A 576,716-nucleotide genomic window follows, 5' to 3' on the forward strand; every position below is an offset into this window, starting at 1 on the left:
GATCCTGAGGTGCTGTCGTCCCTTGTAACAGACATACCGATGATGGTTGATACCAATAATTTGCCATTAGAATGCGTCTAGTTTTGCTTTCTAGCTCTTCACTCTCCAAGAAAAAAGAGTATGTACAGTGGAATATGTGGAATATGCAATCTACTGGGTCTAAGTTTCTTCTTTACACGTGGTCAATGTGCTGTTTACCTGGAATTTGAGTTGAAGGAATTAATTTGGTATTAAAATAGATTTTAGAGCACTTATCACTTTTTTTGGTCGTACGTTGTAGACTTCAAATACTTTCAAAGTATTTCCCAGGGGTCTTATTCTCAGCAATGATACCACCCTTTCTTCTGTTGCAGCCATTCGGAGTATTTTTAAGGTATTCTTTTTGCTTATGCCAGGAACATATACAAATATTAGCTAAGTAGTGTCAAATGTAATGCAAAGTAGATTTTCTCACTTATGTTTTAACCCATGTAATTAAACTTACCAATGATGTCTTACACTGGCTGAGATAATGTGTTTTGAGATGGATTGAGTTTCCCTGAAGGAGACTGCTGTCAGGAACTATTTGACTCAACTGGGCTTTGCTTGCATCCAGCTTAGTGACTTGGTTTTAGCCTGGGCTTGAGGTGCAGGGAGTTCCTGGAGGGAACTCAAGTTCCTCAAGGGACTTCTCTGGTAGTTTCCTGAGCTGTGGGGAGCATGGGGACAGGAATGGTGGGAAATGAAATCTGCTATTTTGCTTGGTTCCCTTCACATATGTCAAAGAAAGGGCCTGACACAATTCATCCTGAATTGCCACAAGTGCCACCATCTGGCCTTTCCACTTGATAGTGGTTTCATCTACTTAAGAGCAAAATATATTTAAGTATATTGAAAAGTAGCTCCCAATGGCTTCATTGATCTTGAGGCCTAGCCTTTAAGTCACAGAAGCATATCACATGATTGCATGTGATTGCTTTATGGTGCTATGATTGCAGGGAGACTATCTGTTTAGAGTGTGGTATATGAATAAGACAAAGGGCATAAATTAATGGAACTTTAATTTATCTCTAATGATTTTTGATCACAAGGCCTCAGACAGTAGAGGAAAAAGGTTTGTTCTGATAGAGCACTCGAGCCTGTCTGAATCACAGAGTTACCAGCCACTTCTGATCACACAAGCTAAATGCAGGAAAACAGTCAGGCCCTCATTTATTAATTAGTGCTAGAAACTTGCTAATTAACTCCTTCATTCTTCTGAGCATTCTTCTTGACTCCTTCTGAGCACAGGATTTCTTTACTGAAAAACCGATTCCTGTATCATTACCAATGAGTGCTTGGCCTCCTGCTTTGCCCCACTGATTTCACTGCTGTTTCTGTTAACTGAACTCATCAGGGGTTTCTCTGATACCTTCAGAGCCCTTTCCCAGCCCTCAGTCAAAGATCTGAAAAGTCCACCTGAGGCAAGAGTGCTCTTTTCCATGGCTAGCATGCAAACAAGCATCCCATGTTGTCTCCTAGCAACCTTACCATCCTTGATAGAGCCCTCAGATGTTAAATTGCTCTTTCATGTCCAATCACAAATGTTACATCTCCCGCCTCCTCTACAAAATTAAGAGAACCCAACACATTATCCAAAATGAGTATGAAGGGTGAGAAGACTCAGTGAGCTGCTTTGTTTCTCTGCCCAGGTGTCAAAAAAACCCAGTCCTTACAGTCGGAGTGTTAGTCAGGTTCTGGTTAGTTACCTTAATGAAAATGACTATGCAGAAATATTAACGTTCTTGGAGTATGTTATCTGTGGTTATTCTCTGGTTGAAATATGATACCTTTGTTCTAGATATGTTTTGGAATTAATTTATTTTATTATTTTTTTAAAAATCTGTAAAACATTTAATCTCATTTGTGGAATGCTCTATTAAGCTGGAGTTGTGCACACACACGTTAGAACAAAGGACATCACTTCAAAGTCCTAAAGGGTAGTTACAGGGAGGTAAGAGGTAGTTTTAATGTCAAGTTTTCATCCAATGGACTCTGTGACATTATTTGTTAGCTGCATCATTATCTCTACCAGCTCGAGGAGTAATTTATGTCCAATACTGCTGAGAAAACACGGGGGGGAAGGAGAAATGAGGAGGGGATGGCAGGGAATTTTGACTTTTGGGGCATCAGACCTGCAAGCTTAGGCGTGAAAACAATTTCCTAACATCAGCAAAAATACTGAAGGGTTTTAATTTGACTTTTAGGAGAGCAGCATTCTTTCAGTTAAGAACTTTGAAGCCCGTCTTCTGTTAACAGACAACATTTCAGCAGACACCTACCGTTCTTTACATGCTATGTTTCTTCTGTGGATTTTTATTGATTGTTTTCTATTTTTCTCTACTTCTCTACTGTCTCCACTCATGATTATTTTCTAAGACATTCATAACTGTATCTCTTAATGAATGCAAATCTACAGAAATACAGAAAGTGTCCAACTTCTGGCAATACGTGCATAAAAAAAGTTTAAAAATGCATCTGTATTTATTACTTCTGGTGCCTTGGGGCGCTAATGCTGGCTGTTTATGGAAAAAAGGAATAATTTAGGAGGCTAAATTTTGTATTAAACAGATGAGATATACATCTCTTAATTGGGCTCTTGGGGACTGTTTCAGGATAAGAGCATGCAGTGCTGATAAAGCTTGCTAATTACTGGCTAGCAATGTGGTTACTGCCATGAAATATGAAAGATCAGAATCCAGTCCATCTTAACTAGCTGAAAATGACTAAACCCAGTAAAACACTGATTTGATCTGAAGGTTTTTCCTAGATATGAGGCTGAGGCATTGCTGTGAAAAACGAAATGGCTGACATTATTTCAAGGTGGTGATGTCTGGCTCTCAGTAGCGGGGGCATGTTGCCAAAATGCTAATAAGGGATTTTCAGAAAATATAGCATTTAGTCAGTGGTTGGTGTGCCCACAGCCTTCTGGTCCAAAGCACAGATCTCTGATATTTCAGCTAATGGAATAATTAACGCAGCAGAACAAGACTTTATTACCCTTTTGAGTATGTAAGGTGCACGCTGCCAGTAGTTTGTTAAATTAAAAATTTATGTATAACAACATATTTGACAAGCTTATAGAAGAGATAACAGTTGTTAGCAGGAAGCTTGCATTTTATCTTCGTGGTAGTTAGAATCATAATTTGAGAAAGCATGTAGTCTAAAAGGCAGAATTTTAATAGATTATTTTTTTGTTTAAATATTAGACTGTCAGTTCTTCCTAGTGTCCCATTTAAAAATCTCCCAATACTGATAATTCCTGTGCTTGTAGTTATTTTCCTAGTAGTAAAGACTGTGAATGAAAAAGAAGTAATATCTTACAGTGGAAGACATGGAAGTCCAGGGGTTTTCAGGTCAGTGCTGCTTCTATTTGGACAAAAAATACTTGGATAGGGAGCTTCTCTCTCTTTCTGAAGAACTCTGGTCCTCATGCTTGGACAACCTTTGAGACAGACTTTATAACTGAGCAATTGCAATGCACAGACCCCTCTAGGGCACAACTCTGAACACCCTAGGCAGCCCAAGTACTGCATCCAACACCACCTGTGTGCTGTTGTTTCTTGCATCCCAGGCACGGGGATCTGGTCTGTTCTGATATTGTTCAAAATCACGGAGTGGTTGAGGTTGGATGGAAGTCACCTTGTCCAACCACCTCTGCTCTACCTGGTCCATCTAAAGCCAGTTGTCCAGGACCATGTCCAGATGGCTTCTGAATATCTCCAAGGATGGAGACTCTACAACTTCCCTGAGCAACCTGTATCAATGCTTGGTCACCCTCACAGTGAAAAAAATAATTCCTTGATGTTCAAAGGGAACCATCTGTGTTTCAGTGTGTGCCCATTGCTCCTTGTTCTTCATGGCACCACTGAAAAAGGGCTAGCTCTGTCTTTGCACCTTCCCTTGAGATATTTGTATCCACTGATGAGATCCTCCCTAAGCCTTCTCTTCTCCAGGCTGCATAGTCCCAGCTCTCTCAACCTTTCCTCACGTGGGATGCTCCAGTCTCTTTATCATCTTTGTGGCTCTTTGCAGGACTCTCCCTGTCCATGTTTCTCTTACACTGGGGAACTCAGGCCTGGGCCCAGCACTCCAGCTGTGGCATTGATAGTGCTCAATAAAGGGGTAGGAGAATTTCCCTTGGTCTGCTGGCAACACTCCTCCTAATGCAGCCCAGGATATTGTTGGCCTTCTTTGCAGCAAGGATACATCGCTGGCTTGTGTTCAACTTGGTGTCTGTCAGGTTCTTTTTTGCTAAGCCTCTTTCCAGCCGTGCAGCCCTCAGGATATACTGCTGCCTGGGGTTGTTCCTGCTGAGGTGCAGTTCTATTAAATCACCTGTGCTTAGTGAAAACATCTACTTGGCTCCTAGTGAATTAAGTAGACACCAGGAACATTTTGTAAGATAGAAGCAACCAGTCTTCTTCTTGTACTCCTCTGAGTAACTTTTAGGCAGTATTTTAAAGGTATCCCACATTTTCTGAGCACTCAGAACTGACAGGCAGATTTCCCACAGTTACTCTTGAAAGTTCAGTGAAAAAAAAAAATTCCCTGATGAAGCTTTTCTTGGACGCTGACCCACCCATACTTTCTTTAGGAGTGCTACTTTGCATGCTGATGGTGAAGTGAGAAGGAATACGGGTTCCTCTCATACTTTTGCAAGACTTGGAAATGAGCTTGAGCTGCCTGGACAAGTGAGGGCCTTGGGATTAGTAGGAGGGAGATTTCTTATAATACATTTGATTCTAGGTCAGTATAAGGTATCCAATGCCTGTTATATAAAATAGCGTTGCTTTCCTCACAGTTAAGTGGGAATATTTGTTCCATCTTTTAAAACACTTTTTCGCCTTGGTGGGGAACCTTCAGTGCCAATGTCCAAGAGGGTGTAGCAGCCTTAATTACCCTAATCAGCCTCTCCTGGTGTCTCCACCCACCCTGCCCAGAGCACAAGAGGTCCATTTTAACCCAGCCTGGGGCTATCCCTTTCTCCCTGAGAAGTGCTGGAGGACTGATGGTCTTTGTTGCTCCAGACCCTAGCACATGGGCTGCTTATTGGCTTTCTTGTCATTGTGGATGAGGCTGGCCATCATGGGATTGTGTCCAAGCTTGGCTACACTGGCTGGACAAGATCCTGATCTAGCTTCCTGGCTTGGTATCAGACCTATGTAGTCTCCACAGGCTTGCATAGTGACCTGGACTTGTAGCCACCTCTGGGGCTGCCCTTCTGCTTTACTGGGGAGGTCAGTAAAGGCTGGAGAGCCCCAGCCCTTGAGGAGCAGCCAGGTCTTGCTGTGCCTGGACTGGTAAGCAGTCTTTCAGCCTGCTTCTAGAGCTGGAGCAAAGCAGTTCAGGTCAGCCCTGGTGTGACAATATGATGACAGAAGGGCTTTGGTTTGGTGAGTCCTTTTCTTTCCTTTTCTTTGTTTTTCTGGGGGTGGAGTGTTCTTATGTTTTTTATTTTTTTAACTCGTGTTTTGGAAAATCAAGATCTCTAGTTTAGCACAAAGAGTTGAAAATATCTGAATTTTGAAACCTATTGAAATTACTGGCATTGCCATACTTGGATAAGCTAGAGCTTGGGGATAAATACTGTTTAAGGGAAGTCTATCTTCTGAGTCCTGAGAGGTTTAAGCTAGCTCTGTATTCTGGAGTAGCAACCCCAGAACCAAACATTCTTGGCTAATTATCTTAGGCTGGACTGATTGCCCTGGGTACTGTGTTACCCAAATACACCTACATCCGTTTGGATTCAGGTTGGCAAAGCACAGGACATGCTTTTGCACTGTTGTGGGCTGCTAGTTTTAGGCCAAATGGCACAAATGTGCCCTCTGTGGGTATGACTAGGTATTCCCAGAGGAGAGTGTTCCCAAGGCCAAACAGCAGCTCAGGATGCTCTTTCTGTGTTTCATGGCACCTTTTTTCTTGTCTCTAATTCCTGAGACACAGATCTTGGAAACTGCTTGCTGTGAGAGGAGGATGAGGTGGGAAGCAATGAACACTTGCATTGCAGTATATTACAACAGGCTTTTCAGCGTGTCACGCAGTCCTGTGCTACAACTGTGACCTCACTTTGCTCCCAAAGTAGTGTTTTAAGGAATGAAATGCCTGTTTTCTGTAGTCTATATAAAATCAGAGATACTAATTTTAAGCAATAGCTAGATCTTGGAAGACTTTCCAAGGGAAGTAAAAATTATTATGACTGTTAGAAAGATGAGGAGATCAAAGTATAGCACCTGGTATAATGGGAACGAGCTGCTGTGCCTAAAGGTGCTACCATCTGCAGCTGGGCAGTAGCAGCTTTGTGTGGGCCTCAGGACTGAAGCAGCTTGGCCAGGGTTTGATAGGCAGAGAAATCTCTCCTCCCCTGTTTTATTAAGACACTGCATGTGCCAAGTCATAGAGCCCATTATGAAATGTGGGATATTACAGCAGATCTGCATATAGATGTTATGGTGCCCTTGGACTACAGTGGAAATGCTCTTCAGGTTCTTGCTAAGCACTGAGCAGAACTAGACAGTGAAGGATGTCTGTTGATTGGTCATAAGCTATAATTCCAATGCCTTATTTGTAAAATAAATTACTTCTTTTCTTGATGATGAATTTAAGCTTGCAGAAGCTACCCAGGCACTCCCAGTGACTACTGTCAGAGCATAATGGTGTGGAATTAAGGTTGGGCTGCAAGGGTGGCAAGTGCTTTATTTATGTATTTTGGGATTTATTTAGCTTTTTCATTAGATCCATATTTAGCTGCTCAGTGCATCTTGAAAAGACACGAAGACCACAAAGCTCACCCAGCTCTCCACTGGCAAAATTTGGAGGCAATGAAATCTAATTACATATTTGAATTTATTTCTAGAACTTAAAAACCCAGAGGAAGGAAATAACAAAATCCCTGCCAATGTAATTGTGACTGTTGTATATTATGTTTGGTGTTTGGTTTTTTTTCTTGTTTGTTTTTTTTTTTTTCTTTTTGTTGAGCCAAAGCAGCAAACACAGGAGTATTTCACTCTAGTAAATGTGCAAATAGCACTTTGCTTATTATCTATGCACCAGAGTTCCATTCATGGCTTGTTGATATTCAAATTATTCCTCTCAAGACCCAAGGATCACAAAAAGACCTGGCTGATTGGATGCATAACACAGAGCTAAGTTTCAGCAGCTCAACCTGCTGTACATTTGGTTCCTGTGACTGGAAATTTACCTTGATTCTGACTGAGGTTTTGAGAGCAGACAGGTCCATAGATTGTGTGTCTGGTGTGAATAGAAAGGTACTGTTTGCAACTCTGCATTTTTGTAAGCAAAAGTTACAGTCTCTTTCATGAGTAAATAAAACCCATCTTGTTTTATTTCACTTCTGTGATCTATTTTCTAATTAGTTTCTGGCAGGCAAGAAGAACACACTGGATGTTGGGAAGCTATCCTGAGCAAATGGCAGCTGTGCACCTCTGCTGATATGGTCTGGTTTTGGATGGCTTTGCCACTGTTGCAGGCAATGTACTGAGCTGAAGGGACCTTTGGGGTGACCCACTACAGTGGTTCTTGTGGAGTGGCTCAGGGAAATCTCTCTTTTGGTCTGCTGGGGAAGGGGAAGCAGGTGGTGAGACTTGCTGCCATCAGCACCGTGTACCAGCACAGCCCACCTGTAACTGTGTGGGCTTTTGCTGCTGGGAGTAAGTGTTAGGAGGTGACAAGTGAAGGATGAAGATTTTCTTTCTGTATTGGATTCACATGTTCAAGTGAAATTTGTAAAATTGTAAGAGGAATGTTATGGGCATACTTCTGCATCTGCATTTTCTCATCCATTTCTGTTGATTCCTCTGACTCATAGGATTTTTTCTGGTCTGCTTGCCCTTACCACCACAGAGAGGTACCTGCTTTTCTGTAGTTGCTGTTGACAATTATGACTCACATTTGCTTATCAAGGGCATAATTATATGGAAGCCTGACATGAGGATTTTTACAACACGAGGCAGGACTAAAGATCATTGTTCTGAGCTACAATTAAATGCTTATCTTATTGCAGCTGGTTTTGAAGTGAACTTGATAGTTATTATTAACTGTGTGAATATATGTATATCTGCAACAAACAACTGCATCTGTTGTATCATTGTTAATGCAACATAAAGCTGAATTCTCCTTCAGTTTGCTTCCCTCTTAGGCTTTTCCTAATTCCTGGATAGAATTGCATGCTTCAGCATATGTTGCTCTCCTGTGCCCAGATCTTGGTTTCTGGTGTCTCTTTTGGGCTGTTCCTGGTACCTAGAGGAGAAGCAAAACTGCTGGAGATGCTTGTTTGGCATGGGCCAAGGATCTATCCTGTTTGGTGTTTTGTGGGTTGTTTTTTTTTTTTGCCACAGAACCTCTATTACCACAGTAGCATCAGTGTGCGGTACCTAATTGGACATTCAGGGTCTTGCTGATGCTTTACTTCATCATGTGAAGTCCCTAGGTACTCCCAGACCATGCATGTGCTGCTAAAGAAGTGAGCTTGAACACTACTCACCCATCCTTCTGTGGTGTTCCCTGGTGTGCTGCTGGTCTCTGTGTGTCTGGATGGGGCTGGGGTGGAGGTGGCACACAAAGGAGTGTTCTCACAGGTGGTAATGCAAGTCTGGCTCAGGTTTGGATCCCTTCACAGCTATGCAGTAGGGCCACTAGAAAAGAGGATTTCTTTATAGTAACAGAATTTTGTGATATTTCGTGCTGGAACAGAGATAAAAATCTAGCTCCTATTGTGTCTATGCAGGGGTAAAATTTTCTGCATGCCACCCACGTGATTCCTTTGGTTATGTGTCCCTAGTTCAGGCCTACAGCATTGCATCAGAATTGAGCTGGCCAGTAAAGAAGCTGAATTTTATTCTTGATGAAAATAATTAAATGAAATTACCAGACAGTTTTTTTTTCTTAGGCAGACAGATTTTTCTGCTGTGCAAATTCTGGACAATACAAAACTATCATCTGCAGTGCCCAGCAATCTCTTGTTCCTGTGGGCTTATATACTCACCCTTCTTAAACACTTCCACCTTTGTGGTCAGAGTAAAATTGTCTATAAATTAGCATGCTGCTTTGGTGAAGGGAAATGGAAGTCAAGACAGACTTGTGAAAATGTAAGCATTGCTAGCACAAGATGAGAAGTAAATCTAATGCATGTGATGGCTTTGGTTTTCTATGTTATTGCTAATAAGAGGTCTTTGATCTTGATTTGCAGGCATGTACTGTGTTATAACAACAGACTAACATCCTAAAATCTTTTGTTTGAATCTGATTTTATTGACTCTACTTGAAGTATTAAAGCATTAAGCTTTAAAGCATGAAGCATTAAAGTTGTTGGTAAAAACTTCATTTAGAAAAATACCTTGAAGGAAATGAAAAGTAAAGTTATAGCTTCACTGAAAATTTTAGTTGCTTATAACCAGCTGTCCAAGAAGGAAATAATTTTTCCACCTTCTCAGTATTCCTAAAAGAAATACAGCTAGAGACCAACCAGCATCCACAGGCCTAAGTCCAGTCTCTTGTGTGTGTCAGGAGGTAACTCATGAATGTCTATTTCCAAGCAAACCTAATTTTTCTCATAATCCCTGCCTCTTCCTCTTTTAAGACCATTTTGTATGACATCTGCCAGTTGTGTCTGATTCTGTGGTAGCTTTATGATATCTATGTCCATTTATTTGTAGGCTTTAATCATGATTTAGCAAATACATTTTTTTTTCAGAAGGCACAAAAGGGTGGTGGAGTTTCACTGGTCAGTAGGTGTGCTGTTTAACTTGGTAGAGCCTTATAGGTGGTGTTTTTGTGCAAACCAAGAGCTCCCAAAGAAAAAGGAATTGATTTTTATGGCTTATATTTTTTCTCTCCTATCCACTCTTTTGATTTTGACAGATCCAAGCATGTGCAGCCTTGGTATATTATTTTGTATTTGTATATTACATATACAGTATTAGTCTTTCTATTTTAGTGTCTCGGTGGCTACCGCCTTCTCTTCTGTCTGGAAGGTACCTATTAAGCTGCTCAGAGGAATCTGTTGGATTCAGCAGCTGCTGTAGAAGCTGTTACTGCCTGTAACTACCTTCTGCTGGAGGTCATTATCACACCAACAGCAGCAAGCAAGTGCTGGCTCTTCAGTTTCTGCAGCTTGAAGCTGGCTGGCACGAACCAGCATATTAATGCTGTGAACTTGAGGTAGCTGAAGAAACATCACACAGTTGCTCTTGTTGTCACTTTTGCTCCTGGTGTTAATCTTCTGCAAAACGGAAGAGCTCGAGGTGATAAATGTTGCTCCTCTGGCAAAGCCCACATGACAGCCCTGAGCTGCAGGACTTGTTTTGGGGTAGGATTCAGGATGCATTGAAACCACCAGGATTTTACCTAATAAATTCACTGGCATCAGTGTTTTGAGTCTTGTATCTCTAGAGTGTTAGATGGTATCTAGTGTCAAGACCAACTGAGGACCATAAAAAATAGGCACTTAAGGTTCCAGTGAAGTTAAAGCAAGATAACCTGCTCTTAAAATGTGAGTCTATCCAGCAAGGTCAGCAGCATTTGTGCACCAAACGTGAATTTTGTAGCATACTAACCTGCTACACATCGCTTGAGTAGTGTAGGGTTTTTTGAAAATGTTTTCTTTCATGTTTGTAAGAAGACCTATTGATTTTTTGGGGTTGTGGTAGTGGTGGGGAGAGTGAAAGTGAGTTTGCATTGTTCTGACTGAAGACTTGCCTTTAAGCTTACAGGTACATTAATAGTGTATGATTCTCTTGACTGTAAGGAGCCGAGGGAAAACAATGCAGAAATTACCCGTTTTATCAGTTATTTACAAAGTAGTCTGTTAACAAGGAAAACATAACTTTTAATTCTAGACAAATGAGGTCCAAAGGAAGTAGAAAACACTGTCAACAGAAGTTGGCAAGCCTTTATTTTCTTCTGAAAGGCTAAGTCCACATTAAAACCCATTTATTGTTGTTTTAAACAAAAAGGAAGAGGGAAGGAGAAACAAAAGTTTATATCAGATTATGACTGTATGTCCTCATCTGTAGTATGACATTAATTTGGAAAGATGTGTTAAGAGGGTGCCATTAGCACTTCTCCTATACCTTTACAGTATGTGCAAGTAGGCCACAGTTTTCATTGTATACAGTGTAGGAGCACTGTGGACATCTGTATATTTAAATGTGGATTCTGTGATGGGATATTGATTTTATTTACTTGAGTTTCTGGCTCCTGTGCTTTTAGAACTCTAATCAATGTAAGTGATAGTCGGGCTCTGTCTGCAGTAGAGATGAATCAGCTGTTGTGTTATAGCAGCCTGGACCCAACTTCCCTGTATCTACTTGGAGTGGAATGTTAAATGTTCTGTTGGATGAAAAGCTTGGCACTGTAAAACAAACAAACAAAAAACTCCCATGTGATTCCTCTAAATTCTCACATGCTTTTTTGCATGCAGCTTATTGCTGACTGAAAAATCAACTTGTTCATCAAAAATGGTTTAGGATATGAGCAACAACTCAGCAAGGAGCTGTGCCTGTGCAAGTACCTAAGGTAGTCGGTAGCGTTGGGGCTGCCTTAAAACTTGTTGGGGCTGCCTTAAAACTTGTTGGGGCTGCCTTAAAACTTGTTGGGGCCCTGGGTACTGATTGTGGACCTGAACAGATGAGAGTAGATCATGTACTCAAGGAGAAAGAGCATTTTGGAGTCCTCTGCACCTATACAGGCTCTAGTGTTGAGGATCTAGATCCAGCTAAGCTGCTGTCAGCCCTGCCATGACTAGTGGAGGCCTTTGGGGGCCTTCTCAAAATCCAGGCAGGGATTTTTCCCACAGGGTGTTGTGACAATTGGGATTTCTGCCTGAATCCCCAACTGAAACTGTTGGGGGTGAAGTGGGGGGCTGTTATGAATATGGAGGCAAAAATCATTACAAGTCACACTTTCTCAGCCTTTTCTGACTCTGTTAGCTTTTCATCTTTGTTGTGGGTTAACCCTGGAAGGCAGCAAAGCACCACACAGCTGATGCTGGCTTCCCCTGAACCCCAGTGGGACAGGGAAAGAGGAAAGGCAGAGTAAAAGCAAGAAAAATGGTGTGTCAAGATAATTGTTTTAACAAGTAAAGGACAAGTGGAAGAAGAGAGGAAAGCAAGCAAAAGGGATGCAAAGGCAATCACTCACCACCTCCCATGGGCAGACTGATGCCCATCTAGCGTCTGAGCAAAAGGTGACTAACCTCTCTAAAATCCCCTCTTCTCCCTTCTTACAGCTGAGCATGGTGTTCTGAGGCAATGAGTATCTCTTTGGTCGTTTGGATCATCTGCCTGGTTGTTTCCCCTTCTAAGCTCATGTGTACCCCCACCCACTCACTCTGGGGAACAGAGTGAGAAGCAGGCCCTGGCGCTGTGCAGACACTGTTCAGCTACAGTTAAAACAAGTGTTTTACTGGTATTGTTTTTGTCACTAATCTGAAACATAGCACCATGTGAACTGCTATGAGTAAAATTAACTCCATCCCAGCCCAAACTGATAAAATGTTATAAAACTGATGGGACTGATTACTTTTTTTTTTTCTAACAAGGAATAAGAAATTATTCATCCTCAGATATAGCCCTGCAACTGGATCATTAATAATCTCTGCCATCATTTGAAACTGGAATAATATTTACAAATGATTACCCAACTTTGCATGAGCTTTTGTTACACCATGAATTTTAGCTAATGGGAACATGACTACACATTAGCTGCAGTACTGCTGTTATTTAGTAGTAAATTATTAGCAATCAAATCATCCAGGCAGGACTACCAGCAGGATTATGTTGTACTCCTGCAATGGCTGCCAATCTGCCCACCTGGCTACGTAGGTTCTGGGTTGGATAAGGGCCTAAAGTGTTTAGCTCTACACATCTGCCCTCAAAGTGTTTTAAGTGCTATATTGCAAACAGAAAACTCCCATTTTGTGATGATCTGGAGAACGACAAATATTGACTGAAACAACATTAACCTTGCTTGTGTATGGAAATAAGCTTTACATGGATAAATCTTCTTGAACTTAAACTGTGGTGGCAGTATCTAAGAGGTTGGAGTTACTTTTTGGTTTTCTAACAACAAAACTGGAGGTGTTTAGGCTAGCCATTTGGAAACAATTAGTAGCAATGTGGAAGAAACGTGCATGTGATTGTAATTTTTTTTTTACTTCAGCAGCTTCTTTTGTTTCACTGAGTCATGTTCAAAAGTAAAACGTTACCAAATGTTTAGTATCAGTGACTCAAAGCAAACAGCCACTCTCTTCAAAAGGGTGCCCAAGCAGCAAACGATGCTTAATTGTGTCCCTCTTGTTGTTGCCCCCGGGACTGTGAGCAGTGGGAGATGTGTGAGGTTGCCAGGGAAGGACAGGTCAGCGCTGCTGGATGAGTAGAGAGCACACAGCTTGCTGCCAGCCTCTGCTGCAGAGGTGCCGGAGGAAAAAGAAACAAAGTGCAAAATTATTTGTTTGTTGTTGAAAAATCCCTCCTTTTCTCCCTCCCTTAGGGGAAGGAGTAGGGGGGATTTCTTAATATCACTTCTTTAGAACCCTGTAGATAAATAACAGCGTCTGCTAGTAGAAACAATGCATAATATAAACCAAACCAGACTTCCCCTACCCTTTGAAGTTCGTGGAGAAGCACCTGTCCCTCTCTCTCTGCCCAGGCACCAGAGCTGTGGCCTTTTCTTTCTTTTGTCTCCATCTAGTGGCCACCCTGCCCAGCTCAGGATCGGAGTCAAGCTTGGTCTCCACGTACGTGGTGCCCACATCAGCGAGCCTGCGTACAAGCACCTATCGGATCACAGGGAGTGGGAAGTGACGGAGAGAATTCCCAGGTTTCTGGACCAGGATGGCTTTCCTCTAGGAAACCCCAAGGGGACCCTGTGGTTACTTTGAAACGTGTCACTGGGCTTCACAGCTGGAGAGCAGAACAGTGCTCACCAGCTGTGAGACAAGGTGCCCTGTTTCTCACTGCTGTGGCAGATCACCAGGGTGTGTCAGGAGCACAGGGTTAAGATTTTTGATCCCAAATACTGCTGTAAACACTCAAGCCCTTTTTAAACCTCGAAACTGTTTCCTAGCAGGAGATGTGAGAAACAGAACCTCCTTTTTTAAAATTGAAACTTAAAGCTCTAGACTGCAGAGTTATAAATAAATCTGGAAAACAGTATGAGTGACTGTAGAATCAGCTTCAGTTTAAGGTAGCTGCAAGCAGAATCTCGGGGGGGGGTGTGTGTGAACACCTGCAAATTCCTCTACAGTATTCTGACATAAGGACTGGCTTTCAGAAGAGGGCTTGCCTCACCAGAAGGTTCTACACGTGGATGTGTCTGCATCTGCCTTGATGTTGTACTCTTGCCCAAGCAGGTACACTCCAGCTCCTGGGTAAGTGTTTGAGCACTCCTCCTCCTACCACCTTCTGTGGCTTCTCTTTTCCTGGAAAGTGGTGGTGATTTCTTGCTCCACCTGGGAGGAGAAAAAATCTTTTGTTAACGGGCACATCAGAGGATGATCCTCAGACACAGCACCTGAGGCTCCTGATCAGCTGGGCCAAGTCTTGACTTGAGCTGAGTCATGAATAGCTTGGGTATTTTTACTGGAGATATTGCAAACAAAGACGTGTCTTTACAGAAAGCATTTTTAGATTGACACTGAGGTTAGCAGCAGAGCAGAAAAAAAGCAGAAAATGTATGAAAAAATATTTATATAGGGAATACAAAATTTTCTAGATTTTTGTATTGTGTTGATTGTGTAAAGGGCTAAAGAGCTATTAACGGGGTCTATTTGAGATTTCATTTCCTTCCTAAAGGAAAGTTATTTTCTCTTTCTGTATTGAATCTTTAAGGTTACTGCCAAATCTTGGCAGTATCCTTTATTTGGGGCTCACTTTCCCTCTCCAATCTTGCATGCTATTCTATTGTTGCTACTGTTTCATACAAGTTATTCGAAGTTAATGCTTGTTCAGTTTTTATCTGAACTGCCTTTCTTGGCAGACTTCAATCAGTAATGCAGTTTCATGAGGACTTGCAATCTTAAATACTGAATTCTATACTGTATATCTGTAATTGAAAATACCAGCAAGAGTATTAGGCAAGCTGAAAAATAAACCTCTGGGTACTTATGTCAAGCAGCTAGGTAGACAGAATCTTGATGTATGTGTATGTGAAACAGCACATGAAAACCTGACAGTGAATGGGCCTGTCATTTATTCTGTTTTATCCTAGCACATTGATATAAATTGTAGAAGACCCTTGCTGCGTGAGATTACATTACTTCATTATTTTTTTGTCTAGAGGGACTAAATGTGGGAGGAGAGGCTGCATCTTAGTCAAGACTTGGAAAAACAAATAATATTTCGGGGAACACAAAATGCCAGAGGCTTTTCTTGTCAACCACTTTGTTCCTTTTGTTGCTTGACAACAGGACTTCTGAGTTGCTGATGTTGCCTCCCCATCAAAGAGCAGATGATTCTGGAGTGCATAGGTAACTTCATTTCTTGCTTTTGCAGGCCTAGGTAAGGCTGCACATCGAGCAGGATTTTGCACATTGGACTTATCCCTTGTGCTGCCCTGAGGTTGACGTCATCTGTTGCATCACCAGACTCTTTCTGGCACCCTGGAGGGAAGTGGGGGATGCAGGCACTTAGCAGGGCTGTTTGGCAGAGCAGGGGGGTGGGGGGGAAGAAAGGTCTGGGATCATCTGCCCAACCTGACTATCCAGTGTTTAACATAATAGTTCAAAGCACCAGCTGTAACAGCGTGATGGCAGGGCAGCCTTCAGTGATGTTTTACACATTAGAAGATGTGAGGTCAAATTTGGCCAGTGCATATCTGCTATTCTATGCAGTAGGAATAACTAAGTTTTAAATTGGATGAAAGAGCCTCTGCTCTTTTTCTTAGGAATATGTTTTTTCCCCTCCCTATTGAGCTTTGCTATACTCTTTCTCTGCTCTATCATTAATAAGAATGCTGAGTGATAAAGTGCTTCTTGCCTTTGAAGTCAAGTCTAATAACACTAATTTTCAAGCCAATTTGAAGTTTTTTGTGGAAGAAGGAGAGCAGAACAACCCCTCCACAATCCATGAGGATGCAGAGACCTGCGGCAGCACCTAGACACACAAAAATCTATGGGGCCAGATGTGATTCACCCAAGGGTACTGAGAAAGCTGGCAGAGGAAATTACCAAGCCTCTCTCTATCATCTACCGACAGCCCTGGATGACAGAGGAGGCCCCAGATGACTGGAGGCTTGCCAATGTGATGCCCATCTACAAGAAAGGCCCGAAGGAGGATCCTGGGAACTACAGTCCTGTCAGCCTGACCTCAGTACCAGGGAAAATCATGGAGAGACATCTTGAGTGCACTCACATGGCAAGTGCAGGACAGACATGGGATCAGGCCCAGCCAGCATGGGTTCAGGAAGGGCAGGTCCTGCTTGACTAAGCTGATCTCCTTCTATGATCAGGTGACCCGCCTGATGGATGAGGGAAGAGCTGTGGATGTTGTGTATCTGGACTTTGGAAAGGCCTTTGACACAGTCTCTCACAGCATTCTCCTAGAGAAGCTGATGGCACATGGCATAGCCAGGTGCGCTTTCTGCTGAGTAAAAACTGGCTGGCCGGCTGAGCCCAGAGAGTTGTAGTGAATGGGGTTGGATCCAGTTGGTGGCTGGTCACCAGTGGTGTCCCCCAAGGCTCAGTTTTTGGGGCCAGTCTTGCTCAATATCTTTATTAATGACCTAGATGAGGGGATGGAGTGCTTTCTAAGTAAGTTTACAGATGACACTAAACTAGGAGGAAGTGTCTATTTACTTGAGGGTAGGAAGGCTCTGCAGAGAGACCTGGACAGACTGGATTTATGGGCCAAGGCCAATTGTATGAGATTTATCAAGGTCAAGTGCTGGGTCCTGCACTTTGGTTATAACAACCCCATGCAAAGCTACAGCCTTGGGGATGGGTGGTTGGAAAGCTCCCATGGTAGAGAAGGACCTGGGGGTGCTGGTTAACAGCCAACGTAACATGAGCCAGCAGTGTGGCCAAGAAGGCCAAAAGCATCCTGGCCTGCATCAGGAATAATGTGGCCAGGCAGAGTAGAGAGGTGGTCATGCCCCTGTACTTGGCATTGGTGAGGCCACACCTTGAGCACTGTGTTCAGTTCTGGGCCCCTGACTATAAGAAGAATGTTGAGTTGTTGGAGTGTGTCCAGCAAAGAGCTACCAAGCTGATGAAAGGTCTGGAGAACAAGTCATTTGAGGAGAGGCTAAAGGAACTGGGAATGTTTAGTTTGAAGAAGAGGAGGCTGAGGGGAGACATCATCATCTTCTACAACTACCTGAAAGGAGGTTGTAGGGAGGTAGGAGGTGGCCTCTTCTCTCAAGTGAATAATGACAGGATGAGAGGAAATGGCCTGAAGCTGCTCCAGGGAGTGTTTAGACTGGATATTAGAAAGAATTTCTTTACTGGAAGAGTGGTTGGACACTGGAACAGGCTGCCCAGGGAGGAGGTGGTGGAGTCACTGTCTCTGTAAATGTTTAAAAGAAATGTAGATGTGGTGCTTAGGGACATGACTTCAGCACTGAACGGGTAAATTAGGTTATGGTAGGGGGATTTAGGTTATGGTTGGACTTGATGACCTTCAAGGTCCCTTCCAGCCAGAATGATTTTATGATTCTATGATTTTAAGGTGGGAAAATAATAGGACAATCGTTAGTTTCCCCCTCTGCCCCTAGTCTGGTATAATGTGTCTTATTATGGCCTTTGATAACAGTTATCACAGCAACAAATAGTGATGGATATATTGCAGTAATCACATTCTGCTTCAAGATCCCTTATGGGTCACAAAGTAAATTAACATTCAGCTATCAAGATGCTGCAGAAAACTTCCTCTTCTCTTTCAGAGAGATGATCTGGGTTGTTAGGAACCTTTCAGCAGGAGGCAACTTTTCCAAAGTCCAACATTACCCTAATTTAATGGTTACTGAGCAGGCTGCTGTGTACAGATAATTCTCCAGATTAGTTGGAGGTGCTGTACAGGAATCATCAGGTGGAATTTAATTCAATGTATACCAGCAGAAGAATGGGAAAGTGGCTAAAGGGGACAAGGTGTGTTGGAGCTTTGATAATAGGGCACTCCCTCTTGTGGGGTGGAGTTCTTCATACAACAAAACCCTTTTAAAGTCAAAATGGTTTACACTAGTTATATTTGTTTGCTGCTGTTCTGCATTCCAGACCCTAGCATAGGAGCTAAACAGCATGGAGTGGCATGTGGTGCCTTTGGAGAATATTTATGGTCCAGGCAAAGATGGGAGTGCAACATTAATGTGTTTTGTAATCACAGGGGGTTGTGATGGTACAAGAGGAGGTCTTGGGTGAGAGTAAAAGCAATGGTGATTACAGAGGAGGTTAACACATTGGGCTCCTCTCCCTGACATCTTGTAAGAAGGACTGAAAACAGCAGCAGAAGTGATCTACTGGATGAAATGGAGAACATCTGTACGTCATATGAAATTGATCCTTATTTGAAGAGATCTTAAATTGGTTTTTAACTTCTCTGAAATGAGGAGAGTAAAAGCATTCAGTTAAATTTTGCATTTGCTGTGTACATAAACAAGCTGGAAAAGTGAGTTAATTTTACACGTCCAAAATCAGAAGAGATCTCAGCCATACAGGGAGATTTTGAGAAGCATATGAGGACTGATGAATCACCTAGTAAAATCACATGTGTGCATGTTGTTAAATCTCTAAGCAAAACACACTTCTGCATAGCAATTTTACATAAGGATGCAATACTTTTAAAGAGAAATAGGATTTTCTTTTACATCGATTAACACATTTTCCTATGTCCTATCTATTGCTTCCTTGTTATTAAAATTATTTTTTCTGAGCAGTTCACAAATATGTCAATTCTGTAGTTATGAAAATACTTAAAAAGTTAACTATGCTCACAGATCTATTAGAAGAAACCAAAAGCATTACCCTTGAATATGAGAAGTTACACCTTGGATGTAGAGTCTGAGTACACAAGAACACAGTTATGACTGAAGACCCATGAGATTGGTTATTTACTTGAGAATTGCTGTCTTGCTGTGTGTTGATACTACCCTGATACTCAGGAGAATAAGAGGAAAAAAGTTAATACTTTCGGAAGTGATTTGTGTGTGTTTTAATGGATCATGGCTCAAAACACTTTAAAGTCTATTGAAGTACTGCAGATACAAAACCAGACAAACTAGGATAATTCTGAGGATTGTATTGATGGTTATAACCACAGCTCAGATCTCTGTGGATCCCATCTGGTGTATTTGCATAAGAGGCTGAGTCTGTGCTGCTGCTGCCTCTGATGTAAGTAATTCCCCTTCAGGGGTCTATATCCTGGATATGGGGTTTTCCTCATAATTTGTTAAGCTATACTTGTCCCTGACCTCAAGGCAATCCTCATCTCATCTGTGAAATGTCCTGCTCCTGATAAGAGTGTGTTTTTTTGGACAGAGGTTGGTCAGGACACGGTGGCCAGTTACAGGTCACACAAGGGCAGCCAAGGAGCCCAACTGAAACATGGTTTACCATGCAGGTTCCTAGGTCATCCTGGCTTTGGTCAGCCAGATATTGACTTGACAGGGAACTATCTCCTGGCATGACTGTGTTTCTCTAGACATGCAGGCTGGTGGGTCTCTTCTGTCCCAGTTTGGACTGCAAGGCTCTGCTGGAGCCTGTTACACCTGGTATGGACTTAGCAACAAGGAAGCATGGCAGCTGCAGTGCTCCTAGGTGATGCAAATGTTGGGCCACTTTCATTCACAGGCATTTTTTTCTTTTTGGAAGTCATGTTCTCATTCTCTAGGAGTCATATTGATGTAAAGCTGCCTTAATCCAGTAAGAAGTGACCACAAGCTTGAAGCATGCAGAGCTCTTACTGAAGTGACTATGTCCACTGCAAGGGTCATACTGTGTATTTCTGCTGATGGGAAAGCTGGCACTCTTTACTGACTTCATCTAACTACTGTGGTGTGTCTAACACCTAATTCACAGTATCCAGTGCTGTTAGTTTTCTCACGTAGCTGTGTTTCAATCTTGCAAACGAGCTTCTATTTGTTGTCTGTCAGTTAACTACCTATACATTTCTTTAAACCTGCTCTTTTATTTATGTTCTTGTTTTCTCTCGTAAGTCTGCATTTGACTTAGGGGGATTCTAAGCTGATATGAGCCTTTACAGTTGCATTGATTTCAGGCAAAGAATTGATTTGCCTAAGCTGAGTTGGAACTGTCTTGGTAACTTGTAGAAATTACCCACAGCTTCCTTACTAGATATAATTTGCCCTGGGGAAGTAATTTGGGAATTACTGTGGTTCACTCAGGTCAGTACGTTGTGTATGCAAGTGATTGGAAGCTTGTGCTTCTGAGAAGGGAACAAACCCTGTCTGAGGACAGTTACTGAGCAACTGTACAATTGTGAAGCTTTTTTATTCACTAGCCCACTAGTGATGACCTTCTGCTTTGCAGCATGAAATGTCTCTTCTATTAAAAATATATAACAAATGTCTAGGGATACTTCTCTTCCTGCAAATAATTATGTTAGAATTCATATTTCTACCATGCTCTATTTTCTGTAAAAATAATTAAATCTGGTAAATGTTAATTTTTCTACTGGAAGCTCTCAGGAAGAAGATACTCCAAACGTGCTTTTTCTTATTTAAGCATGAGATTGGTGTCTTTACTGATGTACTTTGGTTTGTTATGTTATAAACACAGAAAAAATGATACAGATCTGACATCTGATTGCAGTAACACTGCAGTTATTGCTCCTGTTTGTGGGTTATGGTGGAGGATGCTGCAAAAGGCAGGTTGGTTTCATTGGTTTGGTGCATCTGTGTTCTTGGCCAGTCTTTGCTGCCCTGTGCAGGTATGATCTCTGCTTTAACTGGAAGAAAATGTTGCAACTGGACTTTGGTGGTGGTTACATTAGCAAAATGTTTGTTATACATACTTTTCCATCCGTACTCACAGAACTAGTTCTGCAGATGCATGAGCCATTCTCCCCTCTAAAATGAAATACTAAGGGCATGGGCATCCCAGCTCCTGTTAGGAAGGGGTCTGTGCTTTCTGTGAGGTGACTGAATCCACAGAGGCAGTGCTGGAGCTGCCCCTAGCTCACTGGTGTTTTATCTCCCTCAGTGACACAGTGCTGGGTCATTGCCCCTGCTCTCCAGAGTGGCCACATTCCTGTGGCATTTCAGAGACATGGAGCAGTGGCCTTTGGGCCTCTCCCCGTGGAAAGTGTCAGAGCAGGGTGTCTGCTGAGAAGAGTGACCCAGCCCCTGTGGTACTCTTACTGCCTCAGAAAATCAGTAGCTTAGGGTCTATAAAATCATGCTGCTTTACCTCCCTTTGCTAATTACCGGATATAATTTATTATAATTAAAAATTTCTTTAGCTTGGAGGAGACTGAGGGGCAACCTCATCGATGTTTACAAATACGTTAAGGGTGAGTGTCAGGAGGACAGAGCCAGGCTTTTTTCAGTGATGTCTAGTGATAGAACCAGGGGCAATGGGTGCAAACTGGAACATAGGAGGTTCCACGTAAACATCAGAAAACACTTCTTTACTGTGAGAGTGACAGAGCACTGGGACAGGCTGCCTAGAGAGGTTGTGGAGTCTTCTTTGCTGGAGACATTCAAAATCCTCCTGGATGCCTTCCTGTGAGCTCTAGGTGATCCTGCTCTGGCAGGGGGGTTGGACTAGATGATCTTTTGAAGTCCCTTCCAACCCTTAAGATTCCGTGATTTCCTGGAGAAAACAAGCTCTCAGTACAATTAACTTTCCCTTTTATTTTTTTTAACATGTATATTGCTAAAGTCTGGTAGTGAATAACAGCCAGAGTATTTCGTTGCTCTGCTGTTAAATGAATTAATGCCTAGATTCATTAAAGCAAGTTCTTAGTTGCTTGTTAGACCCTCTGTTTTTCTGGAATGTTGAAATTTCTGAGTGACTCCATGTGGAAACAACTGGCTTAATCACAGATGGCCCTGAGAATGGGCAGCTGGTTTCAGAATTATTGTGTACAAAGCAAATACATATCATAGAAATGCAGACTGAAAATCAGAGGATCACAGAATGCAGTCGGCTGGAAGGGACCTTTAAAGGTCATCTAGACCAACCCCCCTGCAGTGAGCAGGGATCTCTAACTAGATCAGGTTGCTCAGAGCCTGACCTTGAATGTCTCCAGGGATGGGGCCTCCTCCACCTCTCTGGTCAACCTGTTCTGATGTTTCAGTGCACACTGTTTTCCATTCTAATGGAATTTTGTGACATTTGAGGTTCTTTGTTATATTTTTCCTCTTCACTGTTAAATTCTGCAGCATGTATTCTCAGTAGCTTAAATATTTCTGTGGCATCTCTCTAGAATAATTTGTGTATTTCTTTTCCTTTCAGAAAAATCTACATAGAAAAATCAGTTATGAACTTTGTTTTGAAAGATTTAATTGACTATTGCAATAAAATCACACGTGGCTTTGTAAATATGCAGCTTTATATATGTACACTTAATGTATGCAATAACTAAAACTTTCTAAAGTGTTGATGTATTACTTATCAGCCCAATAACTCCGGTTGTAGCAGAACAAATATTCTCTATTAAAGCACCCTCTGCTGCTGTTTTACTTCCAAGGCAACAGCTTGACCTGCAAAGATTACCTATCCAGAACTACCAGCTGGAGACTTTTGCATTTTGATTACACTTGATTTTATCATCTGTTTTTCTGGGAAATGACAATTCTTAGAGTGAAGGATTAATTTTCAACCACGAGCATCCTCTGGTGAACTGTGTTATTACGCTCATTGTTTGACATGAACAGAACATTCTGTATGAGACTTGATATAAGTCTCCGTTCACCTCACTGGGCACTGCAGAAATGTCAAACGGAGCAATCTGTCCCTTTTGGAACAGCAGCCTCATCCCCTCTGCAGCTCAGACAGGCACAGCAGCAGCACCTGCATTGTGGTGTGCTCAGGTGCTTTGGACATGACCTGCATCAAGTTTTGGCCTCGGCCTGTTCTCAGACTACAAAACCACTGAGAATATGGATGCTCCAGTGCAGCTGTAGAGGGGACAAGAACGTTTCTGGAGTCCTCAGCACTAGTGCTTCTAAGACCTGGCCTTTTAAGAGAGACACTCTACTTGCTCCAGGGTGTTCTTATGGTGGCTGTTTACCCGTCGTAGTTTGGATGATGCTACAGTTGCAAATGTGGGAGATCAAGTCCTGAAACATGCTGTTGGCAATGCAGCAGCTCTCTGGGCTCCCTGCTAAATGTCATCAGCCTGTCCTGGAGCTGTGTCACCACGTTTGCACTGTCACTTCTGTCAAGCTGACATGATCACAGAGGTGTAGCCTTCTTGGCTTCAGGTACCCTGTAGCTTTAACCTTCATTTCACTAGTTCTATACCCATGATTATTTCAACCTTCAGGTGTTTTTCAAACAAACTGCTGTCGTTAGAAGTGCATACGTACCTTCCCTTGGCATATTTAATAAAAAACTGCTAATGTGTATTTAACCTACAAAATGACATTTTTTGGCCAAATGACTTCAGATTGTTCTGTGCTTTCTGAAACCTCTGTCTTTGTCGTTCACAGAACCTGTACAGGTAGCTGATTTTTTTAATTATTATTATTTTTTATTCTTTTTTTATGCTTTTCTGCATGGCTCAGTAGGCTGAGTTACTGCAGAGCATCACAGGAGCTAGTGTAGTTTCTTATTTGTTTGCTTTCTTGTGTGTGGTCTTGATTCTGTATGCTTACAGGGAAACTGGTGCATATCTGGAGAAAAGTCTGTCATCTGGAGACAAGATTTTTTTGAAATAACATTATTGTCTGGCAAATGTCCAGTGGCTCACACTCATCTTCATAACAGCAAAAAACTCAGTGTCTCCTGTAGCAGAGTATGGTCTTTAAATCTTCAGCACAAAAAGCCACATAGATAAATTGTGGTCTATTCTTTGAGAAATATATAACAATTATACTAGGTAATAACTTTGAATTAAATATCCTTGCTGCAATAAGGAAATACAGAATAATTGATGCAAGCAGTTATATAGTAGAAAACGTTAGGGTGTTCAGGAACTGTATTTGTGGAAAACTGAATGTTGTTTTGAGTAGTCAAATTAGAAAAGATGTCACTGACTTTAATTTAAAGTGGCTGGAGCTGTGCTTCATTGATGGCAAATCTAATACTTAAATGTGGCACTGTTATGACATCTTTATATTGAATGTATGTTTTGGTTGTTGGTTTGTTTTTTTTGTGGGTTTTTTTGTGGGTTTTTTTTTGGGGGGAGGGGGAATGGATGGAGTGAGAATGAGAAAGGAGCAACCTTCTTTCTCTTGGAAGGGGCAGGGCAGGAGGGAAAGCAGGAAGGAGTTGGATACTTTTCCTGGGGCAGTGGGAGGCCAGTTTTGAGCTGAGAGTTTCTCACAGGCAGCCTGCAAGACAGGGTGGTGAAGAGGAAGCTTAGAGATGAGTGATCCTGGTACACCTCTTTCTTATCCAGACTGAAAGGATCCTCTCATACCACATGCAACGTGAACTGGTAGCATTTGCAGGACATTGTCCCTAAACTTACTAAAGTCAGTGGGATCATGGATTTCAGGGAACACTACAGTTCAATGCTTAAATTAATTACAAGAGAATCAATAATGCCTGCAAAATTTTCAGGGAGTGTCTCAGGCAACTGCAAGCACATTCTTAGGTTTACATATCAACCAGAGCAGCCCAAGTTTTAGATTCCCAGTTGTTGCTTTATGCTTTACAATGCTATGAAGCTTGGTGTATTGAAGAAGCGGCCTTCTGCCATGGGCTTAAGAGACCAAATCCCCCTCCAAGTGACCTATAACTAAACACTTTGCAATATTTTTGCAAAATGAAGTATTTTAACCTACCTGACTGTTGTAAAAAGTTTATTTCACCATGATGAATAGCTATGGTGTGGAACTCATAGCTCCAGAACACCACAATGGTTATGTGTCTGTATGGATTATGAGATCTTCTGTAGTTATGAAAGTAAATAAGTGTCCATGATGAATCCTTAGGGCCTGGATAAATAAATGAAAATTCTGTGGGATATCAAGATGTGGATGGGGGAATCAAGAATTATTTGAGACAAAAATAACCTGATCTGCTTGTAAATTTTTCTGCTGTGATAGATGCAAGATAATTCATAAGTAAAGTGTGCAGAGTATATATGGTTATCAAGCACTAGCTGAGATGTGACATTTCAGTACCCTTCAGTTGTTTGTGCTATTGACTAAGACCATCAGTAGCACCATAATGGAAGAACCTAGCAATAAATCTTCCTTAGCCTTGTCCATTTTGCTTTGTTACTATTTTTTGTTTGTTTGTTTGCTCAACAATCTTTCTTTGCTACATCCATAACTGCTTTTAAAACAGGAGACTATTAGTAGACTATGAAGAACTATTAAGGAACACATATGAGCTAGTAATTTTACAGTGTGCAGCCAGTAATTGTTTCAAGGGAAAGAAGTTCACATGACTTATCAGAAATCACTGTTATGCTTCATATGTGAAATTCCAAGTCCTTACTGGTGGCATCTTTTGTGTGCTGCATAAATAAAAAGCCACTGCTGGCTCTATGTGCTTTGTCTTGTTACAGGAATGTAATGGCATTGTGTCTGCTGCAGCAGGATGCCTTCCTCTTTCCCACTCTTCAGACTCACATGCTGCTTCTTACAGGAACTGATCACAGAAGCATCAATGGAAGAGAGAAACCATGCGCTGAAGTAATCTGTTCTCAGGAAGTCTTTCACTGCATTCAGTAGGGCAATAGTGCTAGAAAAATCTGGGGTTTATATTTGAGAGTAGCAGTGGTAGGTCCTCAACTTGATTTGGCTTTTGTTGGGATGACAAACTTGTTCTGTGTTGTACCCATTTCTTTGGTAGGTGATGTGTGCCAGGATTACCAGGAGGTGGTTTTCAGTGATTTGAAAAATTGGGCTCTTTAACATAGAAAGCATGGTGAGACCATTGAAAAGCATCTAAATACAGAAGTTATTAGGAACATTGTGATCATGCATTGTGAGCATATTTTTGTCACAAATGAAATGACACAGGCATGAACCTTTTTTTATTTAAGCTGGTGTCTCTTGCTCTCACATAAAACAAGGTACTCTTGGAAAAGTTATATTTCTGTTCTTACTACTTTATTTTTTTTTTCTTATTACTTGCATCACAAGATGCAGGAACAAGCCAAGTAAATTTTTGTATGAAATTCACACTTCTGAATTTCAAAAGGGGGCCAGCATCTCCTAATTTGTTTTAATCACAAGAATTAGTATTTTTAACAGTTTCTATAAATATGTCATAGATGGTAATGCAGCAGAAAAATAAATGAATAATGTTACAGTATTGTTCACCCTAAAAATGTGTTTTGACTATAGTAGCCAAATGGTTTTGGCTAATTTATGCCATAGGGTAGTTGTTTTTCTTTTTTTTCTAGAGTTGCAAGGGAGAAAAAAGGGAATGTGAAAGGGAAAACAGAGAAGATGAGTGTAGAATGTGAAAATTTGCATGCAGGTTTAAAAAGTGTTCATCCAGTGCTTTGCTTCAAAAGCTGTTTAGAAACTTGCTTTATTTTTAAACATCCCCCAGTAGTTCTACAAATACAAAGATTTCTCAAGAGAAAAGGTGCAGTGAGTAAGTGTTTTCTTCCGCTGCCGGGTAAAAGAATAACCCATGACTAACTTTTCCACAGGAATGCAAGTAGAATCTGCGTAAATTTGGACTTCAGCAATTTTGTAGCAACATGGTTGAGCTGTGAGATGACAGGCCCACCCTACGCTTTTAACACCTCTCCCACCCACAGCTTGTAGACAGGCAGAGCCAGAGATGGCCAAAAACTCAAGATGGTTCATATAGTGAGATAACTGGGGCACAGATGGAATGAGGTTTTGCTTTCCCACGTGTGTTACCTATTTTGAAAAACCTAAACAGTTCCATCCTTCTTAATACATTTTTTTTAATCACTGTCTGTTAGCTAGCCACTTGGCCATGTCAAGGCAGCTACAACTGTGCTTTTTGGAGCAGCCGGGAGGCTGCGTTTTTGGAATGAAAGGTGCTATTATTTTGGTAAAGCCTCACTGGGTGAAATATTTTGGCATTTCTCAAGTGTAAAAGTTCTCAAAATTATTTGATCAGCTCAATCACAAGATTTTCTCAAGCCTGGGCCAAGAACCTCTCCCGCTGGGCCATGGTCTGCTGTTTCCCCTTCTCACTCCTCATGCAGCAACGCTAGCCGCATATTGGGCTATGTTATCAAGTGTGTAGCCAGCAGGCTTGAGGGAAGCATTTACACACCTTGCTCAAGCACTTGTGAGGCTCTGTTTGTAGCAATGTGTCCAGCTTTGGGTGCCTCAGAAAACTATTGATGAACTGGAGTGAGTTCAGCCACTGTAATGATGAGGGCAGGGGAGCATGGGACATAAGGTGACACTTTGAGAGCTGGATTTGCTCAGTCTGAAGAGCAGAAAGCTCAAGTGGGATCTGTCAGCTGATTTCAACTACTTAATGAGAGGATGCAGAGAAGACAGAGCCAGGCTCCTCTTAGAGCTGCACAGCAACAGGGTGAGAGGCAAGGGACAGAAGCTGCAACATAAGAAATCCCAATTAGGTTGTAAGAAACTGTCACTGTGAGGGAGACAAAACACTAGAACCAGTGCCTACAGAAGATGTGGTAACTCCATCCCTTCAGGTATTCAAAACTCATCTGGGCAGGTCCATGACCAAGTTTATCTAAATATGAAGTTGTATCTAACATCATATTTGGCCCAATTTTGAGCAAGGTGAAAGGGTGTATTGAAATTTCTTAATCAAAATACTTCCAGAGGTCCCTTCCAACCTCTGATAGTTCATTATTCTCTTCCACAGGCATGTCATTGCCTGCTACCATTATTGAAAACTAACAAGTCTTCCATCTTGGCTTGCTTCTGCAGTGTAGGAGAACAAGCCCAAGTTTAACATTTCAGCTGTTGGTTGCAGACAATGCTGTGACAAATCCAGTTGTGTCCTAAATAGTTGTGATTGTGACAGGACTGTTGTAGCACCGTGTTGTCTAGAAGCTATGACAGCAGCATCTCTGTTGCCTCAGCTCGTGTTTCTCTGTGCAAGTCCCAATGCTAGGGTGTCTTAGCATCCTGGATCAATAGTGAACCCATGTTGATATAAAGCTATGGGTTGTTTTTTACTGTGCAGAAGCCACTGTGAGGAAACTCCTAGTCACAGCACTCAGAGTAGCTGTATGGTCTTGAAAAAGAAATCTTTTTCTTTGCCCCCAGATCATCCAATTTAATCATGGTGGCCTCTGGTCATGGTTGCACCTGACAACTAGGGAACCACTGAAGTTGAGCACTTTTTTTTTTTTTTTTTTTTTTTCCCATTTCCAAGGTCCTCAATTCTTAGGCTGAAATGAAATGGGAGTACTTGCATGCCAAAAGGAATTACTTTACTCAGGTTTCGTGGAGGAGAAAAGGAGGATGTTCTGAATAGGGATTAAAATAACACTCAGAATAGCCTTTGCTGGCAGTCGAAGGAATTGGATGCTTGTCATTTCAGGCTACAGTAATCACCTTAGCAAGCACTCATCACTTGAGGTGAGGTTATGCCTCTGTAGAATACTTTTCTTCACTCTGCATCTATAAATAAGGAATGTAAAACTCTTCTTAAAACTTTGGTTTGGGGCATTACAGGGAAAGGTCTGATGTGTAATAACTCCCTGGGGACTATCTGCATTAATGAACCATCTGCTACTATTTCCTCTATGAAGCATCATGGACAGCATTTTCCTCTTTGTCATGCAGTGGTAATGGAACGTTCAGGTGTCTTTGAAACAGGAGCACATTTTTGGTTGTTACTCTTCCAACCCCAGTGACTGCATCCTGTCTCAGGCAAGCTTGTCCTTGTTAGTCATTATAAAAGTGACAAGAGATGGAAGTAACCAAGAGGCCTCAGGTCTCCTTGGCAATGGTGATTAATGTGGGTTGTACAATGATGTGGTTCATTCACAAAGGAGGCGAGTGTGGAGCTGTGAATGCTTCACTTACATGGCATCACAGCACCTGGTTGTATATGGCAGGTTGCTGCTACTTGATTTGCCTTAAACATCTCACTTTCTTTAAAAGAAAAAAGTCTTTATTCTTTACTGTTTCTTACAAGGTCTGAGGCACCTGATCATCACCTCATACATTAGCTATGCTTATAGAACACTTTTCTAATGGATTTGCCTCTCTGAAGTTGTGCTATTCTATCTGCAGCGTTTCCTTTTCCAAGCAGGTGAAACAGATGTGAAGGATTCTCCTACACACATTTAGATGGCAGGGAAATTAATTCTGACTTCCATTAAGTTACTTTGAATTTATACTGCATTACCAAGGAGGGAATCAGTCTCACAGTAGTACAGTCATGTAGGGAGATTACTGGTTGTGTCAGGGAAAACAGCTTTGTTTAAACACACTGCACTGAAGCTTAAACTCTGTAGCCTGCCAGTGCTTTGGTTTTGCTGGCAAGAAGAGATGCTTAGTTGTCCAGGTAGGCCTTGGCAGGTAAAAAAGCACCAAACCTTGTATGTCCTCTCTGCTTGTTGGCTTGTATGAGTAGAGGCTGTGCCTTGTGGTAGTACCAAGTTCAGCTCTTTTGTTTTAGGAAAAATTTAGTTTGGAAGAGTATAGCCTCACACAAGTTTTTGTTGACTGAAATGCACAAGAATGACAGACCTAGATTTTTATTAAACAGAAAATAGTTTTCTCTTTAAAAAAAGTCTTCTGCTTAAGTACACAACTCTTTATCTACTAACACTACTTTTTTTTGAGGTTCTCCCTCATCCAGTTTTGGCAATCAGAGTATCTTTTTCAGAATGCATCTGTTCTATGGAGTCTTGCATCTTGTACATGCCTTTAGTCTTTCAAAGTAAAAGCCAAGTCAATTATTTAATTCTTTCCTTCCCCTGGTCCACGAATCCTCACAGCATGGGCTTTGTTTAGAAGCACCTTGCAGGCCACTCAATAACTGGTAGAGATCTCTGACCAGCTTGTCACTTGTCTCAGATGAATGTAGTTTCAAGAGAAAGCTATCAAATGAATAATTTAAACTACCATTTTGCTGGTTTTATTCCCCACCCCCATTTGTTCACTGTAGTTACCCCCTTTTTTGAAAGTACCCATAATCAAATTCATAACCAGGATAATTAAAACATTAATTATTTTCCCTGAAACCAGCTGTTCTCCTGTTTTTCTTCCTATCTGTGCTCATAAACAGGCAAGGCTTTCTGCTGTATTGAATACCCATATTGCTGGCAAGAAGCAGAAGTGTTGCAGTTTGCTACTACCTGAATATATTAGTCATTAATGAAGGAAGTCTGGTAAGGATTTGCAGGACAGCTGGTGCATGCAACAGTACTACTTGCTAGTGGCCATCTCTTTCACAATATTGTGCAGATGAAGAAGTAATTAAAAGGTTAAAGAAGATTTCTCAGCACTGAGAAATGTTAAACTAACATTGCAGCAAACTAAACAGAACAGGATAGAAGCAGTAAAGTTCCTCCATGCAGCCTTGTCAATGTCTAATCTCCTCCTCCTCCACCCCCTTTCCTTGTTAGGTATTTTTGGGAAAATTTTGTGTACAAAAAGCCTGTTGGTAGACTCCTGATGCTCTGGGGAGATTTGTGCCTGCTTGATACAAGCAGGGCAAGCATATGGTTTTGGCTGGTTCTTGGGGATGAAGCAGGTGCAGAAGGCAGTACCTGCGCAGGCACATCAGCAACCCTGAGCCAGGGCTGTCCTCACTCTGTGGGCATGATCTGGGGCTGTCCCTGCCTTGTGGGCACTCTTTGGCTTCTGTCTGAGCTGGGGAGCTGTGACAGTGCATCTGGCAGCTGCTGAGAGGAGAGATGTCTGCCTTGGCATCTCACCAGGGAAGAGGGAAAAGTGTTGGGGAAAGTGAGAATAGGCAAATTAAGGACTTCATCTGAGAAGAGAGGAAGAGCTGAACTTGTGCACTGTGGATGAGAGAGGCTGGGTGTTTAAAAGTTGTCTAGATGCCTCACAAAAGTGATTTAAGGTTTCTCTGTTGATGCCAACTGGTCTTGGGGAGGAGTGAGGGGTCAGTGGAGTTGAGTGTTCAGGCCATAGCACTGAGAAGGGTCTGGTGATTCCTTGTCTGGCTTCAGACACCCACTGTGAACATTCTCATGACCCCCATCTGTACATTAATTAGTAGCTCCAGTTTGATCCATCTGAATTTCTTTCTTATAGCAGGCAGTGGTATTTTGATGTGTTGAGATTAAACAGCTGAAGAAAGAATGGTAAAACTTGGAAGTGACCTTTTGCTAATGGTCCTCAAGAGTGTTGGAAAGGATTTGTTTGCTTCGACTGTGACTACTCCCTTGTGAGCAGCTTCAACCTATGGACTTTAATTGGTCTGTAGATGTTATTCTCTTGCCTTCATTTAGTTTGGTGGGAAGATGCTGAGGAAGGGGAGAAGTTAGACTGTCTACTTCACCTCTTTACATGTTTTTGTTTTTTTCTGATACAGCAGAGTTTTCCATGCTCTGCAGAGAACATTGAAGTTAAAGTGTAAGAAACACAGGGACAGAGAAAGAGAAATCTGAAACCTGATTTAGCAGAGATTAAGAGGGAAAGGAAATATGGTTACTGCTTTGTCTATAAATACTTCTTAAAATATTACTTCTCTTACCTGCTGGGATCTTGGATTGTATTCCAAATATGCAGAGCATTCCTCCCCACCAGGAAAGCATTTCTCTGGCTTTATACCAGAGTAGACTCTCCAATCTGTACCACCCAGGCTTGAATTTTTGCTATGTTGGGAGTTGCAGAGCACTTTCACTTGTGTCTATTCATTTGCAATGCTCTCAAAAAGAACAGTTACACTGTCACAAAGTCGATTACATGGTTCAAGGTAGAGAAGGAGTGGACCCAGAAACTTGTCTGGCCAATTCAACAGTGATTTAAAGGAGAGTGGAGGAGAGCCTGGAGTGGATACTCTTCTTTTGGCCATGAGCATGCAGTGTGGCATAGAGATTTGTCATGCTGCTGTGACAAATGTGATGGAACCCTAATTCATTCTTCTACTGGCTCTGCTTTTAGCCTGTGTCCAGCTCAACTGGGAAGAAAATCCAGGGCTTTTGACATCCCATCTTCATATCCTAAGACTCCACCCTAGGTGGGAACCCTGGCCTGTTGCTTGTGATGCGTGGATAGATGGTGTTTGTACCGGAAAACTCAGCGTTTGGTACCCCTGAGTTTCGCTGTCAGCACTGCCCCAAAGTCCTCCAGCTGGTTACTCACCACCTTTCTTACCTGTGCAGAGAGAGACACTTCTGCTGGGAAGGGAATGTCAGCCCCAAGTTCAAGGAAAGCAAGGTAGTGTGAACACTGGAGAACCTAACCCACTTGTTCTCCTCCAGATGGGAGTAAGAGCTTCTAGTAACAGTCCTTCCTGCTGCAGTTTAATTTTTTTTCCTTCCCTGGTTGCCAAGGTTACACTTTAATTCTGTTTAGCAAAAAAGCCCCATAAGTAAACTTGACCTTGGGGACTTCTATGTTAATAACAATGGCTCGTTTGTGTGTATTGTGCTCAGCTTCCACTGAAAAGGACAGGGGCAAACAATCTGAAGACAAGGGGATGGGACAGAGGTCCTGCTTCACATTAAAATCTGCAGTCAGTTTGAGTTTGATCTATTAATTTATAAACTTTGTTGGTAAACTCAGCAGTCCTTAACACACCATGAAGCTGAAGACCACAGATTCACTCTGCAGAACCCAGCCAGTGTCTGTTCCTGCCTTATGCTTTTTTGTGGGTCGTGAGGCAATCAGATATCTGCTCAGGTTAGATTGTTCACATGTCATATACTGTTAGGCCCTGAAAAACACTTTAATTTTATGTATTAAGCAAATAATAATGTATTAAAGTTCCTAATCAGATAAAAAGAAGCAAACACTTTATGCACCTTTTTTTTATGTTACAAAAACTTAGCAACAAAATGTACCACATTTATGCTACTCACAGTTACAATGACCATTCTCACCTGGGTTTTGTTCTTACAAGATGTTGAGTGCTCAGACTGTCAATCCAGCAGGGTTTAAGCATGTAATTTGACTTTAAGGATGCAAGTTGTCCCATTTAATTGAAATCATTGGAGTGATTAAAGGTACGCAGGTGGATAAGTGCTTTGCTGGATGGAAGCCAGAATGCACAGAATCTTCCAAGATCAAATCCTTAATTATTAAATTGATTTAGAGCAGTTCTTGTATCCAAGGCAACAATGGTAGAGTACTAAACTCTATACATCCAAAAGAATGTAGTTAGTTATGTTCAAGTAGGGGTGGGCATAGTTTACTGAAGTGTGTTCTTCTCATGCAAAATCTGGCTCAATAGTTGTGTGTTGATGAATACAAATGGAGTAAATTAGTCACACTATGGGTCCTATATGTAAATACTTATGGAGTCTTTTTATTTGCTTACTAATTTAACTCAAAACCAGTCTTCATATCACCCTTTTTCCTCTCAGTTATTAGCTAATTTGTCCAGATAGTTAGTAGGTCTTTCTTATCAAGTAGATGTTACTGACTCTCATATATTATCTGACAGTATCTGAAATACCTATTTCTCTTGTCTCTTCTTCCTGGATTTCATCTTATCTAAATGGGGAAGAATAATTTATAGCTTTTATACTCCAAGATTTCATTTACCTGCAATATGCTAAACTAGTAACTAATCAAAAAATCTTAAAATATTTGAAGAAAAGTAAAAGATTCTCCCATTCCTTGTTCTATTTATGTTTGAAGAAGCTCTCTATTCTGGAAACTGCCTCAGGTTGTTTTTACTTATCTAAATCTGAGATATCGTCATCGTAGTTCAAACAAGCCAGTTCAGACTGAACCAGTTCTTTATTATTTTCATCTGAATACTGAATTGCTTTATGACAGCTGAAACACAGTTCATATCAATGGTCTAGGTAGAGAAGAATTCATTCCAGGGTCTTTCATATGGAAAGAGAGCTGGGGAAAAAAACTGATATTCACTATGGCCCTGTTTGTTTTTCCGTGGTCTTTCCACCTAACCATCAAGTAAGATGAAGAATATCCTTGTTTAGGATGAATACATTGCAGGAATTTACTTTATCTTCTGAGGTTTTTGTAGTGCATATTAACTGTTGATTTATGACAGTGTCAGGTCATCTGTAATCATACTCTCTGTTCTGTGTCTATTTCCAGTTTACTTTGGTATTGTTTTGTGTCTTTGTGTGACTACATATGCTGTAGAAATAACAGACAATTTTATTTTTTTTTAAACTAGTAGTGGGGAGAGCAACCTGTTTCTGGTGCAACTGCCTTTTTGTGTCAGTCTGAGCTTTCAGGAAATGGGAAAAATGTGAACTTCAAAGTAGCCAAGTTGTGATGCCACAAGGGAGTTCACAGCTTGAAAACCCTGAGTATCAGTTAAAGCCATGCAGAGAATATCAGATTAGGCTTCTGGAAAGCTCCATGTAGGAAAGGTGGGATGAAATTTTTATCACATGAAGATAAATACAAAGTTTAAGCTACTTTTTCGTGTTTGTGGTCCTATACCACCCTCATTTCAAATTAATTTTGGTTTAATAGAAGATAATCCCACAAGAATTCTACAAACTGTCTTTGATTTTGTAGCAGGTATTTTCTGAGTAAGAAATGAGCTTCTTATTCTCCACTCTGTTGCCTATGGAGCAATGATTTCTGTCACTACAAAGAAAAGGTGTTTCACCACCACTGGTGGTGACTTGACTTTACCACAGAGGTAAAGGATGACACTGTTCAGTGTCCTCGACAAGGAAGCTCTTTTCCTGCATCTTGCTCTCTGCATCAATTCTGCCTCTGTATTGCAAACTTGTCCAGGAATTGAACTTTGAACTGGTGCAGATTTGCTTGCTCCCAGGTTTCACCAATGAGAGGGGACCATTAGCAAATTTAAGGAGCAGATGGATATAAAGTAGTGCTGCTTGGGGGCTAATGTACATACAGTTGAATTACTTAAAGCTGGTGTGTTGTTCTTTAGCTAATGTCTTGATTTGATCTGTGCTTAAAATATTTTGCTAGATTAGCTGTCAGCTAGAAATATGCTGGAAAACAAAACTTCCTACATCGCTGGGAAGAGAGCTATGTTGGTAAAAGTTTTTTTTGGTATCATCTGGGGAGCTAGCAGAAGATTTAAAGCTGCAGATGACACCTGTAAAACTCCCTCTCCCAGGTTGCCAGTAGGTTTGACTGATAAAGCTCAGATCTTTGTCAGTGCAGGCTCTTCCACAGTTATTTATTATCTGATAGAAAGCAGCATGTTGTCTTTGTGTAGTATTTTGCAAGTTATCAGTTTTAGGACTCTTCTGTCAGTAGTTGTGTGTCTCATGCCCTAGATCTGTCTGATGCATGGCTGATATCACAGGGCACTGAGATTTTCTCTCGAAGCATGGTTTGATGCCCATGCTGCTGATTCCTGCTGCCACCACTTAACAGCAACCTCTGTCAGTCAACAGCTAGAAATCAGTACACAAAATAACAAAGCTGGTTTAGATACGAGATTTAAACCCGAATTTAAACCCTGGCTTGTTATTTTTTTGAGCTTTTGGAGCTTATTTTTCAAGCTTTAATCCAGACTGGCTCTTGCTAATTGAGAATGAAGCCTAGGGTAAGACTGTGAAGAAGTTTCCATTGTGCATCACTGGGAAGCTCCAAAAATGAAGACTTTTAACATTGTTTTTCATTATGGATCAATAACTAGGTGGGGGTTCAGGAGTAAATTGTACCTCCTGTGCCCAGGTTCCCTGCATTTTTGATGCTCTTTTCTCAATACACTATTATTCAGTGCTTAAAAGTCCTTAAAAATTACTAAAAATTAGATGTTTAAAAGAAGACGTGGAATCCTTATTTTAAAACTTCAGAGCATACTGGAAGAAGAGGGGGTAAAGCAAAATAATGTCTTCTGAATTTGAATTGCTTTACATGCAACACAGGCTAAATAGATGTAAGATGATAAGCACAGAAGCTCTAGCTAAGAAAAAATATTAGAGGAAATAGATTCTTTGTGTATATATCCTACTAGTTTGACTGACAGTACCAAAATCGATAAAAATTGACCTGAGAAATCTAGAAAACAAGTCAAGGATAAGAAACATCAGACATGCTTTTTTTCCCCTTCTCCAACAGGCAAATGGATTGATGTAAATAGCCAGTGCTGAAAAAGTCACCTAACCTTGATACTAGTAAAAACGATGTAAAAGCCAAACAGTGCCCCTAGCCACCTGCAAGCAAACTCTGCAGGAGTATCGTTGCTTTCTCACACTGCCTCCTGTGACACAGCCCCACAGTTGCTTTGCCTCGTGCTTTGCTTTCCTACAGTCTCCTTACAAACTCCTGAAGCAAAACTCTCATTACTGGCTGCCCAAAGGTGTTTTCCAGAGACTGATTTATGTTTTTTTCTGCCCACCAACCCTATCGAGCTAAACACATGCTACCACAGCCCCACTGGGCAGCAGTATGACTTTGTCAGCTTGTTCAGCTGGTTTTGTGTGGTTCTGTTCTTAAAAAAACAAATCAAAACAACAGTCTGTGCAATGGTCTGAAATAAAAGCCATTTTCCTGGCTTTCTCCTTTCCTTCCCACCAAAAGCAGCTGAATTGGCACAGTTCAGAAGCTGGTAACCTTCACTGAGGAGCGAGGGGGAGAGAGGCGGGCAAAGTGGCTGAGGAAAAGCCCTTCATGGCTTTTGGGACCCAATGGGTTTCTTTCTCAAGCAGGAAAAAGGGTGAGGACAAGAGTGTGCAGGATGTAGGAGTGAAAGAGGCTCAGGGGAGGTCAGCACCTAGCAGGACTCCTGGCACAGTGGAAAGCAGACAGAGGGAGGCACTGTGATCCTTCCTAGAGGGATGGGAATGAAGGGTGATGAGGCACTGGTGTGATGGAGCAAGTAGGGCTGGATGCCTGAATGGGGGAGGCACACAGGGAGACTTTGCATTCATGTGTACCCTTCAGCAAAGTTCCCGACTGGTTAATGTTACGGAAGTTAAAAATATAAAGCTTGCAAATAAGCAGTTGTTTAAATTGAATGTTAAGAAATAAGTCGTGCAAAGTTACTAGTTTTGGTAAAGCTTCTGAATTTGGCCTTCAGTAACTGAAAATGAAACTAGAGATGGGGAGCTCCTCTTAAAGATACTTTTTAATCACCTTTTCTACTCCTGGCACTTATACCTATATGAGGATAACTGTAGAGGACATTTATCTTGTTTTTGAAATGTGTTGGGCTGCAGGGATACAATACAGATACATTCTAGGGGAAGATGTTTCTAGATCTCCTTAGTAGACTTTCCTTTACTCCCCAAATTATTCCCTCTCCAGACACTACTGACATCAATACTAGTGTCAGGAAGCCTTTAAGTTCTGAAATAGTAATAGATCTTTATACAAAGAGGAGCCAAAATTGCATGCTATTTGTGAGAGGGAGTGTTTCATATAAATTACTCTTATTATTCTGGTATTGTGTTAGAAAATCATGTTGCTAAATGTATGAGAGGGAAATTATTATAATGGGAAGTGTCTTAACGTAGCTTAAATACCTGACAAGAGCATTTCAGAACCAAATCATTCATGCTCCCACTTGCTGCCAAAGGTAATGTACTGCCTTTCTCATGATAATATGATGTCCCTGACTTGCAAATTGAATATTAGCCAGTAATGGCATAGGAAATCAGAAAAAAATCCATGGAAACAAGTGTTGTGAGATTGCATCACAGTAATGCAAAGCTATGCTCATTCTGATGAACTGAAGAGCTCTGAATGAATTTTGCCATGAAATTCTTTAGCAGTGAAGATTTTCCCTCACGTTGAAATTTCTGGGGAACCCTGAAAGTCGGGTTCCCTGAGTTAATTCTTGGACATCTTTTATCTAAAACTGGAACCAAATCTTCCTTCCCAGAAAGCTAGTGGAGTGGGCAAGACTTAGTGGGTACAGCTCTGCAGACACTAAAACCAGTGAAAGCCTCAGAAGAAACCCTGAGCTGCCTCACTCCAGGTAAACATTGTGTTGCCCATAATATAGACAGATGTGCTTGTTGTTTTGTGCGCTGAGGGCTAAATAATATATCTGTAATAGTAACTGTGTTGTGGGATTAAGATGACTGTGGAGGACAGAAGGAGGGACACTAGAAAACTGCTACAAAAGCATACAGTATGAACAGTATAAACATCCTTCTTTCTAAGTTGGAAAGATCTAAGTTTGATGAGTGAACCGTTGGGTGGATAAGGAATCGGCTGGATGGTCATGTCCAGAGAGTAGTAGTCAATGGCTCAATGTCCAGATGGAAAACAGTGACAAGTGGTGTCCCTCGGGTCCATACTGGGACTGGTGTTGTTTAATATCTTCATTAATGATATTGACAGTGACATTGAGAGCACCCTCAGCAAGTTTGCTGATGACACCAAGCTGGCTGGTGTGGTCGATATGCCAGAGGGACAGGATGCCATCCAGAGGGACCTGGACAAGCTGGAGAAGTGGTCCCAGGTGAAGCTCATGAGGTTCAACAAGGCCAAGTACAGGGTCCTGCACCGGGGCTGGGGCAACCAGAGATATGAATACAGTCTGAAGGTAGACATGCTAGAGAGCAGCCCTGCAGAAAGGGACTTGGGGTACTAGTGGATGAAAAGTTGGACGTGAGCCACCAATGTGCAATTGCAGCCCAGAGGGCCAACCACATCCTGGGCTGCATCAAAAGAAGTGTGGCCAGCAGATTGAGAGAGGTGGTTCTACCCACCTCCTCTGCCCCAGTGAGACCTCACCTGGAGTAGTGTGTCCAGCTCTGGTGCTCCTAACAAAAGAAGTATGTGAACCTGTTGGAGTGTGTCCAGAGGAGGGTAACACAAATTATCGGAAAGCTGGAGCACCTCTCTTATGAAGACAGGCTGAGGGAGCTGGGGTTGTTCAGCCTGAAGAAGATAAGACTGTGGTGGGACCTTCCAATACCTGAAAGGAGCCCGGAAGAAGGCTGGGGAAGACCTGTTCACTAGGCCATGTAATGATAGGACAAGGGGTAATGGTTTTAAGCTAGAAAAATGCAGTTTTAGGTTGGACATTAGGAAAAAGTTCTCTAATATGAGGGTGTTGGATCACTGGAACAGGTTGCCTAGAGAGGTAGTAGAGGCCCCATCCTTGGAGACATTCAAGGTCAGGCTTGATGGGGTTCTGAGCAATCTGGTCTAGTTGGAGATGTTCTTGTTTATTGTAGGGGGGTTGGGCTAGATGACCTTTAGAGGTCCATTCCAACCCAATGTATTCTATGATTCTATAATTACACAAAATCACTGTCAGCTGTTTATGCTTTGCTGTCTTACATCAGTGGTGAGTATTCCTGTTTACTGATTCACCAAGTCAAACAAGTGTCCTCTGTCCTCTTTGGTGGGAGGTGAGGTCTTGACAGATGTCTCTCTTGAGATCTACTTTCTCATTATGTTGTTGCTCTGCTACATATGGGATAATTGCCTTTTCTCAAACATACTCTGACTAACACAGGATAAGCTTTCCCAACACACGTGTTTTCAGTAACACAGTGAACTCCTCCTGGTTTTCAGCCATCTTGTCCTTATTTCTTGATAAAGTTATCTCATGAAGAGCAGTTCTGTTGCAACAAGCTTGTATTTAGAAACTCTATACACCACCAAAATATCATCTACATCTTCCCCTATGAACAAAATAAAAATTGAGAACCTTTTTGCATGCAAACAGTGAGAAAGTCTGTGCATTGGCCTGAGCCTGAGCAGTGGCCGTGGCAGGTCTATGCAGGCTGATGGTGAAGCTTTGCCAGTGGTACAGCTACCTTGCCAGCACTTTTAGCTGGGATATCGGCTCAATGCAGCAAAGCCTGGACAGAGAATTGGGGCTTAAGTCCAGTTTTGACAATGTAAAGAGTTTGGACCAAAGCGTATCTAAGACTGAGCCTCTGTCCTAGAAATGGTCAAAGCAATGAAAGCACTGAAGGGTCTCATGTATTAGGGCCTGCTGTTGCCTGCAGCAAGTGAAATGGTCCCATCCCTCCCCTGCGACAACTGTTCTTTTCTCTTTTCAGACTGCGGCTTTTTAAAATTGAAAATCAAGTTCTGTGTGCTCTGTTTTGGGTTTGTTGTATGGTGGTAATAGGAGTCATTACAGCAGAAACTTTACTTGGAGTCAGCAAGGAACCTAATGAGGCTGTTGATCAGGTTTTGTAGGGTAATGTGAATGAGCTGAGTGTGTATGTGTGCTCTGCATCCCTTTTGATCAGAAAATAAATATGGTAGATCAAAGCTGCCCTCAACCTGATAAGATGCAATTTTTTTATGACCATGAAATACTATGGAAAATGACATTGTCCTGTGGCATAATAAGCAGAGGGGTGAACAATAGTAAGGAGGTTGGTATCAATAGGGCTGCAAGCAGATTCTGTACATGGTCATGCCCACATCCTTTTGTTATGTCTTGCATCTGTCTTTAATGATCCTTATGCAACACATAGTTAACAATCTGGGATTTAAAACCCTCAGGACACACATATTTCCTTTTTAGTCCTTCCATGACAACTAAGGAAGCCTGGTGTGTGGTGATGTCTGTTGTCTCCTTCATACATAGGTACAGCTGCTGCTGATGCGAGTGGGAATGAGTCTGAACTGAAGGCAGAAGAGTGCTTACTGTTTTCATCAGTTCAATAAAATTACATAAAAGCTCTGTGGTCCTCATCCTAGGGTTCTTTGTCAGTCTCTGGACTACACTCTTCCCTAGGGTATCTTGACTAAATTTGGATTTCTGTGCCTTCCATCACAGAGATCTTTGTGCAGTTGGGAGAATTACTGGGTTGTTTGTACTTGATACTATTTGCAGCATAACAGATGCACGGAAGGTTTAAGTTAGGAAGTTGTTGCTTTATTCTTGTATCATCTACAGCAAAGAATGAAGAGCAAGAAAAAATGATTTTTTTCTGAGTGATTTATTTATTTACTTCATCTCAGGGAAAACATGGATCTCAACATCTCCAAGATGCTTTGCTCCTACTGGTATATATTCTAATCTGCCACTTAAAGATAACGTTCACTTTCACATTTATAGTGTGCACCAAATCACAAGAAAGTAACATTCTTCTTTGAAATAATGAAGTGAATGCTTTCTGTGAACTTGGAGGTGTCTTTTGTTTTATAATCTCCCCAGTTTGTGAAGCCTTAGTCAGTCAGTTGTTTGGGCTGTTGCTAGGAAGTTTTTTCTTCATCTGTGATTGATAGATGTAGCTGTGAAAGTCAATTGCATAAAACTAGGCACTGCACTTCAGTATGGATTGTGTTACAGAATTAAATTTGTGAATGTGATGTCTCAGTTTTGCGAAGGTAACAGACCCAAAGGTCTGTAAATGTGTGTAGCTTTGCTGGGTCGTGGTCTACTGTTCCTCATTTACTTATTGTAAGAAACAATTAAATCAGAACCTTTGCATGAGTTTCATACATTTTAAATATACAGCTGTGAAGAACAGGCTTCTAAAATCCATAGCTCTCTTTGCAACACTTGCATTCACTGTGTGAATAAACTCTGACATGATAAAATATGAAATAAAAGATGTTCTAGTTTAAATCTTTTCTTTAACTTCTGTATTAGAATACTACAGACAGCAAAACAGAAGAAAGAGAAAACATACAGCCCTTCAGACAGGTTTCTGTGCTTAATTACACTTAAAAAAAAGAGATGAGAAATCACATTGAAAAATATGAAGCTAGAAAAATCAAGCAAGTAAAACTTGCATGAAGCCTTGATTTGTGCATCACAACTTTGTGCATGAGTTACGAGTTGACCTGGGCTGGCTGCCAGATGCCCACCCAGCTGCTCTTTCACTCCCCCTCCCCAGTAGGACAGGGACAGAAAATAATATGAAAAAAACCTCATGGCTTGAGATAGAGGCAATTTAATGAAAAAAGGGAAAGTCTGTGTACATAGGCAAAGCACAAAAAAATGTATAGTTTTATCGTTTACTTCCTGCCAGCAGGCGATGTCCAGCCACGCTGTGGGAAGCAGGACCTCAGTTTATGGGTAGCAGTCTTGTTGACAGACCAACCCTTTGATAACTAATGCACCACCCTGCCCTCCTTCTCCACTCTCCTCTTGGATTGTATTGCTGAGCATGGCATTGTATGGTGTGGAGTATCCCTTTGGTCAGTTTAGGTCAGCTGTCTTGGCCTATTGACAGGCTAAGAGAGTTGGGGTTGTTCAGCTTGAAGAAGAGAAGGCTCTGGTAGGAACCTCACAGTGGCCTTCCAGTACCTGAAGGTACCTACAGGAAAGTAGGGGAGGGACTTGTTACAAGGGCTTGTAGTGAGAAATCAAGGGTTAATGGTTTTAAGCTGAAAGAGGACAGATTTAGGTTAGAGATCAGGAGGAAATTCTTTAATGTGAGGGTGGTGAGACACTGGAACAGGCTGCCCAGAGAAGTTAAGGAAGCCCCATTCCTGGAAGTGTTCAAGGCCAGGTTGGATGGGGCTCTGAGCAACCTGATCTCGTGGGAGGTGTCCCTGCCCATGCAGGGGAGTTGGCACATGATGATCTTTAAGGTCCCTTCCAAGTCTGACCATTCTATGCCTGCCTTTTGGCAGGGGTGTTGGAGAGACAGCCATGATGCTGTGCAAGTGCTGTGGGCTTATCAATAATGTTCTAGCTACAGACTCAAACTACAGCACTATATGGGCTGCTATGGGGAAAGGTAATTCCGGCCCAGTCAGACCCAGTACAGCATGAGTGGACAGTGCAAAACTATAGCTTAGTTTTACCTTGAAATGATCTCTTGTGACTGTTTTGATGGAATATCACAGTGGAGAGAAAGCGGATGTGGTTTTGGTAGTTAAGGTCAGCTCTTGTTATCCTTTCATCCAGGGTTTCTGTGGATTAGCTCCAGGTAAGTAAAATGCCAGAGCTTCATGTCTATACTAAAATATTATTTAGTATTTATACTTTGTTAGCAGAGGTGATTTGGGAGCTGCTGGCTACATGAAAAGCAGTGTGACCTGCAGGTCAGGGGTGGTGACTCTTTCCCTCTACTCCACTCTCATGAGACCCCACCTGCAGTACTGTGTTCAGCTCTGGGGTCCTCAGCATAAGAAGGACATGGAACTGTTGGATTGGGGCCAGAATAGGACCACAAAGATGATCAGAAGGCTGGAGGACCTCTCCTATGAAAAGAGGCTGAGAGAGTTGGGGTGGTTCAGCCTGGAGATGAAAGGGCTCCAGGGTAACCTAATGGTGGTCCTTTCAATATTTAAAGGGGGCTTTCTGAAAGAGACTGAGAGAGACTTTTTATCAAGGTCTGCAATGACAGGACAAGGGGCAATGGTTTTAAACTGAAAGAGGGTAGATTTAGATTGGACATAAGGAAGAAACTTTTTATGATGAGGCTGGTGAGACAGTGGAACAGGTTGCCTCAAGAAGCTGTGGATGATGCATCCCTGGAAGTGTTCAAAGCCAGGCAGGATGGGGCTTTGAGCAACCTGGTTTAGTGGAAGGTGTCCCTGTCCATGGCAAGGACATTGGAGATAGATGATCTGTAAAGATTCCTTCCAACTCAAACCGTTCTGTGATGATGTGACTTTCAGAAATGGCTGTTCTAGCAACTTGTAGAATTAATATAGTATTTACCCTTTTTGAGAGAAAAAGGGGATGAGGACTAGGTTTTAATTTGGCATTTATAATAAATAATGGCCATTCCCCACAGCCCTGCTCACCCCTTGTGTGCCATACCAGCTGTGGACTCCACAGGCTACCAAAAGAGCCTGGCTACCTGCCCTGTTGTGAGTAGCTACAGGTCTTTTTCATATTATTGTTCCACTGCAAAATCCAGCACAAACATGCTATAGATGTAGGCAGCTTCTGAAAATTCTTAAAATAAAAGTAACATTCAGGATGAGAGAGACTGGTTAAGGCAGTTATATTTGCCAATAGTATCTTTTCAGTTGTCAGATTTTCAGAGAAGGGATATATTTCAGTATTCTTTTTGGGGGGGTTTTGTTTGTTTGTTCCTCTATCCCTCCGTCTCTTTCTCTTCTCCTTCAAAAACTACTTTTACATATGTCAGCGTGATAAAAGCTGGACACAGATCCATCTTTGGAAGAGTGGTGGGTGGTGGTGTGGGCTGGGGTTGCGTTGGGTCAATTTATTGTTCAGGCTTTCAAGTGGAATAGGAGGAAATTGTGAAATCAAGGTTGGAAAGAGAGGTCAGCAATACATTATTTCCTTTCCTTTTCAGATTACCATTTCAGCTGCAGGGTATAAAAACATGTTGAACAACAACAAAAAAAGTAGAGTAACTTCTTTTTTAATGATTTCAGATAGTCCTTTCTTTATATGTGAAGGTAAAATAAAATGCCAGTGACTCTTCTGTGTTAAAAAATATTTTTTAACCTTTTGTTCAACATTCTCTTCTTTGTTTGTTGTAGTTTCCCAAGGCTATTATGTAATAACAATATCTGTATTGTGCAAGGGCTTGTGAATTCTGTTGTTATGCCACACATTTGTGGGACTGGAAGGCCAGCTCAGGTTGCAGTGAGATGTGTTTTTTGTGTGTTCAAGTGATTCTAGAGACAGAGCTTGAAGAATGGGGGGAGAAGTGAAGTGTTTGAACTGTGAGGATGTAAATTAAGTGACAATGAATGTTTAGAACATCAGAGCCCCATAAGGGTTGCATGGGTTAAAGTGATAGCAGGTATTTACTTTCAGACAACTTATGTAACGGATTTTGCCAAGCTCAGTGTTCATTATCTTATAATGAGAGCAGCTTATGGAGGAGGAAAGAGATGTTGCTGTGGACCCTTTGGCTTTGAAACCTTGGCATGTAAACTTAAAGCTTAGAACTACTGGTATAAACAACTTTAAGTTTGTGTTCATTATCTGGAGACTTTGGAAATATATACTGAAACTTTTCTAGGCAGTAGAGAAGCTGAGACACTTATTTAAAGAAAAGAAACAGAACAAAACAAACTCCTCCTCCAACTTGTAGATATTAGGGGTAGATATTAAATGACAGGCAGAATAGGTAAGTGTTCAAGTTGTGGTAAAGGTAATGGAAACTGGATGCTTCACTCTTTTTTTTTTTTACCCCCAAATGTCTTAGGACCTTGTTATCTGTCAAAATGAGCTTCGTTTGGATGAGTAGGTTCCAAAAAACCCTGAAGTAGTTCTGAAAATCTTATTTCTCTTCCCTGCCCACACCCCTTTGCCCCCTCCTTCCCCCAATTATTTTTTGAGGGTGGTAAGACCATTACAGCCTGCAGCTGAAATAGAAATATAATATAATTTCTTTGCTAGCTTTAAAATACTGCACAATTCTAGTGGAAGAAACAGTCAGCAAAGCAGACAGCAAGCGAATATGAAGCTTTGAAGCTGTACTCTTAGGTAGTTCATGATCATGCTCTCTAGATTATTATTTGGCTGGTTGGCTTCAGAATTCAGCACTCCTTCAGCAGAAGGTAGTTTTGGGACTGAGGGAGAAATTAATGGAAGCATTATAGGAAAGGCTGCTGTTGCTATAGATTTCTGCTCACAAGCCGATGGAAGAAGGTATCACCCTTCTGACAGCTAACCAATAGTTTTTGATGTTGGTTTGCCTTTCTATTCTATATGCTGGTAGACCTACTGGTAAAATAGTTAAGGGACATGACCCTGACTGACAAATTTTCTCCCCCCAAATTTTCCATCAGCCTCCCTGTTGTGACAAAGCACAGAACACCTGAAGGAGGTGGTAAGCTCTTGTACAGAGGTGGGAAAGACTTGTGGGAGTAGGAATACTTTGTGGCCAGAAACCTCAGTTCGTCAGGTCATTTTTAATGAGCACTGTTAACCATATGCAGACACAGGAAAGCAGAAGTATACACAGTTTATGACCATGATTATTACCTTCTCTACTGACTAAGCTACAGAGTGGACAGCTGGGACTAACATCTTGCCAAGCATTAATGTGGTCATCAGCCCAATGCAGGAATGTGATGAGTATTTGCTGGCCAGGCAGTTGTTATTGATGCAGGAAGGTGCTGCCCACTATTGTTTCTTGGAGTGGGCTGATCCTTGATCTTACCAGGCATCCATCTTCTGACCTTCTGCTTTTCTTTGAGAGTTTTATGTGTCTTGGTGATTTTTTTTTTTTTCAAGTCCTTGTGTGACTATTTCTGTCTCCTTAAATTCTTTGTTTAATGTTTTTTTGTGTGTTTTTTTTTTTTTTTTTTTTTTTAAACTACTTATCTTGCTGACTTCAGTTTGTGCTCTATTTACAAGAAGTGTTTTTGAGTAAAGTCAAGGCAAGGTCACAGCCAAGCCTCAGGTCACATTCAGATGAACCTCAAAGGGCTGGGCTATGAGTTTGTTTCCTCCTTGGATAGTTTGATCTCTTTTGATCATTGATGTCATTTTTTGTTGATATTAGGGCCCGGCATCAAGTTGAGCCTCCACTTACACCTGTGCCTAGTGGGCTGCAGCAGGATTTGAAGTCTTGATGGCAGTGCTCAAATCAAAATCCAGCACCACAGTGTATGCAAACAGCTGCCTAGTTAATACCTGCCATCCATCTGGTGTTTCAGTGTCAACCCACCACTGTTGAGGTTAAGTGGTGATTGCCACATAAAGAAGTAGTCCAGGTGCAGCTTGGAAAAAGCACTGAGTCATTAGGATGGTGGAGAATTTTTCATCCCATGCTTCTTGTGTGTTGTTAACCATTTAATATCTCATTAACTCTCTGTATTTGTGGTGAACTTTTGGAGTGTCCTGCTGTGTGAAACCACCTTAAAGCAGCTTTCTGGTACCTACAGGAAAGCTGGGGAAGGACTTTTTACAAGGGTATGTAGTGTTAGGGTGAGGGCAAATGATGTTACACTAGAGCAGGGTAGATTTAGATTAGACATTAGGAAGAAGTTGTTTACAATGACGGTGGTGAAGCACTGGAAGAGGTTGCCCAGTGATGTGGTGGAGGTCCTATCCCTGGAAACATTAAAGGTCAGGCTTGATCAGGCTATGAGCAACCTGATCTAGTTAAAAAAGGTCCCTGTGCACTGCAGGGCAGGCTGGACTAGATGACCTTTAAAGGTCCCTTTCAACCCCACACATTCTGTGATTCTATTATAAGAAGTGTCTTTTATTCCTTTAGTAAAGATCTATTGTGACCTTAAAATGTTTCTCCCTCTTCCTGTTTGTAGTAATGGCCTACTGAAGGATATTTGGACTCTTGTTGTGGATGTCTTTTTCTGCTGGCAAACAGCTCTGCTTTTAATTTGTGTGTGTGCAATGGTTAATGGACGCAGCAAACACTTATCTACCAGTGTTTGTGTGAGTGTCTTCTCCTATCCCTAGCCACCATTCAGCAAGAAGTGTGGCCTTGTATATCATAATTGTAACATTCAGGTATCTTCTAAAATCACAGTTCTGGTGTAGCTGGGTGTCAGGGCTGTGCCTGTGTGCTTCCTCAATGTAATTAATGATTGATTCCCTGGGTAGGTCAGGAACTCCCCAGCTGGTCTCTGCATAGATGAGAGAGACTGATTTGTGATAGTGAGCTGATTTGAGAGAAAGTGACTGACTTAACTTCTAACTTCAAACCCCAGAGCTCTCACAAGACATTTGAAGGCTCTGTGTTTTCTTCCTGGACACTGCTGTCTTCCCAGAGGTGATAGGCTGGGGGCTTGGGGAGCTGCAGAGTTTTGCTTTATCACTGCAGGGAGCTGCACTGGCTGGCCTGGCTCAGACATTGTCTCAGGTTCTTCTGCCAGCTCCCACCACCTAGTCAGTTCAGCCACCTCTTGCATGAGGGTATTGGTGGGCACCTCATCCCAAGCAGTCACTTTTTTTTTCCTTTGATCATCAATGTTTTCCAAACCATATTAGTTGCATCTTCACTGCCACTAGTGAAGTCCTTGTTTCAGAGCAGCCTATCTATCCTGTCCACTACAATACCCTTTCCCAGTCTGACCTTTCAAAGTCAGTGGAGCTAGTGGCCTTCCCCTGCTGCCCTGTTTATTCCATATGGGTGGCCCATCTGTGCATGTGCATCTTCATGGAGTGGCTTAAAAGATCCCTCTTTCCTTTAGTTTCACACTTTTTTGCTGCCTTGAAAATATGCTCAACTGTGTAACCTTATTCTTGAGTCTGGCCCAGGTCAGACATCTGCATGTCTAATGGTCCAAGAACAACTTTTGGTGTTGCATTCTGCATGGGGGTGTTCCATCTAAGATGCCCAACACCAGCCTTTTGCAGCAGAAGCACACTATTTAACCTGTTAGTGTTGATTCTGTTCCTTAAACACCTTATCCTTAAACTTTGACTCCCCTTTTCTTTTTCCAGGGTTGTGTTTTGCCCCATGTTCTTCTCTTGCTAACTTTAAAAGGCCAGTCATACCTGTACTTCTCCAGAAAGCCCTTGTGGCAGTTGCCTAAGTATCTGCTTTAGATGGTTTTGGTTTAGTACTGAACTGTATCATAAATTCCTTTCCTCCTCTCAGTGTTATCTTCCCTTCAGCAGACATACTGGGGCAGAGGGGACATCTTCTACCACGGGCAGACACTTTAAGAGCAAGACTGCACACAGTTTATGAATATGGGGCAATGTGAGTAAAGCACAGAGCAAACAGCTGGGAGTAACATTCTGCTAGGCTGAGCATGAATTTGCTCACCACCCCAGAGAAGGCACATGGTCAGTCTCTGCTGGCCAGGCAGTCCTCAGTAAGGCAAGGAAGTGCTGCCTGCTGTTGTCTGATCTTGCCAGGTATTCATCTTCACCCCTTTTTCTGAGTTTTTATCTTCTCTTACTGTTTCTGTTTCTTTATTTTTTTGTTTGTTGTTTCATTTGTTTGGGTTTTTTTGAGTTGTGGAGTGACTCCAGAATTTCTTTATTTTTACTCTCCTTGTCTTGCTGGCTTTAGTTAGTCCAGTCCCCCAGTAACACTGAGCCAAGGTCATGCATGCGTTTCACACAGCTGGGCCTTAGGTCAGACAGTTGAGCCTGAGAATTGGAATGAAGGTTGCAAGGCTTTGCTGCTGCACTCAGTACTTTATTAAGCAACCTCCACTGTGGGTTACAGTGAGTCTGATAACATACACCTACTTCTTAGACCACAATATAATGATCACTAATGATCAGGGGAATTTATCCTTAAATTACAGGAGCAGTCCAGCAAATGGGAAATTGTAGGACTCTTAATTGGCATAAAGTTGGATTGAAAAGTTGAACTGTAAAAGCTGTATTGAAGGAGTAGTATGTGGGCATGGGAAACAAGACAATGTAGTCATCAACCTGTCTGTTTCTCTTTCTGTGAGATGTTCAAGTATATTTATATCCATCAGATACCAGCATACAGATTTTCTGACTGGCAGTTTTTTCCTTCTACGTTAAGCTTGTAGCATGTGTGTGTTTTGTATATTATATACATGTATAAAAATCAAATACCTTTAGGCAGAATAATCTAGGTGTTTACAGAGGCAAAAAATATCTTCTCCCTCCCAACACAGCTATGGCCCCTTTTGCTCCCATAAAAAGATGAGCAAACTCATAAATCTCATTTAAATGTTTTTATAGTACTGGACTAGGTTTGTTGGGTTTTTTTAGTTAATGAACACTTGCCTGCTTGATGATATTTCTGCTGGAAGTGGCTATAATTTTAAAACCATTTCTGTCTGCCAGTGAAATGTTAAGAGTTGTTGGAAAGTCAGTCAAATGGCCTGTCTAATGTTCATATTCTGTATGTGTGGGTACTGTAGGTCTGATTTAGTCAGGCTGTTAGCCAAGGACATCATTTTAAGAAAAAAAATAATCACCTACAGTCCTGATAAGACAGGAGTTGTATTATTGGAGGCTTCTTACAGATGAGCTATGCTAGCTTATTATCAAGTACTTTGATTTCTCACCTCTCTCCCTTCTCACACGTTGTGCAGAGTCAGTGACTGAGCACCCCTAAATGGAACGGTCAGAATCAATTTGCCATTCACCTCTCTCAGCACCTCAAAGACTGTTTTTCTTTCTAAATCTTCTTATTTGTGATTGCAGCAGCAAGCTCCTCATTTCAGAGCTCTCTTGAGAGCTAAGCAAATTGACTTGGCGACCAGGGAGTGCTTCGGGAAATGGGAGTGGAAGACACTGGCTGGCAGGGTGTTAGTAATGAGTAATGTTCACACTGCTACAAATCTGTGGCAAATGAGTGCTGCCTGTTCCTTGTTGCATAACGGAGAACACCTCTGAAATTCAGATGTCCATGAAGTGTTCCCTCAGTTCTTCAAGTTGGGTGAAACAAGGCCAAATATATTATGTCACTTGTCAGGTAAATAACTTGGTCAGCTCACTTTACCATATACTCCTTTGCCCTGAGAAGCTGCTGGCTGGCAAGACAGGGATCTGTGTCTTTTCAGCTGCAGAGACCTGGTTCAAAGGCATGGGAAGAAAATGCAGAAAACCCACAACTCAACCCCAAGGGTTAATCTCTACTGCTTAAATGATAAGGAAAAGTACTTTGCCATTAGCCATATGGGCTTTGTGACAGGTGGGCAGACAGTTGCTCCTTTTTGTGAAGCATATTCACTAGCCTGTAGGTGTTATTTTAAGGGTTATCTGTGTCCTGTTGCACACACACACAAAAAAACAGATGCTGATGTCACAACAAACTACAACTCTGCCGTATTTCCTGCATCGTGCTCCTTGCAGGGAGGGACTATCCCTCCTGTCCCTGAAGCCTAGCATCCCAGGCTTTTGTTACTCTTGTGTTCTCATGCATCAAGTGGAAGCAGGATCTGTGACCCCTTGGCCAGTTGCAGCTGGTGCCTGGAGTAGTGAAGGAGGAGAGAGGCTGTCCCAGGGCCACTTTGTTTAGCAGGGACAAGAGCTTGAAATGGTGCTGCTGGGAGTCACTTGTCACTGGAAGACACATCTCACAGACTCTCCCTCGTTGTTTCTCCTGATGCACCAGGCAGTCTGTATAGCCCACTGGAGAGATCTCAGTTGATTGCTTGTGGCAAAGTATTCAGGTGTACTGAGCTAGAAAGTGGTTTTGTTAAGCGCCTTGATGGGGAAAAACACTGCTAATTGTATTCTGTCCTGTTTATGATTAGTTGAAGGAAATACAATGTCTTTTGTGGGAGATTTTACTTTCTACTTTGAACAGGGCTGTACAGTAAGACATACAGCATAATTACTTGCTATGAAAAGCATCAAAGAGAGACGAGAATGTCTCGTGAATAAAGATATTTTCGTGAATCACTGCAAAGATTTGCCAAGCTACATTTAAGATGCAGATACAGAAATTCAAGACCCCATTCTACTAACTTTCAGGATTTTACTGTTTCTCTAACAGTTTTTTAAAGTAAATTGGCCAGAACAATTTCCCCCCCCCCCCCAGTATTCTAACTCCATATTCTTTGTGTTTGTGGTTTCTCAGCTCAGATTTTAGTCACATTTCTGATTAAAAAAAAAATCTGTCCTGAAGACTGGAACATATTACTAATTAAATAAAATGTTGAAATACTTGCTTAACACATACTTGCGTTTCATATTATTACAATTCTTGGAGTAATTAGATTCAGTGTCTCTTTTTCTAAAAGCATATTTTTGTGACTAAGACAGTATTTTAGCAAGCCCCGAAGTAAAGGGCTTTTGTGAAGGGATGAGGAAAATGGGATAAATCCAAGTTTTAAATCTTAAGGCTATGTTAATCCATTAGCAGAAATCTCTTATCTTTCTTGAACTTTTGCATGTGCTTGGGTCTCAAAGTGGTTCAAAACTGATGCTGCTGGGACCCGTGGAGTCTGCGTATTTATTAGTTTTATGTTTTGATATTTTATTTACTGTTATGAAATGATTTCCTTATTGGTTTGCTATTGTTTCCCTAAGGGGTGGACGTAGAATGTTTCCTAGGTGTGGTCAACAAAGCTCAGGCTGGGGCTGCAGGCAGAAGGGTGTAGGGGAAGGTCCCAGGTGAGACTGGTCTGGATCTGTTAGGACCTTTCAGTGCCCCCAGGGTCTTGGTGCCCTGTAACTTCATTAGGCCTCCATACCCTCATGAGCTTTGGGAGGAGGCAGTCCTCTGAGCCTGCAGAGCTGAATTCTTTGCAGCTTCCAATGACTTAGCCCCCTGAGAAGACAGACCTTGCTAGATTTTACAATGATATCTGGAAAATGCACTTATCTTCTGATTACTAGTTTTTGGCCTTGTTAGAGGCATTCAAGTTGATTAATTATTTCTGACAAGCAATATTAACTGTTCTATCTCTTAGCTGAGAGCTCCTAGAGGTGGCTCAGTACTGACACGCCAGGCCTAAAGTGTAACGAGCTATGCAAGAAGGTACCATGGACCTCGGAGCAATGGTCCTCTGATCTGAAGGGCCAGCAGGAGCCTGGCTTCAGACACAAGGCTGTGCCTTGGGTGCTTCTGGGACTTTCTTTGAGAGGACTGTACAAGTTACAGTGAATTGCTCAGGAGTTTTTATACTCACCCAAACACCCAAAAGCTACAACGTGAATGCAAACCTGATTTAAATAAGGATGCAGTTGGATCAGCTGATCAGATCTTCCAGCCTTCTAATGCTGAAAGGAGAGGGTCCTGCCTACCTGGTTCTTGCATTATCTCATATTCACCCTGCACCCTTCTTGCTTCTTCATAGTGCAAGGTGACTTTCATTTTACATAAAAAGCAGGAAGGAAATCCCTATTAAAGAGTAAGTAGATCCATGTGTTCAAGTCTGACTGTTGGCAACATCGTAGCCAAATTTTCAGTACCATCCTTGAGGCCTGGTGCTCATCTCTAAAAGTGTCTTTGCTGTGAAAGTGAAGTGAATTTGCTGCACCAAAAAAGGGAATGCGACAGTGCAGCAGGGAGGAGTATAGGGAAGGGTGGACAATTCCTCCTTCTGGTGCCAGGGGCCGAAAACTCACAGAACTGAACTGATCTGCTTCTGAAAGCTGATCCTAAGGAAATCCCATGTTTCTGCTCCCTCACCTTCTCTCCACTGGACTGACCTCTTCCACCTTCACTTTCACAAAGACGGAGGTCAGTCAATCATTGCCAGTCTTTTTCTGAAGATTCTCTTAACTTCCTGAAATTGTTATTGTGAAAAGTTGATTATTCTTACAAAATAATATTTTTATGACTCTAGATATAGATGGAAAGGAATATTATATTGTATGGAACTGAATGCAGCAATATACAATTCTTTAAAAGTGGCATTAGAAAATACACAAGTAAGTACAATAAATCCTTGTATTCAGGTCCAAATGTTAATGATTCACAGTTGAATAATTAAAGTCTTTCCTCCTTTGCTAGTCTTGGGGACCTGTTGCACGTTGTCCTTTTGAAATTACTGCTGTTGTGTGCTGAAAAAATAAATATGAAATAAATATTCCCACAGAGAGGTTATAAACAACTCTCTTCTTGGGCTAAATCACCTACCTTGCCAAAGGTGTGCAAAGGCTGCATGAATCTAAGGAAACAGTTTCTTCCTGCTTTGCTTTTCATGGTCTCCTGGCTCTATGTGGGCACTTGGTATTGATATTTTCCTATCAGGCAGGGACTATTGAAAAAAATTGCTCCAAGAATCTGTCTTCTAATCAGTAATAATATGTGCCAAGTACTTATATGAGTATAACAACATAAAAATCTCTCTCTAGCTAATCACCAAGGCTAATTGCCTCTGAAATGTGGACTTAGTTACTATGAATTCTTTTTTTCTTAAGACACAAGTTTGTTTGCAGGTACTTGCTGCAAACACAAGTACCATTAAACGAAAATAACAGTTCCTTAATGATAATGGAAAATCTCTCTGCTGCTTTGTGTTCTGTGTTAAGCCCATATCCAGAGCTGGGGGTCAGGAAGAATTTTTCCCTTGGATGAGTTTAGTGAGTACCATTGCTGTGCTTGTTTTCTTGCTTACCTGTTGATTTTTTTCACCAGTCCTTGAAATGTGCTTGCTTGAATCTTCTGAGAATTTTAACCTTTCAAAGCTCCTACTGGTGCAGATACCTAAATTATTGCTGCTGCCTTGGGCATCCTGCCCTTGATCTCTGTCACTGCTCTTCTCCGGCATATTGCACATTGAAGGCCTCTAGCTTAATCTGGGGTGTGAGAATGTCTAGTGACCTGGGCAGTGTGCATTTAGAGAGGCAGAAGTCTCATGAACGGAATGTCTTCATTTTTGCTGCCTTTGGGAGTTGTTGGGTTTGATGATCCTTATCAGTTCTCATATGGCTGTGCAGTTATGTGGTCTGGGTACTCTTAGCACTGAGATTGATCCTGTGGGCAGAAAAATGATTAAGTGTCGTTTTATTAAAGAATGAAGTGTGGTGGGGTTTCATGAAGGAACCAGACTGCCTTTTTATGTTCATGTGAAGAATGAAAATGAATTGATTTTTTTTTTTTTTTTTTTTTTTTTTAAATCATAGAATCATAGAAAGGTTTGGGTTGGAAGGGACCTCAATGATCACCTAGTTCCAAACCCCCTCCCACTAGACCAGGCTGCACAAAGCCCCATACAACCTGGCCTTGAACACTTCCAGGGAGGGGGTTTCCACAGCTTCCCTGGGCAACCTGTGCCAGTGTCTCACCACCCTCACACTAAAGAATTTTTTCCTAATGTCCCACTTGAATCTCCTCTCTTTAAGCTTCAAACCATTACCCCTTGTCCTCTCATTACACATCTGTGTAAAAAGCCCTGCCCCAGCTTTCTTGTAGGCCCCTTTCAGATACTGCAAAGTTGCTACAAGGTCACCACGGAGCCTCCTCTTCTCTAGGCTGAACAACCCCAACTTCCTCAGCCTATTTTCATAGGGGAGGTGCTCCAGCCTATCTACTTCCTTACTTCCCTGCCCCGAACTCACGTAAAACCACTGCGTGTGTGTGTAAGTACAATGAAGAAACAGCTCCTGACACACTGCTTCACCCACAGCACAAAGTATTTAATTGCCCATCCACTACTCTGATTCCCCTTGTCTCTCCTTTTGAAGTCATTCGGGTTATTGGGATGGGACATGTATATAGGTTACCTAATGGCTTGGTTGCATGTGGGTGAATGCTGCTCTTCTGTGAAGAGTGTTGCAGTGACAGTCTTGTGGGTAGTAGTTCTGTTCAGCCACACTTTGCTATCTGCACGGTACTGTCAACAACCAGGAAATCAGGATCTAGTTTTTCTGCCATTGGTATGTCCTAACAATTTGCATAGCTGAAAGTATTTAGTGGTTTAGTTGGTTTTCAGGTGATACCTGTTCTGTTCTTGGGCCTTCTGAGCAGACCGAGAACAAGATGCCCATAGGAAGTAGGTTTATGGGGGCAGCTGTCCCCTTGACATTGCCAGGCTTTGGATGGGCAGGTTATTGGGGGAGAGCCCTTGCTATATGGGCATGGACCACCCCAGGCTCCTGCCTGGCCACTAGGGCAGCAATTCTGAAGGAGCTCACAGAATGGTGCCTACTATTTCCAACCTGCAAATGAATGAATTAATGTGACGTCTGCTGGTACCTGACAATTCAAGGCAGGATTTGGCTCCTCTACAGCCACAGACCAGATTTTTAGGCAAAAACATAAGCTAGTCAGTTAGGCTCTTTCTGTATTCATCAAACTAAAACTTGCTGTAAAAATGGCCCCCTCTGTGGAGGTGCCCATGTCTCTTCCTTGAGTATAGAGGGTGTCTGCCTGACCAGCTTAGGCTGGAGGCCTGCTTTTCAAATGGCTGGCATTTAAATTAAATTACTTCCTAGGCTTCCCACTTTTGGCAAAGTCAGTCTTCTAACAGCTCAAGGTCTCGGGGTGGGAGCTGCCAAGTTGTAGTACAGAGATTTAGCCCAGAGCAGGTTAGGGCAGATGGCAAATGGAATTATATTATGTCTGGGTCTCTTATGCTATACTCTTATAGTATATGACATATTTGAACTAGTTCTGCTGCTTCAGACTTTTTAGGAAGATGTGGCTTTATATATGTGTGTGTGTGTATACATATAAATCAGCTGGCAGTTCTCAGTACACTAACTTTTTTGTATCATTAAAAAAAAATCAGATTAAAGCCATAAGATAAATGGAAATTCCATAAGCATTATGAACTTGGACAATAATGGAATTCTAACCATGAAAAATATGCTAATTGAATCTCTGACTTTTGATTAACAATCAAATATTGGCTTGCACTGTATATAATTGAAAGGAATCCTCTTCACTAGCTTGAGTATGCTGATGATTAAAGTATTCATTATGGGAACCTACTTTTTAATGGTTCAGCAGTTGATTAGAGCAATAGAACTGTGCCCTAGTAAGATCTCAGCTGGTGTATTGTGCCCAGTTTTGGGCTCCCCAGCTCAGGAGAGACGGGGACATGCTGGAAAGAGTCCAACGGAGGACTACAAGGATGATTAAGGGACTGGAACTTTTGTCATACGAGGAAAGGCTAAGAGACTTGGGGCTGTTTAGTCTTGAGAAAAGAAGACTGAGAGGGGATCTTATTAATGTCTATAAAGATCTGAATGGTGGGTGTCAAGAAGCAGGGGCCAATCTCTTTTCAATCATGCTCTGTGGTAGGACAAGGGGTAATGGATGCAAGCTAGACTACAGGAAGTTCCACCTCAACATGAGGAAAAACTTCTCTACTGTAAGGGTTACAGAGCACGGGAACAGGCTGCCCAGAGAGGTTGTGAAGTCTCCTTCTTTGGAGACTTTGAAGACCCATCTGGATGCCTTTCTGTGTGACCTGCCTTAGGTGGTCCTGCTCTGGCAGGGGAGCTGGACTTGATGATCTCCAGAGGGTCCCTTCCAACTCTTAACATTCTGTGATTCTATAAATATAAGTAAATCTGCTATGTACATAGTGATGGTAGATCTGGTACCTGTTGTTCATTCCCTATGACATGGCCTCCATCCTGCTGTTACTGTACAGGGAACCCAGGGCAACTGTGCACATAAAACCACCACATTCTGTTATTATGCCTAAAGCAGATAGTGTGAAAACCCCATCTCCTCCTCCCTTCCTTTTCAGAGTAGTATTTGCTGATTTAATTTGTCAGGACACCAAGCAGCTTTGTGCTGCCCCTCTCGGGTAGAACAATCACTGATACCTTGCACATGGCATAAAAAGGTGTTGGTATGTGCACTCTCATGGTGTGTGTGGGTGTGTGTTGTGTGTACATTTCAAACCACGCTTCTGAGGCTTAATTTCCATTTATTCAAGTGTATTTGTATCAACAAGGAAAACAGCCAGTTCTGCAAATAGGATGTAGGCTACATTTATTTAGCATCAAGGACACTTTGATCTGGCCAAAAAAATTCGGGTCTAGGAACTGTGTGGCTTTAGCAGGCAGTTTGTTTTGGATACCTGCTAAGAGAAGTTGAAGTTGTTGCCTGTTTTACTTACTTGTATTGATACAATTGAAGAAAGAGCAGCTGGCTCAGGGAGGCAGTAGTTGGGAGCACAGATAGAGCATTAGGTTATCATTTTTACCTGGCTGCTTTTAAATTTTTGTAGGTAATTTGAAGAATGCATCTGTCCTGATAACTCAAACACTTTAATTCAAATTCTGGTCTGGAATGGGTACAGTGTAAAATCTAGCCAGAATGCACATATGCAAAATAGGTAAAAGCAAGTATATACACAACAAATATAAAAATAGGGAGAAGTGATGCTCTTGACTCCTTTGGGAGGGTATGTAGTTAGTATACGGTTACCCTGTGGAACCAAATACTGACACAGTAGGCTAACATTCAGGACACTGGCTGATAAGAAGCTGTTCAAACAAGGCAGCTCAATTTCCCCTCCAGGCTGGAGGGGAAGGAGCAGATCTTGATCTTAAGAGGTAGGGCAGCTTTGCTGAATCTGACGAAGTCAGGCTGGTTTACACCATCAAAAGATCTACTTCCTTACTCTGCCTATTGTAGCATGCCCTCAAGATTTTCACACTGTAGATAAAGCATGTCTGTGGATTCCTTTAGCATAATAAAATGTCTTGAAAACTAATTTTGCAGAAGAAGAGAGAAATCCAAGTGGGGGAAAAGCCACTCTCTCTGACAAAATGGAAAGGAAAATCTGTCAGTATCGCTTTAATTGTGGGATAGTCCCAGGAATGCTATTGGAAACAGAAATCTGTTGTCATCATATGTATATGGCACAATTTTGTAGCGTTAATTCTATTGCAACCTGGTTTTAACACTGTTCCCCAAAGCTTTATTTTGTTATGCAATGGTATAATTTTTATTGGTTCTGATTTTGTTTGTATTGCTTTCAAAAATGGCTGCTGTAATAAGGAGAATCACATTACACTGGAGAATCATACTTCAGTAGTGTGCAAAATGAGACTAAAAAATCAAATTAAAGCATAAAGACAAATGAAATGTGATCAGCAGCACTGTTTAGACAAGAGTGGATTAAAAATGTTTTGCTGTTGAAATTCTATTATTTGCTTAAAAAAAACCCAAGCAAACAAGGCGAAAAATCTCATTTAAAAAGTGTAGCTGCACCCAGAGGCAGGGATGTTTTTGGCTTTCACGATGCCAGGGACTACAGATTAGTGTGTGGAGAAAGGGGGTAGATGTATTTACAGGCATCTTTCAAAATCTTCACTTCTTCCTTTCCTGCTACAGCCTCTTTCCCATCATGTAATTGCAAATGCCCAGACCAGATGCTCCTTCACCTTGTAGTTTTGCCTGATTACAAGTTGTACTGGAAAGCTTTGTGATACAGTAGTTTGTTAATATGATGTTTTTCCTGGACACAACACCAAAAAATGGACCTTGCTCTTGTTAGTGGATTGCATCTAGTTGGAAGAGGATCATGACTTATCATGTTATAGGCTGCAGGCCATCTGGAGAAAGTGTAAACTACTACCAAGGATTCTGCTCTTCAACTTGTTAGTCTTCTCACTAAGCTACCTCTTCCGGAGTTTAGATGCCTCAGGCTCTCTTGGTCCTTCAAGGAGAGAAAGGGCTTTGCCAGAGAGCCATCTGGGCTTTAGGAGCTCTGACTCACCTTTGGGGTTGCTTGCTCGCTGCAGGGGAAGCCTTAAGGTTCCTCATTTAGGCACCTCAGCTAGGTGCCTAAAATTAGATGGTATAAGTTCCTCCTGTGTTTCTGAAGTAAGCAATACATTTCCTCTGAATGGCAGATCTGCTTGAAATAGTTAAGGTGAAGTCCAAGCTCAAAATAATATTACAGACTTTTTTTTCCTTCCCTGTTTCCAGATTTATTTGATGCATTTGGATTTTCACCCATGGTATGAAGTCACTTTAAGTAACACAAAATGAGTGTATATTGGGAAATACAAAATAGCACAAAACAAGACAATACTCCAGCACGTTGGAGACTGTTCCTTTTGTCAGTGTTTGGTAAGGGAGAAAACACTAAAGCTTGATGCAAGCAGAAAGCATCAGAACAAATAAGCATTAAAAAGTCATATTGCCTTCTGGGTGTAACACCTAAAAATAACTTAAATGTAGTGGATGGAATATGACCTTGACAATGTATGATAAAGTCATCATAACATGCAGGTGGAGTACTTCTAGGAAACAGTAAAACAAAGAATCTTTCAGGGAAGAATGCCACCTCTGCATAAACAACCTGCAGTATGTAACTGCACTGTTGCTTGGTAGACGTATACCAAGCACCTCAGGGGTTTTCAGCTTAATTTCTTCTCTGAAGCTGAAAGTAATTTTCTTAAGAGATTTATCAGTTCTTGGTGCATTATGCTCAGACCTGAGAAGTGCGGAGCTTTTCTTTGGGATGTTAAATGTTTTCAGGTGACACTAACACCAGTGATGAGAGAACCCTCTAAAGCTGCTCTGAAAAATATTTGCGTGTAAAATTGATTCAATTGAAGTTTGTGAAAATAAAGTGTTCCAAACAGTGTTTTCAATGGTAGGACCTGTCTGATGCTTCTGTGGTTCACTCTGACCAGAACCCAGAATCTCAGAGGTTCCTTACCACTAGAAATCCTGCAGAATGGGGACCTCTCTTGTCACCCATGTAACTGATCCTCACCTTTGGATTCATAGCCAGAAGGCTCCAGAATCAAGATTGTTATCAAAATGAGTATTTGGCTAAAGAGCAACAGTGTAGTGAGAAGGAGAATGGTTCAAAACAAACAAAAGAGAGAAGTCTCTGGGCAGTGTTTATTTAGGCTGTGGACCTCTCTGCCAAAGGATGCTGAGGGTGTTGAAGGTTTAAGCTGATTGAACAGAAAACTTTTCACTGTTTATGAACATACAGAAAACACAGCTGGCTCAGGAGGTACCTTTGTTTTTTATAATTTTTAGGATCTTTATCTTTTTTTAGCATCTATTTTTGGGCAAGAATGGAAATATGATACAGGACACTGGGTTCAGTGGTCTGACCCAGAATAGCTGCATTTTTTTTTCTTTATTCAAAGTCAAGTTGTCAGTTGTTTTAGGAGACATTTCTGAAAATATAAAAATTTAGAGATCCTAATTCTGCCAACTTCAGTACAAGTACTACAAAAGCATCTGGGTGCCTGAGGTCTAAATTCATCATTGCTTCTGTGAAACTTGATTGTGCTAGGAACTGGGTCAACAGGAGTACAAGCATGGAAAACCAGGAAGACAGTTCCAGTCCTGCTGAAGTGGGTGGGAGTTTTGTCCTTGCCTTCCGTGGAACTAGAAGTTTACTTAACGCTTCCCCCCCTCTTCTTGCTCTACAAGAGCCAGAGGATCTGGGACTGAAATAACAAGTTGTGTCTTTGAGCTGATACACAGAAGTATTTATCCATGCAACTGTTTTTTCAAAGTTTATGCTTGGGAAAGTATTTGGGTGTAAATTGCTACTAAAGATCTTTCAGTCTCTCTCAGACAAATTTACATAAATAATATGCCTTTTTATAGTGCAGGGTGGAAACAGACTGCTGAGGGATAGAGTTTAATATCTGCTTGTTAGAGGGGGCTATTTTTTCTCAACTTCCTTTAGCACACATGTTGGAGGATGGCAGACTGGATAGATATTTGGTTTAATTTGATACGGTCTTTGGTTAAAATAAACTTCCTGAAAACATGAAAACTCTTCTAGGCATTGAAAAGTAATTGGAAGACATTAAAGTAACTGCTGTATTATGTGTTGACAAATTAAACGTTACCATGGATACCCTGGTCTGTTTACAGCAATAATAATAAATACTTTCAATTCACACTGTGCTTTCCATCTCAAAGGATTCCCAGGTGGTTTACAAATTATATCCAAGGATTGCTCTACATGGCACTGAACTGCAGCCACAAGAACTGCCTAACAACCTATATCAGTACTGCCTGGCAGTGGAAGGTAGAAAATGTACTGTACCCTGAGAGGATCTGAAGGGATTGTTTGGGAAAGCAGGATGTAAGCGGCAGAGCTGAACTCTAGCCAGAGCTGAATGGCAAAATGCGAAAAATCAGATAGGATCAGGTATCAAGTTACTGATACGATTTGCTAAGTCTTCAAGCAGCTGGATTAAATTTTTACTAGAGCTGGGACAAAACTGCTTCCTTCTTGAAAAACTTGCAGGTCAAAACCCTTTCCCCTTTCACCCTGAGGTGAGTACCTCTGCAGTTTTGAAGGGAGAGAGCATCCTGTTGCAAACAGCCAGTTTAACGCCCTATGCAGGGGTGCAGGAGATCCAGCTTCTACCCTTATTTGATCACTCTGCTGAGTGACTGTCTTTACTCTTCCTGGGGCAGTTGTTCACTATGACCTTATGAGGAGTAGCTGAGGGAACAGGTCATTTAGTCTGAAGAAAAGGAGGCTGAGGGAAGATCTTACTGCTCTCTACAACTATCTGGAAGGAGGTTGTAGTGAGGTGGAGGTTGGTCTCTTCTCCCTAACAAGCAATAGGACAAGAAAAAATGTGCTCAAGTTGTGCCATGGGTGGTTTAGATTAGCTATTAGAAGAAACTTCTTCACTGAAAGGGTAATTAAGCACTGGAACAGGCTGTCCAGGGGGGTGGTTGAACCACCATCCCTGAAGGTGTTTAAAAGATGTGTAGAAGTGGTGCTTAGGAACATGGTTTAAGCACTGGACTTGGTAGAGTTAGGTGATGGTTGGACTGGGTGATCTTAAAGGTCTTCCCCAGGCAGAACAATTCTGTGATTCAGTGAAATAAGCTTATAAAAATATTACAGTTGTTTGGATTAGAATTAGTTGGGGCTTGAAAAAGATATCATTGCAAGGTAGATCAGATGTGAATGGGCCAGTCATTTTTCTCTCTGACAATCTGTACAAAGTGGCTGAAGCTCCAGTGAAGGAGTTCTGGATATTCTTGGGGCTCTGGATATTCTCCTGAGCAGAGAATGCAAATACAACTCTCCTGCTTCCTACATGTGTATGCAGTCCCAGGCAGGGAGCAAGCGAGACTGTGCCTGCCCACCTTTTTGTTTCTCCTGGAACTATGAAACTTGACTGCAACTTCATGATCATCACTGGTATCTTTCCACAATTTTTCTTCATGAATCAATGCTTTATGACTAAAGGACAAATATAGTGTTATTGAATGAATAAATAAATAACTAACCCTCCAAATCCTGACAGTTCCAATATGTTCCTGTCCTTTAGATAACATTTATCTTTGTGTTCTAGATATAGTGTGAGTTCTCTATGCTTTTGTCTTATGAGACAAAGCATTAGTGACTTATAACCAGTGACAATGATGCCTTAGCATCACTTTATACTCAGTCTGTTCTTCTACATTGTTTAGGAGAGGCTGCTACATGGTGGAGTCGAGTAAATTGCTTGAGAATTCTTCACTGCAGTGACTGCCTGTATAGCAGCAACTCTTTTAAATTCCTGAGCTATGCCTACCCTTCTGAGATCAAGAATCATTGCAGGTGCAAGTGATAGAAATGCTATATCTAAATAGTTATAATTATTTCACACTTCAGCCTTGAAAGGCCAAGAAACCTGGAAGACAGGTCCTTCTTCCTGTAAAAAAACCCCAAATAAACAAGCCCGCACTACTAACAGCTTTTTCTTAACTGTAAAAGAATTGATAATGAATATACTTATTTGTCACCTTATTAATAATAATATATAATGATATAATTGATAATATTGTTAGTATAATTAATTGATAACAATACAGATTGCCTTGTTATTGAGCATTCAAATAATTAAAAAAAATTGTTAACTACAAGGGTTTATTCTACTGAGGCTCTTTACTGAGGATCTTCACTGGGCTAAAACTAAGTGGAATTTAAATTAACTACTGGAGTTCAGTAGTGACGTTTTTCCATCCTTTGAAGAGAGTGGATTTAAAAACTGCAACATTTCTATCTGACTTAAGCTTTTGTTGAGAAACCAAGGTAGGGCTGAGGTTTAAACCTTAAACACCAGACCAGGTTTGCTGATATTTTGTAAACCTTTTGGTGTGTGTTGGGAAAGCTTTTAGCAAACTGTCTCAGCTATTATTTTGATGGCAGTCTTCCTGAAACTCAGTGTTTCCTTCTGGTTTCCACCCAGAACAATGCAAAATATTATTAATTTACCTGGAATTTACTTTTATGTTTGGGAACCTGAAAATTGGAGCGCTATAATAGAATGTTTTTATGTTTGATACGCATTACAGGAAAAAGAAGAACATCACACACATTTATGTGAACTGGTATCATTAGGATATTGATAGTGTTTTCTCGCATACCTGTTCATAAAAACTTGGCTCACTGGTAGCTTTCTGTGAAAACTTTGCCAGCCTTGACTCTAAATTTTGTCTGTTCATAGGATAGTGATGATTCTCCTGCCTTTTTCAGAAGATATTTAAACATGACATTTTTAAACGTCATTGGGTAAAAAAGCTGCAGAGAGGAGTTTACAAACCATGTGATAAACCACAGGAGGAGGAGGAGCTCTAAATACTTCTTTGTGTGTGTATGTGTATGTGTGTTCATCTTGCTCAGTTTATCATCATTACTGCTAAATTACTTTTGTTGTTTTCCTACAGTCACTTACATTCTTACTTACTGATAGTGTCTTGTGTTCTGCTGCCAGTGGTGTTTCCAGAGACTTGCCATTTCTATAAGTAGTAGATGATTGATGTTGTACTGGAATCTTGGGCTGATTCATTATATCTCCAATGATTAAAACACGCTGCTCGTATTTTAAGGGCTGAAATCTGAGCGGAGTCAGAAATCCCCACGAGCAAGGGGAGCTCCAGAAGCAGGGTCTGCAGCAAAGCAGGCAATACAAGTCTGTGGGTAGATCACAGCAAAATCCAGTCCCTCAATCTTTTTTTTTTTTAATTGTGTGCTGACTCCTGCACAGAGATTTGACAGATACAGCTGGCTTAATGACTCGGTAGCCTTGCATTAATTGATTGCTGGTTTAGATACCGGAGCCTCCATCCAGTTGTTAAACTCTGAGCAGGCACGTCGGTGACATGCCAGCGAGAGTGCTTGGGGGAGGAGAAAGCTGCTGGGTGCATGCCTCTCGGATTCGGCTGCCTGCGCCAGGGGATGTGTGAGCTTGGGTGTGCGTGCTGTCACAGGCAGATACTCAAGGGCAGCTCAGAGCGAGCTTGGGCGCTTTGCTTCCACAGCAGAGAGAGAGAGGCTGCTGCTGAAAGTACAAGCTGGCAGGATCATGACAGAGCCAAGCAGCAGAAAGGAAGGATTTAAAAAATGCCGGAGTGCTACTTTCAGCATCGATGGCTATAGCTTTACAATTGGTGAGCCTGATTTAATTCATCTTCTTTCCTCCCTTGTCTCTCGTCCCTTTCTTTTCTCTCTTTCTTTGCAGCCCCAGTAAGTAAAGGTAAAAAACAACTCTTGACAACTGCCTTTTGTTAATATATGCCTTTAAAATGTATAGATGCCCTTAAACTTTTTTCTGGGTTGGTTTTCCATGCTGCCTTCTATGTTTTCTTCTGCCCAAGAGCCTTGCCTTTGACACGCAGCTGCTCCAAATCCTTTTGCTGGGTTTTGGCACAAGTTCACTGAGATGTTTGCAGAACTTTTTTTTGGAACCTTATCTCAGGAAAGCCTGGGCTTCAGGATTGCAGGTTTCCAACTTGCTAGCTCTGTTTCCTTCCAATGAGTCCAGAATATAACCCTTGGGAGCCTTGGCTTTGCTTCCAGTATTTCTTTGTTTGCTTAACCAGTGTTTCCAAATTCTGCAACATTTTGCCATTTCTCAGTTTGCGTAAAGATGTGTGTAGCAGCTCTTGCTGCCTCTCAAACACAAAAAGCAAAATTGCTGGAGCAGGGAAAGATGCGAGGAGAGATTAGGAATTTGAGGACTGGTTGTTTTAGCTGTTTGAAGAGTGCAGTCTATTGTTCGTATTCCCTGTCTCAGGGAAAAGTGAGGCTTCTCAAAGCAACAGGTGTCTATGTGTTTTTCCAAGAGACTTGCTGTGCAAAAGTGAAAATCTGAGGATTCCCTCAGCAGGCTTCTCTGCTAAAACTGTGTGTCTCCCTAGGCTATGTTATATAAACCCCTATAGATCTTAGAAACGAGGCAAACTTACCATCCCATTTTAATTTTTAGATGAAATCCAGGTTAAAATACATGGAACAATTACTTGTAATAATAACTTGATGCAAATTCCCCTTGAATACCTTTAAGATGAAAGAGATTCTACTTCCTTGCAGTTATGAGATCAGAAAAGTTTTTCCTGATTTTTCCTGGTGTAATTGGGTGACAATTTCATCTAATAACAATGGACACAAGCTTTTCATTGGTGTCGGAGGAGGTACCTGTTTCTTCCTCTGCTTTATGGAAAATTGGTTTCACAGTCATTAACATCATGCAAACATTAAACTGGCTGAAAAACATTTGCAGGTGGAAATATGTTTTTCATTAAAATATCTTTGTCATCTGCTAATGTGCATATAGCATTTTAAAGATGAAACTGCTAGGCAAATGCTACTTTTCAAATTTCTTTCCTGAATGGGAAAGCAGTAGTACTTTCACAGGTTAAGCTGTAGCATGCTTGCTTTTGAACTCCCTATCTAAATCTGCCCTCCTCTCAGAATCATTACTAATAGTGTTATTTCATCAGTTTGTGGCAGTCTGGAGGATAAGCATTTCCTTTTTGAATCTAGGCACATTATCTGAAGACGCTGAAGATTTATGGCTGTGGCTAGTATTTATTTTTGTTGTTGTTTGTGAACAAACAAACAGGATTGTTGTGTTTGTGGGTCTTCTGTCTTTACTGTTACTCATGCTCATAAAACAAATAGACTGAATTTTGGATCATATGACTCAGGTTTAGAATTGTAGCTTCTTCTGCTTCTGAGGGTAGATGTTGCATAGGAGTTCCTGTGCTATTTTCTTCTCTTTGGTGCACAGAACCAACATATTGATTCTGTGATCTGTGCATTATATAACATTTATTTTTATATCTGGCTAAATGTGCATTGGATTGACTCACATAACCGTGAAAACTCTGTAAACATGCTATTTAGTATTACCAGCACTGTGTGGTAGACAGACCTAAATGATTCATGTATTTGTTAATCTTTGTCCTGAGAAAGTACCCAAAGGATCCCACAGCAACATTAGTGTCAGGAATGGGCTTGAACCTCTTTTTTTCCCCACAAGATGAGACTTCTGTGTAAATATCTAGTTTTGGATGCTGCAAATTTTTAAGAAGTCCTTGGGAAATGCTGAGCTGCTGCATCTGCTATTGAAGCTGTCAGCTAGAGAGGAGGCTGATGCTCTCAGGGAACAGAGTAATATCAGGTTGAGAGAAATGATTTTCCATTTAGGTGGAAAGGATAATATTTTACATTGATTCACCTTAATTGGTAAGAAAGAATGATCTTCACAGGGTTTTGAAAAATGATCACTTAGAATAAGAATGAAAATTTCAGTGAAAGACTTGGGCCTAACATCAAACATGAAAGCATGTGGGCATGGAAGAAGGCTGGAGTAAGAAAAGCTCCTTGCCGATAGCTTGCAATTAGCTTCATGTCTCTGGAGATGGTCAGCACCTGCTCCCACAGCAATGGGGGTAGAACAGGTGGTAGAAGAGGAGAGCTCTGGGAACCCCCACTTCCCAAGGACTTCACAGATCCCTGTGGAAGAAAGGGATGTGCCATACCAGAAAGGCAAATGTGTTTCAATGCTCAATAGCAGTCTTCTGTATGAAGAAACAGGGTAATTGCAAATCCTTTCCTTCACATACCACCCTTCAAGCAGAGACCCTGAGGAAGACTGAGGTGTTCTGCTCTATGCCCACTGAAAATTTCTGTGCAGTTTTGGTTATTTTGCTTTTATGGACTTTTTACACTGGTAGTGTGATGTAAAGGGGCTATAGTGGAGCCAGAGTGTGAGTCACTTAGTGGTCCATTCAGTACTGGTATAATGTGCTCTAGAAAGTTTGATGAAGGCTTCAAGATCTTTATTTGCCATGGTCTATGTCAGCAAATTTCAGAATCCATGAAGTTTTGTGCACTCAAGTTATTGTATTTCAGCTCTTGTTTAACTTTGGCTAAATTTTCCTCCACTAAAAGTAAAACATAACAGAATGGCAGCTCAGTTTAAATGAAAGTAATTAAGAGTTAAGGCCTAATTTTTTTTTTTTTTTTTGGTCTGCACCTTGTCTCATCACTCCTGTGCAAAAGAAAGGCTATTAAATCAGAATGCCAGTGTGTTACTTACTTACTTTGCTGCTGTAATTGACTGACTAAAGGTGCAAGACAGAGAAACATTCAATGCCTTTAAACCTGGGAAAATGGTAAACACAAACATTAACAAGAGAATATTTTCTTTCTGTGTTTATCACCTTCTTGTGACTAAGAGCTAACTTCATTAAAGCTCCCACTCCCTGCTTTTCATATCCAGAAGCACTTGGCAACACCGTTTTGTCTCACCCAACGTATCTAATAAATTTATTTTTATAGATTAGAATGAAATGAAGTAATAGGGAGTTCTGCCATAACTCAGGTGTTAGTGGAATGGAGGGATGTGGCACTGAAACACTTTGTCTAATAGCAATAGTTTCTAAATAATGCAGGAAACGTCTTTCCTTAGGAAGAGGCTTTCTCCATTTTGTGTGCAAAAGCTCTCCCTCCAGTTCTTATGGAAGATCTGAGTTTTGTTTCGTGGTGCTGTAGGGCCCTATTTTGAAATAATTCTTAAAAAGTGGGGTTTTCCCAATGTTGCTGGAGTTTCTCATGTTGCATTTCACTACCTGAAACCCATTTCAACATCCCTTTCAACCTAAGAGGTAGAACAGCCGAAGTAGTTTTTGCTGGTCCCTCTGGCAGATCCCTTAAAAAATGCCTTCTATGTTTTGGTCAAGAAAATCTTGTTTGAGGAAGTGCGTGTGCTGTGTTGGTCTGAGAAGACTGGAAGCAAGTTAAATACTCAATTCAGTTTTATTAGAATATGGAAAAATACCTTCAGGTCTGTGTTGGTTGCTTAACTTTTAAAGAAAATGCTGCTGTAGATTTTCTGTTATTCTCTTCGGAAAGGTTGTCTGTCAGGAGTGGAATAAAAAGGAATGGATTTTAAGAATTATTCTAGACAGAAACCAGGGAAATAAAAGCAGTTTAAAGTTTTCTGTACTGCATTTTAGCCAGAGAACTGTATATGTTATGTTTTGGTTTTGTGTATTGATTTTCAGCCGTATTGGACTTTGTCGTTCATCTGAGGGCAATGGCACCTTTACAACCCACAGAAGAGGCAGGTTTCAGCAGAAAACACCTGTAGGTCCGTCTGCACTGCATTTTCATGGAGATTGACTTTAATTCTGCCCTTAGTTGCTTACAATACAAAAAAAAGAAGTCATTCGGACTGAAAGCAGTGTAATTATAAGGTGCTGACAAATCTCTTGCTAATTCTGCATGTGCGTCACTCGTAGCCTTCCTTCAAAGGAGGTCTGGGGGAAGCATCTGGCTGGGGGGTCAGTTTGCTTTTGGGGAGAGGGGTGGGTATCTCTAACGAACAGTGTCCCTGGCAAAAAGGTGAAGGGGGAATACATACAGCCAGCACTCCTCCTGGTGTATATGTGCTCCTAGTGCTCCTGTGGATTATAGCCTCTCCTTGTCTTTGTACGTAAACTCTGTAATTTTCTTCCCTATGACATAATACAAAAAAAAAAAATTAAAAAAACAACAGTGAAACTCCCAAAACTTTGCTCTTTTGTTTGTTTCTTTGTTGTTTTTTTTTTTTTTGGGTTTTGTGTTTTTTTTGTTTGTTTGTTTTTTGGTTTTTTACTTCCCCTCTCTCTCGTGATAGACTTTGAGGATATTTGTCTCAGGAAGAGCTGGTGGGAAGCACTGATGATTTCTGTGTAAACAGTGGAATGCTGTCATCTGAAATCTAGGAATTGAGAAATCTAAGTTTATTAATATAATAAAAATACTAAGCTTGCAATAGGATGTGTGAGTTCTAATGTAATTTAAAGAAGTCTGATGTAGTTGCAGGAGACTATAAATAACTAAAATCTCTTCCAACATAGTCCTACCCCCAACAAATTCACCTCAAGAAGGCTGTCAGCAAATACATTGTGACATAAAGCTCTAAAGTTATGAGAGTTTTTTCTGCTCCTTTTGTTACAATGTCTAGTCTCTGCTCTGCTTGAAAATGCACCTGAAAGGAGTCTTCGCAGTTGATGTGTGTATGGGTGAGATAACCAGCCGGCCCTTTGTGTGGAGTGGATCATCTCTGCCACACTGATAGGTAATAGGAATTCCTGCTGTTGGAACTTAACCTGTAGCTGCTTCAATAGAGGAGTGGAGATGGTGTTTTCTGTGGTGTCTGTAGAGTCTTGATATTGCACAGATACCTTTGGTGTTGCAGGGGTGGACTGCTGTCAGCTAAGTAAATGATCTTTATAAAGACTGCAGGGGTAGTTCTTCCACAGCAAAAAGCCTGGCAATGTTTTCATGGAGGTCTGTCCACTTGTCTCTGTAGAGGTCTACCTTATCACTGCTACCTGTTTTTCACATCTGGGCTCTTCTGCCTGTACCATGGCATCCAGAAGCACAGTGACTGTGTGGGGCTGTCCTCCTCTCTGTCAGAGTTGTTTGAGCAAGAGGTTGCTGTGCAGGGGAGCACACCAGCTTCCAAAAACGATCAGATTCTGACTGCAGGTCCCTGTGGCAGGGTCACACCACAAGTGGTATTTTCCTTTCTTCTCTTGGTTTTATTTCTCAGGGAACCTGCAAACAGTAAAACCTTTGCAGCATGTTTTGATGTGATCCCTGTTCTCTGCAGCTGACTTCCATACATGGGAAAATAACCTCCAGAGCCCTGCTTGAGGAGAGATGTTTATGGATAAAATCAATGTAATCTCTGTCAGGAAGTGTTCCCTTAATTACTTCACATGATTTCATTTTTTCTTTTAAGGCTGGTGAATGATGTATGTCCAGGTCTTGGTGCGCAGTCGTCTCTGTTCTAGCTTCAGGAATAATGGCACCAATTGGTCTTAAACATCTCAGTGTGTTGGCAATAAGATTCACTAGTGGGAAGTAAGCTATGAAAACTGGGCTTGTGGGGCAACAGAGCCCCCAACACAAAGTGGAGACACCTGGCTGAAAATAGGAACACCTCTTCCCTTTGTGTTGGATCCTGGATCCCCTGGGCTGTTGGTTGCCCTGCTCATCTTCTGTGAGGGAAGGAAGCACAGTCAGTTCTCTTCTAGAGACAACAAATGCTTGTTGCTCCGTGCCAGGAGGGGCCCCATCATACCATGGTGAGAAATAACATTGTCCATGTTTTTGTTTTTTCTTTGGTCTTTGGCCAACTAACTACTACTGCTCCCAATGCCTTCTGAATTGATGCCACAAGAAGAATTACAAATTTCAGATTTTCTAGAACACTCAAATTTTGAAAGAAGTAAACAAGCATGAATTCTTCTGTGCCTTTTGACATCAGTTTTAGTCAGGCAGCCAGGCCTGTTCTTGAGCATGCAGACTTTAACTGGGAGCAGCCTTCCCTCATTTGCAGTCCCAACTGGCTCCCCCTCTCATGCTGAAAGCCAGAGGTCTGCATCCTCCTACTACTGCTATGAGGACCAGAGTCTAGGAGCTTTCAAATCTAATTGCCTTTGGGGATTTGCATTTCTGCTGCAGATCTTCTATTTTAAACTCTTGTGCTGTACTAATTGGTCTCTTTTCTTGATGTAGTGTAAAAGCAAGCTTATTTTTCCAAGTTTCTGTAGCTCTGCATGAGCACAAAACCAAAAGGCTTCTGGACGTATCCTGTACTTATTTGTGTACTAGTGCAAATCAAGTCAAGAGGCAGGATCCTTGCAGTGGTAAGTCTCCATCACTTCATTGCAGTTGGAAGAACTAAACTGATTTAATGTTGAAAATCACCCATGTTGGACAGCCTTTTCCAGTTAGAGCAAACACTGCTGTAGGTTAGAGAAGAAGCTTCTGTATGTACAAGGAAGGCAAATCCTGCAGCTTTTCCATGGCTCTCTTCCAAGACTTCATCGAGATTATGCTGGTATGATTTTCCTCCCCACTTCTCCCTGCCTGGTGGCAGAGTTTGTATCTAACAATCCTGGTGAAATTTGATCCCAGATTTCTAATAACTACAGGATTGAAATTTTCAGGCCTAGGAACTTAAACCTCGTGACTAGGTCAATAGCCTCATGCTACGGGTGCGTGCAAAGTTGGATGCATGGTGCAGGGAAAGTTGTAGTAATTACTGAACAGATGCACTTAATGAGGTCTCTACTGGCTTCCCAGCTGGTGGGTTGAGCCGTGCACTGGGAAAATGTGACAGCAGTCACTCGGGTCATTGTGTGACATCATATCCTCCCCCTTGTTGTCATAGCAGCTGCAATCAGCCCCCTGAAAATTTCCCTCAGGAAGACTGCAGACATCATCTCTCTCCATTAAATGGCAGGACATGGTGCTTAGTCTCTTGCTGCTGCACGACGCTGTATCTTTTTTCTGTTGATTCAGTGCCCTTTCCAGCTCCCTCCCCCCTTCTCACAGTGATGCACAGCAATGAGACCTGTCAAATGGTGTGCTATCAGGAAAGCGGAGAGGGTAGAAAACTTGCTCAGCCAGTACCACTTAATTGCTTTTTATGGACCCTTTTTTGTCATTCTTTTTTCTTTCCTTTTCTGGGTCTTGCATTCTTGAGCTGCAGCAATGAATCTAGTACCCCAAATTCATACTAGTGTTTTCATATTTTATTTTGTGCTCCACGAGTTCCAGTACAATTTCATTAGAATCATGTAAACTAAAAACTAAGCTTTCTCGCTCTAGTCCCACTACACAGCTAAGTACATACAGAAAATTTCCAGGGATTTTTTTTTTAATATATATATTTTTAAGTGCTAGTTCAAATAGAGCAAGTTATTAAACCACTTTGGAAACAGACTTAGAGTAAAAATTACAAATAAAATGTTCCTCTGCTCAGGATACTGAGTTTGAGTTTTGTTGTTTGTTGCTGTTTTTTTTTTAAACAATCCCTACAGATAAAGACAAATGATTTACACATAGCAGGCAAATACCCTTAAGGGTACCTAAATGGAGAATTTAATCCAGGTCATGATTCAGCTGTTGGATGTGCACATGAAATCTTACTGAAGCCAAGGAATTTTTCAAACAAGTGGTCCTCAGTTAGTTGCAGGCTGAGGAGCTCCGTTGCGTAGTGATAGAAGTGAGCTCCTTGATTAAATGAGAGCAACAGGTATTTCCATCAAATTCCAAGTGGGTACAATTGCAATTGTAACGCTGTAGGAAGTGAGCAAAGAAGAAAAATGTGTGGAGAAAAAGAACTCTGAAAAGTACAGATGCTACTGCCAGCTGTGCTCCAAAAGCAAAGTGTTGCTCTCCTCTCCCATTAAAATGAGTTCCACAGGGTGGGATGTTTTAAGCACTGCTGTGTGTGATGTGAATAGCATAATACTAAGCCCACCTAGTTTATATTGGTATCTTCCACCACTGCCAAAGCTGTGATTATTACCGGAAATGTATTCTCTTAAACATCATCATTTCCCTTGAAATGTACTCTGTAAATGGAATCTTTGGGATTTTCAGACTTCTTTATTTGCCCTTATTTGATGGTACTGCACTACATTTTATTCATCTGCAGGAGGGAGATGGCCTTTTCTCCAAACTGCTGGCCCTTGATTTAGAGACAATCTGTGTTCTTTCCGCCTTGAACATTATCATAATTCAGAATTAGAGAACTTGCAGGCTAAATTATGGTCTGACTCTTACACTACCCTGGTAACTCAAAACATTATTTGGCCTGTAGTGTATATTATTTTTCTTTAAACTGCCATATAAGCAAATCTAAGACATCTCTGGCAAAGCTGTTGTTTTTTTTTCCCTTGACAAAATCTGGAATATTAAAAATAGACATTGATAATCAAAGCTGATTTCAATCTGAACCATAGGAAGGGTAATCTTTATAGTCCATGTACAGTATATATAGTTTACAGTTTAAAAAGTTATATAACTCTTAATGGAACACAAGGGACCATGTTAGATTATACTGCTGCTCCTAGGAATGTGAATAATTTTTTTCAGGATTAATTTACAGAATCTCATTTCATGGTACCTCAAATAACAAAAGCAGTGGGATTTTCCAGAGCCCCAGCTGTTGGCTAACTCTGCTGTTGCAAAAATCAATGGATATCTTCAGAAAATCCAGAACAGCACACCCTGTGTTACTTTTGAAAGTTCCTTTGCAGGTAAAGAGTTAATTTCTTTCTGGTAACCTGAACATTTAAATAGAATTCCAGCAGGAAATACGTAAGACCTAATGACTGCTGCTAACCTTAGCTTTTAGTTGATTGTATGCTTTTCATAAATTATGCAGCATATATAGATCAACTGATAATAAGCATCATGCTTTACTTCAACAGAATGAATTCTCAGTTTTCACAAGCATAATTCTGGGTAGATTTGAGCTGAAAATGTTTAATGACATTTGGGTGCATGTTTCTTCTGCAAAAATGATTGATTTTTCCACACTGAATTTTTGCTTGTGAGAGGGGTGGATATGCAGATACTTGTTTTACCTCTTTTCCCTATTAAGTGTAGATAGAAATGATTACATGGAAACCTCTTGCCTCACAGTGCAAAGCCACAGCACCCTGATGTGTTGGTGCTGGAGCCTGGCATACTTAAATGATGATTTTCCCAGAACTGGGTTGAACAGGAGGTGTAGCAGCTTCTCTGTGACCACATTTTGCAGCCCACTTTGCTACAGAGAGCAGACACTGATTGTGGGTAACTTTGATTTATCTGGCTGTAATGATGAATCCTTTATTCTTGGCTGGCTCTGCTGCAGGAGCAACCTCTGCAGAGGCTCAGGACAAAGACAAACAGCTGGAGGAACCCTGATCAACCATGACTGTTCAGAATACCACCTGGGAGTCCTCACAAGAGCCTGGGGAAATCAGGGGATCCTTGCTGTTATTAAGTGTTGTGCATGAGTTTAATTTGGACAAGCTGAAGCTGCGACTTGAATATGGGTCCATGTCAGCTGATGTTAGATCCTGTAAGTAAGCAAATGCCTCAACTATCAGTCCAGTCTGGTAATGCTCCCCAGCATTCCTCCATTCCCAAAGTATCAACAGGTTGTTATTATTACAGTTGCTAGGTGGCTTAATGATATTATTCATGTCTCCATGGCTAATGCTAAAGGCTTAATTGTTTTCGAATCAGGGGATGTGTAAGTACTGAGAACAGCAATTACAGCATTGCTGATAACTTGGATCCACTCGCTCCTGGAAGATGCTCCTGTCAGATTGACAACATGATGGGAGTCAATTTTCCTTCATGGGAGAATATGTTTATTCTTTAGTGATGTTTTCTGCCTTATGTTCCAGTCTAATGCTTCCTATTAATTAGAATTCATTCTACCATTTAAGAGAAGTGGCATTTTTGAAGTTAAATTCTGTGCAACAACTTGTCATATACTCTCTGATTCTGTTTGCCTACTTGCCCTCCAAAGCAGCAACAATAATTTGAGCCTTCTGTTTTATTAGCTGTCATTTACAGTAACACATTATGTGATTAATTATTTTTCTCTAGCTCTTCACTGATACTTAAATGAAACCTCTGGGATGTGTTCCCAGCTGGTTGTGTGTTTACATGTTGTGTTCAGTTGCTTGCATTTGATTTCTCTCGTGTTGTTTGTGGCAAGTGAGTTTTGTGTCCTTTTGGGAAGTTTTTAGCTTTGATTATTTCAGTGTTTATTAAGCACTAGTTTGCTCAGATGCTTTGGATAAACCTTCTCAGAGAATGTCTGTATCTTTAGGTCCCTAAGCCAAGAGGCAAAGGAAATTTTGCTTTGGAGCACTTTGGGAAATTTGGCCTGCAGTGCAAAGGTGCTGTTACAAACATTTTTTTCAACTGGGATGAACAGGATTTTTCTGCGTTGGTGGAATGAGTGTTACACTGGAAGGAGGGGGAGAGAATTTTAGACTTGGAGTTGCACGTCTTTCCCCAGCTTCCATAGTTCTCTTCATCCTTTGGCAATAAGATGGTTGAGCCCTGCCTCTTGCTGACACTGCTGCTAACCAAGAAGAGGAGATGGAGTTTTTTTGGATCAGGAGTCTTTCAAAGGAATCTGCAGGAAGGAAGAAAGGAAGACAGGACATGCTTTGAGTGCCCAAATCTCTTTCAATAGCTTTGCTAAGACTAATTAGTGTTTCCAAAGAAAACCATAGAATCGTAGAATGTTTTGGGCTGGAAGGACCTTAAAGTTCATCTGGTTCCAACCCCACTGCCATGGGCAGGGACATCTCCCACAAGACCAGGTTGCTTAAAGCCCCATCCAACCTAGCCTTGAAGACTTCCAGGGATGGGGCATCCACAGCTTCCCTCAGCTACCTCCTCCAGTCCATCACCACCCTCACAGTGAAGAATTTAATCTCCCCTCTTCCAGTTTTAATCCATTACACCTTGCATTGTTGCTACATGCCCTTGTAAAATGTCCCTCTCCAGCTTTCCTGTAGGCCCCCTTCAGATACTGGAAGGCTGCTATTAGGCCTCCTCAGAGCTTTCTCTTTTCCAGGCTGAACAACCCCAACTTTCCCAGCCTGTTCTCATTGGAGACGTGCTCCAGCCCTCAGATCATCTTCGTGGTCATCCTCTGGATTTGCTCCTGCGGCTCCATGTCCTTCCTTTGTTGGGAGCTCCAGGGCTGGACACAGTACTCCTGGTGGGGTCTCACAGGAGTGGAGTAGAGGGGGAGAATCACCTCCCTTGACCTGCTGGCCATGCTTCTTTTGATGCAGCACAGGACACAGTTGGCTTTCCGGGCTTCGAGCACACACTGCTGGCTCAAGTTGAGCTTCTCATCAACCAGCATCTCCAAGTCCTTTTCCTCAGGGCTGTTCTCAATCCAGCCTGTATTTGTGGTCGGGATTGCCCCAACCCAGGTGCAGAACCTGATTGAATTTCATGATGTTGGCGTGGGTCCAACTCTCGAGGCTGTCAGATCCTTCTGGATTGCCTCCCTTGCCTCCAACATGTTGACAACACCACATACACAGGTTGGTGTTGTCAGCAAACTTGCTGAGGGTGCACTCAATCCCACTGGCCATGTCACTGACAAAGATGTTAAACAGCATTGGTCCCAGTACCATCTGTTGAATGCCACTTGTTGCTGGTCTCCATTTGAACATCGAGCCATTGACCACTACTCTTTGAGTGTGACCATCCAAGCAATTCCTTGTCTATACATCAAATCCATATCTTTCCAATTCAGAGACCAAAATGTCATATGGGACAGTATCAAACACTTTGAACAGGTCCAGGTAGATGACATCAGTTACTCTCCTTTTGTCCACTGATGCTGTGACCCCATCATAAAAAGCCAACAAATTTGTCAGGCGTGATTTGTCCTTGATGAAGCCACCAACCACCTCCACAATGTACATGTGCATTAGCACAACCTTCAGGAGGATGTGCTCCATGATCTTGCTGGGCACAAAGGTGAGACTGACTGGCCTGTAGTTCCCTGGGTCTTCCTTTTTTCCCTTTTTGAAAATGGGGGTTACATTTCCCCTTTTCCAGTCAGTGGGAACTTCAACAAACTGCCATGACTTCTTAAACATGATGGAAGGCAGCTTTGCAACTTCATCTGGCAGTTCCCTCGTGAGCCGCAGATGGATCTCATCAGATCCTATGGACTTGTGGACGTTCAGGTTCTTTAGATAGTCTTGAATCTGCTCTGAGTGGGTAAATCTTCCTACTCGCAGTCCCTGCCTTTGCATTCTGCAACTTGGGTGGTGTAGCTAGAACCCTTGCTGATGAATACCGAGGGAAAAAGTCATTGAGTAACCCAGATTTCTCCATATCGTGTGTAACCAGGTCTCCTGTTTCCTTCTGGAGAGGGTCCATAATTTCCATAGTATTCCTTTCTTGATACTGTAAGGATACTGTACCTTATGGACCTTGAACTCCTAAATCAAATTATGCAAGTTGGAAAATGCATTGGAAATTTGTGAAAGGAAGTAAATATCCTAATACTTTTGTAGTTGTGAAATAGTCTTCTAGCCAAGCTTACTACTTCAAAATGAAGCACAGAGCAGACTATGGACACACAAAAATTAGCCATAAGCTACATGCTTATTTAAAAATTCCATTAAAAATATTCCATAAACTGCCTTTGCAGATGGCATGTCATCTTTGTCATCATCACTACAAAATATTTATTGTTTCTTATTTGCAACAAGCTGGTTGTTGAAGTCACTGAGTAGCATTCAAATGGCTAAGACATTTGTGACTGCATCTTATTTGATAAATGAGTATATATTCAAGAGCAGTTGGTTAAGTGCTCTGACTCAGGCCTTGGATCTTTCCTTCTTTTATCATAGGTTGCCAGCAACTGGATTTGAAGTTGGGTGAATCTTTTAAATACATTTGTTTAAAATTTCTGTAGCACTAAGACAAAGCTATTCTTTAAATTGTGAAGACAACTTTGAGGGAAGAGTATACACTTTACTGGTCAATACTTTATTGGCAGTTTTTATGAAGTTATAATGGTGATGCTGGCAAATATTCCTGTTGGCATTTTCCACAGCAGAAGCGCTTAATGGTTTGGCTGTGCTTGCTTCAAGACGGAGATGAAAAAAAAAGAGGGGGGGGAGGGTTGGTGGTTAAAGAAGACGTTTTTATACTTTATAACCCATAGCACCTTTGTGTCAGTGAATCCTTTTGCATCGTGACTGCAGACCAGTTGTTGCAAAGGCAACTCTGAGAAGAGCTGTCTGCAGGGGCTCGCCAGCAGATTGCCAGTGACAGGGAGCTAGGAACTTCGTTACTATATGCCAGAAAGCATTAGTTATTGACCTGAATTTCTATTGCTTGAAACAATTATATTGGATGGGATCACGTCACCAGTCCACCTCTGCTGTGAGCAGGTAGAAAGCAGACAAGCTGAAAAGGAGAGAGACATCTGATGGTGCTCCTAACATCTGCACTGGTGGCTTATGAAGTGGTGTAGCGTTACTGTGTGGCTGACTTGCTGTGTCACCTATTAATAAGAGGTTTATTTACCAGGGTTATATTTCTTAGCTTTTTGCACATGCCGTTCTCTATTTGTGAGAAACCCTTCCTGTCTGTGCCACCTGGCAGGTGGGCCAGAGCAGCATTATGTTTTGCTAATTAAAGATCAGACTTGTTTTCATGAGTTGGAGGAGACAAATCCTGCCCTATTCTTGGCCTGCTCTCTCAAGTACAGGCACAAAAAAGCACAAGGTTTTTTGGTATTCTGGGTTTAAGACTATGCTTTGCAGGGTGCTTTATCTCTGCAGGGCAGTGTTTTCTACCTGGCCATTCAGAACGGTGTCCTGAAATAGTCCTTTATATCTGGGGAGGGGTGGTGGGATGGCAGAGGAGTGTGGATGCAGTGGTGCCAAACTACATAGGGAATCTTGTGGCATCTCACCAACTTCTGCAAATTGGCCATGAGTGAAGGAAGCCAGAAGCTCAGAGCATTTTCACTGGTGAACGACTTTTCCTGTGTTTCTGGAGTCATTCTGCACAGGGTTGTAACTGAAATTAAAATATTTATTTTCATTCTAGCAATGTGCTTCAAGATAGCAATTCTGTATGTGCATGAAATGTTTCTCCAGATTAAAATAAGGCAAAAAAGAAAATAATACAATTAAAAATTATTTTTTCTTTCATTTTCTAATGCCTTACATTTTGCATATCATGAGAGGATTTTATTTTCCCATTGAAAATAATGGCAAAAAGTTCTGCCAGTTTCAGTGGGATTGTGGCTTGGATTTGCACAGGCAGGCATTTACTTTAGAGAGAGAAGCAGGGCATCACCTTCTTGAGTTTGAAGCTTCTCTTACAGAGTCTTTTTAAAGTATTGTGGGCAATGTTTGTGCAGTGTGTCTCTTTTCTCTACAAGTAGCAGGAAGGCTGTGACAAAGGACAAGTGACAATAGGCTGCATGGCACCAGGGCAGCCTTAGTGGCCTCCACTGTTCACATTCAGCCTCCTGTTCTTGAGACAGAGCCCAGAAGAGGGAGAAGGCTTCTCTGCTGATTAAAACTGAGTTGCTGAACAGTTAAAGGGGAGGCATTATGGTGAAGTCTTCTCAAAAAAGAGGATGTAATGCTCCTTCTTGCATATGCAGGATGGGCAACCAAGGATGTCTTCCATGGCCTGTGGTCCTTGCAAACCTGCCAGTGTTGGCAGATGAAAAAGCAGTAAAGTGCAGGGCCACTGATGTACCTGAGCTGTGAATCCACTCTGCTGTTTGGCACGTACAATTGTTACCTGCCCAGGATTCCCAAGATTAAAAGAGCTAGCAAGTCTACCTATCTCTGCTTGTCTTTCTGTCAGCATGCAGCTGAAGTGCTGATGTTTTGGGGAAAAAGAGGAATTTCCAAGGCCTCATTTTGAATATATACGTGTGTATTTGTGCGAATCTATGGAAGCAGGGGGAGGCAAAGGAAGCAGCAATTGTAAAGAAATTTAGTAGAGGTATAAATGAACAAAGGTATAAGGCAGTGGGGACTTGGTGGTTGAAGAAGCTTCAAATAGAAGGGAGGGTTACTTGAAAGGGCATCCTTTACATGTAGTTGCCTTCCTTGCTAGGCTCTTTTGTCCCCTTGGTGTTTTGGGTTTCATGGGGAAACATTAGGAGTGACGTGTAGGGAAAGAGGTATAGGGCAAATTGCATGTTAATAAGTAGATGTAAGTCTCCTCCAAGGGAAACGTGGAATAAGGTGTGGGCTTCCTGTCACATGCTTCCTTGAGTGCTATCTAAGTGTGCTCTGGGTCACCTCTGGGCTTGGATGATGCCTGAGATCCCTGTCTGGCAAGGGAGGGAAGGAGAGCAAACGTCAGAGGAACTTCCTCAGGAGCTCCCCACTCACAGCCAGAGGGCTAAACCTGGATCCCCCTGGGATTGCAGACTGAAATAGAAAGGTTAAGGAAATAGTGTATAATTGGTCCCTGTTGAAAACAATGGACTTTTGCCTTGTAAAACCAAATACTTTGTGAATGAAGCTTCCAGAGACTGCATGTTTTGGAGTTAAGGTGAACTCTCCTAGGAGTTTGAACACTTCCAGGCGTGGCCATCTATATCCAGGATGGCCTAGGAACATGTCCAGATGGCTTCTGAATATCTCCAAGGATGGACACTCCACAACCTCCCCAAGCCACCTGTGCCAGTGCTTGGTCACACTCACAGTAAAAAAGTGTTTCGTGATATTTAGAGAGAACTTCCTGTATGTGTGTATGCACATTGCCTCTGGTCCTGTCACTGGGCACCACTGAAAAAGCCTGGCTCTGTCATCTTTGCACTCTCCCTTCAGGTATTTCTACACATTGATGAGTTTCCCCTAAGCCTTCTCTTCTCTAGGCTGCACAGTCCCAGCTCTCTCAGCCTTTCCATATATATGACGAGCTCCAGTCCCTTAATCATCCTTGTTGGCCTTTGCTGGACTCTCTCCATCATGTTCACGTCTCTTGTGCTGGGAAGCCCAGTACCAGGCAGAGTCAGATGTGGACTGACAAAAGCTGTGTAGAGGGTCACCTCCCTTGACCTTCTGGGAACACTCCTAATGAAGCCCAGAATACCATTAGCTGTCTTTGCTGCTAATGAAGGTTGCTGGCTCATGTTCAAGCACAGCCCACCTTCGTCATCCCTGGAAGTGTTAAAGGCCAGGTTGGATGGAGCTTTGAGCAACCTGGTCTAATGGGATGTGTCCCTGCCCATGCGTGGGGGTTGGAACTAGATAATCTTTAAGGTCTTAAATATTCATAAGGTCTTAAATAATTTCATAAGGTCTTAATATTCTATGAATAGTCCTTTCCAGCTCAAACCATTCTGTGATTATGTCACCCATCAGCAAGGTCAGACTTTGCATTTGGGCATGATGCTGCTGTGACATCTTCCCTCCTTTTTGAACCCCTGTGCCAGGGAACTTCCAGGACTAGGAAGCACAAGAGAGAAATCATGGCATTGCACAGTGTACTAGCTCACCTCATTCCAGGTATCCCAGTGGGAAAATATATTTTTAGGCTGTGCTCCAGTGCTGTAGCTGCTCTCCAGGCAAAACCCCTACCACTGGGTTATGCATTGGAAACAGGATTGCTGACAGAGGGGTCTGGGCTTCAATTGCTGTTGATGAAATAAATCTAATATTGCATGACCGTGTCTTGCCTTGTGGCACGTATTGGGCAGTAACAGTACAGGGATTAATTACAGGGCAGTTGAAAACAAGGCACTGAGGGGTAAAAGGCAAATGCAAAGTACTGTGGTTAGCTCTCTCTTTTTTTTTTTTTTTTCCTTTGACTGTTCCTGTCCCTACCACAGTAGCAGAAAATACCTTTGCTATGGATACAAAGGCTCTAGCTCTCTTATTTCTACAGTAACAACTTGTTTGCAGCCTGACTGCACTAGCATCATGAAGAGGTGTGCTGCTGCCGACGGCTGTCAGAAAAGCTCTCTGTCATCCTAACAGGTGGCATTTGCAAAAGTGCCTAATGATGTGGGAGCTCAGGGTCTGCTTTCAAGTGTGACACAAACCCTTAAGGGCTTACATCTTGGTGATCTTTAAAACTAGGACTTAGACTCCCAAAGCATTACCTGCTCTTGTATTTCAGTACTGATGTAGGGTAATGGCTGCATCAATCTTGTATTTCCAGGTAGCAGAAGCCTGACTGAGCGAGGATGTCATTGTATCACCTTCTATTTAAGTGCGTGTTGATCAAGTGCTCTGGAGCTACTGCATTTCACCCATGCTAGAGAATCATTTGGTTTGCTGCATCACACAATTTTATGACCAAGTTGTTGTATCAGAGCTGGCAGGCACATGTGGCTGAAAGAGTTTGTTGCTCTGGGCTGCTTTTGGATTCAGTTATTTTTAAATCCAGTTATTTTCGTGAACAAGAAAGAGCAAACTTCACCCATATTGGAGTCTAACATTCTTTTATCCATGCACAACTCAGTTATTTTCTTTTTGATTAATTTTTTCCCCCAAGATCACTGTATTTTATCCCTGTGTGGAACAGCAGCATACGTTCTTTCCTTTATTTTGGTGTTCAGCCAGGGAATAAAAGTATCTGGAAGAAATTTGCAGGAGGCCTCCTTTACTAGTATTACAAAATTCAAATCCAAAGGGTCACACCCACAAGAGCTAATTGTCAGACTGTGCTCTACTGATGGGAAAATAAGTAGTGTTTCCATGGTAACTTCCTAATGAGTCTGCATGAAAACCTTTTCAAGAACTTTTTTTCCAGTGGATTAGACATTTGTGAGGTCAAGCGGCTTCTATGCTGTAGGTATAACCTCTTGTGATATTACTGGTGGTTTTTAAACAGCCCAATTATTTTCAAGGACAGAGCCTCAAACACCATCTATACGAGCAGCACATGAAACCAGGTCAGGACAGATTTCACCTAATGTAAGGCATCCTCATCTGGGGTAATTATGTTGGCTTCCTTTATAATCAATGTAGATAAATAGATTCTTGTAAGGTGTTGCTTGTCTGACCTATTTGAGACATCAGGTTCAGGCTGACCTGAATCGTGCTGTAAAAGTGCCATTTTAATCAAATATAAAGGGACCCTGGATGACCATATCACACTTGACAATAACAACTGTAGAGATGCCACCTCACTTCCCAGATGCTTTTACAATCTAGAAGTTTAGAAAAAAAAGGTAGAATGAGTAATTGTATGGTCTGGAAAGGATAAAATGAGGGACACTCATTATAACAGTTCTCAAGTACATAAGTGATCAGATGGGAAAAGTGATTGAACTGGACAAAAGGAGAGGGTAAAACACTTCTAATAAGGATAGCAAGACACTGATGTTTCACTGAGAAGTACCAGTTAGTTGCATTTTTGGGCAAGCATTCCACAATTTGTTTTATTTCCCAGCACTCTATAAGTTCCAGCCTTCTACTTTGACAGAAAGGTACTTACTGATATACTTTTTTCCTGTTGTCAAGACAACACATGGTTGTATATCCACCTTTTGTTTCTGAAGGGTGTATTAAAAACCCCCAAACAACAAGCAAACAGGTTCTTCATTTTTTTTTTTTCTTTCTTCTTTGTAAAGGATTTTTTTTAACAAGTTGTTTTATGATTTCGAGTGGGGGAGGCAGCCAAAGGTTTTTGGCTGCCTGGAGTACAAGAAGTGTCATACAGTATTTGAATGGAAATCAAATCCAAAGAAGATAGTTAAAATATCAGCAAAGCAATAAAAATCACATATTTAGTATCTACAAACTAAGCGCTTAATGGGAAATTAGGGGGAGATTTCACTTAGTTCAGAACAATAATCAGTGGTGCTTTTAATAAAAAATAAAAAATTTAAAACTTCCCCTTTGTTCCTCTAGTTTCAGTTGACTACTCCTCTATCCCCAGGTGTAGCTCCACAGACTCCAGCTGGTCATTGATGTAGAGTGACACCCCCTCCTCTTCTGCCCTGCTTGTCTTTCCTGAAGAGTTCATATATTGTGTCTCTAAAGTTTGATTTTCCAGTACACTTTCCCAAATGGAAGCAGATATGTTCAAAACTGTGAAAATATCATTTCAGGTTTGGTAATTTTCCTCTATTATTTTTCTACTTGACTCAGAGTTCAGTTGCACAACTTGGTCATGATGATGACACGCACAACAGATTCTGCCCATTTCTGCAATAGTTAAGTTTGCTCAGAGGTTAATATCTCTGACTTCTGGATTGCCCGCTCAAAACATATTGTGGGTTGATATAAGTTTTAGTCAATGTGACATTTACTTCTTCTTAATGTTTTTAAGCCCTCCAACTCCTTTTTCTATTCAGGAGTGCTCAGAAACTGAGTCTGAGAGAAGAGGAAGAGTGCAAAATCTAGTAGCATATCTTCTGAAATATTTTGAAATTGAAACTATGTAATTTGAGACTTCCTGGCCTTTATTCTTCCTGGGTGTTTTCTTGTCTCACAAGTTTTTTTACTCTGTAAGGCTTCACAGTTATCATGCATCAGCATTTAGAACATCAGAGGGAGCAATACAGTCTGTATCCTCCCTGAAAAGGAAACAAACTGAAATTGCTGCCATGTTTTAAAACCTCAGAATGGTGAATGTATGGGAAGTTTGAAACTGTTTCCTTAAACAGGGGCCTAGAATCTTCTTGTTCTTCACCAGTGACTGAGGAGATGCTAGTGAAATTTGAGGAAAAAATGGATTTGTTCAGTGGATTTGCTTCTGGGACTGTAGCACAGCTTGGTGCATTGCAAACTGAAACCCTTGATGTGCCAAAGACCATTAAATGCAGTATGTGCTGAAATACTGACTATGGATGCTGCAGATTACTGGCAGGCTGAGAGTTTTGGAGTGGCCTACTGGAGTTTTACAGGCACCTTCTGTGGGTGGCTGGTGGACTTCCTCAATGAATGTCTATAAATTTGCATGCACACCTACTCAAGCTGTCTCCAAAGCAGATAGACTCCAGCTGGCTCCAGGCTGAAAGATATCTTCTAATTACCATAGAATCATAGAATCATTAAGGTTGGAAGGGACCTTAAAGATCATCAGGTTCCAACCCTCCTGCCATGAGCAGGGAGCCCTACCACTAGATCAGGTTGCACAAAACCTCATCCAACCTGGCCTTAAACACCTCCAAGGAGGTGGTATCAACAACCTCCCTGGGCAACCTATTCCAGCCCCTTATGACCCTAATGGTGAAGAATTTTCTCCTGATGTCTAACCTAAATCTCCCCTCTCTCTGTTTAAAACCACTACCCCTTGTCCTATCACTATCATCTCTGATGAACAGCCCCTCCCCAGCTTTCCTGTAGGCCCCCTTCAGGTACTGGAAGGCTGCTATAAGGTCATAGAATCATAGAATCATAGGGGTTGGAAGGGACCTCGAAAGATCATCTAGTCCAACCCCCCTGCCAGAGCAGGGTCACCTAGAGTACATCACACAGGAAGGCATCCAGGCGGGTTTTGAATGTCTCCAGCGAAGGAGACTCCACAACCTCTCTGGGCAGCCTGTTCCAGTGCTCTGTCACTCTTACAGTAAAAAAATTTTTCCTGATATTCATCCTAAACCTCCTATGCTCCAACTTGTATCCATTACCCCTTGTCCTATCACTGGTCTTCACTGAAAAAAGCTTAACTCCATCGTCTTGACACTCACCCTTTACATATTTGTAAACATTGATGAGGTCACCCCTCAGTCTCCTTTTCTCCAAACTAAAGAGACCCAGCTCCCTCAGCCTTTCCTCATAAGGGAGATGTTCCACTCCCTTAATCATCCTTGTGGCTCTGCGCTGGACTCTTTCAAGCACTTCCCTGTCCTTCTTGAACTGAGGGGCCCAAAACTGAGGTCTCCCCAAAGTCTTCTCTTCTCCAGGCTGAACAGCCCCAACTCTCTCAGCCTGTCTTCATAGCAGAAGTGCTCCGGGCCTTTGATCATCTTGGTGGCTCTTCTCTGGACTGTTTCCAACAGGTCTATATCTTTCTTGTGCTGAGGACACCAGAGCTGTACACAGTATTCCAGGTAGGGTCTCACCATAGCCCTCTGAAGACTAATACTGTGAGCTATTTTGATTCTAAGCTAAACCAGTTCAATGTGTGTGTTAGTGTTCATATACATGCACAGACCAAATGGTGCAGGTTGAAGCATGCTGTACTGAGGTTAAAGATTTCTAATGACTTTGCTTGTACAAATGTCACCATCTGGAACTAGCTCGTCTAAGTTTTTATATTGAAGGAACAGACTGCTTATATTTAGAAATCTGAGATTCTAGATTTTCTTACGATATATTACGTTACACTGTCATGTCAAATTTCAATAAAGGGGGATTTATGCTGTTTCCATCTAAACCAGCTACAAAATACACCATGATTACCTAATAAGGTTGTATCACTTGATTCTTTCACAAGAAATCAAAAGAAAGAAAAAATTGTTTGCTTCTGTTGTGCAGATTGTAAGTTTTTCCACTTTTCTTATGTAGCTCTGATGAAACTTCTGCATCTTAAGGTGCATTTCAAAATGTATTTATTAAAGCTGAGTACATTAGACATTTCTCACTTGAGATTGAAAGGACACTGCAAGTTCACACATTCAGATAAGTTATAGCTGCAGTTCTAGCCTGGGACACTGAATCCTACTGTGGCTGATTATATCTGCAGTCGAAACTGGTGATAGTTCAAGAAACCCTTGATAAGGACAGTTTAGAATTGCTCTTTGAAGGTTTATAAGGGTGTCAGATTTTAAGACTTTAGATTTCCTTCTGGATTATTGTGTCTACATCCTGGCCTGAACCCAGGGATACTGCTTATTCCACAAATAGGCTTATTCAGAAAAACCTCAAGAGGGTAAAAGTCAAGCCTTCTTTTATGGACCTGGAAAATGGTTGTTATTCTTTCCTTCCCTTAACTGTTTTCTTGGGAAGAACGTGACCTTAGAAAACACAGAGGGTTAGGTGGGTGGGAAAGGTTGACCACTTCCTGGGCTGTGCTGTGGCTACAGTGAGGCTGTTACTGCAGGCATAGTGGAGGGTTTTTGTGGGTTTTTTTGGTGGGTTTTTGTTGTTGTTGTTGTGTTGTTTTTTTTTTTTTTCAGCCCAGGCTGAAAGACACTTTGAAAGATCATCTGGCCCAACCTTTTGTGGGAAAGGGAGCCTAGATGAGATTATCTAGCATCTGGTCACATCCAGTGATGGGGACTCTTACCACATCCCTCAGGAGGTTGTTCCAGTGATTGATTGTTCTTACTGTACAAAATTTCTTATATCAAGATGAAACTTCTCCTGGTGCAACTTGTACTTGTTGTCCCTTGTCTGCCTCATGTGACTTCTTGTGAAGAGAGAGCCTCCATCCTCTTTTTAGCTGCCTGTTAAGTACTGAAATACTATGATAATATTCCTCCTGGACCTTTTATTCTCTAAGGAGAAAACACCTCACTTCTTCAGTCTTTCCTCACAGAGCAGGTTCCTAGCCCTTTGATCTTCTTCATGGGCCTCCTTTGGAATCTCTCCAATCTTTCTGCATTTTTGAATTGCAGGGACCAGAGCTGGACACAGTACTCCAGGTGCATACTGATAATTGCTGAGTGGGACGATTGTGTCTTTTCCTGGGTCCTATTTTGGGCCCTTTTTCTAGATGGGTACAACATTCGCCTTCTCCCAGGCATCAGAGTTATTTCCCAATCTCCACAGTTTTTCAAATATTATAGATGATGGCCTTGCAACAACGTTGACCGCTTGTCTTACCACACTGTGGTGGGTTCCTTCTGGACCCATGGATTTATGGGGGTTGAGTCCTTGAAAGAGGCTGTAGACCAACCATTTCTTTGTTGCTGGTGAGCCAACATGTGTTGTTCTAGCTGCTTGATCCTGTGACCTGGGGTCTACCTATTTTGATAAAGACACAGGCAAATAAGGTATCAAGATCCTCTGCCTTTTCAGCTTGATTAGTAACTAGTTTCCCTGCCCCTTTTAGCAATGGCTCTATGTCTTCCTTGTGCTTCTGCTTACCACTTATGTGTCTGAAGACATGTTTGGCCTACAGCTCTGGCTGACAAGACAGAGGAGGAGGTCACTTGGAGACCCGTCCTTTTCACTTGTGTCCCCAAGGCTCTGAAGTCCTGCTTGACTTTGCCCAGGTTTTGCTTTACCTTGTTATGGTGCCCACATGAAGAAGGAGCAGAGGATAGTAGTCTGTGCTTTTAACAAGTGTGGCAGCCTCTCTGTGACATCCTGGAGCAATCCTGAGAAGTCAGCACCACCTAGCTCTATTTTTTCTTGCAAAGTCTCAAATAATGCTGTTTTTGCTTGTTCCACCTCCCAAACACAGAGCAGCCCGGGGGCTGCTGCCTTCCTCCGCTCACTGTGTGACTCCATCAGAGCCCACCTCGGGCAAGTGGAGACTCAGGAGGGCAGGTGTGATCTTTGCAGCCTTCCACTTGGGCAGCAGCTTCCCTGGTAGGAATCTCTGTCCAGAGTGGTCACTCCCAGCGCTCGCCAGCTCTCTGTCACCACACTTAATGTCAGCCCCCAAACACTGCCTAGCAAGTCCTCCTCGTTCTCTGGAGGCCTCGGGCTGCTGGGCAGATTTGCAGGGCCACCAGCCAGCTGGGGTGCAGCCTGCAGGGTGGCGGGTGAGCAGAGTGGGCAGTAGCCACAGGGGCCGGTTGTTCACAGCTTCCCACCCGTGTGGGGCAGCAGTGGCACCCCCCAGCTCTCGCCTATCCCTCTCATGAGACCTGCTGCCTGCTGGTCCCTCCACAGGCACAGACAGACCAAGGGTGCCAGGGAAGCTGCAGACCCCTCAGGCAGCCGGCTGCCATCTGCAGAGGTAGGGGGAACCACCGCCTCTCGGCTGCTCAGCTGAGGGGTGAATAGGGCCTCCTTGCACCCCCCTGCCTGGGCAGGAGTCACAGGCAACACTGTCAGGGCAAGGCGCCTGGAAATTTGGGGGAACAGGGAAGCTGTGTCCCTAGGCTTTTTTCCAGAGAGAGCAGAGTTCTCCTAGATCTGCTTCTCTGGTCAGTGACAGCATTTATTTCCCCTGGGTTTTTTTTCTGCTCCTTTGTTTGTTTTTTCCATTGTTGTGGGTTGGATTTGGATTGCTTCAGGCATTGCCAGGTGACAGCATGGGTGAAGAAGACAGGTAAGAAGGTTTCAGAAGCTGTGTGGGAGCAGCTGTTGGTCAGAGAGCACCAGGTTGCTGCTGTGGATGTTTCACCAGGCCAGGAAATGTGGGGGTTTTTGCTGCCTGATTCATGTCCTTTTAATTATTTCTTGGTATGAAAGCCCCATGAATTGTTGTGAAAGTGCTAAGTGTTGTCTCCCAATATGAAAAGCAGTGATTTCTTTCTTCATAGCTATTACCATGGTGGATGGACCAGTTGTATGAGTGTAACAAAATGCAGGAATGTGGATTATCTTAAAAGCCTATGTCCCAGAATGCAAAACCCCACATTTTTTTGTATTTAGTTCTTGCTGGAGATAAATGCCCAGACAGTGCGAAAAACTCCTTTGATTTGGAGAAAAAACATTATGAAACAGCATTCAAAGGGCTATGCAAATTATTTCACACAGAGCTTGAGAATGTTTCTGCGTTGCCTCTGGTGGCCTTTCCTGGCATCTGGGATGCTGTTAGCAACCATGAACTCCAGGAAATCCACAGACATTTTGAAATCCGTCTCAGAAATGTAGGAGTGAGGGCATTGAATTCCCAGATGTAAATATTCTTGAACTTCAGAGGAATTAAGCTCTGGATGCCCTCAGTGTGACGTCATCCCTTTCTTTAACGAGCTGACAACCCAACAAACAAACAAACAAACCTTCATGTAGTGGCAGTGGAGGGTTGAAAACTAACTGTTCGCTCTCTTCTTGTGGAGCTCATTTCCTTCCTTCTGTATCATGAAATACAGAAAAATGGGCTCAAATCCTGACCTGAGTGCTCAGCAATGCCACTCTTCCCTCTGGATAGTACATGCTCATTGATGCCCAGAAAATTGCAAATTAGAGGGACTGCAATTAACAAGCAGCAGTGATAAAGGTGGGTGTGACTTGTGCAGTAGAAAAGATGCTCCTTTTCTAGGTGAAGGAAAGCAAATTCTGCTTTCCTTGACTCCCACACAACCCCTTTGTTTTCAGTAGGCTTCCCACCAGTGCCTCTGCAAGCCTGTTCTTAGGTGCAACCTAAAGCAAAATTTTCTCTTCATTATTTCCACATCTCAGAGGCAATTCTGCTTCCACTGAACTGAGTGGAAATTTATGAGTAAGGATAACGTTTAGATTTGTCTCTTTGCCACAGTAGAGTTCATGCGTCTCTGCCTATTTTCAATAAATGTCAGCTTTGTGTTGTGTTTTTACTGAAGTGACAGCTACTGAATTGGAGAAGACCAATAGGAGAAAATAAAATCATGGCAGAATTGTTGAATTGTGGGCTTGGGAACAATAGATGTGCCTGCTTATAGAGTACATCTCTTTGAATCTCTTAAAAGGATTTTTTCCTCTCATAACTTGAGTAGGATGCAAATATTTTTGGTCTGGTGGATTTGGTATTTTTAGCTTCACTTTTTATTGTGTTGTGAAAAAAAATGAACAGTCTAATTTTTTATGTCCCATGGTGTTACCCACTGGTCCAGAATGTCTGAGGCTTTCATATCTATTGCATATCTGCACTAACACTGCCATTCTTGATCTGGTTGAATGAGAGCTGCTACAGTGAATAACATTACTGACTTCCCCATCTTCTCACTCTGGTTTTCTTCTGTTTCTCAGGCATGTTTTCTAGAGGCTGCATATAAGGAGGAGAGATTACTGGAATCCTTTCTTATTCCTAAAGGCATCTGAAAATTCTGTTAGGAGTCAGTTGCTGTAAAATGATCTTCTGAAGTTATTGCAGAAGTGTTTAAGATTTTGTAGAAACTCTTCTAAGGCTCAGGAAGGTACAATCCTTACGCTCAGTTTAACAAAAATCTCTGTAGCCTTGATTACATCTTTAATGTGACATTTGGGAATTACTGGTTCTCTGAAACAGGGTGCCCTGCTGTTGAATTAGCCAGGCACAGCACACAGCACTTGGTCTGGCCATGGTGAATATGTTCTTGGACGAGCATGGTGAGTTTGTTATTTCAAGGTTTTGCTTCAATGCCTGTGGCATTTTTGATCCAATACTGCCAGCGTTTTAAAACCATATGCTCTCACCCCTCAATGTACCAGTCTAAGACTCTATAGAGCACAGGATTATTGCACTATAAGATATTAATATAGTGGCAAAGCAAGTCTTCCCTGCCAGTTTCCTCCTACCACAATGCCATTATTTCATAATGCATGTACTGGAATGAAAATGTTAATAAAATCAACAGGAGTATTTGCTAACTGCAGGGATTTTTTCACAGTGCTGATAACCCCTAATATCAAGGCAGAGGTAATGATAATAATCTGTGTACTTCTGTGAGTCTGTGCTATGTTTAGTTTGTTAATGGACTGGAGAGTGATTTCTCATTATGAGCACTAACAGAGAAAAAGTGGATGTGGAAATGACAGGAGAGACTGGGAGCTTAAGTTTATAAAAAATCATAGCATTTGACAGTTGATCCAGTCTTAGTGGAAACTCCTTGGGAGCAGTGCTAAGCAATGGATCTCAGTGAATGGTCAGAGTAAGGTGAGAGAAGGAACTATGGCTTTATTTAGATCTTCCCTTCAGTTGACTGAAGCAGGAGTGGGTGAAAACCCTCTTACAAAGAAGCAGTTTTGAATCTCCCTCCAGAGCCTGATTTGTTTTGCCCTTTTATTTATTCTAATGTACAGTCTTTAAAATATTTTCCCCTGGAAAATTATATTGATCTATGTATTTCTTATTGAAGTGTGCTAATATTAACTGTTATATAAAGAAGCTCTACTATATCAGAAGCACCAGACAAATATTATTACAGAGCTTTGTATATAAGTGGTGGTATAATTTAACTATGATTGATCAGATATCACAGCAGGTTATTCTTATGAAAAGAATTGGTGCTGTCTTGGAGATGACAACACTTCTGCAAGCTCATTTATGAAGCATAAGAGCATGGGTAAAACAAGTGTCTTAAAGGTGACAGTAGGTTGAAATTCAATATGAGCCTTATATGCCACGTGAGGTTTCATAAATCAGACAACCAAGTAGATAGCTTCCTTGTGAACTGGTGTTCCTCTGGGATTAGTTTAGGGACTAATGCCATTGCACAGCTGTGGCTTGGTTGTACATTTTCTTTAAAGACATTTTTTAATAGGAAGGTGAGTTTTCAACTTAATTTGTACAAGTCCTGCTTTCTTCTGAGAAAGACTCGGTTTTTCTTGTAAAATTAAAAGGTGCCAAAGCTGAAAGAGCCTTAGCTTTTGAATAAAAATCAGTACTTTCCATGGGAAACATCCATAGACTCTTTACAAATATTTTGTACAGCACTTCACACATCCTTCTCAAAACTTTATTTTTTTCTAAACAGCTCTATTGGCAGAGTAATCTTTTCAACTGCCAAAACACCCTTTTGAAATCCAACTGCTAAACTGCTCTGCAACTTTGGATAAGGCATCTTCAATTTATCTTCCGGCAAATTCCAACAAATTGGGAAAAACCCTTTCTTTTTCTCTCTTTATGTTCTTAATCAGAATTCACCCAGGATGCATGACCAGCCCTTGGGTGGAGGAGGCAGGTCTTCTCACATGCTCAGGGAACAGCCAATTGCCAGCTCTACTGGGGTCAGGAAAGAATTTTCTCCTGGGGCAGATTGGCCCTGGTACCCGGGGGTTTTTGGCCTTTCTCTGCAGCACCAAGCACAGCCCCTTGCCAGGGCTCCTTTGGGCCCTTTTGGCCAGGTGCCTGCTGCTCCTGCTCCATGAAGGTGGCCTTTCTGCCCTGCATCTGGGGGGAGGAAGCTTTCTAGACCCCCAGGGTGGCCCCCGGGGGTTGCTTCTTGTCCTCTGTAGCATTGAATTCAGCCCCTTTTCAGGGCTCCTCTGGGCCCTTTTAGCTCAATTCTCACCTGCTGCTCTTGCAGGAGGCAAGGAGACCCTGGGGGTGGGGGTCTCAGGGAAGGTCTGGTCCCAGCCATGGAGGCCCCCAGAACCCTGGCAAAAGTAAACTATACTGGTCATGGGCTCTCCTGTAGACATTTGTTGTTGGGCACTTTAGAGACCGAGTATTACGCCAGAGGGCCTTCCTGTCTGAGGGAGTAGTGTTGTCCTTAGGTTCTTTTATGTCAGTATGCTTTCCCACAGGAAACAGCTCGGACATTTCTATAAATGAATACAAGGAGAAAAAATAAATCCAAGGGGAAATGAATAGGTATTGCTCACCTCTAAAAGGTTTTCAGCCATGGAGTTGAGTAACACGTCCTGCTTTAGTCTGAGGACTTGATCTTTGAGCAGTGCTAGTGACAGAAATGCGAGGTTTTGCCATCCTGTGGAAACTCGGCTCAACTGGAAGAACACAGAAAACTTTAAAAAACCCCACTTCACACTTGCTTTTTTGCAAAGTTGTGCAGATGGTCCAATTATCTCAAGACGACCCAAAGGTCCGACCCCCATCAGAAGGTACATGCATCCTTCACGCAGTGTGACAGAGCCAATGTGTAGGCGGGGGCACGGTTACCCATTCAGTCCCTCTGCTAGAGTAGCTGGGGAGAAACATCATCAGAGATTTCCTCAGGGTGTATTTCTAGGGAAAGGAGAAGGTAGGAAGAAGAGTAGCATAGCATAGTTCAGCTAGAAGGGACTTAGAATGATCACCTAGTCCAACTGCCTGACCACTTCAGGGCTGACCAAAAGTTAAAGCATGGTATTAGAGCATTGTCCAAATGCCTCATAAATAATGACAGGCATGGGGCATCAGCCACCTTTCCAGGAAGCCTGTTTCAGGATTTGACAACCTTCTCAGTAAAAGAATCTTTCCTCATGTCAAGATTGAACGTGCTCTGACACAGTTTTGAACCACTCTACTGTAAGTCACTTGAAATTTCATTTAGACATCATCCAATTACCTCGAGAGACGAAATAGATAGTGACTTGGTGGTGTCACAGGGCTGTACAGGCAGCTGTCTGTATTCTGTGGCTTGGTGTTCTGTGTTTGAAGTCAAAGCCTGAAGTTGTGAGCTTGATTCAGTATATGATTTTTCCTCAGGACTTGACCTGGTGACCCTAAGGAAAATAGATAATTTCTGCTGGCTTGCAAAGGACTTGAAATCAGGGCTGTGACACTTCTAGTGTCCACCTGCACAAGGGGGCTACTTTCAGAGTGATATTACTTGATGTGTAACCACATCATAATTGGTGCCTATAAAGGGCTATATCTGAGTGAAAACCCAATATTTAAAAACCATCTAAACTGAGCCAGACTAAGGCATGTGCAGTCCAGTGGTCTGTCTTAGTTGGTGTCCAGAATTGCAAAGTGATCATCTTATTTTTCAGAGCTTTGTGGTGGGACATTTGTCTCTTGGATTAGAAAATCAAGGCCAGGGTCATATGCTTCCCATTCTTCTGCTGGGAAGATTTAAATTTTCCAGGCTCAAAAAGAGTGGAGAGGAAAGAAAAGCAGTATCTCAAGGAAAGCACCAACTTAAGAAGCTTCTGCAGATTTTCTCTCTGATTTTCTCCGCATTTCAATCTGCCATAGTCAGGCTGGGGCAGCTGAACATCCTATGACAGCAATTGCTTTTGTAGTAATATAGAGAATGGCACAAACACTTGATTTTTGTTCTGCATCCTCATTTATAAATAGGGATGATTGCCTCTCAGCTATGCAGGAATGTAGCTGGGTATTTGTACAGTGGAATTATGATTTAAAAAAGGGTAAGGAGTGCAGTATGAGAGAAAGGCAAATGGGTTTGGCCTCATCCAGCGATGGCAGCACTTCAGCTCAAGTGCTACAATTTGAGGGGAACACGATGAGCAATGGAGGAGTGGATGAAGAAGTTCCAAAACAGAGGATTGCTGGTGGACAAGGGTATGCCAGTCATGAGAATGTCTTGCTACCACATCTGATACCAATTTCGTGTCTCTGCTTACTATGCTATTTTTAATATATTTTCTAATGGAAGTGAGTGGGAAGTCATGGTAGCCCACATGGGCATGGTTTATTATTTCCATCTATCTGTCTTAGATTCACTGTACAGAAATAGATGACCTAGAGCAAGCTTTCTAAATGTACAGTTACCTCTAGGAGAGAGATGTGAGTGGTTTTGCTACAGTGGACAATCTCCTAGAGCTACCAAAAATATGACATCTCAGCTAAATCTAGAAAATCAGCCTGGACATTTCCAGGTAAAAAAAGAAATAAAAAATAATCATATTCTAAAAGCCAGAAGTTAAGGTAGCTTCATCATCTTGCAGTGGGGAAGTTTATATATATATATATATATATATGTATACACAGACACATAGATATTATTTTCCATAATCTACTGATTCACAAAAATTTTCAAGCTCTTAGCAAGCAATTATGGGTTCATCACATGCTGTTGGTGGCTGAATCAGCCAGTGGCCTATGTATTATGTCCATGGCCAGGGAGACAGAGGGGCTGTGCTTTTTGTACTCTGAAGGCTGGCATGGCAGATGTTGGGAATGAGCACAGTCTGGAGTTTGTGTGACCAGAGTAATTTGTTCTGTGAACTTAGAGAGCTGGAGAATAATCAGTCTACAGAACACATGTTTATAGTTTGAATAGATCACAAAAGACTGTATCTTGGTTTTGAGGTTTTAAGAATATGTTTGATGTGGACTTTGGTACAAGGAAGGGGGTTTGGGTGTGAGTAGTTGCTGACATTTGCTCCTGTTTTCCTTCACCTCCAAAACCCAGCATCAGGGCCCCTGCAGTCTTTAGGTGCTAACGTGGTCAAAGTTTATGAGTTCAGTGTTTGGACCTCTGCCTCTAAATAAAATTTGACTGATGCTCTGTAGAGTATTAAATAGTTTTACTTCTTTTCACACAGGTATTTTACACCTCTTTCTCTGTTAGAATTCCCATGGGTACACCTTGCCCTTCTGAAAGCGTTTCAGTGGCTGTGGATGAGACACAGAAGTCCTGAAATCTGTGCGTGGAGTCAGATTCTCTTCAAGAGTGAGGCAGCACTCAGTTGTCTGAGGGGACAAAGTGTTTTCCACCGTAGAAAATACTTGCCCATCCCAGATGCAGGTAACATACAGTGTAAGGATCCTTTCATAAGGAAAATGAATCATCAGTTGTGTACAGTGTTTCTCTCCTAGTTAATGAAGAAGGAAAATGTTCTGTTTGAGTGTCATTGCCAGGCAAACATCAGCAACAAAAATCCATTAGGAGTTATTTTGGGAGACATTGGGTGTTGTATGCCTCTTGGTTATTACTTCTGATTGAATCATAGAATGGTTGAGGTTGGAAAGGACCTTTAAAGATCAACAGGTTCCAACCTACCTGCTATGAGCAGGGACACCTCCTACTAGACCAGGCTACACAAAGCCCCATCCCACCTGGCCTTAAACACCTCCAAGGAGGTGGTATCAACAACCTCCCTGGGCAACCTATTCCAGCCCCTTATGACCCTAATAGTGAAGAATTTCCTCCTGATGTCTAACCGAAATCTCCCCTAATTCAGTTTAAAACCATTACCCCTTGTCCTATCACTATCATCTCTGGTGAAAAGCCCCACCTCAGCTTTCCTGTAGGCCCCTTCAGGTACTGGAATGGTCGCTTTGTCCAGCCCCCCCTGAAGTGCACAGAGAACTTTTTTACTAGATCAAGTTGCACAGAGCCTGGTCAAGCCTGACCTTTTAATGTTTCCAGGGATGGGGCCTCCACCACCTCTCTGGACAACCTGTTCAGTACTTCACCACCCTCATTGTACAGAATTTCTTCTTAATGTCTAATGTAAATCTTTCCTGCCCTAGTGTAAGATGATTGCCCCTTGTCCTATCACTACACACCCTTGTAAAAAGTCCCTCCCCAGCTTTCTTCTAGCCCCTTCAGGTACTGGAAGGCCACTATTAGGTCTCCCAAGAGCCTTCTCCTCTCCAGGCTGAACAATCCCAGCTCTTTCAGCCTGTCTTCGTAGGAGAGGTGCTCCAGCCCTCTGATAATCTTCTCTAAACTCACTCCAAAAGGTCCATGTCCCTTTTGTGTTGAGGGCTCCAGAGCTGGACAAAATACTCTAGGTGGGGTTCTTGCAAGAGTGGAGTAGAGGGGCAGAACTACCTCCCTTGACCTGCTGGCCACACTTCTGTTGAAGCAGCCCAGGATGCGATTGGCCCTCTGGGCTGTCAGTGCACACTGTTTGCTCATGTCCAACTTTTCATCCACCAGTACCCCAAGTCCCTTTCTGCAGGGCTGCTCTCTATCACATCATCCCCCAGCCTGTATTCATAATGTGGATTGCTCCTACCTAGGTGCAGGACCTTGCACTTGGCCTTGTTGAACCTCATGAGATTCACACAGACCCACTTCTCTAGCTTGTCCAGATCTTTCTGGGTAGCATCCTGTCCCTCTGGCACATTGACCACACCAGTGACCATCCAGACAATTCCTAATCCACTGAACAGTCCAGCCATCAAACCCATAGGTCTCCAATTTAGAAAGAAAGATGTTGTAAGGGACTATGTCAAAGGCCTTGCAGAAGTCCAGATAGATGACATCCACTGCTTTTCCCTTAGCCACAGATATAGTAACTCCACTGTAGAAAGCTACTAGGTCGGTTAGGCAGGACTTGTCCTTAGTAGAGCCATGCTGGCTATTGCAAATCACCTCTCTGTCTTCCATGTGCCTTGTCAAAGCTTCTAGGAGGATCTGTTCCATAATTTTACCAGACACTGAGGTGAGGCTGACAGTTTGGTAGTTCCCAGGGTCCTCCTTTCTATCCTCTTTGAAAATGGGTGTAATGTTTCCTTTTCCCAGTCACCAGGAACTTCACCTGACTGCCATGTCTTGTCAAATATCATGGAGAGTGGCTTGGCAACTGCATCAGCCAGTTCCCTCAGGACTCCAGGATGCATTTCATCAGGTCCCATTTTCAGGTTCCTCAGGTGATCCCGAACTTTATCTTCACTTACAGTGGGAGGGACTTCCTCCCCCTGGTCCCCATCTTGAGGTCCTTCAGTTTGGGAGGTGTGAGGAGAGAGGTGTCCAGTGAAGACTGAGGAAAAAAAGTCATTGGGAACCTCAGCTTCCTCCTCATCTGTTGTTGCTGGTTTGCCATCCTTCCTTATCAAGGTGGAGACACTTTTTTTAACCTTTAACTGAAGATTGTGTTTTCCTGTCTTCCAGAAGTATTTTGAAACATAGCTCTTGTATCAAATGTGTTATGTGATTTCTGGGTATGTCTAAGAGGCACATATTGTGCCTTTTCCATCTGTGTAATTGATTTATTACTTAATTGTTGCAACTAATTAGAATCTAATGGTGTCCAGAGAGACGGTCAAGTCATCCAGTATTTTTTATCAGCAAAAGGTTGCTGCCTATTCTTGTAACTTTGTGTACCAATTTGTTTTATAGGCTGTGTTTATGCCACCTGTGCTGTTGATGTTTACAGCATGAACAGTTCAAATCATATTAATTTGCTGGCATTTCCCACATGATACTGGGATTCAATACTCTAAAAACTTATTGGGTGACTGATTCATGAGGGGCCTGAGTAATCTCTGGCTTAGTAACGTGTGCACTGGTAGCATGATTCCTGTGCTTGCAATTTATGTAGTGCTGGATAAAACCTCCCAGAAGCAGAATTTGCCTCATTATGAGGCATTATGCCTTTCACCAAGATTTATTTGCATCCAGATTAGAATGGAAATTAATTTCAAATATGCATGGTTTAGTGTTAAAAAAAAAATAATGAAAAAATGGTGGGATGAAAACTGAAGAAGGTCCCACTCACTTAGGAGAATGAAGTAAATATCTAATCTGATATGGAAATCAGCCTAGACTTCAGCATACAAGGGTAGAGTGTGGCTGGTGAAGAGTATCTGAAGAGATGGTGGTACAGGAAATCCTTGGAAATACCAGAAATCATCTTTCATGTGGGTTATCACTTGCTCACTCAGAGATTCAGCTTCTTTCTCTAGCTTCATTAATCCATACATGCTTTCTCCCAAAAGCATATTACTATTAATAAACTTCAATAAACACAGGTTGGAGAAGATTTCAGGCCATCTGGAGGAAAAAGTCGTTTTCTCATTTACATGTGTTACATACATAGGTCTGTTAGCTCTTTGCATCTCAAAAGACTCCTGTAAGACAACTGTAGGATATATATATGCAGAATTTCCTCAGTAAAAACTGTATCAAGTAAAATCTAAGATTTTTTGGACAGAGCAAAAGCAGAAGTGCTCTTTGCCTCTGAATCCTTCCCCTTTTGATTGCAGGGCTAAACAAATCTGAGATCTAACCTACACACACCTTGTTGGTCCCAGACAATTCCCAGTCAGCAGTTAGCTCACAAATACCAGGAATGTTGCTAGAAATGCAGATTCAGCATTCTTAGAGTTTTCTGTCCTGCTCCTTGCTTTGCTGCTCTACCTGCACCTTTGCTCTGTGCAGCTGTATGGTAGACAGAAGAGCATTACTCTGTATATGACACCATCTGATGTTTGGAAAGCACTGGCAACCAAAACCAAACCTGTGCTAGAATTGAAAAATGCTTATTTTTAAGGGGGGACACCTGTTGTGTTGGATACTGTGAGTCTAAGAGCTGAGCTGCTGAAACACAGATGCTGGGTGCAGTGGCCCGAAACTTGGTGTAACATTCAGCTGGAAGGTGGCACAAAGGTGAGACGTGTGTACTTAAAACCTGTGGTGACCAGGGAGTGCCATCTGCCACTGGAGTGGGGGAAATACTCTAAAGTGCATAAGAGTACAGTTAAAAGGCCCTCAGCAGGCTCTTTCCTTCTAATAGTTGACTTGATGTTCCAACTGAGACATCAGTGCATGCTATGGATTTGTCCAGGCTCTTCTGCAATACAGATAGATACCTACAACCCGGAATAGACCAGTCTGGCAGGCAATCTCCCAGCCCACCCTGTGCTAGCCATTATCAGTAGATTTTATTGCTCTCTACAATTGTCTGAAAGATGGTAGTGGTGAGGTGGGGTCAGTCTTTTCTCCCTAGTAACAAGTGATAGGACAAGAGGATATGGCCTCGAGTTGCACCAGGGGAGGTTTAGCTTTGATATTTAGATATTGGAAGCAACTTACTCATCAAAGGTGTTATCAAACACTGGAACAGGCTGTCCAGAGAGGTGGTTGAAATACCATCCCTGGAGGTGTTTAAAAGATGTGTAGATGTGGTGCTTATGGACATGGTTTAGCACTAGACTAAGTAGAGTGAGGCTAATGGTTGGACTAAATGATCTTAAAAGTCTTTTCCAACCAAAACAATTCTATGATTCTGTGACCACTGAGTTGAAGACAAAATCTGTCTGCTTGACCTTTACATATGGGCTATAATAGTATTTTCTGACCGGATTTTGGTCTCACTGGGTCCAAGTCTTTTGATCCCTGCCCCATGGAGGATGCAGCTGCTTCTCCTTCACCATGCCATCGCCTCAAGTACAGCTGGATTTGACTCTGAAACTGTGAACTGCTCTGGACTTGCCTTACTCTGTGTAGACGTTCTGGTGTCTCTGCACACAGTGTCCAGCAAGGCCTTCTTTGGTTGGGGTTTGTGCTGCAGGTACCTGTCATGGACTCAAGTCACGGAGGGAGTCTTGCAGGAGACCTGAAGATCTCAGGGCCCCAGATCTGGCTCGCCAAGCGAGTTCCTCGGCCTGATCGAGGCACCAGTGTTTTAAGGGCACCATCTACTGGCTAATGGTAGCAAAAGGAGGAAGAGAGTTGTTAAAGGGTCCCTCTGTTCACCGCAATGAATCCTGGAGCCACCTTCATCAACAGGTCAAGATGAGAAAGCAAGTAGGGAAAGCTGGAGTGACACTGGGTATGGGTCTTAACTAAAGCCAGACTTAAACTGACGATCTTAAGACTTATCAGAATAATAAAATTTAATCAAAAGTCTTTCTGGGTTCCAAAAAGTCTGTTACAGTCAAGTTGACAATAAGTTGAGAGTCTCAGTTCTGGTCATATTTTGCATCCTTTTCTGGGTTTCCTTAGCTTGGTTGGTCTTGTCTCTAGAAAACAGCATTTTTAAAGAATGCAAAGAATTGACAAGGTTTCTGTGTGCGCTTCTAACATGCTCTTCTCCTTATGTGCCCATCAATGCTGTTCCTCATGATTATTCTAGCTACTCAGAACAAAAAGTCAGGGTGGTAATTCCTCTCCTTGATAACGCTCCTCTTTCTCCAGATGTAGTTTAATATTGTGAGAACCCCAAAGAGTCGTTTGTGCTCTTGACTAAGTGAATACCACCTGGGTCACAGAAATGTTGAGAGCTATGCCAGTATGAATCTGAGCCAGAAAACGAAGGATTTGTATGTGTTTTTTTTTATCCTAGGTGATACCTATATATGCAGTTCTAAATGTCAGAGGCTTAATCTGACACAGGCACAGATCCTTACATTTAATTTAATTTTCTTTTAAATGATCCCCTGAGCTTCCAAAATTGCTAGTGAATTTCCTTATATAGGTGGAATAATCTCACTTCATTCTTACTGTACTCAGTAATGCAAATGACAAAAATGACATTTTATTTAAGACTTAGAAAACAGCCCAATATAAAATAGAGTTTGTAAGGATGACTGGAATCATATATTGCCAAGTATTATTAGTGGCTAGTGCTTGACTGTTGGGCAATGATAGGAGTAAATTATTATGTTGGCCAAGACAATACTTGCAGGTGCCTGAGGTGTGCCTTCCTGACTCTGAAAGCCAAACTGAACCAGACAGAGAAGCATGCAAATTAATATCTTTGGTGGCATGAAAAAAAAAGGAAAAAAAAAGGATTATATACCTATGTATATATACCCAGATGCTGTTGGTGTGAACAGTCTTCTCTCCCTTATATGCATGAGAATTGCTATTACCATTACTCAATGTAACATTTTAATTTGAATCTTTTTATTTGTCTCTGTTTTCTCCTTTCAGTTGCAAACGAGACAGGTGACAAAAATGCCCGACCGCTTTCACGATTTGCCCGTAAGTAGCCCTTTTTATTTTAACTGGTGAATTTCTATATCTACTATTAAAGTTAATATACAGTACTAAACTGAGGAACCACAGTACTTAGTTGGAAAAGCCACTTACACAAGTTCAGTCTTATTGAACAGAGTTGATGCAAATTTAAAAGAATGGAAGGTTTTGTGGCCTTATTACTGTTTCTAACATAAAGCATAAAAGCTTATAACAATACAAGTGTCACAAAGCCAGCTGAAGTTGGCTACAGTGGGTACAAAATGATTTGGGCCAAGCTTTTGAAATAACATAAGAGAAATGAAATTAAACCTTACTCATAACTTCTCCATCACCTTTTGCTTCACACAGCAGGGTTAGGAACTAAAGGTACATCTGGGGATTTGAAATAAGTGACCCAAGCATGAACAAAACAAGGGGTTGCATCTGGTAATGTAGCACCAGTTGGTTTTGACTTTGCCCATATGAATTATTAAAAACACATGTGGCAAAATATGTAGGAATGGGGAGGAAGAGAGGAAATGCTCTTCATAATGCATGCAGTTTCATGATATTTTGTGATTATGTAATGGGGAAAAATCCCCTTAGCACCTTTAAAAGGGGGCATTCGCCATCATCATTGGTGGTGCACATCAAAACACCAAAAGAACTCACGTTTATGGTGCAGTATTTCACGCAGTCACAGGATGGCACTCTGAGCATGCCGTACCTCATATAGGTACCCAAGGTGCATAACGCAGAAGGAGCTGCTGTGGCTATGAAATCTGTTGCATGTAGTGACTTACAAGGGTGACAGAACAGATTGAACCAGACTGAGAGAAGATTGTACTGGATTTCTTTATTCCTGGTTTAGGGTTTATTTTCCTTCATGCTGTAGAAAATATAATTTAAAAGGGGGGTCTACTCATCAGTCCTGGCTGGTTCAACCCTGAAAATGCATATGGCAAAGGAAATCACAGAGGAAAGAAATGTAAATGCAAACATTTTCAAGTTCTTTACCTCTCTGCTTTTTATCCATTATGGCTCCTGAGTACCAGGTACAGTGTTGGAAGATTCAGCCCAAGTACTGTTTATTCCTGGCTATTTGGGTTTTGAGGACTTCAAGCTGAAATATTGCCTGACAAGTAGGTCAAACACAATGTTGTGATGTTTGTAACTGAACTGGCATTTCAGTTCTGATTCTGACATTCAAAATAACTTGATTTTCGGTAAATGTGTACAGGGTGCAGGTCTGAGACCCAGGAACAACCAGGTTCCATTCCTGCTTTAATCATGTCTCTAAAGCAGGCACCCAAGCCTTATTTGCAGAGGTAGGGATGACTGGCATTCCATGGAAGAGAACAGACTGGCAGATGGCTATCAGCTGAATGAAATCACAAGATAAGCCATTACAAGGCCTCATTGTATGACCCAGTGATTCATGGGTTTAAGCATGGAGGTGAGATCAAGGCCTCAGTAACAGCAATGAAATGCAATGCAGAGAGGAACACACATATAAACCTGGCTGGGAAATAGTCACAGAGGCATAATATAGGGATGAAGGGAGATCACTGAAAATGTAAACCAGACCTTCACTGTCAGAAGTTAAATTTAGTGACTTGTGAGTCAGACTGATGATTTTATGACCTAGCAAGCTTCTCATAGGGTATAATTAATGATGGCTGTGTGGTCATGAGCAGAATAAGATGACAACTCTGAGGGAAAGGGAAGGAAAATTAGAATGGGAAATACGTTTATGGAAAGGAGGGAAGTATCTGAGGCGTGTGCTGTACTAATGTGAGTTAAATGGAAGATGCTCAAATTTATGCTGACAGTACTGTAACCTACTCTACCCTGCCATGCTACATTGAACAAACAGTGGAGTACAGATCAAACATTCAAAAACATCTTGACTGAATGGCAGAAAAAGCTGCAGCATTTGAGGACAAGGATTCAAACAATAACTAAAGTAGCAGAGCATTACCTTTGTTATCCTGGTGTCTGAGTCACAGACTGAGTATCTTCCTGGATCGTGCCTTTCACATTCACTTGAATGATTAATTCAAAGGCAATTATTAACTTCTTCACAACAGAGAACAGGATTTTTTTCATTGCTCTGGAACAACTGCCCATTTGAGGTCAACCTAGTAAAACCTACAGAGATTTCAGTGCAATTTACAGCTGGGCTCTTGTTGAACACCTAAAAACCACACCCATTTTTGCCAACCTTATTTACCTGATCTACCTTTTTGTGCATGAAATCAAACACAAGATGACCTACTGAAACCCAAATGAGTCTTATCCATCCTGACTGTTGTCTGAAGGTCCCTGGAGTATGTAGCTGTTTCCTCTTTATTTCAGGAACAATAAGAGGGAAAGGCTGCTAGTGTTGCTTAAAATTAGGAATGGTAGTTGTGTGGTTATCAGTGCTCCAGGTAGCTAGACTTGCAGCCTAACATTTTCAGGCTACATTAAAGTATTTGAACACCTACTCACAGATTCTTTAAGCAGAGTTCTGCTTTTGAAAATATGACACTGAAATCTATTTTGCTTTTGCCTCTAGCTCAGCTATAAAAATCTTTGATGGGGTAAAATAAAATGAGGGAGAAGCCTTTTTACAAATGTTTACACTTACTCACAAGGATTTGAAATTAAAATTTAGTTAAGTGTTATTCATTCCAATGCTAGAGCTATCAAATCTCTTGTACTGTTAAGTGTCAATTTCTGTTCCATTTAGGAGACTGAATGTAAGAGGTTGCTACTGCCTTTAGGAGCAATTAATGTGCCTGTTATCTGACTATGGTATCTTGCTACAAGTACCACTGTGCCATCAGTCTTTGTGGGGATTTAAATTCATCAGGATTTCAGGTAGCTGGAAGCTCGTGGCTGATGCCTGTTGGGGCAGACCAGATGACCAAAGCAATCATTTGCCAAATACCCTTCACCTGAACATAGCTGCAGGCAGGCTGAACACTGGTTAGGACAGGTGGGCATAGCATTTAATTGCTCCAGTGAAGTGGGTTAATTTGTGTCAGCTGGCTGATTTCCCACTGTTGATCTTCAGAAGAGCCAAGTAGATCTAGGTCTACAGATCTAATGAGAGGGGGAAATCTGTGTGGGATGGATATCCACACTGGAGAAAAAGGTATGAGTGTATGTATAGAGAACACAGGGAAGGAAATGTCTGTGTTGAAACAAGTGATTGTTTTTCTTTCACTGTTTTTATTTAAAGAAAAAAAAACACAACATGTTGATTTGAGTGATTATATGTTTTTTAGTGGCTACTAGTTAATCTGTTGTTGCTGGTCTTCAGTGGTAGTGCAAAGTACAAGCTACTTATTGTATCTAATAACTACAGAAAAAACCATCTTTTCTGCACTGTGGAGTTGTCCTGTGCCTGACAAGCTGGAGGGTTCATGGAATAAGAGGGCAGAGCTGAGGAAATGAGGAGAAGGTGGTGGTTTGGGAAGTTCAGCAGATTCCTTGGAGTAGTTGCAGGGGGAAACCTCAAAATTATACAAGTGGCTTCAGAGAGCGTCTTTTCCCCAAAAGATGACTTTAAATAGTGCGCAGCAACTTTTTGGCTGCAAGTGTTGGTGTCCTGCTCTCCTGTCTTAATGTGCAGCATGTATGGCTGGATGACAACTGATTTTTCTTTCTTGACAGGTTCCCTGCTCAAACTATGCTGAGTATGCCATACTTTTGAAAAAGAAATGGTTCTCTCAACATATTATAGGGAACCACAATGTTTTTCGCTGTATCACAGGCAGCCTGTATGATCAGCTAATTTAAAACTCTTACATCCTTTTTATTTCCCATTACAGAATGGGAAAACAAATGGTTACCTATTCAAGTAAAACTAAGAAGTTTTTTGGAAATCTGACTGGTGATCTAAAGAACAGAAACAGTGGTATTGCCATAACATTGCAGGTCCTTGGATCATAAAGGCCTATGGATGTTATTCCTGCAGCTGTTGTGTAGATGTTACTTTGGACTACCTGGTGTGAGGAATAGTTCTTCTGCCTATTGTAGCATAGAACTCAGCACAGGGCATCAAGTATATCTGTGAAGTTTTGTATGGTTTCCTCTTACATACTTAATGTACTGCAACAAGAAGTCAACCTTAATCCGTATGTTTTAGGTCTGCTATATGTTTCTTAATTGTCTCTGCTGGAGACAGAGTCTGAATGCTGGGAAAATATTTGAAAATTTTACCTGTGCTGTCTCTTATAAAAAATCAGTTGCTGACTTTAGAAATATTCAATTTCTCAGTTTTTTTGTTGTTTTTTTTTTTTTTTTTTTTTTCTTTCACATATTGATGAAAAAGCCCAGGGAGAATGATTACCAGAAGAGTTGGTGCACCTTACTACTTTGGAATCCAATAGGATTAATGCTCACATTCCCTCTATTGTGGGAAGTCTCTTAACTGAAATAATGAGTGTTTCAGTATTTAACTGCTCTTGGGATCTTCTAACTCACCCATGTATATTCTATAATAATTGAAAGTTAGAATGTCGCATAGGTTTTCAGTATGGTGGTGTCACTGGGAATTTCAGAAGTACCTAATTTATTTGGAAGCCATTTGGAAAATTTTGAAAATATGAAACAGATGCTTAAATGTTATGACATGTATGTCACTTATTCTCTGCTCCAAAAGCTGGGAGGATATCTGACTGAAGGATGCTAATTGTGCGTGGAGCTAGACTTACAGATGAGGATGGGTTCTCTGAATGACATGCACAAGGCACCTGGTGACACTTATAAATAAATGTAAAAAAGATAACCTACAGAAAGTTTTTCTCAGTAGACATTCAAATGCCAAAACCTAAGTTTCAGTGGAAAATACATGTTTTCTGATACTAGTCCTTCAGTGATATCTTTAATCTATAATTTAACTGCTATTAACTTTAAGAAAGTAAATTATTAATATTGTATGAATTTGGTACTTGCTTTTTTTTTTGGTTAGTTCTTCAGCTTAAAATACAGCCATGTCAACACATGCTAACCTGTAATCTAAGTATAATGTGGAGAAGATGATTTTTATTGACATGTGAAAACACTATGTTCTGTTATAAAATCTTTTTATGGGAGGCACTAGTTTCTTGGATCTAGAATGACCTGAATGTTAGTGCTTATTTCCACTTTGAGCTTTATTTCATGTTTTAGGGCTTGATCCCAAAGTATTTTGATGCAAAGGTAAAAAGGTAACAGCATCTTCGTTCTCCAAAGTGCTGAGTGATTGGACTACAGGCCGATCAATTTTTTCCTTCTCACTCTGTTCTTGCAGGATCTAAATCACAAAACTGCTTGTGGAATACCATTATCGGTGGGCTGACAGGCAACCTCAAGGAAAGGCCAAAACCGACCATTATCAGTGACCCTAGACCTCCTGAAGAAATCTTGGCAGATGAATTACCACCGGTGGACAGTCCTGAGGCGCTGGTGAAAACATCTTTCAGGTCTGACAGATACAAGTTTACTTTATTTATCCTTGAGAGGATATCTTTTTAAGATTAAGTCTGTGGTGTGGGTTTGGTGGGAGAAATTGATACTGAAGGATTCCACAATGCTGTGTGTCTTTGTACTGAACAAGAGTGAAAAAGAGGTCTATAAATAACACTGACTGGACTTATCTTTCACTTCTCAGACCACGTTAGTCTTTTTAAAAGATTAGGGCTAGACAGGTATAAAGAGTGTAAGTAGTCAAAATGGTCAACAAAGACGGCTCATTATATGAAGATGTCTTTGAAGGCTGGTGGTGTTTCATTTGAAAGTGGCTTTGTGATGAAGACTTGGCACTTTAGGTCAAGTGATGTGCTTTATTGATGCAAGGGAGAGCTAAACATTTTTCTGTTGGTGTAATGTCTTGAAAACTGTCTAGCATTAAATTATTTTGTCAAGGAAGTTTCTGGACAGGAGCTTGCAAGTGAGCGATTCCTGCTGTTGTAAATTGTGAGATGTATCTGTTGCTGGATTTTCCTCTATTTTATTTAATCATGTGAATATACAGCTGTCAGATGTTTCTTGGAGGCATATCTTCTGAAAAGAATTTTCTCTAAGTGAGGTAAAATAGAGAAGCCGTGTGGATGCAGTGGATCAAAATGTGAAAATTAGTGTGCCTAGTAAAAACAAAGTGAGTGGCAGAATTCAATTGTCCAAGTGTTTTTGAGCTTTTTTTTTTTTGTTGTTGTTGAAAAGCTATGTTCTACTTTTATAATAAATGCACATGTATGGAAATGTAAAATGGTTTTTCTTTGGATAAATTTCTCTGACTACAGTGATTTTTGGTTACAACTCAGTCTGTCAAACTTGTTTCAGTCTTCATATAATCATGATTTTGAAGGTACTTATTTAAGTCATTAAATTTGGTAGTAATTTCAGATATCTTGTTTATATGGCTTGACATTTAAAACCATTTTACCATAAAGCGAGTTTATGTTAGTCTACATAAATTATGTAATTCCAAAGTGCATTTTCATTCTTTAATATTTCTGTTGAAATTATTCAGCACAAGGGTTTCAGAACCTGGATCCTAATTTTTTTGTGACCCATGGTATATAATGGCTTTTAAACACTTTGTGTCTCTGATGTTTAAAACCTATAATTTCAAGATCTAGCTCTTTTTCAGCTTTCAGTTCTCGTAACAAATTCTGGATAGCAGCATTCCTTACATTGCCTTCATCAAGAAAATTTCAACCATTTTATATGACAAAATAATGTCACAGTGTTTAAAATGGCATGATTTGATTATGTGAGTAGGGGTGACTCTTGGAAGAAGTGAGCTCATATATAAAATAATAAAGACTGATGAGTTGGAAAATGTAATTTAGCAAAATAGTTTTGCTAATCTGGTTTAAATGGCTTTATAAACATTACAGAACTTTCGTATTTCATCAGTATAGAAATTACTGTACAGAGTGGCATTTTGGGGTGGCTTATATAGATGGAAATTCAAACAAATTGTTGTTGGAGAAAATTGTAACTGTCTACTGTTATAAAGAAAGGAAGCCCCATGTGTGTTTAAGAGCTACACAGAGGAGCGGAAGAGAAGAAAGTACTTTGCAATTTCTGAAGATCTGAGAACATAAAAGCACTGCAGTGTTTTCATGCAGTTTGAGATCTTGTTGATACTATGGTGCAAACTGGGGGTTAGGATGCAGTAGCATCTTCTGTGTGATGAGATGCAGATTTGATTAATCAGATTATTCTGTGAGTGGACATCTTCAAGCGCTTCCTTGACAGAGTTTGACTGGTGTGTCTGAGTGCCAGTGATTGTCTGCCAAGCATGGGCTTTCCTTGTTTCTTGTTTACTAGACACTAGTGGAAGATCTTGCTACCCTGTGGGCTTTTGGGAAATAAAATGTCCTGTACAAGTTGTCCAGTCCAGCCTGTCTTCATTAAGAATATGGTGGCTGAATCTCAGGGTGTGTAGGGAGGAATGTTGGGCTTGGATGGACTCATTTTACACAGAGAAGCACCGCGTCTTGTACTTGAACATGACTGCTACAAACCATAAAATTGAGCAACTCCCTTCCTACCTCTGATTCACCGCTGTTAGAGCAGTGTATGGCAATGCTATCCTTTTCATGCATAGTTAAAAAGAAAATGTCTCTCTAGTGTCAAATGAGTCACACTTCCTTGTGATTGCAGTATCTTTTTATGTGAACACATATACTCAGCATGAAATCCCAGTTGCAATCTCTGGTATTAGATCTTGTTTTCGACTGTGCGGTACTTATTGTTTGGTAGCTTGGAAAATTAGGAAGAGATCTTTATTTTGTTCAACATCTAGATATGAGCTTGAAACTCACTTAAACATAAAAGGAGGAATGTGATGATTTCAGTCATTTTGGCTGTAGTCTTCTTGTAGTAATAATCCCTCTTTAAGACATAAGCAAAAATCAGACCAAAGTGACCCCCTCTCTACACCCCAAATAAGTATAGTCCATGATGTCTCTATAATTAAAGTGTTTTGATGGTCTTGATTCTCTTATACAATTTATTTTTTTCTCTTTCTTTTCTGAAGATGCAAAGAACAAACACAAGATTAGTCTAAACAAAGTTTAATACCTTCCTAGATAATTGAAAGAGTTTGTAGGACCTTCTTGTGTGCAGTATTGCACTGAGCAAGTGGTCATAAGTAATTGTGTGTCTCGACTAGACGTACTATTGCAGTGCTTACAACATATGTCTCAACATCCATTTTCACTGGCATTGACTCTATTTGTCTAGGAAAGGCAGAGGAGAATTCAATATATTGAATTATATATGAAAATACAGTGGAAGATGGAGAATCGGGGATTTTCCCTATTTGACAATGAAAACAAATGTAATTACACATGCATAAGTGATTAGCTTCTTGGCCCGCACTGCATGCAACAAATTGGATATAGCTACTATTAATCTTCGCACAAATACACGAGTTCACTATTACAGGAGCTGTGATCTCTTCCTCTTTTTTTGATAGCTGTACGTGTGTCAGCATCCGTGTATATTAGCTGTGGATTGATGGAAACTCAGGAATTTTAGGTGGTGGTCATATGGCCTTGTCAGGTCTGCATGAACTGGATGTCTGGAGATGCCAGTAGTTGCCAACACTGAAGTTTGTAACTCAGAAATTCTTTTCCTATATGTGCTAGATCCCTGAAATGATCAGTGATGCTATCCGTATCAGTAAGAATTAAGTGGTAATTAATGACCTCTTGAGGAGACTGTGAAGGTTACAGCCTGCTTTAGGTTCTGTGTGCCGCTCGCGGGAGCAGATACCCAAGCAGGAATTTGATAGTGCCAGGCTGGCCCACCAGGGGGAGCAGAGAAACAGGAGACAGGTACAGGTGCTGTTCTCCAGATATCACCTAGAAGTTTGAGGAAACGCTTTATGTTGGAGGGTACAAGAGAAGCTGCTGTATTTGTCTCCAGTCTGCTGCCTGGAGTGAACCAAGTCACCTGGGTGGCACCGGCCTGGCTGCAAGTTAGATGCATCCAAGATGTCATGATTTCTCCTAGACTTGCTTGGTTTTGATGTACAGGAGAAATCATAGAATGCCTGGGGTTGGTCATTTAGCCCAGCCTGCCCTGCAGTGCATGGGGACCTTTTTAACTAGATCAGGTTCCACGGGGCCTTGTCAAGCCTGACCTTGAATGTCTTCAGGGATTAGACCTCCACCACATCTCTCTGGGTAATCTGTGCTAGTGCTTCACCACCCTCCTTCTTAATATGCAATCTAAATCTACCCTGCTGTAGTTTAAGGCCATTACTCCTTGTCCTGTAACTACACACCCTTGTAAAAAGTCCCTCTCCAGCTTTTCTATAGGCCTCTTCAGGTACTGGAACGCTGCTATAAGGTCTCCCCAGAGCCTTCTCCTCTCCAGACTGAACAACCCCAGCTCTCTCAGTTTGTCTCTGTAGGAGAGGTGCTCCAGACTTCTAATAATTTTTGTGGCCCTTCTCTGGACTTGTTCCAACATGTCCATGTCCCTCTTCTATTGAGGACATCAGAGCTGGGACACAGTACTCCAGGTGGGGTCTTGCAAGAGTGGAATAGAGGGGCAGAACTACCTCCCTTGACCTGCTGGCCACACTTCTGTTGAAGCAGGCCGGGGTGCGATTGGCCCTCTGGGCTGTCGGTGCACACTGTTTGCTCATGTCCAACTTTTCATCCACCAGTACCCCAAGTCCCTTTCTGCAGGGCTGCTCTCTATCACATCATCCCCCAGCCTGTATTCATAATGTGGATTGCTCCTACCTAGGTGCAGGACCTTGCACTTGGCCTTGTTGAACCTCATGAGGTTCACACAGACCCACTTCTCTAGCTTGTCCAGGTCCCTCTGGATAACATCCCATCCCTCTGGTGTGTTGACCACACCAGTTGGCTTGGTGTCGTCTGCAAACTTGCTGAGGATGCCCTCAATCCTGCTGTTTATATTGTTGATGTAGATATTAAACAGCAATGCTCCCAGCATGGACCCCTGAGGGACACCACTTGTAACCTCTCGCCATCTGGACATTGAGCCATTGACTACTGACCTCTGGATGCAATCAATTCCTTATCCACCAAACAGTCCACCCATCAAAATCCGTATCTTTCCAACTCGGAGAGAAGGATGTTGTGGGGGACCGTGTGAAAGGCCTTGCAGAAGTCCAGATACATCTGGACCCTCGGCCCTGATGGAGTTTCTGTATTATAGAAAGCCACTGTGGTGGTGGCTATGTGATGTTGTGGCTGTGCTGGATCTTGTGGCAAGGGAGATCCCATAGTACAAGGTGACTGATGACCAGGAGGAATGGAGGTGCTGATCTGAGACAAAATGTTTAGTCTAACCTCCTATCCTGGTTCAGGGCCTGTGTGACAGCTGAAGTAGGTCTGAACTAGTGTAGTCCAGCCAGCTCTATCTAGCACATGGGGGCTTGAAGCAGGAGTGTTTACAAATCAGGGTATCAGGCAGCTGAATAGTCAGCAGGTGAGGCAAAGACCCTCAGTCCTCTTCCAGACAAGCCTTACTGGATACTTGTGTGGCTGTGCTGAAGTGGAAGTGATGTATATTGTCTCTTATCAAGGCCATATGTCCTAGGAACCAGGAAGGCAGCTGCAGTTCCTTCAGTGAGAGTGTTTTTAAACTCCAGGCTTACATGAGTTCTTAATTTCTGCCACTTTTCAAAGTATTTTCAGTTTGAAGCTGGTAACTCCCCTGCTTACCTTAATAGCTGCTTTTCCTATGTCATCTGCAAAGTTTCAGTATCTTTCCAAGGACAGTTTGTTTTCCTTTCCTTATCTGCTTCGGTTCTGCTTTGGGAGTCTTAAATCATACTGGCAGCTAATCTTGTATTTATGGTTCAATTGTGGGTGATGTAAACTCTTGCTCATGCCAATTACTGGCCACTTGGTCTACGGATAGAGGTGATACTGCTATGCCCCAAAAGCGAACTCTTCAATTACAGCGCTGTGTGCTGGAGTCAGCCCATGAGCCCCAATCATGTGACTCAAGATGGCATTGATGGCAATGAGTTATGAGCCTTCCTTCTCCCCACCTGGCCTGAGTCATAGCAAGAGCCCATCTCCTTTCACATGGTGGAGAGGGACCTGCAGGACTTCTTCTTTATCACCTCTCATGCTTTGACACTGCCTGAGCAGCACCAAAGCTTGGCTGTAGCTAACTAAGCTACTATGTGGAGTCTGAACGTCAGAGAGGGATGTGATGCTGTGTGGAAGAGCCATGACCATGACTGGAGTTGAGAGCTAGTCATGGGATAGAGTAAAACCCACCCTACCTCTTATTACTCAGTGTTGATTTATTGCCCTTTTTAATGCTTTTTTTAAAAAAAAACACCACACACACAAAAATGAGGTGTCAGTGTCACTTGCCATAACTTGATCACAAAAATAAAAAAGACTATCCAAGGCTGGAAACATGAAAGACACTTTCTCACTGGCTTTTATCCCCATCTGCAGCAGATCCAGTTCTCACTAAACATTAAAATGTAAGCAGTGTCTCCGAAAACCACCCTTCTCAACATCTTTCTCAATCCAAACTTATCATAAGGTGCTTTATTTGCATTTAACTTAAATTCATCTATATTCTATTCAAACTTGTTTCTTACTCCTGTTTTCCTATTATTTATTGATAATCATTATGATGAATAAGAAGTGAGAAGTGTTCTGTTTATTAAGAAATGGCTCCCACATAATTTGTCTCTCTTCTCTCTCCTTTTAACTGTGCCTCCCTTCCAGGTGTATGTTAAGCTTTGTGAGAGCTGTGCACTCATTTGTTGATAGATTGAGTCTCATGAGTCAGAAGGGGAATGATCAGAGGAGAAAGATTTATATCAGTTACTGTTCAAAGGCTGCATTCCCTCTCTCTTCACACATCCAGACAGGTCTAGGAGGAAGGTGTTTTTTTTCAGGCAGTTGGAAGAGAAATGGACTTCTCTCTCTCTCTTTTTTTTTTTAATATCACAGTTGTCTTGTTCTTCATAGGATAGATGTATTATCAATGACGAGCAAAGCCAGACATTCTGTCCCTGTGAATATGAGACATATTGAAAGACCCAAGCTGAGAAATTCAGGTGGACTGTGGGTGTCCTAGCAGAGCTATGCCTCTGAAAGGAAGAGAACAAATCCCCTTCCAAAATGGTAAGTGGAGTTTGAGCTGAAGCTCCGTGGATAAAAAACATCCTGGTAGCAATAAAGTCCTGCTTTGAGGACTGACCAACGCCTGTTTTTAACCATACTTCTCTGCCTGATGTGTGTCTCCTGAATTTTATACCAGAAAAAACTCTGAGCATTTGTTTTGTAGTTGTGCAAGGCTTCCAATTCTGGCTTTATAAACATACAGATTACCTCTAGTCCTTGATGTGGAATATGCTAGCACCCACCACACACAGAAGGCAGACATATATTTAAATCCAGACATGGCATACCTGTACAACCATGGGAGTCTCAAAGGCCTGTGCAGCATTTGTGTGTGTATACGGGGCTGTTCCAGGGACTATGAGTGGTTGCTTGGCTTACTGAAATTGCCAGCCCAGTCTTCCTTGCAGGTTTACAGAAGAAACTGTGTTCAGGCAGGGAGTTGTATACAGGAAAATACATTAATTTAAGGATCATAATTATCCTTGCAAGGAAGAAGTGCTTAATATTACGCTATTTACTTATCTCCACCTTGAGAGATTAATAGCTTCTACATACTAATACCCTGAACTAGATACCGTGCGATTCCCGTTGAGATAATTTTTAGGCTGGTTTCCCAAGTACAACTGGCTATCCTTTTCCTAAGAAAACTCCTGTATATCTCTCAGTCCCTCTTCCTGTTAACTTTTTAAACACAGCTGAACTTGTCTACCATTCTTTCAAGCTACTGATTATCTCACAGGCACTTAGTTCCTACCTAGTTTGTGAAAACTGATGGTAGGATAAAAAAGGGTTCCACTGAAAGAATGGATAGGAGAGAGAAAAGTTGACTTCCAATAGTTGTACTCTGGCTGACCAGAGCTAGCATGCTCTCTACCTCATCAGCATGTGTAGCTGTGAACCAGGTGCCACATGTGACCACACAAGCAGGCAGGACAATATATGGACAAGCCCAAGGAGAGCAGAGAGGCAGGAGATGTAGTATGTTGCAGAATGTGTTGCTACAGGGAAGGTAGGAAAGATGTAAAGCACAACTGTGTAAGAAGCCAGTCATAGTTTGTGATGCAGCTGTGAGTACTATAATTGGTGCTAAGGAAAGGTATTTTTGTTACTACTATTACTCGATAAATCATACCTACCTAATCACCCTGGTGGAGTGGACCATGTATCTTATTCTGGTAGATTAAGTGAATGGTATGCCATGACACCCTCTACTCCTGTCATGCAATTACAGCCAGCATGGTCTTTCTCTGCACATGCAGAGATACAGGGTTTCCTTATGTGTACTTATTCTCCTGGAGTGTCACCTAATGGGGAAGAGCATCTATTCAGGCAAAATAACACCAGGAAGGGGCTGGAAACCACCTGACCTAGACCTCCAGCCTGTGATCTGCACTTGGAGGGCACATGGGAGGAGGGGATGCAGGCTCTGGAACAAATTTATTATCCTGGCAGTCTGCATGTCCTGTGAGCTGTAAATTGCTCATTGTGTTATTAAATTAAGACTGTCATGGTATGTATTTCATTCCCAATGAGAAAATGGTGGCTTTCTTACTCTTGGCAGTCAGAGAGGCTGTGATGAGTGGAGATAAGTCTTTGACTAATCAATTGCTGAAGCATTACCTTGAGTTCTTAAGTTAGAGTAAGAAAGAAACATTAGAAAGGCACTCAAAGGAAATTCCTATACAGTTTTATCTACTTCTAAATGCCTGGCTGATGGCAATGAAGTTAAGTGAAATGTTATACTGTGATGTTTTTCCAAAGGATGTGGTAAAACATCCTCCAGATCCAATTCAATCAGGGACAGATGTGGTTTGGTTTTGAGACCATAAAACTTGCAAGTAAGAGCTCAGCAATGTTTTGAAGTGAATAACAACAATATCATGAAATTACCCAACCTAATCTGAAGGCTGATGGATAACAGCTTAATCTTCACTAATGTCTTGCATTTCTACTTAATGTGAAGAGCTTTGAAGAATGAGGAGAAAGGAGTACTTACTCAATTAAATGTAACTATGACAATCAGATCTGGAGAGAAAAACTGTTCTGTTTGGGAAAATGCTAGCCATTTATACATTGAAATAGACCTTTGATTTTTTTTAAATTATTTTTTTTTTTAAATGAAACTTGAGAAAATCTACACTAAACATTTACCTGGGACACATTGGGTATCCCCATATGTATTGCAGGTGTCATCCACCCAGTCGATCCAATTGATGAATCCCATGGGAATGCCATTAACACTGGGCTCTAGGTTCTTAGGAGTTACCTTTTGCAACCCCTGCTCTGTGTATCTCTCTTTTGATTCTGTGGTTTCTGATGAAGGTTTTATCTGGTTTGCCTCCCCATGCAAAATGATTGTGGTAACTACTGTATTTTGCTGGATATTCTTTTGCTGGAAATTTGCAGCCCAGCCTACTGGGGACTTTGCAGACATATAGCAACATCTAGGTAAGTAAAGCTTCTGCAAACTGTCAACACCCCTTACCCCCATAACTTGCTAATGGCTGTTCTTTATCTGTTTTTGTTTGTTTGTTTTTGCTTTTGTGTTGTTTTTTTTTTTAATGTTAAGCTGCCTGCTGGTAATTTCTAGAAACTATTTTATGCAATAGAAAGGTCTTACTTGGAAATTATCACACTATCCATGAGTACTCAGCACTTGCTGATGTCAGAACCACAGTATCTGTAGTTTGCAGATTGGGACATTTATTTTTAGTTTCAATAACTTTTGAATCTGAATCTGCTGAAGTGTTCACAGCAAGACTGCTAAAACTATCATGTGTTACTTGGTTTCCATCTGAACTTTATAAATTGACCTAAACTTTATAAATTGACTCAGGCTGTTTTGAAACCAGGCCTTTAGTCTAAGTTTGCTGTCAGTGCTGCTCTTACTCTGGCAAAAAGCAATCTTCTGTCTTCTTTTGATGGAAAGACCTTCATTTTGAGGTGTGGAAGCTGACCCAGGAGTATGGGCTTTGGGTTCCCATTGGTGCCTAGTGATTTCTTCTGTTATGTATACGTACCTTTGAACTATCTCCTCTTTCATGTGTGCACTTAAGAGTTCCTTGACAGTGCAAATTTTCTTTCAGCTCAGCTGAAAAAGGACCAGACCTGAAGTTCTGTTTTTTTAAATAACAGCTACTGAAGAGCGTTTATTGTAAAAAGGGAAACTGTCAGAAGATTTTCCCTCTTCATAAATGATGTGTGAAAGCCTCATTTAGATCAGTGTGAGCATCTGCAGTTGCAGTTTCTAAGATGAACAAAACATTTCTGTTCCCAGTATTCCGAACCCCAAGACTGACCTCAAGGTGTCATGTAGTTGTCACCAATACTATCTGCTCTTGAATCAAAAAGATGCTTATTACCCTGCTGGCTTCTTGTTGCAATTATAATTGAGTCTGCCCTAATTCCAAACAAAGCTATTAATAATAAAGTATATTCAGATCCATTCTGAAGATGAGATGTTGAGAAAATTTTATTCCTCTTACTGCACTGTACCTCCTCTTGAGGGCTTCTTCACTTCTTAAATTGTTCTGGAATTGCTTATAATAGAATTATCTGCAGTGTCAGCTGTACTTGAGTAAAAGAATTACAGAGTGTAGTAATGTAAATACAGTGGGCCAAATTTGCTGTAAACTGGCATAAAGCTCAGTTGGCTTTCATAGAGTGACATTGATTTACTACAGCTGAGTATACAGCTCAATATTTCAAAACAGTGCTTGCACACTGAAATTTGCATATTTTTTGATTAATAAAGCTGGTAAACTTGGCAGAGTGTTCTTGCTGAATCATGAGCGATGCTGTCGAATAATGCATTAATCAAAGTGGCTTGTGCTAGATATAGCAAAATCCCTTCTGGGGAATGCCCACTGGCTTTCACAAAAACTTGGTGAAGCTTGCAGACTTTGAATCAGTAGAGCCTTTAAGTCTTTACCATTTTTCTCCACTTCTTTAATGCTGATTCTAATACAGCCAAGGCACTGTGAGCATCTGAGGATGGTGTTGGCAAGCCATGACCTGAAATATGTAGGTTTCATTTGTGTTGATTGGGTTTACGTATTTGCTCATTGCATTGGTTCTCAGGAAAAAAAAATGTGCATAGTGCTTTGTCACTTGATAATTTGTTATATAATATATATGACTGTGTTATCCTGATGTATCAGCTCTTGTGCTAGAAAAATTGTCCTAATTTTTAATAAAATCTACTTGTTGGTATCAATAGAATAGAGTCCTAGAATACAGAACAGTTTTGTTCTACAGCAGTGTCAGATCAGTTACTCTTTTTTTTTAACTAATTAAATGTTTTTTTTCTGAACTGAAGTGCAGTTAAACTTGGATTTGTCATATTCTCTGTCATTCTTTTTGAAGCAGTTGTACAATTATTAATGAAAAGTTTATAATAACACAAATTGAATATATTTTACAGGGATTGATTTATTTTTTTTCCCCCAGCGTGATTGTTATGGCTTATATAACTGTAACTTATGCTGTTTAACATTAATGATCTGGATAATGGGGCACAGTGCATCCTCAGCAAATTTGTAGATGAAAAAGCGCCCAAACCAAAACATGAGGAATGACTGGTAGAACAGATGAATGTACTGCCATCCAGAGGGACCTCCACAGGCTGGAGAATTGGGCTGACAGGAACCTCATGCAGTTCAGCAATGGGAAGCACAAAGACTTGCACCATGGTGAGGAACGACCCCATGCACGAGTACCTGCTGGGGGATAACTGACTGGAAAGCAGCTTTGCTGAGAAGCACCTTGGATCCTGGTAGGCAACTTAGACCATGAACCAGCAATGTGAGTTTGCAGCAGAGCAGGCCAACAACATCCTGGACAGCAGAGTGTCACCAGCAGGTCAAGCTTCCCCTCTGCTCAGCACTGGTGAGTCCACATGCAGAGTCCTAGGTCTAGTTTTCAATTCCCCAGTTACAAGAGAGACAGGGGCATACTGGAAAGAGTCCAGCAAAAGGACCATGAAGACTGGAGCACCTGCCATAGAAAAGGAGGCCAGGAGAGCTCAGAGAGTTCAGCCTGGAGGACAGAAAGCTTCCTAGGAGCTTATTGGTATAAATACCACACAAGATGGGGCCCGACTCTGCTTGTTAGTGCCTGGTGACAGGACAAGAGGTAGAGGGCAAAAATTGAAATGCAGGAAATATCATTCAAACCTTAGAAAAAGCTGTTAATTTTTAAAAATTATTATTGTTTTTTGTTTTTGTTTTACTGTAAGAGTGGTAGGAGATTGGCACAGATTGTCCAGGGGAGTTGTGGAGTCTTCATCCTTGGAGACAGTCAAAACAGGACTCAACGCAGTGCAGCATAACCTGCTGTAGCTGACACTGCTTTGAGCAAGGGGGTTGGACTAAATGGTCTTCAGAGACGCCCTCCAGCCTTAGTGCTTCAGTGATTCTGTGGTGGGAATGGTAGCTGAATTTTATCACCCTGTGAGTAAAATCCCAGTGTCTGATCTGCATTGCGGATCTGTTTTCTGCATTGCAGATTTTTGGTGCATCTGCACTCGTCTCCTGCATGGAACTCCCTCTGACATCAGTAGAAGTAGAGGTCTGCACTGCAGATTCATGACTGGGATAGATCTCTTGAGAGTTTCCCCATCTGTGTTTAAGACAAACCAAAAAGACATGTTTCAACTTTTTCCCTATGTAAACTGAGTGTTTTGTGAATTGAATCTTCCATAGAGAAGTTTATTAACATGCAAGCTTCGTCTTCCAGTCATCAAAAGAAAGCGGTGCTGAGTTCACAGCTTGTATAGATGATAGGAAAGGAGAAATTCATGTAACGAGATACTAATACAGATCCTCAAATGTATTTTTAATTTCTCTGTACAAGTTTGCTCTAAGAAGGGAGGGGAGGTTCAAATGACTGAGGCAACTTCCATAAAGAACTGGTCAAAACTTTTTCATGAGTTCATCAAGAGTTGAATAATGATCTTAGTGAGACTATTTGTAGCCTTAGAAATCATTAGTTCATTTCCAGGGTCAGCTGAACACTTAGGTCTGTCTTGAAGGGAGGCCTGGCAACAGGGGTTAATACTTGTTGCTTCTGCAGAAGCATTTCTGGGGGTCCTGCTGTGCTTTCTCTAGGTCTTAAAAAATATTGCTTAAATATTTATCTTCAAAGAGATACTAAACTAAGGTGTCATCTGTTTTTAACCAGAACTCTTTACTAATGTTGATTTCAATAGAGAAATTGGCCTAAAATACTGCATGGGAAATTCTCTATTTCCTCAAGCACTGAGATAAGATGAAGTGATAAAAAAAGCAAATAAGCACATTCTCTCATTAACCTTTCAAATATTGAATTTGTGTGTCTATTGATGTGCAAAATATTATTTTATTTCTCTTGTCAAAAGTATCAGGAACTACCTGTTAAGTGCTTTCTATAGCTGACTTTCAAAATTCTCTGTATTTGTTTTGGTGGCCCTGGCATGGCCTCAGATGTGAGACCAGATTCTCTGCCAGTTTTACCTGTGCAGTTCTATGAGAGTACCTGACTTCAGCAGAGCTGTACCAGTATATGCCCAAGGCAGCTAAGATGTTGCAACCTGAATGACATTAGCTAATTGAATACAATTCAGATGGAGCGAGATAATCAATCAGTTCTCTGGTCTTTCTGACTGTCTTCATACATCTGTGGGAATTTCAGGGAACCTGGTGATAGTGACAAAGTATTAAAAGCTAACTTCACTCAAAATTTCAGACAGGTAGCATGAACAATTGCTATCTTTGTCTTTTTCTGGGACAAGAGATTATATTTTCTGGGGAGAGTGTGACTTGCACTGTTGACCACATTGAGATGGAGCTCAACAAAGCCTGTTTTTGAGACAAAATTCTGGCTTTTAAGGGCCAAGTAAGTGCAATTTTCAGACTATATCCCCGTGGTTATTGCTCTGGCTAAAAACCTGCATCCATGCTCACACTGTTTAACATTCCCAGTTCAGAAAGGCTGAGTGTGGCATGGGATAGTTGCCATTTCACAGCACCTGACTATGGTCTGCCTGTACTGGTGAGCTTTTGTGTCACACCTGACTTCTCTGTAACCATGCAGACTCCAAGCGTTACTGCTCCCTGAAGAAAGGATGGTGCCTTGCTGCAGCCTAGGCAGTGTGGACATATGGCCAACTTAGCCTGCAAAGTGGCCTTGACAAGATAGCCTTAATATAACCAATGGAGAGGTTAGAAAGGATCACCGAGTTAATTTTATAGATGTTTCCTGGAATTTATTCTTCTCAGCTTTACTCTTCTTGGTTATATATTCTTAAAATAAACCTCTTTAAGAAAAAAACGGAAAATTCTGGCTCTGTAGTTTCCAGGCAGCATGGACTATGAAATGAAATAACCCAACCGTATATTTAGAAGCATGCAAGTACATGTCTCTTAGCTAAACTTAATATAAAGATATAGCTAACTCGAAGTATTACGTTAGCATTGAGAATAATGCTGTACCTGTTTCCTGATTCACAAAGTAGAAAATATACTTCAGTTATATGAAATTTCAATGAAAATCAGTATTATTTTGTTGTATATCTGAGAAAGAAATTTAATACTGCAAATTTCTTAAATTATTTTGGAACTTTTTCTATAGTAGGTGCTCTTTCAACTTTAAAATGTTTTCATCAGAATTTTTTGATACCTCTGAAAAGAATAATGACATTGACTTTAGATGTAGAGTTGAGTGTATTATCAGTAAGTTTGCAGATGACACCAAGCTAGGTGGGAGTGTTGATCTGCATGAGGATAGGGAGGCTCTACAGAGAGACTTGGATAGATTGGATTGTTGGGCTCACATTAATGGTCCAGGCTTCAACAGGGCCAAGTGCTGGGTCCTGCACTTGGGCCACAACAACCCCAGGCAATGCTACAGGCTGGGGAAGTGTGGCTGGAAAGTGTCTGGCAGAAAAGCACCTGGGGGTTCTAATTGACAAGTGGCTGAATATGAGCCAGCAGTGTGCCCAGGTGGCCGAGAAAGCCAGTGGCATCCTGGCCTGTATTAGAAATGGTGTGACCAGCAGAAGTAGAGAGGTGCTTGTCCCCCTGTACTCAGCACTGGTGAGGCCACACCTGGAGTGTTGTGTCCAGTTTTGGCCACCTTGATTCAAGAGAGATATTGAGGTGCTGGAGTACAGAGGAGGGCAACAAAGCTGGTGAAGGGCCTAGAGAAAAAAAAATTATGAAGAACACTTAAAGGAGCTGGGAATGTGGTGTTTGAGGAAGAGGAGGCTGAGAGGAGACCTCATCAGTCTCTACAACTACCTGAAAGGTCATTGTAGAGAGGTCTCTTTTCACAGGTAATCAGCGACAGAACAAGAGGGAATGGCTTCAAGCTGCAACAGAGGAGGTTTAGACTAGACATTAGGAAATTTTTTTTCACAGAAAGTGTGGTTAGACACTGGAATAGGCTGCCCATGGAGGTGGTTGAGTCACCATCCCTGGATGTGTTTAAGGGTCATTTGGATGTGGAGTTGGTGGATATGGTTTAGGGGAGAACTTTGTAGAGTAGGGACGATGGTTGGACTTGGTGATCCCAAAGGTCTTTTCCAACCTCAATAGTTCTATGATTCTATGATTTTGATGTGAGTAGTTCACTCTGCTACAGGAGAATAACAGTTAAAAACGTTGACAGTGTCAGGGTAGGGTCCGTGGCAGGAGGCAGCACATTCCCATCTCTCTGCGTTGGCTTGCAGAGCCTCGCTCCTCACTGCAGGTGGCAGGCTGCCATGCTGCTCCGAGCACGGAGGTGGGTGGTTTTGATACTGAAGGTCAAGCTCAATTCCTCTTTCATGTGCCACAGGTCTGTGACTAGCTGATGAGTGTAGCTGCACATTATGTATATGCAATGGGAGATAAGAGGACTGTTTTGCTGTGGTTCTACAAAAGCTGTGGACAAGAGGACCCAATGACAGAGGAGTGATAGCCCTGATAAGCCAGACTTCTACGTAGTTGTCTAATTTTAGTGTTTATCTGACCATTAGATAACTGGAAGTGTTGTCAAATGACAGATAAAATGCTAAAAACATGCACTGTGACCATCCTTTTATCATTAGTTTCTAGTAACCATGGGGATAGGGATCCAAGACATCTGTTTTTGTTTTCCTGTTGATCAGTTCAAGGGTGAAATCAAGAATAACTTCAAGTGAGAGTCAAATGGACTTCAAGCTTGTAGATGAAAATAAGTTCAGGGACAGACTCTGACCTTGTTTATCCACAAAAATAACAGTGACTTAGAGATCAGTTTATTAACTTAATACTTGCATCTATTTAGTTGAATTCAGTAACTGATGCATGCAGTGTGCCTTTTCTAGCACACCTGCTTGGAGGAAGATATTATCATGCCAGTTCAGACACTCATGCAGCAGCAGGAAATCATTAATACAATGTCTGTCATTTTCTTCCCTGACTTCTTATAGACAAACATTTGAAGTAAGGCAAAGGGGTATCTTTCTCACTGTCATTCTCTTTATTTCCCTTTCTTCAGCCTGTTTCCATTGTAGTTTAATTTTGCACAGAAGTGATGGCTTGGCCATGACAGCTGACTGATGGGGGTTCTCTCATTTGCCCCCTGTCACTGCAGGAGCAAGCTTACTGTGATTGCTTTACTCACCATGTTAGGCAATCAACCAGCATTTGTTGATAATTTATGCGCTTGCAGATTTGTAGTTGTCATTCCATTTGCCCCAGTTCTCTCTCTCTTATTTTTTTTCTTTCTTTTCTTTTAAGCTTCTGACACAGGTCACAGCCCTTGCTATCTACTTTAGGTAATCCTCTCTGAAGCCTTCCCAAAATTTCTTATGGATATTATTCAAGAAAGCAAAGAAAGGGTCAATGAACAGCACTGAGACAGACAGAATCAGGTGCTGTCAGTTTATATTTAACAGATGACAGTTTTCTTATTCAGAGTTAAACGCCCAAACTTTTTCTCATTTCAGTTCTTTGAAATGGTTTTACTGTAGCCCAAGCAATCTGAATCTATTGTTCTTGGGCAAGAGTTATGTCCTGTTGGTGGGAGAACTGTGTGGGTGGTGTCATACATCCAACTTCCATTTCACCTTCCTGTTGTTCAGATGTCAGAATCCGTGATCAGTTGTGAAACACAAATACAGGCACCTTGTATACATTTTTGTGGCAATTGCAAGGTACCTGCCACTGCATATTACTATATAATATTTTGTCATTGATACAAGATTGCTGCTGAGCAAACTCATCCTTGTGGATGTAAAAAGGTAATTATTTGGCATGTGCTTGAGTTCACTGTCTTTTTATGATATCGTGAGTCAAATTCAGTGTGTCCTCATCTTCGGTGATCTGGACTTGGCTGTAGTTCAAGCTGTAAAGTTCAAGCTGTAAAGTTCAAGGCTGTGGTCATCACCCTTCTGGACAGTAGAGCTTTCTACAAGCTTACAATTATGTTTGGAAAATGGAAATAAATAATATTGGCTTTCAAGAATTTTCTGAGTTTTAATGGAAGTTTATAATTCTGAACAAAAATCTCTGTGCAATCATAACTCGGTTGAAGTCTGTGAGTGACTAGGCAAACAGTAACATGGGAAGTTTGACAGAAACCTGTCCAGATTAATGAAAACATTTGGACCACTTAGCACAATGTTCTGGTTTTGTTTTATTCTTGTTTATTTTTGAGTACAAACTTTAGGATATCTTCTTGGCCTTATTAAGGTATCTCAAGGTTTTCAATTCCTGCAACAGGAAAGTTCTGAAGTTATCCGGAGACCTTTCAGGCATGGGATGCTTGACTGAGCAATGCTAAATGAGGAGTGAGGAGTTTTTGGAGTCTGCTATTAATAGATGTGCACTAATCCAGGACAATTTAATATTATATGAGATTTGGATAAAAATATATACATATAGAAGAGATGCAAAAGGGGAAAATATTCCTCAGATGAATCACTCTGATTTAGATAAATAGTTCTCATTCCACCTACCAAAATGTGGATTAATATGCAGAAAGAGTAACTGCAAAGTAATGTACAAAACCTGATATCCACCTGCTGTGTAATTTCTAACTCTTAAAGAGCAGTAAATGATGCAGCTTCTTTACCACACTGGTTGCATTTAGCTACAGAAATGGGGAGATGGCAACAGAGAGCTGTGATGAGGCTGTGTAAGGATATTCCTGTTTTAAACAAAGGCTGCCAAATGACAGTGTGTAATTTGTGATCATTTCAATCAAGGCCAAATAGATAGGGGAAACAATTATGTCATGAGCTGCAGATTTATGCCTAAAATCCTCTACTTTAAAGAATATAAGTGAACTTTGAGAACAAGTAATTCTTAAACCATATTTTACTCTGTCCACTGTAAGTTAAGAATATGTAAATGTGTATCAGACTGATAAAAGGGAAGTCAGATCTTATCTGATTTTACTGAATAGTAAAATGAACCTAATCTATAGCATCTTACCTTGGTTCTCCTAGAGACAATATGGCCCACTCTCTTCTCATCTGCATCAAGATGTTGCATTTTGTTTTTCCTTGATGGCAGTTCAGTTGTCAAATTGACAGCTTAGAATTTATTCTCTAAGCAAATTACCTGTAGTTTGCCAAAAGCAGGACTGAGGTTTGTGTGGGAATTCATCTTAACTGTGGGTGCTTGCTGATTTTGTTTAATGTCAGGGATCTTTTCTGTGCTGGAGGTCACAGTTTCAGGGCAGAGGGACAAGTATAGCAGTCAAAAAGTCCCTCCTCCTTTTGAGCTTCTTTGCATCTGATGCAGCTCCCCAGACCTTTTCAGAGGCAGACAGCAACATAATTTGCTGGAAGAGCCAAAGGCTGACCTTCGAGGTGCTTCTACACTGCTTGTCTTCTCCTGTGTCTGAAAAGGGATTTGATCCTGGGGAAAAGAAAGTGGACTAGAAGCAGAGAGCAGGTGTAGTTTTTTATAGCTTATTTCAATGCCACATTTCTATAACAGTGTAAACCAGTTGAAATTACAGAAATGAAGGTCTCAACCAACTGGCTTGCCAGTGCTAGAGATGTAAGGATAAAAATACAAGTTGCAAATTAACCTATTAGCACTTTGTTGTATGTGTGAATCTCTAATCTACCCATGCTGATTCACATATCGCTTTTTGTGCGTGTACAAAACCACACACTTTACAGGGTGTCTAAAAGATGGTCATCCTTTCAGGCCCTATCATGGTATAATGTCTGTATTAATCACAGAGCAATAACTTGAAATAACATTCTGGGTAGGTGAAAAAACAGCATTGGAATATAATATTTCTGTTGTCATTATCCTCTCTGGAAATAAACTAAAAATATAAGATGTATTGCAGTGAAGCTTACACCCAGTTGAGTGAGTAGGTGTACACTTGTTTTCTCACATTTAGATGTTTCTTCAGCTATGAGATAAAAAAGTGATCACCTGAAATTAACACATGCATATATATTTTGTAATCTGAGATATGTAGTTACAGGACAGTAAGTTTCATGCTGGTGGACAGTAGTTTACTGATAATATACAGCAGATTTTGCCCGTAGGTCAGCTAAATTTATTACTAGAAAACTTGCTTTCAACAATTATAATCTGAGATTTAGAAGAGAAAACACCATCACTGCAGTGTGAAGTATTTTCAATGCTTAATTTGGTGTATGTGTTTTTCCTCTGGAGGCAGGGCTACAAACCGTACAAAAACATGCAAGCATACTTGAAGAGCTGTTGGCATTTACTACTTTCTGATAATTTCTTCTGGAAAAATAAACAAAAATCCAATGAAGCCAATACACACCCTAAGGGGCAATGCACTTGTATTTGTCAAGTATGTACAAGTGGAGAAAGACTGCTAAATACTCTGCTCAAAAGTAGAGTCCTCTTAGCTGCAGAATTTTGAAAACAGTTAATGAAAGTGGCAGCTCTTGCTCTTGAAAAGAGTACTGTCAGGTTTCAGAAAGCAAATTATCTTCAATTTTCTCCCTTCTCATACAGTAAATTCATCATACCATGTCTTAGTCCTGTGTTTGCCTACGCTGTGGATAGAGGATGCCATGTCCATCTTGGATGCGCAAGATGAAACTGATGTTTTACCCACCTTGTTAGCCTTTGCACAGCCATTGTCTCACAAATGCCAGACTGTGTTTGCAGGTACCTGTGGGAATTGTATGCATAGCTAGGGGGTTAAGCAGTTGATGTTGACAATGAGATGGTGTTGAGAGAAAGCTGTAATGCAGATAGCTCTAATACGGTAAGTTACTTCAAATGACCATGTGTATATGAACAAGCGAGTGAATATTGATACATAATACAGGTAATTAGGAAAGTGTATTACAAAGGTTTCAAGTCTATGTGTATAGAGTTTCTTTCACATGGTACACACTAGGCAGCTGTACATTAGGTAATTTTAGCAGAGCTTGAGCTGAAGCAACTGTTTTGTTGGCTTGTTTGTTGTTTTTTTTTTTTAAACACTAAGATTTTTTTTTGTTAGTTTATCTGCCAAGATTTTGATTAATTTTTCAAGTTATGATCTCTAAATTGCATAGCTTCTCAAGCTAAAGAGAACAAGTTTAATCTATGAATATTTACCTTCAGCAACTGGTAATACTTTCTACATCAGATTTTATGGTACCCAATTTCATTATGGAACAGCTGTGATGTAGGCTGCGTAACATCTTGACTTAACATTGGCTTTACATAAACAGGACATCTTTAGGAATACTGATGCTGATATATGGAGCATATCAATGATGTTTTGCTAACTGAAGGAGACATGCAAGAGCATGCTGTAAAACATCATTCACAAAGTTTATTAAAGTGAAGTAGTACTGTACTCTGTGAGCAACATCAAGTAGTATACATGGGTTTGCTCAGAGTCAGAGGGGCTAAGATGTATGGTAAGTGTAAAAGCAATTAAATCCTACTCCAGCTGGTTATGAATAATAGGGATGTTTTGTTAGCTGGCATAAACGGTGAATATTTGCAAACATAACTGCAGTGCTGTTTCTTGGGAAATGGAGAAGGAATAAATACCTCTGCTGCTATTTCACTGCAAGTTTCTTTGACCTTTGAATTAGCTTCTTTAACCATTTGACAGTTCTGGAGTAAATTGTTGCAGTTAAACTTTTTCAGTTTTTCTCTGGTCCTGTTTAGAGCAGAAGGGATTTTTTAAATGTAAAAATTATTGTTTTCATAAAATATATTTCAGTCTTGAGTCTGTTTAAATAATGTGATCTCGTGGGGAGCAAATCTTAGGTCAGTTAATGGGTTCTTGGGTCAGACACTGTCTGTCTGGCTTATGATAACACTACTTGGAAACAAAATGTGTGATTTATTCAACCATTTTAGAGAAGGGTGGATATGAACATAGGAAGACCCAGAATTACACGGGCTGTGAAGTATTTTATTGAGGCTTTACAGAAAAAAAAAAGGGAGAAAAAAAATAGCTTGGCCTTTTAAGATGTAATGACTCAAAAATCATCCACAGCATAAGTCAATCAGGCTGAGTGGAATTACCAAAGATGCATTCTGTGGTAACTCTAGTAATAGAAGAGATAGTTGAATCCATTTAGCAGGGCTATTTTGATTTCTTTAAAAAGACACTGCTCATAATGGGAGGAATCCAAGTCCCATAATGGCCCAGTGTTTTGAAGCTCATGTGGGAAAGATCTACTAGTGCAAATAATTCATCTACAAGCAATAGCTGGTAAGAGTGCATTGATACAGCTGGTGGAAAGTGCTCTCCTCTGTGTGCAGTGGATGGTCTTAGCAGTACCCAGCTTCTTTGGAGGCAGAGAATTATGCTGTCCTTCTTGGCATCTCTTTTGCCTGGAAAGTTTTTAGAGATGGACTGCTGTTCTTGCCCCCACTGGAGAGGTGGCTTATGGCTCTTTCTTTGTGTGGAGGAGGAGGCAGCAGTGCAGGTCGCTGTGCTGTGGGGTGGGTGTGTAAGCAGCAGGGTAGCTGTCAGTGGAGCTTCCACCTCAAAGAGCAGCCCTGGTCATGGGTGTCCAGTTGAAAGTGTGGGCATGCAGCACAGAGGGAAAGCCCGTCACTCCTGTTGCTGGGAGCTCCTGATGCACCACTACCTCAGCAGCCTCTGCTGCTGGCTCAGAGCCCTTCTGCAAGGCCCATGTCTCGCCCACATCCTCTCCTAGACTGCTTCCCACAAGGGAAATCTTCCTGTCCTGCTCCTCCTAGAAGGTGCTAATAGTCACGAATATACACTTGCCCAGTGAATCATCATCTCATGTGTCTTCGTGCCTCCCCCTGTTTGGCAGCCCTTCAACGCAGAGCTCATCACCCTGCTGCAAAGCCCCTCTTCTGCCCCCTCCCAACCTCCCACGCCTTCCAGCTCAAAACTCCCGTCTCCAATTCCAGTCCCAGCTCCTGGCACAGATTTCCAGTGCTCATCTACCAGCTGTAGGTACAAAGATTTCATTCAGAAAAGAGCCTGGCAGCTTAAAAACCAGAGACAAGATTGAGAAAGGTGGACCCATTGTAGACTTTCTCAGGCCTTTTATTCATCCTCTGATTAAGGTTGGGGGTGATAAATACTTCAAACTCTGCAGAGGAACACTGCTGCCTTGGAAAAAGGTGCTTCAGAGACACGAGACAGCTGGAACCTGTGTAGGGAGTGTTTGGAGCAGGCCAAAGGAAAAGGTCCTGGAAAAAGGAGGCTCTGTTTCTGCATATGGTGACCTCTGTGGTGGTGTGTTGGTTATCACAGGTCATTTACTGTTTTGTTTCCAGAGTAGGGTCATCTTGCTTTTAGTGGTTTAAGAAACCAGTGGTACTTGCTCTTACATTTCACCTCTTGTTTTTTCTTTCATTCTGTCTGTGCAAAAAACAGTGCAGGCTGGATTTAAACTGGGCTGTTGTTTTTTCCTGAAGGTTGGTGAAACTCTCCTTGAGAGCAAAATTAATTTTTTGCAGTTTTGGCAATAACAGTGATGACTCAAGATTAGAAAAGTGTAACAGTGCACCAGGGTATGACAGTATAGGAGAAAAAAAGTTTGACTGAAAATCAGGAGTTTTTCTCTCTGCTTGCTGAAATCCATTTTCTTTTTAACTGTTGCAGAAAATGCAAAGCCAGGAACTGGCCTGTCTGTAAACTGCTTTTGGGCTTGATTTCTTCACCCTTACACTAAGCACCTTATTTCAGAGGGCCTATTTGTGAAACCAGCAATACTGCTCACAGAGGAGGACACTGTTCTCAGTAGAGGGGGCAGAACCAGCCTTTCTAAGGCTCTTTGAGTTATTGCTTTGTAAAGAAGCACAGCAACCTTCATTCCCATCTGCTATATTCTTTGCGTGATTTAGTTATTAAAAGTGAGCTGAAGGATGTGCTGTGAAAACCAAGTTAACACAGATATGCAAACGAAGGCCCCTGGTATTAGATAATTTACTGAGTGAGTGTGATTGCCTGGTCACCAGCTGTTAGAGTCAGTCCTGGCTCAGAACAGGCAAATAGGAAAGTCATCACTAGATTAAAGAAGACAAGAGCAAATAAGAGTATCAAGAACTCCTTAACAAAATATTTACCTTCCTGTCATACTCAGGAATCCATTTCTTGTAGTACTGCAGTTCATCACTTTCTCTGGCAGAAAATATTGTATCATTATATTAAAAAAAATGCTGAAAAGCAGTTAAATACAAGTTACACAGAATGTCCTAATTATATATATATATTTAGCCAGCTATATGAAAAGTACCTCCTTACAACAGTATGGTTGTAGATTAGTTTTTGTTCCTAAATACAGCTAAGTAAGTTTTCAGCTTAAAGATTTGTCTAAGTTAATAGCATTTTTCTTAAATATAGCCTTTTAAATTTAACATAAGTTAACAGGAGATAAAGAAGACTGTGCCAAATTGAAATTATAGGGATGATTTTCAGATAGGCAGACTGAATTTGCTAAAATTGGAAATAATCCTGCATACCTGAGTTCCTTTTTACTTCTGCATCCCTTGCTACAATAACAGTAGAGTGCTAACGATAGGTGTTTTCTACCTTTGGGACATAATGGCTGAAAGAATGGCTGAGGGAATCCTAAGACTTCTGGATCCATTCCTGAGATCACTGTACAAAAAGCGTTTGCCTAAATGTATCCTTTAAACTCAAAGAGTCTGAGTTTTGAAGAATGTCTTGTAGTACAGTCTGACAAATAGAATAGTGATTAAAATGCAAGAAAGGAAAACTTTACTCCTTAGGCTCTTTTTAGTGACATTTCTTTACTTTGGAACAAGAGAACTCATGCCTTAGTTCTAATATAGCTCGTCAAATACCAACAGTCACACCCCTTTTTCTGTGCCTTTTCTGTGTCTTCCAGTGAGTTCATGATTGTATAATACAACAGAGATCTGTTCTATCTCAGTGCCATCTTCCCTGGCCAATGTGCCCAAATAACACAACAGAAATGCGGTCTGAGGTATCACATGTGCGCTTGAGATTCCTCTAGTACTGACATGAGCCAGGAGGACATTTGAAAGACAAGCTGATATTTCTAGCTCTGAATTTTTGGCTTGGTGTTGCTTACAATTCAATATTTAAAAAATGCTTATAGGCTGCCATGCATAAAGAAATGTTTGTATAACTTTAAAACACAGGGACTGACTGGAGGGCAGAGGAGAAATTTCACTTAATCAGCATGACTTCCTTTAATGACATTCAAAGCAGCTAAAACACTGGGACAAACTAATGACCTTCTGAACCTCTTCTCATTCATTTGCAAGATCTGAGAATGTGGTATCAGATGCAAACTACTTGCTAGCTCTTGTCCTAAGTCTCAGCTGTGTTCCACTTGCTCTGCAGCAAGGCTGTAGCAGACTGCAGCACTGGCAATATTAGATGAACTCCTATGTGGGATGCATTAAACCAGCAGAAACATTTGCAGGGTGAAGGGGCTAAAAACCTGCTGGAGTTTGTTGGCCTCATCCTCAGTGGTAGGGGATACATAAGCAAGTCCAGTCTTCTGCCTCTTTTTTTTTTGTGCAACACAATAATTGATAGACATCTGCATAGGGTCTTCAGTTAGGTGCATAATTCAGAAATTGGTTATTCCTTCCCTTCTCATGAAGTATGTTTTCTCTTACCTTTTCCATCTTTTGTCATGAAATTGTAGCTTGCCTTATTGTTTCCTGCCCTAGTGACAGGGCTTTGGCAGTGGAGAGACTGTTGTGAAAAGGGCACCCAGATACCACGATAGCAAACCTCATGTGAACACCTCAGGAGATTAGATGGAAATGCCATGCATGACTGTGGTGTTCACTCTGCCTGTCCAGAGCCTTGGTCAGGCTGGTTCATCTGCACAAGGTTGGCATGCTGTACTGGAACACTGCATCCCTCTTGGGTTGGTAAGCCCTACAGCATCTGTAATCCAAGGGCCTATATTCTAGAACATGAATAAAATTCATCTACTTGAGTGTCTGTTTGACATAAATAGTTACCAGTGGAAAAATGTAGTGACTATCTAGAGATGCAGAAGTCAGCATGCAGTAGAACTGGTGTTGGTATCACCCAGTAATAGACATGTATAAACTTATGAGAAGTCCAACCTCAAAATATCATGCTCTAGAAAGAGTGTAAGGAATAGAAAGATAGCAGGAGAAGCTCATACTGGAGAAAGGTTGAACACCATAAGTTTCTCCAGGCAAAGAGAATGAAAACCAAAGACAGAGCCTGGATTACATTTCCTTTGTACATCTGCAATGGCAGATGCTCCAGGTTAGCATAGTCTAGCTGGTTTACAGAGGTTTACTTTGCTTTCTTAATGGAAGCAGCTCTCCAGGGATGCTGTAGGCCTGATGCTGTTCAAAGGAAACAGGCTTGCCTTCACGATTTTAATCCATTTACCAGCCACTGTGGTTAATAGGGGTAAGGAACTGGTGCAACACTAACACCCAGGTGCCCATGGCAAATCATCTGCTGCCCATCTGTCTGCTCAAGACTTAGTGACACATTATAGTCCTGGGGCCTTGTGGCAGCATTTCAAGCTTCAAAGCTTGGCAATAATAAAAAATGTTTTGGTAACTGGCAGCACCTGTGTAGTATATACTGGGATAGGATTTGGAATTTGCTTTCAAAGGAATCTACATGAGGGTTAGGCAACTGTGTCTGCACTTAGATACCTAGATTAACCAGCTTTGCTTGGTCGAGATTAGTTACACAATCTACTTGAAATCTGTAGTACCATTGACAATATCATCTCTCACTTCAAAAAGTGACCCAAGTCTTGCAAGGAGGGATATGTAATGATGCAAAATGGGGGTGGGGGAAAGACAGAGATAAAAAAAGTACCCGGGCTCAAGATACTGATAGGTATCACATTGAGGTGACCAGTTCAGTTTCAAGCTTCTGTTCTGCCTGCCTTTCACATTGCATGTAAGTACCAGGCTACTCTCATTTAAGGTTTTGTTGCAGGAAAAAATATTAGGTTGTCATCTGAGTCATCTCTAAATTTCATTTCCATGTGTTACTTCCAGGAATGTAAACAAGACAGACCAACAGTCTGCAAATTCTTGCGTACTGTGGCTTTCTTCTGTGTTCTTCTTTGTTGCTGCTTAGAATCAGCATGCAAAGGGTTATTTTTCCCCCCATAATGTTTAATTTCTGCTATATAATATCTATTACATTATACACAGTGTAATAACTTCCTGATGTTACAGAATACATTCCCCCCACCCCCTTTCTGTCTCCTTATTGTGTGACAGATCAGAAGACACTTAGAATTGCCGAATCATGTCTCATATGAATATGAAGTGACACAGAACTGAAACCATCTCAAAATTTATGAGAAAATTATTGCTTCAAGAAGTGCATCAAATCAAAGATGATTACTGGTACAATACATTTGCAGGAAAGCTACTTTTTTGATAAAGAGAGAAATTCAATCTTACCAAGGCGTCAGTTATAAATTCATTGCTAAAGTGGCAAGAGCAATCTGTGCTTTGCTTTATACTACTGGGAAGTACAGTTTGGCTTACTTGACAGATAAGGAAACTGAGGAAATATTATAAAATCCATTTAAATGAGTGCAGTGTTATTTTGATATCACTTGTGAAATTGTCTATCGGCGCTTGTTTCCTTAAAGAAGCCCATATGATTATATCATAGCAGTGATTTAAGTTCAGGAAAAAGACTGAGCATGTTTTGTGAGATGAGCAACCTGCATTTAGATGCAGGTTTTGGCAGTCTTAAGCTATTTGTAGATCCAGTTTTGAATTTCATCAGCCTGTTTGGGCAAATATGTAAGAGGAAGAGCAAAAAAAGAAGTAAGTGTTTAATAAATGATATCTATTTTGCACCCTTTTCCTCACCCAGCTCCATCCTCTCACATCCCTAATTTCCTTCTATGTGTCCAGATTTACCAAAGCAGCCAGGCAGAGGTGACAGTCTGCAGTAAGATGACGGGGAATTAGTCTTTTTGCTGTTTGGTTGGGGCACATTCCTGGGATGGAGCCATGTGTCTTTTGGGCCCTGCTCCAAGGATTATTCAAGTGTTTCTCACAAAGCAGAATAACCTCAATGGGAGAGGCTGAGGTAAAAGATACTTATAACATCGGCTATGGTAGCAGTCAGTGAAGGCATTAGCACTCTCTCAAGGTGCTAGACTTTCTTCAAATCTCTCTGTGAAGTGAAGAAGATCAAATAGAAAACGGGTCTTCCACACTCCACAAAATTAAGCAGCTGCATCCCCAGCAGCAAGGTTGAAAGACAAGGAGAGAACATAGGTAATAGCGCCTTTTCCTTCCTTGTTTTGCCATGTGCACATTCATTTCAATTACAAATTCCTTCAATTTGGTTTCCAACTGAGCGAAACTTTTATAACCTTTGACAAGTGATCTTGATCTTCTGTGGAAAAAAAAATAAATCTAACAAAATGGCAAGACCATCTGCTTCATTTGGTAATAACGCTGCCTTCTTCAAAGTCACCTTCTTCTAAGTCTTTGCATTTGCTTCTTCTTGACAGTAGATGCAGTGTTTTGTACACTCCTGTAAAATACAGGTGTCACCCACTTATTTTTCTTCTGAATATTATTGCAGTTAGAGGATACCTGCTTCTCAGTTTTTTCCAAACACTCCGACATAGCAAAAGGATGAAATATGAGTACTCCTGATTTGAACTGAAACTTTGAAAGAAACAAACAAAATCCCCTCCATGATCATAGAGTTCCTTTTGCCTGCCCTGGTTTGGATGAGGCAAAGGTAACTTGCAGCAGTATCTGATTACTGCAGGAAATAGAGGTCATCTTATTTAGCGATCTGGAGCTGTAGATGTAGTGCAGCTTCCATCTGTCACTTGCAATTAGTGTGGAGTACTGAACTGGTCTGGAAATGAAGTATGACAGGATCATGGTGAACCAGGCTAAGGGGAAGGAAAGCTGGGGTAAGGGAGGTTTTGGGAACTGCTGCTGCCCACTATGATCTCTGTGAGTGCAGGATGGTGTTGGCACTGCTTCCTTGGCAGGCTGGGTTGGAGTGGTGTGTAAGTGTGGCCCTAAAACAGCCTTTTTCTCCAACTCCTGAAAACAAAATATGGATGTAAACAGGCAGAGCCCTTCACTATGCTGTACCTCACACTGACTCCCTGGATTCAGAATCAACCCCAGCAGGCTGTTTTCCAGAGTTCAATTTTGTTTCTTAAAAGAAAACTGATTATTGCAAGTTTGATATACCATTCATGTTCTCCCTCATTCTGGTTTCTAAAGCATCCTATTTATACTGTGAATTTACACTCCCACCTAGTTTTCTATTTGCAAGATTAGATTCCACAAGACACCTCCTTGGGAAGTGGAAGTTAATTATAATCCAGGAATTCCAGTAGGAGCTGTTATTTCCTGAAGCTCTTACTACCCACTGAGGTCTGGATACTTAAAGATATTTAGGTTTGTATTTTCCCCTTGAAACATCCAGATCTCAGTACCTCAGTACACTGACATGCTCAAGACCACTTTTCAGCAGTTGTGCATTAGCTGAGGGAGCTGAAGAGTGGCAGGAGAGTGTTAGAGGTAATTTCATTCAAGGAATGCTGCTGTATTGGAAAAAAAAAAAATGGAAATATGTGATAGTGCAGTGAAACCTCCCTGTACCAGTCATCATTCACCCAGTGTGGCATACTAGGACTAGATACATTTTCAGTGTTTTTGGCTTAGCTGTGTTTTTCATGTCTCTCCAGAGCTTGTATCATAAGGGTCTGATGCCAGAGACCACTGTTTTTTCATAGTAACATTGCAATTTTTAGCAGGAATTTAAAAAGATGCCTAACAGAAAGTGATGGCATTTACTTAAGCTTAATTTTTGCAGAGTTTTGGCAACTCCTGTACCTCTTCAGACCTTGGAGTTCTTGAGAAAGCATCAGCAGAAAGAGCCTTTCCTTGTCCTGCTGAGTAGCAAATGCAACTGAAAAGAAGCAGGCAATTTTGAAACTTTTAAAAGTTGTTGCCCTTGTATTTTATTTGATTTTGGTGCTTCATAGTTCTCTTACATAATTTCTTTTATCCACACAGTGAAATTAATTTTTATTTGTAAATTCTCCCTGTGCCACAGCCAATCTTCCGTCTTAAGGAGGAGTCCTGAGAATACCTGATGTAAGCAGGGTCAAAGATAGGGGCTAGAGGCAGAGCTTTTGAGAGAGACTTAATCCATGACAAACACACACAACCTTAAAGCATTTGAAAGTGATATTGAAATACTAACCCATTCTGTACATCTTTCTGATACCTGTGATGGACTGCACCACAGGTAAAATCTTTACATGCCAGCCCTTTTTCCAATCAAGTAAAGAAACCATATCTCAATGCATCTTGTGTAACATATTTTTTACACCCACAAGGGCTAAAAATAACTGCCTCTGAAAATTTACAAAAAAGATAAGTCTGGGCTCAGCTCTGAGTCTCTTAAATATTTTTGTTTCCAGTGTCTTCAGTATAAAATGTTTTGCAAGGAAGTTTTGCTGGAAGTAAAATATTTATCTGTCTCATTTGTAGCAAGCTGCAACCCATTTTTTATAGGTACATACACTGTCTTTTATGGTTTTCTGTAACTTTTTGTCAATTCTGTGATAACATACTTTATCATGTTCCCTTCCCTAAACACTGACTGATGCGCTATTCCAGCTAATAATTCCAGTAAATGTGATACACTATTATTCTTTTAAAAATTAATTTTGCTTTTTATAGCATTGATTCTTAGGTGTCTTTAGAGTGTTTTTTAAGTGATTTTAGAACTTTGTATAGCTTTGATTTTCTGAGCTTCCAACAAAAGCTTTAAAAATAAGTTTCTCTATGGACAAGGCTATAGTGTAATTTATTTAATAACAGGTCAAACTACTGTACTGCTGTCGTGATCAGGGACCTGCTAATGTAATCAGTAACCCCAGATCTAGCCCAGTGCCAGGTTGTCATAGAGGCTTGTGTAGTCAAATAACCTTTCGGTTACAAGCAGCCCTGGAAAGGGTGAAGAATAAGTAAACAGTAGGCTACTCAATCTCTGTTCATGTCTTGATATTGAGTTTTAGCTGTGACACTTAGGTTTGTGACCTAAAAAGCTAACAGATCATTACGACTCCTGTAAGACCTATTCTTCAAAATCTGTTTTTGTTACGTTGGCCTTTGGCCTTCTTCCCCTTTCCTCCTGGTGGTTCTCTGCCACTAAAGCAGCCTCATGAAGTACATCACAATGGGATTTTCTGTTGGAAGCTCCTTGAAGGCAGGGCTTATCTTAGTTTGGCAGAACACATGGAGGACTCTGTGAGTGAGCAACCTGATGAAAGCAAGAGCTCTTTTCTGGGATGCTCTTTCCAAAGTTTGTGAACAGGTTGCTTAATGTTAATAACAGAAGAAAGTTAAAAGAGCTGTACAAGATGAAAAAAGACAGCTGCTGTCCCCTGGTGTTACAGATAGCTGTAGAAATACCATCTTCCTTCTTGCTCCTTTTCTCCTGGAGAATAATTATCTAGGCAGCTGGACTCAAGTCCTTCTGACCGCTGTCTGGTTACTAGTCATAAAATTCTGTACAGCACAGAGGAGGCAAATCAACTATAAGCGAATCTGACAGAACAACGCTGGGTTCAAGAGGTGAAAAAGCTCTCAGTAAGCTGCTAGTCTTGCTGAGATACGACACAGATGTAGCACAAGAGACAAAAGAAAATGTGTTGCTGAGTTTTGGGATTTGGGCTGTGTTTTTAAAGAGGCATTAGTTTGCACTGACTGACAGCTGAGTTCCTTTTAAAATACACGTAGCAGGCAAATGAATGCAGAATTAATGGCAAGCAACATTTCTCTTGTGAATACAAGCCCAGTTAGTAAAAATCAAGTCAGTTGCATTTCTCAAGGTGAGGGACAGGAGCGGCCATTTTACAAACAGGGTTACTGTCCCATTCAAGTGGCTGAGGGATGATGCTCTCCAGCTTGTAGTGTAGTAGGTGCTTTGCTGAGCCATCCCTGAGCCAGCTCTGAGATAAGGCTTGGAGATGCAGCATCACACAAGTCTTGATTAACCACAAACTGTGGACTCTTCACACCCTCCTGTTAAAAACAAATAAAAATCCAAACCTTCAGCAGAACAGATTGGCTTTAGTTTGTATAGCGCTTGATGCACGATAGGCTGTGTTCCCTTTGCTACTCTGAAACAAACTTTGCAATAGTATATCTTTCAGCAATTAGTTTTCTGATTTACCCCGCTTACCGTGACAACAAAGTAACATGAACCACAGTCCCTCCTACTGTCCCTCTGAAAATCTGGGAGGGAATGAAAAACCTAGTATCCTTCTGAAGTTCAAATAAAGCATGTGCCATAATACAATATTCATCAAGACAGCGAGTTATTATTCTCTGTACAGTGCAAGAAAATAATAGAATCATAGAATAGTTTGGGTTGGAAGGAGCTTTAAAGATCATCTAGTTCCAAGCACCCTGTAAGGGCAGGGACACCTCCCACTAGAGCAGTTTACTCAAAGCCCCATCCAGCCTGACCTTGAACACCTCCAGGGAGGAGACATCCATGGGCAACCTGTTCCAGTGTTTTACCACCCATGCACTGAATAATTTCTTCCTAACATCTAACCTAAATCTACCCTCTTCCAGTTTAAAACCACTACCCCTTGTCCTATCACTACACACCCTGGTAAAACAGGATGTGGACGTTTGAGGTCAGCTGTGAAGTATGACTCAATGCATGTCAAAAAACCTGACAGGTTTCTAGTGGAGGGAAAAGCTTCACAAAGTTACAGTGTTGGTGGAACTGTAATTATAACTGTTGATGGACTTAGAGTCAAAAGAAGTACTGTCGTGGTTTGTGGGTCTTTTTATTTATTTATTTATTTATTTATATTCTAAATGGACAGTCTAATTTGTTGTCAGTTTTAGCAATGGAAGCAAAGCTGCTCTAGAAAGGTTCTCCTGAAATCTGGAACCAGTGAAAGGAAAGCTGAGTGGTATATTTTCAGTGATTCTGTTCCACAAGAGCATCTACATGCCCCAAAGAGACATAAGTGCAAATGCTGTAAGAATATATATCAAAGGCATTTGCATTTTAACACATTTCGTTTTACGGGCTTATTTTGGAGGACTAAGGCTTAGCTGTCAGTTACTGGAATGCATTTTTGCTGCTTAATATATTCTGAACTGCTCCCTAATTTTGATTCACTTAAACGTCTGAGAACTTTTTCAGTTTTGCCATGGGGTCAGGTGAAAATAAGTATCTTTTCAGTATGAATCATAATTTTGCTTGAATTTCTGAATCCTATGCTAAGAATCTGGGTGTGTTATTGGAGAATTCTCTATGAAAGTGAACCAAACGTCACATCCAAGAACACAGAACTTGTGCTCCCAACTTCTGAAATATAATTTGTTCTCTGTAGTAAAGCTAGTGGTGATTCCTTCTTCGTCCCTTGCAGTCTCATGGCTTTACTTTCCTCTTCTACTACAAAAACAACTTTGTACTGGTATATTGTTTGATAGAATGAGGCACCAGGCACAAGAAGAGGTCTCGTGTCAAACTGCCTCCTAGTTTTTGCTGTGAACTATAACACTAAAAATTATTAATATGGTTTTGAGAACTTGGGCCACTGTTTTCCTAAGCCTCTAGCATTCCACAAGGTGGGAACTAAGCCATTTTCACAGAAAAGCCATTTTGTGTGTTGTTCTGGTATTAAGGAGATTCACCTGTGAGTAATTAATAATTTTATTGAATTTTTTCTAACTTTTTTTGCTAGCTTCCTTTTCTGTTAGCTGTCACTTCAAATTTGGCAAACAGTAAGCATTGTGCAAATAGCCATTTTGCAGTTACCTGAAACCCTGAACTTGCTGCTAGCTTTTATGCTGGTTCTCCTGGATGTTTTTTCCCCCCTTGTGAGAAAGTTCCAAATTTTAACACTTGTATCAGTTCTTTTGTTATTGCAAATAAAACCATCCAGGATAGCTTCTCTTTCTGCTATATATAAACACCTGATAGGCCTGACATTTCAAATAAAAAATTAATACCCCATACTGTTATCTGCATACCTGTATGCACGTAGTACTACACTAACAGGTCAGTGGTGGAATGAAGAGGTAAGAAGGGAAAGGAACGTTGAAGTATTCTTAAAACATCAGAGAAGTCTTCTTTGTTTTAAACACTTGCAAAGAGAGTGCAGAAAGCTCTTTTCTCTGACACCACTTGAGTCTTGTCTAGATACAGAGTGAAAGGAGAGACATTTTGTGCATGTTCCCAACTTACTGATAAAAACTCTTGGAAAACAGCTTCATTCTATAGATAAAATAGTCCAAAATTATGGATGACCTAACTGTCTGAAAACAGTACAAGTTATAGCAGTGCTGGTTTTCAGAGCTCTGTGGAAGAGGACAAGCATATGCAGAATAATTTGAACCAGTCTCCTTAATGTGAAGCTGTGGGAAGGGGAGACTTTTGACTGCATGGTGTTGTTGATCGACACTGATGCATTCCTACCTAACTGGTTACTCCTGATAGCATTATGGAGCTTGCAGTGCTTTCTGCTCTGAGTCTGCTTCTGTTGTGAAAGTATAAGCTGCCTTCCCTGTCCCACAAAGGGCAGGAGAAGTTGGGTAATTACACATCCTTGTCTAAAAAGAGAGGGGAAGAACTGGGAGGGCCCTGGAGATGAGGAATTATGCCCAGTGATATGGAATCTGTTTGACTGCTTAGGCCAGCACAGTCCTCCAACACACTCTGTAAGAGTGCCAGGTATTTATCAATATTTGTTTTCCAAGATCAATTATATTTTTACATATAAAATAAATTAAGATTTTAGCTGCATAATAGGCAGCATATTTCATTTGGTTTAATTACTGAATGTGGACCAGATCCTCAGCTAACAGAAACTGGCGTAGTTCCTTTTGTGTATGCCAGATTTTCAGCTTTATTTCTTCCAGTGGACCTTCTAGTATACAGCTATTTGAGCACTTAAAAAGACATACAGTCTGAAAACCTGCAACTTTAATTCCCATTCATGTTATGAATATGTGGATTCATACTTCCTATTAAAAAAAAATATAAAAATAGAAGTGATGGGAGAATAAACAACTTCAAGTAGTTCAGAAGTACTACAATGGGAGGAGTGATGTTTAGTGGTTATCTGAGACAGACAGTGCAGCCTCAAACATCATCTCTCAGCAGAACGAACATGAACATGAGCACAAGACTGTGCAGAGGTCTAAGGGTGCTTGTACTGTTAGAGTGTCAGTGTCTTAGCAGAACAAAAACATAAATCTGTTCAACTGACCGGAATATTGATGCTTGGCAAGACTCAAAGAGAAAGGTTTTAAGCTAAGGAGTGCTCTTTGCTCCTTTTTCTGAAATGCTTCCCTGACTTTACTGAACCCAGAACTTTGCAGGCCAGAAAACATTTAGAAATCTACTCCTGTCAAATCTTGCAATATTTTTCTAAACCTATTTTTTGCCCTTCTAATATTACTAGTTTCAGATACATTTTAGCAGCAGACATTCCTTTCTTTAATTCATGGTTCTTATTTTGCAATCTGACATTTATTTATATTTTTTTTTCTGAAAAATTGTCAACCATGCTCTTCTTTGAAGAAGGTGGGTACTGGGCCTCTCTACTCTGCTCTGATGTGACCCCACCTGTAGTATTGTGTCCAGTTGTCATCGTTCGGGCCCAACACGACAACAAAGAACCAGCCATGTGGCTGCTCGCTCACCCTCTCCACCAACACAGATGCTGTGGGAAGGACAAGGGCCAACTAGAAGCTCATTGCTTGAGACGAAGGGCAAGGAGGGTTCCCTAATCAGTGGATTAAGGTAACATGCAAAACAGACTCAACTTGGGGGGGTGTGTGTGAAAAATACCACTAATCAAATGCCAGAATCAAACCAGCCCACCAGTTCTAGACTCCCCAACATCAGGACATGGAGCTATTAGAGCAAGTCCAGAGGAGAGCCATGAAAATGATCAGAGGGCTGGATGAAGCACCTCTCCTATGAAAACAGGCTGAGAGAGTTGGGGCTGTCCAGACTGGAGAAGAAAAGGCTCTGGGGAGACCTAATTGCAGCCTTCCAGTGTCTGAATGGGGGCTACGGGAAAGCTGGGAAGGGACTTTTTACAAGGCCTTGAGTGAAAGGATAAGTAGTAATGGATTTAAACTGGAAAAGCGGAGATTTAGGTTACACATTAGGAAGAAATTCTTTGGTGTTAGGGTGGTGAGGCAATGGAACAGGTTGCCCAGGGAAGCTGTGGAAGTCTCGTCCCTGGAGGCTTTCAAGGGCAGGTTGGATGGAGCTTGGAGCAACCTGGTTTAGTGGAAGGTTTCCTTGCCCATGGCAGGTAGGGTGTAACTAGATGATTTTTAAGGTCCCTTCTAACTCAAATTATTCTATGATTCTATGATCTGTTCAAGATCAGACAACAATATGGGATTGCATCATTGCATTGAATAGTACAGTAAAGCGTATTATTGTGAACAGGCTAAGTAAAAGAAAACTTTTCTATTTATTCTTTTTTCTATTGTACCTCTGCAAAGAAGGCTGAGTCCACCTCACTAAGGTAAATAAAAGTTTCCCTGCTGAATTCAACGGAAGCAGGATCCTATGCCATTTTTGTGCCATTCTACATCTATCACTTGAATTACCCACAGTTTTTATGCTTTTGTTAGTATATCGACTTACAGCCCAACAGAGAAATTACATTTCTTTGTTTTTCCACAAAAATCCATCTCACTGTCTCAACTGATTTCACTGAAACCAGAAACAGAACTGAGTTAGCATCAAGATGTGGCACAAGGGAGAGTAAGAGTACACTTTACACAGCGGTGTTGGTGAGAGAAGAAATGACTGCACAGGAACCTAAGATTGTAAATTCAAGTGATGAGGGAGAGAGGCTACAAGGAGGAGTCATCTAAGCCTAGAAAAACAGTTTGAAGGAGCCTGGCATATGCTTAAATGTAAAACTTAAGAAAAATAAGTTACTGGAGCAACTGAGGTGCCTTCTTTTTCTTCCCAACTTTCTGAAACACAGTATAATTGTTAAATAGACTGAAGCTATATCCACTTAATGTTACACAACAATCCAAGTGTTTTTAGGGATGAAGGTGTCTACTGGTAAGGCAGTGACCCATCACAGGTGAAAAAAGAAATCCTTATTAGTTATATTACAAAAATTTGATTCATCTACATGAATTCAAAACGCTGAGCAGGTGGTGCACAGTCAAGTCTCAAAGTCTGCAGATGATGCTGATAGTCAAGTCCCAAGAGCAATTTGCTCTAGAAGCACCTCAAAAAAGTGGCAGGTGAGCTTCAGTGCGAGCGACTGTAAAGTTGTGCATACAGAGAAAAACAGTCTAAAACTTGTTGGTATAATCTTGAGCATCAAAAGGATGGTTACCACTCAGGAGAGGGATCTTGGAGTCATTGCTTACAGGTATCTGCAATCATTAGCTAAAAGTGCAGAGGCAGCCAAAAAAATCCAGGAAAATATTTGGCATTACCAGGAAGGGTACTGGAGACAAGAACAGAGGGCATTCTTTTGCCACTGTTTAAAGCTTTGGCACACCCACATCTTGAGCCCTTTGTGCAGTTCTGGTTCCTGTATCTCAAGAAAGGTGTAGTGGAGTTAAATATATTTGTGTGTGAGCATATATGTATACAACAAAAAATACGTAAGGGCGAGAGCATCTGCTCTGCAAGGGCAGGTTGTGAGGAGATGTGAGCAAGGTGTACAATATCTTTAAGGAAGTAGTATGAATTCAGACCTGATAGTCACCAATTTCAGCAATACTAGAATGAGGAAGAACTCTCTGAAACTGGTAGGAAATCAGTTTAAAATAGATAAAGTATTTTTGACCACAATAGGTAATGAACTTCTCAAATTTGTCTCTGCAGGAGGTTGTGGAGACAAGTGATACCAGCAGGTACAAAAGGGGTTAAACAAATTCCTGGGTAACAGGTCTGTAAGAGGAATGAAAGGTAAAAGGCAGGGCTGTACATCCACAATAGTGTGGATGCTGGAGAATTAGGAGAGTAGCCTGTAGGAAATACCCAGATTCATGTCCTGTCCCTAATGCCATCTCTTATGGCTGCTGGTAGCTTTTACTGTTTTGTAAGAGGTGGACCACTTATCTGACCTGGAATGGCATTTCTTGTGTTCATAAGTTTTCTCCCATTTCTTCAAATAAACTGTCAGTCTTTTCATGTTTTCTAAACAGATGAAAACAATCTTCTAAATACCCATTTTTCTGTAAATAACTATCCTCTAAAACTGAGGAGAAACTTGAAAAATATAAGTGAAAATAGATTTAGATGCCTTGTCTTGATTTGCTTTATAAGAGAGAATGCCTGGGGGCACATTTAGTACAGACCTCACGAAGTGCTGTGACTCACACAGAGTATTGCCCACGCAGATTATGTTGGACTGAGATGCTGCTGACCCTCTGACAAGTTATAAAGTATCTTGAGTCTCACAGATTGTGAGTAGATGCTCTCTGACTGCTGAGTTGTTGGATAAAAAGCAGAGCAGACCAGGATGATAATAACTGCTATCACTGCTAAAAAACATTTTACTGTACAAAAGTGTGTGTTGAACACAGTCTGTGTGTGTGGGTCAGGATGATTGTAGCACATTTTTTTGGCAGGCATATCATTCAGTCAAAACCTTTATCATACCTCTTAAGTAGAATTCTTAATATGTATGATTTATCTCACTGGAGAAACAGGAAGGAATCAAGACTAGTCTCTCCCCACGTTTGACACTGAATAAAGCCATGGGCTTAGAGATTTGGATTTAGATCAATATTCAGGGTTTTTTTGCTCCCTCTCAAGAGCCTCAAGATCTTCCACTGCAGACTATTGAGGCAACATAAGATGATTAAATCCTAAATTGGGCACTGCAGTGCCTGAAGTAATTTGGGACTAATGCAGGTTCTTCCCCCTTTTCCAGATTTTTTTTTTTTTTTTCCCCTCTCCCACTGGAATTACTTGATCTGCAGTTGGTCTTGGATATAATTGCTGGACCTGTAAAGGGATCAGTTAAGATGAGTCTTGTTTTAGGCTCCTTGATTGATGTGTGGTGGAATAAGGAATTGGGTTATCTAGCATTTATTTATTTTGCCAGAAATTTTCCACTTTATGATTCCTTTTGATTTGTTGATGTGGCAATGTGGCATGCACTGGTAGCTGCAGTGTCCTGGGGGTGCACATCCTGCCTTCAATGCATCCATACAACTCTCCTTCACGATATAAAATTTCAAGTGATATTAAAGTTGTTCTCATTCCTCTTCTATCTACTGGTACCTCTCGATGAAGCAGCCACGGGTCAGCCCACACAACCCCAAATTATAAATTCTCAGCCATCCCTCAGGGAAACACAAACTCAGTTGACTTTGGGACTGTGAATGCAATTGGAAATCAAAAGCTTTGGGGATTCAGTGATCACCATAACAGGGTATTATTAAGCAAATTATTACTGAGCAAGTAAATAAAGCTGATGCACAGTATTATTTCTGCTGTACATACAAAAGGATCCATAGTTGAAATGCTGGTTTGAAGGCACTTCTGTTAGCTGGGTTCTTGTGAAATGAGGTAGCACTAGTGTTCAGGAACAAGAAAGAAATTTCTGTAGCTATAGATTTTAACAGAAACTCACATAGGTAGGAACCCTCTTCTCTTTTTATTTTAAAAGTACAAACAATAATACCATTAGGCAGTAGCAAAAAATATTATGAAGATGGGAACTTCTAGATCGTCTTAGTTCTGCTGGACCTCAAGAGTTGCAGGGGACCCTGAAATTTTTCAAGGGTCTATGCACCTTACATTAAGAGAAATCCTTTACTTAATGTGTAATATTGATCTATATGAAGGCAAGACTAAGTTGTTCTGTATCTTATATTTCAGTATCTCTGTGCAATGACCATTTTAACACAGAAAAGCCTTTCCCTTTACACCGTGTGCATGCATAACTTCCCAGGCAATGATTTTTCACTTTCATTAGGGTTCATTATTTGTCTTCGTGTTGTGCTCTGTGGTCACTCTACATGATAGGAGCACTGTACATGATGAGGACCATGTGGTACCTGCAGGTACCAAAGCCCTGGAGGCTGCTGGACATGAATCTGTTCCATTGCTCTTGGATGAGTAGCTCTCTTCTAAATCCTGTGCTTCTGCCACTCCGTTAACAATGCTGGTCAGTCATGCAAAACATGAGGGGGCTTTTTGTGTGTAATGTGCACCTCTTGCAAAAAAAACCCCAAACTTATATTTGGCTGTAGGGAGAGACAGGAAGGTAGCAACAAAATCCAGGCATCTGGACAGAGACATGATTTCCTATGAGTAACCTTTGCCTGAGGTTATGCCTGTTGCTTGCAAAGCACAGTAATGTGTGGGTGTAACAGGTGATAATGAGGGAATAAATAAATGTGAAGTAGGAAATATGATTTGTGACGTTACTGGGAGCTGGCAGATGGTGCTGGCCAGAATGATGCTGAGTGATAATCACAATGCTTCAAAATAAAAGCATAAAAGATTTGTTCCTTATTTTCTTTATGCTTGGATACTATTGAGCAAGCTACCAGTAAAACTAGTTCTTCCTGAATATCACTAGTCTATGAAGAACCATTTTCTTTCTGTTTATCACATCTCCATGTGCCTCTGCTGCTCTGCCTCCAAATACTGCATGATGTCAAAATTGTTATATAGATTATTCCTCTAACAATTTAATTTCATGTAAGTGATATTATGCAATGAGAATACATGTTTCAGAAGATAGCTTTTGATCTGTAAAAAATATTACCACTCTAAAGAAAAGAAGTCCACGTATCTCTGAACAAAAGTGTGCAGAGCTCCTCTTTACCATCCCTACACACTTCAGATCCTTCAGTCTTTTCATGTTTGGACCATTCTAGCTTCTTTCTGTGTAATATCAAGATTCAGCTGTTCACACTCTGGGATGCACAGACTGTTCACAAGAACATTACTGTGGCATCCATTTTTAAAGTTTACTCAGTTTTATGCATTTCAGGATAAAGTGTAAATTTTCCTGCATGTTTTTTCCTTCTTCCTGTGTTAAGTCCCCATTGGTGGTGAGTGATGACCAATATCACCCCAACACTGGGACCTTAAACTCAAGGCTTGATGTGATACCAAAACTTGTAAGGGTGAATGCTGGTTGTGTGTCCTATTCCCTGTACTAGCTGGTGTGAACCCATTTGTTCTGCATCTGCTGTTCTTCACTTGCATCTGCCCCCTCTCTGCTTTGCAGCCCTTTGCTCATCTGGAAATAGGGAGGGGAAAAACTAGGGAGAATTTGGGTTTCATCTTCTCACCCGTCTCTCTTCTCTATCTCCTTCCGGGGGATGTGATGGGGGGAGAGAGCTGCTGTGCTGCAGCCTGTGATCCTTTACCTGAGGTTGTGTTGGTGTGGAGTCAGGGACAAGGTGGGAGCTCTTAGTGCTGCTCTGCCTTCATGAGCTGCTGTCCTATGGAAGGACTGCTCCCTTTCTCTCCAGTGAGCCAGACCAGTCCTTACCCACAGATTGCAAAGCCCCATAAAGCCCTTCCCAGGCTTTTGATAGCAGTGTACACAGTGGCACTGTGATACTTTTTTGATAGAAAAGTGTGAGAGGCCAATATTATTGCTCTTGGCAAGTTTTTGTCCAAACAAGTGGAAGTGTTGCATATAATATTAGTGTTTCCCCCTCCCCTTAAAAAAAAGGCAAAAAAAAAAAAAGAAAAAAGGCAAAAAAAAGAAGTAAGCAGTGAAGAAAATGCTACATGTTTGCAGAGAAAGAGGATTTGTTACTTTTTTTATTTTCCGTGTTGTGCATTAAATTATTTATTTTTCTGACTCAAGCTGATATTTTTCCACATTTTCCTGAGTGCCTCAAGGGATTTGGGTTGCTTCATCGCTCTGCTCTTTCCCCGTGCCACTCTCCATGACTGGATGACTTATTCCCTTGATGCAGCATGTCAGTGCCTGTCAGTGTAAGTGTGGAGTTGAGAGTCCTGATCCACTAAACACTTCAAATACTTGAACATAGGTATGGTTAAAGATAGTGGTGAACCTTGTTCTCAGGATCAGGGGCTATATCAGAAATATATCAATTAATTCCATGAGGCATAATTTCACCCTCTTTCAAATCTTGCTGTCATTTTGCTTTGATAATGGCAATGTGTTTTCTCCTGTAACTGTAACTGATGTTTGGGGTTTACAAATTTTGCAGCTTTCTTGCTTGAAGCAAAGGTTAAAGACTCTTCAAGGACAATTCTGAATTTCAGCTACTACACCTGGTCCCCCTTAGAATTAAATTGACATAGGGTAATGTCTGCTGTGAATCACTGAATTTAGGAAAGTCCTGGTATTTAGCCCATCTCTTAGATCATATGATAACTGTAAAAGTTCATGGAATAGGGGTCTGCTAGTGTGGTTACCACTGTGAATGTCAGCCTTCTGCTAGGGACTTCAAATGGCTCTTTGAGGATGTAAAATAATTAATTTTGACTTAATTTCTGTAGTTGTTTTTTTAAGGTTGCTGTACTTGACTTAGGATTGGAGTAGTTTTTGAAATAAAAAAAGATATCCTCTAGGAACACACAACTGCTGTGACCTTGAAAGCTGGAGACCTGCTGATTGGTTTCATATCCACAGATCTACAGAATAGGTTGGGTTAGAAAGGACCTTAGAGATCATCTAGCTCCAAGCCCCCTGCCATGGGCAGGGACACTTTCCACTAGACCAGGTTGCCTCAAGCTCCATCAAACCTGGCCTTGAACACTTCCAGGGATGGGGCAGCCACAGCTTTCCTGGGCAACCTGGGCCACTATTTCACCATCCTCACAGGAAATAAATTCTTCCTAATATCTCATCTAAATCTCTCCTCTTTCATCCTGAAACAATGAACAAATTGAATCAAAGAACAGATGAAAGGTAGAAAGCAGCAAAAAAAGGGATGGAAAATACTACAATCTACTGAATCTTTGGATCCCTGTCCTTAAAAATACATGAGTGCAGAGAAGCAGCTTTCTCCAAAGTGCAGAATTTCTACACAAGCAGTGATGAGCAGGCCATGTCCCACCAAGTGGTAAGCACTTATGGTAATTTTGACCTTGATGCTGGCCAGCTTGTTCAGGGCAGCTGCCAGCTTAGCGTTGGCCTTGCTCAGTGCCTGCCACTTGGGCTCCACTTTGCAGTGTACCTGGTGGAAGTGCACAATGTTCACTACCCAGGAACATTGCTTTCAACAATTTGCTGCTTCAAATGACTGATTTTTGACCAACAGTCCATGGCACTGGAAGCACTGTGGTCAGATGGGACAACAAGGAATTATCTGTGGTAGCTGAACAGAAATGCTTAAAACCACAAGTTTATGTCTTAGTGTTTTTGCAAGACAGTAAATGATGACTAGAATCAGGTGTGATCTTTTTTCTCTAAAGGGACTACAAATATTTGCAACACATTCTTGATAAAGAATATTATAATGTCTTGGGTTGGAAGGGGCCTAATAAAGGTCATCTAGTCCAACCCCCCTACAATAAGCAGGGACATCTCCAACTAGACTAGCTTGCTCAGAGCACCATTGAGCCTGACCTTGAATGCCTTCAGGGACAGGTCCTCCACTACCTCTCTGGGCAACCTGTTCCAGTGATCCACCATCCTCATATTGAAGAACTTTTTCCTAATGTCCAACCTAAATCTGAAAAAGTAAAATGAATATCCTTAATGCCATTTCTCATGTTTTAGCAAATGTTGTGTGTAAACATTACAGGCATCTAATTACTCCAATTTGAAGTAGGTTTGCTTCTTGCTGAGCTTTCAGTTGGGTGATAATAATTTCCCATATTAAAACTTGTGTGCATGGTTCACTTTACTGCTGTTTTTTTTTCATTAACCTGTTTCAAGTATGAATCTATTATAGTTGCTTTGCTGAAGGGCATACAAGTATGACATGATGAGTCTGAGTGCCCCATCCTAGCAGGTATAGAAGTGTATGAGTATCTTGACTCACTTGACTACCACTCATTATGTAAATGAGGTGGGTTAGTGCATGGACACAGTTTTCTCAGCCAGAAGTCATTGCAAGGAACAGTACATTTTTCAATGTATGTAGAAGCTCACGTGAGATTTTAGTTGTGCACTGCAGAAGTGAGAAAAAAGCCAAATGCTCATGTCAGAAACTGCTTGATAGATCAGGGTAGCTGTTATCAGTGAAAGCTCTAAAGTTAATTTTGTTTAAATTAGCACTTTTAACACATTCATACTAGTAGCAAGCAAGTCACACCTTTAGGAGATTATACAGCACTGTCCCTTAAAGATGGGTTTGTGGCCTTCTCAGTTGGGGCTTTGTAGCCCCCTTTCAAGGTACCACAAAAGCTACACTTCTGCATTGGTAATTTTTCCTAGGAGAGGGGTAGAACCACAGCTTGAAATGGACTTTAACTCATTTCTTCTTCAATTAAAGAAAAGAAATTCACATTTCAAGAGTTCCAGTCCACATGGTCAAGTGTTTACTTCTTGAGCTGAGCTTACAGCTTGTTTTATTTTTCCTTTATTAACAATTTATTAATCCCTTAATAGTCTGTAGTCTGCATGTGTCACTGTTGTTCCTTCTTGTTTCTAACCTTGGTGGGTTATTTTTATTAATACTTGTTTAAAGCATGCATAGGTATTGAGATACACCACAGACACTTGAAGTTCTATTATGTTACCTCATTTTATGTCATATTTTGGGTATACATGTGATTCTGCTGGCAGTCTGCACACGTCAGTGACTCACAAGTGCAATCTTCCTGGACAGTAAAGTTATTAGAGTCAGGAAGCCTTATGTATTATTTTAGTTCTGTGGTGATACTGATGATTTTTAAAAACTTTCTTATTTTATTTGGTTCAGAATAAGAATCCTTTAATAGTTTTTTCTGTGCCTTTTTAAGTTCCTGGGAAAAGCAATGTTTTGTAATTTAATACTTAAGGTCTCCATATTATACTGCTAAGGAGAAAACCATTGAGCGAAGTTGGTACCAAGAGAACAGTACAGGTTTGACATCCTGCTAGGGGTGAAGGCATGTGACTTCTTCCAGCTGAATCCCAGCATCTGGTCTTCCTGCCAGGAGATTCAGTATATTTTTGGAAGATAAAAGCTTCATATTTCTAAGGACATACCCTGCATCCAGAAACACTGGGCTCAAATAGACAACTTTTCAGGTTAAAACACGATCAGGATTTACACCAGGTTTGGTGCTGTAACCAGGACTAATGGACTAAGATGTGGCTCGTAAGAGTCTTAGGTTATATCCCAACCAGAGCAGCAAGTAAAAAGTCCTGCATGCCTTGGTGGTCACACAATTATTTTCAACCCCAAGAGATTTTGCTTTGCTGCCACTGAATTTTCATACCTGCCACCAGTGTACCCATTTGAAAGAAAAACAACATCAAACTACAATAGACCTAAAGTACTTCAGGGGTGAAATGTAAGTATCTCACCAATGTAAGGCAGTCCTGTGTACTCGTATGAGAGGCTGGTATGGTTTTGTCTTCAAAACTTGCCTCTGGGAGGGTTGTCTGAGGGAGAAGGGACACATCTGCCTTCATTCCCATGGAGTGGGATCTCTGCAAGATATTGCCTAATAACCTCAGGAGAACTCCCTCTCCTTTTGATGCATGAGTACCAGCAAAGATTTTTCCTGTTGCAAGGCAGCTGCTGAGGCTATTAGTTGTGTGAGTCAGCTGAATCCCTGCGCTGTAAGCAAAATTTTGTAGTGGTGGTGGAACTGACCCAGCAGAGGAGCAGGAGCTGCAATTTGAGCAAGCAGCTGTGGCTTTTCTTGGCCACATGCTGAAGTTCTCAGTAGATGAAAGCTGATGGGCCCTTTAAGTTCATGTTTAAATGGGGTTCTGTTTTTATTGCTCTTCAATACAATGAAATCCCTCCAAGATCTGTCCATGTTCTAGAGTGATAAATCTCAGCTGAGAAGTAGGATTAAAACTAATATGCACAAAAAAAATGCAAAGGGTAAGCCAAAGATTAAGTTAAATAATTTTGTTCTCTACTTTTGTATTAACACAACAGTGTAATTAAAATCTGAGAGTCTTTACAGCTTACAAAACCAGGCTCCTAGTTACAATTTAGACCCTGTTAAAATACAGAAAAGACACCTATTTGTTTGGCCCATGATGAGGAAATAGCCAGCCCAGTTCTACAAATGCCCATTTTGGTAACAATCTTAACACTGGCATGTGAAAACCCAGTCAAATGTGTGTTGAGAAACTACACAGGCAAATGTTTTTGTTTAAGAGTCAACTGAAATGCAATACATTACATTTGTTGAACTAGTAACTGGAATATATACATATAAATAAAAAAATTATTGTCTCATGTTTCTACAGAAACTGGAGGGGTTTTAGGTGTAAGGTGTGTCATGTCTTGACATTTATTATGTTTGGTTCTTAAAATGTTTTTTGTTTCCTTTCCTTTTCTTTTTTTCTTTCCACCATAACTTTTGATCTCTACAATTTACTCAGACACTAATCTCAATAAATCAGAGTAGCAGTACCATCAATTCTAATACGTATTTGTACACAATTCATTCTATGTGAGCTTATGTAATCTTTCTCCAAATGAAAGCAGAAAAAGCCTTCTCCTTCCCCTGTTCCTCTTAGCACCCTTGCAAGATGAAATGCTGCAGCAAAACGTTTCTCGGCTCTGATTAAATCATGAGTCAGAATTTGTCAGGTCGTGTGGGTTAGAATTGCTGAGACTCTTTTGCTGCATCAATTTCAGGACACATTGTAATGGAGTGTGGATCTGACTGAATGAAGTCAGAGCTGGTGAAGAGAGGGAATTTCCTCATCTCTCTGGCCAAACATATAGACAAGAAATGACTTTTAGGAGCCTTTGGATAGCAATAAATCAATGCCATGAAAGAGAGAAGGTACTGCTTTGAGAGGGGTGACAACTGACACCAACTGCATACCTGAGCCACTTCATAGGTTTGCAAGACATTCTGCTTTGAGCAGATTAGGTCAGTTTCATTGTGAATTAAGATTTTAAATACTGCACAAAATTTTTTCAATGCTTAAGTATAGGCTGAGATGTCATTCAGCATGAAACCTATGTTGAATCCAGTTGCTGCCAAGATCCACAATAGGGTTTACTAATATTTTGTGGTTTTACAGTAGATGCATTACAGATAACCAAATATAAGCACTCTTTTACTGGCACAACAGGCCCCAAATCACTCTTATGCACTCAGGGGTGGCACTTCCCTTATGTCAGCATATTTATCACTTATCATTAGAATGCAGCATTTGCAGAGTCTGTATGTAATGTGCTTCCAATACCCTGTTCAGAACTCACATTTAGCTAAAAAATATCAACACAAAGCCCATTTGAGCAAAATACAGGAGACTAATACTGCATCATAACAATGCTGGAGACAGAATTGCCTCATGGTAGAGGGAACTATCATGGGATGCTGCATGAAGAAGAAACGACATTTCCACCTTCCCTTCTTCATGATATCAGTGTCATGTGTGCCAGAGTGAATGTGTGGAAATTAAACCAAATAGTTATTGTAAGAATCTCTTTTCAGGCCTTTTACCACTATAGACTTTACTGGCTCCGGTTACTAAGCTGAGCAGTCTAATATGAAAACAGTCTCTCAGTGAGCTGGGCAGGGTCTGCACAGTGCAGTATGGAAATGGATATAATTGTATAGCTAAATGTTTTCTTTAATTGTTGGTATGTAACAGAGTAGCCTAGGGCTGTCTGTGCACTCTTTATACTGACTCTTCTAAAACTTGTAGTGCTTCTCTTTTTTACCTTAACACTCTTGAGTCTAGTCTCACGTTTGTAATCAAACACACACACACATATGTATGTGTGCACACAGTAACTTTAGCTTCTGTGCAGATGGTCACAAGTCACATAGAGAAAAGTGGTTATTTGAGAGTGGATAAACATTTAGAGTCTTGGGAATCCAAAAGCAACTATAATCCTTTTAGGAAGTGCTCAGGACTGAGTTGTTATGGTGGCAGCAGCTTCATGCATACAAATCAAATATTTACTGGTGGGTGAACTGACTGCTGCTGAGCATATCTTTTAAAGATCAAGGCAGCAGGTGAGAAGGAAACACATTAAGGCATGAAGGAATCTAGTACATTATGCTTTTGTCTAGGTGGGTCATTAAGATACAGTTTGATGGATTTATGATACTGTATTATATTTATCTGAAGGAAGGGAATACAACCCACTCCTCTGGCAAAGACAGATTTGTTTCTAAAGGATGATAGTATAATAGCTTCTTGATTGCAAAGGGATTTAATTGTAGATTTAATTTTAGTTGCCTTTATTATTAAAATACCTCTTCAGGGTAATTTTTTTATGCTCTGGCATGTGAAATATACTGTTTAAATTTCTCTCAGGTGTGACCTAGATGAGTAATTTCACAAGCCACTTGTGGAAAGTTCCAAGATAATTTCCTGTCAGAGGTGTAGTGACTGTACTTTAAAGCCATTCAAAACATGGCCTGCTATTTTTTTCCTTTATCTAAATTCACCCTGTCCTGCCACAGTACAAACACAACTCATTGTCAATGTGTGAAAGTACACTGATTTTCATGTGGTGGACCAGTGTGATGAATCTGAAACAGAAATCTGGAGAGGATATTTGTAGTTGGCATTCTGCAGGTTCTTGTATATGATTTGACTGAGAGAGGTTTCTAATTTGGACTTGCGGGTGAAAAGTAACACAGAGCCTGAAAGTGAGCAAAAATGGTTGAACCCAGGTCTGTAAGGAAGGAGTCTGGACAGTACCCTTTGCCAAATCAAAACATTACCAATAAGCCATGAGAGGGAGATGAGCAATGGTGTTTCCCTTGTGGATGGTTTGTTTCATCATCTGTCTCAGGCACCAGTCAAATGCTATATGTGGGAACAACATATACAACAATAATTTCACTGACATCCTGTGCTGTCTTCAGTACTTCCATTTATTTTTAAATCCATCCACTAGTGGCTAAAGTTGTGGTAATATGCAGTGGAAATGGGGAAATAGATTAGATGAGAGTGTGAACAAGAAGTTGCTGGAATTTGATCAATGGGTCTAATTCAAATGAGAATTGCATGATTTAACTTAAATGACGATTTTAGGAATATTATTTGTTCTTACAGTGCAGGATTTATCTTGAAGATACTTAGCATATTTTTAGCTATTGATAACTCTTGACGTTGCCAATTAAATGCACAAGGCAGCAGTGAACATCAAGGGCAGATTAAACTATTTGTGATCCAGCAGTGCTTTGGAAAGTCAGGTTGAGAAACAGTCCTTGTAGATGCAGGGGGAACACTATGATTTTCAGCTAAAATTCTGCACGCTTCAAAACATCTGTTGAAATCATAACAGTGTAAGGATTTGATCTTAAAGTCAGTGGGTTTCTTTTCAAAACACAGACTGCAGGACTCAGAGGGTAGTAAATGAAATTCTAAAGGAAAACTGTAAATCTCATGCTAACAGGAAAGGGTTCTTTTCTTTCCTGTGGCAGTAATTTGCAGTGTTCAGGGTTTCATATGTATTCATGTTCTTTGCACTATCTGTGTTAGTTGGTTTGCTTTAGAATACTTTTATGTACAACATGATAATGAAAAAAGGTAACAGCAGTACCAACCACTGTGTAATCTCTCTGAATACATGCTGGCAGTGACAAACAAATTCCTTAGCACATTCTACCTGAGTGGGCACGTGCCTGTGAAACTGTCTGGTCAAAGGAGCTGCCATCCTCTGCTCATCCAGCAGACAAGAAGGATTTAGTTTTGCAGCAACAAGAGAGAGAGGGTATGTGCTGCCTTTGAACCTTCTACTGTGTGCATCCTGACGTGTGGATGCCAGTTACCTGCCTAGGGAAGGGGGGCTGCCTTGAAACTTCCTTGTGACGAACCGTTCTGCATTACTGTTTCCTCATTCTTTGGGCAGTCTCTGGAGTCTCCCCGACTACATCCATATATGTATATTTATATATACATATGTGTGTGTGTTTTCTTGCTATGACATTTTTCTGTACTTTGGGTTTGTTACAAACATTTTCATGCTTTAAACATGGTAAGAATCAATCATGCACAAAGGCTAATTGTAGCTACAAAGGATGGGGAGCATGCCATTGCAGTGAAGCGCCTAAACCTACCTGCAGGCTCACAAAACTCATGTTTTTTTTCCACAGGGAAAAGGTACTTCAGGTTTTGAGGGCAGACCTTTCCTCTTTCTAGTAAAATACAACTTATGAGAAGTGAGGAAGCCCCAAAGCCCTTAAGCTGTTTAAGGGAGCTCAGCAATTGGAGCTGAGAAGAGTGGTCTTTGAGGAACACCTTTTAAACCTTTGGAGCAGTCTCTCCTGTGAAGTAAAGAGTCATTTCTACTGAATAAAAATATACTAATTTCTTGCATCTCCTCCTGTTACCTTTTTTCTTTTCCCCTCTCTGGAGAGTGGGTTGCCCTGAGCTGGTTGTCCTCCCATGGGAGTGTCAGCCCAAGGCCTCTCTGTACAGAGGCAGGAACATCTGCAGGGTACAGGACTGAGCATAGGTCGCTGGGCTTAGTCTGCTGCATTGAGTATCACAGAGTCACAGAATTATAGAATGTGAGGGATTGGATGGGACCTTGAAAGGTCATCTAGTCCAACCCCTCTGCCAGAGCAGGATCACAAAATCACAGAATAGTCAGGGTTGGAAAGGACCTCTGAGATCACTGAGTGCAACAAAAAAACTCCCAACAAATCAAAACCAAAACAAACCACACAAAACAAGAAACAAAATGAAACAAAAACCAGCAAAACCAAACAAAACCAAACACAAATTCCACAGAACCATACCCCAAAAAACCCCGCAATACACAACCTACAATCTCGGCCACTGAAGCATGTCCTGAAGTTCCTCATCTACACATTTCTTGAACACATCTAAGGACAGTGACTCCACCACCTCCCTTGGCAGGCTGCTCCAGTGTCCGACCACTCCTCCAGTAAAAACATTCATCCAAATATCCAATCTGAACCTTCCCTGCCGCAACTCCAGACCATTTCCTCTGATCCTGTCACTACTCAAACACCTCCCCACCACCTCCCCTCAGCTATCCGGAGAGGACCCCTAGAGCAGATGACACAGGGATGTGTCCAGGTGGGTTCTGAATGTCTCCAGCGAAGGAGACTCCACAACCTCTCTGGGCAGCCTGTTCCAGTGCTCTGTCACCCTCAGAGTAAAAAAAGGTTTTCCTCATGTTTATGTGGAACCTCCTGTGCTCCTGTTTGCATCCATTGCCCCTTGTCCTATCACTGAACATCACTGAGAAGAGCTTGGCTCTGTCCCCCTGACACTCAGCTTTTACATATTTATAAACATTAATGAGGTTGCTCCTCAGTATCCTCTTCTCCAAGCTGAAGAGGCCCAGCTCCCTCAGCCTTTCCTCATAAGGGAGATGTTCCACTCCCTTAATCGTCTTTGTGCCTCTGCGCTGGACTCTTTCAAGCACTTCCCTGTCCTTCTTGAACTGAGGGGCCCAGAACTGGACACAATATTCCAGATGCAGCCTCACCAAGGCAGAATAGAGGGGGAAGAGAACCTCCCTTGACCTAGTAACCACACCCTCTCTAATACACCCCAGGATGCCATTGGCCTTCTTGGCCACAAGGGCACATTGCTGGCTCATGGTCATCCTCCTGTCTACAAGAACCCCTAGGTCTCTTTCCCCTACACTGCTCTCCAGCAGGTCAGTCCCCAACTTATACTGGCACTTGGGGTCATTCTTTCCCAAATGCAAGACTCCACACTTGCCCTTGTTGTATTTCATTAAATCTCTCCCTGCCCAACTCTCCAGCCTGTCTGTATAACCTCTGCATAAGCTGGGGAACCTTCATCTTCAAGTAAGTCAGGTGGGATTTTTCATTCATGCTGCTCCAGTTGGGGTGCTTTTCCAGAGGCTCAGTACTTGAGTTTTAGAAGCCTTTTAGCTTCCAAATTGTTTTCAGGGCCAGTTTATTTTCATTTGTTCTTGTGACAGGGTTGTTCTTTTAGAAGTTTGTGGTTGTTTTTTTCCTGGTGTTTATGTCTGGAAACTACAGAGAACAATTGCAATCCTTTTCAACCTTCCTTTAGCTCTATTGAAGCAGCTGTTCCCTTAGGGTCTGCATGAGCAAGTACAGGTAGGGAAGACAGGCCAGCTGTAGCAGTGGACAATCCTGTGAAGATCTTGCTCTTAGTGGTGGCCCAGCTCGCATTGCACTTGTCTGTTTGAAACATTGAAACTGAGGCCTTTGTAAACTCCACATGTATTGTATCTACCACACTTGCATGATCACAGGAATTGGATTCAGAAAGAGAGAGAACAGGTTAATCAGCCATGATCTAATGTGATAAATAGATGTTGATTTTTATTCTTCTTCCCTTTTCTTTCACTGTTCTTTCCTCTGTGCTCTGATGCCTGGCACACTGCTGAGATCAGACTAATGAGCTTCTACTTTGTCAATCACTTCAGCACAAGTTTTCTGTAGGTTGTAGGTCCCTGCTACCAGGCAGACATTTCTCTGACCATGATGGACTCCCTGGTTTCAGAGCAGTTTGGTCTTGCATTTTGCTTCCAAATTCTGCTTGTATCTATGTCCAATGCATGTTATCTATGGAAAAATATGGGACATATAAATTTAATTGGAGAACTAGGGGCAGAAAGGTCCCAAAGCAAATATTTGTTACTTGTGCTGCAGTCTGCCAGAGCTGGTTGGTCAAATAGCCCTGACTTGGCTACATCTGCAGGTAAAGACTAGTGGAGCGATCAGAGGTGGTTACCTGTCTCCCCCAGGAGACAGTGGATGAGGATAAGGGAAAGAATAGCATTTGGGCTCCCTGGCATCAAAAAGCAGTGGTAGTCCTAAAAGCGACTGTGAATCTTTCCTCTTCACAGCAGTTGGGCAGATCCTAATTAAAAAAAAAAAAAAGGCAAAAAGGGGGAAAAAGTGGAAGTCTGGTTTATAAATAATTTCCATACTCTTTTAATTTGATAAAGTTCAATGGTATATACACAGGTATTCCACTATAATAATAGATTTATTTTGGCTGACTTTTAACAATTATTTTTTATATTTATGTAAGTTATTTATTTATATATTATAATTCCAGAAGGGATAATAATAAGACACAATAATCCCTGTCTTCATGCTTTGTAATTTTTAAATATATTGAATACAAGATCAAATGTAGCACTTCCATGGTACAGGGGGCAGCATTGGCCTGTGTAAGAAAATATAATTTGCATATGAGTGACAGAAAAACCTCCCACTTACGCCTCTTAAACATGTAAATAGTGATTAAAACCACTTTGAGACAATTTTCTTCTTGTTTTGAATAAACTTTAGTATTTTTTCAGTCCCTTTGCATCTGAAGATGTGAAAGATGACCTGAAGCAAGAAACTCTGCAATAAAGTTGTATAGAGGCTTCAAGTCCTCAAAATGGTCTACTTTGATCTCATCAGATGTTTGCTGGCAAAAAAAGAAAAGACTAGAAAGCCAGTTCTTGTTTAATCCTCTAATTAGGTATTTATTTAAAGTAATTAGTTACTTGGACTACTCATATCTTACTTGCTTTTGCCAAGACTTTTTGTAGCTGAGTTTTCAAGCTCTCCTCATTCTTTCTTTGCAAAGCATTTTATAAAGCTCCTCTTCCTTTAACCATCACTCCTCTCTCATGCCTCCTTCCTGAACTGTTGTGTATAGTAACACAGGTTTTAAGGCTTTCTAGGGCTGTGGAGGCCACTAAACAGACGTAAAAAAATGCCCTGCAAGAGTGACAGTACTTTTGTCAAAGTTGCAGTGCTCTGAGAGAGTGAGATGGGGATTTTTATTAAGCTATTGCCATACCATGGTTTAAGTCATAACTTCAAGTGTCATCAGGATGGAAATTTTCTCATTTTGGTAAAGCCTCCCAAGCTGAAGAAGCTTTCTGCAAGCTTTCTTAAATCTGCCTTCACAGAAACTGAGCAACTCTGACTCAAAAAGGACAGACCGTGAAAGAGGTATGCATTTGGCTTACTGGCAGTATTAGTTGATAGTATTTGATAGAAGAATTCTTACCAGTCACCAGAGCTTTTAAACAAAATTGTCAGCTTGACTCAAGAAAAGTTTAAAAGAGCAGGACCTTTTCCACCGACTTAATCAGTTGCATTTTTTTTGTGCTAATGATTTTACTGTCACTTTTCTATTTTTTTTAAATATTTTCTTAGATGTTAAGCTAAAATTTGCCTTCCCTTAAAACTCCTGCCATAGTATATGTAGTCCTGTTATCAGTCTGAGACTGAACACATGGAATAAAACAGTAGTCTTAATATATTTTACTTATATATATCTATATACCTAGCTCACTGGTTTTGAAATTTCTTATAAAGTGCAGCATTCCCCGAGTCAGCTGCATCTGTGCTTCTTCCGGACAGAGAAGCTAAAACTCTCCATAATTACTGGATGCAGCAGAAATCACAGTTCCCCAATCCTGAGGGAACTGAGTGGTTGCTTGTAATTAAAGGCAGTTATCAGTCCCTTATATTTCTACTCCTTGGCTAGCTTTAACCCTACAGCCTTGTCTTCCAGCCCTTACTTCAGGCTGTATTAATAGCTCCTCAGCTATGGTGAGAATCAGTTACCATCAAATCCTGAAATCTAATCTTAGATGGAAAAGATGAAATTTCCCTTGGAAACTACTGTTTGAGAAGTCCTTGATCAAGTTTAGTAAAACTAGAAAGTGGATTTGCAACAAAATCTGAAACCAATGTACCTCATTTGTACCAGTGTAAGTCCAGGTCGTGACTTGTTCGCACTGAAATTCTATATAGCTGAATTGTGACTCTAGAGCAGATTCACTAGGCTTAGGACTTTATAGTGTTCTTGGCTAAATGGGATAGAGGCACTTATGCTTTGATCATAGTTTCTTGCTATCAAAAATCCTTATTAGTTAGGTGAATATTAATGCTTTTTCATCAGCCGAAAGCTGAATCAGATACAAGTAATTCTCTTCACTTCCATTTATTTTGTAGTGAAGTGTGACAGAGTTAATTATGCTATTAGATGGATTGTCTGATTTATTCATTTTCTGCATATCATGATTTTTTTTTTATTAACTCTTCATATACTTAGCACAGTGCTTACCTTCTAAGAGTACAGCCTTCTGAGGTTTTTATTGGGCTCAGGACAGAGTGCTGTAGTTCTGATTATTTTCAAAAATATATATGAGTCAGCTGAAAGTGTCTAAATATTTCCCAATTCCTCTTCTATTTTTTGACATGAAGAATAAATAAATACAATTCAGTGATACAGCTGATCCCCTCTCCCTCCTCCTAAGCCCCTCCCAGACAAAAAAAAAAAAAAAAAGGATAATGAAAAATTGTTCTTAACTGAAAATGAGCAAGAAACTTTTTTCCTGCTAGGGTAAAGACTGAGAAAAATCTGCCCAGCTTATTTTGGCATTAGCAGAATTAGCAGAAATGTCAGTGTTTTACAAACTGTTTGAATATAGTATTAGCATAATATTTTGGAATATGGTGCTGGCAGACTCATCACAGTGTTTGCCATGATTGAAGTTCAGAGATTCAGACTCAGATGTTCAATAATGAAAGCAAAGACAAATACTCTACTGTAATTTTAGTTGGAGGCATTAGTGGTAAGAGAATAAAATATATTCTGGATTATTAATGCATGGACAGACACATTAATACATTGCAGTCGTACTAATTATAGAACCTGCTATAATGCTTGAAGCTTTCATTCTGTCAAATCAAATTAATTGATGATAGAAAATGTGTGTTTATGTGGGCAATATGTAGGAATAGCAATAGGCAACGTTTCAGTCTGCTTCCAGTGCTACCCCTTCAGAATGGGTTAGCTTAGCTGGTTTTGCTGCAGTCCAGCAAAGGCTTCAGAAATCTTGCTGTTTGAAAGCATCGCTCTGGTTTGCTCTTGCTCAATGAAGCGCTGTTTCTGTCAGACAGGCTGCTGCCTTGGAAGCATTTTTGGATGAGTTTCAGAGGGCCTTTTAAATGTTATTGCTATACCCACTTAGCTCTGGTGAAGTCTGCAGGGAGGACTCTGAACTTCCCCACTCTTTTCCTAGTCTTTTTCCTAGTTTTTACTTAAAAAAATAAAGACACTGTAGGGCCTTTAAGGAAAGTTATTGTTGGGCAGTTTAATCCAAGGACAGAGCCTAGTTTACAGCTGCATGTTGTGTCAGAGGTGGCTCTGACCACTCTGCCCTGGACTTCTGTATGAACTACCTGTCCCACCACCCTGAGGCAGGCAGACCTCCTCTTGCATGCCCTGATATTTTGACTGTTTTGCAGAAATGCCTTCCCTCATGGAGGCACACTGCAGATGCTGACCTTCAAGCTGGCTTCAAGCTGCAACAATGTAGGTTTAGACTAGACATTAGGAAAATTTTTTCACAGAAAGAGTAGTTAGACACTGGAATAGGCTGCCCAGGGAGGTGGTTGAGTCACCGTCCCTGGATGTGTTTAAGCGTTATTTGGATGTGATGTTGGTGGATATGATTTAGGGAAGAGCTTTGTAGAGTAGGGATGATGGTTGGACTCTGTGATCCCAAAGGTCTTTTCCAACCTGAATAGTTCTATGATTCTATGATTCTTCTCAACTGCCTTTTAATACCTCTCTGCTGTCCGTCGGCACCATTCTCCTGCGTCAGAAATCCTGCAGGACAGTGCACTTAATCAGGAAGGAGAAGTAACTGTAATTAAGATCCCTCCTGCACAGGGCTCAATCAAGAGGCTTTTAACATGCATGCAAGTATAGTCCTGGACTGAGGAAGGGGAGGTAAAGAGGGTGAAGCCCCCATTTGCCCAAATCTATGTGCTGTGATAACGGTGGCCAGTGTAAAGCTTGTTTGGCCTGCCTGGGGCCTCTGTGTTGCTCTTGAGCCTTTGCTGTCATTTATAGAGTTGATCTAGTGCTCTAGGAAGGGAGTATGCAAGAGCTACCCCAGGTGGGTGTTCTGGGTCCTTTGCCACAAGTAAGTAGAGAAGGCAAGAAAGGCTTTCAGAGCTCAGGAAGGAGTCTTCCTGCCCTAAATCTCATGCCAACAGAGAGAAATCCAGTCTCTTCTTTCAGTTTAGACCCTATTTGAAGGAAGCAATATGACCTGGATCCCTCTTGCATCTCCTGGGGGACAGATTAGAGAGGTGCTTGGATGCAGTACGGTGTGTTAAAATTTGTGTAGTGGTTCTCCAGCCCCAGGGGAGTGCAGTGCTGCGTACACAGCCCGGTCTGCACTCCCAGCACTGCCTTAATCTGTGGAGACTGGGCAATGGATGTCTCCAACAGGCAGGTGGGCTTTCACTCACCTGAGCTCTCCTCTGTTTTGAAGATGTGGCTAATCCTTCAGGAAGTGGCTTACTGCTGCTTCTGTCACTTGATGGTCCTGATAGTCAAGCACTTTAAATTAAGTGAGCCAGATGGTGCCATTCCTGCCTGTTGGAGCTGGACTTGCTGTGTGCCTGCAATTTGTTGCTTCTAACATGAGTGCAGCATCCAGCTTTCTGAAAATCAACCTCAAGTGCTTCAGAGACCCTCCTGGGAACTAGCAGTGCAGACATATGGTTGAATGCCATTGCAAGGGTGAGATGATCTTCTCTGGGAAACAGGCAACCAGCCTGCCTGAGGTGCTAAGTGCCTGTGGTGCAACAGACCTGGGTAGCAGGTAGGATCTTCATGCTGCTTCAGCTGCTGGGAATTTCTTGTTGCCTCTAATAAGTTTTTGGAGTTTCAGCTACACCATGGAAAGAAAAAAAAAGTTGCTGTGTACTGTAATATTTTGTTGAAGAAGAAAGGACACTTTATTTTTAGGAAGTCTCATGTTCCTTTTTTCCTGGTCTTCTTCTCTACAAAGCAAAGCCAAATGAAGAGACAACGGGAACTGAGGGGGAGAGAATCTTGCTAAGAGGTTAATTTATTTTATTACCACAGAGGTTTGACAGAGTGGGGTCTCTCCTATGCCAGCTCCAAATTGTGTCACAACACTAAATGAAATGGGGCAGGAAGCCACCTTGTGTCATGGCTTTCTTCTCACTGATATCTCTGCCTGCATTGAGCAGATGAACTTGTGTCTCTGTCTCAATTTCCTTTAGCTAGGTGTCATAACTCTAAAAAATGCTTGCCTTTGGCAGGCGCAGCATCCTCTGACATGTTCCCAATTCCTCTGTAGCTGCCTTTAGACTTTCCATTTGCTTCCATGGGCTCCAACACTGGTGTGGCTCTTGCCAATGCTCTTTCCTCTCTGAGTTCATGTTTTGCAGATCACCTGGTTTCCTGCAAATGCTGCAAGCCCTATCTCTGCCCATAATTCCTATAAATACCATTGCTGTGGCAACATATCAGTCCAGCCCTCAGTTTCCTCAGCAGTCGAGTTCAATCGCATTTTTGTCTGCATTCTCCTGATTTGGCCCGTCTCAACTTCCTGGTTTTATTTGCTTTCACAATTAGCTATCAGATTGCATGGTCCTTGTATTTGGTAGCTTATGATTTCAAAGGCTCTTGGAGGTCAAAATACCATGAAACAAAAAGCCACACACCATTCAAGGCTGGGAGGATATTTAGGTTCTTTTGTATCACTTTTTGAACAGGATCCACTCAATATTAATTTAGTTCTTCAGATCTGTGAAGGTAACCTACCCTGGCACAGAATCTCATAATTCTCTTTTTTCTTTTCTCCATCTTGCTGTCTTTTCCTGCCCAATATCTCTTCACTGTGTGATGGTCCTCTTAACTATGACACTAGTTCATAATTTTTCTGGTATTTCTGCAGCCTATAGTAACTTTCCTTTAATTCTTAGTCTCAGCCCTCTATTTGCTTTTAGATATCAGCTGAAATTTCTTTCCCCTTTCCCTCATAAATTTTCTCTTCTGTCATTATATATGTATACTTTCTGGTACTATCTGGTATTTTAAAGGTAGAACTTGCATAGTAAGTAGTAACATGGTGAAGGTGAAAAGTACCTGGGCCCTGCTAATCTCGATTGGCCAAAAATTTCTGAGGAAAAGAATGAGTCACTGGTTAAATAGATAACATACAGGTAAGGTACAGGCATACAGGAAACACCAGCTTCAGATTGTTGTTGGCCTAATATTGTACTCATGACCTGGAGCTGTTATGTTTATAATTTAAAAGGAAAAGGTTATTTTAAAAGTGTGTGGATTGTGGCATATAGGTAATACATCTATCTCTGTTACAATGATGATTCCTGGTAATAAATGAAACTTCATGGAAAATGCTCCTGACTAGTGCTGAGCAGGAAAAATGTAATTCTGTGCATTTGACAATGGAATTGAAAGAGGTATAGAGGAAAAAATGAAGTGTAAATGGGGATTTTTGTTCTGCCAGTGTCTTTATGTAACTGTGGTAGGCCACATGTCCTTGGGATTGAATATCTTTCTCTGGTTTTTGCTTGAGTTTTTGGGGTTTTTTTAGAAATCTAAAACCCATAGGAGCTAAGGGTGAGGGAGCTTTGCCTCCTACAGCAAAACAGAAATCTCAGCATCTCTTTGTTGATTTGTACAAAAACTAAAAGCTACAAAGGGTTTCCTTACATCAGATGGGTTACATTTGGGAAGTCTAATATCAAATGTATCTTGTATACTTATTAGCAAAATGATGCAGAAATAATGAAGGACAGTAACGCCTTGCTCTTGCAGCCTCATCCTCATCAGTGCAACTCGCTGTCCCTCCCATAGGTGGGTGGGAGTGCTGTGCTGGTTCTCAGATACAGACTTTAAGATAAGGAGTAGGAAATGATTATCTGTCACCTACGAAACATGTGGCTGATCTTCTGGATCTTACTGATGAATCAGTAAAACTGGGTCATCTTATTGACAAGGCTGGAAGTGCCACAAATTTGTTAAAAGTCTAATATATAAGCCTAATTCAGTACAGGCTCTTTCTGTCAATACGATGTAACTCTTTATGGAGCTGTCTTATTTCACTGGAATTAAAATGAACTCTGGCACTTTTTCTACTGTGGAAGACAAGGTTAAAGTTTTGTGGTTTTACCTCAAAACTTGATTTAACTCTTTCATACCCTTCCAGCTGAAAAATGCCCTTGGCATTAATGAATGAAAGGCTTCTAGTTTTTCTGTGTATGAAAAGCATTCTTGAATATGCAAGAAACAAGAGAGTGAATTGGTAAGTTGTTGAGTTTTGCAACAACTCAACAGTGCAGCTTCAGAGCCTGAGCCCAGTTATAGACCGACTTGCACAACAACAAATCACTAAGCTGAAACCACACTGATTTTGTATAGGTACATAAATCTGCGATTTATTTCTTTTTTTCCATGAGGTAGGAGGATCTCTGTGAAGGCAGGATGGTCTGTTTTTACTTTTCATAGCTAGATTTTGAAGTAGTCACATTTCATGACTAAGAACTGATTTAAGTCCCTTAAGCAGGGTCTTGCTTGATTAGGCTAATTAGTGTATTCTTCACATTTCCACATTCCAACTACTCAAGAGTGTTGGCGTGTGGATTTGCACAACTGGCATTGCAAGTCACCACCAGCAAGCAATTTTTCACTGGAGCCTTTCTTCCTTCACAAGGCAAGCTCTGCTGTTGCAGGCTCTGATTCTCAAGAGGCAGCTTTTGCAACACGTGACAAAACGTGTTAAGGCTGAGACTATGTGTGGACAGTTGTTTTCCTTCTGCTCTAGTGGCTTCAGCTGAATACACCACATAAATAACCTTAACTAAAGAGCTGCATGCCAGAGATCTTGGCAGAGTTTGAGACGTGCTTGATGGGCTCCGTGCAATGACGGAAATGCCTGTCCTTCCTCCTGCCCTGAGCAGGAGCCCTGCAGGTGTGGTGAGGGATGCCCTGTATCTCTCTCCATGTTGTGCCTGGGGTCAGTACAGGGGTGTCCCAGCTGACCCAGAGGCAGGTGTCCTATTGCAGAACTGGGATTTTAACCTCTCCTGTGCAAACCTCTTGAGTTCGATCCATAGGTCCTGTTACAAGCCTCACGCTTTATGAATAATGTATTCTCCTTTCATATATTGCTTGGGATTCTTGTTGAAAGGCATCGTTGAAAGGCATCCGTGACTAACAGGCTGGGGGCTTAGATCTCCCTGCCGTGTGCATACTTCCCCTGCCATGCTTTAGGGTGCTTTAGTCAATGGTATGTTACTGATTTATTTATTTAAAAGAGTGTTTTGCCCCAGTCGAAGCCTTATACAGCCCGTGCTGTGCGTCGCTCTCAGGAGAGCAGGCTGACTGCAATGAACAGATGGCTGTTTGCCAGGAGTCAGTCGCTCACTTTCTGTAATTTACCCTTCCTTTTAAAAAAAATAAAAAAGAAAAAAAAAAAAAAAGAAAAAGAAACAAACGAAAAGAACACATCACGGTTTGGCTTGGTTGGGTTTTTAATCAGAGCTAGCCCTTCTCCAATAGCCTGTTCCCCTCTCGCACGCCCGTGTTTGTGTGTGTGTGCGGGAGAGAGGGAGGCAGAGAGAGAAGCCGTGCTTGGGCTATGCTGACAGAAGACTTCTTCCTCAGTTGTCAGGTTTCGAGCCTGTCGACAGCGCTACTGGTAAGTGGAAAAAAAAAATATTGCCAGGGCGGCGGGGGGGGGGAGGCGAGCCCGGAGGGACCGTGGGCTGCCACTCGTAGGGCGGCAGCAGCGGGCAGCCTCCCGGGCAGCGCTCAGCCCTGGGACCCGGGCGGCCGCCCCGCTCCCCAGCTGCTGGTCCAGACAGCTCAGCTGTCAGCAAGGGATTTTCCTCCCATCCTCCCTTGATAAAGATCCCTCAGCTGGTATTACTGATTGTATCCTTGGCTTGTTGTAAAACCAAAACCAAACCAAAAACGAAAACCAACCCAAAAATCCCCCCCTCCCCCCCCCCAAACCATCAAAAGCAAAACGAGGGAAAAAAAAAAACAACAACCCAACCAAACCTAAAAATCCGTGCGGGTCTGCAGTCTGCAGACGAGCCTCTAATCCCTGGGGTCAGCCCCAGGATGGTGGGCTGCTGGTGCGGCTGCCCCCCGCGTACACCTGAGCGTCCACAGGCTGCCCACGCCGCCCTGCTTGCGAGGAGGGGGGAGAATTGGCTGCAAAAAAAATGTTGGCTGCTCCCGGGCAGCGTTAAAGGTGGAGCGTGTGCATGTGTGGGGGGCAGCATCCGTCCTCGCCGAGCTTTAACCACAGCGGTAACCTGCAGCTATGGAGTCACCGACTAAGGAAATCGAAGAATTTGAGAGCAACTCTCTGAAATACCTACAGCCAGAGCAAATAGAGAAAATCTGGCTTCGTCTCCGAGGCTTGTAAGTAGTACTTCTTTTTTTTTTTTTTTAATTTATTTTTCCATCTTCCTCTCTGCTTTCCTCTCATTGTCAAAATTACTGTAGCCCTTTCTTTTTTGCTTTCTTGCTGGTACCTTCAAAATCTCCCAGGAGTTTCCACACCTGTTCTCCATAAGTACAGTGACTTAATCTTTGCAAAAGATTAGTTTGCTTCCTTAAATTGGACTGCTTGTTACATTAAGCAAACGTTTTCCAGTGGGAGTGTAGAAATGTCATTAATGAGGCATTGTAAGATATAAGCAGTTACTGAGATGCTAATTACTTAAGCTGCTATACTAGAAAAGTTTTGTTACAGCCTGTATGCTACTTAATGGAATCCTTCATTTTCCATAAACTTACTGTTAGATGTAGCCTACAGAAGACTTTCCCCCCCCTCGTAAACAGACACCACTTCTGGCACTGACATGGTTAATAAGGACAAAATAGGCAGAGAAGGCACAATTGGAAAACATTTCAAACAGCATTTGTAATGACAGTAAATCCGTGTTCCACTCATTGAATTGTATTTATTCATTTATACATTAAGCCTGACTTGCCACGAAATGATGGGACACAGCCTCCTGGGTAGAAAAAAAAAAGTACTTGTGCTTAGAGAAGAACTTGGCACTGCAGAAAAGTAAAAGTTTATAGGCTGTGGAGTTTGTGTAGCTTATTTAGAGTTCATGTCTGGCGTCTTTCAGATTCTCGGTATGTAAAATACTGTCTACCAGCAATAAGATCCTTTACTGGCAGCAAAGCATTTATTTACCCATCAGTTTTTGGCCAAGGCAAAGAGGAGCATTATCTTGTTAAGCTACATCCCTCTGTGTGTTCAGAACCGTTTTTGTTTGTGGGTTTTGTTTTGGTTTGGTTTTTTTACTTCAGTCTCACATGTTAGAGTTATTAAAATTTCAGCCCTCAAGGGAAAGGGGGAGGGAAAGGGAAGAAGGAGACTAGGGAACCACAGAAGCAAGAAAATGTAAAAAAAACAAAACAAAAACCAAACAAACAAAAAAAACAAACAAAAAACCCCCACAAACGGCTAATAACTGAAAACAAATGGGTCCAAGTTAAACTTGAATTGTTCTTTGGGTGTTATTTTTTGAGAGCAGTGATGACATACTTTGTAAAGCATACCCAAAACTTCTGTAGAACTCCAAGCAGCCTAAGAGACGAGCATGAATATGTATTTCTTTCAAGGCGTCACTCCAGGAAGCCTGTTTTGTGAAGGAACTTAATCAAAGGAGATGACAGCTGTCCTGTAAGCCTTCCAAATAGAACAGCCACGCAAAACAAACCCTCTTGTTTTCAAATCTGTGCCATGCTGTATTTTGAGGAGTCCTTGAATTTCTGTCTAATACAGAGTTTAGGAGCATGCTGATTTGAATTCCACCTGAAGTTCATAGGTGATTTTTCAGCAGCATTGTCAGTTCAGGATCTTTCCTGCTGTTAATACAAGGTGATGACTGTATTTTATACATGAAGCTCTGGTCTCTTCTACCTTTTGGAAATTTGGCAGAACTATAAGACTTATCCTAGATATATAATAACTAAACCTCAGGCTGTTTTTCAGTATAGCCCTCTCTGCTCGCAGTGTTTGTGTGAGTTTAAGAAACACATCCTTCTCCTTCTGAGTTTCAAGATATTTTTTTTTTTGCCTATAGTGGAGACAGATTTTTTTAAAATTTTTTTTTTGTAGATTTCTTGATCACAAGATGAAAACTGAAATGTGTTCTGGTCTAATTAAAGATTGTAGAAGATTTCCATTTCCAGTCATTATATGGAGGCTTTTTAGCACATGCATACACACAGAGACAAACTGGTTGCAGACTGAGATTTGACATCATGTTTCATGGTTTCTTCTGTCCATTTTTATGCATGTCTGTATATGTAAGAAGAACAATTAGATGTGCACAGCCATCTTAATTAGCTCTTAAATAAGATGCTTCATCCTGGAGAGACCAAATACTACTTGACAAGACATCTCTCCCCCTTCCCTGGTACACTGACAGCCATTTCACATTAGTTAAAAGGCACAACAGTGCTACTACAGTGGTGTTATACAGGTAATGAGAGAGGGCATGCTGCTGGATGGAACTGCCCAGGGAGTTGTGGTCTGCAGCAGGCAGATACCTAATAGGTCATTTGATCCTGACACCCTTTAAAGGAGGAGGGCTGTGACAATTTAAACAGTATCAAATGCTCAGCAATGGGTTGGACATCTTGACAGGACTTAATCCATGGCAACTCTGGTACCTTCCTCCCTGTTTCCCCCCTGCCCAGTTCCAGCTGGTGTGTTTACTCACAGTGACTCAGTGGACAAAACAATATTCATCACCTCTTGCAGTACCTGGCTTTTCCAGGGGGTGGGGAAGGGGGCTTTTTAAATTTTCAGCTCGTCTCAGCCTACTTGGTTTGAAGGGATTGGAAAACCAAAGGCTGAAATGGGGTGGCTGAGATGAGGCTCTTTTCAGACTCCCCTAATGTAGTGTGGTTTTGGCTTAAGCATGTCTGTTGAGGGCTTTTTTTGCTGTGTGCCTGGTACCGTTTGGTCCCACAGGATGGTTGGCTTTGGAGGTTTGGGCACTAGGTGTACATTTTCAAGGAACAGGGAGGTCTTTTGGACAGCGTGCAAAGGACAGCTTTTTTTGTGAGGCTGAAGCCAGCTGTCTGTTGCATTGTGAGTCATATGTTGCTGTAAGAGTCAGACAAGATACTGAATTTGCCTCTGGAGTGGAAGGATTCCCTTCTCCTTTTCCTTCTGTGTCTCTCCAACAAATGGCTTTTTGGTCCAGACAGCCTGGTTGCTTTGTAAGGATAGCAGTGTGAGGTGGTGGTCCTTGGGCAGTGTACAGATTCCTTTTGCTTTTACTGGTTAAGAATGAGATAAAATACTAATGCAACAAAGTTACTAAAATGTTTTTATTTTATATTACATATTCATGGCTTTTTGATACTGTGCAGCAATTTATAGGAGAATCAAGATGGTGGACCCATAATGTTTTATCAGGTTTAAGAGAGTGTGATTTATTGCCTCACCAGGCAGTAAGTCACCTGTGGCAAAATATTTGGGTATATCAAACCAGGGTTCTATGAAATAAATGTTGTCTTTTATACATGACCTATTATGTATTAATTTAGGTTTAATCACAGCTTAGAAAAGAATCTCTTAGTGGTCTATTATTAATAATCTTTCAGGAAATGTTTCTGAATAAGCTGTTTTCTGGGCAAAGGTACCATTAGGGGTATATGAAACTCTCTGGAGAAAATCTTGAAAGTTGAGAACTGACAGTTTTGCCCTTTTAACTTATATTGAGCCAGAATGTCAGGGATAGGTTTACTCTGGGTTTCTCCTGCAAGAAACTGTGTTTCTTAAGGAGCTGTTGATTGCTTATGGCTCTCAATAGCTGCTGCCACCAGAAAAAGGGTCTTGAGTCTCTTGCTGTGTTCTTGTTTCCTTGCCTCATCGATCCTGTCCAGGAGGAAGGCTTATTTAGACTTGTTTTATTAAGCTTTGGGCTTGGACATGGTATGCACAGGAGTTACTAAAGAGTCTGCCCTCCACTCTTCTATGCTTGCTTGTAACTCACTCTGTTAAACTTGGGACCTTCTGCTCTGCAAAACATACTGCTTAAAATTAGGGGGGAACCATTACAGGACACTTAGGAGCAGAGCTTGAAGGCCTAATTTCAAAACATGTCTGCAGGTTGCTTTTCAAGCTGATGGTTTCTCTATAGGGAGTTTTGATCAGTCATGGCTGTGTTGGGCTATTCTTGTTTTAGCACTTGGACCCTGAGCTGTGGGACTGCAGTCTCCCTGATTAGGACCCTTAAAGCTCTGTGAAGTGGCTTCAGTTACCTCCTGATTTCTCAAGAGCAGAGAAAGCACCAAAGCCCTCTTCAACACTAGAATTATATGTCATGTCTGATGGCATTGAAGAATGCAGAGGCATTTATCCAAAGAGCTTTGCTAGTTTCAGTAGAGATGTGCTAGTTTGTAATAGTTGTAGACCCAGCTTGGTGATACTTTTGGTTTTATTTTGGTTGCTTTTATGCAGAAAAATAAAACCTTGGTGTCTAGCTATTACAGTATTACCAGCATCACTGGCATCTGCTAGTGCTCCTGCTGTGCTTTTAGCATTGCAGAAGGAGAGGAGAGAAAATTGGTCTGTAACCTTCTTTCCAGTAGCTGAGATTATAGTGTTAAATTGCCAAATACATAATAAATCCCTTTGTTCTCAGTGTAGTACTTCCTTATGCTGCTGAAGATGAAATTATAAACAGCAGCAATCTCTGAACTGTGACTCAAACGAGATGCTTGACCTTGACCCCATTTTTTGGACTCTCCTGCCTCAAACCCATCAGTGTAGAATTGGTCTAAGAAATTGGATGGGGAAATAAGATAGAAACACATGTAAATCAGTGTCTTTGAAAACTTTGTGGTTTTGATGAAGATCTGGGATAATCTTTCAGCACTTAGGGCATTTCTTCAGCTTCCTCTGCATAGCACCATGCAGCCCATTAACCTTGTGGAGGTCCCAATACAAACACTTGTGTAAGATCCAGGTTTGTTCTTGAAATAGGTGGTGAAGCGGCAACTGATTTCAGTTGGAAAACACGGAGCCTGGATGACTGAAGATGATCTGGCAAGTGTTAGGGTGCCACTGCTCGGTTATCTGTTTCCCTGTCTTATCTGTATGTGCTCTATGGTATTTTTAGGTTTCCTTATTTGAAAAATGTCACATACAAAACAGCTGGTTCTGCCAGTGACAGTATCCCAATCTGCTTCGTTTCCGTTTACATGGCCTTCACAAACAGGAAAATGGAGAGCTCCCTTCAATTCAGTGTTGCACTCTTCATTGTGGGTTTTTGTCCCCGAATATTTTAGGTGGCAGCAGATAGAAGAGGTAAAAAAGGCCCAGAGAAAGCACCACTTCGATAGGAAATGTGCGAATTAGTCAGTTTCCAAGTGGAAAATGTAAATATGCTAATTTCTTTCTGGAGGTGAGAGAGGCATTCTGGCTGTCTTTAGTCTTAGTTTCAGTCCCTCCTGAACTTCTTGAGGATCTAGCTTTAAACTGAAGTTCTGTTCACCCTGGGAGCAGAATTGAGCTACTTTCAACTGCATTTATACATAGCTGCTGCCACCTTGTTTCTAGTTTGCCTTTCCTAATGAGCATAGACAAGGATTATCTGTCAGAGAACCATGTCAGGAAACCTCTTTGTAGGTCTCTTGGGCCCGAGTTTCACTTTTCCTGTGGTTGTCATCATTCCTGGAAGGATTAAGCAGGTCTTGCTGCATTAGCAAGTGGGTGCTGGGGACGTGCTGGCGGCAGCAGTCCTCCAGCATGACTCTTAGTTTGGATGAGCCTATGCTGTGGGTATGAGTGTCTCAACTAGATCTATCTTTTGTCAGGGTTTGGTTAATCCAGAATATTGTTCTCCCCATAGGGGGAAGAAGGGCTGAATTTTACCACTAGACTAACTTGTAACAGCTTGTTTTATACTCCCTGCAGTATAGTCCTTGAAGGAGCAGGGGGAACAGAAGTGCTGCTAGCTGCTAATCTGATTGAAGAATGGACAGGGGATAGAATATATTCTAGTAAACAGTGGAACAGCAACTTCAGAAAGAGCTAATTACACAGTAGGGTGTTTGGAGGTAAAGTAATTCAGTGAACTGATACATTTTGCCACATTCCTTCTGTTACTTTGTTCCACCCAGTGACTTTTTTTGAATCTTAAATCAATAAATGAGTCCTGTAGGTAACGAAAGAGAGAAGACTTCATGTTTAATGCTAAAGTGTTGACTAAGAAATAATCTATGCTCTCTAGTTTTTGCCATAATAATAATAAATTATTTTTCTGCAAGTGGTACAAATGAATCATACCTGCAGCTCAAAAAGCAATTATTTATTTCAGCAATCATAAAAAGAAGACCACAGTCTGTCATAGAAGAAAGGGGCTCCCTTTGTAATATTAAATTCAGTGCTTTTCAAATATCACTGCTATAAAGCTTACAATCCTACACAGGAAATGGATATGAAAAAAGTCATTTTGGGGAAGATGAATTTAAACCTTGGCTCAAAGGGTGTGTGTCTCATTCTGGAATCCTTTTTTAAAACTGTCTCGGTGGGATAGGAGTGCATACAGAAAGAAATAAAACCTGATGGAAGACAGCACTGAAAAATCCCCTGCATGTGTGTGTTTTAAAGGCTGTGAGGCCAGCTCATCTCCTAATCTGCCAGCTTTTGGTGGATTCAAACACTATATTAAACTCAATTCAGCTCTTGAAAGGATTTTCTTTTAGTGTGTTTCGTTTTCTTCCTGCACTTCATGTGAGATTTTCCTGTTCCATTCTGTCTTGTCTTGTTTCATACAAAAAAAAAAAAAAACAACAAAAAACCCCAAACAAACAAACAAAAACAATTCGGTCCCTTCAAAATACTAGAAATAGTCTGACTCTGATCTCAGCTGGTAGATGAGGGAGGACTGAGGTTCATATCTTAGGGCTGACCCATTAAAACCCCATAGCAGCTGTGAAACATACCTCTTCAGATGTGAATCACTCTCAAAACATTGGGGATTTGGATAAAGTGGAGGTTTTCTAGAATGGCTTGCTTGGATTCATAAGGCTCGTTTTGATCTCCTGAGCTGTGTAGTAAGTACTGGGAAGAACGACCTCATTGATACCAATGTGTTTGTGGGGGTGTAATTAGAATCCAGTTCCTTGTCTTTGGAGCATTTTTTGGTATGTTTGCTTTGAAAAGCTAGGTTTTCCAAGTAATTGATGGCTTGAGAAAAGTTTTTTAGCCCTGTCATGGTGCAAAGCTTTTTTTGACAATGTTGAACCCAACTTTTTGCTTAAATTTGAATTGTAGCTGAGCAATAGTCCTTCCTCCAGCAGATTCCGTCCTGCTCCAGGCTTCTGCCAAGATTTGTCTGCAGTTGTCTTGGATATTTGAAAAATAGATTAATTCTGAAGGTGTGATTATAAATACAAAGAAACCAGAATTGCAATAGGTTTTGCAATAGATTAAGAGTGCAGCTCAGACTCTGGTAAAACTGGTTGTAATAAACTCAGCTGGTTGACTTCAGTGCAATCAGGATTCCTCTAAAAAGCTGGTCATGTCCTTGTTGGGGTTTTTTGAATTTTCCTGGCCAAGAAGGGTTGTGCAGAGTTCTGGGAACCGTAGCTCTACATGGCTGTCAAGAAGAGGTTTGAATGGCTGTGTCTTTGCCCAGGAGTCCAATTCATGTCACAGCACTCTGTCTTGCCTTTTTTGGGAGGACCTCCATGCCTAGCAATTGGTGACATTGGGTGGAGAAGTCCATGTAAGCTCAGGCATGCAGCAAGAGAGGCTTGTTGTAATCTTTCTTAAATAGAGAAATGTAGGAGACAGTTTAGTTAATAAGATGCATATAGATGTGTATGTTAAGTTCCATGCTTTTCTTCCATATCTGTCAAGCTGTGGAGTAGTTTTGTCATTAATGTGACACTTTGAATGGCTATTGGTAGGTCCGTGTCATCACTTTTGGAGTGATTTCTTACACTTCTAGGGACAGATAATATTCATGCACAAAACTTCTAGCTGAGACAGAAAGTGGCACAATATCCATCTGTAGCACGAATCCTGGCTTGGCACAAATCTCATTTCAACACCAAGATTAGCACAAATTAAACATAAGATCTGTGCAATTTTTAACAGCTAAAGCTGTACAGAGCCCTTGAGCTACAGCTGTAGCATGCAGGGAGTCCCCACAGAGCACATGGCACAAGCTACAGCAAGCATCCAAGGGCAAAGGAGAAGAAGCAGAGCATAAACCTCCTTGAAAGGCTGAGAAGTTCAGATGGTTGCTGTAAATGATGCTCAGATCACGCTTCCTCCCATGCCTCCTGTGAAGCAGCTGTTTTTCTGGGATTCACTAGCAGTAAGCAGTTACTGGTGTCTGATAAGTGAAGAGTCTGAATACACAGTTTAAATATTCTCCTATACACGTATCGATGCAGCAGGGACAGCTACAGTCAGATGGGAGAACTCTCTTTTTTTCAGACTTGCTTAACAAGTGAGAGGAAGCTGTGGGGATTGAGGCTGTGAGGGGAGAATTGGGAGATCATCTACAAAAGAGCATACTGGCTCACAAAAAGGGTGGAGAGGAGAAACAGAGAGAGTGTTTTTTTTTAAAAAAAAACAACAAAACACAACAACAAAACAAACCCAAAGCAAACAAAAAAAACCCCAAGGTGGTGGATGGGAAAGAGAGAGTCCTGTGAATTTTTCAGGTCTTTACTTATAAACATTTGTTAGAGTTATTTACTTCCAGATTAAAATAGCTCAGAGCACAACGTCTATGCAAGTCATTTAGGAGTTTTGCTGGAAATTGCAGGGTCAAGGGCTGCCTTTAAGGACATTTGAAAATGCTGTCCCAATCTGTAGCACAGTGTTTTTGGCCTCACTCAGATTCTAATGGGAGACACTGCAGGAAAGCCTGGATGCTGCAAGAACACCTCTGCTTATAAATGCTTTACAAAGTACTGTTTCTGTGTCACCTTCTGAGAATGTCTTCCTTCAGATGAATGTCTGGTCTCTTCTCCGGGAAGCCATTGCTTTGTTTCTTTAGAGGATGGGGGAACTTTCTTTGGTATCTTGGTCAGATTCTTGTTGCAATATTTGTCAAAATTCTCCCTCCCAGTGTCCTCATTAGCATTGTTTGGGCAGTCATCTTCCCTTTCCCTAGTTGCACTAGTGTTCCAGGTGCAGAGATCCTACAGATGAATCCTACAGATTTGGGTGCAGTTTGACTCAATGTATAGATTAAGTTATTCATGTCATACAGTGAGTGTCTTTAAAATGTTTTACACAGAAAGGCTTTTGTATAAATGCTCAGCAATCTCTAGAAGACCTGTTTCTAATTAGCTCAACTGCAGTGAAGATATCTTCTTGCAAATGAAGAAGAATGAAATTCCTGAGTTATGCAAATTTGCTGAATCACTTGGAGTAAATTATCCTGGTGGTTCCACCTAGCCTCACAATCTATGAAATGTCAAATTGCATTTTGAATTACCTATTTACCTTATGGAGATAGATCTGCTACTCTTTAGGGCCACAGGCAGCAAACTTGGCTCCTTCCTTACAGCAGCCAAATTTCTAAGAACTAGAGTTGCAACCACAGCACCTGGTATGTGGAAAGAACAGGACTTGCTTATTTAAATACATCTTTATATCTGAGGCTTCTGAAGACACCACCCCCACCATGGCTGCTGTGGCATCTAGATGCTTATGAGACAGCTGGTGACAGCATGGAGTAGGGCAAATCTTGCACAGCCTCCTCCAGTCTCTGTAGGCATGCTCAATGCCTGTTCCCACCCGCCCACCAGTCTGTCTTATTTCCCTTTCCTGAAGTTTCCTCCTGTGTGGTGAGGAATTCCCACACCAAGACCACAGGGCAGTGTTTCCAAACTGCAGACATCAGTGGATGCTGCCTTTCTCCCTCTCCTCCCTCTTCCCTTCCTTCTCTCTTCCTTTGTGCCCAATTCAGTGGAGCCAGCTGCATGACAGCATACTGTGTTACTCATGCCTGGGGAACTGGTAGAGGAAGGAAGGATGGGCAGGGGCAGCCTTCTTTACTCTATAGAGAATAATGTTGTGGTGATGCAGAAACTGTGTTGCTGGAGTAGCAGGCAGCCTGGTGGAGGTGCTGAGCCTCACTGCAACCAGCAATTTTGAGGATGGAAGCCTCTAGAAACCACTTTTCCTCCTCAAAAAGGCCTGCACTGGCTGTCCCAGAGGCCCGTTGTTGTTCGAGTGACTTCCCTCTGTAATGTCCCTGCTCCTGGAGAAGCACAGTGCTGGGAAGCCCAGAAAAAAGCATAGGTGCTTCATGAGAAGTTTAAATGTTGCTTTTTCCTAAGAGTCAAATTTACAAATTGGTCTATTAATGAGGAGGCACTGTCAGGACAATAGCAGTCCTGACTTGCTATACAAAGAAGTGTTGCTAAAAGGCTTGAATAATTTTTAAAAACTAGCAGAGTGCTGAAGGAGGGGGTGGTTAGGAGGTGGGGACAGCGAAGTGAACCTTCTTCTGGAAAGGGAACACTGCATCTTTGTGCAGCAATTTTTTTTTTTGCCCCATGGTTAGGCTTGTTTAACAGTAATCCAAGTGTTTCAGCCTATAACCCAGAGTCAGGAGAGGGCCTGGCACAAAACCATGAGATTTAAAATTCTGCGTCACACCAGCTGTCTACTAGCAGACAGAGGGGGTGGGTTGTGTTCAGGGGGAGGAAGGCTGGTGGGGGAAACAATAACAAGCAACAGTCTGATAGGTTTACCAGAGCTTAGGGCAAGATACAGATTTGTTTAGCAAATTCATGCACGCGGCTGGTCTGGTCTGATGTAATTCCAGTCCATGTTTCCTGTCTTGGTATTTAACCCAGGGTATGAAGAATGATTCACCCCCTCCCCATCTTTGTGCCTACTGTAACTAAGTACTGAGCTACCCTGCATGAAACAAACTGGTCAGCTGCCTGTTTGGCTCCTGCAGAATCTGAATGTGTTAATTTCACATAGTAGCAGTGATTAAAATAATTTTTAAATCAATGCATGCTTGGTTTTTTTCCAGGGTCAAACAGCATTTTGCTACTGGGTGAATAGAATTCCTGCTAAGCAGTATAATGTGTTTCTAATGTACACGATACATAAATATTTCCCCTAGATCTGCTTTATATAATTTTGCTTTGTTTTATTTCAAGAGGAACTGTTCCTTTGTACACTCCTTGCGTATGACTTGTTTTTCCAAGCTCTTTTCTTAAGGAAGCGAACAGGATACAACTAAAGAACGCACAGGAAAGTTGCTCCCTTTTTTGAGACATTGTAATAGCAAGGAAGCGGCATCCTACTTGTGGGAGGTCAGTCTTGCCGTGTAAACACACTGTGAAGCACATCTACAATCAGAGCAGCAGGGAGGTATTCTTCCCTCCCGGCCCCTCCAATCCCATTGTGCAGTAAGTGCCACAATCTCTTCCAGTGGGAGAGGCTATAGAATAGGCATGTTGAAGTACCACCCATCCTGTACTTTGCAGGTCATCACCTTTGCTAATTTCAGAGCCAAATGTTCCATAAGTCATCTGGAGTGGCTGGCTAGAAAGCAACACTCAGTCAGACTAAATATGTATATATTTCTCAAATAATAAATATGCTGAGGTTCTACAGTATAGTGATTTAACAATACTTTTAAGGTGTGTTTTTTTTAAACATGAAAACCGAGAACTGCTCTATATTCTTTTCAGACCTCAGGACTTTATTTTCCTGAAATATTCTCTCCTGTAAATGGATTTTTATGAGCACACGCTTTTCTTGAGAATGTGATATGTGTGAAGCACAAGAGAGTTTGCTTGTTATGTACTAAGAAAAAGCAGAATGAGCAGTAGATCATATTCTTTTCAAGGGGTTAGATTTCAGAAACAGCCTAATTTTATTTTTTACTTCATATTTTTTTTCAGTTAAATCCTTACCACCTGCAATGGCAGGTGTTTTTGTTTGTTTGTTAGTTTTTTATGGGTTTAGTTATCCCTTTTCTAGGGAATTGGTGCCCATCACACTGGCTGTGTGAACACTGAAGGAATTTAGATTTAAGTACCATTTAAAGTAATCATTTCACTTGAGACCATATAGTATCATAGCATCAGTAAACATCAGATGTCCACTGAGATCATATCCATGACACATCTGAAACAACTCCAGGCTCTGTCCACTCAACTAAATGGGTAGAGAAAGGATTGCAGCTATACTGAGCTGTACAGCAGAAGAAATTCCTCACTGCCTGTGCTATCACAGAGGCTCTTTTGTCAGGAGAATTTAAACGTATTGCCACTCCAGCTATGTGTCATGTGGAGTTGGCAAACTTCTTAGACCCCAAAAGACCAAGCAAGAAACTGGTTGTTAAACCACAGGTAGGAGCTGTATCATGGCAAAAGCTCACAGCAAAGCAGAGGCAACACAAAAGACATCAACCGATCTTTCTTATGTCCTAATGACTGCAATCCATTTTGGAGATGAAGCTGCAAGATTCTTTTTTGCCCGGTAATTTAAAAAACACAGTAGCTGGCCTGGTGAAACCCAGCAGTCAGCCAGATCAGCTAAAATTTATCCAAATAACATTTTCCGTGGGCAGTATTTGTGAGGATATTTTTCTGGCCTTCAATTATTTACATACATTATTTATTGATGGCAAATTGGGCACAGGCTTCATTTCCTCTTGGCAGCAGTTTTACTTGTTTCCAAGATGTGAATGTTTTCCCCTCCTTTTTAAATCTATAAAACTGTTGTGCCTCTCAACTGTCTTGTCTCTTTTTCCACTGTAATCATCATACCTGTTTCGGGTTGTGAACATTTCTTGTCTTTGTATGCCTGCACTGTGCATACCCATCCTTCAGAGCACATAGACTCTTCTAGTCTATTTAAAACAAATGACTGCCTCATTGTCTCATGATTTCACTATGTCCTCATAGTTCAGGGTTGAATTTAAAATTACTTCTCATGTTTTTTTTTAAATCCCACATAAACCCTGTTAAATTTCAAGTACTACCTGAATTTTTTTCTCTTTACTAACCCACTTCTTACCATTTCTTCTCCTCGGCTGTCACTAGTCTCTGTGATTGCATGGTTTTTAACTTAGCACAGTACTCTGGTAAACAGCCCCTGTGGAAGAAAAAAGAAAAAATATTTTTTTTATTACTGACTAGAAAGTGGAGTAAATAAAGCAAGAAAGCTGGTTTTCCTGTTTCAATTAAGGAATTATAAACCCAGCAGGAGCTGATGTCATGATGCCCTTTGAAGTCTGGCGATCTCACTGTATTTCTGACTCCTGGTCAGGGCTCCCACGGGATCCTGAGCTTTGACAGATTCTGGTCTGTAGCCTGTGCTGCAAGATTGGGCTTTCGTGAATTGATTTATACATGGTTATTAATATAGGCTTTGGTAACATAAAGTAAATGCATCACTAATCCTGGGATGATGATGATGATGAATTGGTAATGCACTGCATGATTCAGAATATCGGGCTGCAGGGCGAGAAGATTTTTCCATTTATTTTAGTGATCCTGTCAGTCAGAAAATCTAGCTTGATCTGAGCCCCCAGCCTCCCTCTCCCTGGGAGTGATGCACAGGGGGACGGTGCCTATCTCCAGTATGAGCTGCTTTGCCACTGTGATATGGCTAGAGAGGGCACCTGGATTTGGGAGCTGGGAAATGCTCTTGATTGTCCTGTATAGACATGGCCATCGAGGGGAAATCTTGGGGGTTTTGAACCAGTGAGCTCCAAGGGTCTGGGGACAAAAGTAGTAAACGCGAATTATGGTTGACTCTTTCAGAAATAAGAAGAGGAAGGATATCATTCAGTAAAACTGTAGATCCTCTGATAGGTAACAAAAAAGCAGGAAGGATCTTCCAGATTTGACCTCTAGAAAGACTAGTTTCTCTTTTGCCAAATTTCATCACTGTTGGCTTGCCAAATTCTTCGACAGGCTTTTAGAAGCATTGCCTTAACACCTGTTCTAATGTCAGAAGCCCAGCTCTGGCAGGAGAGGAAAGAAAAAAAAAAAAGCAAACAAAAAAACCCAAACCTACAAGAATGTGGATGTTTCCTTATGGTAAATTGACTTTTTCTCTCTGCGCTTCCAAATTGAGGTGGTGAGAGGAGCCCTGCAGGGAAACAGAGATGAATAACCCTGGCTTGCATGAGCTATGGTGTGGTGGAACTCCAGTACTGAAGGACAGAAGTTGGGTGCTTCTGTTAATGGATGATTAAGTTCCCACTCACATCTTAAGGCTGCTAATTACAAAGCTTCTAAATATAGCAAAGAAGTCCCTCTTTCCCCTCAAGCCTATGAATAACTAATTTTAAATAACTGCTTGTGGCAAGTGTTTTCTTTAATAATTTTGGTTCCTTTGAAAAGCAGTTCTTGTAAAATTGTCCTCTTCAGGCAGGAGGTCTGCACTAAGCTCCAGTCATGTTTACGAAGATCAGTGACAAAAACACAGATATGGCAGGCTCTGGCAAGGCTGCATCAGCTGGAGGAGCTAATGTCCCTGTAGTTTCTTTCTCCTCTGCCTCCAACACACATCAGGCAGAAAGCGTGCCCTGGCAGTGGCAGTACAAAACCCAGTATCTTTGCCTAAAGTCACCATTATTGGCAGTTTAAGCCAAAAGGCTGAACTTTGTACTGAAGCAGGTGATGCCCAGGGATACACGTGTCCACCAGCCACGCTGCAGGGCATGGCGCACAAGGTGGTTGAGGGCAATATCTTTTTTAACCACTACAGCAGATTCACTTTAGCAAGTCTCTTGGTACTCTCAAAGGTCTTTGCCCTCTCTTTCCTGAAGAAATGTGGATGCAGCCTGAAAGCAGACAATTGATTAGATCCAGGTTTTTGCATTATCAGCTGGTGGTATGAAAGGGAGAGCACAGACTGCTGAGTTTTAAGGACTAAGAGATCTGTCAGCTTGTTAAACTGCTTTGACCAGCTGTGCATGCTCTCCAAGCCCTTTGCAACAGCCAAGCAAAACAAAACTTGTTAGATTAAGCCCCTGTGAGCACCAATTCTGAACTTCAGGCTGAAGAGTGAGTTACTTCACCATCTCAGCAGGCTAAGGGCATGCTCATGGCACTTGGCTTTCCTGAGCTGGGAAACATTAACTCACTGAGAAGTGTCACCTGCACTCAACTGTGTGTACCTCAGGTCATTAACCACACATCCATCAGTCTGTGGCCTAAGGCTGATCACCAAACTCAAGTTAGGAGCCTCCAGAGATCTTACCAGGGGCAGCTCTAACCCAGCAGCAGTGTGAGCAGAGCATGAGGCTCATTAACTTTCAGATATCAATACAGATTTTAAAAAATGAAGTTAAGCAAAGATCCTCCTGTTGCTTCTGCAGCACCCGTACTTTTACTCCGTATACTGAAAAGATGCCATTAATACCAAACCCTGTGGAAAAAATGTGGAATAACACCATATTAACCAAGCCACTATTATGAGTAAAAAAATTAAAGTGGTTTAGGTAATTATATGAAGGCTGTGTAGGAGTTAAAGAGCAATTCATCTACCAGTTGATATTCTAAGTTGTATGATTATGGGGGAAAAACAGAGCATTTGGTAGAGTTACTTAATTCCCCCAGCCCCTCTGCCCTCACTCCTCTCCATACCTGGTTGCATTAACTCACTCACCTCGCTGAAGGGTTATGCCTGAGAATGTCATTACCAGATTCAGACACAGTTTTTGTGTGTTTCTATTACATTTTCTTCCTCTTGAGGTTTATAGATGCACAGGAAGGGTGGGAGTTTTGTGACAACTCAAAACTAATATTATTTGGGCTCCAGTTATGCCCTACTGTAATAAATTGATGTGCAAAACCCCATCTAGCTAAAGCCACAAGTCTGAAGAGCTAGCAAACTAATGGAAAAGGCTCTGAAGGGGAAATACAGAAAGTGATTTCCCTAAGGGCAGACCACAATTAAATGGCAGAGGTAGAAGCCTAACCATGGGAACAGATACTTAGCCTTAAAGATGTTGATGGGCATCAAAACACAGAGAGGAATTTTTCCCATCTGTTTATTCCAACTGGAGTGCCCATGTAGCTGCAGCTACCTACATCTGGTTGCTGCTTAAATACCTTCAAAAGTTGGTCCTAATTTTATGTTGGGCTAGTATATCATGTTTCTCTGGCCATGCAAAGTATTGATTCATCCCCAGAAGAGCAGGTACTGAAATAGTGGGCTCAACTATCTTGTTGACTTAATCGCATTTGAGCCAGAAATTTCATTCTACCCACCACTTTGTTTAGTTTAGAAAATACCTATTTTTAAAACCCTTACTCGGTTTATGTTCATTAGGCTTCAGCAGCCTTGTACTAGGACTGACTCACTTCATACTACACTTGTGCAAATACAATTGCATTGAGTTGACTGAAGTTATTTCTAGATTAACTACTAATATAGGACCTACCTAGTGTGAGTCACTTGCTAATTCTCTTCAGCAAGAAAAAAAAAAAAAATCTTCCTTGTTCTGATTTTTTTTTTTTTTTTTAATGTAAGCTAAATGTAGATCTATGAGTAATATATTCCACAGCAGGTAACAGGAGCTGAATGGATGTGGCACTTCTTCTGGCATGGTATGTGTGCAGCAGGAGAAGAAACTGAACTTACACAGCTTTGGTTGTATCAATAAGCCTCTTCCAGGCATGAGCACAGGACAACCGACAGGTGCAGGAAGATGTGATGTCATCTCTCATTCTTTCCCTCCTGGGAAAGAGGGATAACTTGGGTCTGTTCAGAAAATCACAGGTCCCTTAAGCTTGACTGGAAGATGTGTGTGTTTCCAGATTTATCCTGGAGCACCTGCTAAAGGCAATTTAGCAGCTAGTTTCTCTCTGCATAGACTCCTCTTGGGGAGATAAATTAGGATAGTTTGTCCCATTTTTTATTTATTTTTTTTAGATAAACAACCAGCCAACCCCCAGACAATCCTGAAGAAAACCCCTTCCCTCAACCAACCAACCAACCAAACCTGAGCAAAATCAAATCCTCACCCTCCAGTTTCCTCTTTTTAATTCACACATGGCTGCTGATTACAGACAACTGCTGATGCTGGCTTTGGTGTTAAAAGAGTGACTTCTAATTTCCTTGTTTGCAATGATCTCATTTAGTGGAAGGTAGGTGTGGGTAGTGGTCTGTAAGCATAAAGAGAATAGATGTTGACATTGTTTCCAAAAGCAAACTGAAGACTATACTTGGAAACAGCTATGTTATCAGTGCTGTCTTTTTATAATGTTGGTGAGTAGCATTGTTAGACCTTGTTTTTGAAATGCTGGAGGTTTAGGTATAAGGAAATTTTTTTTACTGAATATCAGAATCTGCTAGTAGTGTTCCTTTTAAAGCAAGTCCATGCAGTAGTCATACTGAATCTATAAAGAAGGCATCCTTTAGTTACATTCTCTTCAGCTGTAACATGCAAATTCTGTGTCTGTAAATGTCACTAACTTGGTACATGTAATCCTTGACTGTAATTGGACTGCAGGTGTGGAAACAATACACAACAATAATAAAAAAAATACAACTATGATTTTTAAAACTCCTGTGGCAAGATAAATGCTGGGTTTTTTTTTCTGTGATAGTATATGGTTTTCGAACACAGTAAAAATATTATTGAGTAAAAGGAGCATTAACGGTGCAGCTGAGCAGAAAAGTGATGTTAATACTCAAATGCAAATAGCACCCTGAGGCTAGGTAACCTGTTTAAAATATACACGGAAATTTTAGCTGATCAAGAGTTAATGAGTGGTATCTTTGCTCAAATGTGAAGCTTGGCTTAGAATGCATCTTAAGACACTTTCAGGGGAAATAACTTGTAAATAACTTAATTTGAAAATTTAAAAAGTATATAGCAGAAATAAAAACTTAAACAAATTTGGATTTCTTGGGAATAAGATATTTTAATCAAGCTGGACTGGAATGGTCAATCAGGTGGGTTTTTTCCAGCATTTGCTTTTTGCAAGAAAATTTAGTGAAGTTCTGTGTTTGTCAGAATACGAACTTCTGAATCTGAACCCTTCAAAATGAAATTTCTACTTTTCAGCCTTCTGAAATTTAAATGAAAAATTTCCTTAGAAACAGATGTGTCCCAGGTTGGCTTCTGCTTGTTTGGATCAGTATCCTGAATGCCAGTAAGCTAGAGTCTAGATACTGATATGAATATTTGCTTTTACTCCTCCACATCTGTTCCAGTGTAAATAGGTAATTCTTCACACAATGGAGTGCAAAATAAATATTTTTAAATTATTTAAAACTGAATATCTAAGATTTTTATGGTTCTAACATGGTCAGAATACAGAAGTTGATACAACATGAGTGCGATTTCTAAAGCTAATATTGGATGAAACATTTGACAGACTGGAGACATTATTCAAGCTCCTTATTAAGTAGAAAATAGCACTGTGGACCTTTTTGCCATGCTTCTTCATACTTTTAAGAAAAAATACCCCTTGTTTGGGTTTTATAGGTCTGACTTAGCCACAGTTTGCCATGTGCAGTAGTATCAGAGATAAAGAAGCAGAACTTTACACTTATAGCAGTACACCCATTCTAACAATATCACTTATGCGTTGGAAAGGGGTGGGCTGTCCTGTTAGTGTATGGATGAGGAACAGGGTGTTGATCTTGCACTCCGCATCACAGTCCACACTGATGTTTCTATCACTACTTGTTAAGTTTAGAGGTCATTAATTATCCTTCAAAATACAGAAGGAGAGCTGAGCAAAAGTGGGATCAATGGCCTGTTTTGCCAGACTCTTTGCAAAGCCATTGCAAAATGCTGTTGTAGGTTCAAGGACTCACAGATAACAATGTTGATACACTTCTGTAGCTAATATTGGAGCCACATAGGTTAACCATGCAGCAGGGCTCATGACTGTTGTCTTGCCCTGAGCATTGGCAGCTTGGGTCATTGCCTGCTGCAGAAGACAAAATCCACCAGGCTAACAACAGTAAGAGGTTTACAGACTTTGCTGCAATTGGAGTGGTGGTGTAAGGCTTGGGGAGGAGAATAGGTGCTGTCAGTATGCTTATCTGTTCTTACAGTTCCTAGTCCTCAGCTCAGGTCAGTTAGGTCCCAAGATATGCACAATGAAGTAAAGCTCATTGGTGCAGTATCTAGGATTTGGGTGAAGGAGAGCTTGCCAAGATCTAGACTTTCTTTTTAGAACAAAAGTGAGTGACCACAGCCAATTTGGTTGGATGCGTCACATCAGCACCACTCCATCTAAGTTGGTTTTCCACTTGGAGATAAGGCCATACTTATCTGCTAGATGGAGACTTAAAAACTACTTCGCTACTAGTAAGTAGAAGTAAGTTTCTGCCATTTGGACTTCCTGTTAAGTAATTTAGAATAGTAACTCATTCATTCCTAGCTGCAGCAACCCTGTCTTAAAAGAAAGGGCAAGATGTACATACAGGAAAAGACACCTTTTTCTACTGAAGTTAGTGGCAACCACCACTGAGGTTAGCAGAAGGGAATGGCTACATCAGGTTTGGGACAGTCTCATGGCAGAAGTGACTTCACTTAATTGCTTCTGATTTCTGATCATCTCATTTTCTCCTCCTTACCAGTGGAGCCTTCTTATCTCAGTTATATTTTGTTCTTTTCCTGCAGGAGAAAATACAAGAAAACATCACAGAGGTAAGAGTAAATCGCAGAGGAATGGAAGGTATTTGTGAGTCATCTGTCTCTTTTTGCTAGGGGGTTTGAAGGAGGATTTTCCTGTAACCAGATCGGTTTTGTTCCCAGGGAAATGCCATTCTACTGATTATTTCCCCCTTTTAAGACCCGCTGCTGCTCCAAATCCCCTCTGCTGCTAGTGGCAGTCTCCTCTCTGATGTTAGTGGTGGTTCTCCCTGAGTATGGACAGAAATATTTATCCTTGAAGGTCAAAACCTAATAAACATCACTCTGTTCCTTCTGCAAGATATGCTGGTTCTAACTCCCGTCACTTACTCATGCTTTAATAACAAAATGGATTGTGGGCTTGTAGTATTGCTAATGATCTGTGCCTTTGCAGGAGACTGAAGGAAAGCAGGGCTCCTGTTGATTAACAGGCCCTATTACAGCTGCCTGATCTTATTGCCTTCTTACAGGAAGGAGACCCAGTGAGGGTCTTTCACAGATTCGTTTTTCTTCCTTTGGAGTCCCTGTGCTCGGTTGCTTCAGAGCACACACCTTGTAGCACAAAGTTTTTTGGTGCTGAGTTGACTCCCCTGCCCCTGGAGTATTAATTGGTGACTATTTCACGGCATGCTGAGCATCTTTAGTTCATGTTGACTTTAACTGGATTTGAGACTCCTGCAGAGTGTGTCCTAAAGACTAAACCCTGCAGCTCTGCTGAATGTGCCCTTTAATGTTATGTGATGATGCAAGGAGCTGGCAGCTAAGCCAACGTGATGATGTGATGGGCTAAGGCATCACAGCCACCCCTCCTGTTTGCTGTCACTCTGTGCTGAAGATGATCACTCCAATGGAGCTTTGGCAGGACACAATGTGTGTGTGTTTTTGTGTCACAGCCTCAAGAGACTAAAGTGTGGTGGTCTGAGTCACATATGAGGTGGGTTTGAGCTATGACACTTTAGTGGAAAATACTGATTTGGAGACTTCTGTGCTGAACTGTGTAGGTAGGCGCTGCATAGTGAGAGACACAAGAACAGGGAGAAGGTAAATTTGTTACCAGGTGTTTTCCTAAATGTGGAACTGACACTGTACTTCTGTTTACTGCTCTGTCGTGTGTGTCTCCCACCCCCATATCTGTTGTTGCTGCCACAATTGTTAATTAATTATGAACATGTTCCTGGGAAGAGGTCTTGAACTGCTGCAAGAGTATTTGTTCTGTGGCTGAGATGATTTCCAGAATGAGTGACTGCTCTGTGTGTGTGTGTCCCCTGCACTGCTTGCATAGTCCTGAGCTCTGTGTCTTATTTGAGTGTGTTTTGTGTATACATAACTAGAGTGAGGGAGGCTTGTGCTCAGCATCTCTTCCATACAGGAGAATTCCTGTAAGCCTCAGATGAGAGATGAAGTATGTTAAAAGCTCCTACAACCCCAATACACAGTCATATCAATGACATACAGAGAATTGATTGTCAGTCTGTTTAAACATACCATTACAAGGTTAAGTTTTATGCCCTGTGGGATTTTGAACTTTTCTCTTGCTGTTAAGCTGCCTGACTGGTGATATGTGCCCATATGGCAGCTGGGTAGACAGGCTTCGTTGCCCTCTTGCCCTCTCAGGTCTAACAACTGATGTGAGCTCTGTGGAAGCAAAAGGCCACTCCAGGGATTGGTGCACAGCAATTGCCAAGCAGCTGCTCTTGGTAACCTTGCTGAGTGGGTGCTGGCTGTCAAGCAGAGGGTAGCTACTGTGGCTGGGAGCCACCCTTTCCCTGCACCTAGGGCAAATTAGCTGGCCAGTGAGCTTCTAACTTGAATTTACTACCTCCTGTGTGATTAAGGTGTGATGCTAAATGGGAAATGGCACATACTGCCATCTGATGCAAAAGTGTAACGTCTAGCAGAAGAACGTGGTAGGCCAGCAGTTCAATTAAAGGCTGGTTTAAAGTAGCATATCTCCATTGAGATGGTAATTCTAGCAATGAACACGAAGTGATGACTTGGCTGAGGCCTTCACCTTCATTTCCCACCTTTGTCTTTTGTGGGGTTTTCTTTTTTCCTTTGCCACAGTTTTTCAAAATGATTTTGGTGGTTCCTATGTCACTGGATGCTGGAAGGTGACTGGCAGCTGAACTGAAACAATTCTTGCTTCCTTTTCTATTTTCTTCCTTTTGTCTCTCTTTGGGGAGTGTTCTCACATAAGAATGCCTGGATGACAGTAAGCATGACTTAGCAATGTAGGAGAATGTACATTGCAGTGTAAAGAAACAATTTCCTGTGAGTGCAAACCTGTTGGGAGGGAAGATGAGGTACATGCAAGAAAACTTGAGAATAAGATTTGGGGTAAGATCTGATCCATTCTGAAATTGTAATTGGAAATGACAGACACTGACTCTAGGATCCATCATTCTGTTAACTGAGTTGACTCAAATGCTTTTGTAACAATAATATATAGTTATGATTTTCCTCATAAACTTAGAAGTTTCACAACTGTCTAGACAACCTTAATTTCATTAATCCCAACCTAGTAATTGCATCCGAACCACTGAACTGTGTTGTAAATTAATCACAGCAATACCAGAGAAACAGGTTATTTAATCAGAACTTGGGTCATCTATCATTCTTCCATCTAGTCCCCCTTGTGTAAGTGAATAATTAATGCAGTTTAATAGCTTGTTAAATTGTGACTGGAGAGGTAGTCAGCAAGAGGGAGAACTAGACAGGAAGCCGAAGCTCTCTTGAACTTTCAGGTCATGGGTTGGTTTTGCCTTTTTTTGGAAAACCTGAGACCTGCATCATGTTTGATTTGACTGTTGAAACTCCCAGTTATCCTGAAGACAGCCAACTGTGGGCTGCTTCTCTTCCCTTGGAAAATACTCAGCACCTTCAACTCCCTGGGAGATTAAAAGGGAAATGAGCCTTTCGAGTAGCCCTTGGAAATCCCCTCCTAGATTAGGTTTGTCTGCTTGGGTGACATTCAACCAGTAAAAAGAGTCCTGGTATTTTATCTGTCCATTGTGAATGGACAGTAGCTGTTAGTGCTATACATGAAGTACAAAGTAGAAAAGGAAATGTAACCAAAGTGCCTTTGAAATATACCTGTGACCCTGAAAGGAGCATCCTTAACGGGCTCTGCAAAATACTAATGTGATTTCTTTTAAAAAATTGTACTCTAATTAAAAAAGGTTGACATCGGATACAAACCACATGGCCGGAACATCAAACCTGCCTTAATTTTCGTAAGTGTTTTGTTTCTACTTCAGACTACCAGGCAGAAAAGTCATAAGCAGAGATTATATTTTCCATCTCTTTCCCATACTTTCCTGTTCTTTCTCATCTGTGTCTGTGCTTCTCAATTCCAGTTTGCCCCACTATTTAGTTAACGTAGTCTTGAAGGAAAATGTAAATGTGAACAAGTTCTTCCTTTAAAAAAAAGTGATATATTCATGTTAGCATGTAGCACAAGAGGTAAATCCATACAGACCCAAATGGCATTGCATACAAAATAAGTGGAAAAATGTGGGTTTTTTTTCCCCAGCTTTAGTTGATAGTCGTATTCACAGTTATTCATGATGATACCTCTTTAGTTTAAAATAATCCACTGTCTCTTTTGGATTATTTCAAAATGCAGGTAAATTTACAGCCTTGCAAATATAATTCTAGGTAATCTTAAAGTTGGGCATTTATTCAGGACAAGATCCTTTAAGGAAAGCTGTATTGGGATTAATCTTGTCCTTTAGTGCTGTTAGGACATACTAAAGAGATCTTAATTGGAATGAAGCATCAGTGCTCTCTCAAAGCTGATCGTCTGAAAAGGGGCATTTTATATGGTAGTAGTTGTCACTGCCATTGGTAGAATAATGTAGACAGAAGAGGACCTCCAGAGGTCATCTCTTCAAGCTCTTTGTTGAAAACGTCACTATTGGCCCTGATTAACTCTTGGCATTTGTCAGTTTACTTGGACAATATGCTTAGTCCTTAGTTCTGATACAGTTTCATTTCCACAGCTTATCTATTGCCCTTGCAAGGTTATCTTAATTACAAATTGCAGAGAAACTGAAGTTAAATTTTCAATTCAAGGCTACTGGGCATTGTGCAAGAAGAGATCTGCTAGCTTTTTAATGTAATATTACACATGGAGCTGGTTCTGTTAAATTTAGGGAAGAAAGGTATTGATTTGTTGAGTTCTTTGTATTCATTGCCTTGCAGAATCATAGCTGCTTTGGAAAAAAATTGAAAATGGACATGTAAGTAAAGCTTTATTTCATTAATATGTGATGGGGCAAATTAAAGTGACATTGGCAACTTTAGTTCAGTATTTTTCAGCTTTCTGGGTGCTTAACTTCATAACCTGAGTGATCTCCTAATGTAGCTTAAGTGCAATCAGATACTGGCAGCATTACATAGCTCTGAAAAAGAGGCTACAGTTCAAGTAAACAACACTAAATACAGTTGTGTTTTAATTCATGGGGGAAGTTTATATTGGCTACATGTTAGGAAACTGTTTCGAGAAGAGCAAACCTACCCCCCAGAAAATCACAGCTTTGTTCTCCTAACACTTTTATATAAGAGGAAAACATAGGAAATGACAGAGGGTTTTGCATACCCTCCAGCTTTCTGTCCTTCTCCTATTTCCCTCAGGTTAATAATGCTGGAAGATGCAGTGAGATTGTACTCCATACAGATACACAGTTTATTTTGTTTCTGTTTTTTCTGCTCTTGAAACCTTACTCAGTTTTTCTACCCCAAAATGAGGCATCCATTTCTGAATATGATGGTTCTGGTAGAGAAAGGTATACATTTTGGATTCCTGATATGAATAATGGGACTTATCTTTATCCAGAGGAGGAGTAACTTCAAAATTATTATGAAACATGAGTAAATAGTGACCAAATCTTTCTTACTGATGTGTATCCCTATTTTTTTTTCCAAAATTAATTTTATTCTGTATCTTATATAGTGCCAAATAACTATCAAAAAGTACAAATCCTTAATGATTAACAACTATTAAAATACTGAATATATTGAGCATACTTTTCAGCTGATTTACAGTAGCTAAAATATTACTGGTTCTTCAGAATTTGTTCTAACAATAACACATCTTGCTTGTTAAGGAATGGACTCTGCCTGATGTGCATATGGAAAAAGTAGCTTATGCTACTCAGATACTGTAATGTCAAGTGTTGTTGCCTATCAAAAGAAAGTTATGTTCAGATTTTTCCTAAATGTGTTCATGTTTAGGTGAAATGCAGCCATGAACTTCAGCAGCATTTCAGCAGAACTGGTAACACACTCTTGCTTTTGCATTGGTCCTCTGTTTGTACAGGACCCTGTTTTTCAAAATTTAATCTTTGCATCCTTTAGATGCAGATTTTACAGATATTCTCTGTATCAATTTGTTAGAATGTATTTGTAGATTTGAAATTTTATTTTTTTTTCCTTTTGCTAGAGTAAGCTTGATGTGAAATGAAAATTACGTTCAAAAGTTATGGTCTTAAATTAAGATAAACCTGTACAAAACTTTGGTATCAGACATTCAAACCAAAATGACTTCATGAAGTATAGATGCTTTCTTTTTAAAAATTCTAACTGCATGGCAAGTTTTCCTGATTCGAATCTTGGGGAGAGGGCAGAGCAGTAGTTTTGTGCCTCCTATTGTTTTTCTAGGCTTCATTATGAAAAGTTGTCTGGAAAAGAGCTGCTGGACAATAGGTTTTTCATTAGCTGTGCACCCAGGTGATTAACACTCTAAAAATAGGTGATACAGATTAGATACACTATAGCCTTATGGTATTTTGGCACTTCTGTTTCCACCTGTTGGAGTAAAATAAAATAGTGCACATATGAATCTGGGATAGCTGCATGGAGAGGAATAAACCTGGTCTCCTGATACTTTCCAACTGGATTTGTTTGGCTTCCTTCAGTGACATCCAGTGATCTTCACACAGAGTAAATTGAAGTAGCTTGCTTTTTTCTTTGGGGTTTTGCAGTTTTCTTTCCTTACAGGCATGGAATATAATTCTGCTTGTGGGTACACAGGTACCAACAGGTAATTTTAGTTTATCACAGAATTGTCAAGGTTGGAAAACACTTTCAGGGTCACCAACTCCAACCATAGATTAGGACTTGGTCAGGGGTTGTGATAGGGAGTTCTTCTCCCATGATTTACATATAATATGTATAAGAAGGATAGTAAAACTTAATGAAGAATTTAATCAAGCCCTGTATTATTACCTATTAGGCATTATCTTCCTGTAAAATACTATTGATTTTTACTTTTGTTTTGTTTTGCCCCCAAGAACTGAATTACTCAGATTCAACGCATACAACCCAGTGAAACTTCCTTAGTGTAAATGACATTAACTTTGATGTTCTTTTTTTGGTAGCATGAGAGGGAGGAAGCTAAGTGGTTGCTGTTTATGCAGTCCCTCTATGGATAAGCAGACAGTTCATTTCCCAAGTCTGGATGAAAACAGTCAATGACACTAGTAATAGGCATTTTTGTGTGTGTGTGTGTTGGAATTTAATGTAATTGTTAGTAAATGCAGGGGCTGCTCCATAGAACTCCACTTTTTCTCTTTATTTGCACTGCAATTTCTTGATAATGTCTCAATGTTCATAGAAGATCTGCATAAGTATCTGAAAAAAAATGATTTTTATTTCCTGAAACTATTAACACAGATGTTAACACATCAGCCTCCAGTCGTTCCTTCCCTAGCTGCCAGTTCCTATTCCCTTGTTCCTCCTCACCCCTTTTTCCCAGCTGTATGTGTATTTTTCTAATCCACAGCATAAGGAAGAGAGGTGTTAGTCTTGACTCTCTGTATCCCACCTACCTTCCACCAGCAGAAATTACGCACAGCAGCACAGTCTTGTCTGTTGAAAACCTTTTCTTGCCAGAGATACCTGAAGAGAAGAGTGGAAGATTTGGGATCCCACTGCCGCTTGCTGCTAATAGGCTGTATCACTCTACCTTTCAGTTGGGCATCCATAAATTCCTGGTGACTAAAACACCAAAAAGAGGAAGAAAGCAAAATAACTTAAATGGATTTATATATATATATATATATATATATAAATAAATATATATTTTATATATATTATAATATATATAATATTATAATTATATATATTATTTATATATTTTATATATAAGTTTAAATTGAATGCTAAATTGCATCTGGTCAAGCCAATAATCCCAACAGCTGCTAAGGGGTTGCCTCCTCTGAACCAGTCGTTCAGGTGGTAGGTAGGTAGTCTATTGATTTTTTCAATTCAAAACTATAGCAACTTCAATGCAATTTTCAGTACAGTGGATAATTACAAAAAGCTGATCATTTAAATTACCTTAAGATGCAGCACTTTTATGACAAATTCAGAACTCTTATGTCTTCGTTTTTGTCTCAAATTCTGTTTGAATTGATGTTTTAATCTGTCTCTTATTTAGTGGTCAGACCAAGGAACATTTTTTGAGGGAGTAAGGAGGAGATAGTAAAAAAAAAATAGTGTCTAACATTATTTTAGCTCTTAATGTGGGAATGAACTTTTACTTGAGGACCTCCTCTGGGGGATGGCAATATAATTGAAATCCTGAATAAGATTCCAGCCTTCAAAATCTCTCACTTCCTCAATTTGTGTCTCCCTTGAAAATGATGAAGAGGCAATCCTAAAGCATTTTGTTAAAAATCTATCAAATGCAAGGGATGAGGCATCCTTGCAGAGATAATTCGCCCCAGGAGAGAATCAGCAGTGTGACTTTTTCTCAAGAGAAATTTCTCGCTTTTAATGTGGATTACGCTGGAGCCACTAGCAAGTCTTATCAAATCTGGAAAAGCTATAAACCCTCTTTCCTTATTGCTACATCAGAGAGCCTCTCAGATTTCTACTGATTCAGCTCTGTTTGCTTTAGTATGTTCTCAGTGGACTGAGTTTTAGTAATATTTTTTCCCCCAACAAGTGCATTTTGTTTGCCCTCTCATCCTGCTTATTTTGAAATGATAACTTGAGGATGGCATTTAACTTTAATTAGATGACAGGTGAAGAAGTCCTCCAGATCTTTCTGCTGTATCTACACAGATGCTGCACTCTCTTTGCTTGAAAGGATTTATCGCACATTAAGGTGAAAACATCTATGAGAGTCTCTTGTAAAAACCTTGGCAGCTCCTTGCTGAGTGCCATGCCATCTCCACAGGCACGGGGGAGCATGGCCAGTAATGTGTTTTGACAGACTGCCTGGCTTCCAAGTGTTAATACCAAAAGTGGAAAATCAGTCTTAAGTAGAAGCAAAGGACTTGGACTTCCTTTGTGTGTTGGTTTAAAAAGGAATCACGTGTTAATATGCTTAATACATGTTTCAATGAGCACCACCACTGAGAAGCTTAAGATTGAGAATCAATTTACTGTAATTTTTTTTGGCTAGTGTATCTCCTTCCCTGAACCCCATCCATTTACTGATGAAATGGAAGATATACAGACCCTGTCACAGAATTTAATGTGTACTTTTCCAGGGTTTGAAGTACTGTTAGATGATGATGTTAGACTGTCATCATGCTTCACGAGGCCTTTTAATAATATCTGACGCATTTATTTAATGTGCCTGATTGTGTGGAAGTATGAGCAGGTACATGCACAATAGGTGCATTAGATGTTTCAAAAGAGCTCCATCAGACTGATTTCAAGTTCTCAAGAATAAAGGTTGGCACAATAATTTCCAAACACGTGTTGTGAGGGTTTTGTGTTGTGAGGTTTTTTTAGTTTTGGGGGAGTGTTTTGGGTGTTGTTTGTTTGTTGTTGTGGTTTTCTTTTCCCTCAGCCAGGTTTTGGGAGCAATTATAGTAGGGAAGTGCTTTGTTTTCTCACAGGTTTTAGAAGCAGTACTTTGGACATCTGGGCTTCTAATGTCTGGTCAAAAAAGGTTTTTTTCCTAAGTTTTTCCTTTTTTCCAGTACAGCTTATTCTTCATCTTCATTCTGATTCATACAGTACTTAAAGCCATGTTCCCCCTCACCTATCTATAACCATATCTTCAGAGAGAAGAAATAACAATTGCTGAAGTAGAAGTAATACAGTGAAATCATGAGGTCCTTCTGAAATTTTTATTCTTAACATCTACAAGTATCTTCTTTGCTTCTGTGTACCACACTGGGATTTAGTGGTGCATGTAATTAAGATTCATAGCTTTGGAACCTTTGTTGACTAATATTTACATAAAACATGTTTTCACTTCATGTTTAATTATTTTCTTGATTAGAACCATCTATTTTTAAAAGGGTAAAAAAATATTGTGCTCTCTTGAACTTGTCAGAAAAAATGCTTCATGCAGTGCAGAAAGCACTCTCTGGACTCACTGATCAATGATACACATTTATTCTATGCTTGCAGACCAGTGTCTGATCAACTTGGTTGTCAGGGTCTGGGGTGTTAATAATAATGAATGAATTTAATGGAAGTGGTTCTCTCTTGGGTTCTTGCTTATTCTTCTTTGGAAAACTAACAGCAGATAACACTTACTGTAGTCAAAATAGCAAAATTTAAAAATGTGGGAGATGCTGACAACATTTCAAATAAACTAGTTCTATGCATGGAATCTATTTATTCTAATTTCTTTGTCTGCTAAAAGATGGTTTTAAATTCTAGGCTTTTTCCCTCCTGCTCCTATCAAAGCAGATACTACTATAACTGAGTTAGAGATGAACTGGTAATTTCCCTATTGGAGGTTTTTTCAGCTACTTAATAGCATTTCAACAAATGCCATACTTGGTGATTGCTGACTAAGGACTTCTCCAGTTTTGTCTTATAGTCAAGACAGAAATACTTGCCCACTCTTCACTGCAGGAGCTGATGGGATCCATGCCCCGAAACAGCATGGATTTATATCCCATGGTTTTGTGAAATAAGTTATTGCCATCAGAGCATCTGGTTAAGCCTCTAAAAAATAAAAGATGTTGATTCTCATGACAGTGCTCAAGGAACGAGCTCAAGGCAGAGCAACTAAGCTTCTGTTGATGAACCTCTGATCTGTGCTTGTCTAGGTCGTGATTAGAGCATAGAAATGAAATAAAAAATTGGACTATGGATGCTAACTGTGTTACACATGGGTAAGTAAGTTTGATCTCCCATGCATTCAAGCCAGCAGTAGATTTGCTTAAAAGATAATATCAAGACTGTAGTAAAAAGATGTTGTTTGCTCTCTGAAAAGGAGACAGCCTGTTGCTGCTTTTTCTTTAGACTGGCTAAGGCATAGCAATGGCTGTACTTCAGCTTTCTTACAGATTGCAGTTGTAATTTTTTACTTTACTTTTTTTTATTCCTCTAGCAGTACTGTGAAAGTTTTCAGATTCTGATGACAAACAGTCCTTCTGGGAGTTTCTGTATTAATAAACAACAGTGACAAAAACTTGCTGTATTTCATGTTGTAACTTCAATGTTAATGACTCATGAGGCATAAAGAACTTGAGCACCGGTCTGTTTATTGACAGAGCTTAAAGACACCAAGGACTGATGTGACAGTAGGTATCATTAATCAGCAGCCTTGTTGCTATCTCAAGCAATGCTGTGTTTTGATGGCTGTTTTAAAGAAAACTGTAAAAGCTGAACCAGATGAATTCATCTCCCATTCTGTCCTGAGGCTTCCCAAGTGAGGGGCCAGAAGGCTAATGGGAACCGCAGCTTCCAGAGGCAGGAGCTTTGTCTCCAGAGCCTGAAGGACTCTGCCCTCACACATGCCCTCAGCACACACAGCAGTTGCCTAGAAGAGGTCAGTGCTGGAGATGATTCAGTGTCAGGGCCCAGAAGGATTGTCATAGCTACCTCACATTGCACACCTGGAAGTGGTGAATATCAGTGTGGACACACCAGGAAACATGGAATAGATGTGTCTATCCTGTTTTTAAAGTGAGATGTGAATTAGCTGGAGGACAAACAGTTTCCAACAGAGTATTCTTGTGAGGAAAATCCTAAATACCTGAATGTTTTTACTCCTTTGGGACCAACCCTGAAGATTTTTGGTGATGGCAGAAACAGCCTCTCCCAAATATCTTGGAACTTCCCAAATGACCATTCACAACACTTGATTTAGTTCAGTTTCATTTCACCCCAGTTCTCAGCTGGATGGTCTGAACTCTGGGAGTGCAGTGTCCCAGTTATTTTGTCCATGGAACCCTATAGGCAGGCCAATGCTATGATATTTTTGTTGTCCTTGAGAAACAGTGAGAGTCCAAGGGCAATCAACATCAACTCTCACCTTTTTTATCACGAGAAAACAATGCTCAGCCTTTACTTATCAGTATAGCCTTGACACTGCGTTCTCATCTGAATTCAGGACTGAAACATCTTGGAAGGAAAACACCATTAAAGCTGGATTTGTGTTATCATCACTTGTCCAGTAATCTTCACTTGGGATGAATTTAAAGAACAGATGTAAAGATATTACTGAATTGCAGCTTTATTATCCTTTAATGCTTCAATTAATACTAACATTAATACGAGCTGTGCAACGGCTAGACTTGGAGATGGGGCTTCTGTCTCATGGTTTGGGGCAAATTCAGGACAGTTAAAAAAATGACAGAAGGTGGGACAGAATCTCGCAGGTGTTTGAAACCTGCAAGGAGTTTGTCACATCACTAGCAAAAGCACTTTCCTCTGCAATTTGTGTTGCTCTTATTAATCCAGTGGTGGCAACTTGGAGGGCTTTGAGAAACCTCACACAGTGTCTACAGACCCACGTATGCAGAGGTTATAGCTACAAAAGGTGTAGGTGGAAGATAAATTTCTTCAGTTCCTTACTCTGAAAGGAGGTGTTAGAAACTGAGAGAGAAGCAGAAGCAGGAATAACATATGCTAAACCATATTAAACTGTCTTGTGCTCTAGCATATCACTTCAGTAGGGCTGTGTTTAACATCTGGATTGCCCTATTTTGAGAGTGGATTAGCGACTTGCTTGGTGAATGAGTGGGTAAAGAAGAAAATGAGGAAAACAGGGTAAAAAGACATGACTAGCTTTTTCTGATGCAGACCTTGTGACATCTGCATATATATGTAACTGCCCATTCTTCATTTGGAAAACTCTTTGTAACAAGAGCAGACTAGACATAATTCACCTGCTTGTTCTTCCAACTGTTTGTTGAAAGGCTGTAGTTAGGAGAACGTTTTTCTTCAAAGCATCATCCATCTATGGATTCAGCAAAAGTTTTCAATCTGAATTAGGCATGTGCTACTCAGGCATCAAGTTTTGTGAACATATGATGTATTTTTCTCTATGAAAGGATTTCAACTTGAGGAACAGACACAGAGCATTAGGGAAAGCATGGATTCAATAGGAAGCACAAAAATATAAGATTGTTGCTTTGAAGGAAGCTTGTTAATATTTATATATGACATGTATTTCAGTGGATTAATAAATTACATCTGTATTTTGGTCAGGAATACACAGAGGAATCTTTCAATTGCTGTTAGTTTTGTATTAAGGGAAAACAGAAAGACAGCAGATGAAGTTAGTTTAAGTGTACTGTTAGGCATTACTCTTCTGTAAGAAAATGTCTAGCAAACATTTTGCATAAGAAGGCACTTGAACAGCCATAACTGTGTAATACAACTTTTAATAAATCTGAGTTTTAGTTCAGCAGTGTTTCCCCATCTGAGGAGTATTTCTGTTGAATTAATGTACATTACTAGTGTTCTTCTGCAATTGAGTTGGAGCTCAGCACACTGAAAAGTAGAAGCTTGCTATTTGAAAAACAGGTGTCACAATTGTTAGGTGTTAGCTGTCTCTCAGATCTGGAGAGGCATTTGTAAGTCTGGAAGCTTTTCTTCTAGTACTATAAGTTAGAATCCCAAAGATTTAATCTCAAACAGAGGACTTAATTGCTGACACATAGACATCCTGTGTTGTTTCACAAGACCACGTGTCCTCTGCCTTTGAAAGGGCCTGAGTTTTCCGTATGTCTTTGTGTGCCAACACACTCCAGATGCTTTAGATGCTGAGGGCGCTTCAAAGGTCCCGACATACGTTTGTTTAGGTGACTGATCATCACCCTTGTCACTGTGTAAATTCAGGCTGAAATATAATTGCAAATTAGGTTTTGCTGAACAACCAAACTTCTAGATGCTATAGAGACCTCTTAGGTCAGTATTAGGATTAAGGTGTTATTTGAATGTTTTCCTGTTACTGTAGTATCAAAATCATAAATAATATTGGAAAAGCAGTAGTAATAGGAAATGTGATCTATGTGTGAGTATGTATTTGTAGGCAAAGAAGTGGAGGAGGAAAGGAGTGGGAAGTACTAGGAAAGCAAGGGTGCATTATAGGACTGTTCAGCTTTGTTGCAGACTATGAAAACCAGTCCAGGTTGCAGTCAAGACTGCTAAGTGTTTCATAGGAAATCAGTTTGATGACTTAAGTGGTTTTCCTAAATGTATCCGTAACACATAAGCAATACCAAGCTATGGTGCCTAGTCCAGATGAGAAAAAGATGTGCTTAATGCATCTTATACCTTATCTTAGTGGGTGTGTTTAAAAGTCCTGAAGAGGACTCTTCAATGGAAGGAGAAACAGAGAAATCTCTTGGCTGGCTAACACAGAGACTCAATGTGCACTGTCTGTTCCAATGCTTTAAAACTCGTTAGCTAATATGTGTATTTTTGTTCTGTTATTAGAAACTGTTTGATCCCAAACTGTTTGATCCCAAATATAGACTTACTGTCTGCTTTCAGGCTATATTGGACGTGGATTTCAACACACAGGGCTCTTCCAAGCTAGTATGAGGAATCACTGGCACAAAAAAGGCAAGAAATTTTTATCTCCCAGATTGCCTCTAAGGCAATCCTAAAAACCACCACCTTCTCACAAAATCAAAGAATGATGAAGCAAATAGGTGAATGTTGATTAAACAGTATTCTGACCAGGAGTGATTAATTTTTAAAAATGGATACGTTTTTGAGGCAGAGCTTTTAGGAGGAGAACTGCACAGTAGATAATTGCTCAGGTCTAAATTCAGCTCTGTGACTGTAGCAATGCACGGAGATCACGTGGCAGTTTTCTTGCACACCAAGCGTGTTTGTGGTGAGAAAACTTCCCAGCGATCATCTTAGAAACGTTCTCATTACACATTCACAGTCATCAGTTAAACTAATGGTTGTGACTGAAGATACCATAAAGCTGTTTTGCCTCTTGCCTTTGAATAAGTTAGCTGTCTTCCCTCATACTGGCTGTTTCTAAGCCTCACTGAAGCACACTTTGTGGACAGCGTACAGCCTAATTTGTAGTGTGTGGTTACAGCTTGGTGACTACTCAGAACCTCTAATTCATTAAACTGTCCTTGGTGAAAAAAATGGTAGAAACTCATGCAAAGACTCCGTCCTATGCAGCATTTTCCCTTCCCTGTGAACTACTTACTCTTGCATGAGACTGCAGCACCTCATTCTGTCACTTACTAAGAACAGTGGTGACGTATTATTTTTCGCAGTACAGAGAGATAAAGTAATCTCATTGTGGTAAGTTAGCTTGAATTGTCACTTCACGTTGCCGTTCCTGAGACATTTGTTCAGCGTCTGTTTACTGCCTGGGTCTTATCAACACTTCCCAAGCTGTACTGTTTGGAAACCTTAGGTTTGAAACTTAGCCAGTTCTGCTGAATAGTTCCAGCAATATATTTTATTACCTGCTTTTTGACTTAACATACGCTGCAGGCCACGTGGAGAGTATTATAAGGATTCAGTGGTATGATGCTGATATCCTATCCAAAGGATACAGCTGTAATAAAAGGGGGAAAAAACCCCCTCAGGAACTTGGTAGATTATCAAATAGAGCCATTCTGTAGGTCTTAAAAGGATCACACAAATCATCAGCTTAAATTTACAGTGTCCTGAATGGAAATACGTACTTGTTTTAAAGTTGCATTGGTTCTGATTTTCAAATAGGAATGTTATGGTACAGTGTGAATCATTGCAGAGAACATTAAGCTACAGACCTTGTAGAAGGGAAGTTATGTTTGCCCTTTCTGGAAAAATGCATCTGCAAGGAAGTATTGTGGTTTAGGTAGCACGACCTTGCCTAAAAGTTTTATTTCCCCTTTGCTTTGCTTGATATGTTTGACATTCCAGTCCCCCTATTTGTTAATTTGGGGATATTCAGCAGCAGCAGGTCTGCAGATCTGTGGGAGCTTTTTCAAATTACCTGAGGTTCTCTTTTATTGTTATTCATAGTATCTCTAAACTTTAGCCAAACAGTTTACTAAGTTTGATAGGTCATTTTTTACTATTATTTTTTACTTATTTTTACTAATTAAAATTATTTAATTTCCTCATCTCATATTAAAATAAAATAAATGCCCTGTATCTACTGTTAATCTAGCAAGTTGTCATAAAAATCGGTCTGTTGGATGTTTTCCATGTACTTGCCTGTTACATTATAAACTAATGTTATGTAAGAGAAACAAATTAGAGGGGAAATATTTTGTTGTTTGGCACTCCTCAGATTATGAAACAATGTTTACTTCACTTAAAATACTGAATCCATTCCAGATGTGAATAAAGCTTTGAAAGGTATTATTTGTGGAAAGAAATAGTAGATTTCCTTCATGTTTTAAAGAAGGATTTTTTAAATGTTAAGGGTCATCAGTCAAACCCTCACTGAAACTTCATCAGTGGCTTAAAAGATTTTGTTTGTTGATTGCTTTTTTTTTCTCCTGTACAAATACACAAGGACATTGAACAGTCAGCATTCAACTTGAGAGCTACATCTTCTGTCTTGAAAAGTATAACATATGCTGTTCTAACCTTTATAAAAGCATTCAGAGTTCAGACTTTTTTTTTTTTTTCTGACCCTACAGAAAGGTTGCATGATAAATGCTGGAGAGCTGATGGACTTTCTTTATTTCAGGAGCTCGTTATGGGAAACAGTTGTCACATTTGAGCGACTCCACAGTCTGATAATTCACATACGGTCAGTCCCTGTGTGCATGTCTGGGTGTGGAGTGTCATGTGGCAGGCAGAGGCAGGATGGCTAAACTTCTGCTTAGGTCTTTGACAAAATCCTGTTTATGTGCCTTTTTGCAGAGGAGATAAATAGATAAAGTGAAGCTCTGAATCTTATAAAAAACTCTCCTTATTTCAATTTGAGTGATATTTGCTGTTTAGGCTTTCGAACTGGTTGGTACATGCCTAGTTCATGTTAAACATGTGCAGTTAGCTGTCTCAGGCTAGCTTTCGGAGACCGAGGATCTCTTCTTATCTCTTTCTTTCTGCCCTACCCCTAGTCCCCACCTCCCATAAGCTATAATTAGGACTGGCTGGGATGACTGGAAAGACACAAGCTCTCATACATGGCAACTCAAATGCCAAGATTCTCAGTCACAAAAATTGTTTCTTAGCCCTCATTGTGGCCTCTTGCTGGATCCTGGTTGCAAAATAAACTTCCAGATAAAAAGATATTTTACATCTGAATCATGACACAGAGGTGCAAATGAAGGCTGGGGTGCTGAGGTGTAGGGTTGGAGCTAAGGCTGGAGTTGAGGCCAAGCTGGGAGACTACCACAAAAGCCTGCCTGTCTTAGAAATACTGCCGTTGGTTACTCTCACAGTCTCAACCTTTCTGTGCACAGCCTGTCCCACACTTTATATGTTGTCTTCTCTGTTTTCTGTTAACTTGGTGTATGTACTGAGTTAATTATCTCACAGAGATAGTTGCTGAAAGGTTGAGTAGCTTTCAGAGTGGAGTTATATGCAACTAATACAAGTGCGAGAGATTAAACTGTGGCACAAATCCTGGGTTAGATAAATAATATGTACAGTTCCCAGCCCTGAAGAGAATTAACAGCCTAAGTATGACAGATATAAAACAGCAAGTCACATTGGGAAACCCTAAGGAATAAATGAAAGGAATTGGAAGAATTATTGCTGGCTGTGCACTTGTTATGAGCTCAATTACAGCCTGTTTAGTGTTATTAGGGACAGTTGTTTTGACCATAGTGGTTGGTTTTAAGTGCTTAGTTGATTTAGTTAACAGGTTTTGTTAAGGGCAGAACTCATCTTGCCTAATTGTTATTTGTCTGCCAAAGGGAGATTTAGTGGAAGGTGGCTCTTCTGTGAGTGACTGTAAAGGGAACTTAAGTAGAAAACTTTGGAAGAAAGACTAAACATGTATTTAGATGGTCAGAGTTAGGTGATGTGATTCCAGCCCTGCTTGGTCTGCTCAGTTTTACAGGCATATATGGACATATATTTAAAGATAAAATAACATTGTCTGTGGGGTCAGGACTATGAACTGGAGCCTTATAACTCATAAGGCATGTTCTGCATTTTTTAGAGAATATTTTTTATGGCATAGCTTAAGTGTAGGAGTTTATCCTAGTTTAGGTAATGATAGATTATGTGGAGTTTATTTTTGTGCTTTTTTAAATCCTAAATATAAGCCTATTTAACACCTCTGTCTCATGTAAATGCATGTAATTTTTACTAAACAGGAAAAAAAAAAGTATGTAATCGCATGTAGATAGATAAATTTATCTATCTCTGACTACCACATTTTGCTTGCAGACAGATCTGTGATTGCCACAGAATTAAAGGATTTCCCCCCCTCAGAGTCTCAGAGTCCCTCAGGTTGGAAGGGACCTGAGAAGGTCCTTGCGTCCAACCTCCTGCTCAAGACAGGCTCAGCAGTGAGCTTAGACCAGGTTGCTTGGGGTTGTATCCAGATGGGTTTGGAAAATCTCCAAGGATGGATATTGCACAAACCCTCTGTTCTGCTACTTGGCTGTCCTAAGGGAGAAAAAAATCCTTCACCTCTGTTTGGCCCTCTAGTGATCCCACCAAGAAGTTATTTTAACGCCACTCAGAAATATCCTGGATGGTCTGAGTCCAGCCATTTGTGCCGCTCCTTCAGACAGAAGGCCAAGCCTGCTCTTTGTTTTCCATGGGCACTTTTCTTAAAGAGTGAGCATACCTGTCCATCACAGCATCCCAGTTGTGCAAGCCATCCCACCATGCCTGTTACTGCAACCGTGATGCAGTTCTGTGACTGCATGTGGAGCTTTAGTTCCTCCTGTTTATGTACGGTGCTCACATGGATGAGCAGTGGGAGGTAATAGTCTGAGGACTGGAAAAGACTCAACTATTTATTTATCATATCCCAGATAAGCAGCAAACCTCTGAAAACAGGTCAAAACACCAGAAGGAATCCTTTATCCCTTGCAGAAAGGACAGTCCAGCAACTATTGCTCCCATTTTCTTCTTTATGCAGTCACCTAGTTGAGGCTTAGCTGGCTATGGTGCCTCTTCTCATGCGAGATGACCTTTCTCCCCTGTTTCCTGAACTAGAAGAGAAGATGCCCGGTTGTCTTGCTAGAAATTGCAAGTTTTAGTCTTCCTCCATCTTGGGAATTTCAGTCCCTTGAAGGCAAGATCTAGATTTCCCCCACCTCACAATACAGGCCTCAGATTCCTAGTGCTGCAAGGTCTACAAAGGCCATATTGATCTCCTGTTCACCCTCTCTGATACTGTCCATGCTCACCTCTTCTCACAGCTCCTTCACCTGGCAATCAAATGTCACAATTACAGCATTCTTCCCACAAGGGAGGAAAGCACTGTTCCCAGGCATTTCTTGCAACCTGAGACCCGAACAGTGGCATCCTTACCCAGTAGTGCTGTTTGGGTCAAGGTCCCTAGGCCTCTTGCTCCAGCTGGTGTTGGAAACCACATAGCACACACACCGCTGTTAGTGTACAGTCCTTGGCAGAGGTTCTTGGTTCCTTTACACTCCTGCTGCAACAACTGCTGGGACACTATTAATAGCACTTTGCCTGTTGGTCATGTAGCTTCTGCCAAGCACCTATTGCAATCGGTGCAGTTGATCAGCAGTCTGTTGTAGACAAAACTACGGGTACTCTCAAGTCAGAAAGCAGCCAGCAAAGGTGGACTGTTGGAGTTGGTGAGGCTAAAAAGCATATAGCAGACTGCGGAAGCTAACCCTCAACAACAGCAGCAAGTCACCAGGTGCTTCCTGAAGTTTTACTGAATAAGTAGTCTGAAAATTGCTACAGGTCTGTTAGCTGCCTCTCTGCACCTTTGCAAATATTCTGTTCTCTTCTACCCTGTAATCTATCTTGAATGCAAAAATAAGAATCTAAAGTGGTGCAAAGAGTGGAATCTTGATGCTTATATCAAAAGCTATTTAAAATGAGCCATAATGCTTTATCACTGGCAGGTAGTGAAGAAATTGTGTCATTTAGTGGCTACTATATTTCAATATAATGGATACAAACAGAAATTGTCCATGAGTAGTGCTCATGGCAGCATATTTCCATATTCCATATCTGAAACCCTAATTCTCCCATTACATTAAGCAATGAAGTGTCTTATAGCCTTTGGCTTGACCAATTTGGGCTTTCAGCTTTGGTCTATTATAATTTTTGCTGTAGTTAATCTGCTTTAATATTATCTAACTGTGGTTGCTCCTGTGGTGTTAGAAAAGTAAACAGATATTGCAATGTGCAGCATTTCTCAGTGTCTGCCTTTGTCAGGAAGGAGTGGATTTGATGTACTGAGTGTTAATAGGTCTTTTTTCAAACATCAGCAAATCAAGGAAATGCAGGCTGCCCGTTCTCTTTAGAATTAACATCCCTCTATTGCTTCTAGACATTTATAGCAGGAGATTTATAACATATTTTTGGTTCCAAGTGCATCCCATTCTAGGATAGCATAGACTCTTCCCTACTCCTGAATTCTTGTAAATGTTGTTATTAATACCTTTCTGGTAAGTCTGTGGTACATGTGAATGCACATTTGTTTTGCACTGCACCACCACCATTCAGAACAACCTCACAGCAGCAGTAACAATGCACAGTGTTGTTTTCAAAATTTTCCTCCCACTTCTGCTACAGTCTGTTTACTGACTAGACAGATGGAGTGCTTGAGAACTTCTCTTAAATGATACAGAACTTTTTTCCATAATCATATTGGTTACAGTGGAATTTCTGTGAGGGGGGGGGAATCTGCCTTGGGACAGCCCTGTGAAGGGAACAGAGGAAAGGTAACCTGGAGGATACTGGCTGGGTGGTTAAATTACTCAGCTGACATACAAGAAACTGGATCCACATTAGATTGCCATTTTGCTTTCACAACACGTTGAAGAGAGTTCAATTTAATTCCTTGTTGGCATTAGAAGCAAATTTCTGAAGCCTTGATTTTCTTGTTTGTTTTTCTTTCTTGAGTCAGTAAGCTCGTTTGCCAAAAAGCTCTGTCCATGATAAGCTACTGAGCTTTCCTAGTTCTGGTACAAAATGGTTGCATCATGTATATATCAGTCTGAAATATGGACTACGAATATTTTTCAGATGTCCTCAGTGTAGTTTCTTTGAGAGTGCAGTGGCAATAACTGGCAGTTAATGGAGGCAATAAGAATCAAAACCAACTGGATATCCACTTACACTGACAAAAATAATGGACTTGCTTTTGCAAGGACTTTATCAAATGACTCGCGAGCCAATTTTTTTAATTATGGTACTTGACTTTCCCAGTCACCTAGTATCAAACATACTTTGGGTCGTGCCTGGCCAGGCTGTTGCCACGTACTCATACCGATAAATGAGGTGAAATAGCCTTTTTGGATTTGCAATAGAGCTGTAGATCTAATGCAAGTAGTTCATAGGTTAAAGGCCTCTTAATTGGTGCCTTGCATTTTATCCCTTTTACATGTGAACACTGACTCTGAACAGAATTCCTGGAAGGACAAGTTCTGCTTAGTGTGCAAAGGTAGTCAGAAAGCAGATGATGGGATACAATATTCAAAAGGCTGAAGATCACTTCTGGGAAATTCCTGCCCTGTCAGTATTACACGTCATGGTAACTCTCTATGATATAAAAAATGCAGCAGAGAAAAGAAGGTTGGTTCCACAGCCTGGTGGCCAAAAATTACGAGGCTTCCATGTGAGGAAAGATTTGAAAGATGGAGAAAATGTCTTTTAAAGATGCGATACATGAGAGTGGATAATTTGGTGTTCTAGAAACAACCACAGAGAAAGAGCAGGCATTATCTCTTCCCTGTAGTATAATGCTGAAGAGTGGAGGAAAGTAATTGAGAGGCAATTCTTTCAATTTGATAAAGATAACTGCGTCCTATCAAGCTGTGTATTTGTAAAGCAAAAAGTTCATTAGAATTCAGAGTGGTGCTTGCTGCTTCTACAAAAGGAAGAGAATATTTGCAGCTAAGTTATATATAAGAAGTCTTTTCAGAAGGCTATTAAAGCCTGTCCATCATTTTCCTGATGGGCTCTGCACTGCACTACATGAGCGGATTTTGCCACAATTTGTAGATATGCCCCTATCTGATGGGCAAGTGCCCAGTGAGAGAGATAGCTAAGTAGCTAAGCAGTTGAATGTTAAACTTGTGTCTGAAAGTGCTGTAAGAAAGCCAAGGTAGTACAGAAGTGAATGAGGAACTCCAAGATGATGTTGTACCAATGTTAATTTTACTTTAAGGTATCCAGAACTGCAGCTTGAGAGTTCAACCCTAGGGATTGTTAAAACCTTTTAAGATGATGATGGAAAATCTATTAATATTCTGCACATTTTTTTTTTTCAGAGCAAATTTCTTTTCTAAATGTCTCTGTTAGAGTAAAAGACATTTTTTGTATTTTTTTTACTTTTTAATATACAGGATGATTAGAGAAAATTAACTCCTCTTCAGTAACTGTGTAATCGTTAGTTGTCATTCAGATATGAATTTGATTCAGCTGAGTGATTTTTAAAGAACACGTGCATGAATTCTGAAGTGAAATGTGTTTGTGCAGACTGATCTAAAAAATACTCTTAGTTTTTTAATCGGAGAAAGGGAGAAAAAGTGATGAGAAAAAAAGGCTGGCAGCTTGTTCAAAATCACAAGTGATCCTACACTATATTGATTTAATTGTAGTGCCTGTGAACTTTTTTATTAAAACTTTTTAGAAAAACAGAAGCAGTCTCAAAGAGTTGAATGCCTTGTGTATCTCATTAGCTAATACTGGATGGCAGAAGGATAAAATGAAAAGGGAGCAAACCAAGACCAAGGGAAGAAGAGGTTTTAAGCAAGAAGAAAAGGAAAAGTGGGTATGTTTGAAAGTTTAACTCATTTTTCTGTTGGGCAGTAGATTTCTGGATGTTTCAGAATAATTCCTTAGTTTGGGCTTGATTAGATTGTGTTGCAAAATACTTTGAAATTTCAAAGCTAGTCACTCTTTCCAGAAAAGGGCCATGGAAATCACTTTTTAAGTTTCTAATACACTTTGGCTTTGAGTTCCTCTCATTCAGGCTCTCTGGCAGTTTAATACTTGTGTAGACCTACTGGGGCTTCATGCTGAGTGGGACATTGTGCATCCACAGCCAAATGGCAGAACCCAGCCCTTGCCTTTTACTAAAACATGCATTGACTTCTGTTTAGGGTTTTGATGTGTGATTTTGTAATGGGCTCATTGCTTCCAATGTGAATTATGTTATGGCACAGACTTGGGGAAGAAAAGGAGAATTATTGTTCAACCCATTTTTGGGATAAAATGTCATTAAATGCTTGTAATCAGATTGCATTGGCTTTGAAAGGAGGCTTATGAAGCAGAATTTTGCACTGTGAATAGATGTTAGGTATGCAGATGGTCTAATAATTTCCTACTTTGGGATATATCAAGTGAAATATTTGCCTGACAAACCATCCCAATGGGTTGGAGAGAGGAGACTGCTAAACTAGAAGTCTTTAAGTGATAATTTATTGTACTCATCTAGGCAGAATGCCATACGTAATCACAACATTAATGGCTCATGCAGTAACAGGTAGAGTCTGGAGAGAGGGACAGTATGTTTTATTAGACCAAAATGTGACAGAAAATGTAGAAGTCTTTAGACAAACAAACCTGCCTTCAGGTATGTTATCTCTACACTACCTCTTCCTTCACCTGTCATAGCTGCAAAAGCACTACTTCCACAATCCAGAGTAATAAGGTAACTTCTTTTTGGTATGGAAATAGTTACTGGGTGGAGCAGCAGGGGTTAGAGCTGCTGATTAATCTCTCCAGCTCAGGTTATTAATGTTGCAAACGTCACTCCCTATTAGAGTCACCCTCTTGAGTCTGTCACGTCCTTTTTTGCCGACAGTTCTGAGATCAAGTTTGACATAGAGCGTGTGATAACAGATGGGCAGCTGAGAGAACGGGCTGGGAAAGCATTTCAGCCTTCTTTGAGGGACATAGATTATTTATCTCCAAACATTGTTTGCTTTTTCTGTGGTTGCCCACATGTTATAGGGAACCCATCTAAATTAAGCTGTGCAAGGAAAGTCAGTGCACGGTTGAGAGGACTGGGTACAGGGCTGGGATTTTTAGCTCATAACTCTATGAAAAGCTCATCTGTCACCTATGAACTGAAATCCTTCTGCTCTGCTTGTTTCCTTCTGAAAATCGGAGATGGTTTGTTGCTAAGAAAACTCAATGTTTGTTTGTAGGGAGTGATCTGTTGGGAGCCACGTGGTACACAGACCTGTTTGTGCTGTTTTCATGCACTCTTGAAAACTTGTCAGGCTGTCTGAATTTATTATTTTTTTTTCTCAAATGCTGAATTTTTTTTTATGAGTTAAATTTTAAATATTTAAAAAGAAAAAAGTTTAAAATGTTAGTTTTCATGTATGTACTAGACAAGATTAATGTATTTTCATCACCTTTCATACACTTTATGGGGAGAGAAAGGGAAAAAGAAAAAATATTACCTCTCTTAAGTCAGTTTTAAAAAACATGTATGTGTCTCATTTTAGGGTTGACTGAAGCCTCTATGCTCAGCATCCAGTTTGCACTCTGTTGTGCTAGAGGCTGTTTTAACATTATTTTCTAAAACCTGAAAAAGTGGGAGAATGGGAGGTCGAAATGTCTACATGTGTGCAGGCCACTCAGTGAGCCTAGCATGTAAATGTTGTGGTTGCATGTTAATGCTCAGTGAGGTGCAATCTGGAGACATACCCTACCTCATTCTTCTTCAGAGTTTTACATCTTGACTGGACATAAATTGATTTGTGTGATCTTAAAAGTAGTGTTTTCACAGAATCACAGAATCTTAGGGGTTGGAAGGGACCTCGAAAGATCATCTAGTCCAACTCCCCTGCCAGAGCAGAGTCACCCAGAGCACATCACACAGGAACGTGTCCAGGCGGGTTTTGAATGTCTCCAGCAAAGGAGACTCCACAGCCTCTCTGGGCAGCCTGTTCCAGTGCTCTGTCACTCTCACAGTAAAGAAGTTTTTTCTGATCTTTATGTGGAACTTCCTATGTTCCAGTTTGCATCCATTGCCCCTTGTCCTATCACTAGACATCACTGACATCACTGGCTCCATCCTCCTGACACTTGCCCTTAACATATTTGTAAACAGTGATGAGGTCACCCCTCAGTCTCCTCTTCTCCAAGCTAAAGAGACCCAGCTCCCTCAGTCTTTCCTCATAAGGGAGATGTTCTACTCCCTTAATCATCTTTGTGGCTCTGTGCTGGACTCTTTCAAGCAGTTCCCTGTCCTTCTTGAACTGAGGGGCCCAGAACTGGACACAATACTCCAGATGCAGCCTCACCAAGGCAGAATAGAGGGGGAAGAGAACCTCCCTTGACCTAGTAACCACACCCTTTCTAATACACCCCAGGATGCCATTGGCCTTCTTGGCCACAAGGGCACATTGCTGGCTCATGGTTATCCTCCTGTCCACCAGGACCCCCAGGTCCCTTTCTCCTACACTGCTCTCCAGCAGGTCAGCCCCCAACCTGTATTGGTCCATGGGGTTGTTCTTCCCCAGGTGCAAGACTCTACACTTGCCCTTGTTGAATTTCATCAAGTTTCTCCCTGCCCAACTCTCCAGCCTGTCCAGGTCTCGCTGAATGGCAGCACAGCCTTCTGGTGTGTCAGCCACACCTCCCAGTTTAGTGTCATCAGCAAACTTGCTGAGGGTACACTCTGTTCCCTCATCCAGGTCGTTGATGAAAATATTGAACAGCACCGGTCCCAGTACTGACCCCTGAGGGACGCCAGTAGTCACAGACCTCCAACCAGATTCTGCCCCATTGACTCTCTGACTCCTTCCTTTCAACCAGTTCATGATCCACCTCACTGCCTGATCATCAAGCCCAGACTTCCTCAGCTTATCTATGAGGATGCTGTGGGAGACAGTGTCAAATGCTTTACTGAAATCAAGATAAACCACATCTACTGCCCTACCATCATCTATCCACCTAGTTACTTCCTCACAGAAGGCTGTCAGGTTGGTCAAACATGACTTTTCCTTGGTAAACCCATGTTGACTGCTCTTAATGACCCCCCCTGATCCTTGATATGCCTAGAGATAGTACCAACAACAAGTTTTTCTATCACCTTTCCAGGGATGGAGGTGATGCTGACTGGTCTATAGTTACCCGAGTCCTCCTTCTGGCCCGTTCTGTAGACTGGTGTGACATTTGCTATCCTCCAGTCCTCAGGCACCTCTCCTGTTACCCAAGGCTTACCAAGGATGATGGCATAAATATCCATTATGGGAGTCTTATACATGTGGACATCTGCTATCGAGTGCTGTTGAAGAGGGATTTTCAAAGGATTTGGACATCAACCTATATTAGGATGTCAGTTCTTATTTTCCTTTGTGGCAGCTGGAGAGAGGCAGTTCTGGTGCAGTATGAAGGCAAACTGGGTGAGTGAGGACTTCTTTTATACCAACAAGAAATTGTACTTCATAATGAGTTGTAAATGGAAAGTTTAAGTCTTCTCATGCAACAAAATAGTTCTTACATTCTTAAGGTCAATTAGGAGATAAAAAGTGATGCTTGGAATAGGTATTTGTATCAAAAAGTCCAGCATTATTTGGCAATTAAAATCCCCATGCATTAGATATCACACAGATCTGCACAACGTGTGATTTTTATTATTTATAGAACATCTCTTAGTGCTGCTGTCTTTAACCTTCCCTCTTTTTAAATACTTGACTAGTCAAGTGGCAAAGAAAGCACTCAACTTGGAAATAACCATTTACATTGAAAATAGATCTTCCAAACTGTAAAAGTGAACTTTTTTTTTTTTTAATTGTTTACTCTCCAGGAAGAATTTCATTTGAAAAGCAGTAATAAAATGTTGACTTCGCATTTAAAATCTACTCTCTTCCCATGGATGTAGCAGTTCTTTCTTGCAATTAGCTACCTTAAGTGTTTAAGCTATTGCTTATGGCCTGTTTAGAGAAGCATAAGGACAGATCAAAGCTACTGATATCATATTCATAGTCCTATATGTCTCATGTGAAGTTTGCATGTTATGAGAATTGCCACAAATGTACTTTAAAGTTGCCTCCGTTATTTTAAACCTAGTTTATGTCTTTCAGTCCTCCAACCTTTGCTGAGATTTCAGTCTTGTTACTAATAGCAAGGTAATGGTAAGGCTAGCTGAATTTTGTGTTTACATCTATTTTTCAATAGAAAATTTGATTTAGGGCTAAATATATTTTCACAAAAGTGTCAATTTGTTGTGGAAATTAAAAACAAACAAACCACAAACAACAAAATGAACAAACAAAAAAGAAAAGAACTGCCCAAAGATTTAGACCAAAATGTTCTTTTGAGTTGATAGCCAAGATTTTCAGATTTGGATAATTTTTAATTATTACTAGAGCTGCTCTTTGTTGTTTTTATGTTAGCAGTGCCTGGGGGTCCTAATTAAAACCAGGGATGTACTGTGCTAAAACTGTGACATGTACCAATGTGTAATGTTCCTTTCCTGATGAGTTTACAATGCAGTCACATTCTACAAAACTAGCTTTCCATCTTTTCTCCTCTCTTCTTCTGCAGCTTTATACCTCATAAAAATCAGTCATTTTAAAGCCTGTATGCCATGAATGTTGAACATGTCCTAGGCAGAGCTTAAAAAAAGCCAGACTTTAGTAAGTAGAATACAACATTTAATTTTGGTGAATTATCTTTACTCCTACTTCTACCTTACTCTTACTTTCTGTTTGAAGATAGAGACTTCCACAAGTGTTATTTGATAAGCAATCCAGCTATAATAAATTTGCAATGCCATCAATTCATTGCATTATCAAAAGGCCAATTGCTTAATGTACTTGAATTGGAACTTGCTGCAGGCATAGAAAAGAAGCAACTCACTCTGTGATGAATGGCACTTACAATTAAAATTGAATAGGCTTCTCTGGAAAGTTATATTGGCATTTGCTTTTTGCTTTAACTGCAGAATTGTTTCGTGACAAAAGAAGAGATTGAGAGGATAATAACAATTGGATTTGCTTTGCATAATATTGTCTTATCCTTGCTATAAATCTTTACCAATATCAGATTCACAGGACAAAAACCTCAGACTCCTCCAAGCTCATTTGTGAAAATACCAAGCTTTGAGATTCTGAAATGAGGCTGGAATAAAAAGGTGCTAAATAAGCTTCTCCATTTTTATAGTATTGCAACATTACATTCTTTTCTCTACCCACTCTGTTTAGGGATCTTGCACACAGAAGGTATAGTTGTAAGATGTATTGGAAAATGGATATAAATTGTTTCCAGAGTTTTTTTCACAGGTAGATAAAAAATGTCATTTTCTGGGAGGCAGGGTCATCTGGTGAATAAGGTATAGATCTAGGAGCCACAACACTTGGGTTTCACTGCTCTATCCTCATATCTCTTCTTGGTTCTTGGCAAGATCCTAAAGCTTAACAGTAACAGAACCCAAATATTTGCCACCTAAGTATTGATATATATATAAATGAACTGCCTTAATAATTAATTTGTATTGATTTGAGCAATAGAGCACATGCTGATAGGGACACTGTTTTAAGGCCCTACAGTTGAAAAACGTTGGTGACAGCACCTTTCACCTAGGAGCCTCAAAGAAACCCATAAATCTCATCTGACTGCACCCCAAAATCCTCTTTTTGGGGCACTAGCGGTAGAGTGTCATGGTGAAGTCAGGGAGACTGCTCTACAGAGAACCTCAGGAGTTTATCACATAAATGTAGTGAGTTAGTGAGTCTCAAGAATTCACAAGTCCTGATTACTAGTTAACTAGTTTAACTATTTAGCTCATGCTGTCAATCCAATTTTGTGGAGTTTATAAGAACCACCATAAAATCAGAGCAGAACTTATTTTTATGAACTGACAGGCTCATTCTGCCCACTGTGTGTGAATTCACATTGTTGCTTGTGAAATTCTTCTACAGAAAATCACAGGGCTTGCTAGTAGTAAAATTAACAAAGCCTCCACTCACAAAAAACGGGGAGATATTTTTTTCTATCTTAAAGCAAATGAAAAAGCCTTGCTTAAAACCAAACCAAAACCTCGTGAAATTTCTTATCCACCTTCATTTTTATTGATAAAATACTCATTATTGCTTGTTGTGTAACAAGAAGTCAAACCAGTAATATTATTAATAATTTCAGTTAGTTGCTGTGCTCAAGACCTAAATGTCTTAGCCATTCACTGAAACTGGCTTCTGTTTTTATATTAAAACTATATGTACTGCTAATCTAGCTAAAGTCCTGATGCAGCTTCTATCAGGATTTTCTTATAGTCCTCAATTGTAACATGTCCAAATTACCATCTTTGTTGAACTTCTGAACTTTTCTATTGAAAACAAAATCCCCAAAACCTACCAAAGGGAGTTATATTTGCTTTTTTACATCTGCCTTAATTTTGGAATAGAAAAATATTGTTGATTTTGGGTTAGGTTTTTTTGTGTTTGTTTTTTTAAATTATTTTTAAATTATTATTATTTTTAGTGTGTGTGTGTGGTTTTTGGTGGGGTTTTTTTGATTGTTTGTTTTGATTTTTGTTTGTATGGTTTTTTTCCCATTCAAACAGGTATGTTCTTGATAGTACTTAAAATAAAGGAGGCCTTGTTGACCCTCTGGAGCCTGAGAATTCTTCTGCCTCCTAGCTCTGGGTCTGCACCTCAGCTAAGTCCTGTTTCATGTAAAGATAAGACATGCCATCCTTCCCCTCATGCCTGGGATTCCTTGCAAAAGGCACTCTAGTGCAGGCCAAGAGGTATATCCTAGCCAGTGTGGTGTGTGTCAGTCTGGCAGAATGGGACAACTCATAATTCTTCTAGTCTGAATTTCTCCTGCTGATTAGACCCACATAGTCTGCATTATTTCTTTACATCCTGCTTTTGATTTTTGGGGTCTGGACTGTTGCACACATTGGGAAACAAAGATCAGCGAAAAGGTACTGACACAGGGCAGTGGTAGCACCATCATTCAATCCACTCCTTCTAATACTAGCTGTCACATGTACCACAAGAAAAGCACAGAGATAGGAACATTTCTGTAGCTTTTCAGTCATTCAGTTTAACTTCCATTTATGGATGGTGTTTGGTGTGCTTACATGTGTACATAGGCAATGTCTCCTTTCTGATGTTGGAGAAATAACTCCTGTAAGATTTGTAGTGAGTATGTGTGATGAGAGCGTGTTCACTGCAGCTCAGAGCCCTTATTAATAACTGTTTGTGAGCAGTTTATGATTTGTTTAGAGTCAGTGGTTATGTGAAGTAATTCTTGAAGTGTATATGCATAAAACTCTTTGTGAGGTAAGCATTCATATGTTGTTTAATACATACATTTGGTTTAATCATCGATTATAAACTCACGCATCTCGTTGGAGCTTTCAAAATAATTGGGTTTGTCCCAAAGCCCCGGCACCTTCAGTGATGTGGTTATGAGAGAAATCCCTGAGAAACTCAAAGATTTTAGCACCTACTTGTGAAAACAAAACAAAACAAAACAAAAAACCAAACCCAAACCCAAAAAAACCCCAACAACTACAAACCCTAAGAAAATATAATACAAGTCTCAAAAAGCTTCAAACTGAAAACAAAGATTTGAAAAAGAAATGAGAATTCTAGTGATTAAAAGCAGTGAGTGGTGTTGTAGAACAGAGTCATGGTTTTTGAAGGGTGGAAAGGCTTCCAGACAGTTGGTCTCATTTGTATCCTGACTATGTATGGATGGAAAGGGCTCTAGGCATGGTTATCATGGAGGTTCCTGGCTGCAGGTTTAGAAAAGCCTGTGTCAGAGAGGGGCAAGGGGCAGGCTGTCTGCTCCCTTGTGTCTCACATTTCCATTGGAGGGTCTCTGAGCTGAGATGACTGCTTCGTCCTGAAGAGGTGCTAGTCTTTGGTGCTCCTTTCCTCCTCCTATGTCTCTCAAGCTGCCTGGCTTGTGTTACTGGTCTTCTCTGCATCTCTACAGAGAATTATGTCATCTCTGGAAAAAGGAGAAAATTTTTACCCTTCATCACCTTTGACAGGATGAGCAGAGCAGTCCTTTAAGAATACAGTGTGAGTTTGGTGGCTACTTGTTTCACTGCAAGAATTTGGGAGCAGTGGGTCCAGATGTAAAAAGTTCATCTCACTTTTGGTTTGGATATGGTTGCCTTACAAATTCAAATTTCCACCTCTATTAATGAAAGCTTTCCCTCCCACAAACCCTGGGCAGCAGGCTTGAAGGTGAACAGAAATGAAAGTATATATTAAGAGCAGCTACAAACAACCTTCATGGTTAATTTAAGAGCCCAGTCCTCAAGGAGTGACACAGTAACTTCGGCTGTGACCTTCCTTGTTGCTGCTGGCTATTGCACAGAGCATTTCTAGAATTAATCTGGTGCTTTGAATCAACGAGGCTAACGTGGTAGACCTGCTCTAATCAGTGGAGGAAAAATTGCACTCATTTGCAAGCTCGTGTGTAGGCTTTTTCTTTTTTAATAATATGTTCTGAAACATGTCTCGTCTTACCTCCTTCCCTAGCAGAAGAAGAAAGCTTGAGGATTTTTCCTGCTAGGACCACTCAGCAGGCCCTAAATACAGAAGAGCTTATTACTGTTCATTATGCCCAGTGCTAGTGGTGTCATTTAAGTCAGGAAAACCGCTATGTGTTCAGTGGTTACACAGCATTTAACCTACATAAGCACCAGCAGGACTGTGACAGGTAATCATAGAGTTATACCTGGGTTGTCTTTACTTCATTCCTCAAGTATTACTGCACAGTTTGCTCACAGAACAGAACAGTGTGCACAGCTGTGTGTGTGAATGTAATCATGGCACATTTGCACATCAACTGCATCTTGACTGCAGAACGGCTATGAGCTAAGTGTGCCATCATTTTTCCTCTGTTTATTTGGCACACGTGGTTTGCCTGGGCAAAAGAGAAAAGCAAAATGTGGCTTGGCATTTTCCTGCAGTCCTGCTTTTAGGTGTTTAGTCCTCAGATACAGTATAGGGCTTTTCCCCCTCCAGCACAGACCAGGTCTTGAAGAAAGATCAGGAGTGAAAAAATGAATGGTTATTTTCTAAGACTTATGAAGGGCTTTTGGGAAACCATCAAAACAACCTCCTCCATGTGAACTGAACCAGATTTAAGTTGGCAGAAACCAAATGACAATCCATAATTTACTCCACTCCCTCACCTATCCATTCCTCCGCACTTAGAAAAACCTTAATCAAAATATTTGAATGTAGTTGACAGAGCTGAAAGTGAGTAGCTTCAGTCAAACAAGAACAAACTAGTGTGATGTTCCAGATCCTTTGCTGCTACAAATGGACAAGGTATCTCAGTAAACCTCAGTGGAGTTTGGCTATTTTACATCGGCTGAGAATTTAGTCTCAGATGTTTTACATTGTACTAATTATGCATTATGCACTGCCTGATGGCTATTCCAGCTTTTTGGTGGAAAAAGGTTTTAGAGTTTTTGATTTGAGAGTGCAAAACACTGCAGATAAAAATACCACTGTAAACTCAGTCACCAATTGCTAGGAAAAGGAAATTATCAGGAATAGCTGAAAACCACCCGGAGACTTGAAATATTGGAAGGAATAACCTCTATCAGGGGAGTTTACATTTAGTGGCTGAACTGTGTGTTCTGGTAAGATGCATGATGAACCCTCCTGGCCACATCTCTAACTTGTGAACCCAGTGTCAAGGTTCAGCAATTAAATGAGTGACAATAATGCTCTCTGTCCCCTCCTTCTCCAACCCAGGAAGGGAAAGGGGAGAGAGATTAAAGAGAGAGGCTTCCAAGTTGAAAACTAGACAACTTTAATTAACTACTAATGATAAAAGAAAAAAATGTACAACTATATACAAATATGTGCAGGAATGTGCAAAACCCCTCTTGCCTGCCCTCACCCCCAGCAACTCCCACTGCAATCTTCTGAGCTGTGAGCAGTTCCAAAATGTCCTGCACTGCTTCCAGAGACAGCAGCAGAACAAAACAGGAGCTTTTTTTCACTCCGTAAATATCAACATGAGTTAATCTCCTGGTTTTAATCACTTAAATTGAAAAAAAAATGTACGGAATGGTTACAATATATCTGATGCCCAGAAGCTGTGATGGCAAAGTTTTAAATTCATAGCTGTGTAGCTGCTTGGCTTTTTTCTACCTTGTGCCATTTGTTTATTATTTTGTAGTTACACTTTTATTCTAGCTATCCATTTCAGATGGCAAATGTTGAGTCAAGGGAACATGTTTGTGATTTATTTCATGGATAAAAAATGATGATAATACAATAAAAATCAGATTTATCGAGGTCATAGCAGGATACCTTTTCAGTTAAGGCAAAAATCAAGCATGCTCACTGACAGAAGTATTGTCTTTTAATTTTTCCCTCAAAATATGTAATCATTAAAATTAGACAACAGAAAAATCTTATGGGAGCCTTAAAACAATATCTCCTAAATAAAGAAGAAGAAGAAAATCAGTTCCATTTTCCGTAAAAATGTTCAGCAAAAAGCCATCAAGTTTCTCAGGGATCATCTGTCCTACTGTTTCTGCTGGGAAATGTCTTCAGTTATGGGTGTCAAAATAGAGACATAACCTGTTCTGCTGGGTATGCTCTGAAGGCACAATAATAGTGTGTAAGTGTGTGACAGATGCATGATTCTTTTTCACCATCCTTTAAAATGTGATGTGTGCTTTTTTAGTGGACATGTATGGTTTATTTTCATCCTCACTTTCTATCCAAACACATAAAACATTTGGTCTGAAAATTTCCCATATTCATGACATATTTTTCCTTGGGCAGCAGGTAATATCTGGTGAATAACAAATGGATGGCATCATGACAAAGCAGGCAGGCAGCTTTTTTTTTTTTTGTATGAAGCTATTCTTTTTTATCTTTCTTTCCACTGACATAAATATGCATGTGCCGAACTAATGCAGGCTCAGTCTACCCAAGTTGGGGGTTAGGAGCACTGCTGTCTGCAGATATGTGTTCCTGGACAGAACAACTTTCTCTCTCAAGGGATTCTTTTTAACAGTGAAGCAATGAAGGTTTTGGCTTGTCACTGGGTGGAGATGAGGGTTCCTCTGGCCAAAAATGGTCAACATGCAGGGAATGTAATTTGTCTGGTCCCAAATACTGTAGGAGTGAATGTTTTTTTCTTGTATAAAATCCATCTCTTTCAAAGAGGTGACTCAAAACTCTTGTCTAATTTGTAGTTATCAAAGTCCTGCTCCTGAATGCAGCTGCAAAAAGCCATGTACTGAGCAGAGGGAGTCCTTTCATCAGGTAAGAGCAAGGGAAAGCTAGCTGGGGAGGGGTGGATGTCCTCAGAGAGAGGCAGAGCTCCTCTGGCCCCCGATGGCTGAAGGAGAGCCCACACAAGAAAAGGAGCTGAATTCCGGAATCAAGAAAGGCTGAACTCTGGAATCTCTCAGCAAATTCTAGAAAATGTCTTTCTATATAGAGATTTAAAGGAAGTGTGGGAAAGGTCTGGAGGAAGGCAGATGTGTTGGTTTTGACTCTCATGGGCTTTAGGAAGATATCTGGCAGCACAGGGAAGATAAAGTGATATCCTGAAAATCAGAAGGCTCATCAGGAGACCCCAGGCCTTTCTGACTTCTGTGCCAGCACCCCACGTCTCAACTGTGCACGTGCCAGTAAGTGCATGGTATAACATATAAATAGACATATGGCTCTGCAGAGCTGGCATGGACCGGGAGTGTCATGCAGAGCAGACGTCACTGAGAAGGTTAGGACTGCAGCCCACCATTCCCTCCTTGGCGTCACCTTTTGTTCCCAGAATCCTCCCATCATGTCTGACAGCGGTGTGCCCTTCTGACAGATGGGTTTAGATGCATGCAGCTTGGAAACCTAGCTGAGCATCAATCTTGTTAACTCCAGGGTAGCCCTGCTGACTGGGACAGGGTGGAAAAGTTGCTCTTGTGTGAGGGTCTTTTTTGCCTACAATCTACCTAAAAGGTTGTAATCTCTTTGCCTCTTCACTTCCTGGTCTTATTATTGAGCTTGAGCTAGTTGGCTGTTGTTCATGTGCCTTAACCATGGTTAACTGAAGACGTTGCAGCCAAAGAAATAACTACAACAGGGCTTAAAACCAGCAGCAGCACTGCAAATATGCTAGGTGCTTTCCAGTGCAGATCCTGCCCTAGAGACCCAAGGAGATGAGGGAAAGGGACTGCCTAGGATCAGAGTCATGGCAGGCTTATGTCACTTTACATACACAATTTTCCTACCATAATTCAATCCTCTATCTTTCTCAGTTTTGCTCCCAGAAAAGAATGCATATTCATTATTCATGCAATGAATTAACAATACTGATAAGCAGAAGGCTTAATAGATAATGCTTTCTGGAGTTGTAAAAATAATGCTCCCTGAGAAAAAAAAAAGATGATAGTTTTGAAAATGAGCTTAGTCCTTCTGCGTTCTGAATCATGACACAAAGTCATGCTGTTGCTCTGTCTCCCTTGTCTGTATTGTTTTGAGAAAAAAAAAGAGGTTGTTGAAGGGCTTCTGAATATGCTTAGCATGTATTCTGCATTACACATTCAAACGGCATATACCTTCTGTAGCAGGACTGAATCCATGTTATTTCCTCTTTTCTCTTTATTTTCTCTTAAGTCCTGGAACATGATGTAGCAAAAGAAACATTTTTTTGGACAAGTTGTTTATAAATGGTACGGTACAGTATATCCTGCAAATTAACATGTGTTTACTTTAGGTGGGTTGTTTATATAATGCTTTGTCAACACTGTGTCACATTCTTCTGTGCTGTATTCAGACTAGATGATTTTACACTAGTCCCAATGTATTTCACTGCAGCAAATGTTTCTCTCAAATTTATTTCTTATTATTTTCTGAGCAACAAATACTCTCTGGGAGGTTTCACTGCAGCATATAACACCAACAGCTCAACAATGCTTTCCCTGAGTTACATTTATATTGCATTTCTTATATCCTCCTTTCTCCCAATCAAACTGTATTTTTACTCCAGATCTGTTTCTCCACCTTTGCCGGCTGTGTTGCTGTTGCTCACCTCTTCTTAACTATCCGTATCAAATAGTTCAGTCTAACAAAGGCTGCAAAAGATTAAAGGGTTCCTACTGAATAAATGTTGTGCAGCTGTGGACATTTCAGGCCCAGAAGAGTCCTAAGGCTTCCTATTTAGACAAATGGTATTCTGAAAGCAAGCACTGCTACTCTTTGCCAACACCCAGTTCTGGGAGGTAACAAATAGCACTTTGATGCTGTGGGGATCAGCCTTTATGGTGCCATATGCCAGCCAATTATTTCACTCTCCTTAGGCACAGAACTAGTGTTTTCCACATGCCCAGATCATGCAATTAATGTGAAATGGGATTGCAGTGTAGCAAAGAAGAGTCGGAGAGTGGACCTAGCTTGTCCAGCCACCTTTCAGTTTGCCAAGAAAAAGCAGCTATGCTGCTGGTAGCTACAAAAACCAGAAGTGGAAGCTCTAAACTCTGTGTTGGTCTATGTGTCCCAGAATAATAGAAAAATTTAGGTTGAAAGGGACATCTGCAAGCCGTGTGTTCCAAGCTCCTGCTGTACCACCTGGTCCCCCAAACTTGATGTAATCCACAAACCTAGAGAGGATACATTGCACCTAGTAATCCAAGTCACTGATAATGATCTTCAGTATCATCCTCACCACCACAGTCTCAGTGTCTTGGGATAGCCATGCCTATGCATAATTCAGAGTGAGCGAGTTCATAGCATGTTTTGGGAGAAGTGCATGGTTGCAGCTGGACTTTCACAAGTACCCAGATTTAAAGGTAGTTCAGGTAGGTCTGCAGCAGGATGAGCACAGCCAGAGGGAGTTGAAGGTTGACGCACAGCAACTAGAAAAACATGATGCTTTCCTGAGACATGCTGCAATTTTTCCAAGCAATCCCCACTTGTGCTTTTTACCTCCTTCTGAGCCTCTTTTTCTTCATTTCCCCTTGGATACTACCTGGTTTTAAGGCGATCAAGTTATTTGCATGTATATTTATAGGAGGAGAGAGAAGATCGAGATGAAGTCTGGGGATTTCTGGCTGCTGTCCGTGTTACAGGAGAGGAATCCAGGTTAGGTGAAAGATGTAGCTAAATGACTGAGGTGCAAGAATTGGTGTGGGATGCAATCTGTGTAATATGATATCTGTCAGGGGACCCTAAGTCTTACCTAAGGGAACCCAGTGGACTCAGCCTTATGATCGCAGTTTTCTGCTGAAACAAGATTCTTACAGAAAAAGTTGCTGAAAATGTTTTGATCTTTGCTTTCCTTCATGGTTATTGAGGAACCTTTTCTGTGATTCATTTAAAGTTTACAGCAGAATTTAGCCTGAGATGAAATAAAAATCTGAAGCTATTATGAAATGTTTGGTGAATTATGAAGGACAGGCAAGTCTTTCTGGTCTCTGACTAAAGTCAGTGGCGGGAGAGACAGAGTAGGCTTTGAAGAGCTACATTAAGTTTCTCCTCATGCCCGGAATTGCTCTTCTTCCCCCCTGTTATGGATGATTATGCTCATTATGCCAAAACTAGCCTTTGTGAGTCCACCTTCAGATTTCATAATGGACAATTACCAGAGCTCTGTTATCTGACCGCCTGGGTTGCCTCAAGAGAAGGCACAGGCACCTTTTTCCTCCAAATGGATCTCCTCTTTATCAGGCCATGTTGATTTTTGCTTTTCTCTGAGCTGTTTGTCTGTTACTTAAATGTTTGATAATTGAAGGCTGTTGTGTATAAATGAGCAGTTGTATTATGATTATTTGTTGCGCAAATCCCAATTTATTCCCACATTCCCAAAGAACATCTTAATTTCCTGTTACTCTTCCGCATCTGTTGCTCATTAGAATGTTTTCTAGTCAGATGTTTTGGTTCTTGGAAACGTGCACCCTGAGCACATCTATCTCTGTGCATAGAGAGGGTGCACAAATGAAATCCTCTTGTTTTTTTGAAGACATAGTATGTCAAGTTGGGTGTTTCTGTGAGCATTTCTAACACCAAGTATCTACTGACCTTTCTTACCATCTCTTTCAATGGTAGCTGTCAGACACAGCATCATTTTAATGGGGCCAACCCAAGTATCTTCTCTGTGATGTTTTGAAAGAAGCCTTTTCTGAGAGTAGTGATATTTTAGAAGTGGCTTGACAGAGGTGCTTTTTCCAGAGATTTGCTTGTGCAAGTAAACTCAGTGCTGTCAATAGATGTAGCTGTCTGAGATAGCTTTGGGCTGTGGAGCTGCTACTATTCTAACAATTGCAAGCAAAAATGAGGCTTCACTAGAAGCTGGAGCTTACATGTTTGGTCCCATAGTGTTTCTTGGGAGGTTAGACGCAACCCTGTCACCAGGAAAGTCTTACTCTCCTCCCCCTTGCATAGTTGATTCTCTCCATTTATGTATCTCTAGGGAATGGTTATTATTTAAATACTCCTCTTTTTGCTTTTCTAATTGTGCCTTACTAGGAAAATAGCACTCATTAGTGCTTGTTCACATGTTGTAAGGATTGGACTTCAGGCCATAATGACAGAATTACTCCTCAGCTTCAACAGAGATGTCAAACCAGTATTTTTCTCACCATTACACAGTGAGAAGCTTTTGAAGGCTGGTCTTGTCAAGCTGTGAGAGCGATTTAAAAACTAACAGGAATGTAAATGATATGAAACATTTCTCATTTGTCCTGTGCAGGAAGAGCCAGCATGTGTTCATACGTGCTGTGGACCTGTTTTCAAATCTCTTATTCCATCGCCTGGTATCTATAATTATTATTTCTTTCTGAGCAATGAGAATATTTAAGTCTGAATTACAGACTTTCATATCTTTAGTAAACAATTTGGTCAGGATGTGCTACACATACAGGGAAGACCACCAAATGTCACAGACTCTAACCTAACAACAAATACAAAGCAGAAGTAAACAAAGTATTCATAATATGACTTTCTAATGAGATTATGTGAATCACAGCAAAGCTAGCTCTTCTTCACATTAATTCCACAACCCCACCCCTCCTTATTGCTCAGAATTCAGCTCTCTCATCTTCTGCTGGTGACACATTTGCAGTCCTTTCTTTCTGGTTAAAGTTGTGTAAATGATTGGGTTATTTTTTTTGTTTTGCTCTTTAAATTCCTTTGCAGAAGAGAAGTATTTTGCAGGAAAATTATTTATGGTGCCAAATGAAATGTTTTGCTTAGCTGAAAAGCAAAGATGCTGCTTCTGAACCTGTTTTGCTCTTCCAAAAATACAGTGGACTTTTTTTTTTTTTAATTGATATGAAAATGTTTTGCTTTAGAAAAGAGATGGTTTTGGCTTGTCAGAAATTTTTGGCTATATTTTACATATTTTAAATTAATCAGAATTTCACATCAGTTTTCTTGCTTTGGAGCAGCAATTAAGTATCTTGGTCCATCCTTTTACTCTTTTGTAGCCATGAAATGAAAAGTCTGACAGATGTGAGAGGTCTCCTCTTTCTCACCTACAGGTTGAGGAGAGATGTGTGGCTCTGGTGTAAGGCTCCTCACACTGCACCATCGCCAATTGTGGGCTGAGCTCAGGTGGGCAGTCGTCCCTAGCAGGGAGAAGGCATTCAGCTCCATCCTGGACCAGCCTGCACTTCACTGCACCTATCTTCTTGTTTGGTGATATTTTGTAAGGCGAGCTCCTGCCCTCTAGAGTCTGGGCTGAGATCCTTGGATCTGTGTCACTTGAAGGTGAATAAGGAAAACATTATCCAGTGAAGCACCCAGTCTTCTTGGCAAGCTAAGAATTGTTTCTGCAAGCTGTTAAGAGAAAATTCCCACTGGAGTAATTACATCTGCCACACCTGGGTTTGCTCACACACCCTAATATTTTTCCGTATCGAGGCATGCAATTCTCCAAAGCGTTTTTCTGCTTTTAATATTTCCCATTATTTTGTTTAGCTTCCTTCTTTTTGTGTTGCTTGGCAGTCCTTCTAACTAGACCCATTTTAATATAGTGGTGTATTTAAATGAGAAATCAGATTTATAGATCTTTCTAATGTTACAGCAACCTCTCATTTCAACTCTTAGTCAGGAATCGATTCAATGACCTCTTTCTTTTTTATTAACCGAGCTATAATCTAGCTTCTTCCATCTCTTTAGTCATAAATGTTGCTGTTCAGAACTAAATGGAGAAATTTCTTCTTTTTCCATCTTGTGTTAGCTCTCTAATAGTTTCTGGGCATTTATTACTTCCATATTCTGTTTTCTAATTTAATAACTTTGCTTCCTAATTTTCTATGATGCGCTCCCTCTTTTTAATTAAGCTGAGTAAATTACACAGTGCTCTGTAAGGACTATTCATAATAAGTGCTTATAATCGGGAAAGGGACTCTCTGAAATGACATAAAAGTTTGTCCTTATTTGTTCCTTATCAGTGTCTCCCTGCCAAAAGTATTCCATGTGTAAACTGAAAGATTTTCTGTAAAACAAACTGTGTTGTTTTGGCCTTCTATTGTCTGTCCTTCTATCCCCAGAATAAGCTAGTGCAAAGGCTTAGCTGTTGAGATTTCAGGCATACAAATATACAGGATAGTTTGTCATTGGGCAAAACTTTTCCTGTACCATTAGGGACCAGTTAAAACTTACAGTTTTGTAATTGAACAAGAGGAAAAATGGTGGATTAATGAAAAGTCAGCAAATAACTAACAGGCTTTGAAGAGTAAGCATGCTCTTACATCCATCCACAGTCAAGTGAACACTTAGGTATGTAGATAACTGAGGTGCAACAACAAAAGAAGAGAGCGAGAGAAACATTGACTGTAACACCTGGCTGAATTATTGTCTGGAGTTGACCCAGCTGCCTTAGAATGGTGAGGAGGGTCACAGAAAGATGGTTGGTGAGTGCCAAACCTAGGGACTGTCTGGAGCGTTAGATGGGGAGCTGGGAACATTTCAGCCCCTGTTGCCACGGCTGAATGTTTTGCCATGATAACTCCTGATCTAAAGCAGATGCCTGTGCTCATGGCAGAGGTGAGGCTTCTCCCAGGATGCCCAAATTGGGAGACACTGTTGTGCACAATGCATGAGCCTGAAAGCTGGGGTGGGGGCAGATAAGAATGTAGTAAGAAAAATGCCAGCAGCACGTCATGTTTTCTCAGCATGCTTGTCTGGCTTTTGAGGACATTCAGCCTACCCATAAGGCTTTGATGGGGGTTCCCTTATGTGACAAAATGTCTTGCTCTCATTCTGATGAAAAGTACCACCCCAGATCCATGATAGGTATACTCAGTCACTGGTTATTCTGCCATGCCTACCTGATATAAATACAACTGTCTTCTCAGAAACACATTGTTACCAAAATGAGAAAGGTGGTAGCTATTACTTCAAATCTGTTTTATTTACCACTTCAAAATGCAGTTAGTTAAAATGGCACATACTTGATGCTAGAAAATTCTCAAATATTTATATATCTGATGAAACTCTGGAGAGAGTAAGTGCAGAAATGAAGTGTGTCCCACTTCAAGTCTTCCAAGATCTTTTCCAGTAAAAGATATCTGTCAAGGCTAGGAGTGGAAGAGAAGATGAGTTAACCTCAGTATGTTTAATTTGCTAAAGATCTAACATAAATATAAAAGTAAAAAATACCATTGCTTGTATTTCTATCAAATTGTACTGAATTCCTGCCACAAAATACCTGTTGGCTTTGCATATCTTCATAAGGAGTTATCTCAGTTTTGCTATTCCCTTTGTGACTGTCATTTGTTATTTTACTTTATTGTACTGTCTGATGAAGTGTTTATGGAGTCTCTTCTTTGGAAAAGATCAGAAGCAGAATCATGACACTTCTGTTGAAGTCTGCTTCCTCAAGTATCATGCTAAAAAAGGAACAGGCTTTCTTTAGATAGCTGAGCAATGTGGGAGAGCTGAAAGATGTTAATAATGAATGTACTGGAATGCAGACCAGTGCACGTCATCCAGTAAAGACTTGCCATGCTCTGTGGGTGCTCCTGTGGCTTCTGGAAGCGCCTGTAACTCCACCAAACCTCTCTTGGTTCCTCACAGATCTGTCTGTACCTCATGAATATGCGATCCCTTTGTGTAGAGGTGTGTTGTGCTGCCAAACTCTCTGCAAGGAATGATGGTTCTGTCTTGCTGTTCACATTAATTTTTCTCACTGGGAGCACTCTGGTTTCTAGGAATTATGTTAGTGGTGTAATAAAACCCAGGAGATTACTAGAACTGGAATCAGGAACTACCAGTTTGAAGGCAAATGTTTGGTACCAGACTTCTGACAGTTCTGCAGAAGGGGCTGGACAGGCAACCACATAACCTTCCCAGGGGATGGCAGAAGCTCTGCTTGGTTAGCATAAAAAAGCTTGCCTCCACTCACCTTTTGTTTGTGTAGTATCCTCTTGCTTTATATCTTTTCAGCACATATAAGACTGAGGTAGGTTTTAAAACCATTTATTTTTGCTTATCCACTATATACAAAGGAACTGGGAAACCCACTACTTTTGAACTATAATTTACTGTATAATTCTAAAAAAAATATACAAATATTTTTTGATTTCTTCTGGTTCAGTAATTATTCTAGCTATCTTCAGGAATATATAGAGATAAAAAGAGAAGGAAGTCTTATACAATTTTTTAATGATACATCTGCCATTTATAATTTTATGTTAATCCATTATATCCCTTAACTGTATTTAAAATGTTCAGTATTTTGTAAAATATGAAGCTTGGTATCTAGATCAATAGTCTTGTCTGTTTTATAAAGTAACCAAACTGACTTATTAAAATCAAAGTAGGTATTGGTCTTATTTTATCTTACCAGTTTTTTAAGTTCACTGAAAGAATACTAGGCTAGAGTGGAACAGGAGAGAGATGACAAGACAGCAGTTAAAAAGGAAGATAAGGAATGGAAAGGAAAGGAGGTGAGAAGCTCTGAGTGAGGCGGTCAGGGTTAGTGGAAACATTTCCTGTAATTTCTTCAGATGTTTATGGACAAGTACGTGACCCATTTTTCCAAGACCTTTGGGCATTTATATTGCAACGTGTAACTCCTCCAGGGTCAATGAGGCTGGTGAAGTCTGTATGCCACTAACATCTCCAGGACTGGGCTTTTTTTTGGATCTCACTTTTGTAACATCAGTTTTGAACAACTGTTTTCCTGTGCTCCGCAGTTCTTTTTTTCCCGTCCCTGTATTTATTTCATCCTGATTAAGCACCCATCAAGCTTAAAAATTGCTTAATTTGATTTTTAAAAAGTGCTTTCTGCCTGCGAGTTCTGTCTCAAAGAATTAAATGAGGGGAAGCATATAGAGAATAAATTATACCAAGACCTTCTGTCTTTACAGAATTCTATTATGAATGTTGCTGGAGACTTGAGTTACCTTAGATTTTGTCAAATGCTTTGACTTCCTTGAAAAGTTTCTGCATTTTGATTACTCACCAAAAAGTAAAAAAAACCCACCCTAAAACAACAAAAAAACAGAACAAACAGAAGTCTAAAAGCCTTATCTTGATCTGATAGATGGCATAGACTTGTGTTTGTCTAACATCCCAGAGAGGATCCCCCGTGCAGAGGAAGAGTCAAGATGCTATCTCAGCCCTTGTGCTTACAGGACCCAACATGGAGAAGAAAACCCAGAACCCTCTCCACCACAGCAAACCAGCAGGGCATGTCCACAGCTACATGGTCGCTGCTTCCTTATCGTCCACCTGACATAAATCAACTCTGAAATGAAAGCTGCATAGCTTACCATAGTCCTGAGCCTCAGTTACTACATGGTGCTGGCAGAGTATACCATTATTTCGAGCTTGGCTGCATACTAAATATCTGTATAGCTCCAGTCTGCTCAGAGAGGCTGTTACCTGAGTGATAGGGCTACTTTGTTCATAATTTCCCTGTACCCTGTGCTCAAATTAAGCATAACTCTGTTTTGTGTAGGTGGAAGGGCACATTACAATCTTTGGGATGATGTCCTCTGGTACTTGGTACGAGTTTTTTCTTGGGATTCTTGCCCCAGGGTTTGCATGTTTCTGCTGCTGTTGCTGAGGATGACTCTTGTCAGCCCTTTCTGAATTGTAAGGGCCTCTCAGTGTACAGACCTTTCCCAAAAGGAGCATGTTTTTTTCCTTAGGAACATAATTATATTATTTTAGAAATCAAGGACATAGCATAAACCCATAATTTTTTGAAAGAAAAAATCCTGGCAGTCAGTTGTGCTGTTAACTCTACAAGACTATTTTGTGAAAATATCAATTCATATAATGAATGGGGTAGATATTTAAATGTATTTGTTTTCTCTTTGTGTTTCTATTGCAATGGTAGCGAATCCATCAACAAATTTGTTTGCTGTAATAAAAAATAGTATTCAGTCCTTTATGTCATTCATTATTTAAAGCCATCATTAAAAAACCCTGTAGTCATTAATAATCTTGAAAGGGCTTGGTACGCTGAAATGTTCATCATTAGAATTCACATTACAGTTACCTGAAGTCTCAGGCACCAATATCAGTCACTCCGTATCCTGTCATTACTCAGCAATGGCATAATTTTGTATGTTGACTTGTCATTTCTGCCAGAGAGTGGGTGCATATGGAAAAATAGTTTAATTGTATTTCGAGCATGTGGCAGAGTTGAAATTATGACTCATCAGATGAAGAAAGGAGGAACCTTTGTGCTGCAATTAAAATCAGCTTTTGTTTATACTGTGTATCAAGAAAGCTTAGTCTTGGAGAGGCTCCAAGTATTCAAAGGGTTTTTGAATGATAGTGTTTCTACCTCAGTCCCAGGAACACTCAAAATAAAGTAAATTAATAAAATAGGTGATTTAGAAATGTTTTACTGAAGTCTGAATCCAAACATTCAATGTTCCCTTTACAGGCTCACAACTCCATCCCAAGCCCTGCTTTTCTTGTTGCCTCACTGTTGGCACTATCAATTATGAGCCCCAGTGCTGCAAACACACCAATGTGTCCATAGTTTTGATCTCTTTCAAAACCTAACATTTGATTGTTGGGAACCCTGAGTTCAGTGCCTTGTCATGGAGAAGCAGCACTGCCCTTCTGTTCTGATCTCTCCTGCCTTGGCACTGTGTATTCACGTATACCAGCTCTAGCATCTGTGCCTCCTTTCTTCTAAATGTTTGCACCTTTTGCAAAAGTTAAAGCCCCAGAAAATAGTTTTTCAGTTATACTTGTTGTTCCTGGTCTGTCTTACTATGCTTTTGATTCCAGAGGCTTAGCCTGATTCTGTTAATTCAAAGTAGGTTGAACTCCATTGATATGTAAGAATGTGTGTACTATATTATACCATTTCACAGGCTGCAGAGATAGCCAGCATCTTAGACATTATATGACAAGTAACTAGTTTTGTTTTACTGACTTCTGCTCCCATATCTTCTGAATTGCCCAAATAAACTCCTTTGTTTAACTGCAGAAGCCAGTGCTATGGCAGAAGAACAAGTGCTCATCCAAATGGAATTTTAATGCTTTCACCTAAACAGCCATTTGCCCTAAGGTAAAACAGAGTTAAGCTTTACTGAGGAATTTAAAACAAATACTAAGCAGGTTTTTTTCTGCATAAATAAGAGAGAAGTGGGACTGCTGCATAGTGAAGAGGCCATTGCAGAAAATCTGATTCCAGCCCCTAAGTGTTGTTGAGACTTTACCTCACATTTCATAAGTGTTATGGGTATAGGTGAACAATATACTTTGTTTTGCACTGTAGCAGGCCACTGCTCTGGTAGCCCAAATGATTGTGCAAGTGTGTGAACCATTGTTTTTTTCAGTGTGCACTTAAGTGGCAATGTCTGGAGCAGACAAGATTTACTGACCTAACCCATACACAAAAAGTGTTTTCTTTCCCTTGGCATTTGAGGAGTCAGAGAGAAGTACAGCTGGAAGAGTCTTTGTTTTCACAGGTTTCTCCTTTCCCATGGCTGTGAAGCCCCCTAGGGAAGGATGGCCAGGGGAAGTTCATGGGCTTCAGGAACTCTCTGTGGGGGCTGAACATAGAGTGTGGGTCATAGGTTGTAAGGCAGAGTGAAAAGGCAAAACTAGGAAAGAAAGCATAAAATGGGAAATTATAGCTACCAGGGAGATACCAAAATGAATTTAATCTGCTCAGTTTGAACTTAATCCATTTAGTTTGCAGAAAGTCAATATTTTCCATATCAGAATACTTGGATAGTTGAAATTCTGAGACTGTTTTCAGAAAGCTGAAATTCCAAATACAGTGACAGATTTATGACTGGGCTGCTGTGTCAAGGTAGAATTCTGTGATTGGGTTAGTTATAGCATACAATATATCTGTATTTGAAAAAAATAAAGAAGTAAAAATAGCCTACAGAAAGAAATACTTATTTTTTAATTTATTTTTTTTTTTAAATATATAGGTTTTAGAATGACTCTTGAAGAAAGAAAAATTAAAGACAGAGATAAATGTTAGAATGGCATAGAGTTCAGTATTCACTTGCTAGTGGTGGACTCACTCAGACTACGTGACAATTTTCTTAGCTACTTAACTAATATTTTAGAAAAATGAGGAATGGAACTTGCAATCCAGTTAGACTTTGTGAACTCCTGGTATTCAAGAAATTCTTTCTTATCCTGGAGGAGATGGGGACCAAAATTAGAAAAGGAAGGTGTCATAGGGAGCTGGCTGAAGCAGAGGCAACAACAGGATGTGAGGAGGGGTGAGTTACAGGCGGTTTCTACATAGTTCCTCGCAGTCTTGGGGCTGATATTATTAGCAAATTTGGCATGTAGAATAGGAAAAAAAAAATTAAATTACAAACATTCAGAAAGTTCCATCAGTGCAAAGGAGTGTAGGACAATATAGGAAAAACTCTTAATGACTGAGGTTGGAGTAACTAGAGTGGGATGAAAAACAGCAATGTAAGTGCACAGTTGGATATCTGTATGTTTAATAACAAGAAAGAATTTCATAGTTATATAATGTAGCAGTGACAAAAGAAGACTTAGGCCTGCTATTCATTCATATGAAATGGGTAGTAGCAAAAAAAGGGCAATTGCCATGCTAGGACATGTCAGGTAAGACATTTTAGTGCAAGATTTTAAAGAAGCCATTGCTTGAGTCCCTATGTAGAGTACTACATCATTCATATTCAAGAAATTGAGAACAAAGGCAGAGAAGAACAGGTAAGCTGAGTGTGGACTAGAAGATCTGGGCTCATTATCCCCCCAAAAATCTTAGAATGTGAATGTGATTGCTGTCAGCAAATACATCACGGAAGTAAATGTAAGAGAAGGAGAAGAGGCGTTTGTGGTGTTGAACGATGCTGCAGAAATTAAGGGGTTTCCCTGGTTTTGAATGGAGAAGTGAAGATGTTAACCAACACAGCAAGGAGTTTCAGGAAATTATTTCTCAGAAGGTAATAGAGAACCAGACACACAACCAGTTTTCATATAGTCTTGACATGTTTGAGAGAGACTATCTGGTGTCTGGTTTGATATTTGAGAAATTATATGGTAACTTTTGCCAGTGGCTGACTGTTTTAATCTCAGTGATTTCTTTCTGTTCTATGAGTACCCCAATGTATCTGATTTAGAAAGTGGTTAGAAGTAGGAAAGCAGTCTCATATACACTGATACTACTTCCCTGCTGTAAAAATATTTACACAACCTAATAATGATTTCATAATTCCTCAGTGTGGAGATGAAGTGGAGACAGAGTGTTTTTTTGTGCTGTTATGTCCTCTTATTGGGAATACAATAGTAATGACTAATGAGAAGGAAACCGTGTTTGATGTTCTTCATTACGGTCACAACATTTTCAGTGATGAGAGAGAAACAAATGATTACACCTGCTGGAATTTGTGGGGGCAGATATCGTTTAGAAATCACGTCTGCCTTGTCTATTCCTGTGTCAGCACCCTTAGGTATATCATACACGCTTTTATTCTGAAGAGGATGCTATTCTTTCCAGCCTGCTTTCTTGGTTTAATCTTAATGGTTTTGGACAAGAGTATTATACTATACAATCTCAATTCTTTGCTATAGCAGGTATCATCTTGCAATTTAAAACTTCAGAAGACAGTGAAATGGGGCTATTTCAATAAACACAACCTCTGAGGCACCACAGTGAGAAATTAGTGACTCATCTGAGAAAACTTCAACAGAAGAACACATAATCACTAGCCAGTTTATGGTTAAATACCATCTGAATTGATGCTGTGGCTTCAGCTGGACAAAATTTCTGTTCCCATGAGAAAACTCATGGTTTTTACTGGGTTCTGTGTTTGGCCATCTATCTGTACAGCCAGATTACAAATCCTCTGACATGCTTAACAGATAATGGGTTGTTCTTTGACCGTAGTTGTGTTTGCATAATCCTATTATGAGTACAGTGGAGTTAAGCCTACATATCAAGAGGAGAATGTAACTTTTACTGTATCGTAATGAGAGCCAATTGTGTGCTGTCTTCAGGTCTTTTTCTCATGCACCTTTTTGAAATTGGCCTCCCTTGGTAACATGCTCCCCGAGTGTTTCATGTTGCTGGTAATGTTTAAAGATGGAGTACAGAACAAAGGGAGTTCTTGCACAAATGCTGCCTTCTCTGAGGATATAGATTGTGATTTCACACTGACTGGTGAAATAAATAGCTGTCCCTTGAGGTATTATATTTCCTTTCAAAAAATGCTATGACTAGGGAACAGTAAAACCTAGTTTTTTAAAATTGGACTAGTTCCATTCAGTAATCCCTGTGTAATCTGTCTATCTGGAAGCCACAGGATTGCACTGAATCTGAGGGCAGACAGCTTTGTCCTTACAGATTTTCTTAAAAAGCTGTACTGTTTTATTTTATAATTATGTACATACAATGAAAGTGATATTATAATATGTATGTTACGTATATAATTATATCTTATTAATAATATTTGGCAAATAATAGTCTTCAATATTGTTCTTTCCACTGAAATTGGTGGAAATGGTACTGGAGCAAGAGCAGGAAAAGACTTTTAGAGAGAGGCAGTGAAAAGGGTACCTGAAATTACAGGCCTGGAGTTCAGTTGCTCTGAAGAAATTGAGTCCTTTACTGTGGAGATGGCAGATCAGAAAGAGGAGATGTTCACTGAAAGAAGTTGTTCTACTCTTCGATTTCCCTGAGGGATGCTGGGTATATCCAACAACATGGATGTGGGGGGAATGAGTAAGGACTATTGACTGGTGGGACAGGCACTGTAAAAGGATAGATGTACCCCATCTTGTGTGAAAACACTTTGCAGAGCTTTGTTCTCCAGGATATAATAATTCTAGATGGAAACCTGTGACAGTGTCTGCTATACTGCAGGTATAGGTGCCAGATGCTGTCACTCTTTGTTTACCATGAGTAAATGAACATCATTTTGAGAGTAGTTGGTTTTTTTTATAGCTAACTATCATGAGAAAGAATAGTTGAATTTCACCTTGCATGGTGTTGAGTTATGAGTAATGTTATGCCTGAGGTACCTTCTTTAAACCTTTGATGAACTGAACAGCACTTCTCTTTCCTTTATTCTGAAGGGTGAAAGGGAATTATACACCCAGTCTATTATAAAATGCAAGTGGAACTCTATCTTATCTCTTCAGTCCATTGATTTAGTCTCATCTGTGGACCCATTCACACCCCTCCTGTCAAAAAGGGGTTCTTTTGTTATGAGTTTCTTTTTCAATTTTTAAGAAAGAAACAGAAAATTGAGAATTTTTTGTCCTCATAGAAGACTTGATTATTTGGGTATCACAGAAGCCAAAAGGCAGATAAAAATAACCACACTTTTTTTTTTTCTTTTTTTCAATCTCGTGAATGCATTTTGGTCATGGTCACAGCTATTGTTTCAGTTGAGGCAGCTGAGTGTGCTGGAGTGAGTCCAGAAAAGGTCAACAAAGCTGGTAAAGGCTCTAGAGCACAAGCCTTTTGAGGAATGCCTGAAGGAACCGGGGTTCTTTAGCCTGGAGAAAAGGAGGCTGCGGGGAGACCTCATCACTCTACAGTGACCTGAAAAGGAGGTTGTAGGGAGGTAGAGGCTGGTCACTTCTTGCTAGTAACAAGCAACAGGACAAGAGAAAATGGGCTCAAGTTGTATCAGGGGAGGTTCGGATTAGAAACTTCTTCACTGAAAGGGTGATTAAACACTGGAACAACCTGCCCATGGAGATGGTTGACTCGCCATCCCTGAAGGTGTTTAAAAGATATAGATGTGGTGATAAGGAAAATGGTTGAAGCACTGGACCAGGTAATTAGTTTATGGTTGGACTCAATGATCTTAAAGGTCCTTTCCAACCAGAACAAATCTGTGGTCCTGTGATTCTGTGATTTTGAGTGGTCCTTATTTTCAAATACTTTGAGAATCAATACTTGAATCAGTTCAGAAAGTACCATCTGTGCACGTAGAGCAGCTATGCAAGTAAATGTTACTTCACATGTTGTAAGAACACAAGTAAAACACTAAGGAAAATAAATCTCTCAATCCCATTCTTCTGTCCATTTATACAGACTGAGGAGATTTGTCCTGACAAGAAATCAAAAAAATTCTTTTTGGGGTTCTGGAAAATAGTCAGAGTTGACAGATGGTGTACCTAGCTTTGGGTATGGATATAGACAAAGGGAACCCATTTCATCACTGAGAGGGAGAAGCAAATGGGATTAAAGAACTGCCCAGAAACAAAATTTGTTTTCTGTGAAACGGAGCAATTAATTTAATATTTTTTATTATTATTTGTGCTTTCTTCAAATGTCTGCTCGAGCAGAAGCAAAAAATCGAAAGGCCCTGAGACAGACAGTTCTGTCTGGATTGTCTTGGTTAAATTAAAACCAGAAACTCTGAAGAAAAACTCTATAGTCCAGAGCTGCAGTGCTCATGGTTGCCAGCTATCCCTATTTTCACCATTTTTCTCTTTCTCAGCCCCTTCTCAACTTTTCACACTTTTTCTGCTCCAGTGCTGCTTGTTAGCGAGTCTTGAAAACAGTTTTAATTGACTATTTTTTTAAAAAACATGATGCTGCTGTCTAATGAGGAATTGTGGTGATAAAGGGAAATGATGTATCTTCTGCAAACAAATCAAGGTAACTGACCCACATAATGTTGATGAAACACTAGCTGGTCACCCTGATGTTAATGACATTGCAAGAAAAGTCTTGGGGTCTCTGACATCTTCATACTTCTCAAGATATTATAGTTGTTACTCATGGGCCTTGCTATGCTGCCTAATTTATTTTTATTAATGAAATGTTAAATAGAAACCTGTATTCTTCACATTAGCTTCTGTCTCTAGGGAGTTTTCTTTTGAATGTTATTTGGAAAAAAGCATCAGCATTGAAGTTCAATGAAAATGAATAAGCAAAAAATGGTCATTACTTTTGTGATACTTAATAACACAGATGCCTTTTCTTTATCACATTTATGGAGTATAATTACATTGAGTACATGAGATTTCAAGGTTGTGTTACAGTTTTATTCATAAGAGCAAAAAGATTTGATACATGCAGGTCCTAATGCCCATGCTGTGACTGTCTGGTGGAGACTAAAATTTGCCCCATTCTAACAAAAGAACACTTGGGTTATGTACTGGAATGAAATGAACTGAAGCTTTATCTGTATGGCGCATCTATGACAAATACTTGAAGATTTGACTTCCCCTAATAGGTACCTGTTTAGGAAAAGCTTTCCTCAAACAAGGTCCTCTTCATATCTGAACACATGCATTCCTTTTGTATTTATTTATTTCTTGCAGCAGGGAAAGAGGTGGAGAATGGAAATTGTATCCGTTTCAGATTTTCATAGTCGTTACACTGTGCGCTCCCTGTTGGGTATATAATAAAATAAATGAGGCTTTGAGAGACACTCAGCTCCTTCTGTACTCCACAGATGCAGCAGTAATTTCTGTTGCTTATGGGGCCACTTTGTTTGGGTTCTCTGAAGAGAACTCCCAGTCTTCAAAAGTATGTGATAATGAAAGTATATATGTTAATATAACAGATCTGAAACATAAAGGCATTTCTCAGTGTTTTTGTTCAGTTCCCTTCATGCTTCCACTATTTCTCTCATAAGACTTTTCCTTTACGTGTTTTCTCTTTAGTTTTCTTCAAGTTTCCTTGACTAGTCAGCCCTCCTTATTTCTTACAATTCTGCCCAACTCTTCCTCTCAAAATTGTACTCTAGTGATATACATGCTTCACTCTCTGCCTGCTTTTGTTCATTTCTTTTCATTAATTATTTTCTACAGATCTTTACAATATGTTAATTTCTAAACTACAGTTGTATAATGTGGAGTCTTCTTGAGATAGCATGTGTGGATCACAGCATGGGTGGGGAATTTCCTCTGATTTCCCTCAGCTGACTCTGTCTTCCTATTTTCTTGCCAATGATGGGGAGATAATTTGGATTACAAACTGACAACACTCTGGAGTACATGAAAATAAACAACTTGATTAGCAGAATGGAAAAGGGACAACAGATATCCTATGAGGGTTGTGCTTCTAGATAAAATTTCCTGCTTAATCTTCCATAATGCTTTGGGAAAGTTCTGTAATTGAAATTAAAATGCAAGACCTGAGAAATTACTTCTAAAATTGTATGGTTTGGTTTCTACTTATTAGATTTCCACTACTGTGATATCCAGACACTGTAGTTTTGTCTTTAGTGCATATTCTGGAGAAGAAGGTGTTATTGCTAGGAGGCAGGTGAGAATAAAGCAATTTAGGTGGCAGAAGCTGGGGGGAAAAAAAAAAAAAAAGAAAAGAAAAAAAAAAAGAAAAAAAAAAGTTGAAATTACCATAAAATTCTAGCCTACAATCACAGAGAAGTGGCAGAACAAGGATTCAATTTCAGGTTTCATGTGCTTGGATTAGAGTTTAAGGTGTTTACCTTTTTCATTGTAGTGAAATAGCATGGTTGTATTTGTGCTGTTACTTTCACTTTACTTACATAAGATGTATTAGAGAGGAGGGCAAGATATGAGAGTAACACGGTGATGGTAATGGGTAGACTCAATGTGAGCAAGAGAAAAAGAAACCCTGGTGCTCAGTTTCCAGTAAGTGTTTCTGTAGGCTGGGTTGTTAAACCCATGCAAAATTACTTTTTACTCACAAAAAACTGAAGTTATGTGAATTTGATCTGCGCCGACCTTGTTGAAAGGAGATTAAAGCCCTAACCTGAGAATTCTGGCACTTCCTTCTGGTTGTTAGGCTGAAAAACAACATGTGAAGAGCTCTTCTTCCTTCCAACCCCCTGCCCATTTTCTTTAAATGCAAAACTAAGGGGAAAAGGGTGGGAAGTTGGCATTCTCTTGGGTGTTTTTTTTTTTCAGCTTGGTTAGGTTTTGGTCAAAATGTAAATGGTTCATATGGTTTACCTGATCTTTGCTTTGTGTCAGTGATACTTCATCTGATCCTTATCTCATTCCCATAGAAGAAGCTGTTTGCTTTCTCCTTGTGCTCCTGACTTGTGCTGTCTTGAGCAGTTGTAGTGGAAATTACTTCTGGAGGAAGTAAGGGAAAGGGTCTGCTGCTAGAAGTCTGTTGTGCTTCTGTTGTAATTTGCAATTTGATTACTGTGATTAACATTATATAGTTTCCTTTATAGTAAATAATTACATTTATTCTAGCTTTAGAGAGATATAGAGTCAGAGATACTTTTTCTATTTAAAACAAGGAAAGCCTCTAGAATCAGACTTACATTTTTAAATGGGTCTGTTGTACCTTTCAGTCAAATTCAAGGGTGACCCACCTTAGAAGCCTTATGAATGGTATATATGCAAGTATCAGCATGTCTACTGTTGAACACAGCATAGATACTTTTGAAAGAATGAGTTAGGTTTTTCCACAAAATGGAACAATTGTGGTGAAAAACACAGAGAAAGGAAAATATTAAAACACTTTTAAAATAAACACAATCAAAGTTTTTTCTCTGCTAAACAAATTCTGAAGCTACATCTTGCTTATCAGTAGCAGGACATGTCAAGATGAAGAGACTTGTCAATTAATTGAACATAAGGGCAGAAGAGTCTTCAGCCTGTGACAAGACACCTACATTTGCAAGAAACAGTGATTCCTAAATAAAATAGGAATGGGACTGTGTGTACATTATCTTCCAAATTACTGAATTGCAGAACTTTGTAAATTAGTGGAATTAAGGGCTAAGTTGGGCTTGTTGGCTACAATATTAAAAGACCAGACAAGGTGAAATGAAGCAACAGAAGGCTTGTCTAAAGCAATGACAGTGAGAAGAACTTAGGAAAGTTGTCAGAACACAGGTTGTGCAATTTTGTTGGCTATCATAAGATAACAAAAAGATTAATTTTAAGGAAGAAGATATGCTTAGCAGTGATTCTGTGAAGAGTGAGTTAAAAATGCTGTTTTATATTGTGTCCATCCACATGTCTGACTTTTGACATTATAAACATCTGTAACTCTAGCTGGAGGGTTATTCAGCTTATTCAGCTTATTCAGCTGAGTACAGACATCCTCTCTGGTCTGTCTGCAGAAGTTTGGTGGTTCTGGTGATGTATGAGGTGGAAAAAATGCTCTCTTGAACAAAATGTACTGGCCTTTTTTATATTTCCATGTAACAGGTGGACTCGGGTTTGCGGGCTTGGTGTAATCACCTCCCACCTCTTTTCAGAACTGTTAAATTACATCAGTCAGGAACCTTAAAATGTCACTCAGATGATGAGAGGGGCCACACTGCCCCTGAGGGGATCACTGCTGCTGGTCTCCTGCTGTCTTTGGTTGAGCTGAAGTAAACTCTGAGCTGTAGAGTTGAAGTGCATCATACTCTATGTGTGGACATGTATAGTCTGTTTTCAATTCAGGTTGCTTCAGGGCAGGTCCTGCTGAAGGTAGAGAGGACAGAGGAAGACAGCACTGCCAAAACACTAGCTGTGGGGCCCCCAATGTGTTTGCAACCCCACATAGCTGCTGTGACAAGATCAGGGAGAGGCAAGCAGTATATGCTGGTGGGGAGGTGGAAATAAAGCAGAGGGAAGCAGTGCTGAGGAGATAATCTACTAGATGACTCTGACCCTTTTTCTCCAGGTTCTTGAGAAGTTAGTGAACATAGTGTGTTTTGTGCCTGTTTGTTCATTATTTATAATAATTAGTTGAATGGTTTGTATGAGAACACCAGGCTGTAGATTTGCTTCTGAATGACTCAGCAGAATTAGTGCTTAGAGAGGTGTTTATGCTAATAACCTGCTATTTCTTCTGGCTCGCCAAGAGCATGGGGGTTTTCTTTCCTGGACTGCAGGAATTCCACATCTTTCCAGATGATTTTCTCATCTTCTCAGCACCTCATATTCAAATACTTGTGTGGTCATACCATCATATCAGTGCTTTTCCCTTTATTTCCCCCTCTTTCTTATTATATATATATACATGTATTTTTTAATAACCTAATAAACAAGCACTTTTTTCCTCATACATGTGCATCAGAACTGAAAAAAATTCAGAAATATTCTGTGGGTGAACAATGGTTAAATGTTGGGGGTTTTTTTCCAAAAAAACTTCCTTGGTTTTGCAGTGCTTGCCTTGTGATAGTAAGTTATTACCAAGCAGCATTCTATGCAAGGAGTAAGTGATACTTCACAGATAGTTCCTCTGAGGGTGTAGGATGGGAGGCTATTTTGATCCTTTTTGTCAAATAGTTTGTAGCTTTCATTTCAAGGCAAAGACAAATTGCTGAGAAAATAAAGCACATTCTCACCTAGACATCTATTTAGCAAATACAAATGAAAAAAATGCTCTACAGGCTTGATGCTTTTGCCTTCTTCTGTTAACAAGGATTATTTTTCCTTTAGCTTTAGTTATTAGATAAACATATCTTGCTGTTTGAGAAGGTCTGTTGAAGTCTGTTCCTTTATTCTTGTGTTCACAGGAATATTTCTATGGATTTTTCTGAGAAATGTTCTATTATTTCTGTCATTAGAAACAGCAGCAAATAGCACTTTTTTACATCTTCCTCAGATACTAATTGCCTGTCTTTTTCCTCAAATTAGTTCTATGTACTTCATTAACATCTGCAAACATATTCCTGATTTATGTGATTATGAGTGAGATGTGAATTAGAGAAATAGATTTTAAAGATGGAAAGAGTTGATATACAGCAATTAAATTTAGTAATTTAAAATTTTAATTAAAATGTTGACTTTTACATTATTCATTGTCTTGGCTACATCACAAGTCACTTAATTTCTGTGTATTCCCTACCCGCCTCACCTTTTTATAGTCATAGGAATGTTTTTAATACTTTTGCTTACCTTATAGAAACATTGTCAAGATTACTTTTTCTAGAGCAATTATATTAAATAATTTCTAAGTCCTTTTTTAAGAGTTACTATGCCTCTTTTGCTGTATTTCATTTTCCTAGGGGTTAACATTGGAAATAGCATCAGAAACAGATTATTAGTTGAGCAAAAGGGACTACTTTTTTTTATGACTATAACAGACTCATACTCACTTCTATTAGCTCACTACTCACAGGCTGCCAATGCATCACTTCTCATTGTGGCACGGGTCAAGGAATTTTAGTGATTTCCCTGGTCCTTTTCTGAAGCATTCATGGAGATTTCTCTTCCAGCTGTCCTGCACAGCCAGTGCTATGCAATAAGAGATTGCTCCAGTGTCCTGAAGGATAGACTTGTGGGATTATAATTAGATTTTACTTGGTGATTTTGTTTCACTGAATATATGTAAAAAAAGAATACATGAGCAATTGCTTTACTATAAGCCCAAAGGCATTGATCAACATGCAATGGTATAGGTGACTGCTCATTAGCTGATGTGTGTGCTTCATGCAGGGCCAGTCATTGTGCTATTAAGTGAGCTCTGAAAATGAAAGTGTCTTTTATTGCCCCTAGTCCCTGCAAGCTGCAATTAATAAGGGCTGTTCTGCAAATGCTAAAAGCTTTGCTCTTGCAGGGTTACTTTTGCACTTCCCACTTATCCCTCTCCCTCCTTCCCTGGCTCCCAGCAGCTCCATAGGGAATGAAGTCTGCTGAGAACCAGAAGTGAGTCATTTCTTTCAGCAAGTGAAATATGCCTCCCATTTCTCCCAGTCTTCTGTTGAAGGACTTCTTTTCTATTTCAGCAGGCATCTGCTGATCTCAAGAGCCTTTGATTTCCAGCAGATGCAGGGGTCTAGAAGGGCTCACTACAGTGTAAGCTTGAGTATGACAAGGCTTTAAAAAGTGGTCTGGAAGGAGGCTGCTGAAGTTAAAATGATAAAATTCCCTTTTTTGCAAGCAGGGCAAACTGCAAATCCAAAAGCTGCCGTTGGCTGTAGCTTTAATCTAGTAAATGTCACACAAAGCAGCATGTCCTATTTTGCATCAGAGGGAGGCTCAGGTGTGAAAGAACCAACTTTTTTCTTGCCAAATTTCATGCTAACAGAGGAAGGCTTTTCCTCAGTCTCATCCTCCCCCAGCTAGCCTTCGAGGATCAGGATGGGGAGTAGGCGAGGAAAGTGGCCCAGGTCTAGACAGCTGCTGGTCTCTCACCCTCCATGGGTGGTGGGAATGACAGTCTTGTGTTTTGAGGCCAGAGAGTTCAAGAGGTCTCAACTCCTGATGCTTTTAGGGAAAAAGATTAATGTAGACAGAGTGCAAAACTGGCATAAAAACCCTGGTAGACCTTCCCTGCTCTATTTCAGTCTTAGTGGTGTACAAGAGCCTCCAGTTTGCTGGAGTGAACGGTCGTGTGAGGAGTCAATTGACTGAGGAAGAGAGATTCAGGCAGGGTAGCATCTTACGCTCTGACAGCCAGTGAGCTGCAGTGGTATGAGCTAGGGGAGAACCGGCTGAAAAATGTGGGATTTTGATAACTCTGATGACTGTCAGAGATACTTGAAGCAGTAGATTTCTTTCGGTCATATGATATTCACAGTGCTACATGCTACCATTGCCTGTCCTCTGCCAGCATTACCTCAGGATCTAAGTAGTACAAGGAGGTCAAGAAGGAAACCTTGAAGTTTCAAGCACAGTACCAAACCTACCATCTTTTTTTCACATGGTCAATGATGCAGGTGTTTTACTAGCAGCAGTTCTGGGACAATAGGCACGTTATATATTCAACTCTGTGGAAAGATTGGGCATTGTACATCCCAATGTGGAAACTGCACTATCTCTACACCTGATTGTATAAAGGAAAAGATTTTTAAGCTCCAATCAGTTGTTTGTCAAACACATTAGTTACACCTTTTGTAAGCAGTTCTTGTTAATTTTCATAATTAATTCTTACTTGTTGCTGAAGATCTTTCTAGTTTGGTTTGTTCTGATTTCCCTTCAAGATGGATCAAAGTTATGGAATGTGTTGTATTTCTGAAACTAAAAGGGACATGAAGATATTTCCAAAGGTCCAAAATTCTGAGCCTGCTCTTCCTCTCTGGCTGCTTTTTTGATGATTTTTAGACAGACTTATTATTCCCTCTGCACTGGCAGTTTGGTCTATCAGGTATCATCCTTTAAGTTGGCAGTCAACAGAATATGTGCTTATTGTTCATGGACCAGACTATTAATTGGCTGGAGCTACAGGTATTGGAAAGGTTTCAACTCTCACTAATTGACCAACTTTTTTCTACACAGCAAACAAAGTTCAAGGTAATGAACCCTTGGGTTACTAATACCAGTGTTTTACACCTTGCTGCAATCTCTGTGTAATAAATCTTTTTGAAGTAAAGATAGAGTCATGGTGTCAAAGAGAGTCAATGTTCAATATCACAGTGGAGGGAATTTGTTGTTCCAAGTGCTAATGAACTTGGCATCAGTGATGACAGCTCTTGTGTTAGAACTGTCTTGTCACTGGGTATTACAGTTTCAGTCACATATATCCTGCTGTTCACTTGACTTGAAATTTATGTCCAGTGATTCTCGAAGAAGCATAGGTTACTGGAGTACAGAGTAAGATTTAAGGTATGTAAGTGGGGGTTTGCTCTTAGTAGTTACTGGTGCTATCACAGGATAGATTACCCGTCAACTTCTGCTCAAGTACTTTTTTTATTAAAAAAGCCCAACCCAACAAAACCAATGCAAAGCTGAAACATAGCAAGGAGTTAACATCACCCCGAGACAGCTAATTCCTCAGTAATGCTCATAAATTCTGGTCTATCTGCAGCCAGGGGGATAAGGACCTGGATCCCTATTCTGTATTTGTAAGATGATTAAAATCACCTTTATACTGTATATTTCTGATGTGTCCCCTGCTTAGGGAAGTGCAAAGATTTATTTTAAAATACAATAATTTCATAGGTTTTTGCTTGTCTTTCATGAAGATATTTCCTAATGAAAGCTTCTTTGTTAAAACATCTCTGAAAGAGATGAAAAGACTTATTTTGGAGTTTGTTTTTAATCCTGGGGCCTGCTCCTTTACCCAGGAAAGTCACTTACACGTCTTCCACTCTGTGGAAGATTGATTTACCAGCACCGTATCATTGAGGTTGGTGGCTGCTTCATGTTTTCATGCCAATGCATCTTCCTGAATTGGGAGCAGCAGGGATCATACAGCCTTGGAAGGTGGATGGTTTCATTCATTAGTCAAGGGAATTGCAACAGGGAGCAACTGGGGGCTAGTTAGTGATAAGTCTGCTCTACTGTATGATCAAAAGTACTAAGCTATTGGCTTGACATAAACCACACCTAACAGTGGTGTATACAGAGAAGATATTTTCCAACCTTTTTTTTTTTTTTTTTAAATGAATTGTTCATTGTTGCCCAACACTTCAAAACTTAATGGGAAATACGAAGACAGGTTTATCTCTAAGGGTGGTATGTCTATGGAGTTTAGAGAAAGAAAAAGAAATGTTAGGTTAAATCTGTGCTCACACTTGCCTTAATCCGGTGATTTCAGTGGTGTCTTTCTGTTCTCTGACAATTTGTGGAATAAATAGTGTTTCCTGTTGTGGATAACTCCTGCTCAGAGCTGGGACATGCTGGTTATAATAAAATGCATCTAATCCTTAGAGCCATTTAACATCTGGAAAGCAAGTTGTTAAAAACATAAAGCACACCTAATCCTGTGAGCTGCTCAGAGCCTAGAAGGATTTCTCTTTCTGGAATGCTTTAAAGCCACAACTAGGACATGAGCTGCTGAGACATTTAGTGTGGTGTACTATATATTCAGGCTGTCAGGGTTGTCTACCAGGTGCTAGATGAAAAATTATGATAGCATTGCTATCGCAGTCTTCATCTTACATATGCATAACTAATATACATTTAGAGGCAGTGACAATAAGAGCAAAAAGTATATAAACATTGAGAATACATACCTATAAAATGCAAGAATACATGAATATGTACAATGAAGATTTTCCCTGGATGGATATTATTTTCCTGGTTAATGAAAAGGATCTTGATCTTCCCAGCCATGCTGGTAATGTGTGGATTCAGGAAAACTGACCCATTAGTTGAGTGGCATGATATAATTTAGTCTTACCCTAGGAAAGAGCTAAAAACATAGTCTTTTGATTTGGCTCTATTAAGCAGCAGAACCAATATATTGTTGTTGGTTGTTTTGTGGTGTTTTTTTTCTTCCTCAAATAACTCCAAGTAGAAATGAAATAACTTTTTGATATATCACTAGCCTTTACTTAAACACACGTTGTTGTATTAGGCTCGTATTTCTCTGAAGTGTACCTATAAGAACCAGACTGACAATACTTGTTTTTGAAAAGCTGTAATAGTGAAACCAAAATGTTTTCATGAACTCAGACTCCTTCAAGCTACTTACAGTCAAATTGGCGAGCTCCAATATGTGTCCTATCCCTAGGTTTTTCCAAGTGTCCCTGGTTTTGCAATATCACCTCATTAAATCTTCCCAATGGAATTGACTGCATTCAGACTTCTGAGGATGTTCACACAGAACATGCTGGTGTGATTTTAATGCAGTACAGAGATATTACAGAGATATTTGAACCATTTCTGACCAGGCTTGAAACTCAAAGAAACCAAACAAGTACTTGGGCAGGTTTTTCAGGGCATTTTAAAGTATGAACTGTCTGTCACAGCAGTTAAAGGGACACTGACGTCAGAACTAGATTGTGCAGACATCAGCCTATGTCATTATAATCAAAGCAGCAATGCCAGCGTGTCTGATCTGAGTTCTGTTATCTACACAAAGCAGAAAGCCAAGGATGTCTTGTCGGCTAATGAAGACACTTGTAGAGGTGGCTTCTGAGTCCTATTTTAGCTACACAAAATGCTCAATGGGCTTAGAATCTTTCACCATTGCTTACAGAGGGAGTGTTAAACTAACCAGGCTCACAACTCGGGAGAATCTGTCATGTCCCTAAATGGGGTAGGAGAAATACAGCCCATAGAGATGATTGAAGTGGCATCAGCCACATCAAATGTAGCAGGCTTAACTTACAAGTTGGGGGCCACTGGATGATTACAAATACTTCTTCTTTTCCACTTTTTTCTTCTTTTTTTCCAGTGAAATTATTTCCTTACTTCTTTGGGACCTTGAAGTTATGTTTTCATCTCTGCTGGCATTAGTGGGATTAGAAAGTATATTAATGGTTGTTTCATTAGGCTGTGCAAAGAAGATATTAAATAGTGTGCTCTATTAAACCTAGTTATTAGCAAAATATTGCTGTAGTTACTAATATAATCAAATCTGTTAGGAATTCGTGTTCTTGTTTGTTCAAACACTCTCAGACAATCACGTCAGAAAGTCAATTAATGAGCGTTTGCTCCATTAAAAGAGAGCCTTGATTAATTTTTAAAAATCAAAATCAATTTGAATCAGATTGGTTTTTGAAATGTGATAGTGTTGTTTTTTAGAATGGAAAGCTAGGGAGGAGGGGAATATCCAAAGCTTGACATTAGTTTTGCTATTCATTTGCTAGGTGACCTTAGGGAAGTTGCTTTATTCTGGGAATTATCTCTAAAAACAGTGGGGTCAAATCAATGTTTTTCTCAGATTTATGTGCCAAATTTACTACCAAATAGAGAACGTAGTTTGTCTGTCAGCCCTGGAAAGTCAGCCTTGGTTCCGAAATTAAGTGGGATTTGAGTTGTTGCTGGTAGTTAAGCTTCTGCAGGATGATTTAAACCCTTATTCGTGTGACCGCAGCATGCTGTTTACAAAGACTTTTGTATTCAGGTAATGACTAAGTGTCCAAGATAACAGAGAGGAGAGAAGGACCATGTGTCTTTTCTCTGTCACTTTTTTTGACTGTAGAAGTTACAGGAAAACTAGCTCTGTGTGTACATGAAAAACAAAGTTACATTCTGCCCTGACCAAAGTCAATGCAAGTGTTGTTGTTATTCATATCCCAGAACACTGAATGTAACACTATAGCTTATACTGATGTTCACACCATGGTTTGCAAATTCTTCTTTTATAGCAATTTAGCTGTAAAATTCACAAAATGCTCCACACCAAGGATGTTTCCCTTTGTTAAACAACTGACAAAGCTTTATAGCCGTGTTCAGACACCTTGGTAATATTCAGTGTACTATGTAGACATATCTCTCCTAAGTGGAGTGGGAATAACTTCATGGCAGTCAGTGAAATGACACAAGTAAAGCTTGTGATGGGAAGAGGAGAACGAGGCCTGTTTTAGTGTGATTTTATGGATCTCATTAAAAATAGTTCCTCAGTAATGCTGGAGTCAAAATTTGTTACCCTTCCTAATATTTCATGTAGGAGGCAAGGGAATTTACCAGTGAATCTCAAAGCTTTCATACTGAAAGATCCTTCAAGATTGAGAATAAGGTTTCTGGTTTTGTTTTCAGTACAGACCTGCTTTAGTTGGTCTGCACTTGGACGTAATCTTAGACTTTGTGTCATAAAACAGTCTTATGATTATTTACTATAGTCACTAGAGAAGCTGACTTATTTCTTGTTTGTGGAAAAAACTTTGTTATTAACTATGGATTGTTCCCGAGACCCAGAAATAGCTTTTTCTTTATCACAGAAAAATCTGACCTGCTTCTGTGCCCGGGACACCATCTCTCACTGGTGTTGTTCAAGAAAAAATTCTGGAATAATATGAGAGCCATAAATTCCCATGAGAGATCATCCCTGGCCAACATATATATGGAATTTGGATTGTTCAGGAGTTTTGACCACAGAGAATATAAGATGAATAAAAGCAGGCTTCCTACTTGCTTTTATCAGCATATGTCAGAGTCAGCATTTCACTACATCTTCTCTTAACCCAAGGAAACACGTAGGTTGGAGTTTGCCAAAATTGTTTTAGAAAGGAGAGGAAAGATGTTGCACAGAAGAGAGTTTATTTTCAGCGTAGGTGTTTTAAAGCAAAAAAAAGTCTAGGACAATACATAGAAAAATACTGCTGAAAGCGTTTTTGTAGAGACAAGCACTGAGAATTTAGGAATGCCAGCTATATTTTTCTAGGCAATCTTACTTTTTACCTTCTTGTGTGTGTCCATTATTATTTTCAATTGCATGCTGACAAGAACTTAAAATCTTTTTGTTGTAGTTCTCCCTCATTCTGTAAACAGGTTGTACAGATAAATTTTAGATTAAGGTTTCAACTTTTCTAAAATTTAATTTTTGTGGGTAGGATAAAACTCTGAGTTTATATAAAACCACATCCTAAGCATAAAAAAGAACACAAATTCCTCTGCTATCAAGGCCTAATTTCCATGATTACTAAAAGTTATATATTGAATTAGCATAGGAGAAGCTGCCGTGTACTGGAAGAAAACAAAGAATTAATGAGATTCTTGGCTTTGTTTTGGCTATATTTCTTTATCCTGTTATTATCTTCACATATTCCATCTGAATATCTGCAAGCATATGTAGGTTTTATGATGAGACTCCTACCTTATCCTGGTTTCAGCTGGGTCTTAAATAAAAATGTTCTCATTTCTTCTATTAGCCTTGCCATGCAGTGCACTATGAATTGGCAATTCAGTGAGTGATATTATGAGAGAAAGGGTCACAAATTTACTTCCAGAGGCAGTCCTTTATTTTAGTGTATGGCATACTAGCTGCCCACAAGTCAGTTTAATTCTTTCTACTCATATAGTACACATTCTATGTATAAACATAAACTGCCAATTTCCAAGTGTTCCTGCATGGTAACTTTGGCTGGACCTAAACTCAAACCTAACCAAAGGGAAGAAGGGCATAAGGGCACTTACATGACCATTTTTAACATATATAGCTCTAAGATGGGGATTTCCTTCTTGCATCCTTGAAGGAATAGCTTACCTTGCTTCCTCTGGTAAGTGCTGATATATTGCACGCCTGTAGTGAAATATTGCTCTCAATTACCCAGCCCAGAGATATCTGGAAATTGCAACAGATTAAGTGATAAGCAGAATCAAACTGAAATGTGTTTTCTTTGCGTGCTGTAAGCATGCTCTTTGGCAGTCACATTGATGGGAATTCTGCACTGCAAGAAACATTGACTCTGCTACAACAGTGATTAAACTGCGTAACATTTTTTGGCCCATCTGAAGACTGCTGTTTCTTCCTCTAGAAGTGATTTGCCTTAGATTTTGAGCCATGTATCTTCAAAGTGCTTAAAGGGAAGTCCCAGTTGAAAGGTTCGGCACGCTGTCCTTTCAAAGCCCTTGCACTTTATTGATTAACCCATCCAAAAAAATGGAGGTACTCTAAATCCTAATCCCTTCCTGACAATAAGATTATATTTTAATTTATATATTGGGGTATTTTAAAATGTGACAAGTTGCTTAGAAGGAGTAAAGCTTTTGTATGGAAGTTTTTAGAGAGTCCAGGAAAACTGGAAATAAGTAAGTAACTCTACAGTTAGTTTCAGTGGATTAGTTCCAAAAGTAGAGTTTTGAAAGATGCATACATCCTTTTTTCATCTTCTTCAGTCAACATTGGTTTGTTGTTTGTTTTTTTCCCCACTCTCCCACACTTAAAAGTGTTGTGGGAGGGCTGTAGAGAAGCATGAGCAAGAATCCTACAAGGGACCAAGTATTTCATAGAATCACAGAATCACAGAATCTCAGGAGTTGGAAGGGACCTCAAAAGATCACCCAGTCCAACCCCCCTGCCAGAGCAGGATCACCCAGAGCACATCACACAGGAACGTGTCCAGGTGCGTTTTGAATGTTTCCAGCAAAGGAGACTCCACAACCTCTCTGGGCAGCCTGTTCTAGTGCTCTGTCACTCTCACAGTAAATAAGTTTTTTTTCTGATGTTTCCATGGAACAAATTTCATGTAGCAAAAAAAAAGTGAACTTGTTTTCATGAGAAACCAGGAATTGCATGGTAACTCTTTAAGTCTCTCTTTACATCCATCAGTCAGTTGATGAGTCAGTCCCATCAAGCAAATTTTTTTAATTTGAAAGAAAATGTTAGTCACATTGATTATATTTGGTTGCCACAACACGTAGCCTGGGGAGTGTACAAAGGCCCTACTGCCATCTCCTTGGGCTGCCATCAAGTGTTTGTCCAGAAGCTAACTTCCAAGCCCAGGTGAGGCAGTTTCTTTTGCACACATTTTGTCATGGAAGAATAAATCCCTTTTACAGAATTAATATGTATTACTTTCTAAGACCAACACTTGGGTCTACTGAATTTCCTTGCAGGATGTAGAAGAGACCAATTAAAGTGTGAGTTTCCAGAGGTGTTGTATCTTATGGTCATTACAGAAGAGAGGGCTTTGAGTAGCTTCTAGTGGCCATGTTTTTTGAACATTAATCAGGGATAAGTGACAGGATAATGTGAGTTTTGTATGGAGAGGCCATAACACTAGTGCCATGTGCCACATCCTTATTTGTCCTCTGAAAAGGGTGACTTTCCACAGGTTTCTAGTTGCTCTTCCCCAAGGTATTCCAAAGCCATTTTAAATGCCTTGGTGTACACTAGTGACAGTGAAGGCTAAAAAGTTATGTCAGTTTTAAATTGAAAAAAAGCTGAGGAGCAAGAGTGTGCTGGAAAGAGTGGGGTAAAGATCTTGCATATAAATTTTTCATTCTGTTAAACCTTTTATGGAATGAGAGAAAACACCTGTTTCCTATGCCTTGTAAAAGGAGTTAATGTGTGCATACCATAAGGGAACATTTTATAATAGTTTTCCCTGTGTGATGTTGTCCTTAATGGAACCATGTGATAGGAAAAGCAGCCAGGAGTTTCTTCCCATTTTAAATTTTATTCAGCAGGGTCACTCCTCAGAGGACCATGGCAATCACGGGGATTAAAAGCAGATTTCCCCTGTCCCACAGTGACATCAGACTTCTGTACCCATGGAGGTACTTTTCCCATTGCTTTGCTAACACACTCTGCTCTCAGTGCTTCAGCATGTGTTCAGCCCCACAAGAAAGCTTCTGGCAATGATTTCTGAACAACCTCTGGATTCTCCTGACATGGACATAGGGAAATCCTAGACACATCAGGAGAAACATGTATCGGTACAGTTGTGGTTTATGTAATTAAAGCAATATAGTACAAGCCACCTCAGAAACACTGCATTCATAGGCATCTGTACTGGTGCTTGCACGAAAGAACAGAAAACAAGGCCTTACAATAGTAATGTGACACAGTAAACGTGTGATCTTGTATTCAGATAAACCCACATCTGCAACTTACAAATCTGGATCATTTAGAAGTAAGTATGTTAGAGACGTGTGTGTGCACTGCTTCAGTTTTGAAAACCAGTAGTTTGGAAGCATGGTCAGCCTAATGAATAAGGCCTGGACTTATGACAAGTCTATTAAATTCCCATTTAATCCAAGGTTTTTTCTCTTTCATGTGGACCAAGACAGTCAGTCTGGTCTTGAATCCCAGCTCTCCATATTTAAAATTAATTTAATGATGTCACCATAGGAAGGAAAGAAAAAAGCCTCTAAGGTTTGTGGGAGGTGCTCATACCTAATGGTGATGAAGGCTACTGAAGTGCTTGGATAAAAGAAAGTTTGTATAAGCCATGCATTTTAATACCTCTAGGTAGTGCATTTTCTTTGGGGAGAAGGTCTGTAATCATTTCATGTTCCAGTCAAGGCAAAATACTTCATATATTTTTGTAGTTGTCATCTTAAGCTGGTTACTCGTGGCTGAATTTTTCAAACTTACGCCATGTCTGTAGATAACTTGAGTGTTAGAAAAGCTACAGGCCCAAGTGTGCTTAACTCTGTTCCTTCTTCCCACCTCAGACAGACCCATGCCCATTTTAGTTAGAAACTTATTTTCGTGTAGCACAGCTGATAGCATTTATGTGGATAAACAATGTTTTCTCTGCCAAAAATAATGTGTGGACTTTCTTGAACAGTAATTTTATTTTGTGCTGTGGAAAATAAAATGTTTCCATTGTTAGATCAAGTTGAGAGTTACCGCCAGTTCCTACAAACACTGCCAGACACCGAGTCTAGAGTGTGGTGTGACTGAATCTTGGCTCCACCAGAAACAAAAATTCTTGCTTCTGTCGTTGGACCAGCTTCTACTTTTATGTAGACTAATTTCTGCTTTGTAGGCCAACCCAAACAGCAAATGAAAACTCACAATTCATAGCCTGTTTGGGTAAAAACTAGATTAAAAACAACCCTGTTTACGCATCTCTTGGCCTAAAACCGACTTCTTGTTCTAAATGATCATCAGTGATGACAGGAAGATTTACTGGTCCCCTCCAACCCCATGTGACAAAATTAGTAATGAAACAACTTCAGGTGATTTCTTGATCTAAAAAATAATGAGTATATAGTAAGTAAAAATCCTTTTCATCAAATTGTTTTGATTGAGTATTTACAAAAATATGTCAAGCTTAGGAAAAAAAATCATTAATATAACCATAATGATATGCTCACTTGCATTAAGCAATCAAGACTGGCTCTAATGGATCATACTTTGTTCTGTTGTTTTTTCTTTTTAAAAATCCACTTGCTTTCCATTAAATCATTGTGATTATTATTAAAACAAAGCAATTAGGCCTTTCAATACGATATTTGAATATTTAATCTGTTGATCTGAATTATCAAAAGCATCCTTCCTCTGAAACATAATTTTTAATTATCTTCAGTGGTGGTGTATCTTTTATAAGTACTCTAGCTGAGACATGCAATTATCCCATACAATAGTTGCAATGAAGTTTTGGTTGTTAGTGATGTCATGTTAAAACTGTTTGTGTGACTGTTGCACTGCATCTGCAGACTGCTTTGTTTTAGGATTCAGAAAAATAATTCATGCTGGGCTTAAATGTACAGAGATAAACTGGTAAACTGAGCCATCAGGTTTATGTTGGGACTGAAGGCTAGAGTGCTCAGCCAAATATGTGGTTAGTTACGATGGGCCATAAGCAGTAGCTCTAGAAAAGGGAGAGAGTGAAGGTGAAATGTTTTGCTTCATGCCACCTTTTGACCTGGAGCTTATATGCTTAGTTGTCTAATGGTAGCATAGTTGGATTGGTCTGACCATAAAATCCCTTTGTAGTGAGTCTGCACAGAAGCTCTGATTGTATTGAAGTGTGGATATTAAGAGATTGAGGGCAGACATGTCTCAAAATGCTGCTTGTTTTAGAAGCTTGTTTTAGCATTTCTTAGAAAGTCAGTACCTAGTTGATTGATTAGTTTATTGAAAGATCTTGACCTAATCAATACACATGTATTTTCCCCCTAGTGTTCCATCTCTTGTTTCCCTGTTTATCATCATGCACCCACTGTCAAGCATTTAGGGCCCTCAGTCCTATCCCTGCTCCCTGTTGGCTGAAGTGGTTCCTTGCGTGGCCTCATGCCTTCACCTCACTTTCTTGAGTGGAGACTTCTTGAGGGATTTCAGGAGAGGTGGGAAGGGACATGCTCAGTGGAGCAGTGACTTGTCTTTCCATGCTAACTGGTATTTCCTCTGTTGCCTGTGGTAGCCATGACTCAAACCTCGTAAAGTTTATGCATCAACATAAGCCTTATGGCTTCATCACATAAGCTTCCAGAAGAAATGCCTAAACCCCTCACATCACATGCAGTAATGTAAGGCAACATTTTTTTCTTGTTTGGATTTACTAATCATTTTATTTTCCTTCAGATTGTATATTGAGTTGTTAAGGCAGTGATTTAGATTTAATGGTCTTTTTGATTTAGCTGCAGGACGCTTAGATCCTGGAGCATGTAATGAAAGAATAGCTCAGGCTGGAAGGGACCTCTGGGGTCAGTTCACCCATTGTCCTGCTGAGAGCAGGGCTAACTTGAGAGTTAGGCCAGTTTGCTCAGAGTCCTGTGCTACTGGCTTGCAAAAGTTCCAAAAATGGGCATTTCATAACTGATCCAGTGCTTAACTACTTTCCTGTAAACAGAATTTTTTTTTTTTTTTGGTTGGAACAAGAACAGTGCATATAAACTGGTAATGAATAAATTTAGCTAGGAAATCAGATGACTTCAGAGGTGTTCTAGAACAGTGCTCTGATAGGATTTGTGGGAGGAGAAATGTCCCCTTGAGCCCAAGATGCATATTTGTCTGGTTGAAAAAGTGATTATATGATATAACTGTCTGATAGCAAAGGACTTGACTCAGTGACCCATTTCAGATTTGAAACCTTGATGCTTTACCAGTGATGAGCATTAAATGTTCTTCTTGTACTTGAAAAAATTTTCTGCTTGTACTTGAAAGGGTCACATTTCTGCTGCTTCCCTGTATTTATGTAGAATTGGAAACATCGTATTTATCTTACTGTGCCCTCCTCTGGTTATATTTCTGTAGGGAATAGGAGTAATATTTCTCCTTGAGTTAATGAAGCTAAGTCTCTCCTCAGAAATTCAAGAACAGAATGGGCACAATAACAGCTTGTTGTCTAATTTACCAAAGGACCAGTATTATTCACAGTTGTTAATTTTGTCCCTCCTCTTGGTCAGAAGGACATTTCATACTCTAGGTTTGTTAGTACAATAGCTTTTTCAGGCAATTAATTCTCAGGTACACATCTATAACAATGTCAGTCTTTTACCTCAATAGTTTTTTTCCACACATTTATCAAATTATCTTTAATTTCTGCTGCTTTACACCATTGTATGAATTATGAAGTCACTACTGAAATCCACCTTTGTTTTGTTTCTGAGTGCTGTTATAAGTTGGAAGCCTTAAGAAATAAGTCTGATTGTGAAAATATTTTCATTCGTCCTCTAGCATTGGCAAGGCTGAGTGTGCTGTGAGGGAGTGGACTGAAGCCCCATGACCACTGTGTGGACTCGAGGAACTGAGTGAATTTATGGAAAGTTTTCTTGGGGGAGAGGGACAGAGTGGAAACAGCAGCAGCTGCGGTGTTAACATTTCCTTCAGCCTGCACAGCTGCAGCACCTTGCCTCCATCTGCACCCTTTGCAGTGTCTGTCTCTGCAGATAGGCATATGTGCACACATAGTATAAAATTATCTTTTACTCAAAGGCCTATTCTTCAAAGGGAAGACAGTGAATAACTGCTTTAGGTCCCAAGCAATATGTAGAGATTTAACAGCCTTATAAAAGGCTCGGGGCTTTGAGCAACCTTGTCTAGTGGGAGATGTCCGTGCCCATGCAGGGGGGTTGGAACTAGATGATCTTTAAGGCCCCTTCCAACCCAAACCATTCTATGATTCTAGAAGAAACACTAAATCTAGTATGAAGTAGAAATTTTTGTTCTCTCTGTCTGGATCTAACATGCACTATGTTTTAAGTAGAGTTGTTAGAAGGAAAGGATTATTTGCTTGTGTTGTAGGAAACGTAAAATTGCATCTAATGAGCTTGTTTGCAATTTTTATTAATGTATTTTGCCATTAAAATAAATTATTTTAAATATTAAACACAGTAATTACATGTTGGACAGCATTTCATTTAAACTTAGTGTAATGGAATAGATTTTCTTGTAGTCTCAGTTTGCTATGAATTCACTTTCTAAATAGGTTATTGAGTTTTAGGAGGCATATGTGCCTGAATAAAGCTATTAGCTGTAGTAGTATGGATATACTATGACAAAATATTCCTTGGAAATGAGTTTTAAAATTATGTGTTATGTACTCGATATGCTTTTCACTGAGTCTTTTTTAAAAGAGTAGTTTATTTGAGAATACACTTTGCCAGAAGAGCTTCTTTGGTTGTGTAAGAAGTTGAGGAGCATGACAAATGAAATGTCTCGAAAATCAGAAGATAAACTTAGGCTTTCTAACTGAGCCCTGAGGATTCAGCTGTTTTCAGGGAATTTAAAATTCGTACTAGGTGCTAATACTTTGGAAAATTAAGTCACTGAAGGGTTTCAGAGCCTTAGTTAGACACTTCCTAAAAACACTCTTGTCTTTATGGACTCTTAAAAAGCCCTTTCACAAAAGTATCTAAATGTTTTCCAGCAGCATAATAAATGACATCAATTATGTTTTGAGAAACTGCAGTAACAGCTTTACCAGAATTGTAATGACCTCTCATCTATTTTATGTAATACAAACACACCAACATTTTAGCAGTCGTCAAATTTTGGCCAGGAGTAATGGATTGTTTCGTATGGACTTTAAAGAAGTTCTAAACCTACAGAAGTGTGTTCAAGCAAGCCACTCACCAGGATAGTTTCATGACAGGTAATTCCAACCTGGCAAGTTAGGAAAATGTATTATTTTTTCCTGAATCTTTGATTCTGGAAATATGCTAGAGAAAATAAAGGAAAGATTACTTAGAGGAAATACTGGTTTGGCCAGGCTACTGTGGAAAATACTGTTTGAATTCTCTTTTATTTTGCTCTTGTCTTTTCTGTTTGAGGAAACAAGAAATCTTTCTCTCAGTCACTGATAATGAAATATACCTTGAAATAGTTTTCTTCAACCTATACAAAATGTGTCTTTTCCAACTCAAAATCATCAGTCTTTCTATATGTAATAGAAAAGAAAATTTATGTCCCCTGGAAAAAGTCGAATGCTAGTTCAGAGAAGGTTAATTATTTGCTGTTACTGTGTTAACTTGCACGGTTTGTCAGCAGGAGGGGAGGCTGTTTACAAAGTGCAATTGTGAATGTCCCACTTCAAGGGGTGTGGGCTGAGTGATGACTCAGTTTACTCCTGTCTCTAACCCCTGCTTCTCTTCAGTGACAAGTAACAATAACATTGGGTTTCTGATATTGCAAAAGCATAAAAGACATGGCAACAACTGCCTGTCATTGTCAGTCTGCCTCTCTGTACTATACACTCAGCCCCAAGGATTTAAGTAGAAACTAGGTGCTAAAGGGAACTTCCATAGCTTTTAGTCTAATTTCAATAGAAATAGAAGTGTTTGACATTTGGTAGTGGAATTTATTTATTTTTTTTTTATGCCAAGCATTTAATAGATAAAACTATTCAGAACTTTTATTTTGACTTTTAATGAGGAGTTTACCCTCATTTTGACCAGCTCTACTATTTGCCTTCTCAAATCATAAAACCAGGCTGTCAAAATGGCTGAAGGAAACGGGTCAGCTCACTGGATGAGAAAATAAGTGTACTGTTAGGAATGATGCTGGGAAGATGAAGTGATAAATATCTCATGTTTGGGAGTACACCAACCTAATACCTACTCATAGTGGCACAGTACAAAGTAGAACATGATTTCTTTACAGAAAGAGCATGTTTAGAGAACAAATAACACAACCAGACTGGAAAGTTTTTCTCTCTTTTTACTAGTGTCATTCCTGAGTCATCAGAAATGTCCTTTTGCCACTCAGGACTGTTTGTGTGATTGTAGCATGTTACTGCTGTTGCCATTCCAGTAGTAAACAGGTATGGTGGTGAATGTTACACCCAATAAAGGCTGGTTTCACGTGGCTCTGTCGCATTATTAGACCGATATGGCATCCAAAACCATGCAAGCTTTTTTATGTCTTTGGAGCATTCACAGCATCACCTCTACTTGGAGTCCCTGAGGCTTAGTAAATGTTGTGCCAGTGCTGACACCGCTCTCTCACTCTCTTTCTGTATCCAGCTACTACTCAATGATTAGTGTAATAAAGATTCCAACTTGGTTGAAATTCTCTTAGTGTTTGAAAAGTTATTCAGGCAGACGGTTCCGTATCACTTGTGTATAAGCACCTGTTTTTTAAAAGGAAAAGGATAGTATCTTTAATAGACCATTTGAAGAAAAGGCAGAACATTTAAGAATGGAGTCTTTTATAAGGTTTATAGCATTTTTTTTCTTCAGCTTTTCTAGGTGATCCAATAAAGTATGCTTCCTCTCACTATGAGTTTTGTGTTGTGTAAAACATAAAGCCTCACTTCTGCAGCAGCAGTGGTTATAATTAGATTGGTGCAAGAAAATAAATAACACAAAGCAATCTTCCACCACAAAAAGGAGTATTACTTGTCTATTGGTGAGTGTCCTTCCTGCTGCTTACAGAGGCCTTCACATCTAATTGCTTTGGTAACTGGTATGTGAGGTATCCTTTGCATGGCTAAGAAGAAACATAGCCCTTCAATAGGTATGGTGGGGTTTTTTTCTGCCTTTCCAAGCAGTCATTAAATTTGCTTACCTTCTTCCTTGATCTTTCTCGTGCTGATACTTCTATAAAAAATGTGTATAATTTTTGGTGATTAAAGCTCAGAGCTATCTATAATTATAGTTTCTCTCCCAACACAGCCCTTCAGATTCATTGAATGTGTATTAGTAAGTTAGGGACGTGTTTAAAATTAGACACATTCTCTACTCACTTGTAGTTGATTATCTTTGTTTACTGCGTTCATCCTCCTTGATGACCCTGGCACTAACTTAATGTTTTTTCCATACTGACTTCTACAGATTTAGTAAGATTTCTTATAGAACTTCTTCAATGTATATCATGCCCGAAAGTATGAGTAACATTTGGTATGAGTTCTTTTTCTTCTTGGAGGCAAGTCAGAATGTCAAATACCAGAAGAAATTGGCATCAGCAAGTGGAAAATGTTAGCCTTGAGAGGGAACTAGAGAGTCCATCCTTTACGGAAGTGCCCTGCCTTTTGTTTGTGTTAAGTTTCATTAGTAGAATAATTTCTACTCACTGATGTTAATGCTATTCTATTAATATGTATATTCTTAGACCGTATGACACCATGTATGATAGTGAAAGAGGCTTGTGCTCATGATGCTGGAATAGAAAGTGGGTGGAACAAAAGCTGACTGTTTAAAGATTGTGCTCTCAATCACACAACTATTGCAACTTAGTTTAGCACAGGTTTTCTTGCAGCTCAGAAAATTGCAATTGTGTTGTGTGTCTATTTTCTTACACTGGTAATCTAGAGTGTAGGCAATGCAGGCACTGGTAATCGATGGACAGAGAAATGGACTTTGTTAGTGTATGAAGAATACATGTTTGTTCTTTCCATCTTCAATATTATTTGAAGGCCTAATTTGTGTAGCTACATCTTTTACACCGGGCTTTAAGTGGTTAGGATAGATCCACTCATTTCATAGAATCACAGAATCATAGAATCATAGAATCATTAAGGTGGGAAGGATCATCAAGTTCCAACCCCCCTGCCATGAGCAAGGACCCCTACCACTAGACCAGGTTGCACAAAACCTCATCCAACCTGGCCTTAAAAACCTCCAGGGATGGGGCATCAACAACCTCCCTGGGCAACCCATTCCAGTTCCTCACCACCCTTAGAGTGAAGAATTTCTTCATAATATCTAACCTAAATCTCCCCTCTTTCAGTTTAAAACCATTAGCCCTTGTCCTATCGCTGTCTTCTCTGATGAAAGCCCACCCCCCCCCCCCAGCTTTTCTGCAGGCCCCTTTCAAGTACTGGAAGGTGCTATGAGGTCTCCCTGGAGTCTTCTCTTCTCCAGGCTGAACAGCCCCAACTTTCTTCATAGCAGAGGTGCTCCAGGCCTTTGATCATCTTGATGGCCCTTCTCTGGACCCTTTCCAACAAGTCTATATCTTTCTTGTGCTGAGGGCACCAGAATTGTACACAGCATTCCAGGTGGGGTCTCACCAGAGCAGAGTAGAGAGGCAGAATCACCTCCCTGGCCCTGCTGGCCACACTTCTTTTGATGCAGCCCAGGACGTGTTTGGCTCTCTGGGCTCCAGCACACACTGGCAGCTCATGTCGAGCTTCTCATCTACTACCACCCCCAGGTCCTTCTCCTCAGGACTGCTCTCCAGCCATTCTCCCCTCGGCCTGTATTTGTGCCTGGGGTTGTGCCAACCCAGGTGCAGGACCTTGAACTTGGCCTTGTTGAACTTCATGAGTTTGGCACTGGCCCACCTCTCCAGCCTGTCAGGGGCCCTCTGGATGGCATCCCTTCCCTCTTGGGTGTCAACCACACCACACAGCTTGGTATCATCAGCAAACTTGCTGAGGATACACTCAATCCCACTGTCCATGTCTCCAACAAAGATGCTAAACAGCACTGGTCTCAGTACTGACCCCTGAGGGACACCACTTGTCACCTGCCTCCATTTGGACATTGAGCCATTGACCACAACTCTGTGTGTGTGGCCATCCAGCCAATCTCTTATCCACTGAGTGTATAATCCTTGTCAGTCATGGATTCAAGCACATACCCTTTAGTATGCTGTTGTGGTTGTAGGCTGAATTATTAGAGCTCAAAAAACTTTGCCTACATAAAAAGAATGTTACTGACAAATAAGCCATTGTTAAATGTCCTTGACAAATGTGATAGTTTTGTTTCTAAAGCATTTATTTCGCTCAAGGGGTTTCTACTTTTCCTATCCTGTTGCCTTATCATGGACGATTTGAAAGAAATGGAAGCAATGGGGCCAGCAAGAATCAGTCCACCCTCAGCTATGTGTCAGTTTGATCCTGACCCTTTTTGACTTGTTTTACAGAATTAAGTCCAGCTTCTACCTGAGTCAGCACTGGTAGCAGCAGTAGTGGTCAGGCATGTTACAACTTTCATGCTAGGCTGATGGGATGAGCTCTAATACAATATCTATATTTTCCTGGAATCAGAGAAAAGTTCAGTGTCTTCCCTGGTGTCAGAAATAGGTCAGCTCTGAGTATGGCAAGAAGTTTTTTTCTTTTTGGGGAAGCCAGAACTAAGACTCAGACTGTCACATGGGAGATGTGGCTCAGGTTTGTCTGGCTCTCTGAGCACTCTGGCAATGTGCCTTTGCATCTGTGGCCAGTTCCAAAATGTTGCTTTGTCCTTCCTGAAACAAATAATCATTTTTATTACCCAAAGCAATTAGCCTTTTAGCTGAAGTCTCAAATATTGTAATGAACCATAACGCTATGTAATGTAACTGCATGATTGATTAAATTGTTCCTATGTCTCACCACTTATAAAATGTTAATAGCATGGCTGAAAAATGCACAGTGAACAAGGCAGGGTTGTGGATTTTTCTGAAGACATACGAAAGGGGTTTTTTGGCAGTTTGCTGATACGTTGGAATGTGCTGAAGCTATCAAATAAAAATATTGCGTGTTCCTCAGGATGTGCACATGACATACTGTATCATAGATGGAAAGACCTGTGGCCCCTCCAGGTGTGTGTTAGGTGTAGATGGAGTAGTACATGATGCAGAATCATATCTCTTATCCAAGGCAAATGGTCAAATCCCTTGTTTCCAGCTTTCAGATCAATGCTTTATCTTTCACAGTTTTATGTATTTTAAGGAAACACACATGAATCTTACTGAAGTTACAACTTCTAAATTGTCCCTCTAGATAGAATAGGAGTTTAAAATCAAAATACTGTCCAGAGAGGAGAAGTATGCAAATGGTTAGGAGTAACAGCTGTAATCACAATGTGGACAGTGTGTTTTAGGCTGAAATAGCATGAGTCAAGCTGCAACTATTTTTAATAGTTATTGGATAGATATGTGATGTCCTACATAAGTAATTTAAAAATAATTTTCATGTAAGGGACATGTCACCAATTTCATGATTATGGTTCAATGACCATAAAGTGTTATGATAGTGCTATGTACTGCAGTGTAAGATGATTGATTTTTTGATATATTTTTAGTGTATTTATTATTTTAAAGCAGCAGTAAAGTTTTTTTTCCTCAAGTCAAAGAGAAGGAAGTGGACTCTTCTGTTAACAGCCTGAGCTGATCCTATGAATGTTTATGCTTATGCTTGGCTTTACTCATGAGCAATGTTGTGCAGCTGTGTTAAGTGGAAGGTTTCAAAATCCGACACTAATTTAAGAAGACATAATGATAGAGCTAATAGACAGGAGGAAGAAAAGGGACATAGCACAATATTTAATTAAAATACATATGGCCACTGTATCAAGAGCAACCAAGAGTATCAAGAGTTTTACATTCAAGATACTGTTTTCTTCCTTTTTCTTATCACATAAAATTTAAGTCCTGATCCTGGGCCATGCTGAAAGAGCCTATGCATCTTGAAGTCAGTGGGAACTAATGAAGCAAAGAACCTTGTAAATCAGTTCTCTACATATTTTTTAAATTATTGTTTTCCTCTCACTTTATTTTTTTATTATTTATCAAATACTGTTTAAAGGAGTTCTGGGTCTTAACATTTAGTACTTCCACTGATTATATTTGCTTTACCATTCCTTAACTGAATTGTTCACCAGTTCTCCTGTGATCTCAGTCTGTTTCCAGAAACTTTCAATATTACACCCTCATGAACCCTCACTCAAACCATAGCTATGGTTCCTTCTTTTCCTCTTCTGCATTCCCAGTGGGAACAGGATGTTGTGGTAATAAGCATAGATATTTAAGAAGAACATATAAGTGTCTTGTTTTCTCAGAGATTATATTGAGAAGCAACATGAGGCAGGCTAGCAATTGCTAGCTCAGAGACTAAAGAAGTTGGATGAAATGTGGGTAAAATGGATGCTACCAGGGGTTTTTAATTCCTGGGACTGAATATGAGACAGTGAAAGTCTGCAACACAGTAGATTTCAGGTGAAATTCTTATTGTGTAAGGTGACCCACATGTTTTGTCAAAATGGTCTCTGTTATCCAAAGGATCTATAAACTGAGTTCAGGTAATGTTAATAATTTTAACTTGATTAAATGCACCCCCTACAATTCTTGGTTGTTTTTGTTGGTGGATATTAGACTTCTCCATGAAAAGTAACCAAAAGATTCTTGTTCCTCCTCATTCTTGTGTGGAGTCACTTGAAAAAAAAGTTGATCCTTTCATTGCATATTTTAGAGAGTAGAGCTGAAAGTTTGCCACATCTTTTCTCAAATTCCTACCTGATTTCAGAAACTTGGCAAGCATAAGTGGGGTGTATTGTTTTGTTTTCGATTTTTCAGAGTTTAAAGTCAAGATGAGAGCAACAGAGTCTCTTATTTAATTGCAGTTTAAAGCAGAGTTACTGTGCACAACAGCTTTTTAGTAGGCTTGTTTATGGTGCCAGAACATTACAATGTATTCTGTGACGTTAATGAAGTGTTATCAATTGATTTGAAATGTAATACTTATGGACTCATAAGTCTGATTCATTTATTCTTATATTGACATTCATTTGTTTTAAAGGGAAGAAAACATCTGAGGTCTTAATTTCGGTCAAGTGTTGGAAAAGTATCCTGAACAGCTTAAGAAAAAAATATTAATACATATCTCCAGAAAGACTATAATTTATGTATGGAGGAAGCAAATTACCTGTATCAGTAACATTAGTAATGTATATGTTGTTTTTAATCCACTGATATTTAGCAGGAGTGACCCAACTCTCATATAATTTACAGACAAAAAAAAAAAAAAAAAGAAGCCCTAAAATAAAAATTTCAATGAAAGATCTACACATTTAGTTTAAATTAGTGGAATGTCTGTCCCATGCAGCTTAAAGACACTAGAGTGAATCCCAATTTAATTGACAGCTGTACTTGGGGGATGAGCAGAGGAAGGGGTGCACATGGCCACTGCAGTGGCAAAGTGAGACAGCAACAGTGGGCCACCACATTTTTCCTCTTTCAGGAACCAGGAGGGTAGCTTTGTAGAGAGCTTAAGTAGTGTCTTCAAGCTGCCATCCCTCCTACAAGTTGCTGGCGTAGGTGTGCAGAAAACATAAGACACACAATTTGCAGTTTGCTTCATCAAACCTATGGTTCAAATTGCTAACATGGATAGATGTTACAGGGTTTGACTGGTCCAGGGCAGTACATACCCACCGTTAATCCCTGAGAGACACTGCTTCTCATGAGCAACCAGCTCTGAAATACAGTCCCCCCTGCTGCAAGGTATCTGAACTACAAATGATGGAGTATTGGTCTTTGCCACTTATTGTGGCTCTGACCCAAGTCAAGGCTGTTCAGCTGGAAACCAGGTTTGTCTCTCATTAGTGTAATCAAATGGAAAAAGACAGTAAAGTAATTAGAATATGTGTCTGAGAGTGCAGTTAATGCCTTCAAATTGGGCCTTTGTGTTCACCTGTATGACACTTGGAAGGTTGTTTTGACAGACTTAAGAGACACATAACAGCACTTTAAAAGATCTAGATCCACATCTTTCCTTTGCTGTTATTTGTGTATATCCAATATATTTTTATATGAGAGTGTGCAAAAGGAAAACAGGTGGGTTATATCATCTGGGACTGTTGTACAGAAAGTAGGTCAGATTTTAAGAAGATGTCATTAACTGCTCTCATATTTACTGAGAAAGAGTTGTGCTGCTGATGTGCTTTCAGAAGTTTATATACAGAGAAACAGGAATGATTTCAACTGTGTATAAATATAGCCTTTGGTCTTCCTTTTTATTCTTTTAAATCCAGTATTACCTGAACAATAGCTTCTAATTAAACTAACTGTTCTTCTGTCCCAGTAGTGTTCCCCTAAGGGAATATGTTTTAGTGTGATTGCCAAAGTTTGACTTTCTTACTACTTTATTTTATTCTGAAGAGTAAGGAAACTCAGTGCCTGATTTGATTTTTTAAAATATTAACTGTCAGAAAGAGATACATCAGTTTTTTCAAACTTATATAGGCATATAGGATTTGCCCTGTTCTTTGAGATTTCCTGTCCAAAAATGTAACAGTTCCGTTAAAATCCATATATGTCCTTAAAATAATTTTATAAAATGATACATTTTAAAGTATAAAATGGGGGAGGATGCTGTCTTTTTCAGTCCTCTGGTGCCTTTGAGCCATTTAAAAGTGATTTATCAGGCTGCAGAGAAGTTTAATGTCAAGCCTATTTATATTGCTGAATATTATAACTGGAGCACTGAGAAGTAATTAAAGCATGAAAATGCTTGATCAACTATTGTCAATGTTTTAAAGTGTGTCATTCATTATTTCATGCAGTTCTAGGTCACCAGTGTGGAACATAAATTCTTATGTATCGATGATGTAAAAGAAGAGTAAAAAGCAACTTTATGTAAATGAATTACTGTATGGAAATTTAAAATATAAAATAAGATTTAAAAGAAGGAACAGTATCCCACACTGGAACAATGAATACACATGCACCCACGTATATAATTTTTTTGCATGAGCATTGCTTGGGAGACTGCTTTTTCTCTTTTAATTTTTTCTTCCCCAAAGTTTCCAGTCACCAAGCACAGAAGCAATAAGCCTTTTACTTCACGGAAAAAAGAACTGAAGCACTAAAGCCAGATCGAAATGGTCCTGCACTGTTAAAATCTGTGACTTTTTTTCAGTCACTGAAAATAAGAGATGGTCATTTTATTAGTGCTTATGTTAATTATCAACTCTAGAAAGGCTTGAGTTATCAGACTATGACAGTGTGGTATTTTTAGATGTGGACAAGTTATTTTTATGAATTTTAATAACTCCTTCTGCTCTGCAAAACTAATCTCAAGGCACTTTTAGAGAACAGCTATTAGAAATCATCCCAATAAATTAGTTTTAAGCTCCTATAGCTGAAGCAGTTTTTCTGGGTTTTTTTGTGGCATAGCCAGCAAACTTAATCACACAAAGTATTAAGGCTGCAGGAACCAGAAAGTTGGGCACCACAGTGCCTGGCTGCCAGAAGCTTGGATCCTAGCTGGAGACCAGCCCATGGAGGGAAGTGCATGGGGTATCATTACCCTTGAGGCTTTTTTAGATGGTGAGTTTCAATAACATCCAAAGAAGACATCACTCTACTTTAAAAGAAAGAAACAACATTTTTGTTTTCTATTTATATTGTGGCCTACTAGTTAGAGCACTGGCATAGGCATGCCAGGATTCTCCTCCTTAAAAGGCGATTTACATCAAGTTACATCAAGCCTTGACCTCCTCTCTCCTAGCTAACTGAAAAGGCAGTGTTGGAAGATCTTCAACTCAAAGAAATGTCGGATTTGTGAGACCACATGAAAAGAAAGAAGGAGGAAATCTGAGTGCATGCCAAGTCAAAGCTTCATACTTTGTTTATACATTTTACCCACCTCTTTAGGAAAATAGTAGTCTTTTGCAACAAGGCTGGACAAAGCTGTACTTTTGCAGCTGTGTCAACCAACAGATAGTTCTGCACTTAATTTTTTTAAACTGTGATCTAAAATTTCCACTCAAAATATCCTATCTAGTTACAGGGATACTTAAAAGCAGGAATTTGAGGACCTAAACGTGAATTGGCACTTCTGGGGAATTAAGTCATCAACTATGGATGAAGTGTCATATTACACTGGCTTAGAAGTGGGATTGAATTTGAGCAGAGAAATCTTGACTGTGGCATTCCAGTCAAGTCACCTGCCTGGTAGGGAACTGATCTTAAACCTCTCATCACTGTCTAGGCCCTCAGGGAGGATTAGGTTTCCAGGTTTGGAAAGATGGAGTCACAGGGATTAGTGTTGACTTAATAAAAACTTGAATTCAATACGTGAATTCTCTGATCCTGCAAAATACTGCAGTGTGCTTAAGGTCATCTTTATTTGGGAGATCAACATCAAAGCCTGTCTTTTGTCCAACCTCTATTAATCTAAAAAAAAATATAGTATTATAAGACAAGGTTACAAGAAGGTAGAGGGAAAATGACAACTCCAAGGCGTTTTAACTACAATTGATTCTTCAAGTCAAACTCTATGCCCATGAGCACAGCAAGTTCTAGCTAAAGTGATTGCTTGTTCTGTTGGTAGACTCAGCATGGTCAGAGCTCATCCAATTTAGATAGTTCTTGTGCAAGACAGCTTCATGTGAACTCATTGAGCTGAATTTTGTAGCATCATTCATTACAGCACTGTAAAGAATGGCAGAAAAAATTCTGGAAAAGATAGCTATTCTCAAAGAATCAGTCAGATTTTTCTCAGCTCTTGCCAGTTAAAAAAACACACACACAAAAAAAGTTTTTCAGTGGACGTGTTTCATGAATAACATTGCTTATATTTGGACTTCGGCAGCAGAGACTGTGCATTTCTTTCAGAAATAATTTTTGTCCTATGAAAATAATAGCTGAAATCTGACTTTGCCCTGTCAGAATCTAGAAAATGGTTGTCAAAACTCTGGAGTGTCTCTTTATACTGTTTTCCTTCACAAATGATACTTTGCAATCTAAAGATGAGAAGTCAATGTCCTGATGTGGTCAGGGAGTTGAACTAGATGAGCATTGTAGGTCCCTTCCAACTGAACTATACTATTCTCTTCTTAAAAGATCAAGATGGAAGCCCCAGGTAGACAGCAGAAATTAGGCAGTCTCATTCATGTTGAGAAAGTAAAATGTGGTACACTTATTGTTAATATTCATTCAGGACTTAATATTGCCTGCAGCCTTCCACTGAAGCTATAGAATTGTATACCCATCATACAGGTCTCTCTCCAAACAGATGACAGGTTCAGTTGTGTTACTGTCTACTTTTAAGACATTTGGACACCATATTCAATGAGTTCCAGACGTCTAAGATAGGTTAAACATGTATTTAATTTCAGGTTTGTTCTTAATGGGAAAGATTTAATTCGATTGTATTGTGCAAATTTGGGAAAGATGACTTCATTTAAATCTAATATTTTCTGAGATTGTTTGACTGAGGCAATCTAAACTTTGAGAGCATATTTGTCTTTAAAGCATCTTAAATAATTTCTATTGGTTGCTTGTGGTTGTTTATTTAATTTTTCCCAGTTTTCTATAAATACTGTGGAAAGTCAGTTTGGCCTCTTTGATTGAGATAAAGAGACATAAAGGATTTAGGAAATAACCTTTCCTCATATATCTCTCATTCAGAAATGGCTGACTAGTTTAATAAATATTTTTCAGGATATGCTTTTACCTTTAATAAACATCAATGCTATTGCATCACGGAAAATACTTCAGATTGGTTGATTATTGATATCCCTTCTCAAGCCTTTAGAGTAGTTACACTAATTTCAGTCTTATAGGTTCTCTGTAAGCAGACTTAATCTTCAGCCTTTGCTCTCCTCTAGTTAAGAAAATAGTATGTGTACAGAAAGGCAAAAGTGGGAGATGTATTGCAGGAGACATTATGTTTTCAGTACTTTTTTTATCCACAGAGCTGTTTTGGTTGATGGGTGTTTTCTGTAAAATGCATATACTCCACTGTACCACCTCACACCTCCTTTATTTACTGGTGTGTAAGATCTCTGGTTTGTGTGGTGTGATATGAAGGAAGACTCCTGAAAGATCAAATCTGTGGCTGGAATGAGCTAGGGGACATCTGAAACCCGCAAGGTCTCTGAACATGCTTTCCATATAGCAGTGATCTTAGCAACACTGAGGTGGAAAACATACCTTATGCAGCCCTCTGATGATAATTTCTAGCCTCCAGAAATCAGGGTGTTCCTGGTGTTTTGAAAAAGCTCTACGTAACCTCATTTGAGGTAGGACTGCCATCTGTCTTTCAGATCAGTGGAAAAGGGGAAGTAACTGGTGACCCTCAGAGTTTGGAGAACACTTGGGTCCTGCCTTCATTAGAAGTGCTACAGTGCTAATGAGCATGCTGTAATGGTCTGTGGAGGCATTTTAACATGGTAAAGTGGGTGTAAAGTAAGTCAGATTTTCCCAGTAGTAGTCAGCTAAATTGAGCTAATAAGTATTACAAAGTACAAGGTGAGAAAAAAGGTCAGATAATTTGTGTTAGCTAACTCTGGCTATTTTTCTTGAACATGTTCACTGTATGTGGCAGTCTGAATCTAGATTAAGTTAATCAACAATGCAGCTGGGCTGCATTCTAGTGGGAATTTTCACTTAGAAAGTATTATACTGTGAATTTTTACTAAATTTGTTGTACTTATGTGTCCAATAACTAGACTACTCAGCTGTGTCTCTCCCATTTTTTGGCTTCCTTAAGTGCCCTTTCTCAACCATGTGGCTTTCCACCCCCTCAATACTATAGATAACTTTACACCTTTGAAAGCATTGTGTTGGTTGTTCATGTAATATCTACTGGACAACTGCAGGGAATTATTTTTTTGGCCTGAAAAAAAGCTCTCAAGTTTGAAATCAAGCATTTTCCTTTTAGATTTAGATTTTAGCAAACAGAACCTTTCCTTGCTCAGACTGTTTAACCCAGGAAAAATAAAACCAGCATGTTGCTAGATAGAAATTCAGCACATAGAAATTGATCCATGAACAGAAACAATGAATTAATACTATGTCCTGGAAATTTCCAAATCATGCAAACATCCCTAAGTCTAGACTTGAGTGTCTAGAGACATTTCAGCTTCTCATTGTACATTCTGTGATTATTGAAAAAAGAGAGTCTGAGAGATTATTTCACCTCTTTTGTAAGGATGATGGGAAAATACATCAACTCATTTTATTGCCACAATAATTATAAAATCAATCACATTAGATATTATTGTTATCTCTTCAGCTTTTATATTTGTAAGACAGAGCAACACTACAAAGTTCATACAGCAAAAATTAATCAACGCAAGCATTCATTCTCATGACAGTTTATTTCCTGGAAATGTGAAGGGGAAAACAATGCACTAGCCCTAGAAAAGCTGGAGAAGAGATCACTCACAAGTTCCACAGATGTATCAGAAGCTTCTTCTCTTAATGACCTTTTTTCCCACCTCATGGCCAATACTTTTGGTGATGCTTTTCTCTTTCTTTCCCTTCCAACCTGGTGTTTTCTCAGCTCTGTGCATTGCTCTGTCCTGCTCTTCTAAGTGTTTGGTGTACATATATTTAGATGCATGATTTGGAGAACTGAAACTTCCAGCTTGCCAAAGGTGAAAGCCAAAGACCAAAATACCAAACCAGCAAAAATATTTCATGGCTATAGGCCACAGATTCAGATGACTGGCATTGGCAGTGGTGAAGAACTAAGTTCAGGTAGCTGCTCATGCACACTTTTAGCTTTGTCCTCTCTTTGTAGAATAGTGTCAGAACTTTTCTGGCCTGTAAACACAAGTACAGTTGTGTTGAGGTGCTGCTGACATGAGTCATACAGCCAGTCCCCAGGCTGTGTTGTAGTTCTCTCTTTAGGCACAAGAACACTCAGCATTGGAAGAAACGTTTGGCCCTATCCTAAGGCATTTTGGTCTACTGGGACACTGAGGCAGTGACAGCACCATGAAGCTCCCACAGGATGGTACACGTGCTTGGTTTATCATGTTTCTCTCCATCAAAGGCCCCTTGGCCTCATATTTGGCTCATATTTCTTAAGTGCATGCTGTAGGAGCCAAACAGGGCACGTGGACTATTGGACTTCCCCTAATGTTGGCTGTGCTGGTGGTATGAGTGGACGATACGAAGGGAGAGGAACTAGAAAAGCAGTGAAAGCTGAGAAGAAAAATTACAAGATCCCAGTCTAGATGCAGCACCTTGAAGCTACTGACTCAGGTGGCAACATGTAGTGGAAGAGACCAGTGGGAAGCTCACCTATCTTCAAACTGAAGAAAACGCACTTGTAAGGAATCAATCACAGAAAAGTGGTATTTTTACTTCTTTAGGCAGTAAAGTGTTTTAAAATTCCATCTTTACATCAGGTTGTAAAGCTTTATGCTTAAAGCTTTGACAGATTGCTATCTATCCCCTCCTAGCTTAATCATACAGGTTATGTATCTTCACAATTTCTTCCTTGCAGCTACATTGAACCTTGTATCTGAAGTAATTTTACATTGTCTCAGCCGCCAGAAGAGGCAGCACCCTGCAGCTTCCATCTCTGCCTGTTTTATCTGAATCAATACCTCTAACTTCCATTTAAAAACCTGTGCTTCTTCTCAGAATGTGTGCATTTCCAAAGTGACCTCTAAAGTTGCTTTTAGCAACTCACCTTTGCGGAAGCAGATGGTGTGCTGAGAGCTCAGCAGAGTCCATGTACAGCTGAACCCATCTGGCACTGAAGAATGCTATCCTGTATTGTTTACTCAGGGCAGCAGACTTTCTGGGGGTATCACCATCAAATGTTTCCCCTCTTTTTTCATTTTCCTTCTGTTACCAATGCATTCAAACCCCATACAATCAATGCAGCTGGATGTAAGTGACGTTAAAAACAAATTCTGTGCCCAGTGCTACACAGAAAGGAAACACGTCCTAATGAGAGAAATCACTATGGCAGTAGGGCCCACAGTGGCACAGAAATACAGAACAAGGACCCATAGAATGTAATTTCACAAAGGTTTTGTTCAGAATCCAGAATTTGAAATACTGTCTTACCATGCTTCTTGCTGCTCCCTACTGGACTGCAAATGTTTAACTTAAATATTTATAAGCAGCTGCTGATTCTCTTAGCCTATAGCCACAAGGTTGAGCTAGGTAATCTGCCTGTGCTAGTACCTACACAGGAGCTTCTCTTTTGTGTTTTTCAGCAGCACTGCACTCCAGGCAAGAAAGAAGGAAAGAAAGGAGGTTTTTTTTACTAAAGATGATTGGGTTACAGTAACTCGACATAGTGAAAAAAAGACAAGGGTTACATCCATGTGTTTTTTGGAAGAGAAAATCCTAGTTTTGCTGGACAAAACCTGACACTTTCTCACTTGAACTTTTTTGGTTTTAGTTCAGGGAGTAATTTATCCTGACTGTACTCTTTGAGTGCATGGGAAAACACTGACAGGGAGCCTAAATCCCAAGCAAGCTGTGCTGCAAGTACAATAACATCTTATTTACTGCTGTCAGCTAATGCTCTATACAAATTCAACACTCCCACAAGAACAGTTTGTAAATTGAAATAAAATATTGTAGCTGGACTTTTCTGTGTCTAAGAACAAGTTATGAAAGAGCTCACTCAAAGAGATTCCAGAGATAGGGGAGAAGACGCTTTCCAGAGTACCTTTGTAAGTAAATACAGATTTGTGTCTAGCTTGAATTTCATCAATTAATTCTGGGCCTCCGCATGTAGATTTGCTGCCCCTTTTAAAGTTTTTCTGGGAACTGAATAGGTACAGTTTTAGCCTTTTCAACAGTGCTTGAGAGAGGCCTCTTTAGCCCTTTTCTTTTGAATCTACTGTAAAGTTTTCTCAGGTACTCACTTTTCACACCCCTGATGCTGACAACGTGTAAGGCTAAATATTTACAAAGACCTTTTAATTGACTCATTATCTTCTAAAACTTTATCAGTTTTCTTTGTGGGTTTTGTTTGTTTGTTTATTTTTTATTTTAAACATGTTCAGTACTGCAAAGGGTAGAGAAGTATTACAAGTTTGTTTAAATTTGCTAAAATTTATGGTTTTGTTATTATTCACTTTTTTCCCTTTCTTTTTTTTTCTCCTTAACAGTTATTTAATGTAAATGATTATGAGGCTAGCACTCTTTTTACTTCAGGATTTGAATTCCTGTGAGTCTCTTATACAATTTTAGAAAAAGTGTTAAAGGCAGGAAGACATTGCACATGAAAATTTGTACTTCTATAATTTGAAAAATAAGCAATGTTTACATAGGAAAGAAACTACAGTAGCTTGCGTTGTTCATTTAGTATTGGTTGAAGTCGAGGAATACCATGTGAAATTGCTTATTTTTGGTGTACTTTCAGAGCATCACTTATGACTAGACCAGTGTAAATCCTAAATCAAAGTAACACAATGTTCAAAATCAGATATTTTGCTCTCCACTTCACTTTTAATCCATAATCATTAATTTTGTAGGCAATTTTTCTCACTGCAGAACTCTTGGTGGCATTTTCTGAGGTTTTCCAGTCTTTCTGCTTGTCAATGGCAATTTTAGAGGTAGCTTTTCAAAGCAAATTTCCAGGTATGGGGAAAGTTATCTTCTTTTTTTTTGAATGGTTGAATCTGACATGTATGTTCATCTGAGTAGCCTGGTTTTACTCAGCTGCAGAGAGGGATAGAGGGGCTGACCATATGATACTCTTACTGAGCTATTTAACATTGTAAACATGGCACTCATGAAGCCTGTTTTATTCCGTGTTGGAGCTGAGGCTTTCTTTACATTCTTTGTCTAATCACAGTGAAAAGGCTACACTGCTGTGATTTCCTCAGTGGAGGTCTAGTCATGTACGTTGGCCATTTATTGTCATGCAATGTGTATAAACAAATGTTTAGTAAGATCTTTGACATCATTTGAAATTTACTGATAGTTTTGTTGGTCTCTAGAGGTGGAAAGACAGTTTGAATCAGCCTCATTTCCTTAAGCAACTATGTTTAGAATAGATAATTTAGGCTAGAACTAATAGTGTATTTTTCTTTATTGTTATTCTTCCCTCAAAAGTCCTTTGATTATTCCGTGAATTCCCTAGCTAGTCCAAAATGCTGTCTCAAGGGGAAACAAAACAAGAATATTTATTTTGTGTCCTTTTAGATCCAGGTAATTCCATAAAAGAATATTACTGTTAAAGATTTTTGAGGCATGAGTGAAGTCTGCTGGGAAACATCAGGATTTTCACACCCTAAACCTACAAAATCTTCCTGTTCTGGTCAGAGACCAGCATATTCCCCTGACAGTATTGCTACAGTCTAGTATCCATCTTGTGTTACCTCACTGTTACAAAAAATGCCTCTGTAGGCTGAAAGCCACAAGACAATGATGTGTGTTTCCCCGCGCTTGCCATTCAAGATTCAAAATGCATTTTTAAGTTCTTGAAACTGAAGTCTTAACTTTTCTGAAGTCCTTTTCTTGGCATCTTAGAGTAATTCTTCACTTGAAGTGATTCATATCAGTATCAAAATGTTTAACCAGTGCTTAACTGAACTATTTTATCCTTACTGATGGCTTAATTACGGCATGTTGTGTTCTGGTTTGACACAGATGAGATATTTTCAGTGTTCATATTAAAACAGAGGAGTTTGTCACATAGAACAAGTACAAATGGACTTTACATAGCTTTGTTTATGTGTTTTACACAGAATGTGTAAACATCATTCCAGATGCTCATCCAAACCTTACTGAAAAACTGTGAGAGCGTGGTTACTGTTCAGATTTGCCATTGCCACCTCTGACTTGAGGTGTTTGTGATTTGGTGTCCCTAGCATGTGGTGTAACAAGGCATGAAGGAGAGATGACCATTGGTAGCACAAACTAGACAAAACTGGGAAAAGACAGGCTGGATATGTTTTCAAAAGTTTTTGCCTATTAGATGAAGATTGAAACAATCTTTGATAATTCAGCAACTTGCACAAATGTCTCATTCACTCTAATGCTTAACACCATTGTTTTGAAACGACTGGCTGTCCTGATACACTCCTTTCCTTTCCCTTCCCTTTCCTCTGATGCTACCACACTGTTGCCATTTGACATAGTATTTGCGAAGCTTTCCCTCTGCACTACAGGACAGAAGGTCCTCAGAAGCTTTTTCGCTAGTCTGTACCTCTCAGCATCTCTGTAGTAGCTGTCAAAGTGCTATATTATTTAAGGAAGAGGGTGGCAAAATAAACCAGCTTTGGACAGCTTCAGTACCTGTTTTCCCATTTTTCATTATTGATGTTGTTCTGCAATCTTATTAACACAAGGCAGAAAAAGGCCTCCAGAAAGTCAAGCAAAGCAAATCACTGAAATGATGATAGTGAAATTTCAACTAGTGAAAACTGAGCCAAAACTGAGGATGGGGGGAAGAAAACAGGAATTAAAGGGAAGGATAGGCAGGAACAAGATAGTCTTTGTGCCAAAATTTCAAGTTAATCCATATTTATTGTGCCTGTTCAGCAGGATTTGAGGAATGAAAATGTACCAAGAAAAATATGAAAACATCTATCTGCAAAAGGATCATTTGAGATCTAACACTTCCTTCAGTCAGAGCATGAGCAGGAGAATATATCTGGGTATTGCAGTAGTGACTACAGCTGAAGCACTTGGTGCTTCTATAGCAGGAAAGCAAAACTAATTGGTCTGCAGGTATCTGCAACCCAATGACAATCCTGCATGGCATGTGGAATCCAGCAGTGCATGCAAGGAATGGAGATGGGAGACATATGTTCTTGTAAACACAATAATAATATGCATAAGAAGTTTATTTTAAGAAATGATCTTTATAGGTTTCCTGTTGTTCTTTATTACATCTTTTTCTTATTATCACTATTCAAAGACATTTTTAGTGCTGCTCCTCTTTCTAACCTTGGATTATTTCAAACAGATGTTTTTGAAGTGCTTTGTTGTGTTTTGTTGAGTGTGTGCAGGAAATCTCAGTCAATTTTCTTTCTTCTTAGATGAACAACCATGAATGAAGAGTGTTTCCTACAATTTACTATTTTGTCAACTGTACACAATTTTCTTTCTGCAATTTCTAGTGCAAACTTTGCATTGTTTAATTTTTGCCTGCTAGTCCATTTCTTAGTACAATGAGCAAGCTATCCATCTCAAAAGCTTCTTTTTCCCCAGGAGGTCATTTCCCTATCATGCTGTCCAAATTTGGCTAATTGCATTTTTTACCCAGCAGGCTACTGCATATGTATTTCATGGAATCTTGAGGTTTTCCATAACATTTGCAATTTGTACCAGTTGAAGCAGCCATTCTAACTCTTTGTTTGTTTGTTTGTGGTTTTGTTTGGAGTTTTTTTTATGGCTCTGTAAAGGAGAGGTGAATGATTGCAATTAAAATAAGAAGGTAAGATTTCCCCAAGCAAAAGTACATAATACATTCTTAGGATGGACTTCTTCAGACACATGCCTAAGCTCTTTGAGTTCATCTCTAAATAGGACGCACAGTCTTGGAGAAATGAGGATGGCTCAGAACATTTGCTTTCACCTGAGCTTACTTTAACCATTAATGCTGCCGTGGATAGATTGTGGTTTTGGGTTAAATCCAGTTCCTGTGCATAGTAGTAAATGTACAGATTTGAAAGGCTAATACTGGTTAGCCACAGTACACCCAGATCTTTTAGCCATGCTGCTAATTGAAGTAGACAAGGGAGCAGTCTGCAGTGCAAAGTCCAAACAACTAGGGTTATCAATAAAGACGACCGTGTGAAGAACTATTTCAAATCATTTGCATTCCAAAAAAACATGCCTAGGACCCTATCTGGATGGGGTTTTGTTACCATTTGTGACTTGGCAACCTTGAGCTTTCATTTTGTAATTGCCTCTTCTTGCCATTTCTCTCCAGAGACCATGGTTCTCCTGATAGTGCCCAGGTTGTTAAAAATTCCTGGCACGGCAAATATCTAGCTCGATACCTTCATCGAGTGCAGCTAAAAGTTGGCAACACCCTTGGTTTTCCAGCCTCTAGCAAATACAAGGGAATGTTTGTTGCTGAATTTGGGAATGCTTCCCTCAAAATAAAGGTAATTAAGGGTGGTAAGAATGGGCTTGTTTTGTAGAAGTATAGACTGGCCAACTTGCAGCCACCAAGAGGGAAATGATTTTGGAGTTTAATGCAAACATTTTGGGCTTTAGGGAAGTAACAGCTTACTTTTAATAATATTTGGTTAAAAGAGTAAATTGTATCTTGAGAAAAGGCATATTAAGTATCTGAGCTAACAAATACACATGCTATTATTACCAGTGAAGTGTGGTGAACTCTTGAACTTTCAGAGTGATTTCTTCAGGCTAGAAAATCATATAGAAGAGCTTTAATATGGTGATAAGTAAAATTTAAGTATTGTGTCAGATAAATTTTTTGTGTTTTAGACCAGTGAATCAGCCATGTAAGTGATGTCAATCAATTAGCTCTGTAATATTCCTGATAAGTATGTTGTCCATAATGGAAATCAGAGGCAGAAGAGTGAAGATCTACATCCTAAGTTTGTCTAAAAGCCTCAGTGACTGGCTATCCAAAATTTACCAAGGATGGGTATAAGCCTTTAAGCATAAAGCAAATGGTTGAAGTTTTTTAACCATAAATCTGAGTATTTGCTATTTAGAGTAAAGAAAAATCTGTATTTTTTTTATCAATGAGTTACCTCTGATCACAGCAAAAATTAAAGTTAGCAGCTGTGTAAAATGTATAGTTCATTAGAAAATGCTTTATAAGTCAAATTTTTTGTATATCACAAAATCTGTCTTAGGGATCTAGAGGAATTTAGGGTCTGTTACAGTAAGCAGAAGTTTCCCAAACCCAACAAAGAGCGTTGAGGTCTTAGGGGAATTTGCCACTGATCTGTGCCTCTTTCTTGCCACAGTTGATGTGGTATAAATGAAATGTAGTCTTTCTCTGGGTCTTGGAAAGTGCTGATGGCTGAAGGTGATCTGAAAGGAAGTAGCCTGAGAATGACTTCTGCCTTTGCTTACTGGACATTTCTAAAGGCCAGGCAGGGACATATTCCTGCTGGAACTTGACACCGCATGTGGACTGTGATCTGCACTTGCCTAACTATCCTGTGAGCTCCTAAAAGCTGCTCTGGAATGTAATTGATTTTAGGAACTGGAAAAATTACATAATTGCAGACTTTCTGCTCATGGATATTTAAATGATAACAGATGGGGGTGAACTAAGGTTACAGTGAAATATTTTGAAATTATCTGTTTAACTTCTCGCTGATCTCTGTAGTGAGCATTAAGTAAAGAGTCAGCATGGAGCTCTGACATTCAGATCTGCACAAAGCAATCTGCTAGCATCATTTGGGAGAACAACCTTGTTCAAAGACCCAGAAATGTGATAATTGTGGTTTAAAAGAAAAAAAATTTCCATCTGTATAAAACAAAGGGGAATGCGTCACTGGATGCATCAACTCTAAACTGACAGTGTGTGTTAGTTGCCTCAAATGCAAGTTTAGATGGTTTATTTCAGGTACTTAAATTTAAAGATGCAAATGAAAAATTTTTGTATTTGTGGCTGAAATGCTATGACTGAGGTCACTTTTTATAAAAGGTGCCAGTGATTTGAAAAGGCTTAACCCTGGGAGACTTCATTTGCTGTCTTTGGATCTCATTTTCAACACATTCAGTGATCCTGTAGTTTTCCCAAAATCTAATCCACGCTAGTATTCCAAAAAGTAGTCTGCCAAAAGGAAAGCTTACTTCGGGAAACACCATTTAGAAGATGGCTAGTTGTGAAAACAAAATATAGCCAGCTTTCTTTGTCTCCCACATCTGAAATTTACCCTTGTTCATCTCAATTTATTCAGTGGGAAGAGGCATCTCACCTCATCTTAGGTGACTGAAACCACAGTGACTGCCTAGGCTCAACTTTTAGCTCATTTCTGGCACTAGTGGGGGAAGAAAGGTATGTAAAAAAGGCAGACCATCCTTTCCTGAGGAAATATGTGACTGGCAGATTTTGGAGGTGATTAATCCTGGCTATCTATCTCCATCAGCTTCCATGAGCATCTGTGTGTCTTGATTTCTATCAAAGGCTAGTGCTAAGTGAGGTGGTTGACTTGAATGTAAAAAGACCCATGACCACAACTTCCAATGACGTCATCATCAAAGACTGGCATCAAAATTTTGCCCACGTTAAGGCTTTTTACTGCTTGTATTTTCTGTTTCGGTTCTTGAAGTTCAGAACCCAGGAATGAGGAGGGTGTTTGCACATCAGAAGAGAATACCCCCCTTAGAACTTTTCAGTAGCAGGAGGTGGAGGCCAGGGTAATTCAAAGGACTTGGTGCTGACTAATTGCTTAGGCTGTTGATTTTCTGAAAATCGTCCAGTAAGCCAAAGTTTCCTGATGTTTTGGCACAGGACTTCCCTTCCTGCAACAGGCATGAAGGGATTTATGACTGTGAAGTGGAACTATAAACTATATATGATTTCACTTATAGTTGGCTGATGGGATCAAATGCCTATTTGACTTAAGGTCAGTTGAAAAAAGCCATTTACCATCCTGCCAAGGCCACTGAACTTATCACTCTTGCATTTTCATGCTTCTAAATAAGGCAAAATTTTTTGATTACTTCAGTCATACTCAATGATCTTAAAGGTCTTTTCCACCCAGAATGATTTTGTGATTCTGTTCTTTATTTTTTTTTTTTAATTACTCAAAGGAAGACAGATATTTCAGGAAACATGAGGAAGGCAAAACAATTACTTGGGAAATTGCTTGTAATTTCTTCTGATGAAAAATGCCAGGATAGCAACGCTCTGTGCTTCAGTGATTGCTCCACACCAACAATTTTTTTATTTTGTTCTTCTGGATGTTGTCACTTGCGTTTTTTGTATACAAAAGCAGTGACAGAAAATTACTATCTAGCCTAATACAAACCCATTGAGTTTGCTATGCTATTTTTGGTTGTGTTTTTGAGGATTACTGCTAGAGCTGGCTTTCTAGGATGGGTCTTTTCCTCAGTGGTTCACACGTGCTGTATCTGCTGAGCCTTAGACTAAGATGTGGCAGATGGTGGGATGAATCATACCTGCTGACTGCTGTGAAAAGGCACAGTGAACTCCTGGGTTACTTTCTGTGTGTGCTGTACCCCTCCCACCAATCCACCATTTGAGTGGAGCATCAAAAGGTCTGCTGTATAAACAGTGAAGGCATCTGTCCTGACTGGAACTACTGCACATCTGCATTATGCTACATAATGGCATGCTGTCTGCTCTGGATATTTTTTGAGCAGTGTTAAATACCCTGTGCATTTGCTTTGCAGTTTCTTTGCACCCTAGCAGGTAGTCAGATACCCTCCTGGGGCATGTGACAGACCTTCTAAATGTTCACAGCTTGGCTGGTCTGCACATACTCTCTAACTCTGATATGTCCTCAGATTATCAGATTTATTGAGTTTGTACAATATAGTGAGGTAGCTATTGCAAATCTATTTCTGTGTAGCAATTTTTGTGTAGAAATATAGTTGACTGCACAGTAAACATCTGTTTCTCAAACTTATTACTGAATTCCTTACCAGTAATTATAGTGGTTTTCCAGAGAGGGGTAAGGAATGTAGTGTAGATCAGAAGGCAGGATTTTGTCTTTCAGTTCTGCAGACGCTTGTCCAGCCTACAGGGCCAACCCCTGGTCTTTTTCTCTGTAAACTGAAGCTGGCATTTATGCAATCAGATCTACCTCTGATCATGACTTTGTTATTTTCTGAAGCTTGGGGTTACATTTATTTTTTTTATTATTATTATTTTTTTAGTCAGTTTGAACTGGCTGTTAAAAGAATGTTATCACAAAGAGGTGTCTTTGAAATAATTATCTTGGGTTTTCATGACATATGGGTAATTTGACTAACAAAAGCCATATAAACACAGACTAACAGCAGAAGGTTCCTCTCTTTCATGCCCCCAGAGTCAGAGTGATGATTTGCTGAAGCTGAAAGTGTTCCTCATCAGTGGCTAATTGTAATGACATTCTTTTTGTCTGCAGAAGACTCATGGAGGACCTTAGTGTAACTGGGATCAATCTCATCGCCCTCCAGATTTTGCTTGGGAGCCTCTATGATGAACAGGATCATGAATAGAGTCTCCCATAGTGAAGTCAATGCTGACAATATTTTCAGAAAAAACTATCTGTATCTAAGCATTAATCATGGCAATAATATTAGAAATGGTTTCTTGTATAGATGTAGCAGCTTGCATTCTTTGCCATTATCCAACTACAACATATTTTACAAGTATCACCACTTCCACTGAAAGCTGGTGGCAGTTGAGACTGAAGAAAATAACTGAACAGCACAAAGTTAGTTCACAAGCATAGGAGAGGATGTGAGAGCAAACCTGATTTCTTACAGAATGTGTTACAGGATCCTTTATGTTTACAGGGAACTCCCAGACTGTTCGGTCATGAAGTGCAGTGCCAGAATTACACTGAATGCAATGGGATATTGTATGCTTAAGGAAACTTAAATTTTCATTCTGAAAGTTGATTCCAAAGCTTTGGAAACTTAAGGAACAGCAAGAACAGAATCTCTGCTGGGATAGGAAGCCAACAGTCTATATATGAAACGATGTTTTATTGCTACATACACTTATTATTGTCAGACATCCATGAAATTTTTTTCTCTGTACAGAATTTCCTTGTACCGTATGTGCTTGGTGCATGAGTAAAACCTGGTACGTCAGTAAAACTCTCACAAAAGAATTGAGAAGGGACTTTCTCATCTGTAGCTGTAGCTGCAGAGTGATTTGGTGTTATGAAAAGGTTTTCTCTATTTGTGTGTATGAAGGACATACGCCTATGACAGGAAGTTAAGAATGACACCTCTTCTGGGGTTATTACAGCAGGAAGCCAAGTAACTCATTTTAGCTAGCTGTGTGACTGTGAGAGTGGGACACGTTTGAGTGGTCCTCAGATCTCTTGAAGTTTTCAGAACATTTTCGTATTTTGCAGAATGGTAAATTAAAAGGCTTTTTTTTGGTCTGGGGTGGACCACATCTACCTTCTGCTCCTCCTCCTCAGGTGGGAGACAGGAAACTTTCAATAATTTCTTCCAATCTATATCTGTAGCAAACTATTGAACTCACAACCCAGGCAAATAATCCACTCATGGGGATTTTCTGGTCTAGGGTGCTCACACTGAGCTATTCTTCAGGATTGACCTATCAAAGATGAGTCCCCAAGTCAATCAACAAAGATCTTCCATTTCAATGTATTAAAAGGAACCAAGGAGAAAACACTTCAGCCCAAGCTTCCGCTCTCTAGTGAGGGCCTTCACTATCTGGACAGGGCTTAGTTGGATAAGAAATTCCACTGCAGGCTTTCTTAATGAAACTTGTATCAGACTTAGTGAGGCTTGTGAACAGCTTTTGGTCTCAAAGAATTGGTGACACTTGATGAAAGAACATTGTCTCAAAAGAGTGCTTAACCAGCTCTAGCAGTGCTGTGTTCAATAGCTTGTCCTCTTTTCCCAGCTATAATAAAAAATCTCTCTGCTTTCTGCAAACCTCCCCTTTCAGGCAGTAGGCTGTCATGGTTGAAACAACACATTCATCAGGTTCTGTTGTCACTATCAAACTGCTTAGCCATAAATATCAAGAACAAAACAGGGATAAATATTCCATCCCTGGTAATACTTAATGACATTAGAAATTTTTTTTAGTAGTATTTTTTAAAATGTGCATTCAAAATATTTTTTTCCTCAGACAGCCCAATGACATGAGAATGTTTCTCAGGGTAAAAGATTGAGTTGTGCTCTTGAAAACATATGGTGAGTCACAATCATAAAGATGTGAAAATAAATGTAAATACTAGCCATGCAGCTTTGCAGACTTTACACTGGGTGAAGGAACTTGCCCCAAGGATTCAGACAATCCGTGTGCTTTGCATGTTAATTGAAGCTGACTGGTATCCAGACTGCAGTGATGTTAATCTTCTCTGCAATAATATGTAATGTTATTTTTTAAAAAAGTTAACAGCATAAAATCAAGCCCTCTAGCTAAGGAGATAAATATTTGTACACAGATACTGTTTAATTTATAACAGAGAGGAGAATGCTTGAGGCAGTTACTAAGAAATTTTACATTTCATGAACATGCTGAAAACAGCTTCCCTTTTTCCTTTGACTCAGTTTGGATCTAGAGAGGCTTTGGGTCTTTGAGCTGTGTAATTTTCATGGACTTAGTTCAATCGCCCAGTTTCTAGTAATTTGTTTTCTATCTCTCTGAATCTTATGCTAGCTGGTAGTTAAGGGAAACAGCAAAATGAGCAGGAGCAGGGCTGTGGAACAGCATATACTTTGGATAATCTCTCACCTTCACTGAGGAGTCAACCTGCCTGCTTTACAAGTATTGCTCTGCTGAATTCAGTGGGATTATTTGCAGATACTCTCAGGAGGTTTTACGGTGGGTGCACACAGATATTTGCCTTGAAAGGCCAGTGCAGGAGGCTGTATTCTGGAACTGGCTCTTCCCCAAGATTTTACACCTACTTGAGCTCCCTGTGGGATCAGAGCAAGTTAAAATGCATAGTATTGCTGAGGACCAGGCTTTTCCTTTGGGCAATTAAAGGATTATTCCGAGGACTAAAATGTGAAATAAATGAATAGAACAAAGGCTCTCAGATTTTTCCATAATATTTGGCACATGTTCACAGAGAATTTGCAGACTGGAGGAATAGCTTCCCTTGGAAATCTCATTAAGAAAGGCATTAGCTGTATCATAATATAATTAAAAAACTAGATTTAGAGCTAATACTGTGTGACTAACCAGTTCTTTGTAACTGTTGTGCTGATGGCTGTGATCTGAGAAACTTTCAGCTGACCTCCAGCCTGGCTCACTTGTGCCATGTGCCATGTGTGGTTTTAAGACAGCTTAATATTAAAATGGTTAATATCTCTCTTCTGCTCTGGGATCTCCTTCTGTGCAGGAACTATCTGCTTCTCCTACAACTAGCTCCATGGGCTTCAATGGAACTAGGACCAATAGATCTGGGCAAATTTTTAGTTCTGAATTTGAAAGAAAAAGAAAATTAAAAAAAGTATGTAAATGTAGGTTTTGGTCAGTCTATAATGAAACTTTTGAAACAGAAGAAAACAAATCATGCTTAGTTTGAAAAAAAAAAAAAGTCTTGTTCATACAAAACAGTTACAGTAAAAGCAAAGTAAATGATGAACTGGGTTCCTTGAATTGATTATGAGAATTACATCACTATGTTTCTTTTATTCAGTAGCCTGACAGGCTCAGCATTTTCCTGGGAAACAGCACATATGACTGAACCCTACTCACTTGTGGCAATGACTAGTCTATGGGGTAAAGACAGGAAGGCAGCATCTTGCCCTCTCTTTCCATTGCTTTAATACAAGCTCTGAAAAATAAAACACATTAAAAGTTCGTGGTAATTTTTTTATACCAGTTTAAATGATTCAGCGAATTTTATTGAATTCTGGAATCACTTCAGCCACCCTGAAACAGAATTTTTCAGCTAATAAATTTGCCTGGATGCCCTTCAGTGGGACAGCTTGGCCTTAACTTTATGATTGCATTTGGGATTATTTCAGAAATGTAGAGATACAGAGAATGCATTAAAGACAAACTATCTCTGGACTCATTAGTAAAGGTAGCTGGCAGCAGCTGCTGTGACTCAATGAATCAGAAATAGTTGTAGATAATGGATGGTAAGACAAAGTCAATGCAATTTTTTTAATTTTTTTTTTTTCTCACGAGAGCGGCTGATCGTATGACAAGGTTTTCTTAAAACAACTGTACTGCTGTTTTTCCAAATGATTGATGCACACAGTACTCTGCATAATCTTTGATGATGAATGCTGGTGCCACTGTTACTCACTGTGCTATTATTGAACATGAATTTTGAATGACTTGTGGCATAGAGCTGTTGAGTACTTAAATCAAGGAAATAAAAGTCAGGAAAAGCCAAATATAATTTTCCTCCTGCATTATTGACTCCTCTGGCTATTGTACAAAACATGGTTCTGGTAACCAGTTAAAAGGTCACAACTCTGGACTACCCATACACAGGATGAAGGAAGGGAAGGAATATAAACCAATACTTACTGTTTGGATGTGAAAGGTGTTTTGTTTATTTTTTCTCTTCTTCCCCTCTTGTACTGGCAAGAAAAGCTGGGAATAGGTAGGATGGACCAATGGTTTGGCTCTAGGGAGGAGGTGAATTAATTTTCCATGTGTGCTGCCTGAGGCTGGAAGCACCTTTCCTAGTGCTGCTCATCAAACACAATGTGTCGTTGCTTACACCTAGTGGTGCAGTTACAGAGAAAGGGGTATGGGAGCAAGGAGCTGTGTTTCTTTTTCCATGGGGCTGAAGTTGCTCCATGGGTTCCCTGAGCATGGGATCCTGAGCTGGAAGGAAACGTGCTGGCATAGTTGAATGCTCTACACCTGGCTTACAAAGATGAGAAGAGTTGTGTTCAGTGTATTTGTACATCACTCACCTTCCCACCTCAGTTCTCACATCAGGAATGAAGTATTGAACAATACATTTGGTTTTTGACTTACAACAAATGGATGAGTTAATTGTCCTGGAGGTGGAGGGTCCACTTCATGCTCAAGGTTATTGTAAAGCTAAATATGTAGCCTTGTATCAGCAGTACCACTGTCAGCAGGAGTGGCATTTATGTGGCCTAGCCAGAGGAACAACTGATATTTTTTTTACAATTTTTGTTCTCCACAGCCTCACTATATATGTGCAGAAAGGAAGGGGAAGGAAACCCGTGTGGAAGGAGCTGTTGGTGCAGTGCACACAGGCAGACTGACTGCTCCTCTTCTCTGTCATGAAATGCAGCCCCATGGAGGGCTGATTTCTCCTAAAAGCACAGACATTACAGGGGCATTGTGCTAGAAAAGGATAACAGATACTCACTTCAGGAACTTTTTGCATGTCTACTGTAGGAGGTTGGGCTCCCACTACAGTGAGAGCAGGCACCTTTTTTGGGCGCTAGCTCTGAATTACCTTGTGGAAAAGGTGCTTTTTCTCCATGGAGTACAGAGAAAGTTGAGAATGAGTAATCTCCTGAGTAGAAGACAAATTGTTGATGACATGACTATTCCTCTACATTTTTGCATCTTGAACAAGACAAATTAACAACCTACACTGTTAAATCTGTATTTAAATGGGTTTTTTAACTGCAGTTTAACAAGGACTAAGACATTCACAAAAATGTTTAACATGTTGAGTTTTTTATCCCATTGTCCTTTGACAGGAATGATAATTTTCTTCTTCTAATTGTAAGCATGTATATTCTTGGATGTTTTAAAATATTTAGATTTTACTCTTTACTTTTATATTTTCTTCTCCTCTTTCTTCTCTTTTCTGTTGTTCTAATTTGCCACAGAAAGAGTGAAGGAGATGAAAAGATTAAGGAAAATTCCATAAGTATATTAATTGTCTTTGACACAGGAGACATTCTCTGCACAAATTTTTGTTTACAGAAAGTCTGTTCCCCCCTCCATAATAATGAGATACTGATAAAAAAACCTTCCATGAGTTTTATTTAATATAGATGCAATAGTCTAAGGGTGACTTCTTGATCTAATGAAAGTCATAGCATTTCCTAACCTCATATAGTGTTTCTGCAAAAGTATTTCTAAGTATACTCTAATACAATTTTCCATATGTGTGCATCAATCATCATAAATATCTGACATTGTTCAATGGATACTACTCAAGAAGTTACTTCATTTCTTATGACTGGAGTGAAATTGCCCTCTCTTAGTTCCTGTGTAAATTCCAGGTGTTTTCTATTTCAACTTATTTTAGTATGAGTAGGGGGACACACATAATTTGCTGACTTATTTGAGCCTAAACATAACATGGTATTTGCTTCCATCATTGTTACTGACCTTTGAAAAGTGATTTTTGTTGATTTCTTGTATATGGCTTAAGGAAACTTGTAGACTTCCAGAAGTTTTTACCTGCCAGTCATGACTGCTAGGTCTCATGCTGGATCCAGCTTTGAAGAGATGCTCACTCTCAATCCTATTTCCCTTTGTACTGATCAGATTTCTCTTTGCCTTTTCTCTAGATTGCGGTCTCTGGTAAAGCAGTTAGAGAGAGGGGAAGCTTCAGTTGTAGACCTAAAGAAGAATTTGGAATATGCTGCGACTGTTCTTGAGTCAGTATACATTGATGAAACCAGGTGAGTTAACTACAAACATCAGCACTTTTCCTATATCTAGTACCAATGACACAAAATTACACTTCAGTTGGGAAAGTTGTTTTAGCCAAGAGTTATTATTCACAGGCAATATACATTTAATCATTAGAATATTATATTCTGTGTAGAGCAGGTCTTCTGTCCTCGGCCTAAAAGATTCTTGAATTTTCCTGGGGCAGGGAAGAAGATCAAAAGCAATAATACATTTAACATATATTCTCTTGGATACTTGGTTTCAGAATAATTGTGTCTCACTTTTTTTGAAAGTTTCTCAATTCCTACTCCTCTGTTCCTTTTGAGTAGTGTTAAACATTTTCGCTTGTATCAAGTCTTTGAAAAAATTTTTACTCGACGTCATGATAGAGGTGGACTGGTAAGACATTGCAGAGGAGTTTCTCTCTCTGTTATATGCCATTTTCCCAGTGCTAAATGCACTTGCAGAGCCACCTCAGATGACCAGAAGGGGAAAGAAGACGGTATGACACTAACCGGGAAGCTAGACATGACTGTAAATGCACTCTGAAGGGCATAAAGTTCAGGAATATTGACATACTGAAGAGAAGTCAGTGGATGATTATGTAGTTATGCTTCAGGAGGCTGATAATTCTTGTTTTTTGACCTAGTAATGAGTTTAAATATCTGACATTTAAATATACAAGAGAATAAACAATCTGATGAAGACTTGTACAATTGGGTTCCATTAGGAATGACAAACAAAAGACATTTAACAAGTGTTTGAATTAGAATATGTGTGAATCTCCTTTTTTGTGAATAATGTTTCAATGCTCTCCAGGAGAGTCTGTTTACCCATCTTTTTCCTCCCACTTCTAGGCGTTTACTGGACACGGAAGATGAGCTCAGTGACATCCAGTCCGACTCTGTCCCCTCAGAGGTCCGGGACTGGTTGGCTTCTACCTTCACACGGCAAATGGGGATGATGCTCAAAAGGACAGAGGAAAAACCCCGGTTCAGGAGTATCGTCCATGCAGTACAAGCTGGGATATTTGTGGAAAGGTAAAGGAGCATGGAATTACTTCAGTCCAGTAGTTGTCCAGGTACTGCAGATTTCACCTGTAGTATGTGATGACACAATGACAGGAGATAAAGGAGAGTACCTTAGGCCAGAAGACTCTGGAGAACTAGGAGATTACTCTATTCAATGAAGAATACTTTGATATGCTTTTAGTGATGTTTCTACATAGATCTGGATAGTATCTCAAAACCTGGGATTAATAGACTGCAATCTGAAACAGCACATACTGGTCTTTTCTTAACATAATACAGATTTAGTAGCATAGTTGGAATGATTTTGACAGAGACTGTGCACCTCTGTATTGCCCTTGGTGAAGAGTGACAGCTTTTAAAATTCAGACAGACCAGACCAAGCCCTCCCTTGCTTCTGTTTACCTCTGTGCTCTAGTACTTCTTATGATGGACTCTTAAGAAACAAGAAGATCCTGTATTACTGGAATGAGCTATACACCAAAACTGATGTGAAAACTTGGGAGCTCAGAGAGGATTTCCAAAAACCCATTGAGTCCTCTCAGCCCTCTCTGTTGGGATTTGCATCAGAACCTACTGCTAAAACCAATTTTGTTCTCTGTACTCTGTAAAATATATAGTAATTTGAGTTGGACTCACTTCCAGTCTTATTGAGTAACAACTCTTTGCTGACATCCTTCCTTCAACCTATGAGGGCTGGTGAATGTGAAACTGTCAGCAGACTTTAGGCAGCATGAAAGACAGCAGGTTCAAGGTCTCTACAGCAAAACTCAAGTCAGGAATGGAAAAGAAGAGCATCTTTCACAGCTCATCAGAATCACAGTGACAGTCTATCAGCCCTCCGTGTGGGAAGTTGGGTGTATCAGGCAGTGGACCGCATGCCACACAAACACAGAGAAGCCTCCTCTGACATGTCTGATCTGAATCCCTGTGGCTCAAAGGAGGAAGTGTTCAGATATGATATGGCATCAGAGGAGAGCTGTGGCTCTCCTGAGCTAAGGGAGAGGGACTCTGCCTGAATCGTCCCTTAAGAGAAGGTTATGGAGCTTCTGACAGGAGAGAGCAGGGGGTAATGAATTTTGTAGTTTGGGTAATGGGTGATTTCCAAAGGGGGTTGACCTTTTTCTGGTCTGAGTGCAGAACAGGACAAAGAAAAACAGAATTAAAGGAACACTTCACACACAATCAGTTCAGATGGGAAAAGAGAACTTTCCATCATCTCCTTTTACTGCTACATTGCTTAAGTGCAAAAAAGACTGACCTACAGAAAGGTGTTTTAGCTATGACAAGAATTTCTGTGTTCACCAAGCCTGTTAAACACAGTGTGGTCTGAAAACATGTTTAAAATCTGGTACATACTTCAGTGCTTTGTTTAGAATGGTTGCAGGTGTTGATTATTGCCTTATTCTTTCTCTCTCCCTCAAACACACACACGTCAAACACCAAAAGTTTTTATAAAAGTCTTTAAAAATGCAGAGAGAAGTAACAGCTGTACCAAACTGGAACTGATTCATTACACCTTAACCAATGATTTCTGAAGTGCTACATTCAGAATTAGCTTCCACGTAGACCAGCAAGAACTACAGGAACTGAAAGGCCATTATGGTCATCTGCAGTGGAAAATGGGGATCATCTTATTTACCTGAGTGTAGCGTTTCCCTTTGATGAAGACTTCATATTGGCAGTTTCTATGTCTTGCCATGTAGCCAAGCTATGATATACTAGCAAGTGTGTAGTCCCAAGTTAGGCTATACAGTAAGAATAGTCTAGAGAATATTGTGCAAGTTAGGAACAAAAAGGAAGAAAAAAACCAAATTGCTGTTAGGGTTTCCTGAGCTAAATAAGGTCTCCTGTAATGGTCTGTTATCTCATGGTTTTTGTTTGTTTGATTGGTTTGTTTTGTTTAATTTTATTTACATATTGCCTTGTCTATTTTATCTTGGTAGGATGTACAGACGGACTTCAAATATGGTTGGTTTGAGCTACCCACCAGCTGTGATTGGAGTGCTAAAGGTAATCCCAATAAAAGGTGTTGGGGGGTGGTGTCTGTACAAAGCATCAAGGTAACACATTGATATTTTAGTTGGTAAGGGGTTCTTAGCACTTTCCTTTTCCTTCTCTCTGACATTTAGTTTAGTTCACCTACATGAATAATTTAGTGGTCTAAAAAGTATCCTTTCAGGAAAAGAAAGAATAGAGTTCAAGGCTGTGGCCATTTTCAGGTTGTGAAGGTTGCAGTTCTGTTCTAGATTATGGTGGTTTAACTGAGGACTTAGTCTGGAATCAATCACAGCCTTCCACAGGGAAGAAAGAAAACACAGATGGGGAAAGGTGGAGAAAGAAAAGGATCAGTTGCCATGAGAGAAGGGAATTTTCTACACTGTTCAGCTTCGTGTCTTCAAGGTGACAATCAGTTTAGGAAAAATGGCCGTTTTATGAGTTTTGGAGGCTTCAGAGGAAAACTGATTAGTCAGAAGTAGTCTGAAAAAAAGGTTTCCATCCATGGGGCAATTGCAAGGTAAGAATCTTAGGCAGGAATTATCAAGACTACAAACAGAAGTTAGCAACTTACTGCCTACAAATCAGCTTTGCATATTATATGTTGTATGTGGTTCAACCATACCATACAATGGTGAAAAAAGGTGATACAGTGGGGCAATGCAGAGGGACATTATGTGTAAAGCTCAGAAAGCAATCCCTTCTGCTCTTCTCCACACTGGAAAGACCTACAGTTTGGGTAGTGAATGCTTTTTGGTTTGGGTAGTACAACTCATTAAAAGATGTGGAGGAATTGCAGAAGGCCAGTTGAATGAAGGAATGATCAAACATGTCTTTCATGTACGGAATCAAAGCAGCTGCCAACACTTCTTTTCCACCTGCATGTTGACAAGTGTTAGCTTCACTCCTACAGATGAGATATAAAGTCTTTGTTCTTTTAGAACCACACTAAATAACAAGCTTATGAGGTAACATAGGAAGAGGTTCCTCAGCAGTAACAAGGCAGTCCAAGACCTATCAGCTTACAGAATCCCTCAACTTACAGAATCCCTCTCCTCTTTCTATGTTTTTAAATGATTAAGGTCATAAAGAGAACTGATTATGCTAGAATAATTTACAACACATCACTAACAACAAAGGCCAGTTTTTCTCAGAATGAAATAATGCTTGCTTGACCACTGTGCATTCTAGGATGTATTTTTTTCCAAAACTATTTTGAGAACTTGTCTTTGCCTGGACGGCCTTGAGGTTGGTAGTGGGTGTTGCAGAAATGGGAGATAGTAATTTTGAAGAAGTCTTCTGTCTTTGAAATAATACTTAATGTTAAAATTCTAAGTCCTATCTCCTTAATGAAAAATGGTACACATTGTTGCTTGCACCAATCCAGTAAAGCCAAGCAAAAAAACCCTACAACTACTCAACTGCTTGGGTGTGCTCTGTAAAATCAACTGATGGTTTAAGCAGGGTGTAGGAGTGTACCACACATGTCTCTAAAGCTGTTCTGGATTGTCATAATCAACAATCCCTTCAGAGTCATCCTCTGAGGACAAGGACTGAGATGATGTGGAGTCAAAAATAGCTTATTTTTGAACTTCATGCTCTCCTTTTTGCTGCCATGGCCAACACGTATTCTGCACTGAGTAACTCAAAGCTGTGGAATCAACTTGGCAAAATGAGATTGTTTTTAATAAAGCAATACTGCAGGTTCTGCAAAAAAATGCAGATGGAGTGTAGCAGTGCAATTCCTAAGTGTATAATCTCTTCCATTTTTTCAGTGGATGAGAAGTTAGGCAATTTTTTTAATCAATTGCACAGCATTGCTCTGTATCTATTTATTGGACATTGATTTTACTGCTGCAGTAGCTTCCTGACTTTCTGCATGACATGGGTGTGATGATGTAAAACTTTTTGCCACAAAAGGGTCTGTTAGCCTTGTATCTCATTTGAGTAGTTGCCATACATACGATTCATATAGACATGTTTGAACAAGTATGTTAATTTCTCCGCTAAGCTGTGGTGATCTGCTGTCAGCAGTGTAGGACAGAACTTCACATTAACTAGCTGCTTAGGTAGTTACCTGCTTTCAAAGTTAATTTTTCAGTGTTTTCTGATGCCCTTGCTGTCACAGGAGTATTTTATGTGCTAGCTAACATACAGGTGATGAACAAAGATCCTGCAGTCATTTACAATGTCTGCAATATAGACTTCTGCTTGTCGGTCCTTCAAAGATGTCAGGTCTCCCAGTAATGGCAAACAGAATAACATCTGTTACTGCATCTGCTTTTTGGCTTATAAAACAAACCAATCTCTCAGGCTAGGGATAGACAGAAAAGCTAAAAAAAAAAAAATAACATTAGAAAGAGGTGGTGTTTCACTTCATCTCTAGGTTCCCCCAAGCAGTGAAGCAATGGCCAAGTATTACAGACACAGAACTGTGAAATAAGACATCTTCATCTGTGAGTAGTTATACCATAGTGGGGGTATGTGGCATTAGAGCAGTTTATGACCATTCAGCTGAGGCTACAGGGCCAGTGACCTGGATACACGTGTAGCACAAAGTTTCCAGAGCCCTGCTTCACCTGCTCTCCTTAGGGAGAAGAAGCAGGTTTTCTGCCTCCATCACAAGACAGCCAGGAAGGTCTGCCTCCCTTTAGATCTCTCCCCAGTATAAGCATCACTTCTGTGTTAACTTTTTGTTTGTTTGTTTTACATCATAAACCCCACTAATTTTCGAAGCGTAACTGGTGTTGCTGCAAGCTTCTAAACCATCTGTGACACTTCCATGCTTCTGTTAAGAGGATTTTTCCTGCTAGTCATTCAGGGGAAAATGCTACTGTCATTATTGTCAATAGCAAAACATCTGTTGACAAGAGCAAGGATTTCTCTCATAGTAAAACCTAAGTAGTTCTACTGTGAAACTTCTTATCTATGTGGTTAACCATTGTTTCACGAAAGAGAGCAATTCTGATGTATTAATCTGCAGTGTCACAATTTGGTAAATTTTATCTGCAGAAAGGGCACAACATCAACTACACGAAAAGTATATCAAAGAACAAATCCCTTATGTTTCTCCAAGATAAGATTGCCTTAGAGTGAATTGAATTTCAGCACAGTTGAGACATTATTTTCAATGCTATAAGATCAAAAAGTAAATTATTATGTATATGCAGGTCTTGAAATAATTTGCTTCTTTGACTAAGTGATTACAAAATAAAAATACTCAAAAACCTGGAAAATACTTAAAATAGACTGTGTGCCTTGCACATTATTTTTCTTGCCCATTTTCTAAGTTTGTTTAAGGGCTTCAAAATATGCTTTGAAGGTGGAACTTTTCCCTCTCTTGATTGTTTTTTCTCTCCAATGCCTACTGAAAGTGTTGAAAGGCTACAATTTATGATTGCTTTACTGTGACTTGAGCCACAAATCATCTCTGAAGAAGCTTAACCCTGTCTTCAGCGTGTGGGTTCCACACAGCTTGTAAAATCAACTGCTTGGGAAGCAAGTGATTTATTAGGGTAGGTAAAAGGAGAGCTGAATTTTCAACATTGTTGATGTTCACTCACCAATTAGCCTCTCCATGGACTGTACCTCCACAAGTAGCACACTCAGCTCTGTGTAGTCAACACTATGCAAGTAGCAAGGTTGTCAGGATTAGCCCATGCTGGAGAAAGCTTGTACCCAAATACTTTGGTCTTGTTCAGAACATAAGAAGTCTTGTAGTTATGCTGATGTATGGATGACCAACCACAAGGAGCTTGAAGATCACTGTCCTTTGCATTTGACTTGGAGTCAGGTACTTACCTGGTACATGACCATGATAACAAACAACAAGGTGGTCTGGGCTGTAAGAGCTCAGTAGATAATTTTAATTTAGCATTTTTAGTATTGCTAAAAAGGATGGCAGATATTTAGATGGACTCTAATCCAGAACAGTACTCAACATTATATCTAGCCAACCCCCATTTCTTGCACTGGGAGGAGCTGTACACATGCGTGTGTGAAATGTAGTCTTCTTTCTGTCTTGGTGAAAGCTTCACAACAAAATGGGAGGTAACTTGCAAGAAACTTTGAAAGTGGAGGTAAACTCTGGTGTACGGATGGCAGTCTTTAATACATAGTTTAAGTAGAGTCATTTGGATAAATCCCTGCAGGAAGTACATCAAAGTTCTCAGCAGGCAAGAGAGACTGGGAGCTGATCCTCTGCTAGATGCAGCTGCATGGTTGATTTGTGTATCATTCTTCTAGCTAGAATGTCTTCTACACCTTTCCTCTTTGTTGCTAGGAGGGGAGAAAGATTCACAGGGTTTCAGGAACATCCAATTCTGAGATCAAGGAGCTTTGTCTTTCTAGATGATGAGTGCTGTCAGCTCCCACGGCCCTCCCTGAGAGTTGAGATTTGAACTCAACCTTGTGTGAGAAATTTTATACCTCATACCTGAGCTTTATGAGCTGGGAAATGAACGTTCCCTCCTCGGTCTCTTGACTGACCCCCCAGCAGCTTTAATATATCATTTACAGCTGACTGGAACTTTCCCAACTGGAATTAGTTATAAAGGTTGTTTTTATATCATTGATAGCACTTAATGTAACATTACTGTGATTTTCTCCTGCTCTGTAGATTTCTGAAAGCTCCCATGGACTTGCTTATTTTTGAAATAACAGGCAAAATCAGGGTCATGCTGTCTTTGGTCAGTTTAAGCTGCAATAATCACAATTCAGGTTTAATATTAAAATCAGAAGTAACTGAGTTGCTCTTTGGGTCTAGCAAGATACTTCTTCCAGTTAGTTGTTACTTTGGTCGATTGAACAGTAAGTGGTAAAAATATGACCCCAAGTGCCTGTATTTTTTTTACTGCAAAAAAACGTATCATCTTATTCTTTTTAAGCACACGTGAAATATTGGAGTCCTTTGCTCACAATACGAAATGACAAGAACTCTATAGGGACAGCAAAATCTAGAAGTTGTAATATCATCAAGAAACATACCTATGTTATTCCTGTTTCCTTCAAAGTTAATATTGTATTTCATAGATATGGCACCTCGGTAGGGGGCAGAGAAGGGTAAAATCAGCCACAATAGAGCCATCCCTGTGTTTCAGCTGCTAAACAAACCAGGTTTCCTATCCTTTTAGATTCAGCCTTTGCTGATTAAATTCTGCTGTGGAGAATTGCCATGTTAGACAAGCAGTGTATGTGTTTATAATGAAAGATATAAAATATTGATGAGTGTATTAGACTCTGTGCTGGTTAAATGGAATTGAAGAAGTAACAGAAAAAAAGTTATACTTTTACATCACCACTGTAATTCTCCATTTGTTGATGTAAAGTGATACAAATTGAGCTAGTATTGTGAAGGGAATGACTATATTAACTGCCTTTTCTACCCACTCTTGCAGAATGTAGACAAGTGGTCCTTTGATGTATTTGCACTAAACGATGCCAGTGGGGATCACGCACTTAAATTCATTTTCTATGAACTTCTCACACGCTATGATCTGATCAACCGTTTCAAGGTCAGTAGTTAAAACATGGGTCTCTTCTTCTGTCTTGGGTTTTGTTGAACTTCGCTCTTATCCTGCTTTTTTGCAGTCAAAATACAATTTTAGAGCTTTTTTAAGGTTTCATGGACACTGCGCCATGAAGTAGGTGGGAGTCCAAACAGGTGAAACACTTGAACAGGTAGCCCAGAAAGGTGATAGATGCCCCATCCCTAGAAACAATCAATTTCAGATTGGACTGGACTCTGAGCAACCTCATCAAGCTGAAGATGTCCCTGCTCTCCACAGGGGAGTTGGATTAGATGACCTTTAAAGGTGCCTTTCAGCTCAAACTATTCTATGATTGTTACAGAGGTTTGCAGATATAACTGTTACTATATTTTCCTCCAACTTTAAACAGGCTTTAATTTGGATGACAGAAACATTGCTCTTCAGATCTTGAGTAATATTCCCAAATTCCCTGCTGTATCTTCCTCCATTGACACTTCCACTCCCTGGGGGTCCCCACTTACTTTGGCTGGAAAAGATTTACAGGTCTCTGGGTCCTGTGCTTATTCAGGAGCTGCCTGCAACTGATCAGAAATGTTTGAAGAAGGTTACTGGTCAGAACTGCATCCTCCTCTCAAACGTCCCCAAGAGGAGAACCACAGTCCTCCTCTAACTGATATTATGAGTGGTTTAGGTATTTTATGTTTGAGCAGATGAAACTGGAGAACCCAGGTTGCCAGGTTGCATATGTTGCAGCTAACACCACCTTTGTAGTCTCCTCTCTAGAAATCCCCTGAAGAGCATTTTCCCGAGTGTGCACTGTTCTACTCCTGGAGTCAGAAAGGCATAGGAAGCCCATAGGATGGGCAGGCTGGATTTTGCCATGAAAAGCCAGAGGTCTGATAAATTATGCTTCTCTTTGTAGAGTATCTCGGACTCGCTGTATGATGTGTTTCATTAGAAAATCTTGAATATGAATAGTAAAGCAGAGATACATACCAGTTAGTTCTGAGGGGAACAGAGAAACCCTTGTGACCTAATTAGAAACATTTCTCTAGGGGCAACCAGTCAAGTGTTTCCTGTTACTTTTCATACTGCATGTGTCTTCCAGATGGCATTTCCTAGTATGCTTACTTACTTGTGTGTGTTTATGTGTGGGAATGATTCATCCATAATGTAATTAGGGATGGGAAAGCCAGTTTGAGGAAGTAACCTGGATTCACTCTCTCTCAAATGCCTGTTTCAGATTTTTTATCATGTTATCTATTTGTGAATTACAGACTGCTCTTTGGGACCTCTCTCCTCCAAATGCTAGCCATTAAAGGTGATTATTTTGTTTTTAATTCTGTGCTGCTTTCCTCAGATCCCCATTTCTGCCCTGGTGTCCTTTGTGGAAGCTCTGGAGGTTGGCTACAGTAAACACAAAAATCCCTATCACAACCTAATGCATGCTGCAGATGTGACACAGACGGTCCATTACCTCCTTTTCAAGACAGGCGTAGTGGTAAGTACAGGAGTTGGCATCCTGAATACGTAATGAGATTACAACAGTTTTGGCTCATTAAGGAGATTATGATTATCCACAGTAGAACCCATTTGCGCTGTAGACAAACTTCATTTGATATGGCTGTACTAATGAAAGCAGAGATTTAGGATTATTTAGGAATATAGGTGCAGATATGAATAACTCCTTTAACAGTGAGCTAAAAGAGGATGAAAGAGAAGCCCAAGCTCAGTTTTCCACTCTATCATGGATCTCCTGGGTGATTCTGCCACGTAACACTTGTTGGAATTCATTTCACCTAATGTGGAGCAGCAAACTGTCTAAGCTTTCATCTTTCTTAAGAGAGCAAAGCAGTACCCCTGAAGGACAAGTCATTCCACTTACCTGAGGATGACAAGAGCCATGCTCTGGAGATGCTGATCTCCATCCAGTTTCTACAGCAAAACCAGCTGAACTGGTTTACAGAGAAACCTACAGGCAGCTGAATTCTGGCAATAGTGACAGGAATGGATAGAAGGCTTACACAAAGATACTTTGCACACACTATGTTTCCACAGTGATTGTCAAGATAAACAACAGAAATGTTTGAAGATGGGCTAGAGAAATTGAAGGCAGACATTCCAGAGTCAGCCATTGCAGTTTGGGTTCAGCTGGTGGCTCAGAAAATTGTTGACCCACTCAGTGGGCAGAATAAATGGTAGGGAAGACTAACTGTGTACAGGATACACCTTGTATCTCATTCTCTTAATCTTCTTGCACCTGGTTACTGCTGGAGACAGAAGTGGGGAAAAAAAAAATGCTTTCAGTCTGATCTTGTGTTTTCCACTCTTTTCCACTTAACTGTTCTCCTCACCTTTCCCTAGCATCTAATTTGCTCTTGGCCCTTGCATGGGCAGAAGCATAGAGGCAAAGGTACCAGTGAAAGGAAGGTTCATCTGTTCAACATTTTGTGTGGTTCTCTCATTGCACCGTGGCCATTCACTGGTTGCTCTCTTTGTGACTGGAACTGGAATACATGCAGTTCTACTGTGCTGTGCTTCATTTCGCTGAGGTCCTTTCATTAACAAGTGTGCAGAAGCAGCCAGGGACTTCCAGCTCCAGGGACTCTTTGCAGTGCAAAACACACGTGTGAACACAGATCAGCAGAGGCTGAGGCTCTTATTACAGTTTCTGCCTGCTTGAACATTCCCTGATCATTCCAAGCTCTGTAACTGGGAACTGTTGAAGAAAATTATGAGGGAAACCCATGGCTGCTTGTGACTTGGCCCAACCAAATTCTAATAGTGTTTTTGATGCCATGAATTCCTTAAATAAATATATATGTATAAAAACACCATAAAGGTTGGCAGTCAACATCATTCATCATAATTCTTCTGTCTGCCAGTGTATGTCAGTGATGCCTTTCTCTGTGCAGCTCAGTGAGAAACCTGAAGAAATGCTTCTGCCAACGTGTAGTGTGTGATGGAGCAGGGGACAGAGAGGTGCAAGCTAACAAGGCATAGAATACCTTCTGCTAGGTCTTTTAGGCCAGTTTCAACAACTGTAGAGCTATTTATGCTTGTGTGCATATGGTTCTGCCTTTCTGCAGTCCCTTGATTGCTACAGTAATGTTATTTTCAATTCAGAGGCCAAACTTGGATGCTCTTCTCTGAGGAGTAACATACACCAGTACCTCCTGTAAACATGCCCTGAGTCTTCTCTGTTGAATCACACCTGTGAATTGCAATGTTTACTAAAGATGTATCTGGAATGAGTCAGGCCCTGTCTGTCTCACGACCTAATCTAGGGTGCCCGATTCATAGAATCATGGAATTGTAGAATCATAGGATAGCTAGGGTTGCAAGTGACCTTAAATATCATCTAGTTCCAACCCCCCTGCATGGGCAGGGACACCTCCTGCTAGCTCAGGTTGCTCAAAGTGCCTTCCAGCCTCGCCTTGAACACTTCTAGGGATGGGGCTTCCACAACTTTCCTTGGCAACCTGTTCAAGCGTCTCACCACCCTCAGGCTAAAGAACTTCCTCCTAATGTCTAGCCTAAACCTCCCCTCTTCTAGGTTTTATCCATTACCTCTTGTCCTTTCACTACAAGCTCTTGAAAAAAGTTCCCCCCATATCTTTCCTGTAGGCCCCTTCAGGTACTGGGAGGCTGCTATGGGGTCCTCCGGGAGCCTTCTCTTCTCCAGGCTAAACAACTCCAACTCTCTCAGCCTGTCTTCGTAGGAAAGGTGCTCCAGCCCTCAGGTAATCTTCGTGGCCCTGCTCAATCTTCCGATTGAAGTTGTGTCAGTTGCTCCTAATGGTGTCTGAAGCAAATAGGAGTTAGGTCAAATTTGTAACCAATACAAATGCATACTCAAAATCTCCCATGAGATCATTGCTGCTCTTAGTGCCATTAGTTAATGAAAATGGACTGAAGGCTCTAGTCAGTAAGAATAATACAATGTTGAGAATGCCAATTGCATTTTAAAGGTGAACAAATGGATCCCCCTTTTCTCCTCAAACCACTGGAGAAGGGCAGTTTTCACTTGGGGCTATTCTGCTCTGAAATGTGCCTGGATGGAAACAGCTGCCCAAGTGCCGCAGCCCTCCTGCCTTTCCAACTTGCTGCTTCTTGATCTGTTTGTAATTTAGCAGTAACTCATCTGTGAGTGAATGAGTGCTATTTCATTGCAGCCCATGTTGCCACAGGGCTGACTGAGGTTTCATATTCTGTATGTGAGCACAATAAAGCTCAGCAAGTGTTAAAAAAGAGAGAACTGGAAGGACAAGAAAACACATGAGTAAGTGATGGAATAATTTGGATATTTTTTTTCTCTAAGAAGGAGAGGGATGATGCAGCAGACAAAAAGGAAAACAAAACAAACAACCCCAAAGTAAACTCCCATAAACTGAGCTAAAAATCTCCAGTGTTTTTACTTCTGTACAAAGTAAACTCGACAGAAATTCCTTGAGCTGCTCCAAGACTGTCAGTTTACTGTGTGTTCCTTGATTTGCTGCAAGCCCTGAGCTCAAATAACCTATGCTGGATCCCCACCAATCTATTCCATTCCTCCACATAGGAGCAAAGCAAATGGTGCTTTTGATTAGAAACCAAAGAGTAAAAAGATAGTTGACACCATGGCCTGTTCCCTACTGGCTGTGGAGTTGAAGACCTTAAAGCCAGAGGAGCTCAGGAGCTCACAGTGATATTTTTTTTCTGTAGAACCAATTTTCTCAGCAAAGCTCCAGTGCCATATTTTATTCCTACCACTAAGAGGAAGCTTTTTTATTCTGTGTGGGGAGAAAAAAAGATCTGTGGGAGCCTGCTGGAGCCCACAGGATCCAATCCAATCTCTGGAGGGCTCCAGTGATCCCCAGAAAGCTTCAATGATCTCTGACGTTCTCCAGTGATCTCTGATGGTCACTGGTGGGCTCCAGTGGGCTCCAAGACCCCTCCTGGTGCTGTGACACTGCTGGTAGAAGGTGATCACCCCTCTCCTCTTCCACAGGGCTCAGGGCAGAGGAGATTACTCCCATCATGAGGGATGGGATGGGGGGTGAGAAAGCAGGGCTTATAAGAGTCTTGACAAGTGGGTGATCTTCTTGATGAGCCTGCTGGTTGTTGGTGTGGCTTGACCACTGAGGGCTGGCATTAGCTTCAGGAGTAGTGCCACTTGCTGGGAGCCAGTGGTTTGGACCTCAGGCAAGACAAAAGTTGTTAAGAGCACAGCATCAGTTAAGGTTAAAGGGAGGTGTTTTTCTTTCCTCCACAGTGGCTAAATGACAGCCTGCAAACAGAAATCTTGCTGACTGTTGTTGAAAGAAGGAAAACTAAGCTGGCTGTAAAGGTGTTTCTGGTGAGGGCTTGATGTGCCTGTGCTGCCATGGCGACAGCAGATCCCAGCATGTCCCTTCTCCCCTCATTGTTCCAGTCCTCTGCTTTCATGGTTTGTACGGATATAGAAGACAACACCAACTTTTAAACTATCCACTAGTGTCTTGGTGGAAGGTGTAATCTCTGCTGTTGAAGTTTCTCTATAAATAGAGAACAGCATACCTTGCTGTCAAGGCTGCTGTGCGGACACCATCTTCAGAGGATTGTCTTTTCTTTGGATTAGATGTTTATGAGCTTTTGGGTGACAGAAAGAGATGATGCAGGTGGGAGGCACTGTTACTTCATGTAATGAAAAGCATCCTGGGTGATGTTTGAAACAAAGAAAGTCTAAGTACTGTTAAGTCAGTGTTCTTTATTCACGGCGCTGGACACACAGGGGATAGCTCCTCCAAAAATGTGTGCACCTTGCAGGGTAAGGTGAGAGATATATATACAGCTGATACTTAATTATGTGTAATATTTCTAAGAAACAGTTTACATATTCATTAGTTTCCTGAGAAATCATTTACATAAGTGTCCACCCATTATCACATGCATGTTAAGTCCATTAGGGTCTATTGGGGGTCGTTTACTTCATCCTTGAGTCTTCCTCACCAGAACCTTTGGCTGAGTTCTGTCTCTTCTCCCATTTATCTCTGCCGACTTTGCAGTAGAACTGGTTACAGCAAGCATCCCTTGTCTCAGTTGAATGTCTTCTTTCTTCTTCAAGGACCCTTGTATTTCTTCCCTAAAACTACAGATAAGCTCACACAAAAGGCTTTCACAACTCACTAGCCAGTAGGCCCAAATGAAAGATTTGCACCCTACAAGCAGTTAACTATTTGAATTCAGAGTTCAGTTAATGCTCTGTTTCAATGTGATCTCAAGACACCTTTTCTATATTGATACCATACTTGTTGCTTTGATGCTGCATGACCAGGAATAAAAGAGAAGATAGGTTTATCTCTTCATGGTCAGAGGGCAGATTGTGTCTCAGATGTTTCATTGGCCTGAGTGGGTAGGCAAGTTATCTTTATTGGAAAATGTTCTGATATGATAATGTTTGGTATGACTGTGACTCTCTGGAGGAGATTAACTCGATGGTGTCTCTATCTCCATTGGCTTGATAAAACTGATAGATTAGAGAGGTATAATCATCCTTTATATTTCATCAGATTGTGTGATTTCTGCTTCTCCTGGATACAGTTTTAAGTTATGTATTTTTTAAAGACTTGGATATTTTTTCTTGAGTCATATTATTTAATAAGTCACTCAGGGGAATAACTGTTTGAATTAAGTAATTTTGGTTCTTCAGTAACTTCTTCCTGAATACAAGACTGGGCTTGAATCATCAGAAATAAAAGAGAAGAAGATACTGTAGAAATTCAAAAGAGGTGTCTGACTTGACAACCCCACTGGTAACACTGGAAATGAGAGCTGAATTTGCAGACACCATATTGTGTTGTGTAGGCTTTGAAGACAATTGCAGAAACAATGTGCTAAAGCTGCTCAGAGCAGAAAGTACCAGCTGTGTGTATCCCAGGCTCCAAACTGACTGCGAAGCAAAACCAAGAAATGGATAAATATCCACCTTCAGGTCTCTCTGTAATGTGGTTCAGCCTGGCCTTGACATGGCAACACATGCACAAACCCGTCATCCTCTAGCAGATGTCTTTTGAGATTTTCTCTCGTGCATTACCTGTGTCCAGAAAATGATCTGTGTCCACGTCTTTCAAAGTCACCTGCTCCTGTGCTGCCTCATGTTTGAAGTGACAAATAAGAACTCCTTGTTATTAGAATACTTCCTTTTCCAATGTATCTGAAGTATTTTTCCTCTCTGTTTTAGAGGGAATTATGTTCTGAGATAAGTACAGGGGTCAGAAATGTGCCTATTGTGGATTTACATTTCTAAAGGGGAAGGTGGTATTTGTGTGCTTGTGAACATATGTACGTGCTGGCACTGAAGTCAGTGACTCATTTGCCTGAACTGAGCCCCTTGCTTTTGTTTTCCTACTGCAACGAGCTACGCACAATGTATCCCATGCAGACCGTTGTGATGGAGTTGCACTCCAGAGGACGTAGGGAAGTGTCTGCTGTTTGTCAGGAGTAATCCCAAGCAGTAATTGTTCCCACAGTCAAATGATTTGTGGCGTTTGGTTTAGGATCTAATATAGCACAATTAGAAACCACTCTTCTTTTACCAGGAACGAGATTTGCGACACTGCATGCCAACCATGACATTTCAGCTTTGCTTCCCTTCTTAGAACGTGTTTTTAAAACTTTGGGCTTGCTGTTTGTTTGGGGTTTTTGTTTGTTTGTTTGTTTTTGTTGTTTGCTTGTTTGTTTTCTTTTTCTTAATTTCCACCCCACCTCCCCTGAGGAAAGCAACACATCTCAATATGCATAGATTAACGTAGTCTGAAAATGAGCTCTAGAGGTCATTGATGCTGACCTCCTGCTCACTGCAGGGCTGGCTTCTAATAAACTCATTGTGTTCACACATAGTAAAGAGGTAGGGGACATTTTCCTCTTTCAAGAATTTGCTCATATCAATATCTTATCCTTACTCTGGCATACACAGTTGTTCAGTAACTCATTTTCACAATATTGTTTCAAGGATCTGGGACACGCTGGAAGGTAAGACCTTTAAGGTACCTTCCAACCCAAACCATTCTATGCTTCTATAATATTCAGTGCCTGAAATGTCTATAATTTTCCTGTTATTTTCTTCCTTGGAATGAATTTGTTATACTTTACTGTATGAAATAGAATATTCTGGGTTCTCTCATAGATGTGATGTTGAAAGAGAATTTGGAATTACTCTGATGGAGGATTGGTATATACAAGCATGATGTGTAGGAACAACTTCCAAATGCTGACACACTGCTTATTTCATTCTTTCCTTTATTTAACTCTGTTGTTCAGCTGTGATTACTACTTTATTTGGTATTATTTTCTGATTAATGTTTATAATTATTAGGAATTGCCATATAATTTCTTTCTGAGTACAGACAATAAGGTGTAAATGGTACAGTTTCAGAATTGTTTCTTGGATACTGCCAAGAAGTACAAGAGAATGTTTCCTGCAGCAGACCTGTAAAACTGCAGAAGTGCAGGACTTCTGTCACATCTGTTTGTACCAAAGGGAAGTGAGATGCTCCTTTCCTCTAAACTATCATGATTAATAAGCAGATCTTCATGAGCTCTGAAAATGATAATTACTTTGGAATAAAAGACCATAAACTCTGCGGAAGGAAACAAGCCTATTATTGTTGTCTTTGCTTTGTAGCATTTGCTTGGAAATGCATTAATTTTTTTTTTGTTATATTTGGAAACACTGCTCTTTCATCTTTCTTTTCCTTTCTCTATGTATCCTCCTTTTGCTTACATGCAAATGACTTGCCTTAGTCGCTAATTATTTGTATTTATTATGTGTTTAGGAAAGAAGATCATGCATCATTACCCTTTTTTTTTGTTTCCACTCTGGAAACCAATACTTGCTCTTTTGCACCTTCTTCCCGCCGCCCCCACCCCCCCACCCCCACCCCCCCCCCCGTGTAATTGCAGAAAGTTTGAAGGTTTTGTTCTGGGTTGTTTTTGTTAACCCTTTAGAAATGAAAAACTTTCACATTTCCTCACTCTTTTCACATGCGACAGTGTCCTGCTGCTTTCTCAATAGTTCTTGATGTTTTTTTTCTTTAAAACTACCTCTCTATTCCCAGGATGAGGTCCATCTCAGACGAGTGAAAAGTAATACCACCTCATAAATGGAGATTTCATCCCTTCTGCAGGCTCTTTGCCATCTTGTTTGCTTTTCCTTGCAAGGTTATAGCAAAAAAAAGGAACTAAAAGGTTCCAATTGCTTACCCACTATTTCCCTCCTGTAACTCACAAGCCTATTTTGATTTTCTGTTACTTACACTGATTTATTTACTGCCCTCATTTCACAAGTGTAATCATAGTCTGTATTCTGTGTGGTCTCCCTCAAATGCTGTTTTGATATATAATACCTCTTCTCAGGTGTATGACACCCTATTTGAAAGCCTACAGTACCCAAACGTGTTCAACAAGTGACATTTTGATAGGGTATGCAAGTTAGCACTTTTCCTCTGTGTGTCTTGAGACGTCATGCACAGAGCTCACTGCCTTACTGATGTTGGGACGTAAGACTTGGGTCATAAGATACTGTCAGAGTGGGACTTGTTGGATGATGCCCAGAAGGTCTAAAATGGATGCATTAGACTAGCTGGAAGTCTCCCATAGTAGTTCTGCATGAATCATGTAGGTTTGCTCTGCCTGTTCCTGAATGCTTGTGTATTGGTTTTTTATCCTATCATTTGCACTCTCTCCTATTGGAAAAAGGGCAGAATGTGGTTGAAGAATTGAAGTCCAAACCTAGAGTTGTAGTATAGAAACCCCGGTTCCTTTTTTTGCCCATTGCAGTTGCTAGAAGTTGTTGCTTAAAACTTGAAATCGTGTTCTTAATCAGCTGTGAAGCCTTCCTTAATCACTAGTCACACCTGGAAACAGAAACATCACAGATTGCTTCACCATCAGTTCTGTCTCTTACTATCCTGGATCAATAGTGTAGAAATGAGAAAATAGTTAAGTTTCTGTGTCTGCTCCTTTCTTGACCCCTTCACCTTCCTTTCTCTGAAAAAAACCCAACCAAAACCAACCAAAATAAGAGCTACCTGGATTATGGTCAATGGCATTATGCAAAATATCTCTTGCTAGTGTTTTCAAACTGCACCTTCAATGTAAGGAGATCTTTAATACTGAAACTTGCTTCATTCTCTATTGGTTATGCAGAGAAGGCTGTGAAAGGCAGGAGGAGACTTGCACAGGTCACAGAGCCCCACAGTGACCTGTGCTTCCCCTGCACATGGTTAACAGGCCAGTGGTGGTCCCTGAGCTATATTAGATGTCTAGAATAGATTTATGAAACCAGACTGCCTTTACTAAGCTTTGAATTAAAAGGCAGTTGGTACATGAACGTCTGTCAAAACGTTTGCAGGTTGACAGTGAGCTGTTACAAAAATATTTAGCAACCACTGTGGTAAAGGTTTCCTCTAAATATAATACATTTAAGCATTTCATACAAATATTTACAGTGTCTACAGTATCTAGAGCCTTTGTCTTCAATATGCTTGATGTTAACAGCACTCCTTGTGTGCTACAAGTGGAAAACCAGACATAAAGTGATTGATTTTCTCAGAGGAATATTATTAAAAGCATCTGAGTCATTCAGAAATCTCAGTCAAAAGTGACTTAAGTATTGAAAAATAAGGCTTTGACTAGGCAAATAGAAAAAAAACACCTTGGAGCTTTCTCAAATGTTTCTATAAATGATAATAACAAGACTTACATCTTGTGGGGTTTTGTACCCACTTCTCATCATGATTCAGTGACTGATGAGGACTTTTAGTTCCTGGAAATTAGTGGCTTTCTTCTGTATGTAAGGCTTGTCTACCCAGGTCAGCTGAGCTGAAAATACATACCATGGTGGTACACACATACCTGCACATGTATCATTGAGTTCTGCTTGAAGAACATTTATTTTCTTGATGTTTCTCTCTCTCTTCTTCACACATTGCTCTTCAAAAGGAGCACTTTTCTCCTTGTTCAGCCTTAAGCCTTACTAGCTCCCTACCATATTGCTGAAGCCCAATGTATTTAGATGAAGCTTCAGGAAAAACACTGTTTCTGCTTTTGTATATCAACCAGAGAAGTCTGCTTTAAAACAGCTGGTAAACTGCAGGGGAAAGGCAATGATGTGCAGCATTAACTGTCAGCAGGGGATAACTTGCCTTAAAAGACAAGAGCCTTAGTACCTGGGACAATGACAGCTTATCTGATTGCTCTGTAATCTCTTTTCAGCACTGGCTGACAGAGCTGGAGATCTTCGCTATGATCTTTGCAGCTGCCATCCATGACTATGAGCACACTGGAACCACCAACAACTTTCACATCCAGACACGGTGAGGTCACTGTAAAACATGATGAAAAGTTCAGAAATGGAGGCAGAAGCCTTTGGTGAATAAAAGCACAGCCATGTAGAAAAGTGCAGGAGTTTTTGCTTTCAAGTGTTACAGAAGGAAAGTTTGCTTCTTTAGGTTGTATTTAATTTTCTTTTGCTCAGCCATTTATAATGAAATCCATGTCTTCTAGCTTCCTGAACACTGTTTCATATTAACAACCAGGAAAAAGGTCCTGAAATATTTCTGTGAAAGCTGCCAAAGACAAATTGTTGTTCAAAGCCATGTTTATTGATAAATGTATCATTTTGGAGGAGGCACTGTAATTCAACAGTTTTTTTCTCCTTGTTGAATTTAAATAATCAAACTTTAACTGCATAAATCAAGAAGATATGTTTACCATTGCCTATTCAGGGATATAATTTTTTAATGCTTTGTAAATTGCTAGACAGTAATTGTCTGATAACAAACTAGACTGGATCAGTGTCTTTTTTGAACTTAGAATCTCCTGTAAGGCTTTTGTGATGGTGAAGGAGAGAAGGAGAAGATGAAGATGGCAGCAAAACTCAGAAGTGGGCAAAGGTTATGAAGTCTCTAGTTGCAGTGATAACTGGGCATCTAATGTCTGTGTATTTTTTTGACAGTGGGAGTATACTGGTAGCAATGACAAAATGTCCAGATGTCCTTGACTGACACTGCACACTTGGACATTCCTAAGATGCATTGAATCTCACCCTAAATTAGATGTCCGGAGTATGTTAGCTGAATCATGCTGCGTATCACAGATAGATTGCTAGGATAAATCACACATATGCTCAGGAAAGTTTGGGAACACAGAAATAAGTTTCTGTCTCTGTTTTGGGCCAAGCCACACTCCACTTCTTACAGCTTCATGCATGCAAGAAGTAGGGATCTGCTGTATTTCCCAAGTACTTACAAAAGGATTCAGGGAAGCATAATTGTAATTTAACTGCTGTAACCCTGGATATCAGAGGGTGTAAAATGTCAGAGGAGAATAATATACACTGCTCTCTGGGAAGCAGAAGTGAGTGGGGACTGTAACAAATCATACGCACCCTCAGTTGCCATTTACTTCCAAGGAAAAGCTTTGCCTTCAGACCAGCGCAGACATTCATCAACCTCAGATCTATCCCCTGGAGCTTAAAATAAGGCATGAAGTACCTTTGGTCTTACTCTATCCCACTGGCCATTGCCTTTCTGTACAGTATGGTCTAAGTGTACAGATGACAGAAATCAGTTCAGTTTTATCATGCCTGCAGCCAGTTTGCTGTTCTGGAAACAATATTGTGACACATCTTGCAATTCCTTACGTGGAGATAGTTAGGCTTTAATATGAGGTCAACATAGACAAGGACTGGCCAAGAGCCTCATGAATCAACTAAATTTACATCTGTCTCACAGCTCTCAGCACTTTTTTTTTAGTATATAACAAAGAGACTAGGTAAGTCTCAGCTGATAAAATAGATTTTGTAGTGAGTTTTGATCCTCAGCTTACTTTTACTGAGTAACAGCAATGAACAAAATATTACAAGAGCTCTTAAAAGGCTCATATCTGTGCTATAGAACTAATCTCTGTAGCTGGTGGGAGGAGAACTTGTGAATGTGAAACTCTTGAGGCAGGGAAGAAACATAACCTCTCCTGTGTTTTCTTTTAAATGCTAGGTCAGACTCAGCCATTCTATATAATGACCGATCTGTGCTTGAAAATCACCACGTTAGCGCGGCGTATCGTCTTTTGCAAGATGATGAAGAGATGAATATTTTATCTAATCTCTCAAAGGATGACTGGAGGTAAAAACGAACATGGTGGCAGCCCAGAAACATTGCGGCTTCACCAGAAACTGTTATTTCCTTGTTGGAACGGCAATACACGTTCTAGTATATTGTGTATTAGTGTTTCTATGGCTACAAGAGAAAGAGCTTTAAAAGGTGTTTGTCTGGCTAATTTGGTGTTGGTTTTCACCTCTGGTAGTGAGACTAGACTTCTTGAAAATGAATTGTAAGATACAAATTGACTCCCCCCTAATTTCTAAGTCTCACAGACACCCTTTGCACATATCCATTTGCAACAGAGTGTAGAGGTAGCCTGCTGTTTTTTCATTCCAAAGGATAAACATAACCTTTATCTACCTTGACACTCCCTGCCTAGAAATTATAAATGAAATAAAATAATCCAATCCAAGGAGCATAAATTAGTGTGCATATATGCAAAGGTGATGTTAGAAGTTGTAATTTAAAACAAGCCTCATGCAACATGTGATTTATGGGCCAAAACTGCCTCATGATTTGCTTTCTAATAGTAGACAGTTCAAACTAATGAGGGCTTTCTCTTTTTGTGTGGTGTTTTTTGTGTGGTTAGTTTGTTTGAGATTTTTGTAATCTTCAAGGGGTGGTGCTTTAAAAATAGCCTAGTGTGTTAGACAGGAAGAATCCTGCTCCATGGTCTTTCTCATGTGAGGGGAAGCTTGCATCTTACTTAACGCATGGTATCTCCTGCATATGCTTAAACATGATAGAGTGATGATCAGTTTGTTCTAACGTAAACGTGGGGAAAGGAGCCCTCTGTGGCATAGCTTATAGCAAGCTGGTCAGTCTTACTAATCTCTTTAGCCTGAATTGTCTGGTTTTTTCAACTTGTGGACAGTGATGCAATCCTATAGCTGAACACCAGGAATAAAACACAGGAACTTATGTGGCTGATGTCAATCAATGTGAGTGTTGTGGAGGAGTGGCCTGAGAAATTCTATTCCCCAATACAGAAAATAGTCTCATGGTGGGCAGCAAGCAGGAACTTAACAAAAAAATAAAATCTGCATTAAGGTGTTAAAAATTTAATTTAATTTTTTAGCTATAGCTGGTAATGCCTTGTCAAATATTGGCAGCAAATTACTGGTTCCTTTTATGTTGCAGGGGAAGAGCAAGGAACTAACTGACTAGAAACAGCAGCCTTCAAGTCACTGTCTAAAAGGAACAGTGAAGCAGCTAGCTGAGTATGCTTCATTGCATACTGTCTTTAGGAAAATTGCTTTGGAGCTTTAAGCTTTAAGGTTTTGCTTGCATCAAAGCTAGATTCAGATATCTCTCCTTGATTCTGTAGTGTCAACATGTTGTGTTCTCTTGTAGCAGTATGCTTGGACTCAAGGTTTCATATATTAACCCATCTCTTTAAGAAATACTCTAACTGCCCGATATTGAGTGATTTAGATTGCTTATTTGTTCTTTCTCAAGTAGGACTTTATAAATTTATAGATGTTGATCAAGCAGCAACTGCAGAATAAAGGCCATTATCTGGATCTGCTCTAATATCAAGACCCTTGTGAGTTTTGTGTGGTTTTGCTTTTGACTGCCACTTTGAAATCCCATAGGCAAACACTTGGGAAACAGTGGAAACATGAGCTGACTTCACTAGGATCTGAGATGTTGAGAAAAAAAACCAAGAAGCCCAGAATTTCCCAGACTGCCACTCAAAAATAGGACTCTCAGGATGCCTTGGGAAACTATTACAGTGTATCCAAATTGGACTATATTTTTGTAGACATACCTGATAAATCTCTCTTAGCAAAAGGCCTGAGTGATGGTTTTTGGAAAGCAAATTCGTCAGTGCCCTTTTAAGCTGAGCTCTCACTTGTTTTTGTCACATTACTAGTAAGAAATAATCTAATGGTCAGTGAATTTTGCAATCCTAGATGTCTTTGTGGATTTAATCATTCTGTGGTATTCAGTCATCTAGTTAGGGAATGTATCTTCAGGAAAGAAATGTCGATAATTAAAGCTACATTTTCTGCTGGAAAATAAATAGGCACAGGTTTTGTAAGGAAAGCAGATGAGACTAAAAGATCTTTTGAGTTACAATGAAAGAGAAAAGAGTTGAATACTTAATAGTACTTACACTATATATTTTTTCTCCATTTAGAAAAACTTATGCTGCTTATTAAATATTTGAGCATCAGTTGACTTTCCTCATTTAATGAATCCTATTCAAATAATCAACAAGTATATTAATAAACTACTGCAAAAATGGACCACAGTGAATTAAGAAGATAAACTGCAAAGTGAACAGATGCTTTCCGAGATACTGTTATAGATGTCTTTTCTGGCACTGTATTCTGTTGTTAATAATTTCCATGCAGTTTATTGAAACAGTGTATGCTTAGCACAAATGCTTTAACATCAAGTAGAGGATTAAAAGCATCTGGATAATGTTTAAGTCTTTAACTCCGTATTGAAGTACAGCTTTGGGAAGTAACCTTTAATGCAATACTGACTTTGTCAGTAAAGCTGCTTGGGGTTTCGTCTCTTAATTCTGAACCCTTCTTGAAGATCCATGTTACTCCTTTTGAAATTGTGGTGAGAAACCTTAAATGTTAATAATATTTTACTTAGGAACCACCAGCTGCTCTGTCATTACCATAGTAATCTCAATTTGTTAGTCATTCTGCATTTCCTAACAATAACAAGGAGTTCTCAACTCGGCTTATGTGCAGTGAGACTTCCTGAGATGGATAAGTATGGCAGTTTCTGTTTGGAAGTAGCATCAGAGGTGAGCAGTGCCTGTGGAAGCTGGTAGCTCTGCTCTGTTTCCTAGGTATATCTCAGCTTCCTAAAGAACAAAATTTGTGACTTTATGGACACAAGGATGTGAATAAAAAATAATCCAAATAGCAGTCAAGAGCTGTGTGCTCCTAGCAGTGCAGGCTGAGTGCCCACACTGCCAGCATGACAGCTCCAGCAAGAATGCCACGGTCACAGCCGGGGAAGGAGTGGACCTCAGTGCAGGACAACTGACAAGACAGAGACCTCTTTAGGAAGGCAGTTGTGGTAGAAGCCCCAAACATCCTTGCTAGCTTCTCGATATATAGTGATATATACTGTTTCAGGGGAAATGATGTTCTGAGATAAGTACAGGGGTCAGAAATGTGCCTATTGTGGATTTACATCTCTAAAAGGGAAGGTGGTATTTGTGTGCTTGTGAACATATGTACGTGCTGGCACTGAAGTCAGTGACTCATTTGCCTGAACTGAGCCCTTTGCTTTTGTTTTCCTACTGCAACGAGCTATGCACAATGTATCCCATGCAGACCATTGTGATGGAGTTGCACTCCAGAGGACATAGGAAAGTGTCTGCTGTTTGTCAGGAGTAATCCCAAGCACTAATTGTTCCCACAGCAAAATCACATGCTGTTCTTGTAAAAGTTTGTTTCTATGCATTCAGATTCTCCTCTTCTTCCTCTCTTGCTTTCCTTGACAGAGAGGTTTGTGCTGCTGGGAAAGAAGCAGACCAGGGAACTGATTAGGACTGGTGAACAAAAAAAAAAAAAGATCCAAAATAATTTTAAAGATTTTTTTTTTAATCCCCATATCATTGCCAACTTGAATGCTGTTGTCTAGACAAGTGACTGTAGTTAAGGGTGGGGAGGAGGAGGTGGGTATACTGGGGGAAGAGTGAGGCTGATGACATTTTAACGTGTTCAGAAGTCCTGACAAGTGCCACCCATGGGATGGTGTTAGCACAGCAGCTTTGGATCTCTACACAGTGGTGGCCTGGACCTGGAACTTGAACACTGCCACCAGACGCAAAGGAAGCATGCTCAAAATAGGACATGTTCTTCATGAAACATTCATGAAAAGAAGAATGGTAACTTTTCTTTTTAAATGAAAGCTGACAGGTTTCTCAATCTCCCAAATCCAGGGCTGGTATGGTAACCTCGGGCTGTTTTTCCTTGGTTAACAAAAATTCATACAGGAATAGTTTGAATGAATAATATCAGGGAAGTAGTATAGGATCTCAAAGGTCTTGACTGCATATATGCATCACGTGTACTTGGGGATGTTTTGTAACATGCTGTTTTCACTTTAATAATATGACTAATCTTTCAACATAGGTATTGACCAGTTTTAGTCAATTGGATAGAGGTTCAGGTTCAAAAGTTCACCTGATTCATGCTGAGACTTTACATAGGCTTTTTACTTCCACCTAAGAATGTCCTAGAAAAGAAATCAATTTAAGGAGTTTGTGCTTAATTGAAAAAGGAGTGCTAATACTGAAGTGCTTTTCAAAAACCATCTAGGTTTTCTATTAGCAAGGATTAGCCACCTGACTTAAATTGCAGCCCTCTGAATTGTGTGTTCATTTAGAAAATCCTTCATCCTTTTCCCCATCTCTGAAAGAGAGATAATTGAAAGAGTGACATACAAAGGCAGAAGTACTGACAATAATTTACAGATAGACAAGAGAAACTGGACTGTGTCTCATACTGGGTTTTATGTTTCTCTTTCCTTGCTCTTCTCATCATGACGCCATCCAAAAGAGAATTCAGAGCTCTAGTGATTGAGATGGTGTTGGCCACTGATATGTCCTGTCACTTCCAGCAAATCAAAGCCATGAAGAATGCTTTGCAGCAGCCAGAAGGGTGAGTCATTTCATAACACTGTGCAGTGAGGGGCTTGCTTTTCAGCTGGTGCTTTGCCATTGTGTTTGACTTCAAAAGCACCTCTCCAGGGGCCCTCGCTCTCTCTGATATCCACAGCAATTCTCTTTCTTCTGGTGAATTTTGGATGAATTCACTTAGGAGTGGACTGACAACCCCTCTCATACGCACATCTCTGTTGTGTTCTGGTAGACCAAAGCTTGCAAAGGTCACCATGTTGGGATAAGCCTCCCTGGGCATTTCCCTTTGAGTACCAGGGTAACATTAAGACGTGATCCAGCTGAGTGACCTCTACAGTTTGAGTATGACTCAAAGTCATAAGATCTGCAGAACACAACTTACGCATTGCCCTTCTGCCGATAGTATCAGCTGCCACCTCTGCAATCGGTCTGCTCCGTAACCAGAGGACAGATGAAAACAGCTTGAGATCCACTGAGGGAAAGACTAGAACATCACAGATGGACCACCACGAGGAAGGCTTTTTCATCTTCCCAGTATGCCACTGGAAGCTGTAATATTTGGTCCTCTCAGAAGATGCAACTCTTCCAGCTATTTCAGACAGTAAAAACCTGGAATTAAAAATCAAGACTATCCATCCCAAAAAAAGCATGATTTAGTCACTAGCCTCTGTGGTTATGATTTTAAGAAATTGCCAACTTTTTTTTTTCCTATGGAATCAAATGCAAGGATCACCTTCTGACCACACAACAATGAAACATTTATCAGTTACTGTGCAGATTATCAGTGCTCCTGAGATCTCATCGGAACTGTTTACTGCAGTAAGACTGTAGGGACCAGCTTCTCTTTTGAGCTACATAAAATGCAGCACAGCTGAAGTGGGGAACACAGCAGCTCTTCAAGCCTGCTTGTGCTGACAAACAAGCTTGGAAAGAAGCTTAGCAAGGCTGAACACTTCGTTTTTGCACTTCTTAATCTCTTACAACAGAAGCAGTCTATTTTGGATAAATTAAACAATCTTTCATAATAGTCTGATTTTATGAACACGGAAATCATTCCATTAATATCCTGGCCAAAGATTCTAATTACTTCATTTCCCTGCTTAGGTGAGATTTTTGTCATTCTCTACTGTAAGAGGAGACAATTAATTTGTTTGATCTTTTTGGTTTCCAGAATTGACAAGCCGAAAGCCTTATCCCTGTTGTTGCATACAGCAGATATCAGTCATCCAGCCAAGGCCTGGGATCTCCATCATCGCTGGACCATGTCTCTGCTAGAGGAGTTCTTCAGACAGGTAAAGCTAGGGAAGTTCCCCTGCATTTCTGCAGCACAGAAGCAAGGTCTAGGACTGGGCAAGTAAGTAGGAAAAGATGAACACAGATCCTTTCCTTTTTTTAAGAACCTCCTAAATTATATTAAGATTTCTCTTCTGGCATCAGTAGCACTGACTGTTATGCCTCTTGGGAAATGAATGTCTGATATGCTGCCTACAGATATAGATGCTATCTACATAGTAGAAATTCTGATTTGGAAAGCTAGTATGTATTTCAAATTAGCAAAGTATAGAAGATGTGGTATTCTACTTAGCTGTGGAATCATACAGAACAGATTTAGGTAGCTTTACTTTACAGAACTGTACTTACAGTGTTGGGTAAATATGAAAAATGCATTATCTTTACTTTAGATGAAGTGAACTGATCAAGTTTATGGCTCACAGTGGACTGCCTGCTGACAAACCCACAAATCTAGACAAATCATTAAGCTCTGTGTGATAGCTATAAGCTCCCCAAGTGACTAATTAAAAGCATTTAAAGAGCGGCCTTAAAAAAAAGTAAAAATAAACAGAGCACTTAGGAGTGTTTAAGATACTTTTCAACAATATGAATTACTAAACTAAGCGGAACACTAAATGCTTTATTTCCCTCCACAGTTCAATAACTTAATGTTTTATATTAAATCTGAATGCATGAAAGAAAAATATACTACATTTTTTTTAAAGTTCTAACAATTTTTTTAAACTGCATCTGTTTTTAAAGGCACTCTGCAAATCCCTTCTTAATAAGGACATAGCAAGAATTTCCTCTGAAATTAATTCTTTCATTTGTTTTTCGAAACCAAGAATGGGTTTACTAAATGGAAACAGGTTGATCATACCTGCATCCGTCTCTGTGTTGCCACACAGGAGGCTAATGCAAGTAGGATGATTTTCACATACATTTTAGGGAAAACTGTGCATTTTTATGCTTTTCTATCTCAAAATTATCCCGGATGTGTTAAAACACACTACAGCTGGGTCCCCGAAAGACTGCTGAAGAAATTAAGACTAGCTAGATATGAGACCACAAAAAGCCCAAGTTTTGATCTGTTTTTACAAGTAATGAAGACAAAATCACTAATTTTGTTTCCCTAAGAATAATTTAATTTCAGCCAACAAATCCTGTTTCAGTTTTGAACGACAGATGTCTCCACTTTAGATAAAACATTATATAAAGCTTGTAATCTAGTTCCAAATTCAGATGCAGTATTAAATCTCTCTTTAGGAGAGCCTTTAAGCTTACCTTGAAGCATAGACTTGTCTTGAGTGAACCTATTTATTCCTGGATCACTAAATACATCCCTACCTGACAGCAGAAGAGCAGCACACTTCTCACAAGCTGAGTAGTACTACTAGCCAGAGGCAACCATGGTAATGCTACCTCAGATCAGGTATTTATTTTCTCACGCCCTTCACCTGCAGGCCCTCTCCTGTCCTTTCTGTTACACACTCTGCAGAGTCGAAAAGCCTGACAATCCATATCAGCACAGATCCCCAGCCCTATTGGTTTCCAACTACTTTGTGCTGTGACACAGGTCTTCCCACACCAAGTATCCATGCTGTAGGGGTGGATGATACTTCTGAGAACAATACTGATATTTTACATTCAGCAGCTATGGTGGACACCTCTTAAAGCAAATGTCTTGCGTGAGTTAATCTGTTTTACTGATGCACTTTAGCTAGCTATGGGGGAGCTGCCCAAACAGCTTAAAATAAGTCAACTATCTTTCTGAACAGTTGGAGAGGCAGTTAGAGGTTCTTTCCTGAGTAGAATTAGCCACTGAGGATTTTAAGAGGTACAAGGAGTAAGACAAGAAGGATGATTAGGTAAGAACTGGCACTGAGAGGTATTTTTCCTGAGAGATTTAGCAGACACAGGAAAGAAATGTTACTTGGTAATATTTTTATATCACACTCCTAATATAAAGCAGAATTGTTCTGCAATAGAAGAATACTATTACTTGTTGTTCCACCCAAAAACTCTAACAGGACTTGTGCCCCCACTTCACGAATGCTGTATTAACAAAAAGAATTCATACTCCTTGGAGTAAGTTTTTCTCTGATGAATTTACTGGCTATTTTAGCTTCCATTTGATACTAGTAAGAACACTGGCAAGAAGTTCAGCACATCTAAAGAGAGCTGCTGTTTAAGGAGTTGATTCTATAGTGTAGTTAACAGGTATTACGAATGCTCAGTGGGGCAAATTGCAGCTATGTTGTCCTATGCCTCTTCTCCACATAAAGCAATGTGTTGTAGTGTGACTGAACCAAGTTAAAGAGCTTTTTGAGAATATGCAGCTTGAAAAACTGAGGAAAAAAATGGAGTTATAACACTTGATCTTCTGCATCATGTTAGAAAAGGACTTTCAGTTCTGAGGGCTGAAAAGAGTGTTTGGACTTTTGTACTTAAGCACCCACGTAAAATGTCGACAATGTCAGTGTTTTCTTTGGATGAAAGAAGTGTCTGGCCAGCCATGACCTGTGAATTCCTTATCTGAAAGACTAAAAAAGACATGCAAAGAAGTGCAAACCCTGAAAAATCAGTCAGGACACTGGTATTTCCTCTTGAAATATTTGCTCCTGCTGGGTTCTCTGAGAACTTCAGTGAAAAGCACTCTTGTGCTCAAGTGGATTTTTAGTTGGTGCATAGCAGTACCAAGCAGGCAGGAAAAGCCCTGAGGAATGATTCACTGGAACCAAATTAAGTTCACTAAGTTCTGCTTGGACTACAACTTTTTCAACCAGACAAAAATTCTCCACAATTTGTATTTTAAAAAAACAAACAAACAACACAACAAAAACCCAACAAGAAACAAATTCAAAACTTAGTAAAGAAAGTAAAATGAGAGGCTTTTACAGTCATGACTGAAGATATCAGTGTCCTGTCTTTTTCAAATTTTTTCTCAATTTTGTTTCTCCAGGGTGACAAAGAAGCAGAACTAGGGCTTCCCTTCTCTCCACTGTGTGATCGCAAGTCGACTATGGTTGCTCAGTCTCAAATAGGTATGTCCCTTTTGGTGTGTGCAAAGTAACATCTTAAAAGCACATCTTACTCCTCCCTGTGGGGCTAAGATCTTGGTGATCTCTCATAATTTGGAACTATATTAAAGAGAGGAAATAAAGCACAATGGTGTCACTTTCCCCAGATCAACAATTCAAAGCTGAGGAGCCATTAAATTTATGGTTGTGGTTCCATGCAGTAACGAAGTTACCTCTGATGTATCTGCAGAGATGACCACAGTACCTGGCTATGACACTACTCCATGCTTTTCCAAGGCACAGACAGCAACGTGTCATTGGTGTATCATGGGTGAATATTAAAATGTAATGTGAGTCCCTTCAGTGACCTGGGCAAAACCTATTGTATGTTTTCCTGCTTATTCCTCCCACCCTTTCCCTCCCAGTTCTTCAAGCCAGCAAGCATTTTTCACTGAAGCCAAGCAAATAGCAAATCCATAGTTCCACCCACTCAGAAATACAGCACTTTGTCCAGCTGAAAAAGTAGAAGAGTGAGGCATCAAGCCTGGTATTTGGTGAGAAACAAGAAGGGCTAAGTGAAGTAAAACTGAAAAGGTAGATTTGTGGGTAGATTTTTAACAAAATAAAGATAACACGGATCCTAAAAATGAGGGAACTGAGGCCAAAAGCAGAAAGAGAGACAATGTATTAAACAAAAAATGTAAGTATGGAATTTCTCTCAAAGAAGAAGACAAAGATATCCCTCAACTAGGAAAGTTCAGATTCATATCTGTGTCTAAGAGCCATTTCTATTTAAAATTATTTCATTGTTCCTGTTGGACAAGCCATTCTCTGAGGGACCCCACCCCAGATTTTTCTCACTTGGGAAGTTTAGACAATTCAGCTAAGAATGTGAGCCTGAAAAGCTGGGCTACAAGCCTGAAAAGCCAGGCTACAAGCCTGACCTGGTTGCCAGACTTGCAGCATTCTCTTCTCTGCGACAGTAAACCAGAAGAGTGGGAATGTGTGTCCAGTGCAGTGCAACTTCTGAGGACATGTGTGTTCTGCCAACAGCTCAGTGGGGGAAAGCAGCAGCAGAAAACTCAAAGTGCTGCAGTCTCAGCTAAAACTCATGTTGAGGACTCCTGAGCAGACTACACCTACTGATGTGCTGTGGGAGAAGATCAACTCTCTCTCTCTTTCTGGCTGGTGTGGAGACTTCTCTTTCATGTTCCTTCTATCAGCTTTCAGATATGTCCCTCACTCCTTACAGGGAAGAGGAGTTGTGCTTCTCACGGGGTCCCTCTGTGTAGGGTTGTGTGTACTTGGAAACCAGTTTTCCTTGTCCTCCACTCTTGTGCTTATTTGCTCAGAAAGTCTAGGAGAGCCAAGACACTTCTGCACTGCTGTCCCTTGTGTCAAATTAGTGCAAAATTAGTGATGAATTCAAGCATCACCAACAAAATTCCACTTTATAAAAGAGGCACTCATCAGTATACAAAGACAGCCTTATTTAGTTATATACTGTTTGTCCTATTAGATTTCTGCAGTTTAGTAATCCATTTACATTAATAGGGTACTCTATAAATCTTGCCTTCTGTCATTATAAAATTTCCATTTTTGAGTCTGCTGCACTTATTGGCAATGCCTTTCTGCAACGTCTTCTTTGTTAAATCAAAACCTCTTATATTTTCTGACTGTCTGCTGATGTAAGGCTTTCAAAGTTGTAGGCTACATTCTCAGACAAATAGTCTGTTCCCATTCATTTATTTACCATTTATTCCAGGGAGCAATTTGTTAATTACTACATTTCTTTGCAAAAGTAAGTTCCTATTGAATTCCAAATGGTACTAATACCTGCAACAAGGAGCCATCAGTTCCCACAAAGAAAACCCTTTGTCCTTTGTGAGTTACAATTGTGCTCTTGGTTCTGTCAGGGACAGAGCCTAGAAATCCCATTCTGGTGGCTCAACTTGTTTGTAGATGATGATTTGCTGCTCACAGGTCACTGCAGATGCAACAACAGTGGACAAGCATTTTATTAATAAAAGATTTGTACAAATGCAGACTGAAGAGTAGAGACTTCTTCCACAGAAATTAAGTTCCTGTAACAGCAAAAACTTCCTCTAAAGAATGTCTCTCTCTCCTGTTGCTTCAGTTTGTGAAGAAACTGTTCAGTTTAAACAGATAATTAAAAACTCTGAATATTAAATAATGAACCTGCATTTTAAAACCTATTAATGTTAATGCTAATGACCAAGTTAGCATCCTTTTTCTTCTTCAACAGAATGAGTGTGGTAAATATTTCTGTATGACAGTGAAGTTCAGAAATCAGGAAAGATTCATGTCCAGAAGTCAGGCTGCTTATCAGAGTGGGGGAAACAAGAAAACCAGGTTAAGATTGTATTTCCCAACAAGAATATCAGGAGTTAAAGCTTCTCTGTCTTTTTCAGGCTGTAGGAAGCTCGTTTGATTGGAGATCAGCCTTTGTTGTTGTTATCCTTTTTTGCAGCTCATAAATGTAGCAGCATCCTTTTATTTTTGTCCTTTGGCTGGCAAGAAAGAAAATTACAGCTTCACAGCTTCAGAAAACATTGGCTAAAGGCTGATGGGTGCATGCTGATGATTCATTTTTCTTTCTCTTTTCTTTTTTTTTTTGGGGGGGTGTCATTCTCAGGTGGAATGAATGAACACTAAGCACATGTCTGGAATCAACCCTCAGCATGCAGTGTTAATTGGTGAAGTCATCTTAGTCACTGGGGTACATAATTTTTACTACACTCATTCTATCAAAAAGGAAAAAGGATGATTAAATGGTCATTGGCATTAATAGATTTTAAAACCCAGGTTCATTATTTGATATTCAGGGGTTTTAATTAGCAAACTATATCACTGTATTTAAATCACAGTGTCTTAAGGGAAGAAGAGAGAGAACACTGAGGCGAGGGAGGCACTTGGGAATGTGGCTTAAGGTACATAATTACCAATAAAGTCTAAGTTTTGTTTATGCAATATAAGATTAAGTTTCCCAACTTTATTATAGCTTATTATTGGTATAGGGAGTAGAGGGACAAATACCACTTACCAAATAAAAATTCTCCTGGGTCTTTGAGTTTGTTCACCTGTGGTCCTTTGTGCCACCTCTGCCTGTGTCTGCTGATAAGATGCAAGATTTCTCCCAGGGAAAACTTCCAGTTAAACCTTGTGGGTTTTGTGCAAATGTTGAATATCTCAGGAAGCAGATCCCACCACCCTGCTGCTGAAGTTAGTGATGCAGTCGTACATCTGATATGAGAGATTTGCATGTCTCAAGGTTGTTAGTGGTGTTACTTGCCAAGCAGAAGTGACAAGGCACAGTGGTTTGGGTAAAATACTTTTTGAGTGAATAGGAATAAAAGATATATATAGACAGGCAGACAAACACATGTATCATAGAACAATAGAATGGATTGTGCTGGAAGGGACCATAAAGATCATCTAGTTCCAACCCCTCTGCAGTGGGCAGGGACACCTCTCACTAGACTAGGTTTCTCAAAGCCCCACCCAACCTGGCCTTGAACATTTTCAGGGAGGGGACATCCACAACTTCCTAATGTCTAACCTAAATCTCCCTTCTTCCAGTTTAAAGCTATTACCCCTTGTCTTGTCGCTACAAGCCCTTGTAAAGAGCCCCTCCCCAGCTTTCCTGTAGCCCCTTCAGGCACTGGAAGGCCACTGCAAGGTCTTCCTGGAGCCTTCTCTTCTCCAGGCTGAACAGCCCCAACTCTCTCAGCCTGTCCTCATAGGAGAGGTGCTCCAGCCCTCTGATCATCTTTGTGGCCCTCTCCTAGGCTTGCTCCAGCAAGTCCATGTCGTTCTTTTGTTTGGGGCTCCAGAACTGGATGCAGTACTTTGGGTAGGGTCTCATGAGAGTGGAGTAGTGTGGGAGATTCACCTCCCTGGAACTTCTGGCCATGCTTCTTTTTATGCAGCCCACATTATGGTTAACTTTCTGAGCTCAAAGCACACATTGCCAGTTCATTTTAAGCTTCTCATCAACCAGCACCCCCAAGTCCTCTTCCTCAGGGCTGTTCTCAATCCATTTTCTGCCCAACCTGTGCATGGGATTGCTGCGATCCAGCTGCAGGACCTTACTCTTGGCCTTACTGAACTTCAAAAGGTTGGCATAGGCCCATCTCTCAAGCCTGTCAAGGTCCCTCTGGATGGCATCCCCTCCCTCCAGCATGTTGATCACACCACACAGCTAGCTGTCATCAGCAAACTTGCTGAGGGTGCACTCAATTCCACTGTCCGTGTCATTGACAAAGATGCTAACCAGCACTGGTCCCAGTATCAACCCTTGAGGAACTTTGCTTGTCAGTGGTCTGCATTTGGACATCAAGTTATTGACCACAAATCTTTGAGTATGACCATCCAGCCAATTTCTTTTCCACAGAATCTGTATCTTTCCAATTTAGATGTAAATAAAGTTTTCATTATCCTCAGGTTTCCTGTGGCCCACTTAACACTGTTCTCTGTACAATTTTCAGTGTTTTAAAAAATTGTATGAAGTTTGCTGGGATTATCTGGGCTGTGATCTAGCACACAATTTCCTGTCATGGCTTTATACTGCATACATTTCTGATTACTCCCTGGGAGGAAGGAAATTTCTTTTCCCCTAAATTTTAATAGAGTTATGGAGGCACATGGCTCAGATGTTCAGATAGTACTGCATATTTTCTTCAGATTTACAGAATGTTAGTATGAAATTCTATGAACTTGCAAGTAATATTTTTTTATTTGGCTAGGTATAAAAATACACTTAATTACCTATCCATTTTGGACTTCAGCAAAATCAGGGAGGGAAATGGAACTAGAAGGATGCTCAACTGCTTTGCACTCAAGAAGTAGATCAAAGCATCTGCAAATTCAGGTGCCTAGCCCATGTGGCCTCTTCTCTTTTTCTTGTTCTGTTATCACCTAGAATCACTAGTGTCTATCATAGAAAAATATCATGACCCAGTCAGAGAATGATAATATTATTAAAATAAAATTAATAGTTGATCATTACCAAATATTTAAAAATTGTAACAGCATGGAAAGACCTGAATCCCAGTGTGCCTTAGGAGGGATTAAGGACATAATTTTTTTTCTGCAGCACTAAGAAATTTGCTAAGTGAAGTGCTAAACTTGAGGAACAGCCCTTGTCCCAGGAGAGAATTTAGGGGAAACTAAAAGATACTGAAAGCTTCTCAGTCTCACATTATATCAATACAACATGGATTTTCCTTCATCTCATGAGCTAATGGCCACAGGGCTCTTCAGTCTGCCCTTCCTAAAATTCAGATCAGAGACATATTAATCTCTGCCAGACTGTATGCTGCAGTTGAAATTATTCAGCTCTTTTTTTCCCCTTATATTAAAAAATGGGGGGAAGGCACCTAAATCTATTTTATTATCAACAAGAACAAGCTCAGAATATTCACAGCAACCCATGGATATGCAGTAAGAGAGGTTTGAGTGTAACCCCACACCAGCAATGTTTACCAGTATTGCTACTGTTATATTAATTTTCTGCTTTTAGAGAGTTAATCTTTAAAACTGGGGTTTATCCAAATCTGCTAGGAATTTGGCTTAAATATCACACTCCTCTTATAAAACAAGTTCTGATGCATCTGTTTATGTTCCAATATGCTGCTATTTCTTTCCAGTGTTTAAGTAGGTACCTTTTATTTCATGCTTTATCCAGACTTTTGGGTCAGGGATTAACGTATAACTCAGTTTTCCCTTTCTAGTATTGAACTCTTTTAAGGTGCAATTTTTTTACTCTGTCTTTTACAGTGTGGTTGTCTGCGATCACTGAAGCAGTGACTCCATATAAATCCTCCTCTTGCCTGCTTGACTCTGCTTGTGTTTCTGCTCAGGTTTCATTGATTTCATTGTGGAACCCACTTTTACTGTGCTGACCGACATGACTGAGAAGATCGTGACTCCGCTCATCGATGAAGCTTCTCGCTCTGGCATGTCCGGGTTCAGACGTTCCAGGTGAATAACCACCTACCCTCTCCCTTCACTCTGCTCATCTTGCCAGTGCACCCAACTGCTCTGGTCCTCCCCCACCTCAGCATTTTTTCCAAGTGGCTTTAAGCCCCATATCCACATTGCTGATGCTGCAGCTCACCTTGTGACGTGACTTTGTTGCGGGGAAACTTCAGCCCAGAGGAGGGCAAAGAGGGAAGCATGAACCTGAGCCATGCCTCCAAAGGCAGTGAGCACAAATGGTTGTAGCTGTGCAATCAGGTGGACTTCAATCTCTCAGTCGCTGATGTCAAAGAGAAGGTAGAGGGAGTTGTCGATAGGCACTCATTTCTTTATATCTAAAACTATAAATGGGACTGAAATATGAAAGAAGACTGGGAAGAATAAGCACGTATTAGTGACAGTATTTAGGTTTATGCAAATTTGGGAAGTACTGCTGGAATTCACCTGGAGTTCATTCAACCTCTGCTGTTCTAGAGAAACTACTCGTCTAGTAGTTTCATGGACAAGGCATGGCTTGGGATTCAAACGCCACGTGGTTACTGTTCCCTAGAGTAGGGCTACCAAGTCAGAATTCCTCTCCCAGGTGAATTCTGTACTCTTGGGCTGTTACACAAAAAACAGGCACTAATATCTTGTGCTAGCTTGCTGCCATCTTTGAAAGACAACTGTAGAATTTGTAAGTGAAATGAGTGCCTGATTCCAGCCTCAGCTGAGGTCCTCTGCCTCATGGCTCCCAGTGGTGAATTTAGGAGCCTGCTCCTTTGACATATTTGATTTCTAAATTGTCTGACTCTCTGTCACAGTTTTTAACTCAGGATCAGCAATTAAACCAGCAATAATAATGCTCTCAATACCCTCCCCCTTCCACCCAGGTAGGAAAGGAGAGAAATGAAGAGAGAGAGAGACTTTCTGGATTGAAAATTAAACTAGACAGCTTTAATTAATTACTGATGAGAAAAATAAAATATGTACAATTATATACAAGTATGTTCAGGAATGTGCAAACCCCTATTGCCTCTCCCCAGCCCCAGCAACTCCCACAGCATCTCCTGAGCTGTGAGCAGTCCCAAAATGTCCCAGAGCTGCTGGAGAGAGCAGCAGAGCAGACAGGAGCTGAGGGGAGAGGTATGAGGGTCAGGGATGCACGAGCCTAGGAATCAATAGTGATGGATAGATGGTGTCCTCCCCAGACACTGGCCATGAATGGGAGAGACGGGAAGAAGAAAAAGAAGGAAGTTGTCTTCCGTGATCCCTGACATTACACTGAGCTTATGTAGATACATGGAATGGAATACTTTGGTCAATTTTGCTGTCCATCCAGTGCACTCCTCCCTATGGGAGGGTTACAGGTACAGCTCTTCTGCTCTGGTAGCATCTGAGGCTGCAGATTCAACAAGCAGAGCAAAGTGACCTTGAAGTCTCTGCAGTAACATAAACATTCCAGCATTATCAGTCCTCTAGCTGGAAAACTTGCTGCTAGTTGAAAGGCAGTTCTTTAAAGGAGGAAAGAAAAAATAAAAATCAGTAAAAGGAAAATTGGTTTCATCCTGGCTCAAACCAGGACACTCTCCAATACATGTTTAGGGAGTGAAGATGCACAGCAAAGGCAACAGCAACATTTGGAATTATTCTAATTCTTAGGGACTCTGGACATCAAAAAATAAGCAGGAAAAATCTGTAATTTTTTTTCAAATAGTGGCTTAGGTTGTGCTGCGTGCTTTAACATCAGTTGCCCTGCAGTGCAAAGGAGGAAGAGGAGGATGAGGGACTCAAGCTTAGCTTTTGTTTTTCCAGGTTGACTCTGTTAAGTTACCTAGACTTACGGTTATTATTTCTTCTTAGCTGTATTTGGGTGCATGGGATACTGATTTCTTCTGTGTTTTGTGATCTTGTATCCCAGTTTGAATAGCATCAGTCCCTCCGAAGTTAAAAGATCAAGTGTCAAGAGCACTGGGTCCGAAGGAAGTGCCTCACTCAACTGCTCCATACTCACTGTGGACTTCAAATGTTTTAAAGCCACCTGGACTGAGGTGGTTCAGCAGAACCGGGAGAAATGGAAAGCACAAGCCACCAAAGGTAACAGCCAGACTTCTTAGTGAAAGAATAAAAATTCTTTTGAACTCTTCTTCTTGAAGTTCTTCTTCAATCAAATTATTCTCCAAGTAAGCACTAGTAGTTTGAAAGAATCTGCTTTTCAAGCTCAACAACCTATGCTGAGTTCCGAAAGACAGGGATATTTTGTCTCATCTGTGCCTTAGACTCTTACGTGGTGTAATTGTACATAATTAAGAGGATATGGACAATGGGAGAAAGAAAAAAAACACAAAACTGTAAGGGAGGTCCCCTAAAGTAATGAGTCAGACTTAGAGTGGTGCAAAAATAGCTAGAACATTTTTGTAGAGAGAGATTATCAATTGCTCACTGTTATGATTGAAAGAGGTACAGATGATAGCTCAGGGGAGAAGGACAGGATTCACTGCTGGTTTTTAGTGATACATTGGATAATGACTTGGGAACTATGCTGCAAATGCTCATGATGTCTTCCTGTCTTTCCAGCAGTAATAAGGGCCCAGCAGTGGGGGCAGCAGTGCTGTGTCCAGTTTTGGCCACTGCAGCTGAGGAAATATATGGACCAGTTGCAGACAATGCAGAATACAGCAATGCAAATGTTGACAACTACTGGTTATAGCTGAGAAGGTTTATAGCTGAAAGCAGTTTTCTGAAGACTACTGCACCTGTAAAATAGGGGAACTATTTTATTATTTGGTTTTTTTACATAGTCCAATACCCTGGTCTGTTAAGAGGAGAAAAAAATGGCAGGTGATTACAACTTGATAATAGGTTAGATTTTGGCAAATCTCTATTGTTGGAGTTGTTTTGGAACTAATGAGAGCCATCTGTTGAGAACCACTTAGGTATAAATGCCCCTTGGTTCCAGTGTCTAGATGGTTGCCCAAGGTGTCCTTGAGTCCTGGGGTAATTTATATCAGGTTTGGAACAAGAAAGGAGGAATGTATCACTGATTTTTTGTTTTTGTTTTTGTTTTTTTTTTCCTTCATGAAACTGTGATGCAATTTCTTCTCTGAGCTGAATGCTTGTTACTCAAACCCTTATTTAATGGAGTTGTTGTATTTCATGTAAATTGAAGGAGTTAGATTTTAATGTATTATGTGGCTTTGGAGCTGATGGGAGATATGGCATAATTCTCCTATATGCTAGAGCAGATCATTCCTCTCCAGCTGAAAGGCCTGTCTAAAGGTGCAGAAAACCACAAATTATTATTCAAATTAAATTTTCCTTTGTGATTAAAACTTGCTATTCAGGGAAAGCCTTTCTAAACATTACATGAAAATGAAAACAAAAACATAATTCAAAACCTGTTTATTTGCCAGGGGCTTTTTGTACCTTTTTTATTTTTTTTTTTAATTTTTTTTTTAATCAGTATTTACTATTTCATGGTTCTTTGTGGACAAACAAATTAAAGGTGACCAAACAAGCAGAGCATTTAAATGGTCAGTGTTGCACTGTACAGGAGTGTTGAGTGAACGAGGACAATACAGTTAACTAGTTTTAAGGGTTTCATTTCAACATGTACCATACGTATTTGCTTGTCTATTAAGGACCTACTAGGTCCTTATCCTATATGCAAGAGAAACTTGTGGGGAAATAAATAAAACATGTCTTACATTTCACCTAAAACAAATATAGAAAGTAGACCATTATAATTCTGACTATTTGACTTTTAAGTGTGCTTTGTACCCACTTGCAGTGACTGTTTTGCATAAAGGTTTTTATCTAAATGGGCACATATAAATGTCAAGTTCTGCTTCAAGTGGATGTGCACACGTGGCTTAACTAATGCTGCTACTGGTAATATGTATTGATGCTGGATTTCATATCCATTCTTTACATAGTATCCTAACCTGAGGTCTTTGGTGATTAATATTTTAGCTGAAAAGGAAAATGTTTTATTTTTAATTGCCTCATAAAAAATCCTTTTAGCAGCTCCTGACAGTGATCTGTGGAAGAACTAGTTGGTCACTTGAAAGCAACAAGCTCACTAGTCAGCATTATTAGGCACAGGAGCCCTTGAGTTAGGCCACTATATCTTTACCTTTCTGACAAGCCTTTAGCCTGATTTACTTCATGGCTTTGCCAAACCTCATCACCAATAACATGGATCAGGGCACCTGTTTATGGGTCAAGGATTCAGAATTTCTGTGTTTCTGGATGCATTTAGCAGTACAAGTAGGCATGTTTTTCTCTTCTGAAAGATTTATACAAACACATGGCTCGGCATTCCTTTGTAGGGGCTGGGGACTAAGAAACTGTTCTTGGTCTGCAAAACCCTCACATGAAAACCTTTGTTCAGCTGCTCCTGACTTGCAGCAAGTCTCTGCACCCCCCTCCATCTGCCTTGCCTGTCCTGGCCATATGCAGCAAGGCCTGCTGCACAGCAGGAGTTTAAATTGCTGACCCCCCATCAAACTGGTGTCTTGCAATGCATCAAGATGCTCTGCCAATAAAAATAAGAATTATTAAGAGAAGACAGATAAAGCGTTTAACTCATGATTGAAAACAAATAGCAGCTGGGGATCAGAAAGGAAGGATAGTAATCTATTATTATTATTACTATTGTTATTGTCAAATTGACTGTTGAATATTGTATTTCCTTTGGTAATGGCATTGTCAGTGGGCTATTTTTATCCGTACTGTGATATTTATAGAATATGTCTCTGACTGTGTGGGCAAGGTAAGTGTGTTTATTACTGATCTTATTTAGATTAAATAATCATCACTAAATAGCTACAAATTAAGAAAGAAAATAAAAAGTAAATAATAAAGAAACAACCTGATGTGCAAAGCACCTTTAGATACTGTATCTTCTGACACTAATTTTGACAAGAGGCACTTGTCCAACAGTGCTGTAGCAAGTCCCTGTCTCCTGAGATGAATTTCTCTCCTGTGGCTTAAGTGCAAAATGCTGTATTTATTTTTTTTCCACATCCCCAAATGAGAGGGGTTGTATATCATGAGACTCCAGGGAAAATATCAACATGCCTAGCTGAGCTATGTGTGGAAGCTACCATAGATTTCAGGAATTATTAATAAAATGAAGGAGATTCATATATAATTTAATTATATTTTGGTGTGAGCCATAATTTGTTAACTTAATAATTATTTCTCTTTAGTTAGCTGCTGGAAAGGAAATACAGATTGGCATTTCTTACAAAGATGGCTCTCCCTGTTTCACTCTTGCATTCCATTGCTACAGTTTTCTCAAAAAATGGTTCTGATTCACTCATAAGAAATATTTGACAAGTCACTTAGCCATTATTTTGTAATTTTTACTCATTGTCCAAAACCCTGCTCCTGTAAGGAAGAAAACGTCTTCCCTATAAATATCAAGAGTATTTCCATAGGACCAAGGTAGACTTTATTTAGTGTTTTGTAGCATCTGCTCCTGTGCTCATCAGCTTACACAGTCTCTCAGAAAACAGGAGATGCCTCTGTGATTCCTATCACAATTAAAGTGCAATTGGTTGCTCACAGTGGGGTAATTACTGGGCTACAATACTGCCTACCCAGAAGTCTTGAATACAGGCTCAGGACAGTCATATCTGAATGCTTAGCCTCAGTATTTATATAGATATGCTCCAAAGCTGGTTAAACTCACAGGTTCCATATTGAGTGTGTGCTGGGCTGCTTTTGCAGATGAAGTGTCTATTGATCATGGAAAAGGGGGAGAAAATTAAGGGGTTTGTGCACACCCAGATCAAGGGCTGCACTGAGGGACTGTGCTCGTGTCCTGCTTTCCAGTGTGATGCAGGAAGCCACACAAGCCTTGGCAGTTGTCTGTTGGGGTGCACTATACCCAAACTGGACTAGAAATATAGTGGTCTCAACATCTGGAGCCAAAATAATTTGCAACCCATATTACACGTAAGTGTTGCATCAGGACCTAAGGTTTGAATAAGAGCAAGAGTAATACCTTGAATAGGGGAGATCAGCTTCTCTGTGGATTGTTGTGTTTTTTTTTCTGAATGACAATATTTTGAGATGCTGCTGTTGTTCAACACTCACTTTTGAATTTATACCTTTGTATATTTGTGACTGGCTGTAAGACTTTTTGGGATGGAAGGGGAAGTACTAGTAGCAATATATTAGTCTGCCAAGAAAGGATAAGAGCCATAAAGAAATATAATGGTAAGTAGAAGGGAAGAGATGAGGAAGTTGGCATTGGAAGCAACCTGAAACAAGAGGGGAAAACAAGTAGGTAACAAAGAACCAAGACTTCTTATGTGGTTTGAGTTTCATAAGACAGTATGAGATAAACTGAATGTTGTTTGACTGATTGTTGTATGTCAAAAATTAAACTCATCTTGGCACTCCTAGGGCCTTCAATAGCTTCAATACCACTTTTAAATTTGCCTTTTAAGAATTCTGAGGAACTGCATTTTCAAAGATGAACTTTATACGGTAAAAAAAGAGCATGAACATAGTATGCATTTAGGCCAACTTTTTTTTTTTTTTTTTTTTTTTTTCAGAATAGTTTCTTAAATGTTCTCCCATGCTCTTTTTCCCTTGTCAAGTCAATTCCTACATTTATCAAAGTAAAAACTCTTTGCATGTAAAAAGCTGAAGCAGATTTAGCAGATTTAGTTGTGTGTGTTGTATCATTCTTGTCAAATTGACTGATAATCATGATTTCTTTCCTCGCTTTGCTTCTCCCTTTGCTGAGGATGCAGAAGAAAAAGCTAAGAAAGAAGCAGAGGAAAATGTTCATCAGGGAACAGATGAAAAGAAAACCGATGAAAAAGATGAGAAGAAGCCATCTGAAGATGCCACAGCAGCAAAGACAGAGAACAGCAAAGAAACAAATCCTGGGGAAAACAGAAGTGCAGATTCCAATAAGAGTAATGTAAATGGGACTCAGCAAACTGGGGTGAACAAACATGAAGCCTCTCAAGGGAAAAACACATCTAGGACAGATAAGGGAACTGATTCTCATCACTCAGCAGGAGAAGAAAAACAGCATGTCCAGAATGGTGAGTTCTCTTCTCCCACTGAAACATAAATCCAGCTTAGTGACGGATAAACCCGATGTCCTGAAAAAGGATGTTTTGGGCCCAGAGCCTCTTTCTGGACATTGGCATAGACACGGGCATATGAGAATTGGAAACTCTAAACATCCTAGTGCTCTTCCATAATAGATGAGGTACATCATAACTGCTGGGGCACTTCTGGAGGAAGGGAGGAAATGTTTTTTCTAATGGAAATGAAGCAACTTGATACACAGACTGAAAAGCTGAAACAAATATTCTTTCTTCAGTTTGACCTTAATGGCTTAGGGAACTGAGAGAGGAGAAGTCAAAGCCTAATACTCTTTTAAAGACAAATTAAAAATATCTTTGAATTGAGTCTGTATATATGTATATACATATATACATATATATGTATAGAACAGAGGACTTCCCCTAATCTGTGTTTCTAAAAGTTCTTTTATTTATGCTTCCTTTGCTCAGCTTTTTTATTAGGGCAGTCATGAGGGTTTATTTTGTTTGTTTGCTTGTTTGTTTGTTTTCAGAAATTTTATTACAGTATTTTAACTTGCTATAGAACTAAGTTAAAATAAAAATCACATTTCACACCCAAAAAAGCTGGAAAAAGATGTTTGAAAGTTACATTAAACATTTAAAAAAAATATTAGACCCATGAGAACAGATCAGTCGTCCACTGGCCATTTCACTGTTCTTCCCTGCCCAGCTCCTGCAAATGGCAGTACAGCAACATATGACTCGTCACAAACTTACTTAGTATCAGAGAGTCCAAAACAAGTGAAAAACACAGACTCAGAAGGTTCCTCTTGGAAAAAGACTGAGTGAGCTTACAGACTTTGAAAATCCCAGGCTCAGGCAGTGAGTTTCAATGGCAGCAGAGGCAGAAATTGTGTTTAAAGCATTTCTGGTATGATACTTATGTGTTTCACTTGGCTGCTGGTCTTCCCCAGTGATCTCTTAATCATGAGGGCTTTTTTAGACGAGAAGGACTATGGGGATACAAACTGCCAAGCTTTGTTACATGTGGGAGTTGTCTTCACTGTTACGTGGGTGAAGAGGAGCGGGCCCCCGAGGAGACAAAAAGGTTAAGAACATAAGAAAACCCAGTTAGACTGCATAAGACTCCTCTGAAATCCTTTGTTTTACATGCTTCTAACAATATGAGGCTTAAGTGTGCTCTAGTGATTTTGATAGTACCTTTTTCTGCACTGTCTCTCTGCTGCAGGTGTCAAAAATGCTTTGAAAGGAATTTTAATGATTTCTGAAAATTATTGTCTTCCTCAGGACAGGAAATTCTGCTCCTTAATTTATGGGAAAAGGCTTTTATGAGGTACAATCATTGCAGAGTCTTTGGACACTGACGAAATCTTAACATTCATATCTCTGGGTTAAACACAGATTCCTATGCACATATAAGTTAATATCTCATTGTAAAGTATTTGCCTTATTATTTCTATGCCTTTGTAATCCCTTTCAGAAAGATCATTATGGTCGTTGTTCTGCTCTGCTGCTGGCAGTATGGCAGAGAAGATATTGTGATACTCAAAAGTCCCTTATTCATAATAAGTTACGTTCAATGAAAGGTCAGAAAATGTGTTGTCAGATGAGCCTGAAATCTCTCTCACTCACTCACTGCCTTTGTGCTTTATCAGAGAGATCAAACTGTGAAACAGTGTATGTGTGGGTGTTCGTCATCTTTTCCTGCATGCAGGGTCAAGCAAATAATTTATGCAATGGTCAAATAAAGCATTATTAGCTCATCGCTACTATCAGACTTAAGATGGTTAAGGAAATGTGAGACTTTTGCACTTGTTAGATACATTTTCATTTCATTTTCTGAAGACAGTGTCCTTCTTTTAGAGGCCACCTGTCAAGCTGATACCTCAACCTTGCTTGGAGCTGCTCATAACTTTCTGTTCAAGGAACTCAAGTCAGTAGCAGTGTGGTCAGCTGAGGAGGTAGCTGCATGTCCTGTGTCATCTTGCTCTCATTTTTTTTCCTACCCACACAATGGGTAGGAAATAGGAAGGAAAACATGAAAGTTTTGACTCTGAATAAGAAGTGACAGGACATGTTTGTTTTCCATCCTGTTGAATATTTTAAGATTTGAAAACCATTCTTCTTTTATACTATGATGAAACTCAATTGGAGAGAGAGATCAATCCTCTCTCATCCAAGAATAACAAATATTCTAGTTGTTAGGACACGAGGTGGAAGAGGGAGACCTTGCTTCTATATAATGTCTCTTATTTGAGCCGTTTTGAAAATAAGTATCCACTGGTCATGACTATTTGAAGTCAGATCCTCTTTAATACATAGTACCTATAATTTTGATCTAGAGGCTGTGAAATCGTTATAGTAACAAAAATATTAATACAAATGGAATAGCACTGCTTTATTTCATCCCTGTGACACACCACATATTTACAAAATTCTGAAATGAGAATGTACATCTTTTTGTGTTGCACTGTGGGTCACAAATTCATTGCTACTCCTCTGGAGGGGAAGGACAAGCTTCCTGCTGCCCTCTGGGCAGGCCGTTGTTGCGTCTCCAGATGTCTGAAGGAAGGACACCTTCTTTGCTGCTGTTTGGACACTGTAGCTGAAAAAGCCCTGTTCTAATAGAGATCTCCCTATAAGTTACTTTTCATTTGCTCTTCCGTTTGGCACTCTGATTCAAGGACAGGATGGTCTGGGAAGGTCTGATGTGCTTTGCTGTATAGAGGACAGAAAATGAGAATTACTCTGGTTAACATTCCTGGCTTCATAAAATACACCCCAGCTCAAGTTGCCATTTTCATTCTGCATCAACCACTGTTCTGCAAAAGGCCTTGCTTTCCTGGTTTACTATAGAGACTCTCAAGCCAATGACCAATGCTAACATGATTGTTTGCTCCCTGATACCGTCAGCAAATAACCAACACACATGAATCTGTGGATACAAGAAACTGGTAAGAGAAATAAGACAAAACTATACAGGACTGTTTGTGATGTCTAAGGTGGTTCTTTAATGCAGCAACTTATGATGAAGTCTTGGAGAGTCTTAGTCCTTTAAAAGCATAAATCTTTCAGAGCCCTGATTTTGAAATGAAGATAGTGCTCAGGTTTTTAATGGCCTACATACAACCAAAGGGAATACGAGTTTTCCTGTGCATTTAAAAAGGTGTCAACAATTAGAATAAATTTAATAGTAGATTGTAAAGCTTGATTCGCTGTTGGAGTTGGGTCAATTTTTTCTGGTGCTTTATTCTATAAAAATGTGTTAATCCAGTTCTTTGTGAATTCAAACCTTTTCTCCTGAGGATTTGATTGGGTTACAGGCATTAATAAACTGCAGTCTACGTTGAAATACTTACAGTGTTTCTTATTGCTTCTTTCTAGGTGAATTAAAGGAAGACAATAAATTGGACAAAAAAGATCACTCTAGTGTGGGGGATGAATCAAAGAAAACAGATGGTAAGGACAACATTTTATTACATTTTGTCACCTATATTTATATGTAATATATTGTTGCCTGAACATCCTCAGTTTATTTTAAAAACAGAAAATTGTGTGATAACCAGAGAAAGACTTAAAAGAACCAGTCACTAGATTTGACAAAAGCCATTGGGGCATTCTGGGGGAAATAATTAATTTCACATAATGCCCAGCACCACTGAGTTGTTCTATTGGTAAGCCTTATCCACCAATATCCATGCAGTGCCTGCAAGAAAAATTCTGGATTATTAGAGTTGCTTAATAGGAAATACAGATTTGTGAATCTTCCTGACTTTCCTTGGAATCCTCTCTGCTAGGACAAGCTGCATGGGAGATGCAAACAACAGAGCTAAGAAAAAAACCTGCACAAGGTGTCTCTGTTTTTCAATTGCATGTTATACTATGCAAATACAAACACAAAGCTTTCGTGACTTAATTGGCTGAGGGTTAATTTGCCACGTGCTGTCAAACCACAGGTCTGGGAAGCAAACAGGAGTGAGCGTATCAGCATAGAGGTCCTATTAAGGATGCTATAGAAAAAGGATGTTGCTGAAACATTGTTGAGCTGAAGCAATCCCAAGCCATAGAACAGTTTCTCAGGCATCTGGGAATAGTTGCAAATGAGTCTGAGCCTAGTGTAAAGTTCCATAGATGTTTTAGCAGCCTTGACAAAGTGGAAAGACAGCTCCAAGGTCTGTGGCACATTTGCAACTGTGTGCCTAGGGGCTCTGAGATAAAACCTTTACCCACTTTGCTCCAAAAGCAATTGCTTAAGTATTAGGTAGCAAAATAAACAGAAACAAATATTAGAGCTAGCATTTCCTTTGTGTATGTCTCAGTGAAATCCACTGAAATACAGCTATTCCTAAATGTAAACAATACAGTACTTTGTTTTGATGGTGAAGAAAGACAACCTCATTGTAATTACTCCAGTTTAGAATTATACCCATTTTTTGTTTATTGCTTCGTTTTAAGAAGTTACTTAAAATTCCTGTTGCTCTAGCGAAGTGATAAGTAAGAAGGAAGAAAATGTGATACCTCAACTAAAAATGTAGAAAAAATTGTCTAGAAGCAGGTATTATCTTCAGACAACTAAATGTGTATTTTTTGAGAGAGGGCCCTTAGCAACAGTTCTTTAGGAAAATCCAATTATTTTGTTAAGAGGTAAAATTATTTACACACTTGAGTTAAGTGTCTTAGGAAAACAGTCTTGAAAAAGTACCATTCACAACTCTTTCTGCGGTCATGCAGAAACTAAGCACAAATACTCAAATAACATGTGATGCTTCAGATGTTCATGAGTATGTTGAGTGCTGTATGTAGCTATCAAGACCCCAGAAGAATAAATAGGCAGAATGGCTACTCTCCCCACTGAGGTGGGTAATGAGGAGTGACTGGGCTGGAAGGCTGCAGCTGGACCAGATGGATGCAGAAATATGGGGGCTTCTCTAGGAGCATTTAGGAGCATCAGCTCAGCCAAGGGAGTAGACTTGGGAATCCCTAACTTTGAGGACCAGGTTATGTTTGAAAGCCTGCATTACTAAGGTCTCAGAAATATTAGGAACATCTGTTTAGCTGGGCTGGAGAAGCAAGAAATGATAGTTTCATTCTGTCTTGAAGGGTGAGGATATGAATGCAGTTTCTTGCAAGCTGCTAGTCTTTGTGTGGTGTTAGTAATTTAAGGTCTGTTTTTTCTCCTGTAAGAAAAAGTTCTGTTTGTCTCGTTAGGGAAACGACCAATATCAGGGGACCAGTTGATTACAGTGAATAAGCAACTGTAACCATGCAAGGACAGTTTTTTGGCTGAATGCTTTTAATTCAGACACTGTAAAGACAGATCGTAGCCAATGATCTCTTTGATAGAAGTCAGGAGAAAAACTGTGAATGATGTGCCTTAGAAAAGAAAGTGCTAGAGTGGCACTTCTGTTTTAACAAATCCTGTGCAATGTGCTCTGTCCATTACTCACTCCAGAGCAAATTTCCTCACAAGCCCTGTGAGGGATGTGGAGAAAGGAGCATTATCCATGGATAATGTATAGCTGTTTGCAGACTTTTGAAATGTTTACCCAAACATATGCTTTCTCATGTGCCAGTACATGGTCTTTCACATACTGGAAAAAGGGATTAAACTAGGGAGTTAGACAGATAGAGGTTACCATCATAATGCACTCACCACATGTAGTTTGCTGGTTCTTGAAATGCAGCCTGAATTTTTGCAGTGTCACGGGTACTTGGATTTTACAGCTTCTGTTCAGTATGTAGCTGGAATATATTTGTAGTAAGTGGTGTCCTTTTGTGTAGCTTCAGCCTTGTCACCACCACCCATTAGCATCATCTAGAGCCCTGCACCCAGCTGAGGTCAGTTTGCTACCCTGTTCTACTGCTCAGGCATTCTGCTCCCAAATTAAAAAGCTACAGAGTATATGTTGCATAAATCTTTGCAGAAACTGTGTCCAAATTGCTTTTTGAGCATATACAAAGGAAGTTAGAATCTTTCTGGCTGTAAAAGGCCTTTAAGATCATCAAGTCCAACCATTAACCTAGTACTGCCAAATCCACCACTAAACCATATCCCTAAGCACCATATAATGAAGTTCAGTAAGGGCAAATATAAGGTTCTGCATGTGGATCAAAGAAATCCTAAGCACAAGTACAGGTTGGTGAGACAATGGATTGAGAATAGCCCTGATAAAAAGGATTTGGGAGTGCTGGTTGATAAGAAGCTCAGTATGAACCAGCAATGTGTGCTTGCAGCCCAGAAAGCCACCTGTATGCGGGGCTGCATCAAACGAACCTTGACCAGCAGGTCAAGGGAGGTCATTCTCCATCTCTGCTCCACTGTAGTGACACTCCACCTGAAGTACTGTGTCCAGCCCTGGGGTCTGCAACAGAGGATATGGAGCTCTTGGAATGTGTCCAGAGGAGGGCCATGAAAAGAGGGCTGGAGCCTATGAAGATAGGCTGAGAGAGTTGGGGCTGTTCAGCCTGGAGAAGAGAAGGCTCCAGGGAGACCTTACAGCAGCCTTCCAGTACCTGAAGGGGCTACAGGAAAGCAGGGGAGGGACCTTTCACAAGGGCATTTAGAGAGAGGACAAGGAGTAATGGATTAAAATTGGAAGAAGGGAGATTTAGGTTAGGCTTAGAAAGAAATTCTTTAATGTGAGGTTGGTGAGACACTGGAACAGGTTCCCTAGGGAAGTTGTGGATGCCCCTTCCCTGGAAGTGTTAAAGGCCAGGTTGGATGGGGCTTGGAGCAAGCTGGTCTACTGGAACTCTCTACCTGTGGCAAGGTGGTTGGAAATAGATGATCTTTAAGGTCCCTTCCAACCCAAACCATTCTATGATTCTATAATCTACATATCTTTTAAATACCTCCAGGGATGGGGCCTCCCTGGGCTTACTGTTCCAGTGCCTGACAATCCTTTTGGTGAAGAAATTTTTCCTGATATCCAATCTAAACCTTCCCTGTCACAACCTGAGACCACTTCTTGTTTTGCTTTTCCTTGTTACTTGGGACAACAAACCAACCCGCACCTCACTGCAGCCTCCTTTCAGGTAGTTGTAGAGAGGGGTAAGGTCTCCCCGCAGCTTCTTTTTCTCCAGACTAAACAATGCCAGTTCCCTCTTCATAAAACATGTTCTCCAGACCCTTCACCAGTTTTGTTTCCCTTGTTTGGACACTCTCCAGCACCTCAGTGTCTTTCTTGTACCGAGGGTCCCAACACTAAACACAGTACTTGAGGTGTGGCCTCACGAGTGTTGAGTACAGGGGCACGATCACTTCGCAAGCCCTGCTGGCCACACTATTTCTGACACAAGCCAGGATGCCATTGGCCTTGGCCACCTGGGCACACTGCTGGGCTCATATTCAGCCAACTGTCAATGAGTAGCCCAGGTGCTTTTCTGCCAGGCAGCTTTCTAGCCGCTCTTCCCCTAAGTGTTTTTTCCCAAAAGTTGTTAGAATATCTTGTTATGGAAATACATACATGCCAAAATGTTTCTAACACATCTGTCCTACAATATGGGGAACGAAGTGGCCAGGGGCATGTAGAATAACTATCCCTGTGGGCATGAAGACATTGAAGCCACATATCTATGCTGTATTCACAGGTGTAAAATGTAGCTTCTGTGTCAGAGTTACCTTCAAGCTATCAAAAAATGGTTAAGTGGGCATGCCTCCAGAAAGAGGAGCTGGGCTCACCGAAACAGCAAGGAGCTACATAGGTGTGTAGCCAGAGCTTCATGTGACTGAATCAAGTCTGTACCTAAGCTAACTACTTTAAAACTAGCTTAAGGATGGCTATGTAAGCTGCAGTGATGCCTTTGATTTCAGTCTTAGCCACTTCAAAATCCTGTGCAAGTCTCTTGAACATAGGCTAGTCTCTTTCTCATGTTAATCTAATGTTTGTAATATTGTTTGTTGTTGGGTTTTTTTTTTTGGGGGGTTGTTAGTGCTGGGTTTTTTTGTTTGGTTTGGTTTGTTTTCTTGTGTGTGGTTTTTTGTGTTTTTTTTTTTTCGATGGGAGATGCTGTTTGTTACTCAGTACTGCACCTTTTCCAGTTCCAATAAAAGAGATAAGGGATTGTCATTTCCCACACAAAGACACAGCCCTATCAGAGACGTCATCAGTACATGCAGTTCATCACATTTCCTGTGGGATAGAAAATCATTAAACCATTTGGGAAAACATGATTTTCCCATGTGAAATATTTGCTTTTTCAAAACTTCGAATGGAAAATTGTAAGCAGTCACATGGAAACAATTTTTATTTACATTCACAAGCTTTATGGCTTTACAAAACAGACAACAAAGGAGAATATTATTCTTCCTCCTTTTAGACTAGATACAAGGAAGAGATTTTTTACAATGAGGATGGTGAAACACTGGAACAGGTTGCCAAGGAGTTGGTAGATGCTGCATCTTTGGAAACATTCGAGGTCAGGTTGGACAGGACTCTGAGCAACCCAAACTATTCTATGATTCCCACTTTCACAGTTTATCACTACCACCTCCTCATTTTTTTACCACTGGGAAAAAAATTCTACTAAGTTAATGTAAAGTTTTAAGTGCAGTTCTGTTTTGGGGACCAAAACACAGTTCATCCCAATATTCCTTTTCAGCAGATAAAGACAATTAAAAGGGTCTTTTTTGCGTATTTGTTCTGAGAACTTATTATTCTGGTGGCAACATGCAAGTTTGCAGGTCATAGCACAGAATTACACGCGATATTTGTATCTTGAACTAGTACAGAGAAAACTTCATGTTCCCTGGGTATGTGTCATGAGCAATGCTCCCACCTCGTGGTGAAATCACTACCCAGCGTTTTGACAGGCCATAGTTTCAGTAATACACTGTGCAACGAAATAGAATAAAATTTAGTTAACTGATATATAACATAACATAAAAGAATATGTAGCTTTTAAAACATACAGACTCTATGAAGATTTCATAACAGGCTTGCCAGAAATTTAGGTTTTAGTGTTCTTCATTTTGATTTTGTTAAGCTTTACCGTTGCTTAACAGTAGTAAAAAGCCTTTCTTATATGTTCTATATGTTGCTTATGCCAACACATAAAGCTACCTTTTGGACTTAATTTTTCATGACAATCATTCCTTGATAAGGAAGTGGAAAATTCCCTGATTAAAAAGTACAGGGGCTTCCTTTCATTCTGTCCCACTTGTTCCTATAGGTCAAGTGGCAGAGTAGTTGGCACAGAATGTTGTTATCTGAGGATGCCTTTAGTGTAGGAACATGATGGGGGCAAGGAACCATGATGATGGCTCCACTCCCATACAGAGTCAAATTAACAACATTCTTCCCAGTCTCATTTAAGGAGAACACATTTTTTTTCAAAGCAGTTCAACCATTTAAGAATTGTCTGTCTTTGCAGCCTTCTGCAGATACGGTTTTCACGTGTGTCAATCTAGCCAAGACCAGTACATTCCAATTAACACTAAGTAGACTTCTGACAAAAGCCTGCTTTTTTAATCTGCATAATGCCATGTTGTTTTAAAAGAAGTTATTCAAGCATATAAATGAATAACTTTTGCTAATATCTTCTTGAGAGAGATAAAAAGGTAAATTTCAGGTCATATAAATAACGCTGCCATTTTTATTTCTACTCCGAAAGACTGGCTGGTTTCTCCATTATTATCAGAAGCAAGAAGCCCATTTCAGTTTGTAAGGCAAACACAGTGGATTCCTCCTTGGTGCTTGATAGTGTCAGAATCCAGCAGCAGTGGCAAATTGGAATGACAATAGTTTAAGACTACTTCTAAAGACAATTTCCTTCTTTTTCTTCTTTTTATGGCCTGTCATTTGAATTGCATTAGAGGTTATTGCCCCAAGTAAGAAATTGGAAAGCTTTGTACTGATACCTTCTGGAAAAGCTTGCCTGAAAGCAGGAAGGCATTTTGCTATCCAAAAAGACATATTTCACTATATTTTATTGCTGCTGAACAATTGCTCCATAGTAGCACAATATAGGATAACTGGAGGGGGAAGAGCTTCTGTGCATTTTAAAATCTTTTTTGTGCTGTTTGGAAAAAAAATGACTGTCTAGTTTTGCAAGTGGCATCTGAGGCAAGCTGGCATTTGCATAGGGGCACGTATTCTGAATAATTTTTTATGCAGTTTTAATATCAAATAGAAGACGAGCATGATTTGATTTTTGAAGCTAAATACATTGTTAACATCCTGACCTCTAGAACGTTACATCACCATGGCACGCACGTTCCATGAGAATATGAGGAATATGTAGAAAGGTACCTTGTATAATTTTGTTGATGTGCAATCATGCTGATGATTTTGCAACCTGTCAGTTTGGTAAGAGTGTGTATGTGAATCTTAAGGAATGCACCTGGTTTCCCTCTGAGACTCGGATATATCTCTTTTTAAGCCTGCTTTCCATCGTTCAGGCCATGCCAGGTGCTTCAAAAGTCCTTAGGATGCTTGAGTGCTTTTTGCTTCGACTTTACATGAAGTCACAGATGTATATGAAAAATTTGAAAATTGGGACTAGCATTTGGCTTGATTTCAGATTCAAGTGAGTATGTGGAATGCTCATCCCAGATGCATGGTGAAAAAAAAAATAATTCACTGTATATACTGAAGTAGGTTTTTTGAGTAGTTAACTTTATGGGAAGCAATCTTTCAGGTGTCCTTTGGTCCTTTATATAGTTCTGCTCAGAGATAGAATATAACTGCATTGCTCTTTGGGGGTAAGGTGCATGGTCCTGGAAGTATGGAGGGATTTGTAACTTCCTCAGTGCATCACAGAAATTCCTCCTTGATTTTGCACCATTGGACATTTTATTGCACCAGTCAGGAAGTGGAGCTGTGACCTTGCTTCTGTTACAGTCCTTCTTTCCCCTTTTAGGTTAATTTTTCTGTGCAATCATGTATAGAAAATCTCTGCTTCAGCAAGAGGAGAGTCCTTCCTGCTCCTCAGTTACAGGAATTTATGTTCGGTCCAGTGACAATCAGGCCTCCTTTTCACCATGCAACACTTAGCCCTGAAAGAGAAACAAGATCATGTCCAAAATGAATGACTGAAAATATGGCTAGTCAAAAGACATCAGTGACCTTTAGCTTTCATCTTATCTCTTCCCCATGGAACAACTAGCTTCCAATTTGAGCATTCCAGCTACAGGTATCTCACCTGATAGGGGCTCTGACAATGTATTTTAAATTGAAGAGTTAAGGAGAGAGAAATACAATAGTCAACTTTCTAGGAATCCAAATGTAAAGACTGCACTCTACAAATTGCCCACTGGGTTCTTAGGGGGTACATTCCTACCCCTTGCTTTGTGTACTGGGCCTGCTGCCTGATCTGTCCCTGTATGCAGAGGCAAAGCAACATCAGTCACTTTGCTGCTAACTGCAGTTCTGTACAATTCAGTCCACAGACGCTGGACAAAGAAGAGAGAGTAAATTTACAGGTTAGTTTTTTGAAATTCATACCCTAATAGTAATCTTTATTACTTATTACCATTAATCAGTCCATCACTAGACAATTCAGACTTCTATCTGCTTCTAAACCACTGCTTTGCTCTTCTTAATGTCAAAAGCTTTGACTTGGAGGCAATAATCCATGTAGAAGAAGAAACCAGCAAGTTATATTAATTGAGAAAGGCTATTTTGCATCAGGCTAAAGTATTTAGGAATTTAAGTCTAATTTAAAACAAATGATTGTCAAAAACTGAAGAGGCACTGAAAAAAATCCAAATGAGAACTTTTACTTTCAAGTGATGTTTCACATTTTTAGCCAGCTTAAATAAATGGTAAAAATAAAAGTTTTGTTGGAGTTAGATGAAAAGCTTAGCTTGATTTTCTCTCCACCCTCTCCACCAAAAAACCCACTCCCCAACAATAACTTTTGCCACGAGAGAAAGAAAGCAATTACTTGTGTCTGTCCCAGGTGTAAGCATTATTATAATTTTTCAGTTTAGTCAATCAAAGAAGCAATTATTTGCTCAGTGCTAATTACAAAATTCTAATTCATATATTTAGCTGGAAACTTTCCTGGCTTGGATAATCCTTCAGCCCAGGGCAGCTGATCCATTTTGGGCCTTGAAAAGCACTGGCATCTTCACTTCCATCCACAACAGAACAGCTCTTTGTGACAACCAAGATCTAGCTTTTACCCCAAACATGTTCAGAGATTTTAATTATGTTTGATTATCAGATATAGAACAAGCCTTCACACTTATTCATGTAGGTGGCTTTGCATACGAAGTATCTAATTTCTTTCATACATGCTGTACTTGGGAAACTCAGATGTTACTTGGTGAAACCAAACTTTCTGCCAATGTATTAATTATGTTTTTCTCTGCTGTTAAGTATGCCCATAATGTGCTGGTAAGCAAGCAACATATATTAAAACAAAGCTAATCTCTTCCTTCCATCATTGATGTGATCTCAGGTCAAGTGTAATACAAGCTGTCAAGCAAGTATAAAACTCAACATCACTGTGAACAGGACTAGAAATTATTTGACGTCATGAATGATTTAGGGATAACTATGTGCCAAAGCTAAAAAATCATAATATCCTCTATGCTCATGTCCTCTCTCCTCCTAGAAAAATGAATGCTAAGCACTTGAGTGGTCTGCTAAATTAGAATGATGGAATTTAAATTCAGTTTCAAAACAAGTATTCAAAACTTTTTCCCAACAGCATTTGTTTTTCCTAGCTTTAGCCAGGACGCAGGCACCTTCCAGTAACATTCTATTTTCTTTGGAAAAAAACAATTGCTCTAAAATTTCTCATCCATTAAAAATACAGAAAATGGAGAAGAATTAACTTATAATGCATATTTCTTCTTTATTTCACTGATCTCCTGAACTTTGTTTCTTAGGCCTCATTCATCTCTGGTGCAACAGAAGAAAGCGAATAGCATAAATATGCAAAATTTATGTCTTCATGATCTTCATTTTCTTTGAAAACACTTTCCAAATTACTTTAGCAGGAGACAGAATCATCCAGTGCTGAGAACTGAGCAATGGGATTTTTGACATCTTCATTTTATCCTGAGTGCTAGCAGTATCTTTAACAGTGCTTTTCAGATGGTGACAGGGTACGACAGAGCACACTTTAGCACTCAGAGGAGACAAAAAATACCCAGGCTTTGGGAAATAAGCTTACAAAATTAAGAAGTCACTCCTTCAAGACACTGAGTCCCCAAAAGGAACTAGAAATGGCAGATGTATCAATCTGCCCCACCAGCTGCGAATAGTCCCATCATTTGTAGTAAAAAGGGTAACTATGTTTTGGATGATGGGTTATCTGAGACACCTTTATTCAGGCTATTATTCCCCCTCATTGTGCACTGCATCAGTAGTAGTTGGTTTCTGATATCAATTGCTATAGAGCAATCTGTCATTTCTCTTGTCATTCCATGCAGTGCCTGGGTGGAGCAGAACGCTGAGGGACAGCAGAGTTTTGGAACAGTCTTATCCCCAAAATCCTAGGCTTTTAGTAAGTGAGGGCAGAGGCTACTTTCAAACACCATGACAACTTTTTTAGGAGCACGTGAACAACCACGCCGAGTCAGAGCAAAACTCTGTTTAGGTCAGTCATCTACTCAACAAAATTTCATAGCAGAGATCTTAATGAATAAAAAATAAAACCAGAGCAATGCATCGCCCCTACACCTTTCTGTCTTCAGAGAGCTAAGGCAGAGGTCACACCTTTGATTTGAATAGCCACTGGTAGATTTTTCTTCCATTACTTTGTCTGTCTTTTGAGCCCAGGTACTTTTTTGTGTACTGAGCACTGAGGCAACACAAATCAAAATTTACTTAGGCATTATATGAAAAATCATATCTTTTTATTGGTTTCAAATTTACTGCTTGATAATTTCATTTGACAGCCCCCTTCCTGGACTGTGGAAAACTGAGTACTTGTTCCCTACTTACATTCTTAGTGCCACTCAAATTTTCATTTATCTTTTATTAGGTTCTCCTTGCAATTCTCCCTTTTCAGACTAAAGAGTCCTAGCATGTATAGACTATATGCGTTCAGCTTTCTTTCAAGTGCAACCCTTTTGATATCTTCAGCTTATGCTACTACACCACACTAACAGACTGTTATACACATGGTTATTGGGATGCAACAAGAGAATCTGATTTTAGAATAAATTAGAAAACCCATAGAATTAAAATTTTTCCCCTAAATTTTTAAGAATAAACTTACAAAATACAAACCCTCAAAATTTTGATTTTAATGTAATTGTATGCTGATAATTTTTTTTGTTGATATCTTTGTGATTTTACATCATAAAAGCATGAAAAGACATCGCCATGGGGAGCTCAGTAAAGCACTGAATTCATATGTTTAAGTGAGGCTCTCCTCTACTTTTTCTGTGTATTAAAATTCTAACTCAAAAACTCTCTTAGGGTAATAGTACCTCAAGGACAATGTTATTTGGCTGTGTGGTGGTGTTCCTTCATCCCCATCAAAGTGCTCATGCAGCATGCTAAGAAGATGAGATTTGTTCATACTAAGCACTACATTTTCAGAGGTGACAACAGTCTGCTCAGAAAGAAAATCCAAGTGTATAATCCTGGATAACTCTGGTGTCATCTTGTGCTTCCTTCATAATTAAGTACGGTTACAATGCTGAAGGAACACATATTGGAGCAGTGGAAAAAAGGACCGTGCAATAACCTCACACTTTCATCACCTGGGACTGCCAAGCAAGCTAAGTAGTTTGTGAAAAAGCCCCTGCCCTCAAAATTGGCATGCCACATCCCTGTCCTGCAGTCTGCAGTCTGCATTCAGCATATATTTCTTAGGAGAGAAAACAGTAGAGTTTTCTTTTAAATGAAATTTTAAAAACATAGGGCTCGGTCTTGTCCTGGCAGCCCTGAAGGTCTTGAGCCGTCTCCGGGCAGAGCCGTGCTTTCTGTGGAGAGGAAGGGATGGAAGGAAGGGACAGGCGTTTGGCTGGAGCAGCAGAGAAGCAGTCTGGGAGAGGTCAGCTCTCCATTTCCAGCTGGTACAACCGGCATCACGCCTGTCATTTATGCTTGGTGAGGAGTGTGAGTCATTACGGAACAGGTGTAGGTTTTGAGTCAGTCTAAACTCTCAGTTCAGTCTAAATGCCTCTGGGGCTCTGTTCCTGTTCTCCAACTGGGTAGCAGATTGTGAAAGTTTGCATTAGACAGGCATAATAAATGCCACCTGTTAAAAGAGGTAGTTCCTGTAAGGCTTTGTACTCCCAAGCATTTGTTTAATCACAAAAGGAGAGGCAAATGTGTGAGATTGATCACCGATTGTGCAAAACTGACAGCCAGCTAACTTGCTGTGTGGATACAGTTGTATGCTGAGTGATTCTGTGTGAAGGAAAAGATGAACTACAGAGTACTTTCCCTTCAGGATGTCAGACTGTACAGTAACATATTAAATGTATACATTCATAGACCAGCGAGCACAAGTTAAAAATGTATAAACTACAAGCTGATAGCAAAAATGGACTTAATAACCTCACAGTGGGTGCTGGTATCACATGAATAGCTGTAGGTGTGGTATTTGCATTAGTGATCAAGGGGAGGGTCACTGCTCAGCCTTGACAAACAATATAAACTCAGCAGTGACACTGAAGGACTGAGATCTGTGTTCAAATGCGACTATTTCAGATAATGAAATTCATTATATGCCAAATGAACTATTTAAAGTCTTCCTGTGTACCAAGCACTGCATAGTCGTTCTTTTTCCTCTGTCAATTATCTTTGCTGATACATACTAATATTTGCACTGGATCTATTGTGCTGAAATGAGAAAGAGGCTGAATCACATCCCAGGTTATAGGGAAGCTATATTGTATCGAAAGGGAAATTCAGCTCCACCAAGCAGAAAAACAATTTAAAGCAAATGCTGTACTGGAATGATCTCACTGGAGATGATGATGTGGCTAACAGAAACAAAAAGCAATATATGACTCAGTTCTCTTCAGGGAACTTCAGAGTCTGGAAAAAAAAAAAAAAAAGACTACATTTTCCCTTGTTTCATTAACAGGGATGAGAGGGGGCAAAAGTCTTGTGAGTATGGATGGCACAGGAAAGGGAGGACATGATGGGTGGTACTTCAAGCTGGTGTGATTCAGGAAATCATTTAAGAGATTCAGAAATAATTACTGCTCAAAGATGCCAGTTAGTCCACATGCCCCATGGCCTTTCCTTCTGTGCCAGTCTTTCCTCTTTAAAATGTGGCTAATGATACATCTCACAGGATTGTTATGATCCTGTTAACGACAGTAAGTCAGACATCAAGGAAATGTAGTCCTAATGTTACAGCTGTTACTATTGCCCATTGTGGATTATGCTGTAGGTAGTGGTGGGAATGTGACAATTCAGTCTAAATAAATCAAATGAAATGCTGAAAGCCTAATTCTTCATAACAGTGCCTTAGAATTGCATCAGTGAGCAAGGTATTGCAGCAACTTGCAAGGTATTGCAGCAACTTACAAGGTACTATCCTGAAACAGAAAGCCCCTCTCCTTGCTACACAGTATAAGAACATGATACCTACTCTAACAGATCTGTGCAGCCACTGCTATGCATTCATCAGAGATAGGGCAACCCAGCAGCAAAGCCTTAGACATTTGTTTTTGTCTATTTTTCCTTTTCCCAAATACTACTTTAAAAAAGAAATAAATTTTTTAAAGAAGCAATATATGATTGAAGGCAAAATAAATAGGTTTTCTGAAAGGACCCAAAGAGATTCTGGTGTTTCAGAGGGCATGCCCAGCCTTACAGATAAATTCATCTCTCCTTGGGCTGCATCTCCTTGTTTGGGTGACTCTTTCAAATGTACATAGGTGTTGTAACAGTAGCTCAGCAGAGTGCTGGGTGTTTTCAGATAATTGCTTGGGACGGTCAATATTTGAAGCTTTTCTAGAGGCCCTCTTGAGGAGGGCATGAGGACAGTTGGATAGAATGTCCTCTTTCGTTAGAAACTGTCCTCTTTCACTAGAAATAATGAAAAAGTTTTCTTGTCTACATTTCTTCGTCAAGGACTTATGTTTATTCTGAAGATTCATTTGTGGTATAACTACATAGAATACAGTTATGTTTGTACATTCAGGATAATGTTAGTCAAACATAGCCTAATGTTGAGGCCAAGCGTTTATAAATTTTTGACAGAAGAGTCAAACAGATTGTAAAATGCACATATTTTGTTAGATCTCAAGCACCGACCCATACATAAGGCTGTGCTTTTCATTGCCAGCTCTTTGGGAGAAAGGGGCTTTTAAAAGTTAGTGCTGTTTTGTGTGCAGAACATTTTCTTTTCTTCACCCAAAACCATCGATGCTTTCATGAACAAAAAGGTATTGAAAGAGTTAATGAGCAAGGGTGATGAGACAGCACTACAGCACAGAAATGTAATGAGATGTCTTGATCTAAGCCTGGTGGATTCTGTTACATGATCCCATTAATGCCAAAGGTTGAATTCCCACTGGATAAGTCAGAGAGCAATGGATTTCACTTTGTTGTCAGTCAGAATGATATTTCCAGTCAAGCCAATAAGAAGTATTGCTTTGGTGCACCTCACCTTGAGTCCTTTCAACAGCTAAGAAATGCTGCACTGCTTGGAGTAAATGAAGCTGTCTAAACTGATGCCCCTTTTCTTCTTTCCCAGATTACCTGCTCCTTGGACAAAGGGGAAAAAGGCCACATTTGACATTTTTCTTTTTCTTTTTCTTTTTCTTTTTTTTTCCAGATACAGAAGAGTAAAAATATATTTTAAAAGAGACTGCCAATTTCTTTCATCATTTTAGCTGAGCTGCTTCATTCCTGTTCTCCTCCTCCTTCCACAAAGACCAGTTTCTGGGGAAGGCATTAAACAACTCTCAAAACACTCCTCCCACTGGCTACTTCACAGCTAATGACTCTGGGTTCTAGGGTGGGGGCCTTGCTTTATTGGGTCAGTTTTATTTTTGTTTGTTTTGGTTTCGTGTTTATGTGTGCATTTTTTGTTGTTTTGGGAAACTTTTTGTTAAAAAAAACCAAAACCAAACAAGTGATGATTTCCTGATGCAAATGGTTCCATTTTTCTGAACAGGTCAAGCAAACAGATGAGAGTCATCTTCAAAAGCCATTATTATCCTTTGCTATGCCTCATTTTGTGAAACCAACATTAGGATGATGCAAAAGAATATTAAAAAAACAAACAACAACACAACAAACCCAAACCAAAAAACCCCAAACTTGATTATACTTCACTTTTACTATTTTTCGTTTCCCCAAGAGCCATTTCCAATTGCTGGTAGACAGAATTTGACATCAGTTTTACTGTCTCTGTAAAGATTTTTATGAATAAGAATGGTGAATTTGTAGGGTCATTTGACCATTTGTTATGCTTGGTGTCTTTTCCAGATGATGCAATAATAGCAAAATGTTTTTGCTTCTAGACAGCAGGCAGACTCATTCAACCCTAGATTTTGTTCCGTTTTTGCAGTTAGTATGAGGAAAGGACTAATCAATGAAAGTGATATTCCCTTGGGGTAAATTTTGTTGTCAGACTCTGAAAGCAAGTGTTAATGTACTGTTTGATGAGCCTGCCTTAACTTGGCATTATCATTAATTAGCTGTTTCCCACATTTGTCCATGGGCTACTAACAACCTTTCTTTGTCTGGCCTGCAGATGTAAGAGAAGGGCAGCAGGGAATCACATGGATCAATTCTTACTTTCATCTCAGTGTGGTCTTTCATTCATTAATAACTGAACAGACAGGGCAAAGAAAAGGAAATCGTTGCTGGAGGAGCACAGGCGGACAAAACTAAAATGAAAAAGTGTGTTCTAAATACACTTCTGGAGTCAGTGGATAAAACTGTCTCATCCAGTGGAGTTAGACACATGGAAAGTAGCCATAATTTTGGCTCATTTTAAAAAAGAAATGTTAAAGAGCTAAGTTGCTCAGGCCTTGATTCAGGAAGGTATCTTTTTATGAGAAATGTCAAACACATAGGTAAGTGCTTTTCTGGCTTGAGATCTTATTAGGGATCCAGTTAATTATAAGTTAAGTTTACCTGTCTATGTGGAAATCAAGACACATACATACACACACATATGCAACTGTTTTTTGCTTAACTCCTTTTTGTTTAGGATAAGGTCTTGCTATGTTAGTCTTCTAGGTATTTTACAAGGAATCAGACTGCTGTCATGGCTCTTTGCTATTAGAAAACATGCAAAACATTGGTTTAGAGGGGTAAACCTTTGGTGTTTCCTCTTCATGTTCAAAAGCACAGGACTTTACCACCAGCCTATATCAGAGCCTGGATCTCTGTTTGTCCTTCAACTGTGCATGTACAGGGACAACCTTCCCACGACACTAGCAAAAATCACAGCAGTGATCTCAGCCTAAATCCATAAGTAAATATTAATACCTTCTCACTCAGGAGTGTTTGTATCTGGAATTTTGATTATTGAAGCTAGAGATGTTTTGAATTCTTTTCTTTGGACACCAGAATTTTGAGTTTGTTCAAAGCCAGAAATTTAGATTAGGTTCATGCTGTGAAAAGGTTGCACTTCAAGCACATTTTTTCAGAAGGAAGAAGTATAACTCCTGCAGTTCTTAGAACTCACAGTTGGCTTCACTGAACCAGCTCATTAAAACAAAATAATGATAAGGGCACAGGGAGTTCCCATTTGTGAGCTCCTGGCTCTGTGGTAGCTCTGGGGTAGATTTTTTGAGGAAAGCAGGGTGCTGGGAGGACAGTGGTGCCGCTCAGTGCTGAGCACACTCCATGTTGTGTGATAGGCAGAGGGCTGTGTCACCACATAGCACTTTCCCCCCTCCCCTTTTCCCTCCTCCATAAGCATTCAGCCCTGCTAAGAGTGGTAGAATATTACTTCTAGCCCTGGCCAGGCTCTTTGAAGGCCCATCGATGAAATATCTATAATGCAGAACTAAATACCGCAGCGATGACTCAGTCCCTGCTGAGTCAGACTTCTCCCTGGAGTCAGGGGGAACATAACCCTCCCTGAGTGTTTGGTCAGAGGTGCAGGATGACTTAGTAAATATTTTTAAAGTTACCTTTACCTAATATACATTGACTAAAGATGCCTTAGATTATGCACAGTAGAATAATAATAATAACAAAGAAAACCTAAATCCTTTTCTTCACCCACTTCTGATACATATTTTCTTTCTTTCCTAGAGTGACTTTTTTTCAGTCAGCAAAGCCAGACCACTTAATTTTCAGCTGGTCAGTTCTTGTTTCTGGCACAAAGGTGTGAAATCAGACTGGAAAATGTTTCTCCTTGATTGTTAGTGTCATTCACCACTGACAGGAGCTAATATGCAAGTGGTGGATTTGTAATCTCTTGGGGACTGCAGATCAGAGCTGCCATTCTAGAAGAGATGCTATAGTCAGAGTTACTGATCTCAGTACACAGGTATGCAGTAAAATGTTTTGCAATATACAGGCAATCACAGCTAGCTCTAACATTCTCCTGCTCTTTTAAAATTATTTGAATAAGCTGCAGTGTGTCATTAGTATTTTTTAGAATTTTCTGTTGTCATCTACAAAAATCCCCATGAAATCTATTAGTCTGGAAATATATAAAGTGAAATCTAGAAATCAAAATCCTACAAAGAGATTGGGCCAGATGAAAGCAACTATTGTGGGGTCCCCTCCCAGGATCACACCTACATTCCCCCATTCCATTTGCCCCCCACTTCCCTGGAACACTCTGCAGCATTCTGCTAGTGCATTGTGAGCCAAGGAATGGTATGTTTAAGCACCTCCCAGTTAAACTAGAGATCAGCCACTGTGCAATTGTGTAAAAAAAAATAAAAATTATTTTAAAACTCTGAAGAACTGCTTTCTCTTTTTTTTTTTTTTTTTTTTTTTTCCTCCATGAAAGGAAACAAAAGTGGAAAAGGATTAGGTGTTCATTAGCTAACAGCCTAAAAACAGAGTGAGAAAGGATTTCTGCATTTACATCCTTACCTTACTTTCCCCAGATGCATAGAAAGTATGTTTCCAGAAGCCTTCCTTTTCCATCTTCAGTAAGACAATGAAGGCAATGAATAAGCCAGAAATTCTGCAAATATAGGGCCCATACCACTAGCCTCATGCTGGAATTCTATGGAATTATTTGGGAGCACCCATCAATAGGCACAAAGGGGTCTTCTGATGCCTGAGTGCATCTCACAGGGGGTGGCACAGGCTGGGAAGCTGTGTGAAAAAGACAGCACCCTTCTGCCTCTGCACAGGAACTGCTGGTGCTCTCAGAAAGCTCTACCTTGCTGGAAAAGCAGCAGATGTCTTCTACTTCCCAGAAACTGTTGTTGAGGGAGAATATTGTTCTAACTTGAGAGAGAGAATCCAGGTAGTTTACCCCTGTAAAACAGGGAGGGATACTGTTGCAGGTATCTCTATTGGTGTTCTTTCCTATAGCTGGAACTGGTGTTCAGGGAATTAGCAGACCTTTGTCTCATGGTGATGTAGGGCTTGAACTCCTGGAGACACTATAATTTAAAACAAAGGTGACAGTTCTTTGCGCTGCACCCCATCAGTAATTTGTCCCATGTGTTTTTGTGGCAACATGCAAGTGTTCACACATGGGAAAGGAGGGATTTGTTTACTTTTGAATTTATTTTTCAAAATGTAAAAACCTCTAATGCAGCCTCTCAAAATGTTTAAGTCAACCAGCTTTCCTTACAAATGACACTCTTTTAGGTTATATGGTCAGATTTTTGTCTTTATAAAAAGACAGTGGATGTCACGAATGTTTTCTGTGTTTGAGAAAAAAGACGCCAGAAGCCAACTTTTTTTTTGCTGATGACCAAATAGGTGATAGACTAAAAAAAATAATAATTTTGCAATTTTAGACTTAAAACATATTCCAGAGTAGCCAATCTAGGCACACTGATGCTTATTTAAAAGTGCAGCCTTTTGTATAGCTCCAGCTGGTATAAACATGCTATGTATTAATACAGTAGGATGCTTAGCACCAGAATGAATCTGGAATTTGGAAGCCTGTTTCCTGATGGGTGAATGAAGGGGGCAAATTCCTTTTTCTGGATTATTCTTTTTTCAAGCATGAATTTTGTGGTTGGAGGGAAACTTCACAAAATGTAGTTGGCTATGCCAGGAAAGAATGGAATATGGTGGTGGTTTTGCAAAATACCCTTTGAATATGGAAATATTTGCTTATATACTTATAAAGACTTCCAAGCTCAGTCTGGAAGCAAAAATATTTCAAACAAGGTAGCTGGTAGTACTGTGCTGCTTTTTAATCAGAAGGTCCATGAGGTCATCTAGCTAAGGCAAGTTCTTTTGCTGTTAGTCATTGCAAATACTATAGTAGGTCCCAAACGTGGCTCTTAGTTAGAAAGCCAAATAATTTGTTCAAAGTAAAAATTAACAAACCCGACAAGGACAATAGTATTTTTGCTTCAATTAGAAAAAACTAGTCTATCTCCAGGAGCTCATGAGATAGTCTTAAATATGTCTTGTTGGCTTTTTCCTCCTGTTTAATTTTTAGGATAATGAAACTCATCATCCTCTGATGATCTATACCACACGTTAGCCATGTATACTCAACAAATTACAGCACAACCAAGTCCTTTTCTTTTACTCTTTTTTAATCCATCACCTGCCTCAATAATTAAAAACAACAGAGCAATTCTGTGCTGTTGTTTGTGTTGAACTGGTGGTGATCTCAGCGATGTGCTGGCGCAGTGTCTGAATGGCAGCACTCAAAAACAAATTTTGTGCAAATGGCTGCAGGGAGTAGACATCAGTGCTGGCCAGGTAGAAAGGAGGGGAAAAAAACCCACATGGTTTCACATTTTAAAGCATAAATTCAGCTCCCTTCAAAGCGGGTACAGCAGTTTGTCCCACTTGTGTCACCCACAGCATGAGCAGGTCTGCTTTGGCCTCAGTGTAGTGTCAGGTGTGGATCTTAACGTGGTGCAATCCTTGCTTCCACAGGGAGACAAGTCTTGTGATCCCAAACAACTCTTTCCTTGTCTGATTACTGTGATTAAAGCAGTAGCAGGGCAGGTGACCACTGCCAATGCCATTATTTTCTGTTAAAATGCATCTCCGCTTGCTGAGACTGCAATTGCTGCAATGTCCCTTCTGATCCTCAGCAAGCACAGGGGGTTCTGCTCTGTACCGAGGCAGGACTGAGACACATGCCTGTCTTCAGGGCATCAGCTCTCCCTGTTCTGGTAACTTGACTGCCAGGTAGAAGAAAGTGTAGCTGGCAAGCTGGCTCAGGACCTGAAGCTCAGTTTAGTCATTTATTTACCCTCCTATGAAAGTGCACAACAGGACTCACTCACAAATCTCACAGCACACTCTTGGCATTTTGTATTCTTATGATTTCTTCCAAGTGCATATGTATCAACTGCTGTGTACTCGTAACACCCTGGTTTTAGAAGCTATCCAGTGGTAGGAGGAATATATGTGATCTTTTTGTCTCTGCCAGTGGTTGTAGGAGTGCATCTATCAAACAAAATTACTTATGGCCATTGGGGTTTTCTAGTGATAAAACCTAGCAGTAGAATGACAGAGTGAGCATTTTCCTTTTCTTCTTGCTTGGATAATATTTTTATACTCTTTTATATGCAATTTTTTTAAATATTTGCTATTTTTATTGTAGAGTTTACCAGACGTTCTGATTGTCTACAGGCCCAGATTCTCACAGGAATACTTCCCTTCCCTTTTCTCCTGCCCCTTCTTCCCCAACAGGCAAAACCATTGCATTTGCAACATCAGCTTAGAGCAGTGTAAACCTAGGGTCTGATCACTCTTTCAGTTGCACTGAAATCAAAGGAAGTTCCATACAAAGTCCTGCTGGTCTCACCACAGCGTTTGGGGCCAAAGACTAAATAACCTAAATTGGTACAGCTAAGTACACGCAGGGCAGTCTGTGTAAAGCCAGGGCACCAGGGTGGTACTGTCTTCCTTTGCTGTGATAGGAACTCCTTCCACCACAATATGTTAAATAAGACTATGTATCTCTGTTTGTTCTGATGATGATGCTTCTTGTAATCACTTCAATCAAAGTCACACCCTAGTGCACTGAGTACCTTCAGCTTGGAGGAAGGGTGGACATTGTGGCTTATCTGTGACAGCAGATTTCACTGCTCTTGTGGTTAACCCTATGGTGACAGGTCCCAAATAAAGTTAAGAAACATTACATCTATGGGTAGGAAAGATAAGGGGAAATTAACCAAATTCAAGGGTCTTGGTCTTGTAAAATAACGTTTTCTCAGCTGGCAATCTGCAGGGAATTCTATGTATGAAGTCGAACATAAACTTTACAGTATGTTTATATTAGCAGAAGTGATAATGAAGATGTCTTTCTTGAACTGAACTAAAATAAACAACAGACACCTGTTCTCTCACATTTTTTAAAGAGACAGGTTGTTACACTACTTTGCACCAAGGGAGAGAAAACAAGTTAAAATCCATGCTGAAAGCAAAACTCCATTCAAGTTTGCTCCTGGGACTGGGTGGGCAGGGTAATGAAAAAAAAAAAATACACCAAAATGATACAATTTCTAAGACTCATAATGAAAAAAATTGCAAAACTGAAATGAATGCTACCATGTAATGCCAAGTATTCTCAACTGTTCTGAGAATAATTTTAAACAATATGTTTTTATTGTTAGTTCCTCATTTGAAAGAAGAGGCTTGTGGTCTCTAGATGTATAAAACATTTTTCAACATGCCAGTTTTTCTGTAACTGAGTTAATGTATGTTCATTCTATTACCAAATAAAAACAATGAGGTCTCTGCTCCATTTGAATTAAAGCTGTAGAAGGGTTCATTTTGTTCTGGTGCTTTCTACACCCGATCCAGGCATGGCACTTGCCATTTATTTTCCAGCATCCTGGGCCCTGTAGAGTACTAGTAATGATCAATTTTTGTTCTGTTTTTTTAAACATAGTGGGAACTTTGCTTGGACAGCAGCCATTGCTCACCACTTGCCCTCCTGGGGAGGAGTTAGTGGCAGGGAAACCGAGGTAGAGAATTCAAATACCTTATTTCAGGACCCTGAGTTAAATCTCTACCTGTTTGGGGATTAGACATTTTAACCTCACCTTTCCCCTTTTCTCTTTTGACTGAAATCACATCTCATAAGACCATCTAACACAGCTGCCCACCACACTCATGCTGACTGAAAGACTTGCTTGTGTGATTTTTTTTCTCTGCCACTGGCGGTGTGAGTATTGATCCCACAGGGCTGCTGTCCTGTGCTCCAGCATTGCTTATAGATGTCCTTTCACAGCTTTTCAGGTACTTCTCTACCTACCACCTTCTACAAAGTATCTTCTTCCATAGGTAGACTCCAGCAGTGTCTGTGCAGTAGTCACCACTCCACCCAAGCAATGACCAGAGTTTTTCCATATGGCTTCTCTTTTTCTATTCAATTTTTTCCATAAAACAGAAAAAAATAATGCTGAAGAGTGGCAAAGGCCAAGCCATTCTCTCTAAGGGGGATGTAAAGTTCAGAGACCAGCATGAAAGGCTTTGTGCACTTCTTTTTGCCTGAAATTCCACTTTTAATTCATTGTTTCCCTCACTTGGAGGTTCACTGGTATTGATCTCCCAAAGAACATGCAGTGTGCTTATGTATTCTTAAACCTTATGTATTCTTTTACCTTACTGGCTTGGTTTGAGTCTTCATGTACCTCCAGTCCTGCAAGTAGAGATAAAACCAAGCCGCACATTTCTCTTAGATATTGAGGGTGTTGATGTAGTCCACTGTGATTCTCAATTCAAAAATACTGATGGCCACATAAGCAAGAGAGGAGAAAAGACAGTTTGAAAAGGGCACCTACTGATTTGTGTGACTCGCCTCTGCTTGCAAATACAGTATCAGAGTCCTTTCTCTGGTGCATGTAGCCGGTGACATAAATGTCTGGAGCCGTGACCAACTGGTGGTACCCACAGTGATGCCAGCTGCTCGCTGAACTGCCACAGAAGCAAGGTAAGTGCTGTGGAACTCCCTTCAGAGCCGTGCTGGGCAAAACAACTGGCAATTGCCAGTTCTGTGAGGACACAGAGGTGGCTGAAGGGAAAGCTGTTGGAGTTCTGGTAATAGTTGATAGGTCCAAAACTTGACATGAAGCTTCCAGAATCAATTATGCAGGTATCTCCACCCAAACCCAGTAACTGATAAAAAGAAGAAAGATGTATTTGATACTGACTGCTTTAGATGGAAAGGTCCCCACAAGAGAGGCTACTTTCCCAGTTAGCCTCACCTAAAACCATTTTTAAGAAATGGCAGAAAGAAGCCAACAAACACCTCATAGTGATAGCAGCACTGCAAAAAGCATTTTTGTGGCTGGTGGGACTATCATTCATCCATCTCTGCTGAAACCACTCTTTTTTTTCCAAAGGTCCAGTACGACGTACAGCTGACTTACCAGGCTTGAGTTCCTCAGCAAACCACCTTACATTGCCAGGTCAGTCAGTACCATCTCACTCTCCTTTGCTTATAGGTGAAGCTTTAGAAATAGGCACTTGCAGTACCTACTGTTTGGGAAATGGGTATAAACAGATAACTTGTTCTCCAAGTATGGCATGACTTTTACACATCACATTAAAAAGTTACACTCATTTAGTGGGGCCGAACAAATTAACTGTTGGTTTTAATGGACTTGAGAGTATTTCAGTTTTTTTAAACAAGTATCTTCTGTTTTATTGCTTGCCGTGCAGGCTCCACAGACTATATTAATTCGATTGGCAAACTAATTTGGGCCTTTATCACATGGACATAAATGTGAAGGGAAAAAATAAGGCAGTTTTGTGGACCCAAGCATAGCTTTTTGGTGCACTTCCCAACTACCAAATCCTGTTATCTCTGTTTCAACAAGACAGCCAGTTTCTTAATCCCTTCATCTTTGTCCCACATGACTGTCAGAAGAAAGGGGGGGGATGGGGGTGTGGGTGTGGGGCAGGCAGGGAGATAATATGAAGCACTTACACAAAATAGTGGCTTGGTGTGAGCAAGATACTATCTTGCATGCCCATATGCAAGGCCATTAATATATGTATAATTCACAGTAGGTGAAAGACAGAGTAGGTCTACAAGAAGAAAAATAGAAATCACCATGAAAAAAAACAACCCCAAACATCAAGTACTGAAAAAGTTTTAGTAGAGATATTTTCATCAGTGACTGCTGTGCCAGCAGCTGAGGTACAGTGTGGCTCCATATATAGATGCCAATGTGCGTAGAATGTTTCTGTGCTGATTCAGTTCTCCAAGCTGTTCATGGCATGATGCCCTTTTGCAGCCACCACCTTACAAATTGTTCCCCCAGCCATAGTTGCAGCCACCGCTTGGGTGTAAGTGAGGAAAAAAATGAGCAGGAATGTCAGAGACTTTGAAATACTCTTTTCCTTTAGTAAAACAACGTGCTCCATGGAGTACTCTCCTGCTCAAGAACAAGAGGCATGAGGACTCCCAGGTAACTAACCCAAACCAGTTTTTAGAGAGAGAGAACAGAGCAGGAAATATAATAAGTACACCCTCTTAACCTCTGAATTTTCTTATCATTGTCAGTGACAATAAATATTAGCTGTATCTATTACCTATATCCCATAGGGTCCCAGCAGTTGTTAAAGTCTTATATTCATAGGAGAGGATACTACTTTGGATTATTTCATTCAGGATTTTCTTGCAGGTGACATTTAAGGGTCTTGCTCTTTGGTGAGATTTTGGAGAATCTTGTTTTTTGGAGAAAAAAAAAAAAGTTTCAAGGAAAACTTGTGGAATGAAACTTTCGTGCGAGACGACAGTCATAACTCTCAGCTAATGTAAACATATCTAATTTCAAAATGAGCTCACTTTTTATGCATTTTCACATGTTTGCATTGGTCTCTTGTTTTGTTTTGTTTTTCGGCAAGCAATGATTACCCATGCTTTTTCATCCATCTCTCCAGCACTGTACCACTTTTAACCCATCAACCCCTTTATGAGTATCTGCAAAAAAACAAATCCACATCCCTTCTTATAAGAGATACTTTTTTCTGAGCCTTCAGACTACCATTATAATAAGAAAGTAGAGAATAAAAATGCAGAAGAGAGGGTTCTGGCATAAGGTATCAGGTACAGTCCCTTTTTATTGCTGACTTGCTAAATTACCTTGCTGAAATCCTTGTATGCCCCAGTTCCTCAACTGTTTGGGAATTATATTTATTCCCCTTTAAAAACTATCCAATCTAGGGAGCTGTTAAATGTTATGAATAGAAAACCAGTGTCAAGGAGGATCCACTTTCAAGAGAGGGGAGCATCCAACTTAGGAGTGTGCCCTCTTCCAAAAGGATGCTGTGGATTTGTTGCCAGTCCAGCCTTAACTCCAGTGGCAATACTCACTGTGACATTTTGATTTATAGGCAGGTGCCTTCTTAGGGAAGTGACTCGCTGTGTTTCGACTCTGTTAATTAGACAACTCCCACCTCAGTGTATGTTTTGGCACCAGTTGGTGTAGGGACCCAGCGGGTTTTCTTTATTTGGCTCTTTCACACTGGAACTTTCCTACTTGTGCCCTGTTATTGTGGCTTACACAACAAATGGTTTACTCTGGTAGGGTTTGCAGGTCAGCCCCTCTCATACAGCTATTTACAGTATGTGATGGGGAGTGGATAATTGTGCCATATTTTCCACATATAGGCTCCAGTGATGCATTTTGCTTGCAGCTGTTAGGGTGTTGTTTCTTTATGCCTTATACAGATCATGGTTTGGAGGGGAGCTGCTTTCACTGGAAGCAGACACTAATTCATGTGTAGTTAAGAAACAGTCTGCAGAAAAGGCACACACACACACACTTTTCTCATTGAGAAAAAGTTATTGTCTTGCTGTTTTTTTTCTGGAAAAGAAGAGGAAGTTTTGTTGTGTTTGGCTTAGTCTCACTTCTGAAGAAGTGAGGCTGATGAAACCAGGCATGTGTGCACGTGATCCCATCAGCCTCTTTGCCCGCAGGTTGGTTGCTCCCCCTCGTTGCTAACTTTTGAATCTCTGCCCTTGTCAATTTAAAGTGTGCTAGCAGAAGAAACACGCAAGAGGTCCCAAAGCTGAGGAAGTTTTACAAGGCTAGGTGGCTGTGTGCAGAAGTGAGCCCTGGCAGTGCTCCCACCTGGGCTTGACTGCTGGTGAAACCAGAGTACCCCAGCAGCTCAGCCACACCTCACAGTGCCTCAGGGAGCCCAGCTCCTGCAGGCACAACTGCTGCCTTCTGGAACAACTCCTTTTTCTCAGTCCAAAGAGGATGAATCAACTATTCTCCAAATATCCTGCACTTTGTATGGTGAGGAAGCACAGTAAATGTATTGATGTACCAGAAGTATTACATTCAATAACTGAGTGACCACATTTTTCTATCTGTGGCTTGAAAACATTTGGAAGTCTGCTACTGCCAGGGTCCTGGGAGTGCTCATAGGCCTCCATGGCTGGGATCCACCTCTCCTGAGACCCTCACCCTACCACCTCCTACCAAGAGCCCACAGGCTCAGCCCAGTGCCTCCAGTCCCTGCCCAAGTGACTTGGTGGAAGCAGGATTTTTAAATTATTTTTCTGACTGTTTCAGAGCCAACGCTCACAAGCATTAACACAATGCTCATGTTCAACCAGGAGTTCAGGCTGATGTGTTCTTCAGCTTAGCTTGAAAGGCAAGTCCCAGAGCTGCAGAAAGCAGCAGCAGGAATACAGGCCAAGAAGTCTCTGTCTCCTGAAGAGTGAAAACATGAAGAACGAGGACCAGGACTGACCCCCAGCTGCCGGGCATGAGAGGCCATAGCTGTGGTGCATAAGCAGCAGGCAGTGCCCTCACAAAATGGGGCAGAGCCCCCCCCACCACGCAGCCCCACCCACTGCAGCCCCTCCCACTGCAACCCCACCTACCACCCATCCACCCAGCACCCTTGCGAAGAAGGTCTTTGAGGTGCTGCCCCTGAGGGAGTCCTTGTGCCCAGGAGGCCCAGGGGATTGTCCCTGCCCCTCGTGGTCATGCACTGGGCACAACTGCTTGGGGTCCCTGATGTGTTGTCTACCTCATTTGTCTGGGAAGATGTTCAGATCTTATCTAAAACTCTGGCAAATCTCCTTTTCTTTTAGACATTAGTATGTTAAGTACTGGAAGAGAGGTACTACTTTGTAATTTTGAATGTTGATGCCAAAGTTGGTATGTACATTCAGACTGTAAATAAGGGTGTTTATACCATAGACATTCATGTGGTTATGGTGATGCCAGAGGTGAAAGACAGGGGGTTTGGTTCCCTCTGCAGGAAATTTAGAGAGACATAGGGAGCATGTAGGATTTCCTCACCGTTCCTTGCCAATGCATCAAGGGACATTTGCTACTATACTCTCAGAGGAGGTTCAGACTTGACATAAGGAAACATTTCTTTATTGAGAGGGTGGTCAAACCCTGGAATAGGCTTCCTGGAGAGGTGGGTTGGTGCTCCAGGCCTGTCAGTATTGAAGAGTCATTTGAACAAGGTCCTTAATACCATCCTTGAACTTTTGGTCAGCCCTGAAGAGGTCAGGCAGTTGGAATAGATGGTCATTGTATGTTCCTTCCAGCTGAACTATTCTAGTCTATTCTAGTCTAGTCTAGTCTAGTCTAATCTAATAAACCTGATGATACACAAAAACACAGTACATCATCATATTCCTGAAAGTTGGATCTTCTGCGATGTTATGGAGCAGGGACTCAGAGTTCAAGTTGTTATATAGGGTGAGGTTTAATGTAGGAACCGACTGGGCATAGAGGAGAGCATAATACACATGCAGTGGAGTAGAAAGCATTCCTGGGCAGCTTTTGTCTGACTAAGAAGTAGCTGCCTTTGGACACTCTCTTTGAGGTGTCTCAATGGAGAGAACAGTGAATTTTGTATAAACAGATTTTTCTTAACATTCCCAGGAGACTGATTCTCCCCAAGTTTAGAACATTTCTTGAGTGTCTAGAAGGAAACACAGCCTTGGTTCTCCTGCTACTTTCTCCTGCAGATCCTCCTAATAATTAAAAGAGAAATCCTCCTTTGTTGGCAAAGGCAGGAAAAGGGAGAAATAAGAATCCCTCCTGGATGTGCTCCCTTGGTTTAACAGCAGAATACAGAATTAGGAATGCCAGTATCCCTAGCTTTCCCCTGTCATCTACCAGTAAAAATGCCCAGTGAAATTGTTCCTGTACCTCACTGGTGAATTTTTTCTGAAACTTGTTTGTTGTTAGACTATTCTAGTCTACACTGGCACTGTCCAAATAGCTATTCCTTGCTTTCATTGCCTTAATTATAGCCATGTTCTTAATAAATAAATAAATAATAATATTATTAATAATAATAATAATAATACTCTATTTTTCTTAAATAAAAAAAAAAAAAAGGAAATCCATGCTTTAGTGGTATCAAGGTTAGAACCTTGTAATACTTACATCAGTCCATGCATGAAGCTCCTGAGAATCATAATATACTGAAGCCCACAAAAAACCTGTGAAGTAAGTATTCTCATTTTTATTTCCATTTTAGACATGGAGAAACTGGAGTGAATGTTATAGTCTAGGTCACACAAGAAGTCAGTGAGAAATCTTGTAACAGAGCTCTGGAGTCCTGAGAGAGAGTCTTCTCTCATCACTTTGAGTGACTAAAGCCTGAAGAAATTAAATGTCATGGATTCCCTTTATTAACTCCAGTATGAAGATAATAAACAGCATTGTCAGTGTGGTGGATAAACCCCCCTAAGCCCATTAGCCAAGTCAAATCTGCTGGCAATAACTCCAGTAAAATTCCAGTTAACAATAAACATTCCCCCATGCTGAGCAATGGAAAATCCAATAACAGTTTGGCTGAATCCATGCTGAGTACAGAAAAATGGAATTAATCTGAAAAGTGAATGTGCCTCAAAGAACAATTACTCACCTGGATATTTTTCAAGCTTTTAATGAATGTCAGTCTAGTCTATTTGAGAACAGGAAGAATTATGATTATGCAGAAATCTGGATGTGTATTTCTAAATGTTATAAAATCTGTAGGGTTTTGTTTTGTTTCGCAAGACATTTTAAAGTATAATTAATTACTCAAGGAGTTTAATGTGATAAGAGTGTGACTGTTCTAGCATTTGATGCTAGCTAGCTCACACAGGGGAATCTTTTTTGCTTCTTAGGATTCATGCTGAGAGCAATGACTTTCAAAGTGCTTATCATGCTAGCTATTGGTTTATTACTTGGTTATTTTGCAAATTATAACTAAGCATAGGATTAATATATTTTTCTCATAGACATGTTTAATTTTTATTCTACCTTTGTAAAGGCGTGAGGAAGCAAGACATAGATTCAAATAAACAGAGTCAAAAAGACAAGAATAGTCAGATACAATGGTAGCTTACTTGGGGCTTTCACAATAGCCTGTAGTCTACTGGAAAATTGCAAGAAATATCTCAGACCCACCTGTTCCTAAATTCTAGAAAATGTGATCTCAATCTAGATTCAAAGATACTTTGAAAACAGTGAGGTGTTTAGCTACCTACATATAGGTAGTTAAGTATAAAGTTGCCTCTTCATTTAGTCTTTTGGCACTTTCATCTTCTGTTTCAACTGTTGTTTCCTTCACCTGCATTGGTGTAGCTTTCTGGCATGTCCAAGTAAGAACATGATTTCAAGATCAAGTATTCTGAAGTGCTTAATCTCCCAAATTTCAATTTTGGATATTTCAGTGTTTCATTCTACTGTTTTACAACTATATTTATTATTTCTATTTTCACATCTTCTTTTTTCACTGTACCTTTTCCTAACCCTCTGTAACCAGCCATTAAGCCAAAAGAGTCCTGGCTCTCAGGCTGAGAAACCCTCCTTTGCACAGACAGGCTGTGCCAAGTGGGATGGAAGCACCTTCTAAGGATTTAATTTCTTGTCCACCAGCAAGTGAATGCTGGGCATGGTAACCATCATTGTTCTTCCTTTGTCACTGCCAGCCATCAAACCTCAGCTGCATCACCTCAGGAGGCCCACTCACAGCTCAGGAGAGTATTTTGCAGCCTTCCACAAGAAATCGGAGGAGTATCCAGTGAGAAGTAAGCTGCTTGACCAGAGGGGAAGGATGAAGAAGATCCAACATATTTCCCAGAGCTGGAATAGGAAATAGCAGAAGAGATGAAGAGTCATCTTCTGGAATGACACTCCTCACAGGCAGGTGGAGGACATTGTTTAGCCATTGCACAGGCCATGCTGTGTTGTACAGAAGCTGCAATTCTAGATTAAAGCAAATTTATGATTTAGCTAAACAACATAATGGGCATTTTGTTAGAAATGTTCTCAAATAGCTGCCTTATTATTGCAGCATACGCTCACTTAGTACTGAAATATTGGGCTGTTACCTTATAAGAAGTAACTTTATACTGTTACGTCCTGTCAAACTAAGGAAGCCAATGCTTCCCTAGATTGTTGGGCTCCTTATGGTGTTCTCCATGTGACCTTCTGCCTACCAGAAGTAAGACAACAACTTCTATTTCAGACAGCACGGGGTAGATTTTTCTTGCCCTGATGTACTGAGAAGTGTCCTCCTGTCATAGTGGGATAGGTATTCAGGAGGTAGAAGGCTGGAGTACAAAGAGTCCTATTGCTTCATTCATTGGAAAAAGAAGACATAGCACAGTTCTAAAATAGTTATTTGCATGAACTCTGAAGAATGTTAAATAAAATCCATTTTCTTTTGGGCATTACTCAACCACATGTTGAGTTTGATCCCATGTGTTATTTTGGTGCACAGAGTGTCCTATGGGCTTACATTTCAAAGCTGAACACGCCCCCTCTGAAAAAGTTGCTCCCAGGTTTTACACTGTGAGAAACAGTGGCAAATAATTCTCTGCCCTCTTTCTCCAGGCTCTTGGTGATTTATGTACTATCTCAGCTCTCCCTTTCCAGGCCAGTAAACTCTGTCCTCTTTGAACACTCCTCACAAGCAAGCTTACTCTACTTTTTATCTTCCTTGCTGCTCTTATATACATGTATATATAGGGTCTATTTTAATTTCTTTTTCAAATGAGAGGATGAGCACTGCAGACGGTCCTCAAGATGCAGGTATATGAGAAATGTATAAACTAATGTAAGGACAACTTCTGTTTCATCTTCCATGCCTTTTGAATAGTTTTTAAAGTTGTAATTTCCTTTCAAAACTTCCTTGAGCACTGAGTAGTTTCTGTAGAATTATCTATAATACACAATATTCTTAGAATTTACTGTAATATGACCCAACTATTCTAAAATTCTCTATATGCATTATATTCATTATAGAATTATCTATAACAAATCCTAATCAATGTAGTGCCCAAATGCCCACATGGAGTTGGGTTTGCCTCTCCCTATACACATTGTTCTTCACTTTTCAATACTGAAATGGTGATTTCACCGATTACACTGAAGTAAGCTGCTGCTGCTTTTTCTCCTTCTTCTGTTGCAACCTTTGTTTCTGTTCCCTGCTTGTTTTCTTCTTCCATCAACACCTTTTCCAAATCACATCATCTGGATAAGCACATTGAATAGTAGAGAGGACAATCCTTTTTTACTAGGAATGCTGACCCTCTAATCCCACTCTTCCCCCAACCCATTGTTAAGCAGCTATTTACTGATGTTGAGATCATATGTTAGGATCTTCTTTCACTTAATGACAGCTCAGTAGCTTTGACAGCCTTTGGAGCAGGACCTTGTCAAAATGGAGAACTGCAAATCACTGTCATTTCCTCCAAGGAAATCTCAAAGATCTGTGATGCAAAATCACTTCTACAAAAACGAGGCTGACCCCTCTCTGTTATGAGTATCCATGCTACCTACCAATTCTTATTATTTATCTTTTCTAAAAGTTCACTCACTTGTGAATTCACATTCTGTTATACATTAAGGGTTTGTCACCATGTCAAACATCAACACCTCGTCAGCTGGTGCATGTAGCACTGTTGTGTGACAGTTACATTAAAATAATGGCTGGGTTTTGCATGGAAAGAGCCAGGGTGTTTTTCCAGTGTTACATATACTCCTCACTCCCTTAGAGAGGATCACTGGAATTCCAGGCACACTTGCCCTAAGGTCTGACACTTTTCCACAGTGTTTTGCCAGACATCTCCACTGCCCGAGTCTTCTGCTGTCACCTTGTTTCAGTTATTTTTGTCTGTTTTCCCCTGTGCTTCACGTTTGTGGCGTTGACCTGAACCACCATCAGAACTTGTGACTCCAGCAGCTGGGCTGAATCACTGCCTAAACCAAACGCAAAAGGAATGCACTTTAAAGCCTCCTGCTTCTGAAAAGTGATTTATCTTTAGGAATTCCCTGAGAACTGTATTTTGCTTGTAGAATACCCTGAAATGTTTTACAAAAATAGGCTGTATGGAAATGCAAAATTATACTATCCTTCCAAGCACATTTTCTGTCTGTGTCATTTCCTTCCTTTTAGGACATCTTTGGTTAACACTGTACCTGACTGTGTCCTACCTGACTGTTCTCTGGATAAGTGGGGGGCATTGGGTCTCTTGCATAAGCTAAAAGGGGAATCTCTTTTTTTGCCTTTCATTATTACCAACAGTTTATTGTGGTTATTGCTTTTGTGTCACTAGCTTCTCACAAAGGGAGCTATTTTTGTCTTTGCTCTCCTGCTACACACTCTCCTTTGCCACGAAGCAAAGAAAAGTTGCTTTCTTTATTTTACTACTGTGAAGTCAATCCACACACAGAGTTGAGGTATTTGCTTTAATATCCAGTTCTGCACAGAAGAGGGAGCAGGGAGGCATTCCACAAAGCAAGCTCAGTTTCCTGAAACACGAGTGCTACTTTTATACCCAAAAATGTGAGAAATATCTGTATCTCTAACTTTATTCTATCAATGCCACAGACAATTGGTCAACTAACCCCTCACTTCCATTTAAAGTGGCGATGCTCAAGAATTTCACTATGTCTGCTCGAAGAGTAAGGGGCTTGTTGTTAGTAGGGGTCCCTCTAGCCTGTGGGTGTGAATTTTAGTATGCTAATGAATCATTAATATATTAATATGGTGATTTCAATTACTCAGTGTGTTTTTGCCCAGTGCTCAAAGCTGTAACCAAGACAAACTGTGGGGAGTGCTGCTTTCCATCCCTTCCATCCGTCCTGCAGGTCTGTCTGAAGGCCGGGCTGTTGACTGCTTGGGGAGTGTTTCCTCTAATTGGAATCAGGTTTTGTCTAATTCTCACTGTTTCACTGTTATCTAGGCCCTGTTTTTATTCTGTGTCCCCCTTATCATAGAATCACAAAATCATAGAATGGCTAGGGTTGGAAGGGACCTAAAAGATCATCTAGTTACAACCCCCCTGCATGGGCTGGGACACCTCCCACTGGATCAGGTTGCTCAAGGCCCCATCCAACCTGGCCTTGAAGATCTCTAGGGAGGGGGCATCCACAACCTCCCTGGGCAACCTGTTCCAGCACCTCACCACCCTCACAGGAAAGAAGTTTTTCCTAATGTCCAACCTGTTATGTCCTCTTTTATGTGATTTTTCATAAATGTGAATTTTTCTTCTCCAAATTTTATTTATTTCAATTAATAACTGACATCAATTCCCCTCTTTGAGACTTAAATAAATATATATATATATGTGTATGTTCTTTCAATGACATCGAAATGACCCAACTGAGGTGTCATGGGGAGCTTATATGGTCTCTTCAATTTAAATGTAGTTCTGATCAGGATCATCTTTGCTCTCACTTTTCTCCAGTCAAGCCCATGCTGTGCCAAGTTGCTGCATATTAGAGTCCTCTCTAGAAAGTGTCTGTTCACCCAAGTGAGGGTTTTTACTTTTTTATTTTTCCTGGAGCTGGGGAAGGTGAAGAATGCTGGCAGATACTCATTGGTATTGGAAAGATACCCTAGTGTCTCTTCCTTCTTCCAGAGCCCAAGACTTTTGGCCTAAATTAAATACTGCCAAGTGGGAGAGAGAGGATGTTTGTGCAGAATGCTCCTTGTAAATATCAAGTCTTCACAAAAATAATTCCTAAGCAAAACAAGATGTTCTGATGGCATCCAGCCTGATGCACAGAGCTGTGTGATGGAGAGGATGGGCTCATCCTTTCAGTCCAACCCTGACATCTAGTGTACACCAAAGGGAAATTTTCCAAGTGTGAAGTTCAAAAATGAAATCTGTATTATTTGGGGTCTGTGTAGCACTGGGGCTCTGGCTTTCCAATGTACTTGACCTTTTTCTGAATTGATGATTTCTGAGATTACCACTTGCTGCCAGCGTAGAAACAAGTCTGAGTAATCTATCCCTCTTGGAAAGTCTTATGATCTCAGACTAATGATGCCATTTAGACTTATTATGAATTACTGGTTGCAAATCAACATTTGCAAATTTAGCCTTTTTTCTGTTTAGTCCATTTGTGAACTGGGTCTTTGCTCTAATCACTGGATCACTTTGCTATGGCAAGAAATTTTGGTAGTCTGTTTTTTCAGAGAGGTTTTTTTGTTTTGTTTTGTTTGTGCTTTTTTGTGGCTTTGGTTGGTTGGTTGGTTTGGTTTTTTTTAATCTGAATTACAAATCTGAATGTTAAAATCCATAGTAAATGAAGCTTAGACTCTTGAGTATTCATTCTTGATATTTTGTGTATTTCTATATCTACACAAACAGGGATTGGAAAGGAAGATTGGCCCCAGTGTCCTCAAGGGCAATTGCAGCACCCAGACCAGAGATGGAGGAGGGAGAAGGGAGGAGGAGCTGTGACTCAGCAGCTTAAACGTGCCTTTCCAGTTCTTTAGGCCATGAGGCAGACAGTTGGGTTCATAAAGCAAATTCAGTTCTGGATCAGCCATATCCCCACCTCCTTTCTCCTTCTTCTTGAGGCCTGCTGTTCACTTCTGTTTCTCAGGTATCTGACCAGCCCAAGTCCTTCTGGTTGATCCCTCACTATCATTTTGCATGTACTCCTCCTTTTACCCCAAACTTTTCTCCTGGTGTCTCAGACACCTGCTAAGCATCACTGAGCAGCTCTCTTGGTAAGGATCCTGGGTTATAGCCACAGAATTGCTGAGGCTGGATGGCACGTCTGGTGTTTACCAGTTGAAATAGGGTCCAGTGGAGCAGGTGACTTAGGGTTGTGTCCAGTCTGGTTTTGAAAATCTCCAAGGATGGAGACTCCACAACCTCTCTGGGCTATCTGTGCCCGTGTGGAGTAGTAAAAACAAGTTTTCTTACTTGTATGTGGCATTCTATGCATTTCAGTTTGTGCTCACTGCCTCTTGTCCTGTCAGTGGGTATCACTGGAAGGAATCTGGCTCCCTCTTCTTTATTCCCTCCCATAACAGATTTCTATACATTTATAAGATCTCTTTAAACTTTCTATCTCCCGACCAACAGAACACAGAGAAACAAACCTGGGATAGATGTAACTCTGTCTTGGACCCTAAGACCACCTGGGGGCCTGAAACCTATTTTGAAGGTTCGAAAAGACCTGAAAGCTTGGAAAAATCCGAAGCTTATGGCATTGTGTCTTACAGTTCTAAATACACAGTTTGCATTTTACAGGATCATCACACCAGTAAGAATCAGCACAAATTGTCCATCAAAAGCCATTGTTTTATTTCTGGAATGTGCTTTCTAATTTTGCTGCTGCTTTTCCATCTCTCCAGTCCGTGTCTTTTCAGGATTCTTCAGGATGTTGGGTATAAATGATGAATTAAGCTTCCCCTTACAGCTGCTGGGTCTGACAGACCAACAAGGATTCCTCCTGCAGGACCAGGAGCCAGTATAGTGGAGTAGAGACTGGCTTTTAATGTTCACTCTTTCTACTTGTAGAAATAACTTTCCAGAATAGTGGTTGTTTATTATTATTATTATTGTTGTTGTTGTTGTTTTACTGTGTGGGATGTAAGGAATGCAAAAACATGTTATTAACTTAGCTAAATATAAATGAGAAGCCAAAATTTCTAATGTACTTCACTGATGTTCACTTTTGATTTTGGCTTGTAGATGCAATTGCGGAGTAATCTCTGCATACAAGAATACTGTAAGGTTATGTGTACAAAATGTAATCATAGAAGAGAATTGTTTTGGTTGGAAAAGACCTTTAAGATCATTGAGTCCAACCACGAATCTAACTCACTTAACCTGTGGACCTCGTGTTTAGCACTACAAAACTGCTCATTACATCCCCTTCAGATGGGTGATGGGCTTTCTGCAACCCTTAGTTTGAAGTTGCTGAAGTGCAAGGCCATTAGATGCCCTTGTCCCAGTCCTATTGTAAACAGAGACTTACCCCTTAGTTTCCAGGTAGAGGTTAATTGAGAATTCACTCAAAAATATTAGCTATTAACAATGTCCCCAACTGTAATCCGTCTTTTATTCACTGACTGAAAGAAACACTGAATCCCACCTGAGACCTTGGACTGGTTGCTCTGCCCAGTGCAGACTTCTGGAGTGAGATGCAGCTCCAGCTAAATATCTGAATGCAAGGCAGCTCCTAAGACCCTAAAGCAATCAATGCCACTGTGCAGATAATGTGACTTCAGTCTGGAGCACCCCAGTCCTACCAAAGGACTTAGCCTGGTTCTGTGCTTTCTGTGCTTTCCATTTCCTTATATTTTTTCTGTAATGACCATGAGGGACTTTTGGAGACACTGGGTACAAAAGCATTTCTGCCCCAGAACACACCAAATCCAGGCATTTACCAGTTTCAGTACTATCTGGTTTTAAAGGAAGAGTTCAGAGCCAGAAGGACAATGATTAAACGCAATAAACCACATTCACTCCATTGTAAAGTCCACACGCGATTCTGCAACACCTAAAGGCTTTGTTTTGGGGGAGAGGGGAAGTGTTTATCTGATTTGGAAAAAATCCTGTCTTATTTTCAAATAAAGTAACTTTTAACACTCACTGAGTGCAATGAGGCAGGTGAAAGATTCATTCATTCTGAGAAACAATTCATTGCACTGCTGCCCAGGAACATTGGAAAAGCTCATTTTTACTTAATTGATCAAGTGAAAAATTACTTTTTAGCAGTTTTTCCTACCAGGCTATGAATATGCAATTTTGAATGAACTGCAGCAAATTATGTATGTCGTGGCATTTTTATGGCTGGGATTCAAGTTGATCTATACAGGGATGGTAAATTAGGCTGCTGTGCCGTCAGAGATGTCACTGGGACTGTAACTCCTCTTTGGACAAAAACACATAGTGCTGGGCTTAAAATGTGCTCTTCCCCCCCCCCTTATTTTTTTTCCTTTTTTTTCCCCCTTTTTTTTTTGTATTAAGATTCCCCAGTCTTGGAAACAAATAGTCTTCAGAGTAATGAAGTCAGTCACATCTTATCTGTACTACTGCCTTGTGTTGTTAAGGACCTTCATGTTTAAACATGTACATTTTCACAGCTAATCCATTGCTGATGTTAATTTGAACCTTTTCAGGACTACACACTCTTGCTGTGTTGTGCACTGAAAATACTAACCAGCTTCACTGGTAAAGCTGGACTCAAATCACACATATTCCTTACCACATACTTGCAGTGACATACTTTACTGTGTACCTTATGTGAATGTTGTTGTAGGAACTACTGATTGATTACATTTTAAATATTACCTTGTCTTGCTGATAAATGAACAGAATTTAAAACGTACACCTCCTAGGTATCAGGCATCCCATTAATAATATAGCTCGCTTCTTGCACACTTTTAATACATGATTATTTATTATAAGCTTGCTGATTACATCTTGAAGCTGAATATTTGCGAATGGACTGCGTTCTCATGAAAGATGTTGGGTCAGTCTCTGTGGCAAATTAAGTCCAAACTAGTGTGCTCCTCAGCTGCCTGCCTAAGGGTGTTAAAAAGATAGCTAAATTCAGTCTGCCAGGCTAGATAATCCTTAACCTCTCTGCTGAGGTTCCTAAGGGTCCAGCTGGCACTGCTGCTCCATCTAATGCCCAGAGCTATTAAGGTAAGCACAAAACTACCCAGTTCTACCTATTTTGTATAATATTCTACAAGTACCCGTCTCTGTTTGTACAAATGCTGAAAGCTGTAAGCTGGCTGTGAAAACATTTCTTGACTGAATCAATGAGGTAACCTATTAAAAAAAAAAGTGTGGTGCTTCCACCTTGCAGTAAGCATATGCCATTGAGTAGGACTATTCCTTTTACTCAATTTTTACTCTCCTGCTGTGATTTTTAAACTTTTCAGACCCTCCCAACTGACAACCTAGGACTCAGTTTGAAAAAAAGCAGGTGTCAAAAGAAAAAAAACATGGAGTAAAAAGATCAATCCAACTAGTTTATCTTTCACCAACCCAGGAATAAAACCTTTGAAAGACAGAAGAAAATTAATATACTACCCTGGTGTAACAGGCAGGTGCTGCACTTTTCATATGCTTCTCTTCTGAGAGCTCTGCCCTTTGTCCTGTGTGATGTGCCAATGTTGTCAGCCCTTTAGCTTTAAGTTTTCATACTACAGTAAATCTACCTTTTTCTCCTCACAAATACAAGATGAGCAGACACAGGCAGAGGAAGTGTTTGCTTTGCATTTCAGGGACTCTAGAGTTGATTCCTGCCCTCCCACTCTCTCCATCTATCCCATCAGCTCTGCAAATGGGAATTTTCACTGTGGTCAGTCTTGTTCCAGCAGAGGAAAGGTGGATGATGAGGTGAGTTGTCAGGAGAAAAATACAGTTTAAATCATTGACGGATGTTTTATGTCCCTGTGCTACCAACTGCTCTGGTATCTAGTGCTAGGTACATGGATTGGTGGTGTTCTTAGTGTTAATACTTATCATCATGCTGCACAAAGCTAGATCTGACCTGAGGCAGATTCCTCATTGACAAAAATCCTGGGAAGCTGCTTTTAGTAAACCAAGAGAATCCTTCCAGCCCCATGTGTAAGTGAAATTTCTGCCATCATCTCCTATGATGTTTGCTGGGATTTCATGAGATGAGGATAACCACTTGAAGATAATTTAAATTCAAGTGCATGCTTGAGAAAATTATTATTTATAAAAATGAAAGGACTGTTTGTTCTATGTGCTGCCACTTTGAATGACCCAGAATTATTTACACTGCATTATGGGAAATATCACTGTAATCTTAACTGGGGATTGTGTCTCCATCCTTTTCTTCATCTTCCATAATCACTGTTTGCTTTTCTTCTGTAAGCAGCTTAGTGCCTTAAAAATAGAGAGAGAAAAAAGATTACTTCTTTAGAAAACATCAGGATAAGAAGAGTCTTTCAATCCTCTCTAATTTCTTGGTCAGCATCATGGGAGTTACTCGTTTATTTTTGGTACATCAGTCTCCTGATATCTAGTGAAGTAGAATTGGATCATTACATTTTTAGCTAAATTTACCAGGCACTCTTCAATCCAGCATATTTCTGGTACTTGTGAAAAGAGATGCTGAAGTTTCATCTGGGAATCTGTTCGTTCAAACAGTTTGGGAAGCTAAAAACGGGGAAGAGCTTGCATGATGAAATAAATATTGTGATTGATCTTTTTAACTGAGTCAGTTTATGTGAACATGTGTGTGCATGCATGTTTTCTGTATGTACACAGTGATATTGCTTAGGTCCTGCAAATGCAGCAGCCAAGAGACAAATGTTAGAATACCCACATGCCAAATGCCATCCTTGCTGAAGTTTTATAGTATCAATAAATTGCAAAAGAGACCAGATTAAGATCAATGTTAAAGCACTCAGGTATGTTACTGAAGGCTTTGAGCCAGTATACGAGTTCCTGAGGTTTGGGATCTTAACCAGCTTTGAAGCCATCCTGAAGAAAAATCAAGCTTCATCTCTATCGTGAGAGCACTGAAGAACAATATGACATGATATTGAAAGGAATTTAATTTCACAGTTCAAACACACCACGAGGATTCCAGAAACCTCTTTGTCATCTGTATGTATGCTACATATAAGTGTTTGCTTCTTCCCAAGTCCTTCTCTATTAGGTAGATGAGTTGTGGATCATACCTTCCATGAGTGTCTGCCTCTCCCTCCTTCTCTGTCTCTCTTTCTCTTGCTCTCTCTTACACCTAAAACAGTGAAGTCTAATCCTATGGATCTTGAGGCTTTTATGTGATATCAAGATGTCACATTTACTGTAACTGCACTCTTTATTAAAAATTAAATCGAGTGAAGTGAGCTTAATGTGTTAGATGGAAAAAGTTCTTGGTCCTTATTTTAACAGATTGTGTCAGTGTTGCTCATTCCCAGTAAAAAAAGCAAGTGACCTGCAAGATATATTTTATGCTCACATTCCTTCATGTGGAGGTTAACACAGTCTAAAAACAGGATGAGAGTTACCATTTTGTCAAGACCAATGAAATCTTTCCCTAATTTGGTTTCCTGCTGTTTGCTCTCAGTCTGTGCTGACCAGCTGAGTTGTTCTGTCAAACCAACTTGTTTTGCTTCTTTCTGCATCAAAAGCCCTGTCACAGAGAAAGCTTTCAGTCTTGACTAGCTCTAAAAATAGAGCAATACCACACAGGAAGATTTTCTTCAACTTTGGAGTCTTTTCAAGAGGTGATGAATTAATGAAAATATTAACCTATACTGTCCTACATTTAAGTTAACTCCTACTTCATTTATATGCAGTTCTTGTGAACTCGCTGGTTTCAGTGGGACCATGAGATAAACTGAAATGCATGAATGAATATTATTTTGAAACACAAAGGACTTAATTTGTCCAAGCAACAGTCAAGTAACCAGCATTGTTAACTGCAAAGACTTATGCCAGTTTATAGAGATGGATGTAAATGTTCCTCACCCAGATTTCTATTCATATGTAGAACTTAAGCAAATACAGACAAATTGTTTTTTATGTTGTCTTTGTGGTTTGGTTTGTGGGTTTTTTAGAGGAAGGTGGGGTTTTGTTCTAGTGGTTGTTCTTTCTTCATGGAGCATGAGGAATGAGGAAAACAACTAAAATATGTTTAAAATGTGAAGCTACAAGGGCTCATTTGATGAGAGCTAACCTATTTGTTTGGAGGGTAAACTCAGGAATACGACATCAGGAATGTAAGCTAAATTAAGCTGTACTCCACTCTCTTATTTGAATTATGAAGTGATGAAGGAAAAGTATGTTTATGGAATTCTGACGGCCTGGTTATAGCCCATAAACTAGCCTTTTTCAAGCAGATGCTAGAGACAGCTAGAAGGTAGCAACAAAGTGGAGATCCCCAGCTCTCAGCTGGACTCACATCAGTGGCACACCAGATGCTTAACACAATCCATAGAAAGATGATGCATCATTATCAACAAATGGTGACTTGTGAACTTCAAAAGTTTGCAGTAGAGTTCAGGATTCAAAGCTCAGAGAAGGTCTTAGCCTAGAGATGCAGGTTATTCACTTTCCAGATCACAGACCACCAGCAACTTCCAAGACTAACTTTGTGCCTTTAAAGTCAGCCTTTTAGTGCAAAGCAGTGGAAGATGTAATTGGGATGTTTTAGCTGGAATTATTTCTATACCAAAAGGAAACCATCTTTGTCTTTGATACAATGCCACTGATCACTTGTGAAGAAAGTATGCTTTACTGAGTGTGGTTTGGAAATTCTGGGTTTAAAGGAGTGAGCAGGATGTTGGAATCTGTAAGTCAGTCTTTTTCTGTTTACTGTTTGAATAAATCACTTTGCCTCCCTGTCTCTGTTGTCCTAGCTCTGTGTATTATAAAATTCAGCTCATTCTACAGATCTCTTTTAAGAACTGGTAGGTTCTTCTGTTAGTACCTGCCAAGGGATCTGACCAAAGAAAGCTGCATAAAATTCCACGTAGCCATATTTTCCCAAAGAACTTGAACTACTTGTGAACTACTTGCAATTTTTAGCTAGAGACTAGGACTTCAAAGGCTCACAGAGACATGGAGGCTTCTGTTAGGAAGTTCAGACTTAGGCAGAAGAAGTTGGCTTGCATCAACCATTTGTCAGGTGTCACCTACATCTAAACAACTCCTGGGTTGTAAATCAGCAACCCACCAAGATGGCACCAGTTCCAGTTGCCTGCCTATGCAACTTGGTTGGAAGAGTCCTGGAGTGCTGCAGTCACATCCCTCACACTGGAAAAGGGCAAGGGGTGCCATTAAACCTGTACTTCTCCTGCGTAACCCAGAGATTTTTCACTGGACAGTTGACGTTATTCTAATGGAGTTACTTTTACTAGTTTTCTAAGGCATGAAGGAGTATGAGGGTTTGATACTGTGGTTTTACTAGTTACCTCTGATCTGATTAAGGAGCAGCCACATTTCAGGAACTGTGTTCCCATATCTACATAGGTATTTATATTCTTGCTCAAACCCATGGGCCTGAGGAGCTCTCAGAAACCCTTCAGTTAACTGAATATATTGCTAAGTGGAGATGATGAGAGTGTCCCAGAGCTGACTGTGGGCTTTGAATCAGATTCAAATAATTTACTGTCATGTGAGAGAAAAAACCCAACACAGAATTGTGATTGTATTTTGCCTTCTGATCTAATTCCTTCAGAAAGCCAAGGTCTTAGCTGACTGCAGGGGAGCTGGCTACCAGAGAAGACCTCTGCTTATGGCCCAGTTGTACACATATGGATCAATGTTATTTGTGCCTTTTCAGTTGGAGTTCAAAGGTTGACTACATTTAGAAGTCAAACCCTTGTAGGGGAGGGTTTTCTGATGCTCAGGCTAAGGACTGATTTCTTTAGTTTCTTGCAGACAACAGGTAGCCATGGGTTCCAGCAGATTGTAACATTCAGATCCTAATTTAGCATCCCCCTTGGGTGTTTGCAAGGTGTAAAAAGGATTCTGCTTCTCACTTGGATCATGTGCTGTCCAGTAGATACATCATCACTTTGTATGGCCTGTTTGATTTGCTTGTATTTGTGATAGAATATCTCTCTCGCCACCCAAGGAGAGGGACTGTCCTAGAGTGTCCATAACCAGCTGGTCAAAATGGAGAGAAATAACACAGCTGCCCATTTTTATTTACATTTACAACAAAGCTATTTGTGTGGACAGCTGCTTAAAAAGATAATCTAGTAATTAAGCTCTGCTACTACAAATAATTAAGTGGAGTGTTTTGAATTGGCATCTGGAAGTGGTGCTTGGGAGGGATATGAAGGGGAAATGTTAGAAACAGGGACGATCCTCATTCGTAGGTCGCAGGGGATACATGTGGCACCAAGTGTGCTGCTTACTGCAGCAAGGCCACTAGCAGGGAAACAGGGACATAAAGGCTTTTCTGTATTTATTTAGCACACACAGCCCCACCAGGGCTTCTCAGGTCTCTGAGTCTATAATTCAGGCCCTATTTTGCACAGCAGTTCCGCAAGAGCTGCGTTTGTTTGTGCCCTGTCTGCTACCTGACGGGATAACCCTGAAAGTAAACAAGTAGTAAATATTGGACCAGCCCTCAGCCACAATGAGCCACTTTTTCATGGCAAGTCATGGAGCCACTGGTGGCGAATTTCAACCAGCAGAACTCTGTATGTTGGCATGGATCTTGAAAAGGAAGTGTGCATTCTTGGAGTAGGGTGGGAATGCAATTCAGGCATTCAAACACGGAGGCCACTTTGCAGCATCAAGCAGGCTGCTTTGAATCTGTGCTACATGCTGGAAGGTGGCTTCACCAGTAGGCAAGAAAGTGCTATTGGAGGTATAATTGAAAAAAAATGAAAAATGCATTAATTTCTACCATTTTCCCAACAGCAAATACACACAGTTTGAATTTTGTTATGTATTTGAAGGTTACTTTACTTCTTATTTTTTTTTACTACCAAATCATTTGGGGATTATAATATGTTTCTGTTACCATGTAACTTGTATCAGCTTCTTTTCACTTTGAAAATTATTAAAGGTTTGAGAGAGTCTTCACGGGAAGCAGGATGTGAACATCCTTACAATGATTCTTATTTCCCTCTTAAGTGCCTACCTTGGGCTAGTTAAAGCTAGGGTAGAAAAATGAAGTACTAAGTGACTAGATGTTAATCCAACCAGAGAGTTGTTGAGACAGGTTAAGGAAGTAATTCACCTTAGCTGCATCCTCTTAGCTGACAAGCACATTTAAACCAAGCAAGAGTCAAGCCTCTCAGGTTCACTGTCAAATATTTTGTCTTTGATTTTTATCAAATATGTTTGTTTCACTTCCAGATTCTTTTTCTCTGCATATACCCTGAAGTGCAAAGGACATACAGCATCTTCATAGGTGCTACAAATGCAACTTTTCTTGGGAGTGTTTTTGAACTGACCAAAATAATGTCTCATCTCTCCTCCAAGGTCCACAGGAAGGGTAGGCTTCAAGTATAACACAAAGGGCTAATATTTTTAAAAAAATATTTTGATAAATTTTGCCTCTATTTCCGTTTCTCAATCAATTCCTAAAAGATTTTTTTTCCCACCTTATTTATTTGCCATGTGGAATTTATGCAGTGCTTTACGTCTTCAAAGACCTTCATAAATACTGATGAATTGAGGCTTTTCTGTGTGGGAAACACAACAAACCAAGGGTCTTAGGACCAAAACATGGCTGGCTGACTTCATATTGTCATCAAGCACTGCATGTTATACCAGAAGCACAGAACTGTCTTTATGGTACTATTAACGAGAAGCTCATCACAGCTTGGTTTCCTCAGTGCATGTTAGGAACTGGGTAGTAAGAGGGGGTTAATCAGGACAGCTTTACTCCAGGTTATTTGAGGCAATGCTTGTTAGTGCTTGTGACCTAAAAATTTGCATGTGCTCAATTTGAAAAGCAGGGCAGTAGTTGGCCTTTCACAAAAGTAGGACCATGTTTGCAAAAGATAATAAATGTTTTCTTTTACTCCCTTTTCCTTCTATACCAAAAGTGTGAGTAGGAAATACAGAAAAGACTTTCCATGAGCCACCACTACTCCTATAAACTTGGACCAAATAGGTTTAGCTCAGCACGTACTGCTAATTACACGGGGCAGAACAACCTATTTCCAGCCTCCGCCCAAGCATACCTTTGACAGTAGGAATGTTTTGCTTCCTCTTTGGAGCACCTTTACATAAGCACATTCCTTACCAATTATCAAGGGTGGGATGTGTACTGCAGGTGTATCTTTTCTCCTGGGCTTTTTCTGCTCCAGTTCAGTCATCTGGGAGCCTGGACTCACTCCTCTCTCTCTCTGTGGCTTCTCTGTGATACCATATCTTTTCAGCAGATTATCAGAAAAGTCTGAAAGTATGCCTGCAGGCAAGAAAGAAACAACAAAAAACCCCAAACAAAACAAACCCAAAAAACCCCACTTCAGTCTTGATCACATCAAAGAAATTTGCACCTGTGTAACTGACCCGATGACTGCTCTGAAGTAAGACTTCACAAGGGGGTGACCTGTTCTGCATAGTGTACCTACTCTTCAGGTTTTGCAATGGTACACATTTCCTCCAAGTCAATTATAGCACACAGGCCATAGACAGTGACACTATCAGGCCACCTGGTTTCTTCTTGTAATGGACTAAACTGCAGCCCACCATGGTAAAGATGAGTGCAATCTTCTATTCCAGAACCTTAGATATCTTAGCAAAACAATCATACAGCTGTTCAAACCTCTGCTTGGGGGCAATTTGACCACACAGAAAAGGCTTGTTTTAATTAAGGAAACACTGTTTTCTGTATGATACGGCTACTACAGGCAAAAAATACAACTCTCCAGCCTCTGAGCCACTCTTCTGTAAATGAAAATTGCTCAGGGGAAGATACATGTGAAAGCTGAACAGAGTCAAGTTCAGTATCTGGATTATAAATACTGGAAAATCCCAGCTGCTAGTTTTTGACTTGGTGAATTGTGGGTACACAGGTGACCATGCAAGTAGTTACTGGGTAATTCCTCTGTGTATGAGCAGCATGGAAAAACTCAATGCAGTGGATACAAAAGCACAGCTCTCTCCCCTGGAGATGACAACAAGGAGTGCTTGTTAGCAGAGGAAAGCAACAAACATTTATTCCTGCTGCTGGTTTCATCAGGTCAGGTTTCAGTGGCAGTGTCCTGCTCATTTTTCCCTTCCCCAGGTTGGTGGCATTTGGCTCCTGAACTGCAGAGGTCTGTAGATATGCAGCAGCAGGCAGCATCCTACAAGGAGCCCCTTTGTTGCTGCCATGGTTTCTGGCTTCCTGAAACAACCACCCTTTGCCAGAGTCCCCACAAGCAAAAGAGCCCTGCAATTTCCTGAAGGAGCAACATGCAGCTGGCTCATGTGCTTCTGTGATCTCCTCCCAGCCTTCTCTCTGTTCAGCCTTGCACTGAGTACGGGGTAAGATTTTCACAAGAAAGTACAGGGGCTGAACCAGATCCTTTTTGATTTTGGACCAGATCAAATCAGGATGTCTAGCACAGCTCAGGAGCTAGAGATAAGTACACATTCATTTATCACATGAAGGCAGCAAGAATATGAGCTCCAAGGCAGCACATTTTCAAGAGCACATGCCAACTCACTCTCTTATTCCCAGACACCGTTTGAAAACTCTTCCTCTAACATAGAATGCCTTTGAGAAACTCAGCCCCTCTGACTGCCTTCCCAGGTGCACATGGTGAGGAGCTGCTTTCTTGCTTGTCATAAGTGAATGAGGGGTCTCTGGACCTTTGCCCAGATTCAGTCCCCTCAGCTGAACTGGGACTTTTAAGTCAAGAGATGTATTGCTCACCCGTTAAAGGTGGTGGGGTGTGCCAAGCTGGTGTATCTTTTCTTCTTGGCTTTTTTTGCTCCTGTTCAGTGTTCTGAGAGGCTGGGATGGTTTTACCTTTTCTTGGCTTTTTTTTGAGGTCACAGCTCTTAATCAGCTGCTCTGACAGATCTTCTGCAGGGGGAAAAAAATGCATAGACATTGAAACTGAGGAGAAGTAATAAACCAGATGGTGGAAAGAAAAGCTTTAATACTGCTTTCATCTGAGTAAATTAAAATGCCTCTGGAGAAATATCTCTCAAATAGAAAGTCAGTACAAGAGGCTTCTGTGTCACACTACATGGGAGTCAAGTGGCTTAGGTAGTCCTTGTGTGTTGTAGGTGGCAGACATAAAGCATAGGTACAGTAGCTGTGGGCAGCTGTGTGCCACGTGGCAGAAGGAAGGCTGCACCATCCCATGCAGAGGTCCCACAGCCATCTCTGTTTCCTCCAGCGTTAACTGTGCAGGCTGTGTCTTCAAGAGTTACAAGGCCACTTTTGTGAAGGAAAGATTTACATGTGTGGGGTCAGCCTCAGGGATTGGTAAACTGAGCCAGTATATTGTTGCCTTCAAGAGTTGGCTTTCTTTCCAGAGCCACTGAGCAACTGGCATTCGCTTTTGATTTACACAAGATGACACTGGATTTTTGGGTTTCTCTCCAAGCAAGCCTTGACTCAGATGATTGAGATTGTCAGCATGGATTTTCTGCAAGGATATGCATTTCTGGGTGCTTATGCAAGCCAAAAATATTGAATCTGGCCTGTCATTAGTATCATCATGCAAACTAATTCTCTGATTTCTTAAAAGCTGCTTGTTTGGCTTCAGCTTGGTCCCCCACACTCCTACCCAAACTCTAACTGCAGACTTGGGTGCAACAGGATTTCATTCTAGGCTCTCACACAGTGTTTCAGGCAGCTGTACATTTGTGAGCCTATGGGTAGACATGGGAGGGATGACGTTCGGGTGAAGTCCCTAGAAGATGTAGTGTCTTCTCCTGGCCCTCACAGGCTTCCTGTGTGGTCTTAATGAGCTCATTTAACCTCCCATTGCCTCAGTTTCCTGACTGTAGAATGGGACTTGTTCTGTACTTATTTAAATAAGTAGTTTTAGGTAACAGTTATGTTTAGTAAGCCAGCAGTTGTAAAAGTTGTGCCTGTGGCTAGAAGTGCTGTATGGTAGAAGCAGAACTAGGATACCTTCCTTGCAGGCCAGATAAAAAACGTTAATAAAATTATGCTTGCCTGCAGTGAGACACTTTTGACGAGGAAGTGAAACTGCATTTGTGTGTCATTATTATCACCACAAGGGTAATAACGAGGAAATAAATTTTTGTTTCTGGGTTGCTAAAACTTCATGACAATTTTGCAAGGCAGGAGTGAAGCAACAGCATTTGAAGTAGAGGCAAAGCCCATGAATATGCAAAAAGCACATCTATCAAGTTTGAAGTCTGGTATTTAGGACTGTGGCAGATGCCTCTGGTACTCTCAGTGCAAAAGTTATGTAGGTTCAAGAGAAGAAACAGATTGATGATGAAGGAGAAAGAGCATTCAGAAAGCTGTCCCAGTGAAGGCACAGGGGCAGTTTGAATTCTTTTCAAATTATTATACTAAAATTGCATATGGAAAATGTATTCAGGGAAGGCTCAGCTCCTACCTTTCAGTTCATTGTGATATAAATGAAGAAACTGCTTTACTTTTTCAATCAGAAAAAAAAAATAACTATTATTCTTTTTCCTTTCTCCTCTTTAATTAACTTTGCTCTAGAGCTTTGGCTAATATTTATATGCAGGAAAAACTCTCTTTGCCTTTCCATCTGGCATCAGGAGTGTCAGCAGAAGGTGCAAACTATCAGGTTTCATGAGGGCTCAGTTGTGTCGCTGGTGGGGAAAAATAGGCACTGGACAGAACTTAATGATGTGCAGACAGCACCTCTCTAATTGCTGCAGTGACATAACCTAATAACACTTACCTAAAGGGTTACAGTGTGAATCTCTCTTGTCCAGTCTGTCTTCTGGGATATCAAGTGGCTGAACACATTCTGTTGACATCATTGAAATGGGCTTTTCTCCCACTTTGACTCTACTACACACACAAAAAAAAAAAGACAAAAAAAAAAGACCATGACATAAACCAGACATACTGGTGTTATGTATCCAGTTGCTAGCCAGATCATCATCAGAAATTCTTGTCTTCCAGCTGCTCTATGTCACAGAAGCTGCTGGGCTGATTTTGCTGATGTGTGCTAAGAGATACATCTATTCACTGCCTTGGTTACACACTCATATTGCATTTTCCCACCTGCCTTACTCTAAGCAACCCACAGTTCCTTGGCTCTACAGAAACATACTGACTTTGTTTATACAGAAAGTGCTGTCACATATACAAAGTAAACATTAAGAGATTGTTCTGTTCTGGTTTTCTTCTCAATTTTTTCTCAACTGTAAGTTAAGGATCATATTTGGTGTTCATCATAAAATCTAACTTTAATTACAAATGCTGTTGAGTTAATCTTCCAGTCCAGCTCCTCCTCTAAGAAAGCTTGGATACCTCTGAAGACCCAGGCATGAGTGCTGCCTCTGAAAGGTGGCTTATGCCCACAGACCCTGAAGCCAGCAAGAAGCAGACTTACCCATTGCTTTGGTAAGAGCATGGAAACCCGTTTCACAAAACTCATAGTTCTCACTGGATTGCTCTTTTGGCTTTTTTATCCCCCTTTACTCAGAACTGTAGAGGGTCCTGGAGCCCAGCCTCCTCCCTGAGCTCCCCCAGCATCCCCAAAGCTGAGATCTGGTCCTGCACTTGCTCACCCTGGGACCTCCCCAGCTGCCACCAGAGAAAGAAGGAAATGAGATGATTTTTTTACTGTCAATCATTATTATGGCTGTTTAGCAGAAACCTCTCAGAATAAAAGAGCAGTGTGAAAGGAAAAACAAAACAAAACAACTTTCAAACTGAAGGGACAGTCTGAGTGATCTGAGTATCTCCCTTCTGCAAGCAATAGCTGTGGTGGTTTCTTACTCACACTCCCTGTTCTTCATTTTTGGGGAATAAGAGCAGAAAGTGACTTCCTTGTAGGGAGGAGAAACGCAATGAAGAAGAGAAAAAACAGGAGACAACATGAATAGTATAAGAAAGAAAGATGGGAAGAATTGGGAAAAAATGGAGGCAGGAAGGGGAGGTGGAGAAGGAAAGTTAAGCAGAAGAGAAAAGCAAAAGAGAAAGGAGGATAGGGAAACAGAAGACTGGGAGTTTATTTTTATCTTGCTGGAGGTAAAGAAATTACCTATATTATTTCTCTGTAAATTGCAGTGGTTGTTTGTCAACAAGAAACAGAACAGTAGGTGAGTTAACCTAGTTTCCATGAGGAGCATGCATCTATATAAAGAACAACTAATCCTCAAGCAAAATCCAGTCACATAAATATTTGCCAAACAGAATATGAAAGGTTGCACTCATAATCATGCACTGAACTAATTCTTCAGGGGATAGAAAAACATGTCCTAAACTCCAGAGACTTCAAAGCAAGTAGATCAACACTGGCTGACAGTAATAAAGGTCAGGAACATTGACTCATAATGTATATGTGGGACTAATTCCCATACTCTTTAGTATTCAAAATTCACAAAAAATCCATAAAATCCTACAAATTCTTAAATACCTTACTGAAGCAGGTCTGGATAAGGGGTTCAGCCTTCAGCTGTTCACTGCAGAACTGTCCCAGTCCAGCCTCATGGCTTCACTACAGGATTATACTGCCTGGAGACTTCCTTTGCCTTTACCAAAAAACAGTCTTCCACTTGGGAAGACCCTGCATAAAGAAATCTTTGAATGCACCTTAGCGTGGTATGGTTGCTCTGTTTATCCACTGCATAAATAAACTATAACTGTGGCTTAAAGTGAAGCATTCAATATTTTATTTAAAACATCAACTCATAATCTGGCCATATGAAGGCTCACATTGCATTTTGTTATTTGAGAGAGTGTTTTTCCTTCAGTGTAATTTGATTTTATAGGATTTGATGAGGGTACACTGGCTAAATATTGTGATTATACAAAAAATGTTCTTTTCTGAAGGGTACTCTGTTCAGAAAGTTTTCAGTAAAATCAGGGATACCATTTCAGACTACAGATTTTTTCTGAACAGGTCTTGAACCAAAAAAGTTGAAGATAGATGTTAAGATTTAAATGTAAAATTAGTAGTAACTTACATTGACTGGAAATGCCCTATGAAATAGGATTATTTTTGGTTTCATTTCACTAAATTGTATCACTGAGTTATTTCACCTAATAAAATTGAGCTTTGTAAAGAGACTTAATGTAGGATTGGTATATGCAGATTATTAGTCTTCCTCAATTATTTTTTCTTAATACAGTAGTTCAAAAACCAGTATTCTAAAATAAGTCTCTTAGACCTGTCTTTACATTTTCATAGTCACAGATGCCAAGCTCTCAGCATCTTCAGTGCTTTAAAATATGGCTTCACAGCCTAATTTCTTACCCCAATATTTTTTTGTTTGCCCTGCAGCCAGCACTGCCTTGCTTAAAAAAACTGCTTCCACACTGCACATTGTGACAATATCTGTACACCAAAAGAATAAAAAGAGAAAGATTACCAAAATGTATCATGAGTTTTGCCATCTTGAGTGTATACACATTGCGTATGACATGCAAACCTGTCATATGTTACACCCTGTCGCTGTGCATTACACGCACAGCTCTTCTTCAGAGAAGAGGTGATGTATGTGAGGGTTGTAATGGTGCTTTTCCAAACCACTAAAATCAATTCCTGCCACTAAAGAAACAGATTCCCCAGTAATGCTTCATGTGGGGAGGAGGACTGCTATCGGGACTTATGTATGAAGTTATTAATATGCCTTTGCATATGGTAGCATGTTCTTGGATTTTTGTGTGTTAAATGTAACTCTTTCCAGCAGCCTTCATGCTAGCACAGCTTGCACCCTCTGCTGCTGTCAGCCAGCTTGGTAGATAATGCTTGGACTATAGATGATGGCCTAAGGTGGTTTTTTCCTTGCACTCTGTTGTATCTCTTGACATAATGTGCCACATCCATCCTTGGTGCTAATGTAATGGTTACTGTGGAGCTCTAAATCACAGCAGAAGACACTTCCCAGGATGGCTGTAGATTTTCCCATAGAATCAGGAGTTGATAGTAATTTAGCCTGAGATTTTAGTACAATGCAGCTAGGCTGGATGACCCCCCTCCAGAGATATGTGCCTAAAGGAGTAACCTGGAATCTCTTTGGGAAAAGAGAGCTGATAGACACATCTTAAATGCTTCCCTCATGGTTGAGACAAGTTCTAGCTTTGCCTACATAGTTTTGCATTTGCTCCTTGTAAAAACATTTGGCATTCAATTGGGTTGGCTCTATTTACAGACAGAGAAGAGCAAGGAATGATAAGGCAGATTGAAATGTGCAGCTGTGAGTAAAAGCCACTTTAGCCTCGTGTGGATTAGCCCTCATGCTGAGTCGCCATCATGTAACAGCAGAGCTCCTTTCTAAGAGATGGCAATTCAGACGGCATATATCTGATATTTTCACTTTCTAGATATCACCTTTGGTACCGATGGATTTCTAGATAGCATAAAGCACACTAAAACCTTTTCATAATTCTCAGTCAGTTGGCTTGATTTAAAACGTCCGCATAAAGCTTTCCAGAGAAAGAAGATGTTGAGCTTGTACCACTCACTAACATAGTCTTAAAATACACACACATTCATGCAAATAATAGGATTCTTTTTGGCCTAAATTGTGAGGCTTCATCAAGAGGTCTACCAGTGCGACCAGTTCTATGCTTCCATTAGGCACAAATATTTTGCCTTGAGACAGACAAAGAAAAGAGTTGTGTTTTACTGTTCTCAATGTGCGTGCTGGTTTGGTTTGGCGGGTTTTTTGGTAGTGGGGGATGGCCCCACAGGTGGCTCCTGTATGAAGCTGAGAAGCTCCTCCAGCTCCAAAACCAGCATTAGAGAGACAATAGATGTGCCTCTGTGACTGACAGACAAAAGGACTGACACAAGACCTGAGCAGAGTGAGCAGGAAAAAAAACAACCAGCTGGAGAGGAAGAGCAGTTCCATAGCTGGTGAGGAAGAAGGTGCCCAAGCAAAAGTCTCCCTGCAACCCATGGTGAGATGGCAGCTGTCCCCCTGCACTCGTGGAGGAATGTGGTGGAACATTCCATGAAGGCACCAGGAGGGGTGGACTTGGATTATGCAGCTTTGGAAGACCCCAGCACCAGGGGAGGTGGCTGTTCCCGGAGCAGCCCCTGACTCTGTGGGAAGCCCAGGCTGGAGCAGCTCCGGACCTCGTGGGAAGGACTCATGAAGGAGAGGTTGGTGGAGGACTCTCTCCCATGGGAGGGACCCCATGGGGAAGCAGGGAAGGACTGTAAGGAATCCTTCTTCCTGAGGAAGGAGCAGCAGGAACCACCAGCCTGTGAACTGACTCTAAACCCCATCCCCTGTCCCCCTGTGCCGCCGGGGGGAAGGAGGGAGAGAAACTGGGAACAAAGTGATTTGGGCCCAGGAAGAAGGGAGGGGTGGGGTAACATATGCAAGCCCTGCTCTGTGTATTGTGTGTGTCCTGTGTGTGTTTGATTACTGAGAAATTAAATTATTATTTTCCACAAGTTGAGTCTGTTTTGCCCGGGACCTTAATCGGTGAAGAACCCTCCTTGTTCTTTTTCTTGACCCATGAGCTTCTAGTTGGCCTTTGTCCCCCATCCCACAGTGTGAGTGTTGGGGGAGATGAGTGAGCGGCCACGGGGCTGGCTCTTTGTTGTCGTGTTAGGCCCAAAGCACAACAATATGCAGTTGGTTTAATGTAGATATTTTTTTCTCAAATAATTAGGCTAGATCTTAAGGCATGCTCATCAAAAGTGCATGAATTTTTGAGGCTATCTGGTCATCTAACATCTAAAGCAACCTGAATTCAAATTTCATGAGAAAAACCTACTCTGCAAGATACACAACTAAAGCATTGAGAACAAAGCTAAAGAGCTGGACTTTGTTAATTTGATCCTGAACTAGGCACAGAAATGGCTTTGTAGAGGGGAAAGTTACATTTCTATTTCTTGTCTTCTAGGATTTGAATAGTTGCAGGTGCTATGCAGCTACATAGAGATTAGGTACATATATATTTGTATCCAGCATCAAGGCACAATGCAGTTCTCAAGGGAGTCATCAGTAGGTGATCATTCTGGAGAATCTGCAACTCTCATCAGTTATTGGGGCTAAGTGAGCATTCATGTCAATAGTCCTCACCATTGTACATTAAGGGTGTTACATATGTTACTTGTTACACATGTATATCACTCCTTGTATGCTGAATACTTAAAATTTGTGGACTGGCCCTTTGTAAGGTCTCCTCAAACTGATTCTGAGGACTTCAACAGACCACGTGGTGTTGTCCACAAGTATGTGGATTTTTCTTTTTTTATTCTTCTGTTGTTATTGTTGTTCAGAGGAATAATTTGTTTCAACAGTTGACAATATGCCCAAGAAAACACATGACTAGTTTGCAAGGCAGACTTAATCAGGAAAGAAACAGTTGGCATGTTGACAGGGATGTTATATAAATAAATATATTCTTGATCACATCCTTGTTGGGTGGCAGCAATAAATCCAAATTTATTGACTTTGGTGAGTTGATAATAATGTTCCTGAGGAAGCCTGTGTGACACTATGTACCTATCTTCTCCTGGACCCAGAGCACTTTGCATGAACATACTTTTGCCATGAGCTGAGAAAAGGAGAGTTCAGGAGCAGAAATGTGGGCAACTGGGGCCCTGGGGTGAACAGCATGCACACATGCTTGTCCACGTTCCCACAGGCAGGGCCTGGCTTTGCTGCTGCTGATTTGCTCAACAGTTGGGAGATGGGAAGAACTATGTGTGCTGCCTCATGCAGCCACAAGGCAGAGGTTAGACTGCACCAGCTACAGTCCAGCCTGCACCCAGGGCAGCACTTCACAACCCTGCCCTAAGAGCTGCTCAGCCATTAAGGGTTTGTCCTTTAAGACTGGTGCATCTTCTCCCACCACTGACATGCTTATGGTCTCCTGACAGGTTTTAATTATTAAATTGTTATTAATTGATTTGTCCTTCTCTGTCTGGCTGCAATGAGCATATGAGCAAGAAGGGACAGGCAGGCTCACAGCATCCCTACCTGCTCTTCTCTTCCCTCCCTACATGGGAGGCAAAAACCGACCTTCCTTCTGTGCCATGTCCTCTGCAGTGTCCTATAATGTGAGCAGGCCTCTCATCTGCATGAACAAATTTACAAAAGTGTAAAGAAGAAATAAGATGCTGTCATCTGGTTGTAGTCATCTTGCTCCACCTTCCCCACACAGAGCTCATCTGAAACAGCTCCTTGGCTAAGGGGAATGGCACCACAACTGGCTGCATCTGGCTCCTTCCACCTGCTCTCAGCAGACAACCTTAGCTACTTTACCAGACAATATGCACCTTCATGCATACCCTGGTCCTATCCTCTACTTAAAAGGGCTTCCTGGGCAACCTTGTGAACAAAGCAAGACAACCCATCTACTGCAGTCAGAGTAGAAAACAGATGCCCTAAAAGCCTGGATGTTCATGCTTTGTGTTTCAAAATTTTCACTACGAGTTTTGCTGTATGTTTAATGTTACTCTATTGGAGTGGGCTTTTCAGGGGCACAGAAGACTCATGCCACTGAACAGTTTCTTCTTCAGTTAATTGTGCACTAGGCTGCTCTCTCCAGGCATCCTTGTCACATTAGAAAGCAAATTTAAAATTCCTTAGGAAACAGGTATTTGAAAGCCTGATCCTAGCCTCCCACTCCAGCCAAACCTTTTGCTAATAATAACTGCATGAACACAGAGATCCCACAGAATAGTCTGGGAGCAGTTTCCTCTCACAAGCAGGGCATTCCCAGGGGCTAGTTAAAAAAACCCAAGTTGGGCTGCAGACTGATTCCCACTATCTCCCATAAACTTGTTAAATAAAGAATAAATCTCAACAGTTAAACTTTGGTTGATGGAAAAACAGAAGCAAGATACATTTGCACATGTTCTGGTCACAAAGGTTTTGTCTTTGGAGGTAACAAAGTAAAAAAACAACAACAAACAAACAAACAAAAACAAAGCCTTCCTTAATTATTTCCTCGGGGTATAAATTAACCCTTGATGCCAAACCTTTGTAGTGGGATAAGAAGTCCTGACACCAGTTCCCACGGAACGGTCTCTCCAGTTGAAGTTAGTTGAAGCAGTTGTCTCTAAAGCTCTCGCTTCCCCACGACCCCATCCCAAGTATTCCAGCCACATGGGACCATCCCTAGCCCACTCCTCCCCGAGTAGGGACCCCGGGCTTGCCTGCTAGTCCCCACGGGTGACACGGGCGATGTGCCTTGCTGGCGGTGGCTGCTAAAGGACCAAAAGAAAACAGAAAAGAGCAAAGCAAGAAGCCACCCGGGCAGGGGGGATGTGTGCGGATGAAGTACTTACGGAGCAGTGGGAGGCGGAGGGGAGGGCGCGATGAGGCGTCGGGGCTGGCTGAATTCAGCAGGACCCTTCTGGGCTGGGGCTGCCGCTGATGCTCCCGCCCGCCTTATCTAGGGAGAGGGGGGCGCCGTCGCTATGGCAACGCCGCGCTCAGGCCTCCTCCGAGGGGCTGGGGAAGAGCATCACCGCTTCCCTGCCCCTTCAGCCTTGTAGCCCTGTCTCCTTCCTCCTCGGCGAGCTGCTGAGGCCGAGGGAGAGGGAGTAAGACTGGAGAGCGGGGGAGGCCGGCAGCACCTCAAGGCGAAGGCATCTTTCCTGCCAGATCGCCAAGAGCCGCAGACGCTGCTGCTCTCAGAGGAGCTGGGCAGGATGCAAGAGCTTCAGCAGAGGGAGCCGAAAGCCGAGCTACAGCCGCCCCGTCGAGAGGCGCAAGGAAAACGGCGAGGGGAGGGAGAGGGGCTGATGCTATGTGGGGCCCAGGGGAGAGCTGAGGATAAAAGTGGAGGGAGGAGGCAGGGCACGTGCCTAGGGGCAGCACCGTGAGCAGGAAAAGTGCTGGATATCGTCTCCAGAGCTGAGGTTCAGCGATGACTGCCGTGTTTGTGTATGCATCTGGCCACAACTCGTTATACAAGGGTGGTATTTATGGGGGCAGGCAGGGAGTCTTCTGTGACTGCCAGGTGTTTGCCAGTAGAGACAGGTCTCTCCTATTTTAGCCCATGCCTTTGGATGGAGCTGTTATTTCAACTGAGGGGAAAAATATACAAACATGCCTGATGCTGGAAAAGCTCTGGGAGAAACACTCTACTTAGTGGTGGGATGGTGAACTGCCCCTCTCTTAGTATTCACTTGCAACAAAAATGCCTTTATCCGTGCCCTTTTATTAAAACATCTTTAAAATTGTGACTGCTCAGAGTCGTGGCTTTCTCCTCCTCTTTTCCTCCACTCAGCGACTGCAATTCAAAAGCACCAGCAAGCACTGCATACTTTAAATTAGTCAAGGTTCCTTCGTAAATAATCTCTTGTACTGAAGGCCCAAAGGGACAAAGCGGTAATTCCCAGCTCTTCGAACTGTGCAGCACCCTCAGATCCTGCATATTTCAGGTGCAGTGTGGCAAAGTGCCGAGAATGTTTAACACTAAAGGCACCACCTGGAAGCACTGTGAGCTTTTCCCATCGATGGCTGGGAGAAACAAGTACATTCATGACCTCACAGAGTGTTAGTCGTGTCTGTTTAGGTGTCTTGGGAGACCCATTTTTAAAAGCAGGATGATAAATACTCAAATCATTCCTGAAAAAATGAAGCATAGGCTTCAAACCATACTGCCACCTAACTCTTGATAAAAATTTGCTTTTTATGAGTTGCCTGTTTCCATTTGATTTTACTTTTCTCTGTTGCAGTGAGTTTTACATTTCAAAAACTTAATTTTTACACTGAAATGCCTTTTACTTAGAAACACAAATGACTTCATATTTTCCTATGAATTCCTCAGAAAAATCAGAATGAGGTCACTGAAAAGTGGGCTCACAAAACAAAATGCTTGGATCAGAAATGTAGTTTGAAACTGAGCCCAAGATTGCCTTTTTACATTTTCATTGTTCTGATTGAAAAAGTCAGTCAGCCATTTATAGCAGAGGAAAAATTCCCAGAGGATGAGAAAATAATTGCCTGTTCTAGCCACGAGATCCCAAGGATGCTTTGGGACTATTATAGGAAAGCTTTACTCCAAAGTGAACTGGCCTGTCACACTCAGCAATATCACACATCCAGCCCTCATCTTCTCTTATATTTGTCAGGTACCACATGATTCCACAAAGCATTTTACTGCAGCAGAAGATTTACCCCTGTCTTTCTAGAGGGGCTGGCACATTACCAGTGTGATGGAGGATTTACTCCCAAATCTGATCTTTTAAATGTTTACAGTTGTTGTCCTGCTTATAAGAGGGTTGGGAGTACTGCCAGCTTTCTAATCCTTCCTGCTCAGTTTTTTCACAAACACAGCTTGGAAAATAGTCTGAGCCTGTAATAAATCTGCACTTTAACCCTCTTCCCTCATGCACAAGCATTTCCATCAGCACTTTGGGAACTACTCATATAACTAGAGATAAGCACATGCCTAAAAATTTCCAGGTTAGTACTTCAGAAGACAAGCAGTACAGCTCTGAAGATGAGAAAGGAAGAGATGATCTAATAGAAACCAGATAAACATACAAACACGTGCGTATATATACATACACATCCACACACGATTAAATATGTGCATATATTTATACACACATATATATAACTATTATCTAACTATGTGTTTGCTACTTTTATACTTTTTCTGGCTTGCTGTAATTCAAGGGTTAGATTTTCAAATGTCCAAAGGGCATTGAGAATTTGGCCTTCCTTTGATACTTTTTTTCCTGTTAAAACTTAACATTTTGATGCTGAAAAGTTGGCTCACTTAAGCTTTTCAGCACAGCAGAACACAGTTATTTCTTGAAAGATGCATGGTGCCCCTTCATGTTATGCTTGCTGGTCAATAGCAGGTCTACAGTTGGTTTTGCAATGCAAGCACAGCTGGCTTTTCAACACTGTGGTAACTTCTAAAGGTTATTTCCCAGCTGCAATTTTGCTTGCAGTGAACTCACTTTAAATCTATCCAAATTGAAGACCAAAGTCAGATCCCACTCAAGGCAGCGTCAGTCCAGTATGACCCATTTTAAACACTGAATTTATAGAAGGGGAAGCCAGATAAAGCTGTGTTCCTTACAGATTACTGGTGCCATGCTCATTCCGGCCTAAGCGAACCTGCAGTTTGGGCAGTATCATATGGGATAAATGAAATAGGACTGCTGCAATGGATTTGGAGGGTTGTTTTTTGAGGAAGTCCTGGTAGAATGACGCTATTATTATGCCTTGACTCATCATGTATGGTGTGTGTGCATGTGTATTTTTTTAGAAGTCTTACATTAAATAAAAATCCCACTTCTGGGATGGGGAGGAAAGTTACTCCAACGAGATTCCCCAGCCTGGCCGAGCACTGCAGCTAGCAAAGCTCAGACTCCATGGGACATTTCAAATGCCTGTACTTTCTCATTTTCAGCTTTCCTCTGTACCATCATTAAAATAGTTCTACTGTGATGGATTTCCCTGCTGGTCCTCTTTATAAACCACTGTCTTTTTTAATAAACATCATGATCTGGAAAAAATGCCAAATACGCAAAGGAGGCAACCTTCAAGGCATGGGTGTGGAGTGAGAGTAGCTGATGCTGCTGGCAGAGGCAAGGAGGAGTCTGCTGGGAAGAAGGTGAGACTGTGCTGCACAGTAGAGAAACAAGACTCGGGAGGTCCTCTCTAATGAGGTGAGAGTGAGCATGATTGTCAGTACGAGGAGGCCTGTTGTTCTAAAGATGATGTAGTTGTCACCTCTGCATATTTGATATTTATTGCAGAAGGCACTGAAAACTAGTATACCCTCAAAGGTATGTATGGAGATATTTCACTGTGCTTCTTGGAGGGTTTTGTATTCACCTGCTTACATTACAAATGGTTTAGATTTGACTTGGCACTAATAAGTCCTAAGAAGGGGGAAGTTAAAGCTGATTTTCACAGGTCTTAGGCGTATAAAAACTGCATATGATCCAGCCTGAAGCAGATTCTCTATGCAGTAACATGGTTACATCCAAGATAATACTCTCTCCAGATAAGCAAACTCGGGGCTTACTCTGTCCTGATGTGTTTAAGCCCAGCTTCAGCCTGTGCTGCTTATTTCTGGGTGAAAGTGTACAGCACAGTACAGAAAGTTCAGTCCAGGTTTATGCTAACTGCTAGGCCTCTGCATGCATGTGCATGCCCAAAGTAAATTTTTACATAGAGAATGAAGGAATTGTATTATGTGAGGACCAGTTTAATCACTTTATAAATGTTGCCATAGGCATAAACCAGACAATGGCTGATTAAGTTACTTTGCAGCCAGAGCAGTTCAATCAATAAATCACTGCACAGTGCTGGTTCTTTATCAAATTGCCTCAAGTGCAGTCAACACTTGTCTTCAGTGGTTTCCCTCTAAGTTGCTGAGGTTAAAAGTGCAATAGATTGAAACCTGTGCTCAATATGCCTAACTTTTCAGACAAGTTATTATGAACACATTTCCCCATAAATAAAATAATATGCATATGGGGCGTAACTTGCATTTGTCACAGACTCAAACATAAAGATAGCTCAGGTTTTTTAAACAGGTTTACTTGAGGAAAATCATTGCCCCATCCTGAAAGGCAGCATGTTTGTCCTGGGTCCAAGAGGGAAACCATCTGTGTTTGTTATACTGCTGAGTGAAACCTTTAAGGCTAGAGCAGTCTCTGAGGCCCAAAGGAGTCTGGGATTTGTATCTACCCTGACAGATGGCTCATGTAAATGTCCTTCCTGCTGCCCCTGCAAAGGTTAGGGGGATTACAAAGGAGGACTAAAAGGCTGGAAAAGAATAACACATTTAGAGTGGCAAAGGAAGTTTCTATGTCACGAGTCAATGTCATGTCAAGGCTCCTTGAGCAAACTTAAGGGAAAAAAGTATCTCACTAAGTTGACAAGAAAATGGTTAGAGATTAACCTGGGCTTTTACATTTAGATAGATAATTAAACACTTTCTGATGTGCCTCATCTATAACCAACTCTTCCTGCTTATTTCAGGAGGAGTAAGCCAGCAGAGAACATGGAAAGAAAAAGAGGTGTCTTTAAATGAAGAAGAAAACTTTTCAAGTTTGGTGCTCCTAAAGACACTTGTCCATGGTTTTCCTCAATCCTTATGCCAGGGGGCGTGGGGGTTGAGGGAGTTACTTTTAGGGAAAGACAGATGTAAAAATCCAACAAATAGCAGATGGTAGTGGAAAACTATATTCCAGGGAGGGTTAGGACAAAGCAGTAGAGGATGACCTCTGGCCCATGCAACTTGTGCTTCTCCTTAAATGCATCAATCACTCTTATACAGCATGGAGCAAAGGTGGGAGCTGCGGTAGAGTGACAGCTGCCGTTTCGCTCTGAGAGGTCTTTCTCCTTCCATTTCCAGGGACATTAGGTCTGTTATGTTGCTTCTTTTCCTGGAGCACCCACTGCCATTCCTCATCCTACCCTCTAATGTCTTGCCCTAGTTAATTAGGTGCAGAATCAGTTTATTCCGTGCATTGACATGCAGGGTCTTTCTGCTAAAACACTATGGGCTTGACAAGATTACAGCATTTCTAGCTATGCATTTGAGCATTCTATTTTCAAATATCATCACAGCCCTCCTGCACTTGTAGCTTAAACTATTAAACAGCTTCTAAAACACCACCGTGTTGCTCTCCTTTCTAACCCCCTCCACATTGGCTGCTTGGTTTTACTAGTAAAGACTTGGAACCTGGGAAGAAAACAGCTTCTCTCTGACTGGAAATTACATGCATGGGTGTAAGAAACGCCACTGCCTACAAAATGTGCTCATCTCTCAGGCTAGAGACAGAGACTCATTAGCAAACTCCTGCTGTCCCTGGGCCTGTCTGTGCCTCACAGCAGGATGGCAAAGAAATGTAGACATCCGATATGATGTCTGTTTACTTTCCTGACAAAGGGTACTTTGGCATATGTTATCCAGTAAACACTTTATTAAGAGGAATAAACTAGGCTTCATTGAAACCAGATCACAAGTCTTTCAACCTAGGGCATGAAACTAAGAAGCAAGGAGTGAAGTGATCTGCATGGGAGGGTTTTCAAATAAAACAAGGTAAATATTGCCTTCTGTCACCTTGCCTGGGAATTTCCAGTTTCCTGCAAGCACCTTGAAAAATCCTACTCAGTCTTTATTCTTGGCGTTACAGCAGCACCACAAGTGCTAGTCATTGCCCTATGGTGCAATGTGAGGGCATCACTGTGCTGACAAACTTCCAGTCTGTGGCTGGCTTAGGTCTTGAGGGGGCACCTGGGCAGAGATGCTGACTCCTCCTGCATTGCTCAGTCAGTGGCAAGCTATGAGCTGCATCTCTGGCATTTCTCTGTACCTTCCCTCTGCAGGAAGAGATAAGAACCTATCTTTCCTTGTGGGATGTTTTGTTTTTTGTTGTTTGTTTTTTTTTCCTTCTTCTTTTGCCTTTGCAAAGTAAAGTAAATCTAATTTACTAATCTAATTCGGTAGATGAGAAATAGTCATAGATTAATTGGTGCTGGCTAGAAAGGGCAGAGGATGAAAGTTCAAGGAAATGGTCTTCTATATGTCACATCTTTACCACTTAATTCTGAGTGTCATTGCTGACTAATGTCTCATGTAAACCCTTGCCTGGTCAACTGGCTGGCACAGTCAGAGCCCTGAGGACTGCAGTTTTCTTATCAGGATATGCTCTTGAAAAAAGCAGCTGTTTTTACAGAAAATACATACATACATATATATATATATATATATATATATGTGATGTGTGTGTGTGTTGTGAATATTATAATTTGTGATTCTGTTTTTTGCTGTTGTTTTCTTGTTTTGTTTTTCTTCCCAAAACATTTTACTTACAAAATTAAGGAGCTGTAATAAAGATGATAAAAAGACCCATCTTGTGTTGATCAATGAAGCAAATGAAAGCATCTCCTAGTTCACTCATTTGAACAATTCTGTTCTAAACAGCTTGCTCAGAAGATCTGTACTAAACATTTCTGTGCCGGCCGTGTTGCTGAGAGAAGGTGTCAGAGCAAGAGCACTGGCTTCCTGCGGAATTCAAGGATTTTTTTGCAGCCAACTGACAGCTGCCTAGTTCGTGGCCCTGCTTGCTGAGGAGCTGAGCTAAAAGCTGAGGGGAAACAAGGGAATGTTGCATCCTGTGGTGGATCCTGAAAAATTCCAGATTGCTAGCAGCGATGCTGCACCAGCAGTGGCAGTCATGCAGGGCTTTGCCGTGGTCTTAATCCTACATCCCTCAACTTTCAGATTGCAAATCCAGCCCATAAAGTACAATTAAGGGAAGGAGAAATAAAGTGTGCTAATAGTCCTTGGTTCCTAATGCTAAACAGATTACTGCCTGCTATTCAGAGCAGGATGGTGTCCTCTGCCTGGGTCGATCTCTTTCATTACAGGTGATGGTACAAAGGAGGTAGCACAAAATATTTCAAAGGGGAGAAAAGAAAGAAACAAAACTATGTGGGATGATATTTGTAGGAGCAGTTCTTCTTCCACTGAAACCAACTCTAAAATTACCTTAATTTCAGTGCCTGCACTTCAAGCTTGCAATTCTAATACCAAAAAGGTGTGATAGTCATTAGAATTTTATCCATTCTTCCTACAATGTCAATGGATTTGAGCGCAGCTGATGGCTTGGCAGCAAGCTGCTGAACACTGAGCCCAGCATGAGTACATTACATTTCATTCATTTGAGACATATAAACTTTGCTTCGTGTGGGATTTGTGTAAATACTTGCACAGATTCCTTATCTGCAGAAGCTTGCTCCTAGCAAGTTGTTAAACTCATTAATAGGGCAGAAGGAAGACTGTGCTCCTATAATTTCCAGTTCAATTATTATAGAGTGCACAAAAGCCTAATTCTACAACAGTCCAAGGCAAAACTCCCACTGGTTTAATGGGGCCAAGATGGCACAAAGTTAATTTCCCAAAACAACATAAAAACTGGAGACTCTCCCAAAAGAGTGACTTCAATGGAGTCTGGACCTCAGGAGGTGAAGCTCTCCATTGTCTCAGAAATGCAAATTTTGTACCTTACCAGGAAGATGTTTCTAATGTTTCACCCATTAGATTAGGAGCGTTGCCACAGTACACAGAAAAATGTGCTTGATTAATCAACTAATGCAATATAATTTCCATTATGCACATAAGAGTTTTTACATCATCAGAATAAAATGGGCAGCTTTTCTGCCTTTGAGGACAACCACTCTCATATTCACTTTCACCATCACTATTTAGACCCACAAGACATTGGGAAAATGCCTTTTTTGAAGTAATATCATAGTGAAGAGAGACCACTTGGGTTATGTGAAGAAAACAATGCTTGGGTAATCTCAGAGAGAGGAATGTTTGTGAAGCTGCTATTCAGTGGTAACTATTTCAGTCACATTAATAAAAACTCTTTTAATTTGGAAAGTATCCAACCATCAAGTGTCTCTTTGTTCGTAGTTTAATTAAATGCCCATTCTTTGGTAGGTTTCCTATTTATCAGAGATGAAACATCAGAACAATAATTTCTAGTATCAGGAAATATTGCAGAGGCAGGTGAGAGCTGCCTCTTGTATAATGGTACAGCAAGACCACAGAGGATTCATTTTTGTTCAGTAGGGCCAGGAAATTATTAACATAAAGTATTACAGAAAAGGCTGAAAGATCTTCCAGCAAGTAGGTTTTGAAAACAAGTTGAACTGAACCCTCTTTTCATTACATAAACTCTCATCCACCAAAGGTATGACGCAGGTTTAAACCACACACCATGAGTTTCCAGCCTCCGTGAGTATCTTGTGGAAGGGTAATAGTGGGGTGCCCACTTTCTACAGCCACTGGCACGAATGCTCCTATTCATGTGGAAGGAGGACCAGAGACCTTGTGAAAGCAGCAGTTGTGGCTTCCCTGTTAGAGGAGCAGGGAGAGATGATGATGGCTGTAGGAAGATGTGGAGAGGCAAGAGCATAGTCCAGTCTGTTCCAATTATTTTCTAATTATTTATGTCAAGTGGGACAACTCCATCCATCTAGATAGCTTGTACCCATCCAGGCCCTGTAACATGCTACACTCCTGTCCCTAAAGTATACCCAGACTTAGTTACAATTGGCTGGAGATGGTGTGCATGGGGTGGAGAATGAGACTGTTTCACTCTCCTTCCCTGGGGCCTCCTGGGACAAAAAGAGAAAATGGCACCTGTCTTCCACACATACTTTAAAAAAAAAGAAAAAGAAAAAAAGAAAAGTATTTTTTATGATCTTACATAGACCTCAGAGCTAGGCTTTTTGAATGCAAATGCTAAGCAGACAGGGCTGGCCACCAGTTTCTGAGCAGCAAGACCTGTTCCTGCTCCTCAGCCAGCACAGACATTGCTTCACTGGGAAAACCTTTTCCTTAGCCAGCATGGAGACACCTGGGAAATCATCCCCATGAGGCAAGTTGCCTGCTGTGGATCCTCTGTACACCCAGTGTAAGCCTTGTCTTGACTCTTGGGAGCTGGCACACTGGTAGCTGTGAAAAGCTTTGTAAATAGCTGTGCACAGGACTGCACAAAACAGACTGGAAAATTGCTTCTAGCTCCACTTTACCTATGTTGACGTCTGCTAGCAGTTGCAGAAAAGGTCATCAGACTGGTTGCAATTGCAAAAGTCAAGAGCCTGTCTGTGCTTCTGCCGGGAGAATATCTATTGACTAAGGTCAATGCAAATGGGGACTCTCTGAGAGCAGAAATGGGCTCTCTGAGGCCTCTGGAGAATTTTGCAAATCCTTTTCTCCTCCAAGTCTTTTTTGTTCATATACACACAAAACTTACAGTAGTCTTGCATGGCAATTCGGCACTGGAAAACTACTAGGCATCCCTCATTTTATATAAAAGGACTTAATTTTAGCCAGAAGGGGAATGGAGGACTATTTTTGCTAATTAGTTCTGAAAATGATTGACTTTAGACAAGTCAACCCACTCTTTGGGGAATCAAGGGGCAGTGTGAAAGTGGTGCTACATCACACTTCTTGAGCCTCTAAAGCATTCAGAATAGCCTAGATAAGAAAATTCAGCTGGCTTCATCCATGTCATGTCTGGCCTTGTTATGGGCACCTCTTATTTACACCTCAGCAAGGTACAAATATCAATGTAATGATTGAAAACATCAAGCTTCCTCCGTCTCATAAAACTGGGAAGAGGGAATAGTTTTGTGTAGTTACTGATTTCCAGCTGTTTAATTAGTGTTTACAATATCTCTCCTTGAAAATAGCCATGTGCATTTCATTCCCTATTTGCTTGTTTCATTTAATTTAATCAATTGTTACACACCTGTTTCCACTTACTTAAAACAACCATTATCTTCAGCATATCAAATATGAAGCAACATTACAAGTAATTAATCTTTATCCTTGAAATGTTTCTCTTGGAGTGGTATAATTAAGAATCCAAGCTACAAAAATAATCAGGTATCAAGTTAGTACCTTAAAACACCAATAGACAAATGACCTTCTTTGGAACACTACAGGGAGATTTGAACACAAATCCACAGAAAAGTAAGAAAACTCCTAGAACATTTTATAGGAGATTGGGGAAAAAAAACCCAACAAAACACTTTTATTCTGAAAGGTGATACTCTGTTAATGAATGCTGGGAAGAGACAGCATCAGAGAACAACAAGCAGGTGTTTCTTTAGTGATAGGAAGGAGAGGTGGGTTGCTTCCTCTTCCATTTTACCAGGGACCATACACCCATGCATGTATCATACTGCATGCAGCTAACTTCCTAGACCTGATGCTTATAGGGAAAATCTCAAATGAGGCTCAAAGCCATAAGGCAATTAAAAAAGTAACAGAACCCCCTCCACACTCCTTTTTTTTTTTTTTTTTTTTCTTTTTTTTTTCCAATTAATGATGTCTGAGCTCTTGCTTGTGCCAAGCATGCCATCCAGAAGTCAGGCGGAGCCAAGGCCCTGGCCCCAACCACTATCTGCCTGCCTTCTGCTGCCCTGGGCTGCAGCACAACCTCTCCGACAACCTTCCAGAGGGGATGGCAGGCTCAGCATCCCAGGGCATCTTAAAAAGAACAGTTTTATAGACTCTCCTTTCCCCTCCAGACAGCATAAGCACTAACAAACATTAAGAAGCAACATTAGCCAGAGTTTCACATATGTGCTGTTAGCTGATTAAATCAGCAGCATGGGATTAGTGCCTGAGAAGTTGTGTTTCACATAGTCTCTGAATCTCTCCAGCTATCTTAGAGTTTCGCGGCTCTTACCTGACTTCCTTTGAGACCTTCATCCTGTTTCCTTGTACTGTCTAAGTGGAGTAATTAATTTATTCCTCCAAAGGGCTTCAGTGACTGCAACAGTATTTTCACACAGTTCCTCTGAGTACCCTGTTGGATCGTCTCTTCCCTCTGTGGAGGAAGAGAACAAAAGGAGAAAAACCTAAAGACCTGAAATTAAGGTGAGGATTTAAAAAAAAGAAAAAAAAAACAACACCAACAAACTATTTTTTATGCCAAATTTTCTTTCCTTATTTCTTTTTGCAATGTCTGGAAATCCCCAGTGTGTCTGACAGAAGTCCCTAACTTGTCTGGATTCTGCAGAACAGAGCATTGCCAGATGATGGCTCACGCTTCACTGGCAATGTTCTGTCATCTATCGGTGCTAACTATGGATCAGTGTCTGTCTCAACAGCCTTTTTAATAGGTACTTTATTATTTTGACACATTTCCTTCCCTCTTGTTAATCTAGGGATTAGCAATGACATGTCTAAATTCATGCTTAACTGTGTTAACATTATCCCTCTTGTATTGAATTTGCTGCGATCTCACATTGCTAGCTGCCTAGCAAAAGACCAACACATCCTCTTGCTCAGATATTCCCACTGAGACTCTCTGAGGTTGTATTTGTGGACTCTGCGGCTTTACCTGACAGGCTGGCTACAATTCAGAGCACAAAAAGGATTGAATCTGAGATGATATGCTATTGAAAAAAATAATCAATTGAGGTCCTATAGCAGAAATAAAGAATAGAAGAGTAATGAAGAAGTAAAACTACAAACTAAGGGGAAAACAGTAACAGAAAAAGTGTCTGCACAATCATAGAGCACATGGGGAGAATAATTTACCCATGTGCCCGTCCTAGCCAGACACTGCAAACTTACTCTGACCAGGTGCTTTGCTGAATTCCATCCCTGGCTTTTCTTCCGATGGATAGGTGTTTACTGTCCAGTAGGTGCACCACGTGGGCAAACTGCATATTGTGACCTTCCCTGCCTTCCTTGTGGGTTCCCAGGAAAAACCAAACACCCTTCCCTGCTAGCCATTCTGCTATGTAAGCACAATCCCTAGCATAGAGGCCCAGGCTTCCCACTTTTCCTGTTTGCAGGCACCTGCCCACCAGATGCTGTGTTCTGTTTTTCCCCTCAGTTCTCTCTCTCTCACAGCACTTCTCTCTTTCTCCTGTCTTCATTCTGGTCCCATCTCTTTTTGCAGATGCTGTGTCTCTGTCGTGATTTGGGCCTCACACAAGAACAAAGAACCAGCCCCGTGGCCGCTCACTTAACTCCCACACACACACACTGTGGGATGGGGGGACAAAGGCCAACTAGAAGCTCGTGGGTCAAGACAAAGGGCAAGGAGGGTTCTTCACCGATTAAGGTCCCGGGCAAAACAGACTCAACTTGAGGAAAATAATAATTTAATTTCTCAGTAATCAAACACACACAGGACACAACACACAGAGCAGGGCTTGCATATGTTACCCCACCCCTCCCTTCTTCCTGGGCCCAAATCCCTTTGTTCCCGGTTTCTCTCCCTCCTTCCCCCCAGCAGCACAGGGGGACAGGGGATGGGGTTTAGAGTCACTTCACAGGCTGGTGGTTCCTGCTGCTCCTTCCTCCTCAGGAAGAACGATTCCTTACAGTCCTTCCCTGCCTCCCCATGGGGTCCTGCCCAGGGCAGAGAGTCCTCCAGAAACCTCTCCTTCATGAGTCCTTCCCACGAGGTCCAGGGCTGCTCCAGCCTGGGCTTCCCACAGAGTCACGGCTGCTTCAGGAACAGCCACCTCCCCTGGCGCCGGGGTCTTCCAAAGCTGCATAATCCAAGTCCACTGGCAGGAAATCCGAGTCCATTGGCCACAAAATCCAAGTCCAGTGGCCAAGTTCACCTCTCCTGGCACCTTCAGGGAATGTTGCACCATGTTCCTCCATGAGTGCAGGGGGACAGCTGCCATCTTGCCATGGGTTGCAGGGAAACTTCTGCTTGGGCACCTTCTTCCCCACCAACCACCAGGATCTTCATCCCAGCACTGCCTTTCACCTCTCCAGTCCAGCTCTTCTTTCTTTTTCTGCCAAGTGCTCACTCTGCTCAGCTCTTATCTCAGTGCTTTTGTATGTTAATGGAAGAGGCATCTATTGTCCCTCTAATGGCTCCTTGGCTGGTTTTGGAGCTGGGGGAGCTTCTCAACTTCTTACTGGAGCCACCCCTGGGGCCCTTCCCCCACTACCAAAAATCCTGCCAAACCAGCAGTCTCCTCACTCTTCCACATACTTACTTCTTGGCTTTGGTAAGGGGAGATGAATGTATGTTTTCCATGACACTTCCAGTGACAATAGAGGAGTATTTACAATTGAGTAAAGACTTGGATTTGGCAAGGGTTGAACTTTGAGAAAAGACTCAGAAGAGAAAAAGAGTTTGAACAGGAGCATTTTTTTGCAGACTATGATGACTGCTCAAAATTCGTAACAACTCCTGGCTCTCTTCTAGGAGATTTCTGACAGAAGAAGGCAACAGCTTCAGACTCAGCTCTTATCAGTGAGACTGGATGAATGGCAACAGAAATGAGTGGCTACAATAAAGCTGCTGGACTTTGTAAATTGGACCAGAGGAGAAAATTCTTTGGAAGGAAATGTACAAAGTTGAAAAACCAGAAACCTTTTGTTGGCATCCAGCTAGATTTGGTTGGAAAAGATTAAAAGGATGGAGGAACTACCTGGAGAGAAAAGGCTGACGGTGCTGGGACTAATTGGTTTGGCCCCTCAGAATTATAGAATCAGAAAAGGGGTAGAGAAGGTGACTGCAGACCACTTTTGCACCAAGTCCTAGAGTTCTGGAGTCAGCAGCCATTCATTAAAAATAGGACATCAGTTTAAAACTGATAAAACAGAAGAGTTCACACAGCAAGCAGCAAATTTGTGTACTTTGTTTCCACAGGAATTAGTGGGACCTCATTGTAGGAGGGTACAAAAAGGATTAGATTTGTTAATGGCGGTGAAGGCAGGCTAGTCCTTCTGTGACTGGGATGTTGTATTAGATGATCTCAAGAGGTCCTTCCCTCACGTCCTCCTGTGATTCTGTAACATTACAGATACTAATGGGAACCGGCAGAAACTTACACTCTTAATGTCCTTCACCCAACCACTGTGGCTACTAGGGACGTATGAGGAGAGCAGCCTTCAAAAGTAGGCAGGAGCTCCCTGAAAAACGTTTCCTAGTTTCCCTGTCAAAGATACTGTTCTGTCGTAGCTGGTCTGGCCCTGTAGCCCATTTCTTATGTTCTTAACAATTTGTTGCAATATCAAAGACTTGGATAGCCTTCAACCAGTTGTTTCTCTGTGCTTTGTCTTAATCTGACTGTGGGCCTTAAACCCTTTTCTTGTCTGTGATCCTGACGTGCTTATAAGCATCTTTGGGAAGAGCAACAAGTGATTTTTTTTCCTCAGATTTCTGAGTGAGGGCTAAATCACCTTACCTAATTTCACTGAGGAACTCTAAGTATTGGACTAATACTTTTGAGCTACCTTTAAACAGATGAATCTATACATAGGTTAACAACTGCTTAATTCTTCCTTCATCTAGTTTCAGGTCTCACATTTTCCTTATACCTGCTTGACTGTTACTCTTTCTCCATTTCTTTCTGTGTCTGCCCCTTGTTTCCAGGTTCCCCTGTCCCTTCCACAGCTACAGCATTTCCCTGTGCTGTCCCCAGGCCCCTTAGTTCACCTCCTGCCTGAGTGGCAATCAGCCCATCTTGGTGCCCATCTCTGAGGATGAGCTTGCTAGGCAACAGCTGGATATAAGCTGCTGACACCATGAGGCTATGGCATCAGCTCCCAGAATTAATTTTCTTGTCACCAGCTGCTCCGAATTTCCCTAGATATCTCACTCCAGCTCCCCTCCATCCCTGATCACGCACACATTCTCATGCCACCATGGCTTAGCTCAGCAGGAAAAACTAAGACTGAGAAAGGCATCTCTCACATTTGTCTGGCCCAGTTTGGGATGACTCGAGTGTCCTTGCTTCCATTTTGACAGTTGTTAAATGGGACAAGGATGCAAGGAGTCTAGGCTACCCTGCTTCCAATATACTGTGATTAGAGTAACCATAGATCTGGAACAGCTCTCCTGATGTAATGAGTAACACTTTCTCATTACTGCTATTCCTTGTAGATCAAAAATTAAGGGCAGTGGAGCCCCTATGCAGGGCATTACAGAAGCAACACTGATACAGTAAACCCTTGTTTTGAAGTAATTAGGTTTTTGGTTTGGGGTTTGGTTTCTTTGTGTTGTGTTTGTTTGGGTTTTTTTCCCCAATGACTACAACCATTTCCTATTCCCCATAATTCACTTTCTGTCAGTAGCTTAGAAAAACCCCCAGACAGTCCAGGCAACCTTAAAAAAAACACTAATTCACCAGCAAGATAATACTCAACCACAGATATTCCCCCTCACACACACCTTGTTTCAAGGTAGGGCTACAATGGCCTGACTTGAGTAATCTGTTGAAAACGAAACTCTACTTGTTTTGAAAAGTGTATCTTATTGGGAGCTGATGTAAAGCAAGTTCCCAAAAATTCACAGAGCAAATTGAAAAATGGGATGGATCATGGGAACATCAAGATGGGCACCATGGTTTTCCTCAGCACCCCTCTGGAGTACAGGACCCTTTGTCCTGCTCATTTTCAGGACCCCTGGTAACCTCGCATCCTTGGCAGACACTCTGCTGAAAATCCCTGCAATAAATGCTTAGTACAGCCATTCCTTGGAGGCCGTGGGCTAAGCAGAGAGCACAGAAGAATGAGAGTATTTTACCTGTCTGTGTATTTGTAGAAGGTGCCAGGGGATAGAGCTTGCCATTGACATACAGCAGATACATGACACAGCGCCTTCAGGTGGCGCCACAAGGAGCCCTCATATTCCCTTAGGATGAGGAAATAAAGACTTAAGTAACTCCTGACTTTTAGTTTCTCCTGTTTCTTGAGTCCTCACTACTTCTGTGGCTATCATTGACTATAAGTCCTAATGTCCTAACAGGCTTCTTTTGTATTTAAAGCGGGGGAGGAAACTCAGGAAAAGGCTGCTGGTGTTCTGTATTTTTTTGTCATGGTAATGAATGTTTCCTATATTAAGGCTGAATAGCCTCAATGGGACACACCTGTGTCCCTCTTGCTAGCTCTGATCCGTGCTAATTGAGTGAGTGATGTGCCCATTGAAAGACAATGGAAAAGAGTGAAATGAAGATGGATGAATTCAAATGTACCTCTCCAATGAAGTGGGAACAGTGTTTTCATATTCTTTTAATTCCTGGAAGTCTCAGATGTTCTGATTCTGCATTTTCCCATTTGATAGCAAAATTACCTTTCTGTTGATGCTTCCACCTCTTTTACCCATATCCATTTCTATAGGGAAGATCAAAACCTTATTTCTGGAGCAGGGGGAGTCAAAACAGTCAACAGCCTTATAAAGTGACAGTGCAGCTGTTTCCTAAGTAGCAATGGATCTTAATGAAAGGCTGCTCATAAAATTATTATCGCAGCAGCAAGTAAAGGTCCCAACTGATATTAGGCCCCTATTGTGCCAGGCACCATATGAACACATTAGGAGAGAATAACTTCTCTGCGAGGAATTTAAAACCTCATTAGATGAGACAGAAAGAAGCTGTGCCAGGAATAAGGGTTCCCAAAGGGTAAAGAAAAAGAGCCCGGTCACAGTGAAAACACATGTTAGAGCCCAGAATAGGACGTCAGCTTCTTGCCACCCAGACTGGCTGGCAGCTCCAGAGGAGAAAGTCGTTTATATCTAGTGACTCAGGACTGGTTTATTCCTATTGCTTGAGTCCAAAATTTGAGACTTTTTTTTTTTTTTTTTTCAACACTAATTCCAGAGTTGCACAGGGAAGGCCATGGGCCTGACCTGGAGCACCTCATCCCCATGCACCTGGGTGCAATTCAGAGGCAACACACCCAAACTGCTTAGAGCTGGGCTGTGCATCCAGCAGGAGGTCAGCACCACATCAAAAGCAGCCGTACCCATATTATTTGGCTGTCACACCCCCTCTCCTGAGCCATGCGTTCTTCTAAGCCAGTGTCAAACCTTCTTTGGACTTGGAGCTGGAAGGGGCTGAACTCCCCAGATACTACTTTTCTTGGAGTCTGTTGGCAGCATTGACAATTAGGCAACTGATGCATTAACATGCTGGAGAGGCTCTGATGTTTATTCATGTGCTGCTCTCGAGGGTTTATTGAATTGATGCCTGGTAAAGCAACTAATGGGAGCCCTTGGCAGGGTACCTTAGATGGATTTCCTTATTATCTCTCTAGATTTTATACTCTCTAGCAAAATCCATATTCAAGCTGGTGCACAGTGCAGCTTCTTTTAGCTTCAGGGTTTAAAGATTTATGTGGCGTCAGGGAAAACCGCTAAAGGCAAAAGACAATGACAAAAGAAGTACAATCCAAGAGACACAAATTGCTACTGAACTAGGGTGAGCAAAAGTAATCATTAGGTTTTGCATTTTCTATCTTTGTTGGGGAACCATTTTTTAATTGACTTCACCTGCCACCTCCTCCTTTCCTCCTTTATGCCTTGGTTAGGCTGTAGTTTGCCCTTGCACTCCAGAAATTGTAACCAGGGCAAAAGAAGTGCAGAGCCTTTAACAGTGAATTACAAGGATTTCAGGAGGCAGTTTTAGGTTTCTGTGGGCATGAGATGCCAAAAGAACACGGGAGAGCAGGGAGAAGAGCCAGAAGTGGGTGCAGGCTAGTCCCAGACTTTCCTGATAAAAAAATTGCTGCTCATTTTCTTTTCTCTCCCATCTCCAACAGCAGCCTTAGGAGGCTTAGTCCAGCCATCATTGTAACATGCTTGGAAGAATCATGAAGTGAAATATCACACTTTGTGCTCTAGGATAAGTCAGAAGGTTTTTCCTTTTACCACTGCTTGGCATGTTATTTATTGCTACAGATTTACTCTATTAAAACCACATTGAGGGCTTGAAAGGTTATCTATCTATAAATGCAAACAAGTTAGGAGTATCTGTGGGTGTCTAAGTGTTGCATATAAGAGAACTCTAGCTTGTCCATTATTTTACAAGTAAGTTGAAATGAGGAATGGGATTGCACATATTAATCACCCAGAGACTATTCAAACAGGAAAGTTTTGTTAGTAGGAGTAAGATTCAGTCCTGGTTGAGAATACAAGTGGGAAAAATTCTTATAGTGCCAGAAGGCCCACATGATCTAAGTAAGAAGAGCTGCCACCTGCCAATACCATCTTCTCTACACAGGGACATAAGACAGGCAGACAATGGTTGCAGCATCCCATACCTAGAGAGCTTTTATGCATCATGCTGCAGTGATACTTGCAAAAAACTTCGTATGTCATGGAACGAATCACAGTCCTTGTGCAGCTGAGGTAAAGAAGCTTCTCTCTTCTAGGAGACCTTCAGCTCTGACACCATTGTATATCCTTCACCATCCTCCTTAATTGCCTTCCTCCACAAACTGAAGTACAGCATCTGCAAGTGCAGCTCATAAGCCAGTAGAGAGAAAATACTAAGCCAAATGTATTCCTTCTTCCACCAAAACTTAGGCAAGGAGTACTTTGGTCCTGCTGTCACACTGCCTGAAGATACTGTCACAACCACAAATCTTGACGTACAAACCCTTAAACACTTACTAGTGTCGAAGCGGTGTACAAATCCCATGCGGGGTCTCAAGAAAGGGGCAAATTTCAACCAGTAAAATTCATGGCCCAGCAGGATGTGGAGGATCTTGTCAGTTCCTGTGTTACGAACTTCTCTCCCCCAATCATTTTATTACCCTGAACATCTGTGGAAACGTGGAGGTGCAGTGAGCCTCGAGGCTGCTCAGCACGTCTGACTCCATTTTCTCCTTAAACATGTGCAAATGCTATTTCTATTTGCACCTTTGCAGAGCTGTGATTTGCAACACCAAAGCCTAAATGACACCTAAGATCCCTCCAGAGCATTAAACAAACAAGCCAGTAGGACATCTCACAGTCTGGGAAGTGCTAAATTGAAAGCAGTAGTACAAACTGCACTGCTTTGAAAATCACACTGAACGAGCTGAATTTCTTTGCTGTGATCCAAACCCAAGAGGTCTTTTCTCATGGCTTTTTCTGCCTGAATCCAGGCGTTGTACGCTCCCCAGAGAGCTGAACCAGGATTCTGATTCAAGGTTTGTAATGTAGAAAATCTTGTGTTTCTAATCTCATTTTGTTTTTAATTGAATTTATGTGAAGCAAATATGAAAAGGAAGAGGACAGCCAGGAGACTATCCGCAGTAATAGTATTTAACATTTTATACAGTCAGTAAGTGTCTGGCTTGATCCTGATAGTAGAGAGAAACCTCATAGTTAGAGGCAAGTTAGTAGCAAGTTAAAAGCTAGAAAGTGGCTAGGAATATACAAGGTAGTTTGGGCTTGAGTGAAGGACTGTATTAAAATAACTGGCTATAAGGATCTTACCTTCTAGTGGTATCTCCTGAGCTGTCTGCAAGTTCTTTAGTTTCTCCTCAAAAGCAAGCCCTCCCCTCTTCCTTTTAAATGACTTTACAGAGAACAGCCCTATCCCATGTGATTGCCAATAGGAGCATAGTGAGCTTTGCAGTCACAGGAGAGCAAAGTACATAGCACCAATCTTAGAAACATCCTTTAAAAACTCCTGATCTTCTGCCCAGTCATCTCATTGCAAATGAAACTGCTGTCATCAGGATCTTCTACAATGCAACATTGTGTTCATATTTTATTATTATTTTTTTCTGTGATATACCATGTGCTTCAGGATAAACACACTTATTAAAAATAATTTCCATCAGTCTGTCCTCCAACAGTCTCTTCCTTCTGGTGAACCATTACCTAAAGAATGTTGGAAAGATTTCTTCAACTGGAAAAAAAAGGGGAAAAGAGTGTTATTTTTGTTTGTACATTGAAAGAATGACCAAGACTACTCTTAAAAGGAAATCAGTGCAATAGATGACAAAATATGAGCTCAAATATTTCAGCTCTTGTTCCTCACTGCCTATGCTTCTTATTATTTGATTTGTACTCTAAAGAGCCTGATTCTGATTGATAATATCAGTGGTAATACCAACATAAAGAAAGACAGTAGTATAAGACTACAACAAAGACCATTCCCTCCTATGGTGTTTACATGAATTTTATGCAGAATGTAACCCTAATTGTTCATTTCAGAGAATGATCTGTTCTTTAAAACATGCTTAGGTGGAAGAGACCATTAAAATGATTAGGCAGATATCTAAGAGCTTTTCTAGGTATATTTTGTACTGGGAAAGACAGGCACACAATTTTTTCACTGCTACATTGTGAGATCAGATCAGTCAGAAATGCTGACTTTGCATTTCTTCAGAAAAACAACAAACCTTACAGTTCACTGCCTTGACTGCCCTTGTAAAACTGGGTAATTGTCTCTGCAAATTGAAGCCATAAATTACTAATTCCACACAGTGGGAGAGGGCTGAATATACTAATTAGTCAAAGAGCTGCATTCAAAGTTCAAGCAAGCCAGGCACTACCGTCCATGTATTTATTTATATGTTCTCTCTGGAACATCTAGATCATTGCTACAGTTTACTGAGCAATATCAAGGCAGGTCCAGTCCCAGTTCTACCTGTGTTGCCTGTGCAGACTGAAAGTGCCCTGAAAGTGCTTCCCTTCGGATGAATGCACAGCTTAGTGGGAAAGGGTTCTGACCTAGACTGTGGCAATGAGACACAGAACACTAAACCTGAATTGCAGGTCAGCAATCCCTTGCATGTAAAACCTTGAGGGAGAGACTGCAAGACCTCCTTATGTTGTGTAAAAATGCCTCAAACTCATGTTTTCTTGGGGAGGTCCTTTTATTTCCATTTTACCGGTGGAAAGCTCCTGAGGGTCAGACTCTGCTGAATTCAGCTCAGGTGGTGTCCTGGTAGAAAACTGCTCTGGGGGTGCCCTTGGCTGCAGGGCAGGGAGCAAGCCTGTTGCTGGTGTGTTTTTGCCAGGACCTCTTTGGAGCATCATTTTTGAGCGCCCTCTTTGAAGATGCAGGGTGTCAGCAGCATCTGGAAATGCTTGGCTATTCAGGTCTTTTCTTTCTCTCTTCCAATCAGAGAGTCCAAGCTCAGAAAACAGATGGGATTGTTCTACCAGTAATTGGTCCAGCTGCTGCAGAGAAAATAGAAGGAAAAGCATATTGCAGTAATAAAAATATAATAAAAGGAATCAAACAGGATACTCAAGAGTACATGAAGCATGCCTGCTTCTGCTTGGTCCAAAGAAGACATGCAGTATCTGGCAAAGGAGATGTTGCCATAAAAAGGAGGAGAAAGGCCTAAAGGATATTTTATTCCAACAGATAGATCTAATTGCCTAATGGAAAATCTCCAAATGGACTTCCATCTGTGACCATTGCAGTCTTGACCCTCTAACCCAAGTTTGTCAGGGAAGAATCAAAGACAAGTAACTGATCCTCTGATCATGTTTTCTCTACCTTTCCTTATCAGATAGAAAACTGTTCCAGAATAGAACCAGACCAGCAACCATTTATCAGTAATTCTGTAGGCTGACTGCCTGTCAGTTTATTCTGGAAATCATGGGACCTTTATAGAGCAGAGGAGAGTACAGTCACGTCTATAAGTGGCACTTTTCTTGGGTAGTTGAACGCAAGCAGCATAAACAAAGAGAGTCAAATATGTAAACTGTAAGTCTGTTATCCTAAATTCTCCTGGTTTTTGGTGCTGAAAGATTTATTCAGATGTACCTCAGAATTAACACATTGAACACCAAGTATGAGGATGCTTTAAAACTTTAAACTCCCCCTACATGACACAGAGCAGTAGATTGTGCAACTTACCATAAGGATGCCCTCCCTGATCTGGCAAGCTTGATCATTCAGCTGAAATTCCAGCTCTGCAACCTCCTGATGAACTGCTTGCCGTAAGAGTTGTAGGTGTCTGGCCTCTTCTCTGTAGGGGCAGCAGTGAAAGCACATTTGAGTGAGCAGTGAACACCTTCCTCTTCCTCAGCCCCATCATAACCTGTTGCAGTCCTGGTTTCACCCATGATCACAGGATACCTTACAAGATAATAAATAACAGCCCCTGTCTGCTTGACTCTAATTTCTTTGATTATCCCAGTTGCAGGAACAAACACATTGTAGTTGCAGACCCAGCTTGGATCTGGGCAGGTTTGTCGCTTCTGATTTGTCATCAGCACAGACTGCATAAATGCCCTACTTTCAGGCAGCTCAAGACTGGAAGCTCCTAGTAACTTTTTGTGAACCTGAAGCTTCTTGGAAATCCCTGTAAACTTGGGCTGAGGCCATGAAGAGCTAGTTCAATTTTTCCTGATCATCACTAAGTCATAAGCACTAAGTACATGGCCTAAAATGTCTTGATGTGTCAGGGATCACTTCCCACCTCCCTCCCTGAATCCAGCATTGACCCAGCACACTGAGCTCCATCTGACTGGATCTGTTCTTGTGTTCCAACTGCTATTAAAACATAGTAGTTGCACCCTAAAGATCTAACCTGCATTTATGGAGCAATCTTCCCCTTCAAAATACTCATATTTAAGGGCCTTGAACAGTGTGGAGAGAAGCTGGACTTTCTCTGAGCAAAAATCCCATCACAATAAATTTATCCTCCACTTACAGGGTGCCCACAGTCACACCTCACTGACCAGAAATGCTGTGCTAACACAAGTGACTAGTCATGTTGCATGTGCTCATGGGCTCTTGTTGATGCTAGTTCTGGATTTAGGCTGCCATTTACCTTCCTTTATCTGACATGGTGCTGGAGAATAGCAGCTGCTGTTCAGTCAGGTGCTGTTCAATCTCATTCAACTTCTCCTGGAAGTGCTGGCAGGAGCTCTTCATTGCTTCTATTTCATGGAGGGTACACTACATAGAAAAGCACGAACATACCCCACTTTACTGCTTTTCTTTGAGCACTTCCAAGTCGTGTGTGTTTGAAGCTGACAGCCCAAGCGGCATGGGGTTCTCCTCTTACCCACAAAACAGGGACTCTGTGAGCAGATGCTGTGAAAGTCCAGATGGCACTTCAAGTGAGCTTGCTCTGGGTATGTCACTCACATCCCAGTCACCACCTTTTCTCCTAAAGCATGTAGGATTAAGTGCTGGCACTACTCGAGCCAGTGAGAATTTCATTTTTGCCATTGAAGGAGAAAAGGACTTTGATCAAAGATCTGACACAATGTGCCAAGTTCTGACATTATTGCACTGTTGGCAGACACTATATTTGAGCAGGATGAGTTGCTATAAGTTAAGGATAGATTAAATTGCTGTCCACTGGAAGTTCAAAAATGTGATAATTTCTCACCTATTACCAAAGAGAAACCTAGAATTAGATTTATCTAACCAAATGTAGACATTTACTGCAGTACACATACATGCAAGTACTGCAGCAGAGCAAATGTTCTGATTTAAAAGTAGACATCCACCCATAACAGGTGAGAAGATCTATGTCATGACTGTGACCTTTTCTCTAGGTATCTAGTATGACCAATCATCTACATCTACCCTGATGTAGCCACCTACACCAGGGAAGTCTCTAGGCAAATGTGATGAATGAGCAGGAATGGTACACAAAAAATTATAAGATTTGCAAGTTACTACTTTGTAGGACAGGACTGATATCAGTGCAGACCACTAGTGACATTGAAATATCTACGTTTCTAGCCACTTTTCTTTGTTCAGGGCAGCAATGCAGACAGCATAATCCAAACTATTTTGGAGACAATACCATCTGCCTTCTGAAAGCTTGCTCCCCTATTATGTTGAAAAGGCTTTGAGTGCAAGAACGTGTTTGGCATGTTCCCATCTTGGCAGATTTTGGTGTCTTGAGGAGGTTCTGTAATTCAGGTCACTAGGGAGAAGTCAATGGGCCACAGAAAAATTTCAAGTTGGTTTCTCCAGGCTAACAAAACTCCAGCAAGCACCATGCAAAAGATGCAAGGGAGACAATGGGAGCAGTTTTGGTAAAAAGTCATGCCAGCCATTTTAGATGAGATATGGGCAGCTCTGCTGGCACTGATTCTTTGAACATATTGCAAAGCACAAGACAACAGAAATTTATTCAGAGTTCAGACTCAGCAAGGATGGAAAGGGGACTAACCATTCCAGGACTAGTCTCATGCAATACCTTGTTTAAGTTAAGGTGCATGTCAGCAGGGTAAATTTACTGTCTAACAGTTTCTCCATGGTGGTTGTATTCCCCATGCATGCCCTCAGTAAACGGGACACAATCTGAGTGAGCTTCTCTCAGTAAAAGGTGCACCTACCTTACCTGTAATTCAAAGCACAAAGAAAGCATAGTTGTAAGCTTTGCAGAGTGGCTAATAGCCAGTAAATTCACTCACTTATTGCACAGTGACTTTGGTATGGAGCCATATCCCTAAGAACAGATCTTGGATAACGGTGCCAAGTCTGTTCCTCCCACGCTCCCTGTCCATAGACTAGAGAAGACAAATCACCATTAGCCCCCGTTAGAAGAGTGATAGAGTAGCAATCAAAGAGAAAAACCTTCCCAGTGCAGCATAAGGCACTGATTCACTGCCATCTTGTGGCAACAAGAAGACAGCTGACAAAAGGCGTATTTTCCACTACACCGTTCAAGGAAAGACAAGGTATTGCAGATTTATATATGGCAGCATAAAACTCACAAGTTTCACTTTCTGGGAACTTTTCTCTGACAATTTTCATCCCCAGTTTGTACAAAAGTTCATGTTTCGTTTCCTTGTGAAGAGCAAAAAGAAGAGGAAAAATGGAAATGCCTGCAAACCAGCAGAGAGTGTGCTGCTCCTAACACGTTTTTCTCAGGACATAAATGCCACTCCTGACTCCTTTCCTTGCTTTCTTCCCCAACTAACTCTGAGTTTTTCTCAGCTTTTGGGAACTTTCAGCAATTCTGAACAAAGTAATACAAATCTGGTGACATTTTAATATTGTTATTTTAATTATTCTATTTAGTGGGACTTTAGATGTAATGCTAGCTTCATATTCAATTATAATAAAATGGCTCTGAGAAGGCCAGAATTGGGGCTCTGAGAAGTTGCAATTTACTTTGATTTAGAGCTGTTTGGCTTGTGGTGTGCACCTGTGTGTTCACAGATAGTCTTTCAAGAACACTAAGTAATATAACCTAAATGAGTTCTCAGTGAAAGAGGATTACACTAGATCACGTAACCTTGCATTTTCTGCAGTCCAGTAAGTTCCTCGGTTACTGTAACTCAGATGATTCACAGGAACTCATTCTCATCTCTCAGCTCATTTGACCTGTAGACCTTATTACTCAGTTTGCAGTAACTATTTTATGACTTAATTGATGTACATAAGTTACTAAAAGAAGCAGCCCAACAAAACTGAAGGCACACAGATAAGTTTGCCATTTTTGTCCAGAAGTGAGTGTTTCTTTGCCATCCATTTTCTCGGTTACATTCCCAACAATACTCCTCACTAAAGAAACAAGCATGGCAAGAGAAAAAAAGGAAAAGGCAGCTTGTGGATTTAGCTCCTAAGTGTGTGAGCAGAGCTGTTCACGTATACGAAGAAACACACTCACCGGAGCAAGGTCGTGCAGTGCAGTGTCCTGTAGAAGCATCAGTGTTTTCAAGAGCTGCAGCTCAGTGGAGGCATGGTGTGAGCAGCAGCCCACAGGGCAATGGGGAGAGACACCCATGGGGCAAGTCCTTGGGCAGCAGCAGTGATAGCAGCAGCAGTGACAGCAGCAACTGCCCTGCACGTCTCCAGCACCAGAGGCTTCGCCCCAGTAGCGTGACCTGTACTTGCCACAAAGCATGCTGTCAAGAGAGGCTGATTTTGTCAGGTGACTATGGGGAGGGTGAAGCAGTGGCAGCCACCTGGGTTTCTTGGCATGGGTGTCAGTTTGACTGGAGGCTTCAGCGGTCTGCTTCACACCATCCTTTGAGGTCCCTGGGTCTGACCGTATGAGAGGACTGGTCTCAGAGTGGTGCACTAACATGTCAGAGAAGTCCACAAGATCTTCTCTAGCAAGGCAGCTCACAGGAGCATCTTGCCCTGTGCACTTCACCCTTGAATTAAACTCCAGCCTTGAAGACATCTGGACAGTAACAGATTTCAGAGGGGCAGAAGCCATTTCACAGTTTTGGACAGCATCTCCCTGTTCTGATTTGTTGACACATGATATCTCCCCTACACTACCAGTCTCTTGACCTTCAGATGACCTTAATCCAGGCCCTTCTGCTAGGCAGGAGGGATGCTTCTGAGATACTGGCAGAGAACATCTTGAAGTGGCACTGCTCCCATTTTGTGCTGCTGAACCCCACCAGGGAGTTTCTGGGAGCCCTGTTCTGGGGAAGCATCTTGTATTTTTTGAATCTTCATCCACTTGGCAGGACTCCTGCCTGTTTTTCACCTCATTCACTGCAAGCAGGGTACCATCTTTGCTGACCACTTCCACTCCCCACCACTGTCCTTTAACATGTTCTACACAACCTCGATGGGCACTTTCATGACATGCAAATCCAGTGTCCTTTTCAGTCAGGCACATCTCACCTTCATCTTCACCTCCAATTTTGGTCCCACTGATGACTGCAGGGTTTATGGCATTCAGTCCAGTGGAGCTTACATCCACTTTTTTGTGTTCTGTACTAAAGTATAAATTATCATCAAGTTTTGAGGAGCAAGGATCTCCTTCATCCTGAGTATCATCCTGAAAACAAGGACTCTGCTCATTTATGCCCTCCTCTTTTTCCAGTTGCTTTCTTCCAGTTTTATCCTCTTCCTTGTTCATGTCACATAACATTTCTTGTTCAAAAGTCTGTGGCTCAGCATTATAGGCCTGATATTTGCCATTTTCTGCAGTTAGCAGCAGATGAGTCTCTTCTTCTTGGTCACTGCACACTTTTGTTGATCCAGGTACAGTCAAAATGCTCTCACAAGCTCTGTTGAAGCCCTTAGCAACATAATCATCTGGCTTTTGTTGAAAGTCTTGGTTTAACATAGAAAAAACTGTCCTATTTGAAAGACCTGTTTCTTGATTGAGGATATCAGAAATAAAACTAATCTTCCCTGACAAAGATGAATTCTGAAAGGGGAAAAAAATAAGAGAAATGGAAATACTACATTTGTTCTATCACACTGGTTTACCCACTACTGTTTTGCTCTGGACACCCCCAGGAGATATTTCAATTCATCTTTAAATACCACATGAACTAAAGAAGCTAAGATGCTTGTAATATTTTTTTCTGTAATGCCTGTAACTTTGTGCAAATCTTGCATTAGTATGGTGGAAGAGTTGCACAAAGTTCTGAGAAAGCTTCTTGCCTTCTGAGGCTTCCAAGGAGGATATATTTGTTTTCACAAAGCTGTCACAACTCCATGATTTTTATTTTTTTTGAATGTTATTTGTGCCAGGCTTACAGAGTTTTCATAGACCTAGCAACAATTGCTCATTTCTTACCTGCAAACCTACAAGGTCTGGCAGCTCCTCCATGAAACCACTGCTGTCTGACTGGCAGCTGCTTGTTCTCGTCACCTTAGCCCCTGCTGGGCAAAACAAAAGGATAAGAAAAATTAGAAAAGAAGACAGAAAACAGTACCCAGCCAAAATTAATAAAGAGGAAAGCAGAGACACTTTAATTGTACATTTGTAGAAATACTTTTCATCCTGGCCAGAAATCTGCAATATTTCTGCAACCAGAAAAAATATCAAAATATGCTCAGGTTAGCTACTGCTGATGTTGCTAAGCGTTGACTTATTCACCAGTGTCATGATAAACTGCAGATTTCAGATTTTGATATATTCATACAACATACACAATGTAAGTAGCCTATAAAGCAGCCAACCACTAGTTTTCCTTTGTTAAAAACGTTGACATTCTATTGTTACAACTGGCTTAGGCCGAGTCTCATTCATACCTATGTATGGCTTCAACCAGGTGACTCCTGCAGGGAAGAAGAGCTGCCCTAGCCTCTCCCTAGACCAGATTATCTCTTTGAGGCACCGTGTATAATTTTTTGCTCATTTTTGGTCTAGCGACAAGAAATCACAGTAACAAGCAGAGATGATGTGGGGTTGCATGGCAAGACGTAAAGGCAAGAGGAGGATTGCCTAGCTTTGCTCCAGAGAAGGTTTTTAATCTAGCAGACACATAAGCTAGCTAGGTCAATTTTTATTCCAATTTTTACAATTCAATACATTATACACCAATAACTAGCTGATTTCATGAACAAAAGCCAACCTTCTTTAAGAGTAAAAATGCCTGAGAGTATACCCTCAGTTATGCTGTACAGCCAGATACCTCTCAGCCCCTGGACAACTTGCACTTTCAGATAATCTTCATCCTCAGGTAATGCCCTCATTCTCAGATAACTGGCACAAAAACAAAGGTAGGGTTGGGGGGAGCAGGCTGAGGGAGTCTGCTGGGGACGGGTGGCAGTCAAGGCACTCTGGGTATGCTTCCTCTCTTGTTCCTTGCACAGATAATCACTACTGAATCCTAGGGCTTTTAATCTTCTGGTTATATCCATGAAAACATGACAATAGAACTTAGCAGTTCTGAGACCTAAGTTATTAATTCTCAATGGTGTGAATTGGAAAATGAAAAAAAAACCAAAACACCAACCAACTATAAACTACTTTTCACATACTGACAGAATATGGGCTTTATTAAACATACATTGGGCATAAATTAATGAAAATTACACAATCTATTTGTAGGCAGCAACTGTAAAATCAAAAGCAGATATAATTGTATGGTTTTTAAATTAATTACTTGCATTGTCAGTCCTGGTATCATCAGCAGCACATCAATCAGTCAGTCACTTTTCTTTTTTGGATGAGAAATATGTGGTTCCCATTTCACACATTACAAAATCTGCAGTGATGTTACTGAAAATTGCCTGTTTGTGGGTGGTCTCAAAACTCATCCTCGCTGTTTCCCATGAACAACATCATGGTTCAACTTCTCCCCCAGGGAGACTGTTCTACAGATTCTTTAAACTTTTTAAAAAGCTGTTTCAATTATCCTTTGCATCTTTGGCAGCTGTTGCTTCCAGTGTGTCAGTCTGGCCTATAGTTTTCCATACATAAAAATGAAGAAAGATGGGCTTAGGAAAAATGTTGAAATACTGAAATGTTTCAGCTACTGTAGTCCCAACTAATTTGGACCTCAAATTATTTGAGTTTCAAATACTCAATTATACTCTAGCATCTTAATAACTGACGTTTATGCTTTAAAGCTTGCAGAGTTAGAAGACCACATTATCTGCTTACCTAGTGTTCTAAGGTGCCTGTTTGTCTCCCGAGACATGTAGGATACCACAGTAGCTGGCATGCTATTAGAAGTTATGTGTAGCTAAAAAACAAGTAACTTTTAATGGAAGAGTAAGTGCAGTTAGAATTCATCTTCTGACTGGTCAAAACCAGGTGGCTGGAGCCAGGTGTGGCCCATTTATTACAATAAGTTCAATGAATCTGTTCCAACAACAGTCAACTGTGTTTGTGTTCTGCCAACCCACAGCCTTTCCAACCACATTTGGATTTTTGCATCAGCTGGGGAACTACCTTAAAACGTGTGACAGTGAACTCCAGGCTGATCTTTAGGTGCAAGGTGAGACATTAAAGGCTGGGTGAAATGTCTGCAGATCTAGATAATGCCACTAGAGTTAGGCTACAAAAGGACCTCCATGTGTCTCCCTGTACTTGCCCTGGAAGGAGGTGAGAGATGTGCTCTGCTATCATCTCTCTCTTTGATTATACGTGAAAAGTATGTACAGAAATCAAGGCTCAAACTACTCTGAAAGGCTATGGAAGTATTTAAAATGGTAATATAATAGGACCTAATGACCATTCTGAGCATAAATCCAGTTTCTATGATTTCTATGTTGGCAAAATAGAAACTTATAAAAGAGAAGAAAGGTATAGTATGAGAACCACGTAAACACAGTTCACCTGTGCTTGTGACTGTGATTTCCTGTTCTCAGATCAGGTAGTCACCTTCATCTGAGTTAGGCATCTATTTTTCACTTACCTACATACTAGATTTGTAATGAACTAATACCCTTAGAGTGAAGGCTTAAACTCCTCATATAGCCAGTGGAAAGCCATATCTCTAAGGGTCTCAGCTGCAGCTCGTTTCCAACTACATTCAGATGCCTAATTTAATCATTACATCCCACACTGACTCGCAAGATTCTACCCAGTGTGCCAAGCCCTGATGAAGGTAGGCAGGTGAAGATAAGGAGTTTTAAAAAATGAGCTGTTTTCCTGGCTCTGTAACACTTTATTCAAAGCCAAAGTTCCCCAGATCTTAGCGGAAGTCTGAATTTAAAAACAGACAGTAATAATTACTGTGAGACTCTAGGTCAATGTGAGGTAAAAAAACAATGAAGAAATTGTCAAAATCCTCTCTCAAGGACTTTAAGTTGAACGAAGTGCTCCCAGGAGGAATGTGGAGCAGGGATGCATTGGGAAGGCAGGTTGCACTGGGGCTGTTCTGGACTAGATGAGACATGAAAGCCTTTTCAATTTGAAGCAGCTCAGTTTCAACCTATGTAAATACCGTTTGGTTTCATGTCTGTATACCAGAGCCAAGTAATGTTTGCATAATGGAGGGCAGCACCTGCATACCAGGGAAACTGTTTTGGATGAGGAGTGGGCCAATCTATCACTTCATTTCCTCTTCGTGTCCCAAACAGGGGTTAAGTAAGGCTGAAAATTAGGCCATGCCTGATGCTGTCCTGAGAAGTAATAGTGTTTCCCGCTTTGTGAAATGTTCAGTAATGTTAATCACTTGCCAATGGTAACAGCACAGTTTTTCTTGGCGGGCTCTAATACCCAATGAGAATACTCATAGCCTGAGTTTTTACTAGCGGATTTGCAAGGGTCCAAAGCAGATCTTTTCTAGGTCTCCTGGGTCAACTTCCTGTATCTGCCAGGTTTCTGATAATGTTCAGGTGGGATGCTGGTGGTGGTTAGTCTCAGAATGGTCTAGCATCTAAAGCCTTTTCAGTAGTGGCCAAGGTCACTTAAGGGACACCACATCTTCACAGCAACAATTCCTTATGTTTAAATGAACTACTCTTTTAGAAACTGGAAGAGATTTTCCCTAGGAGGGATACAACCTGGCCAAAATTTACACAGCTATTTTGACGTTTTTAAGGTGCTCTCGCCTTTCTCTTTGAAATGTGCTTTTTTTTTTTTCTTTTGAAAACAATATTTTTTAATTTGAAGAAGAAAGGTGTACAAAAATGGGTTAAATCACCTGAACATTAAGCAAAACATGTTTTCCTTTCTAGTCTACCCAAACTGCATTTTTCCCCGATCATTTGGCTCAGCCACTGAACCAAAATATCCATTATTCATGTAGCTCTACTGAGTCTTCCTAGTGTGTGTAGACACTCAAACCTGTAGAGATTCTGTAAATACATGCAGAGCATCACACAAAGGAAAGATAAAGTATGTTTGGAGTAGAAGTAGAGACGCAGACCAGTATTCAACTATGAACTAAAAATTACAACTCTGGGCCTTGTGCGGAGAATACATCTGGCTATGCTGGAAAGAGAAAACCTGAGAATTGCCCCTGAAGACCTTGGTGAGGAAAACCTTGGCTCCTCGCCTTTCTGTGCTAATTGAACTGGGAGAGTTTAGCTCCTGCATCCCATTTCTGTTCTGCCTGAATTTTAAATAAAAATAGGTTAGAGGAACTTACTAATCAGGTTTCTGCTTCATTTTGTATCATATAAAAAAGTACACGCCTTCCAAATCCCAAAGGTCCCACAGCTTTCCAGCCCTTTACTTGATCAATCCAATTTCATTAAGATACTTTTTTTCTCCCCTTATTTGCATGCAGATAGAGTGGCTTCTGTTTTCAGCAACCATCAGTGCAGGAGCTTTCTGAAACTATCAGACTCCTAGGTTCATCATTAATGAAAGAATATTCCCTAATTAATAAAAAAGTAAGTACTGGAGTATCACTCTGCATTACTCTAAAGACTCTTCAGCTGGTTTTCTGTAGAACTGGCTGCAAAAAACACCACCTCTTTCTAGTCTCCAACTTGAAGAATACTTGAAAACTGCAAAGGATGCCATGGGAGATACTGCATTGCTTGTAAATAATAGCATATTTTTTGCATGCCTTTTGAAGCACATTAACATTGATGAATGTACTTCAGTATTTATTTTCTACATAATTTGAATACGTGGGGAAGCATAGGCACAAAAACTTCAAATGCAAGAACGCTGGTGCAAATTTGAATTTTAAATTCACAAATTGAAATCTAGACTGCTCATCCTGTCCCAGGAAAGAAACAGAATGGCCTGTTGCAACCTAGCAGTGCTGTTCAAATTTTAGATATTTTTGTAGCCATTTAAATGTTGTTGGACATTGATGTGGATAAGTATTTCTAAAACTATCCGATACATACAAGGGAATGAATAACACACAGAAGCCACAATTTAGTCAGATAGTTTGTAAAAGAAAAAGAAGCCTGAGATACTTGCAATAAGGCTTTTTGTCCTCACTCAATAAGCAAAGGCATTTTGCTGTCTCACACAAGTCTCTCAAGACATTGACTTTATTACAGCTTAAACACTCATACTAAATTCATTAGGGAAACTAGATTCAGGCTTAAGTCTATGCACAACATTTCCACACCCAGAGATAAATGGGCACACAAATATCTCACTGATTTGGCCCTAAAAAGCACATCCATCCAACAATAATTGAATTAAAAAGTAGTCAAATGCAGTAAGAGATGGAGCGAATGAAGATGACACTGGGTCCAAAGAAGTGCCAGAGCTGGATATTTTATTACATTCTGGACATTTTGTGGTTTACTTCTCAAACACAGGCATCAAATACTCAAAAGTGCTTGATCCACCAAAGCTGCTCAGCACTATGGCTCTTGCAGCTCCAAAACCTTGTAACACACAAGAATTTCTGTCCTACACACCTAAAAGACACTTTCAAGAACACATTTCCAAACAGGAGATTCAGAATAGAAATAGGGTCATTTTGATTAGTTACTGGATCCTTCCCATTTTGGCATTTCACACTACCTGCCTGCTCAGCAAATTGGTAAATCCATATGTTATCCTTAACAGCACTGCCTGCCTATGGCATTGCACAAAATGACATTGCAGGACAAGATGGATACACGTTAAAGTGATATATCAGCTGTGTGGCACAGTTACAGATGGTCCTGTCCTGTGATGGGAGAGCTGCTGCATCTTACTCCCCTCTCCTGCTACTCAGAGAGGATAGGCAACATAAATTTTAAGTGCCACACTCTACTATATGGCCATTAAGAGCTACTAAAACTCCCCTGAAAATATGTATTCTGCATAAGCCACAAAGCACCCGTTTTTATTTAGTCATACGATCCAGAACAGTGGATTTTTGGAAGTTCACTGAAACTTGATGGACCATAAGAAAAGATTTTGTACAACTTTCAGCGTTTTGGGCAAAAAACCACTGTTATTCCTATCAGTTCCCATGTTATGTGGCAAAACTTGAACCTATGGTAATGTTCCATAAAATGTGCTTTGTTCCTGGTAAATGGTGCTCTCCTCCCTTAGATTAAGAAGTAGTCCCCACCCCCCCAGAAAACTGCAGCAATCACTGGGTGTTGACAATGAACAGAAAAATTTCATTTAGTGCCACAGAAATCCCAAGGGAAAAATCTACTCTTAGTCATTCTTCTAATATTCCTGCAAAACTTCTATAATACTTATTCATTTTCCCCTTGCAGAAATGGTGATGACCAAGCAAACTGAGGTGAGAATGATCTAGCTTGTTTATCTTCATTTTCTAGCCAAATGCACTACACAATTCGACAGCTTGCCTGTAAGAGAGAGAGATCAGACCAGAGGTGCTTGCCACTGGAGCAGGGCTGCAGCACTGACCCCTTTCTCTACAGCTACGGCTCAATTTTGTGTTGCATTTCAGGAGAACAATCACCAGATGGCAGCAGCACATAAACCACAAACTGTGTTTCCGAAAGGCCCGCACAAAACAGCGTTTTTGTCGGTGTCCTGCAAATTTTATTTTTCACTGACATTATAGAAGAAATTAGAGAAAATACCTTATCAGAAATGTCATATTACTTGAAAGAAAATCATACACCCCAAAATGCACCAGATGCAGCAAAAGCTCATATTCCAAAACAAATGGAGCTAAAAAATGTCTCAATCCCTTGCTCTCTTGGAATTGAAGAGGGATTTTATGCTGACCATCTAACACAGTGTACTGAGTGAAAAAATATATATACAAAAAAATCTCTACAGAAAACAATTTCTGTTATTCATTGTGCCACACCATGCTGTGCTGCATGAATGGAACAGGACGGTCCATGCTCAGAAGAGCTTACAAGGTGAACAAAATCTGGCTCCTCTGAGGTATTTCCTTCTGCTTGTCAAAACCTCGGCTCTCACCCACTCTGCAGTGTTCTTCTCCCGATTACTTTGGGTACTGCTGGCATATGGAGCACTTCAGATACACTTTCGTTTTTGTGGGGTGAAGCCAAACTCATCGTGAGCAAGGGGGGAAAGCCCTGCACCCTCCACAACCACCTCACGTGGGACGTGGGTGCACGTATGATGCACAGTAGGAGGTGACAGAGGGCCAGGGGGGATGAAAGGTGGTGGGCACATACATCGTGTGACAGCTACTGGTATTTCTCTTCATCTCCACTTTCAGCACCCTTATCTACAGGGTCTGGCTGTCACAGCCATCATTAGCAGGAGACACGTGTGTAGCCTCAGGGGCACTGGGAGTGTGCACACTGTGCTTCATGTCCTCCTGCCCAGTCTCCCGCTCATCGCCCAGGGCCTAGCTCCCCACAGAGCTCTGGGTGTTCATGTCCCCCTGGGAGGATACTGGCCTAGGTGCTGTCCAGATATCAGCCAGGGAAACAGGTCATGGAGCATTAAAGGCAGAAACTACACTGGCCCAGAGGATGGCAGAAATAGGTAGGCAGCAAATCTACGTCTATAATCAGAGCATTCAACTTCAGTCCTCTTCCAAAACACCCAGGGAAAAAAGCAGTTTTGCACCAAGTTCCAGCCAGGTTTTTGGCTTAAGATTCAGTGTATAGTATGGTTATGTCTAGCATGCTCATGGCACAGCACAGCCAGCAGGCAGAGCACAACAGCCTGGAGACCTGCCGAGGTTACAAAACCTGTGTGAAGAGCAAGGTGAGAGGGTGCATTATGAGCTCCCCCATGCTGTGGCTGGACAGCCACGGGTACCTGCACTAGATGCTTGCATGCTTTAAAGCTGGTGCACATATTTACTGATTTAAAACTAGCTTCAGTACATCTGCTGTGCACTACAGTCAGCGCCACAACAGCAGGTATAAATATACTCCTTTGTGAAATGGCTGGGGCTGGTGGGTGGGTTGGCTCTCTCACATTACAGGTTGTCCTGAGCTCAAACATACAAGGAAGCTTTGGAGAATAACTGAATTAGTTGATAATATTCTGGTAAGCTATTCATTAAAGAAAAATGAAAACATTTCAATTTCCTTTTTTTTTTTTTTTTAATGCTTATTTCTCCTCCTCCCTACCCAAATCAGAGATGAATATGGGCAAGGGAAGAAGCAGGTTCTGTACCTTGTAAGTCACTGAAAAGAATGTAATTTCCTGCACTAGTAAACCACCCTGTGCCTTTCTAATGATGGTCAATATTGTCATCTGTGAGCTTTGGTGGCAGAGGTTCAACCTCCAGAAGTCTCCACCTTTGCCCCTTCCAAGAATATTCCCAGCACAATTTGATCCATGACTCTGGAAACTCCCTTTAATAGGTTAGCTGGAACTACTGAAAATATTTAAAATAGCTGGGGACAGAGGTCACATCAGATTTGGTAATACAGGTTGACATTGTGAATCTGTCACTGTCACTGAGAGCAACGGACACACCCCTGCACATGGCCATGCTCAGGAGCACGGCGGCTGAGTGAGTCAGAGCCTCCTGTTGTATCCTGCCTGTCCTACACGAGAACACACTGCCCTAGAAATGATAAAAGTATAAATGAGTAATCCAAGAGCTGAATTTGACAGGAAAAGAGAGAACACTGTAGGCAGCTCTCTGTGATAAATTATGTTTCTGCATTTTGGGAGGTTAGGAGTAGTGATGAATCTAGTCAAAACCTGAAATTGCAGTCACTTTGACAATGGTCTTTTATCTTCCCTCAGCTGATGAAACAGCTTCAAACTTTGCCAGGTCCTCCTCCTACTTTTCCTTGAGAGTCAGTATCACTTCCATGTCATTTCAACTGAGCTTCAGCCAACTGTCATTAATTCATGTTCGTGCCGCTGCCAAATGTCGGGAGAGACGGGTGATGGTTGTGTCTGCTTCTGATGAAAATGAGAGGTAGAGCTGAATGTCATCAGCCTACACTGTAGATCACATTACATCACAACTTCTCCCAGTAGCAGCTGCACAGAGATAATGAATAAAAAATAAGCAATCATGGGGAGCCTCAGAGGGGTGTCTGCAACTGAGTGCACCTCACAAAAGGGAGAATGGCTTCCAGAAACCCTTACGGACACCTTTGAGAAAAATGAGTGAAAAGCCCCTATGTTTTAGCTAGGTTCTGCAACTTCTGCTTGGTCAGCAGAGCCCAAATCAATTGGGAGGCCGGAACAGGTAGCTGGCTTTTTGGCTGTACCTTGTAGAGACCAACAGTGAATTATTATAGCTCTATTTCCATTAAGTAGCCATTAAACTGTGTTCAGGGGGTTTCAGAATGTCAGGCTTCGTAAGCTTATCTCTCTTTGTCAGTGATATTTTCCCAAGGAGAAATGCTAAGTATCAGCCAGTAGATGACAAGTATGTAGAAGATCTACAGAATAGGAACCATGTTTCTCATCCGTAAAGAAATCAGAGCTCTCTAGAGCATAAAAATACACCCAGGATAACACCAAAGGTCCCCTTCTCTCAGTTGTCACTGACAGTGAGGAGAATCAACATTCCCATAGCATCCATGGCGAAACAACATAGTACCATCAGACAAAGGATGTACACTCTCCCAAAGTTGCCTCAAAGCCTGAGCTCTATGTGGGGTCAGGACTTCTAGTTTTGCAACAAGATTCAAAGGATTAGGCTGTCAACTGGAACAATTAGCACAGCAGCATGGAGGTCCCTGACTGCACAGGCAAGGCTCTTATCCTCCTATGCTCTGTTGAGGATGTGAGAAGAAAAGGTAGAAGAGGAAATACTAGAAAACACCTTTCAACATCTCAGCACAACTTCAGCACAACTAGATTTCATTCAACAGTTTTCTTGTTCAAAAAACTATCACTATTAATCTAAACCAATGTCTCTCAAGTATTCCGTTGTCAAAGTATTTTGTTGGCCTCCTGAATACCTAACTTCTTTCATTAATCTTTCCCCCCCTAAGATTTAAACAACAACTTTTTCCCCCCCTAAGATTTAAACAAGAACAGCTTTTATAACTTGCACCAGGCCATCTGCCTTAAGTATGCGGTGTGTGCATATCCTTTCCCACTAGGATGAATCAGCCTGCTGTAGTAGGACCTAAAATATGACACATACATGCAATGAAATGTTATAAATGTGCAATGACTTTACTCACTGAAAATCATACAACCCCTCAAAGCTCCTGGGACATCTGCTTAGATCTGAGCACTGCAGGCAGGGTGTCCTGACACCACTGGCAGGTCGGACCTTCCAGAAGCCATATTAAAAGTCTGACAGACTTCCTTTTTTTTTACTACCCCTCCAGTTTCTGTGCTCAGGAACACGGCACCACCACCTCCTGGGGCTCCATCTTTATATCCATTGCTGAACTTAGGTGCAAGTATGTGGGCGAGATACATCAAAGAGGACAGTGGAAAAGCAAAGCAGCCAGGTTATTCTCAAGAGCTGCAGAAGTAAATTGTCTTTCTAGGAGGACTTTGAGGGAATCAGACAACTCAGGATGTTTATAAACAGGAAAAAGACACAGGAATGTTTGAAGACATAATTTCACAACTTCTCTTTCACTTTGCTCTTTTCTCTCAGTCTCTGTTTCCTACTGGGATCACAGGACTTCCCCTCCAGATTTCTTCAGGCTACAAAATGCATTAAAACGATACAGCTTCCTCTTATTCACACTTTCAGATCCCTTATGTAAGAGACAAAAAAGAGTAAGAAGGTCTTTATGTGGTTCATGTGCAGAAGATGGGAAAAGCATGGGCTGAGGCATTATAAAACTGGAGGCAACCCAAAGCAGCTAAAGAAAGTGGATGTCTCCTTTGTGCCAGGTCACCTGCAGAAGATAAAACTGTTGCAAGGGATCTATCATGGATCTATTATCCATCATGTTTTATGAAGGGAGAACTCATACCTGGAGACTATATGTGATGGTTGACCAATGCTAAAGTTTAACATAAATGTCAGGCAGTATCAACACAAGAGTAGTTGTAGAATGTTTAACATTCAGATCCTGATTTTGATTGCAACCTTAGTAAGTCTTCCCTTTTGCCATTTCTTTGCCTTTTCCTTTCATTTAATCTGTACTTAAAACAAAAGGTCACTCTGTTATGCATGAAGAAAAACAGTGTTATATAGACACTACAGCAAATAAGAAATATTCTTATATTACTTCTTAATCTTAAACTTATATCACTTCTTAATACTGAAACTACAGAAAGGTGCAAAGAAAATCCTGTACACTTGGAAGCATAGGAAAAATATGTTCCTTTTCTTCTTGGACTTTTGACGACATTCCTCCTTCCGTTGCAGGCAGACGTTACAATGGATAATGGATGATAAACACGATTCACGTTCTCGGAGCTCAGTCAATTAAAAGAAATAGCAATTGCATTCTGTGAATATTCCCATGGAGCCAAACCAAAAGAGGAGTTGGTGAGTAGGAGGAGTGAAGGTGTGATAATTGAAAGAATTGCTACTTGGTAAGTCAGAGGAGCTAATGTGTTAGCTCAGCATGGGGGGAAGCTAGGACGTTCCCAGCTGCTGCAAAAACTGGGTGTATGCAATCCCTGGCACCACTCATTGGGACAAGATGAATCACAAGCGCTTCAGTAGTGAGCCTCCATGTCACAGTGAGCCAGATGGAGGTGGTTACTTCTCTGATTGATTGCCTTGTGGGCTACCAAGGGCTTTTCCAGCAGGCTAATGCCTTTCTCTTGGCACTCAAGTACTCGGGAGCACTGTGTCCTCTTGGGTCAGCACCATGCAGGAATTCCTGCCTTTTGGGTGTTTGGCCGCCCCACAGAGGGAGAGGGAAGTAAATAAGGAGCGAAGGGGAGCAAGTGACTACAACATGCACCAAAAAAACCCACTGACTTCTTATGCCTCCCTAATAGATGTTGCTGCTAATGAATTTTCAGGCACGTGCTGAGTTAACGGGGGTGAGCAACACTGAAACATCCTTTAGTTAAACCCAGTGCTTTACAAAGGCTAATTGAAAAAGGAAGGAGCAGCAGGGGTGGGGTGGGGAGAGCAAGGCAGGAGAGGGAGTGGAGGGGGAGAATAGCTCTATTTTTCAAGTGCTGAATATGAAATCCCTGCAACAGATGAGTTTACATGCAAGCCTGCACCTCATCAGGGCAAAGATACAGTGAGTGGAGTCAAGTAATTTTCCTCGGCACTCAGCATCCCCAGCCCCTTACCCTGCCCAGCCAGCTTCCTCAACTGTGAGCTTTAGAATATAAACAGCCAATAAGTAAGGACAATAACTGTAGTTCCTGCTGAGAGCTAACTCTGCCTGTCATGCATTTGCTGGGTCCTAATACAGGACAGTGAATAAAGCTTCATTACAGAACAATGGAGTTAGCTGCCAGAGCCTACAGATTTGAATAAACAACAAATAAGCAACATCTGCTCCAGCATATGTGTATGGTAAAAAAAAAAGTCACAAAATAAAAGAATTTGTAAATGCCAAAAGCAACACTAAACTGCCAGTGCTACTGTAGAGTGAATTTTTAATTGCACATGCATACAGGCAGGCTGTGGGTATTAGTCTCACATATGTCTGGTTGCTGCCAACCTGGGAGTATAGATGAATTTAATTAAATAAGGATTATCCCTTCTCCCCAGTACAATTACTTATTTATAACAATGATAAAATTGCCTAATAAAAAAGATTGTAATATTTTTTAAAACAGAGCTAGAAAACACTCTGCTTTCCCTGTAAGTCATTCAGAGACGTTTGGGGGGTTTAAGCGTCTTTTAAAATTAAGTCTCAGCATTCTGCCAAGAGAAAGGGAAAAAAAGCCTTATCATAAAGCCTACTGCAGTTAAACAGCCAGAATCTACATTATGGAGAAATATAAAGAAGACACACAGCAGCCAGGGAATTGGCTTTCACGGGGAGTGTAGAAAATTAAGCAATTGGACTAAAATTGAGGCCAGGCTACAGAGCCAAGGGACAATACCACAGAGACAAGTACTTCCATAAGTCACCCATCTTGAATATGCTCTACCTAGGCAAAGCAGGCAGCTACTGTATATCTCTACATCTTCTCACCATGGGCAACTTGTCTTTTCCCACTCGGGTGAGCTCCTGTTTCAGCCGGGTCATGCCAGGGTCTCACATCATCATCATCACTCGCACACTTTCCAACAGAGCCCACAACAAAATGAGGGTGGGCCTTTATGGTATCAGGTGCTGCATGAGCCTTGACAAATAGGCAGCCTGTGCCCCAGGGAATTTGAAGGCTAAATCTAAATTCAGGCATGCTCTCCTGGGACCTGAGGTTCTCTTTGTGTAGGCCACTGGTAGACTCTGTTTCCCACAAGCTCCTACTTTGAAGACCCCTGCTTATGGGTCTGAGCCACATCCTGCTGAATTTGGTAGGAACCTAGAAACCTTAAGAGCTAGGTATTATTCACAGCTAACAATATTATGCTCATAATCTGCAATTTTTAGACTGTTTCCATTATGCACAACAAGTTGAAGTCTCAATAAAACTCCCTTGGGTATGGAAGGGCAGGCCATTTAAAAGCAGTGGGAAAAAGAGAAAGAATATGAAAAAAGCCTGCAAGAAAAAGCCAAAAATCTCCACATTAAATTTAGGCCAAGCATCAATGATACTAAAACAACAGAGAGAGAGAGAGAGAGAGAGAGAGAGATTTGAGTGTTTAAACAAAACTCTAAAATGGTATTCTGGTTCTGAAAAGGCATAAATCTTTTATAAGTGCGGTTTACTTGTATGATTTTGGTTGATCACTTAACTGTATGACAGTCTTACCAGAATTAAATCCAAATAATTAACTTCTGCATTTTCTGTCATGTAATTACTGTTAAATACATGCTGATTCTTATGTCTTGAAAGAGTATTCAGGGCATATAGTTATTCTTTCTCCTCTTACACTGTGATTGATATACCTATACAATCTGCCAAATCCATTAATGCCCTTTATCATTAAATAACAATCATTTTTTAGAGATGGTCAAAGAAAGAAAAAAAAAAGCTTTTGTGGGTTTGTATTGAATTTTGATTATTTTTTTTTTCCCCACTGGGCTATGTCCACATTCTCTTTTTTACTTCATTTTCTTTTAATTTCTCACTGAATGTTTGTCCAAGTGATGTTTTTCACTGCATCAGTTCTGGGTAATCGTTGTTCTTTGTATATATAGTAGCATGAGCAAGAATACTGGTATGGGGACACATTTTTGTTCATGAAGATCAAAACATCCATCAGAAAACAAAACTGAAGTAAATTCGTGTGACTCAGGTGACAAATCATACAGTCTGAATAGCAAGAAGAACCTGACATTAAATCCCAAAAGTCACTGGAGCCATGCATTGACTGACTGGACACACACAACCCTGCCAGAAGGTGTGGCAAGAGCAGTTGAATGTCATAGGTATGCAATCTATTGCACATAAAAAAACCCAAACCAAACCAAACCAACCAACCAACCAAACAAAAAAAACACAAACAAAAAACCCTCCAAAAAACCAAACAAAAAACCCACAAAAACCAGCAACTAGCAAAACAGCAAATGTCTGCTTATGCATAATTTGAAAACAAAAATAAACCCTCAAGAATTGAAGAATTCATGCTATACTCTGTCACATTTACTCAGCTCTAGCATTTACCAAGAAAAACCCTATACACTGATGAAAACACTGGCCTCACTGAAGTCAGTGGGACTTCTGTCACTGCCTTCAACAGTCTCATGATTTCACTCCTGCAAATCCAGCTGTCACTCCAGACAACAGCATGTGTGAATGATCAGCATGAGTGGGTATCTGAAATTTCCTTTTAGATACCTGTGTATGAACTTGGGAATTTGTGCTAGCTTTCCAAAAGTGACATAATGTAGCCCTCAAATTCAAACTGAGGGCTCATCAGACTTTCACCTTTCACCTACCTGCTTCTTGCTACTTATTAGTTCACAGTAAATTTGTCACAATTAAAAAAAAACAAAACAAAACCACTGCCAGTCCTGCTCTAAGCACTGGTTGGAAAGGGTCACTAGAGCACAGGGCCAAGCACTCCCTGCTGTGGAGACTGAACAGCCTTTCCTCCAGCACCACCTCCCCTGCCAGAAAGTGCTTCTCTGAATCCAAAATCAGATTGCCCCAAATGACAGCATAACATCTGGTCTGACAGCTTTGCTTTTAATCCTTTCACAGATTCCTCAAATAACTTATATTCTAACACATGATTCAGTACTATATCAGCTCATGTGGTGTTAGTCTGTGTGAAATAGGAGATTCATATGATGGGGCAGAGGCCATGCTGCCACCACAAGATCCTGGTTGCACTGTCCTGGCTGAGGGGCTGCAGAGCCACTATCTCCAGTCTTCTGCTTGACTTATTTCCTAGGGATTCAAGAGCTGGCAGATCACTGAGCAGGAGAAAAGCTTTGGTGCTTAAAGCTTTAGACAGGGACCCCAAACACTCAGAACTGTGTATGTGAGGTGCTCTCTTCATGAGCACTCATTGTATCTCCCTGACAAGATGAGTATAATTTACGGCCCTGTGATTTATCAAGTCATATAATCTAGATTGCCATGTCCAGAACAATGTATCCAAACGCCAGAGGTGATGGGAGTAGAAAGGGAAAACATATTGTTAGGATAAGCTTTAGAAGCAGTTACATGGGAACAGTGCTTTAAAAACTACCAAATTTTCTGTTTCTTAATGCTCACCTGAAGTGGTGTCAGGAGCATTTCCACAGGGATTTTCATCCTCAAAACTCTGAATCTGAAAAGAAAAAGAGAGAAGGAAAAATTCTTATTTGTATTAATGAGTTTGGGTGTATGCTTTATTATGAGGGGGTTAGGAGCAAAACAAGAAAAAAAATAATCTGGACATTTAAAAGCGAAAACATAAAACCTTTCAGATGTTTGTTTTTTCATTTTTGTTGTCTCCTTTAAAAAATATTTTTTCTTGTCATGAACCAGGCTCTAGTCTCAGAATATTTCCAAGCCTTTCTCAAAGAAATGAACACATAAAGTTTCCCAATCCATAAACACACTTTCAATCTTGTTTGAGCAGCCTCAGAGAAATGTCCCAAGAAAGAAAGAAAGAAAGAAAGAAAGAAAGAAAGAAAGAAAGAAAGAAAGAAAGAAAGAAAGAAAGAAAGAAAGAAAGAAAGAAAGAAAGAAAGAAAGAAAGAAAGAAAGAAAGAAAGAAAGAAAGAAAGAAAGAAAGAAAGAAAGAAAGAAAGAAAGAAAGAAAGAAAGAAAGAAAGAAAGAAAGAAAGAAAGAAAGAAAGATAGATTTAAAAAACTACTTAGTAGAAGAAATCTAAGGAAATGTTACCATATGGAGGCAAATTCTTGCCAAAGAGGTCAGAATTTTTCTCCTCTAGGAATGAAGACTCATATGACTTTTTCATAGTATCAAAGGGAGCATCATGTCACAATGCTGCACAGACTCCTTCAGAAAAAAAACTTTCTAGAAAAAGGGCTCTAGTAGACACAAGTAATTCATGGACATGCATGTTGGGTGTGCCCTTTATGCAGTCTGTAGCTCGAGAGATCTCTAAGCCACTCACTGTAAAAGGCTAGAAGTCTACAAGGGTAGGATTGCTCTATATGTGACTGTTACCCTCTTCCCCATACATCTGCTACTGTTCATTGCCAGGCTAACCATTGATCATAGAATCACAAAATTATCTGAGTTGAAAGGAACCTTAAAGACTATCTAGTTCCTACTACTATCTAGTGAGACACCTCCCACTAGATCAGATTGCTCAGAGCCCCATCCAACCTGGCCTTGAACACTTCCAGTATTCCACACCTGTTCCAGTGTCTTACCTCCCTCACATGGTTTCAGCCTGTACACAGTTCTTACAACCTGAATTTAATGATGCCTATTTAATGATAACTTAAATAAGTTAAACAGTATACACCCTGTCTAGTTTGAACATACAGCATTCACAAAATTGTATTAGACATCAAACTGGGGACTTTATTATAATCTCTATTTACTGTGATGTCAGTGTCCTTACTTTTGTGTGAGCTTAGTCACAGAGCTTTAAGTCCAGCATGCTAAGTGTTTTACAAAGACATATGGGTTGCTTTGGGACTATAAATTTTGTGTGCCAGAGATCTCCAAAAGACAACCTCTTCCCCACTAAGGCTGATAACCAGGCCCATGCCCTGATGCTTGTGTCAGCTCTGCCCACACAAAGTCTGCACCAAATTTTTCACAGAAAAATGCACCTTTAGAAGTACTTTAGGCAAATGTCACAGCCTTAACCTGGCCTTTTCCAATGCTTTAAAAACTGGAAAACTTTTTGTAAGCCTCCCATCTTTTCCAGCCACTCGCTGCTTCCTCCCTCCCTCCCTTACTCATTTCATATAGTTTCAGGGGGATGCCAGCCATCCCATTTCTCCTCCTTTATTTGATTCTTGCAGAAGAGCCTAATTTCTGGACTCCTTCCTTTTCCTCATTCTTGAAGAATGGCTGGAAAGGGAAGAGTATTCCTGTTGGCACGACAGTGGAATCTGTATGATTAGAGAGTGTCTTACTATAGCCCTTTTACTGCAGTAGTGCAGCCTGAAAAACTGCTGCTTACACAACATCTCTGGATGTAAGAAAGGGACTGACAAGTATTGTGGTCTCTTTTACTTCTTGTCCAACCCCCAGTGACAACCCACTGTTCCTAAAACATACACATAGCTGAGTATCATGGACTTCGCAGAGTGTATATGAGAACAAGCTGCTGTTCTGAGTTATTCTGGTTTTGAGATGCTCAGCTTACAGAGTGGTAAAGTATTTCCAACATTGCTATAAAACCAAGGCTAATTTTGTGATGCATCTTTCTGACAGAACACACCAGAAAATTAGCTTAGGGAAAAAAAAAAAAAGAAAAAGAAAAAAAAAAAAAGAAAAAAAAAGAAGATAGGAAAAAAACCCAACCCTGGTTAATGTCTGGATCTGTAAAAATATCCTTTGCCATATGTATTAGTGTTTCTGCAACTTCTGTCTATATAAAAAAACTACCTAGCACTGCATAAAACATGTTAACATTTTGCATTATCATACTACCTGAATGAATCCTACCTCAGTAACTTCAGTGCCAACTTCTTTGACAGTATCCTAATACAAAGTCAATTTAAAATAATCAACCCCCCAACAAATAGTGTATATCCTACTGGTTTTCCCTATAATGTTGCTGCATTGTGATAGAAGTAATTGACTTCAGCTTCCATCCTGAAAAAGAGACTCCAAATCCATATCAATATGGGTGGAGATACATTGCTAGTGAGCAATACACAAAAATCCACCTCACCTCTTCCATTTCAAAGGAGTCTGGCAGCTTGCAGTTTAAGTCAGACACTTTTTTGAGCATGTGGGCCACAAGCAAAGGTGACTCCTTTCTTGGTCTGTCTTTGACAGGTACCTCACACACAGGAGAAAGGTTGGGCTGTTTTGCAACTAGGTCCAATGAAGTCCAGGTTTTCCCCAACGGAGTTGGTGGACAGTGGGATGTGGGATATGCTGAGGCATCTTTGTCTCGGGGGGGTTGCTCCTGGGTCAGACAGCCCACCCTGACACATGCAGAAATGCCCACCTGGACTCGCCCGCTTTCAGCAATATCTGCACAGAAAGGAGGTTGCTCTTTCTTGCCAGACAAGGTGGCTTCCTCAGGTGCCAGCGAGCCCTTCTTCAGCAGTGTCGTCTGCTGAGAAGTCCTTTTCAGAAGCTGGCATGTTGTTCTCCACTTGGCTCGTGTGACAGCAGGTCTGTTCTTCGCAGCATCTAAGAGGCTCATCTGATCCCCAACAGTGTCCTGTGCTTTGGTCTGTTGGGTGTTGACATCAGTCAGCAAAGATGAGAAGGCACTGGTTACGTGGTCAAGTACTTCCAGCTGTCGAAAACGTTCTTAGGTTTGGCAGAAGGGGAGGCAACATGGTTATTAAAAATGTAATTTGAAATAATCAGGTACAATGCTTATTCCAACTTGTCATTGCCAAGAAGCATACTAAGTACCTCAGTCTAAAGTAGATAAATTTTTCCCTTTGCTTCCAGATGACCCATTCAGGATAAATACAGAAGTCATTGCATAGGTCTTTATATCAGACAAACATGCAACATTGAATTAGTGGGGTCAAGTGCAGCTGAATACTGCTCTGTGTGAGCAAAGATTACAGAATCCAGCCTGAAATTCTCCAGTTGGCTGGGCTAGACTTGGATGCCATTTTTGAGGACTTATTAAAATGTGTGTAAATAAAGTTATTAAAATCTGATCTCTAATGCTCACAGGTGGCAACTGTCCAGGATAACGGCAAAATACTTGTAGTCATTAACTGATAAAAACTGACCACAGAAGCAATGTTCTTGTTTTCATAGCAGCCCAAAGCAAAACAATTTTCCCCCAGAAACTCATAGCTAATGTCATATAAAGTTTCCCAGATTTTTTTCATTGTTGTAACCTCCTGTAATTTCTGGGTCATTTTTTCCATGGCATAACATCTAAAGTTAGGTGGATAATATTTTCTTTACCAGATCCTGGAGATTTCTATCCCTACAGCATCATTAAGTTATTTATACAAAGAAACAGAACACATTTGCTTGCACGATGTGTCTGTGCTTATCCCAAGGCAATGAATATGTCACCAGGATTCCTCCTTCCTTGAGAGATTCATGGAGGACAGTAGATGGCAAAATGTTAAGTTTCTTGGCTGCCATTCCTATTAGAGAGCAGCCAAATGTACTGCATGCAGCCTGCACGCAGGCTGTTGGTAATGCTGCTTCACTGACAATTAGACAGCAAGGGGATATTTAACATGGATCTGAGTTGGTCCTTTGCATTGGGACCAATGCTGTGACATATAATTACTGACAGTTCCTGTATCTCAAGTATACTGCTTTTTTTTCTTTGCCCCAGACATTGCCTGATTTTTAACACTGGAGGAAGATGTCATTGCTGCCACTTCTTAAGACATGGTCGAAAGTTTAATCTGATGTGATTTAAAAGAGTTATCTGATCTATCAGTACACACATTATACAGCGTTGCATAATCTCCATTTGTGTAAGTTTGGGGTGTCAGAGTAAATAATTTTTGGTCTTGTATATCCACTGTGCTACCACATGCTCTCCATGTAAAGCACATTTTATCCTCAGTATTTCTTCCAGCTCCCACTACATCAGGCCATAAAAATGCCAAGAACTGATCTTTGACTGACATTAAAAAATGCCCTCACTCATGTGCAATGTAATAAATACACAGGTCATGGAGAAATTACGTCAGGGGCAGCCTTGCTTCTTGGACTATTTATCTCCAGGCAAGCAATCCCTTCATTTTCTAGTTCTCCCCAAGGATCACAGCTCAAGTAGGCAAGAGGATGGTAAGATCTCTTGAGTCCCTGCAGACTGCTGCAAAGCAGTCTAAATCTGTAGAACAGATGAGATATTAAAGGACAGAAACATGGATTGATTTTCACTAGAAACTTCAGCTGAAATAGCAAATAGCCATGCAGTAAACAAGGTCAATCAATCTTCAATAGAATCTGTATCTTTTATAGGGTGTCTAATGATTTTATGATCAGCCATTTTATAAATAAGGAAGCTCACAGGTTTGTTCCTCCTTCCTCCTTACATAGGCCGGCATAGTTATCTACATGAAAGATTTGGAAAGTCTTCAGTAGGCCCTCAGTGGAATGAAGGAATACAGACCATTTCCGGAGCCAGCAAGAAATTTTCAATTAACATCTTTTTTTCTCTTTCTTTTTTTTTCTTTTTTTTTTTCACAGCAAATGGCAGAATTTGGATAAACCCCAAACTTTTCAGTGGGAAAAATCAAGACATCTGAGGAAAAGTGAAAATGAAATTTCAGCATTGTCTGCTTTGTCATATATTAGAATATTTTACTTTTTTTTGATTGTTTCAACTTGAGTGTTGGCAATACTGTTTTTGCTTGACTCAAAGCTGTACTTCAGAGAATGCATTTAGCAATTTATATTTAATTTTTCTTCTATGGGTGGATCTACTGACTGACATATAGCTCCTCCCTCCTGTCTGATCTGTGGTACTCACAGGACAACCATGTATCATGGGAAGTGGTGTCTACCTAGTATGTTCTCACAGAGGAGGGTGAGACTTGAACTAAAGTCCCAGCAAGGGGCTTGCAGCACCTGAGACAGACAGAAATGAGTACCAAAAATCCACAGAAATGTGACACCAAATCCCATGTGGATTTAGATATACCAGTATGGAGAGGCGATATGAAACTGTGGTGGGTTTTTTTTTATTATTATTATTAAGCATCAGATTTAAACATTTCGGTATGTCTGAAGTAAGATGTTCAGAAACTTTAAGTTGTCAGGAATTTGGTGATCAACATATTCAGAAATATAATTACTTTTTACTTAATTTCTGATTGTCAAGTGATTTTATTTCTTCCGTTAGGAATTTAAAAAACACTCCTAATGAGGTCAGTAAAATTTTCACCATGGCCAATGGAAGGAAAGAGCTTTTCTTTTGGATCTGGCTGAGAAACTGAAAGAGTGAATGACATTTTTGAAAATACACCTTATTTTTTTGAACTGAACCTTTTGAACATTCTCTCTGACAATGCTGGGGAGCCAGCATGAAGCAAGGAGACAATTAACAAATAACTCTGTAAGAAGCCACGGGCATTTTAAAAGTCAGATCAGCAATGAAGCAGGTCTGGAAAATTATTTTCATCCCAAGCAGGGAAGAGCCAAAGAGAAAAAGGAAAGGACTGCACTAGGAAATTAATGGAATATGAAAGTGGATTGGAATTACTCTGCTATGGATGTTCTCGGTCTCTCTCACCTCCTCCTCCTTTTTTTCTCCAGGTTTGTAGCCTTCTATCTTGTACCTATAATCTTTCTCTTCTCTCACTTTCTCAGAATAACATGTCATACTAAATCAACTAACTTTCTGTGCTGATTTAGAGAATAGGAGAAAGTAAACTGACAATGAGATAATTTCTCAGGCAACTCAGATTAGCCATGGAAAAGGAAGGAATTGCTAAAAGACAAACGAGAAGGATTCAGGCTGTATTTGTATTCAAATGGTTCAGTAATAATAAACCAAACAGGGTGACTATAACTGAGTTCATGCAGTACATCTCTGGGAACAGTGGTTCCATACAGTCTTGAAATCTCTAGAGGGGGTGGTGCATAGTCTACCTCATTTTTGGACTCTGGACTCATTTTTGATGCCCTGGCAAAGCAGTCCTGTGACAGTGGGAAGTCTGGGGTTCTTTAAATTGTTCAAGGAGAGGTAAATGCCAGGGAACACCTCTAGACCTGAACCTTCTACTTAATTTACAGAGCAAGGTCTTTTTCTGGGTTGTCTTCTGGAGGCCTTCAAAAGCACCTGTTCTCCTAATTGACATTACAGGGAATGTAGGCTTCTGCTTTAGAAGAGCAGGCTCACTAGGTGCCTGAAAATTTAAGTGCAGTATTAGTACTGAAGGCAGGCTGATTAGGTCCAGCTCTAAAGATGCAATCCTTTTCAAATCTAATAAAAATGAATTTACTCCTCATCCTTGAAGCTGTATCTCATTGCAAGTTCATAAGACAGCCTAAGGTTGAAAAGATTGGAAAAAATCAGTTTGCCAGTAACTTCCATTGGAGGGTGTTCCTCAGGATTTTGTACACTAAATCAGATACACCCATTTTCAGCTGTAAATTCTCTCCTAAATGCCAGCTGTGGGAAGATACTTGTGCAAGATTACCTACATGGTCACAGACATACCAGTTTCTTAAAAGAGGGTTTTTTAAGTGGTGGCTGGGTCATCACCCTCAGAAGTTGCCTGACTTCACTTGCTATGGAGATAGAATGATTCTCTAGTGATTAAACTCCTTGAGATGGTGCTTCAGTTAAATGCCTATAATTTGGTGCAGTGAACCAGGCTGAGGTAATCCCCACATTAAGGGAATGTAGTCAGTGTAAAAAGAAGAGGTAAGCATCTCTGAAGGATGAATCCCACCTCTCTTTTTTAAATGTTCCACGTCCAGACACATACTTAGGAGGTCTAAGCAGATGGTGTGAAAACCCCCTCCCAAACTGTCAAAAGCAAGATAATATGTTTTGATGGACATCACACCCACCAAAACAGAAATTCAAATCTTATCTTACTTCACAGCAACTCCCCCATACAGATAAGCCATTAACATGTACTGAGTGCTCCCATTGAAGATGACTGCAAGACAAGTCATTAAATTCACACCTTGACTTACAACAACCTGCCTTCACTGTGCAGACTTCTTCCCTCAGAGGCTCTTCCTCTGCTCTCATTCCCTCCTAGTTCTCTACCTTCTTCCCTGAGATCCCCATCCACCATCCACTCATACTGATTATCTCTGTTCCCTCTCTCCCTCTCTCTCTGAGGAGTTACAGAGAGAGAGAGAAAGAAAGAGAGAGCTGAGAAACCTGTTTGATGTGCCAGTTTGCTGTAAATATTGAAATGTGTGCATGGGGCTGGCTATTAAAAAAAAAAAAAAAAGGAAAAAAAAAGAAAAAAAAAGAGAGAGAGAAAAAACCACATTTTCCACAATGCTCTGACATTTCTGGTTCAATTCTCATTCCATCCATACTGCTTCCTCAGTGTAATTCTAAACAGGAATGTATGGGCTATGCGAGAGATCCTTCTCCACTGAGCATCTTAAGTAAGCAGAAGATTTCAAGAGCCATCTGGCTATCCTGTGCAACAAACATGAAGGGAAAGGATGGGAAAATTGGACTTTCAGATGGGTGATATGCCAGTAAATTAACAATGCTATTTTAATGCAGAAACATCTTCAGGGTGAGGGCCCTGTATTAATTTCTTAACTGCAGAATACACAACATGAGAACTGAAACCATCTAAATTAATAAAAATCAAGACTGTGTGCTTTAAATGATGGGATTTAGTTGCACTTAAAATACGATCCTCATCTACATCTGAGGGCATATTTGAACCACTGAACTGTTAGGTTTTAGTTAGGGATTTGTGGGTCTGATGCATAAGCTCTGGCAGGTCTAGTAATGGGAAGTTAAAACTTTGTCATCTGCTTGCCACATTTCCCTGGAGAGGGGTTCTGCTCTCACCAAGGGGAAAAGGGAATGTGGGCCCACATCTGGCCTACCTGAGTTCAAAATCCTGTGTATTGGCTTACATCATCAGTGATGGTGGGTACATGGTGTGGGTGAAATGACTGAGGCAATACACCCATGTTCAATTATGCAGCCTCTGTGACACTGATGACAATGTCTGGTGATGGGGAAGGTCTCACAGGGGGTGGGCAGCTAAGTTTTAAAATGCCACAGGCTGGTAGCTTCAGCACATAAATCAGTCTCCACAGCTGCCGAGAGGTAAACTGTATTTCAGTCACATTAAGCAGTTTCATTGCCAGAAAGGTGTATATGATGATCTTCAGTGTCTCCTGAATACATGTCCCTTTTTCATGCACTTTTTTTGGTAAACCTATTCTTCCCTATCCTCTCCTATTTCTTTTACCTCCTTGCTAAAATTACTCCTTTTGCCAAGAAGTATCTCCTTACCATATAGATTTGGTCTCTCAATGCCCATCCGCTGCCTCTGCGCTTCCAAAAACACTCGGATGTTGATCCCTTTTGCTATGGAAGTGCCACTGAGGAACCGAGGAGGGATTTTAGTGCAGACATCAGGTTCTTCTGTACCAAACCCCAAATCAAGAAGAATCTCCACTGGATCCTTTTCCCAGAAGATTAGCCATTCAGTCATGCTGTGATGAAAACACGAGGATTATTTACACCACTGTTTTAGTAACACTTTTCTCTTGCAGTTGCTATCATATGATAAATTCTGTTGTAGAGACTACTGCTTAAGTGAAAGCAGTAATTTCTGATCACATTACCAAGAGATTAACACCCGTTCCTCCCCCCAGTGGAATTTGGTGGCATGGGATCTAGATAGCTTAGTAAAAGGAATATTAATAAAAGATGTTGGTTCACAGCCCTGCAGGCTCACTTCTCTCTAGACATGATACTGATAAGGCATGCTGAGGCTGTCATAAGACCTTGCTGCCTTTTAGATCAGAGACCTGTTATTAAGATGGTCATTTTGATCTTGTTTAAATAAATTAGGAGATGCCTTTTTACAAACTAAGACCTTGAACTGCTCGTCCAAAATTGTGCTCATCTTTGCTGATCTCTAAGTGGGCTAATAGCTTGTATTTCTAGCTGGAAATATGTAGAAACAACTAACCTCTGTGGTGCACCGGTGAGGGAGCGGGAAGAGCCAAGACTATTGCATCTTGACATAACGGGACTTTCTGAAAACTCTTGCAGGGACCTGGTTGGAAAAAAGCAACAATGAAATGTGTTTACTCATGTGCTCCTCTGGGATGTCATTATGATTATTTTTTTTTTTTTCCTAGAGTAAACATTTGCATTTTATCTGGGTTTAATAACGACACATAATAGCAATGCCTTAGGAGTCGGCATGAGAGTGCAGCAATACACATTCTCAAGAACAGTATGTTACAGTAGGTGTGAGAACGTAGGTGTGAGGTACCAGTAAATGCTAATTATAAAGGTGGCAGAATGGCTCACTTTTGACAGATGGTGAATCTTTGGGGAACCTTTAGAGTGCACGGTTTCTCTAGCCACCTACTTCAAAAGATATAATTGCTCTTAACAAAGTTTTGGAGAGAAAAGGCACAATGAGTTGCACCAGCAGGAGTGGCACCTGAGAATTGTTCTCTGTTTCACTTCTCATTGTGTTTGTATCCACTAATCCGCAGAGAAATAACCACTTTTCAGAGCCTGCTCACTGCAAAGGAAACAACCTGTATCACAGGAGTCTTTCTCAATAGGTAAGATGACATGTTTTTGTTACACCCAGGCTTAACTTTACCTACACGTAGCTATGAAGATCAGTGGAAAAATTGCCTTGATCAATTTTTTATCATAGCAGCACATCCATTAGCTCACATCTTAAATAGGCCTTGAGGGATATTTAGATTTTTTTTTTTAACTAATACTGTTGTTACCCATTTGAGGAAAAAAACCCAACACAACAAAAAACACCAAACTTGAAAAATTAATCCTTTTGTGAAAAAGGAAAGGAAGAAAAAAGAATTATTTATAACACATCTTCAAGATGTCTGACACCTACCTCCTGTAGTTTTGTATGGTTATTTGTACCATTTCTCGTACTGGCAAGGAAACTGTAAACAAGAAGAAATAAACCACATTTATTTTCCTACTTTCTTCCCCCCTCAAACCAGAAATGTCTCAAATGAGAGAAAAGACTGATTGCACTGTATAAAGAAATGCTTTAGCCCAAGTGGCAAAGCTGGAGAACAATACCAATGTGGGAAGCTAAATCACGGTGTGTGTTAGTCACAGATAAATGCAACACATTACAAAAAGAAGGGAAAAATAGGTGCCTTTAGATTTCACAAACCAGTAGTGGTACAGCCTAAGGCCCTGTTTTTTAAAAGTAAGTAATAGGAATTGGGTTCCACAGTCTACTGCAGAGCCGTCAAAGACATACATCAAATATAATGAAAATAACATTTAATCCCTGTGTTTTGAGTTAAAAAAATACATTTTAAACATAGTATTTTAAACTGTTGTTCCAGCACACAGCGTTACACCTTTTTTTGTGTATAACTGCTTTTCAGGTATAATTAACTGAAATGTTGCAAGTGTTTTACTATTGATTTCTCTGGGCTTTGAATCATGCTATAAACATGTTTGAAAGGAGGGAGACAATTGCAGGACATCTGCAAGAGTGTCTGGAGAAGAAAATACTCATCCAAGAACTGGCAACCTTGTTTACTGGACTTCAAGTGTGCTGTACCTATGAGCTGTAAGGTACACATTTCATCATTTCACAATGATGAAATGGGAATAAGTCAGATGCAAATACACGGTGCCTGTAGTTATCAGTTCCTTTCCCAATGCTGAAACACTTGCTGATCCTCTGAAAGCTGAGGTAGGATCACCTAAGAGCACAGTAGATTCCTCCTGCATTCCACAAGATGAATAATTTTTGTTTAGCTTTTAAAGTTTTCTTTTCCATTTAACAAAATTGTGTCAATAAAAGAGAAAACATCTTTTCATGTTCTCTAGTGGATTATTCCTCCACTTGTAAATTCTACACAAGCTCCTTCTGGCTTACTCAGTGCAAGGATATCCATCCAAAATGAGAACATAAAGGTTACTGACATCCTGTAATTTGCTGTGGTAACATAAACCAGACTTTCTACCAGCGAACAGAGCATAATTTGAATAAGAATCAGCTTCTTGTATGCCATTTCCTACTCACGTGCCAACAGAAGATGTAGATTCACTATAAAAACGTTTGAGAATGTAAAAAATTAGAACTGAAAGTGAGAGTGAATACAATTTTTCCCTAGCAGTATGTAGGCACTCCTCTCTGCAACAGAACATTATCCCACAAACGGCTTGCTGATGAGATTTCCTCAGGTATATCAGATCATCAGGTCTGAATACATACAAATTAAAAAGGTAGCACTGTGAAACACTGGCCAGGGTGTTAAGTAAATAATTTAATGATGAGAAAGCTGTTTTTTGTTGGAGATATAGAAAATAGCAGGTCACCAAAAATCAAAGGCTGAGACTTGTGATCAAATGGGCAGAACTTGACAGCAAATTGGGTGAGAGGTAAACTAGAGGTATGATACCTTAATTATTTTTTCTTCTGGGCTAAAATAAGTTGAATTGTCCTGCATTGCTTTGGGGCAATGACATGTCAATGTCCTGCTAATCCATCCAATTTACTAAATGGCAGCAAACTGCCCAGGAGCCAGTATCCACCTCATGACTTGGACAACTTTGCTCTTGCAACACGGGCCATTTCACTCATGCTTAGAGTCTCTGCTTCTTTCTCTAGTGAGAAGACTCTCATGAGAAATTTCCCATTAGAGAGCTTGACATTTTGAAATATTAGATTGTTTTCTTCATATTTAAGAGGTCACAGAAATAGTAATGGGGAGGGTACGGTATTTAAATTTCCTGATCTGTGTAAGTATTTTGTTCCTGACACAAGAAACACTGAATCTCATTACCAAACTGGAAGATACTTTGGGGGAAATAATGCCCTTTAGAAATCTGTCTGAAAACCTTATGAAAACAAACAAACAAAAAATACATTGTAAACCAACTGTGGTGCTAATTGGTGCTTTGTTTACTGCACATCTAAGTATATTTTTGCACATGAATAATATATTTTGCTAAGCAAAATGTAGCCTCTGATACTTATGAGAAGATAAGGCATTTCAGCCTCAGGAGTCTCTGATTAACAAGAGACAAGATTAAATCACATTTTGTTGAACTACATCTCTTACTTGTGAACCCAAGAAACAAAACATGTAGAAAAGGAAGTACTGATAAATAATATTTAGGGCTTACAAAAGCACTGAAAATGCAGACATTTTCAGGAATACACAAGGAGCTGTGAGGTGATTTGGACTTCTGGTTCCTTTCTTAAAAAAATAAAATCTCTGAATTCACTATTTGGCAGATTGGGAAAGTAGGCAAGAACAAGCAAGAAGTTCTACTTTCAGGTCAGGCAGAATTTCAGTCACTTGAAAGTCTTATCCCATAACTTCCGAAACAATGTGCAAACCTCTCCTAGAAGCCCCCATTGTTTCAGTGGAAAAAAAAAATCAAATCATGCCAGTGGCAAAGGTGAGCCTAGACTTTACTGTTGAAGGCCTCATATAAGAATCTTAGTACAACTCCAAACTGAGCAAAAAATATATAGTTTACCCGTTAATACAAGCTTTTCCCAGAAACTCCCCCCTTAGAGGTCTGTGGTGTTTGATATTTGGTAGTTAAGCAGTCCTTATTAGAAATGACAAGTTATGTTCTGTCATACCTGCCAGCTCTTGGCCTTGTACCTTATCCTGACTCTTAGATAAACTGTAAGATAAAATCATTTTTAAAAAAGAAAGAAATTTAATCCCCCCAAAAAACAGTTGGTCTTTCCTGAGAGGAGACAAGGTGAGGAAGGCATCCCAATAGGCAGGCAGAGCACAGGGCACTCAGGGCATGGGTGAGATGAGTGGGGATGGCCACAGGCTGATCTTCTTTTTTGGCTGTGGATACCATCTACTTTCTCCTCAACATACTTCTGTTGAGATTCAAATCTTATATTTGTGCTTAAGGCAAAGCCAGTAAATGTTAGTATTTTGCAAGAGTAAAACCTGCCAATTCTGAATTTACATTTTACTAAGAATCTAATGCCTATAATTATCTAAAAGGGTGGGTGCAAGGAAAATGGAGCCAGACTCATTTCAGTAGCTCCCAGTGACAGGATGATGGGCAACGGGCACAAGCTGGAACATAAGAAGTTCCATTTAAATATGGTGAAAATCTTCTTTGTAGTGAGGGTGACAGAGCACTGGAACAGGCTGCCCAGGGAGGTTGTGGAGTCCCCCTCTCTGCAGATATTCAAGACCTGCCTGGATGTAGTCCTGAGTAATGTGGTCTAGGCAATACTACTTTATTAAGAGAGTTGGACTAGATGATCTCTAGAGGTCCCTTCCAACTCTTACAGTTCAGTGAGTCCATAATTAAATCTGCTTATCCAAAGCAGGATTGAGAAGAATTGAAGAAATAGAATTTTCAGTGCATTACATAAGAGGTAGCTGTACAATAGTTCTCAGATGATCCATATCTGCATCGTGACACGGTAATTGTTAATGACACTGGTAATAATATCTAGTCCTGCACTGTTCAGCTGACTTGGCCTTGCCCTGCCACTGGAAAATTCTGCTATGATGTTACCATACATTACAGCTATTATTTTGCTCCTCACCATACCTCCAAACATCATTCCTAAGGCTGTGCCTTTTTTTTGTTTTGTTTTTTTTTACTCCTCCAGTACAATTCTGCTTCTAACCAAATGCACTTCAGCTGCATTTGCTTAAGTAGCAAATGCATGAAGTCGTACTGAAGAGCTCATGGGAAATACTTCACACTTTGTTGTTATCATGAAGAAGAATGAAAAGTTTTAAAAATCAGAATTTTAATGAACAAAATGCATTCAAATTTAAGCAATTTCAAAGTTAAATTATATTTCCCTATGGTAGCACATTGCCTTAGAGAGTTCTAGGTATATGTAACCACAGTTTGTGACATAAATTATGCTTATGCAGCAGGCTATATCTCCCATGGGCCACACAGCATTGTGAAATTCCCATGATGTAGCAGATAGTTTGATCAGAAAGCTATCCAGACACATGCTGGGAAATGCTCTCCTACAAAAAATACCCTGGAAATGAACAGAGCAATGAGATACATTTCTCATTAGGAACTGGGTCATAAGCAAGATGTGTCATTTCAGACTGCATAGTTGTGATGTAGCTCAACAAAACAAAAACCTCATTTTTTTGTTGAAATCAGCCAAAGCAGAATATTTTGGTCTATATTTTCAGGGGTCACAATTTTCCTACTGGAAACTTCAGTATTGCAGATGTCATATTTCCTATTGGAGAAATCAGGCAACAGATAATCAAGTAATAACGTCACCCAAACTTGCAAACCACAAGAATTCAGACAGTGATGAATATCTTCTGCAGTGTCTTCTAAAAATGAAATTCTTACATAAAGTATTGCCTGATCAGTTTATAACAATTAACAACCCTGTTGTATGGCTTCATTTTTTGTGAATCCTGAAATGCTTAAGAAATATTAGGAGAAGGGTCTAGTAATTTTCTTTAGCACTCAGGGCTAAGATATAGTGGGAGGCAGGTTTTTTTTTGCATTAATGCCTCCAGGATTCAATGGTATAACTCTCATTAACACAGTGAAAAGATATGGAAAGACTGCAGCAAGCAGAAGTCTTTAGACTCAAGTTTTTAGAGATCTAATTTGATGTGTAGAATACAGATTTGCAAGGTCACTGTTTTCTGTTGAACTACAGAGCAAGAGTTGTTTTAAGACTGTCAGTATCTGCCTAGCTGTATAACCCTGAAAGCCCATTGCTGGTGCACTGAAGATTAAGATCTCCCAGTAAGTCAGCTTGTTTTCTCCAAACCAGTGTTTTATATTCCCTTCATGGTCAATAAAAAGAGTAAGGCATGGCCATTCAGCTGCATTACGAGGAAGAAACAAGGAGCTGTTTGGAGGTCCATTTCTCCACTGATGGAGAAGCAGCCTAACCTTGGACAGAGCTCTGAGATGGCTGGTGAGATGATCCCCGGTTTTGGGTGAAGACAGAACAGTAAAAGAAAATGGGAAGTTTTGATGAAAACCAAGATCAGATTTTGCATGGTGATTTTTCCCCACTCAATGAAGAGAAAGGAGGCAAGCTGAAACCACAAGTGTTACATGGAGCACCAATTTAAGCATCTGGTACTTACAAACTGGCCTGGGGAAATAACAGGTTTGCACATATTTAACATTCCTATAGGAAATGCAAACAGGTGCTCAGATTCCACCTGAACCTCTGTGGGCAAGAATAAAAGACCGAGAATGAAAATAAAGATGGAGTTAGTGACCAAGAGCAAAGCAGGAGTGCTTGTCACCAGCACAAGCGCACCAATAGAGAAGAAAAACCCAAACCCTGACATTGTTCTCTGTCACCATGGGATTCCGAATATTTGCAGAATAATTTTTTCCAGTCTTACCTAGCAGCAGTGTTAGGAAAAGGGTGGTCTACCACTTTGAACAGTGGAGAGTCATTATCTAGATAAGTCCATGATGCTCTGCTGCACAACAGAATCACTCCCTTGTCCATCTCAAAGCTATGGCCATTCCACTGGCCTGAATCTAATGCCAACTTACAAAGCAAGCCTGAAAACTAAAGAAGATTCCCTGCCCTGCCCTTCTGTATCGTAAAGCATCAGCAGTGGTTTTAGAGTCTATCAGTCAATAGAAAAATCTACTGGTGATCATATGGTGGGATGCTATTTTTCAAGGCTAAATCCCTGGGCTGGTATTCTAGAAACATGAATGTCTTCTTGAATGGGCAAGCCTCCTCTTTCATTTGCACTTCAGTTTACTGTGAGCAATGAAAACAATATAGTACTGCCTTTTCCAGTGGTATCCATTTGAATTTTAAGATTTTTGGCCAGCAGGACCTTGTACCCTGATCAATGTAATAACATGCTCTTTTTCTTCTTTTCAGTACCACTGTAACAGAAATTTAAAATTCTTCTGCAATGACTAGCACTGGAGCATCTTGTTCCCTATCAATTTCCATATCTTTCAGAAATTAACTTTTCCCACATGTTCAGACCTGTTTGCAACCAAAAGTGAGCTTGGTATGATGCCACTGCTATAGCTGCCCAGCTGCTACCCCTCAGACTGTGAAAACTGCTTCAGCAAACCAGTGAGGCAATGTTCTCCCTGCTATCAAGGCTATCAATTACTAACCACATCAAGGTGGGATTGTTCTTGAGGTGATGAGAGGGGTTAGGGAGAAGTGGTTGCATCTGATTAGAGCTCGAAACTAGGCCGTGTCAAAGACACTCAGAGAGAAATCTTGAATAAGGTCCACAGGAGCAGCTTTTAAGTGGTTTGGTATCAGTGGACACCGTGTTGAAAGGGAACACCTATGAAATGCTACTATTACTAATATTTAGTAAATCTGGAGGCTTTTTGTCTGATCATGAGCGCATTGGTTCAAGGAAGGCACAGCTCAGCAGCTGCTCAAGAGGTGTCTCCACTTAGCTTCCTTGAGACTCTTGATCTGCATTGCCTGGGACATGTCCACCACAGCCTGAGAAAAATGCCCATCACCAAGGTGAACTGCAGCTAAGAGAAGTGTTTTTAGGACTATCCTGTCCTGAAAAGCCAAAGGATCAATGTCTAGGTCTGTCATAGTCCCATACAGCAGCCCAGATGTGACTCCAGAGACAAAAGATTTTACAAAGCCAACTACCAATGATTGTTTTCCTACCTCAATTGTTTTTCTGTCCCATTTGGGCAAGTTGTCAGGACAAATAAACCAGGATAATCAACATTCTTTGAAATCACTAAGTTTTTTGGTTGCAGTTAGTAATTTGTTATTGGGTTTGTACACCAACTCATTTATTTTCTATTATTACCTTTTAAGAGACCTTGAGACTAATAAAAAACCATGAGTAAAAGAGTGAAATAAAGAGCTTACAATCTCCTTTGTGCAGAGGGTGGCATATACAGCATGAACTGTGTTTCCAAGTTCTTTGGCAGACAAAGTCCAGAGTCTCATCTGCTTGCTGTGGCCTAAGTCCTTCCAGTTAGAGCATTGCAGCTACATAAGAATGATGAGAAAATATCTATCACTGCATTTGGTCAAAGAAAAAAATCTGCAAGGAAAGATAGCCTCCCATCAGTCAGAGAAGTTGCCAGTAGAAAGATGTCAAAGAAAGGACAGAGGCAGAAGGACCTGTTAGGATGACTCATGGAGGAGAAGACGAAGTGGTACATCTTCTTAGGATTCAAAGTCAAAGTTTAGAGCTAGTCAAATTGAAATTAGCTTGTTTCCCAGCTGAGTAATGGCCTGATTCTCCATTGCCTGATGACTTGCACGGCCACTTGCAGCAGGGCACAGTGAGAGTAAAGGTGCTGCCATGGGACTGAATTGTAAATGACACAACATGAAGGGCAATAAGGAGTTTGGCCCCAGATGTGGGAAGTACAGAGGTAACTTCCATTGCATTTAATTAGTGCTATCACCATTAATTTCCTATGCATAGACAGCAGAAGACATCATTTTGATTTCAAATTAATTAACACATAATGATTAATCTGATAGGGTACATCTTTTCAGACAAGAGTGTCCTCTTGATCACAGTTTGGGTGCCAGCACCACTCATCAGCTGTGTGTTTTAATTTCTAACTGCTCTCCAGAAGCAAATTTAGCTCTGCAAATCTGTTGATGGAATGAATGACTGGCTGGTTTCCATGTTCTGTGTGTTTTGTTCATTTGATAACACACTGAGAACATCTTGGAATTTTTTTATTATTTTTTTTCCGCTTTATTCTTCCCTTCTAAAAAGGTTTCAAGGTAGAAACTGAGAACTTTGCATCAATGAGAAATTCAAACCAGATCTTTACTACAGAATGCAAGAAATTTAAAGTTTCTGAAAACTGAAAAACACATCAACAGTTTATGGCAGGTTCCCAGACAGATTTGTCTCACTTCAGCTGCCAGCATTTAACAGAACCATTCTCCTTGCCACCAACTACAGTAAAGTGTGTTTGTTTCACTGAAACAGGATCTTGAACTTCATCAGCTTCACACCAATATTCCTCACACTGTATGATGCCTGCTGGATAGTGCTATTAATATTACTCTTCCCTTTCCATTTGTCAAGTGATTACTCAATCACACTTGGTTAATATTTATCCACTTTCTTTAGACATTTATGAATGCAAACTTCTTCATATCCAGGGGCACCAATACTTGAGTAAACAGCATGCAGTCAAATAGAAACTGAACATATATATACAGATATGAATTAGGAGGTAGCAGCAAATCTCAGATACTTTGAGTTAAGAAGGCCATTAAATTCCCAAGACATTCCATCTCCATACAGAAAAGTATTTGAGCATATTTATAGTGACTGGGTTGTTTTGGCATGAGAGCCGAATACTAAATATCATTTTGCAATACAGAATGCAGAAAAAACCCTAAATGCTATTTTTAGGTCCCACAACTAAGATGAGAAACTTTTCTATTATCACCTCTATGAACTTACATATATAGTTTCTGAATCAATTGTTGCCTTTAGGAAATAATTAAAAAAAAAAAAAAAAAAAAAAGAAGAATGGAAGGGAAAAAAAGGTCCTTCATACTATTACTGCAGAGTCATTTATGTGACACAGTTGTGTTTGGCATTCTGGCTTAGCTACATTTTGTATGGCAGCTCTATTAGGGAGAAAGCTGATGATAACTATGTACCCATCTCTGTTCCAGTAAACAAGAGGAAAAATGCAGCTAGCAAAACATCCTCAAGCAGGAACAATCATAATTTCGGGTCTGTGTAATATTATTCACTCTTTTCAGTTGCCATTTACAGGGGCAAATCCCTACTTGAACACTGGGGACTCACGCTTTCTCTCTGTCTTACTAGAAGTGAAAGATGACAAAATACTTTTCAGTTTTCAATGTTGATCCCTGGCTTTGGGCAGCTAAATGAAGTTGGGGTCCCCTTTCCCTGCCCATCAACCTGCAAAAGTGATTAAGCACACTGAAATCCTAGCTGTTGCAGGAAGATTTATTTTGTCTCTTCAACATGCCTGCCATTTGCATCAAAAGAAATGAAGGACACATGGTTTGATTTTCAAAGCAACCTCTGGAACATCCATGTGAAAACTCACAGGTGAAGTGACTCCAGGGAGTGAAGTTTTTCAGCAAGTGTGACAGGTAGTGAAAGCTAGTAATAGCATTTCAACCTGGCAAATAGAAATTTGGGTAGGTTTCTGTCTGTTGCAAAGCCTTTGGTAAAATTCATGCTTGGAAGCCACAGTATCAACTTGTTCTGTTCTTTTCAAAGTAGAAGTCCCAAGTTGAGACAATCAGTGTTGCTCACTGTGAATAATGAATTGGAAGCTGATGGTATCATCGTGCTGCATTTTAATCACAATGAGAGTTCACTCTTAATTGAGAAGAAACATAACAGATAACGCTAAATAACAAAAGCTAAAGATGTTTCTATTTGGAACAGCATAAGACTGCTGAAAAGGGAGAGAAAGACTTGTGTTTTAAGCTTCCCAGATACATAAGGGAAAGTGCATAAATTCAGTGAAAGGTTGGCACAAGCAAGGAAAAAAAAACACTACAACGAACAACAGTGAAAACAGTAAGAACAGCAATAATTTTGAAGTACACTCAGTATGAACCTGGTCTCTATGCTAAAACACATCCCCTCACTGGCTGAAAGAGTCTATGAAGCTATGAAAAAAATCAAAGCTCTTTACATCTGGAATTAAGCTCTTTTAACTGGAATTCTCACATTTTATCTTACATATCAGAAGAGGAATAAAGAAGGTTTTATAAATTTTTTAATTGCTACAATGAAAAAAATTGATAAGCTCCAACCTGTATGGATTGATCCAGCAGTTAATATAATGGAATAATTAGAGACTGGTGCTTCTGTGCTTCTGCTCTGCCCAAAGGTTGAAAACCTGGAGGACAAGAACTGGTGTTCTTGGCTTAGCTTTCCACCCCCGTTATTTATTCATTTATTTATTTATTTTCCAAAGATAGCAGGAAGAGCAAGGAAAGGCTGTTTGCCAAGAAGTGGTGTTTAAGTTGACAGCTCAGAGCGACGATTATTTGCTTAGCCTCTGGGCAAAGGGAAAGCAGAACTCTGGACTCGTCTAGTTTTTAACAATGGGAACGCTAGAAAAAGACAGGGAAAGACCAGATGGAGGAGTGAAGGCAGTGATAACTGAAACAAAAAGAAAAAAAAGCCAGAAGTTTCTTTGTTTGCTTCCATTTCCAAGAAGTATATTGCTGTCCCTTTAATTCTGTATGCCTCTTTTGGCACATGTACCAGGGGAAGGATTGCACTTTACTAAGGAAGTAATGCAAACTTGTCTTCATTTGGTTACCATGGATATGACACTATGTGAGACAAAGCCTCCCATTTGCATTGCAAACAACCAGGAGCAGTGAAGGACACCCAACTTGATATTCTGGCCACAGAGTGTCCCAGGTTCTTTCTCATGACTGATCACTAGTAAAACAACCACCAGCTTTGGGTCTGCGCTTGTTACCAAGAGAACAAGGGTGAGGGATGTTACATTTCAGGTGAAGTAGGAAGAGGCAGGATCAACCACACCTGCAGAACAAATGGCATTTCTTGTTCTATCTGGAGTGAAATGGATAAGGAATAGCTGTGGAGATCATTTAGCTTTGCAGCTTTTTTCACCCTGGGGTATTAGGGCTGAATTGAGATGTTGGAAACCTGGAATAAGTGATTTCCATGAACACTGGAATAGAATAGGAAGTGGCCAGATCTTGTGATTCCTGGACTTTTATGCAACAGCTTTTATCCAGCTGAGTGCCCTCTTCATTCTACAGAAGTACTATATGAAATACCTTAATATTATACAAAATCCAGTTAAATGAGCAAGATCAACAGTCCCCTAAGCAGACTTAGTGGGAACCAGCATAGTTCAGTGAATAACAAAGGAAGAAATTGTCTTGTTTCTCTAAAACAAATTGAAGATGATTGTTTGTCTATTAGATTGTTAGATTGTCAGTAATTCTTTTTTATTGTTTTCAGCTCTGCCAGATAGATGCTCACACAGCATTTTTATTTCAGCTGACATGGAATACAAAGAATATGACCTTGCTTCTCCAGATAGAAATGGCCCAAATTGCCATAGGTCTGATTGAGAAAAAGAAATGGATCCCAGATAGTTGGCTCACACCCATGAACTGAAGGATACCTTTCCAAGGGATCTTAGGCCCACATTAGCCAAAACAGTAGATCAGGCATTTGGCAAAAATATTGGTTAATCCCTTAGCACTGGTCTAGGCCCATCCCTGATGTGGCCAGGGCAACTAAATAATTCCAGGATGATCTTCTTGGCTCCCCACTTCAAGAGAGTGGCCCACAGCTGGTGACAGGGCACCAGTCCCACCTAAATAGCTTTCCTTTGATAAGGAAGATGCAGCCAGATCTCCCTGTGTCCTTACACCACTACTCTCTGTGGGTACAGGGGACATAACTGGGACCACCAACCCTTCCATTTGCCACCAAAGGGTCAAAAAAATAGTACTTTTGCACCAATTTAATCCCACTCACACCAGTGGATTTGTTTCCTGTTGGTGTCTGTGAGTGAGAAGAGCATCACCCCCAGATGTGTCTGCCTTTTCACTTTCTTCTAAAGCAAGAACTAGCACCATGCTTAGCCCTGAACACTTTTTTTAACGCTGTGCTCATGGGGAGCTCAAGCCCACTGCTGTCATATCCCTAAGCAAACACCGTAAGCAAAGACCAGGAGCTCTGCAAAAGGGTTATTTCTTTGCTCTGCTGTCCCACCTCAGCATGCTCCTTGAACTCCCACTCAGACCTTGTAGCAGCACAGTAATATGTGCACTTGAGACCAGTTTTAGAGGTGCACAACATCATCACCACACCAAGGTCTTCACATACCCTGAGGATTACTTCAGGCATTTCCAGTAGCCCTAATGTTAATTCAGCTACCAACTGGATGGAATCTGCCACATCTTTCAGTGAACACGCTGATGGGGAGGCAGACAGGGAAGGGAGTAAGTGCTGAACACAGAAATACTGCCTCATACTCCTGGTGCCTGTGTAAGCACCACTGTACTTTATATGCTCATGCTTCAGCCTTTCCCTACCCTTTTGGAGTGCCTGGTAATGAAAGAAAGCCCTAGGTCTGCTCTTTGCTCCTCCACCTCTGCACCAGCCCACAAAGCAGGTCAAGAAGGGAGGGGAATGAGAGTGGGACTTGAAATGGGATCAAATACCTGGACTGGCAGCTCTCTCTGCATGCCTCTGACAGCTCCCTAGGGATTCCCAGTCCTCAGTCTCCCTTTGCAGGGGTGCAGAGTGGGGAATGATTGTCCCTGGGTTGCTCTTAGTGTTCTTCCAGGTGCACCCTGCAGCAGCAACAAGAAAGCATCAGTGCCAGCCTGTCTTGTCAGGCCAAAGCAGATATAAATCCTGATCATACATAGGTCTCCTTGAAAACAGATCTTAGCATTTAGTTTACATTTAGTCCCATCATTCTGTCCTGTAGAAACCTTTTCTTCCTTTGTAACAAAACTGGTAAGGGAACAGTTTTCTTGGCATTTCTTTAAACATCAATATGCCAGCCAGTAAAGCTCTAGTGGGGCAGGCATGATGCTAAGTCACTTGAATGACAAAATGACTCAGAGTAAATCTATTTTTAGCCTTTTCCGAGCCAGGAATAATTCACCCTGACTTGTACAGACAAGACTATATTTGCAGAACTGAAATTTAGAACACTTGTATTTTACTTCTTGATAAAACTAGGATCTTCAAGTCATAAAGGATACAGCAATAGTTAAGTGTATTGGCCCTTGCAATGTCATTCTTACAGGGCTCATTTCAAAGTATTGCATCAGTGCAATAGATTTTTATACTTTTTGCTATTTATAACAAAACAGTCCAAGTGGAATATGGTTCTCACCAGCCTTTATATCCCTACCCCTTACATATGAGCTCAGACTTCTTTTTTGATGAATACAGTTCAAAATCCCAGTACTGCTTCTGGGATGGGTATGCATTTCACTAATATCTCAGTGACATCCTAACATGGAGAGGCAAATGCTAATTCTGCTTTCTTGCAGCTAGTCATACTTGATTTTGCCATGATTTTGGCACAGATTCAGATAGCTTTAGGTTAGTTCACAAGCAGCCTGGCTGACTTCAGTCAGAAGCCAGCATGCTTGGTATGTGCCAGCGTTATCAGGAAAGAAATCAGATGAGGCTGACCTCCTATCTCAGAGGTACTACATGTTCACCAGAATTGCTCTGACAAGTGTTTAACCACAATTACTCTCTTCTTTCTCTCTGCAGTACAAAGTTTCTACTGATTTTTATTTCATCTGGAAGTGGACAGGTTTTGCCCAAAACTACTCCCAAGTGAACTGCCAGTCACCTAGCTCTAGTTCTGAGAAAACAAGATTCAATAAAAAATTAACCACCCAGAATTTGGTTCAGAATTCATCCACACTAGACTCAGCTAACCATCACAAACATTAACTTCTCCCATCTGTCAACTGGCACAGGAAACTCTAGGGGCAAACATTTTACTTTCCTGTGTTGATAAGAGTATGCTTTGCATACTGGGGGCAGGCAACAGGGGGGATGGACTCTAAGTATATGTAATCTTTTGTGTTGTAGGCCAGATTTTATGTCTCTTAGCAAACAGAGATGTCATTTAAACAATTGCTAGTCCTATTTCTATGTCTGAGAAAACAAAGTTTATGGCTGATGAGTCAATAGCTTAATCTGACTTTATACAGACAATTAAAATTATATGGCTCAATATCTCAGATAGTGGTATCATTAGACACTGTATATTTAATTGTTTAGTGACATAAGCCTTAAGCTTTAACCACTGGTAATGGCAATGTCCCATGCACATATATAGTGTGAGAGAGGGTTATGCTGTGTTAGACTTGCCTTCCCCCTCTTAAATATGTTTGCATGCAGTGGAATAGTAGAAAAGGAATTTTGTCCTCCAAAGATACTTTCTTTGGCAGAGCCCTTCTGCTAGCAGTGCTTGTCTGGGGTAAACTTATGATACAAACGCAGTTTCAATAAAGAATAAGGGAAAGTAAGCAAGGCTTACCTGGGCTAGCACAGGGACTACAGAGCATGCTTTAATGCTCCTGCAGTGGCCAGAGGAGGGACAGTTGAGAGTCTCCAGCAGCTCCAACATCTCAGATCAACAGCTGTGAAAAACTCTTGCAGCTTTCCTGTTCCTAAAGGAGTGAGGACAAACATTTGCCTAACCTGGGCTGATATTTTCATAATCTCCACCCATTCATGCAAAAAAGAAACCTGTTTTGTCTACTCTACATCACATAAGTGTTTCCAATAATAGATGCATACAGGAAGTTTTATACTGTTGAGATTTTTGTTGCACAAAATTGATGTGGCACAGATTTTAGGGCCAGCAAAACCTGTTGTGAGGGCTGCTGCCCTTTTGATGCCACAAGTCAACCTGTATGTGCACAAAGCCTTCCGGGAGTGCAAAATACACTGGGAAATCCTGTGGGGTGAGACAGGCATAGTCTGGGAAGAGGTCCCAATGATGTCCAAAACTGGACTGCCTTAATGCATCAGTCCTTACCATCATCTACAAGCGGGAAGGTCCAGATGTCAGCAAGAAGCCAGCCTGCCCACTTGTCAGTCAGGTGCCTGGGGATGGTGGAAACCATAGAGCTCATCAGAAAAATAAAAATTCCTGGTGCCTTCATGACTCATGTAAATGACACAAAACACTCTCAAACATCAATCCCAAGAACAAACAAGACTTTTAAAGCAAACAGGTGAGCTAACAAAAACAAACTCAGCACTTGAAAACTAATGAATATAACAACGGAGCCAAAGCCTACAAAGCTGCTCTCATCAAACTTGAAATAAATAAATAAAATAAAAATCAACAGAATGACAAACAATAAATCCAACCTTGCAAAGCTACTCACAACAACACAATATTCCCAAACACACAACTACTGCAGGGTTTGCCATTTCAGCTGGGGGCAAGGACACTTTTGATAGCCCCAGTACACCAGAGATATTGAGCAGACTAGCTAGCATGGGTATCAGCCAGGGCAAATATCATATCCCCAGCCTGGCTCAGCCTCTGACTTCCACTAAGTATTTTGGATAATTTGATTTCTCTGCCTCTACACTGCACCCCTTGTAAAATTAGGATTCTAGCAACCTGCCAGATGGATATTAAGCTATGCATACCATTTTACACATTAAAATTATACATTTTCTATGGCCATATAAAGTTAGTCCTCACTGAGGACAGAACATCTCCTCTGTAAGCAAATGCTACAAACTTGGAAGGCAGCACTTGTGAGGGAAAGGATGCTCTTGAGCAGTCTTTTGACCAGGAATCCTGACCAGAAAAGTTTTCTTATTGTCTCCCTCTATGTGTATTGAAAGCTTAAGGGTCATACTGGATGGACTTCATGAAATAGCCACATGATGAAACTGTAGTTGAGTAGGTTAAGCAAACCAATATTGACACTAGAAAAAATGAGATCAAAGAAAAACTAGGAATTAAATCTGGATCTTTGTAAAAGCTCCTGGAAGGGAGTTACTTATCAGGCATAAATACATGTAAAAACCACATGGTTTCATTAAGTGTGATTCATCCTTCCCTCTTTCTTCCTCCCAGTCTTCTCCTACACTTTTTGGCTTCCCACCTAATCAGTAAGGAAGTCTAAAACACAAACCACTGGTTTCCCACATCCATTTGCTATCCCTTCTTGCTCACACTTGAAGATGTACAAAACTGGAAATAATATAAACACAACAGAGCTGCACTGAGCTCCATCCAACTCCTGTGGTACAGGGCTACCTAGTTTGCTCTATTGCATGGCATTCTACAAGAGATAAACAAGTTTAACACTACTAGTTGATATTGCTGCAAGATGCAGCAGGATGCTCAGCAGGGCCTGCAGGGATGTCTTTAGACACAAAGTTGTGTTGCAAAAACTTCATATAGTAAACTCACCCTCACAAAATTATGTTATCTTCCCTAGTGAAATTCTAGCATTTTTTAAGAGGGAAAACAGCACCCAACCTGGATTAGCAATGTATCTGCTCATGTCTTCCTTTTCTTTGCAGAGCATTCAGTAGACCATTGTACTTAAAAGGTTAAGTGAGAAAAATCAAAGAGGTAAAGAAAAATAAACCAGCTTCTTTTCCACAGCTTTTCAACAAAGTCAGACACTATGTCCCCATGTCTTTGCAGTAGACAATACGATGTAATTTATCATTACCATGAATAAAATTTATGGAACATGCAAAAAAAATCCTTTCATGATGATTTTCATCATGACACAGAAACTAGGTTTCAAAGGCATCTCACCCTCCAGTATGTAACTGCTGGATCAAATTACCTTCTCAGTTTTCTCTCTAATTTTTTTCCCCCATGTACAAAATCCTTTCTTTTTGTTTATATTTCTGATCTTTCCACCGTTCTCATTTAATATTTTTCCCTTGTTTCCCCAAAAAGTACCAACTAAAATTGTACAAGTTCTTTCAAAACCATTAAGTGCTTCTTTTTTAAAAATATCAAGCCAACTAATTTTATTGCTATAATTTAGTTTGAAAATATGTAATTTTATAAACTCCATTTCTGTGTTAAAAAGCTTTTCGGACTGGAAAGGAAAAGGATCTTGTGACTGTAATAGCACATTTTTAACAAGCCAGAAGAAAGGCTATCCTAAACAGTTTCAGGTCAAGATGAACTATTTCTAAAAAAAATGTTCTCATTTTGGGAGATTTTTAATGAGGAAAATGTAAAAAAATGTTCTAACCAGCTTTAATTCCTTCCCCTGCTTCTCTCTCAACCTCAAATTTCTTTGAGGTGAGTCTGTTAAAAGATACATCTGACTTTCAGGAACAAATGTTACAAGTTTCTAAGAGAGGCAAGGTGATGAATATGATTGCCAAGTGGTTCCTCAGGTTTGCAAGCCAATGTTCTGCATTTCCTGGGATACCACGGGACATTCACCTCCTTCTCTCCGTATAGTCCTTCACTTCCTAAAAAGGAAGCCTTGGCTGGGACTCCAGAGTCAATATATTTTGCTGTGGCTCTTGGTAGAGGATGAAAGGCACAGATTTGTCGCATATGAGCCACGAGAAGGGACTGTCTCAAAGACCAGGTATTAGAATTTTGCTCATTCATCACTGGAGGGGATTCAGCCTCACCCACTGCAGGAGATGTGGGATTGCACCCACAAGCCTAAGGTTTTATTTTCTGTAGACAGAGTGGATTCGCACAAGCACCTCAGTGCCCCCAAACTTCTCTCCTTATCTCAGTGCGAGCCCACTCTCTCCAGAGCAATTGGATGAAGTTTGGGCTTGGAAGCAGCAAAGCTTAGAATTAAGCACAGCTTTCACTGCTCTGTTGATAAAGGCAGACTTACACTTGAAATTCAGCAAGCTGGACTGACCCCTATAGCAGCAGATTTTCTGCCAACTTTTCTGCAATAATATTTTAAATTTTCCTTCCCCATCTCCTGTAAAACAAACAAACAAAACAGCAAAAAACCAACAAAAACCCAAAAAGCTCATCTTCTCTGTCAGAGATTTAAAGCCACAGATGCCTTATGTACAAATAAAATCTAAAAGTTTGGTTAATGACCTGTGACACTAAACTGAAACTATTCCTCTCAGAGCTATTTCTAGAATATGAGGCAAAAGAAGAGAACATTTTTTCAGCAGGACACTCATTAATAAGGAGCTATTTGCATGTGTGCATGTGTCTGCTTTTCCATGGCTGTGTACAGGGAGTGTACAAAACTATAAGAAAGTGCTGAAAGTATATTTTCCAGAATGCTCTGTGAAGTTAGCCAGAAACACAACAAAAAACAAATCTGGATGGGGAAAACAAATCGTGCATGTTCTCTTGCGACCCACAGCACAAAGCTCATTCTGGGCTCTTGCCATGTCTTTTCTACCCTCTTCTGTCACATGAGAGACTCCAAGTAAGAGTGCTAAAGACAACTGGGAAAACAGCATATAAATTACAGGGCCTGCCCTGTCCTATGACCACACACTCTCTAGAGATGTCTGGTTGGAAAGTTTCTGAAGAACTTTCTTTCTCCAGTGAGAAATGTGGTTATGTTGAAATTGAGATTCCTATGAGAATGAAGCTTTCAGAAGCTGGGAATTTTTATTTTTTTTAGTTGTTTTTACAAAAACAAATTTAGACACTCCAGTGTTTCATATCCCATTTTCCCACTGTGCTACTGTTTTGCAACTAACAAACATTGCTCAGCAACTACAAAAAGTAGGTAAACCACCTTTTTTTTCATTTGTTAATAACAAAAGTGTGCAGACACTGGCATAGAAAAGAATAAGCTGGTGTCTAGAAAATGATACTGTGATCTGAAGTAACATTTTCAAAACTGCCATAATCTAGGAAGTCTATATGACTTCTATAATTTTCTATTTTCCCATGACTGCCTACAGATTAATATGTCTATGCAAAGTTTTTTGGTTGTTACCTTTCACTAAATGCCCTTTATAGGAGGAAATAGAAAAAGAGATAGGAAATTACATACTTTATAAACATAATTCAGATCATAAGCCTTTTGGTTTTTATAGAAAGATTAGAAAGACAAACTCTATTAGTAAGTGCAGAATTACTATCTTCTTCCAAATCAAACCCATCTCCCATACAGAAAGAAGTAAAATTATTCTGCTACCACTTATGTAGTCTAATTTTATCATTGCTAGGTGTCTGTTCATTATTTTTAAGGAAAGGATGCCACAGGCATCAGTGCCACATTCAAAATGCTTTATAAGAACATGTATTTTGGAGTCACTCTGTCTTTTCTTAAGCACGTCAGCATTTGTGACACCCTCACATTCCTTTGGCCTATATATTTTTGGCACTGAAGATAGCTGGATGCTCTTCTAGCATATAGCATCTCTGAAACATTCCAGTTCTCTTTAGTAATTTGCTGCAATAAAATACACTGAGAAAGCAGGGTAACAGAATTTGGACACAAACGTTTATGAAAAGATCTGCGTAATACTTGGTTAACTGAAGAGATGTGCAAATATCCACCAGCAGAGGTCATTTTCACCCTAGAATGAGTTAAGGAGCTCATAAAAAAACCTCTGTCCTTTTATGTAAGGGAACTTCTTAAAAACAGTCCCAATGCCTGTGGTACTCTCCATCAAAACAAGTAATCTGGGGTAGGATAGAAAGAATATTAAAAAGCAAATGCTCTTAATTTGATCACATTCAGTCTGTGCTGTGAAATATCAACAAACCCCCTGCTTTTACATTTCTTGTGCAAATGGGATTGGTCAGTTTAAGCAACCCTGATGGCCTAAATATTTCTTCTGAGCAATTATAGTTGTCTGGGAGAAAACTTGCCTACGCAACACTAAAACTTCTTGTAAGTCTCAGTAAAAATGCAGTGGGCAAGTGGGAGCCATCTGTTTCTTTCCTTTTCTTTCTCATGTCTACCAGCATCATCTGCAACTCCCTTCCCAGAAGGAAAAATCCCACCCTCACATATAGTCATGGCATGGCTATCATGGAGGGTGTCTCCAACAAAGGAACTGTGTTCACAAGGACATACACAGATCATTCACCTGAAGATCAAACTATGAATTAATTCACACTGACATTTGAGTTTCAGGAAGAGGGTACATTTTAGGATTTTATCTTGAGCAAAGGCAAGAGCTGTTATTTAGAAAAGGAACCTGAAATACATTTTTAAGAAGTTAGAAATTAAGAAATACCTGTTAAGCATGTCTATGACATGAACCTCAGAAAGCATTTAACTGTTGTATTGTAACAAATTAAAAATAGAAACAAAGGGAAATGGGAAATTTCATAGAATGTGCAATTGTCCAAAATGAACAAAGTCTAACACAATGATTTAAACACTGAGTAATGTGAGAAGAGAGTTGATAGTAACTAACTCTCCTACAATCACATTGGAAAACATGCCTATGCTGGATAACAGGGAGCTTGGATTTTGTGGGTTGTCTTGGCATCTTAAGGGTAACAAGATGCTTGGGATAACATTTCCCTCCTCATTGTCTCACTGCCATTACATCACCTGTGCTCGCTGGCCAAAAAAACACTCTACTATTTAAATTTTTACTTTACTGAAATTACAAGTTTCCACTGTGGCAATATTGTGCTATCTGCTCAAGAAACACAGTACAAAACCAGTATTGTTTAACATTCCCACAGAGCTTATTGCATGTAACATCATATGAGACTCAACCATACTAGATGCCGTGTAAGTGCTATAAGCACGTACTCCCTTCTAGAAGCATAGAAATTATTTCCAATATGTTGCAAGGTAAGGAACATAATTTTACAGTTCATTTGGAGTTCTAGAATGTTTTTCTAGCAAGTCAGATAAATTTCTTGAACTGACAGATCAACTGTGTCTGTCTTTCACACACAACATTTTGGTGAACTTTCTACCCCGAAACTTACTGTGGGACTAGATGATGCATGAGAAACTGTAGAGATGATGCTCTTTTGTTTGGTGCTTTGAGAAGGTCAACATATATAAACTTGTTATAAAGCAGTCCTAGGATAGACAGTTCCAAGCTGGACTGTGGACAGGCTGGTGTCTTGCACAATAACACATTCAACAAAGATGGGCTTGAGTTCCATCCAAAGTATCTGAAAGAAAATGTGAAAACTTTGCATCAGGCCCAGTGACAAAGATACTGAGGGATGGGTTTTGTTTATAAAAGGCATAAAGGTTGTTATTGGGGGCAATAGGAAAAAGGGAGAAAGTATGTGAAATATCCCTTCTAAGTCTGAAAACACTGCTTGGCAATCACTATACAGGTCTTAATGCTTGGCAAAGCAATAATAACCCTATTTCTCCTTGTTTTACACCAAGGACCGAAAGGGGAGTTGAAGGAGATTAATTACTTTGCCTGCTAATCAATGCAAAGACATATTTTTTCTGCTCCTCCATCTCATAATTTTTATTTCATCTAGTTTGGGTTTTTTTAGGGTTGCCAGATGTCCCAGTTTCACTGGGACAATCCTGGTTTTTGAAGGTACATCCCATCTGCTCTTGAAAATATTTCTGTTCACTGCTCTCTTGTTGATTGTGTGCATTTAGAGCAGCCAGAAAGCAAAGGACTGCAGGAGAGAGGCTGATAAATTAGTATCAAACTATAAAAATCTACCCATATTTCCCCAAGGCTGAAAATTAATTCTGTAGGGAGACTTTTACACAAAATGTAAATGGTCACTGTTGACATGCAAGGAATTATGATTACAAGTCCCACCACTGCTCAGAGATCACCACTTGTGTGCGTGCTTCAAACCGGGAGCTGCACTTCTGCCCTCCCTGGGCTGCCTGAGCCCCCTCACAAAGGAAGCCCTGCACTTTTTGACTGTATGGTCAAGAAAAGGGATTGTCTAAGACCAGCATAGAGGAGGACATTGCGGGAAAACTTCAAACCAAGTGTTGGAGTTGGAGGCAGCAGCACTGCAGGTGACTATGCTGCCTCCCCGAGCTGGGAAAGTCTCCCAAGGAAGAACCGAGGGAAGAAGGCTACAGCTCCTTTAGTTCGAAATACTTAGAGATAAGTGGAAGCTCACTCCTACACTTTCAGCTCTGGATCTATTTCACAGCTGCTAGGTCCCATGAATATATCACAATTATATTAAATGTATCATTATATTATTCCTAAAGCTTCAGCTACTGGAGCCAGGTGAATTAAGAATCAAATCTGTTCATCAAGAACAGAAAGGGAGTTTGTGGACCTCATTAAAAAAAAAAAAAAAGTATGCCCATTTAACTGTAAAAGGACAAATTAAAAGTGTGCCAAGTCAGTTATTTTCCATTCCTTTTCAAGGTATTCTTCTGAGGCTTGACTCATGGTTTTGGAACACATGGGGAGAACAGGAGAAGATCAAGAGAAAGAGAAAGCGATGATATCTCAAATGGGAGGTCATCTTCCTTCAGTATGGTGCCATGTTTGCAAACAAATCCCACCACAATATCTTCTGTACCTTCCCTCAGACTTAAGTTTATCCATACAATTGTATCACTTTGTTCCCTCAAATGTCACATTAAAAAATGCCAAAGGGCTTGACAACAACTACATTGCAGGCTGTACTGAAAGTAGAGGCATAAAACTTCCAGAAGCTAAGAAGTATAACTGCTTGCCTTTTCCCTCCCAAAGCGTGGAGAATTAGGAAAAAATAATTATAATAATAAAAAAATCTATAGTTTTCACTCATCTATCAATACTAACAGATAATCGAGCTCTTTTAAGAATTAGAAATACATTAAATATATTTCAACCAGTACATACAAAGTACTGTTAGTGTATTTATAAACTAACTCAGTACAAACATTTTCTTGCAAATAGCAGCATATGGGAGCACCAGGTTTCTGATAGCATAGAGAGAGTTTACCTAGTGATAGAGTTCAAAAGTGGGAAGAGTGGAATACCAAAAATAAAACCCACCAATCTTACTTACATGAAATCTAAAAGGAAGATTACATGCACAAAACTTGGACATCTTGCATGGGATTCTTTGTCCAAATGACTGACTGGAAAGGGAGCCAGGCTCAGCAGCTCAGGCACAGAAATTTGCAGTCCAGACAACTGGAGTGAGATGGGGTGCACCCCACTCCTAATGGTCTCAATACAGAAAGAGGAACACTAGATTTTTAAGAGTTTGGAAAGCCCCCATAGCTGCCCCACGCTTACTGAACGTAACAAACTACTCAAAGTAACAAAGTGCTCAAAACATACTTACCTTAGTGCACCCTGGAATCATGAAGGACTCACACTGTTTAGAACCAGTAACTTCACCTGGAATACTTATTCAGAACAGAAAGAATTTTAAAGGACTGAAGTACAGAAATAAGAGAATGATTCTCTTATTTTCTTCTGGAATAAAAAAATTAGTGGGAGAACAACTTCATTGTTTTCCTATGCATTTCTAATTGATGGGAGGAAACTCTAGAAACACTCATCCTGCCTTTCCAGCTCTCCCTGCAACAGTCAGCTGTCTCACCAGCCAACACAGTCCTTCTGCTTCCTCTTTCTTGGGATTAATATCTTGCCTCTAAACATGAGCTCAGTGGAGCAGAATTTTTTTTCTCCCCTTGCATTGCAAGGTCCAACTTACTAGCAGATGCTTTAATAACTGTCCCCATTCTGCTGCAAGGCTCTCCTAAGCACAGTCCATGGCACCTCCACGTTTCCTTCAGCACTGTATTGCTCCATCCCATACGACCTTCTCTGGGAAGAGGTTTGGGGAACAAAGCTCCCATCTTGTGCTAAAAGAGGTATCTGTTACAGCATTGTTGGGTGAATGCAGAGTCCTTGCAGGATGCCATGCTTTTAGGGCGACACACAACACTCTGGTTGCAAGCTCATGGATTACAAACCACCAAACTTAGATAAAAAAATGAAGCACATTTGTTGGCAAACAGGAGTACCAGCAGTTTCTGACAAGTGAACTCAAACTCTGCAGCTGTGTGCAACCTACCTGAACTTGCTCTGTCCACTCTGATGGCATAACTAGGGCATAGGTTTAACTGGTAGCAGACGGTAAGGAAAGGAACATTTGGAGATCATGATTCCCTAACACTATGGCAGACATTTTATATTGGCATACTTTTTAAAACTAAAACCCCACCTTAAAATACACATCTTTTTGCAGGCGAGGTGCTATTTGCAGAGGAAAAACATACCTCAAAGGTCACAGATAATTACTTCTTAGTACGTTAATTTACCTAGTTTGTGGATTCAGCTGACCACAGTACTTGCTTGTATTGTGTGTGGAATATTAAATCTATGTCATCTGCAATGTATAGAAGCCATAAAGTTTATTGCCAAATGCCTGTAGAGGAGTCAAAACATCTCGAAGACTTACTAGCAAGCATGTCAATAATTCACATAGCAAGGCCAGCAATAACAGTGCCACCATTTACACAAAAGATTTCCAGAAACTCTTCCTGGCTGCTACATCCTATGTTTTCGGTAAGGATGCCAGTCATTTTTCATTTGACATTTGTTCTGAGTTAAAAGGACTTTACATTAAATTTTAAAGCTGCACAGATACAATTCTAGGTGCATGGAGTGGAGCAGTGCAAACAAAGCCTCTTGTCATGTTTCACTTGTCTCCATACGGTGATATTTTTGTTTCATCAAAGATGAGAAAGGCACTTTCACTCAATAAATGATCCCAAGTGTCACCCTTAAGCACTTAAATTTTCTGGAAACAAACAAACAAACAAACCAAAACCACCAACAACAAAAAAACCCCAAAAACCTACACCTGGTGTTAACATAAAGCTGCTCTGGTTTTGGAATTACAGAATTATCACAGAATAGTTTGGGTTGGAATGGACCTTAAAGATCACTTATTTCCAACTGTCCTGCAATGGGCAGAGACACCTCCCACTAAACCAGGTTGCTCATCCAGCCTGGATGTACCATGTAGGGGTCCTTCAGATTTGTCAGAAAACAAATAAATATAAATATTTGTCCTGATATGTGCCTGGCAAAGAGCAACTGGCAGTTTGTATGGATAAATCCTAGAATGCAAGCATACTGACTTCCAGGATACGTCTGTTTCACAAGGTGTTTACCACAAAGACTCTCCACATACATGCGATGTTCCCCAAATACTGTCTGCCCGCTGGGCAGCATGTGTACAAATGTTTCTGTCCAGAAAATATATGAGGCTTACTCTTATAAAATGCCATTCCCACAATTTGATTAGTTTCCTCTGTATCCCACATCAGATCAGCATTTCACTGTATGGTTAGACATGCAATTTAAATACCAAAGTAAATGCATATTTTGTATCAGAACTCTTGTAATTGCTTAGCCCAACCTGGATGCAAAGAGATCAAGCAAAGTGTGAACACTCATTAATTCCAGAGACCAAAGAGGTTAAACTCAGTAGACCTCTAAACTACAGGCAACTGTTCAAAAACTAGTGTGTCACTAGAGTATTGTATGTTCTCTGAGCAGGTTAAAAAGCAATCGAGAAAGATCCAAAGACAATTCTGCCTCTAGGATGAATTAATTCAGAGAAGGGAAAACAATACTGTTAAATAAGAAATGACACAAACTTCTATTTGAACTTGAAACACATGAGATCACAGACCTTTGGAGAAATATATAAGATTGTATTTGATTATTTTCTATTTCTTATCCTTATTTTCTCTAAGTGATGAAGACAGGAAGGGCCAGTGCTGACATACAAAAGAAGAAAATATTATTAAAAGCATTCTCACTGTGAGAGGTTAAAGCATAAAAAACATTGTGAAATGCCTTTATTAAATATGTAAAGCTATTGTAAATATGTGCTTATGTGCTTGAAATGCAGTCTTTTGTTCCTCAGAGAAGATGAAATAGAATAAAGAAAGAGAGAAAGAGGAATTGCTTTAAGTCCTACGTCGCACATCTGGTGGTACAAAAGTCTTACAGCAAGGGCTTTTGGCAGACCCAAGCACCAGGCCTGGTTGCTGGTGGTCCCCCATGCAGCAATGTAGCATGGCAGACTAAAGGGAGATAAGGTGACCACCACACTAGCTTGGAGGTCTTGCTTTCCACAGCCAAATAATTCAGTAGGCCAGGAAGCAGGGAAAAAGGCAAAGCAGGCACTGCAGTCCTTGACTGTGTGCCCTTCCTTCCTTGCTCTCTAAAAAATGCTAACAGTGGTGGTGTTACTGGCCTCAGAAATTTCACCCTCAGGGAAGCCCAGGAGCCCACTAAAAGGGCTTTCTCAGGTTGCCTGCCTTGGGTCAGCCTTCACCCTTGTGCTTCCTTGCTCTCACATGGCCCCACATGGCTTGGAGACTCCTCCAACACTGCTCAACTCTGGCCATTCTTTCCTGCTACAGGAATAAATCACTGGTTAATCACCCATGCCTTTTCCATCCTTTGCAAAACAGCCTCAGCTGGGAGCCTGAACACAGAGCAATATTTGAGAACTGCCCCCAGATGTCTGCTGGGAAGATGCTTATCTGGATCCACCAAGTTGATTATCCACTTTGTTACCCAATGTGTCCCTGTTAAGCTCCAGTAACATCTACATGCATGGAAATTTTGTGTCTCAGAAGAGGGACGCTGTATTTTGTCTCACAGATAAGATTACATATGGGATTTTCAAAAATTGTTATAGATCAGTATTTTAAGTGATTGCACAGCAGCTGCATGTCTGCTATGTGCCTCACTAGTGGATAGGATACTTCCCAGTCCTAAATGCAAAACAAATCTCCCATGTTTTAATTCAAATAGTCTGGAGAGGAAGCAAAGTCTTACAGTCTGCAAGCTTTAGATAGACCAACTGGCACCTACTTGCTTCAGAAATTGGACAAGAAATCCAAAGTTAACCTACCTACTTGAAGGGTATGGAGATTATGCATAACCCTTGGCCAGCTGCATTTATTTCTGCTATGGTTTTAATACAGATCACATCCATTATAACAGCTTCTGAGCACCCCACAACTTCTAATGGATTTATCTTTGTCACGGCTTTTCTTAGATGGCTTGGCAACAGAATCTCAGAGAAGATAAATGACCTGCTTTAGACCACCAGGGAATTTTGGAGAGGGACAAGAGTCTGCACATCATCCTTCTCAGTCACATCATCTTCTCTTCCTCTCTGAAGAACAGATAATCTGTTTCCAGAGGATCTGAAATAAAATCTAGACAAGAGCCAGTTGCCAAGACTTGATCATCCCAAATATGAATATTTGCCTGAATACTTTTGCATAACATGTTCCTGTTCTGGCAGGACATTGTATGCCTTTTGGCTCTTCTCTGCTTCTGCTTCAGAATATTTAGCATTGCTGAAAATTTGGAGCATTTCTATCTATAAACTAGATTTTGCACGTGCAAATCACCAGGTGCTATCAACAATATAGGATGCCCCTCATCATTGCTGTGGACAGATGAGGCCGTGCACACTTGGGCATTACACATGTAAACCACTTGCTTAGTCCAAAGTGGATATATTTTCTCCAAGGCAGATAAAAAACATTTCAACTTCTGCCTCTGACTTCACTGGAGATTTGAAGAATCAAACATACTCATTAAGGCAATGAGATGATCTTTAAAAAGTGAATCGGCTCAGGTCTGGTTTCCTGGATTTTAAGGGAGAGAAACAACAATAGAATAACCAAATCATGACTTGAAAGTAAATAAAATGAGAGAAACTGTACTAGTTGCTGACTCTTATAAGAAGAAACATATGAACAGTGACAGATAAGTACTGTGTCACTTCAGGGACAGAAGGATTATGTGTATCTGCTTCTACATTATTGTCTTTACCTGGACAGATTTCCAATTGTGTCATCCACACCAAGGGGAGCATTACCAGATTAATTACTCTAGTCTACAATGAAGTCTGTGACCGTAGGATCTAAACATATTTAGCATGGAGCATGACATTTAAATCCAGGAGGGAAGAACCTGTAAGGCTTTGAGAGCTGCAAGTATCTTCAGATATTTTGGAAGTACAAGAGGACTAACTTATATACCATCTTTCCCCCGTGTATCATAACCCTTACTTTCTTCCTAATAAACAGTCCTTTAAATATACTTACCCCTGTAACAGGGATAACCAGAAACTAACTAGTTGCAGATATCGTGCATCTAACTGTCCAAAAAGCTTTAGCAAGGTTCCTGAAGTTTGTGGTCTCTAGGCATTTAAGAAAGAAGATGTTCTGGTATTTTCAGTTGAATTTTACACATTCAGCCTACAATATCTAATGGCTCTCCTGCTTTCCTAAATTCTAAAGATTATTAGTATTTTATAATGCAAAAAAAATGCTCTCAGTAAAGTGAGTTTTGCAGAAGCAAGGCGATTTTAATACAAAACAAATTTTTGTATAATAGCAAGTTTGACTTTCCTTACTTTTCTATCTTGCTTTTAAGTGTTCAGAAAACTTCAACAAAATTTATAATTTTCATTCCAGTAAAAAGCAGTTGCTTATGAAAAGGCATTTTCAAAGAAGAGACTGCTGTGACCACTCACATTGATAATATATCACTGCATTGTTCACAGAGGATCTTGATGCTGACAACAGAGGTCAGACCCACCGGTGATGGAAGTAGCTGGTGTAACATTAACAGGATCTGGGACTACCAAATTGCTTCACATTTTTTTCAGGGTGACACTGTGCTTTTTTGACAGTGATTAATCCAGCCTTTACAGATAAAGCAGAATATACTGACAAAAGCCCAATTTTGTTAGCATAGAATACTATCAGCTACCCCTCATACAGCTACATGTGCCATAAATCACTCCTTGCCCTGCCTACCCATGTCAGTTATGTCTCTGCTAATAAAAATGTGTGGTATTGACTGACATTACCCAAGTCATTGACATTCATTGACATTATCAGCCAATTTTGCCTGCTCAAACATAACTAGCTGAAGACAGCAGCACTTAGGAAGACACAGGGGATTATGCATTACCTGTCCTCCTGCAAACAGGCATCCTTGAAATAGGTGAGGATGTGGACACATGCTTCAGAGTTAGCAACCTGTGGGGAGAAAGGAGCTGCTATCAATTCAAGTTCTCAGGCCTTTCTGAAGACAAGGAAAGAAGTGGCCCTAAATAAGATCAACCACCAGCTGAGGTGATCTAGCTGCAAACATCACACACCTGCTTGACCTCAGGGATCCCTCTGGAGGAAAACTGCAAGCCAGGCTGCAGCCTGGGCCCAGTGGCTTTGCTACCTAAGCCCCACGTGTGAACACGAATGCAACAACAGCCATAAGTTAGAAAAATCATTTGCTTTAACTAAAATCATTTCCAGAGTGCAAGTGTGAAGCCAGGGTTGAGTAATTCTGGTTTGAAACATGCAGTGTAGGAGACAGACAATCCCCCAAAACACTTCACTAACACTAGCCAATGCTTTGTGTGCTACATTTTTCTTTTTGCAAGAATTTTTCTTCCTGTGCTTTGCAACTGTTCTTTTATGGTTTCCCCAAGAAAGATGGCCCAAGCCAATGCTCTGAATCATGAAGCCCAGTTTCAGGACTTGCATAAAAGGATAGCAGTGATACTAACAGTTACATCTGTTTTTACAGGTTCTTAACCTGACAAGCAGGCTAAAGTTCAAAAGCCATTTCCCCAGTCTTCATGTAGTCATAAAGACATTTATATTCTGGAACCGGTTTTCTTGCCTTTTTGCACAGCCATTAATACATTTATTTCTTTTTTGTTTCATAGCTGCCAAGTCTTGCACAGCTCCATGTGTGAATTTATGCAGATTTCAGAATGCGCTAATTCACATATTTGCAAATTGGCAAGTGATTGGCAAAGATGTAAATGAGCTCATTTAGTCACTTTCCTCTCCCCTTAAACTTCAGTTTGGGATCTGTAAAGCAACACTAGTTGTGAGGAGGGCTAAAGAGCTGGTTTCATGGTAGGGAACAGCGGTTTGGAGCATATCCTAGTGTCCCTGAATAAGGGGGAGATGGTTTGAAGAAGGCTGTTGGATCAGGACATATGGTGAATAAAGTAATCTCTTGACTCTTCTGGTAGATACTAAGATTTTGTTGTAAATAAGGCAAGCAGAACATGGAGCTGGAATGGAGACATCGAAGATCTCACTGGCTGGGGTTGCTCTTCCCCCTCCAAACTGGGTAGCCCCATGGGCACCCATCACAAGAGCTGCCAGCAGCTGTACCTGCAAACCGCTGCTGGCAGTGAGGGTCTGACATAGCTGCTGCATAGAGACAAGCCATACCAGATGGAGGATGGCAGATAGCCCTCTTGGTTTTTCCTTCTAACCAAGAGCAGCTTGCTGATTTTGCATGAAGGGCAATGGATCCTGGAGAAAATAACTACTGCTCTCCAATTCTTTCATTGCTCACAGCTCAGCAAGATTTGGTACAGGGTATGCCCTGCTGAGCTACCTTACACCAGCAAGTCTAAGGCAACCTCTGATCTTCTCCTTTTACTTACCTGAACACGTTAGAAGCCCTATCACTCTATTTGCTGTATCATACTTTATGAGCACAGGATTTCCCAAAGTCTGCTTATTTCACCCAGCACCAGTTGTGCTGCTTCTCCTCAAAAGCAAGGTATTTGTAATAGGCTGTATCACTTCTAAAAATTACTGGAATCTTGTGCATGTAGTTTTTAGTTTGGGGTGACAAAATTAGCAGAGTAGCCTCTCAGCCTCTCTCTCAGAGTCAGCCAGGGCTGAGAAACTCAGGTAGAATAAAAGGGGGAAAAAAAAGGGGAGGAGGACAGAGAAAATATACAATTCATCCTCAAGTTATCTAGGGCAGTTTGCCTTAGAATTAACTTAATTAGCTTCATTACCGTGTTTCATATGGAAATATTTTAGGAACAATATTCTTTCTGTGGCACTCAGGTAGTTAAATCCACACAATTTGTTTTTTGAAGCTTGGATTCTGCTGACTTTATTTCAAGCAATCAAAAGTATCTAATTTGCATTCACATTCACATTAGTGGTCCATATGTTAGCCCTGTTTAAAAGCTATATGCTGCATTCATCATGAAATACTTGGCTTCCTAGCTTTATCTTTTTACTCTGAAATTATTGTGATAATATTGCAACTCTTCTATTTAGACTATTCTCAAATGCAAGGGGTTTTGTATGATTTGATTCTTTTTCAAAGCCTTCCAAGGGTAGGGCTTTTTAATTTTTGTTTACAGTGTTATGGGAACTTGCAAATTGGTGAAATAACTCACTACTGTCATTTAATATGACAGTGCATTATTCCTCATACCTAAAGCTTCATTAAAATATCAGGATTTCAATCTGCCTCTGCATAAGATTTCAGACCACACACAGTGTCACGAAGTACATGCCCTTCAGAGTTCATAACACTACTCACTGAACTGAGTCAGCCTCTTAAAATGATAAAATTTGGTTGTTACAATATGCCAGGAAATACAAATATAACCAAACATTGATGCATCAAAAAGTTACCCTGTCTGCACTCCCTACCCACCTATATAACCTTCCTGGGTTACAGCTGTTATCCATCCTGTGCATGACCCCTCTTGAGAGTCAGTCCCTTCAGAGGAACAAGAGATGTTTCAGTAGCATGAATGAAAAGTCACAGATACACCATGTCCAAGATGCTTCCCACTGCGCTGACTCACTGGCAGAAGTACAGCTCTGAAAATCTTGAAATGATTTATCCATAAAGGAGTGGGGCCACATCCTCAGTTGTTACAAGAGACAGAGAGCAATGACTGGAGCTGCTATCAGTCCCCTGAAGCTGGTGGAGCACCACTGACTCGGTGATGCTGGGACAACTGGTCCAAGCTTTCTGCACAGGTGTGAGTGAAACCTGGTAACAACAGTGATAGGGCTGAAAATTCCTCAAGTTGGGGGTCATGCTTTTCTCTTAGCATTTGCTTGCATAGAAAATTAAACCTTCATATCTGGGGGAAAAAAAAAAAAGAAAAAAAAAACCCTTCAAGCTTTTTCTCTCCACCCTACACACTCATTGTCTCTGTGCAATTGCCTTAGCCAGAGGCAATGTCAATACACAGGGAAAAGAAATGAATATTTAGGTTAGGGGAACTACTTACACACATTAAGAAATTTCTTTTTCAGAGACAGGTGTAATCAGGGGGGAGGGGGGGGGGAAGATATGCATATGCAAATCAGCATGTAAATTAATCTTCACTAACAGTGAAGCCATGCCTGGATCCAAACTTCCACTGTTTCATTTGTATGGCAACTGGGATATCCCAGTTATGGACATCAAGTCAGCTCTGGTAATAACAAACCTGACAATAACGTTCAACAAAAAACATATTTAGCCTTCTATAAGCCTTGAAAAAATTCCTGCAGTCATTTAATTCTCTATGCACCTGTGAGTACAGACTGCTTTATTCCCTTGAAGCACAAATACTAATGATTTTTTTCCCCTGTGTGGTACTTCCAGTTTAGACAAAATAAAAAAAGAACAGGTTATGGGATAAAAACATCGTTAGCATGACAGTAAGGTGAATGCTCCAGGTTTGGACTATCTCAAAGAAATTCCCAGCTGAGTGTTTAAATTTGTCTTGCCATTTTAAGCCACTAAATTGGGATCACCATTCTTAGGACTTGACTGTATGTTGGGAAAGTGCTTTGGATAGTACAGAGTTTTCTGTGGTTGACTGAGTATCCTTACAACCTCAACAAATCTTACAGATCACATGTGCTGTTCTCTGCTGCCTTAAGATATGTTTCATCAGAAAAAAAAAAAACAACAAGTATCTATATCTACCTTGGAAATAATGTGAAGTGTACCCATAAAGTGGGACCCTCTCCATTCACAGTCTTTAAGTTAGAATTTTGCTACTTTCTCCCACACCTCCCTCAATGAATTTTAGTAGATAACAGCATGTCCTCCATTATGTTCTCTTACCTTACGAATCAGGCTGCGTGGTTCTCCGCTGCTCAATAAACACATTAGATGAATCACTTCACCGTTGCCAGTTGGCAGGTAATAAATATGCAGGTTAGGAGTGTTAATGATTTAAAAGGTCCAGTCCTGCTCTTGTTGCTAGCAACCTCATCCCAATGAAGCTGAGCTAAAACTGACTGCAAAAAGCTAGATTGGGTGGCAGCTCCTGCCATTTTCTACTAGAAGTTTCCTGCAGCTTCATACTGCACCAGAGTATCAATTGCTCTTCTCCCCGTTTCTTAACAGTGTGGGGATTGTCAGATGAGATACTGCTCTCATTGGAAAGTCTGTAGCCAGAAAGATATTGACAGATCAGGCTCATAGGTTTTAAACGCTGACTGGACAGTATGGAAGAGCTAGTTTCACATTTTAATGTTTCCTTTCTCTATAAAGCAATGAGACTTTAAAAATCACCACATGATGTCAGAATTTACCTGCAGTACCTCTTTGATTCATGATTAAACCATGCTCCAGCAGAGTACTCAGAAACATCAGAGTGTAGATAGCTTGTACAGAAACCAAACTGAGGGTCCCATGAACTCTGAGGACTAATGATCCGGCATAACTCTTCCATGTAAGCACAGAGCACACCAAGCATGGAACTGTAGTTACAATTTGTTTCCTGGAATGGCTAAGTGTTCTGGTGTGTACACGCATTTTCCACTGGAAGTGAGCATCTTGTGCATGCTTTATGGTAGGTAGGGCTCCTTCTCCCTCATTACCTGGGATGATTCTTGTAGAATATCTAGGAGGGCCATGAAGGTGATCCAAGGGCTGGAGCACCTCATCTTTGAAGACAGGTGAGAGAGTTGGGGCTGTTCAGCATGGAGAAGAGAAGGCTCCAGGGAGACCTCATAGCAGCCTTAAAAACCTGAAGGGGGCCTACAGGAAAGACAGTGAAGGACTTCTTTCAAGAGCTTGTAGTGAGAGGACAAAAGGTAATGGATCAAAACTGAAAGAGGGGAGTTTTAGGTCAGCCATTAGGAGGAAATTCTTCAGTGTGAGGGTGGTGAGACGCTGGAACATGTTGCCCAGGGAAGCTGTGGAAGCCCATCACTGTTCCAGGCCAGGTTGGATGGGTCTTTGAGCAACCTGATCTCGTGAGAGGTGTCCCTGCCCATGCAGGAATGTTGGAACTAGATGATCTTTAAGGTGCCTTCCAACTCTAGCCCTTCTATGATTCTATGAATATACAATCCTCAGCTCACATTCAAATAAATAAACATTGACTTAATATAAATTGTTCTCTTACCGTATCAGAACATTGTGTAATTAAATCATCTCACTGGTAGTGTGTACAGATGGCTTAATTTTCTGTAATACCCACTAAAGCTCAATTGACTTAAAGGGTACCACTAATCTGTTTAAAGTTAAACCCACAATGGATAAATTTGTAACTCAAAAAGGATTTGTCTGTCTAGTAGACCACCATTTTCTGAAATCTCTGGGGAGAAAAAAATAATTTACTATTTAGAATTACTACTCACTTAAAAAAATAAATAAAAAAAAAAGAAGGAAAATCTCAGCCCTGTGGCCATTAACAAAGTAGTAAGACTAGCAGATGATCTCCCTCTCAAAAATCTTTCACTGTAAACATTTCTGTCAGACTGGAACACCAACACTGACAGCAAAAGGCACAGCTTAGTCTTTTTTCCAAACAATGCAGCATATTTCCACACTTTCATGCAACAATAGAAGAAGAAAAGAAAAATGAATCTAACGAACTCAAGTGAATTACCAGCCAAGACATTGAAATAAGGTTTACAGCTTTTTCATGGAGTGAAATTTAACATCTCCAGAACCTGTGCTCTGAGATCGTTTTCTGTTTTTATTGTGCTGAAGCTTTAAAAAATTGCCAATTAAGTCAAATTAAGCTGTTGTGCAGTCAGCTTCTATAATTACTAGCAATAGTTTATGGTAGGTTCAAGCAAACAGAGAGTGTTAGGATTTTGGGGGTTTTTTTGCCTTTTCTGTGTGTGTGGTTTTGTTGTTGTTGGGATGGGTTTTTTTCTTTTTTTCTTTATATTTTTCTTTTCTTTTTTGTTTTGTTTTGTTTTTGCTAGAGTAGTAGCTTCTTTTTGTAGAAACAATTATCATGGCAGTGCTTCCCAGCAAAGAAAAACATAGCCTGCAGCCATCCTATATTTCATTTTCAGTCCAGCAGTTTTAGAGAGGATTTTGCTTTTCTAGTGAATGTACAATTAGAGGAAAACAATGCAAGGTGACAAATAAAATTGTGGGGCATCATAAAGCAGGCAGAGAGGCAAATGAGGAAGAATGGATAGGAAGCCATGCTGGTCTGGATGGCTCCTTCCTCTCATGCCCAGACTTACAGTGCTGGTAAGTATCTGTTCTAGCACATAGTGCCAGGACTCTTATATACCCCCAGCAGCTGAAAAAATATGTGTATAGCGCATTATATATACAGAATATGTGGGTCCTGTGTATGTTGTTTGTAATTCCACTCCTCCTTTAAAAGAATATGGAGAACCTGAAAAGGTAAAGGGAATGGTGGCAAAGGTGTTCAAGAGCATGATGCAGCTTTTATATGACATACTTTTTTTAAGAGTAATGGCTAAATAGACTAGGACTCTTCCACCTTGGCATGGGACGATGGTGTGACTACCTATAAAACCACGAGTTCTGCTGTGATACAGGGCATGATCTTTTGCTGTGTCTTCTGGTGTAAGAAGCAAGGCATGTGAAATAAATCTAGCAATGCCAGGTTTATAATTAACTGAAAGAAATACTTCTTCACATAGGATATGTTTAGGCTGCAGGTCTCTGTGTCAAGGGATGCTGAAGATCCTGAGTGTCTGCATGAGCTCAAAAAGCAACTGGAAAAATTCAGAGAAGTTTAAAAAAACCCACAAAAAAACATATTAGAATCAGTAATCTATACTGCTTTGACAGAGCTGAGACAAGGAATGACTTCCCTAGCCTTCTCTTTACAGCCGTAGCATCTCCAGTCTTGCGTCCAGTTTGCCTTTTGCTCCAGTATTGGACAACATTGTCTAGACTGTCATATCTAGGTTAAATAGTTACTTTATCAGGGAGAAAATAATTTGAGCCTAACCATTGTTAAGCAGGGCAGAGAGCAGTACAAAACTGTATTTTATGTAAGGCACAAGTAAGATACAAATTCTCTGGTAGCAATATATTGGTAACTTGTAGCACCTAGCCCAGCACAAGTTCATAGTGCTTTACAAACCTACACAGTTTCCCAACACCTCCATGTTGGCATTAAGATAAAATGACATGGGCCAGCACCGGAGAAAACTCTGGCATTCACGAGTAGAGAGATTAGCCTTCTTTTACAGAAGGAGAAGGCAAGAATACACAGATGTTAAGAACCTAGCCCAAAGTGATCTATCAGCATAGCCAAGACAGCAACCATCCTCGCTACCTCCCAGTCCTATGCTTAAGCCTCTTGACTGATCTGCTCTCCAGCTGAGAAGCTCTACACTGATCTCTGCAACACACTTCCAAGCAGTGCTTGCTAAGTGGCATATCCATTACCACCAAAGAGATGCAGAGAGGGAATACAGCATCAGAGTCAGCGGCTGCCTCAACTCCAGCTCCAAGCAGCCTGTTCATTAAGCACTTTACAGAGTTTTTCCACTCTAAAGAATGAATAATTTGTTCAAGCACTGAAAACTAAAGCTGGTGCCAGATTAACCAGTGCCAAGTTAGGGGCTATTTCAATGAATGTGCATAGCCTGAGTCCTCCATGAAGTGTGGGGTGCTGTGAGGACCTGTAGAATAGACTTTCCTCTGTCTACCTGGGAAATGAGCTGAAGGAAACTGTTTCTGCCCCACAGTCCTACCACCAGCCAAGAGGATGCCTTGGCTTGCAGTGCCCACCACAATTTGGCCTTGATGCATTGAGAGATTTACCAAAGGATTGTGAGGGTTGTTTCCTCTCTCCAGTTTGGTTTGGTTTTGTTTTCTTTTTAAACTACCCCAAGAAATGTGTAACTCCAGATTAATGGCAAGGGGGAAAGGGAGAGGAACAACAAGAAGTCAATTTTTATTCTCCTTGAATTAGAAACATGAATTTTCTTCCCCTCCCATGGTGAATCAGTATTCACCGCTCAGCATTCAGCTAAGATGATCACCGAAAAAGGAAAAGCAAATGAACAGTGATGTTTCTTAGGGTATGAAATACTTTACAATTAAATAAGGTGCTGCGGAGTATTGTGCTGATCACCAGTGATTGGTAGCTCTCTGCTAAGCTGCAAATGAATTCAGCACAGGACAGCATTCCAAATTGCTCTTACAAGCTTTACTTTATTATTTTTATCTGGTTATGCTCTGACTCTCATCCAGAATTGCACTTAATGCCTTCGTCTGAAGTTGTTGAAATGGCACCCCATGGCATAGTGTGACAGTGAAAGGATATTGCCTTTGGAAGCTGCTAATGGTCCATGAAAAGAAAACAGCAGAAAACGGGAAAGCAGTTGTTCCAAAATAATAAGAACAACAATCTTTACATTTTTAGCTCATTGTCTTTCCATTGTCAGGAAAGAGGATTGAGAATGGACAGAATATAGTTTGCAGATAGTGAGGAGTTGCAGATCCAGATGGGTTGCAAGTCAAATATACAAGTAATGAAAAAATAGTGCACTATATGTAGCAAAATCCTTAGACATTTTTAATCTTCCCCCTGCCACTCAACATTATTGTTTGCTACATAACATTATCCCCAAGGTATCATTATTCCCCGGGGTGGGAGAGATGGCTTGATAAAGTGTCATTAGAAATGAACAAACCAGGTTGCAATGGTCAGGCCAAGCTACAAATCCTCAGTCCTGGTAACTGTCTTAGACAAAGATACTTCAGTGACCCCCCAGATCAAGACCCCACTGAAGCCAAAATGAGCTCTCTGCCTCAAACTTTTTAAACTTCAGAGTACAAAACACAGCTGGGAAAACCTGATTCCACAGTTATTTTATTTCCAGTATTGCAGAGGTGAAGCAATAGTCACTTGAATAAAGCAATGTCAACAGGCAAGCTATGAGCATATCTGTATTTTAACAAACCTGTTTGTCATAATTGCCCCAAAGCGATAAATTTCCTTATTGTCGAACACACTAGTACAAGTAAAAACAAAGAAAAGAAACTAAAGGTAACAGTAATGGTGGCTTATCCCACTCACAAAAACTTTTCTTCCACTCTTAAGACTATTTCTATGGTCATTACTGCCTTAGCATAAGCTTTGGCACCTGCCTCTGTATCCCTCAAGACCATAACAATACCAAGGCACTAACTGGACCCCTTCACATCCTGTATCAGGCTACCAACTTACTGTGCTGTTGTAGGACAAAAACAAGGAGATATCAACCTCTTTGCCTAGCACAGCAACAACAAATTGCAATCTGTGTGTTCCGAGTTACTGTAACAGCTGTCTAGCTTACAGTGTATTTCACTCCAAAGTAAACACTGCATTTTTTTTTCCAGGATAACCACTACTCAAATTATTTACTACCAGAAAATTTGCCATTTTTTCTTCCCCTCTCCAAATAAAAGATGATAAAATAATAACAACAACAGTAATAATAATTATAAGGAAAAAAGATCACCCTAAGAGACAGTAATGTTTACTGTATAGTGATTTCCCAATAGAAATTCATTCAAAATAAATTTACATTCTACATTTAAAGAAGATATAAATAATTCATGTTCTCATATCATGAGCAGTCTGCATGTCATACACCGGGGTACCTGTAATTTTTCAGTTTATTCATTTAAAATTTTCATTCAGGAACTCATTATAATGTTTTTTTGTGCTTCTGTTCCACTCTGGTAATTTAATAGTCTTCAATAGAATTATGTTAAATTAAAATGTATCCGGTTTTACCATTTCAAATCTTTTTAGCTTTTAATTTAATTGCTGTAAGCTTCAATTTTACTTATGTACTATTAACTCACCTTGTTCACTAGTTCTACTCTCAGAAATATTAAACACTAACCTCATAAAGACTGGAATCTGGGGTTTCACTCCCCGTAAGCCACTTCTGCATAAATGTCAGTCCATCTCTTTCAGGCCAGTGACTACTGTAATCTCTGAGAGCAGAGTCAGGCTCCATGGCTTTAGTTTCAGCAGCTGTTCCTCTACTCCGTAAACACAGTGAAGTCCCTCACTCATTAGTGCATCCCATTGTCCTCTTACAGACCTTTCCCACGCCAACACAAGATCCTACAAGTTTCTACTTGCCCAGCTCCTGCTCAGGTTTATCACTCATGCGAGTTCCTGCAAGAATCCCCAAGTCACTAAGGTGCTCGAAGCCAAGCAGGTAAGTAGATGCTTTGCTGGAGAGGGCAAGAATAGCTTCTTCTAGGATCAGTGACATAGAATGGAGAAGGACTTCCTCCCAGTCACAGAAAATTTGGTGTCTTAAAACAGAGAAAAGGAACAAGTGATGCACAGAATGGTAGAAAACAGCAATTAAGGTTTTCTTCTGGATTTATACAACTTTATATCCCCATAGGCAGGGAAATGGTAGACCAGGAAGATCTGTATCAGTTTGAGTCTCTGATGCCAAAAGGTTTCCTAAGCTGGGCTGACCTATAAGGCAGGACTGTTGCATATATAAGACAAGAGATGCTGGGGGGGTGGACGGGGAAGGGCAAAAAAAGAAAGAGAAAAAGAAAAGATAAAAATAGCTCTGCTCCTCTGTATTGGCCCTTTGCTTATCCTGTGTTGCGGGTGACAACACACCACTGATCCATACAGTGACATTATCAAGTTCACACTGTTCTGTAACTGCAAGTGATTGGATTAGTTTTATAATAAAACTTTTACAGGTGTTAATATTTAGTGTATTTTTTAGTTACTGTTACAGACTGACAAGTTCTGGCTGGCCTGGGTTGAGTGGTATTAGCATTGAAGTTAACTTATAACTTCAGAAATGGATGGGCTATTTCAGATTATACCTTCATTATTCCAAGATAAATGACTTGCATTTATCCACTTTCACTTTCCTCTGCTATTGTGTTATGTCCTCTCATGTCCTTCTGAATTTCCTTATTACTGGTTTAAATTATTACAAATTCTTCCACCTGGGAGTTTATTTCCCTGTTCCCAAATGCCAGTCAGCACTTCTCTAACTGCAAAACTTGTAGCACTCCTTTTCTCCTAGACTATTTTTTCCCCTTATTCCTATAAGAGGGAACCTTTTTCATAGGCATCTCATAGACAAATTTTGTTAAATAAATACAATCTCTTTCATTTTTGATGTGCAAAGACATTTCAAAGAGTGAATATAAATAAAATCAGAAAAGAAATTTTGTTAGAAAATACTTTCTGGTCATCTGAAACTACCAAATTTATGGTAAAGATCTTGGAAAATCATGCTGCAAAAATGGCTTAAAATCAATCAGATACATAATTTACTGGGGGAAAAAAAAAAAAAAAAGGTAGGTAGATACATACTGTCCAACTTTGTAACCTTGCTGCATAGGTATTTGTTGGCCCTAGATGTGCAAGAGGTGCTAGACTCAATCTTTATGTATCCTCAGGTTACAGAAGGCTTGACCTTCTTCTCCCGTGTGTATACATACGTTGTTCCTCAAAAGATAAAAAAAATCTACCCAAATCTAACTGGCCAATCAGATTATTATGACCAGCTTTCTGTAGTCAGTGGCATGGGAACAGGCAATGTGCTCAGCAACACACGTGGCTTGCTTCAGAAATCATCTACATGTAAATAACCGTAGATGAAATATTTGTTAAGGTCTATCTACAGCAAAGTCTAGACTCACACCGTTGGCACTGTATTAAGACTCTTCTGCCCCCTGGTCACTCTGCTGTTGAGAAGAGACAATGGCTCACACTTGGATCAGACCAAATGTCCAGCTTGCTGAGACTCCTGTCTCTGACCGTGGTCAGCCATGGAGGCTGTGTCATGGCCCCTCTTCAAGTGGTAGGAGATTTCCATTTAGGAAAGGCAAAACCTGCCAAAAAATAAGTAGTTTATTCTTCATGTGCAGTGATATATGTCTGTCTGTCCAGAACTCATGTGGCCTACAGAATAATAGAATAGTTTTTTGTGAAAAAGACCTTTAAGATCATCAAGTCCAACTGTTCACCTAGTACACTGTCAAGTCCACCACTAAACCATGTCCCTAAGCACCACAGCTACATGTCTTTTGAATACCTCCAAGAATGGTGACTCCACCATTTCCCTGGGAAGCCTGTTCCAGTGCTTGACAACTATTTCAGGAAATAAATTTTTCTTCATATCCAATCTAAACTTTTCTGCAATCAGCAGTAATATATTGCCATTATGAGTTAACACCAGCAACATTTAATTTTAATATTAGAAAGACATTGAGCTTTTCAATCACTCCACAAAGACATGGTACAAGGAACTGCCAGGTATAATGTCCCACAACAACTTGAACATGGGAAAGCAAAGTTTTGTGCTTTAAGTTTCAAGCAGCACTGAAGTTTAGCTGAGATTTTTCCATGCCAAGTTTCAGCTTAAAAGGAATTTTTCTGGCTACAGTATAAGCCCTGGAGAATAGGAAGCATTCTAGAGGAAGCATCAAATCACACTTAACTACTGTATGGCAGAGCAAGTGGCTGTGTTACAAGACAATCACTCAATAAGATAATTTCTTATGTTAGCATTTTAATTAAAATAAAGAATATTTGCCTCCATCTTAAACTCTGCAATTCTCTCTTCAAATTATACAGACAGACAAAATGCACAAAGCAAACAGAAAATAGGATCAGAAATCCTAGCAGGCTCGAAGGCATGACTCAGAAGCTTTGTAAAAAATATGGCAAATAAAACCAGAGTTAATGATTCCATAAACATTTATTTTGAGGAAATATTAACAGTGGTCCCTAAAATGTTTCTAGGCAATAAACAATAAATAACACCTATTATTAATGTAATGGTATAAAATGTCATCTACCACACATTTGCAGTACTCTAGTTAAATACATTAGTAAACAGCATTCCAGTATGGATTAACACTGAACAGAAGCTCCAGATGTAGAGATGTTTCCCTGTGGTTTTATCAGCAGCAACATGGTTGGTGCTAGCCTAACCCTGATCCCAGCATGGACACAGCCTTTGGCTTGCACTGTTTGTTTTCTGGATGAATAATAGCACTTGTGCAGACTTCTCACTCAAAACACTTTCCAGTGGGCACAAAATCTGCCTCTAATGTTTGCACCTAAGCTTTCATTTTAAAGTAAACCCCTGGGGTGAGACCCTGTCAATCCGGCCTTGCATACTGCTCTCTCCAGCTAAATGGGTGCCCAGATTGTCCCCTACAGGGTCTTGTGCCAAGAGAAAAACAGGTCTTCTCCCATCCATGCAACAAATGGTCCAGGAGCTTTCTCCACATCTCTTTCCCTTACTGCCTTCCTCTGAGCAGCATATTTTCTCAGCCCAAAGGCAGCAGTGGGGAAATTAGATGGTTATTGGGCAGCATGTGGCAGGACCCAATAATGTTTGCCAGGCCACTTTTGACAGTTGAAAACCTCCTGAGAAGAGACAGAGCTTTCTGCATTGACCTCCCACTGCTCCACCCAGCCATGTTGCTCTGGGGTGAGAAACACTGTCTTACCCATCAGGTTTCTTGAGAAAAACAAGCAACGTGGCACAGACCAGCACTGGATGAAGATGTGGTGAAAGCCTTTCTGTTCACTTCAGTTAAAGGTGATCTTCTCACTGTAACCTACACAGATGTGTTTTGTAGGAAGGCATTACTGATCCTACCCTAGAAGATCAGGCTGGTCCCCAAAGACTTCTTTCACTCTCTCCAATCCCCACGGCCCCCAGGTGCTTAGGAAATCAGCAGCCTTTCACCTGGGCAGTAGCACTCCGGCCTGGTTGACATCTACCTCCCAGAAATGGCAATTTTTATCACTGATCAATTCGTGATGGGAGACATGCTTAGGTTATACGAGATCATGTCTCCCTCTAGTGACTAAATGTCTGTATTTTTGAAAGCCGTGACCCCAACTTTAAAGATAATCATTAAAGGGGCTGTAAAGTACACATCTACCTATCTATCCATAGATTAAACTCTCTCTCTTTTTTTTTTTTTTTTTTTTTTCAATCTTGATTGTGCACCAAGGTATGAACTGGATTTTGCTTAAAATTATCCAATTGTTAGCAAAGTCGTAAGACTTCTCAGTAGGCACTATGTCTCCATTATACTGTGCTTTTAAACAAACAAAAAAAAAGGCAGTATCTGACCAGGAGGAATGATAGAACTTGATTAAACATTCATGATATTTATTCTGTACTGGCAGCTAATCTTTGTCCAAACATTTAAATCCAAACAGTGATATTTAACAGCAACTCTACTGAAACTATCACTTGTGCTTGCTACAGATATGAGGATCACTCTTTCTTATTTGGCAAGCTAGAAGATGTCTACTTATCCTCACCAATAAAACAGTAGCCCATTTTGTTTTTAAAAGACATAGAAAACTGTGTTCAGGGTTTCATCAGCTGGAGACAAGCTTGAACATCAGAAACTGGAAGCTTGAAGCTTCACAGAAGGCCTGCCATGCTGGCTTCTTCTCTGGCTTACCCCACAGGCAACAATACACTTCATACTGATAATAAAGAGCAACAACACTCAGAGCATCAGATAAGGAGGATATCTTAGGATTTAGAAAAGTAAAGGCTTTTTATCTTTAACCCTAGTAATACGAAATGCAGTACAAAGCATGGATAGGTACATATCAACAAATGGAAGCTGAACATAGGCATTAAGAATGACCAAAAAATATTTCCATGGCACATATCAAAGAATGAAAGCAAGGAAGAAAACACAATATCTCATGGGAGATATGCATATTCCTCAAATATGGGCAGGAGGAAATAATATAGAAAAATGACAACATACCTGAGCTATGCTGGAAAAAAAATAATTGCAAAACAATTTTTTACAACTCTGCTGAAGCTGCTAAAAAAGCAACAGAGAACAAACTCAACTTCAGACTCAGATTTCCACTCAAAATGTTTAAGCAATTATTATAAATACAATCTAAAAAGGAGCTGAAATTAGTATTTTTCCATGTATTTTCTTTATCAAATGAGCTTCCAAGACATAAAATCAATTTAATTTTACATCTGGCATCACTTTTTTCCCTCATTTTTAGTGGCACTGAGCTTGCCTAAATCCACATGTAATTTGTGGGAACACTCAGAGATCAACAATTTCAGCATTTCTCCTGACTAGGAAACCATGACCTGGTTCTGCAACTGCCAATATGTTTGGCATCAAATTGTCATAGGATCCCATGAAGTGGGAGCAACAAACCTCTACCAACTCTTATCACGATGTGAGCTCCATGCTATCCTGCTTGATACACTAGGATATTCACAGAAAATAGGATAAGAAAAATTGTAAAGTTGGAAGTCAGAATAGCTGCCAGAGCTCTAGGGTTCCTTAAACTGCTCCTACCTAATTGCAAAAGAGGGTGTTACATCAGTGTTTTTTATCAGTCATAACTGGACTGCAAAGCTTAAAAATAACCCTTGAAACTTTTCTTAAAAATGCACTGTGCCCTTAGTCTGTTTTCTCACATGGCTTTGTTTTTTCTTCTTAGTCAACTCTAGTTCAGCTTCTTCTGTCAGCTCTATTCTGGTCCTGCTGCAAAGGAGTAACTAAACCTAAGTGCATGCCTCTCATACCTCAGGATGTCTGTAGCTTCCTTTAGCTACGGTGTAAAAAAAAGTGAAATTGTTCTTTCTTTTTGCCCTGAAGGAAACCATATTGTAAAATATTTCCCTTTCAATCATCTATGTTCCCCAGTTTACTTCTGCAGCTTCACGTCACTAGCTAGAGCAATAATATGTCCAGATTAGAAAAACCTAGATAGGTCAGAGAAATACAACCCCTCTACAGGCCTTGCAAATGGCACAACCAGCCACCCCAGCTGCCAAGATGTAGAAGCTACTGCATCAGCAAAGCAGACCCCACATCTCCGCCGGTTTATTTCCTTCTACCTATAGGTGGCACCAGTTATGTTTGTAACATCTCGGCCCCTGCTTGTTGTCACTTCTGCGGACCTTGATTGCAGCTTCTTGTCTGATTTCACCCTTGCTGTCGGTAGAGGTGTTAATCACAAACTTTAAGTACCTTCCGAAGCAGCTTCAGACAGATTAAGCACACATTTATAAAGTAAGAAACAAACTCTCCCCACGTCTGTCAGTTTACACACTTCCACCGCCTGGGCGTACATCCGTGTCCTCCATCTGTCCTCAAGCATTAAGGCCAAATGGTGGCAAATACCAGTGTGAATCACACTTCTCAGGAAAGGTGGCTTTATAAACCTTAGGGTGTATTTAACATTGTTCTCCCATACCTGCCTCTGGTGAAGAGAAGCAGAAAAGCCACGAGGATCCCAAGTGAGAAGTATCAACTCACAGCTCACTGACATTTACTCAGAATTTGATGGTGTGAGGTTGACTACTGTTTGAGCCACAGACCTTTCTAGATTTTAACCATTAAGCTAAACCACAAATGGTTTTCCCATCAGAGAAGACATTTCAGAATTTTGGTTAAAAGCCAAAAACTTGTAAAATAATGCCGTTCAAGAAGAAAAATAATAGACGTTCCTAAGATTAAATTGTTGAAATAGATGATGTTAATAATTTTTTAAATTATTTTTTAACATTTTAAACCATAACTTAACTAAAGTACTGTGCTGAAAGCATTGGTTTGAGTTATAAAACTGTAAACTATTCTTCTTGAAAATATCAAAAGGCAACATTTCAAGAAAACACTTTTTACCCTAGAAATGTTTGAGATTAGATCAGAACAATCCAAAGTGATCCTTTCTACCAAGCAGTTTTATTGTTGTTTCAATGAACCTCTCTTTTCCAAAAGAGAAAACATAGAATTAAAATCAAAATGTCAGACTTATTTTGTGTCCTATTTCTTTTTTTTGTGATCTGCTAATGTTACCCTTTGTTGCCTCTCATTTTGTGCTTCAGTTCTTTATATTTTTTATATTTATATTTTATATTATATTTAGTATATTTTAGATTTTTTTAAAAAATTGTTAAAATTATGAAAGCCAAAATGTTGGAGAATAGATGTATTTTTTTTTATTTCTCCCCCACCCCGACTCTGGTATTTGATCCTGGCCTTTAGGAAAGGAGGTTGCCCTTAGCACCCTGCTCCATCTGGAAAGAACTACAAGGAAGACCTTATCCTAGACACATGCAAAACTTCTCCAAAGAGCCTGAGAACTGCCTCAGGTTGCTCTGTCCAGCTATATGCCCAGCACACAATAAAAAGCAGAGAAAAGTTGGATCAGGCTTATAATGCCTATTGAGGGAAGGACTCATTTCACCCAACTTTAGCCATCTAATCTGTAGATAATCCAGTCGAAATCACCCTTGTAGGGTCTCTCAATATTCAGGAGTGAGTGGTTATCCATCTCAGCCTGCAGCAGTTTCCCAAATGATGAGATGTCCTCCAGAAATGTCTCGAGTGCTTTCTGAAGCAGCCTGGTTTATACTCAGCCCGTCACACTTAGCTGGTGTGTTTGACCTGAAGGCAAAGACCCCATGCACATACCCTGAATGCGAAGGCTGCAGAGCATGCAGAGGCAGCTGCGTGTCTCCTTCCCCCCTGTTCTCACCAGCCAGTTGCCATCTGCATGGCTAGGTTTTTAAACATCATGCCATTGTTTGGGTGCTTTGTTAGGTGTTCCTCTGCCCAGCCTTTTACTCTTCTCCTTGGCTCCCAGAGCAAAGGTAAATATTATTTACTGCAATTACCAGGCTTTTCTGTATTAAAACAGGTGAATAAATATTATGAATATAAAACACTATCTTGTATTCTAACACTCTCACAGAGTCTAAAGAATCATAATCAATTCCTATTGCAACATTATTTTAGTCACCTTTTCTGTTGTTTTTTTTAAATTATTAGTTATTGTGCAACTTATTTTTTAAAAAATGAATATGTTTTAACACATCTTTGCTCCGTTAAACTACATTTTACACATGAATTAGCGCGAATTTCATTGCTGTATTTTCCCAACTTATTAAAAGTGCTGTACTTTACAAATAAAACTGCAGGATGGATTTATTATTTACAATTGTATTCCTACCCTTCATATCTACTTAATATGTGTAAAGTGTTTAGTTTTCCAATGTAGTCCAGCTGCATCACTGGAATCAAACTTGTAATTGTCTCTTTGGGATTTAAAACCATTATAGTTGTGCTTTTATGTTCTCTTTTGTTTTGCTTGAATCACTTTTTCAGGTCTATGAAGTACAGCTGGCACAATAAAAGTTTGATCAATGCATAACCAATGCAGTGTATATTTCTTCCAGATATATAAAACCCAGGTGAAAAATGTTAATCTATGAAAATTATCTTTGTCAGCTACTTATTCTTGGAATTTAAATCGGTTTCAATCTTGAGGTATATGGTTTGGCCTGGGGTTTTCCAGTCTGGGTTTTTCAACAGTTTCTTTTAATGTGTACATTTGACATATTAAAATGAACGATTGCCTGATGTAAAGTTTCAATTACCAGGGCAGATTTTTTCCTCATACTGTGATACTTGAATAAAATTATCCTGGTACCACAGGAGTTAGCACTGGAAAAAGCCTGCACAAGCAGCCTTCATTTCCTTACCAATTTAGGATCCTCTCACGCATCATTGACATTGATGGTATTGGATCATCTACTCAAATCCTTTAGGCCTCGAAGTCACGCTTTGGGCGTATGGGAAATCACCAAATCCCTGCCAAGAAACTGAAAAATTAAACCATTCAGATTTGGCAACATGAACTCCACATTCTGGAGTACATTAACCTGGTAGACAAATAATTCTTGGTCTCTCACACTGATTTAGTGGCCTTCTCCACCAAAAGCCTGACTCTTCTATAATTGCTGGTGGAGCAAGGTGTTATTCATTAGGAGCCAGGAATCCAGACCCCAGCCTTCAAATAACATTTATTACACTATGTCCATTTAAAGACAAGTGTAGAATAAAGTAGAAAGCAGGTAAAATTTCAGGATATACCTTTTTAGTGGTAGGTTTTCTAAATAAGTGTATAAAAACATTGTAGGTGTATTAACATAAAACCACAGAACCAGCTTAAAGGTGGTGTTGCCAGAGCTCATGGTTTCAACAAGTTTCACAATATTTGCTGTTTGTCTCTGAAAGCTCAGTTTCAGGATTTAAATGAATACATTAGGCTCAGAAGCAAGACCAAAAATAAAATGAACTAGATTTGTAAATAAATTTTGAAGCCAACTTCATAATAAGAATGCTGTTAGCAACTTAGATCCCAGACTCCCCTATTTCTGTTCATGTCATATGTAGCACAAAACAGAGCCCTTTATGGTTACAGAATATGACTGACTTTGTCATTAGGTCTGATCAGGCATGTAAGCTGTCCATACACCCTAACAGAAAGCCTTTCACAGACACATCAATTTATTAAGGAATGAACCCAATTGATATAAGTGTCATAGCTTGAGTGGTGAGCATGTCTGGACTTTCTTGACTGCCTATGCAATAGGTCTGGTCCAACTGAATGTGCAAGATAGTTTATTTGTGGAGGTACGCATAAAGACAGAGTCTCCAGAGTAGTTATAAGAAGGCTTTCCTAGGCACTCTTCAGGTATGTATTATAAACACATCTACAGAAAAAGAGCACTTGCATCAAAACATAAACATGATTTGACCGAAAATGTGAGGGAAAACAGCTACTTCTGCAATAGAGCTGACTAGTCTGATTGCAGTGGAGTCTCTCATACCATCCAGGGCAAGAGCAATTTTCTAGACAATATTCACATTTCTTCTTCCTGTCTATATAAACCTAATTACGAGACGTAGGTTGTTGGAACTTATGTTCATGTTTATAAATTCAAGATTCACATTCTGTGAATGTGATTGAATAAATAGTTAATATCCATAGGAATGCCAAGCCTTCTTCACTGTACGTTCTGCCATACAGTGAAAATACTTTGCATATGGAAACATAGTCATGCAAATTTCAATCAATACTCACTTGGATGATTTTGTACTTCTCCTTTACTCTGTCATTAGAAATGGGTGTAACAAGAATGTCTTGACAAGAGAAAAAAACCCCACAAGGTAATCACGATCATTACTCAAGGGAAGACGTCATTTACTAATGCCACTAAACTAAGAGAGAGTCCCAAGGTATGTTCTGAGATATTAATTTGCAATATATATTTAATAGACAGCTTTTTATTTACTGCCCAACAGACATTTCTGACAATTCTTCTATACTAATATACTGCGTGGAACTCTTCTTCTAGACTGTCCCTTGAATTACAGAGTCTCACTGTGTTCAGATAAACTCTGCAAGACCTGACTCCATCACAAATATCTACAAGAAAACAGCCATGCAATAGGGATAAGTTCTGAGGAAGATTTAATCTTCACCTATTTGTCACCTATGTGCCCATTTCTGTGCTGTTCTTCTGCCCCTTCTGCTCATTCCTCATCTGTTCTTTGGTTACATCAATAGTAGTAACTTATCAAAAATACCTCAGCGATTGAAAAAGTGAATCTGACATGACTTGGCAGATCCCAGGGAGCTTCCAGGAAAAAATCCTATTTTCTTGACTTTTACTGATTTGAAACAGAGCTAATTGCAGAGTATGATGTTCTGACCCCCCACTCTGGATGGTCAGCTTCGGTATGGTTGCTCCTGTTCTCAAATGACTGCATACACAGCTCAGATCTGGCAACTTCAAAAAGAAAATGCCCTGCAGTTCTTATGTCTTTTCTAGTATTTAAGCCATAGTTGTTCACTTCAAAACAGCCCCCAGACATTTTTAAAAATCCAATGAGTGGTCTCCTTGCATCATTTTCTACCTAGAAAGTGGAAAAAAAAATGTCTTAGTAAAGAAATTTCTCCCATCTTGAGAGTCAGTGGGCTTCCAGCTCCCATATTCCTGACAGTCTTGAAAGTTGGACTTGGGGTTTTGAAAGTGCTATGAATATTTTTTCTATCAGACCTGGCTCAAGAAGCAGTTTCCTACACCCTCCCCATAACCTTCCATTTCTACTGCTTCCCTGTAAAAGATTAGAGCTCATCTGTTGTGACAATGCTTGTATGTTTATATTCAAGAGCACTTTTTTCTTCTGTTTCCTTTTTTTAAAAAAACATTATTTCACATAAATGGAAAAATGGTAGTGAAGAACTGTCTCCAGTTAAGAAGTGGTGACAGGATAGTGGAAATTCCCTGAAATGATTTTCCAAACAATTATTTTATAAAGTAGTATTTAAAAATAAATTATTTAAGGCCTTGTAGGTTCAGTGACCACCAATGTGGGCTTCTCTCACCCTCAGATCTCATGCCACCATGACATCCTAGCATGGGAGCTAGAAAATCAAATGCGATATCCACCCTGACATATATCACCATCTTTACAAAAATACCTTTATCCCATCTGGCTCTTACTGTCATACTGCGATTTGGTTTGTCAAGGTCTAGGTCAAATCCAGCTTTTGCAAAACAATTCCCTATTTTCAACTGTAGAGATTATTATGTGAATAAAAAACTTCAGCAAGAGAACTGCAGGGAGAACTGCTGCCATAATTTGGATGGTGTGAGATGTCTGTGAAGCTTAGTTCATTCTTCTAACACAATGTTTAGGTAGGGTAGCTGCACTACATTCCAAATTGTGCTCATTTAAAGTAAATTATTTTTCTTTCGTGGCACAATAATTGTTAATTGTGAATATTTGCCGCCACTACCAGGATACAGGTAAGAGGCAGAGTAGCAGAAGACTTGTTAATTTATTTTACCAGTGGGATGTAATGGTTCCTTGGCACCTCTCCTCTCCGAGAAGAAAGAGGCATGAGGAAATTATGTACTGTACATCTTTCAGTCTTGTTTTCTGCCATCATTGAAATTAGATACTTGTATAAAGACCTACAGCATATTTTGTAATGCTGCACTCTCTTGCACTGTTGCTTTAATCATGTGTAATATAGGTGATAGTACATACAAAGCAGGAAAGAAAATACATGTTCAATAGTAGCTGGTATTATGTCTCTTGACTTTTGAGAGAAAGGCCAGAGTAGCAGGTTCTGGAGCCTGAAAGTCAAATGCCTAACCATCAAAAGTGCTGTATGGACATTCATGTCCCATACACTTTCTAATCTAAACCACCACAAAGCTTTCCCCACCCACAGTTGTCATCAAAAAGGAGAAGGCATTTCAGCCTCCATTCTCATTCCGATCTAAACATCTGTGCTGAAGCAACCACAAAAGAAGATCTTTAAAGCCAGTGGTAGCCATAATTATGTAGTTGTTTGGCCAGATCTCCCACTAACTAGGAAGTCAGCTCCCACAGGATGTCAAACCACCATCAGATGTTTCTCTGAAAGCCTTCTTGCCAAGCTCACAGTACAACTTGGATGAAGTTGCAAACCTTGTGTTAGAAAGCCTTTGTGCCACTACCAGCATTTCTGGACCCCTCAAGGTTTTTATTGTCTGCACATGTCACTCATGCATGGGAGATGCAGCTCTAGCTTGCTCAGCCATGGCAGGTATGTCAAGACATCCTGGAGCAACTCAAAGAGAAAGTGTGCTTCCAGCCTGTCTCGTTGAGATGACACCCCCAACTGCCTACTTTGTCATGGTCTCTCCTTCCCACAGAGACCCACAGTCATCTACCACATCTTGCTGGTAGATGACATGCACCAGTACAGGTTAGAAGATGACCTGCTAGAAAGCAAATCTGTGAAGAAGGCTCTTCGAGTCCTGGTGGACAGCAAGTTATCCACAGGACAGCAATGTGCCCTTGTGGGTAAGAAGGCCAATGATATCCTGGGGTGCATTAAGAAGAGTGTGTCCAGCACGTCAAGGGAGCTGCCCTCTACTCTGCCCTAGTGACACCCCACCTGGAGTATTGTGCCCAGTACTGGGGTCCCCAGTTCAAGATGGACAGGGATTTACTTGAGGGAGTCCAATGGAGGTTGCAAGGATGATTAAGGGACTGGAACACCTGCCTTATGAGGAAAGGCTGAGGGACCTGGGCCTGTTTAGTCTAGAGAAGAGAAGACTGAGAGGGGATCTTAATAATGCCTATAAATATCTGAAGGGTGGGTGTCAAGAAGGAGGGGCCAATCTCTTTCAGTCATGCCCTGTGATAGGACAAGGGGCAATGGATTCAAGCTGGAGCACAGGAAATTCCACCTCAATATGAGGAAGAACTTCTTTACTGTAAGGTTTACAGAGCACTGGAATAGGCTCCCTGGAGAGGTTGTGCAGTCTACTTCTCTGAAGACCTTCAAAACTTGTCTGGATGCCTTTCTGAGGGACCTGCCCTAGATTCTGAGGTTATCTTGCTCTGGCAGGGGGTTGGACTCAATGATTTCCAGAGGTCCCTTCCAACCCCTAACATTCTGTGATCAGGAGAGCAACCACAAGTCTGTACTGCATATGCACGAGAACAACATCTAGTTATGAGAGAACGAGGGATGGAAGTTGGTTGTATAAGACTTGCATCAAATACATGAGCCTTGTCTACTCATGCTGTCCTCTATGAATGTGTCTTTGCATGCAGATGCCTGCTCCTCTCACAAACCACGGTGGTGTTTGGTGCTGCAACTGAAAGGAAATTTCTTGGGGTTTCCCCTTCGCTGGAAGTCCCCTGGTTAAGACTGCTGTTGCTGGGGAACTCTGTGCAGCCTTTCCTCTTGTTAAGGGCTGAACCCTGTAGTCTTGATCTTTAATTAGCTTTCCCCTGACCCCTCTGCAAGGCTTGCCACTGGAACGCTTCTCCCTGGGGTGAGGAAGACACCTGCTTGCGTAAGTAAAACATTTTTATGAACTTCTTTAGAAGTGCTCAGGCTGAGAGAGCTACCAGAACCTGCAGAGCGCTATGTCTCTGCTTCACAGTAACAGGGTTTCTCTAAAATACTGCCAAGTGGCCAATAATTAAGGTCATTTCAGCTTTGTCCCTTGTATCTCACTGACATCACCTGGGTTCAGGCCATTCCCAGTCATGAAGATTTTACACAAGACAAGAAAACAAGAAGGGCTGATTAAATAAGTATTTTCACAAGCAGCCTCCTGGCTCTCTGCAACACAGTTAGGCAATCAAATGCAAGGAGCCTGTCCCTAAGTTAAAGGGATATCATCCATGTCACTGGGCATAGACATGAAGTATTTCCCATCAAGAAGTCAGGGACATTTGGTGACATTGTCACTTCAGAAAAGTTTGAGCTGGAAACTCATCCAGTGTCTAGAGCAATTATTACTTTCTGAATGCGAAGGCACAGTAAGAGGAGTTATCACGACACATACCACAACACAGCTTCCTACAGAGCACCCACTAGAGAGATGAACTCCCCCGGTCTCCCCACAGTCAGCAGACGGAAGCAGGAACCATCAGAAAAAGGCATAGTCCAGGACCCCACTGAAAGCACACAGGACTGCTCTCTAAAAAAATTTCTCTCTTTGTTGACTATAGATGGTACCTTGGAAGATAACACCATGGTGTGGCAGTTCCAGAAAGCTGGGTGCTGAATACACACTGGTAGTATCATCAACCAGTCATGATTACAGGGGTTATAATTTCGGTCTCCCTTTCCTCTTCTTGCTAGGCTTTAGTGATTGCTGCTAGCAGTCTCACTCATAGTTTCTGCATTGCAGCCTGAGTTTTCATTATCAGAAGCAGTTGCACTAATCTTAGCAATTCCCTGGAGCCTGCAGCTTCACTTTAATAGCTACTTTTTCTAACTGAATGTTTTGCATTTCACCTGGGCAACTACTACATCACCCTAATACTGTCCAATAGGGTTCCCTCTGTTAGAAAGGAGATTTTCTTCCACCTTATGGCCTTTAGTTGTAGGATTATTTCCTCCTTATTCCTCTGGCCAGAAAGTTCCATTAATTTGCTGAACTTTCCAGCACTGGGCCATGAAATGGGCAACACCTTCATAGCTGGAATCCGGGCAAAACCTCATCAGGTATGTTGAAGTCACTCAGCCATCTGAGGAAGAGGTCTGGTTCCTCCTTCAGTCATCCAGGCTAGCCTGCCCCAGGACAGTGTGGCATGCAAACCATTAGATGTTTGTGCATCAGACACCCATCCTCCAAAATCTTCAAGAGCCTTCAGGCAAAATTTCTTCTCTGCTTTCCGGGGTTACTTTGGTTATGATATGGTATCTATCAACTTTGCTTTTCTTCAAGTGGCCTCAAAAAATTTCTGTTGTCTTCACTCACCATCAGATAGTTTTTCCTCTGTGTCAGTGGAGACCGGCTGCTGCCTGACTTTTCTAGGTCCAACATGCATGCTCAAAGGTTCCCTGCAGCAACAGCCCTGCCACGTGGAGCAAGCCCAGTAATTTGTGCGCTAGCATGGGCTACCAGTGCACAAGTGTTGAACTGGAAGGATATGTTTCCAAGCCATATTTTGGATAGTGCTATACGAAGGTGTCTGCCGGGAATACTGATCACATCATCACTTTCTGTTTCTTTCCTAGTCGGTGCTGCTGCAGCATACATGGATGGTCCTTTAATTCTTCCTCCCCTTTTGCAACATGCTGTGTGACACAACTGCAGTCAAGAAAAATCTGAAGGACTCTTTCTTCTGGGTTTGTATTGTGCTTTCAAGGAGTACCTTCACAGCTTAAAAGTGTTGCAATGAAGTGCTGGGCATGCAGATGCTGGAGGTTTGTCAGGAATATCCTCTGGGGGGCTGTGATCTGTTTCAGTAGCAAAGCTGTATATGTGCTGATTAAGTTCCTGATACCCAGGGACAAAAGCAATAATCCATTTTTTCCATCTGAACATTATTTTGCTGTGTTGACATCTATGCTCTCAATCTTTCACTGTAGAACTGCTTCTTGCACTAGTGCTGTTCCAACTGCTGCTTGTTAAGCATTTTCTTGTGGTGGGACTTCCCTTGTTTTCATAAAGTATTTTGTCTCTTTCCCAACTCAACAGCGTCCTTCATGTTCCAGATCACTGCTCCATCCCTGCTGTTATGGAGGCCTTGTGACTTCTGCTGATTTTGGCACCCAGTATTAATCGGTAAGTAACTACCCAACACAGGGGTTCCAGTTTCTTAGAGGCGGTTGGTTTATAAGGCATGGGGCCTGAAGTCCTTCATTTGCTATGCAGTGATTTACATTCTGCTATCATCCAGGTTTAGTTTATGCTTCCCAAATTCTGCTTGAGCAGCGGTATTCCCTCTTGTCTTAGTCACATACCTCTAAGTTGTCATGTATTTTTTCACCTCCTGGCAACATTCATGCTTCACGCACCCTTTTCCCAGGAAATCTCATGTGCCGATAACAGGCCAGAAGGTGTTTCCTACCAAATGTTGTGGCTGCTTGTCTCTTCTTCCAATCTCACCTGCCACACCAAGGACAGACAGGTTGTATTCAGAATATGCTGCATAGTCTTGATAAATAATAGTCTACAGCATAGGGAGCTGCTGACTCCCCCAAATATTGAGTTACTGTTTTTGCAATGATTGGTACTTATCCAGACTGTAATTTTCTTCCTTGTACCCATTTTAGAGGCTTGGCTACTTTAAATCACACTCTTGTGTCAGACACTGAGGTTCCTTTACCTCTTTCCACCTTGCTCATGGAAGCACCTGCTGAAATACCTGAGCTGTCAGTACTAGAAACATGGAAGGTAATTGATTAGTGCTGTTTCCAGGTTATAACCCATGCTTGTGGGCAAAAAACTCTTAGCTGTTAAAAAAAACAAACCATTTTACTTGCCTCCACTATAAAACAGATTGCACAGACGTCAAGATTTTTATCAAAGTGAAACCATTTTCTGTCTTGGGACTGATTTGCCAGCCTGTCAACCACATAGAAAGAGAGATTCTGACCTTTCCCTTTGCATCTATATGCAATCTGTATCTCTCCAACACTTGGGGTGGAAGACCTCCATATTTCGTTAGTCCTACTGATGCAGGCAACATTACAGTCCAAATGGAAGCTGGCTTTTGCCCATCTCCCGTCTCATGAATACAGATGACTTTTTTCCCCCAGTTACCAGTTTTGAATGTCACAGGTTTTCCTTTGGCCCTTTGCAGCTAATTAGACCTAAGCAGAGAGCTGCGTTGTGATCCTCCTCTTTGTGCTGTACCGTAGCCAAGAAGAGTGCTGTGTCACTGCTGCTGCTCAAGTCTCTTTGGGGGTGCTCTCCAACTGCAGGCACCGTACGCCCTGTACTTTTCTGTTTGCTTATGCGTCATGCTTCTGCAAAATGGTTTACTTTGTGGTTGGAATCAAACAGCCTTCTCAAAATGCAACTCTTCAATAAAGCTGAAATGAAATGTGGACCTCATGAAAACAGAATGTTTTGCTATTTTGCACGGGGGAGTTTAGGAAGAAGTTGAAGAGATTCACAGTTGTTGAGTCAGCATTTAGGGGAGGGTGAGGGGGCAAGGATATCCCTAAGTGGCCTGAGAGTTTTCTTTTAGCACAGTTTTGATGGTCAGAATTGGAGACAACATCAGAACACAAAGCTGCAAATATGAGAAGATGGTATTTCAATCTAGATCCAAAAGCAAGTTTGCAGCTGTTTGTAAATTAAAAGAAAGAACAGCTCAGTGACTTGGGACATTGCAGACCTCGATCTACGCATCTGCCTGTACTTTAGGCTGATGGGGTACCAGGCAATTTAACCTTCCAGGATGATATCTGTGTGCTTGTAGTGCTGAGTCCCAGTAATATCCTTTTATAATACACAGCATGTCCTAAGTCAGGGTGAACACCTTCATAGCACAGTGCCATGGCTTGTACATCAGGGCTGCCACATGTAGGTATGTGCTTCCATGTCCAAAACAACTCCCACTTGCCCACAGGGCTAGATTTTTAGAGAGTGCCAAAGGATGCACATAGAGAACTTGATGCACATAGAGAACTTGCTTTCACTGAAAGCAGCAGTGGGGATCAATTTGCCTCTATAGGTCCTGGACAGGTTCAGAAATCCAGTTACGTTTCAAGAATAGTAATGACGTTAGTCAAAATAAGTTTAGTTATTTGGTCCTACAGATTCTTTGGTTTTTACCTGAGATGACATTAATGAAGGACAAATATTTTTTTTCTCATAATTTCTCCTGGTCGTTTATGATGCAATTGAGTATGAGAGAATTTTTTTGTAATATTAAAGGACTGACTGTAAGACCTAGATCTTCACTTTTAGTCATGAAAAAATTATTTTAAGTAACATTCTTTACCCAAAATGGTTCTTTCTTAATCAAATACTTACTCAAATTCTCTCTTACTAGTAATGGATTTCATAATTGCAACAAATAATATTTCAGAAAAAACGATTAATAGAAAATAATAATTGCTCTTACTGTAATTATTTTTAAAAACTGATACAATTTATTAATTTTTGTGGTAAATGTAAAATTAAAATTTAATTATTTGCAAGGGGAAAAATTAATCTTGGTTTTAATCTTCACACAGACATTATAATAACAAATTATCATACCTGGATGTAGGTGTATAAAGGAAAAATAGGGGTCATCTTATTTCACAGGGATGATCATGTTTTGAATTATCTTGCATACATCTAATATGCCTGAGGCGTCTTGGGAGCTAATCAACACCTGCAAATCTCACAAAAATTAAATGGATTCAAGTTTATAAGATACTCCTGTTGATTTAGGCCCAGTTTGCATTTAGAATTCACAAACTAATGAAGGTATGCCAGAGAGGACAGTTTATACCTGCAAAGTGTACATTAGCTTAAACTCATTCCTTGAGCAGAATAGAAATATACTTCATTGAAAGTATAACTGCATCTATGCTACAGTTCTAACTGCTGTAGCTAGATTTTTAAGCTTAGTAGCAAAAAAAATTTAAAAAAAAATAAAAAAGAAGCAGCAAAGGGGCTTGCTTTGTTACAGCAGAAGAGCTAGAGGAAACTGATACAAGTCTTGAAGTCCACAATGCAGTAAATGCACAGTGGTGGCAAGTGCTGGGCAATACCCATTTGAATCCTTCACAAAACCTGTGCAAGTGTCAAAGTGGCATCAACAGCTAAAAGCTGATCAAAGCTTTTGGGCAAGGACCCAGTGAGCTTTCAGGGGCTGTTTTGGGGCCAGCCTCTTCTCCTCCCCCATTCCCAGTCACAGTACCCTTGAAGAGATGATCAGTGTCACTTGGGAAGGACTGGCGATTTCCTCCAGCTGTAGTGGAGAGAGCAATGTAACGTGCCCCAAAGAAGTACAAAGACTTCCTCCACTCACCCCTAGGAAAACCAGCTCTGCTCTGGCACCCTGAAAAGGGCATTTGTAATCAGCCTACAGATACTACAACATCTGGATATATTACCCAAGAGACAGACACAAATCTCTTCCATGTTCTCTCAAACCTCACTAAAACTTGGGACAATGGCTGTCCAGACATGCCAAGTTTGGGTATGTAGAGCAGAAGGACTATATTGATGTGTACGAGGGTGTCCAAGGAGGAAAATACAACAGTGCAACAACCTGGAAAGCTTGTAACTTATCCTGGGCTTTTATGAGCTTCGCTCAGTTTGACCTCTCAATGTTAGCAGTTGGTTAGACAATGGAACTAGGAAGAGGGGAACTCTCCCTGTCCCATCCATCACACGGCAAGGAGGCTCCTTACAGCTCCCCTTCGGCACCTAAATCAGATCTGCAGCAGCTACCCTCCCATAAAGATTTGACCATTCAGAAGCAACTCAGAGTTTCACGGTTGCAGTGGCTCACGGCAGAAAATAGTTAATGAGAAAAACAGCTGAAAAGGTGATAAAAAAGCAAAAGCACAGGGTGGGAGGGGGAGGAGGAGGAGAAAAAAAACCAACAACCTAGCAGTCTTAGTATCTTAGAGCACATATTTGCACTCTGTTCTTCTAACAAAAGACACGACGAGCTTGCGCGCGCACACACGCTCATGCTTATTCTATGCTTTTTCGCCTCATCTGGCAGCCGCTTTCCGGTCCAGCAGACACTAACATCTAATGAGTCAAACTTCCCATTTTCAGACTAATCAGTCGGCTGCACTAATTGCAAATGCAAATATGCAAATTTATATTAATTAATTACTCTGCTAATTAGTTCTGCGGTCTTTTTGGGGTAATAAATCATTGTGCAGTGGAAGGGAAACACGTCCTGTCCCATTTCACTCCACATAAAAATTTAATGTACTCATTGAAGAAAATATAGAAAAAAAAAAAACCAAACAACCCTGGTTCTGATAGCTCTGCTTCTAGTGATGAAACTACCCTACAGAAAGGTATGATTGTAAGAAGGCTTTCACATCTCCAGAAAATGCCATCACTAAGGTGCCTGTTAGCAATTTAATTATCACATTATGAGCTGCAGGAAAGGCCAGTTTGCTGTGCTGCAGGCTGTGACTTTGAGCTCCATAGTTCACACATTTTGCAGCAAATGCTGTTTATACATACGTGAAAGATAATCTGGAGGAAAGCACTAGGTTGCTCTACCTGGATGGACTGCTAAAGCTTGTGCTCAAATCCCAGGAAGCTGGATCTGCTAAAACCATCATGACTATATAGGCTTTAGTCCTGCAGCCTCACTGGATCACATTTGAATGAGTTGGCAGGAAAAATGAAGAATAGATGAAAAAGAAACTGTGTGTAGAGCCCTTCCCTGCCCTTGAATCTTACTTTGGCTCTGATCAGTTTCAACAGGGAACTTTTGGCTCCCCAGCCAGAGCCACCTCTCCCTTACACACTGGGAACAGAAAGGGTCACTCCCCTGTGCCTAGCCCCACTGGTAGCCTGCATGGCCCCAGGGAATCTGTGGGCTTCCTTCCCCATGCCAACATCTGAAAGGTGCAGTCAGTTCCCCACTCTGGCTTCATGCCCCAGCAATAGCACACAGTGCTGCACACTGTTGGAATCTCAGTTACTAAAGCTTGTCAGGGTGTGGAGGTCCCTGTGTCAGGGCTTATTCTACATCTTCCTCCATTTAGGACAGGAGAAAAACATCCCCATAGCATAACAAACCAAACAGCTGTGAGAGTCACCGAGTCTCCTCATCACATGGAGCCACAGCGACTCACAGCAGTGCTACGGTACACGCCTCATGACAGGCACCCTAGGAGCCAAATCTCCCTGAGAGATTTAGAAAGGCATTAAGGAAGGTACATCCTATTATCTCACACAAGCTTAGTCTAGCTAGAGATACAGCATCTCCCTCAGCTCTCAGAAGATTTCTCCACCCTCTACTTTCTTCCTTTTCACTGTTACATACCATCATCTCGATAAATGTGAAATGTTCACAGAGCACTTTCACCAGAGTTTGAATGTGATCAAGTGTGTTAATCTGCCTCATAGAGACAAGATGAAAAACAGATAAAGATTTTATAAAAGTCAACAGAGCTCTTTTTGCATCTCTGAGCTTCAGGCATCTCACATGTAAAAAGTCTTCCAATTAAAAAAAAAAAAAAAAAAAAAAAAGTAAAAGCATTAGCAAATGTTTTGCTTTATGCTTTAAATTATTTAGTTTAAATTGAAATAATAAATGAGGTTTAGAAGTAATTAAATTCCAAGAGCCTTTATCATGCTAGGATTAACCAGAGCTTAAGCTGCATAGTTTTCCTCACAGTTTGGAAACCTAAGAAAGTTTATTTCTTATATATATCTCTTTCCTAGCCAACCCTGGAATAAAATACCAGATAATCTGAGTAAAATACCAGCTGGTAATCTGAGGTCCTGTGACTTAAATTCTGGGAAACGGAGGAGAGGAAAAAAACTAAAACAACTTAAATTGACCAAGCAGCTTATTGACTAGCCAAAAATAAAATTTAGTTTTAAAACACTGTCACTTTTTCTTGAAATTCTAATATGCTCTAATGGCTATACCATTTAACATCATGCAAATTAAAATATTTACTTAAAAGCAAGCCACCTCTGTGATCTTTATAGCTTTGCAGGATCCTGGATACACATGGGATCCAAACTGTTTGTTATAGAGTACAGTCCTCCCCACCTGCCGTGCATTTGCCTGATACTGAAAAAACCAGCTTCTTTAATTCTTTAAAAAAAACCCAACAAAACACACACACCAAACAACTCTCCAAGTTTTCAGAGATTAATATGTAGAGATTTTGACAAAACTCCACAGGTAACTATTCAATAATGAATAGGTACAAGACAGTAATGGGACTTTGTTCTGCTTGTCTGTAGTGTTCTTTAAAGAGATACATTTAAATCATAATTGCACTGGGACAGGAGATACAACTTAAGACATTTGAGAAATTCTTTACACCCTTTGATGGGTTAGGTTCAATTAGAAAGCTTCAGCAGCACATGCATCTTTGGCAAATTGCAGTAGGCTTCTTCACAGCAGGCACTGTGAACAAGAAAAATTACCTTTTCTTTATCTTTTTTAGACTGTGTTCGTGAAATAGCAAAGAAAGTTTTGTCAGTACTTATTTCTGAATAATATTGTCTTGATTCAGAACACTTAGTATATAGTCAGAAAAAAGGTGATGCTAATAAAAATTCCATCATGATAGTCTATGTTTATTCCCCTTCCGTTACTTCTGGCTGGTATTTATTCTCCTGTCAGGGCTGTGAAATCAAGAGCTTTCTTAACATATAGGACAGGAAGACCCATTTGGCATCCAAGATGAAACCCAGATGAGTGCTAAGATTGACAGTGTTTTCACCCTTATAATTAGCTATTCACACAAATGGGGTTTTAGTTTGCACTTATGCTTGGAACATGGCACTTTTCATACAGAGAGCAGCATTCACATGTGAACATTTTCACTTTTGTTTCTTGTTGGCAAGTAAACCAGCATACTTGCTATTGACTTCTGTTAGCATTTTCCTATCTATTATTCACTTTTTATTAGTGCCTTGTTTAAAAAGAATTTAACACGAGCAAAACCCAGACAAGAACTATAGGCATGCCTCTTTCATTTGCCCTGCTCTGGAGGAGGACGGCACATGCCTGGAGTCACTGTGCGGCTTCCAGGGTGGATGCTTTCCACAAGAGTAGCACTGGGGCACAGCTTTCCAGCACCCATGGTTTTTTTTAAGAGTTAAAGACCCCTTTCCTTTGCTGAGGGAAGGATGGGTGGCCCCATCCTTCAGAACACGTACCATGCTGATCTAATTTGCAGCCTTGTCCTCGGCTGTGCACTGACTCAGTGATGTCTGGAGGAAGGGTGCAGAAGTAGAAAACCTTACGGCAGTACAGCAACGGTTGCCAGAAATTCATCAAGGATTGTGATGGGTTCTGAACAAGATCCTGTTCATTCTAAATCGAGGAATAAGAGGCTCAGCAATGGAAAAGAAGGAAAAAGGACAGCTAAAACATTGCTGCTTTGTCAGATTTGAGATGCAACTGATTTGCTCAGGCACATTAACAGTTTTAAACAGAAAAAAAAAAAAAAAAAGAAGGAAAAGGAGAATCCTAAATGGACTGTGCTCAATATGTACACAGACTAGAGAGCTCACTGCTACAAGAAGTAGATTTCAGAAATGTATGTTTGCAAAAAGGAATTGATATGCATATCAGAGTTACCATAATTAATTACAATAACGTTTTTGGGTCATGCTTCAGGGCTCACAGAATTCAGCAACTGTTAGAGAATGGGCTGAGAGTTAACAAGGGTAATTTCTTTTTAACCTTCATGTACACATTTTAGGGGTCTCTCTTTGGCAATGGCGATTGCCAGAAAATAAACAGGAGATGAGACTGATCTTAGATCTAAACAAACAGGAAAAATTCCTGTGTTCTCAACTGCAGACTATATCCCTATGTGGTCCTTCATCTTATGGGAATGGATGGCATTTAGTAGTTGATATAGCCTCTTTCCTAATTCTTTATATGGCTAGAATAAAAATTGGGATAGAAAAAAAAGATAAGGAAAACTTGATAATTTGCAAAAAAGAGGTGCCATAATACACAAGGCCTTTTGCAACAAATAAATTAATATTGTTCACCTCTTTAGAAACTATTCCATCTGCAATGGACAGGAGGACAACTATCAGGCTAGATTAAAATGAAGATTACATATAAAATCACTGGGGGGAAAAAAGGAGAACAGACTAATGGTGGAGAAAAGGCACAAAGAAGCCCTAAAGGCAAACAGTAGAATGAATAAGCATGGTAACTGCAAACCACCTAAGCAAAAAAATAAAAATAATGATGGGGGAAATAGCAGTAAAATGGGAAAATCATTTGCCTACACCAAACCTCTATGACTACAGCTCTTTTCCTCCAGGCACTCCAAGCACAAGGATGCCTTCTAACCCAAGTGGTAGGATATCCAGAGAAGCAAACTGAGACTGCTGTTCATCTCTCCTAGAGGAGCAGAGTGATGCCTCCCTCTCTACTCTCACATGCATACAGGACCACCACCATATCTCAAGAGAGGGCAGCTGCTTGGGGAACTGGACTTGAGGCCAGATAGGGGAGTATAGCACTATATAGCCAAGGTGGGACCAGGGCTCAGAAGCTGCGGTTACAGCTGCCCAGGAAGGGGCAGCAACAAGCATCTCAGATGCAAATCAAGGTGTGAAGCAGGTTAGTGTTTCAGGGACGGGGACTTCCACAGGTGCAGGTCAGAAAAGTGGAGCTGAACCATCACATTCCTTCTGAAAACAAAAAGGTCTGGCTTGCACTCCTTTATTGTATTTCAAAGTCCTGTGATCCTCTTCATTGGGGGATAATTCATTGTACAACTCTGAGGCAGAAATGCTGAGCCTGCTATGTGACAGGTTGAAATGGAGTTGTGGCTGCAAGACACCTTGAGTATTCTTCCAGTGAGTTATCCCAAAAATTCTGTGTTTGTTTTCAGTCCCAGCCACAATGAAACATTGCAATACTTGGTTGAGATAATCCCTAACAGTATTTTCAACAGAAAAAAAGCCTGTATTTAAATTTCAGAAGCTTAACCCTTTCAGCTTTTATGTACAAAGTAGGAAACAACCGCTCCTTGCCAGACACATCAAATGAAGAAATGCCTATTTCTCTGACAACACTTGTTGCCATGGGAGTTCTCCTCAGGAGCAAGCATTCCTTGCAAGCCCTGATTCCTGCCCTAGCCACATATCCAGGTACAGAGGGATGGTTGCACTGAGGCAAGATTGCAGCATGTCCTGGAAGATGCTTTATGGCCACAGAACAAAAGCCACAAAGAAGAATTGGGCCCTACACCACAGGTCCCATCACCTAATGTGTCTTCTAGAACAGGAGACATTGACATTTAACTTACTGGAGAAGTACACATTTTGGGGGAACCCAAAAACCAGATTACTCCTGTTGGGATTTACTGACCCCACAAAGGTCTGATTTTGGGTTTCTGAGCAGATAGTCAACAGACTTCACCAATGACAAAACATGTCCACGAATATTTTGATTTATGAGAACAGCTTGATCATGAGGAAATTGTTCTGGGAAAGGATTTCCAACCAGATCTAGTGGAATTTGATTTGCCTAACAGCAGTCACCAAAATAATCAGGCTGTCTAACACACACACCAAGTTAGTGGAAAGTAGTGGAAGGTGGTTCATTGCACTTAGACACCCCAGGGGAAGACGGTGCCATCTCTTCCCATGCTCCACAAGCAAACTGAAACAGTTGGCTTTCAGTCAGGCAGCTACTGAGCAGTAAGCTGGGAGCATGTGAGTCCTTCCACAGCTCCACATGTATGTACAGGTTTGTTATTCATCACTCATCTAACATGATGCTGGGTGCTGAGTGAAGTCCACCTGGAACTAAGCTCAGTGAAAAGCCCCTGTCCTCACTGTCACCCTCAGCATCACCATGGTTGCATGTATCTGGCTGAACAAAACAGAAACAACATTTCAGGCTCTGCAAGATTAAGTGGCAAAGACCTGAAGATGTAGCCAAGAATAAAGGTTGCAGCAGCCAAAGATGACAGGAAACTCTTTTTGTTCCCTAATAGGAAAAACTCTGAAATGGAACTGGTGTAAACTTTGCATGGGATTTTAAATATCCTACTGGTCTTAAATTGGCTTGACCACATTGCCTACAGTGTTTAGGCAGCTCAAAACTAAAGCCTTGAAACAAGGGTACTAATACTTACATAAAAAAGACTCAGTGTCAATAAAAATTTCTAAAAAAATTAAATCAACAAGGGCTTTGGAAGGAATCTTACTTGTTGAAAAAGGTTTCCTTTGAGGAAAAAAAAGGGGTTTTGTTATTGCTGTTAACTAATTATTAATTTTTATTTCCTGTTTTCATTTCTTATTTGAATTACCATGTAACATAAAGATCAGAGAGCAAAATGGTTTTGTATGTAGTTCTTTAACATTCACTACCTAGCTTACTTAATGAAAAACAGAATGAAATTCCTGGCTTTCAGTTAGTTTTGTTGTTTTGGTTTTTTTTTTTTCATAACTTAGCTTCTCTTACTGTATTTGAATTCATTTTCTTTTTCAGCATTTTACTTATCCAGAATCAAATCTTTGCTTTGAGAGGTAACACAATAGTAAGTAAGAAGGTTAAGTTTGTAGCTGATCCTTAAAACCCTTTTTCTATATAAAGCATGTTAAAATCTCACCTTTTTTTTCCTGCAAGAGCAAAGACACACATGTATCATATTTGACTATTGCCTTACTTAAACAAAGCATTAAAAAAAGCATCAGTATACCAGACGCCATTTGATCAAGGCAAAGGTTTCTTGACTGAACACTTACAAGATGCAATTTGAACATCTGACTTCCTTGAAAATAAATTGTTCAGTTTATCTGGAAAAGAAGAGTCAGCACAGTTGGGTCTGGATGGATTTTATCAGACTGTGAACTAGCTGTGCTATAACTAGAAAAACACTTGAGCTAGATCAGGCTGGAGAGGAACAGAAACATGTTTATGCTGTGCTGCATTACCACTAGGATATCCACGTGCTCCATAGACAACAGTGCCACTGACCTTTTTTTTTTTCCTGCTCTGCCCTCAGTCTGACATATTCTAGCCCACATCACCATTACCCAAGATAAATACGAATCAGTACCATCACTCTTGCATCAATCTATCACCAGTAAGAGAATTCAGAGTGCAATCAGCCCAGCTGGAGACAACATCCAAGTGGAAAATATATTTGTACCTAAGAAATGTGTACATTTGTACTTGGGACTTAAACACATCAGGCTCCTGTGTGATTCTCTAGCCACCAGAGCACCCTTTTTTCCTAATCGCTTGCAGATATAAATTGGGCTCTCTGTGCATGGTAGGGTGTACGTGGAATTCACAGCAATATTCACAGCATCTATCTCTGGGAACTTGCCCCTTATGCTTTCAGTCAGGAACAGATGTTTTAAGTACGTAGTTTGAATAGAAGTTTCTTTATTCTCCTTTGAGGTAGAAAAATAAAATTGTTTCTCTCCAACATCTTCTCACCACTTAAAAGCTAGAATGAGGTCGATGGGAAGGGCACATGTGCGTGAGACTCAGATCTGGAGACTGAAAGTTGCTGAGCTCTCAGTGTGTTTCCCACTGTACATCTGACTCACCATGGGAACTACTTGAGCGATAGCTCCTCCATCTATGAAAAACTGATACGAACTCACTGAACCAGCAGGAGCTGAAGCTTAATTTCAGGATGTACAGTGCTGAGAGATCTCTATTTGCCATGTGCTTGAAGATGTGCAAAGTAACTTTCACAGTACCAAAAGTAAGAACAAGTGGATTTCTCTTGCATATTTCCTGTAGGAAGTCCTCAGTGCTTGGAATATCTTTTCCAGCCACTGATGGGATTTTGCCATTTAATAGTCACACGTTAAAAAAAAGTTCCGAGTTTTAATTCCACAATGCTACTTTTGTGCATAAGCAGTTATTAACTTTGCATCAACGTCTCCATGGATTAAACAGTCCCTAAGTACACATTGACAGCACAGATCGTTATGGTTATGGACCCTTAACACTTAAAATGGGAGGGGAGGGAGTTTTCATGTGTGTGTATTCATCTCCTTGTTCCCTCTCTTTCACAAACTATAAGGTTTAATAGCGATTAACACTAGACCACAGCACTTCTAAATTAACGATAGCCCTGCCAATTCTAATTGGTATTCTAATTAGTTTGACAATTCTACTAATTAAGAACATTAAACTTTTTAACAAAGGCTATCTTTTTTGTGTTGTGTTTGGCAAAATGGAATTGAGGGTATAGGGGAGCCTGAACTGGTACTTCAGAGAACTGCTGACGATTAAAGAAAAAAAAAAAAGGATTCAGGGAGCATGTAGAAACATTTATATATGGTACTTAAATAACAAGAATAGGCTTTCTGAATTACAGAATATAGTAAGTTATAAAGAAATTGATAAGTGAAATGGCAAATCCAGACTACACGGCTGGAAGAAATTTGCTTTTTGGAATCACTCATTTAGTCCAGGTGCTATAGTGAATTTGGTACTGTAGGCAAACTGAGACATTCCTTTGTTTGCAGAAAGATCACATTTTAAAATTTACTATCCTTCAGGTATGAAACAAAAGCAAAGGAAAAAACCTGTGTTCCACAATGCAAAATTTTCAGTAACCATTTGTTTCACATCAATCAAAACATCTCATTTTAAGAAATAAAATTGTTCTGATTTTGATTTTCTGGACTAAAACTGATTTTGAAAAGAAGAATCCTTTTGAGTTCCTTTAAATAAATTAAAGACCTGACTTTTCCTAAATGTCTCATTCTCAGGAATTTCATTATAATGCGCTTAATACACAAAGTTTTAAGCAGAAAATTATATGCAATCTTCTGAAAGAAAACACGTTCCACTTCCTGCCACTTCACGTCACAAGGTCAAACTGCAAATAGCTTGTTCATAATGAAGATTTCTCTTTCTGTGAGAGTCAGAGCATTTGCACAGAGTTTTTGCAAAAAAAATCCCTCATTAGTGTTAGTTTGTGCCACAAGAAACAGGCTGAATGAAAAGCATGGAAATCAATAATTACTCCAAACCCCACCAACCCAAACCTCACAGATTTTACTCTTCCGACACCCAGCCTTCAAAGGCAGAGTGCAGGAGCTCTGCATCTCTCACGGTTTGGCCCTCTGCTGTAACACTGAGTGTATTCCCTCCATCACTTCACCAAACTGCTGTTGCACTGCCTGTATTCACACGGTTGGAGGGCTTAGAGATATAGGGAGAGACGGCTATTCCAGTCACCATCTGCCGGTGACAGCAAGTATTCTCTAAGCGGCTGTCTTCAAAATTCATAGCAATATGACCTTTTGAGATAAATTTTACCTAGATGGCTTTACGTGCCTTACAGGTCCTAATGCAGAGGCCGGCACGGCTCTCTAGACTGAAAGTGCACTTCAGATTTCAACCCAACCCTTGCATAAAAGTCCTGAACACAAGAATGAGGCCCTGAGCGTACTGTAATGTACTCTTTAAAATGTATATCTTCAAATACTTTGCAAAGTGCATATTTTTTTCTCTCCTGGTCACACTGCAGTACTAATGAATCAAACCATAATCAGGATTTTCTAAAAAATGCATTTGAACCAAAGAGGATCACAAAGAAACCAAAATAATGCAGCTGAATACTGGCTGACATCATGACAGAAAAAAAAAAGATTCCTAAGTTGCAGAAATATATGCATATTCAGTAACTGCTTCTGCATTGCCACTGCCTGTTAAACATTTTGCAGAATGTGGCCTGTGTGACCTTTGCCCAATATTTCAAAAGCTTGAAGAGTCAGGCCCCCAGTAAGGCCCCACAAACCAAGTAGAAAGTCAGCTTATACAGCAGCTAGCACAACAGAGGGGAAGCACAAGCAGGAGTTGGGCTCAGCAAGCCACACTCCCTTCTTAGGAAAGGGAATTTGGCCAGAAAAGAAGGCTTTTTGCCAAACTTCCAGGTGCATTCTGGCCATGGTTGCTTTAAACTACTTGGAGATTCAAACCTGCCCTCAGCCAGCCCAAGGACTGAAATGAAAACTCTGGGCTGCCAAAAGATACTGCATGCTCTGTAAGGTGAGACCACTTTGTAGAGCAGTTACCTCCAAAAACAACACTTTGTACTCAAGGCTGTTGCATGAAGTACTGATTTTCATTATGCCTGGTGGCTGAGGAAACTGGCAAGTTGTAGGGCTCACACAACTCCTTAGAGGTTACACAGAGAGAAGAGATGGAAAGAGGTGGAAATTACTGAAAATATCATTTAGTTCAGCTTCTACTTAAATATGTGATAACTTCACCTCTCTTTATGGTAGATCATAACTTCACATTGATTGTGGTAAATTTTATTGACTGTTGTTAGACAATGCTGCTTCTGAGGGAATGTCCATGTCTTCCCAAAAACAGCTGTGCAGGTATAAGCAAATCTTCTCTTGAGCTCTGCTTCTTTCAGTTGTGTACTTGAATAGATGGAAACCATTGCTCAATTCTTAATCTTCTCTTTACTCTGTCCTATAAAAATCACAAGGCGTGCAATGGCAGTGTAAGTAATTTACAACTTACAACATCAGTGTGTCCTCTTAACCAGGAAATTGGGTGAAAAATAAATGAAAATTCTTCTTTATAAATAAGAGTAACATCAGTTACTCTAAAAGTAGATCTGCAGCTAGAAGTAGTAGAATTGTTCATTCATCACTGAAAAAATGTTCTTTAACCATCAATTTTCAACATTATTTTGGAAAAAGATCATTACAGCCCCACCTGAATTCAGCACCATTTTAAACCTGAGCTGAAATTGGATGTGCCTTTCATTTTCTCAGCAGCTTAGAGGCCAAATCCAGAAAACAGTTTCATAAAACCCTGTTCTATTTGAGGTCAAATTCTGCCACCAAATCTCTAGTATTGTCAGGGGAAAATTGATCCTGTGGGTAAAATACCTCAAGTCACCCAGCTTCCACTTTCAGCTGGGACAAGCTTTCTGTCTTGAGATAAAATGTGATGGTCAAGATCCTCCAAAATATATTGTTGTCTTTCCTCTACTACCTTCAAATCACTGAATATATGTATAATTTTATGTAACAGGAAAAAGCAGAAAGGTTAGAGGATCCAGTGACTGTACACTTCATTTGATCTGCTTCTGGAAAATAATTTCTGGACTGTTTATCAAATAGACATCAGGTTCTTGATTACTCTTAATGTTTCCATCAAGCATGCTAAATTGGTAGAACAAGCTGAGAATCTGTGCTTTAAGATCCTTGTGCCTCCCTTTTCCTCCTGGAAAGCAGCACTTCCCTGCTTCATACGGGTGTTACAAAGATTTGTTTTGTGTTGGTTTTTTTTCTGTTGTTTTGAGCTCTTTAGGGGTTTTTTGTTTGGGTTTGATTTTTTGGGTTCTGTTGTTTTTTGAGGGTTTGTTGGGGTTTTTTTGTTTCTTTTGGAGTGGGATGTTGTGTTGTCTTTTTTTTAAACCCTAATTTACCTTTCTTTTTGATAAGTACATGTATTATAACAAGTTGCAGATGCTGTTTGGCAATTGCAGGTGCTTGGAGTCAAAAGTGGGATGCAGATTTGGGAAATGTGAGGCAGGCCATAGTTCATTAACAGCTGGGGAAGCCTGATTGCACAGCTTTCTGCTTTTTGAAGGGAAAATTTAGTTATTTTCATCAGACCAGTATTTCAGGAAAAGCCCTGTCATAGAAGGGTTATAAATTCAGATAACAGAAAGCAAACCTAAACAAGATATTCCATCATAGAAATCCTGAGTCATCCTGCCCCACACTTAATACTATAGCATAAAAACAAGCACCTCAGCTGATCTTTACTGTTAAGAAACTACTTGTATATTTGTACATAAGAGAGAGAACTGAGATTTCATAGGCAACTGTAGCTCTGGCATTTCCTACTGTCAGCTACCCAACTTCTCAACTTTAAAAAAGTGCTTTCAAAATAGTTTTAAAGGAATTTTTATTTTCAAGGTCTGTCCTTTTTTTTTTTTTTTCCTAAGATGTTCAGATATTATTTCAGCATGCCGCTAAAATTTGCCTGAGGAGTGCACGCAAGAGAAAGGAAAAGATTCTTAGGAGCTTACAGCTCACCTGATTCTGGATAAAATTTCATGGGGGTAAAGAAAAGTCATTTCTCTAGCCTGAGGGCTTTCTCCCTGCTGAGTTTCAAAGGTCTGCTGCAACTAATGGAAATGTCAGACTTTCTCATAAACTTTGCAAGGATATTTTACAAAGTTCCCCTTACAAAGCATCCTACAGTTTCATGGGAGGGAACTGTCCACCAGAAGCTATTCTAACTCTTAGGTTCTATTTTGCACATTCATCAAGTCAGTGCTCATTCCACTTCTCTATTTCCTTGCATCTCACATTTAATTTGGACCATGCTGTGTAGTCCTAAGCAAACTGCTCATCACAGTATGTGCTTTCTCTGAGGCCATTCTGCTCTTCTGTTGCCAGGCACATGGAGCTCCCACCACTTCCCAGAGGGGCTTTGCCCCAGCACTGCCCCACCACACAGGGCTCAGTGCATTCTTCCTCCTCACACTGCAGATGATCTTCTCAGAGGGTGAAGGCTGCAGGAAGGAAGAAAAACTTTTGGGAACATCCACACAGGTGATCCAGGGAGATCATCCAGTCAGATGCCTCTGCTTAGGGGAGATTTGAAGCAGGGAGAGGAAAGCAGTCCATCAGCCTCAGAGATTTTGTAAGGAAGGGGTGCCCTGGCTTATGGAAGAAATAACATGATTTATAGCCATAGGGTCTTGCCTGGGGGGGGTCTTGCAAGCAGTGTTGGTCTCCTCCAGGGTCACACGCACCCACACTACCTATTCTAGAAGGGACTGGCTGCAAAAACCAGGCTTTGATGGGAATGGAAACGTTCTCAAAATGGAAACACGGAGGAAGCACGTGTGTGAATCACTGTAGGCGCCAGCAGAAGAAAGGGAGAAAAAAAAAATAAACATCACTAACTAGCTATTTGACAGAGATTGCCATTAAAGAGTAGATGCTGATCGGCAGCATCAGGGTGTGTGCTACAGCCAAGTGTCCCTGCTGTAGCCTCTAAAGTCTGCCAAATTCACCAATCTCAGAATATCCTCCAAATAGGGTAGCAGAGAGTGTGACAGCACCAGTCACCAAGTATGAATGAAAAACCCCTCAGTTTCTCAGATGTACCATAGGGTTGCGTCACACCACAAAGCAACAGGAATGATCTTAACCCCCTGCAGTTTCAAGAAGTGACACAGTTACATGACTAGTCTGACTAGAGCATTTTTCCCCAGGGAGAGAAATACCTTAAATCCCGTATTTCTGCAAGGTCCGGATCGCCTCTTAATCTAGTAAGAAAATATTTAGGCTGTATCATGTCATTACTTTTCACAGGTGGAACCCCTTTTTAAAAAAATATTTTTCCCATCTTAAGATTATATGGTCCCACTCTCAACTTTTTGAATGTTAGTGTACAGTGAATGTGTCATATCTAAAAAATTATACCCATTCTGGTCATGGTAGTGTTTAAGAAATCTAAGAGTAATTTCTGATCACAAACTCATTTTTGCTTAATCATAAGCAATAAATATTAGAGTCTGTTTTCAAATTTGAAATTCATGTTTTACTCCAGCAACTCCTATTAAAACAGAGTACCTAACCTTTCTGCAGCTCTTTCATATTAGTCCCTAAAAGATTTTTCAAAACATAAAACTAAGGATATCTGACTAGAGCAAGAGGTGCATCCTCATTACAGGGGGTTTATGTAGGGCAAAGAACATTTATAGTATTTTACAGCATTAGCAGGTAGATTAAAATCACATTTTCAGACTTAACTGAACCTTGTCGAACTAATGTAGGCTAGTTCTCTGAAGGCAGAAGTCATTATTAATGTCTTCCTCAATCTCTCCTGGGAGAAGGACATACACCCCTGTAACATCATCTTAGCACTGGTGAAAGAGGGCTTAGCCAGCCTGATGGGAACTGCAGGTTCCTTTCACAAAGGCATCCAAACTCGCTGGCAGCCTACTGGGGACACAGAGAGGCAGAAAAGGGCTGCGTAGCCACTGAACAGAGACACATCATTTTGGTCCCATGGATGCATACAAGATATGCAGGTGGCATGCAACGTGCATGTGGCATGTCAGTCTGGTTTCCCCACCAGCTCCTTTTGTGGGGACATGGTCCTGCCTGCACCAGAGGGTCCCAATTCTGACCAGTCTGAAACTCACTGAGGCTGGCAGACCAGAGTCCCTGCCTAAGACATCATCCTCTTTTGCCCTACTTTTGGAAAAACAAAACCCAACACAAAACAAACCATAAAAAAAACCCTCAACAAAACCCCCAAAAGAATGCCCCAAACAGGTATTCTCACCTGCTTCTGAACTCTGAACTCAGCAGCAGTCTGAAGCCAGGAGCCACTGTTTTTCATACTGTAACCCATGTATTTGCCCCTCGTGGTCTGGCTTTGCTATCTAGGATGCACTAGACATGTGCTTCCCCCCAGATTCACTCCCCAGGCAGCTGAGGTAGCCATGGAAAGAAGCTGTGAGTCCAGCCCTGCTGCAGACATGTAGTTAGGTTCTTGCATAGACACCAACCCCCAAAGCCTGCCCAGAGGCAAGGGGGCTTGGTCCTCCCTAGGTTTTTGGGCTGTGCATGTGGGTGCTGTGACAGGAAGGCAAACTCACACCAGGTCATGAGCAAGGAGGAGGGAGCTTGACGTCACAGGATTACCACCATGACTTTACACATGGTTGAGAAGCAGAACTGCTGTGACATGTAGCCTTTACATAGAAAGATGAGGAAAGAAAGAAAATAAAAATATTTTGGTAAGCGTCCCCCTTCTGAACAGTCCCCCACTGCCCACTAGGTCACGTTGCTACCAGTGAATGACCCACACTACCACACACCAAACTCGTCCTGAGCACACATCATTAGAGTTTCTTAATAGTCATGTTACAGTGCCACTGGGAGGTCTGGGCCAGGAGGGATGGGAGAGAATGATGACATTTAAAAAAAATAATAAAAATAATAGAAAGAAAACAAGAAAAAAAAAAGAGAGTCAAGACATTCCCTGGAGACTCGATGGTAGCGTATGAAGTTATTGGAAGGACTCCCATTGATTGCAGTGCAGTTTGGGTCAGTCCTCCTGATGCACCGTGGAGGTTCTGCAGTCCTTTGAACTCCGTATTATTTCACTGAATCTATTAATGTTTGGCTGTGTTAAGTGTATTCTAATAATATTGCATCTGAAATAGAGTAACTTATCATTCAAAACTATACAGCTTGGGCATGGGGAAAAAAATTGTGGTATGTTCTCAGTAACGTATTTGGTGCCGTGCAGCCATTCTACAGCGTGCATTTCACTATGTTCTGTGTATTATTCTTAACATGCATTCACAGTAGACAGCAAAGCAGCAGTTATGGGGTATGCTGTGAATGCATATTAACAGCAGTACACATTTGCATATCATGGATCCATAATACAAAATGTGTAGAAAAATCCTTATGAAAAGTTATTATGCATGCACAGTAAAGGCTTTTTAAACCTTGATATCTCAGCTATTTTGTTTCTCCGCTATTTATTTGAAAATATTAAAAAGGTCAAATGATGGATTAAGAATCTGCAAAAAGGGAAAGTTACTACTACAGAGGGAATCCTTCAGCACAAACTAATTCATTTATTTTGTTTTTAGTAGCAAGATAAGAGTAATTCAAAATGAATTTTATGATAACATTTGAGTTGTTAAAAAAAACCAAACAAACAACAAACACCAACAAACTGATTCAGCAATAATAAAAAAAAAATGAGCGAGAAAATATTTAATAAAGGCATATTTTGGAGTCTTGGTGATATACCTGGAAATTTAGACAGTCCTTCCCTTAACACAGAGCCACTACAATGTCAACCTTTCCTTCTGTTTCTCATAGTATTTTTAGTATGCATTGAAACAGGGCTTGGTTCCTCAGGACTTCGCATATTTAGATATTGTGCATTGTATAAAACTCTGAATATGCAAATCTTTGAAAAGGTTGACAATCCTTAGGAGCTTCCACAATACAAATCTTAATACATACATTCCTATTGAGAATAATGGGATTCTATCCTTTGCTCTGTTACACAGATTGTAGTATTTGGGATAAAATAAAATGAATGTTATGAATAGTACAGCTCTTGCTCCTTCTGAATAGTTGACACATGAGTTTTAACACCTTTGTCACTTCAAATACATTTACCTTAAAAAATACAAATTTTAAACAAACAAATAAAAGCTCTTAGCTCTGCAAAGAATGAATGACCTGGTATTTCTCACTTCTGTGAAAAAAAAAAATAAAGTTTGGGGAGAGGGTTATTTTAAATATTTTTTTTCTGAGAAAGGCTCTAAAATCATTGAGCACATACACAGACATGTACATGACACAATCTACACACACATGCATATCATTCTGCCTAATTTTTTGTTCCTCTCTCTAATCAAAAAATGCCCAAACAGATTTAAATGAAACTTTGAGAAAACAAAATAATTGGACTGGGGCTGTGAACATTAATGCCAAGCTTGGGCCCGATGTGAATTAAAGCAGATGAGTTATAAACCCTTCAAAACCAGGATTTATAACAGAAACGCTGACACAGACCCATAACAATAGCAGCTCTGCCAGGGATTATTTTAATACTAAAAGCATACTCAGTCGCTCACTTTTTAAAATAGAGATTACTTGGTCACTCAAAAGCAGTGACATGCAATAATAATGAAAGCAAACTTAAAAAAAAACCAACATGTTTCTAAGCTGCCACATCGTTCCCCCTGTAGCTCTCTGGATATCGCTTATATGTGACATGTCACTCCTTAAATTAAAAAACCCGCAAACTCCAAACACACCAAGGTGGAGTTTGCCATAAGCTCCATGGCAAAGCTGAGCTGAGAGGCTTTGTCAGCTTTATTTAACAGTTTCTTGCCAGTGAAAAGAGACAAAAGGGTTAAGGGAGGACGAGCAGGGAGTGCAGGAGAAGCAGCTGACAGCAGAAACAAGGGCACGAAGAAAGGGAGCAGCCAGGGAGGCAAACGGAAGAGCAGGGGGAAGATTTTAGGAGGAGGAAGAGCAAGTTTCCGAAAAATATAACTCAGTTTTTAAAGAGATTTCAGGGAAGCATTCACAAAAAGGCCAGGCAGGCAGAGAAAATCTGGCAGCAGGGGAAACTCCCCAAGCACCCCAAGTTATGCCTGTGTTGGCGCTGCCCCGCAAGGAGCAGGTGCCCCCAGTTGCATCGCACCAGGGCAGTACGGGGTACGAGCAAGCCCTGCCGTGTACTTTGGACAAAAAGGCATAATTTGTTAAACCTTCACATGGTGTGTCCAGTTTCCCACAAATTCCTCTTTTCTTTTGACAATGTCAAAAACTACAGAGAGATGTGAGGGGAAGATTCCTTAAAGCTGGCAGGGTTGCTGCTGTCACCCTGCTCTCTGGGGCAACTTGCTGCGCTCAAAAAATTCCACACCCCAAAAATCACTCCCAGCAGCATCACACAAAAACTACTTTTTGTGACCATGCTATGCATTATAGCACTGGCATTACTTCCCCATTCCTGCCTTCTCTTTCTTGCCTTTTTTTTCTTTTTTTTTTTTTTTTTTTTTTTTTCTGGGGTACCAGGTGCACCGGAGGGACTCGGAGCAATACAAGACAGGGCTTCTCATATAAACAATACCATATTAACAACCACAGGGCAGCCGTACCTGTAGGCAGGGATAGCACCAAATGTTGGCACATCTATCCGTGCAGCTAGACTGCTAAAAAGATGCAGCTCCAGTGGAAATGCACCTACTGTATGTGAAATGCTGGTGCAGATTTTTTTCCTTTTTTTTTTTCTTTTTTTTTTTTCTATCAGTCTAACCTTCTGTGTTGATACATGAATACTGGTACCCACTTAGAGGGATGCCAGATGATCAGTGCAGAATGAAGGTCCCAGGAGAAAGGCTCACGTGGTTTTCTCTGCCCCGTGACGTCACTAGCAGATGGCATGGGTACCAGCTCTGGCAGTTGGCATCAATGTCACTTTTTAGAGATCAATGAGATAGTGCAGATATACACAGATCTAGACTCCAGGAGACGATGCGACATTCAGACTGAAAAGATTTGGAAGGCAAAAAATGAAAACTGATTTTTGAATGAAATAAAAAGCTAAGGTAATACAAATAAAGATATTTCAGTTGGTGCTGGGTGTGCATGCAAGTGTTTAAAGATACAGTATCATTGTCTTGTATTTTATGTATGCTATTTACTGTCTAATAACTCCTCCTAACATTTTGTTCTTCTGATGCAATTGCATACTTTGATTGGTGTTATGTAATATTGCAAGTGTGTAGACAATATAGGTAGAGTTAGTCTTTGACCGGGGTTTTTGTTTAGTTTTGTTCTATTAAAAAAAAGAGTCCCGGCATTCGTTTTGTTTGTCTCTTTGAGGACCGTGGGGGATCCAAGCTTTTGCTGCTCCCAAACTGCAAACAAAAGCAAAATAATTGGGAAGAGGAAATTATTTTCCCATTCCAGGCTGGATTCTGAGCACACGTGCAGGATTGCAGTCAGAATCTACAGACCGCTCCTGTCAGCTACGAGCTGGAGGGAGACGTCTGAGCCTCGCAGAACATAAACACTGCTATAGTGTGCAGAGAAATTTTCACCTCCCCCCGACTGCAATTGTTGGGGGAGAAAAAAAAAAAAGGGGGGGGGGGAGAGGTAAAGAGAAAAAGCAAATAAGTTGATTCTAACCAAACAGATAATATCATTAGGATTTTTGCTGGGAAAAAGGAAAAAAAAAAAAGGTAGGGGGATTTTATTTCCTAACTCTACTCTGAATACATTTAGGGTTAGATAGTTCTTATTTTCACCTTAATGTAAAATAAGTAATATGTGATCTTCATACAAACCATTACGAAAAAAATTAAAATCTTAGTTTTTCATTATGCTACTAGCTGAGTGCTTGGGGGGGTATATGTCTCTCTTTTTTTTTTTTTTCCTAACCCACTCTAACTTACTGGAGTTTAATATCTTGATTCATAAGGGAAAAAATGTGGAGGGGAAAAAAACCTTTACAATAGAAGTCAAATAGTGATTTAAAAATATTTATCCATCAGTTACTAGAGATATGTCACTTTTCAGTATTAAGACAGATCTCGCTCTCCTCATTTTTTCACCCAGGGGAATTTGTATTAATGAAATTTCTGTATTGCTTTATCATGCTTTGCATTTCTTTGAATTCCAAGGTGGCCAGGGTTGGAAGGGCTTGTTTAAAAAGAAGATAAATGAGCAGGGAGTTAATTGTACATTTGAAATATTGATTTACTCTGTATTTATTTGTGAGAAGCATAGCTTTCTAGTCTCAAGATCCTGAACGTTTCCAATTATTTTAAGATTCTGGACAGCTTTTATTTTTTAAAAACTGAGCATTTGCAACTGACATTTTATGCAAAAAATATAGACTGCGCGTTTATACATAAACATACACACACACACACAGAGCGTGCACACAGATGCATGGAAGGTGCATGAGGGTGTGTGTGTGAGTCGACGAACTTTAAAAATGGAAATATTTAAATATTGTGCTGGCATTCTTTCAGGTAACTTAAGATTATAGAACCATGTTAACACTACCGTTTGATGAGTCTGTTGTAATGCCAGAATCCCAGATGTGCAGAAAGTTTTCCAGAGAAAGTGATGACCAAAAGCAAATGAAGAATCCAGAAAGCTTTTCGAAGCAGATCGTGCTCCGAGGAAAGAATATTAAAAGATCTCCTGGAGAAGACACAGAAAAAGAGGAGGAGGAGGAGGAGAGAGAAGAGGAGGATGAGAATGGCTTGCCTAGGCGAAGGGGCCTTCGGAAAAAAAAGACAAGCAAGATAAGGATGGAAAGGATCAAATTTAGGCGACAAGAAGCCAATGCTAGAGAGAGGAACCGGATGCACGGCCTTAACGATGCCCTGGACAATTTAAGGAAAGTGGTCCCTTGTTATTCTAAAACACAAAAACTGTCCAAAATAGAAACTTTAAGACTAGCCAAGAACTACATTTGGGCACTTTCTGAAATCCTGCGAATTGGCAAGAGACCCGACTTGCTCACCTTTGTCCAAAACTTGTGCAAGGGTCTGTCCCAGCCAACTACAAACTTGGTGGCGGGATGCCTGCAGCTGAATGCAAGAAGTTTCCTGATGGGCCAAGCAGGGGAAGGTGCCCATCACACCCGGTCACCCTACTCCACCTTCTACCCCCCCTACCACAGCCCCGAGCTCGGCACTCCCCCAGGGCACGGGACTCTTGACAACTCCAAGTCCATGAAACCTTACAATTACTGCAGTGCTTATGAGTCCTTCTATGAAAGCACTTCCCCTGAGTGTGCCAGCCCACAGTTTGAAGGTCCCTTAAGTCCTCCCCCAATTAACTATAATGGGATATTTTCCCTGAAGCAAGAAGAAAGCTTGGACTATGGCAAAAATTACAATTACGGCATGCATTACTGTGCAGTGCCACCCAGGGGTCCCCTTGGGCAGAGCTCTATGTTCAGGTTGCCTACAGAGAGCCACTTCCCTTACGACTTACATCTGCGCAGCCAGTCTCTCACCATGCAAGATGAATTAAATGCAGTTTTTCATAATTAATGAGGAAAATGAAAATAAACAGTGGTCATTCACCTCCCCATCTAATTAAGAGCAAGCAGATGCTTGGGCACTGCGTAATTGGCACAACTCTATTTAACGTGTTTACTAGTTCCTAAAGTGTGTTTCAAGTATTGTGGGGATTTTCTATGTATTAATAAACCCTTTTTCCGATAAGTATTTTTCCTTTCGTTTTTTTGTCTGTAAACGCTGTGAGATTCTGATTCCTCTCAGAGGTTATTTCCCCCTTCTTTCCCCCCCCCCTTTTTATTTCCCCATTTGCTTGATTTGTTGAGCAGTGTGTCTGAACACTATTGCTGAAATAAAAGCATACACACTGTGTAAAGTCAATGTCTATTTTGATTGTACAGTAATTATACAAATGCATGTTATTGAAATCAGATTAATAAAAATGATGTATTTATAATTGGTAGAAAATATATATTATGTATTTGAGGAGAACTGGATTAAAAATATTCAGAACTTTAAAGAAATTATCTCAGAACTGAGATGGGCTTGCAATATGCAGAGGTGAGAGTGCAGCAATATTGAAAGCTATGCAAAAAAAAAAAATGCAAACAAAAAAAACCCAACAAAACAGGTTTTTTGGTTGTTGTTTTTGGGTAAGCTAAGGAAAACCAGTGATTGTCACTGACATTATTCAGCCTGACCTTTAGAGTGTTGCTGGCAAGGGCCACATGCTAATATTTTAGAAGACGTTGTCGAAATTTTGCCTCAGTTATTTTGACTATATATAATCAGCACTTTTTTTTGTATTATTCTGACTTCAGATGTAAAGGTTTGTTATAACAATGTATAACTGTGGTTTCTCACTACATACTTTAAATGCAATTAAACATAGATGTTTCCACTTTTAAAATACATCTCTTAGCTGTGATACTGTATTTTGCCTGATACTTATTATTTCACAGTATACAGCTGTGCCTCTGGTCTTGCTTACACCGTTGTAGTGCTTGAGCCTGGGGATGGAAATCACAAACCATCAGGGCGAACCTCACTCTATTTTCAGAAGGAGGTATTAGAAACCCAGCAAAAGCAGACCCAAAATAATACAGAAACTGCTGTGTGCTAAATAAAACACAAGTTAGAGGAAGAAGGTAACTTCATAGCTCAATGAAACTCCGAATTTCATATGGGAGAGGGCCCTGAGTGGACATGTAGGCCACAAGCTGCCCCTCCAGCGCTGGCTTGTGGAGGGGTGGAGGAGTGCGGGAAGCATAAAAATTGCAGAGAGAAGGGGTCTCTGAACATTGTTAAAGTTAGTCTTGGCTAATAAACAGCACCACTAAACTACAGATGCATCTGAAACCCACATTAGTCTGCATGGCCCCTGGTACCTTAAAAGAGTCGAGATCAGTGGAGGCTCAGCTGTTTTTTAACCGCTCAGACCTGTTTCTCAATAAGCTACAGGAGTGATAAAATTAATGAACAGGTAAGCTAAAAGCCAACAGCCTTGAAACCTCTGAGTGAGCTAGACCTCTTGATTTTGAGGGATAAATACCAGCTACCTGACAAGCATTCAACTGAAGTACCAACACTGTGATTGAGCTGAGCATAACTTAAAAACACAAACAAAAAAAACAACAAACAAACAAACAAAAAACCAAAACAAAACAAATGCAAAAACCTACTTAAAAACGCAGATTATGACTGCAAGTCAGGAAGCCCTGGCTGAATCACAGTCTGGGTCACAGTTTGTTAGTGACACATCAGCCTCAGACTGTCACTTGAGTGTGCAGCTTGACAAAGAGGGGACAAGCCAATATTTCCTAATAATTCGCCTAATTTTACAAGTAGAACTTGTCATAAACAGCCTGCACTGTCAAGCATTATAGATCCTTCAGGACAGCAGCCTGACATTCATCTCTTCTAAATAAGACCAGGTTATCCCAAACTGCTGGGGAGGAGTAACAAGTCCCCGAGTTCGGATCAGAGTCTAAATTCTTCCAAGCTTCCAGGAGGAGGAGGGCAGACATGGGATTTTGCTCAACCAATATCTTCTCTAGACACAAGTATCAGGTCCAAAATAGATACTTTTGAAGCAGAGTCTTGTTCAGGAGGCTTGGCTCAGAATTATCCCACCTTTCCTCAGGGTCAGGAAATATGGAAGGCACAGGCAGCAGTTTTTTGCCTTGGATTAAAGGTAATGGTGATGACCGTCAGCTCAAAAGCATCCCCAGGTGTTTTTCACTGAATACAGGAAGGGGTTGGGGAAAAAAAAGAGCTTTTGTTATTATTCAGAATTAGCTGATATTCAGCAAATCGTGAAAAGGTGTCAGGAGAGCAGAAGGGGGAAGAAGCCAATCAAGGAGAGGAAAGCGTTCAGTCCTGGGCACAGCTTGGCACAAAGAGACACTGAGATATGTTAATATATCACAAGGAGCTATAGGTAAGTATCTGCAGAAATGGGGGATTCTTTGAAGGGGGGTCAGATGCCCTCCCCCACTGAGCAGCAATAGCAAACTTCTCTCACCAAGTTTTGCAAGAGGGGCCTCCTCCAGGAGGCTGAAAGTTAGCTCAGTGCCTCAAAGCAGCCTTGCTGAACCGTGGAAGGTTGCATTTGCCTAAGTTGAGAAAGAGAGGAGGCAGCTGTGAAGACCTGCGCCAAGGGGAGGAAACGCCTGCTGCAGTCCACTCAGCAGGTGCCCGAGGGGTGTTAAGATTTCAGGCTGTACAATCTGAGGGTCTCCAGCTCTGTGGTCCTATATTATCTCAGTACCTCATGGGCCAGTTCCAGTTTCCCCTTCTGGCAGCAGAAGCAAAGGGAAAGGGGGAAAAAAAGAAAAAGAAATCCCTGCCAGTTCGGATCTTTCTCGCTCACTCCATGACAGATGGGGAGGCAATTCGCAGCCAGATTCCCCCTCTGGTAGCTCAAGGCAGGCACCACACTTGCTTAGGGCATTGCAAATTGGAAAGCCAGTCCAGAATAAATAATGGAGCAAGTCATAGAAAAATATTGAGACAGCATAAAATACCCCCGACATTCCCTGTCTAGGAGGGTATGGATTATTTAAAGATACGGAGGTAGGGGATTCCCTTGAGAGCAGGCACTTTTGCATACCATCTCTTTCATGCACATGACAAATATTTCTGTGCTCCTTCACTGGCCAGTCACAGAACACAAGGTGCTCCGAGCTCTGTCATGATTTATAAAAGCCTTTGAAGTCACCCTATTTTAGGGAACAAATCTGAGCATCAGGAAAGTTCTGATGTTTTAAACTCATGGGAATAAAAGCCAGTGGGTTTCTTTACCCGTAATCTCTGCTTTATGAGGTTTATTTCCTTTCAACCCCACTCATACAGCAAAACAAAGCTGCTCATTTCTGCCTGCCTTCTTCTCCTCTTAACTGCCTTCACTTCCTTGAGGATAGAAATATGTAAAATAGCTATTGCCCCAGCAAAATTGGGTGAGAAGTTTCTATCCTCCCCAGTTCTCTAGCACAAGAGAAATGAAGCCTTCTGTCAATTTTAGAGGTGGGAACCCCAAAGCTGGCAGAAAAAAAGCTATTTCAAATGTGGTTTTGTTACACAGTGGAACTCTTTGCCATTTATTATTTCCCAGAGTATAATTTCAGTGTGATTTTTAAAAAGCACTGTATGTTTTTATGGTACCAGAAATACACTAATTATTTAAGAATGGCTGTATTGGTTCAGATTAAACATCCATCTAACATAATATTCTGTTTCCAACATGAAGGCATAAAAAAAAAGAATAAAATGTTCAAAGATGTCAGAGCAGGGTGAATAAAATAAATATTTGTTTCACTAGTAAAAATGCTGGAAAAGAAACTAAACACCATGTTCCAGGATTTCAGCCAGCCCGACTGAAGACAGGGATGTGCCTGAATTGGAAAGGGGTGGGAGGCATGACAGTGTACTGCTGGGTTTGCATGCTTTCCTTTGCAACACTGGACTTACCAGTAATCACTGAACAGGAAGGACTGGGTAGAGCTACCTGTACCTCTGAATTGTGCCTCAAAAAATGCCTAATCAGAAGTAAAATTTAAAACCAATGGCCCTAGCCCTGCAGTCCTACAAATCCCAGTGAGATGGCAAAGAGGTAACCACTGCTTTGCCAGAGCACGGAGGGGATCTCAAAGCTCCTCTGCATTACAGAAGGAATATGCTCATTTTAGGGCACATCCTGGCTGTGCTCCCTTTGGGAATGCCTGCATTCTTTCACTTCATAGCTATCTGCACAGATTTTTAAAATGTATGGAGATCGCACAGGCACAAACATGACTGCAGGTTTTTTCCTATACTAGCAATTCTCTCTCCTATTTTTACCCCTACTTTACTTTTCTCCCCTTTGCCTGTAGGGCTCTGAAATGGCAGCAAATTAAGTGAAATGTCATCAATAAAGATGAATGAAATCCCAGTGAAACACATGGCAGAATCTTTCCTTTCAAAAACAAATAATACTTGCCTTCATTAAAAAGTAGCTGCGTGGTTTTGTTTTTCCGCTTGTGACAAGACTATGGTTATATTTTATAGTCCATACCCAAGGTCAAAGCAGGTTTAATCCTGGTACCAAAATCCTACAGCCTTTTGATGTACAAGTAACAGAGATGCTACTGCTTTGGACTGAATTGTCAGGAAAGCAGCTCCCCTTATAAAATTTCAACGATTTCCAAATTAAAAGCAAAATCAAACAAACAGAAAACAAACAACAACAACAACAGCAACAAAAAGAAACCCAACCCTCTAATCTGGTTGTGGGTCTGACCCAGAGCTGAACCATGGCAGCAGGTTGTGATTTTGCTCTGGAGAGACACAGATCAGCATGGTGAACAGCTGGCACCATGCCACCACAGAATCTCAAGGGCAGACCTGTCGTGTCTCACTGATACAAATCTAACTACCAGACACAGGGCTGCCATGCAGAATCCTGCTCCCAAGCCCTCTCCCTGCCTCACAATCAGACCTGAGCGAGTCGTCTCGCAAAATTCTTGCACGTTACGCCAAAAGGATGGCCTATTTTCCTGCCTTCCCCCCTTGCCCCAGAGGATGTGCTAGAATGAGCTAGAAGGGAAAAAGAAAGCCAAATTCACAGGGAAGAGAGCTCTGGAAAAAGAAGATGTTTCTCTTTTTTCTTTTTTAATGCCTGCAATGTGGAGTCCTGATTTTGAATTGGCATCACCCAAAAAGGTTGTTACAGTCTTGTAAAGAAGTTTCCTACCCCTTCTTCCCCAAAACACTGATTTCTCTTGGCTGTTTTCCTTTGTTACTACCTCCTTAAACTTCCACTTTTATCCCTGTAGCTGCGCTACTTGTGCTATTTAATTCTAGGACACCATGTATGCAGAATGCATCACACAGAAACAAGCCAGATCCAGCTGTAGCCCAAATTCTGTACTCCTTCAGTAGGTTAATTTAAAAAAAAAAGAAAAAAAAAGGGAACTGAAAAGCAACCTTCACATTTTATAATTTTCTAAGATATTCAGTGTATCCCCACCGCAAACCCAGACTAGTCAACATTACACTGTACTTTCTGATATTCTGGGTGGGGTTTTTGTTTGCATTTTTGTAGAGCACTATTAAGCAAGTTTGTTTTTTTTTCCTTTAGGTTTTTTGTTTTGCTTTGTTTTTTACTGGAGTTGATTAATATTTGAAATAGTATTCTCAAACTGATGAAATTTCCTGGCCTATAAGTATACCCACATGTACAAGGCTATAAATTCTGAAGTGCTTGGACATTCTGTTTGTAAATGAAAATTATAATAATAAACTGAATTGGAGGTCCTTGTACAGATAGAGAATCCAGGCTAAGTCAGAAATTATAACAAAAAATTTGTACTCTTGAAAGCAGCGACATGAGGGCTTGAGTCTGCTCTTGTTCCATGGGAGTTCAGCAGATACCAGATTGGATTCTAAATCACAAGGGAAGCTAAACGTAGCCTTCTCCACTACGTTATTTACAGCCATATGAGCAGATGCATAATGCTTAGATGCAACTGAAATGACATTTCTGTTGGGCAGACAGCTTGCAAACAAAGAAACTATGACGGGATCTTTCTCAGAATCAAGGGGGAAGCCCACATGAATACTAGTGGATATTTGCCCTGCACCAGGCAAAGCACATGTGGGAAAGAAAAGCATCGTCCAGACACTGAAAACAGCAGGAGCAGGACTCTTGCTAATTTTAATAATGAAGCAATTGAGATTCCGTCCCCAGATTCTGAGGGGGAGTCCATGTCAGTCACAATGCAAAGCCCTTTCCCTCTGGATTTACTGAGAGCTGTTCTTGTACTTGGCATCTTTTTCTTGATAACAGGCAGTACTTTAGAAAAGTAAATACATTCCCCAGTTAAGATATGATAACCATTTTGATTCGCTTCACACCCATCAGTGTACATATCAAGGCATGCCTACATTCTCTAGGATGCAGATTTTGCAGGTTTTCATAAGAAGATGCAGAAATAATTTGAAAGAATGAATGTAGCAATACTAATTATAACGTCAGTCAATACGTCCAGCCACTAGTTCTCAGCTGGTTAGATACACATTCTTTCAGCCCATGGATTCAAGCTTATCATAGCCATTATTTTCCCTCAAATTCTAAATTCCATATATTCTTACTCTTTCTACACATCCAATTTGTCCCTTATTCAATAAAATAATAGAAGCTTAGCTAAAAGGGTAGCCCTGTCCATGTGCTTCATCTCACATTCTCTTTTTAGAAGACACTTAAGATAACTAAACCCAGAAATCAGAATGACAAATATTGCAAGCACAGAAATACAGCTCCAACATAACAAGTGGTGCATGATGCAAATAAATGCCACCAGAAGCATGACTGGGGCTTTCCTAGTGGAAGAGTAATTCAGTTCAGGATGCACCATGGTGCCTGGTGGAAAGACAGGTAAGGAGGTACTTGGCTTCTGCAGGGAGAAGGTAACTTTGTGTTCACAACAAATGCAGATAGTTCCCTCCCCACAGCCAGGTACATTAAACCTAAGCTGGGGTGCCAGGGTGCTTTGCCTGGACAGCAAGGCTGTCCCACCAACAACTGTGTCTATCCCCATTTTGAACTGTGCAGTTGCTTTGCACAGCAGGTCATCTACCCCATAACAGTTACTTCAGCCTTCATGCTGGATTAACAGGCACTTCACAACAGCTGAGCCTGCAAAAGATGCCCTAGAGGAGATATGTTGCTGTACAATACATCCACATCTTACTTAATCACGGGTTCCCTGTACCCTCAGGTACTCACACAGATGTCAGCGCGTTCTGTAAGATGGTGACTTCGCCATGAGTAATGGCCTCTACCACAGGCACAGCCTTATGGAAAAGCTCTTCAGTGGTTCATTTAAGCTGTGCCTAGTGGCCTCCATGAGAGACTAACAGTACAAGCTGCCTGAGTGCAATATCTCACTGCTACTGTGGTCATATTCCTTACACTCTTTTTCCTAGCCATGTGTTGTGATGTGCCCTCTCTTCAAATTCAGAACTGCTCTGGGAAAAAAAAAATACCCTAGTAGCATCAGTATTAATATATTAAATATGTTATTAATGTACCAATGCATAAGAGAAGACATTTTTTATTTTATATGGGAACGCACATTTCTAGCAATCCCAGACCACAAGCATACACCCTCATCCTTTGCCTTCTTACAGTCACCAGTGAGATGTCTGGGAAGCAACTCCTCCTCCAAAAAGGTTAAGTTATTGACAAGGAAGTAGAGCACACAAGAAGAGGTAACTTCTATGCTCAGGCCAATTTTATATCCTAAATCAGTGTTATACCTGTCTCTTCCCTCCTGCAGGCCAGCATGTGTGAAGGTAGCAGTAGACATTAGAGAGTCTTTGCTTAGTTTGCCCATTTGACCTGTGATTCACCCCAGCTCCTGTATCATTTTAAGGTCTCCCGGTCACTCAATTGTTATGTGACATTCTACTTGAAATATCCAGAGAATTATTAAATAAACTCAGTCTCAAATGATAGTCTAGTATTTTTTTTTAAAGATCCTCAGATTTGTTCCTAAATGTATTTAAATCTTACCAGTGAACATGATGCTGGTTATTAAAAAGTAATTCTGGAGAAATTAGCTTGCAGCTACAAAATTAATATAATTCATTTATTACTTGCAGCCACAAATCAAAATGCTGTTAACACTGCTGCATGCAATTTAATATGCACAGTAAGCTTCCATATGGCTTCAATTTTGGGTTCCCTGGTCACTACAGAGGCTCATTTGCAGAATGGTCTGTAGGCATGTGAAGTCAGCTTGTGCTTGCTGGCAGAAAAGCTGTTCTAGATAGTTCCCACATAGGCACAACAGTCCAAACAAGTCCAAAACCACTAGCACCATTCAGGATTATCATATCCTACATGAGACTGAGGAATATCCACATGCATTCATAGAACCACAGATATAACCAGTGTTTATAAAAAGGCATCCATAGTCAGACTGCTATTACCAGTTCAGCCTCCTGACTATGAAGGTACATTTTTTAAAAGCACTGAGCATCCAATACCTCTTTTGAAGTCCACAGGACCAAAATACAACAAGCTGATCCAACATCAGCATTGACTACAAAGATTAAAAACAAGGAAAGAGCCTACATTTTGACAGACATAGGCTGGCTGTTATTGGAAGTACTGCTGTACTTTTGCATAACACATTTGGAGCTGTGCGTACACTGTGATTAGTCTGAGGACACCAACTAGATAAAGGCAGTAGGTTGCACATACTTTTTTTTTCTTCACTAGGCTTGTTGCAGAACCTTGTAATATCTGATTGACTGTGTTTGTCCAAAGTCACCTCCCTCTTATCTTTTTCAGCAATAACACCACATCAAACTCCAGCAACACCTCGTCATTGCCTAACAAAACCCACTGAAGAGTGACTGAAGTGGATTTATGCCTCTCTAAATTCAAGTCTTTTCTAATATGAGCAGGCCACCAACTCTGGCATCCCACGCCACAGCTCTAGTCACTAGGCTGCAAGCCTACATAGGGCACAGCATTACTCATTCCGTACCTCCTTCCCCTCCTCCAAAAAAACCTCCCAATGAAGTCTTTCTCATAACCAAAGCAAGATATTTCAAATCACTTCCGCTTTGTTGGAAGTTTTCTGACCAGCTTTGCTAATAAAATTGTCTGAAGTACCCAGGCTGCTTACTCTGTTGCTTCAAATAGGCAACTGGCATCAGCTGTGCCATGGTGGTAGGCACCAGGTCAACAGTAAATAAGGCCAAAATCATAGCCACAGAATTATCTTTTTTTTTCAATAACAGCACTTGAAATTGAACCCTCAACACTTGTTCAATAAGTCAGCAGCTGGTTTGATTCAGCACTGTTCAGCTGTGTCTGGCTTCCACTTATAGCTGGGAAACAGCATCAAGCACAGCCCCAGTCATAGCCAAATTCGAAACAAGAGAGCATGGGGCTGGGGCAAAACATCCCGCCTTTCACTTTCTGAGACCTCAGTACATGAAGTAACAGCCTGAAAGCACCTAACAAAGGCATGGACACCACGCAGAACTAGGAAACTAGGAAGTCAGGCTTACTATCCACTGTGATAGTCAAAAAGTATGAGAACGTGGGGGTCTTGATGACTGCTATTTATCAGAGACACCTTGGAGGCTTCATTAGCTGTTGGTTGTTCAGAGGGGTTGATATAAACCTGGTCCCTCACCTGGAAAACATCTTTGCCAGCTCTATCCTGGGCAGCAAAGGCATCAGCACGCCACTGCAACCTGGCTAACCACGGATGGGGAAAACCATCAGAGATCAAAGCACTAACAATGCTGAAGCCCTGATTCTGAAAAGGTTCAATGAAACAAGTCTCTGATCTAACCTATTCTAGGATTTCAGGTTATTTTGACTAATTTCTAACTGAGGCTTTTGGGACAACCCCAGGCTAAATTATTGTGAAAGAAGGGAGACAGATGGAGGGAAGAACAATAGAAGCAAGCAGCCTATTATAACTTAAGCACTGCTCTTCCTGGCACTCCTGACATCAATACGCCCTGTCCACCAGAAGGGCATCATGATGGAAAGCAGGCTCACAGAAATATTTCACTGCATTTATACAATTATTTTCTGAGAAGGGAGGGAGCAGGGGAGCTGCCTTCTTTATTTTAGTACTGTCAACTGTTGGTACAGAGAGTCTCTCTTTGGTGTGTTATGTTCTCATGAGCTGGCAGACCTGTTGGGAATATAATGAGGTCTGTGCATGCACCTCCTGGTGTGATGTTTTAAAACTCCATTTCTAACAACTTATTCCTCAGATGCTCTCCTGATTTTCTTGAGGCGTAAGGACCAGTTGACTATGCAAATGAAAGAAGAGAATGTAGGAAATGAGTTAGACACAAAGGGAGTTGCTGGCAAATGCCATTGCTTCCTCAGGGCATAATGGTAAGAGACAGCTGCTACTGCCAGCCCAGAAGCGCTAGCTGAGGGGGTTTGCACAGCGCTGTTGAAAATCTTTAGTCTGATGAATAAGCAGGCAGAGGCTCCCTATACTTACTTACAAGGCAGGATTCCCAAACCAAGAGCTTTGATTCTTGCTCTGCTGTTCCCCATTACCTTCCACTATAAATGCACACAGGAGTGATACCAGATAATTTTTGTAGCAGTTTGAGAGCTTATTGTCTGGAAGTCCTTTGTAACAGGGAGGGCAAGACAGGAAGTGGACTTCAAGTACATAAGAAGCATTGTCCTTTGTAACTTCTAAAGGTGTTACTGTAATAATATGGTCACAATTTTTGCAGAAAGATGTTAATGTAGTTTTTTATTATAATTATTTTTTTTTAATATGAACCGCATCCATGACTGTAGAAAAAAAAATCATTCCACAAATATTAAATCACTGTATATGATACTATGATTTTATTTTTGATTTTCACTACGGAGCAATTCCCTCAAGTAATTATCAAGGCAATTGTAACTCTGATACATGTATTTTGTCTTTCTGCCCAATAAATGATAGGAATGTAACTGATGTGAATACATAAATATTTTAGGACTTTGTGCTTCTTAAATTGTTTGGAAATACTTACAATAACCAGTAAATACTGATACTTTTCTTTCACCTCCAAAAAAATTTGTCACTTGGAGAGCTGGCACAATGCTTAGAGTACCACTTTATGGAAAAAATAACACAAATGTTTATTGGTAGTATTAAAATAAATGCTTGGTGCTTTTCAGCTCTGAGCAGAATAGCTGTCTGGAGTGCCACATGTTATGATCACCACAAAAATACAGAATAAAAATCCTTCCATGGGGGAACACCTTCATTTCAAACAAGGGAGAAACCAACCCTCTGAATATTAAATTATTTTAAAGCATATTATATTAAAAAAATATATAGATGAATGTTTGTGCACTTTTTCTAGGAGGGTAGGGATGCCTGTTACTTTCCAAAACACCCAGAGTGAGCCGGTGATAAGCAAAAGGCAAATTTCCCAATTCTTCTGCTCTTCCCTCAGCACTTCCCAGGAATCATGATAAATCTCAGCTGAGGTTAGTGTGCTCAGCAACAGAAGGCTAGGCAAGATTCTACCCTCATTTATGCCAACAAAACCCCTTTAAACACATTGGATTTATTCAGGTATTAAATGAGGACAAGCATGAAAACTTTGCACTGAACTCAGACAAAGTTCCATATACTTCACACTTCTATCCAGCAACGAATAGAAACTTTCTGCTCCTGTAGAATTCCCTTTTATTTTTTCCTTTTTCCTCTCCCCCAAAGCACTTCCCAGTTGTGAGTCGGCACCAATACTACGGATATATGCATGAGACAAACCAAGACAAAACATTTGCCCAAAGAAGTCACAAAGTGAGCAGAAGCCTGGTGACCTACCTCCTGAACTGACCTGAACCAGATTCCTTAAATCAGATTTCAGACATATGACTGAGCTACCATGGCTTAGTGGCTGCCATGCATCAGCTGAGACCCAGTGAAAACAGTTTAAATCAGTGTGCTGCCCTACATTTGCAACAGCTCAACTTCTACACAGGAACTCATTAAGTTATGGTAACTTGCACAAGTGCCCAAGACCTCGATCACATGGTCTACCCAGTGGCCCACATAACTGCCCAAATCATACTCTCTGCTGTCATGCCAATAAACATCCTGAGCCCATCTTTCCCAAAGTAAGGGTGTGCCCAAGAAAATAAACTCGGTACAGTTTTCCAGTGAGATGCTTCAGAAGACTCCTTCAGATAAAGAGAGAGCCCTCAGGACCTTGTTATTTCTTTGCTCCCTGACCTAGAACTGGACAGAGCTCTCTGCAATTCAAATAAACTCCAGGGATGGTCTTTACCATATGTTTCATATACAATGTTTTCTTCTTTATCCCACCAACAAGGATCATGCTGTTAATTCCTCTTACCTTAACTATTGTAATTTCTTCTCCTTATGATTGCCTCAAGACCTACTTCTCCAGCACACTTCAAGCAACTGCTTTTTCCTAGGGGAAAAGAGCAACATTTATTTAATTATTTTTTAAAAAAACAGCTCTATAACTCTATTTTCAATAAATTCTATTGACTCCTTCATTTAAAAATCCAGTTACAAACAGTTTCTATGCTTCTCTCTTCCTCTCTAAACCATCTGTTCATCTATTGTCTACTAGAAGTGCAGTGCAGGAAACTTCACTTCAGCTGGTGGTGTGTGAAATGCAAATCCTGATCCTTGAGCCATATCCCTCTTTTTGGAAAGAGGGCTTCTATTAATTCTTGCTTTCTTCCTTAATTTCTCTTTTGGCATATTATAAATGTGTCATTTAACTTTATTTAACATTTTAGGATTCAGATCACATTAAAATGTTATGCAAAAGTAAGTTAAATTTTATTGTCTTGCATGGATTCTGTGTTGTTTTGCAACCTGTAATATCCACCAAGAGAAAAATCTGTGAAGATAATTAAATTATATTAAATACTGAGCAAAAGTAAATATCACTACATTCTTGACCCAGCGTAGCTCAGTATATCAAGTTTTCTACATCAGAAATTTAAACCTTGAGGCAAATGTTATCTCACTAATATATCTACAGATAAATAAAGTTGGATAAAACTGAGAAAATCTGAGTATCTATAAAATTGCCATGACAAGATTTGCAGCAAGTCAACTTACACAACCAGAGAGTTATGTGCCATGAGGGGTAAAAGCAGTGAGAACAGTTGCATGCCATTCTGATGCCACAAAATTATCAAAGCAGCTCAAGAAAAAGCAGGCTAGTCTCCCAGTTGACAATGACATTATCATAGCCATTTCAACAGGTAAATATGATTTCGGCTTTGTGCTGTATTGCAAAAGCATTGATTATCTGTGAGTTGCCTCTAAACATACTACAATGGTTACCCCAGATTTAGGACTCTTGAGCTTTCAAGCGGCCAAAGTGAAGCTTAGCCTTAGGACTACCACCCAGAGCTGATAGCTAGGCTATGCTAGCAGAAGGTCTGCCAAAAAATGCAATTTCCTGGCTGAGGAAATAAGTAGGAAAGATTGTTGTAGTTACTTTCACCTGGTTAGGGTGAGACCTTGCTGCTTGCTCTGCCCAGCCCAACCAGCTGTGAAATAACATGATCCTATAGTAGCCTGTTACCGCTCTTCGCTTGTTCTCTCAGCTCTCTGAGGCAATGTCTCTTGTTGCTTCTTATCTATGAGATAATGTCATGGGAGCAAGGCTCAGCCTGTCCATTAGGGCATCATGCAATCTCTCTGCTATCCTACAGGAGAGCCAGTAAGCAGCTGTCAACTGTCTCAAACTAGGCATCAGCGGTCAGGGAAGGGCTGGCCTCAGGCTTGCCCAATAGACACTCTGAATGGCCTTCCCTGGTGGCAATTTGTTCAGATCATTGGCAGGTTTTAAAGTTGTGTATTCACAGCAAAACCTCTGGGAAAAGACAATGAAAAGTTTGTTCTTTGGCATCCCCATGAGGGAATCTGTACGATGCGAATCCCTTTCAGCGAGGGGGAAAAGGTATCTGTCCCCAAGTGTTTATGTCTAGATTCTATGCCAGGAGCACAAAAGCAAACAAAGGAAAACTAACATATTTGATTTTTTTTTTTAAAGGCAAATAGGTAATGTTCCCCAAAACTGAGAAAACTAGAATAGCTCAGCACACAAAAATATGGCTAGAGACAAAACCAAATGCATCCTATTGCATTTTCCCAGAGCTAGGAATAAAGAAACTAGTTCATAAATTCCATCAGGAGCTTGGGGATTTTTGATGTAATGAGTTTTACAGTTTCAGAGGAGACTGCTTTGCTAATAATTATGTAACAGTAATTAAATCTGAAAAAGGCTGTACTCTAACTATGTTGATTTATTGCAGCTCCAACAAAGTACTCCTAGAGTGTGCTTTGGAGCGTGCACCTCCTCCCTCCAGTTTTCTTTAAATTCTCACAGAGCACTGGGTCACAGATGGTCTGAGATGCGATATTTTCCCTATTAAATTCCTAATAATCTTTTTCTGAGGCTGAGTCATGGAAGCCTGGGGATTTCTCATTTTAATTAGAAGGTTTAAGGAGCTAACTCTGTTTGAAATTTCCTCCTAGGAGATATGGGTGCAGGTGATCCCATTCAGAAGAATGACACAATATCAAGGCCAACATCTCATTTCCATATTAGATTACAGCTAGTTTGGCATAACTCCTGATCTGGATGCTGATTATGTGCTGCCTGAGCAGGAGGCACGAACTTTTACCATTTGAAAACAGGATTATTTTAGGATTAAGTCTGAAGACATTTTAGGCTCTAGCTGGATGTTTTCTACCCTACCACAATGCTCCATCACCCTGTGTAGAAACCACTTAGAAATGTGAATTATTTATTGGTCTGATTGAAGCAGTAAGTCTCTGTCATTTGGAAATCAGGGTTGTTAAGGATTGTCATACAAAGAGATTTACCATACTGTCCAAAATGCTGGTCCTTATGGTACATGAGATATTACTGTTTCAGGTGGATTTTGTCTACAGATATTATAAGCTATACAAACAGAGCATTCACCCAGCAAAATGTTTTATGCACGGCTTTGGTATTCACAGTACATGAAGAGCAACATCCCACCCCTGCCATCCAAAGGAGGTTATTCTTAGGCACTCATAGTTGAGTCTGAACATTTGTAAGAGTGCCTGTTGTTTAAGAGTTAGTTGGTGTACTATTCACATGTCCCTTGGTAGTCTATTGTGAAAAAAACCCTGCTTCTTAGAAGACAGCTGTTGAAGTTTCGTCAGCCTATATTGTACAGCCAATTCCTGTGCTTTAGGAAAATAATGAGCATCTCTTATTCTTCCAGTGTGGCATGCAGTTGTCAAGAAGTCAGATGAGACACTATTTGCCTTTTATAACACTAGGTAGCTTCTCACTTTTCAAGACAGAAGTGACTGTATTTTGGGCAAATATAAAATGTCACCCACTCTAAACTGCACCACTTAAACACGCTAAAAATAAGATGTTATTGGAAGTAGTACTGCAGCATATAGACTTGGCAGTCAATAGGAGAAATAACCTATTCCACAATAAATTCTGCCAGTTTTGCCATCTCAGTGAATAGGTTTTGATGAGCCTGAAGTTTTAACTTCATAACCCATTTTAAAAATACTCTGCATCTAATTGTTCAAAAGCTTAAATTGTCATAAATTAAAAGGTTGAATTTCTATATATAATCAATCTATTTGTATATGCAATTTTATGCCCTTTGTTGCTGAAATGTTCTAAAGATTTGGGATTTAACTTAATGGCAGGTATTTCTCTTATACATCACAGAAATAAATAAAAAAAAATTAAAAAAATTAAAAAAAGAAAGAGAGAGAAGAGGGGTTTAGGCTGTTTTCCACAGATCAGGTCCAGCTTTACTGTCATATTTTGATATGTCTGCAAATGGCCCACAAAGAAGGTAGCTCCCAGTAAAATGCTATACCACTTGAGAAAAAGGAAGAAGACGTATTAGTAATGAGTAAGAAAAGCAAACCCTTGTCTGAGACATAGCGAGAAAGAAGTATTTGACCCACCCCTAGGTTCCACGTAATATTTTCTGTGTATGAAACATTAACGCCTGAACTGCAAAGACAGACACTCTTCCGAATGCCCAAGGGCCTGGCTGCTAATGTGAGAATTGGCTGGATTTGGCCACTTGCTACATGATGCCTTTTGTGAAGCCCAGGAAGAGGCTGGCGGTAACTGCCTTGCCGAGGCACTCACCTGGAAGTGGGTTGACCTCTGTGGCATGTATTTGTAACACTGTTTCATGGAGTAAGAAGGAAACTACACCCAGCACTTTAACTGTACAGAAAACCCAAAGGTGTTAATTTCCCCAAGACTGATTTAGGGAGAAGCAAGCACTGCTTTTCAGGTCCCATTCACATCAAGCTTGAGATGCAAAACAAACCCCTCAGTGGAGGGTCAGCAGAAAGTGCCAGCAACAAACCATTTTTCAGAAGCAATTGGACTTCCAGCTCTGTTCTCCTTTTTGAGAGCCCAAAATGTGAAAACACAAGGAAAGTTAAGTTCAAAATACTCTGTAAAGCAAAGAGTTAAAGTGGCAGATGAAATCAGGATCTGTAATGAGTTAAAGGGAAAACATCTCTGAGTTCTGATTAATGACCAGGGACACCTAGAGCTGCTTTGCCTGTCTCAGCAGTACATGACTGGTGCAGCAGGGTAATGTCTAATAACTAATCTTTGACACTAAAATTAAGTCATTTTGCAAGAAAGCAGGTCATTAGAAGCTAAATTGAATTATAAGTAATACTATCTCTATGGAGGATTGTAAATTAATTGGTTTTTAACAATAACATTTCTGTATTTTATTAAAGCAGTGTAAGAATTCAGCGAAGAAAAGAATGTAGCAGATAAACAGGGCAGGTGTTGATGATGCAAATGAAATAGATGACAGATGGTTAGTAGCACGATCACTCACTGTGTGTGTATAATGGATAGAGGTAATCAAATTCCTTTGTGAATTGGTGACTTTCTTTACATCAAGAACTTTAACTGCGCCGTGCTTATACAGCTTCTCCTTAAAAAATTAACTCCACTCCTTGTCATTATCTGGAGGTGCAGGACACTCATATTTGCATACTGTCACAAACAAAAACCAGGCATGCAAATAAAACTCCACCTGGGCAACCAGCTACATTCACAAAGTGTTCATGGGACTCTGAAGAAGCCTCTGCCATCAAAGAGCAGCCCAGATGACCCCTGGTGTAAAGTCTTTCCTCCACCCCTGAGGAGGAACTGCTGGGCTGAATACGACCCCACAATGTGGGTGCTTGCCCCCAAGCCCCAGTTCATGGTTCTGTCTCAGAGGAAAGAGACAAGTTAATGCTGCAGCAGAATAACACAACTGTTGCCTGCTGATGGGTGCTAGGCTTGGCTCAGTCCATGGCTGGTATACTGATTTTTGAGGGAGATTAATTTCATGGCATCACACAGCTGTGCTTGATGATTTGACATAGGCTGCAAGAGAAAATCACCAGGACCTAGATGCAGAGACATCACATCATTATATACCCACCACACACACATGCAAACACACCCAGGGAAAAAGCAGAGAATGCTTGAGCCAGCACTTACTTTACAGAAAGCTGTCCTTGTTCTGAGCCAAAAAAATGAGCAAAAATAATTGCTCAAGGACTGCAGACACCAAATCGGGAGCCAATCTATTAGAAGAGCAGTTTCCAGGATGAGTGCAGCATGGGCTGCTGACAGGGTAGATGGGAAATATTATCTACACACGGCACTTTCTTAACACTCTGCATTTCATCAAAACAAAGCCTTTTCCATGGAAGTGCTCAGCACACAGTAATATTGGGAGAGCCCTGCAAAATATTTCTATGATCATTAGTTGACATTGCCTCAGTCCTTGCTCTTAAGATTAAGTGTAGCATCACTGCACCAAGGCATCCTCTAGCATTTTAGTGGTGTGGTGTTGTCGGGGTGTCCTAAGGGTGGCATAAAAGGCCACTGGTCTTGTTTTCATGGTCTAGCAAAGTCTTCCTGTAAGGATCTGTTCTGCTGAAGCATCTGTGTTGTCCACCCTTTCCTCTCCCTCGAGGAGCAGTGGGCATGACTGCCAGAGGGCAGAAGGGTGGCAGGATCCCCTGCATCACCCCTCCACCACAGCTAATTCTACTCAACAGACCAAATCTCTCCTAAGCAATGAAAGCGCTCAGCAAAAACCTGAGCTCTAAGGCAAGATTAGTTTCAGGACCACTATGTCAGCTGCTTGTACCTTCCTCTGTCCCCAGTAACTGCCTGAGCCTGGATAAATGCAGATCACTCACCACATTTACAGAGTGCTTTGAAATATGACAATTTTTTACAAGTGCTACAATATTTTGCTGATGGGTGTCCTGCTGCACACCCACAGCTGTGTGCAGTATTGGAAATCAGGACAATATATTTGATTATTTGCTTAGAGGATGCAATATCTGGTACATTGTACTGAGATGTAACTTTTTCATATTTTGAATATTTGTCCGTAAAACCCTGAACAGGAGAAATAAAAATTTAAAATAGCTAACAAAGTACCACACAAAGGACTTATTTTTTTATTTTACCTCTTTGTAGCAGTTTCTTTTACCAGCAGTCCCCTACAATGAAGTCAAGGAAAACAACCCATGCAACTGCATTTGGTTGAGTCAACATGGAAAAGTGAGCTAGCTACCTTTCAATAGAAGCAGAAATGCTTTCTTTGGCTGTTAAGAAAGCCATCAAGGAAAAAAATGGGAAAAAAAACAACAACAACAACAACAAACCAACACCAAAACCTCCCCAAAACACCCAACAAAACAACCACCCATGATGCACATTAAATACTGTGCTTTAAGTTTAATGTCAAGAATTCTAGAAATCCTTTTTGGTGAGAGTACAGATACACCTAGATGCTGAAGAAAGTTTACTACAGTTTATATTAGGGAATTAAAATACTTCTCTATGTTAGATGACCAAGCACATTATCTTCTGTAACATATCAAAAACACACTTCTTGACACTGTTCTAGACCAGACTAATTTTTTTCCCAAAAAAACCCTACACCTACTCCCTATTAAAATTGAATTGTAGCAGGTTTGTGTATCATTAGAACAGTGGAGATGTATACACAGTCCAGAGATTACCATATGCAACAAAAGACAGGAATTGCATTCAAGACCCCTTGATGTTTCAGTTTATTCATGCTGTATTTCTGTTTTATGATTCTTTAATATTATACAGCCATTATTTTGGTTTATTCATATCTATACTTATGACTGTCACCTGCAAACAATTTAACAAAGTTATTAAGAAATTTTATTATTTTTCCTATGGGAAGGCTGCATATTTCACAAAGGAAAGAATCTGTGGTGATATTATTTATTTTGGGGAAGGAAAAACATAGAACCTTCATGATGTTTAGAAAATATGCATGAATCCTTCAATACTGTGAGTATTTGAAATAAAGAAATTATTGTCACTGGTTTTTGAAAAAACTATTTAGAAAATATTTTATCACTGTCTTTAAATTATATGTTGCTTCTGCTCCTTGCCTGCCCTGCAGAGACAAAACAGCAAAGAATGAGCTTGGTTACTCCTTTTTAGAAAGCAGCATTGACAACTAATTTCAAAATACATGGGCAGTGTGTTAACCCTCACTTTATGTTAAGTCTAACCTTGAATGAAAAGCTGTAGCAGTAGAAAATACGGCCTGTTGCATTTTTGTTGCTGGTGATGGTTAACAACTAGAAAAGAAAGTGTTTGACCTCTTGGATAGGAGGCTGACCTTACAAGACTATTCTAACTGTCTTGTGCTTGACTGGTTGCTAACAGGTAAATAGAAAGAAATCTACCCAAACACATAAACACTCTGTGTGACCAGGGGTTCTACGTGACTGTTAAAAAACAAACAAAAGTTGTAAAATAAGATGCTTAGGAGAAGACTGGACCCAGGTGTACACTCCATGCCAGGGTTCTAGCTCATCAGAAACCAAGCCAATAAAGCACTTAACTATTGCCTATGTGTGGTCATTTTATTCAGATGAGAGACCTTAGAATTACTTCCCACAAGGGTAAGAGTTCTCTCCTGTGGGGACTGGAATTGTCCCCATGCCGGTGCTCAGAAGCTTCTTTAGGAGGCCACACAGTCATCTCTGGATCATGCAGGGTTCACATTTCTGCCTTGGCATCTAAAACCACTGGAATTTGTGATGGATTACTTGCTTAACAGGAATAAGAACTGGAATGTTCATCGATTTTAGCTGCTTTCCCCACCCTCTCTCCTCTAAGTTCATTTTGATAGAGCTACATATTCCCCAAAACTCACAACATACTGCAGGACACCTGAGTCACAGAATCACAGAATCTTAGGGGTTGGAAGGGACCTCGAAAGATCATCTAGTCCAGCTCCCCTGCCAGAGCAGGATCACCCAGAGCACATCACACAGGAACGTGTCCAGGCAGGTTTTGAACGTCTCCAGCGAAGGAGACTCCACAACCTCTCTGGGCAGCCTGTTCCAGTGCTCTGTCACTCTCACAGTAAACAAGTATTTTCTCATATTTACATAGAACCTCCTATGCTCCAGCTTGCACCCATTGCCCCTTGTCCTATCACTGGACATCACTGAAAAAGCCTGGCTCCGTCCTTCTGACGCTCGCCCTTAACATATTTGTAAACACTGATGAGGTCACCCCTCAGTCTCCTCTTCTCCAAGCTAAAGAGGCCCAGCTCCCTCAGCCTTTCCTCATAAGGGAGATGTTCCACTCCCTTAATCATCTTTGTGGCTCTGTGCTGGACTCACTCAAGCAGTTCCCTGTCCTTCTTGAACTGAGGGACCCAGAACTGGACACAATATTCCAAATGGCAGCCTCACCAAGGCAGAATACAAGGGGAGGAGAACCACTCTTGACCTACTAACCACACCCTTTCTAATGCACCCAGAATGCCATTGGCCTTCTTGGCCACAAGGGTACATTGCTGGCTCATGGTCATCCTCCTGTTCACCAGGACCCCCAGGTCCCTTTCTCCTACACTGCTCTCCAGCAGGTGAGCCCCCAACCTGTACTGGTACAGGGGCTTGTTCTTCCCCAGATGCAAGACTCTACACTTGCCCTTGCTTGTTGAATTTCACCAAGTTTCTCCCTGCCCAACTCTCCAGTCATGGAGAGTCATGGATTTAACATATATTTTAGCAACTACAGTGCAGTCTCTTAAATCTATTCCCATACTTCGAGACTACCACAGAAAACTTGTATTAATTAATATGCTGTGTCTCACTCACCACCCCAGGGCAGGTGTTGGGAAAGGAAGGAAACATTGTATTGCATGCAAGTTTGGGCACAATATAAAAAAGACATCAAACTATTGGAGAGTGTCAAAAGGAGAGCCATGAGGATGGTAAAGGGTCTGGATGGGATGACTTATGAGGAGCAGCTGAGGTCACTTGCATTATTCAGGTTGGAGAAGAGAAGGCTGAGGGGTGACCTTGTTGCAGTCTATGGCTTCCTCATGAGGGGAAGAGATGGGGCAGGTACTGATCTCTTCACTCCTGTGGCCAATTACAGGACTCGGGGAAATGGCAGGAAGATGAATCAGGGGAGGTTTAGGTTGGATATCAGGAAAAGGTTTTCACCCAGAGGGTGGCTGAGCTCTGGAACAAGCTCCCTAGGGAAGAGGTCAAAGCACCCAGTCTGCCTGAGCTCAAGAAGCCTTTGGATGATGCTCCCAGGCACATGGTGTAATTCTTGGGGTGCCCTACACAGGAACAGAAGTTGGACTCAATGATCCTGATGGGTCCCTTCCAACTCAGCATATTCTATTATTCTATAACCTATATAGTAAAAACCTGTAAGTTAAACTAAATTAGCATAGACTTCAGCTGAGTAACCCTGATCTATCCATGCCAATGTTGAGAAGTAGTGTGATCATCCATTGTTTATTCATCAAAAAATTTACTCTGTGGGAAGGTGGGAAAAGGAGAAAATAAAAGAAATAATATCAAAGATACCTTTCTTTTCATTCCTCCAAAGAAAACAAAGCAAAAGCAGAATTCTTGTTTCTTTTATAAGTTACATAGATTTTTTTGTGTGTTTTTTTGAGCCACTTTGGAAGACCCAGGATGTCTCAGGCTAAAATAGTGGTCTGTGTTCAGAGGGGTGGATGCATCCCTATTCCAGTAACAAACCACAAAGTAACATGTATTTACATGATGCAGCAGTTGCAAGCATGTGCAATCCTGCATTGTTTCTCCAGTGTGCTCTCTCAACAACAAGTAAGCATCCATGAGCTGGAAAAGCACAAAATTACCACTTTTTCACTTTGAACTCTGCCATGCCTGTGGGACTGGCCCTTGCACTGAAGGGCTACCATCATACTGGTCTTAATATTCTCATTAGTGGTAGGCAGAGGCTAGCTGTGTTTTCAGATGGGAACAGCAACAAAACACTTGTATCCAAGGCTTGTTCAGAGAGTTTCTGGCTGCCGTGAACTTTATATGGAGGAGACTGAAGGCATTTGCCTGTGGGCTGGGAGAGTGCCAGCCACAGGGCAAGGGCTGGATACTGAGAGACAAAATTATACACACCTCTGTAACCTGCTGCAGGCCAATGGAGGGTCCTGGACAGAAAGAGCCTTTAAAGCAGGTTTTTTGGATCTCCTAAAACAGGTAACAGATTTTTAGAAATCATATTAAGATTTCTAGGTAGGGTTTAATTTTTAAACCTATTACTGGAGAAATAAGTGACTTCATTTTAGATTTCTTTTCTATTCAGAAAGCATGTAATTTTTGTTACCTTAACCTAATTTTGTGGCTGTTACATTATTTATGTTACATGATGAACTTTCCATGTTTGTGTTTAACTGGAATATTGGAATAGGAATCCAGTATAGAACATCTATTTTGTAAGGTTCAGACACCACCTCTTCTGGTAGTGTCTGAAGACTCGACAGCTGCCTTAAAGTTGTTGAGGTATTTCAGACAGATAGCAGCACCCACTGCAGTCCATGAAACTTCTCTGGATTTCAATGGGCGAGGACAGAGAGAAATGGCTGCCACAGCTTTCAGGAAAAGCAAATCACCAAGAAAGAGGAAATGATACAGTAAAGGACTCCTTCCTTTCTATGGAGAAGAAAAAACCCTTTCCCTAGACATGTGAGAAGCATTAATGAGAAAACAAAAGTCAAAGATGTGGAAGAACGGATACGAAGGATTTGTCATGAGCTAGACCTAAACCAATTCCAGATAAAAATGACCAAAACCCCAGCTTATATGTGCCTCTTAGTTACCACATGGCATCAAAGGTGAAATTAGAGCTGCATGAGACATAGAAAAGCTAATTTGTTCCTAAGAAAATCTCTAAACAAAATTAGCAGTAGTCAGCATAATCCAGTGATACGACATGCATGTGATCCATGATGTCCATCGTGCAGTCACTTAAATATCTGATGGAAGGGTTTTGATTAGCTTTCACAAGAGCTTGGCTGTTGCAGAGGAGGAGGCAGTGAAAGGAAAGGCAGCACAGCTATTGCCATAGGGAACTGCATGGAAGATGGGATGGAGAAAGTGCTGTGGGAAAGGCCCAGACAACAGCTGGGCAAGACACATGTGACAAGCCTGAGAGGAAAACAAAGCATCTGCACTGAAGCACAATCAGAAGTCTCTGCACTGGCTGATAACAAATAAAGAGGAAGTTGCACCATACTTATGCTGTTCAGAAATGACTCAAAGCTAAGCAGCTCATCACAGGCTGTAGAGGAGCAGCAGCAAGTCAGCACAGGGAAATGCAAACCTCCGGGTCACACAGCCACTGCCTCCAATGCTCTCATGGCAGAGGCTCACAGAGGACAATTCCCCAGAACTTTCTCCTTGTTGAACTTAAAAATAACACAGACTGATCAATAAGAACACGATGCACATTTGCAGTTGCTTATAAGCAACCTGCTGACTCAAGTGGAAACATCCAGTTGCTGTGGCACATGGACCTTTACAGCCACATGTGACTTTTGGGAGGTAGCAATTAGAAGTGCTCAATCTACCTCCCTGCCCTGGGGATCAGCTCTTACCTGCATTTCTGTTTCAGCTTAGTCTTAGGGTTTCCTGATTAAAACAACTGTTAGCAGTGCTGTCACTGTTCTGGCCTCACGAAAGAGCTGCTGTGTGTTTTTTTCACAGGAGACCCACAGCTGGAGGGAATGGAAGCTTCATGCACCTGGAGGGCTACCTCGCACAATATCCCCATCATCTGCAACTACAGCCTCCTGGTGTAGATGCACACAACATCACTCCTTGGAGAAATGGCAATACCCAGGTGGTCAAATCACACCGAGCATCTGTTTTTCTGATCTTTATTCTTTCCTTATCTCTACATCTCCACTGAGCCTGACATCAGTGCCTAACCGTGCACACAATGTGCTCTGCAGCCATCAGCGGAACAAAATGTCAGCAGGTGACAACTCATGCTTCATTGGTGCTGCTCTATAATTTTACAGCAGTATATACAAATTAAGTCTGCCTCCACTTTCTTTTTTTTTTTTTTTTATAGAGGAAATATTATTTTGATGCTGTTTTCCAGCAACATCCTTGCTAGCAAGTAAAGGAAAAGTAGCAGTTCATACTAAAAATCTTTACTTGAAGAAGTGGCTCACACTTTTGATAATTCATTTGTGAAAGTTACCGTGCCAGATATAAAATGTGTAAGGAACAGATTCAATATGAACAAATATCAATGAGATCTTTTAGTGAGAACATTTTGGAAAAGAGAGAACATCAGAATAGGAGAAATACCCAGTTTTCCCCTTTTAACTTAGATACATGTATGACTGCTTTGTTCCGTGCAGATGTACATCTACTTGGGTTTCTTCAAACACCCCCGCCTCCCCCTTCACTAGGTTCAGTCCTTTTTCTTAATGAGGCTATATTTCTGGCCTCATCAATAACATGCAATATTTACTTGTTGTGAAGCCAGTACAAAAGAACTCTTAAATCAATTACATTTTTTTAAATTTCTAAGTGACCTTCCTTATACCATACAAGAAAGATAAGAGTCACCTTCCCAGTACCTTTAAGCAAAACTCCATTATGTACTGAGACATTTTTTAAACTAATAAGAGGAGCAGGGAACTTGCTGTTATGGTCAGTATGGTTTAACAGTGTTACTTGGTTTTGCTGGGTCTCCTCCCAGTGCTGGCCAACTACAACCCATGTGGCAACAAATACCGGAGTTCTACAGAAAAGTATTTAAGTGATTTGTCTTGGGACTTTACTTCATCACCTTGTTTTCAAATGCTGAGTTTGTCATGCCCACTGCCACTATATGTCTCTGAGTTTTGTATCAGATTCACAATTATAGCTGGAAAAAAAAAAATATCTTGTAACATTAAAAGGAGATAGGGAGACAACAGGAGAAAGAGAAGATGTCAAGTCAGGGATGGGTGATTTTTCAGTCAGTTTCAGTAAAAGCTGATCCCTCATAAATGACTAGATACATTTTTTGCACCTAGTTATCTCTGGGAGATCAAAATTTACTGAGACTGACTCCAGTTTTCACATCCACCTACTAAGACCTAAACCTCTTCTTCTGCTTCAGCATGCTGGTAATCTCCCCCTTGCCTGCCCCAACAGCAAGCTACAAATCTCCCATTCAGGTCACGGTATTGTAAGAGAGCAGTAACAGTAGCCCAAGGAGCAACAGTGAGCAATTCAGTCTCAGAAAGACTTTGACAATAAACTCCTTTTGTTAACTGCTTCAGCCACTCAAGCACTTGTTTTATAACTACTCACTGTACCTGGTTTTAAATACCTTACTCAAGATTGTTGGATCAGGCAGCTAAGAAAAACACTTCATTCCTCCAACACAGGTGGTGTATATTTTAAGTCCTCATATTTGTCAGTATTTACATAACAGTTCATGTAAATCTGGAAAATATTAATAAATCTAGCCTTTTAGGACTACTCTCCAGATAGAGAAGACAACATTTTTTAAATTAGAAAAAAAACAAAGTTTAAATAAACTTGTTCCTACAGCCTAGGAAAACCCCCAATGTCTTTGGAAGTGCTGCTCCATCTCTCTTTCAGCTTGTTACCAAAAAAGAGCAGATTTTGAATGATTAGCCCCAATGAATGAATTGCCTGCTGGGGTTTATAACACTAAAACACATTTCATTTATAAATTAAATGTTTTTTTCAGCTTGCCGTGTCAAAAAAAAATCCCCATGCTCTGCTGTCTTATGAAATATCAAGCTTTAACATGTTGCTGATGTTTTATACATACTGACAGTCTTGTTTACTAAATACACGTATTGTCGATTGTGCTGTCCCTAACCACATTGTCATCTCTACACCAGTCTAACTGGTACTGCTGCTAAGCATTATCAGTATTAATAACAGCAAGTAAAGCATGGAAAACACACCAAATGTTTCCTCAGCGGAAGGTCACATTCTCTGCTGACCTGCTTCCCCCTTTATATTTAGGGCAACACAGAGAAGTGCAAGACAAGACTCAGTTTGCAGCTGATCTTGTACTGTGTCATGTCTCAAAGTCCTGCTCTTCTTCAGTCACAGGCAGCTTCATACACAAAGGATTTACGTGCAACTCCATTGCAAGCAAAGATCTGCTCTGCTTTGACTCAAAGCCCATTGCAGTCCGAGAAGGTCCACCCCAACAATCTGTACCAACCCCTTATTGTCCATAGCACATTTATAATTATTAACCAGCAGTAGTGTCAGCTAAAGCAACTCGAGTAGAAAATCCCTAGATTTTTTATTTGAGGTAATAAGAGCCCTTTAAATAATAATAATAATAAAAATATCAGAGAAATAAGGTTCCCTGCTATACCTTGTAGGATGTTTAAAAGAAACTACAGAAATGGTACCACTCTTTATTAAATGTTAAGTGGTTCTGAAAGAGTAGCTTCTCGGGGAGGTCCATTTAATTTCTAAACAGTCCCACTGGATTTCATTCCTTCTGAATTCCATGGGGAAAGAAGAGGTAGAAACTGCATTTAAAAAATAATAATATGACAATGAGAGAGGAAAACATCTCGCAAGCTCTGTACCCTTCCCACAAAAAAAAAAAAAAGGAAAAGTAAAAAGGATGATTTAAACAAAAATTAAGGACAACTCACATTTGAATATTATATCTTTGGGCACAGAGCCAAATGCAGATGCATCTAGCCATGTTTTGGACCGAGGCCAAAATCTCTCAGTCCCAGTTGTTCAATTTTATAGCAAGTGAACAAAAGCGAGGGGGGGGGTTGGTATAATATGGTCGTTTGGTAACCAATGTTTGGGGGCTTGTTAAGGTGCAAGTGAGGGTGTTTATGTGAAAGAAGAGCATAAAATTAACACTGTGTTCTTCAAACCAAAGGATGATCTGTGTCATGTAGCACCGTATTTTGTGATTATTTCCAATAGCATCAGGGCAGCTCAGAGGAATTATTTACAAGTGAAGACATTGTGTCAATCCACTGGGTTTCACTTCATGACCATCTTGAGAAAAATCAAATCTGGACATGATATGCAGTGACAAACCCAAATATACAGCAGCCATTGTGTTTCTATCTGCAGGCAAAAACCTACCTACAACAGTGTTTTTATTTTTCTCTTATAACACTGCTAAAACAAGTCAAACCTTTAGCAAATCCCATAGTGTCTGGGAATACTAGCACACTAATATTGGGGTTTTGCTCCAAATTGCAATCCAGTCACCAGGCCTCTCTGACCTGACAGAGTTGGGATGGAGCAGAAGAGGCCATCACCAACAACATGAGGGACATGCACTCTCCCCTCCAGCCTTGCTAATGTGTTTCACGGTATGGAGGATCATCGAGTGGGGAAGTGACAGCTGCAGAGGCAGCACCAGCCACCGCAGACCCATGGGATATTAGCAAGTACGTAAAGGCTGATCCTGTCTGCACTAATTTCCTGGCTGTTTTCTCCGCAATGTGAAGCTTTCCATGGAAGGGTTTTTGGGTCAGCAAGCTGTATGTTCTGGCAGGTACCTAAAGTGATTGGGACCAATTAAGGTGACAAAGGACCTCTGTGCCACCAGCCTGCCACCTCCATTTCTGTGACAGTTCGGGGTGGCTGCTCCTGCAAGAGTGGAAAAGAAACCCTCCCTCTCAATGTCTACTGGGAAACTAGTGAGAAGCTCAGTTAAGTGAGTAATAGTAATGATTAATAATCCAGAGGATTTGTAGCTGCAGGAAGTTAGAATTGCTGGCTGAAGGGAGAACAAAGTCTTTTTGATGTCTGGAATATTCACAGTGGCCAAAAATCCTCTACAAGGTGAAACCAAGAGTCCCAAGCCCTACCATTGCTCTTGAGTCAAGTGGAGAAGCAACATGACAGCCAGAGTGAAAGGATAGGCATTGGAGTATGAGGGCAAGCACAACCACCCCAACACCCAGCGTTGACCCCAACTCCAAATGATCCTTTTGCAGAGTAGGGGGAGGGCAAGGCCAGCGCACCCATTGCTGCCACAGCTGACCCTGGACACTCTGTAATGCCTGTGACATCCCCACAGGCAGAGACAGCAACAGGTCTTGGAGGACCATTTTGAACACTCTCCAGGCTGTTCTTGGGCACACTTCTCTAAGCCTAAATTCAGCTCAAGTGCAGGCGGCTGCCTCACAGTTGAAGTCAATGAAGTTGCACCCACCTACACCGGATCTGAATTGACTCTATGAATAGATATGTACAGGGTAGGATATTCAAATTCTGTGGTTGCCAAAACTAGACATCTGTGTCAAAGCATTTGACAAGTGCACTGATATATGTCAGCAAATTGCCTGAGGTACTCACTAAAAAACTACAGTAACTTTCTCATCCTGAAATACTTCATCTGTACAATGATTAGAAAATGGCTACAAAGGCAAAGTGCTAATAACTCCTGCCTGAGCATTTAACTGTAAGCTTACATGCAAGAAACGAGACTGCAACTTAAATTGTGTTCTTTTTAAAAGAAAAAAAAAAAATCAAGAAAATAAGGTGCAAATAAAGGACCTTCAAAAGCAGCTCCCCATGCCAAGGATCTCACTGAGATCTGATGGTGAGGAAATATTTGTGCGAGTTACCAACTCAGCCTGTAACCGCTGCAGGAACCTCAAGATTATCACAATAATCAATTCAAGGGAGCAACCTCTGTACAAAGTAACATTGATGGGTCAAGTGCCCTGTCCTGTTCTCTGGCTTAATAACCGAGCTGTGCAACAGATTGGTGCTTGAGGAATCCATATGCTGACATTCTGCCTCACACGCCTCAGCCTGGGCTGCGCATCGCTGGCATTTCTGGTCACCACATTCTAGCAAGAGGAAAAAAAGCCAAATTGAAAGAGAAAAAAAAAATCTCAAATTCTATCCCTTTTATTATCAACGGAGCTCAGAGCTTCTAAAGGCATGGAAAGGGCCATGAGTGAATTATGTGGAAAGGAATACTGGAGACAGAAGGACATCACCTCTTGTTTAAGGGGAAGAAGGTTGTAGTTGGGATTTCAGCAGGACATGGTGTATATATATTCTGTTTTGAAAAGAAGATGGCTTTATTCATAAATACATGTCAATAAATGCAAGCTGCTAGAGAACACCACAACAGCTCATATAGGTCTTTGATCATTAGGATTTATATGTTAAACATAAAACTTGGAATTGCAGCAAAACTCCAGTTCTATGCTTTTCTTATGTATTCACTGATTAAACATCCAAGAGAAAAAACAACCAAACCAAACCACTGCTATTTTAACCCACCCTGAATAATTAAACAAATGTTGTAAAAATAAAAATATAGTAACAGGAAAGAATTAAGAACAGGAATGTATTTTATAAAACAACTGAGATAAGGTAGTTCTCTAAAACCAAGCATGAGAAAAAACAGTTTTCCTGAGAACATTAACCCAGCAGGAAAAAAAAATAGTTAGAAAGTCTTTAACAACTCTGAGGAGCAGAGCAAATTACCCTGGTGCACTGCAGTTGTGACATGGCTGTAGCCATTTGGGATAACAGGTAGTGTCTCTTCACAGCAGTGACAGTATTTGACATTAGTTTAGAGCTGCATTGCACAGGATAGCTTAAGCTACAGTAAATTCCAAAGTGCAGCTATGTTACTCTGATTGCTGCAAGATTTAGTTCAGTAATTTTATGCAACTGACAAATAGGCAGATACAGTATAATTTAACATTTATGAATTGCCAGTCTCCTCATATAAATACTGTAAGGAATGCTGCAATTATCAAATTATCTAAAGAAAGTAAATAGCAATTTGGGATGCTGCCTATTTGCTAAAGTGATTTATAAATGAACATAAGCACATTGACTTAAGAGTCTAATCCAGAGATGCAACAAAAAAGTTACTCTGCCTAGCACAGGTGTTTTTGTAATTGTGATACATTAGGAAATTTCACTGTCTTTAATGGACCTCAATCTCACCCTTCCTCTTGAAAATGAACTATAGAGATCTGTGATGGAGAAGTGCCAAGGAGTCCTCTCTGGTTTAAGAGGTAAAAATGCAATCAGCTACACACACATACATATATGTATGTATATATATTGCTATAACCTGTTTGGCTGTCTCACTTTTGGAGTTTCACTGAAGTTTAGCACAAACCAAATTCAACACCCTAGTTATTTTTTATCTGGCCCATTAAAACCACTCTTATCAAATAAGTAATGCTCACTACGAGGTAAAGAAAGTCTTTCATTAACTCCCTTTCTCTTGCCTACAGGCAAGAAGAGCACCTCCTCTTCCCCTTCCTCATTGCCAGGGCTGCCCAGAAGCAATTGAGCAGGCAGCAAAGCTAGCACACCAGAGCAGAGGTGCAGGCAAAGTTAGCCCTAGTTAACTCACAGGAAGGGAGGTTTATTCATGTGAATGGAATTGTATAAAGAAAATCCACTGGTTTCCTGAAATTTGACATTCATTGCTTAAATATTGGATCAAGCCCACAATCTGGAATAAATCGTCAAGCAGAAAAGCTCAATTTCTTTGAGCCACAGACACACAGAAATGTGTGTACTAAAGAAAAGTATATAAATGCCAAATCTATACAATAAGTGAAATGCATTTAATGTAATTAAGAATGTATAAACATACAGAGATAATTGCATTTTCTATGCTAGCAGAAATACTTTATCCACAAGGACAAGCTAAGAACACATGGATTGTCATCCACTGCTTAGTTACATAAAAGCTTTTCTTGGAAAACTATAGGCAGGGACCCATATATCTCAATTTAACATGATCCCAGAAAAAGAGCAGCAAGAATTGGTCAATTTAGAAAAAAATACTTCAGTCTCTTGCATTGCTTTGGTCACTATAGTATTAGGACACCTTCCAGTAGAATAGTAAGCAAGACAGCAACTGTGTCACACATTTGTTCTTTCTTCCTCCCCCCAAGGGAACAATTGTGTGGCATTTTCCTTTTTGTTTTTCTCATGCACACAGACTGCTGTGGAAAAAATTATATTGGGGAAGCTAGGGTGAAACACTTCTGTTAGTGTTAAAGATTATAAACTCTGCAATGATACTTCATCTTTCTGCAAAAGCATTACAAGCTCACGCAGAGATTAACTTTGTCCTTTGAGGAAAATAATCTTTTAGCCTTATATACAAAGCTGTTCTGTCTTGTTGACCTACACCAAGTACTTATCACACAGAGCACTGGATGAGGGCTGAGTCATCAGCACTGTAAAAAATACAGAATATTGGTGAAAACATGGTCACAGCCAGCCACCAGAATCCTTAAAAGTCTAAGCTGGAGTCTTTTCAATAAGCAGACACACTAATTTATGTAATGAACCTTGTAAACCACTTACTCATCAAGAAGAGCCTGTCAACATTTTCCCAACAAAACTCTTCCAACAGAAAAACTGGCTTTCTGACTAAAATGAAATTTTTACAAAAAATAACTACTTTCTAAGAAATTTTTTCCTGCTTACTGAAAAAATAAAAACATGAAAACTTTTTGAAACCCATTCTCTGAAAAGTTCTAGTCACAGGCATAAACTTAGCTTCTTTTCACACATCTTGACAATGTTTAGATCTGTTGACAGTGTTGTTATCAAGAAATGCCGAGGGGACACGGACAGAAATCTGTTTCATGTAGCTCATTTAAGTTAATACCTTCTCCTACCGTTTGCTATCCCAGCACAGCCAGTATGCCCAGAAATAGATGGAGACAACCATGTGCAAACAGTGGCTGGTGATAAATCCATCAAAATTAAAATTCAAGGTCCAGAAACCTTGACAACAGGAGGGATCTAGATTTGAGTCTGACAGCAAAATGAAAAGAGCAAAATTCTCATTACAATTGCTCCCATTGTGAACTGGGGGGTTTATTCCTAAAAAGCTGCATCACAACTAAACAAAGGTTGCCACCGCTTTCCCAGAGAACTGAGAGGCTTGCTCTCACCTTTGAGGATTCATCCCTGTTAGACTCATGGACATCCTGCTCCAGGAGTTTAAGGCTAGGGAACGTCGTAGAATACTTGCATACCAGACCTAGCACCAAAGCTGAAACCTGAACATTTATTTTGGCCTTTTCTATTCAAGGTCAAAACAATCTCTACATTTCATTGTCAATATCTCAGATGCAGAGTAATATCATCTCCAATCTAATCACAAACTATTTGCCCAATTTATTCTAACATAATAGTGCCCCAAATATCTCCTTTTTTTGTTAAAATTCCTACCTAGTATCATAGTACTTTATTTACAATTACTTGTAAAAATACAAAAAACAACAAAACACACAAAAAACTCACCACCACAAAAAAAAAAAAAAAAAAAAAAGAAAAGCTTTACCTTGTTCCACCTAAGTCTTGCATGTTATATGACCCTTCTGAGACTCACTCTTCTGGAAATTTTAGGCAATAACTGCAAAGTCCCAAGTGCCTGGAGAGGAGGCAAGACTTCTTTTGCCTGTGGAGACAGGCACACAACAGGAACAGCCACAAAAAAAAACAACAACAAAGGCAAAATGAGGGTCTAGAGTCTTATACCCTTCTTTTCAGTCTTTTATCAACTCTCCTCCCAAGCTCTTGCTCTATCAGGTGTGTCAATAATTCCATCAGGTTGCACAATTTTGAGGCTAATTGAGTTCTCAGGCTCTTGTTAACTTTTCCACCACCACCACGTTGTTAGCTCTGCGCAGATGAAGTTTAGTCTTACAACAGCTCCCAGGGGCTGTAAAGACTGTTACTACAGCTGTAAATGATTGCTTTAGAAATAAAAGGATAACAACTGAGCACCTTGAATACAATGAGTCAAGAACTGTGAATAGATTTGCTCTTCACCAAGGCACCTGGTATGGAAAGCCTAGCAACAAAGCAACCTCTCTGTTGTTCGACTGTGTTCCTGTGTTGGGTCCTACTGGTCCTAAATACTAGACCACATTGCATACCTATGTTGTGGTCAGGCAAAAGTGACAGAGATACATATCAGTAAGGACTGGCCAACACATACAGATGCCGAGCAGAAGTGGTAAAAGTCAATACTGAAAAATTAAATTTTGTGCAACCTTTCCAAGAGAATTCTGCAAACATTCATAAGTCATGCAGCATCTCAAACATTGCTTCAGCCAACACTGTCCTCAAGCACTGGGTCACCACGGAGGAAAATGCAAGCCACATGTAGTGAAAAGCAATTGAGGGCTTTATCTATAGCCTGCTTATGTCGGTTGGTTGCATTTATTTTGCCTTATGTTTTGCTAACACCTCCTCATGGAGATTCTGCAGGCAGAAAACTCATGTCCTTACAGGACAAAGGTGCACCCTCCACTGTTTTTGGAAGGCACCCTGCAGGGATATCCTGGAGCTGAGACTGACATATCCAAAGTGAGCTTCTTCAATGGGGGTTGCATTATTCCACTTTTTGAAAGAGGACAGGAAACTCCCTTTCCTGACAAAGGCATTTCGAGTTTTGACCATGAGTGGCACCAGCTCTTCATAACCTTCTGTCTCATCAGCCGGGGAAGAGCAGACTTACATTTTTTATATTTTCAGTACAGTCTCTTTAAGCAAGTCCTGAAACTGCATGTGAGTAAATGTATTATGCCCCAGGAATGCAGATAGGGAAGTGAAGACATCAGTTCGGTGATGTTTTATATCTGCACTCCTGTCAGCATGAATGCTGAAATCTCTGGAGGTAAAAGTCTGGAGTATTTCACCATCATTGCCAACAAGGTATCAGTAAACTCCATTACAAACCCTCTGGGGGCACGGTAAATGAACAAAAGTGTATGTTAGCCTTGGCTCTGTTTTCCATTGTTAGACGAATGAATTAAATCAAACGTGTCTGATCTGAGGGACCGCTTGGGTTTTAAAGTTTGAAGGGATGATAAATGAAGTGTAGCCTTCCTTTTTTTCTTCTCTGAATTTGTGACGAGCCCAGTGGCCTGCTGAGAGGAGAGGGAGGCAAAGAGAGAGACAAGGAATGGACTGACACTGGATTTGCAGTGTCTTATGCCTGGGTACCTGTAATAAAAACTGTATCACATGCATCATCTCTGAAAATGCTGTGTGTTGTTTGGTGTCAGGCAATTCTGTATTCATGCTAATGTCTTTCATGGGGATAAATAATACCATGCTCTTCAACCAACTGTATTAAGTGATTCCTGAGCCTTAATGTCCACATTTATAAATATATATAGGTGTAAGACCAATCTGACTAAGGCACCTTAGTTATGTTCTTTCACTTAATATCCTTATGAAAGAGCCTCTCTCTATGCTTGACCAGTGGGGAGACTACAGAGCTCATCTTCCTAACTTTGTCAGTAATTTAAGGTCCCTAACTGCAACTTCTCATGGTTTTTCTTCTATCACCTACTTTTCTTGAATGCAGTTGGGTTTATCGACAGTGTGTTTGGAAAGACAAACTCCTGCAACAACTCCTGCAGAGGAGCCTGCCCCATATGCCAGCATCCAAGGACATCTATTAAGCTCCCTGATTCTCCAAGGAGATAACTGACGGTGATAGCTGAAGAAAACAAGCTCTAGTAAGTCTGAAATGGGTGGGGAATGCAGGAAACCTGGATTTTATTCCAAATCTGTCATAGAATGTTGTGTGACTGATCTTAGGCAAATCTTTTTTACTTCTCATAAGCTCTTTTTCTCTCCCACTCATTTTCTATCTTGTATCTTCGAGCTATAAGTTCTTTGAGATAGAATACCAACCTTTATATATAGAGAACAAGAGGATCTAAGCTGGATGTTACATGATTAAATCATAAATACAGCACTTTGGTTCTTTGTTATGCACATACAATTTTTAAACAATTCAAAATTAGTGAAATCTGCTTTTTCAGAGTAGTAAACTGATACAGGACACTCAAGTGACTAGCATTATCTTCTGAGAATCAGAGGCAAACTATGGACTACAGCCTTGAAATCTTGACTGCTAATCACTTAATACAGTCCTTGTTCTCTTTGTATGGAGTCTGCTAACTTGGAATTACTCTATCCTTTCCAATGATATACATCCAAAGAGATCAATAAAAAAAAAAATCCTCTAAACTTAGATAACAAATGCACAAATGTATTTTAGCTCAAAAATATTACGGATCCAGAGTTGTCTTTACATGTCACAATCTCATTTTCTTACCCATGCTTTTACCATGTGTTGTAAGCATATGGCATGTTGGCAATGTATGACAAGAATGCACAAAGTATGGTGTAAAAAAAAAACCCTACCAAGAACTTTGAGAAGCTGCCTACTACTCTATATCGGCCTTGAGTAAGTCAGGCATCTTCTAAAGTACCCATTTTCTTGTAACCTGAAGACTGTCTCTGTTATTGCCAGAGGCTCTTATTTTTGCACTAAATAGAAATATGAAGCTCTGGAAGTGGCTTGGCATTCTGGTCTCTTGCTGACAATAAATAAAGGTTAAATCATGAGCTGGTTTAAACCAGTGGAGAGGTTAGGCCATCTAATCTAACAGGCTCCCTTGTCTTTTCCTAATTAGCACAAAAATCCTGAATTTGACTGCTCTTGTGCAATACCAAAGCTCTGCTTCTATTATTCATTCACTGGCTACAACCTTCTGTTGTCATTATTCAGTGGATGAAAGGGACACTTAAGGTGGTACTTAGCCTATACTACTAAATTAAATAATGCAGAGGAAATTTTTTCTGCCACTGAAGCTGAATGTGGAATTCTCAGAACTGTTTGAGAAGCCCAGTTTTGGCCTGGGCCAACCAGCACTCCCCAGGCCATCCCTCAGCATTGTTCAAATATTAGTAATGTGAACGTAGCCTTCCCAGTGCCAGGCAGCCTTAGGGCCAGAGAATTATCCTAGGCATGTTTAGCTTACTACTAGACAGCCAATATGAAAAAGCTGGTGGCATCTGATTTGAAATCTTAAGATTTAGTCGAAGACTCTTGACAGAGAATGAGCCTCCATACTTCTTGGTTAGTCAGTGAAAGCAACAGGTATGCAAAAAAATCCAGTCATGGCTTTAAAGAAAGCCAGAGCTAATCCTTCTGTGAAAGCCTATAATAAAGCCTAGGGCTAATGCCCTCCTCTTCTCAAGCCCCACTGTACTGTCCCAGATTACACCCTGAACCCCTACTCCAAACTTTTCTCCCTCCTGTAGCAAAAAGCCCATGTCCTCCAGCTGACCCTTAAATGCTCCTGTTAGATGAGCTAGACCTGCCTCCAAATTCTTGACAGCAGTAGGAAGGAAATTGCAGTAAAACACAGCAGTAAGAAGCAGCCAACAGTTGAGATGGTGTCACCTCACACTTCCCAGCCAAATCCTGGGTAAATACTAGTTAAAGTGATTGAGAAATGGGCCCTGAGCTGCAGAACCTGAAAGCAGGCTGCAATCACATTTGAAAATTGTTTTCTAATGACATCAAAGCAGCTATTTGCTGTGTATTAAAACTTCCTGATAATCTTAAAACACTCAAAACAATATTTAAGCAGACCAAGGAATGTTTAGCTCAAGTGAGCAGTTTTGGTACTGAATACCCAAATTCATTCTCATGTAAGGGGATGGTAAAAGAGTAAACTACTTCTTTAAGCTAGTGAAATGTTTGACACCATGCCAGCAGGTGTTAATTAGAGAGAACATGTCCAACTAAACCCACTGAAAGTTGGAGTGAAAAGAAGCAAGTTAAATTATGTGCTTCAGTGGTGAGCACTGTTTCATAGCAGCTCAGAAAGAGACTATGAATCACAGTTCATGGCACAAACCATTCACAGCTGTAAGTCAGAGAAGTTGTTGACAGGATTATTTTAGTGCAAGTCAGAAAACCAGACCTATAGCAAGGCTGCCTAGCATTGTCAAACCTATAGGCTCACTGTAACACAGTCAACACTAAAAATACCTGCAACAATTGTGTTGTTGAATACCATAGGTCTGCTTATCTTTAAGGTATGTTACAGTAAGTCTAACAACATCCCACAAATGTAAGGACAAGTTATACAGTTGTATAACATCTGATCCATTTGTGAAAACAGACCCATATTCTCCATTTGATAGGCTAAATCCAAATGGCCAGTCACACAATTAAGGTACCCAAATTTTCCTCACTATTATAAACTTTGTATTAGTGGTTAAGAAGCTCCCCTTTAATAGAAAAGCTAATTTAGATAATTGTGTGCATACAAAATAAATCATCAATTGACACCAGGTAGAGGATTCAAAGTCATCCCCTTCTCACAAAATTAGCAGACATGGTCTCTACAAGCCTGTCTTATTCTTAACAAATTTATGCTACATACTTCAAAAAACCCAAACATTATTCTACAAAACATGATGTACTGGACAAATGAAACTCTTAAAAAGTTGAATGCATTAAGTGAATAGGAATATGAAGCCATTAGTAGTGATGAACTGAAATATTTTATTACCTAGAAAATAAAAGGAAAATTCTTTGGTAGACATAAGGCAGCAAAGGAATTAACATCAAAAGAGATTATGGGCAAAACTCTTCTTTCAGCTCTATGAGAGTCTGTACTTGAATACTGTCTTCTCCCTTGTTGCCCCAAAATGCAAGATTTCTGCTGCACTTGAGGCTGCAATTTCTCGTCCTTCCTCCTTACCTTCACCTATCTCTTACACCTGCCCCACTTAAGAGGAGGCAGGCAGTAATGCTGCACAACCTGGGCTCATGGACAACTGCACTTTGTGGCCTCAGCCCGGTAGGTGTTGGTAGGTTTTCTCCCATAGGCTGTAAAATGAGCAGATCTTGGTTTTCTGTGTGAGTAAATGAGAAGGAAAACGAGTCTTGGGTTTGTAGAGTGCTGCTGAGGCAAGGGCGTGAAGAAATCCTGAGCTCCAGCCAGGACCCTGGGCTCTCTCCTGCTCTTGTGTTGGGCAGGTCTTCCAGCCTCCACTTCAGAGCTGGAAATTTTAGTTCTCTGAAGAGAAAATACATCAAAACAGCAGCTTGAGAACCATTAAAAAAGCCCAAGAACCCAGCTGACAGTCACAGTGAAGCCTGTGAACAGTCTTAGGTAACAAAAGGGTTTGTTTCTTTTCCTAAGAAGTCAAAATGTTTGTTTTAAAATTTTGATACAAAATACTTTGTTTGTTGTTTTTGTTTTGTTTTGATTTTTAATTGAGATTTCAAGTTCAAAGTAACCTAACTATTATATATATATATTCTTATATATATTGTTTCAAGTGTTACAGAGTTACAAAATAAAAATGGTAATAAACATTTGCTCAATTATTTTATTGTCATTGAAACTTCAAATTAGTGTAAGAAGGTAAAATTGCAAATACATCAAAATATTTAGGTGTCCCCCTTATGCTTAAACTACACACTACAATTCCATGTGATTAATTTCACAAAATAAGAATTCAAGTTATAATGCTCAAAAAATCAACTCCACCTTGCTCAAAAATGAAATTTTTTGTATCTTCTTGTTGCAATTCAGATTAGAGTGTCTCTTCAAGGAAAAAAAAAAACAAACAACAAAACAACCTAATTTTTTTCCCTTCATGATTACAGGACTGAGACAGAGTTATTTCAATGCCTTAACAATCCAGAGCAGTACATGCTTCTCAGTGTCTCTGTCCTTTAAGGTTTCTCACTCTGATACTTCCTCAGTTCTCTCTAGTACTGCTGCCTCAGTTTGCAGGAAGGCTGTGGGTGCCTTCAAACCATTCTTCTCTGCATAACAACATAATCACAAAGGGCGGTGACAAATGGACCAAGCAACTCTTTCTTGACATGTGCCATTTCCTTGAAGCCACTAAAATCAGTAGAACTGTTGCAAGAAAATTAACTTCATTGGAAATATGATTCTTGGCAGAATTAGTCATATTACATAGACTCTATTTAAAATTAGAAAAACATTGACCAGAGCACATCTATAGCCTATAATAATCATCACAATTAGAAAAAAAAAAAATGTTAATAAATTTGCTTAATTACAGCTCATCTCATCAAACGCAGCCTAAACACAAGATCTGAATTAGTTTTCTATGAAAAGTTTTAAATTACTGTTATTATGCTGTTAGGATCATTTGGGACAAAGGAAAGACTGACACAAGTGTAAAGTTCTGCAAATAACCTGGTTTTAAACTAATTTTAGCTGGCAAGCTAATTAATGGCTTTATATAAAAGTCCTTAGAAAGTCATGCAATACTTGTAAAGGAAGAACTCACGTTTGGTGAGGATCTGCTGCACTTTTCAGAGATAAAAAAGAGATAAGTCTCTATTATACAAGCCAAACAAGACAGAGTTGTAACTTTTGACTTAAATGTTACTGGTATTTTATGTATTTGAATGGACCATAAATACCCTAGCAAATTAGGACATCTTAATATTAAATGTTTTCTAACTCATCTCTTGTTATTTTTTGATGGTGAAATTTGCCTGCATCAACTGAGTTAGTTAGTGCAGCTTATGTTCTTGAAAGAGATCTTACCTTGATAACTTTATTGCTCTTATATAGATATACTTTAGGTATTTAGGTAGTGCCTAGAGATGACTCCATAGCTCCAACAGGAGAGGTGCAAGATGTTCTCTTCTCTTCCAAAACACTCTACAGTCAGTTAATTGGAGCACTTACTTGGGTCACGATGGTTTTGAATCCCATCAGACTGAAAAAGGAATTCTATATGGTTGCCCCAGGTTGAGAACTCTGATTTGCTGCATAAACCCAGCAGCAGCAGCATTATTTTAGAAGAAAATGGCCACAACAGCATTTCCTGCAAGGTCCAGTCCTGTTGATATTCATGAGGCATGCTCAACCTTTTTGGCTGAAGCCACTGGAGAGACAGGAATAGTGGATCAGAGAGATTCTGGGTTCTTGTACTTCAGAAATTGACATTGCCTTGCTCGGAGGAGTAGTGTGGGATGAGCACACAGGTAGGCGTGTGGGCATCTCAGAAGTGACAGGGAGGCACACAGTGGATAACAGGGTTGCATCACAACTCCGGACCAATGTGTTTACCTTCCATATCCATCCTGCTATAGGGCTACCATTTTCTTTTTACCAGTGAAATTTTACCTATAACCTGCAGTCAGGGAACATATTTTTACGGTGATTGTGGATTGTGAGGGAAAGAGCTGGTACTGTATTGTTATGCAGCCTGAAACACACGTACCACAGTGAGACTTACGTTGTCATTTGGTACCAAACATTCAGACACCACTACTTACAAGTCAACACAGTTACTACACAGTTTGCATTTGTACCTCACATCAGTTGTAAGCATTGTAGGGACTTTGTAAATGCATGGTTGAAGTGTTTGATTTAAAACAAGGCAACAAAAAGTCTGGTAAGTGGTTTAGTTGCATTTAAATATGCACATCCACATCCAAAAAGAAAATAATGTTAAAATAATCATGCTAGTCTAGAATCGAGTGATCAAATTCGGCTTGCAAATGATTGTAAAACCGAGGTAAAAATTGTAAATGGAGCTGAAATGCAACACAATTAACCAACTACATTCTAGAGGTCTCCCTTCATTTACTTTTTTATAATCTAAAGGGAAAAAAAAATAAGGTACTGCTGTTGGTACATTATTTCTGCTTAACGCACAAGATCAGTAATTAAATGTATTTCTGCTGGTCTTGTGGCCATATGCCTGCAATATGTAAAAATATATTTGCTTCTTTTCTTTTTTCTTTTTTTTTTAATTCCTTTTGTTCCCAGTACTGACTGCCTGTCAGAGTGAACCCTCCAGATTCCTGTGTGCTGGTATCCATGGGCTCTTTCTTGCCAAGCTGCCAGTCTGGAGCGTCACACCTTACTGCCTTTAAAGATTGCCCTGCAGAGATAGAGGAAAATGGCAATTTTTACATGATGCAGTCTGGCGGCCCAGGAGATTTGAAGTCAGAACTGGTGCCAAGATTTACCCAGGAGAGCAAGCAGAGGCAAAACAGAGAACCTGGGCCAAAGAAAAAAAAAAAAAAAAAAAAAAAAAAAGAAAGAAAGAAAAATAAAAAAAGCAAAGGAAGAGGGGAGTGAAAGGGAGGAAATCGTGGCAGAGTGGGAGCAGGTTTTCTGATAAAGGGTGGAAAGCAGGTCTAAGCAGTGGACACTACATGTTGTTTGCATGTGTTTATTAAGAGGGTCAGGGTCCTAAAGAAAGTCAAAGGGAAGAGGTCGGCTTTTTTTGCATGCCCCAAATTGTAGTAGATTGCAGAATGTAAATGAGACAATTATTACACCAATGCTCATCAAGCTGTGCTGGAAAGACTTCAATAGCCTGATGAATATGCATGCAAATTTGTTAATTAAGTTAATTATTCTGCTGAAAATTCATTTGTCTTCCAAGGACATTTTCCCAATGATTTTAACATGCTTGTGCCATTAGTCATGCTCCATGCTATTTAACATTACTTTTTGTCCACTTTTTCTTTTTTCCTTCCTTTCTTCTTGCTTTTTCTGTTCTATTCAGGATTTTTTTTTATTAAAGCTTTAAAAACAGATGATTGGTTCTCTTAATTGACCTCTGCAACACTGGAAGATGCTAGCAGCCAGCTCTGTAGGAATCCCCTAAAACCAGATTTCATTCAAATACTTGCTTCATATATAAAAAGTCCCTAAATTGTCACTTAAGAAAAGGGGGTTGCCAGGGGGAGCTGAAGGTGGGGAGTGACCCTAACTGGCATCATTAGGGCTGGAGCCTGAATGAGTCCATGCAGGGATCAGGAGGGGGAGGGGGGGGATAAATGTGTCCCTGCTGCAGGCTGTTTCCTCAGTTGCAGGCTGGGTTTGGCACAGGGAGTTACCTTGCTCTGAAAGGTGCAATCTCCTCACACCTCCCTTCCCTCTGCCTGTACAGCTATACACAGAAACATATGCGTTCAAAGAGGAACAAGAACTGAGATACTTTTCTGTCACCACGAGGGCCAAAACCTGTTACCATGGCAACAAAAGGGAATCGTGAGTTTAAAAATCATGTCTAAATGGCAAAATGAAATACTTTAAAGAAACAGAAGGGTTTAGGTTTTTCTCTTCTGTGAACAAGAAGCGCAGTATTGTTACAACTTTGCACAATTGCATTCTCAAAAAACAGGACCTTCTTCTATCCATTCTCAAATCCCCAACGTTTGAAAATGTGTCAGAGTACACAATTACTTTTTTGTATTTCTAATATGTATTAGGCTTTTTCTATAACTCGATAGCATTTAGCTGCTGGTTCCTCTTAAATTCACTTATTCCTAATCTATTATTTGCTTATTCTAATCTGTCACACACGAAAAATAAATTATTTTTTCCAGCAAATGGGAAAAGTCTCAAAATTACAATGAGATGCTTTCTTTCCTACAGCAACAAGGATACCAGGAAAAGCATAACAGAAAAGGGATTATAAGGAAGAGAAAATTGCGGATAATGGAGTTTAAGAGAATTAATTGGCAAGATTTCTCTTTTGTGCAGTCCTTATACATTACACAGTCTGAATGGCACTGTAGTGTCACATAGATCGTAAACCAATTAGGATGATATTTTAAACCCTGTAATTTCTGTAATTCCATCTGCTTTAGATGGTTTAATTAGTGAAAGTTACAAAAGCCAAATATATTTGAATATTTTGAAATCAAGCCCAAAGGCAAGAAATAAGAGTTACTGAAAACACTTGATGTGCAAGTGGGCATATTGCATGAGTATATGCAAATGGGGAAGGGAAGGCTTTTTCTTTTCAAGTTTTGGTGTTGTGGGTTTTTTGGGTTTTTTTATTTGTTTTGGTTGTTTGTCTGTTGTGGGTTTTTTTTTAATGGAAGGTGGGTTAAACGATATTAGTGGTGAAATCCCAATTGTGCAGAAGACAGTGTCATCCCCCAAAAAAAGTGTTCATCCCCAGAAAAGGACCTGAGTCCTGAGCTGTTTTTCTAACAGGGGTATAACTGCTTTCTTAATTACCTAGACCCCATTCCGCTCCTTCTGAAATCAAATACAAACTCCTCACTGGGAACTCTGACCAAGCCCTCCATTTTCAGTATGTAGTTGGACTCTACAATATTTCTGACTTTAAGATGGTGGAGGGAAAGACTGGTCAATGGGTAGAGCCTTTTCACTTCCAGAAGCTCTGTCCCAAAGCACTTGCTCCTACTGTTTTACATCCCTAGCCTTTGCCCAGTGAACTGGTGAATACTTTGATTAAAAATTACTTTTCACTTGGCTGGAGGATCATGCACAACATATCCCTGGCTCTCTTATTTTTTTAAAGTTTACTGTGGACCTGGTTGTGAGAAATTAAACCCTATCATTTTCTGGTGTGTCTCCAAATTGCTAACAGTAAACATCATAAAAACACGGAAAGCCACCGTGCTGGTATCTTCACTCCTACAAATAATCCCAGAGAAGTCCATAAGGATGATGATTTGCATGGAAGAGGGTTACACTAAACAACCCATGAAATCACTTTAACGTGCTGAAAAGACGAATAATCTCTCTTTTTAAAAAGGAATTTATCGGAACTTTCAGACTGTCTAAAACCAATTAAATGATGAGCACCGCACGGTGTTTGTTTAGCGATGGTATTTCTCCCGCGCAGCAGCTGTGCATTATTATGGACCACGAATAGCTTCAGTCACTGGTGACTGACAGCAGCATACTGAAGACAGGGTGTACGCTATTGCAATGTCTGTCACCCTCCGATTGAGACACCGTAGGTGTCCAGGGCTGTCCTTGATCACTCTGAAATAGTCCAAGGTAAAACTGTTACTCATAAAAAAAGATGACTTGTCTTTCCACTTAACAGGAACACAGTAACAGAGCGAGCTATTCATTCATGGTGCCTTCTACAGTTTAAACAAATCACTTTTGTTCTATCTGTTGCGAGAAATATTAAGTCAAGGAAAATATGTAACATAACCACAATTGTCAAACAGTGAAGATGAAATGGAAAATTTAAGAGGAAGCAGCAGTTATATAGTGGCATGATAAGAAAAAAAAAAAAAGGGTAGAGGGACACACTTATAAAATAATTTTGTCATTATAGGGCAACAGCTGCTTTCTGTAATTGTCGGGAAGGGTTTTACTAATAAAGTTAGCACATAGTATCCTCTTGCATACTTGGTTCAGTAGCCGTTTGCAATACAGCATTTCCAGTTAAGGGTAGAAGAAAGGTGAAATGAATAAAACTTCCCCCTATCCAAAACCTATAGCCTTGGCTTCTAAGTCACAACAGAAGCAGATGAGCAGATGTAATGATGAAGGATCACTCTTGCTCCTGGGATTACCTAGATGTTTGACTCTCGCTCTGTATAACACAGACAGCCAATTTGCTTTCTTTTCCACAGCCTAAAAGCTGCATCCAAATGTCCTTGTGACAGCTGGCAATTTTCACTGTAGGTGTGTCATGAACATACACCTTTCCTCCCAGTTCAGAACCCACTGGTAAAGGGTGGCCTGAGCATTGCTCTCGAGGTTGCTGAGAACAACTTAGTCTTCTGCTAGGGGCTCCACTATACATTTAGTGTAAAGCTGGCAGATCCTGGACAATAACTTGGTCAAACACCACCCAAGTTCAGAAGCATCAGTTTTTCTGGTAATCTATTTGGGGCAACATCTTTGTAGTTGTAAACTATTAAATGAGCAAATTGGGTGAACATCATTGACAGTAAATACTAAAAGAAGAAAGAGCTATTGCTTAGCAGCCGAGAGCCTCCTTCCACTAGATAGCTGTGGGTCTTTTCCCCTTGCTTCATATTTCTCTCTTCTCTGGACCTCATCAGCACATTTTGCGATTAGTTGCCTGCTCTTTGGTGCTTCATGACTTCACTGCAAAAGCATCAAGTATTTAACCATACAGACAACATTAGGTAATCCAGGAGTGACAGAAGTTCAAGGTAAACACCTATTCCAGGACAAAGCAGAGGTATAATAAATAGTTTTAAAATCCAGAACTAGGGACAACATGGAAATAACTTAAGATACATACTTATTCAGAGTTATTACAGCAGACAACTACTGCCCCATAAGGGTTAAAATTCCCTCCACAAGTATGTTAGGTAGGAAAATCCAACCCATACCTCCCCACAGGCATAGCCGGTGGAATTAGATGTCACTGAGATACCTGATGCTCAGTGTGGGGAAGCCAGGCTGTAATCTGGAGAGGGCTCCTGTGCTGGTCTGCACCAGCAGCCTCCCTGCTGGCAGGTGGCCCCCAGGCTCAACTACCCCTGAGCTCCCACCAGCAAAGAGGAAGTTCCCCAACGTGAAAAGAGGCTAAAAGGCATCTCCCTACCTGCCAAAAGAAGCAGTTCCTGCGCTGATGCTCTTCCTGTTGCTGGAAACCAAATCCTACCAACCAGCTGTCCACAAGCTGGTGTTTCCCCTTCTGACAGCAGCAGCACACACCCGTGACATACTAGGGCCTACAAACTCATCTGAGGGGACTGTCAGCAATTCTCCTTTTTCCTCTAAGCTACAGCCTCTTGCCAGGTCTGTGAGCTCTGGCCCACCACATAGGGCACACATGTTCTGCAGAGCTGCAGCAGGTTTTTTGGCTCTGGACCAGATCATGAAGGAGGCCTGTGCCTCCAAGACGTGGACAGCAGAAGCAGTTTCATCATGTGATGGAGACGAAATTGAGCCCTGGTGTTTTTCACAAGCCACCAGAACAGCAAGACTGTTTCCATTTGTTTCTTATATTATCTAAAATCATAAACTGGGAGTGGTTTACTGGCCTAACTGCATGTGCTATTGACTTCCAACAGTAACTTTAGGCAGCAACTTATTACTTTCTTGTTCTGCTGCTTTCTCATAGAATCATAGAATGGTTTGGGTTGGAAGAGACCTTAAGGATCACCTAGCTCCAACCCCCTGCAATGGGCAGGGACACCTCCCACTAGACCAGGTTGCTCAACAGCCCATCCAACCTGGCCTTGAACACTTCCAGGGAGACGGCATCCACAACCTCCCTGGGAAACCTGCTCCAGTGTCTCACTGCCCTCACAGTAAAGAATTTCTTCCTAATACCTAGTCTAAATCTACCCTCTTTCAGCTTAAAAACATTAGCTCTCATCCTATCACTACATGACCTTGTAAAAAGTCCCTTTTCTCTTCCAAAAAGCACCACTCAAGTTGCAGTCAACTTAGAGCTGCACTGCAATGTTCCTCACTCCATTGACCCTCAGAGTACTTAATGTATCCTGAAGGACCACTTTCCTCAGGGTATTTCCCCTTGAGAAAGCAGACAACCCTTGTGATCCCGCCTCCTCTGCTACCTTCTCTTTTGTTGTCTCCACTGCTAAAATCATGGCCGTGACATGGAGGTAACAACAGTGGTGATAAAACCTTAAGAAGTAAAATGTTGCTACGCCTGAGCCTTCAACTGCAAAAGAAACTTAGAAGGAGAGTTGACTCAGCACACTACTGCAGCAATTCGTTTCCTTTTTTAAAAATCCAACTCAGCCTATAAAAAAAAAGGGGGAAAAGAAATGGCAATAGACTTATCAGTGAATTAGTCATGGCAGATTTTGGCTCTTCTAAGGCTGGCAGTTACAGAACTATACCTAATCCTGTCACAGTTTTAAAATTAATATCATAGCCCACTCTCATTCTGTGCATTAGAGCATTCATTGTGGTTTTCCCTCTGCAGGAAAGACAGTACTAAAATCATGAACGACACAAGCCAAGGCACACAAGTTCAGTGTGAGCAATCCTTGGGATCATGGTGGGAAATGCCCAGGTCATGCAGAGGGTGAGAGATTCTTGTGACAGATCTCCAAAAGAAGGGCAGAACTTTGCTAGGGGGACATAGGTTGTCAAAGCTGCAATCGCAGTCAGGCAAGAGGAGCTCAGCATTTCTGGCACCACTTGCTGATGGTTGCTGCCTTCTTTTCTCATTCACTTCTCCTACGAAGGCCAACTCCATCCCATTCTGTCAGCACAGCTGTGTTGGTCAGAGGTGCAATGAGATGTGTTCTCTGACAGCATAAGCTGCCACCACGCTCTGGCACATTATTTTTCTCCAGTTATCATTAACACTTACAGTGAATAAACCTCTTAACGTGGATTGCCGCAAATCCCCATTTGTCTTCTGTTCTTTTAGGCGAAGAAACACAATATGTGTTTGCGCTGCAGTCACAACAAAGACGGCGAGTTCTGCCCACGGTCCAACCTAGTTTTAAACCAGCAGCCGTGTGGAGGCAGAATCACCCTGCAGACAACAAGAGACAGATCAGCTCCTGCTGAGCATCTCCAGATAGCACAAAGGCAGCCCAGGTACCCCTCCATCACAGCAGCCACTCCTGGGTAGACGCACACTCGAGTGTGTCACAAGTCTCACTGTAAAAATCAGTCTTCAGCTGAAGATGCTCCTGTGAGTTTCTTGCCAATTATGAGATATTTGGGATTTCTCTTTAAATCCCAGTGCTTTCCAATCATGCAATTGTGTCAGCAATTTCAGCCTCCAGTTTATAAAAAAAAAATAAAAATAGCAAAAAGTAAATGTTTAACCAGGAAAAAAGTCAGCAAGTGAGACCTCCCTTCTCAAAAAACCAAAAAGTGAATTAATAGACAAGCATGTCTAGAGTTTCTTTGAAGGCTGGAGGACACACAAGGAGTTGCTCATGTTCTGATTTAGTCTGTACTTCTTACAAGACTTCATCTGCTGGTCTCTGCAGTGAATGCCAGTGGAAGTTTTGTCATGCTTGGTGTTTGCACTAATGTGTGCTTTTTCATACACTTAACATTTTAGGAAAATCTTTACTTCAGTCATACAGCATTTTAAGCTAACACATGCTGAGCAAACATCAGGTTCCTATCCCATGACTCATTGTGATACGACTCCATTACCCAGTCCAAAGGAACAGGTACACGGTATAGTTGTCCTTATGTGATAAAGAAATAACAGACATACTGGGGTGAAGGGCTTCCCACCTGGCTCATGGAAGAGCCATGAGTACACCAAAAGTGCTGATGGAAGACACCATGTGGAAGCAGAGAAAGACAAAAAAGAGTCAAAAGCCAGAAAAGACAGACAACCAAAAAACTGATGTGTGCTTTCATTCCATGGGTCACTACAAAACATAAAGGGAGAGGGTGCAAAAGCATTTGAAAATGAGCACATCACTAGAGTAAGTTAAGGACAATAATAAACCACATGAGAACTACTGTAAACAGAATTCAAACCTTCCTGTACAGATCCCGATCTAAATCACCTTGACCAGAGCAGACCAGGGTTAACTTTCAGTGGATTTTATGACTGTGCTTTCAAAGGGGAAAAGGAAAAAAGATGTGCACAAATAACATAATGCTAGTTAAAAAACCAAGTTCATCCATAAGAATCTAGTCTCATTATTATACATTCTGTTGTGTAGTGTGAAGGACCCCTTTTAAGCTTTCTTGAAGTGACCCAGAGAAATACAGATTTCTTCACAAAAGTAAAGAGGGCACTGTGATTACAGCTTTTCCTTTCCTCCTTCCTCTCTTCCTTCTGCTCTCTCACTGCCACCTCCCATCCTCTGTTTACAATTCTAACTGTATTTACTGATCATCAGCAAATGTGTAAACGATGTAGTCGGGATGGTTAACATTCTGTTTAGCCAATATCTTCAACCTTGAGCTTGCAAATGTTCCTGTGAGCATTGGTGGCTAAAAGACAGAGGTTTTCAATTAGAGCCGTGCAAGTGCTTAATGTGTGCATCTGTTCTGAAGAAAAGCTAAACATCTTTAAAATTTTAACACAGGCACACTGATATTGCAAAAGGAAAATCAAATGTCAGTGAGAAGCAAATGGTTAAAAAGGTTGCTGAGGATCTTATTTGCATTTTTTGGATGGCTAATTAGGTCACAAGGGTTAATATGTTAAAGAATGGTCTATCTATTGTTATGTTGGCTGTCAGAGCCTATCTCAATCAAGCATAACTACAGATTACGGGGCAGCTGTCTTTGATCAAAATCTGAGTCCTTAGTTTCATCTCAGTTCAAAATGAAAAGCCTAATAGTTAATATTTTAAAATATTTCTGTAACCTAAGTACCACTGTGAGTAAAAGTCCTGCTGAGGAAAACAGAGCTTTCTTACTAAAAAAATCAAGGAACTTCTCACGAATTTAGGTTGCCAGTCTGATGTACCAGAATAAGGTATGGTGGTGTTGCCATAATTTTTTCCTCTAAAACAAACAAACCAACCAACCTAGTCTGTTTCAGGAACTTTCACAATCTGAGCAACATTTGCTGAGGGCTTGTGTCCCTTCAGTATATTGAACTAGAACAGAAGCACTATTAAAACGGGCTTATTCCCCCATTATTGTGAACAATTACTTGGTAGACTAGGTTATTTTAATGGACATATCACTTTAAACTAAGCTTTCGCATCTGTTCTGCCCTCTAATTACAAATGCAAAAAGAACATAATTCACAACCGCATCATAAAAAAGGAAGCTGTAAGTGATTTAAATGCATGTGTATGTTCTTTAGTAAACACAACATGCAATCTGCTGTGTTTTTCCCATGTACTGAGAACAAATTAGATGGAAAAACTGATATACTGACCAGAGATTTCTCTCCCTCACTCCCTTAATTCCCCCAGTAGAAGAAAGATTCCACTGTATGAATTATTCTGTTGAAGAAGTAACTGGTAGAAGAATCAAGTACATTCTCCTGCTTTCTTCTTATACAGTAGAGGATTGAATAAAGCTGAGCAAGTACTTCACAGTTCTTAATTTAACAAATTTTGATGTCTTCTGTCTGCAATCTGTCCCTTACTGATTTACGGTTTTTTTAGTTCTTAAAGAAGTAGGAAAAAAAAATGACACATGGGTTTTTCCCCTCTTTTTGGTCAGTACCAGATTTTTTTAAATCATGTTCTGCCCACTTATGACATGTTTCTTTGTTGCAATTACTGCAAATACTGGAGGAATTTTGCTACCATTTTTGTTCCCAAACAAACATGGCTCATAAACAATTTTGAACAGCCATCTGACGTGTCAGTTTGAGCAGATTCAACTAGTTATTACTGGAAGAGAAGTAACTTGGTTCATGCCTCCCTATCACAGTGGTTCTCGGAAAGCAGGATGCCAGTAAATTATTGCATTTAAAGAAATTTTTCCTCTTAATATTCACTTCAAATTCACAGTTGCTATAAATATGCCTGATAGGAAACCCTTTATGAAATTTCTGTATGACTATATAAATAACCAGTAAGATAATTTTGACATCTACTAATTTATCTCTGTAACACTATATAAGGAGTTACCGAAGTACAACCAAGAACTAATTTTCTCCAGCCCACTAGCTGTACTGCTCGCTTTTCCAGTTTTTGCCACCAGGCTAGGTGGATAACATGCTTGTTCTGATTTCCTCACACACTTCCACAGCCCCAGGAACACTTCTGAAGAGTGGGCTGCAGGACTTCTCTCCAGAAAGTCAATGCCCTCATCTAACAACGAGCCTTTCAGAACACCACATGGGCTGATATTGTGGTTTTTCCCCCACTATACAAACTGTTCATCAAAGCACAGAGAAGATGTCAGGAGAAATGCCAATACGTCTGAAAGATTTTTTGCCATTTTTTTTCCCCCAGCTATGTCTAATACAGGCAATTCCCTCGCTACATCCCTCTTCTCTCACTTAGTTTACATTGTAAGTTTATGGAAGGGCTGGTATAACAGAATTGAGCTCTTGAGCTGAATCCTTAGATCCCTGATGTGATGAGATCTCCAAAGATGTTTGGAACAAGGCTATCATCTACCAATGATCTGCAACAGTTATAGAGTATTATCTCCATATTTTAGAGATTTTGTCGGTCACCTAACAGAGCAGAAGAAACTCCATATTCTTAGTTAAGCCCCCATCTTTTGAAACATAGCATGGTTTCTGGGACATTTCTTTCCCCTTCTTCCATTGAAACAATGGGGACTGGCCACAGCTATGAGCAGAAAAGACCATTGTACACTTTTTACAGTCCACTGAAAATCTCATGTTGAAATGACCAAAATCCCAAATCTTTACTTTTCCCTTATTTCATGGTTGCCAGTCTTCTACTTCTTGCAGTGATTTTGTAACATTATCTCAAGAGTGTTAGGTGGTGTATGATGATGCATGGAGCGCCCTGTCAGTCCTCCATCCCTTCCAACACCCGATTATTGTGGCTAAACAGCTGAGGAACAGCAGTGTCCACATGCTCCTGTCGCCGCTTCATGTTAGGAACAGATCCAGTTAGCAAATCGTGAGTGAGCTTTAAAGCTTAATGATGTAAAGCTTTGGGGAAAAGCCTGAATCTGCAAATTTCACTGATGTCTACCTAAAGTTGAATTTGCATGGCAGCTTGGCAAGCCCTGGCCAAAAAGTGCACCCTGCCATCCACGCTCCCCTGGACTTGATGTCATTTTCCAACAGAGATGCTTGTGGTGCTAATGTACCAAAATGGAATTAATGGGATTTTGTTGGTAGATCTGAGAGCTCTGCTTAGTGAGACAATCAAGATTATATACCAAACAAAAAGCCTGACTGCAGAGGCCCATAGCCCATGGCCCTGCCAGTCAGCCACACAGACCCTCTCAGAGTGTCACTGAGCCATAATCCAGCCAGAACTATGGCCTAGAAAATATCTGTCGTAATTTTGGTCTGACAGGCCCACACCAGCTCCCTTGAAGAACAAAGAGAGCACCGCAGTGTGAAATTTAGAGACAAAATGAAATTACCAAGAAGAAAGTGCATTGAGTGACAGCACAGGAAGCTGAAATGGACCTTCAGGACAACACACATTGGGTACCAGCTTCTAGACGCCTCCCCAGAATGTTTCAAATCTGGAGCAAGCAAAACTGTTATCAGCATAGCTTTCAGGGGACAAAAAGAAAGGCAGGAAACATCACTAATTTTTTTCCCCTCACCTCGCTTCTCTCCCCATCTAATAACCACTGAAACACAGCACAACAGGCATGTCACACTGGGATTTGGCGGGGCTGGAGACTGTGACATCCCAAGCCACCCGTGCTCTCCCATCCCTTCCCTCTGCTGTCCCTGGCTGCAGCTGGCACAGCAAATGGCCGCTTTCTCACCGCAGCAGTTGGCTTCTATTGTTCCTATCGGGCATCAATAGGCCTCTGCTGCTCCGCTTTATCCCCGTAACAGGGAGTGCCCCAGCAAGCTGCTGCACTGCTTGTCTTCACCGATCCCCGGGGACCATGGCAGAGACCATGGCACTTTTTTTTTTTTTCCTCAAGAAATGGCAGGTGCCTGCTCTTTGACAAGGTGATTTTGAGTCTAGCACAGCAGACGTACAGGGTAGGAAACAATCCTTGTCTGCACTCTGCCTCCAGCATGAAAGGCGGGCATTGTCACTTGGCAGTTCCCGTCTGTTCTGGGCAGTTTAGTGCCCTCGTGTCAGGCGGGAAGGGGAGCTACCACACCAGAGGGAAGCAAAGCCAAGTTTATAAGCAACACTGGCAGGGTTGGCCCCACAGTCCCTGGCTTTTCCTT

The 576,716-nt window shown here is 40.5% G+C and overlaps 4 protein-coding genes across 12 annotated transcripts; 2 read left to right on the plus strand and 2 right to left on the minus strand.

The window, feature by feature from the left end:
* Nucleotides 1-64,648: 64,648 nt before the first annotated feature.
* Nucleotides 64,649-367,744, plus strand: PDE1C (phosphodiesterase 1C). Of its 7 annotated transcripts, none has more exons than XM_051610091.1 (19): nt 64,649-64,733; nt 101,948-101,998; nt 107,259-107,430; nt 288,676-288,789; nt 289,639-289,821; nt 291,756-291,822; nt 297,204-297,320; nt 298,657-298,797; nt 308,532-308,632; nt 310,313-310,441; nt 314,959-315,060; nt 316,210-316,330; nt 319,273-319,354; nt 325,213-325,333; nt 327,231-327,406; nt 332,080-332,379; nt 335,773-335,847; nt 358,742-358,807; nt 365,311-367,744. In XM_051610091.1, exons 1-19 carry the CDS (start codon nt 64,649-64,651, stop codon nt 365,478-365,480), a joined length of 2,373 nt encoding a protein of 790 aa, XP_051466051.1. In that variant the 3' UTR covers nt 365,481-367,744. The 7 variants fall into 7 exon arrangements, with proteins under 7 accessions (XP_051466051.1, XP_051466053.1, XP_051466056.1 ...); XM_051610094.1 differs by lacking the exons at nt 64,649-64,733; nt 101,948-101,998; nt 107,259-107,430 and adding exons at nt 168,045-168,125; nt 168,757-168,859; nt 188,077-188,103; XM_051610093.1 differs by lacking the exon at nt 358,742-358,807.
* A 6,583-nt stretch (nt 367,745-374,327) lies between these two features.
* Nucleotides 374,328-391,933, minus strand: PPP1R17 (protein phosphatase 1 regulatory subunit 17). The gene is made up of 5 exons (XM_051610099.1): nt 391,479-391,933; nt 383,949-384,061; nt 381,962-382,114; nt 380,342-380,506; nt 374,328-374,502 (listed from the first exon to the last, which is right to left on the minus strand). The coding sequence occupies exons 2-5, from the start codon at nt 384,028-384,030 to the stop codon at nt 374,423-374,425; spliced, it is 480 nt and encodes a 159-aa protein (XP_051466059.1). The 5' UTR covers nt 384,031-384,061; nt 391,479-391,933; the 3' UTR covers nt 374,328-374,422.
* Nucleotides 391,934-411,232: 19,299 nt separating this feature from the next.
* Nucleotides 411,233-451,969, minus strand: ITPRID1 (ITPR interacting domain containing 1). Its single transcript, XM_051610090.1, has 12 exons — nt 451,946-451,969; nt 444,974-445,025; nt 444,062-444,148; nt 443,377-443,579; nt 437,149-437,741; nt 434,555-434,609; nt 418,880-418,965; nt 416,999-418,504; nt 414,191-414,318; nt 413,272-413,383; nt 412,292-412,583; nt 411,233-411,303 (listed from the first exon to the last, which is right to left on the minus strand). Exons 2-12 carry the CDS (start codon nt 445,003-445,005, stop codon nt 411,272-411,274), a joined length of 3,126 nt encoding a protein of 1,041 aa, XP_051466050.1. The 5' UTR covers nt 445,006-445,025; nt 451,946-451,969; the 3' UTR covers nt 411,233-411,271.
* Nucleotides 451,970-521,288: 69,319 nt separating this feature from the next.
* On the plus strand, nt 521,289-524,828 carry NEUROD6 (neuronal differentiation 6). Of its 3 annotated transcripts, none has more exons than XM_051610626.1 (2): nt 521,289-521,469; nt 522,901-524,828. In XM_051610626.1, exon 2 carries the CDS (start codon nt 522,922-522,924, stop codon nt 523,933-523,935), a length of 1,014 nt encoding a protein of 337 aa, XP_051466586.1. In that variant the 5' UTR covers nt 521,289-521,469; nt 522,901-522,921; the 3' UTR covers nt 523,936-524,828. The 3 variants fall into 3 exon arrangements, with proteins under 3 accessions (XP_051466586.1, XP_051466589.1, XP_051466587.1); XM_051610629.1 differs by having other exon boundaries at nt 522,962-524,828; XM_051610627.1 differs by lacking the exon at nt 521,289-521,469 and adding an exon at nt 522,014-522,105.
* The last annotated feature ends 51,888 nt before the right edge of the window (nt 524,829-576,716 follow it).

The sequence above is a fragment of the Apus apus genome, chromosome 2 (genome assembly GCF_020740795.1).
Source record: "Apus apus isolate bApuApu2 chromosome 2, bApuApu2.pri.cur, whole genome shotgun sequence".
NCBI lineage: Eukaryota > Metazoa > Chordata > Aves > Apodiformes > Apodidae > Apus > Apus apus.

Bases quoted from the DNA above. Each gene is read 5' to 3' on its own strand.
- PDE1C (XM_051610091.1), top strand. From the start codon at position 64,649: ATGACAGAGCCAAGCAGCAGAAAGGAAGGATTTAAAAAATGCCGGAGT. The intron at 289,822-291,755 runs GTAAAGGAGCAT...TTATCTTGGTAG, and splicing joins GCTGGGATATTTGTGGAAAG to GATGTACAGACGGACTTCAA. The intron at 308,633-310,312 runs GTGAGGTCACTG...TTTAAATGCTAG, and splicing joins AACTTTCACATCCAGACACG to GTCAGACTCAGCCATTCTAT.
- PPP1R17 (XM_051610099.1), bottom strand. From the start codon at position 384,030: ATGATGTCAACAGAATGTGTTCAGCCACTTGATATCCCAGAAGACAGA. The intron at 382,115-383,948 runs GTAAGTGTTATT...TTCCCCCTGCAG, and splicing joins TTCACACTGTAACCCTTTAG to AAGATCTGTCAGAGCAGCTG. The intron at 380,507-381,961 runs GTGAGCAATACA...TCTTGCCTGCAG, and splicing joins CACCCCACCACCTTTAACGG to GCATACTTTCAGACTTTTCT.
- ITPRID1 (XM_051610090.1), bottom strand. From the start codon at position 445,005: ATGGTACAAATAACCATACAAAACTACAGGAG. The intron at 418,966-434,554 runs GTGAGCATTAAG...TGTTTTGCCCAG, and splicing joins TGCTCCTGACACCACTTCAG to CAGGGGCTAAGGTGACGAGA. The intron at 414,319-416,998 runs GTGAGTGTGTTT...TTTTCTATGTAG, and splicing joins CACTGCACGACCTTGCTCCG to TGTACCCTCCATGAAATAGA.
- NEUROD6 (XM_051610626.1), top strand. From the start codon at position 522,922: ATGTTAACACTACCGTTTGATGAGTCTGTTGTAATGCCAGAATCCCAG.